The 576716-nt window shown below is 36.4% G+C and overlaps 2 protein-coding genes and 1 long non-coding RNA gene across 5 annotated transcripts; 2 read left to right on the forward strand and 1 right to left on the reverse strand.

Annotated features, from left to right (window-relative positions):
- Positions 1-20605: 20605 nt before the first annotated feature.
- On the reverse strand, positions 20606-478099 carry LOC125237073 (nephrin). Of its 3 annotated transcripts, XM_048144025.1 has the most exons (30): positions 477912-478099; positions 446864-447010; positions 404988-405137; positions 389284-389463; positions 208969-209124; positions 167900-167975; positions 156625-156740; positions 134655-134808; positions 87241-87377; positions 80039-80139; positions 79743-79809; positions 79012-79143; positions 51784-51920; positions 48742-48898; positions 47304-47441; positions 44534-44698; positions 41075-41233; positions 40289-40420; positions 40060-40140; positions 39674-39962; positions 39065-39300; positions 38512-38620; positions 37910-38079; positions 35988-36158; positions 32585-32781; positions 31975-32140; positions 29334-29455; positions 28440-28566; positions 27759-27865; positions 20606-22514 (listed from the first exon to the last, which is right to left on the reverse strand). In XM_048144025.1, exons 2-30 carry the CDS (start codon positions 446898-446900, stop codon positions 22260-22262), a joined length of 4224 nt encoding a protein of 1407 aa, XP_047999982.1. In that variant the 5' UTR covers positions 446901-447010; positions 477912-478099; the 3' UTR covers positions 20606-22259. The 3 variants fall into 3 exon arrangements, with proteins under 3 accessions (XP_047999982.1, XP_047999981.1, XP_047999983.1); XM_048144024.1 differs by lacking the exon at positions 79743-79809 and having other exon boundaries at positions 79972-80139; XM_048144026.1 differs by lacking the exons at positions 35988-36158; positions 79743-79809 and having other exon boundaries at positions 79972-80139.
- LOC125237074 lies at positions 254114-258625 on the forward strand. The gene is made up of 2 exons (XM_048144027.1): positions 254114-255389; positions 257195-258625. Exon 1 carries the CDS (start codon positions 254155-254157, stop codon positions 255379-255381), a length of 1227 nt encoding a protein of 408 aa, XP_047999984.1. The 5' UTR covers positions 254114-254154; the 3' UTR covers positions 255382-255389; positions 257195-258625.
- Positions 392245-395717, forward strand: LOC125237076. Its single transcript, XR_007178282.1, has 7 exons — positions 392245-392482; positions 392885-392999; positions 393200-393368; positions 393882-394025; positions 394610-394687; positions 394821-394947; positions 395336-395717. It is a non-coding gene; the product is annotated as an uncharacterized LOC125237076 (long non-coding RNA).
- Positions 478100-576716: the final 98617 nt, after the last annotated feature.

Raw genomic sequence — 576716 nt, forward strand, 5'->3', positions numbered from 1 at the left:
TCATTACAAGACTTTTCTAAGAAGCCCAAAAACAGCTATGATACGATGTTCCATCATGTAGTTCCAGTTCATATCTTCCGGCTCCATCATCAGACCTTGAAACCTAATCGTAGTCTTTCAAAGTTCATTACAAGACTTTTCTAAGAAGCCCAAAAACAGCTATGATACGATGTTCCATCATGTAGTTCCAGCTCATATCTTCCGGCTCCATCATCAGACCTTGAAACCTAATTGTAGTCAAAGTTCATTACAAGACTTTCCTAAGAAGCCCAAAAACAGCTATGATACGATGTTCCATCATGTAGTTCCAGTTCATGTCTTCCGGCTCCATCATCAGACCTTGAAACCTAATCGTAGTCAAAGTTCATTACAAGACTTTTCTAAGAAACCCAAAACAACTATGATACGATGTTCCATCATGTAGTTCCAGTTCATATCTTTCGGCTTCATCATCAGACCTTGAAACCTAATTGTAGTCAAAGTTCATTACAAGACTTTTCTAAGAAACCCAAAAACGGCTATGATACGATGTTCCATCATGTAGTTCCAGTTCATATCTTCCGACTCCATCATCAGATCAGCTCAACAGTACCATATTATTGTATTGTCATCGGAACTACATATAGCTGCCAATTTTCATTACGCTACGACTCCTGGAAGATGGTTAAATTAGCTTCCTTAGATTCCATTACATACATAGTTACATACACGACGACCTAATAAAAGCGTGTTAAAAAGGGCGCCGTACTGACATGGTAACCGTACTGACAGCGAGTTAACTTTAGTGATGCTTTGTGGGTCCCAATTTATGAAAATGCTCTTAAGTATATGTTATTTTTACAGAAACCAACAATTTTCCTAAAAAACACAGAACTACGTCCATAGCTTCCCTACATTTAGATCCCTCCGTATTTTCGTAAGAAATGTTTATAATCCGTTTACTGAAAGGAATCAGATCGGGGCCCCGATCGTGTTTGCCCTTCGATACAAGGTTCTGCACAGAAGTGAACAGCTTAGTCACTTTAATAAAAATATTTTTTTTATTAAATTTTTGGTCCTTTATAATATATTTGAAATTTTTATTTTAAATTAAAAATGGGCTTACTCTTGGCCACGGACTAGCCAAAAGAAAAGACGTTGCCCACGATTAAATGAATAAATAAATATTGGGGGACACCTTACACAGATCAACCTAACTCCAAACTAAGCAAAGCTTGTACTATGGGTGTTAGGCGACGATATACTTACTTATATAGATAAATACATACACATATACATAGAAAACATCCATGACAGGAACAAATATCTGTGCTCATCACACAAATAAATGCCCTTAACGGGATACGAACCCGGGACCTAGCTAGCAGGTACCTAGGTTTGAAGGTTGCCGGGCTATATGAGCTAGGAAATATATCAGCCGGCAAAGAATTCTACTCCTTGGCAGTGCGCATATGAAAAGAAGAAGCAAAACGCTTCGTGCGAATTCGCGGAATATTTACCAAGTAAAGATCTGTAATAAGTCAGGTTCTGTAATAGTTTCACTTTTATATTTAGATGATCATCAAATCAGTAAAAATAAAGAAAAGTTATCTATTAATATATTATTACCTATCGTTAGCAAACGGTTTTTTGTACCATGAAAAAGTGGGAAAACCACAAAAACCACAGATTCGCGCGTCATTTTTTGTAGATGGAGGTCAACTAAATCACGAGAAATACCGCGTTACGTGATATTTAATTACAACATTGCAAAAATTATGAGCACTCAAGAGGCAGGGACATATTTCCTATCACAAGTAACTAACAATATAAGTGTGACACGCTCGGGTCTATACAAATAAACTAAAAATAAAAAAATAAAATTTACGTATTAGATTTCCACGAGACAGAATAACACGTTATAAGTGGACAGGAGACAGGATAGGAGATAGGAGCTACGGACAAACACACATAGTTGTACAAATTTAAAAGATAATTATTGTTATGCCTTTTAGCTATAACTTACCTTACCTTAGCGATTACCTTATGGCTTTAAGCTTTGAGCCTTACATGCCAAGCCCGTTCCTTTTGGCGTGCGTGCGTGATTATCTTACTTTTTTGTGTAAATGTTCAATTTTTATTTATGTTTTTTATTCTTATTCTTAAATACTGTTCTATTTATTTTATTTTATTTGGATCTTCAACAATAAGTACACAGTTTCTTAGCGTTCTTAACGCGCACAGAAAAAAAGGCATATCAATTATAGAAGACCACAGCATGCGTTAAAGTATGGAAAAATAATACAGGTTAAACTTATTCTACACATAGTTTGCTTAATGTTCTATGGGGAAAACTTTAAAATTGTTCAAAAAGTGGACACTCTGCTATGCTCTGTGGTTTGAATATTTCGTTTATCGCGACATCGTAAGGAGCTGACCCGCTCATATTGTTCCATATAAAGGACTTGCGGGAATCTCAACTAGATGTACGGTCTGCAAAAACTTGATATAATTGACAACGTTTCAAAATTTTCAATATCCTTAAATCCCCTATGACCCTACTCATAGTGTTGTGTTCCTGCCGGTGAGTAAGGCTGCCAGAGCTCAACGAGAGTGCGGTGTGCTGAATTGATGACGGGAGGACTTACGGAACTGACTTATTCCGTCTATTGTCCTTTGAGTCGTCGGCAACCCGAACCCTCCTTGGAACTGGTGCACTCCTTTTTAGTGTGTATTTAAAAGGGAATGTACAAGTTTCTAATGGGGTGGCAACGCGCAAGTGACACTCTTTGAGTTGCAGGCGTCCATCAGGCGGGCCGTACGCTTGTTTGCCACCGACGTAGTATAAAAAAAAAATCGAAAACCATTTCGAGATATACGCCTGTAGATCACAATAATATAAGTTTTAATATTTTTTTTGACGAATTTTTAGTAAAAATTCTTAAATGTAGTTGAAAGGGAAAGTGACGTCACTTAGCTGATTCAGAGCTGCCACTATAAACCAAAAAAATCTTTCGGTTGGGATGCTACTTGATTTTAACAGCGACACACGTAGCAAAGATAATAGAATTTCATGGCTTAGTCTATCGCTCGTAGTTATTCAATATTTGTTGACAGTGACAGTTCATTTCATTTATTTGTTGTAGTCATGTACAATAAAATTAAGATGTTGACGTTGATGTTGATGTTGTTGGTGTGTTGACAGTTAGACATCTCGGACTGCTTAAACTGACTATTAAAACTTTTTTTAGAAACGATTTCGTCGTCATTGACAACTAATCCCAAGATTTGTCGTAAGCACTAATTTTACGAAAGCGACTGCTATCTGATCTTCCAACCCGAAGGGTAACAAGGCCTTATTGGAATAAGTCCGGTTTCCTCACAATGTTTTCCTTCACCGAAAAGCGACTGGCAAATATTAAATGTAAAAAAAAAACTTCATGTAAGTTCAGAAATACTCATTGGTACGAGCCCGGTTGGTACGGTGATAGAACCCGCAACCTCTGGATAGAAAGTCGCACGCTCTTATCGCTAGACCACAGCGCTTTTTGGTAAATTTAATCATGTACCTAAATAAATGTTTTTGAAGAGAAAATCTAGTAAACTAGGTTTATCTGCTGACCCTGTCCACATTTCAGCGGGGTTGAAATATCGGTCTCAATCCGCCATATTGGACGTACGGAGCGGAAACTATGCTTATGCTAAATTATTGTAGTCTGTGGAAGAATAAGTAGACTTTTACATAAATATACTGGGACCAGACCATGTCCATGGGTTTTTAGAACAAACGAGTCAATCAAGAACTGAATATCACCAAGCGGCTCTCAAATATTTGTCAGGAGAGAATACTCAGATTCTTCGGGCATAATTATCATCAAATACTATATAAACTCTACGAGTTAATACGTGCAGCTTGGTGTCAAAGCTGGAAACACGCGATACTAGCGCCTCTAGCGGCATGAGTTAATCAAAATAGTTTAGTTCATACAGTTTAAAATTTAAAAAAGTCACACACTCTTATTTCTAGGTTTTATTCCGTCTAAAAATGTTAAAGTAGATCAAGTAATCGCATTTTGTGTTGTTTTGCGTACTACGCCGATACTGACAAACTACTTTGAACAACTCGTACCGCTAGATGGCGCTGCTAAAATCGTTGCCGCTTCATTGTATGGCAAACGTCACAAACTGCACGTATTGTTTTTATAGTATTTGATATCATGCGTTCTAAACAGCACACTCTCCAAAGGAACATTATGCTCGGCAAAGTCGAAGGCCGACGCTCCAGGGGTGGAATACCGCTAAGGTGGGCTGACACCGTGAAGAAAGCTTGTGGTTCCATGCAGATGGCAGTCCATATGGCCCTAGACCGCGTCAAGTGGAGAGAAACCATTGTTGGTCACGATCCTCAGCCATGAGGACTGAAAAAGTTAGTGATTCTGAGTAGAAATAGAATAATTTTTTTCAAAAATTCAAATATCATAAAAGTGGCAAGAAAAAAGAAATTCTCAATTCATCAACCGGTCAACATAAATGCCTATTTCTACGCTAGTACTCTTTATTATACTTTATTTATAAATCCATCGTCAGACCTGTCGTCATGTATGGATCAGAATGTTGGGCTCTAAAGGTGATGGACGAAAAGAGATTGCATGTAGTGGAGATGAGAATGTTAAGATGGATGTGTGGAGTCACAAGAATTGATAAGATTAGGAATGAGTACCTATATAAGAGGAAGTCTGAAAGTTGCACCGATAGTAGAAAAAGTAAGAGCGAATCGACTAGCATGGTATGGGCATGTGATGCGAAGGGATGAAAGTCATGTGATGAGAAAGGTATTACGAATGAATGTTGAAGGAAGTAATGGGAGATGAAAACCGAGGAAAAGGTGGATGGACTGTGTGAAAGATGATATGAAACGAAAACAAGTGAATGGTGAGATGACGGGTGATAGAGAGGTATGGAAGAGAAGGACATGTTGCGCCGACCCCAAATGACTGGGATACCCTTATCCCAGTCAGGCGAATGATGACTCTTTATTATACTGTGGTGATGGTATGCTTTGCCGAGACTATTTTATTATAATTCAATTAAAGATAATTTAATTTTCCCCTCACTAGCTCGGAAACACGTGTTTTGTCTTTTAATACCAGCGGGCAAAAACGCATTTTATCCACTAGTGGGTAAAGTAATTTGACCTTGAATATAGTCAAATTAACTGCTTTAAAATTGATATAAAAAGTAGGTGAATCTAGTAATAAAGATGATTTACCACCTGTGGAACTACTGGAAGCAGTGATAAACGCATTTTTTGCGTTGTAGTTTCCTCGCTACAGTGAGGGGAAAAGTTTTGTGTTACACTCGGGTGCAAATGTATTTTACTTCTCGTGTGTTAAAAAACTCGCAAGTTCAGGATTCTATTCTCGAACCACTCGCTTCGCTCGTGGTCCGAATCCTTTCGCTTGCTCGTTTTTCAATTCCACACTCGGCGTTAAAATACAACTTTGCCCCCTTGTATTGTATTCGTTTTAAAGCTGATGAGAATGATTACAAATATAACCCAGTATTTATAATGTAAAATGAGCTCACGGTATCGTAAGTCAGTGTTTTCTCTGCGTTTGCAACAGCCATTATCATATCAATATGTATTCTGACTCCGATGATGGTCTAAATAAAAGGATTTAGCGGGAACTAAACTAAGTTTTTTTTTAATACTACGTCGGTGGCAAACAAGCATACGGCCCGCCTCATGGAAAGCGGTCACCGTAACCTAACGCTTGCAACTCAAACAGTGTCACATGCGCGTTGCCATCCTATTAGAAACTTGTACATTCCCTTTTGCTGTGTTAAATACACAGTAACAAGGAGTGCACAAGTTCCAAGGAGGGTTCGGGTTGCCGACGACTCAAAGGACAATAGACGGAATAAGTCAGTTCCGTAAGTCCTCAATTATCAAGTTATTTTGGCAGCAATTTTGATAAGCCAACCTAAAAACGTGATAGTTTCCGTCATAATTCCCTACAAGTTGTATGTGTATTTCATCATCAACCTCCTTGCGTTATCCCGGCTCATGGGAGCCTGGGGTCCGCTTTGACAAGTAATCCCAAGATTTAGCGTAGGCACTAGTTTTTATGAAAACGACTGCCATCTGACCTTCCAACCTTTTGGAATTAGTTTGGTTTTCTCACGATGTTTTCCTTCACCAAAAAGCGACTGGCAAATATCAAATATCAAAAACTCATTGGTGCGAGCCGGGGTTCGAACCCGCGACCTCCGGAACGAAAGTCGCACGTACTTACCGATAGGCTACCAGCGGGGATACCCCCATTTGCCAGAATTTCATTTGCCATAATTTTATTTGCCATCCTATTCAACAATCATAATATTGTTTCTCATAACATCTTATGCCATAATCATTGTTTACTATATTAATCTAGTGCCAGAAACTTTGTTTCCCATAAAGTCAGTTTCCATAATGTCATTTGTCAGAATCATCGAAATCCGTAATTACCACATTCCATACCATCATTTGTCATACAAATTAGCGTCCAGAAAAGTCAATTTCCATAATGTGCATTGGCAGAATCGAAAACTACTATAATAGGTACTAGAAGGACTATATAGAGAATGAAACTGCTATCAGAAAGTAGGTTAGGTTAGGTCTGGAAAATGAAACTGCTATCAGAAAGTAGGTTAGGTTAGGTTAGAACTGTGAACCTCTGGAAAAGGAAACTGCTTGCAAAAGTAGGTTAGGTTAGGTTAGAACTGTGACCCCCCGGAAAATGAAAATACTATCAGACAGTAGGTTAGGTTAGGTTAGAACTGTGACCCCCTGGAAAATGAAACTGCTATCAGAAAGTAGGTTAGGTTAGGTTAGAACTGTGACCCCCTGGAGAATGTAACTGCTGGAAAAGTAGGTTAGGTTAGGTTAGAACTGTGACCCCTGGAAAATGAAACTGCTATCAGAAAGTACCTAACCTACCCTAGGTTAGGTTAGGTACTTAATAATATGGGCAACAATTAATATGGCAATAATTGCTTATGGCGTTTGAATATTCTATGAAACCATATTATTGCACTTAATAATATGGCTAACAAATAGTATGGCATTGTATGATTATGGAAGGTAATATTCGGATAAACAACGAGTATGTCATATGATTTTTATGGTAAACAAATCATTCGGGCAAATGAAATTCAGGCAAGTTAGATTCGGGCAAATGAATATTATGTTAAATGACTGTCGGGCAAACAATAGACAACCCTACCAGCGCTTATGTTTATAATTATAAAGAAATATAAATATTGGTTGATCTGTGTACGGTGTCCCTTACACAGATCAACCCAGCCCTAAAGTAAGCAAAGCTTGTACTTCGAAAAACTGCGGGGCACTTCTGGATGAGATTAGTCCAGGACCGGGATAAGTGTCGTACACGAAGGGAGGCCTATGCTCAGCAGTGGGCGATTAATGGCTGAAATGATGATGTATTAGGGGTGCTAGGCGACGATACTTATATAGATAAATACATCATCTTGCTTTCATTCGTTCGTTTCAATTTGACGCATTCTATCATTCGTTCAAATAGAGTCATACCAGTTATAATTTGAAGCTTGCCAGTTTTCTTTACGTATTAAACCGTACGTAATAAACCTGTTATAGCTTATAAATAGGCTGTATGAGAGCATGTCTCTGAATAAATGATTTTTTTTCCGCTACCTTTCCTGCCTCAGTCCCCGCAAACGCAAACTAGTCTGGGTTTGACGTTTGGCCCTGTATTTAGCATATTAGGTTTAGATTTAGACCCCAGACTGAATATTAACTGCAGCCGACATCTCACTGTCAAAATGACTCACTCCCATACATATCCTTTGGCGTTTAGGACCTTTTTGAATAGATGAGCGAGGTTGAGGTAAATTTGTATGCATCTACGCGGGTTAGCATTTCCTGGTACGAATTTAGGATTTTCCGTATGAATCCATCTACATAGGTAATAGTACATTACATCAGAGGCCGGGAAAATGAGGATTTCCGGCCAAGTGGGTATATATCGGCCGAGCGAGCGTGCGAGCGAGGAGCGTGCGAGATAGGGATACGAGGCCGGGAATCCGTTTTCACGCCGAGGCATGTATAGTGCTTTTCTCAAACATACAATGAAATAAAAAAATGCTCTAAAAGACAATATTTTATTTATTAAGTAACCAAATACAAATACACTCAAACGTCAAGTGTGACAAGTATCCAGGTCACACAAAAATTAAAAAAAAAGTGACATGACAGTACTGACAGCTTACTTAAAAAAGTTACTTTGCAGGCCTAGGCCTAAAAAATAATATGAAATCCCTTTACAGTCCTCTCGAGTTGTTGCGCCCAAAAAGCGATACTTCCCAGCACATTTTAAGGAACGTAAAGACAATATTTCATTGCATGTTTGAGAAATAGTACATTACATCAGAGGCCGGGAAAATGAGGATTTCCGGCCAAGTGGGTATATACGGCCGAGCGAGCGTGCGAGCGAGGCCGGATAGGGATACGAGGCCGGGAATCCGTTTTCACGCCGAGGCATGTATAGTGCTTTTCTCAAACATACAATGAAATAAAAAAATGCTCTAAAAGACAATATTTTATTTATTAAGTAACCAAATACAAATACACTCAAACGTCAAGTGTGACAAGTATCCAGGTCACACAAAAATTAAAAAAAAAGTGACATGACAGTACTGACAGCTTACTTAAAAAAGTTACTTTGCAGGCCTAGGCCTAAAAAATAATATGAAATCCCTTTACAGTCCTCTCGAGTTGTTGCGCCCAAAAAGCGATACTTCCCAGCACATTTTAAGGAACGTAAAGACAATATTTCATTGCATGTTTGAGAAATAGTACATTACATCAGAGGCCGGGAAAATGAGGATTTCCGGCCAAGTGGGTATATACGGCCGAGCGAGCGTGCGAGCGAGGCCGGATAGGGATACGAGGCCGGGAATCCGTTTTCACGCCGAGGCATGTATAGTGCTTTTCTCAAACATACAATGAAATAAAAAAATGCTCTAAAAGACAATATTTTATTTATTAAGTAACCAAATACAAATACACTCAAACGTCAAGTGTGACAAGTATCCAGGTCACACAAAAATTAAAAAAAAAGTGACATGACAGTACTGACAGCTTACTTAAAAAAGTTACTTAAAAAAAATAATATGTTTTACTTTGCAGGCCTAGGCCTAAAAAAAAGTAATATGAAATCCCTTTACAGTCCTCTCGAGTTGTTGCGCCCAAAAAGCGATACTTCCCAGCACATTTTAAGGAACGTAAAGACAATATTTCATTGCATGTTTGAGAAAAGTACGCGCTTGAAGCTTTTACAGTGACATATACAATTTACATTAAAAATTCGTTTCTGGTTCGCTCACGGTCAACCTAACACGCTCCTCCTCGCTACGCTCGTCGTCGCACCTAACTGGACTGTCACATGTGATGTCTGTTCTGTTAACAATAATATAACTATAAATTATATTACTCGCAATCGTTATGATCAATAAGTATATAAACATAAACATTAGTATAAAACGTATTTATGATGAATGACATTATGAACATAAGTCATTCGAATTTACGATAGTTATTAACATAAAATTGTTATAAATAATGATCGTTATAATGTAAAATTGTATGAGAAACAATTTCGGACTACCAATAATCTATATAACAATTTTATATGAACTTTGGCGCACCCTTCGTGTATGATATCTATTTCCATTTATAACAAATATATGTTATTATTATCATAAATACTCTGAAGTCTAAACAAAACAAACACTTTTCAAAATTCGGTTTAAGTATATGACAATTAGGGTATGCAAAAACCGGTTAACTTAAAAAACCGGTTAATAACCGAGACTTTTCCTTCAAAACCGGTTAACCGGTTATTAACCGGTTTTGAGGATTTTTGGTAAATGGCCGTACTACGCTATAATTACCATTACCTTTAAGAATTCTGATGTTGATGATATCGTAGCAGGTATTACTTGCACAATGAAGATCATTTTTATCCAGTTTTTGGAAATTTGGTAAATGCGGAAATTGCTAATAAAAGGCTTGTGTGGTTTGAATGTGATTCGACAGTTGCGTTTTCTAGGCATGTCGCGAAGGACTACAGCTCCCAGAGCCCAAAGTAATACAAGCAATTGATGTAAGAAAACCAAGATCTCCATTTTACCTTTCTTTTAAAAAATATAGTTTGAAATATACGGTAGACTCCGGTTGCAACGACGCTCAAGGGACCGCTGATATTACGTCGTACTAACCAGATGTCGTACAAAACAAATTTCATTTCTTTTAATTAAAAGTAATATCTACATCTCTATTACTAAAACATTTCAATCAATAGGTTTATTTACAGGGTATTATTATCATCATAGTATTAATACCTTATTTTATTGTGACTTGTTTAGTTAGAAAAGTCCTTCTTAGTATGCGTGCTTGCTCATCATTTGTAAGTAAAGCTAGTTTATACGCAATCGAAAAATACAAATTGGGTTCTATTTAGCTTATAAGATTAGACCCGAGGCGAACAAATTGTTAAATTTTAAATGCAATACTCCAAAAAGTTACTTGGCCACAATGTAATCTTGCTACTTGTTGTAGGCAAGACTGGGGGCCGTGCTCGGGTGGAAGTAGCCTTGTTTCTTCAATTTACTAGTAAAACTAAAAACGTTGTCGCTCGTCGTTGCAACCGGACTTGACGGACGGATTCTGTGTAAAATGTGTCGTAAAAAGCGGCTGGTCGTTCAAATCGGAGTCGTAATAAACGGATGTACTTTCATACTATCACATACGAAAACCAAATAAATACCTGTGCTTATGTCGTTGTAAGAGGCTGGACGTTAGGTCTATGCGGAGTCGAAATATACTAACCGCACTGTAATGTATTGTATAAAATGTGTAATTGAGTAGACTCGGGACTCATTAGGATTCCGTAGTCAACTAGGAACCCTTATAGTTTCGCCATGTCTGTCTGTCCGTCCGTCCGTCCGTCCGCGGATAATCTCAGTGACCGTTGGCACTAGAAAGCTGAAATTTGGTACCAATATGTATATCAATCACGCCGATAAAGTGGTAAATAAAAAGTGGAAAAAAATGCTTTGTTAGGGTACCCCCTACATGTAAAGTGGGGACTGATTTTTTTTTCATTGCAACCCCAACGTGTGATATATTGTTGGATAGGTATTTAAAAATGAATAAGGGTTTACTGAAATAGTTTTTTGATAATATTAATATTTTCGAAAATAATCGTTCCTAAAGGAAAAAAAAGTGTGTGTCCCCCCTCTAACTTTTGAATCACATGTTTAAAAAATGTGAAAAAAATCACAAAAGTACAACTTTATAAAGACTTTTTGAACTTGATAGGTTCAGTAGTTTTTGAGAAAAATACGGAAAACTACGGAACCCTACACTGAGCGTGGCCCGACACGCTCTTGGCCGGTTTTTTTAAAATAAAATCATTACAGATAATAATGTTGTCAATGAAAAGTAATGAATAAATCCTTATTATTACAAAACATTAAATAATTACGTATTTTTGAACCTTTTAATGCCTAATTTTCCAAATTTTGAGAAATAAATACAGTTTCGGTTATTAACCGGTTAGAGACTATAAAAACCGGTTTTTAACCGAGGCCAAAAAGTCTCGGTTAACCGGTTTTTCGGTTAACCGGTTAACCGGTTTGCACACCCTAATGACAATACACAACTTTTGGAATTACAACAAAACCTTACCACTGCGAAGTCTGCACATGAAGTAGAAAATGTTGAAATTAATTTCTCTCCCGGTAACGCTTGGATCGCTTCATCGAACAATTATCGATTCCTATTCTAAGAGTACTCAATAATATATTATCTATAAGAAATATTGCTCTCTATAAATAGAGGAGGGTATTTACTTTTTAGGTATTCGAAAACGTGTATGAAATTCAGAGACAATTTTATCTAAATATCGAATTATCGGTTAAGTAAATAATACCTACTTACTAGATGTCTATACATATGAAAAACATCTAGACATCTAAAATAATTAATATTTTTCTTTCTTGTTTTGTCATATAGGTAGGTACAATTTAAATGAGAATACTTAAATAAGTAATGAATTAAGTCTAAAAATAAATAATTATTAATTTGAAACTAAATATTAAGACGATACGGTAGGGGTCAATTCTCCATACAAATGCTCTCGACTATTTCCTTCCTGGTTTTTGAAGATAGAGCAATGATTTTTTCAACACAGATTGTTATTATTTTTATCTATGTCGGACTGTTTTGATTTTTTTGATATTCTGCTTTTTAGAGACTCTAGAGCCAATCAAAAATTTCCAAAAACGGCCTTTTTCATTGTGGCGCAAAAAAAGGTGTGATACTCAAGATTGGTAACAATTAACCAAAAAAGCTAAGCGGTACGACATAGATTATTTCATTGTTATTCAGATTCTCAAATTTCGTTATGATTGATTAAGTTTTGAAGGAGGAAAGAGTCGAGAGCGGAACCTCGATTTTAAAGATTTTTTTGAAATATCTCTTGACTGAGTTGTTCTTAATGGACATTTTTTTTTCGATAAATCTAGTTAATAACACTTGTATATTTAACTAAAATTCCCAAGTTGAAAGGGGGGCTCCTTTCCATTTTAGCATTTTCGCTACAGTGGATACTGTAGCGAAAATGCTAAAATGGAACTTACTTATCCTTTCCGGTGCAAACGTACCCTTAAATACTTACGGTGTTAACCCGTTAGATGGTTATGGATAACTTATATTAATAATTTTCTATTTAAATAACACAGAAACAGAATACTTATTACGGGTGAACATCAAACGAGATATTCTTGGAATATGTAATTTCCAATTCTTGTTATTGCCTGATATTATCTGACTGATATAATGATATCAATAATATAAGTACCTAACTCGGAAACTCAGAAACTTTACTTCATAATGTACATAATGTACTATTTTGGTTATAAACAATAGTATATTACGATAGAACATGGATTTGATAACTAAGAAACAAAAGTGCCGTTTCTGTCTGTATTTTAAATATAGTCTGTACCTTTATAGTTACTTAGATAAATGTAAACAAAATCTACCCTCAAAAGGCTCCTTATGCCATCATCATCATCATCATTCCCTTGCCCTTTTCCCATTATTTGGGGTCGACGCAGCAGATCATCTTCCTCCATTCCTCTCTTAATGCCAGTTAGGGTAAATCATAGATTAAGGGCCGGTTGCACCACGCCGTCTGTCACCGTTAAAGCATTCGTTAAATTTTATTGTATGGGAAGTTCCATAGACCTCTGCTGCGTGACGATGATGCGTCTGTCAAATGTGGTTGATGCAACTGGCCCTAAATATAAGAAGATCATAGATATAGATAATATAGAAGATTGCCCCGTGTGGTGACGGGTTAAGAATTTCACCACCCCCTTTCTTCCCGTGGGTGCCGTAGAAGTCGACTGTGGGATATGGGTTAAATTGTGGCGTAGGCGAGAGGCTGGCAACCTGTCACTGCAATGTCACATTTTCGATTTCTTTCAACCCCTTTTTGCCAAGAGTGGCACTGAAACTTGAGTAGTTTCATGTGCTCTGCTTACCCCTTCATGGGATACAGGCGTGATAGTATGTATGTATGTATAAAGAGGGAATAAATAAAATATCAAATTCTTAACATATATATTTAATTCAATGCAGGTTACACAATCATGAGCGTTACGTAATAAAGTCACATTTGGAATTATCGAATAATTTACAACCTTATTTTTAACGAGTACAATTTACAATTAATGGAGATGAGTTTATTAATTCGTTAATTTTTCGTAAAAAAAACTGAGTGGATCTTTGTAAGAAATTATGCTGCAGAAATCATGAAATTATTCCATTTTTAAATTATAATATTTTTCGGTGTTAAAGCTACGTTTATTCGAACAAAAACATATCCAATATAAATCGCATCTAGAGTAGAGATGGGCCGAATATGGACTTTACCGAATACGAATATTCGGCCGAACATTCGGTTCAGATCTTACCGAACCGAACATTCGGCTGAATATTCGGTGCGCTATATTTTTAAAGCTGATGTAGAGTTGAAATCTTTTAAACGAATGGTAATGAAAATATAACGTTACTTAGTGTTACTACGGCGCCTATTGTTCTATGGATACTTACTTTTTTTTTCTTGACCTATATTTTTGTTATAAAATACGAAATGTTATTGATATTTCTAAACATATATTTAGCTCTATTTTTGTAGTTCCTTGGAATGCTGAAACAGGATCGCATTATCCGATGAATTACGAAATAACTTACGTTATTTAACAGATTGTTTATTCGGTAAATATTCGGCAATGTAACCGAACTATTCGGCCGAATACGAACATTAACAAAGTTGCCGAATATGCCGAATACCGAATATTCGGCCCATCTCTAATCTAGAGCAAATTTCACATAATATTAAAGTTCAAACCGGGCATGTTGTAACGTCATTATAGTAGTTTAAAATATTTAATGATAACTTTGTTTTTCTTTGCGATTGCCATATAGCATTTAAAAATTAGAAAATTGAATTTTAATTTCTTTTTTTCAAGTTTTCAAAAAAAATAACCTAATCTCAAGATTCAGTACAAAGATCCACTAATAGGAATCTTTTGAGGTGTTAAGTATATGAAAATTAAAACAATTATTTTCTCAACTTTAAAGATACCCAAAGAAAGAGTTAAGTCACTACTCAGAAACCTCAATTTAGAAACCCCGAAACGAACCAATATTTCAAATTATTTAATACTTCTTTTATGTATTTAGGAAACAATTATTCATCAAATAGTCTCATTAAATATATTTTTAAAACAAAGAACAAAAAATACTAGTATTTTTGTACGGAATAAAAAACGGTTTCCGACCCCTGGTTAAAATTGTTCCAGACAGAACAGTTGGAAACGAAAATGTTTTCGAGAACTTCCCAACTTCCCGAGGTATCTCCGAAAGTTACAACTTAATTAATTTAGCCCTTTAAAATATCTTTAAAGATTGATGAATTAAATTTAACGACTTTTAACATTTATTTCAACTCTGAAATTAAAACATGTATTTTCTGAAATTAATTGACAGTTTCTAAAGTTTCATTAACTGGTTGAATAAGTTCTACGTGCCTTCCTTCCCGAAATGAAAATCTCACACAGACTTTGCTAAAAAGATAAATTTGTAAAAGTAGGTGCATTTTGAACAGGCCCCTATTTAGTCAAACTTACAATTGTCATCTGACAGTGACAATGAGGGTTTATTTTTGCGTAACAAGTTCATAATGTTACTTATGGCATAGTATCTTTGAGTTGTTTGCATTATATACTTACTTCAGTAAGTTCTAAGAATTATTTCAAAATAGATCCTAGGGTGGTTTCTAGACATCTTGCTGAAGTTGTTAATACCATTACAGAAACACTATTACTGTGATGAAAATATATCCTTTATTATAAAGTTACCTTCTTCAATTGTGTCCTTCAATCTTTTATTATATTTTTCATGGCATAATGCTCAAATCGTCTTGGGTAATTCAGCATTGAAAGATGTCACAACTTTCAAATACCTGGGCAGCCAAATACGTAGTGATAATCGCCTTGCCTCAGAAATTCCGTAACGCATAGCCAAAGCTGCAGCCACATTTGGCAAATTAAACCAACGTGTTTGGAAGTCGCAATCTTAAACTCCAAACCAAGCTTTCTGTGTACAAGGCCATGGTGCTCCCAATACTTACCTACGCTTCAGAGTCTAGGTGCCTGTACAAGGGAGATATCAGAAAGCTTGACACTTTCCACATGCGTTGCTTACGCAACATACTCAGGATTAAGTGGCAAGATCGTGTGACGAACACAGAGGTTTTGCGACGAGCCAATATGTCCGGTATGGAGGCAGCTCTAATGAAGAGCCAGTTAAGATGGTGTGGCCACGTTTGTCGCATGGATGACTGTAGACTCCCTAAATCCGTTTTCTATTCGGAACTTAAGGATGGAAAACGCAGCCACGGGGGACAGTTTCTGCGATTTAAAGACGTACTGAAGCGCCACCTTAAAGCCTGCAATGTCTCACCTGAGCGTTGGGAGGAGCTGGCGGTCAGGCGACCAGAATGGCGCAAGAAGGTAAGAGAAGGTGTAGCTACTTTTGAAGAAGCTCGACTAGAACACCTAGACCAAAAGCGCCTTCAACGGAAGTCTCGACCCAAGCCGTCCTACGCATACACCTACAACGAACAGGGCCAGCTTTACTGCGCACAGTGCGACCGGATATTTAAGACCAAGTTCGGATTCGCGAGCCATATACGTGCTCATCAGAGGAAAATGTAAAGGTCGCCGTTGTCGGATACGACATGGAGGACTACATATTTTTCGTCAACAACAAACAATTCATACATGTAAAATTCTCTAAAACCAAAAAGAAAAATGTGATTTTCTATCTAAACATGTTTTAATTCAGAGTTTTTTGGATTAGCTAATTAATTAACTATTTTACGTAACTGTATTGACAATATGTTTTGAACATTTCGATTAGCACTTACACTAGGATGACAAGCTCTTGAGTTTTGAAAAAAAGAAATAAATCAGTCTTATGACGAAGTATAACACAAATTAATCAAAAATGTATTATAAAATAATACAAAAGAAAGTATTAGTAATTTTATTTGTCACTAACGCGTCTTTCAAGCGTCGGTGTCTAGTATAATCAATAATATAATTTTAAAAAATCATTAGGCATTTTTTTCTCCATCTACGAGTACTACTAGCGTCTACCGAGCGTCGTGTAGTCAACTCTATGGTCGTTGCTCGACCGACGCCATTTTCTAAGCGCTGACTAAACGCCGGCGCTCGAAAAGACGCTAGTGTGTTTTGGTTGCAAGTTTTAAGTCAGAGATAAAATATTGACTTCAGTATTTGTATGATGTTACTGCATTTCATGAAATGAGGTCCTAGTTTTACTACACTGGAAATTGTCAATGACAATTTTCCTTGGATTCCTTATAAAATAAGTACATTAAGTTTTTTTTTATTATACACGTTAAACTTCCGTGTGACATATTCAAATAATTAATTGAAATACGGTTGTACTCACGTTATTATATCGCTATTGCTGCGACATGTTTCGGGCCAATTCGGAGGCCCCTCTTCAGGCGTATAGGAGTTCACGCGACGGCTAGACTCCGCAAACCCGGGCCTCCGAATTGAAGAAGAGGGGCCTCCGAATTGGCCCGAAACATGTCGCAGCAATAGCGATATAATAACGTGAGTACCTACAACCGTATTTCAATTAATTTTTTTTATTATTATAAATGGGCTTACTCTTGGCCACAGACTAGCCAAAGGCAAAGACGTGGCCTACGATGGAGTGAGCTCGCCCAGAAGATGCCTGCTCACCCTTAATTTGATGTAGGTATTGTACTGTCATTATTAAGGTAACTTGGGTCAATGCTGCATAAGGTGGACGCACGCTCGACCACTCCGCTACATGCTCCGCCGAACGCTCCGCTCCGGTCGTCCAGTCAGGCCTTAGTTTTATTCTCAGTATTTATTTTCTATCTTAGGCTAGGCTGTTTATAATATGGATATCAGTAATTATCGCCCCATAAGCCTCCTTTCTCATACGTACAAACTCTTCGCAAAAGTCTTATGTAACCGTCTAACCCGTAACCTCGACGAATGCCAACCTCCCGAGCAGGCTGGTTTCCGGAGCAGATATTCTACGATCGACCACATCCACGCAGTAAAACAGTTAATGGAGAAGAGCCACGAGTACAATCGGACCCTGTGCATGGCTTTCGTTGATTACGAAAAAGCCTTCGACAGTGTCGAGCACTGGGCCGTGTTTGACTCTCTCCATCGCTGTTCAATCGATAACCGCTACGTGAATGTTCTCCGGGAATTATATAGCTCGGCAACAATGCAAGTTCGGCTTCACAGACTCAGTGACCCAATATCCATCAAAAGGGGTGCGACAAGGGGATACCATTTCACCCAAGCTTTTTACGGCGGTACTGGAAGACGTCATAAAAACGCTTGCATGGGACAAAACTGGTATCGATATCCATGGTGTCTTCTTGTCGCACCTGAGATTTGCCGATGACATTGTATTGTTTGCCGAGTCCCTGGAAGATCTCCAAGACATGATTGAAAACCTATATCATGCTTTTATGAAAATAGGTCTTAAGATGAACATGTCCAAGACCAAAGTTATGACGAACATCTCTGGTGAATCGATCCCAACTATTATGGTGGGGAACGAAGCGCTAGAGATGGTCAAACAATACGTGTACCTTGGACATGTTATATCTTTTGACAAAACACTTCAAGAAAAGGAGATCTCCAGGAGAATCCAGCTCGGTTGGGCGGCATTCAATAAACTTGCGGATATCCTCAAACCCACTGACATTCCACAGTGCTTGAAAACCCGTCTCTTTAATCAATGTGTCCTGCCCACCATGACCTACGGTGCCGAGACATGGACGCTCACTAAGAAGGCTGTGCATAGGATACAAGTAGCACAGAGAGCCATGGAGCGCGCCATGCTCGGTATTAAGATGCAAGATCGAGTAAGGAATACCGAGATCCGTCGTCGCACTAAGGTGCAAGACGTAGGTTTCGTTATTACTAAACTAAAATGGAGTTGGGCGGGACATGTTGCTAGGCAGAGTGATGGCAGGTGGACCAAAATGTTAACGGAATGGTGGCCGCTAACAAATAGAAGAAGTGCCTGGCATCCGTTGGCTCGTTGGGTCGACGACATCCGAAAAACTGCGGGTCACAACTGGATGAGATTAGCCCAGGACCGGGAGAAGTGGCGTACTAGAAGAGAGGCCTATGCTCAGCAGTGGGCGATAAAAGGCTGATATGATGATGATGAATAGATAAAGAAGAAAATGTAAGTTATGTAAGTTTTTATAAAAGTAAAATACAAAAACACATACAAAACAATATAAAAAAAACATAATTATAAACACATTATAAAAAACCTAACCTAGGGTGCCGCCAGCAGCGGGGCAGGGCCTAAGCTGCCGGTGGTTAGGGCTGCAGAGAGAGGAACCGTCGGACTATCCGCGCCGTGTCCAATTTATTATTATTGTTTATTGAATAAGCATCTTACATAATGAACATAAGAATAAATACAATGTCCCCCAAAACTGTTTACACAGTTTGACTGTGGGATCCACGAGTCTATACAATATATAATTAATTATAACGTTAATATAATATACGGATTTACATATTACTGCTAAGGTATGTAAAAAGTTGTTAACAAGTAGGGCATCTAAAGTTTATCTATGTAGTATTGGAACAAAGACCTTTTGAACCTATTTTTGTTTTTCTCCATTCTAATAGCTAGCACCGACCACAATCACTCTGTTTTACCTTAAGGTTGACTGGTAGAGAATTTTGGCATCAAGTCCGTCTTTTATAATATGAGATTTATTTTGTGCAATAAAATTTAAATAAATAATAGGTTTGTTAAAACCTAACTATAAAGAACTATAGAAAGTTCTCTTTCTCTAATATATTAATGTGGATTATATTTTATAAATGCAGTAACATCAATACGTGATCTCATTTGAATTCATGAAGTTTTGACGTGTGAATAAAACTCATAAAATATATAAGCCGTGGCTAAAACAAATTTGCTTTATTTCAGTCTTGCTTTGTTTTAAAATTCTCTGAAATTTCAGAACTTATTAATGTCAGCAAAATGTATTTGAAAGGATTTCTCATATGATGAACTCTTATATTCTACAAAGTATTTTAATCTAAAGTTTTGGCATTATTTAAGTGATATTTTAATTTCAAAATGGCATAAAAGTATAAGGCACGATTTTAATATTTACTAGTTTTACTTAATATAACATAGGGACGTCTGACACAGCTACAATTTTTTTTTCTATCTAGAAACTCTTATTAGTTAAGACTATTTTAATAACAACGAAAAGAAATTACTCTTATATTTGGCACTTATTCAGTCATAAAATAAAATTGAGACGACTTATTAAATACAAAAATGACATTATTTCATTTAAAGGTTAATGAAAATTTTGATATGTTTTTAAATTGGATTAAAACTTAAAAATAATCGGAAAATAAGGAAAAATAAATAAAACAAAAATATTTCAATTAGTTTTTTTTATTTAAATTCGAAATGTAACAACAATGTTTGTTCATGTATATGAAATCGTATTTTTCATCAATGGATGGATTTATAATTCAATTTAAAATCAACAGACTAAAACATTATAAAATCAGTCCATGGCATTATCATTTGATTAAAAAATTGTTACAAATTCGAAGAAAAAAAATTAAATAAAAATAATAAAGTAGCTTATTAACTTAAAAATAAAAATTAATAAAACTTTGGTATCTGTATTAAAACCGATTAAATTTTGGAGTAGAAAAGCTATAATGTAATAGTAGAGAAAATAAAAATAATTTATTTACATTTTATCTAAGCAGGATAAATTAAAATTAAACGATAAGACTTACATTTATTGTCAGTTTGCGATTGAGTATTAGTTTTATTTACATGTGGGGATGTAGAAAATAAAATCTAGTAAAAATGTACATTATAATTTAAATTATACAAAATGAAAATTTGGCAGTACAATTTTAGTAACTAAAACCTAAAGTAAAGATACGTTTAGTATCATCAGAGTCAAAATGTAGGTCATTATTCACACAATATTTTAATTATAATTGAGAATACAGTCCAAACACTAGCAAACCTTTAATTTATTTGGAAATTAACTAAAATTTGCTATCAAATAGAAACAGCAAACATTCAATTTCATTTTAATAACAATAAATGCAATATTCTGAATGAAACGCTTGAACAATCGAGATTGAAAATTGAGTCTGATTTTAATAATAAACGTCAATTAAGTAAATAAGAAACATTTGACGATCACTGATAAAAAATGGTATTTTAATTTGATTCTCAGTCTATAGATTCTCGAATGTCCAAGGGCTATCATTGAAAAATCTTAAAAACAAACGACGATTTAACCGCCGCTGGGCAAATTCAAAATTCTCCCATAAATTTTGTAAAAAGATCAAGATCAATTTTATCAACAATTAATAAGAAAATCTATTTAAAACTTAATCAAAAGAGATCCTTCGCGGGAATCGTTCGTATTACAAATTACGTTAATTTCAATCAGCAAACATTTCGAAGAGAAAACAAATATTAGTAAATTATTCTAAAATGATTTTGGACAATGAAGTATTTCCAATAATTCGCTTAAGAGTGGACGTTAATTAAATTTACAATAATATTGATAAGTCAGTCAATCATTAGGGTATCAATAATGACGTGTCATTACTGAAAAAATGTTTTGTACTTCAAGTAAATTAGTTTTACTATAGAATAAATTCTATAAAATCAATTATTGTTTCTATTTTTGACACCTATTATACTTTAATCACATTTGATATTTGAAATTCTATTCAAGGATTCTAGAAACGTATTGATTGAGTGTTTAACTTTGTGAAATGTTTGTATTACAAAATCATTATTTACTTGAAGTACTTATTGCAAAATCAGCCATCTTAATTAAGTAGTACCACAAAATGAAGTACTTAACAAATAATTATGGAATAAAGATACGCTTTCAAAATTGACCAAATGTAGAACATATTTAATGTCTACCGAAGATATAGACAAAGAAGAAAATATTCGTTGTTCAATCAATGATGGCGTAAAAAGGCAAGGTTGTAATAAATTATTTTATGGTACTTCACAATTCAATAAATATCATATACCTGCTCTTGTACCTTGTCAAACAGTTGACACAATCAATCAACAAACTTACATTTTCTTCTTTATCTATTCATGAAAAAAGATGGCATGACTTTGATTTATCCCAATCCTTAGTTTAAAAACACAATTACGTAATTCGTCCATTTAGGCAAACATGATTTTAACAGAATTGTATTTAAAATCACCAAAATGTCCAGCAATGTTCATTCTAAGTGCAATTCTGATAAAATAAAAAATAAAAACCGCAATAAGACTCATTCACACCATAACGTTCTCAAAAATTGTCCTTCGCCATTTTGGCACATTCAAGCACAAAACGTTCCTGTACCGTTTATGCCTGTAAGGCAATGCACGTTTTAAGTCCAGGTACAACCGTACCAAAAATCACACCGTCACTATCTACACTTATCACATTGAATAAATTTTTAAGTCTATCTACATAACCTAAATGTATTTACACTAACACTTATACCACGTGCGTTTCACTCCTTTTGTTATAAGATTCATCTATAGTAACGTTTTGTTTTTTGTTTTCTTTCCTAATGGTACCGTATTGTGGTACATCTGAAGTGAGGTTTTGGACTGTGAGGATCTGGCTGGAGTTGCTCTGTGGCGTGCTTGAGGAAATGGGACTGCCGTACTGGTTTCCGTATTTGTGCCTCGATGGGTCCTTTAGAATGGACTGGGGTTGCTTTGGCACTGGTGTTTGGGAGAGCTGGTGCTGTAACAAAAGGGTTTGGTTAGTCATGATAATAGATTACATGAATAGGTAACGCTGGAAGAGCAATTACTGCTGCAATGGCAATTAGAGTCCTCAAAAAACCTAACTAAAAAAATAAAATTTTGAAAAACCCGCATCATAGTGGACCGATTTTCATGAAATATGGCTAAGAACACTCCCGACTAACTCAGCTTTCAAACAAAATAAAACTAAATTCATATCGGTTCATCCGTTCGGGAGCTGCGATGCCACAGACAAACAGACAGACACGCCTAACTTATAACCTCCCGTCGTTTTTGCGTCGGGGGTTCAAAAACTATACACCAACAAAAACAGTACATCACATGTACTCGTAACCTTTGATTTGTTTTAAATCCTTTATCTATCGATTTATTTTTTGTATTATATAATGATTGCAGGATCCTATCCAGATTTAATAGGATCAAAAATCATGTCAAAACCGAAAATCCTATGCATGCGATAAACACCATCATCATACATATGACGTCCAATCACAGTGAGATAAAAACCTTTTTTTTTTATGAGGAACAGGTAAACCATTTGACCGCAATCTCACCTGATGGAAAGTGCCGAAGCATGTTTACCCAAAAAATGTCTATTCACTCTTGATTTAAAAAGATCCAAATTATAGTGGGTTGGAAATAGACATACAGGAAGTGAGTTCCACTCCTTAGCCGTTCGCATGATAAAGCTAGATGCTGTAAACCTGCTGTAAACCTTGATGTGATCATAAAATATATGAAACAATTCAAGTAACACACAAAAGCAAAACATGTTCAGCACCTAACACATTGTCAAAACGCAGTCCACTAAAGATGTTGCGCCGAAGTCGGATGTTTTGTTGGGAACAAAGCATATTGTATTGTTTTCCGACCGAACAAAACATTGAAACTTTGCTGAAAACTGAATTCACAGAGATTATCTACAATTTTTGCTGTCTTTTTCGACGATATTTGGGGAACACAATTCTAATAGTTACTTTGCGTTGTCTTTACAAATTGATATGTGTAAAATAAAGTGTTATACCAAAATAAATATTAAATAATAGATTAGATTAGATTTAGATTTCTTTATTTCATGATAAAAATTACACTATAAATTTGCTACATGTCAAAATTATGTTTATCTTCTCATCATGATCGTCAAAAATTACATAATAAATTCCAAATAAAAATAATTGTGTCTCCCAAATGAGGATCGTCATTTACAAAGAAAGAAAATACACATGCCAAGCTAAATAAAATTAATAAATTAAGTTACAATATCATGAAATTATCACGAAGCAAGAAAATATTATATAACAGAGAAATATAGGTATAATTATATCATCGGTCATTAAAAAATCAAATCCATGTACTCATTTACAGAGTACATGGGGTTATCTAACAAAAGGTTTCTCAATTTGCGCTTAAATGCTTCGTCACATGGCTCATTTCAATATGTTTGTTGATTATGCACTTATAATATGAGATGTGACTTCTACGAATTGTCCATAAAATTTAATATTTTCAACAAATATGTAGATGTAGTAGGTGTAGTGTTAAGGACGCCTGGCCGGAAACAGGCGGGCTGTCGATGACATGATGCATTCAGCCCAATTCCTTGACTTTCAACAAAACAAGTGGCATAAATAAAGTATGTATTATCTGAGTTCTACCAAGGAGGATTGAGTAATATAGAGAGTTACTGTCAAAGTAAAATGTGTAGTCACATTGCATAGACTGTCATCTCTCGACACAGGCTTAAAACTTTTAAACCTCAGTTTTGACAATTTGGCCCATATTCTTAGCTTGATATGTGATGAAATGTTAAATATTTTTACAAGCGCCATCTAGCCGAGCGTTCCCCAAGGTGTAACGCCATCTTGGCCACCGTACCTTTTTCATTATGGTTTTGAGGTACGTTTTTTTCTTAGACTTTATCTGTCTATACGGAGTATTTCTTTATCTGTACATATGTCTTTGGTTCTACGAACCGACGAAAATCATTTAAATGAATTTGTTACCTTGATTGTATTTAATATAGATGCCGACAAAGTGAAAAAAAATATGTAAACACGACTTTTTCCTGCTTATACGTTAAGGTTTTGGATACGTATTTTTGCCAACTCAGGTCACATTGCGTGAAACTAAGTGTCTAAGCCAAAATCTTGGGATTAATTGTCACAACGGACCCCAGGCTCCCATGAGCCATGGGTAATGCCCGGATAAAGCAAGGAGGATGAGATTGAAAAATTCTGAACACAGGTACCCGTGTACAGACCCGGTTGAGCATGGGTACTCAAATAACCTTTTTCCTTTTCCTACTCATTTTGTATTCTCAAACTGATAGTCTTTTCAAAAACAGTATTCAAAACTAAAACTGAACGCAAAGACCTATGTGTAATGAGGCTTAAATTGTCTCATTTTCTAGGCGACGTCAAAATGAGCTTCATTTCTCCGGTAAGCCAGCGAGAGTTGGAGAAAATTAAATGAACATGAAATTAAATGTGCTTAAAATTTTACTGTCCGGATAACCTTGCGGTTTGAATGTCGCCTCGGGAGTTGGCGTTGTGTTGGAATTAGTCTGTCACTAATTATTGTTTGGAATGTTTTTTTGTGAAAATAGTAAATGAAATTGTTAATGCCACGGATGAAAGTGCGATATTTAAAACATACAAAAGCTAAACTTATCTTACAATAAAACTAAACTATTAAATCTAAAATTAAACTAAAGTAAATCTAAAAACGGCCCCTGTGGCATAGTACCGAAGACGCTGGCAGCATTTCCTCGCTGGATTGTCAAGCTAATACGCTGAGCGAGGAAGCTGCCAGCTCTTCGGTCGCCGGTGGCGTCTCTTATTTAGTCTCTTCGATTAAGTCCTTGAAGAGACTCAGAGCGCCAGGGCCCCACGGACCAAGGGTCTCGACGCCGAATGGAATAAAAATATATTCGGCGCCGAGACCGCAAAAACGCCGAGCTAAACTTTGCCGAAGTCTGATAAATAAGACAAACCTTCGTATCACTTCGCAACGGTGACGCCACGAGAACGGTCGAAAAAAATCTTAGGCTTGAGTGCACGCTCATATTAAGCGTGCAGCGGAGAAAGGCGTGCGGCGTGCATATCAAACAATGTAATTTCATGTAAGTGTCCTGAGTCGATGCTGTATAGGGTTGACGCACGCTCGTTCTCCCCGCTGCACGCCCCGTCGAGTGTTCACTCAAGCCTTACGCCATAAATTAAATATAACAAGATCATACCATCCCATTCATTAAAATGCGACCGCCTACGAACGCGCTTACACTCCACCACACATAGATGGCGCCACAAAAAAATGTCTTGTAGCTTTCGATTATACTTGTAAATGGCATTAAGTGTCACTCTTGACATAGATTTACGGCTCGGAATTGACACTTAATGCCAATCTACAAATAATCGGAGGCAACAAGGCATTTTTTGTGGCGCCATCTATGTGTGGTGGAGTGTAAGCGCGTTCGTAGGCGTGTAGGTGTATATGACACAATTACCTACATTACAATGTAGGTAATTGTGTCATATACTTGAAAATTTCGACCCTTGCCGCCGTGACCAGTTGGCCGAGTGGTTCAGGCATCCGTGGCTAGGGCACTCAGGCACACTTGGATGCCTTGGTCATTTTTTCTTTGTATATGATATTTATTTCAGTTTATAGTTACATAATAGTAGTGTGTCTACTAAAAAAACACAAATTAAAATACGCCCGTGTGGTGACGGGTTAAGAATTTCACCACTCCCTTTCTTCCCGTGGGTGTCGTAGAAGGCGACTGTGGGATATGGGTTAAATTGTGGCGTAGGCGAGAAGCTGGCAACCTGTCACTGCAATGTCACAGTTTCGTTTTCTTTCAATCCCTTATTTGCCGGGAGTGGCACTGAAACTTGAGTGGTTTCGTGTGCTCTGCCTGCCCCTTCATGGGATACAGGCGTGATTGTATGTATGTATGTATGTATGTATTAAAATATTTCCTATGAAATAATTCAATTTGGTTTCAGAGTGCAAAACTACTACTACTAACATACTTACATTAATATATTATTTAGGTGAGATTTGTAATCCAAGCTACAATTACCGTACCTAAATACTCCATAGTAATATAGTTAGTCTACGGTGAATTCCGACTAGAGCTTAACCACAGAATATATAATAGTACAAGTACAGAAGGCTCACTCCTTTGATGTTCACAAAATGCCGCCATTCTAAATTCTTACCTACATTAACAAACGGACCGCACGCGAGCAGCCGACATTGAATTCTATTGCGCCGCGTGAAGGTCGTCACCCAGTGAACGGGCCGCGAACTCGCAGCCGCCGGCATGTACTTGTAGCGCGGCGATAGAATCGCGGAGTGAGCCGCCCCTGGCTCAACTCAGAAACCTAATATTCTATGCATTCCAACGTAATATGATACATATACAAGCTAAGACATATTTATGTACAGTAGGTAAGTTCGTAAATCAATTGAAAGGAAATGGTTAAATCCAGCATACCCTTCCAAAATATACTCCATTGAATTAATAATTTTGATTCCGTTTAATAAATACTAGGTATACAATTTTCGGAAGTTAGACTACTGGATCCAAAAGAAAACAGAATATTGGTACATGGCTAAAGCTGGCTAGGACCAGCTATCCTTCTCGTTCTTATGTAGTGGCGCGACAGCCAAACTGCCTTTCGCTCACGACGCAGGGTCAATGATTGTTACTTTGGCTAGGACGGCAGAGCTTCCCTACGCTGTGGTAACACATTCACTACCAGAGAAAAATGGCGCACTACTTTAGAAACCGGACGTTATCTATAACCGTACTCTATGACCTCTATGGCCTAGCGGTAAGAGCGGGCTTTCAATCCGGAGGTCGCGGGTTCGAACTCCGATGTCTGGCCAATGAGTTTTTCGGAACTTATGTGCGAAATGTCATTTAGAGTCAAAGTCAAATCTTGGTGTTAGTTGTCACAGTAGACCCTAGGCTCCCATGAGATAACTCCAGGAGAATGATAATCTATAACCCGCTTTTATGGCTACAACCCGCTTAGCGGCTTCATCGAGCAAAGTTGACGAGCACCGATAGCATGGTCACACGATAAACGATAAAACATCAGGCCGTTCCTATCGCTCTTACAAGTAGTGCGAAAGGGACGGCCTGATGTTATATCATTTATCGCGTAACCATGCTTGCCTGCCAGGAGTTAATAGTGACAAAATGTCTTACCTGATTGCATCCAGGATGTAGTACAGTGACATCTGGTGGGGGCACTGGAGCCATTTTTTCGTTTCGTCGCCTGAGAGTACCACCTGCGGATTGTCGGTCCAAGGGCACTGTTGAAAAAGAGTTTTATATCAAATTCTATTCAAAAAATTTAAGTTATACATAGATGTGAAGAGAGATAATTAGAACAAGTTTTGAAAAATAAAAATGGTCATGACACTTTTGTTAATCATACAATATACTTAATCGTATCAGACAGAACAAACAAAGAACAGGAACTATCCAATCCAAGAAAGTCAAATTGTGCTTGAATTGTCTTAATACATCTGAAAGTATCAGAAAGATGATTTTCAAAATTAATCTTCTTCCATAGCATATATAATAATTTCTATATTGCCTCATCAAACGCTTCTTCTTCTTCGAACTATCTGAACATTTAGAGGATAGTTTAATATTAAGGGTATGTTTAAGAACTTTATTTATAATCAGACATGATTGGCTGTACTTGCTGATAAGAGACAGAAGCGACGCCAAGGTGTTTCAGCACCAATTTCCGCAAACTTCTTTTCCGTAGACTATGTCGGTCTCGCATCGGTTTATTGAGTGACCAAAAAAGGTGCCTCTCGATTGTTACACCACAAACCGTCTGCAATAGACGTATAGGCCAATGAAATAAGTTCTTACCATCAATTCCATAGCTCATAGGCGGACTGGCGACGTGCGATGGTGACCCGCTCATTCCATTCAGCATATGCTTCTGCAAAGGCGCTGCTCCGTATTGCTGAGGGGGAGTTGGGGTTCGTCCGGTTTGCTGTAAAGAGGGCACTGTTAGTTATAGTCCATTTCAAATACGAAGGCCCGATGGCACTTGAGACGGTCAATTAGCGTTAACAATAGGATTAGTGATAACAAAAGATACCTGATTGCACCGACAAAAAGATTGCACCGACGCCTGCCAATTTGAAGTGGGCCTAATTAGATAACAAAAGGCAAACATTATGAGCCCTATTGTTAAGTTTCGAGTGGTATCGGGCCTTCGTATTTGAAATGGACTATACCATTTCAATTGCTTATAAATAGATAATATATATGCCTTTCACAAAAAAGCTTAAGTTATGTGACTTTTATTTTTTTGGAAAAAAAAATAATTTTACCTACGATAAAAGACTTTCATCAATTTTGAAATACTTGTTGATCCGTCTCTAATTTGGAGTCACGTCAATTTATTTAGTCTGACTGAGAGATATTGAAACAGAAAACGAATACTTAGAGATCGTTTGAAGACTTGGCGAAAAAAATCCTGATCCTGATTTTGCATCCTTTTTTTAGTTTGTCTCGAAATAGTTTTCGAGTTTACCTTGAAAGTCCCGGCATACTTTTACAAGTACAAGTTATATTCGGATTTTGAACTCTAATAGAAAAAAAAGAAAGTTCCAAATTCAAAGTCTCAAAAATGGGCCTGGATTTACGAGGCTATCTTTCAATAATCCGAAACGAAACGAAAAATACTAATAATTGTAATGACATTTTTAGCTTCTTCTGGATTTTTCTTTTTTACAGACTGAAATGATTTCTTACCTGTTGCTGCAAGTATTCGCCGATAAGTGGCGGGTAAGAGAGGTATCGGTCAGAAGCCATGTTGTAATAGGAGCCATCCAGTGGCGGCATGGGAGAAGGCGCAGGGACATAATTCTGTTTGCCTGTGAAAAAAAAAACGCACGGGTGTTATCATTCTTGAATCACTCTATTCATGGAAACACAGCATCAAAATCCATTCAAGATCTAAGCATACAAAGAGACGTCTTAATGTTGAGCAAAGGACAACAGTGAATTTTTTTGGACACGTATCGGGATAGCAGATGAAAAAATTAAGATTTATAATATGAAATGTTCGCATGTCAAGTAACATAAAGTACAAAAAAATGGATCTATCAAATTCAAAGCTGCTAGACTGTCAAAATTTAAGAAAGAAATATTTTTCTCTAGTATAATAAGTATATCAAATATAAATATAGATTTTTAAGCGTCATTCGTAAGAAAAACGATGACTTGTGATATTTCTATACATAAACTTTATGGATATCCACTCCAAATTTGGAACAATATGTGTATTAGTCAATTTAATAAATATAGTTTCGGGCAATAAGCAATAAAGTCGTGTATATGTCGGCGGACGATCGTAAAATCCGCCAGATCACGAGATTCCTAGGCATATCGTGAAACGGCGCCAAATCATGAAATACCTAAAAGTTGTCCAGGCATATCACGATATACCTGATAAACAACACGGCCGATCGATTAAAGCAACGCATTCGTCGATATTCCTAGCACTATAGCGGGCACTTCGTAGAATAGTTTCTTTCTTAGCCATTGGTGGCGCTGCCTATGCAGCGTACCTATGCGATGGCGCGGATGGCGGCCGTGTCTGTTTACCGTGTGAAAAATGTCGCGCCACTCTAAATGATTTTATCACCGAAAATAGTGTGGTTATTCAAAATAGAAGTGCAAAAGAAGCTTTTTTCTACTCATCGACTTTTTTGTCAATTACTATAATAATATCTGGGCGACCGAGCTTCGCTCGGTTCTATTTTAATATATCACGTCTTTAGATAAAAAAAAAACTCTTATAAATACAAAAACAAAAAAAAAGACAAAAAACAAAAACTTAATTTCTGACCGGGATTCGAAACCCTGACACCTACGATCTATCTGCGTACATTAGACCGACCTCGTGCGACTGAGCTAAGCGGAATCGATGCGCGCGCGGCGAAATTAAGGACCATATTTTACGTTTACAAATGCGAAAGAAAAACTCATGAAAACTCGAAAATTCGCGTTTTCCGGGATCTAAGGCTACGCTAGATCGATTTTTCACCCCCGAAAACCCCCACAAAACAAATTTCAGCGAAATCGTTAGAGCGGTTTCCGAGATCGTCGGTATATATAAATAAATAAATAAATAAATAAATAAATAAATATACAAGAATTGCTCGTTTAATAGTATAAGATTAATTATTATATTAATTATTAGCTTTAATTATTATAATTACTAACACATGTCTTGTTTTAAAAATTTTTGTATAATTTAAATGTATAATTTATATGGACCTGGTAAAATTATTGAAAATGTTAATTTAATATTTATTCCAATTAGGTAATAATACAAGTCTCTTTTCATTTCATTTGTTAACCACAAAGTTTTTAATTTAATATTGTACTTATTATGGTTTTTTGCATTTTTTACTTCAATTTTGGAACCCTAATGTATTGAACGATATGGCGGCGTATCATGATATGCCTAGGAATCACATGATCTGCCTAAATGCCACTGGCGGGTTTTACTTGGTGAAAACACGAAATGGCGGCGTTTCATGGTATGCCTAGGAATTTCATGATCTGCTTAAACGTCACTGGGCAAATCGTTAAACGGTGAGTTTTGAACGATAATATGGGCAATGTTACTACGCCAAATCATGATTTGGCGCCGTTTCACGATATGCCTAGGAATATCGTGATATGGCGGATTCTTCGTTCGGCCGCCGACATATACATTTTTTTCCCACTTTGTCCGAATCTATATTTAATAGCTATGGGAAATATAGGGATCTCGGGTACATAGAATGCTCTGTAAGCTCACTGAACCCTTTTAAGCTAGTAATCCCAAGCCGAAAGTACACTAATGGTCAAAGCTTCCTTAAATCTAATCCGTCGTATTCCCGCATTAGATTTTCTGCAAATATTCCTAAAAATCAAGGTTTTTGACCTGATTACTCCTACAGAAAGAATTGTATTTATAGGTACTATCAATATGTCTCATGTAGTGACTGGTTAATAATTTCATCACTCCCTGTTCTCCCATGGGTGTCGTAAAAGTGGACGAGATATGGGTTAAAATCAGTCACTGATTTATAAAAATTCAGTCTTCTTTCAAACCACTAATTGCTAAGAGTGGTACTGACAATTGAGCAGTTTCATGCGATGATGTGCGTACACCTTTTGCGTAGTAATAGTAAAATTTATCCTCATCGCATTCAATTGTCACTAGTATTCAATATATTTAAATGAATTCTTGAGACATGGCATTAGAAACGAAAACTTTCGTTTTATGTTAACCTCTTAAGTGCCAAGAGTGATACTGAAACCTGGTCAATTTTATGTGCTCTGCCTACCCCATTTGATAATACAGACGAGAGTTTATGTACGCATCAAAGTTTCTTACCTGCGCTACGGCCCAACGTGCTATGCCCGCTCATATCTTTATGTCTATGTGGATGGGGTAGCGTCCTAGCATGATCGCCTTCATATACGGCATAGTTCGGAGGGGGGTAGTCTAATGGTGGGGGGATGACTAGGCCTTGGTCGTCCATGAGATAGGCGTCGGTTTGCTGGAAAAAATAACTTTGGTTAGAGATTTAAATAATTTTACTGTTTAGGCAACTACTAGTTTGAACACTGGATGGATTGATACAACAGTTTCTGACTTTCGGTTTAAGAAGAATACAATTTTTTTGCGTAACGGACATCCCTCAAAAATTTTTGAGAAAATATTTTGTAAATTGAGAATTTTTGATTTCAAAATTAATTTAAACAAGTAATTTTGCAGCTCATAGTTTTGTAACAACTGTATTTATTAGCCAATTCTGTTAAATATGTTTAAGTTTTCTTTATTGAATAAAAAAATATGAATTAAGAAAATATTTCTCTTTCGTTAAAAAAAAAACAATAACCACAAGACCCAATGATACTGAAGTACTGTAAAGATACAAACACAAAGCCTTATTTTTCCCTTTGGTCTAAGAAAGTATTACATAATTGTCTTTTATCCTCACCTGCAACATATGTCTATTCGGCATACTCGGCACCTCAGGTATCGGTGGCGGCTGTCTATCATCCATCCCCTCATCTTGAGAGTACGTCTCGGATTTCTCCGACACAGAACTCAAAGTCTCTCCCGTCATCGTGTCGTTGTAGGAGGATGGGGCGTACATCTCTATCGTCGCTGATTTTGACGCTTGGCCCGCTTGTTCTGCGAAAATTTTTGGGGATGAAATTTTTGTGGATGAAAATGGGATAAAAAATGAGAGATGAAAGTTAAACGTGTTAGTGATAATGAAATTCAGTTGGTATTTTTAGAAATATTTCAATAAAAATATCTAAAAGTAAATTTTATCAATGTTCTAGCGTATAAAAAAAACTAAAAGTATGCTATTTTTGTTTTTCTTATGAAATTTAAATGTACTTAAAATGCAAAATATTTTTCCTCTCACTAGCTCGGAAACACGTGTTTTGTCCTTTAATATCAGCGGGTAAAAACGCATTTTATCCACTAGTGGGTAAAGTAATTTGACCATGAATAAAGTCAAATTAACTGCTTTAAAATTTATAAAAGTAGGTGAATCTAGTAATAAAGATGATTTACCACCTGTGGAACTACTAAAGCAGTGATAAACGCAGTTTTTACGTTGTAGTTTCCTCGTGAGGGGAAAAGTTACGTGTTACACTCGGGTGCAAATGTATTTTACTTCTCGTGTGTTAAAAAACTCGCAAGTTCAGGATTCTATTCTCGAACTACTCATTCAACTATAGAATCCTTTCACTTGCTCGTTTTTCAATTCCACACTCGGCGTTAAAATACAACTTTGCCCCCTTGTATAACAAATAACTATTTCCATCTTTCCAAATCTTTATTTTAATTATCATGCTAAACTAAAGTACGAGTAAATAGGTGATAGAAATAATTAATTCTCTAACGGTAATCGAATCAGTGAATAGAAAATAGAACTGCGTTTAAATTCAAATACCCGTAAGTATAATTCATCAATAATAATCAGTTCCATTTAACTTCTAAATTCGTGCAGTCAAAACCACTTGTGTGGCGAGTGGTAAATAAATTTCAATACCGAATTAAGGCATAATTTTGCGAAACTATAATCAAATGAGTGTGGTATTCAGATTTTAGAATTTTTAAATATTTAATAATGATACCACCTATGTAATGTCAAAATGTCAAACTCTTTTATTTATAATATTAATGTTGTTCTTACAGCCCCATTATCATTATACCTACTTGTTAAAGTTTTGATCTTCTTTTGACTGCTATTAGTTTAAAAAAAAACTTGTTTTATTAGTTTCTCTATCAAGGCCGTGTCATCATTACACATTACAATAGCTAAATACCAAGAATTACACAAAACTGTTTAAAGAAGTTTTTATTTTTTATTTTAAATGGGCTCACTTGCCCACAGACTAGACAAAGGCAAAGACGTGGCCTACGATGGAGTGAGCTCAACCAGAAGATGCCTGTTCACCTTTTGTGTAGCCAATGCTTATAATAAGTATATAAGTACTACTGTTTGACACAACCGCTGTCACTGGTATTTTTGAAAATGTTTTTTTTTATTGCAGGCGTAATCCCAAAGATTTTACTTGATGATCGATATACTCAGTTAAAATTGCAACAGCAACAAATGTCATTCAACGCTGTTATACTACAACACAGCGTTTGCGAGGCAGAAATAGTAGCAGTTGCAACCAGAAAGAATAATTTTAAACCGGTTCTCTAGAATGCAGAAAACACATGAAGCATGACTGAGTGCAATGCTAGAGTATAATCAATTAAATCCGATTATCTATGTTCACAGTCGACTAAACTAATCGACATGAGAATCATTAAGTTCTCAAGGGGTGAGCTTAGAACTCTAATGGGGGGAAATTGAATTGAAATTCGCAGGTATGTTGAAACTGCAAGGTTTTTTCTGTAATGTGAGAATTGATGCATTGAGTACTTTAACAACTGGTCAACTTCTATTGAATCTTTTATAAAAATAATTTAGTAAAAATAAACTTAAGCTACATAATATTAAAAGGGAGAAAGGGCAATAGAACGATGGTTGAATGACATTGGTTTTTCAATCTAATGAAACAAAATAAATATCTCGCTATTTCTGATATTCGGAAAATATCGTACCAAATATTTGCTAAGACGTAATGAATGTAATGATAGAGGGCTGCAAAAGCATTAAATTTTAATGAAGGTTCAGAGCGAAATCAATATTAATTTATCCTAAATCAATGTTAATTTAAACTAATGTATGCGTATTGTCTTGTCAACTGAGTGCCGGTCGCCTCTCCAGACACTCTGCCCTGAATGACATTATACGCCGGTCTCTTGCTACCGTCAACGCGCCGGCCATCCTTGAACCAAACGGCGTTTCGAGGGACGATGGCAAGAGACCGGACGGTATGACCCTAGTTCCTTGGAAGATGGGACGGGTGCTAGTCTGGGACGCCACATGCGTCGATACACTGGCACCTTCCCATCTTCCAAGAACCTCAAACAGGGCTGGGGCAGCTGCGGAGGCGGCTGAAATAAAAAAGATGACAAAATATCGGGGTCTCGGACACCAATACCATTTTAGGGCAGTTGGCGTCGAGACCCTAGGGCCATGGGGTCCAAGCGCCCGTGAGGTTTTTAAAGAGCTGAGCGCAAAGCTCAAAGAAACTACCGGTGACCAGAGAGCTGGCAGCTTTCTCTCGCAACGCATTAGCATTGCTATTCAGCGAGGGAATGCTGCCAGCATCTTTGGCACCATGCCGCGGGGGCCATATTTAGACGTATTTTAGTTTATTTTTAGTTTAGTTTAGTTTTTAATTTAATTTTAATTTGTTTTTTATTGTTATTTTTAGAGTTAGATATGTATTATTTATTTGTTACTTAAGTTTTATGTCTAATAAAAATATACTTAGTAAAAAAAAAAAAAAAAAAAAAAAAAAAAAAAAAAAAAAAAAAAAAATGTATGCAGTGTTCTTTAATATGAAATAAAATTGAATGAAAAATGAGATGGGATCATTATTATTTTAGGTTTTTAAATTGCGTGATGAGTATTTTAAGATTTAAAAAAAATCTGCAATCATACTATGTGACTTCATAATATTATGATGAAGAAATATATATATATTTTTAATTTACAAAAAAAACTTATTAGAAAAAGTATTCACCTTTAATAAAGAGACTATATATACATATTATGTTAAGAACTACCACAGTAATACAAACATTACGAGCATAAAAATCATAGATCACACTTAAACAACAAACCAAAGCTTTGTGCACCATTTCACAATCAATTTTATTCTATTAAAAAAGCAGAAAACTATAAAAATAATGAATAAACAGAAACGAAAACAAAACTGTAATTTGTCAAAGCTAAAAAAAAACAAAAGAAAACTCACCTTTCAACCGTCTAGACCGGCGTTTAAAAACAAAACAAACGACTAGCGCAGCATTAACTAAGACTAGAAGTGCCCCAGTAATGGACACGTATACAACTACGCTCTTGGACACGTCGGCCGTTTCAACATATTCCGTGGTCACTACGTTCAACTCGCCTACTTCTGAAGAAGCTTTAAAGAAAAATAAAAAAAAATTAGCAAAAAAAAAATGGAAGCTGTTTTAAAATTTCTTTATTGGCAGTGAGTGGAATAGGTTATCCAAAATCGAAATTTTGTCTAATAACCTAAACATCGACAAAAATAGAAAAAATGCTCCATATTTGAAGCGGGTAATGTTCACCAGTTTTTGACACAAACTACTATAATTCGACTGTTTCATACAGCAATTTTGTATCTAAAAGTGTTTTAATTTCATAAAAAAAATTTGATTAAATAATAAATATAATGAAAAAAAACTTACTGCCAATAAAGATATTTTAAAATTCTACAACACACAACACATATTAACAATGCTTCTCAAAACAATAACAGAAGATAAACAATTGAGTTGACATTAACAAAAAACATCACACCTCTGATCCTCTTATTTGTCCTCCTGTGCAGACAGAATCCTATCAGCAGTACATTCAACAATATCAGAGCTGTACCAACAATGGTACCAGTTATGATGAAAACCCCGGGTACATTGTAGTTGTACTCTTCTGAACTTGAATGTACCGATGATGGGACGAAGTCTGATGCGTGGAAAGGTTGAGACATATTATTAGAAAACATTTATACTCATACAATTTAAATTATATCAAGTATAAAAAATAGTTTGTTTTCCACTGGTTTATAACAGGCCTTTTCAATAATATTTAAGAGATCTTTTACTCAAACACATTAATTTTCGGAAATATAGGAACCATTGAAAAAGTGTTTAGGCAAAAATATATTGGATTTGATTAGTTCTCTTTGAACCTATTTAAAATATAAATAATTTTCAGATGCAGAATGCGGTGATCTTGGACACGTAGCGGATAGTCCGACGGTTCCTCTCACTGCAGCCCTAACCACCGGCAGCTTGGGCCTGCCCCGTTGGCTGGCGGCACCCTAGGTTAGGTTTTTTTTATTTTTTATATTGTTTTGTATTTAATTTTTATACTCATATTATAAACAACCTAACTTAATAAATACAATGAATAAAGTAATAAATAATGAAACTAACCAAAATTGATCAAACGCAGAATTTTTAAATTAGTTTGTGCTAGCAATTTATATTTTAATAAAAAATTGTACACACAAAGATACAGATAAAATTGCCTTGAGTGTAAGTTACATAGCAACTTCCTTATAATTGCTAGCTGTTCTTTACACTATGAAAATTAACTCGTCTCATCCTTAGCCTTCCTAAATTATGCCTTTTGCTTAATTATTTACTAAGATTTCTTAGAAAAGAACCATCAAACGGAATGGTAATTTCTTTGAAGTGTTTCCCATTTACTGTTAACCTTCAACTGAGTTGTAATTGTTTCTTTACAAGGCTAAGTACTTTTTAAATATTTACACGGAAAAAAAATCATTGCAAAAGTTTTCGCTTTTTAGAATCAAGGTCATTTAAATCTTAAACAATGTCAACAAAAAACACGTGACTCGTTCAACCGAGGATTTCTTTTCACAAATACAAAATGTTGGTAAGTAGGTTTAATCCATTCAAGTAGTTCTGTTTTGTTTTGCTTTTAAAAATAAAAAAGATTCTTGAGGTGCAAGATTTTTTCTTAAAACAGTATTTAATCTACCTTTATCTTGTAACTGTGTTAATTGATTTACTTTAATATTTGATATTGTGTTTGATTTAGGTATAACAGTGGCTATTAAACCAGTGAAACATAATTTAAGTTTGAAAATATCCTTGTCTAAACTATAAAATTTAAAATACTTACTAAGTGTTGTGGCTTTAGTATCATCCGGTCTATATTTGCTCTGTCCCATTTTGTTAAGTGCCATAACAGAGAACACGTAGTCTGTATTCTTCTCCAGCCCACCAATCGTATACGACGTTGCATTCCTTGGTGATACATCCTCGTATCTGTATGTTTCTTCATATGGTTTACTAAAATTGAAGTAAAAATTTTAATTCACAAATCAAAAAGGAATCTGTGGAAAGGAAGAAACCAATAGACTTTGTTTTAGGTTTCTGTTATTTATTGTGTGATTATCAGCGACCTTGAAACAGCGGATTAGAATGTATGTGCCCTGATCAGTAGTAGAAAGATACAAAAATAAATAATAAGCAGGAAAATCCACATCATTTGTACAAAGATCAGAGGGATAAAATGTACACAATACATCCCTTTTTTAAGTCGATTAAAGTTCATTGATATCTGCTCTTTATTAGACTGATACCGTGAAAAAATCTATCTCAATAATGAACATTTTTGAATACAGATATAGCTTTGGTTTCCAAAATATTTTACACCAAAGTCAAATTGTGCCATATTGAAGAAATTGTAAGGAGAACATATAAAATAATGTAAAAACTTACCGATATCTAAGTCTAAACCATGTAGTAAGGCCACCATCAAACCCTGGCACCCATTCCAAAGTTACTGAGTTATAAGTTACGTTCGTCACCGATATTGACATCACTTGATCTGTAAACAAAGACAAAATGTTAGTAAAATAAAATAGTAATTATATTAAAGTTACTGAAACTTAATATGGCTAAGATGTTGACCAATTTCATTGATAATATCTTTATAGTCAACGAAGAAAATATAACTACTTTTAAATGAAAGTAATCCAGCAACAGACTAGATAATTACAAGAGATAGTAATACAAATACAAGGCGTCTAATCATGTCTCCAAAATTGTAGTAGGTATTATATTTGCCGATTATTTTATTAAAAAGGATTTACTTAATTAAATGAGAGACCAATTTAGACATCAGATACTGGAATCAAAAGGTCGCTCAACTATCACTAAAACTAGAAGATAAGAGAATAAGAGATAGGGTACTAAATTTAATGTTCAATTTTAATGTTCAACAAATTTTATGTTATCTTTTATTATCTTATCTTAAAATATTTACACTAACCTGGTGCACTAGTGATATCCAACTTAACCTTCGCCGTATCAAAACCCAGTTCATTTCTAGCATCACATACATAAGATCCGTAATCTGATGAAGAAACGTCATTAATCAGGAGAATAGACATGTATGTCACTGGGTCAATTTTGTGGTATTCAGCATAGTATTTAGTGGAAGTGTTGACAGGTAACTTTGCTCCGTTTTTGGACCATGTGAAATTTGGTGCTGGTGCTGATTTGCATCTAAAAAATGATAAAGATACAGGTACTGTTCATAATGAAGAAAAATAACAATATTAATTCTCAAATTTAGAAGATTGATGTAATTTCATATCACAAATACAAAAGACGATTAATGAACTATTGAGTATAAGATAAACAAAAATAACAACGTTACAATCATTGAATCAAGGTTTATAGAAAGCAAATCACATTTAAAGGTAAATAATAATGCTGTAAATAGTAATTCATCTAGCATTTGATTACATATTTACTTATTTTTTTTTATTGGATGTAATTTTACGAAGATACGAATAAAGATACAAAACAAAATCACATCATTCGTAGGCAGTATTTATATATGTTCGGTAAAGAAATATTGTCTAAATATACGTACTTGCAAATAAGTCTTCCGACTTGTCCAACATTAGAGGCAGACTTGCTCAAATTAGGAGCAGAATCCATCATTGGCTGTGTCTTCACTACCAACATGACTTCTTGCTTGCTCTCTCTATCACCTATACCATTGTTTACAATACATTCGAAGTTCCCTACATCATCTTTGGTGGCTTGATTAATGATTAAATAGCTAGTGAGATTTTTAGAATCAAAGCTACTTGAGGTTCTTGATTTGAAATTGTAGTCTTTTCGCTCCCATCTGATATGTTCAGAAGTGAGTGGATTACCTGAGAAATAAAGTAAATAGTTAGAAAAAGAAAATTAACATTATACTCTAATTAATATTTCTATTAAAGAGATTGCAGAAAAATATAAATTACTTACCAGTAGCAGTACATGCCAATGTAGCATCTTCACCAGAATTTCTTATTTCATTTTGACTGACTGATACTACGCTCGCTGAATCTACAACAAAAATAAAACAAGATTGTAAAGTGGATAAACCCTAATCTCAACTCAAATCTTTCAACTTAGTTGTGAGGCTTCATAGTGAAGCCAAATCTGAGATTTTTTAACTTAAGATAAGATGAAGATAAGAGAGAGAGAGACTTACAATGAACAGAGACGCTGATGTTAGCGGTGGCGGCGCCCTGAGAGTTAACGGCTTCGCAGGTGTAGACTCCAGCGTCGGTGCGAGAGAGACGGGTGATATTCAGCATGGAGCCTTCGGATATTATACGGTCGTCTGTTAAAAAATATTGATATTATACAAACCAATTATAAAATAACAATGCAGTTTATCACTAAAATGCACAAATTTTAAAGAAACAAAATGAACTTTGAACTGAAATCTTCTCGAGGCTGAGGCGTAGGGTTAGAGCCGGCGTAGCTTTATTTGACGTTCATATGCGCATTGTAATATGCCTACTTGAAAAATAAATATTTCATTTTCATTTCAATTTCATTTTTCATTTACTAAAAATTTATGAAATCGGAGAATGGAACTGATATTTTGTGGTTTTTATACTCTTATTTGAAACACAACTTATCACAAAAATTGACATTGAAAACGAAATGGCAAATGAAAATTAGAAAACAAAATTTATAATCAGTAGTTAGGATGTTATCACATATTAGGACGAGATGAATATCAGAGATGTAAACAATATTGTAAATAATAAAGGAAGATCAACGTATTACATAAAATCAATGTTTTACTCTGTACTAACTGAATCATCGCCTTGGGTCATCAAATGCTGTGGTTTCATAGCTGAGCAAACAAGGTAACAAAAGGTACTTGTGGTAACTATGCAAGCAATAACGATTACTAATTACGTACTGATTACTAACTAGAGCCCGACAATAATTTAAAACATGAGCACCTAAAACCTGTACTTACTTCCACTGCTATACGACGACTGAGTAATCGGCTGTCCATCCTTAGTCCAAGTATACGTGATGCTGCCAGGGTTCCCATCAGCGCGCAACATGATGATGAGAGGCTCGTTCTCCACACCGACTGTGGTGGGCGGAGTGTTTTCGTCGAAGATTGGCGCGTCTGTTGAAAAAAAATGTGGCTTTTAGGCATATATAAAACGTCTTAAGTCTAGCTATTGGCGATAGCGAACGAGCAAAAGATAGTCGCTGCCGTATAAAATAAAGAGAGAGCGAGCGATTTTTTTTTATCTGTTTTTTTTGAGCCTTGGTCCATGGGACTACGCTGGCTCCGTTAGGCCACTTCATATTATTAACAATAAACAATAACAATAGCAAGCGATTTATAGTTTTTCTACTCCCGTACTGTTATTCGTGAGTTACAAGGTCGTGCATAGAACTTTAAAACCCTACATAAAAGATGTCAGGACAAGTCTATCTAGTCTATACCCTGAAAACATTTAGTAGCAGTAGCACGATATAGCTGTTACAGTTCAGTAAATACATTGCTACCAACTTAACAAACCAATTCGCAGAGTCGAGACTCCTTCGTTTTCTGCTGCGTTCATTGGCGACGCGTCGAATCGCATTCAAATGTATGAGAACTCGATTCAACTCGGCTCGATTCGTCTTAGTGGCCAGGCTTCAAAGAACCATACCATAGACAGTTTTATTTTCATGTTTGCACTCAAACTGCATATTCAAAATGGTAGGCGGTCCACTAGATAACTAAGATGACTGAAAGTAGGTATTTCAACAAATACCTACTTCAACATTTATAATTTAAAATCAACTTAAATTATAAATCAACATTTATAATTTTCTTTCAAAATAAGTGCTTGGTCGTAGAAAAAGTATTGTATGCAACGGTGTTTAACTGAGTCAAAAAATGCTCGTGGCGTCTTTATTAACAATTTTCGGCTTCGCCTCAAATTGTTACCCACGCCACTCACCTTTTTTGACCTCTTTTAACCACCAGTTGCATAAAATACTATTATAGTTTCGGCGACGAGGCAAGGAACTATAACTACACGGCAGCGACTATTTTTTTTCCCTTAAACGCTTTTGGTGAGACCACTGCCTTAAGCTTAAAATGTTATAGCGAACATCGTATCAGTATTTTTTCCATATTTGCCATTAATTGATTTTTCTGTCATGGGAAGCAATAGATAATTTATAATAATATAAAATTATTGATTTGGCTTGATCGTTTGTGGTATCTATAAAATGGACCAAGTTGTCATTCTATTATTTTAAGTGTTGTTGTAAAATATCCAATTATTAGTCTTGCTGATTCTTGAAGACATTGTATTTCGATTTATTAGACGTATTGCTGATTTTTGTAATGCAAGTTGATTTACGTCAATAAATCACCAATAATGACGTATTTCACGTTACAATTCCATTCAGTCTTTATTTTATTTTAGCAAAATAATAAAATTGTAGTTGTACTTTTGTAATCAAATATAAAAATAATATCGTTCAAAAAATACCAGCACAAACTCAGTTGTTTATAGTAGTCAATTTCCCTACAAATACAGATTTAAAAAATAACTTGAAACTGAACACGAAGCAAAAAATACGGGATTAATGTTGTAGGACGGCCGAGAGATTTGCTTGCATTAATAATTCTGAATATCGAAATTGTGTCAGTCGCCTGTTTTTATCGAAGTTCGTGATCCAGGTTACATTTTACACGAATTCGGGAGGTAAGATCGAGTTTGGTGATTTTTTTGCAACTGAAGCCTATTTAAACTGTTTTCAAGTTATTTTTGCATTTCATTTAGAGATGGGTAGGGGTGAGTAAATACTGAGTATTTACCCGTAATTTACTCAAAGCACCGAATAAATACTCGTATTTACTCATTTGGGTGAGTAGAAACTGTTACCTAAAAATAATTTAAAAAATGAGATTTATGTACTTATACGTATTTATTTTAAGTGTGTGGACATGTTTAAATACTATTTATATTATCAGAAGCTTATGGGACTCTTAGTTTGTTGAAAAAGAGGTTTTCTGGATATTTTTCCAATAACGAATTCGAAAGTTATAAAGGTATAAACTTTATTTCGGCCTTAATTATCGTTTTATTCCAAAACTATTCATATTATTAAAACACTTTTTTAGAAACATTCAATTAATTTTTAAAGACTTATCAGATGATGTATATAACATACTGGTAATTTTTGAACTTTATTTTTGAGAAAAATAGTTAAATGTATGGAGAGCACGTCTTTAAAATAAAATTCATATAAATTTGATTACTTAACTTAATATAAATTTGTATTTCCATTTCAGCACGCTAAATAGTTTATACCCACCAATTAGAGTAAAAACGAGTAAATACGGGTATTTTGAGTAAATACTGAGTATTTACTCGATATTTACTCATGAGTATTTACTCACTACCCATCTCTAATTTCAACGGAATGTACTGCCTAATACGTCTCCCTTTAAATCTCCCTTTCGTCTGCCTTTTAAATTTTATAGTTGGTATATTGTTTGTTTTTCAATAAAGATTATATAATTTTTGAGCTATACTCGTAAAATTACCGTGTAGTTTATGTCGGAAGGTCGGAAACTCAACAAAATCAAACAGTAAAAAAAAAACATTTTTAGTCTCAGTTCTAAAACAAAACACTGGCATGTATCAGTTAGAGTAAAATATTTTTTCACAATTCAAATCCTAAACTTACCTTATTATACGTAATATAAGTAGTTTTCAACAGTTTAGTCTAGTTTCTTAAGTTGAGCTATCAGATTCAGTTTTTCCAGGTACAATCAGTACTCAATATCAGGATCAAAAAACCGGCCAAGTGCGAGTCGGGCTCGCGCACAAAGGGTTCCGTAGCAGCAAACCAAAATTACAGTTAAATCAACCTATCTCAAAAACTATAAGAGATACTTTGATCAAACCAAAAATCGTTGAAAGAGTTAATTAGCATGCATCACCTCTATTTTTTTTAGAATTTTATACCCCGTAGTTATAAAAATAGAGGGGGGGGGACATACTTTTTACGACTTTGAGAGCTGATATCTCAAAAACCGTTCACTTTAAGAAAAATGTTTTTTAGAAAACTTTATATCATTTTAAAAGACCTTTCCATTGATACCCCACACGGGTATGTACATCGAAAAAAAAATTTTCATCCCTCAGTTACATGTATGGGGGGCCCCACCCCCAATTCTTTTTTTTACTATTTAGTGTCATAATTTTGTAGCGGTTCATACAACACATATTCCCATCAAATTTCATCACTGTAGTACTTATAGTTTCCGAGTAAATCGGCTGTGACAGACGGACAGACGGACAGACGGACAGACGGACAGACGGACATGACGAAACTATAAGGGTTCCGTTTTTGCCATTTTGGCTACGGAACCCTAAAAAGTAACTACAGAATAGTACAAATCAGTACTTACATAAAACCTTCAAGGACGTAGCATCGTGCACGCTCCTCTGCAGAGCTTCGTTCATCGCTTGGCACGTGTACACGGCCCCATTCATGTCCTTAGTGACGTTTAGTTTGAGCTCCATGGTGGATAGCGTCCCGCCGTAGAGACCTTGGTTCATCTTCATTGGGAGACCTGGGTAAGAAAAATTTATTTAATAATAAAATGTGAAGGTAAAAGGTTAATTGTGTCGCTTAACTTCAAACGGGTAAATCCATTCTGTTATAAGGTTGATTATCTTTCAGATCAATATTATATTTTTTATATAATCAACCTTAAAGCTTAAATCCATTCTATTTAACCAAGTTTGAAATTAAGCGACACAATTGTCGCTAATCATTTGGACTTTTCTTGTATGTTTGCTGATTTATCGTACTTGCTTGAGCGACAATGTACTAAAAATCTTAAGGAAGACTGAGAACTTGAGGTATATATCAATAACTCGAAAACTACTAAAACAAATCTAAATACATAGTCTATTTAAACAAAATTATAGAATTAATAGTCTTGAAAAGAACTAAACAAAAAAATTGTAAATATTATGTTTTTTTTTGGTGGATTTTCAGTACAGAGGAACTTATACTGAGCTCGGAAAATTATGGCAAATAAACAATTCTGAAAAAAAATAACTCAAATATAGAAAGCACCAAAAAAAATCCTTCCAACTCAGTTAACTACATATTTAGTAGGCTCTTTTTCATAAACCCTTTCAAATCATAAATTTACCTTTGAGATTTTTTTTTTTAATAATATAAATCTTTATTTGGTCATTTCAAATTTCAAAATAAATACAATTAAAAAAAACTAAATTAAAACTAAACCCAAAACCCATCCAATAAAAACAAAATAGATCGTGATCAGCAGCGCAGGCTTCGTCAAGTGGACATAAAACAAATCAGCTACAGGCTTTGTCGACTATATACAAACTTTGAGATTAATCTTTCAATTAATGGAGTATAATAAATTCCTAATTCTAATTCCAACGTATGGCTATAAAGTGTCAAAAGACTAAATTTCAAAACAGTCTAATAAACTCAACATACACAAAGGTTTTGCGACTTTCTTATCTCTCACACTGTGGGTAATAAAACCCAAAAAGTTAAACATTAATATTAACTTCACTGTAGTTCTTATTTCACAGCTTGGCTCGTAAAAATTTTACTCGTCTGTAAACGTTTTTGACTGAGTTGATATCATCTTTATGTGCCGTTAAAAAACTTCATTTCAGTCAGTTATTCTTTGTTGGTCTTTGAGAATGAGGTGAATTCTTTTTTAGTCATTTCATAAGGTTTCACTCTTATTTTAAGACTAGTCAGCATTTTTAGTTTTATAAAACATAATAATATGATAATTACATTTTCTTACTTAGTCTTTACGAGTGGTAATTATGAAGGTGGATGGCGACAACGGTAGTGGAAGGCCTAAGAAAATATGGATGGAATATGTTAACAATGATATGAGAGTGAAAGGTGTTAGTATGGAAATGACGGCTGATAGAGAGGAATGGAGAAGGAAAATCTGCTCCGCCGACCCCAAATAATGGGAGTAGGGCAATAGAATGATGACTTAGTCAGAGTCAAGCTATGTAGTACACATAATTGATTATAAAAGGATGTGATAAGTAGTAATGATATTCATTGTGTAAAAGTATATAAAAAAAAAGTATATTTCACAAGTTTTTTTGCACTCCATGAAAACCTATAAAAAGTTGAAAAAATAAATTCGTGCCATGGTCAATTTTCAGTTTTTTTTCTTAAACCATTTGACTTCAAATACGACGTGAAAAAAACACTCCATTCAAACATACCAAAGAAGGCGTTGATGAACTTTATCTAGCGTTAGGTAATTTATTTAGGTACTAAAATGTGCCGAATCAAAAGATACCACCGTAAAAACTTTTCTTTGAAATCTTCTCAAGAACTACTTCTTTTCCGTTACTTTTTGCGAGCTAGAGAGAAATTAACAGACTTGCTTTTATTGTGCAATCAACTTTGTGATACAAATTATGAAAATGCTCCTTAACTCTTCTTTGCATTTCGTTCTTTTTATGAAAGTTTATGGATCGTAAAAGTTCAGAGTGGTTTTATACTACCCAATATAAATATATAATGTGTTTATAATAATCTTTACTTCCTTATCACATGTAATTGGCAAGTGAAAATATAGAATATTTGTAAATCATCTATGATTTCTCTTTAACTTTAATCTTATTACAATCTTTTATTAATCTTTTAACTCACACTAAGAAATTATCTACCTCCACACTAAATTGACAATATAAAATTTGTTAGTGACCTATTTGTAATGTCGTTTAGACAATTTAAAATCTAATTTATCAATAGCACGACCTAATTTCCAATAAAAACATAGATTTATATTTTTGTTAAGAAGAGAAAGGAATAAAAAACTTAGTATTCATACTGTTTTCAATGCCTATCAACAAAACGATGGCATCGCAAAAAAAAAAGTTATTTTCATTGAAAATCAGTTTCATATTGAAACATTCAATAAGGATTGACCAAAGGCCCTTTCTGTAGCCCAAAAGTAGGCCTATTTATAATAATCATAAAAAATCAATGTTACTTTATTACAAGATTAGTTAAGGAAGTAGGTAACAAATCAAATTATACCTGGGTTCAATTCTCGGCTTCGCCACCAGTGGGCTTGATCAATTTTTCTTTAGTGTATGTATCTGTTTCAGTTTATAGTTTAGTTAAAAAGATAAAATAAGAAAATTTACCTTGAACGGGTATCCCATCGCGCCACCAAGACAGAGTCGCTGGCGGATTGCTAGCGGCTGACTTGCAAGATAGTGTGGCTTCGATTCCCGGCTTGAGCTCACTGGGTTCCGTTGTCACTTTCACTGTTTCTGGAGCGACTGTTGACATAAAATATTTTGAGTAAAAAGTCAAATATAAAAAAAAACAATAAATCTTTAGCAAAAAGCCTCAAGATATGAATTAGTTATTAAGTTTCATGGTTAGTATCAGTTTATATATGTTTGTTTTTTCATATAAATTAATGATTTATAAAAAAACACCGTAAAGATTTATATAATAACTAAAGGAAATATTGTAATGACATGAATTTTAATATTATATTTGATAAAGATAAAGATTGGTATACTAAAATCAGTAAAAGAACACAGATGCATAATAATAATAGGATATAAAGTGAATATTTATTTTAAATGATCTACTAAAAAATTTGAAAAATAGAGATAAGAATTTATTCGGGTATATAAAACACAACGATATACTTTACATTCGTTTTTAAAATCTTAGAAGTTCAACGGTTACTATCAGTTTTATTTACAATACAATACAATACAAATACTCTTTATTGCAAAGCCTCAATACACGAAACAACATAGCAAGTATAAACAACAACTTAAGAGGTAAAACAAGAGGCTATTTACTGAAAGGCAAGAGGTTATTTACTGAAAAATCTGTTTATTTCGAAACATTGTAGACCTTTTCATTATCCTGTTGATCTTCCAAGCAGAAGTAAACTAAAAAGGCCAATTTAATTAAAACAATATTTACAATAAAACTCAAACTAAAGAAAACATAAACGCAAACTCAAAAGCCAAATAAAGGACTTAAAATCATTATTTTAGTAAACAAATGAAAGTAAAGTCAAACAAATGTAATTAAGGTTTAAGTTTATGTTTCGTTGCTTTATTTAAATTTGTAAAACATATTTTGTCGTCAGAAAATTTCAATGTTTAGTTTTTATTTGCATTTCGTTAACAAAACCTACATTAATTTTTCTATTCATATGACTTGTCTCGTTTTGTATGTTTTCTTTCTTTATAATTAGTTTGATTATTTATTATTTTGGCGGCTGTCTTCATTAATATCTTGCCCACGACTCTTTATTAATCTATTAGAGTCATGTTTTAAATGTCAATCTAATAATCAAGATTCTACAGCATTAAGATCAAAAATTACGCTGTTTTAACCTTCATAATGCTGCTAATATGAATCAAATACTTACAGTGCACATCCAAGGTCACAGTCGCAAACAGTGGTATCTCCGTCGCACTGTTGGTTGCCACACAACGGTACTGGGCTTGGTTGTCAATTTATCAGTGACATTGACCAAAAATATGAAGGTTTTACTGCATTTTGGTTGAAAATACACCTTTATGGTACAAATACTAATAAAATACTTACAGTGCACATTCAAGGTGACAGTTTCAAACAGTGGTATCTCCGTTGCACTGTTGGTAGCCTCACACCGGTATTGAGCTTGGTTGTCAGTGACATTGGCTAAGATGGAGATCTCAGCGGTGACTGACTTGTCTGCAGTGCGGGTTATGGTGTGAGGGATCTGGTGGAGAAAAACAGAGTTAATACAGATAAAAACAATAAGAATGATGTTAAATAGACCTCAGTTTTTATTGACACTAGAAGTCATGGAAATGTCTTAGAATATTTTAATGATTATCATACGTAAGGTACAGCGGAGCATATCCCGACTGGGAGGCAATTGTATTTTTTCTAATATTACACAATTAAGTGGCATATAATTATGACCAGTGGACTACATCCATCTACAGTGGACTATTTTAATAATGGAAACTTTGTAAAACATGGAAAAATGGATCAGTTGCAATTGACCCCCAGTAGAAATTTTCCCGCTGTACCTTATGCCATTTTTTAGTTTTATCGAATAATGCAGTTTTCAAAACAATAGTGTTCAGATAAGGTTATGTTTACAAAGAATTTCTGTACCACTTTAGTAAATTGGATAATTTTATTAATGATCCCTGAAATGTTTTGTACAAGTTGGGATAACAGATTGTTAACTTGTAAGACGTGTAGAAAATAAAATGCTTCCAAAAATATTGATGTTACTACAACAATGACTGAGATTTTATTTGTTTAATTAGTTTTATTTCTAATCGATTGTATCAATAAACTATTTCAACTACTAGAACTTTACGAGTTATCCAATAATTGCTCGTGAATTTTAGTTATTAATAGAAATAGAAATGAAATGTTTTATTTGCAGAAAAAGGGTATAACAAGGATTAACAATTTTGCAATTAACAAGGGTATAACAATTTTGCAGAACAACATTTTATTGTAAACTAGCTTTTAGCCGCGGCTTCGCTCGCATTAAATTATGCAAACTTCCATCCCCCATCAAGGAAGTGGGGGGTTAGAAAGAGACAAAAAGTAGCCCACGTCACTCTCCATCCCTTCATCTATCGCCACTTAAAAATCACATCAATACATCGTTCCGTTTTGCCGTGAAAGACGGACAAACAAACAGACACACACACTTTCCCATTTATGATTTTACTGTGTTTTTAGAAATCCATGATTTCTAAAAACACAGTAATATCTAAATTAATTTTTATTAAGCAGAAACGTCTGCTAACGATTCTAAACAATTTTAAACCCTTTTTTTTTTTTTTTTAATAAAAGGATGCGGGTTCAAGTCCCGCCGGAAGCGTAAATTTTTCCATTTTTTCCTTTAATATAAAAATTGTTCACTAATATCTACTTGACTTTATTGAACCCTTTTCAATAGAATAACGTAAGCAATTTAGACTTTTAGTAACTTAATCCCTAGATCGCTATATTTCGCCTCTTAAACAAACGAAGTGGTTGCTCTTACGAAATCGTAAGTACAAACCCTTGTTTCTTTTTATAACAATATAATTAGATAATCAGTATTTTAAGTAATTACTTCTGCCTTGCATTCACTTTTTCTGAGAGTACTATGTCACTAAAGTATTTGAGTAGTAAATATGACCAAAACTCATAGTGCATCAAAAAAAATTGGAGAAACGTTTCTGTTGATAGTACTTAAGGTATTCTATGGTAAAACGTGCGGGTTCTACACTGAACAGCTGGTGCCTTACACACACACACAATGGCACTGACACTTAACACTGACAATATTGCTATAGTTTGTAGGTTAGGTATAGGTTTAGCTTAGGAAAGTCTACCGTCTCCAATTTTCCTTTAACTGCTCTAAGGTTAACTGGAAGAAATTCCTTGGTGGGATAAGTTCGCCTTTGTACAAATGTGTTCTTATTTTTGTACAATAAAGTGTATTACTACTACTACTACTACAATTTTGTGCCTTTTTCTGGGTTGATAAGACTAACAACTCAGCGTCAATATTTCCTAGTTGAACAGGCAATGAACGGCAAAGTGTCACTTTCGGGCGACAATTGTCACTATTGTGAAATAGGTCACTTGAGGAAGTTCATTATTAATATTTGAAATAATTTTCAGTCAATATACTGGTTCCTTACACTACGATATTACGCTTCGCCTAGCGTCCTTGAGAAGACATTAGCACTTATCTGGAGGCTGTGAAATAATAACATTTTATCTTTGTTTGTACTACCCACATCTCCACGAGTTGTCACATGTCCGGTTATTAGGAACAGTTTGTCCAAGTCGAGTGTTTATTTACACTAATGTCTAATATGCTTTAGTTTATTTAATGTAAAGTAAAACTATTTTATTATTATATTTTGTACGGATCCCTTTGACATAATGATTGCAAGTCACAAGTCACAATATAATGATTTCCAGATTATCATTAGTCATAATTTTGAAACTTCATCCATTAGGTAAGTTAGGTTAGGTTTTGTTTTATGACAATCCTGAAAAGTTGCGCGTTTCTAACAAAAAACAGATTAAAACTAACGGAAATGTGAACAAACGATACATTATGACTTAAGACTTTATGGGAACAAATAGACCCGTAGTTGTATGCCAATAGGCACGATGTAGTTATACTGCAATAAAAATAAATAAAAATAAATAAATAAATATTGGGGACACCTTACCTTAAACAGATCAACTTAGCCCCAAACTAAGCGAAGCTTGTACTATGGGTGCTCAGCGACGATATACATACTTAAATAGATAAATACATACTTATATACATAGAAAACATCCATGACTCAAGAACAAATATCTGTGCTCATCACACAAATAAATGCTCTTACCGGGATTCGAACCCAGGACCGCGGTTTAGCAGGCAGGGTCACTACCGACTGAGCCAGACCGGTCGTCAATGATTATTTAACATCTCGTAACTTACTTGTGTTGAAGCAATTAAGTCATTGAATCTTTTGAATTTTATTTTTGATTGTATACACAATTTAGCATAGACCGACTAATAGAAATTATGAACAGTCTTTTATTTTTCATTTCATCATTGAACCAAGTATCAAAACATCTTACCTTCTTATCATTTTTAAACCAAGTGAGCGTAGCCAGTGGGTTGCCACCAGTGGACATGCAAGCTAGCTTCTGCACCGTGCCAGCCTGAAGAGTTGTGCCTGGGATGTATCCAGTGATCATTGGTGCTGATGGGGCGTCTGTAACAAAAAGACAAATATTTTTTATCCCATAGTCCAGTATTTTATAAGACCCAACAATATACTACATGAAAGTCAATAAATTACTTGATTACTAGATTAGTTAATCCATCACTTTCATTCAATAATCAAATTCATTTTAGATTCCATTATCTCTCAAATAGTCCTTACACCCTGGCGGGTGCTGTCTCTTAGTACGTCCCATGACACGGTCAAGGGCAGCATCCGCTAGGTATACCTTTGGCTTTGGCTCCGCGCATGCCTCCCAAAGGTCCGGAATACCCATACCGATGCAAAAGAGAACTATCAAAGGGGTATATTTTAAGAGTAAAAACTAGCCGTCACAAGATAAACTAAGGGAACTTACATTTAACTGAGATAAAAAGAGTCTTCACGTACCGAACATTAAGTGGAAAGTCTCAACAGCAATGGATGATGGTAAATGTAGTCTAAGCACTGTTTTTTTACAATTTTCTACAGGAATTCAAAGAACTTAAGGTTCAATGTTTCTGCTGCTCTTTGTTCCGTAAAGGTAAGAAATATTTTACAATTCTTAACTCTAGAACGCTTTGATCTAAGGTTCAGTATAAACCTGCTTTCTCTGTTTTGTGAGGTACGTTTGAGTTTCAACAGATGCCATTTGGTTTTCGGTGCGCCGCATAGTTTCAGAATTGTTTAGTAGAAATGTATGTAACGCTTTGCAGTATTAGGTTTAGGTACAGAATTTGATGCCTCTTTTCATGTTATCACCATCATTCACCTTGCTTTATGGGAGCCTGGTGCCCGCTTTGAAAACGAATCCCAAGATTTGGCGTAGACAATAGTTTTACGAAAGCGACTGCCAACCCGAAAGGTGACTAGGTCTTATTGGGATTAGTCCGGTTTCCTCACTCTACTGTAAATAAAGTGAAAATACATTTGCCATAAAATATTGATTTTTTATGTTTAATAATTGCCGAAATAAACAGTTTTTTGCGTCTATTGTAAAGTTGGTAAAAAACACATTGCGATTTTTGCACGCGCAGCGACGATATGTTTTTCAATGAAGATTTAAGAGGCATTTGTAACAGATCAGATTGAAAAAGTATTCTAAACTTCCAAACTTCGGCTTTCACACCTTCCACATCCGAAATCCCTGCATACCTAATATAATTTTCCTGTAAGCATCCATCAAAATCAGGGTTGCTCCCGGGGGACGATAATCGATTGACTGATTATGACAGAATGACGAGCGAGCAGCTTTTTAAGGAGTTAAGGTTAATAGTTTTCGTGGTCGGATCTTTTAAAGTTAGGTTGACAGTTTTTTGTAGTTTTTCCATGTGTGAATAAAAAGGGTACTAGTCTGAGTTTTGGTCGTTTAAGAGTGTGTTACTAGATGAAAATGTATGTAATTTTTGGTTCTACAATTTCTGCTAACAATGGCCGCCATTTTGCGTGACGTTTGGGTACGCTATTATAGTAAAGTATTTTAAAACATAACCCCAAGGATTGATTTTAACATTAAATAATTTAATTTTATTAAACTCAATCTTCTAAAAATGTTTTAGAGTTATAGTCACATAGTCTCTCTCATAATATTGAAAATATCTACTTCATTTAAACTTAATCATGGTATCGTTCACTGACATTTCTGGTAAATTGATAAGTCATTAATTTGTTCAAATTTTATTACACAATATATCAAATAAAGAACAAATGTTATACTTAATGCCCAAAGACATTATCTACCAGTCAACCAACAGTAGTATGTAATAAATGATTGCCATTAACACAGCCTATAGAATATTCAAAGGTTGTCCGTCCGTACCTCAACCTTTCTGAGATTTGCCGATAAATAGTGTTTAGGCTATCTGTTAGCGCGAAATTCGAGGCACGTAGTTGCGTTAGTCAGCAGGGGGTCCAAGATGGAGGCTAAATCGGTTTTATAAAAATACTAGCTTTACACCACCGCTGCTTCGCTCGCGTAAGAAAGAGACAAAAAGTAGCATATAACTCCGTCCTTTCAAGTATCTCCACTTAAAAAATCACGACCACGTCGCTCCATTTTGCCGTGAAAGATGGACAAACAGACACACACACTTTCCCATTTATAATATTAAAAGTATGGATTTATATATGTATATTTTACGTTTATAAATATATAAAATTTGCTTTAATTTAATTTTCTAGCACTATTAGAATTTCCATTTGTATATCTGTTTGTAATAAATCTACAATTGAAGTTTCCTTTAAATAGTTGATAGCTTGAAACTTCCTTTCGTTTTAAGAAATAAACCTTATTTGATTTCTGAATTTCCTCACAGATCCTGTAATTTTTTTTGGCAAAATTTCATTATCTGTATTTTCTTTTTCTTTTTTTTTCGCCTCAGAAATACGTGGTTAAAATCTCTCGCAATGCTCATGAGCACCATGTATGTTATTCCGTTGCATTCCGATTCACTAGCAGACATAGTCAGTAAATTAATTTGGAAATGCCAAGGAGTGGAATTCCTTGCCGGCGGCTATACTTCCGAGCTCATATAACCCGGCAACCTTCAAATCAAGAGTGAATAGGCATCTTCTGGACGAGCTCACTCCATCTTAGGCCACGTCTTTGCCTTTAGCTAGTCTGTGGCCAAGAGTAAGCCCATTTATAATAATTAAAAAAAATCTAGTTTCCACTACGTATACCTACAAACAGTTATACAAGCGAACAAAATCTTTGTAATAGTGGAACATACATTTTGGGTGGTATTGGCAATGCCAGTATGGCAGTTTTAACGGTAGATTTGAAATGAGGAGGAATTTAAAATATTGAGAAAATAATAAGCTTTTCAATATTTTTCAGAAAACGCCTTTCCTTTAACTTGGCCCACAACCAGTATCCGTACTAAATCGATGCGTACCTTATTTACGTCGATAACGTCTCCGCTGACGCGACGCACATCGATACACTCGCCAATTTATATGAAACTGACATGTTCCAACAATTTATATGAAACATTGACATGTCCCTGCAATGGGGTGGAAGTTTGTATGTGCAGATTTTGATGTTGTGTTTTGATGGGAGTATTAGGAATGATTTAGTGTAGTGCACAGCGCACATAGGAATGGGAAAGATATTTTTTGCAGATTGGGAAAGATATTAAATTTCAATGTAGATAATAATGTTTAGAAGGTTCAAACTTGAAAATGAATTATTATGAATGATGAAAGATTTTTAATAAACAAATACCATATAAATAAAAATATTTATATGGTATTTGTTTTGAGTTTCAGCAAAAATGCAATAGTACCATCGCTTTAATTTAATGGAATCAGGAAATGCTTAAAAGCTAAAGAAAACTGTTCTAAAGCAATGAAACTGAATCGTGCTGAGGATCATGTGCACGTTCTTAATGAATTAATTGATTTTCTATGGCAAGCATAATACCATCAGTGATAAAACATGTTCACACTATACGTACAAAATATTGAACAATATGGGACGTGATTTGTCTATCTATAGGGTCCTTTTAACCCCCGACGCAAAAACGACGGGGTGTTATAAGTTTGACGTGTATGTCTGTGGTTTTGCGGGGGTTAAAAATTATCCTCTTGTGATGGAACACCACATAATTATAATCATCTCTGTAATACGAACAAATAAATACAATACGTATAAATATCACAAAGGATATCCGTTCAGATTCGGTGTCTCGCTCCAATATTTCATTAATGAAACGATGTATAATCAATTTGGGAGTTTAAAGGGGAAGGGGATAGCGTTTCTCCATACAAAGGTAGACCTCGTTTTCCTCCCAAGTTTGACGTTATATAAATCGCTTGCCATTATGCCGATTAGCTTAGAATAAATTTATCCAAAGGTTGTGGTAAAAACCTCTTCTAGCCCGTGCCATTTATCTCGATTGGTGGCATCATGGCCCTGCAATCTTAATAATATCTGCTGCCCAGCACGCTTTTGGGAAAACCATTTTTTTCTTTTGCTCTGCACTTTTGGCACTGTCCATGTAGTTGCTTTAAGGGTCCATCTTTTGTCTGTAAATCTTGCAATGTGTCCGGCCCATTTCCACTTGAGACGACGTGCAAGTTGGAGGGCATCTGTTAGTTTTATTTTTTAATTCTTCATTTTTTTGTCCTGTATAATAATATCCTCCTCAAATACAATAGGCTCCTTTCAATTGATCGCTGACATGTTTCTATTTTATGTTTTATATTGTTATTGTTATTATATCAAAATATTGGCCATGTTAATATGCAATGAAGAAAATGGGGACCACCTTTGTGAAGCAAGCTTATTTCACTTTCCAATTTCATCTTAAATTGTATTAAAAGCGTTATTAATATTTTCGCAGAAATAATGATCGATTTATTCGTTTCGTAGGTGTCGAGCCGTGTGTTAATTAAAATTTGTATTCGTTGAAACGTGAAGGCTGAATGCTTTTGTCTGCCCGACTAAATTAAAAATTCAGTGTTTTTGTATGAGGATTTAATAAAAACTTGCAGGTTTTATTATTTTTAACCGACTTCAAAAAAGGAGGAGGTTCTCAATTCGACTGAATGTTTTTTTTAACCGACTTCAAAAAAGGAGGAGGTTCTCAATTCGACTGAATGTTTTTTTTATTATTTTTTTGTATGTATGTTACTCGATATCTCCGAGAATCGTGGACCGATTTTCAAAATTTTTTTTTTGATCGAACCGGTATAACCCCGAGATGGTCCCATTGGCACCAAGTCAGGGTCTGATGATGGGATCCTGGAGAAATCGAGGGAACTCTTCAAATGTTATAGGCACATGTAATGTTTTTAGTCTATTTTTCAAAGGTACACCAGTATTTACGTATGATGGTAATAATTTTATGTGGCTGAGCTGATGATGGAAGGTCAACTCCTCAATGGTTAGGAGTTTAAGGATAATTCTTTCACTACTGTACATGTATTCGGACTGATACATATAATATCACTAGGAACCACTAAAAATCAACAAATAAATAAACTTTTTAACAAAAAATAAAACCGCCTTCAAAAATAAGCGCGTTACAAAACACGGAGAAACTAAAAAGCCAAAAATAATAAACCTTTCAATTCAGATTTCTTATCGTATTGCAATAAGCTAAACATCCAAATTATAAACAAATCAATTATTTTTGGAGTCGGTACCAGCCTGTGTATGGTTGGGTGGGGCAAACAGGCAATAGCAAGGCGACGAACAGGTCTGGTACCGACTACAAAAATAATTGATTTGTTTATAATTTGGATGTTTAGCTTATTGCAATACGATAAGAAATCTGAATTGAAAGGTTTATTATTTTTGGCTTTTTAGTTTCTCCGTGTTTTGTAACGCGCTTATTTTTGAAGGCGGTTTTATTTTTTGTTAAAAAGTTTATTAACTGTAGCAACTTAGTCTCTGCTGTGAGTTTTTAACCCCCGACGCAAAAACGAAGGGGTGTTATAAGTTTGATGTGTCTGTCTGTCTATCTGTCCGTCTGTCTGTCTGTCTATCTTTTTGTCTGTCTGTCTGTGTGTCTGTCTGTGGCATCGTAGCCCCCGAACGGATGAACCGATTTAGATTTAGTTCTTTTTGTATGAAAGCTGAGTTAGTCGGGAGTGCTCTTAGCCATGTTTCATGAAAATCGGTCTACTATGTCGCGGTCGGGGTTTTTCAAAATTTTAATTTTGTGGTTAGGTTATTGATTAAGATACATTAATTTATAGGTTACAGAAGTTCACGAAAAATGTACTAATTTTTTTTGGTTCTAGCAAGTAACCGTTTGATGGCGCTGCTGTTCTCTTTCAAGTCTCTTGTGAAGCTAATATCAATAGTTACCATGATGAACACCACTTTTTTGACTACCCACCGCATAATATACAAATACAAAGGATTTATTCATAAGTTAACTGCATAATACAAATAACCACAAAATTAAAATTTGAAAAAATCCCCGACCACGACATAGTAGACCGATTTTCATAAAACATGGCTAAGAACACTCCCGACTAACTCAGCTTTCAGACAAAAAAAAACTAAATCTAAATCGGTTCATCCGTTCGGGAGCTACGATGCCACAGACAGACACGTCAAACTTATAACACCACGTCGTTTTTGCGTCGGGGGTTAAAAACGTCCCACTTTGTCGGTTACCATTAGGCGAGATTTACTTCTATCTTTATATGAATAAACTGACAAAGCGGCTTTATAGCAATCGAAAAAGTTGGGACGTTTTCCTGTGCACACTCACATATAAGGAAATAACAAACAAATTAGTTACATTTCATGTTTAATTAAACCAGTGTTAATTACGAAATTGTCGGTAAACAAAGTTTTACCTTCAAAATCAAACTCCTTTCATTTACTACTACTATTGCTAAGCAACAACTATACGCTAATTAACGAGAAAACACATGACTTCATTCAAATTTCAATGTACAACGAAAATTGTCTCTAAATACGATATCAAACTCTTCGGAGAATAATTCAGAGAGTGACGTTTCTGAAAACAAAATTCATTCGGCCAAATACACAAACGCTTTGGAAAAAGACACTTAACGTCACATAAACAAGAAAGAGACAACGCTCTACGAAGACAAAAACCGATGTGAGCATTTTTTTTTCGCCACTTTTATGAAATGTGATATTTTTGAAAAAAAAAATGGTATTTCTACTCAGAATCACTAGCTTCTTCAATCCTAGTAGTTAAAAAAAATGTCCCATACGATGTTTTCTTATTTTGTTACCATTTTCCATACATGTTGTGTGTGGGGTAACAAAAGAGGAAAGTAACAAAAATGTATGGAAATTCTGGGACACTTCTTGTCTCCCAGTGAGATTGAAAGTACTCGTGATTCTGAGTACAATTGACCTAAAATTCTCTAAAAAAAAAATCAAAATAAAATAACCTAACCACAAAATTAAAATTTTGAAAAACCCCCCGACAGCAACATAGTGGACCGATTTTTATGAAACATGGCTAAGAACACTCCCGACTAACTCAGCTTTCAAACAAAAAAAAGTAAATCGAAATCGGTTCATCCATTCGGGAGCTACGATGCCACAGACAGACACACACACAGACAGACAAACAGACAGACATACAGACAGACACGTCAAACTTATAACACCCCTTCGTTTTTGCGTCGGGGGTTAAAAAATGGCAAAAAAAAGAAATGCTTACGCAATCAGTGGCGGGTACTGTACCATAATAATTACGTCTATCATTGCCAGCTATCTCTATCGCTCCTGCATATTGGCGCTATAGAGCATTTCTATAGGCGTCTAGTGTCAACGATTTGTCATTTTAACTAGTTTTGTCAGAGACATATCCTATCCATATCTTATATAGAGCATTATCAAATTTCGAATCAGGCTGCAATCTTGTTAGATCCTATCCATATCATATATAGTATCTCGAATCTGTTACCATACACGATGACGTATTTACGCATAGCGTACAATTTTGGGTATAATTAAAGTAATTGGACCCCACGAGCGATAATTTCGATATTACTGTATAGCTACTATTCGGTGTTAATTATACTTGTTTACTTAATTAATGGGTAATAGATAATAGTTATTTGTTATACAAGGGGGCAAAGTTGTATTTTAACGCCGAGTGTGGAATTGAAAAACGAGCAAGCGAAAGGATTCTATAGTTGAACCACGAGCGAAGCGAGTGGTTCGAGAATAGAATCCTGAACTTGCGAGTTTTTTAACACACGAGAAGTAAAATACATTTGCACCCGAGTGTAACACAAAACTTTTCCCCTCACTATAGCGAGGAAACTACAACACAAAAAATGCGTTTATCACTGCTTCCAGTAGTTCCACAGGTGGTAAATCATCTTTATTACTAGATTCACCTACTTTTATCAATTTAAAAGCAGTTAATTTGACTTTATTCAAGGTCAAATTACTTTACCCACTAGTGGATAAAATGCGTTTTTACCCGCTGATATTAAAGGACAAAACACGTGTTTCCGAACTAGTGAGGGGAAAACAAATAGAACCGGATATTGATAGCTTTATTTACTGAATAGAAGGTCCTACGCGTGCAAACGACAAACACACTTTCCTATTTATAATATTAAGTACAAGCTCTTGCCCGCGGCTTCCCTCGCTTTAGAAAGAGACAAAAAGCAGCCTATGCCACTCTCCATCCCTTCAACTATCTGCACTTAAAAATCACTTCAATTCGTCGCTCCGTTTTGCCGTGAAGGACGGACAAACAAACAGACACATACACTTTCCCATTTATAATATTAGTATGGATGCTCTCAACTAACTGAAAATTACGTTTATTTTGTAAACTACATCATTATAAAATGTTGAAAACAAAATAAATATTGAAAATTTCAAAAAATAAATGCAAACGAGACATGATATTGTTGAAATTTGACTATTATTCCGTTTTAATACAGCCAGGAATACGAGATTAGTATTAATTAATTAATTTGGTTTATTCAGCACATTTTGAGTGTGAAATTAACCTTTTACAAATAAATATTATGAATTTAAACTAGGATTACAAAGGATATTTGATGATAATATCATATTTAACGTTGATTTTATACTTTATCGTTAATAACAATCAAAAACATTACTGTGGAAAACATAATTATTTAATAAATATTTATTTATAAAACAATGATTAATACGAATTTATAACTATGACAGTGAGCTTACGAAGGAATAAATGTATCTGACATTCTTTAAAGGAAACAATATTACGTCTTAAGTCTTAAAATATACAAAAAATACCTTTTAATCAAAATTTCTGTCCCAGACCTTGTTAGAATTGAATAACCTTTCTATAATGAAAAAACACATATTTTTTTGATAACATACTAGGTACCACTAATTTTGAAAATTGAGTTACACCGGGTCTAAAACTGTAGTAAAATTAAATAAATTACAAATGTTTTCTAGATATCGCCAGTGAGCGCAAAACAGAAATTCCTTGCGAAATAATATGCGAAGCCATCTGTTCACGATCCACTGATTACAGCAAAAACGGATGCCATAATGTTTTGTTACTTGTAATGACAGCTGTCAATCGGTACCGCTGTTACGATCACGACTTGTCAGGTATTTCTCCGTGTATTTAAAATAAATCAAATAGTATAACTGCAATAACACGAAGTTTCAAAAACATCAATATTAAAAAAGTATAACTAAATCTTTTAGAATAAAGGTAAAAATTGCTTTAATTTGCCAATAACCACAACACATGACTGATTCAGCTTTCAAACATGAAAAAACTAAATTTAAATCGGCTCATCTCTTTGGGAGCTACGATGTCACAGAGAGACACACACAGACACAGACTATACGTCAAACTTAAAACACCCCGTCGTTTGGGTCGGGGGTTAAAAAGTGTAATAATTATCTTTTAGTAGGTACGAGTCATAAAGTTATGCTTCAATTTTGCCAAAAAAATTTACACAAAAAACACAATTAACTTCAAAGAGTGATGGAGATCACCTATATAGTTATACGAAGCTGCAATAACACGGCCTCAAAATTATAAAGAAACAGTATTACGGTAATGCCTTAAAAATTACGTTGTTTTCCGGACGTAACCACTCAGCCCCGTGTTTCAGGGGTCCGTGCGAAAGGTCCTCTGAACTGTGAACTGCGTGGCCTAGTTCCAATGTCTAGCGTCAAAGTTGAAAGGTCAGGTGGCAATCGCCGCTTCCGTAGTGGTGGTATAAGAAAGATAAAGAAAGAAGAACTATATACGATCGCTACATAAAAGAAAGTGTGCGAATTATTTATGTTATTAGAGGTTGATGATATTTCGGCACATTTGAAAATCATCGTAACTTTGAATTTGAGGAAGCCGAATGACAAGATGGATGAGTAAGAAATATTCAAGAATACAGCTTTGAATAATTATTTTAAACGAGCTACTTTCTTTCAAATGGTATTTTGAATTTTAAAAACATCTTTATACTTAACAGAGCATATGGGCTTTATGAGTTTCAGTTGGTGCTTTTCGGTCTGAAAACCGCTCCAACAATAACGAATCTTTTGATAAAGTTTGAACCCTCTCAGTCTAACGTGATAAAGCCCAGTGGGGCATAAGCTGGCTTTAAGTACGTCCTCGTGTTTTTTACCCCCTCTGTACCCCCACCCCCTTTCTCCCCACGACGTCATGTTCGCTTTAGTGTTGATTATTTTTCCTAGATTTTATCAAGTCATTTGGTGAGTAAAAATGTTGAGGCAAATTTTGTTTTTATGAGATTATGGCACCGTTTTGCGATACTGGGAGTTATGGCTTGTTTTGTCTATGAAAGCTGTGACGGAAATTTTAAGTGAAACTTTGGTTTGTGCCGGATTTATGTTTTTATCGGGTTCTGGCCGAGAGTTGTTTTAAAATTTCAGTCGCTTGAAACAAAGTTCATTTTCAACTTTTGTGATGAAGTATTAAATTTAGCAGGCATTTTTATAATAGGATAAAATAAAATAGAATACTCTTAATTCGCACATCTCTACAAAAGATACAGTGGAGCCAAAGAAATAATAGCAATGTCTTCCTGACAACCTTGTATTATTGGTATTTTTACAAGTATTGTTCAATTTATTCCTTTATTTATTTAATACTCATCATTATCTTTTTAAATAATTAAATTAACGGGTAATTTAAAGCGAAAATTACTTATTATTGATTATCTCATAACTCAAAGATACTTAAAATCTATTATTAGTGCCGTTATGTACCTGAAGTCTTCAGACAATAGTTACTTATTTGTTCTACAAGGGTGTAAAGTTGTATTTTAACGCCGATTGTGGAATAGAAATACGAGCAAGTGAAAGGACTCTATAGTTGAACCACGAGCGAAGCGAGTCTTTCAACACACGAGAAGTAAAATACATTTGAAACTTTTCCCCTCACTATAACGAGGAAAGTACAAAGCAAAAAACGCGTTTATCACTGCTTCCAGTAGTTCCACAGGTGGTAAACCATCTTCATCACTAAATTCACCCAATGTTATCAATAAAATTTGAAAGCAGAAAATTTTACTATATTCAAGGTCAAATTACTTTATTCACTAGTGGATAAAATGCGTTTTTATCCGCTGGTATAAAAGAATAAAACACGTGTTTCCGAGCTAGTGAGGGGCAAACATAATTATACTGATATTCTACTATTAAATAGAAACTTCACTCTTCCCTAGAAACGCTCATTAAATCGCTTCCCACAACAATCACATCGCACTACGATCTATGTTTAATGAGACATCCCTTTGAACGTTATATGTAACGTATGTAGTATATAACGGTGGTACATATGTTTGTGCGTTAACCGGCATATTGGGGAGCACAAACTTGTTATCTGCCATGCATTAATCATTTCTTCCGCTGTGTGGGGGCGTTGGTGTAGAGTTTAAAGCGGATTTGATATATTTTGATGCAGTGAACATTTTGATAGAATTTCGCCTGTGTATAGAAAACACAGCCATACGAGATCTAACAATCATCTACTTACTAGCTAGGTGCCGTGGAATTGGCTCGGAAAGCGTGACGACGACGATGATAAAGGGAAACTAAAACTATGACAGAACTGTTAAGGTTTTAAATATCTAAGTATAGTGATGACTGTCTTCACGTAATCGCATTCCGAGACATGTTTAGGTTAAGGTTTAATAGATAGTAGTTAACGCATATAATTTTGAACAATTCGAAAGAAATATATTTTTTTTTTTTACATTTTCATATTATTTAAAACTATAAACTGAAATAAATGTCATATACAAAGAAAAAATGACCAAGGCCTCCAAGTGTCCAAAGCTGGATTCGAACCAGCGTCCTCCGTTGACGGCGCTTCGAATCCAGCTTTGGACACTTGGAGGCCTTGGTAATTTTTTCTTTGTATATGATATTTATTTCAGTTTATAATTAAAATGCTTGTGTATCTACTAAAATACAAATTAAATTATTTTCTATGAGGATAATTTAATTTGTTCTAAGAATATTTAAAACTAAGCAGCAAATTCAAACAAAATACAAAACATATCATTTTAAAACGCTAATCTCTCCCGCGGCCTCCCATACCAAACTCCATTCCCCCAAGTAAGGTGACAAGGCGAAAAACCCTATTCAGATATGTGTATGAATGAGGCTCACGCTCGCATTACGGCTCAAACACGTCTTGTCTCTGATGAAAACTGAAGGGAACATCTCTTTTTCAGATCCCTTTTTAGGATTTGCGTAGCTGTAGGTTTTTAGGCGAAAAAATGAAAAAGAGGCTATTTGAGTTGTTTTTTTTTTTCATTCGGCCATCCTGATACTGTGTGTCCTCGTGGCTCATATTGAGAAACAATCGGGATAAATATCCCTTTTTCCAAATCCGTTTTGCGTAGGTTTAAACAACAGAAGGAAAATTTTCAGGTTAATAGAGGTTCGAGTCACCTTTATTAAGATTTTAAATAAACAACTAATTGGGATATTCTCACAGAAATTGTATCTTCGTTAGTGGCTGATATATTTTAGGAATCAGACGGAATAAACATCTCATTTTCATATCCCTTATTAGGATTTTTATAGGTATAGACCTGAATAATATACGGCTAATACACTGACAAATAGAGGTTCCAGTTACGTGTTTTTTGCTTTTGATATGATATTCGGTCATCCTGACAAAATGTGTCCAAACAAAGAAGATTGGCTGGACATCGCTATAGACCGAGACGCGTGGTAGAAAAAGAGCGAGGCCTTTGTCGAGCAGTGGGACACAACAGACTAACAAATTATAATAATAATCTACCTCATCAGGTTTTATTTTATTTTTATATACATATAGTAAAAACCCTAGCCTAAGAATGAAAATAAATACAGAGTATAATAATCTACCCCAAAACTTAACCCTATTAACTATATCATTTTCATTCAAAGTAGGACGATAAATTCATATCCAACCCACTCTTGATAATACGCCATAAAGTATGTATAAAATTACCTACGGTCGTTATTTCGTAACTTTACCTCTGCTGCGGTTCTTTGCCGATATTCCCCACTTCATTATACACTATGATATAGTTTGAGAGACCTATAACCCTGCACGTAGGAGCGTAGGGTTGTCAAAATTTTTTTCCCCTCACTAGCTCGGAAACACGTGTTTTGTCCTTTAATACCAGCGGGTAAAAATGCATTTTATCCACTAGTGGGTAAAGTAATTTGACCTTGAATAAAGTCAAATTAACTGCTTTAAAATTGATAAAAGTAGGTGAATCTAGTAATAAAGATGATTTACCACCTGCGGAACTACTGGAACCAGTGATAAACGCATTTTTTGGGTTATAGTTTCCTCGCTATAGTGAGGGGAAAAGTTTTGTGTTACACTCGGGTGCTGATGTATTTTACTTCTCGTGTGTTAAAAAACTCGCAAGTTCAGGATTCTACTCTCGAACCACTCGCTTCGCTCGTGGTTCAACTATAGAATCCTATCATTTGCTCGTTTTTCAATTCCACACTCGGCGTTAAAATACAACTTTGCCCCCTTGTATAACAAATAACTATCATAATTAAGTTTTGTCAAAATGGAAAAGTATATCATAATTGAAAATATCTGAATAATTATTATATGAATAATAGTAAAAACATCAACAAACAACAAAACACAACTTTTTGGCTGAAATTAAATCACTTTTGATATCATTCTATGCCTATCGTAAAAAAAATATTAAAAATATACTAGTCCTGTTAGTTTATGTAGTTATAAACGAACTAATGCATATTCTGTTTCCAGTGATATATGCGACCAAAAAGAAAAGTAACGCCATGAAAATCAGCCAATACATAATTATTATCTTGATTTTTCTTGTCTTACTCAATTTAATGTATTTTTTAAGTTATTGTTTTTTAAAGTACAAATTTTAAAGAAATAAAACTAAATATAGCTCCGACAATCTGGTTGAAAACACCAATCACTGTCACTCATCGTTCCACAATTCCGTGACTTCGCACATGTTAATTAAGCAAAAAATAAGATAATCAAATAACGCCGAGGCAAGTAGGCAACCCTGGCACGCAGGGCTGTCACCGCGTCACGTCGCGCTCATTACGTTAATGAGGGCCCGTGAATTAATTACAGCACTATTTTATGCCTCGAGTATTTGTGGCAGCCCTAAGCTTTGTGCTTTAAATATAAAACCGATTTAGGATACGTGTATGGGGTTAATGGTATTTTTATTAAGAGGGACAATTAGGGGGCGGGATGTAACGATATTTTGCTTTAGGAATAAATAATTATTGGCATTGGCAGTGAAAATATGCACTTCATAGAGAATTTTTAAGCTGAAATCATTAACCACGATACAAAATTCAAATTTTGAAAAAACCCAACGAAGTGGACCGACTTTCATTAAACATGGCTAACAACACAGAAGACTAGGAATTCAGAATTCAAATAAAAATAGCGAAATCTGAATCGGTTCATCCGTTCAAAAGCTACTATGCCACAGACAGACAGACACGTCAAACTTATAACACCACGTCGTTTTGCATCGGGGGTTAAAAATAATTCATTGGAATAGGTAAACATTATCACTCACAAATAAGTAAGGCCGAACTAAATTGAAAACGATTTCAATACGAGTAAGTACCACAGACTTCACAATTTTTATCTTATAATGTCAAACTTTCGTGTATACTTTTAACTCAAACTTGTTCAAACAAGACGCAAGATATCATTTGCAATCTCATTTTCATATCAGTTTGATTTCGATAGGTTTGATACACGTTCGTATCAATTAGTTTCTCTAGAATTATTGCTAAAATATGTACTTTTGTATACTATTAAAAATGCAGTCGAAATAATAATTGTCCTAAAAAATAACTTTTTACACGCCATCACCTCGCACTGTAGTTAACACCCGTTAAAAATATAGCCAAACTAGATAACAGACTTACAAACAACTTCAAGAAGTGACTTTTTACTTCATCTTCCTTTATAAAGACAATGTAAGTGACAAGATAAGTTTTTAGTTCTTTGTACCACTATTATTTGCGACTTGGTACTTAGCCAAATTCACAAACGCTACGATAATATCATTATAGTATTTCTGTAGCTTTTCCGTATTAGCGCGACTGAGCCAGACCGCGTTTCGGCGACTAGCGTCAACGTCATTTCGTAGGCCGGAATTTGGGTACACAAACAAACGCTCACGAAACGAAACGCTCGTAGATATCTATCTCTATCGCTCTTGCGTATTGGCGTGAAAGAGCCAGACTACCAATCGCGGCGTTTCGTTTTCGTTTCTCCATTCGGCTACGGCACCTGGTTTAGTCGAAGTGACTACCGTTTACGCTAGATGGCGATCGCGCAGTCTATCTATTGCGCCACGACAGAAGAACGATAAGGAAAGCTAGCTACGATACGTTTACGAAGCATAAGCGATTGTGACATTAGTTACAATGCTTACCCTTTGAGTTAGGCACTGGTCCCACCGCGAGCTAGTAAACTATGAGCTATAAAAACGAACAAAAGATAAGCACACCCGTGCAAGTAAAAGAAACACGGCGATATTGATAGATCACCGCTGGGCGAGTAACTATAAACATCGCCGTGTCTCTTTTATTTACACGGGAGTGATTATCTTTTGTTCGTTTTTATAGCTAAATAAACTATGAGCTATCTCATAGTTTAGCTCCCGATGGGAACAGTGCCTTAAAGAGTTATCTTTTCTATGAGTATTAGTACGTTGTTTTCTGGTTGAATTTTGCTTGATATTAAAGGGTTATACATCCTGTTTTTACTGAATTCAATTAACTTTAAGGGAAGGTTATTTAGATCAAATACAATTAATTTCTCTAAGAAACTAGCGTCTTAACTCTTACGGTTATCGAGTTACTAAAAAAATAAAGATAATTAATTACTGAACACCTGTGTGACAGCCTTTACCAATTCCTAATGTTATTTGTTTTGACATGTGCCGCCAATCACTTGACACTAACTTGAATGTATTATATTAAATTCTTTATAATAAATTCATTTATTATGTATGAAAATGATGAAATTTTTTTTTGCGAATTTAACTAAAAGTGATATACCGGGTGGTTCCTGATAATAGTGATAATGAATTTAGCTACGTGTCGAATTTAACGGAAAACAAATAAAAACACGGTGTATTAAAATGATTTGGCAGCAAGTTTGTGGCTCAAAAGATGAAGGTAGTTAACTGGACGTGAAGTAAAAGCGTGGAAGGAAATAAATAGTGACATTTATTTTATTTGAGACAAAAGTTGCTGTCGGATTGCAGAAGAGATATTGGTGTTAAGGCGGTGAAGCAAGAAATGTTTATTACGGACCCCGTCACAACTAAAAAAAAAAAAGTATACTGTTTGTTTATGTTACAAACAAAACTCTTAATCTATTATTATTTAGATTCTAATTGAATTAGGTCTAATTGAGATCATGCATTACATTACAGTTTCAAAGTTAGTATTATAATAATATACTTACATTTTAACTACATTTATGTCAAGTCAGAGATTAGGTAAATTGTTCAGCAACATACTTTTATATGACTTTACTATTTGCTTATCTGTTCTATTTTCTATGATTGAATCATATGGAAATCTATTCAAAGCGCGTGGCAAGGCACTTGTCCATACTCTTTTGCCAACTGCAAGCTCCTGTTTTAGTAATTTTAAATGAAGTAATATCAATAAATAATGAAGATTATGACTAGGTACATGTATTTATGAAGTTTGGAACAGTCACAAGAAAACAGATTTAATTGAAAGTACCTTACTTATTCAATTTTATTTTTATTTTATTAGAAAACCAACAGCTTTAACAAAAAAATATAAGCTTAAGACTAGGATACTAAAATGAAGCCAATAACAGGTCTCCCTAACATATAACAAATGAAAAATACCGATTGCTAGGATACTGGGTAATTAAAAACTACATATTATGCGCGAGCGTGTGTAGTTACAACATATTTTTTTTCATTTCATTTATTTTAGCATACATAAGCATTACAGCAACAACATAGATCAAAAATAAGTTCCAACCAGCTCGCATACAATTCTTGAAAAAGGTTTTTGCAACGATTATTATTTATAAAGAAAAACTTCTACAGTTTGTCCTAAAGCTTACAAAAAACTTACAAAATAAAAGACCAACTTAACGTAATTTCGAGTAAACATATAAAATAATCCCTCCATCAAGTTCAAACTAGACTGTTGAAATTGTAAACTATTTAAATTTAAACTAACGTAAATTACAGTTCGAGTTTGAATTGAGAACTATCCGTTAACGTAAACAGCGCCGGACTTCCGGTCGAATTATCATATTTCCGGAAACGGATGTGACTGCCCAACATGGCGGACAATTCGGGGACGTCACGTTTGGTGTGAAATTTTTGTTGAATTTACTTCAAATTATTTGAAACGTGATGGGTTTTTGAGTTATTTGTATACCTAGATATTTTTTTTGCACGAACAAAGTAACACTAGTGACTTCCCTCCGACATTTTGTTTATCGATAACTTCCATTATAATATGTCATTAATTATTATAATCAGGCCCCGTAACTTTCATGCCGATGACATCAATTTGACGTCACGCTGCATATAGGTGATTCAAATAATTTTATTGTAATAATTAATTATTACTCATCAATCAATTTAATCATGTACACATGACTTCAAAAGTGAGCTACTCATACGTGAAATAATTAATACCGACTTGACACGTGAAACGAAAAGGAAACAATTTTGTTTTGTTTTTATAATTTATTGAAATATGGTAACAAAACCATTTAATAAAAGGTATGTATAAAAATAAACAAATAATTTAATTTACTATTCACGTATCAAGTAGGTATTAATTATTTTACGTATGAATAGATTAGTATTGAAGTCATGATTAAAATGATTGATGAATAATGATTAATTATTAAATAAAACTCTTGAATCATCCTATATGCAGCGTGACGTCAAATTTATGTCATCGGCATGAAAGTTACGGGCCCTGATTATAATTATGTCATTAATTATTGCCGTGGAACTAAATCTTGAATAGTTTCATGTGCTCTGCCTACCCCGTTTAGGGAATATAGGCTTAAATTCATGTGTATATAACATTAATCTTTTATACAAATGTTACATGTTTGAAAATAAATGGATAATAATAATAAAACTAACCAACCAGAACCTATGAACCCATGTAATGTCATATTTTGTCTAGCTTTAGTGGCATTACCTAAGACCAATGTAAAACACTAGCTTAATATTTTAGTACTTTACTATTCAACGATATAGCCCTCAAAACTTCAAAATGAAGTCAAGCCCTGACCCGGCCGCATTTTATCAGGACCTATGGACCCATGTAATGTCTTACTAACTCGGGCCGGTGCGTGACTTGAAAACATAGCAGAACGAGGGTTACATGTTACTTGTGTGTAGCTAGCTTTATCTTTATTTAGTGTGTAGCTAGCTTTATATCTTTCTTTTTGGACAGCTTGTGTAGTTTCTTTATCCCTCGACGCAAAAACGATGGGGTGTTTAAAGTTTGACGTTGTCTGTGTGTTTGTCTGTGGCATTGTAGCTTTTCAACTGATGAATCGATTTAGGTTGTGTTTTTTTTGCAAGGTGTATTAGCCGGGAGTGTTATTCTTAGCCTTGTTTGTTTACTATGTCTGTTTTTATTTCTAACTATTTTTTTTTATTGTGCTTATAAAATGACTGAGGTCGCGGGTTTGATTTCCGGCTCGTACCAATGAGTTATTCGGAACTTATGTGCGAAATATCATTTTTCAGTACAGATGGTGTTTTTTTTACGCACTAGTGCGAGAAGTGGTTCATTATATGCCAGGTCGAAACTTCGGAGGCTCATCTGTACTGAAAAACGTCGTACGATACACGTGCGAAAAGGAAATTCGTAACTCGTGTCGATTTAAAACACTCCCTTCGGTCGTGTTTTAATTTATTACTCGTTTCGAACTTCCTTTTTTACGCACTTGTATCGTAATGTACTATTATAATAATTGTCAGTTGCTTTTCAGTGAAAAAAAAAAACCTAGTCAGGAAACCGGACTAATCCCAATAAGGCCTAGTTCCCTTCGGGTTGGAATGGCAGTAGCTTTCGTAAAACTAGTGCCTACTAATCTTGGGATTAGTTGTCAAAGCGGACCCCAGGCTACCATGAGCCGTGGAAAAAATGCCGAGATAACTCAAGGAGGTTGATAATTTAAAAGAAAAGGGTGACATAAGTCCCAAGGAATGCATATATGAGGGGAAAATTCGACCTATGTCGCTGTGGGCCGGGTGGCCGAGAGGTTTTAGACATTTGCCGCGAATGCAGTACGCTGGGTCGAGTCCAGCCTTGGGCACTGGAGGCCGTGATCACTATTTGTTCAGTTCAGTTCAGTTCAAATATATTTATTTCTCTAAGATTACAAATCACTTAAGCGAGAAACAAACAACATTTAAGTAATTACATAAATTACAAGTAAGCCATAAGCGAGCAAAACATTAATTATACCTACTAAAATTAAAATTTACAATTTCATCAATTTGTGTATTTAATAAAAATGGATGTCGGTATTTTTAAATTCAATTCTTAAAACTACTCGAGCATTTTGGTTAGCGACACAGCTGAGCTGATAATTTGTTTCGTATTTATCTCTTTCTCCTAATTGACGATAATACTAATAGATTTTATGTCTGGTTAAAATTGCACGTATAAAGTTTACAAACTGTATAAGTAACTTCAATTTACTACTGAACTTGACTCTATCGATTTAACATCTGCTATGAAATGGCTACTCAAACGTAGGTAATTGTCTCGTCTACATTAATAGGGGCTTAAGCTATTCAATTATAGAGCTGGAATTTGACTGAAATGGCCAATTACAATGATAATAATAATTATCTTACTGGGATAATAACTTATTGATGACCTGTCTAGCCTATTGACTATAAAGGTCATGGTTCGTGGGTTCAGATCCTGTTAAGTATACAGAGTGGGGCCTGTAACAAAGGCGAAGAATTGAACTGTAGGCTATTCTCCTTATACTGATCAACATTTGTTCAGTGACTTTTAAAAATTATGAAGTCTTTAAATTTTTAATTTTTCATACAAAATAAATATTAGCTTCAATGTACGCCATTATTGTTGTCATTGACGTTGTCTGTCACACTTTAGACTTAACACAATTCGCAATACATTACCTCTTAGAAAAAACTTTCAAGGGTGATAAAAATCAAAATACAAGTTATTTTTAAAAGTCGCCGAACAAATGTTGATCAGTATAAGGAGAACAGCCTAGAGTTCAATTCTTCGCCTTTGTTACAGGCCCCACTCTGTATATATTTGGTGTATTTAGCATTTATTTTGAGACGTATTCAATAAAAAGGGACGACTTAGTCGGTTGTTGATAAGATCTATTTCATATTTGACGACCGGTCTAGCTCAGTCGGTAGTGACCCTGTCTGCTAAGCCGCGGTCCCGGGTTCGAATCCCGGTATGGGCATTTATTTGTGTGATGAGCACAGATATTTGTTCCTGAGTCATGGATGTTTTCTATGTATACATATAAGTATGTATTTATCTATTTAAGTATGTATGTATATCGTCGCTTAGCACCCATAGTACAAGCTTTGCTTAGTTTGGGGCTAAGTTGATCTGTGTAAGGTGTCCCCAATATTTATTTATTTATTTATTTATTGAAACTACATATCAATTGAAATAGCGCTTTGTTGACAACCGATAATAAATAATATTGCCTTCAGTTACCGCGATAGTTACTCATGAAATAAAACTATGGAAACGGATTAATCGGATTTTTTTTAACATACTAATGGTATTTTTTTTTAATATTGTATAACTAGCTTTATTAATAGTGTGTGAACCTGCCTTAAAAATCTATATTATTTGTAGTCATGGTTCGTTAATATTTCTTGTATGTGGGTAGCTTTTGCACATTATAATTTTTCCTCAGTCACCCGTTGACCACGAACGCTGTAAAGAGTTCGAAACGTCGGGATGAATTTTAAATTCATTATACGTGATTTAATCCGTTTCCATAGTCTTATTTCACGATAATAAATATTTTTAAATTTAAATGATCGCTATCGTGTGTTAATCCAGATACCGTGAGTTCAGGTCTCATCTAAAGTAGTAATTTTCCACTATTAAATTTATTCTAAGCCTAGTCCTTACTAAGGTAACATAATTATATACAACTAGCTTCTGCCCGCGGCTTCGCTCGCGTTAAATCCGAAAATTACGGAATGCTAAGTACAAATCCCCGCCACCCCCCACCCCCATTTTTGGAAAGCAGAGGTTTAGAAAGAGACCAAAAATAGCTTATGTCTCCCTCCATCCCTTCAACTCCACTTAAAAAATCACGTCAATTCGTCCCTCTGTTTTGCCGTGAAAGACGGACAGACACACACAGTTTTCATATTATCCGATCCGATATCGGATGTGGGACCGATATCCCATACAGTACAGGCGCCATCTTGGATGTTTTCCATTGAAATCCTTCTGACATCCGATGAAATGAAATGAAATGAAATGAAATGCATTTATTTGCTTAACATTATGTACAGATAAGGTGGTAATATCATTTGTATTATGTATGTCCAGATAATGTCAGTACCTTATACTAGTAGGCATGCAAATCTTATTATTTAAATCTATTTACAATATATTACATATATACACCATTTATTAAATTATTGTTTCAAAATATCAGATTTATAATAAGATTAATTACGGATAAATGTCAAAGTGTTAACTAAAGTCTTCATTTAAATATTCCTTAACGCTATAAAAATTATGATTACTTAAAAATGCTATGACCGCTCGTCTAAATTTAACAAATGGCATGTCTCTTAAATATTGTGGCAGTTTATTATATATAATATATGTCATCCCGTCTACATTACTGCGGTAAAGTGCCAAATTGTTTCTCGTACCAAGAAGCTTGTTTAATCGATTAGCTCTGGCGTTTGGATTGACTTGTGCTACGAAAGTAAAGTATTGGTAATGTTTCTTTACAAAAATACATATTTCTGCTATATATATACATGCCAAGGGCAGAATTTTAAGTTTTATAAACATGGGTCTACATGATTCTCTTGTACCGATTCCACATAATGCTCTGATACACTTTTTTTGGGCTTTAAATGCTGTATTAATGTCAACAGAGTTACCCCAGATTATGACACCATATCGTAACACAGATGATACGTAGCTATGATAGGCATTTAAAGCTGTGTCTAAGGATGCGATTTCTTTGAGCCGTTTGAGTGCAAACATACAGTGTCAATATGTTTCTTCCATTTACAGTGGTCATCAAGAGTTAATCCCAGAAAGACAGTCGAATTTACCATTTCTACTTTGGTATCGTTGTACATTACATTTAATGATAATGCTTGGCTCTTACTAGTTCGAAATTGTACAGCTTTGGTTTTATCAATATTAATTTTAAGATCGTGTATATTCAGCCAATTTACTATGGTTCTAACAGTTTCATTTATTTCATTTTCAAAAGTATTAAGGTTCGTACATCTAAACAGTAAAGTCGTATCATCGGCAAACAATATACATTTGTGAGTTGTTTGATCGGGAAGGTCATTAATGTATAGAAGAAACAATATTGGTCCTAAAATGCTTCCTTGAGGAACTCCTCGTCTATTAATTTTATATTCTGACTTGACACAGACTTTTTCATCATTCATTATTTTAGATATTTCTGTGCAGTGTCTTCTTTCACTTAGGTAGCTAGTAAACCAGTCCTGAGCTTTCCCTCTAATGCCATAATTGTAAAGTTTATTGAGAAGCGTTTTATGATTTACAAAATCGAATGCCTTAGACATATCCAAAAATAATGCTATGACAGGCTCTTTACGGTCAAGACACTCGGTTACAAATTTAATTAAATCAAAGCTAGCAAGAGACGTCGATTTACCCGACTGAAATCCGAACTGATCCGAGCTTAAAATATTGTTTTTTTGAAGGAAAGCACACAATCTCTTAGCAATTACTTTTTCAAACACTTTTGAAATTATTGGGATAAGAGTGATAGGTCTGTAGTTATTAATCTCTAAAGCGTTACCTTTTTTATAAATTGGCTTTACTATCGAGTATTTGAGACGGTCTGGGAATATACCTGTGACGATAGAGAGATTTATTAGATACGTCAGAGGAAACACTAGCTTGTGGGCGCATAACTTTAATAGTTTGGTGCTAATAGAGTCATATCCAACCGAATTCGTATTATTTAATGAGAATATAGTGTTTAACACCTCATTTTCCGATACTGGAGTTAAAAACATAGAGTTTATCTGGTTGTATTTATAAGAACCGGGTAGAGTCGCTGTACTCGCGTTACTAGTACAAGGCAGATCTATGAAGAAATTTTTGAATGTTTCCGCTAGTTCTACGGGGTCATCTATGTATTTTCCATTATTATATATTTGGTCTATATGTTTTAAAGAACCTTTGGTGTTCAAATTTCGGTGGATTACTGACCATGTTGCTTTACATTTATTTTTGGCGGTTTTAATTGTGTTTTTGTTGACAATACGCTGAGCTTTATTAATGCAACGTCGTAGCGTTTTTGAATACTTCATATAGAGACTTTTATACAATGACTTATCACTTCCAGTCGATTTCCGGTAAGAGAGATAGAGACGACGCTTTTGCTTACAACATTTTCTTATTCCTTTTGTTATCCAAGGTGAGTTTTTAGTCTTTTTTAACTTTAACCTTAATTTTAGGGAAACATAATTCAAAAAAGAGAATGATTAAATCATGGAATTCGCTGAATGCTGTATTTGTATCATCATTATTAAATATATTATGAAAAGATACAGAATGTATAGCATTGATAAATTTTTGTGTATTCTCCGCACTAAAGTCCCGCCTATATTCGTACCAATTCCTAAGATACTTTAGTCTTCCTATATCAAATGAGATGAATTGTCCTGTATTATGATCCGACAAACCTAAATGGTCATTTCGACACAATACTTGCTCTATATTGCTAACAATGAGGTCTATACATGAAGATTGTCGCGTCGGAGTATCAGTATGTACTTTAAAATTATTTGCTTCCAAAATACTGATTAATTCTTGGCTTATCTTGTCGGTTTTGAGTATGTTGATATTCCAGTCTCCACATAAGATAATTCTATTTTGTTTTTTATTGACTTTAGAAAGCAAATAATTTAATTTTTCTAAGAATACTAGTACATTCGAAGAGGGAGTCCTGTATATACAAATAACAATCAGCCCCATCTGCTCTATCTGTACTCCACAACATTCAAACACATAGTTTTCTGAAATTTGGTCGCAAATATTTAATGTTTTGTAGTCTAATTCATTTTTCAGCAGAATGCATGAGCCGCCTCTTCTTTCATGTGGACGCGAGAAATAAGCTGCTAATTTGTATTTGTTAATGCAAACGTTATGTTCCATTCCCTTTTTCAAAAAAGTTTCTGTTAAGCATAGGATATTAATGGGATGCTTATTCACAAAATATTCTTCCAAGACAATATCTAGCTCATCCTGTTTTTTTAATACACTAGCTATATTCTGGTGCAATAATTGAATACTTGTATTACCATGATTGTAAGGTTTATTAAGTTTTAATTTAGTTTTAGGCACGAAAGGAATGAGACTTTGTTGTTACTTCAGAATTATTAGTTAGAAGCAAGTCCGTCTGTATACCTATATCGTTTGTTTTAGGAGGACAAAATACTTTTTGTTCCGGTTGATTGAAGTTATTGAACTGGTCTATAAACAAAATAGTTTTCATGACACCTTGGAATATCTGCTTTAGTCCGTTGTTGTTTACAAATCCTGACACTCTACTAAACATATCATACTCATAGGACAGTTCGAGATTTGAGTCAAGCAAAAATGAGTACTCGTACTTCAAGTTATCACAATAAAGTAAGTTATTAAAAGTTTCGATTCTCCAATTTAACATTATACCTGTATTTTCACACCGGTATGTAGGTAAACATATAATAAAGTTGGTATAGTCCAATGGTAATAAACTGTTTCTTATATTGTTCACAAGTTGTTGGTAGTCCTTAGTTTCCTTGAAATCTTCCTCTCCGATGAAGATGATGCAATAATCCTGTTTTGTAAGGTTCTGTGTCTTTTTATTAATGTCTGAAAACAACTCTGAAATTCCACAATTAGGCATTAAGTAATGACATATCTCTAAGTTATCTGAAAGTGTTGCCTGTGCCACTTTCAGTATCTTATTTCTTTTGTTAGCACTTATTAGGCAGAGTTTTGACTTCTTAATATGTTTCTTCGTTTCATTTGTTTCTAGTGATGGCGACCTAATTCCAGAAGAACTAGTATTGGGTGCTGTAGCCCGTTTCTTGGGATTTGCAGGCATAGAGTGTTCTTTTTGAGCTAGATCTGATGAAATTGGTGTGCTACTTATATGTTGTTTTGTAGGTAGAGGTAATATAGAGTTTCGACTTTTTATCTTATTAGCGGTTTTCTTTTTTTCTTACCTCTTATGGTAGAGATAGAATTGTTTGGTGTGTTTTCATTTAAGATTTTGCAATAAGTGTTAATTTTGATATGGCAATTATCTAATGTATTTTTTAGCTTAGTAATATCACTATTCAAGCGAGCAATTTCTTCATGAGCACTCAATAACTGTAACGTTAATTGCTGATTTGCAGACTGCAAGTTCGCTATTTCAGAGCTATTCAAGTCGGGTATATTGGGCAGACTTAATCGTTCATTTCTACTACTTGATTTTGATTCCGAGTCTGAGTAGTCCGTATCAGTAGATGTGTTAAAATTTTCATCTGAGAGATGGAAGCATTTTCTTGCATTTCGCTTGGTGACATAATCGATATTAGGACTCATTTTGCTGCCCTCTGAACTATCTTCGAATGCCATCGAAGTGTTAACGGGTTTAGGAGACGCCTGTGTCTCATCTTCATCTAAGTTCGTGGTACTGTTGGAAGGCATCACACTACTGCACTGGATATCGGCACGCAGGTCGTCGTCGCGCTGCTCCACTTCAAGTTCTACTTTGTATTGCTCTTCGTCAATTTCTTGCGAGTGGTTTTGAGCTGTAGTAGGTTGCATGTCCATGTCCGTGGGCTGATTTCCGTCGCGTGGTTTCCCCTCGCCGCTTATTCCGCTATAACGGTCTTGGGAGCACTGGCTTTCGTTGCCCTGCCGCTCCGCAGATTGTGAGACTTGACTCTCCTTACTCTCGTTAGCTGTATCTGTCATTTTGGGTGATAACTCGTTACGTTTAGACTTTGGTGAGAGTTGTGTAGAGTCATTATCTAACATGCTTGACGATTCAGGAATATGCGATTCAGATGTCGCATTCTCAGTTGGTGTGTTTAGGTTCGTTACACAGTTACTACATTTCCATGACTGCTTATTTTTGGTTGTCATAAGCATAAACCTTTTGGAGGTAACATTAGTGGTGCATTTCCTATGGAGAGTATTTTTACAAACAGAACATTGTAAGTATTCTCTTGTCGTTATAGTATTTAGACATTTTTGGCAAATAATTTTAGTTGATAGTTTTCTGGAAGTCAGAGTTTTTACTGCTTTTGTTGACATGGTCCGATATCAGATCGGATAATGTGAAAACGGACTTAGGGTCACTGGCACTACCGAAAATGGAGAGTTAACCCGAGAGTTAACTCACCATTTATATGGAATTTGACAGTTGACAGCCAACCATGAGTTAAGCGAGTGGAGCAAGTGGCCCTTACCCATTTGTAATTATTGAGTATGGATAAATATTGTATGTGGAAGCGCTGGTGGCCCAGCGGTAAGAGCGTGCGACTTTCAATCCGGAGGTCGTGGGTTCAAACCCCGGCTCGTACCAATGAGTTTTTCGGAACTTATGTGCGAAATGCCATTTGATATTTGCCAGGCGCTTTTCGGTGAAGGAAAACATCGTGAGGAAACCGAATAAGGCCTAGTTACCCTTCGGGTTGGAAGGTCAGATGGCAGTTGCTTTCGTAACACTAGAGCCTACGCCAAATTTTGGGATTAGTTGTCACAGCGAACCCCAGGCCCCCATGAGTCGTGACAAAATGCCGCGATAACGCAAGGACGATGATGGATTAATAAATAATGTAGTGTACTTACATAGGACGTTGATGGTGTGAGTAGCAACAACGTTCTCAGTCAGTTGCGCGTTGATTCCATGACAGACGACGACGATGGAGCGCCTGTCTTTCTCCACAGTCACAGTGATGTTGGATGTAGTGATCCAACCACCTAGAATATAGAAATAGAATTGAGTGATTACATTAAAAAAATAACCCACTATCCTACTCATACTGTTATGTTGCCAGAGCTCAACGAGGATACGGTGTGCTAGTGACGGAAGGATATACGGAACGGAACTAATTTGTTCCGTCTATTGTCCTTTGAGTCGTCGGAACCCGAACCCTCCTTGGAACTTGTACACTCTGTTTTGCTGAGGGCTATAAGGGGCAGTACTACAGGTTAGAGGTACTGGGTCCTATTCTGGCTTCGTTAGTGCTACCTCTGTCACTCTCATAGTCTTTTAGTCTATCTCTGTCAGTATCCAAGCTTTTGTAGCATGTAAAAACCTAAAGAGGTTTTTAGATTTTAAGAAACTTACCTTCAGGACATATGACAGTCATGTTGTTAGCTTCTTTCTGATGATTCCCTAGTACCAGCTACTTGATATCAGCGGCAGGGCTAGCAGGGGCAGTACTACTGGGTCCTAGCCTGGTTTCATTAGTGCTACCTCTGTCACTCTTATAGTCTTTTAGTCTATCTCTGTCAGTATCCTTACTTTGGTTGCATGTCGTAAAGACCTGAGGAGGTTTTGAGGTGTGGGAACTTACCTTCATGAGATATGACAGTTCTGTTGCTAGCTTCTTTATGATGCTTCCCTAGTACCAGCCATTTAATGTCAGCAGCAGGGTTAGAAGGGGCAGTACTACTGGGTCCTAGCCTGGCTTCATTAGTGCTACCTCTGTCACTCTTATAGTCTTTTAGTCTATCTCTGTCAGTATCCTTACTTTGGTTGCATGTCATAAAAACCTAAGGAGGTTTATAGATCTGGAAACGTACCTTCAGGAGATATGACAGTTCTGTTGCTAGCTTCTTTATGATGCTTCCCTAGTACCAGCCATTTAATGTCGGCAGCAGGGTTAGAAGGGGCAGTACTACAGGTTAGGGGGACTGGGTCCCCAACTCTGGCTTCTGTGGGGCCAGTGATGGTGACGTGAGCTGGAGCGACTGTGGAAGAAAGAAATAATGAATATCGGATTATTGTAAAATGAAGAATGGCATTGGTAAAGTGAGCTGCAAAAGTGCATGGTAACTTTATCAATTAATTCATTAGTAATTTTTCCACGCAATTTCGCAACTTACTGTACAATACAAATCTCAATGAAAAAAATTGAGTTTGATTGTTCCCAAAGCAGCTCAGATAATTTAGATGATACCAAATGTTTAGATTCAATTATTTTATTTGGTTTATTAATACTTTATAAAATTTGGACGTTTATAAAAGTTACTGGTAATAGAAAAGAATAATAATGATAAGAATGTTTCAAATAGTGTGTGAAGCAAAAACGGTTTGTTAGGATTGTAGTAAATGGAAATCCGTGATCTCTGCCTACCCCTCTGAGAAACAGTAAAAAATTCAACGTAACAAACGCATTTCTAAATCACAGAAAAGTGTTTTAATAGACATAGGTACATAATATTATATGAGATTGTTGTTCTTTTATAAAGAGATGAACTAATACCATTCTTAGAATTGTATTTCATACCAATATTGTAATTTCGTGGTATGAAGTCTCTACTTCTTATACGTCTACTTTTTATAAGATTACATCGCTTCTGATAACTTTGCCGACTCAATAATTCCAAAAAATAGTTCTTCCATAAGTTCTTATATTAAAAAATCTTATGCATTGGTAACCAAGTCACATCTGACCTTTAGGTCTTTAAGACTAGCTTCAACTTGTTCAGACTCCAATCATGTTTTAAGCCCCAGCATATTAACTATCGCGAAAAGATCGTTTTCATTCATTTTATAGTCGATATCTTCGATCTTATGAACTTAGAGTCGAGGTTGTCTCAAGGACTGCCTCATTAGGGCAAATTGTCTTTGGGCTGAGGTACTATAGGTTCTCGATCTTTCTCGTGTAAGTTACACTCGAAGTGAATTAACGTTTCTTGAAAGCCAGTTGTCTTTAATACTAATACTGTATCGTTATAAAAACTAACTTCGTTGTATAAAACTTAGCAACCTACTACAAAAATAAAATAATTTTATAACAAACATTTCCAGATAACAGATGAAGCCAAAATCAAAAATCAAAATCATCAACTATTCTGCAAATACGCCACTGGAGAACTTTACACGTCATATCCCCATAATATACAAAAGATTTAAATCACACACAAATACAATTGATAAGATAATACTAATTCCAAGTTCTAACTCAAGTATAACTCTATTATAATCGATAAGAGATGTATAAGGTCTGTTGCACCACCAAAAATGGAGGGTTAACCCGAGGTCAACCCACCATTTTATATGGAATTTCACAGTTTACAGCCCACTAACCTGGAGTTATGTGGGAGGTACATGTGGCTCTAAATGTCGAATTACAAATAAAAACTATCAACGCTTAAAAATATCAACGGTTTTTTAGATTTGACATGTTTATGAATAATGTCAGTGTCGTACGTTAAACTTAATAAAGAAGATAATTGTAATGATTCATCGGTAAGCTTCCAAAACAGGGATTTTTTGCAGGTATTATTATCTAATAACATAGTTGAACAGCTGTAAACGTAAAAAAAAAACTACAGAATAGGGATAACGACTACATAAAAAATGGCATTCTGTTGAGTCCGTCAGTTAGATCGTCCAAAAATACTGAACAAAAAGTTTTCGCTTTTTCTAATTAATAAAAAAATACAAAGATATAGAGCATCAAAGTTCCGGAGTGGGGGCTTGTGATGTCACTTCTGTGTAAAAATTGTACCTAGACGTGACGTCACACGAATCTTCAACGCACTGTACCATCGTCATTTTTCGTTTAAGAGAAAAATGAAAAAATACGTGTCTAAATTTTTTTGATAATCTAACTGACGAACTAATTAGTTTTTTTTAGTCGTCTCGCATATTATTATGTTTGTGTTGTATTTGTTACAAATACCAAATGAGTTACAATAGTAACGCACCCTGATTACCTACAGTGGTACCATCAAAACTCGATTAAGGTATAATTCAGCAGAATCAGACTAATGCAAATGTCAATAAGCATCAGGTATTCACGGAATCGAGTATTCTGTTTAAAATAGTTGCTATAGAGAAGTATTCGTAATGAGATGGTAATGATGGATAGAATAATGATAATTTAGTTAGGGAAGAAACTTTGTTGGCAAAGGATACTAATAGAGTTATAAACTTTAAGATATTAGGAAACAGTACTGTTATTAAAGTAAATACTAAATGGATGTGAACAAAACATGATCAGTTAAGTTAACAAGTAGAATCACTTGAAAATCAGGTAAAAAAAGAAGTTTAGATTTAATTTAACATGATGATAATAAACATGAATATTTGTAGTGAACGATATATTTTGATAAAATACACCTAAACAAGAGAACATTTTAGTTAAACATGAAATTATAAGACTTCTCTAATTAAACTTCAAAAACATATTTTTGCACAAAGTAAGGCATACACAAAAGTTTTTGCGAAAAATCGTAAAAAAATGCCTACATAATTTTCTCACCATTTTATTGTGTTCCTAAAAAGCTTTATTCTGAAATATTATACTGTATTTATACAAGAAACCACATCCAGACACCTGAATTGTTAAATAAATACCGGTTATTCTCCAGGGCAGCCCTCTGGGCCCAAATTTATTGCGATAACAACTTAAGTGTAAAAAAAAAACTTAAGTGTTAATAAAAAAGTTTGATAAACTCCTTAAAAAAAATAACGCCAATCGCCTCGGAGACCCGTTGATTTGACATTTATTTTCGTTCAACGCAAATCTCAAGTTTTAATTTCTTTTCACAAGTCCATCGACGCGTCGAACTTTGAGAATTTACTTAAAAAACGGGGCAAGCGCGAGTCGGGCTGAAAAATTGGCTGCTAGGGAGTTATATTTTTTTGATTTAATGTTAAAAGAAATAGTACATTACGATACGAGTGCGTAAAAAGGAAGTTCGAATCGAGTGGTGATAAATTAAAACACCACCGAAGGGAGTGTTTTAAATCGACACAAGTTACAAATTTCCTTCATTGCACTTGTATTGTACGACGTTTTTCACTACAGATGGCCCTCCAAAGTTTCGACCTGACAAGAAAATATTAATGAACTATTTCTGGTGCGTAAAAAAGCACTATTAATATGTATTGAAAAATACTGTTCTAATTTTCGATTATATCAACATCACTGTTGACTGCATTGCTACTGCAAATGTCAAAAATCCAGAATGAGACATCGATTTTCACATTTGTGATATAGTCGGTAGTAAGTAATATTTCCCTGTAACTTTAATGTTGTTGTTGTTGAATGTCCTAAGGCACCCCATAGGTGCATAGGGCCTCAACAAGATCCTTCCACGCCTTTCTATCTTGAGCCACCGCCTTGGCCTCGTTCCAGCTCAGTCCATATTCCCTCAGCTCGTTCTCAACGCTCCGCCTCCAGGTGTGTACGGGGCGTTTGCAGGCTCGCTTCCCTCCTTGAGACCGCCACTAAAACGCGATACTGGCGCTGTTGGTAGCTCCTCTCCGAAGGGTATGACCGATCCATCTCCATTTCCGCAGAGCCACTTCCTGGGCGATCGGAGGTTGTACACATACTCCACAGATCCTCATTTCTTACAAGATACAGATGATTGACCGGAGGGACTTACTGACAAAAATTGTAGTTAATAGGGCTGCAGTAAAATGCTGTTGTAGTTTGAATGCAGACGGCAGTTAAACTAAAATGTTACACACACTCACACACTAATGATATAGCTCTGAACTCTGAAGACTGGCCATGGTGAACAAAATATCTGAATGAGCCCAACAATTACCTAGCTTTTATTAATCAAACATGACTAAAATTAAAAAGCAAGAACCAAAAATCATCATGCAAACATTTTTCAATGTAACATCACACTGAATAATTTTACTAAGGATCCCTAAAAAACTTGTTACCAAAGATCGACATCGCTAACTGAATGGTTTTGTAGATTGACTTTAGAAAATATTGACAGTTCCCAACTTTGTAACTGACACCCCTAGTTTGCTGTCTGGGGAGTTTATCAGGGCAAGTATAAAAAAGCCATGTAATTAGTTTTATAATATATGTTTTGGATTTTAGCTGGTATTTTCTATATAAAAGACTGTTTTGGTATCTCCCGATATTATCTTCGACTAATTTTTAAATTAAGCATCAGTGTGAAATTTCTCTTTCATACTAGGTGTTTAGTATTGTTATACCTTATTCTATTGTTTTTGAAGGTAGAGCTGGGCAAATCTCGACTGGGGGACAAAAATGTAACTGATCCATTTTTTCCATGTTTTACAATGTTTGTATTGACGACCGGTCTGGCTCAGTCGGTAGTGACCCTGCCTGCTGAGCGGCGGTCCTGGGTTCGAATCCCGGTAAGGGCATTTATTTGTGTGATGAGCATAGATAATTATTTGTTCCTGAGTCATGGATGTTTTCTATGTATATAAGTATGTATTTATCTATTTAAATATGTATATCGTCGCTTAGCACCCATTGTACAAGCGTTGCTTAGTTTGGGGCTAAGTTGATCTGTGTAAGATGTCCCCAATATTTATTTATTTTATTTATTTATTATTAAATAGAGTGTCCACCGGTTATATATCTATGGTAACTAGGCGTGTTCAGTGGGTACATGTATAACTCAACATCATAGTGTAATAATGGAAAAAAATGGATTAGTTACAACTCTGTGGGCCTAGTGGAAAAGGGTATAACTCAAATTGACTCGGTGAAAAAGGTCACAAGTCCGAGATGGGACTTGTGCCCTTTTTCACCGAGTCAATTTGAGTTATACCCTTTTTCACTAGGCCCACAGAATTGTCCCCCAGTCGAGATTCACCCCGCTGTACCTTACTACATTTTAATGACACTTTTTTTATAAACTCTGTAACCTGATCTCGTGTTATATCTACGCACTCGTTTGCTGATAAAAAGTATTGTAATACCCGACATATTTTTTGAAAACTTTATGGTATTTTATCAATAATGAAAAATAAAGATTTGCATTTCCTTTTAAAAAATCTCAACAGAACAAAACATCACGGCAAATGTTACATACACTCCCCAAATCCGAACGAGCACAATTCTGACTAGACAAAGAAACCAATCATCGAAGGAAATATGTAAGACATAAAGGATTGCAGAAATCATTGTTCAGAAACATATGAAATACAAGAAGAATAAACGAATGGAAAACTTCGTGTGGTTTATTTTCAATGCACGTAAATAATCACAGGTTTATTGAATGATTCGGTATTAATTGTTGGATTATATTTCTTGGAACCTTCGTTGATATTATTTATTGCTTCAACTGTAAACAACAGTAAAAAAACACCTTATGTTATCAAAACATATTATTAAGTAGTGATGATCGCTCAAGTCTAGTTGATGTAGTGACGCTACTCGCGAAACCGTTAGTCCTGAGTTTGAATCCCAGCACCCTTTGTGTGTATATTTTTTTACAGATAGTTTTTATATGTGACTACTTAAATATAGGTTTGTATAATATCATCGCTTAGGTGCTTGGTTAGTACCGACATCCACAGTAAAAGCTTTGCCTAGTTTGGGGTTTGCTTGATCTGTTGTGTCAGATTAATACATTTAATTTAATTTTATTTATTCAAACATATTTTCTGTTGGAGACGGCCTTCCCGAACAATATAAAATTCTTTCAAATAGATTCTGTTTTAGTGAATTCAAAAAATATCTGTAAAAGATTTTCAAGACAAACGTCGCTTAAAAGGAATTTTAATTTGGCACCGTAAACATTAGTAACCTAATTTACTTTACGTTTTCCTCGACCAAAACCAGTACATCTACTGACCCAGTTAGCCAACCATTCAGGATGCGAAGTAAATCAAGGACTCCATTATCATTATCTCCATCTAATTTCAATTCAACTTTAATCTGGCCCTCACTTACACGCTTGTTTTACTTGATTAAATATATTTCAATGTGATAGCAACACATTTATATTCTTATTTCGGAATTGATCCTCAAGTTCAATTTTGAAGGCAACGATTCGCTTCGCTGCTCACTTTGAGACCAAGACAGCTCAAAATTGTGTCCCTGAGTATCCAGGGAAGTTAAAATCTTGAATGTACATAAAAAATAAGGAGTAGCAATTTAGAGAGATCGCTCTTTCGAAGATCAGATTTTTACGTTTTCTGAAAAGATTTATTTAGCTAAAACAAGTATTGAAGTATAAGTAAGATTGGCGTTCAACAAGCAATGTGCTGTCAAGAAATTTTATGAGTTGAATAACTTTTTAGTAGCAGTATCCAGATATTTCAGAATTTTTGCTTTAACAAGCAACCCAATATGAAGTGAGATGTTGCTATTTTACAACGATAGCTTTTTACTATCCAACAAAAACTTTTGAAAGGGTTTTGGGATTTTTCAGCGTTATACTCCCTAAATCTGACGATTCTTTGTCAAAATATCATCAACATAAGCACTACTCTTTCTGTTTAGCCTGTTAGTAGAGTTGTACTTTATTGTGCAAAAAAGTTTGAATAAATAAACATAAAAATCTACATATGGTCAAATCTCTGGACATAACTGGTTACTAAAGAGCTGGTGACTTAGCTTAGTGGAAAAAGCATTTGTTTAACGTGCTCAGTCAAAATATCTAGGTAGTCCTTTTTGTAAGGGGAGTCAAAGAAAACACAAAAAATGCCTCTTCGCGTAATATTAAATTGCAACCAAACAAAAATTATGAAGCAAGAAGATCTTATTTCTTATTATCTAAAATTTTGATACTAAGAAATTATCTAGATTCTTAATTATAGTTCTAAATAAACTATTCAATGAAATATGCATATTCTATCACTCTTTTATTATTTTAATGATTTAGGATCATCATAATATGTCATGAATTATTCTTTTTTTAAATTTTAATGTATTTATTTAAAATGGTTGTAGTTCTAAATATAGTTCTGTAGTATCAGCATTGCATAAGGAGGTAATGGCGAGAACATTATTAGTCCAACGTCACAAATCTTTGCAATAATGTCCACAAATTAACAATCTGGCTCGAAATAATTGGTAATTATGAGAAAGAGAAAATTAAGATACTTACATAGAACAGTCAGATCGATCTCAGCTTTCAAAGTGTTGCTGATCATAACGTTTTTCGCCTCGCAGGTATACCTAGCCTTGTTGTCGGATGCGTCTGCTTTGAACGAGTAGATATTTTCGGACATTCGGCCACTGGTTCTGTAACAAAGAGATAATCACTTTACTACAAGAAAATAAGGTTAGAATGTGAAAATCTATATCTATATCATTATACAGGTAGGGGTTTTTTTAAATATTATTAATGGGCTTACTCTTGACCACAGACTAGCCAAAGGCAAAGACATGGCCTACGATGGAGTGAGCTCGCCCAGAAGATGCCTGTCAGATGATGATGTGTTTCAGATTTGCTCAAATTTAACTATATTTACACCACATAGCTAAAAGGGTGGCTAAATATACATCCTATATGCAATGATATGCGTGGCCTAGCGGTAAGAGCGTGCGACTTTCCATCCGGAGGTCGCGGGTTCGAACCCCAGCTCGTACCATTCGTACCGAGTTTTTCGGAACTTAAGTATGTGCCAATTGTCATTTGATATTTGCCAGTCACTTTTAGGTGAAGGAAAACATCGTGAGGAAACCGGACTAATTCCAATAAGGTCTAGTTACACGTCACGTTTGGGTTGGAAGGTCAGATGGCAGTCGCTTTCGTAAAAACTACTGCCTACGCCAAATCTTGGGATTAGGTGTCATAGCGCTCCCCAGACTTCCATGAGCCGTGGCAAATGCCGGGATAACGCAAAGAGGACGATGATGCATTGATAAGTCGTTTGATTAATTATTACAAATCTCTCATTAACACTTTAGTGCTAGCACTTATAGTTTTCGCGTGATCCGTCACGAAAGTTGGTCCTTGCTGCAATTTTCTTTAAAGAATATTAAAGTGTTCTCCCAAAATGCTTACGAAATCGTCGAAATTTGTTTGATACGACTAAAATTTTGTAAACTCATGACTATATTAAATTAAGGGGATAAATCACTACCATGGATGGGACTTGAACTCACGGCTTCTGGATAGAAACTCGAGGGCTCTACAAACTGAGCCAGCAAAAGCTCATCTCTAGTTAGCGAATCTTTCAGCTTTCTACTATATGAATCAATGGTACCCCTAGCGTTATTTATCTATCATATGTCGTTTGATTAATTATCATTGAATGACCTTGAACAAAAACATCACCTATTTTAAAACAGTTACTGACTCCGTCCTTTTAATGTTCAAAATTAAAACTCGTATTTGCCTATTTAAAGATTCTAGTGAAATGTTGCGAGTTCTTTCATCTGAAAGGTCAGACGGCTCGGTATTTACCTTCAAATATTTATTTAGTGAAAAGAGGGCAGTGGGTGTTTCTTCGGGGTTTGTCAAAAAAAAGAAGGGTATTTGTTGAAATATTTTATTTTTTTGGAGACCAGTCTGGCCTAGCATAGAAATAGCCAAAATTTTTATCCAATTTTAGTATTAATGGTACTATGGGATCAATCCAGAAATCACAAAAAAAACTTTGGCGGTTTCATATATTTGTTCCTGAGTCATGGATGTTTTCTATGTATTTGGATGTTTTGTAAGTATTTGTATATTATATATATCGTTGACTGAGTACCCATAACACAAGCCTTCTTCAGCTTACCGTGGGACTCAGTCAATCTGTGTAAGAATTTCCTATAATATTTATTTATTTATTTAACCTTGAAATATTATTACATGAGATTTATTTACTTTACAATTTTACATCGCTTTAAACATCGTTTTTCAAAGAGCAAACCAGAAACACAAAACGCAATGCAAACCGTAAGACCCTTACCTCATTACGTACATTAGTAATACTCGTTACAAACGTACTCATCTGCTCCAAAATCCTCATTAAAGAAACCAAAGTGGTTACGCAAGGCGGATAATAGAAATGATATTGGAATCAATTCACACGGCTGCGTGGGAGAGGCGGGGAGCGGAACGGGCACCCTACCGTGAACAGATAGTTTTTGTCTTAAAAGGCGACCTGTGGGTAAAAGGCTATTTGATCTGGCTCAAGCGTTTGATATGTACAATCAACCAGTTTGAACCCTAGGCCACTCTGGAACTATGTCATAGTGACATTATAAATCAGATTGTAAGAAATATCTTATTGCTTGTCATTTTGACATGGTTATAGAGCGGCCTAGGGTTCCAATTGGTTGACTGTACGTACATTAGATCAATGATATTCATTGGATGAATGAACCTGTAATAAGTAGACTGTTTAATGGAAAATATATTACTATGAATCTAATGGTATTTTATATTATGGCGTCCTGGACTACAGGAAAAAAGACATTTTGATATATATCAAGCTGAAGTTATAAAAAAAATAATAAAGGTTTTTAGGCAGAACATGTATTCGATAATGATATGTAAAAAAAAAATGTTGTTGTCATGGAAGAATGAACTGATATAAGAATATTGATTTTGCCAAATATATATAAATGAAAATATAAGAAGAAACAAATGCGTTTACTAATTATATCGTCCCAAAGAAGGTTATAAATTATAAATATAAATATTATCCTTATAAAAAAGGATAGAATTAAATGTAGATCAAATAAAAAAAATTGATACCTCTGCTATAAATAAAATAAAGTTATTTTAATGTTTTTACATGGTATTTAATGACCACCATTTTCAAATACAAATTCCTGTTAATACATGGAAATTCGTAGATCCACGGATAAAATTAAAATATATTTTCTCTCAGCTTATTTAACCGTGCTTATCGCGTTCCCAAACAGTACCATTACGTATTCAAAACCGTCAAGATGAGAAGGCTGGTTCTGTTTCTAACAATTTTACATTGTTTGTCTTGTTTTGACATGCTCATTCACAATAGTACAATAGGAATAGCGATTCAACGATTTGACGATTGGTCTGGCTCAGTCGGTAGTGACTCTGCCTGCTAAGCCGCGGTCCTGGGTTCGAATCCCGCTAAGGGCGTTTATTTGCGTGATGAGCACAGATATTTGTTCCTGGACCATGGATTTTTTCTATGTATATACTCGTAAGTATGTATTTATCTATTTAAGTACGTATATCGTCGCTTAGCACCCATAGTACAAGCTTTGCTTAGTGTGGGGCTAAGTCGATCTGTGTAAGGTGCGCGTGTGTGAGTGTACTAAATGTACTAGAGAGCAGAATCATTTGGGAGTCGTTCGGTCTAGTACAGTGCAGGGAATCGTGTCTTTTGTACTTTTAGTACATGTATGTACTACACAAGCCTAAATTACATCAAAACCGGAATTTTAAAACAGAATCAGCCCCAAGAAAGAGCTTCTGCCCTTCGGAATATATTACAGAGAAACAATTAAAGTTGGAGTTCCCGCGTTTTCATTTAAAATTCTACCAACTAGTAATAATAAGGCCTTTGTAACTGTCTTCTCCAAAGAGAAATGCGTCTTGTACACATTTGCATAGAATCCATTGTCTTCGAGCGGACGTATAACATTCGTTATGTTGGCATCAAGAGAGCGAAGTAATTTTTGGCTTCCAATCTAAATTTCCCATTTGTTTTCTAAGTTTTATCCCCAATTTTGGTGCAGTGTTTTATTATTAGATTATTTTCTATCACCCCCTTACTCCCGTGGGTGTTGTGGAAATCGACTATGGGCAGGGGCGGCTCACTCCGCGATTCTATCGCCGCGCTTCAAGTACATGCCGGCGGCCCATTCATTGGTGGCGACCTTCGCGCGGCGCAATAGAATTAAATGTCGGCTGCTCGCGTGTTAGTGTAGGTAAGAATTTAGAGTGGCGGCATTTTATGAACATCAAAGGAGTGAGTCTTCTGTACTTGTACTATTATTATATTCTGTGCTATGGGATGAACGAAGGATTAAATTTTGATGTAAATATGCTGGCAACCTGGCCCCGTAGCCGAATGGCAGACGCGAAACGCCGCTGAAATGCAACCTACCTCTATCGCTCTTGCGTATTGGCGCGACAGAGTCAGACTGCATTTCTGGGGCATTTGCGTTTGGTGTTGAAATGCCATTCGGCTACGGGGCTTGTCACTGCAGTGTCACGATTTCGTTTTCTTTCAACCAACAAATTGCTAAAAGTTTCAGTTTTATGTGCTTCGTCCCTTTTAGGAATATTGGACTGAGTTTGTTAGGAATTTTGAGACTGTATGAATGTACTTATGTTATTTTCTAGGATCAGTTCATTTTCTTTTTATCTCACTAGAATATTTACTGTGTTAATATTTACTGTCTCTTTTATAATGGAAGAGACATTCTCCGAAGTACAAATTAATTTCAAACAGGAAAATTCTCAAAGCACTTCTGTGTACTTTTCACCAATCACCCAAATTAGTTCTCCGAATTTCTGGATACTAGCCACAGGCACAATAGCTTACGCTTCCTAAGCTCGCTCTTTCATAATTTTCTTAGGATATTTTTGTGTATTTGTTTTTATTATTAGTTTTTTTTTTTTTTCACCATTTTGTCCTGTGTATGCGTGCTGCAGCCTTACCACGATCTTTTTAAAAACGATTCAAACGCAGAGCAGTTCAGTTTAGGTGCCTAAACTGAGCGTCTCAATTTGCTACCATGACCTCCAATGTTCAGAGTCGAAACTGAACCGCGTACAAGTGAATGAAAGACCGATATTGTCTCTGGTTCGCAACTGAATCGTTTTGACAAGAAAAGGATGACTCTATAGGAATCGTATAAATCTATCTCGTTTTCCCCTTGTGACGTTTGATCGTTCGAAAACCAGGAACGATTACTAATTTTTAATTTTATTTTATTCTTAAAACTGGAAAAAGAAACATTTAAAATATTTAAACGTAAAATTCACAATAATTACAATGATTTTGTGTAAAATATCGTGTCTTTTTGAACAAAACTGTAAATAAATGATAAAAATATATATAATGACATTAATGACAGTTCGTTAAAGCTTATGTTTAGAACATCGCGCCCTTGACTAGTAGGTAATTAATAATAAAGTTTTTATTTATGTATTTGAAGTGCTGTGCTCGGCTATAGAACTCGCAGTGTTTGGATGATATTTTAACAAATACGTAAGTCATTAGTATTTGTAGGTAGCTCACTCGTGTCTAAATTTAATGTATATCGCTAAGTTATGCTAGACCTAGTTGATTCCTTAGCCATCCTAGTTCTAGGCATAAGTAGTTTGTCGCAAGTGTTAACATGACTCCTTGCATATCGACTAAAAAAGGATCAGACTTTTTCTCGCTCTTTTTGATTTGCGTTTTTGCGAAAGTTGCGAGATCATAGGGCACTCTAAAAATGTAAAAACGTGTTCGAATAGTTGATCCGTAAATATTACTAAACAAAATCATAAAACTTTATATTTTATTATCGAATCGGTAAGGATCGAAAAACCAAAATAATAAATTAATCATGTGATGAAACTAGCTTTAGTTATATTTTCCATCTCCTACTCCTTATAAAAAACACAAAACTATTTAGTATCGCTAGTGTTACAACAAAGCGATTCAGAAGGGATACCCCCATTTGCCAGAATTTCATTTGCCATAATTTTATTTGCCATCCTATTCAACAATCATAATATTGTTTCTCATAACATCTTATGCCATAATCATTGTTTACTATATTAATCTAGTGCCAGAAACTTTGTTTCCCATAAAGTCAGTTTCCATAATGTCATTTGTCAGAATCATCGAAATCCGTAATTACCACATTCCATACCATCATTTGTCATACAAATTAGCGTCCAGAAAAGTCAATTTCCATAATGTGCTTTGGCAGAATCGAAAACTACTATAATAGGTACTAGAAGGACTAGAGAATGAAACTGCTATCAGAAAGTAGGTTAGGTTAGGTTAGAACTGTGACCCCTGGAAAATGAAACTGCTATCAGAAAGTAGGTTAGGTTAGGTTAGAACTGTGAACCTCTGGAAAAGGAAACTGCTTGAAAAGTAGGTTAGGTTATGTTAGAACTGTGACCCCCGGAAAATGAAAATACTATCAGACAGTAGGTTAGGTTAGGTTAGAACTGCGACCCCTGGAAAATGAAACTGCTATCAGAAAGTAGGTTAGGTTAGGTTAGAACTGTGACCCCTGGAGAATGAAACTGCTGGAAAAGTAGGTTAGGTTAGGTTAGAACTGTGACCCCTGGAAAATGAAACTGCTATCAGAAAGTAGGTTAGGTTAGGTAATAATATGGGCAACAATTAATATGGCAATAATTGCTTATGGCGTTTGAATATTCTATGAAACCATATTATTGCACTTAATAATATGGCTAACAAATAGTATGGCATTGTATGATTATGGAAGGTAATATTCGGATAAACAACGAGTATGTCATATGATTTTTATGGTAAACAAATCATTCGGGCAAATGAAATTCAGGCAAGTTAGATTCGGGCAAATGAATATTATGTTAAATGACTGTCGGGCAAACAATAGACAACCGATTCAGAATAATGCGGTAAGTGAGTAACTTTTTATGAATCGCTAAATTTGACATTCCTGCGATTCAGTTTAGGCTCAAGTGGCATGTCATGGTACGAAATACACTTGAGATGAGTGAATGAAACGGCTGGGACGCTTATCGCTCGCTCGGTCGAAATTTGATCGCAATAACAATGTCGTGGTAGGAAATAGCGACGCAGTTCAGTTTAGGTCCTAAACTGAATCGCGTTAAGAGATCATGGTAAGGCCCCTGTACTGAATAAATGTCTTTTCTTTCTTTCTTTCTCTTCTGTAGTGGCAAGATAGCCAATGGGCTCAGAGCGTTATTAGTTTATGTTCACGTTCTTTCGCACGTGATTGCGCGTCGAAGTTTTTGAAAACGAAAAGAGGATGCGTGTAAACGCTAATCGTGCGCGATAGACCGCGTTATTACTATTTATTAACCCCCGACGCAAAAACGAAGGGGTGTTATAAGTTTGACGTGTCTGTCTGTCTGTCTGTTTGTCTGTCTGTGTGTGTGTCTGTCTGTGGCATCGTAGCTCCCGAACGGATGAACCGATTTTGATTTTTTTTTTCTCTGAAAGCTGAGTTAGTCGGGAGTGTTCTTAGCCATGTTTCATGAAAATCGGTCTACTATGTCACTGTCGGGGTTTTTTTCAAAATTTTAATTTTGTGGTTAGGTTATTGTTATTAATAGTATCGATTTGAAAAGAGAAAGTAATTCAAACAGTAATTCTTTAGTCCACGAGCGTATGTCCGCCATGTTGCGCGCGCGAATGAACGTACGTATAAAGACAACCTCAACCACGCGATTGCGCGCCCGCTCCAGCGCACGCAATCGCGCGGTTTTTCCCTTCCCCTCCCGTCGGCTTTACACGCGCATTCATCACACGCGATTGCTGTATTACGCGCGACAGAGCGTCTGTGTAAAGACGCCTATTGTCACTTCAGGTCGGCTGATCCTTAAAACTATTGTTTCCTCAAATTCTAAGAAAGAATCTTACTAAATAGCTACTTTACGAACCTCAAGAGCTCGAGCAAAAAACTACTTCGCCACAATTTCCTCTATTTTCTGAGAATAATTCAAAATCCTTCTTAAACTGATGGGAGTTACTGGTAGTTCAGAACTTTACTTTGAGAATAATTACCGTCTAAATTTAACCGGGACTTATCTGCCGGTTTAACTGCTAGTTGGAAATGTTTTCGACGGTTACGCGACTCTGGTTCAATGGGTTTAAGTAATTAGACTTATATTGACCGGGATATAGACCGTGATTACCTTTTTGATTTTTGTCGAGCTCAAAAAGGTAATTACGGTCTATATCCCGGTCAATATAAGTCTAATGAAAATAACCGTGAATCATTCAAAACTCTTATTGGGTTTAAGTAATGTCTGGGTTACAGTGATTTTCATTTGTATGTTAGGTTTAGTGTCACGAAGAACTTCTAAAAATGGACTAGTTTTATAAAGTAAAGCATTTTTACAGTATTTCGTATTTTATTTTTAACCCCCGACGCAAAAACGTTTGACGTGTCTGTCTGTCTGTCTGTGTGTGCGTCTGTCTGTGGCATCGTAGCTCCCGAACGGATGAACCGATTCAGATTTAGTTTTTTTTTTTCTTGAAAGCTGAGTTAGTCGGGAGTGTTCTTAGCCATGTTTCATGAAAATTGGTCCACTATGTCGCGGTCGGAGGTTTTCGCAAATTTTTAATTTTGTGGTTAGGTTAGGTTAGTTACATCCATATTCTATATCCACTTTTGTGTGGTTTTATTGTCAGTAAAAAAAATCGTTGTTCTACTCTAATTTAGGTTACGGTGACCGCTTTTCATCAGGTGGACCGTATACCTGTTTGCCACCGACATGATAAAAAATAGGGCAACCGGCATCGTAGATACACATATCAAATTTTATTGGTTAACTTTTTAAAAACAGTAAGGTAAAATTAGTAATGATGCCAATGTAATCTTACGTGATGAATAAATTGACAGAAGGGCATTGGTGTGATGAGCATTTTTAGTTTTACTTTACCCATAATAAGTATTATTGTTAGTTAGCAATGAACTCAAAAATTTTACGAATACGGGAATCTGTAACTATGACCATCTTTTCACGACAATCTTAATTAAATCTGTATTTTTTTAACCCCCGACGCAAAAACGACGGGTTATAAGTTTAGTTTGACGTGTCTGTCTGTCTGTTTGTTTGTCGGACTGTGTGTGTGTCTGTCTGTGGCATGGTAGCTCCCGAACGTACGAAACTTTTTGTTTAAAAGCTGAGTTAGTCGGGAGTGTCCTTAGCCATGTTTCATGAAAATTGGTCCACTATATCGCGGTCGGGGGTTTTTTCAAAATTTTAATTTTGTGGTTAGGTTATTATAATTTCATTGTCATATTATAGTAATAGTTCATTGTCTTCACAAACATTTACCATTAATTGCCCTAGTTCGCATGGTTGATTCCCCTTCATCAAATTTATAGTCCCAAACTATGTAATTATAACGGTCCTACCAACACCTTAATACAAAATGGCGTCTACTGCCTCAAAATCTTCGTCAGTTACGTCAAAATCTTGATGATAAGGACCGTTCGCTCCCAAAATAATTATCCCTGAAATTTCAAACTTCCCATTATTAATTCTATTAATGCAATACGATATCATTAAGAAACGGGAAGACTAAAACCAGTTATGATACAGAGCTAGGCCTCGTTTTCCTCTAAGGAAAATGATGTTATTATAAATATTTTAACAGTTTTTTGCTTATTTTAATCATATCCACAGTTCGATATAAAACTGTAGAAAATAAATGACTTTTGCATTTTACTTAAATAATACAAATTTGTCGCAAAATGCAATAATAATATGGCAACAATTTTTGATAATAGTTTATTTGTTTCAGTTTATTTATATTACAGATATGTTCCGTTTTTTCAGAAAAAAATATATCGGAATAATTGATTTCTCAAAAAGAATTTTGTAACGTAAGATTGATAACTTCCTGAAGCTCAGTCAAAATTTTTGGACAAGCTAAATAAACAAAGAGGAAAATCAGGCCTTCATTTGTGTTGGCAATCGGTATCTATCCTATCAAATAATCCAAATAGATTTCCATCGCCATTGAAGTAAGATGATCCCGTGGGAGGCTCTGACCACAAACGTCTTAGCGTGGGAATTGTGGTTAGATGTAGCTTAACCATGAGTTTTTAACGTTTTAGAATACGTTACTAGTTACTTGATAGCGTAAACTTCACAAAAAAGAATCCATACATTTTAATATTATAAATGGGAAAGTGTGTGTGCCCGTGTGTTTGTCCGTCTTTCAAGGGCAAAACGGAGCGACGAATTCACGTGATTTTATAAGTGGAGATAGTTGATGGAGAGTGACATAGGCTAATTTTTATTTCTGTCTGCTCCCATTTCCCTAAATTGGGGGGTGGAAGCTTGTAAAGAGCAGTCCGCAATTTTAGAATTTAAGGCGAGCAAAGCCACGGGTCAAAAGCTAGCAACGTATATAATTATTACCCTCTGTGGTAACGGGATAAGAATTTCACCACCAAATACTCCCAAAGGTAGATCCCATGACACTGATCAAGTGCGACTTTGAATAGGCGTAAGTTTTCGAGTGTGTAGTTGTTGCTTCTAGTAAAGTAACCATTTGGGTGTTCACATTCTCCATTTTTTTATTAGCCTATATGATGGCATTAGACGGGCATTAGACGGGCTCAATCTCTTTCTGTTTTAAAAAAAATGCTTAAAGAACATTATCTATCTCTCCCTTAGTGATCGTATTGCTATATTTACTCTGTGGTTGGTATGATTGCTGTATATTTTTGGTTTGATACTATATATCGATACCTTTGGGTTCAATTGGTGTAAAGGACAAAATGCAGGTTTTCAGGAGAAGCAAAAAACAACTTTTTTTTTAGAAAAATGTTTATATCTTTTTTGTTTTTTGACCTATATTTGTGACGTATATAGAAAAATATGTAGATTTTTAGTATCCTTCACCTAGTGTAGCAACCGTAGTGATAAACTAAACGGTTTAGAAGTTAGATGGTTGTAAAGGACACGTCAAAATGCTATGGACGTCCTTTACACCCACGATTTTTTTGAACAATTAGAGTTGATAGGGTCGTAAATGACGGTCTTAGATGATTTTTATACAAATTCGGGGCGTAAATGTAACCGGAATGGTACAAATGGCAACTGTTTTTAGCTTAGTTTACAATTGAGAAACTTGAAAAATGTATCAAAACGTAGTTAATATGGCATAGAATAGCCACATTAGTGTTACAGTGTATATTTATCTAAATATTTAACAGTGACAAAGAACAAGACTATTTTATATCCAGTTTTGCAATAAAGAAACAACATTTGCTTAAAAACTCTAATATTTTGGAAAGTTATTATTTTAGTACTCGCCGCTCGGCTGTCTCAATAAGTTACGCATTCAGTATTTAATTCTAGCAGGGAAACGATTTCGTAGTTTAAGTAAAACACTAATTGTAATCACGTAAACTTTAATCAGCAACTGTGAATAGTAGACTATATTAATACGACAGTAATTTTAAGTCTAAAGTAGAAAGAAGTTTTAAGAATAACTAAGAGTTAAGTACTTATTTATAAACGCAAGTTAGGACGCGTATACAAACTGTATATATAGTCAAGACTACCTACTATGTTGATTCATATTTTTGATAATTTTAAAATAGAAGATTGTTATTTAGTCTTAAACCTGTTAAATAAGAATAATTTTAATTATGAGTTCAATCCTAGAAATATTATAGTCAATGCTTTAAGTACCTGGGTACATAGCCAAGTCACCAAACGCTAACGCTCATTCGCTAGCGAAACGCACCTGTTATTGTCGCAGTCGCACTTAATGTTAGTATAGTCTACTGTTAAAGTTTACTGCCGGCGTAGCTGAATGGCAATCGTCGACAAAAATGCAGTCTGGTGCAATACGCAAGAGCGATAAAGATATATAGCTACGAAATAGATATTATCGTGAGCGTTTGTGCATTTGGGTACGTACCCTGATTACCATAATGTTTTTTTTAATTACCTACATCTCGCCGCAGTATAATAATACTACGAAAGCGTTTCCCTGCTAGAATTAAAGACTGAATGCGTAACCTACTGACTATTCAGACAGCGGCGAATACTAAAAAAATAACTTTGAATTTGTTGCCAAAGTATTAGATAGTTTTTAAGCAAATATTGTTTCTTTATGACAAAACTGGATATAAAATATTAGTCTTGTTCTTTTTTGTTGCTAAGATAGCTTAGATAAATAATACACTGCATTAAACTGATGTAGAGCTATTCTATGCCATATTAAGTACGTTTTGATACATTTTTCCAGTTTTTAATTGTAAACTTAGAACAACATTTGTACCATTTCGGTTACAATTACGCCCCGACTTTGTATAAAAATCATCTAAGACCGTCATTTACGACCGTATCAAATCATGGGTGTAAAGGACGTTATAACATTTTGACGTGTCCTTTACAACCATCTATCTTCTAAATCGTTTAGTTTATCACTACGGTTGCTACACTAGGTTAAAGATACTCGTAATCTGCATATTTTTCTTATACACGTCACAAATATAGGTCAAAAAAACAAAAAAGTGGGTTTATCTTTCTCTTGGAAACCTGCATTACATGTCCTTTACGACAATTGAACCCAAAGATATCGATTACAGTTGCGGATAAAATATTTTTAGTGCTGGTCGTAAAGGACGAAGAACAAAAAAACTTGTCCTTTACGCCAAACTTTATCACACTACTATAGAAAGTGATCCTTAAAAAGTAAGGGCTTAAAGGTCAACAATATATAACAAGGTGACTTGCGACTATATTTTTATTTGTAGATTTCCTTTACGACACAAATAATAATTTATAATTAATGACTTGATATTTACGCCCCTTCAGAAAAGCTATTTTTGCAAGTCCATAGTAGAAAATCTTGGTCGTAAAGGCAACTTTTTAAGAGATATCGAAATTTTAACTACACAGATCGATAGCGCTTGAAATTCTGAACAAAACTGTATATATAACTCATTTTCGCCAAAATGTCCTTTACGCCAATTGAACCCAGAGGTATCGATATCTGGCTTGTTGTATATTACTATTTAAGTATGTTTATGTAAGTCTATTTATATTCTCTTATATGTGTATGTTTATTCAATTTGTGTGTTGGACATTAGAATAATTATGATTTTTTTTATTTCGAAGCACCTACTCTTTTTGATTATGTTTGTTATTTCTGCTACCCAAAGGTTGTCTGGTAGAGATCGCTCTTTAGCGATAAGACCGCCTGTTATTTGCCTCTATTTATAATCATTTGTTTTGTCTCCACTGTATCTTTTGCTGAGGTGTGCCAATAAAGAGTATTCTATCTATCTATCTATCTATGATGTCCCACTGCTGGGCAAAGGCTTCCCCTTCCTTTCTCCAGTCCTCACGGTTTGATGCCCGCTCTTGCCAGTCTCTGCAAATACGTCGAAGTCGTCCCGCCATCTCTTCTTTGGTCGTCCTCTGCCTCGGCTAATTTGCGGTAACCACTCAGTCGTCACTTTGGCACATTTTCCATACAATGTAATATTTCGTGATATTAAAGCTATCGTTCAGCGTATTTTGAAACGTCGAAAACTCACTGTAGACGCACAGTTTTAATAATTCAAGGTGTCTCTTGTGAGGGATGTTCATTTGTTTTTGGGGGAACCATTCTTTTGAATTAATCATTCGATGGTTGAGTCGTTTCTGCGGAGTGAAATGAGTTTTGAAAATTTTCGAGTGAATTGCTGCGGCGAATGGCAATTTGAAATATATCAAGAACGTTCTGGGTACCTGCTTAGTTTGTCTATGTTAATTTAGAAGATATTATTATTCTATATGAGGAAATTCTTTTCAAAAGGAGTAGTGAACATTGGTAACCCGAATTAGTGTCACTGAAGGTAGAAACTTGCTTCCATATGGTTTTGACGTTTATAACAATACATGTTTAATATAAGTAGTTAATTAACACGCCAAAGAGTTTATGTTTCCCCTCCGTCCTATGTAGGACCAATTTATCTCCCTATATATTATATGATATTTTATTTTATTTTATTGGAAACTGTGAAAGTTACAATAAAAATGTACACTATATCCATTAAGTTCTCTATAATGTGTATTGCTTTTCAAAGTACATTATCAAGGCTCATAGTTTTCAAACATCAGACTATAATAACTCAAGTTAAGGACCCGTATATACTTATGCATAACAGGTAAAACTAAAGAATATATGCACTGCCTACACTGAGAGAAATTTGCATTGTGAATTTAACAAGTTCGACTTGTTGCGGTTTATCCGTTTGAATCAGCCAAACGTATGTTTAAAACAATATGTGTCAGGTTGTTTTTATAAAATCGACTTGTTGATTCAAATATATTGCCGATTCAAATGACAAGTAGCTTGTTGTTTGAACCAAAGAGCACGTAGGCGCTATTTTAACCAAAAAACTTGTTGAACGAACATGAAAACTGGTTGTATTTTCTCTCAGTGTACGTCAACCGCAGGGCATAGTGGACAAGATAGTTTCATTGCTCTTAACTCAAACCGATTTTGCTGCACAAGTACATAGTAGGTATGTAACATACACTTTGCAAATGTGTGCCGAATGCCGTAATTTAAGCCCATGTTTCAGTAATATCACGTTTACAAAGTCAAATAGACCGTTGGCAAAACAGGACCGAAACTAAAACCGAATGGTAAGCATGTTTGTAATGGTAATAAAGCAAACTGAAATGTACACGATTCTAATAGGGACAACAGGATGGCTAGCCGAATGGCACAATCGCTCACGAAACGCTCACGAAACGAAGCGCTAGTAGATATCTATCTCTATCGCGCTTGCGTATTGGCGCGACAGAGCCAGCGGCGTATCGCTTTCGTTTGGCGTCGGAGAAATGCCATTCGGCTACGGGGCCTGACAATTTACGATCATTAGGGGTATCATAGAATATATTCGTTTAGTAATAGATGGCGTATGTGCAGGGGCAATCCACAATCATGTCACTAAATGCTTGTATAGAAGCTAGTTCAATCAAATCCGTAAAGCTCGAGAAATTGACTGAGGCCCACGGTAAGCTCAAGAAAGCTTGTGTTGTGGGTAATACTCAGAAAACGATATATAATATATAATTACTTATATACATAGAAAACATCCATGACTCAGGAACAAATATCTGTGCTCATCACACAAATAAATGCCCTTACCGGGATTTGAACCCGGGACCGCGGCGCAGCAGGCAGGGTCACTACCGACTGAGCCAGACCAGTCGTCAAAAAAAAATACTGCCAATTTGTTAACCAAAGAGAAAATACTGCCAATTTGTTAACCAAATCGCTTTCTTAGCGTGTTCAGAAGTATTAGAAGAATTGCATGTCGTAAGCGACAGTCTCGTGGAAACCCATTTATGAAAACGAAGTTTTGCGCGTCGTACATTTTAATTTTTAATTTTGATGCTACAACTTTCGCCCTTTTTAGGGTTCCGTAGTCAACTAGGAACCCTTATAGTTTCGCCATGTCTGTCTGTCCGTCCGTCCGTCCGTCCGTCCGCCCGCGGATAATCTCAGTAACCGTAAGCACTAGAAAGCTGAAATTTGGTACCAATATGTATATCAATCACGCCGACAAAGTGCAAAAATAAAAAATGGAAAAAAATGTTTTATTAGGGTACCCCCCCTACATGTAAAGTGGGGGCTGATTTTTTTTTTCATTACAATCCCAACGTGTGATATATCGTTGGATAGGTATTTAAAAAATAATAAGGGTTTACTAAGATCGTTTTTTGATAATATTAATATTTCCGGAAATAATCGCTCCTAAAGGAAAAAAAGTGCGTCCCCCCCCCCCCCCTCTAACTTTTGAACCATATGTTCAAAAAAATATGAAAAAAATCACAAAAGTAGAACTTTATAAAGACTTTCTAGGAAAATTATTTTGAACTTGATAGGTTTAGTAGTTTTTGAGAAAAATACGGAAAACTACGGAACCCTACACTGAGCGTGGCCCGACACGCTCTTGGCCGGTTTTTTTTATTTTCATGTTATAACCTGATAATGGCAAAGACGCTTCCTCACGCGATACATAAAACTAATGAACAAAGAACAGAACTGCGTGAAAAAAGGCCAGGACAACGTAACATACTTATTTTTTACTGTTATGAAAAAATACAATACAACTGAGAAAGTGTACTTCGCTTCAAACTAGAAGTTTAGCTAAATTTAAAGGAGTTAGTGCGACGTATTTTTAACCCCCGACGCAAAAACGACGGGGTGTTATAAGTTTGACGTGTCTGTCTGTCTGTCGGTCTGTGTGTGTCTGTCTGTGGCCTCGTAGCTCCCGAACGGATGAACCGATTTAGATTTAGATTTTTTGTCTGAAAGCTGAGTTAGTCGGGAGTGTTCTTAGACTTCTTAGCCATGTTTCATGAAAATCGGTCTACTATGACGCAGTCGGGGTTTTTTCAAAATTTTAATTTTGTGGTTACAAAATAACCTTTGTACAATCATTGGAGACCTAGTGGGCTGGTTCAGGAGACAAATATAATGCATTTAGCATTATTGTCATGAATGTAAAAGAGTGTTTAAGAGCAAGTTTGGCCTGGCCAGCCACATAAGAGCTCATGAAAGGAAAATCCCGTGATTGCTGAGGTCGCCGTCATCGAAATCGATGTGGAGGAGTTGGAGGACTATATATATAATGCATTTAATATAATTTATATAAAAGTGTTAAGAGCACAGTCACATAGTGACATTTATGTGTGAGATGATTTTCATTATAACGATTAAAATAAGCATAAATCAATAATTTAAGAAGAAAGTAGTTGATGAGTTTATTTTGTCTCTGACTTACAAATAATTCATGAATATTTTCATATAATTGTCTTTTTCGAGTTCTTGTAAATTAATATAACGTATTAGTCTACTGGAGGTAGTCATTTCACAGCCAATACTCTGACTAACCACTAACGAGGACTCTACTGTCCCAGGTTGTGGTTACAACTATAGTTAACTGTTAACTGTTATTTTGGAAGTTAACTTTGACCAGCTACAATGAGAAATAACAATTAAAAGACTTGAAAAACGGACAGACAAGTCATAATGGTACAGTTAATTAAGCCACAGAACCTTTTAACGGTAAACGTCAATGTGACTTCTATAACAAATAGAACAGTGCAAATAAAACAAGGTTCTAGAGTTACCTAGAATCAAAGACATATTATAACTCCGTATAGGCAGATAAAGTCTGAGAAAAAAATCGTACCTCAGTACCATACAGAAAAAGGTACGGTGGCCTAGATGGCATTACACCTTTGGGGTACGCTCAGCTAGATGGCGCTATTATTAATATTTGATATTTTAACACATCAGCAGTTCTCGAAAAGTTTGTACAAAAATTAAGGGAAAAGTTAAATTTGTTTTTATTAATTCCTATTTTGTTACCAAGATTTTGTTGATGAATTGAGATTTTATTAAGTTTTATTTCGTCATTAAGGTTCTCTAGTATCTATATTTTCTTAATTATAACAATTATCCTGTATATATCTTACGAAAGTCGAATTATATTACTAAATGTTGGTAACAAAATAGGATCAATTAAAATTTGATGACGTGGCATTGTACAAAGTTGACGGGAATTGCTGACATATCAAGCTAAGAATATTGGCCAAATTGTTAAAACTAAGGTTCAAATGTTTTAAGCCTACGTCGAGGGATGGCAGTCTATGCACTGTGATTACACATTTTACTTTGACAGTATCTCTCTATAAGATACTCGATCCTCTTTGCCTAGAATTCAAAATCGGTGACGATACATACGCACAGGTCAGGTAAATCATTATCACAATGTAATATTGCAACCAGAGCTGCTTGGTCAACATATATTATGTGGTTACCTGAATTGTTCTACATTGTTGACTGAGAGCAAGCGGGCTGTGGAATATCAGGTTGCCTTAATATTCCCTGAATACAGACTAAACTAGAATTGATTTGATTATTTCATAGGCGTAGGCATGGGCGTCCTATTTGGGTTTAGATATCTGGTAATTAGGTTACTTTGTTGATTTAAAGTGTGTATTTATTTTACGTTATATACAAATTTATTTATTTTGTAATGAAAACTACATAAATAACTCACGTCAGTGCCAACAAAGGTAATTAAGGTAGATGCTGCTCAGTTTCAATGCTACTTTTATTAAGTAACGGGTTGAAATTGTGACATTGCAGTTATAGGTTGTTAGCCTATCGTTCATACTACATTACGGAAGGAATGGGGGAGAGGGGGGGTGAATTCTAAGCCCGTCATCATACGGGGCACAAAATTAAGTCGTTTAATCGAGTTTCGGTATAGATGTCACTGAAGATAAATATGTATCAAATGAAGTTAAAGATGTTACAAAATAATATCCCCAACTATAATATCCTAAACTTAATCAAAACTGAACGAAGTAAAAATTTAATAATAAGGTTAAACTTAATATCGATTTCAATAACAACAAAGATTTATCAAATAAAGTTAAATATCACCAAATATAAACCTGATGATGAAGACAAAGACTTATAAAATGAAGTTGAAGATATCACAAAATATTTCCCAACAACAAGGGTTAAGCAAGACCGAAGACACCACAAGTGCAGTTAATTGCAGCAGCACTCCGCCAATCGCTAGCATTCATACCGCTAATTTGTTTAACGGTGGCGCAAGTTGTAGGAAAAGAGAATTTAAAATTACTAATTCAATCATCATCCTCCTTGCGTTCTCCCGGCATTTGCTATTATCATCCATTACTTTCAATACACCTAGATTTAGAGGTCGCAACACTAAACTTTTCGCTCTTAGAGTATATAAAAACAATACTTCTTTCTATAATCCCATTACTAGAATGTGCCGCCAATATAACGAGTTAGCTTCTAATCATATTCATTTTGACATTTTTGACCCCAACATTACTAGATTTAAGAGGCGCTTGGCTGGCGTCCTCTTCACCTCCTCCTCATGCTCCTCATGCTCATCTTCATCTTCTTCTGTCACTGACTGCTAAATTTTCCTTCTACCGTTTAAATATGTTTAAGTTTGTCTCACTCGTATAGTTTAAATGCGTATACCCTTAGCTTAAGTTAATTACTCCCTTATTTGGTATTAGCTAAATTGTTACCTAATAGTTCTCTGATGTTTGCTATTGTAGTTTTACTTACTAGATAGTGCTAAAATATGTATTGTTTCCGCTGAATTGTAAAACATGCTGAGTACACTTGTTTTGGATCTCGTGCTAGTTTTAAGCCACTTAGTATAAGTTTTAATTGTTATCAAGATTTTGTACGAAATCTGTTTGGTGTACCTAATAAAGTAAAATAAAATAAAATAAAATAAAAAATTTGCCACGGCTCATGGGAGCCTGGGGTCCGCTTTTGACAACTAATCCCAAGATTTGACATAGGCACTAGTTTTTACGAAAGCGACTGCCATCTGACCTTCCAACCCGAAGGGTAACTAGGACTTATTGGAATTAGTCCGGTTTCCTCACGATGTTTTCCTTCACCGAAAAGCGATTGGCAAATATCAAATGACAATTCGCACATAAGTTCCGAAAAACTCATTGGTACGAGCAGGGGTTCGAACTCGCGACCTCCGGATTGAAAGTCGCACGCTCTTACCGCTGGGCCACCAGCCCCTTTTTTTAAGTTCGTACTCTTCCTTTACTGAAAACACTTTTTCTAGGTTATCCTCTATCTTTTTAACTTCTGATTACCAGAAACGTCTGCAATCGATGCCATAAAACTTAGAATAAATTTACAAGTGGAAATTGTCAGCTTTGGGTAAGACTTGAACTTACGGCATCTCAATCGATACTCTAGCACTCTGCCAACAACTATTTTCCGCTTTTAAATTTATTCTAAGCTTACCCGCTATCTTCCATAACTTGATTCGTTACGGTTTCCAATCAGAGATAAGTTTTTATAAAGACGGCAAACTTCCCACGGATTTCCGGGTCAAACGCTCTCAGTTCAGTTTGTTCGTAGTTTTTACTTAAGTTTAGAAGGAGATGGATGGTAGAAGTTGTCTCTAGTGAAACCATTAATACCATTATTCCATTGCGAAAGATTAATTTATGTGTAAGTTTAAGCAGTAGTAGTCCATACAACTTCTTGTACAGTCAACCAATTGGAACCCAAGGTCACTGTAGAACTATGTCATAGTGACGTTATAAATCAGGTTGTAAGAAATCTCCTACTGCTTGTCATTTTGACATAGTTGTAGAGTGGCTTAAGGTTCCAATTAGTTGACTGTACTTCATCTTTTCAAATTTAAAAGGGAGAAAAAGGTGTCAAATCTACAGTAGGTATGCTCATAGAATTTTTTGTGTTTGTCACCTTTTTCTTGTTTCATTATTTATTGCTTGCTTTTGTTTTGTTTATTGTTGATGTGGCTATTTGTAAAATTTTAACCAAAAAGATTTTTTTTAATCATACCTTCTCATTCATATTTAAGTGTATTTATCTTTTTATAATATTATCATTACGATTTCTAGCCTCTGTTTCTAATATCCAGGTATCTATTATTTATTCAACCATTTCCCCTTCATTCAAATTCCGAGCCAAATTTAAAAGTTTTTTTTTTCTATAATTTAAATCTAATCATTCCTAACCCCTGTTCCAACTATTATCCGCCCTTTGCCCTTTTGTCAAAAACCCCGGCGCTTTATATCCCCAAACAACACGGTTCCATAAAGAGCTAATCCAGAATCTTTGATACCAAACATCCGCAGCTCACCCCCGAATTAAACTTTTCCCTTGTTAAAATTCCCATTTCCTCCCCGAAAACATTCTGAGATCTAATCTTCATACCCTTTTTGTTGCGCTCGATAGATCAAGCGACCTATAATATAGGGCTAAGACGCTTTCGTAGACTGTACTGAAATAGGGTTTTCATACACATTTAATCCTTGTTTTTCTTCCTGTATATTAAATTTATTGCAAATATTTTTTACACAGTTTCTTTTTTTTAATTGAGTTAGTATAGTCCGAATTGGGGTCTCCGGATTGGAAAGAAATCTGGTATGTTCTTGAAGTGATTTTAGTTCATTTGAAGATTCATCGTGTTTGTAGGTAAAAGGAATGCTACTTTATTACATAAAAGTTAAAACTCTATGAAGAAAAAATTTACATCTTATTGCCGATTGGGCTACAAGAGGTCATGATTGATGGATATGCATCAAATATTTTATCCTTCAAATTAAGGATGGATAGGCACCTTCTGAGCGAACTCACCCCATCGTAGGCCACGTCTGCCTTTGGCCAGTCTGTGGCCAAGAGTAAGCCCTTTTAAAAAAAAATTCAAAATTAAGAGAGGAAAAAAGAGCTAAGCTTGTATGGAGCACCGACCACCCTCTCCGGGATATGTACACTCAAACGCAATAATATTGGACACGGATCCTTAACAAACTCCCCGGAAATTGTAAAGGGTTCGTTTCACTTGACCATGGGGGACAAGTGTTTGCTTATCCTTGTGAAAATAAATGAAAAATATATTGAAATGAGACTGACATTTGAATTTACAAAGAAGTTCCTGATTTCTTAAAGTTTTTTTTAAAGCACGTGTATAAATCACTATACATACGTTTTTATTGAATTCCGTTAACTTTAGGGAAGATTCTTTAGTTCAAATACAATCAATTTCTCTAAGAAACTAGCCTTTTAACTCTTGCGGTTGTCGAATTATTAAAAAAAAAAAATTAATTACTGAACACGTGTGTGGCATCCCTTATCACTTCCTAATGTTATTTGTTTAGACATGTGCCGTCAAACACTTGATATTGACTTTAATGTTATGATTAATATCCTCTCACACGAATTAATCCATTTATTATGTATGGAAACGAAAAAAAATATGTTTTTTTCAATTTAACAAAAAGCGATATACAGGTTGGTTCTTGATGATGAACCTAGCTGCGTGTCGATTTAACGGAAAACAAAAAAAAAAACACGGTGTATAATTTGGAAAATGAAATCTATGATGAAGAACTGTATTTAGTTTCTATTTAGTTATTGATTAAAAACCGATGCTATAATCTATAGTACCGGTAAACATGAATCATCGACTTTTGAACGTTTTTATCATCTCTCTCTGTTCAGCACGTTTCCATATAATAAAATAATCAAATTAGCGTTTGTAACTCATCCCCTTATTAAATAAAAAAATAATGATCAATGTCACCCCACGAATCAAAGTCACCCCAGTTTACGTTAGCAAATTACTTTGCGAATTGGACACAGAAGTTCTTGTGATTTTCTTAACAAAAAATGTATCGTAGAATTTGATCAACAAGGTTGTTTAGTTATTTTTGCAGTATCCTTGACCAGTGCAATATCAATATAAAAAGACGTCTTATTACGAAAACACATCAAAATGGCGGCCATCCCAGAAACTTGAACATCTCAGCCAAAGATAATATTTAAAACATTAGGACGGCACTTATGGAGGTCTGGCAAAGGACCGTCTTCTGACTTATAATGTCGTATACAGGGTGACCTCGAAATTGGTTCGTGGTAGTATATCAACGACATTTAATATGGATAACAACATGTCACTAGGAAAAGATCAAAAGTCAATTTATAATTAGACTTGGTTAATCCAACTGAAAATAAAAAATTCTTGATCAAAGTACCCAATAAGATAAGTTGGCCATTGAATACAATAGATGTTTTTTTCTCCTTTTTTAGGGTTCCGTAGTTTTTAAATTTGTATTCCACATTATTGTTGCCCTTTTACATTTCGCCTATAACAGAAAAGATGAGGAGAGGCAGGTTGGCGTGGTGCAATGAGAAGGGACGAATGACATATAGGCAAAAGAATGTTGGAGATCAATGTTGATGGATGGAGAGGGAGGGGTAAACACAAACTCCTGACAACACAAACTGGATGGATTGTGTGAAGAAGATATTAGGAAGAAAAATGTGAGTGTTGAGATGACGAAAAGCAGAGGAGAATGGAAGAGGAAGAGAGTTATACCGACCCCACATAACGTGGGGTAAGGGTAGGAGGAAAAAGAAGAAGACATTATGTTTTTAGGAATTCGACTACAGCGTTGATATTTTTTTTTATTGTTTTTATACAAGTTTAAATTTGAATAGAAAATAGAATTTTGAAAAATATCAGACGTACCTAGTGAGATATTTCAAAATTATATTCTCTTCAAGTTTGTAAAATTCAACAAGTCACCAGCGGGCCTTGTCGTTTTTTTCTTCCGAGAATGATATCTATTACAGTTTATACTTGTCCTCGAACTTTATCTATCGTTTGCTCCACCCTGTATTTCCAATCTAATTTGTCGCGCTGTGTAAATGTTTGTAAAAGTATTTATACGCTGTTATAATACAGATTCGAGAAATATTTCCACTAGGTCGAGGAATGTTATATGATTTATCGTAATTTTTGCTTGGGGCTAGATAAATACGCGATATTTACAATGCTCTTAGTAAAGTATGTGATGGTTCGTTATTTATAAATAATATATTACTTTATGTAGAGAAATTAAAGCAAAGAAATCATTAAAATTTATAAACACAGGTACAATACAGTTCACCACTGTAATATTGTTCAAACTATAAATAGTTAAGAAAATTCTTAAGAAAAAAATTGACCAATCACAATCCAAAAATGAATCCACAACAAACAATAACAATTCTACACTTATTGCAAAGTTTTGATTAAAATTTTGCAATTTGCTGGTTGCCCAGTATTAAATACATAACTTGAAACCCTCAGATAGCGTATGTGATCCAGAAAAAAGATCTAGTAAAAGTTTCATAGTTTTTGAGATGAAATTGATAAACAAAATATTCTTTCTTGTTTTAGGTCCTAGATCATACTTGGTTCTAATCAATATCTTATATAATAATATAATGGAATATCATTGAACAATTAAATACAGAAAAAAATATCCTACAACAGACGAAGAGGTAAAACAACAGGCGATCTTATCACTAAAATAACACTCCGTCGTTTTTTCGTCAGGGGTTAAAACAAAAATCTAGGTAATCATTATTGTAAAGACACCAACAATGAGATTCAAAAAGTTCTTAATCCACAACCTAATTCGAGTTAGACGAACCATTTTATAATTACTTGTGAGGGTATAAGTAGAAAACCAAATGTACCCCCGGGCAAGTTTGTGAGACTTCTATCTCGGGGAGAAATATGTCATGGCCCCTTTTAGATGTGGTGCAAGGGAAGAGATTAGAAATTACAGATAAATTTCTGCTTACTATATTCCTTGGGGATCTAGACAATGTACAATATCTTTTGACTGGGTTTACACTGGTCTACAGTGGTTTTGTTGCGATAGAGGAAATGATTTTGGGTCTATTTTATCTATACAATTGATGAAATTATCAATGATTTTGTGATTTTTGCTATGATTTTTTTAAAATTCCTATTTTCATTTTACATTGAAAATTATAATCGATCAAAATTAGATATGCAAAAATCATGAAACTCGTAACCAGGGTACTTATAAACACAAAAATTGACAATGATATACAGGAAACTCCCAGAATATATTAAATTTATAACCAATGCATAAAACATCAATGGTTTAAATGAGATAATACTTCAACAAAATAAGTCCTTGCTTGGATAAATTTTCTATTTAATCTTATATTGGATTCTCTACTTGATTTTACAAGTAAATCATACCAAAGTTTTCATTCACTCTTTTGATTTTCTGAGTAAATCAGCCAGTTTTCATTCATCATTCCCAAATCTTTAAATCCCATCTAATACGTCAGAATATATCAAACTTACACCCATTAACATCAACTCCCGCTCATAACTTACGCCGGCAAGTAAATTCCCTCTAAATTTCCCGGCCCGTTATTTATTACTTAATCTGGCCTGCAATGTTTCCTCCAGTTCTTTTACAGTCTAGTCTTTATGGTTTTGATGATGTATTCCCTTATGTTTTTTAGCACTGATTATCTGTAAGATTAATTCCTTGATTCATGTATATTTATTATTATTATTTTACCTTTATTTATATCTTTAACAATCATGCGCTCATACTTTGTCTTCATAAGTATTGCGGCAAAAGTTAAAAGTTATTATTAGACTTATTTTATCTGTGTCATAATTTGTTTTTATATGGCCAGTATCAGTAATAAAGATTTTACCAATCTTTATAGTTTTAACTTTACAAAAAAAAATCATTGTGTTCTGACATCATCTTTATTCATGATTCCATCTTTATTATTTGTATTATTTGGAGCCTGCCGTGCCCGACTGCTGTATTTTTTTTTCTTTTTCCCTCTCTACTGATCTTTATCCAGTACTATGTCTGGCCACTTCTCCAAAAACTTCAGTATTTGTAGTTCCGAATGACATTATTGCGAATCTCTAGTGATATACCTAAAGTCCAGCCAAAGTATAAAAATTTAAATGAAAACGTCTTATAAAAATGTCAGAAGCCAAAAATCCGGAATTTTAATCAAACTTCGTAACGCAAACTTCCAAATCACTCCGAAACCCTTGAACCAAGACGCCTTACAAACTACTTTCGAAGAAAAACAAAAGACCAATTTAAAGCAAACGACGATAGATGGCGTTGGGAAGGTCTATTTATTATTTCAACTAAAAAATATAGCACAAGGTTCAGTCCTTGGGCCATTTGTCATTGTATCATTAGACCCTTTCCGAAGAGACTTGTCAACGTCTGCTTGTGTATATTTTTACACGACTCTGTCAAAGGAGTGGAATGTTTTGGGATTCATCATTGTTAGTACCTATTTAAGTATCTTCATAACCCTCAGCAGTTATTCAGTGCCTTAACCTTATGAGACACAGGCTAATTTTGTCAGATTTAGATTTTGGAAGTCTCTTTAATATTTAAACTAAAAACTCAAATATATATTTGTAGGTACTTGTACAAATATGTACACTGAAACTTGCTAGATTAAACAATCTATGTGAAAATTTTCTCGTAATATCATCCGGAGTACCACTGTGTGACGTCATGATCAAAACAATTTGGCGGATTTGTATCAAGTAGGGTATCAAAATAAAGAGTTGAAAGGCAATTTTGGATTATCTAGAGCAAAGACTAACTTGTTGCTTATATTTAATATAATATATGTAACAGAAAAAACTAGTCCAGTCCAGAGTTTTTCTGTTACCTACATCACAAAAGAGGCCTTTACCAATTTTTAATAAAATTTATTAGACGTAGATATCTACTGAATCACAAAAGCCTAGATTATTCCAAGATATTAAAGCAAATGGAACAAATGGAAATGGAACATCACAGCCATTAGACCCAAACCCTATTCAACCAAAAAAAGAATTCAAGAATAATATCCATGACCTAAAACCTCATACAAATTCTTCACCAACAATCAGGCAAAAAACTTAAGCGTTCCTTAATTTGTTTACACAAATATATTTCTGGTGAAAAATGACACTTGGACTTCCATGATGGATTGGTCTGAAGTCAACAAGACTTGAATTATGTATCAGAAGGGACGGTATTTTTACACCCTTGAGGAAAACAGTTCTTTTATAACGATTTGGTAAAGGTTTTTTTCTTATTTTGATCTGATGTTAAGTCAAATGTATGGGGTGCAATGATATTTTGCCTGTGAGATGGACTGACAACTGCCTACGTGTTGCAATAAAATGATAGGGATATGGATAACCGGATCCCTATGATTGATAAGGGAAGTTGGGTAGGACATGTTGCTAGGCAGAATGATGGCAGGTGGACTAAAATGTTAACAGAATGGTGGCTGCTTATAGATGTAAGTAGCACGTAGCAGATTGATCTGGTTGGATGGATGATATCCTGAAAATTGCGAGTCACAACTGGATGAGACTAACTCGGGATCGGGACAAGTTTAGTGCCGTAGAAGAGAGGCCTATGCTCAGTAGTGGACGATAAAAGACTGATGGATTCAATCAAAAAAGAACAAGTAATATACATACATCATATTTTGGCCAAGTATTTCACGCACACCATGCCAAACAGGCTGGTAATAAAAAATTCACCAGTTTTGAGCTCCAAAGCGAGTGCTTCAATGTACAAACTGGAAGCTGAAAGCTGATTGGTCCCCCAAGCAGGGGCGGCTCACTCCGCGATTCTATCGCCGTGCTACAAGTACATGCTGGCGGCCGCGAGTTCGCGGCCCAATTGCGCTTTCTTTTGTTGTTTTACGTCGCGAGTTTTTTTAAGGTTCATATGCGATGTCCGCGTGTGGAATGGCTAACAATGCTAAGTTAAATAGAAATCGTGAATAAAATATGTACCATAGGACATTCTTACAGAGATCTACTATTGACTAAGTCTCACGGAAAAGTTCAATAAGGCTTGTGATGTTGGAATTTAAACCAAAGTACTATACATACCTAGAAAGTACCTAAGACTTAAATATAATAGTATAAAATTTTATCTGAGTAATTAATTCGTTTTAATCCATAGGCAACCCTATCATCCGACTCTGCGCACGTGCGGCTGGTTTCTTTGTAGAAATATTGTAGGCATTTAAAATGGCGGCAATTCGTGAACATCAAAGCAGTGGGCCTTCTGTATTTGTACTATTATATATTCTGTGCCCCAAGGTCGTATGAGACAAAACCGTATAGATTCATTCAATCAGAACCAGCATTCAGCCGGAATTGAATTGAGATCCCTCATTGTTTTGATTGTCGTGACCTTTTCGGCTTCGCCTTTTATAGGGATCGTATTCTGTACTATCGATTGAACGGTTTACTTTGAACGTACTATTATAGAGGTTTGTTTGTTTGTGTTGAACTGTTGATGTGTCCTCGTGAGGTGACGGGATAAGAGTTTAATTATCTGCTACGAGTTTTTAGCGTTTTACAATACTATTTTCAATAGTTCAATCATTAGCAAATTTATCCCCCGAAACGGTTTTTTTTATACTACGTCGGTGACAAACAAGCGTACGGCCCGCCTGATGGAAAGCGGTCTATAGACGCCTGCACACAAATAAAGAGATTCTGATTCTGATTCTGATTCTGCAACTCAAAGAGTGTTACATGCGCGTTGCCACCCCATTAGAAACGTGTACACTCCCTTTTGCTGTTAAATACACAGTAAAAAGGAGTGCACAAGTTCCAAGGAGGGTTCGGGTTGCCGACGACTCAAAGGACAATAGATGGAATAACTACTTTACCTACTTACTGGTTACTTGAAAGAAAAAATTACGACTCAAGTATCTTATTTTAAAACGCCAAAAAGTGCATGTTCTGGTTTTTAATACAACAGACTACTACTTGACTCGGCCATTTTCAGCATTTTGTGCAAATCATCAAAATTCAGTGTCCCACAAAATTTCAGTGTCCCACAAAATTTCAGTGTCCCACAAAATTTAGTGTCCCACAAAAATTCAGTGTCCCACAAAAATTCAGTGTCCCACAAAATTTAGTGTCCCACAAAAATTCAGTGTCCCACAAAATTTAGTGTCCCACAAAAATTCAGTGTCCCACAAAATTCCTGACCCTATCACTCGCACTTTCCCACCAATTCGGGTACTTTTTTCGTCGTAAGTCGTCGTACCATCTCCTTTTCGGTCTGCCTGAACCCCGACCTACACCATCTAAACCTGCCACTGCAATACTTAATTGCTAAGAGTAGCACTGAAACTCGAATAGTGTCGTATGCTCTGCCTGCCTCTTTTGGCAATATGAGTAAGTACATAGACGCTAGGATAATATAATAAGTCTCGAATTGTCTTCCATTTTCCTTCTCCGATAAACATTCAAGCATTTCCTTTCCTATACTCTAGTTACCACGGACAGAGACCAATACGCCATACAGACTACCTGTGATCTAAATACACATAAAGCGGGCCTAGACAGATGACGATCGTTAGACGCTAGACGGCATTCGAAACGCAGTCTGGCTCTGTCACGCCAATACGGAAGATCGATAGAGACAGCTAGTTATAAAAACAATATTAATGTAAGCGTTTGAGCATTTGGCTACGTGACCTTGACCTACCTAATTTGATTGTACATCAGGGGGCCGATTTTTAAATTTCAGCCATTCGATTTCGTGAAATTCGTTCAATAATATATCCACTACTAGCGATTTAAATTCTACTAACAGAATCGAAAGCGAGTGGTCATTACCACTAGTTTTAAAATGACTAGGCGTCCTTTTTCAAAAATAGCATTACATCGTTTTCCACAGACTTTCGAACGGAGGATTCATGCGTTCGAAATTTAACAATCGATCCCCTGATATTAAAACTGAAAATGTAAATATTTGAATTTTATTGGAGTTATAATTAATAATTATATCAGTTAGCTGTTATTCGCGCTGACGCGGGACGTCTCGCTGGTGCCAAAAGGTACTACATAAATACATACATAAACTCACGCCTGTATTCCCAAAAGAAGTAGGCAGAGCACAATACAATACAATACAAATATTCTTTATTGTTCACCAATATAACAAGATTACATCACATAACTTTAATTAACTATGGTATACAACAGGCGGTCTTATCGCTAAAGAGCGATCTCTTCCAGACAACCTTTAGGTAGTGGAGACAAGACACAAAAAACAACTGATTTGAGTAGGTGATGCAGTGAGTGATAGAAAACGTCAAATAATCTTAATACTAATAAACATACATAAAGAGCACATGAAGCTGTTCAAGTTCCAGTGCCATTTTTAGCAAAGAGCTTTTTAGTGAGGAGACTAGTAAGATGCGACTAGTAGCCTAGTGGTAGGTAGCCTAGGACTCATAATCTGGTAGCCTAGCGGTAAGTACGAGCGACTTTCGTTCCGGAGGTCGCGGGTTCGAACCCCGGCTCGCACCAATGAGTTTTTCGGAATTTATGTGCGAAATATCATTTGATATTTGCCAGTCACTTTTCGGTGAAGGAAAACATCGTGAGGAAACCGGACTAATTCCAATAAGGTCTAGTTTACCCTTCGGGTTGGAAGGTCAGATGGCTGTCGCTTTCGTAAAAACTAGTGCCTGCGCCAAATCTTGGGATTAGTTGTCAAGGCGGACCCCAGGCTCCCATGAGCCGTGGCAAATGTCGGAATAACGTAAGGAGGATGATGTGGCGGAGTCTTTGCATGCATCGTTACAGTCTTTATTATTAGCTCATCTTTGATCTCGCCTCAGCAAGGCTATGTGGAAATAGATTGACATAAGCTACAGTGTTAGCTTACAAAGAAATACCCCACGTGTTCTGTTACAAAGGAGAACAAAACACTATTGAAAGTTCTTACCAAACAAAGAAAGAGAGAAAAGAGATCGTATTCCATTGAAATAAGACATTCATTATAATGGGGATCGATACTGGATGGTTTTTGTTTTCGGATAAGAAAGGAATTTATTAATGAAAATGGTGACCTACTTTTTGATGAAGATTGTTTTGTAGTATCGGGCTAATCAGAACTCTAATGAGTACATACATTTATACATTCTCACTTATACATTTTCACTGTACCTATAATAATAATTCGTCTTTTTTGATTTGTTTTTTGTTTTCTGTGGCAAATATTTAAATTTCGAACTGCGGTTCACGCGGTCAAATAGGAGTTCAACACAAACACAGTTGGTGTTGTTGTCCTACCCTTCAAAATATTTTATAAATTATGTTAATATGTTTCTTCTCAAGTATTATTTTATTCGTTCCTTTTTTTTGTAATGGCTATTGTGTGTGTTTTTTTTTTTTATAATTGATTTTGTATGTTTATTTTATTTCTTCTTATGTTTTTTTCTTAATTGTTTTATGTGTCGTTGGCGTACGTGCCGCCACTAAACTTAGATGTAGTCAGGTCCTCACAGAAAACCAGCGCTGCGGGTTGCCGCGGCATCATGCTGAGTGAGGGTCCTATTTAGCGTCCATTGTATGTTTTCCCCTCACTAGCTCGGAAACACATGTTTTGTCCTTTAATACCAGCGGGTAAAAACGCATTTTATCCACTAGTGGGTAAAGTAATTTGACCTTGAATAAAGCCAAATTAACTGCTTTAAAATTGATAAAAGTAGGTGAATCTAGTAATAAAGATGATTTACCACCTGCGGAACTACTGCAAGCAGTGATAAACGCATTTTTTGCGTTGTACTTTCCTCGCTATAGTGAGGGGAAAAGTTTTGTGTTACACTTGGGTGCAAATGTATTTTACTTCTCGTGTGTTAAAAAACTCGCAAGTTCAGGATTCTATTCTCGAACCACTCGCTTCGCTCGTGGTTCAACTATAGAATCCTTTCACTTGCTCGTTTTTCAATTCCACACTCGGCGTTAAAATACAACTTTGCCCCCTTGTATAACAAATAAGTATTTGTTTGCATGCCTTCTTCTTTTTGTGTGTACTTTATGTTGTGACGTTAAATAAATGAATTCTATTCTATTCTATTCTACATTAGAGTTGATGAGTACATTAGAGTTCTGATTAGCCCGATACTACAAATCAATCTTCATCAAAAAGTAGGTCACCATTTTCATTAATAAATTCCTTTCTTACCCGAAACAAAAAACCATATTAAAACTTGATACGAAATGTACTTATCCAATATATCAGAATAGTACATTACGATACAAGTGCGTAAAAAACGACACGAGTTTTGTTACGCATTAGTGCGAGAAGTGGTCCATTATATGTCAGGTCGAAACTTCGGAGGGCCATCTGTACTGAAAAACGTCGTACGCGACACGTGCGAAAAGGAAATTCTTAACTCGTGTGGAACTTCCTTTTTTCGCACTTGTATTATAATGTACATACTATTTTATAAACAGGATGTATTGCGTTAATATTAATAACATTTAAAATAACGCCACTGACCAATCTCTATCATAATTTTTTTTTCAGTACAGATGGTATTTTTTTTACGCACTAGTGTGAGAAGTGGTTCATTATATGCCAGGTCGAAACTTCGGAGGGTCATCTGTACTGAAAAACGTCGTACGATACACGTGCGAAAAGGAAATTCGTAACTCGTGTCGATTTATCGCCACTCGTTTCGAACTTCCTTTTTTACGCACTTGTATCGTAATGTACTATTATAATCGCTGTCAGGACGAACTACCTATATCTCGCTCGCGCTATCATGGCGTCTCTTTTATTTACACGCGAGCGACTATCTTTTGTTCCTTTCTATCGTCGATAGCTCATCGCTTACTCGTTTTTAGGGTTCCGTATCTCAAAAAGGAAAAACGGAACCCTTACAGGATCACTTGTGCGTTAATGTGCGTGCAAAAATTACTTAAGTTCCTATTAAAAAGGAGGTGCTTAAGCCCTTCTTGTACTGTACGGAACCCTTACAACGCTAGTACAACTCGCACTTGGCCGGTTTTTGGTGGGACCAGAGCCTTTGGGTACTTAACTAAAAATACAAGGAAAACCTTTAAAAACCGCCTACGCCTTCTCGTAAAAACCCTTTACCAGTTTAACCGTCTCTGTTACTATGTCTACCGAACAAAAGTACTTCTATTTAAAACTAAAATAGACAAAATAAGCCTTTAGGTAAAGATAATTCCATTTTCAAACGAAGTAAGATAAAAACAGAATGTTTTTTTTAGTAAAAGTACATTATTAGAGGTCATACTGGGTAACATTTACTATAACTTGAAATCGGGAAAAAATCCTTCATGCAAAATGTAAAAATCTCAAAGTTTAAGAAGCTGACATGACATACACTTTTGATAAAAGTTTACTTTACCAATAAATTGAATACTTTTTACATTAGTCAATAATAGGTACGAGGCCCGTACGAGTATTTTACCTTTGAATCAAAAGCTTACCGTCTATGAACACATCTTCAGTCATCAAACATTTATGCGTAGGTACAAAGAGATTTGAAGATAATTAAGTATTTTTTCGAAGACGTACAAAAATAACATTTAGAAGCGTTGATGGCCGAAAGGTAAGAGCGTGCGATTTTGGATCCGGAGGTCGCGTGTTCGAACCCCGGCTCGTAGCAATGAGTTCTTCGGAACATACCTGCAAAATGTCATTTGACATTTACCAGTCGCTTTTCGGTGAAGGAAAACATCGTGTGGAAACCAGACTAATCCCAATAAGGCCTAGTTACCCTTCGGGTTGGAAGGTCAGATGGCAGTCGCTAGCGTGAAATGTCTGTCTATGGTAACTATTGGGATTAGTTGTCAAAACGGATCCCAGGCTCTCATGAGTCGTGGCGAATGCTGGAATAACGGAAGGAGGATGATGATAAAGAGGAGATTTGAAGATAACAAAGTATTTTTTCGAGTACAAAAATAACATTCAGCCTCAAAATTCACAACAATTCGAACTTCTACAAGACAGCAAATTAAGTCTTGCAAGACGCGAGAAATCCTTACAAAGGAATAAATGAGGAATTCTGATTTTAAATTTGGTTATCGTTTCGATATTATGACACGACCTTGAGGATTGCCAATAAGAGTCAGTGTTCAAAATGAAGATCACGCGAGTAAATCGCAGATAATCTCAATACTGAGAGATTTTTCAAGGTCATTTAAAATATAAGAATGTTTTTTTTTTAATTAAAGATTTTTTTCCTGTGGCGCTGCAAGACTGATGGACTGAGGGGCTTGGTCATCTTTTTGCAGGAAAATGCTATTCTGAATTTTTGATTATTATACTTTTCTGATGCGTAAAGGATGACTGACAATATAGTATTTAGTGACGTGGGTAACAATTTGAGGCGAAGCCGAAAATTGTTATTAAGTCGCCACGAGTATTTTTTGACTCAGTTAAACACCGTTGCATACAATACTTCTTCTACGACCATGCACTTAGTTTTTAATAGTTTTCTTTAATAACTTTCGTGAAATTCACATTATTTCCTGTATTTTGACGCAAAGGTTTTGCACTGTCAGCGCAGTTGCCCAAAGCCTTCCCGCGTTATAACAATGCGTTGCCATGGTTATAAAGCCAAACAATGCGTTTTCAGTTTTTCGATACTGCGCGCATGCGCGGTAAGCCGGCGGACGCTGGCTTTGGGAAATAGACTTTTATGTAGGGTTTTAAAGACTTATGCACGACCCTGTAAATGACGAATAACAGTTCGGGAATAGAAAAAAAATATAACGAAACGGACAACATTGTGTCTATTTTAATGAACAGTGTCACGTGAATCTTGTTGCATTATTAAAAATTTAACACCATTGCTCTATACCATTTTAACGTGATTAATAATAAAAGTCGTAGAAATTAATATGTGAGTCATGATTGAGTTCATAGAAATTCATTTGGCTCGTTATCATATCACCCATCAAAATATGAACAGATTATCAAATCATAATGCCTCTTGAAACTTCGAGAATTTCCGATTCTCCGTAAATCTAATTATCTGATGGTAATAATATGTCTTGAGTGCTTTTGTGCTTTGGAATAATATGAATTTTAATGATGATATCGATTTCGTTGTTTTGTATGTAGCATATTATTAAATATTGAACATAACAATGAAGAAGATATTGCAGAAAACAATGTACTTTATAATACAAAATTAAGTGATACTTTTAGTTAAATAAAATAATATAAGAATTTAAGGATACTTCCAATATCTCAATTAAAAGAAAATGAACACATCCATAGAGAAGACCAGTGGCACATTTTGCAAAACTGAAAAATACAAGTTACGTGCGGATGTCTCTTTCCAACTTGTCATATTAGACAGTGACTACCACTTGTAAATTGTAACTTGTAGCTTCGAGAAATGGGCTACAGACAGTCAAAATGCAAAAAACAAAAACTATTTTTTTAACCGACATCAAAAAAGGAGGAGGTTATGGTTCTCAAAATGTTAAAACCGTAACTCTTTTGTTTTCGTCATGACCGTCTGTCTGTTTATCATTCTGTCCGTATGATAGCCTGTTTTGTGGTATTTCATTGGTTTTACAGTAAGAGGTTTTACAGTAATATTATACATTATATTCATTCAACAACCTTTATAGGTACTATGATCCATTGAAATCGTACATTCAGCCTTGCATCAAATGAGGTAGTTCTAATGTGTGTTTCATACTGTTGTATATGCTATAGTGATGCGGCATCTACGTTTTCCACCTCGAAAGCCAATGGGGTCATTATTAACTACACGAAAAACCATAGAAAATTTCAGCATTTACGATTTTTTTCAACAAAGGACACATGGTACAGCAAAAGTAACTATGCACAATTTAAAGTAGACAAAATGTGTAATTAAATGAGACTAATTTGATCTTGGTACGTCAAATAGTTTCGAAGATTCAGCTTCTCAAAGGTTGCAATATGAAGTAGGGTTAGTTTGTAAAATAAACATAGTTAACGATAAATGAACTAGACTGTACCTTCGAATCTACAGCACTCCTTTAGGAGAAAGCTTACCGAGGTAGTATGTCTCCGTCAACTGATCAGGAAGGTCAAAATCGTCATCTGATGGTGGATCATCATCGAGTGGTTTATCAACATTGGCACACACCAGACCTGGTACATTACCACAGAATTGTCCACTGCAGTAGGTGATAACAGCTGAGCTGTTGACACCTACTTTCTCGCAACCAAGACTGCTGGTACAACCTTCTTTGTAAGTACGGAAAATTGTTCATTTTAAGCAGAACCTGAGGAGTTGGTGGTTCCAACGTCGGTTGAGAAATGAAGCCTTGTGGACTCCATAAAAAATCATATTCAGTATGGATTAAAAAAGATTACACACCTCCGAACAGCTACAAGTACTTTTCCCTTTTGTCGAAATTGTGCAAAACTTACAATGACTGTATCTCAGTAAATATATGGCTTACCAAGACAAAATTATATTCATAATAAAGATAATTTAGTAGACATCAAATTATTCTTAGCCACTTTTGCCGTTAAAAAGGTTCTTGGTGGTAAAATTTAACAAAAGTCAGAAAAGGTCCTAAAATTTTATTGATTTTCATGAATTTAATTATGACCCCATCGGCTTTCGAGGTGGAAAACTTGGATTTGACATTACTATTTCATCTCTAATAATATATAATACAAATTAGAACTACCTCATTTGATGCAAGGCGACACCCCTTAATTGATACGATTTCAATGGATCACTATAAAAAACTACTCGTATCCTCTTTGTCAACAAAGCTTATGCTTCCCGAACAATTTCTAAAAGATTTTAAAATCACCTTTAAAATATCGTCCAGCGAACATCGTAAAGCTGTCACCACTCTATTGTAGCGGCGCTGCTATCGATATCGATATATCGACCATTACGGCGCGCATCACTAGTGATGTATTAATGTGATATAATACTTTGTTTCTGGTGTAATGTATGTAGATGTTGTAGGATAGTAATGAGTGTATTTATCGATGGTATAGAAAGATAATAAACCATAAGGCAAATAATATATAAAAAATATTTTTTTTAAATACGCTCAACTAAATTATTTCATTCCGTTGAATCGTAAGGATCAAGGAAAACTGTCCGAAGTAACTAACTGTTCACGTTTTCAATAGAACATTCAAAATTTTAATAAAACTCAAGTTACAAATTTCATAAAAATGGTAGTATTAATATTACAGTTTTGCTTTGTCCGAAGGTTGACTGGTAGATAATTCCATATGGACATAAAGTCCTACTGTACCAACATTGTGTTTCGTTATTGAAAAAAAAAGGAGCACAACTTCATTTAGGATAAATAACTATTATCCAAATAGCACTCCAGTAATACACTATAAACTGAATTGCTGCAAATTTCATTCTATCCTTTAAAACAGGCTTTAAACAAAGACGCCGTAAAGCTGTCACCGTATTGGGACATTATGTGCCTCCCGGGACATCGACTATCGATAAACAGCCACGATATATCGACTATCGATATAGTGTAACGACACTAGTGATATACGTGTGTGAATAAATTTCGAACGGAATTTCCTTTAGGAAAAATAGTTTATTTATTATTTATGTTATCAGTGAGGTCAGGGAAATGGCGCGATTCTATAATATTGTTGCTTGACATTGCTTGTTATAATTTATAGCGGTTCAGATATCATAAAATATATGAGTTTATATAGTAAACTTCCATTTTATTTTTGGGTAACTTTCATACTAATTATTACCTAAGATGGTATCTTATACTTTTAAACGAGCAATTCTTGTATATTTATTTATTTGTTTATTTATTTATTTATTTAGTTATTTATATATACCGACGATCTCGGAAACCGCTCTAACGATTTCGCTGAAATTTGTTATGTGGGGGTTTTCGGGGGTGAAAAATCGATTTAGCGTAGCCTTAGATCCCGGAAAACGCGAATTTTCGAGTTTTCATGAGTTTTTCTTTCGCGTTAGTAAACGTAAAATATGGTCGTTAATTTCGCCGCGCGTGCATCGATTCCGCTTAGCTCAGTCGTACGAGGTCGGTCTAATGTACGCAGATAGATCGTAGGTGTCAGGGTTTCGAATCCCGGCCATAAATTAAGTTTTTGTTTTTTGTCTTTTTTTTGTTTTTGTATTTATAAGAGTTTTTTTTTATCTAAAGACGTGATATATTAAAATAGAACCGAGCGAAGCTCGGTCGCCCAGATATTTTCTAACTAAATAAGAAAACCCATTCAAGACTTTCAATGTCAATTCAATAATGAAAACTTCGATAGCATAAGTAGTTCTCGAGATATTTAGAAATGTGACAAACAGACAGACAGACGGACAGAGCGGGAGGGAACGGTTCCTTTTGTACCTCTTTGGTACGGAACCCTAAAAAGGCTAAAAAAAAGCAAACAAAATAAGATCATGTACTTATCAACCAAGACAAGAAATAATTCTATCGGACCTACTATAATTATATGTCAAATATTAGATCTACATACTATAATTCGAGATCGGATACCAATATAAAAAAGTGTATTTGCTTGAAGAAATTTTACTTTTGTTACTAGATTGGCATCATATATTACAGTGACAATATCCTACTTACATCTTAAACAATGTCCGAATACGTCAGCACACCTTTTTCGCGTCAAAACAATTTAAAGTCCAGAAAATTAACCTCAACAATTAAAGATTAACTTAAAAAGCTTTCAAGTGGCTTTCAAAGCCCGTAATACTCAAAACAGGGCGACGCACACGTTCAACAAAATATGCAAATCTTTGTAGATTTTAATTATAATTTGACATTTACGGCTCAGATACGACATTGGTCTAAGCGCGACAGCGGTGAGCGGCGGTCATACATTGGAGTGAGACACGGCGATGGGACTTTTCATTCGCACGTATGGCTGCCGCTCACCGCTGTCGCGCTTAGACCAATGTCGTGGCCGGGCCGTTAGCCTCAGAGCGGAGCGTTCGGCGGGGCGTGTGGGCGAGCGTGCGTCCCTATGCAGCGTCGACTCAGGACACTTGTACGAGCTTCAACTGTTTGATATGCACGCCGCACGCCGCCCCGCTGAACGCCCAATATAAGCGTGCACTCAGGACCATACACTTTCAGATACAAAGCGAAATTATTTATTTATTCATTATATATATATTTATTTATTTATATTTGACGACCGATCTGGCTCAGTCGGTAGTGACCCTGCCTGCTAAGCCGCGGTCCTGGGTTCGAATCCCGGTAAGGGCATTTATTTGTGTGATGAGCACAGATATTTGTTCCTGTATTTTTTATATGTATATTAGTATGTATTTATCTATTTAAGTATGTATATCGTCGCTTAGCACCCATAGTACAAGCTTTGCCTAGTTTGGGGCTAAGTTGATCTGTGTAAGGTGTCCCCAATAGTTATTTATTTAATCTTTATTGCACGAAAGAAAAATCTTGCAGTACAAAAAGGTGGACTTAATGCTTTAAAGCATTCTCTACCAGTCAACCTCGAGGCTGAGCAGAGACTGTGAGCGTTGTCACAATTACAACAGTAAAATCAAAACAAATGAAATAAAAGAAAGCATACTAAATAAACTAAACATAAGTACACATAATTATTAACTAGCTTTTAACTTTTTGTTTCTTTCTAGCTCGCGTTAGAAAAAGACAAAAAGTAGCCTGTGTCCCTTTCCATTGCTTCGACCATCTCCACTTAAAAATTACGATAATTCGTCGCTTCGTTTTGCCGTGAAAGACGGACAAACAGACACACACACTTTTCTATTTATATTAGTAAGTATGGGTACCACCATGTGGCCGGTTATGAATTTCACCACTCGTGTTTATTTATATATATTTTAGTTATATACTTATTTATAGTTAGGTATATACAGATTGACCGAATCCGCAACTCCACGCTGCGCTCAAAAACACGCATTACTTACAGATGTTGGGGTTAAGACCGCCAAACTGAAATGGGACTGGGCAGGCCATGTCTGCCGTATGCACCCACAGAGGTGGGCTAAAATAGCCACCGTATGGGTGCCGCAAGACGGGCGGGGATCTGGCAGGCCCAGGCGGAGATGGCGGGACGACCTGGACGTGTATCTCAGCGACTGGCCGGAGATCGCTCATAACCGGGACGAGTGGAAATCGAAGGGGGAGGCCTTTGCCCAGCAGTGGGACACAGTATAGGCTTTAAATAATAATAATAACTTATTTATGCATATCGTTATTTATCTTTATGTATGTATGTTTATGTATTTTCTATTTTTAGTCTGTATTGTGCGATAAGTTTATTTCATTTGCTGACACTTAATTTCCGCTACCTTAAAGTTGTCTGGAAGATATCGCTCTTTAGCGATAAGACCGCCTGTTGTTTACCTTTGTTCGTGTTGATTTTTTGTTTTGTATTCTTGTATTTTATCAAGGTGTGCAATAAATAAAAGAGTATTTGTATTGTATTGTATTGTTGTAGGAATCGTCAGTGGGATACAGGGTCAAATTATAGCGTGGCCTGTACACTTGCATTGTGAATTTAACAAGTTCGGCTTGTTGCGGTTTATCTGTTTGAATCAGCCAAACGTATGTTTAAAACAATATGTGTCAGGTTGTTTTTATAAAATCGGCTTGTTGATTCAAATATATTGCCGATTCAAATGACAAGTAGGTTGTTGTTTGAACCAAAGAGCACGTAGGTGCTATTTTAACCAAAAAACTTGTTGAACGAACATGAAAACTGGCTGTATTTTCTCTCAGTGTACTCTGTCCAGCAGCAATATCACAATTTCGTTTTTTTTTTATCCTGTTTTTTGCAACCTTACTCTTGAGGTGTTATTTACGCGCTGTCTACCTTTTTTGAGAATACAGGGTGCGTAACTGAATGTCACAAACGCTCACAAAACGAAACGCTCGTGGATATCTATCTCTATCGCTCTTGCGGATTGGCGCGACAGAGACAGACTACCTTTCGCGACGTTTCCTTTTCGTTTCGCGTCGCAGAAATGTCATTTGGCACAGAATATATAAAAGTACAAGTGCATTTGGCTACGGCACCAGGCATGGGCCAAAGCATTAGCCTAGCAATGCATTGGGGGAAAAAAGCATTAGTCTCGCAAAATAAAATAGATTTACCAAGAAACAAAGTAAGTTACCCACAATTTAACTGAATTAATTACGCAAATTGGCATTTCGTTCCAACTTTTAAACTCGAGTTGCCCTCTTGAGGGTTGTTTTCCGAAAATCCTGCATTTTTATGCATTGAGGGTAGAATGCAGAACATAAACGGTACGAAATGATGATTGAATCAGGTGGCGTAGCCGAATGAAAAAACGCTCACGAAACGCTCACGATAATATCTCTTTCGTAGCTATCTGTCTCTATCGCTCTTGCTTATTGGCGCGACAGAGCCAGACTACCTTTCGCGGCGTTTCGTTTTCGTTTCGCGTTGCAGAAATGCCATTCGGCTAGACGTAGAAAATTTTTATTCAACAGTTATATTTTGACGTAAATTCAAATTTATTCTGAGCCTAGTGGTATCGATTGTAGACGCTTGTCAAAAAATAATTAAAATTTTACACCCATAAAGGCCTGTAGCTCATAAAGGGGTAGGCAAAGCACATGTACTAGTTTCAGCGCCACTCTTGGCAAAAAGGGGTTGAAAGAAATCCAAATTGCTACATTGCAGTGACAGGTTGCCAGCCTCTCGCCTACGCCGCAATTTAATCCATATCCCACAGTCGACTTCTACGACAGTCGACACCCACGGGAAGAAAGGGGGTGGTGAAATTTTATTCTTAACCAGTGACCACACGGTCAATTTTAAAAATATTTATACTTTAATCAGTAGGTGAAAGTAATCCATAATTAATATTATAAATGGGAAAGTGTGTGTGTCTGCTTGTTTGTCCGTCTTTCACGGCAAAACGGAGCGACGAATTGACGTGATTTCTTAAGTGGAGATAGTTGAAGGGATGGAGAGTGACATCGGCTACTTTTTGTCTCTTTCTAACGCGAGCGAAGCCGCGGGCAAAAGCTACTCGCTAAATAAAGTAAATTAGTTTATACAAATAGACATTAATAGTACATTACATCAGAGGCCGGGAAAATGAGGAATTCCGGCCAAGTGGGTATATATGGGATAGGGATACGAGGCCGGGAATCCGTTTTCACGCCGAGGCATGCATAGTGCTTTTCTCAAACATACAATGAAATAAAAAAATGGTCTAAAGGACAATATTTTTTTCTCAAACATGCAATGAAATATTGTCTTTACGTTCCTTAAAATGGGCTGGGAAGTATCGCTTTTTGGGCGCAACAACTCGAGAGGACTGTAAAGGGATTTCATATTATTTTTTAGGCCTAGGCCTGCAAAGTAACTTTTTTTTATAAAATATTGTCCTTTAGAGCATTTTTTTTTATTTCATTGTATGTTTGAGAAAAGCACTATACATGCCTCGGCGTGAAAACGGATTCCCGGCCTCGTATCCCTATCCGGCCTCGCTCGCACGCTCGCTCGGCCGTATATACCCACTTGGCCGGAAATCCTCATTTTCCCGGCCTCTGATGTAATGTACTAATAAAAAAAAGTTACTTTGCAGGCCTAGGCCTAAAAAAATAATATGAAATCCCTTTACAGTCCTCTCGAGCTGTTGCGCCCAAAAAGCGATACTTCCCAGCCCATTTTAAGGAACGTAAAGACGATATTTCATTGCATGTTTGAGAAATATACTTTTGCGGACATAAACGATGCATTTTAACACAAATAATTTAAAATCGCGTACAAAATTGCCAATACTAACAAAGCCGAAGGAAATTAAAGTGCCTCCATATAAATTTATGTCAGTTGTATAAACACAAATCTCTAAGACTTACGGTTGGTGAAATACTTGGTATAAATACTTCGAATACTAGCTAGTATTATACTCGGGTAATTCACTTTTCGAGGGTTTACTGGTGAAACCCGTTAAGTTGAGCAAACCGGTTTTTGCAATTCGAACTATCTGTAATTTCCACAATGTTGTTATTTCAAGGACAAATTATCTCGATTTATCGGGTTTCACCAGTAAACCCTCGAAAAGTGAATTACCTAAGACTTTAATTCTAACTTTACTCTAAGTCAAATATTAGGTCTAACCTATCATAAAATGAATCTGATATGGCAGTTTCTAAATATTTATTTATTAATATTGAATAATATATTTTTCTAGAATGAAACCAGCTACTTAATAAGTCATCATCCTCCTTGCGTTATCCCGGAATTTTGCCACGGCTCATGGGAGCCTGGGGTCCTAATTAACAACAAATCCCAAGATTTGGCGTAGGCACTAGTTTTTACGAAAGCGACTGCCATCTGACCTTCCAACCCGAAGGGTAAACTAGACCTTATTGCAATTAGTCCGGTTTCCTCACGATGTTTTCCTTCACCGAAAAGCGACTGGCAAATATCAAACATTCCGCACATAAATTCCGAAAAACTCATTGGTGCGAGCCGGGGTTCATAATAAGTAATATAAGTATATTCGCGGCAGGTACTTTTACCAGCCGTAGGTACTAGAGGCCTTTTAATTTATTTTTATTATGTTTTAAGTATTAAAACTCTCTATTAATTTATAAATTATTAGCTTTTGCCCGCGGAAAGAGACAAAAAGTAGCCTATGTCACTCTCCATCCCTTCAACAATCTCCACCTAAAAAAATACATCAATTCGTCGCTTCGTAATTGCCGTGAAAGACAGACAAACAGACACACACACTTTCCCATTTATAATAATAGTATGGATTATTTCAACTACATAAAATTACACATCAAAATTGAATTCTTAAATATTTATACCTGTTCCAAAAATACCAAGTAAAAAATATCTGTTCCACCCTGTTTATTAAAAAAACGGCAGTACTTCTTACACCTCATTGGTCGAGAGATATAAAACTAAAAGAGACCTCTTTCAAGTTTCAGAAACAAAAAGTGGAGCAGAGTGCTTCGGATGAAATGGTTTTCAGGCAGTGTACGGATACATTTAGTATTGGAACTGTGTCTGAATTATATAAGTAGGTAGGTAGTTCCAGTGGAAGCTATTTAATAATGCAAACATTGTAAAACATAGAAAAAATGGATCAGTTACAATTTACAATTGCCCCCCAGTCGAGATTTGACCCCACTAAATTTTTTTACGAGATCAAAATAGTACATTACGATACAAGTGCGTAAAAAAGGAAGTTCGAAACGAGTGGCGATAAATTAAAACACGACCGAAGGGACTCTCCACTCGTTTCGAACTTCCTTTTTTACGCACTTGTATCGTAATGTACTATTTCAGTACAGATGGTGTTTTTTTACGCACTAGTGCGAGAAGTGGTTCATTATATGTTAGGTCGGCCAACTTCGGAGGGCCATCTGTACTGAAAAACGTCGTACGATACACGTGCGAAAAGGAAATACTTCCTTTTTTACGCACTTGTATCGTAATGTACTATTATGAAGATATTTACATAATTCATCATCACCACCACACATTTACATAATTATATAAGAAACTAAGACTAAACTTAAAAGCTAGCTAATGTCTGAAATAGGCCCTTGAGGCATTGTACCAAGGATACTGGCGATATTTCCTCGCTCTATCGCAATGCTGATACGTCGTGCGAGGAAGTCGCCAGCTCTTCGGTCACCAGTTACCTCAACCAGACGCTTAGTGATTTCTGTGAACAACTTGTTCGCGCTGGGACCCCATGGACCTAGAGTTTCTACGCTAAAGATTATTTAACATATTTACTAACATTCGGAGAAATAATAGGTTATTTTTAGATTTAGTCATGTCAAACATTTGTACTGATTCTCCTAAGCCGAAGAACAGTCGAAATATCAAAGAATTTATTTTCCGGGCCGTTGCTAAGGAATGGATCGAATGGAATGAATGTATAGAGCGAACGGATGAATGAATTGAATGGATTGTTATTATCCGAACGGATTTGATGGCAAACAGGGAAATGTTCCGATCGTTTGAAGAGCTATAAAACTTCCTGAAACTGAACTTTTTATATTGAACTTTTCCACATTTAAATGTTACTAAATGGTCTAAAAAATGTATAAAAACTGTACTAGATTTGAAAACTATTCAGTTATAACTTTATAAGGTAAAAGTACCAGTGTTCGACAGCCTGTGTATTAAATGACGACATTAAGTCGCATTAGTGACATCTATTGGGTCACTGTCAAGTATTGGTATTTATTTTTAGTTTTTACCTTATCTAAAATTAAATTTAGTTTTTTAGAAAAAAAACATACTCAAAAATATTTCATTTTTATTTTTATATTCTTCGTTGAGCAAGTAAGTATAATATCTTTCATTAAATTGTACGTAAGTATAAAATACGAATATATTTAATGGATCCAAAAAGCAATAAAATATAATTTTAACATCATTCAAAGTGTTATATAAAATTGTGTTTTGGTTTCAAAGAAACTTGACATTACTTCTGGCATTCCCACACTTTGCATTTGCAATAACATTTTCAATGCAGAGTTACCTTGGTCTGCCTATACTGGACTATCGATTTTTAGGGTTCCGTAGTCAACTAGGAACCCTTATTATAGCTTATTATAGTTTCGCCATGTCTGTCTGTCCGTCTGTCCGTCCGTCCGTCCGTCCGTCCGTCCGTCCGTCCGTCCGTCCGTCCGTCCGTCCGTCCGCGGATAATCTCGGTAACCGTTAGCACTAGAAAGCTGAAATTTGGTATCATAATGTATATCAATCACGCCAACAAAGTGCAAAAATAAAAAATGGAAAAAAATGTTTTATTAGGGTACCCCCCCTACATGTAAAGTGGGGGCTGATATTTTTTTTCATTCCAACCCCAACGTGTGATATATTGTTGGATAGGTATTTAAAAATGAATAAGGGTTTACTAAGATCGTTTTTTGATAATATTAGTATTTTCGAAAATAATCGCTCCTAAAGGAAAAAAAAGTGCGTCCCCCCCCCTCTAACTTTTGAACCATAAGTTTAAAAAATATGAAAAAAATCACAAAAGTAGAAAGGATAATTGTTTTGAACTTGATAGATTCAGTAGTTTTTGAGAAAAATACGGAAAACTACGGAACCCTACACTGAGCGTGGCCCGACACGCTCTGGGCCGGTTTTCACCTTAACTCGGGTTTCGATAGGAATATAAAGCGGGATTTTCAGGCGTATGTTTGTTTTCAAAATTGATTTTTTTACAAAAGACAGATTGACATACTGAACGGAGCTATCTTTGGATTATAAATAAAGCTAAAAGGTATCGAATTGCTTATTAAAAGGATTTTATGTTTTGGATGAATGTTAAGCTATTTCGGAGCCCATGAAGTGTCGCCATAATAAAGCATCAGAGAAATGAACCCCGTTGCAGCAATACCTATTACCTACTTTAGTATAAAAACATGATGATCCGACTCCAACAAATCAGATTATTTTATTTTGTTTTTTTTATTTTTTTATTTGTTGTTTTTCCAGTTTTTTTTTGGTGGTCAGGCCAGGGATTGAACCCCAGTCTTCAGCTTTTGCGGCTAACGTCTTAACCACTAGACCACCCAGCCCGTGTATGATATATATTTCAATTTATAAACATAATAATGTTTTGGTACAGCTCTTAGACTATAACCAGCTCTTGGCCTGTAATATGGGCATTGTAAAAAGCAGCCCCACCCCGTTCGGGGATCGTATTAAGCCGGCAACAGATAGGGCGTATGTCGCCATGATTTATATGAGATAGGGAGGGGAAACAGTCGATGAAAACTATCGATGTTTTCCGAAAAATGTCCCGATTAAGTATGAGGATAAAATTCATCATCATCATCATATCAGCCCTTTATCGCCCACTGCTGATCATATGCCTCTCTTCTAGTACGCCACTTGTCCCGGTCCTGAGCTAGTCTCATCCAGTTGTGACCCGCAATTTTCCGGATGTCGTCCACCCAACGAGCTAACGGATGCCAAGCGCTTCTTACATCGAGCGGCCGCCACAAAAAGGATAAAATTACCACTTATGAACTAGTGGGTGCCCAATTTTATATATTCACGTCACTGTTTGTGTATACAGGATGTATGTTAAAGATGTATTAGCTATGGCAGCTATCATATATCGAAGATGATACGCGTATTCCAAATTAGATGAACGTTTACGGAATTTGGCAAAATAATACAGGATGTGAGAGAAAGGTCATTTTGACAAACTCTGTTAATGCCAATCGCTCACATTTCTACCCAGGAACAAAAAAATACATTGTGGTGTCGCCACAAATCGAAAACATTTTTTCCTATACGAATTTGTAGGAAAACTTTTTATTTTTCACGTGCAATTTTAACCATAAGATTCACTGTTAATAATTCCATAAGCTTTAACTTACAGAAATGTATTTAAAAAAGCCACAAATAGAAACATAACATACACATACAGAGATGAGCTCAAGATTCAGTACCGTTCTTAACAATTAAGGTGGTGAAAGAAAAATATTATCATTTTTTGAAGTCACATACAAGTCGAACGCGATTAATTAACATTATAGAGGAGACTTCCGAAACCTGGCCGAAACGTTGGAAAAAAGGTAAAATAATGTTAATTAATCGCGTTCGACCTGTATGTGACTTTAAATATGTGTACAAAGCGCGAGAACTTAAAGTGTTATATTATAATTTTATCGATATCGATATTCCCGGCTCATCCCTAAGGAATTGTATTAAGACGTGCGTGGCGGATCTGATTTACGGCGCGACTGCAGCAACTGCGAGTAATTTTATTAAAAATGACAGCCATCTTCAAGATATGCCGGATATCCTACATTATATTACATCTGACTATATTTGTATACCGATTTTACAAGGGTTTGCATGATACGAACATTAAACCTGTTTTTATTGATTTCCGTTAACTTAAAGGGGAGGTCGTTTAGGTCAATCACAATTAATTTCTCTAAGAAACTAGCCATCTTCGCGATATGCCGGATATCCTTCATTATTTATATAGAGATTCTACAAGGGATCCATACTTTTAAATTATTAACTTCCCGTGGGTGTCGTAGCAGTCGACTGTGGGATGTGGGTTAAACTGTGGCGTAGGCGAGAGGCTGGCAAAATAATTATGGTACCATCACTGAATGTCACAATTTTCGTTTCCTTTCAACCCATTATTTGCCAAGACTGTTACTGAAACTTAAGCAGTTTTATGTGTTCAGTCTACCCCTTTATGAGATATAGGTACTTATAAATTCCAGTTTGATTTGTTCACTAAAATCCCTCATTTTCTATGTATGCTACAAACATATTTTTTTTTTCTGAAATCTCGTACAAAAATAGCTTCAGAACACATCACAGATACCAGGATATCATGACAACAGAGGAAGCCGTGTTGTTCCAATATCACGTCGCAAATATTACACCTCGCTTGTATGTTCTGAGAATCATATGTCGATTTATTTTTCAATTACTCGGAGTTTTCCAGGAACGAAGGCTTTGTATGTGTTTTTGAATAACATTGGGTATGGTTGAGTTGAGGTGAAATATTTTATAGTAAAAAGTGGTTTAGAATATCGTTTTTCATAGGGGCATATTCAGAATTTGGCCCGTGATTTTTTTGAAATTAAGAATAAACTAAGACGTACCTGTAAGCCATCCGTATTTGCTCCCCGTTCTTATACCAGATAAGCTGAGCTGGTGGGTTTCCCCCACGGCTTCTGCATACCAGTTCCAAGCTCTGGCCTCGTCGCACTGTCTCGCCTTCGGCGTAACCTTCGATGTACGGGGCTCCGGGGGGATCTGAGGGCAATGAAAATTTTTATTAGAATCTATAAATACATATGTACACACAATCACGCAGGTATTCCATAAAGGGGTAGATATAGCACATGAAACTACTCAAGTGTCAGTGCCACACTTGGCAAATAAGGGGTTGAAAGAAAACAACACTGTGACGGTGCAGTGACAGGTTGCCACTCTCGCCTACGCCACAATTTACGACACCCACGGGAAGATGTGTGTGTGTGTGTGTGTGTGTGTGTTTTTGTCTCTTTTTAGCCTCCCTACTTGACGTTCCTAAAATGGGGCTGGATATTTGTATGGGGCGGACAAAAACTAGTATATTATAAATTTAATAAACAAGAATTTCTCATTTAAAGACATTAGATCTGCAAAGTTCTTGTTTCGTTAAGAACTTAATCGACTTCTATATCGATTCCGAATAACCCCCAACCCCCAAAGGTTAATGAACCCCGCAATTTTCCTGAGCAGTCACTTGAAAAAGTATTATAACATTCTTTGAGGTAATCTTATGGGTGGCTTTGAAAAAATACCGCGGACTATTAAATAGGTAATTTTTAAATTAAAGCCACTTTTCCTTTTCCCCCTTTGATGTTCAAAAAATTCCGCTTTAAGCCTTCTTGTTCGGATAAGTTTTTGTTTGGTGGGGTTTATTTTATATAGAAGGGCGGAATTATAAACACAAGTTAAGATTCTTATCTTCAGATTTCCTTTGTTCATTGAAACTTAGATTCTGTGATCAAGTTCAGAAAAAATAGTAACATAATATAGTAAATAGAAATGGAATCTTTCCAAAACTTGTCACGTAAATTAATCACTTTTTTTTTTAGTTTGAATTTGGCATGCATTATTTGTCTTTGTTATGAAATATCTATTTTCTATTTATTCATTTTTATAAACACAATGATGAACTCCTACTAAAATAAAACAAGTCAAAATTCGGCCGAAAATTGGGGAATTTACCCCATAACTACAAAACAAATGACTAAAAAATTTCACTGACAAAATTTAATTTTTATTAAAGCTTCCAAATGCTATAGCAACTCATAACCACATTTCCTTTTCAAACAATGTAAAAAAAAAATGTCCCCATTCCAAAACCACCCCGTATAAAGTCGCACTAACTCCTGAGCTATTCAAATGAGGTAATCCAATTTGTACAAATTCGAGAACATTGGCTTAGGTTAAGTTCATAGTAATGATTAAAGTTAGCTTTAGTTTAGCTGTAGTTTTAGTTAGATTACGTTTAGTTTCCAATCTGAGGGAAACAACGTATCTTCAGAGCGGGGCGGCGTCACACCGAATATACAGGGTGGATAGTCAAAAGGCAAACAATTAAAAAAACAGAGAAAACGGAGCAAAGAAAAAAGTAAAAATGCTTAAGTTTTTTCACCGATTTACGGGGAACAATGGAAACTGTAAATTTTATGCTTTTTTTTTAGTGTGATTCTCAAATTATAGGTTTTTTGATCAACACTAAGTCACTTTCTGAATGATCGTGTGTTTTATAGTTTTTTAGTCTAGATAGATACATTCTTTTATGAGCCGAATAGAAAAAAAAAGAAGATTGATCTTAGTTTAGGCAAAATATGACGAAATGAAAACAAGAAAACTTCAATAATTAACGCACAATCAAACCCATAAAAACGAACTTTTTAAAATTAAGATCCTTCAGTTGTGACAACAAGATTCAAATTAGCAACATTTGCAACTAAAATTAAATAAAAAAAAATTGTTATTTTTAATCACTAATTAAAACATTAAAAAATAAAACTTCAGAGTATACTAGATCTGTAACAGACACCCTGTATATCTCAAATTTTACTGCAAATACATGACATGCAGAGCGCAAGCCAAGTACATTCGGTGTGACGCGAATTCGCTCCACGCAACAATGTGCGTTTAATTACTCGACTCTCGGCTAAATTACTTGCCTTGCCGCTACCACGAGTGCTAGGTTTAGAATAATAATAAACGCGAGGGGAAATTTATATAGCAATTGACAAAGCCCCAAACTATGCAAACTAAAGTTTCTGCCGGTGAGTAAGGCTGCCAGAGCTCAACGATGGTACGGTGTGCTGGTGACAGATGGGCCTACGGAACTAAGTTCCGTCTATTGTCCTTTGAGTCGTCGGCAACCCAAACCCTCCTTAGAACTCACACTCCTTGATTTGCAGACGTCTAGGTGACCGTGACCGCTTTCCATCAGGTGGACCGTATGCTTTTTTGCCACCGACGTCGTATTAAAAAAAACTATTATTTTGACCTACGCATTAACTATAGTCTAGAGAAGCTCACAATCACTGGACGCATGGCAAGGAAGCGAAGAAGTGGAAGCATAGGCACACGTTGGGCAGACAGAATAACGTCTGTGACAAAAACCACTTTGCAGGCTAGCATGCACCGGGCCCAGGATCGAGTGGCGTGGAGACAACTGGTGAAGAGTGTCCACATTCGTCACGTCCCTCAGCCATGAGGATACGACAAAGAAGATTACCTGTAACTTTTTGACGTTCTATAACACGTTTCTCATAGTAGAGGGTCTGAATTACTCGCTTCTCAGTGTTTAGTGTGAGTAGAAACCGGTTCGGTAAGCGATTTTGAGAATATCTTTCATGACTGTGAATGTTAATCGTATCGTAAAATGGTGAGCTTAGAGGAGCATTTCTTGTTTTTTGCCATTTTTTTTATTTTGATTTTTGTAGGGAATTTTAGGTCAATTGTACTCAGAATCAAGAGTACTTTCAATCTCACTGGGAGACCAAAAGTGTCCCAGATTTCCATACTTTTTTTGTTACTTTCCTCTTTTGTTACCCCACACAACATGTACAGAAAATGGTAACAAAATAAGAAAAAATCGTATGGGACAATTAACTACTAGGATTGAAAAAGCTAGTGATTATGAATAGAAATAGCATTTTTTTTTTTCAAAATATCACATGTCATAAAAGTGGCGAAAAAAAAGAGTTGCTCATAGATGAATTAAAAGTTAGTGGGACGAACCCACGACCGTTAGCTCAGTGTTCTGTCATCTTCCAAAATATACAGAGTGAAATAAACAAGACCGTTCAAACTTGACCTTAGTGACTTTTAAGGTCATAATGTGTACTTTTATTATGGGACCAATGCTGAAATCGCGAACTATGGAACAGATAATTTTTTTTTTGCGATTTCAAAATAGGCCCCATAGTAAAAGTTGTTCATTAGAGATGCACTGAATATTCGGTTACTATTCGGTATCTGGACTATTCGGCCCTTTTTTAATATTCGGCCGGATAGGTACCTGATAGTGACGTACTATCCGGCCGGATAGCGGATGTGCTATTCTTGATTGAATTAAAATAAAATAAAATAAATTTAAATGATTTTAATTGGGGTAAACAAATTAAATGTAAAAAAAACAGTTACGGTTATAATACTTAATCATAGCCTTTTATTATTAAAAAAATAAACATTTAAAACAAAACCGGACTTCACTACGAGACAAGTCAAAACATGCACGACACGCGCGCTCCCTGCTTAAATTGCAGGTATTGTAGGTAAAATTCTGCTGTCCGAATATTCGGCGGCCGGATACCGAACATTCGGCCGATGGTTGGGCCGGTATTCGGTATTCGGTATCCGGCCAAACAACTATTCGTTGCATTTCTATTGTTCATTATGGCCTCAAAAGTCACTATGCAAAGTTTGAACGGTACTTTTTATTTCAAACTGTATCTGGGCGTTAAAAAGTTGATGTCCAGTCTAGCCTAGCGCGTAGCGACCCTGCCTGCTAAGCCGCGGTCCTAGGTCGAATCTCTATAAGGGAAATTTATTTGTGAGCGTGACCGAAGAGCTGGCGACTTCCTCGCACAACGTATCAGCATTGCGATACAGCGAGGAAATGTCGCCAGTAGCCTTGGTACAATGCCTCGAGGGCCTATTTTAGACATTAGCTAGCTTTTAAGTTTAGTCTTAGTTTTTTATATAATTATGTAAATATGTATAAATAAATAATTTTATTTGTGAGATTATATATATATTAGATATATATTTCTTCTGAGTCATGGACGTTTTCTATGCATATCCGTGTATCGTTGTCTGAGTACCCACAACACAATCCGTGTTATGCTTATCGTAGGACTCGGTCAATTAAAAGAAGCCTTTGAATATAGTAAAAGCAATAAGCAGAGACTGAATTTATAACATGAATCGTTTTTTCATCTCCTATGTTTCAAAAAGGAAATTCAAACATTGGTATATCTAAAAATATTTCCAAGAAACTGCTAAACCTCATAATTGGCTTATCGTACCAAAACTCGTTTTTCAAACAACCTTGAAAAATACATCAAATTCGACTCAATTATTTTTACAAAGTACATTTCATTTTACAAATTTGCAAAAGTCCTTTACATAGTCCATTACACCTCGCGGCCATTTTTCCTACCTTTTATTTTTTTTACGGAGCCCAAACGAAAGCCTTTGTTTTCGTAAGCATGTTAATAAATAAACATTGAAAATGCGAAGGCTCTGCGTGAATTTTCAAAGCCGTGTAGGGAGGGGCGTGAGTCGATGAAACATCAAAGAAAATATCGATCGAATTGTCTCACCATGTTGTTGACAATAAAACTTTGCTGCAGATTGCTTGTCTAAAAAGTAATCACTGATTCTGAGTACTAATCTTGCGTATCGACCCTAGTTTGGTCACAAAAATGACATTTGCTTGGCGTAGTTGAGTAGATCATAATATAACCTAACCACAAAATTAAAATTTTCATGAAACATGGCTAAGAACACTCCCGACTAGCTCAGCTTTCAAACAAAAATCGAAATCTAAATCGGTCCATCCGTTCGGGACCTACTATGCCACAGACAGACACACAGACAGACACACAGACAGACAGACAGACACGTCAAACTTATAAAACCCCGTCGCATTTGCGTCGGGGGTTAAAAATTACGCGATTTATGCATTAACTTCAACGGACCAAATTATTGATAACCTAACCTAGAGGTAGTCATCGAATCAACGATAATGAATTTACGTGGTCTAAATAATGTGTATTTTTTACATGTGCATTGTATTTGTTTAGCAAAAATGTTTAAAAATATATATATTTACAGAAATCCCTCCGAATACAAAACAGTCATCGGAAGAAAACCCTTAAATTATTGCTCATCGCCATGCTTAATTAAATTCTTTTGGTTTAGGTATATAATCAGTACCCTTCTGCTATATTGTTACACAGTGCAAACAATGGGGAATTTCTTTAAAAGACCCTTATCCCAACCCATGTCGACAAGAACATGACATGTTAATTAATCTTAAAACATATCGACATTTTATCGCATCCCTATTCGTAAGCCGAGCATAGGGGCAAAGCAAACAACGTGTACCATGTAATTACGAGCCGATGGGATCCACTTTGCCCGCTCTCCCCTAATATGCTGATGGCGAGATTTGACATGTTCAGTAATTATGCGATATTAGATTAATATTGACATGTCAAAGATGTGAATTTAATATTGGCTTGGATTTACGTTTCATGAAATTTTGATGTGGAATGTTATTGGTTCGTAGAAATTTGATATTAAAATGGGTGTAATTAAAATTGGATTTATTCATTTTACGTAGAAGAAAAAATATTACAAAATTTTGTTACAAGTAATGATAAGAATTATAATAAGTAATCCTCGGAATGTTGTATATCAGCGTCTAACCCTGTTAGTGTTTAAAACACAGGTCTTGATTTTATGTTACTTGATAGCGTAAGAGCGTTTTCACATTATCCGATCCGATATCGGATAAAAAATTCCGATCCGAATAATCCGATCCAATCCGGTAGGGTAGAATGGATATCAAAGGAAAACTGTCATTTAGCCTTTAATATAGTATATCGGTCCTACGTCCGATATCAGATCGGATAATGTGAAAATGAAAACGCACAAGACATCACGGAACATGTATACTATGTAATTTGGTTTTCAGTAACTCAACGTTTAAGTAATTATTGTTATTCTCCATGAATGATATACTATAAAAAAAACGGAAGCCACAAAATTACAGTATTTTAAAAGGCGTTCTAGAAATTCCTGTATTTTTTATGCAAACAAATATTTCAACAAATAACATATCAAGATTAAACCATTAAAATAAACGAACCTAACCTAAAACCTTAAAGCAAGACTTTCAAAAACCTTCGCGAGAATCTAAATAGCAAAATCCAATTCTCATCAAAAGGTTTCATTAAACAGCTTAGAGACGAAGAAAAAGATCAAAATGAAGTAAAATACGAAGAAAAAGATAAAATGAACCGCGTTTGTGACATACATTTATTTTAAATCTCAATTTGAATGTAAAAGGCTTTACTGAGATACAAAAAGCTAAGGAGACAAAATAGCTAAGTACATGAAAAATACGTAAACTTTTGTATTTTAGGTACAGTCACCAGTTAGGCACAAAAAGAAGGCCGCAAAATATTTGATACGATCTTAATTCTAGAGCCATGTGTCATAATTATTATGCGGCGTACTTTTTGTACGATGTTATTGCCGGTGATTGTACTGAATATACAAATATAAAAGTTACAATTTTATAGATTTATATTTTTTATACGTATACATAAGTATTTTCCTGTAATATTTTACATAAAGTGGCTGAAAAACTGTCACTTTATATACATACCGTTGTTTGTTTTCAAATACATTAAAAAAAATCTTCACAAAATACTATTACTTTTTAAGAGGAAACAAATAATCCTAAAAGCAAAATACTACCAACAAAAAGATATTTAAAACAGAATACAATGAAATGTATTCCTATAAAAATGTTTATCATTAATTAAGTAAATAAATCTCAAATCACAATGATTTTCTTGTACATATCATTATAAAAGCTTCCTCTAAATGATTGAATCAAAAAAAAATTATTAAGCCATTACTTCAATGTCATGCTGTTAAAAAAATTAAGAATCATCCTAATAAATCTAACATGTACATACTTACAGTTATTTGCGAAAATAACCTTAAGTATTAAGTAAGTTCAACAAATTTAATGACAAATCAAAATGGTATACGACTTCCCGACAGTCATTTGTTTCGAACGTCGAACTGTGAAAATGGAAACCGTTGGAATTTGAAATTTGTTTATAGAAGAGTCTTTGCGGTGTATTCGAAATGAGGCTCGGGTGATTTTAGTCCGGAGTGGGTGTTTTCACAGCGCTAACCAGTGCACTTGGCGGTTCCTCTGCCGTGCAGAAAAATGTCCCTTTCCTGTAACTCGTATTTATTTTGGAATCTTTAAACTTGTGTTTAAATTTAATGTGAATTTTTACAATTTATCGTAAAGTATTTTTATTATATTGTTAGTATTTTAAATAAACGAATATTTCTTGGTTTCTATGTTATCTGTTCATCGTTTTTTTATTTTTAAGCTTGTAAATAATGTAAATTACGAAACAAAAAGATTTTACTGCTTGTATAATATGTACCTAATACATCATCGTCATCATCATTTCAAATAATCGATGGAATCAGGCGTTACTTTGCGGAAATCCATGTTAATCGTAAACTAGAACTTTCCTTTGCTAATCCGCGAATAGATAACGTGCAAGTCAATCAGTGCTAACCTGTTATAATTACTTGCGTATTTTTTACATGCAATTAATTTTCCCACCCTCCCACCGCAAAAATAAAAATAAATACGCAAATAAATATAACAACCCACCACCAAAAATACAAAACTCGACACGTGTTTCGCCTCTCTACGAGGCATCCTCAGGAGCTGATGTTGACGGTCCGAAGTCCCGCAACTGACTGATTGTCCCCAGAATGGTCGGCCATATTTATACTTTGTCCACCCCCTACCAAGCAAGTTAGATGGAAAAATTCGTAATAACGGCGATGACGCAACATTCAACTGCTCATTAAGGATTAACCCCCTATTGTTGTACCTAATTATCTCCAACTGTTCCAGAACCCCCAAACGCAGCCCTTTCTCACATACATGTAAAACATCAAAAGAATGATTCTCTGATACAGTATGGTCACTCTCTATCAAATGCTTTGCAAAATTGGATCTCTCTGGATGGTTGTGCCTGTATGATGCCATATGCTCCTTATATCTAGTAGTGAAATTGCGGCCCGTTTGGCCCACGTACACTTTGTTACAAACATCACAGCTCAACTTATAAACCCCAGATTTTTTCCCTTTCTCGATCCTATCTTTGCCGTTACAAAGCTTGGAGTGCAAAGTGTTATTTGTCCTAAAGGCCACAGGAATGCCGTTTGACTTCAAAATCTTATAAATGTCCTCTGACACTTTGCCAACATAAGTAATGCTCGCTTGACACCTCTTAACCGGTTCAGAAGGACGTGCCGCATACAACATATTGTTAACCATAACCATTCGCTTCTTTCTGATGATGCCATCAACGATTGATTTATCATAACCGTTCGAAACTGCCAAGTGGTAAATATTGTCCAATTCGGCTCGATAGTGTTCTTCAGAAAGAGGCACAGACAACATCCTATGCACATAACAGTGAAAAGCGGCCAACCTATGCTGCCAAGGGTGTGTAGAAGAAGCTGGTATAACTGTATCAGTATGTGTAGGCTTGCGGTAAATTTGAAATTGATGGCTATTATTAACTCTAGTAATGGTCAAATCTAGAAAATTCAATGACTTGTCTTGCTCTAGTTCCTTCTTAAACTTGATCTTTGGATGTTTACTATTAAGCCCAGTAACAAATTCATCCAGCAGGTCCATACTCCCCGTCCAACAAATAATCAAATCATCTACGTATCTGAAGTAATACAATATATTATCATTCCCTGCAATATGCTGGTTCTCAAAGTGGTCCATAAAGATATCCGCCATTAAAGGACTCAGTGGAGAACCCATGGCTAAACCATCACTTTGCAAATAATACTGTCCCCCGAATCTAAAATAATTATGTTTCATACATATAGCAGTTAGATCTATCAACTCATCTACCTCCCCTGGATGTAAACGTTGCTTTTCAAAAAGGTCCCTTAGAATATCCAAAGTCTCCCCATACATCATACAGCACACAGGCATGGCATCATACAGGCACAACCATCCAGAGAGATCCAATTTTGCAAAGCATTTGATAGAGAGTGACCATACTGTATCAGAGAATCATTCTTTTGATGTTTTACATGTATGTGAGAAAGGGCTGCGTTTGGGGGTTCTGGAACAGTTGGAGATAATTAGGTACAACAATAGGGGGTTAATCCTTAATGAGCAGTTGAATGTTGCGTCATCGCCGTTATTACGAATTTTTCCATCTAACTTGCTTGGTAGGGGGGGTGGACAAAGTATAAATATGGCCGACCATTCTGGGGACAATCAGTCAGTTGCGGGACTTCGGACCGTCAACATCAGCTCCTGAGGATGCCTCGTAGAGAGGCGAAACACGTGTCGAGTTTTGTATTTTTGGTGGTGGGTTGTTATATTTATTTGCGTATTTATTTTTATTTTTGCGGTGGGAGGGTGGGAAAATTAATTGCATGTAAAAAATACGCAAGTAATTATAACAGGTTAGCACTGATTGACTTGCACGTTATCTATTCGCGGATTAGCAAAGGAAAGTTCTAGTTTACGATTAACATGGATTTCCGCAAAGTAACGCCTGATTCCATCGATTATTTGAAAACGGCTAGCGTGGCCGAACAGGCACGACTTTATGTCAAACTAACCAAACAACATCGTGCAGCTGTCCAGAATGTGTGGTTTAATCAACAGTGCAAGCGTTTGAACGTTGTACCTAATTACATCCAGTTGCGTTGTAGTAGCAATTCGAGGGCTGCTAAGTTGGCTGTTAGTAGGGCTCAGAGAATTTGGTTGAACGAAGAATCTCGCCATTGGTTTTCGGTTAGAGATAATTTGAAACTGCATCTTAAAGTGTTGTATTCTGAACTCTCATTTAAGTTGCATAATCTCGAGTTTGATATCCTAGACCAAAAGGCGAGATACTTTGCTTCTGAACTTGCACATGAGATGTATACTACTCAGCTAAACAAATTGCGTAGGTTAACGGAGTCAAGTTCGAGTTCGTTTTTGAGGGGAGGGAAACGGAACCAACACCTCACCATGACTTCCATCCTCGTGTGAAAAATTTAACTGATGTGGAGTTTTCGGAGATTGAAGTAGAGCTTTTAGGAAAAGGGTTGAAATATAATTTCCAGCCAAAAATAACTCAGGGGACGTTAGAGAATTTGGCTGTGGATTCAGAGGTAGCGATAGTGCGGGGCCGTGGTGATTTAGATACCAAGACCATGGTGGCCAATGTTATTAAGAGTACTGTTCCGGCACAGGGTGGTGGATTTAGTTCTGATGGTTTGGCACTGAGAACTATTCAGCAGAAAGTGCGAGAAAATGATTTGGTAGTTTCGAAAGCAGACAAAGGAAATTGCATTGTTATTATGGAGAAAGGAAGTTATAATCAGAAAGTTCTTGATCTGATTCAAGGTGATGGCTTTTCGAGTTTGCAGAGAGACCCAACTCCAGGATTCCAGAAAGATCTGAGACAGGCAATTAAGAACTCTATGTTTGTTTTTGAAACTGAACATCAGAAGAGCATGGTTGTGCCAATCAATCCACGAGCTCCTATTCTTTATGGGCTACCTAAGATTCATAAGGAGAACATTCCAGTTCGTCCAGTGGTCTCATATTTGGGTGCACCAACTTATAATCTAGCTAAGAGGTTGAATCACATTATTAGAGAAAAGTCTCAGTTCCGGCCGAAGTTTTGTTTGAGGAATAGTTTGCAGTTAATAGAAAAGATCAAAGATATTATTATTCCAGATAATGCTGTCTTGCTTTCGTTGGATGTAGATAGTTTGTTTACGAATGTGCCGTATGGGGAGACTTTGGATATTCTAAGGGACCTTTTTGAAAAGCAACGTTTACATCCAGGGGAGGTAGATGAGTTGATAGATCTAACTGCTATATGTATGAAACATAATTATTTTAGATTCGGGGGACAGTATTATTTGCAAAGTGATGGTTTAGCCATGGGTTCTCCACTGAGTCCTTTAATGGCGGATATCTTTATGGACCACTTTGAGAACCAGCATATTGCAGGGAATGATAATATATTGTATTACTTCAGATACGTAGATGATTTGATTATTTGTTGGACGGGGAGTATGGACCTGCTGGATGAATTTGTTACTGGGCTTAATAGTAAACATCCAAAGATCAAGTTTAAGAAGGAACTAGAGCAAGACAAGTCATTGAATTTTCTAGATTTGACCATTACTAGAGTTAATAATAGCCATCAATTTCAAATTTACCGCAAGCCTACACATACTGATACAGTTATACCAGCTTCTTCTACACACCCTTGGCAGCATAGGTTGGCCGCTTTTCACTGTTATGTGCATAGGATGTTGTCTGTGCCTCTTTCTGAAGAACACTATCGAGCCGAATTGGACAATATTTACCACTTGGCAGTTTCGAACGGTTATGATAAATCAATCGTTGATGGCATCATCAGAAAGAAGCGAATGGTTATGGTTAACAATATGTTGTATGCGGCACGTCCTTCTGAACCGGTTAAGAGGTGTCAAGCGAGCATTACTTATGTTGGCAAAGTGTCAGAGGACATTTATAAGATTTTGAAGTCAAACGGCATTCCTGTGGCCTTTAGGACAAATAACACTTTGCACTCCAAGCTTTGTAACGGCAAAGATAGGATCGAGAAAGGGAAAAAATCTGGGGTTTATAAGTTGAGCTGTGATGTTTGTAACAAAGTGTACGTGGGCCAAACGGGCCGCAATTTCACTACTAGATATAAGGAGCATATGGCATCATACAGGCACAACCATCCAGAGAGATCCAATTTTGCAAAGCATTTGATAGAGAGTGACCATACTGTATCAGAGAATCATTCTTTTGATGTTTTACATGTATGTGAGAAAGGGCTGCGTTTGGGGGTTCTGGAACAGTTGGAGATAATTAGGTACAACAATAGGGGGTTAATCCTTAATGAGCAGTTGAATGTTGCGTCATCGCCGTTATTACGAATTTTTCCATCTAACTTGCTTGGTAGGGGGGGTGGACAAAGTATAAATATGGCCGACCATTCTGGGGACAATCAGTCAGTTGCGGGACTTCGGACCGTCAACATCAGCTCCTGAGGATGCCTCGTAGAGAGGCGAAACACGTGTCGAGTTTTGTATTTTTGGTGGTGGGTTGTTATATTTATTTGCGTATTTATTTTTATTTTTGCGGTGGGAGGGTGGGAAAATTAATTGCATGTAAAAAATACGCAAGTAATTATAACAGGTTAGCACTGATTGACTTGCACGTTATCTATTCGCGGATTAGCAAAGGAAAGTTCTAGTTTACGATTAACATGGATTTCCGCAAAGTAACGCCTGATTCCATCGATTATTTGAAAACGGCTAGCGTGGCCGAACAGGCACGACTTTATGTCAAACTAACCAAACAACATCGTGCAGCTGTCCAGAATGTGTGGTTTAATCAACAGTGCAAGCGTTTGAACGTTGTACCTAATTACATCCAGTTGCGTTGTAGTAGCAATTCGAGGGCTGCTAAGTTGGCTGTTAGTAGGGCTCAGAGAATTTGGTTGAACGAAGAATCTCGCCATTGGTTTTCGGTTAGAGATAATTTGAAACTGCATCTTAAAGTGTTGTATTCTGAACTCTCATTTAAGTTGCATAATCTCGAGTTTGATATCCTAGACCAAAAGGCGAGATACTTTGCTTCTGAACTTGCACATGAGATGTATACTACTCAGCTAAACAAATTGCGTAGGTTAACGGAGTCAAGTTCGAGTTCGTTTTTGAGGGGAGGGAAACGGAACCAACACCTCACCATGACTTCCATCCTCGTGTGAAAAATTTAACTGATGTGGAGTTTTCGGAGATTGAAGTAGAGCTTTTAGGAAAAGGGTTGAAATATAATTTCCAGCCAAAAATAACTCAGGGGACGTTAGAGAATTTGGCTGTGGATTCAGAGGTAGCGATAGTGCGGGGCCGTGGTGATTTAGATACCAAGACCATGGTGGCCAATGTTATTAAGAGTACTGTTCCGGCACAGGGTGGTGGATTTAGTTCTGATGGTTTGGCACTGAGAACTATTCAACAGAAAGTGCGAGAAAATGATTTGGTAGTTTCGAAAGCAGACAAAGGAAATTGCATTGTTATTATGGAGAAAGGAAGTTATAATCAGAAAGTTCTTGATCTGATTCAAGGTGATGGCTTTTCGAGTTTGCAGAGAGACCCAACTCCAGGATTCCAGAAAGATCTGAGACAGGCAATTAAGAACTCTATGTTTGTTTTTGAAACTGAACATCAGAAGAGCATGGTTGTGCCAATGAATCCACGAGCTCCTATTCTTTATGGGCTACCTAAGATTCATAAGGATAACATTCCAGTTCGTCCAGTGGTCTCATATTTGGGTGCACCAACTTATAATCTAGCTAAGAGGTTGAATCACATTATTAGAGAAAAGTCTCAGTTCCGGCCGAAGTTTTGTTTGAGGAATAGTTTGCAGTTAATAGAAAAGATCAAAGATATTATTATTCCAGATAATGCTGTCTTGCTTTCGTTGGATGTAGATAGTTTGTTTACGAATGTGCCGTATGGGGAGACTTTGGATATTCTAAGGGACCTTTTTGAAAAGCAACGTTTACATCCAGGGGAGGTAGATGAGTTGATAGATCTAACTGCTATATGTATGAAACATAATTATTTTAGATTCGGGGGACAGTATTATTTGCAAAGTGATGGTTTAGCCATGGGTTCTCCACTGAGTCCTTTAATGGCGGATATCTTTATGGACCACTTTGAGAACCAGCATATTGCAGGGAATGATAATATATTGTATTACTTCAGATACGTAGATGATTTGATTATTTGTTGGACGGGGAGTATGGACCTGCTGGATGAATTTGTTACTGGGCTTAATAGTAAACATCCAAAGATCAAGTTTAAGAAGGAACTAGAGCAAGACAAGTCATTGAATTTTCTAGATTTGACCATTACTAGAGTTAATAATAGCCATCAATTTCAAATTTACCGCAAGCCTACACATACTGATACAGTTATACCAGCTTCTTCTACACACCCTTGGCAGCATAGGTTGGCCGCTTTTCACTGTTATGTGCATAGGATGTTGTCTGTGCCTCTTTCTGAAGAACACTATCGAGCCGAATTGGACAATATTTACCACTTGGCAGTTTCGAACGGTTATGATAAATCAATCGTTGATGGCATCATCAGAAAGAAGCGAATGGTTATGGTTAACAATATGTTGTATGCGGCACGTCCTTCTGAACCGGTTAAGAGGTGTCAAGCGAGCATTACTTATGTTGGCAAAGTGTCAGAGGACATTTATAAGATTTTGAAGTCAAACGGCATTCCTGTGGCCTTTAGGACAAATAACACTTTGCACTCCAAGCTTTGTAACGGCAAAGATAGGATCGAGAAAGGGAAAAAATCTGGGGTTTATAAGTTGAGCTGTGATGTTTGTAACAAAGTGTACGTGGGCCAAACGGGCCGCAATTTCACTACTAGATATAAGGAGCATATGGCATCATACAGGCACAACCATCCAGAGAGATCCAATTTTGCAAAGCATTTGATAGAGAGTGACCATACTGTATCAGAGAATCATTCTTTTGATGTTTTACATGTATGTGAGAAAGGGCTGCGTTTGGGGGTTCTGGAACAGTTGGAGATAATTAGGTACAACAATAGGGGGTTAATCCTTAATGAGCAGTTGAATGTTGCGTCATCGCCGTTATTACGAATTTTTCCATCTAACTTGCTTGGTAGGGGGGGTGGACAAAGTATAAATATGGCCGACCATTCTGGGGACAATCAGTCAGTTGCGGGACTTCGGACCGTCAACATCAGCTCCTGAGGATGCCTCGTAGAGAGGCGAAACACGTGTCGAGTTTTGTATTTTTGGTGGTGGGTTGTTATATTTATTTGCGTATTTATTTTTATTTTTGCGGTGGGAGGGTGGGAAAATTAATTGCATGTAAAAAATACGCAAGTAATTATAACAGGTTAGCACTGATTGACTTGCACGTTATCTATTCGCGGATTAGCAAAGGAAAGTTCTAGTTTACGATCATCATTTCAGTCATTAATCGACCATTGCTGAGCATAGGCCTCCCTTCGTGTACGCCACTTATTCCGGTCCTGGGCTAATCTCATCGAGAAGTGCCCCGCAGTTTTTCGAATGTCGACCATCAAATACATAATTATCTATAACAATTTCACATAATTTCGTTAACATTCCATTGAATTGTTAATTGTTAATATTAAATAAAAACTTTTTATAAATCAGTTTCAAATAATAAATAATTAATAAATATTGGGGCACCTTACACAAATCAACTTAGCCCCAAACTAAGCAAAGCTTGTACTATGGGTGCTAAGCGACGATATACATATTTAAATAGATAAATACATACTTATATACACACATCCATGACTCAGGAACAAATATCTGTGCTCATCACACAAATAAATGCCCTTACCAGGATTCGAACCCAGGACCGCGGCTCAGCAGGCAGGGTCACTACCGACTGAGCTAGACCGGTCGTCAACTACTTGTCTTCAACTACTGTTTTTTTTTAGTTCTTTATGTTAAGTAATGATTGAACTAGAATAATATACAAAATTATTTTCAAAATCGAATGGGAATGCAAAATTAATAAAAGGTCATTGCCATCAAAGGTAAAAAGCCAAAAATCCCTAATGAAGTCACCGAATCTCAGGGAAATCAACTATTTATGTATTTATTCTAGCTCGCGGGACAGACAGAATACGTTATTGCTTACTCAGATCACCCACCATAGATGCCGTATGTATGTTTACTCAGAGGGCATATAACGCACTGAGAGTGCAGTATAACAATATTCTGAGGATGCTCTTGCGGCTGCCGAAGCATTGTAGTGCGTCCGGCATGTTTGCCGAAGTGCGAACTGACGACTTTTTCGCAATCAGACGCAAGCGTGTTGGATCGTTGCTCAGGCGAGTGCCTCCTCAGAGTACTGTCTGGGAACTATGACTGCCCCATAATTAATCTTGATATGATGGAAATAATGGTGATTTTTATGCGACTTTCGAAATTAGACGACTTTCGGAATTACCCTAATGCACCTTAATGACTACTTCTCACGAAACTAGTACGACATAAATTCATATTCAGTCTTGATATTTCTGAGTACTACTTATAAAAGTAAGTTTTTACAGTTCTATTTCATGACATCATAATTCGATTGAAGTATTTCCGTTTCATGTAATACTTAAAATGAAGACAATTTTCATGGTTCCGAATCTAAAATGGCAGATAATGGCACGCTCATAGTTTCGCCACGTCTGTTCGTAGATTTCAAAGATTTCAGAGATTTTTATTGAACATAAAAAGCATACATACAAACAAATCAACAACATCGCAAACAGCTGCATTAGTGTAAAACTGTGTCGCAGCTCTTACGCCCAACTCGGGACAAGAGGGTTATGTTCTGTATTGTAAGACAGCTCCTTTACTCAAAAACCGTAATGTAAGATTTATCTTTCACAGAAACCGCCTCGCCCCGCGTCGTGGAGGACTCAACGATTGCGTCGCAAAGTCTTTTATAGTCTTTTTGACGACCGGTCTGGCGCATTCGGTAGTGACCCTGCCTGCTGCGGTCCCGGGTTCGAATCCCTTAGGCATTTATTTATGTGATGAGCACAGATATATGTTCCTGAGTCATGGATGTTTTCTATGTATATAAGTATTTATATATTAAAATATATATCGTTGTCTGGGTACCCACAACACAAGGCTTCTTGAGCTTACCGTGGGCCTCAGTCAATCTGTGTAAGAATGTCCTATGATATTTATTTATTTATTTATAGGCGAGGCGATGGCGCATCGGAGAGCTGCCTCGTCGGGTCGTCTGGCGTCGCCCCGTCAACACTCCGTCCCCTCCCAATGTGAGTCATGCTTAACACTAAAATGGTCTATCTAGAGTGTGGGGTCAGCCAAGGGTCCGATGAATTATTAATATCCCATTTAAACCGACTGTTGACTCTATCGGGACTCTAATTGCGTGTGCAGTTGAATTGATGTGTTTTGCAATTCGGATTGCGGACCCGTGTTGAAAGAGGGTTATTACACCCGTCTGTTAGAAAAGGATACACTTTCCTTCCAAAAAGGTTTTTTTTCTGTACACATGGCGCTATTTTCTCGCACTAGTGTCAGAAGTGGTTCATTATGTGCCATTTATGTACTGAAAAACGTCGTGCGATACACGTGCGAAGAGGAGATTCGTAACTCGTGTGGATTTAAAAAGATCCCTTCGGTTTTGTTTTAATTTATCACCTCGTTCCGAGCTTCCTCATTTCCGCACTTGTATCGTAATGTACTATTATTTAATTAATCTTGCGCCCATCCGAACAAAAACGTGCGCAAGTCATTAATAGACTGACACACTTTCTGTAATATACATTTATTAGATACACATTTCCTTTCCATTCTATTTTCATTTATTTTATTATCATTGTCAGTAATTATCCTTATTACACTGTCGTAGTGGACACACTGGACAGTATAATAAAGAGAACTGTCGTACAGTATGGCCACTCCCGCTCCCCGCTGAAATTTGCCTATCTCCCCCTCTCGGTTAGCTCACAGTTACCGCCTGTCAAAAACGGGAACAGTCTCACTCATACAAGCATGGTACGCGTTCACCTACATGAGCTTAGACTGTGTACTAGGAACGCGCCTCTTTCAGGGACCGTCCCCACTCAAGAGACGCATGTCCTGAGGCGCGGAACAGACGTGAATGTAATTTAAAAAACGTCTCCTCAGTACATTTTGTATAGGAAGGACGCGCAAGAGACGTCTCTTGGCGCGCTCCAGGCGTCGCGGCGCGCTCCAAGCGTCTTACGTTTTTCCTATACAAAATGTACTGAGGAGACGTTTTTTAAATTACATTCAGGCGGCGTGGCGCGGACGTTCCTCCTCAGGACATGCGTCTCTTGTGTGGGGATGATCCCTCATATGTTTGATCGCCAGTGTCCGAGGTGTGACACTACACTACCATTCTAAAAACCTAATTGAGTACTACACATAAGGCGCACACCTACATTGTACTACACTAGTTCGATAAACTTTATCGCAACGGTGCGTCCCTATATCGTTTATCACGCGAACATTCTTGCCTGCCTGGTGCCGTACCCGAATGGCGTTTCTGCGACGCGAAACGAAAACGCCGCGAAAGGTAGTCTGGCTCTGTTGGGCCAATACGCACGAGCGATGGAGATAGATATCTACGAGCGTGTTTCGTGAGCGTTTGTGCCATTCGGTACGTACTGGTCCGACCCAAAGCGAGTAAGCGGTGAAGTAAATAAAAGAGACGCGACGATAGTGACAACATTATGAAGTGGTAATGGATGACACACACGTGTTCAGTAATTTTTTTTTAATAATTCGATAACCGTAAGAGTTAAGAGGCTAGTTTCTTAGAGAAATAGATTTTATTTCAAATAAAGAATCTTCCTTTAAAGTTAACGGAATTCAATAAAAAAACAGGGTCTATATCCCAATCCCTTTTACCCATCGCTTGCAGTGCGCAAAACCTACTCTTAATCCACTATAATAAGTGTCATCAATACTAGCTTTTGCCCGAGGCTTCGCTCGCGTTAGAAAGAGACAAAAGTAGCCTATGTCACTTTCCATTCAACTATATCCACGTAAAAAATCACGTCAATTCGTCGCTCCGTTTTGCCATGAAAGACGGACAAAGATACAGACACACACTTTCCCATTTATAATATTATTATGGATTTCCAGTATTACCACCCAAGTAGTAACATTTATAAGTTTACAGTCCAAGTGGTCCCAATTTGATGTTATAACCGAACTAGCGACGCGGGAGATATTACTGCCAATTATGGATGGCCGTTATGGGTTTGGTAGATAATTTGATGACTTGGTGTGTTTATTTGACGAAATGGTCGTATAAGTGACGGGGATCCAATTGAAATGGGGATGACCTAATTTGTATTGTACTCCGATCAGTAGATATGTAAGAACGAAAATATTAATAAGTAACAAAGTTATTGTATGTGTAAATAATTAATTACGAAATCATCGGTAGTTGATAACTAATTATTATCAAAACTGGGTTTACGAAAAACAAAGTCGCATCATAAGGGTTCATTTTGTAACTTTTTAGTACGGAACACAAAATGGGACTTATCACTTTCGCTACCAAGAACCCGACTGTCGGGTACACCGCTCGTAGAAGCGTAGCCGATTACATGGGTTTCCCCGTATGTAGCGAAAATGTCGTAGCGCCGCGTAGAGCCCGGTTTCGAAAGTGTTAAGAGACAAGAAATAATTTTTCCGAGTTTTTAATAATCCGCGGTTAATTTCAAGAGACTCAGATATACAGATAGATAGATAGAATACTCTTTATTGGCACACCTCAGCAAAAATACAGTGGAGACAAAACAAACGATTATTAATAGAGACAGACAACAGGCGGTTTTATCGCTAAAAAGCGATCTCTACCAGACAACCTTTGGGTTGCGGAATTGAAAAAACATAATCAAAAAGACTCAGTTGGTAGGTAACCCGTGGTAATATCGAGAGCTTGACAACAAGCAAGAAAGTAATCACGGTCTAAATACCGTTCACTATGTCTACTAAAGGGGTAGGCAGAGCATAAGGAACTGCTCAAGTTTCAGTCCCACACAGCAAACATATTCATGTCGTATCTTTAACTAATACTAGACATCTATTAATCTTCGACTCGGTCTATATTACTGACACAGTGGCACTAACAGCCCCCCCTAAGGGACTACAGACTGGCCTGAGTAAATAGTCCCTTACCCGTTATCACGTAGTAATATTATTAGTTTAATATCGTTACTAAAGTACTGCAGTTTAGTTTAGATTAGTTTACTGATCCCCTACCAAGGATTATTTATACAGAGTGGGGCCTGTAACAAAGGCGAAGAATTGAACTGTAGGCTATTCTCCTTATACTGATCAACATTTGTTCAGTGACTTTTAAAAATTATGAAGTCTTTAAATTTTTAATTTTTCATACAAAATACATTATTGTTGTCATTGACGTTGTCTGTCACACTTTAGACTTAACAGAATTCGCAATACATTACCTCTTAGAAAAAACTTTCAAGGGTGATAAAAATCAAAATACAAGTTATTTTTAAAAGTCGCCGAACAAATGTTGATCAGTATAAGGAGAATAGCCTAGAGTTCAATTCTTCGCCTTTGTTACAGGCCCCACTCTGTATAGGATTTACAATCTTACTAAGAACTAAGAATCATACCTCCATTTTTTGCACCATCTATAAAATACTGTCATAACTACACTAATGATAGTGATGATGCCTACATTTTTTTTTTCAAAATGTGTATTGACGTGATATCATGATATAATAACCTAATCGCAAAATTAAAATTTTGAAAAAACCCCCGACCGCGACATAGTAGACCGACTTTCATGAAACATGGCTAAGAACACTCCCGATTTACTCAGCTTTCAGACAAAAGAAAAACTAATTCCATATCGGTTCATCCGTTCGGGAGCTACGATGCCACAGACAGACACACACTCAGACAGACAAACAGATAGACAGACAGACACACACACAGACACCCCGTGGTTTTTGCGTCGGGGGTTAAAAATAAAGAAGCTTGTCGTTTGTTCTTATAATTTTGTGGTTAGGCTATATTCATATTCATATTCATATTCATTTAATCCATTGTTATCATGTTATTGTTATATCATTGTTATTTACACGGCAGCGTCTGTCTTTTGTTCGGTAGCTCATCCCACTCGTTTTTAGTGAGACCAGTCCCTAAGGCCGTTTTCATATTATCCTATCCGATATCGGATGAAAGGATTTCATTGAAAAAATCCAAGATGGCGCAAATGTGTGGGATATCGGTCCGACATTCGATATCGGATCGGATAATGTGAAAACGCACCAAGGGTTGGAATAAAGTAACCTTTTAGGCTCCTTGATAGGTCAATACTAGAGACACTTGAGCCCGATTTCTTTCAGCCTCTTTATCCGAGATTGCTTATTTGAGTAGGGAGTTAAGAGGTTCGTGTTGTTAACAAGTAGGTTAAAGTAGCGGGAGGTAAAGTTAATAATGGGGTCTTATATGAAAAAATTGGCCAAGAGCGTGTCGGGCCACGCTCAGTGTAGGGTTCCGTAGTTTTCCGAATTTTTCTCAAAAACTACTGAACCTATCAAGTTCAAAACAATTTTCCTAGAAAGTTTTTATAAAGATCTACTATTGTAATTTTTTCATATTTTTTAAACATGGGGTTCAAAAGTTAGAGGGGGGGGGGACGCACTTTTTTTCCTTTAGAAGCGATTATTTCCGAAAATATTAATATTATCAAAAAACGATCGTAGTAAACCCTTCTTCATTTTTAAATACCTATCCAACAATATATCACACGTTGGGGTTGGAATGAAAAAAAAATCCGCCCCCACTTTACATGTAGGGGGGGTACCCTAATAAAACATTTTTTTCCATTTTTTATTTTTGCACTTTGATTTTTGTAATGTTCCTTTGGAGAGTGTGCTGGTTAGAGCGCATGATATGCCCGAAGAACTTGAGTATTCTCTCCTGACAAAGAGTTGAGTTGACTACTACAACCATGTCAAAATGACAAGCAGTAAGAGATTTCTGACAACCTGATTTATAACGTCACTGTGACATAGTTCTACAGTGGTCTTGGAACCTTATAAACATTGACTGACTATACATTCGTAATCTAAGTGAGTACTTACATAGCACACTTAGTTGAACAGTGCTCCGTAAAGGTGAATCTCGTTGCAACGCCTCATGTCGAGCTTCGCATGTGAAATCAGCGTAGTCATCGTCTGCTGATGCTTTGAAATGGACCCTGTGAACAAAATAAAGATTTTTTTTAACAAATTGATATAAATACCATACACGAAAGAAAAAACGACAAAGCCCACCCATATTGAAAGTCGCACGAGGAGAAAATATTAATATATAATAAAACTATTTAACAGAGAAATAAAAAATCGGGATTCAATCTTGGAAAATCCTGCATCCTAGCTATCGGCAATGATACCTATATTTTTGTTAGCTGCGGTATGGACATATGTACCTCCGTATAGACGGATAGTCTAAGAAAAAATATACCTCAAAGCCATGAGAAAAAGGTACGGTGGCCTAGATGGCGTTACACCTTTGGGGCGCTAACAATATAGGCCAAATCGTCAAAACTGAGGTTCAAAAGTTTTAAGCTTGTGTCAAGAGATGCCAGTCTTTGCACTGTGATTACACGTTTTACTTTGACAGTAACTCTCTATAATACTCGATCCTCTTTGGCTGCGGTTAGGTACGGTGCGGTATCAATGCCTCTTTGAATGATTTTATTAACCTTTTATATGCTTTTACTGTTCTTTTTTCCTGAAAAACACAAATAGGTGTCATATAATTTTGTAACAACTCATCATCATCATCCTCCTTGCGTTATCCCGGCATCTGCCACGGCTCATGGGAGCCTGGGGTCTGCATTAACAACTAATCCCCAGATTTGGTGTAGGCACTAGTTTTTACGAAAGCGACTGCCATCTGACCTTCCAACCCGAAGGGTAACTAGGCCTTATTGGAATTAGTCCGGTTTCCTCACGATGTTTTCCTTCACCGAAAAGCGACTGGCAAATATCAAATGACATTTCGCACATAAATTAAGCCGGGGTTCGAACCCGCGGCCTCCGGAACGAAAGGATTTGAAAATAAAGTAATGGTTGGTAATGGTTAGTAATGGTTTAATAATAATTAAATTTTAAAATTACCAAGTTGTTACAAAATTTCGTAATTTTAAATAGCCGCCTAAAAAGGAATGTATGTATTTCATTATGAACATACATACATAGGCAGTAGGTATTTCACCCTGTATGATTTAACACAACATTTTAGACACCTAGGCATTCCTCAAGACCGTCACTCAATCCAATTTAATTAACATCCCAACAAAAAACTCGCCAACTTGTAAAAATGCAGACTCAACCAGCTAGGGTGACAAGGCGTTAATTGTGCCAATTTAGGACAGTCCCCGTCTGGCAGTTTTCAAATTAGTTTAATATTACAAAGTGACTGTAAAATGGTGTCCACGCTTCGGGGAATAGCTAATGCAATGGGCGGGAATTCCATTTTCTGTTCGGGGAAATTCTCGAGGTATTTAGACTGATAGACGGATGCTGGATGTTGGATGTAGTTTATGAGAGTATTGGATGTAGACGATGTAGTTGGATGTAATATTTTGATGGGATGCTTTTATTTTTAATTTTGTTTTATTATAACTTTCAAATACTACTCAATACAGTAACGCGTTGAATGATTCTGGCGCTGACAGATTGTCAAAAATTTTTTTAGGTACCTATATATAATCTTATCAATTTTCTTAGTTATTTTTTATGTAATTTATTAACGGACAACTTAAGTAAGCAGTTGTAAAATATTAATATTACGAATAATTACTCTTCAGCCTTCAGAACTTATATAAACTAAAACAACATACTACGTTTAAAGTAGGTATTTTTAAACAATTGAATCCAGAAGGCTTTAAATTTGTATATACCAGCTATATAATATTTCGTTCATAGCTAATATTTATTTTTAAGCAAAACAGAAGTCTGAAAACAAACAAATAGACGATACTACCACTTAAATGTAAAAAATTCACAAAACAAAAACTCCTTATAAATTAACTGTGAAATCACAACATCCTATAAAAACTTCAACATAATATTTCCAAAATAAAATAATCCGTCTTATTATCAAGAAGAGAATTCTGGCTAAGTGATAAGTTATCGATATCCAAGTTTCCGTACCAATTAAAACTTCGAGTTTCTGGAGCTCAGATATTTACAAGGTTACGCTAAAGTTTGGGAAGTGATCTGTAGCTTACAGATGACGAAAACACGAGATTTCCAGTTGTTGAGATAAAATTCTGGCGCAAGTAACAATAAGTTTTTCCGTAAACATATAATTACGCCTGTATCCCATAAAGAGGTAGGCAGAGCACCTGAACTACTAAGCTTCAGAGCTTGGCAAAAAGCGGTTGAAAGAAATCCAAGTTGAGACATTGCAGTGACAGGTTGTCACTTGTTAGCCTCTCACGCCACAATTTAACCCATATCCCACAGTCGACTACGACACCCACGGAAAGAAAGGGGGTGGTGAAATTCTTAACCCGTCACCACACGGGGCCAAAGTTTTCCCGTGCTTATGTACAAAATATCCTTTGATATTTACCACTAGCTTTTCTATGATGGTGATGATTGCACCGGCAATGCAGAAGGTCGCAGGTTCGAATCCTGCCGGAGGTGTGAATTTCGGCATTTTATTCCATTTTTCCTTGAATTTAAAAATCTATAGTATCTCCAAGTATCTCGCAGATGTTTCTCCATGATAAAAAACAAGACTATATTTTTGATTCACGATACATTGTGAGGAAACCTGCATAGATCTGCAAAGAAATAAGCGAGACGACTAGGAAAAACTAATTAGTCCGTCAGTTAGATTATCAAAGAATTTTAGACACGTATTTTTTCTTTTTCTAGTAAACGAAAAATGACGACAGTACAGTGCGTTGAAGTTTCGCGTGACGTCACGCCAAGGTACAATTTTTACTTAGAAGTGACGTCACAAGCCCCCACTCCGGAACATTGATGCTCTATATCTTCGTATTTTTTCATTAATTAGAAAAAGTGAAAAATATGTGTTCAGTAGTTTTGGACGATCTGACTCACGGACTAAACAGAATGTCATTTTTTATGTAGTCGTCATCCCTATTCTCGATCATCTAGTCCATATTCTAATTGCCGCGTCGCTTCCATTTTCAGTGGAATTTGAATTCTGATAAATTAGAATTAGAACTGTAATTCCACAAAAACAAATGAGTCGCGGTAATTAGAATTATCCCTTACGTCTTGAGAATGACCGAGATAAGTTACTATTTGCCTGTTTAGACTATGATTCAATTTGTAATACTTCTCATATAAATACTCATTTTGTCAGACTCTTTTGATTACAAACTCAAGAGCAGTTGATAAAACAGAGCATTGAGTGCTGCACTTAATGTCCTGTGTTCACTCATATCTGTCCCGTGGGGCGTATATCTCACATAAAACGTTTTAATGCTAGCTATTGTTGCCTTACAATTCTACATTACTGACACTTGAAGCAGTGTTTTAGATTACAGAGACATTAATATGATTAACGTGTGGTGACTGGTTCAAAATTTCACCTTTCCTCCCGTGGGTGTCGTAGAAGTCGACTGTGGGGTATGGGTTCATTTGGGGGCTAAAAGCGGATCAATATTGTTGCAAAATAAACCCATTACATGCTCACGGGGAGAAATCTATTCAGAGTATCCAAGCCTATTGGTTGAAAAAATAATACCAGAAAGAATCCTTCTATCTTTGTAAATTAAATAACCGACATGTCTCGCTGTCTTGTCACGGTGACAGGATGACATGACAGTGACAATTACAAAGCTGAATTAAACCGAAGTGGGTAAGACTAGGGAGGGGGGGACTTTACATTTTGGTTGAGTTCCTGTTATGTACGGTTTAGGGTAACATTAATGTTGAACCTTTTTTCAAACTCAATGTGTATTATGTAAAGCCTTACCAGAAATATAATACGTTCATAACTACGCGCCATTTTGCGGATTTTTATTAGAACTATTTTCTTCATACTTTATTGAACTTTCACCCCATACAATTAGAATAACAGCACCCTCTTCACAATAGTCATATGTTTCTGGCTTTATTTACCTATAAAGATTAACATAAATAGTACATTACATCAGAGGCCGGGAAAATGAGGATTTCCGGCCAAGTGTGTATATACCCGGATAGGGATACGAGGCCGTGAATCCGTTTTCACGCCGAGGCATGTAAAGTGCTTTTCTCAAACATACAATGAAATAAAAAAAAATGCTCTAAAGGACAATATTTTATAAAAAAAAGTTACTTTGCAGGCCTAAAAAATAATATGAAATCCCTTCACAGTCCTCTCGAGTTGTTGCGCCCAAAAAGCGATACTTCCCAGCCCATTTTAAGGAACGTAATAACAATATTTCATTGCATGTTTGAGAAAAAGATATTTGAAATACGTCATTCAGTTTTTAACTAATCACTTCAGATTTTTTTTACGAATAAGGGGGTAAGATTCTAAGTTTTTACCAACTAAGCACTTACTAAGTTTCCACATTTTTCTTCTTCAATTTGTAAAGAGAAAGCAGGAGCATTAAAAATTTAATGTAGGCACGAGGATTTGCCTTGCCTTATTCTTTTTTAAATTCACCTTAAAAACTATCCTCAAATTTCACAAAAGATATACACCCTATTTCATCGTCCTTGAGTATAATCAGGACAGGCCTTTGTCCGGAAATATTTAATTCAAAATGTATTAATTCTATTGTTTGAAAGCTTACGGAATTCCAGGAATCAGGGAACCTAGCCATCGTTACAATAGCTTCTGTGGCGAAACGCAGGCAATGTCACACCTCGGACACTGGCGATCAAATGTGTGAAAGAAGCGCGTTCCTACGCACACAGTCTAAGCTCGTGTAGGTGAACGCGTACCATGCTTGTGTTAGTGGAATCAAGTAGTCGCCTGGTCGCGTAGGATAGTACTCTTTATTAAAGAGTATAGTACTAGTAGGAGGTAATGATATTCCGCTTTGTGTGGTAGGGCACAGTACAGCGGATATCGTCTCGCTCGAATCTAGAGCAGAGCCCAACTGGGGAAGTACCTCCGCCTTACAGAAGACCGCAGCCAAATAGCACTAGACCCTACTCATAGTGTTGTGTTCCTGCCGGTGAGTAAGGCTGCCAGAGCTCAACGAGGGTGCGGTGTGCTGATGACGGGAGGACTTACGGAACTAACTTGTTCCGTCTATTGTCCTTTGAGTCGTCGGCAACCCGAACCCTCCTTGGAACTTGTACACTCCTTTTTGCTGTGTACTTAACACAACACACATTGTACTTAACACAGCAAAAGGGAGTGTACAAGTTTCTAATGGGGTGGCAACGCGCATGTGACACTGTTTGAGTTGCAGGCGTCCATAGGTTACGGTGACCGCTTTACATCAGGCGGACCGTATACTTGTTTGCCACCGACGTTGTATAAAAAAAAAATAGTTACAGTGGCAATATCGCGCCAATACAGAGTATGTAACCAAATGAACAAATCATATCGTTATAGATATCTCTGGCCATATCGTTATAGCCTGTGTGGTGACGGGTTAAGAATTTCACCACCCCCTTTCTTCCCGTGGGTGTCGTAGAAGGCGACTGTGGGATATGGGTTAAATTGTGGCGTAGGCGAGAGGCTGGCAACCTGTCACTGCAATGTCACAGTTTCGTTTTCTTTCAACCCCTTATTCGCCAAGAGTGGCACTGAAGCTTTAGTAGTTTCATGTGTTCTGCCTACCCCTTTATGGGATACAGACGTGATTGTATGTATGTATGTATAGATATCTCTACCGCGCTTTACAACCCCCGACGCAAAAATGACGGGGTGTTATAAGTTTGACTTGCCTTTCTGTCTGTGGCATCGTAGCTCCCAAAGTGATGAATCGATTTAGATATACTTTTTTTTTTAAAGCTGAATTAATCGGGAGTGTTCTTAGGCATGTTTTATGAAAATCGGTCCACTACGGGTTTTTTTTTTTATTTTAATTTTGTGGTTAGGTTATTTATGGTCAGTCCGTAGTATAGTTACGATAGGCTTAGGTAGCGTAAGCGATTGTCAAGTTGGCTAGGAACTCAGGTAATCCGGCGCCTCAGGGGCTTCAACCCCTGTCAGCACTATTTCCAATAGTTTACCTACAGTTAAATTAAAAGGTTTTTGTGAAGTAAATCTATTGGTATTTAATTAAATGCGTATTTGATGCTAGGATAAAATAAGGGTTGGGAATGAAATATTAGTTTTGTGTATAAAATGCTTAGTTAGCTTACTGGCTTTCTTCGATAAACAGCTTATATATATGTGAGTGTGCACGGGAAGACGTCCCACTTTGTCGATTGCTTTAAAGCCGCTTTCTATCTAAATCGGTTCATCCGTTCGGGAGCTACGATGCCACAGACAGACACACACACAGAAATAGACGCACAGCCGCAACAAACGGCCGCAAAAATATCTAACACTATCTTATTTCTAGAGCCATAAATTAGTGTCAGATATTTATGCGGCTTTTTTAACACCCGCCTCAAAAACGACGGGGTGTTATAAGTTTGACGTGTCTGTCTGTTTGTCTTTCTGTGTGTGTGTGTCTGTGTGTGTTATCGTAGCTCCTGAACGGATGAACCGATTTTGATTTAGTTTTTTTTTTGTTTGAAAACTGAAAGTGTTCTTAGCCATGTTTCATGAAAATTGGTCCGCTATGTCGCGGACGGGGGTGTTTTCAAAATGTTAATTTTTTGGTTAGGTTATTTGAGCCATCTTATTGCCAGTGACCGTACAATACACGTGCGATTCAACCACTATTTATATAACTACCAAAACAGGACAAATATCAAATAATATTTATGTCACACACGCCATCTATCTGCGTCGTGTCACCTCACGACACTTTCGAAGCAATTTATGTTCATATGTTTTGACCACAGATATATTTAAATAGTAGTTGTAGGTGCAGTTTTCTGAAAATGTATCTATTTTTAGGTGTCGCATTTATATTGTACTTTATTTAGATTAACAGCTTTTAGATTTAAAGATATTTTAGATTAATTTTAGATATCGTTGTTTTTAGGGTTCCGTAGCCAAAATGGCAAAAACGGAACCCTTATAGTTTCGTCATGTCCGTCTGTCCGTCTGTCCGTCTGTCCGTCTGTCCGTCTGTCACAGCCGATTTACTCGGAAACTATAAGTACTACAGTGATGAAATTTGATGGGAATATGTGTTGTATGAACCGCTACAAAATTATGACACTAAATAGTAAAAAAAAAGAATTGGGGGTGGGGCCCCCATACATGTAACTGAGGGATGAAAATTTTTTTTCGATGTACATACCCGTGTGGGGTATCAATGGAAAGGTCTTTTAAAATGATATAAAGTTTTCTAAAAAACATTTTTCTTAAAGTGAACGGTTTTTGAGATATCAGCTCTCAAAGTCGTAAAAAGTATGTCCCCCCCTCTATTTTTATAACTACGGGGTATAAAATTCTAAAAAAAATAGAGGTGATGCATGCTAATTAACTCTTTCAACGATTTTTGGTTTGATCAAAGTATCTCTTATAGTTTTTGAGATAGGTTGATTTAACTGTAATTTTGGCAGGTGTATAAATTGACATAATAAGTTTATTATATTTGCTGCTACGGAACCCTTTGTGCGCGAGCCCGACTCGCACTTGGCCGGTTTTTAATCATGATATTAGTATATCTAATCAGACGTTAGATCTAAATATATAAAAGAAGAAACTGACTGACTTACATATCAACGCACAACCGAAACCACTGATTCTAGAGATTCAAAATTTAACATGTAGGTTTCTTGTAAGGTGTAGAGGTGCACTAAGAAAGGATTTTTCAAAATGCACCTCCTAAAGGGGTGAAATAGGGGTCTATTTAGTTCACGGGCGAAGCCGCGGGAAAAAGCTAGTTTTTCATATAACTTTCGAATAACTGGACGGTTGATCACTTTGATCAGTAATGCCTATATCTTCTCCATCAAGTGAAGCTGGTCCGTATCAATCGGGAGGCAAAAGAGGGTTGAATCATTAACTCTTTAGTTGTGAGTTCTTTTAGGTTTCCTACATAACTCTCCTTTCATTCACACAGAATTTGTTAATACTATCTGCCGACCAATTTTATATGCGCAAAACTCAGATTACCGCTCTTGTAGTTTCACCCTTCCCTCGCCCAGTTTGCGTGGTCTCATCATCATCATCATTTCTGCCATTAATCGCCCACTGCTGAGCATAGGCCTCCCTTCGTGTACTTCGTGTGTTGCGTGGTCTACTAACCCATATGTCTATGTACTCGGTAGTATCACCGGGAGAAATGTATGGGCTTTTTGACAGTGGTTGTAATTTAAAGTTGGCCCGTTTATTAACTTAGTTGCACCGCTTGTTTTGGGACTTTGTCGTAGTGAGCGTTAAGGCTCATTTAGACGCAATCTCGCATGCCATTTAGTTACGCGGACTACTTACCAACAACTAAGTAATAGGGATGATGATAACGTATATAACCCAACCACAAAATTAAAATTTTGAAAAAACCCCCGACCGCGACATAGTAGACCGATTTTCATGAAACATGGCTAAGAACACTCCCGACTAACTCAGCTTTCAGACAAAAAAAACTAAATCAAAATCGGTTCATCCGTTCGAGAGCTACGATACCATAGACAGATACACACACAGACAGACAGACAAACAGACAGACAGACAGACAGACACGTCAAATTTATAACACCCCGTCATTTTTGCGTCGGGGGTTAAAAAATGGAATTCTGTTTAGTCCATCAATTTGATTGTCCAGAAATACTGAACACGTATTTGTCGCTTTATATAAGTAATGAAAAAATACTAAGATACCTACAGAGCATCAAAGTTCCGGAGTGGATGCATGGTGACGTCACTTTTAAGTAAAAAGTGTACCCAATGTACCCAATCCGTTTGGCATGTTCTACTGTTACTATTTTTGGTACAAATGAATAATGTTAGTTAGAACGTAATGTAAAAATGGGACGCAACCTGCGTTGACACGCTAGCCCCTTCACATCTCCACGGAACTTCTGCCACAGAATATATAATAGTACAAGTACAGAAGGCCCACTGCTTTGATGTTCACGAAATGCCGCCTTTTTAAATGCCTACAAAATTCTAACAAAGAAACGAGCCGCACGTGCGCAGCGTCGGATGATAGGGTTGCCTATGGATTAAAACGAATTAATTCTCAGATAAAATGTTATACTATTTATTCAAGTCTTGACTACTTTCTAGGTATATATACAGTATTTATATATTTTTGTTTAAGCCTTCAGCATCACAAGCCTTATTGAACATTTACATGGGACTTAATCAATAAGATCTGTGTAAGATTGTCCTATTTTATTCATGATGTCTATTTAACTAAGCATTATTAGCCATTCCACACGTGGACATCGCATATGAACCTTAAAAAAAAACTCGCGACGTAAAGTAACAATAGAAAGTGCGAACGTGCGTTCCGTGAGAACTCGCGCCACCCCTGATTAGGCCGCGAACTCGCGGCCGCCAGCATGTACTTGTAGCGCGGCGATAGAATCGCAGAGTGAGCCGCCCTTGCTTCTGCGAAGGCGGCAGTTGCTGCAGAGGCGGCCGAAAATGTAAAAATCGGCAAATACCGCGGCCTCGGCGCCGAATACAGTTTCGTTCCATTCGGCGTCGAGACCCTGGGTCCTTGGGGTTCGGGCGCCCTGAGTCTCTTTGGAGAACTTTCAAAGAGACTCAGGGATACAACTGGCGACCGTAGAGCTGGCAGTTACCTCGCTCAACGAATCAGTTTGGCAGTCCAGCGAGGTAACGCAGCCAGCATCTGCGGCACCTTGCCGCGGGGACCTTTTTTAGATTTAGTTTAGGTTTAGTTTTTTATTCTTTCTATGTATAGGAATTTTTGTATTTAGAATAATTATTAATTTATACCTTTAAATATTCATATATTCGTTAATAAAGTTTGGTTACTAATATACAGGTTCGTAAACAATAAAAAACGAAAATGTAAAAATTATTTCATAAAGTATATAAGGAAAAATTGGTGGACAAATTGGAATGCTGTCATTCCAATTTCTTACCTTCGTCTTTGTCTTTACAAATTTTCATATCTAGGTCAAAAGATAACCCGAATATACAGACAAATATACCTTCCCAAGCTTGTCTTACCAGTTGACCGCGAACCCCCGTCACCGTTGACAGAACATGTCATTACACGGGATTGGCCTTTTTCATGCAGAATAGATGAGGTGTCAAAATAACTGTCTGAGATTGGAGAAGTTTTCTATGGGGTGACAGATTGGGTGGAAGGTGATCATTTTAGAAAAATATTGTTGGAAAAAAGGCCTGGCGACATCTACCGACTTTTTCACGTAGTTAATTGAGATAACTAGGTTTGTCGAAATAAATAGATGACAGACACATTTCTTTATTAGGCGTTCCGAGTTCGATTCCTGCCCGAAGCATCGATGGAGAAAACTCCATTTTTGTAACTATACCTAACTATTTTGGCTCAACGATCCAAAGTGAATCCTGGCTTCCTAAATGAGAGATTGCCACCTGTCCTAATCCTGCGCAGCCTCTTGCCAGTCACTGATGTGAAGCTGAGGCAGATCCGCCACCAAACTGTCCTCCCAGCGATACCTGGGTCGACCCGCCGGACGGCCACCAGCCGGTCGACCCAAGAACGCTGTCTTGACTGCCCGATCGTTTCCCATTTTAAGCAAGTGACCGAACCAGCGAAGTATGTGGGCTTTCGTTTCGCCGATGATATTGGGTTCGGCCACTAACTCCTCGATCTCGGCATTTTTCCGGATCATCCAGGTGCCATCGTCTCTCTGAATAGGCCCCAGGATGTTGCGAAAAACTTTCCTCTCCGCTACCACGAACTGGCTTTCTTTTTCAGTGTTAGCAAAGACAATAAAGTCATATATAACTCCGTATAGACGGATAAGGTCTAAGAAAAAAACGTACCTCAAAGCCATAGACAAAAAGGTACGGTGGCCAAGATGGCGTTACACCTTTGGGGAACGCTCGGCTAGATGGCGCTAATATATATTTGACATTTTAACACATATCAAGCTAAGAATATGGACCAAATTGTCAAAACTGAGGTTCTAAAGTTTTAAGCTTGTGTCGAGAGATGGCAGCCTATGCACTGTGATTAGGTACACATTTTACTTTGACAGTAACGCTCTATAATACTTGATCCTCTTTGGTGTTAGTGACCAGGCCTCACAGCCGTACATCAGGATAGGCGTATATTTTTGTAAATATATTATGATTATAATTTTAACTGCTCATTTCAATATCACTTACCTTGATATAGTGGTGTATCTCGTATTTTTAGGATTTCCATTCTGACTCTCGACATCTCGTATCTCCTCCTTGGACACTGTAACAAAAAAACATTTGATTTAATTATGAATTTTCTTTAATCTGCGAATTCTTCTTTAGTTATTTCGATATAAAATAAATGTGGGTATTTAGGACCAAGTTCAGGTTTTTTATTTGAAAAACTAGACACTTAATACTTAATTATAAGTATATAACGTTATCTTACATTAAACAATTTCGGGGTTTATTATAAAATTAAGCCGTTTTGTGTCCCATTCCAATTTTTGCCCTCCCCTAAGTACCAAAAGCGCATAACCCCAAAATTAGCAAATTTGCCAGGTAAGTCACGATTCCGGTAAAACAAACGATATCCGTTTTAAGCTCGGGAGTAATTAAAATGTGCCGTAATCGATGCTGGGTTAATGTACTAGATCACAGCCACGAGATAGCACAATTTGCGTTATAAATTGGCATAATAAATAATACTAAATTCTGAGATAACTGGGAATGTGAAGGATACATCAAAACCGTTTTGGTGCAATCATGTCATTAGACAAATGAATTATTGCCCTATCTTGTAAATGCGCTTAAAACCATTACACTGTGTTCAATCTTTGAATCAGGATTTTCCAGATATTTTTGCTACATTAGACCTTCTACTCTACTCACTTACCTCCTTTAAATACAGATTTATTAATTTATCATGTTTTTAAAACTATTTTGTATTCATCAATAAAGAATTTATAAGTGCATTGCAGGAGAAACAAAAAGGTTGTAATGATGATCTGCCCTTTTTGAAGTCCGTTAGTAAATTTAGTTAGTATGCTTATACATAGGCAAATAACTAAATTAATTAAAGATAGTAACTTGTGTTAAATTAATAGTTTTAAAATATAACTACAACAAAATAGGCACAACATAAAGCGATATATTCTGTAATCACACAACCCCGCAAAGTGACGGAGCGACAAAAAAATTAATATTTAATTTCTAATGCTGCCTTTTCAGGAGGTAATCTACGGTTAATGGCCGGTACGAGGGCCCTCTTAATTTCCTCTAATTGCTTTTTAAATTTGGCCGGATATCCCGGTCAGGAGTTAAATTTTACATTTCATCCGATGAGTAGGCATTACCGTACGGAGTACGTTAATATTGTTGGTATACTTAGAGACAGGATGTTTACAGAAATATTAACTCTTGTATGCGAAAATGGTTAAAGAAATTACAAAAAAAATTAAACACAATAAAATCAACAAATAAAGGAAAAAATAACTTAAAACTAAACTTAAACCCTAGTTTTTTCTCCCCTGACCCTCTGTGTAGCTTTTAGGCCAGAGAAAAATCCATATGTCACCTTTACCTCCCCTTTTAAACTCGTCTAGAGTATCAAACCTAGGAAACCAGTCAAATTGCATACCCACTTTTTTCCTTTGTAACCACCACAGACTGGCGATTATTGATTTAAAAAAAAATGATTGACATTGTTTTTTAAAGTACTTTAATTGTGCTTTCAAATGATATCAATATTGATAGGTTACGATGAATAAGATTAGAGGTATATCTGCTTGAAACGAATTTTGCGCGAGGTGTAATTTGGTAGACGCCGAATGTATGGGAACGCGTGTCAAGCGGTACTCCCCGCCTACAGGTATGTGGTTGTAGTTTGCTCATTTATTATCCGATCGTAGAAATTCAAAAAGCAACAGATAGCTTAATAATGTAGTTAAATGATTTATATAACATATTTTTTAGCTAAGTGGCCGTTTTCATTGCCTTTTTGAGTCACAAAAATCAAAAAAGAGAGTAAAAAAAAGTATTTTTTGCATTATTATTAATTAAAAAATAACTAACAAAACTATACCTTTCACATATAATAAATCTTAATCAGCATGTTATACGCTTTCAATCGACACCTCATTTTTCAAAATTGGATAAGGGGTTCTAGACAAATGGGCAAAAAATTGAAACCCGGGACCGCGATCTTTGTGACGTCATAGTTAACCCCCCCACAGTCTGAGAATGCGACAAGTCATTATTTCGTACTTAGTAAAGTCTACTGATCACAACGATACCACTTGTCAGCAGTATACTCTCCAGTCACATCAACTTTTTCCGAGACCCTCTCGCCGCTCTACTATATAAGCTCCTGGATAGATACTTAAGCTGTTAAACTATATAAGCACTTTTAAAATGATTTATTAATTTAAATTTTAATTTAAGCCTAGTTAAATGGCATCGATTGCAGATATATTCGTTGTCAAAAATTTTTTTTTTCAACTAATGTCAAATTTGGCCTTTCACAAAATATTGTCATATTTCGTACTTGTCCCCTGAATGTAGAAAATCATTATAATGTTACTGTTTTTCAATCAACACTAACATGAGTTATTTTTTTTACTATTGTGTTTGAACTAGAGATAGGATTTTTGTGCGTCATCTCATACTAGAAGTCATTATAATGTCGCAAGTCACTAAGAATGTCGCAAATCCGTCCGATCTCTGGTTTGAACCTTTCTGTGCTAACTTTTTCAGTTTTCATCTTCATTCAAAATTGGAAGTTTTAAATTATCTTCTATACAAAACATCATAGTTGTCGTCCGAATGTAGAAAATTAACATAACACTAGTGTTTTACGAGCGACGCCGGGCATAAAGCCGACAGCACGCTGGGGGCGGTTCTACCTAATTCTAGCAATTTAGGTGTTACTGCGACATAGTGGGAACTGACACCTACAGTAGATACACATTTAAATAACCTAACCACAAAATTAAAATTTTGGAAAAACCCCCGACCGCGACATAGTGGACCGATTTTCATAAAACATGGTTAAGAACACTCCCGACTAAGCTTTCAAACAAAAAAAAAAACTAAATCGAATTCGGTTCATCGGTTCGGGAGCTACGATGCCACAGACAGACACACAGACAGACAGACAGACACACACACACACACACAGACAGACAGGTCAAACTTATAACGCCCCGCGTTGCGTCGGGGGTTAAAAACAATTTTTTTATGCAGACGGTTCACAAGTTCTCATCCTGTACAAATAGATTTTCTGACAAACCAACGTTGAAAATAAAGTCCCTGACAGAGAAAACGCACTTCCAGCACTTCTGTGCATTCCCTTTTGCTGTGTACTTAACACAGCAAAAGGGAATGTACTACAAGTTTCTAATGGGGTGGCAACGCGCATGTGACACTGTTTAAGTTGCAGGCGTCCATAGGTTACGGCGACCGCTTTACATCAGGCGGGCCGTATGCTTGTTTGCCACCGACGTAGTATAAAAAAAACTTCTGTTTTGGGTGTCCATGGGGGGCAGTGATCGCTTATCGCTTACCATCAGGCCACCTGACTGCTCGTTTGCCTCGCCATATCGCATTAAATAAAAATAATTATTGTAAAGAAGCGCCAAATTAATCTTTCTATCAGAATTATAAATACAAAACCTTTTTTTTAACCGATGTTAAAAAGTGAGTTTCCTTCTATTTGGCTTTTTGTGATTTTGACTGTGCGAATCAATTAAAACATTATTTCATTATTTATTTATTACTTTATTATAACTAGGGATGTACCGACTAGTCGGGAAAGCCGACTATCCGGCCACGTTTGTTGTAAACTCATCTACTCTAAATGTGAATATAAGAACTGAGACGCCGTAATGCAATAACTCTTATTTATTGATAAGAACCCTAGTTAAAACGTATACATGTTAATTCATTGAAATATATTGCAAAAATAAAAAATCTAGACTTCTGTCTTCATAATGTAAGCTTCAGTTGACAGCAATTCAAAAATGTGACAGCTATATCGATTCTCTATGGTCAATCTTCTTGCTGGCCACGACATTCTCCCGCCTGAAGAACAGCAGAATCCTTTCTTCCAACATCTGGTAGTGGGCACAGCTTCGAAATCGATCTAGTTAACACTCCAGTTGCTGTGCGGACGTCGTAGACTCGCGTAACATTATCTTTTCCAGGATGTTTCAGTAACACTCTACCTAGTAGCCATTTACTAGGAGGTAATCTATAGTCTTTGATTAACACTAAATCTCCGACGTTGAACTCTTGTTGTCTAATTTTCCACTTAGGTCTCTCTTGTAATCTTGTAAGAAATTCTGTTTGCCATTTTCGCCAAAATATCTGTAACATTCTTTGCATACTTTGCCATCTCGATAGGGAATTTGTTTTATGTTGAGTCAAATCTCTCTCTGGTATTGTGACTAATGGTTCTCCGACAAGAAAGTGTGCTGGTGTCAACGGCTCTAGGTCATCAGGATGATCGCTCAGCGGTGATAAGGGTCTCGAGTTAAGACAAGCTTCGATCTGGTTCAGAAGCGTTGATAATTCTTCGAAGGTAGGTGTAGTATCTCCGAGGGTTCTCTTTAGATGGAATTTCGAACTCTTCACCCCCGCTTCCCATAATCCTCCGTGATTTGGTGATCCAGGAGGGATGAACTTCCACTTGGTACCTTCAGTGTCTAGTAAGGCTGCTAGTTCAACTGGGATCGTTGATTTGCCAAGTCTCCAAGTCTCTAGTATTTCTTTGCTCGATGCAATGAAATTAGTACCGTGGTCGCTCCACATCTCTTTGACGAATCCTCTTCGTGATGTAAATCTTCGAAATGCAGCCATGAACGCTTCCATTGTCATGTTACTCACACATTCTATGTGTATAGCTTTAGTTACCATGCAGATGAAAATACATATGTATGCTTTGAACGTTTTCGTTCCTCGTCCAGGGCTCATGCGCACGTTGACTGGACCTGCGAAATCTACACCTGTAGTAAGAAATGCTCTTGATGGCTTAACTCTTATTTCAGGTAAATCGCCCATCAGTTGAGTTACAGTTTTCGCTTTTTGTTTAGCGCAAGGAAAGCAGTTTCTAACATACTTCTTGATAGTATTTCCTGCGTCAATCAGCCAGTATCTTCCTCTCAAGTATATTGTCATAAGTTGCGGGCCTCCATGCAATGTCTTCTTGTGTGCGTCATCGAGTAAAAGTGGTAGCAGTACATTGTTCTTAGACAGAATGACAGGATGTTTGCTCAGGAACTCTAAATCTGCATGTTTCAATCTTCCTCCAACTCTGAGTACTTCTTTTTCATCAAGAAAGGGTGTAAGTGACAGTATTCGACTTCTTTTCTTAAGTGGTTGACGATTTCTCAAAGCTTCGATTTCTTCTGGAAATTCAAGTTGCTGTGAAAGCTTGATACATGTAGTAAGTGCTTTTTCTCGTTCATCATGAGTTACATACTGAGGTAAGTTTTCTTTTACATCTTTGTTTTTGAACATCAGCCATCTTTGACAGTAAGCTATGACTGAAATGAGTCTTCTCAATGATGAATATCTCTTTGAAATTGTGAGTATGAATTCTTCTTTCTTCTCTAACACTGTAGTAGTAGCACATTTGATAGACTTTCTCGTTTCTTGATCTGTATCTTCTACTTCACAAGATTCTCTTTTCCATTCTCTTTGTTGTAAGAATGTTGGACCTTGAAACCATAAGGTATGTTCTTTCAATTTCTCAGGTGTGACTCCTCTCGACGCTGGATCTGCAGGATTTTCTTTAGTATTCACGTATGACCATGTAGTATTTATGTTATTGTTGATTTCAATGACTCGGTTCTTCACAAATGTTGTCCATTTCAGCGGGTCTCCGAGAATCCAAGCTAAAGTTACTTTTGAATCTGAATATGCGTATGTATTTTTGTTCTGGATCTTCATAGCTGTAGCAACATGTTTCAGCAGTTGACTCAGTAGTAGCGCTGCACTCAATTCTAGACGGGGCAAAGTAAGTTGTTTTTTCATCGGTGAGATTTTTGTCTTTGCCATGATAAGTGACACTTTGACTTCTCCATCTGGTTGTATTACTCTGCTGTAGACTACTGCTGCATAGGCTGACATTGATGCATCAGCGAAGCCATGTAGTTCTATTAACTCACTGTGGTTGGTTGTTCCAATCCATCTCTCAAGTTTAATTTGTGACAGGTGCTCTATACCATTGCAAAAGGTTTTCCACTCTGTCTTTAAGTCTTCTGGTAGTTCTGTATCCCATGATAATCCTCTTGACCAAATCTTCTGTAGAAATATCTTTCCCATGACTACAGATGGTGCTAGCCAACCCATTGGATCAAACAAGGAAGCTATGACAGTTAAGACGTTTCTCTTAGTTACTCGTTGTTCAGATAAAGTGTTAATTTTGTTAGTTACTAAGAGAGTATCTTCGTTTGAGTTCCATGTTATTCCTAAGGTTTTGATTGTCTCTTTTTTGTTGATGTCTATCTCACATTTCTTCGCTCTCTTCTCTGTTTCGACTGTATTGATGAATTTTTTGCTATTTGAAGACCATTTTTGTAGTTCAAAACCTCCTCTTCTTAGTACTTCTGTTAATTGACGTTTTGCTTCTATTGCGGTTTCTTCTGTATCTCCCCCTGACAGTACATCGTCCATGTAGAAAGAGTGGTTGATAATCTCTCGAGCTTGGGCATATTCTTCTGTGTTTGCCTCATCAATTGCTATTTGTCTCAAGGTTGTGATAGCTAAAAATGGCGCACATGCTGTTCCAAATGTGACTGTTAGCATTCTGTATTCTCTTATGTCTTCATCAGGGCTGAATCTCCAAAGTATTCTCTGAAAGTCTGTGTCTTCTCTTCTTACAAGGATCTGGCGATACATTTTGATGACATCAGCCACAAAACAGACTTTGTGTGTTCTCCATCTCATAAGAATGTCTCGAAGATCTCCCAGAAGTGACGGACCAACTAGCAGTTCTGAGTTGAGGCTCACTCCGTTGCTTCCTTTGCATGAAGCGTCATAGACTATGCGATACTTGGTAGTTTCTCTATCTTCACGGATCACAGGGTGATGTGACAAATATACTTGTTTGTCAGTTTCTTTAACAGACTCATCTCGTTCGATCAATTCCATATGTTGAAGTGTTATGTACTCTCTCATGACCTCGTTGTAGGCTTCTCTCAATTTTTTGTTTGCTTCTAATCTTCTCTCAGTGCTCATGAATCTTCTCAGTGCAATTTCTCTTGAATTCTCAGGTAAAATAGGTTTGTCGCTTTTAAAGGGAAGTGCCACAATGTATCTTCCATCAACATCTCTAGTTACAGTTTCTTGATATATTTTCTCAGCTCTAAGTTCTTGTGGGGTGAGAGTGTCGTTTTCCTCTGACTCTAATCTCTCTGTCTCCCAAAATTTTTCTACCATCTCTTCTAAAGTTATGTTCAGATGCATGGTTTTGAATTCTCTTGTGCGGTTGTTTGTCAAATGACCTCCTGACAGTATATATCCCAAGCGTGTTTGTTGTGCTATGGGAGTACCTGGTTCTCCTTTAATCACTCCATTCATTAAGATGTCTGAGTAGATATGAACTCCAAGTAGTAAATCAATGTTGCTTGGTGTATGATAAGTTGGATCTGCCAGTGACAGGTGTTGCAGATGACTCCATTTCTGTGGATTGATCGGGACTTCTGGCATTATGTCAGTGACATCTTCAACAATGTAGGCTGTGCAGTCAGCTTTGAAGTTGTTGTCGAATCTTGAGTAAATCTCTATGTTTGTAGCGGATTTGATTGTAGTTGACATGTTACCCACTCCGGTAATTAATCCATCAACTGTTTTTCTTCGAAGTTGTAGTTTTCTAACAGTTGCTTCACTTATGAACGACTCTTGAGAACAGGGATCAATGAGTGCTCGTAGTACTTGCATACCATGGCCGGTCTTGATATTTACTAGTGCGGTAGCCATTAGTGCAGTATGACTCTGAGTGATAAGATAATTTCTCAGTTTTGGTGTTTCTGAAGTTTTAGTGGTAGACTCTTCTCTCATGGTATAGTTTGAATTGGATGCGGGTGCTTTCGACGTGGATTGTTGATTGTTCTCTCTCTCTTCAGCGGTTTGATTCTCAAAATGAAGTAAAGAATGATGTCTTCTTTGGCAATGATGACAGGAGACTTTGGATTTACAGTTTTTCACATTATGTTTTGATGACAAGCAGTTGAAGCATAGTCTCTCCTTTTGGACGTGTTGAACTCTATTGTTGACATCTAAATTTGCAAATTCTTTGCATAGATAGTTCAAATGGTCTTGCTTGCAGTAGGAACATTGTACTGTAGTTGTAGCGGGGCTTGTTAGAAAGGATCTTTGTCTCACGATAGCTCTCTCTCTGTCCTTCGAATAAGTTGTCGACGGAATCATTTCTAACACTCTGAAACGTGTGTCCAAGAAGGTTGTTAACTTCTCAAGTTTCGGCAACTCTTGTACAGGTAGCGTGCTTATCTCCTCTTCCCATTGTTTGCGTGTCTCTTCGTCCAATTTGTTGAGAATAATGTGAATAACAATTGTATCCCACTCGTTTATCTTCACGTCGTTGTTTTTAAGACTGTTCAGACATTCTTGAGTAGTATCGAGAAGTTCTCTAATAGATTTGGAAGTGCCGTTGTATACTCTCTTCTGATTCATAAATCTATTCAAGATTGTATTCACTATCATGCGTTTGTTGTTGTACCTCTTGTCTAAAGTTTCCCATGCGACATCGTAGTTTTTCTCGGTTATTTGTAGATGCTTCAATAATTGTTCAGCTTCACCAGTGACACTTGATTTCAAATAATGAAGTTTTTGTACCTTGCTCAAAGATGGTTTGTTGTGAACGAGTGACGTATATAGGTCTCGAAAAGATGTCCATTCTTCATAATTTCCCGAGAATTGGGGCAGTATTACTTTGGGAAGTTTTACATCTTGCGTAGATTGCTTGTTTACATCTGACGTGTTATTCTGCGGATGCGGTTGCGGGTTCTCTCTCACAGCGGTAGATTTGTTGAACAGATCAATAGTATCTGACAATTCTCCTTTTATCATAAAATACTCTTCTTCTCCAACAGAATAAATGTCGTTGACGAAATAAACATGTTCTTTTCTTTGAGCGCTCGTTGCATATTTAACAATTTGGAAATGGTTTGTCTGGAATTTCTGCCAATACTCGTTAAGTGTGTCGATTCTTGCTTGTACGTAGCCTTTCGTAATGCGTGTTTTTCCTTGCTTTTTGAAGTTTATTCCTATCTTCCGTATTAAGTCGTAAGTAGTTTCTTGTTCCGATACGTATGTATCCATTTTGTAGGTTATGTAGTAAAATCTTGCGACGAAATATCTAGAATCTTCGGTCTTGTTCTTCGAAAACACGAAATGTTCGGAAATTCACACTTTTTCTTCCAATTATTACGAATCGCGATGTATTTTCACTACTTTATGTCCATTGTTTACACTGATGCGCGGATCGTTTTTTACGAAAATATGACGAAATTTCTTCAAATTATTGTCCTCGCGGTAGTTTACACAGTTTTTTATCGTATTTATGCACTAAAACCTCGAATTATTGTTCATTTACTTGTATTACACGTATTTTTCTCACTATAGTTCGTATTTTGTTTTCTCACTTTTGTTCATTTGACTTTTGTTTTCTTCTCGAATGTTCGATGCGTGACGTCTATAATCTCTCTAAACTGTTCTTATTTCACTGCGATTGTTTGTTTTTCACCACTAATTCACTATATTTATCCCGGTTCGTATGGACCACTTTGAAAACTCATCTACTCTAAATGTGAATATAAGAACTGAGACGCCGTAATGCAATAACTCTTATTTATTGATAAGAACCCTAGTTAAAACGTATACATGTTAATTCATTGAAATATATTGCAAAAATAAAAAATCTAGACTTCTGTCTTCATAATGTAAGCTTCAGTTGACAGCAATTCAAAAATGTGACAGCTATATCGATTCTCTATGGTCAATCTTCTTGCTGGCCACGACATTTGTAGTCGGCGACTAGTCGACAAAAACGGCCGATTAGTCGACACTTCATAAGTGATAGAAAAACAGTACAAAACTAAATCAACGGCAGATGTGGTTGTATTATGTACCAATTAGTTATGCGTTTCTTAGTCAAAACAATAAATATCAAGCATCACAAAAATAAATGTCCTACTTAGGACTATCAATTTTGTTAAAAATAGAAAATGTATATAAATATTCTCATAGACCTTCGAACCTGTAAAAAAATCATGAAAAGAGCGAATGATGAACCAGAAATGACATTCAAAAATGACTTTAGTCGAAAAAACTATTATGGCCGACTAGCCGACTAGTCGGCCGACTAATCTGCTACCCCAGTGCCGACTAGTCTGTAGTCGGCCTAGTCGGCCAAATCAATATTCGGTACATCTCTAATTATAACAGTTCATGTAGACCTACTGTAGTTATAAAGCACCATGTAATCCCACAGCGGTCGTAGCGAGAGACAAAGCGCTCAAAGCGCGGGACAAAATAATTACATCCACCTTACCCCTCTCATATCTGGATGTCTTACAGCTTTAGTTATGCTTTGAGATAACTGTCTTGGTTCTAAACCAGGTGCCGTAGCCGAATGGCATTTCTGTGACGCGAAACGAAAACGAAACGCCGCGAAAGGTAGTCTGGCTCTGTCGCTACAATACGCAAGAGCGATAGAAATAGATATCTACGAGCGTTTCGTTTCATGAGCGTTTGTAGCATTTTTTATTTGGCTCACAAAACAAGTTACAAACATTAATGACGACCGGTCTGGCTCAGTCGGTAGTGACCCTGCCTGCTGAGCCGCGATCCCAGGTTCGAATCCCGGTAAGGGCATTTATTTGTGTGATGAGCACAGATATTTGTTCCTGAGTCATGGATGTTTTCTATGTATATAAGTATGTATTTATCTATTTAAGTATGGATATCGTCGCTTAGCACCCATAGTACAAGCTTTGCTTAGTTTGGGGCTAAGTTGATCTGTGTAAGGTGTCCCCCAATATTTATTTATTATTTATATTAATAAAAAAATAAATTACAATTTTACTTAAAGGACTGAGCTGGCCTATATCATTCAGCTACGTAAGAATTTTGAATGATTCACGGTTATTTTCTGACGGACTGACGAAGGCGGGTGGATGTCAAAATTGCGTAGACAACAAGGAGGGTAGATCACGCGTTGTCTACGCAACTTTGGCATCCACAAGCCTTCGTAAGTTTTCCGTGATCATGATGCATGCAACTGCGTCGAAATATCAAAAAGGTAATCACGGTCTATGTCATATGTTCGGCTACGTACCCAGATTATGTAACTTATATTGTAAATTTTAAAGAAGAAAACAAGCTACTTGTATTAGAAAGGAAAGTAGGAAGATTCTGACTGTCGAAGCGGATCCTAACTGCACGATCTCCAATTAGACAACTGGAGGGACGTCGCTAAGGATTGAGATGATTGGCGTACGCTCGTTTAAATATTCACCCATATGCAATAGTCTTTCTTGATTGTCATTAGGTCATTACTAATACAATTATTCAAATTTAAACATAGATAATAACGTAAAATTCGGACCGACAATGACAATTCTAAACCCGTCACAATTCTAAATTAATATCTACAAGTTATAATTAGAAAACTTTTTTCTTCTAAAGTCCCAATCCTTATCTCAAAGTTCTTCTTAGTTATTCAGAACTTCACTACTTGATAACTTGCGTAATTCAGGAAAATATCTGGTCTCTGTAAGGGACACATCTGATGTTTCTTTAAAACTCGTCCTCTTTGCGTTATTCCGGCATTCACCACGGCTCATGAGAGTCTTGGGTCCGCTTTGACAACGAATCCCAAGATAGGGCATGTTTTACGAAAACGACTGCTATCTGACCTTCCAATCCGAATGGTAACTTTAGGCCTTACTCGGTTTCCTCACGATGTTTTCCTTCACCGAAATGCGACGGGCAAAACAAATATCAATGGACATTTCGCACATGAGTTCCGAAAAACTCATTGGTACATTGGAATGTTGTTATTATTAGGTACAATTCTAAAAATTAAATTCTTTTCAGTAGTTCAATAAGTCAATGCAATATTAATACCAACATTATAAAATAAAAGGGTAACATTTTCCGAAATCCCTTTGATTTCGTTTGAAGCCTGAACGTCGGAGTAAAATAAAACATTTTTTTTAAATATTAACAGTTTTGTGTAATAAACCTCTGAATTATAAACTGAATATTTAAATTAAACTGAAATAGATATTTATAACACGAAAGAAAAAGTGATCAACCGACTAGTCAAAAAACGACAAATAAAAAAACATTACGTAACATAATTTGATTTGTTCCCTAGTAGTATAGCTCTGAATTTTAAAGTAACGGGTCGGAAAGGGACAAACGGACATTAAATAAATAAATAAATATTGGGGGACACCTTACACAGATCAACTTAGCCCCAAACAAAGCAAAGCTTGTACTATGGGTGCTAAGCGACGATATACATACTTAAATAGATAAATAGGTACATACTTATATACGTAGAAAACATCCATGACAGGAACAAATATCTGTGCTCATCACACAAATAAATGCCCTTACCGGGATTCGAACCTGGGACCGCGGCTCAGCAGGCAGGGTCACTACCGACTGAGCCAGACCGGTCGTCAGACATTATCGGCTTGATACATTTAGTGAACGTTTATGGATAAGGGGGTTAATCTTTTTATTTATATAACGAACTCATTTGCGGTACTCAAAACTTAACAAAAACCATTCCAGTATTAAACGTAGTATTACATTAACCTTACTCAATATCCCGTAAATTTTCAAAACAGGTAACTAAGTTTTTTAATTACGTACCCACCTCGGAACTATCGGGGCAACTGTCAAACTGTAACCATTAATAATAATAAGTTCGGTTTGAACAAAGTGGAAAACGATGAAGTTAAACCACCGGTAGATGGCGTTGAACTAGAAGAATAGACTAAGCTAATTCTGAACTTGCTAAGCTAATCTGAATAATACATACCTAAGCTCACGTCGGTATTACCAAAAGAAGTAGGCAGATTACATGAAACCGATCAAGTTTCAGTGTCATTGTTGGCAGGGGTTGAAAGAAAATGACTTTGTGATATTGCTGAGACAGGTTGCTAAACTTACTAAGTCCATTTCCTACACCAATCGATATCCCACAGTCGACTTCTAAGACACCCGCGGGAGGACAAAGGAATTCTTAACCACATGGGGGCTACAAATAGTGGACCAAACATTAGCGCATCTGGTTCAGCTTGGACAAAAATTGTACTTTTGGATCTTCAAGATATAAATGTGAAATATTCAGTAAATTCTTGATAAAAAAATAGAATTGGGTGTTACGACCAATTTGAAAATATCCCTAATATTTTTTCGGAAAATGTTGCAAGTATGATCTGTGGCATTAAAAATAAAATATCGGTTCAAATTGATCACAACAATAGTTCAACAAGATACGTAAATATTTTACAAATTAAGCTTATGGCAGCTTACGAAGCAACTATCTACAAGGGATGATATCCGTGTCATCCATACTAATATTATAAATGGGAGAGTGTGTGTCTGTTTGTCTATCCGTCTTTTGCGACAAAACGAAGCGACTAATTGACGTGACTTTTTAAGTGGAGATAGAAAAGGATGGAGACATAGGCTACTTTTTGTCTCTTTCAAACCCCACTTCCCCGAGTCACGCAATTTTCAAATTTGACGAGTATAATAATTATATTAAGCTCAGTAGAGATAGGCAGTATAATGTAGTATTTTGGCGTCCAGCCAAGTAACGACCTATCACAATCGATCAACACTATTGTAAATTTAACAGACAAGCTGCTCCAAGTATTTAAGGGATGAAAACTTGCAAACTGGTACACATGATTGACAAATTCCAATAAGACTTTACAGTTCACAAATAGTTCCATGAACCCAACTATGCTATAATAAAAGGAATAGGAGTGTGGGCAGTTGAAACAAGCGTTCTAATGTTCAAAATATAGATAACTTTGAAACCAGCGGGCAATTTTACCATAGTGACATTGACACTTGACATTGATTACGTGCATATTTCTGGGTTGATGACATTTGACGACCGGTCTGGCTCAGTTGGTAGTGACCCTGCCTGCTAAGCCGCGGTCCTGGGTTCGAATCCCGGTAAGGACATTCATTTGTGTGATGAGCACAGATGTTTGTTCCTGATTCATGGATGTTTTCTATGTAAATATATAAGTATATGTTTATCTATTTAAGTATGTATATCGTCGCTTAGCACCCATAGTACAAGCTTTGCTTAGTTTCGGGCTAAGTTGATCTGTGTGTCCACAATATTAATTTTTTTATATACTAGCGACCCGCCCCGGCTTCGCACGGGTACTATACCTACATGTAAACCTTTCTCTACAATCACTCTATCTCATATTATTAAATTAAATTAAAACGGGACTTAATCGCGTAAAACTTACGTTTTATATTTAACCCGACGTTTCGGACATCCAGCCAGTCTACCCGTGACCACGGACGTAATGTAAAACTGAATAAACCTACGGCTTTTAAGAAATAATTTATTTAACTATTGGCCTATATATTTGTGATCGTCTAGATTAAAATGTAGAACCCTCTACGTTGTGATAAAATAGCGTTAGAATTACGAATAAATTTCGTTACCGTGCTTATAAAATTGTACGTATAAAATGAAACAACGAAAACACAATAAAATTCCCGCAGACATAAATTATGAAAATAAAAAAAACTAACTACATAAATGAACATGCAACTCACCCGAAAAAACAGCTTGGGGCTTAAAACTAAGAATAAAATTAATGAATCAACTTAATTACCTGATTTTACAAATACATTATAATATATAATTATATTACAATTAAACAACTAAGTACTTTTCTAACTTAAATAAATATCCATAGGCTCCGTCGCACAGCAAACAAACAACAACCTAAAATAAAACCCGACCACAAAGGGACCTTGTGATATAAGACCATAGGTCTAGAAAGGGAAACCTAAGTTATTACTTTGTTTTGGAATGAAAAGGGGCTCCCTGCTCGCCTACACCCCTGCCTCGCGTGACGTTGAGAATGGAACATGCCCGTCTACGCGTCCGACAAATCCTTCGTGACGCAATTCCTATCTAATCATAAAAAAAAACATCCAAACCTTCGCACCTAGATATTCATTCTTCAACATTCTTCACTTTCCTGACATTCTCAAAAATACAATTACGCACAATGCATTTATAAACTACGCCATGCTATCTACGCGCTGCGATATTTACGCTTTTCCCTAACTCGACATGCAGCCGCGTATTTGTGACAAAGTTAGTGAGTGTGTGAATTTGTCCAAAGGTGCTCTGAATATCATTTATATTCTACAACATTCACTGTACTGAGGATCCCTTAAATTGGACTGCATTGTCGCTCTACTTCCACTAATCGACGCAGATGCCGAAGGTCCGTATAATCGAGCGATTACATCCCAGAACCCACAGAGCGATATATTGCAGAAATACAAACAACTCAGGCCTTGGGTGTGTACCTAATGTGTAGTGTAGAGGCTTCGGACTTCTGAAGCACTGACACGTCAGATACTTCAGGCCAAAGCCAGATTCGGCGCCCAGTGCGGCAGGAGCTAGTCTCAGCCACCGACCTTCTTCCGAGTGTACCTAAGTGTGTGTATGCAAATGGACTAAACGTGTGGTGTGTCAGCTGTGTGTGTAAGTGTAGTGTGGTGTGTATCGAGTGTGTGTGTCCATGTATTATGTTTGTGAGACAAAATACATGGGTGTGTGTGTGTGTAGTTTTTTATTGTGGTTCACTATCTCGTCACAAATAATAGGATCAAAGAAGCAATTAAATGCGTGACACCACAATTTTGTCATTCTGTCGGAAAGAGCCAAAATATGATTGAGTGTATGATGTATGGTATTCGACTCCTCCTTCAAAACAACTTCACTGCAATGTCAACATTCAATTCATGCAAACAGATCAAAGTAAAAGTGATTTTAAGAGTGTTTTATCCACTTTCATAGCTAATTAAATAATTACGAACTAAATCATGACATACGAAAGTAGCCAGAAGGGCTCCCTATAGTCTTCTTCTCGTTCACTCGTACTAGTCGTACTCTCGCTCGCTGGCTCGACTCAGGAACATTGCAGAAGAGATTTATTTTGTCCTACGTACGAATCGTCCACTGACGATTTCCCTAACCCTTCGAGACACGCTGGACTAAGCTAAAAAATATAGAACACCCGACGTGATGACCTAAGGGGATAAAATGATTAACTTTACATTACTTAAAACCAAATTATAAATAAGTTTAAACACTTCCTGATTTCACTGATTCTACTTGAAAATATTACACATTATTAGAAAACAAACACTTTTAACACTTAAAATCTCTACACAGTTTATTGTCATTTTAAATCACTATTGCTAAAATTCACTTTTAAGGCTAATCTACCTATATAGATTTTACCTAAGAGATAAATGCACAATTAACTGATTTCTGGCTAAATGTCACGACGCGTATCCAGCCAGTTGTTTCGGGCTCCAAATCTTGACTAACTCCTGAAGGTCTGTATTTTAAAACCATAACATTCACACGAATAGACTTTCATAATTAAAAGATTTTTGTACATAAGTTTTGCATTAACATACGTCATTTCATAATTTCGATCATTATAATTTTTAACAAGATGACGTATGTGTCACCTTATTTAAATTAACCTACGCCCTTTTTACACGCATCTGAAATAGAACTCTTGTGTTTAGCTATCGAGTATTCGATAGTGTCAAGTACCATAAGAGCGACTCGCCGAAAAAAGGTAATAAAAAGCAAAAATTATGACCTTGTGTTTAGATTAGGTCGATTTCAAGAGCTTGCGACTTGTGAATATATTTTTAGGGATCCGCATTAAAATACTAGCCAGTTATAAGGAATTAATACCTAACCCTGTAACACTGATGTTACAGAGCGCCCTCAGATAGACGATACAATTTTAGAATCGAAGAGTTTAAAATTGTGAGGATATCTAAATAGGAAATAGGAACATATTTAGGCAATTATGAATTAAATTTTGATTTTAAGCAAGAGTCATGAGAACCCTTTAAACCGTACTTTTACGCCCTCAATATCCTTTCACCGATGATTAAACGAAATACATTAATAACAATAAACAAACGTTACTACTTACATGAATCTAACATACGTCCTCACGATTTGAAGAATCCTGATAATATTTTGATTTGAATAAAGAACATTCGATATGTGTAGCAATTTAAGTAAGCAATAACTCAGATCCGTTCTCAAGTAATTAAATTAACTGAATTAATTTAATTTTGAATGACTTGAATCCTGGTCACGCAGCACCACTGTAAAACTGAATAAACCTACGGCTTTTAAGAAATAATTTATTTAACTATTGGCCTATATATTTGTGATCGTCTAGATTAAAATGTAGAACCCTCTACGTTGTGATAAAATAGCGTTAGAATTACGAATAAATTTCGTTACCGTGCTTATAAAATTGTACGTATAAAATGAAACAACGAAAACACAATAAAATTCCCGCAGACATAAATTATGAAAATAAAAAAAACTAACTACATAAATGAACATGCAACTCACCCGAAAAAACAGCTTGGGGCTTAAAACTAAGAATAAAATTAATGAATCAACTTAATTACCTGATTTTACAAATACATTATAATATATAATTATATTACAATTAAACAACTAAGTACTTTTCTAACTTAAATAAATATCCATAGGCTCCGTCGCACAGCAAACAAACAACAACCTAAAATAAAACCCGACCACAAAGGGACCTTGTGATATAAGACCATAGGTCTAGAAAGGGAAACCTAAGTTATTACTTTGTTTTGGAATGAAAAGGGGCTCCCTGCTCGCCTACACCCCTGCCTCGCGTGACGTTGAGAATGGAACATGCCCGTCTACGCGTCCGACAAATCCTTCGTGACGCAATTCCTATCTAATCATAAAAAAAAACATCCAAACCTTCGCACCTAGATATTCATTCTTCAACATTCTTCACTTTCCTGACATTCTCAAAAATACAATTACGCACAATGCATTTATAAACTACGCCATGCTATCTACGCGCTGCGATATTTACGCTTTTCCCTAACTCGACATGCAGCCGCGTATTTGTGACAAAGTTAGTGAGTGTGTGAATTTGTCCAAAGGTGCTCTGAATATCATTTATATTCTACAACATTCACTGTACTGAGGATCCCTTAAATTGGACTGCATTGTCGCTCTACTTCCACTAATCGACGCAGATGCCGAAGGTCCGTATAATCGAGCGATTACATCCCAGAACCCACAGAGCGATATATTGCAGAAATACAAACAACTCAGGCCTTGGGTGTGTACCTAATGTGTAGTGTAGAGGCTTCGGACTTCTGAAGCACTGACACGTCAGATACTTCAGGCCAAAGCCAGATTCGGCGCCCAGTGCGGCAGGAGCTAGTCTCAGCCACCGACCTTCTTCCGAGTGTACCTAAGTGTGTGTATGCAAATGGACTAAACGTGTGGTGTGTCAGCTGTGTGTGTAAGTGTAGTGTGGTGTGTATCGAGTGTGTGTGTCCATGTATTATGTTTGTGAGACAAAATACATGGGTGTGTGTGTGTGTAGTTTTTTATTGTGGTTCACTATCTCGTCACAAATAATAGGATCAAAGAAGCAATTAAATGCGTGACACCACAATTTTGTCATTCTGTCGGAAAGAGCCAAAATATGATTGAGTGTATGATGTATGGTATTCGACTCCTCCTTCAAAACAACTTCACTGCAATGTCAACATTCAATTCATGCAAACAGATCAAAGTAAAAGTGATTTTAAGAGTGTTTTATCCACTTTCATAGCTAATTAAATAATTACGAACTAAATCATGACATACGAAAGTAGCCAGAAGGGCTCCCTATAGTCTTCTTCTCGTTCACTCGTACTAGTCGTACTCTCGCTCGCTGGCTCGACTCAGGAACATTGCAGAAGAGATTTATTTTGTCCTACGTACGAATCGTCCACTGACGATTTCCCTAACCCTTCGAGACACGCTGGACTAAGCTAAAAAATATAGAACACCCGACGTGATGACCTAAGGGGATAAAATGATTAACTTTACATTACTTAAAACCAAATTATAAATAAGTTTAAACACTTCCTGATTTCACTGATTCTACTTGAAAATATTACACATTATTAGAAAACAAACACTTTTAACACTTAAAATCTCTACACAGTTTATTGTCATTTTAAATCACTATTGCTAAAATTCACTTTTAAGGCTAATCTACCTATATAGATTTTACCTAAGAGATAAATGCACAATTAACTGATTTCTGGCTAAATGTCACGACGCGTATCCAGCCAGTTGTTTCGGGCTCCAAATCTTGACTAACTCCTGAAGGTCTGTATTTTAAAACCATAACATTCACACGAATAGACTTTCATAATTAAAAAGATTTTTGTACATAAGTTTTGCATTAACATACGTCATTTCATAATTTCGATCATTATAATTTTTAACAAGATGACGTATGTGTCACCTTATTTAAATTAACCTACGCCCTTTTTACACGCATCTGAAATAGAACTCTTGTGTTTAGCTATCGAGTATTCGATAGTGTCAAGTACCATAAGAGCGACTCGCCGAAAAAAGGTAATAAAAAGCAAAAATTATGACCTTGTGTTTAGATTAGGTCGATTTCAAGAGCTTGCGACTTGTGAATATATTTTTAGGGATCCGCATTAAAATACTAGCCAGTTATAAGGAATTAATACCTAACCCTGTAACACTGATGTTACAGTAATGTCATGTCCGAAACGTCGGGTTAAATATAAAACGTAAGTTTTACGCGATTAAGTCCCGTTTTAATTTAATTTAATAATATGAGTGAAGATCGTGTTAGTTTAAATCAATATAATCACTCTATCTATTAAAAAAAACCGCATCAAAATCCGTTGCGTAGTTTTAAAGATTTAAGCATACATAGGGACATAGGGACAGAGAAAGCGACTTTGTTTTATACTATGTAGTGATTATATATATATATCGTTGTCTGAGTACCCACAACACAAGCCTTCTTAAGCTTACCGTAGGCCTTAGTCAATCTGTGTAAGAATGTCATATAATACTCGTATTTATTTTATACTCGTATTTATTGTTACTCAACGTCAATGTTTCCTTGTTGAAAAGGCAATGAACGGCGTATTGTCACTGTCGGGCGACAATTTGTCACTGTTGTCAAATACTGATGACACTTTCTATGGTGTTTCTACGTTCATCATGTTTTTGAACTGATATTATTTACATACATACATACATTCACGCCTGTATCCCATAAAGGGGTAGGCAGAGCACATGAAACTACGAAAAGTCTCAGTGCCACTCTTGGCAATTAAAGGGTTGAAAGGAAACTAAAATTGTGACATTGCAGTGACAGGTTGCCAGCTCGCCTACGCCATAATTTAACCCAAATCCCACAGTTGACTTCTACGACACCCACGGGAAGAAAGGGGGTGGTGAAATTCTTAACCCGTCACCACACGGAGATATTATTTATGTTACTTTTTTCTATACATAGTATGACACCGCCCGCCTGATTCTATTGTATACTACGAGTATTATAATCAAATTTTGACAGATATCGTAGTTATGTAGTTATCGATATTGCAATTTTAGCACATACAAAAATTATATTATTAAGGGTGTAATCTTTCGTAGGTTTCGGGGCAACCTTCCGAATTCTTCCCCGGGACAGACGCAACGAAGCCTCGACGTTACGTCGTCACCTAAATCTAGTTAATATTTTGTTATGTTCTTTTAGTTACACAGTGCTTTGGTTCTTACTCTTATGCTGTGTAATATATTTGAATTAAATAAAAAATAACTGAGAATGACTCAAAAAGGAGACAATTGAAAGAACGCCTGTTAATTGATGTGAATATTTTGCACAAATTGAATCATTGCCTGTGATTTTTTATCAGGCGCTATGCAAATTTCTAATTACATGAAATCGCGGGCAAGTCTAGTAATTACACACATTTGACACATTGCAATATAAAATCATTAAAAGAAACATGCGTAGCGTCTTCTTCTTGTGTCTTAACCTCTTGTATGCTTATTAACATGAATGTATTATGATTGATAAATAAATTACATTGACAAACGCATACGAAAGGTTACCCCTTATTCATAAACGTTTTCTAAAATATTTAAAAATATTTTAAGCGGGTTACTCACGTATTAAGTCGATATAGCGTTCGACATGTGGGTAGCTCCGATCTCGCCACGGTGACGTCGCCCGCGCCGCCGACCCCCCCCCTGCGCCTGTCCTCAGCAGCCGCGCGCACCGAGCAAGCGCCCGCAGTATGCGTCGCGCTCTCGACATGTAAAGGCGGGGTGTCGCTACTCTTGAGAAAGGTTCTCGAAATTGAACCGAAACATGTCGAACGCTATATCGACTTAATACGTGAGTAACCCGCTTAAAATATTTTTAAATATGTATGAGTCTCACGGGAGTTTTATACGTTTTCTAAAACTCTAAAGTTATCAAGCCGACAAAGTTCGTTTGTCCCTTTCTATCACACCAAGACGTCGGAAAGGGACAAACGAACGAATCTGCTTGATAACTTTTTACCCCTTATTCATAAACGTTTTCTAAAACTCTAAAGTTATGAAGCCGACAAAGTTCGTTTGTCCCTTTCTATCACACCAATACGTGGGAAAGGGACAAACGAACTTTATCTGCTTGATAACTTTAGTGAACATTTGTGAATAAAGGAGTAACGCTGTAAAAGGTTCGAAATTTCCATTAGGTACTTTTATTTCAATATGCTGCGTACTTCCTACTCGAGAACTCGAATCTGCAACCCGTCAAAAAACAATACGCATTGCACCACACTTGTCGCCATATTGAAAATGGGGACCAATAACCTACAATGGCCGCGGACGGTATTCCAATTTCGTTTAGGACCGGTATGCGGGGACATTCGGGATTGTTCTTTGTACGTTATTGCGTTCGAATTACGAAATAGTATGGCGTGGTGGTTCCATAACTATAAGTTTTGTATTTTGAATCATTTTAATGACGAAGCCACAAAGTAGGTGATTGGCACAATATGGATCAGGGCAATATCAAAATTCAAAATCGATTACGAATCATAAACACATAAAAAAGCGCTGGTGGCCTAGCGGTAACAGCGTGCGACTTTCAATCCAAAGCTCGCAGGTTCGAACCCCGGTTAATACGAGCCAAAGTACATCAAAGGCACCAATGAGTTTTTCGGAACTTATGTGCGAAATGTCATTTGATATTTGCCAGTCGCTTTTCGGTGAAGGAAAACATCGTAAGGAAACCGGACTAATTCCAATAAGGTCTAGTTACCCTTCGAGTTGGAAGGTCAGTGGCAGTCGCTTTCGTAAAACTAGTGCCTACGCCAAATCTTGGGGTTAGTTGTCAAAGCGAACTCCAGGCTCCCATGAGCCGTGGCAAATGCCGGGATAACGCAAGGAGGATGATGGGGTTGATAGAAAGCAAAATTTTGATATTACACTTCATATTTGACTCTGACGCATTCTTCACTTCATATTTGCATTTGCATTTGACGTATCATATCATAAAATACGTTGCGTAGTTTTAAAAATCTAATAGCGTTGGAACCGGAAGCGGGAAATGACTTTGTTATATACTATGTAGTGACACATGGGACGTAACCCTAGCGTAAAACCATTCGAGGTTCATGAAGTAATAACGAATAAAATCTAGATAATAGAGTTTAATTTTTCTTCGTACACATACATACATACATACATACAATCACGCCTGTATCCCATGAAGGGGTAGGCAGAGTACATGAAACTACTAAAGTTTCAGTGCCACTCCTGGCAAATAAGGGGTTGAAAGAAAACGAAACTGTGACATTGCAGTGACAGGTTGCCAGCCTCTCGCCTACGCCACAATTTAACCCATATCCTACAGTCGCCTTCTACGACACCCACGGGAAGAAAGGGGGTGGTGAAATTCTTAACCCGTCACCACACGGGCAAATTTTCTTCGTACGGTATGATAAGTTTTATACATAGACTACCACAATTTTGATAACAAGGCAAGTTAAGCATACAAAAGTTACTACTTGTTAGTTAAAAGTACCATCAAAATAAGCGCAAGTTGTTCAAACTTTGAAATGAAGATAGTTATAAGTTAGAATCGTAATAAGGAGTTTATGAAATATATCATAAATGTAGAAAACTAACTTGTTACTAAGTCTCGCTGAAGTTAAAACGCGAAAAAACTCTCATTCAAGTATCATCAAATCGAGGCCCGTCTAGCAAACATAATATAAATCTCGGAATATTAAATTTATGATAAAAATATCGTCCGAGAGATAAAATTTTCACTCGAAAAAAATATATTTCATTTTAACATCCAGAGGTTCCGTTTGGAACTGAATTTAATGCATTTGGTTTAATTTAAAGGCTTTTGGTTTAATTTAAATTCAGTCGTAGTAAAGTCTTTATGATGAAAATTGTACTTATTTCGTTTTATTCTTTTTATGGCATTGTTTTTTTTTTGAGGTTGTGAATTGTTGTCATGGTATAAAATATATACGGAAATACGGAAATATGGAAATCTCGGCCGAAACCCTCCTATAATTACACCTACAATGGTTCTGGTCAACTTTACTGCCCCACGTGCGACAGAATTTTCAAGACCAAGTTCGGCTTTGCAAGCCATATCCGAGCACACGCTCGTAACGTAAGTAGCTAGGGTCGCCGTTGCCGATTACGGCATGGATAGCTATATATAAAATATATACCTGCTAATATATGTTTATAAATTAATAATTACAGTATTCAAACTTTCACAAATAAATTAGCTCTAAATACTATTTGAATTGGACAAGGATAAATCTGTGTCAAAAGTTTCGATTTTGTTGACAAACCTGTATTTCTAGATTCATTTTTGACGTATAACCTTAAAATATTTTTGTATGTCAATTATTAAAAGATAACATCAGATCTAATAACACTCCAGGAATCTTGAGACAAATAATAAATTATTATCGTTAAGATTTTGACGAGATACGAGATACTACTATAGTGACATCTATCAAAACTTAAATGTCATTTACACTAAACCAATTCTTCGTTTCAAAAGTTTCAAAATACATTTTGGCAAACAGTCAAACTCTATCATTGGGATTGAAAATTGGCCCTCATATTTCAAACTTTGAACTTTTTAACTATTTTCACTTCTCCTTCGCCTATTCCATTGAGATAGGGACGAATATTTCTTGACTCTTGTGCATTTCCGTTTGTCTTTTTGCAGACAAAGATTTTTCAGTTCGATTTGTATTAATAACTTACGCTCCGGTAGTTTGATTTTAACTGATAGTATTTGAGAATCTTTGTCATTTTTATTTCACATTTGCGAAGTATGACATTTGTTATAAAGTCGGTATTTTAAGGTATTCTTTGAGAGATACATTTTTGAACGAAGTATATTTCAACATGAGATGTTATTTGTATGTTTGTGTCTACAAAAGTATTATTGTTCATTATATTACCGTCACGTAGGTTATGCAGAAACCAACATAAATAAAGTAGTACATTTAAAAAATTACAATTATAATTTAATTCAATGGTCACAGTTTCGTTTTCTTTCAACCCCTTATTTACCAAGAGTGGCACAGAAACTAGAGTAGATTCATGTGCTCAGAGTCTGTGCCTACCCCTTTATGGGATACAGGCGTGATTGTATGTACGTATATAATTTATTTACTAACATACAGTCAGCAGCAGAAGTTCCGTAACGGGCAAGGTGTTCACAATGATCCTAACACGCTCTTATTGTCTTAAAAATAAGATCGTGTCAAGTTCATTTTGAACACCTTGCCCGCTACGGAACTTCTGCTGCTGACTGTACCCAGATTCTTAAGTGCGGGACTTAAACATTTTACACAAGCCGAAAATAATGTGTAAAATCCCAACAATTTTTTTTATCTATAAACGCTTTTGCAATTTACGTAGCAATAATAACAAGTTATATAAAAATATATATTAACAAGATATACCTATGTAAGTTGGCATAGTTACTGCAAAGCTCAGTAAAAACAACCGATGCGACGCACGCATTTTCAGATGATAAAATCTTGTACGTTAACTAGTAACTTCAGAAAATTACAAAAATAAACATACAAAAACATGAAAAGTTTAACCAAATATTCCTAGTACCTGAGAACTGCTAAATCCAAAAACAAAGGTCAGTCGGGACCCTAAACTGAAGAGCCCTTCAGCACGCAAGAGGCAGAAAACGACTCGTTACTACGGCTAACGATTTGAGGGTAGGTATAAATGAAGGTAGAAGTTTATTTATTGTAGTATGCCATGTAAGGTACCTATGTTTAAGCATTTTGTGACGTTTGTGAGTTAACGTGAGATATTTGTCAATTTCTGTTAATTAACTCTTCTTTAATTAAATAACGTCACTAAAATTATAACAAATAAACAATTTTTTAAACAAATTTAATTTACCGTCAATTAAACACATGTCTGCAAAGGTAAGTATATTCAATGTCAGTAGGTAGGTAGGATTTATATTTTTCTTTATGGTTCAGAATATATAAGAATCATGTACGTAGTTGCACAAAATATCAATGTTTAGTTTAAGTTATAGTTATAATAATATGTCTAAAGGAGGTCGCTTTTCAGTGCTAAGGCCGCTTGTTATGAGTCCTACATAACATTACATATATCAGGGCCATTTTTTTCAGAGTTGTCCACCCCACTTTTTTTTGGATTTGAAATTTATTTATGTGGTTTCCACTCAAAATCGCGGGCTCTTTCAATTCTAATAGGAGAAAAAAGTGTCCCAAGGTTTTTTCACATTCCGTTACCATTTTTTCATACATTTTGTATGGCGGTAACGGAATGGAAGGGTCGAAAAAATGTATGGAAATCTTGGGACAGTTTTTTTCTCCTATCAGGATCGAAAAACCTCGCGATTCTGAGTATGAATCGCATAAAAAATACCCATGTTACAAAAAAGTGGGATGGAAAACTTTGAAAAAAAAATGGCCCATCAACTGTTTAATTTTGAGGTCAAAAAATATTTTCTCCGTCATAATTATGAAAATGATACAAAAAAATTAAGGTTTTTGTTAATATTTACAGAACCCAAGCCCTTCAGTTTCGTCGAGAACTCTCCAAAGAGTAAAAGGTAGAAAATAATTCCTGCTTCGTAACAAATATTATTTCCCCGAAGTCGCGTGGTCCCTTTTTCGTGAAAATACATGAAATAATCAATTATGTTATTACTGAATAATGTTACTCGTAAATAACTGTATTTTTCTGTGAAAACAACATAAGTATTACCTCTCTTTATGTTGTCTGAAATAACAACAAAATAAGAACGTGATCATGATCTCTGTAAAATTTATTAAATAATTCATTTGCTTCTTTTCTTATGCGCACTGCAAATAAGTAGAATTCCTTGCCGGCGTTTATACTCGTATTTGCCAAGTCATGTTACCCAATAACCTTCAAATCAAGGGTGAACAGGCGTCTTCTATGCGAGCTCGCTCCATCGTAGGCCACGTTTAGTCTGTAGCCATGAGTAAGCCAATTAATAGTAAAAAATAAAACTTCTATGACCGATGATATTGTTCAAAAATGAATTAAGCTCAGAAAAAAAAATAAAGAGAAAATAACACTGTTTTGGATGAGACTAACCTCCAAAGGTCAAATGAGTTCAAGCCTCACTCAAGGCGGTAATTTCTCTACTTGTAAATTTATTCTGGACTTAATTAATTCTAAACTACAAGGAGCCATGAAATTCCGTTTCAGGCCTCATTTGTATCCATACTAATATGATAAATGGGAAAGTGTGTGTCTGTTTGTTTGTCCGTCTTTCACGGCAAAACGGAGCGACGAATTGACGTGATTTTTTAAGTGGATATAGTTGAAGGGATGGAAAGTGACATAGGCTACTTTTTGTCTCTTTCTAACGCGAGCGAAGCCGCGGGCAAAAGCTAGTTTTAAAATATTTTGTGGGCAACATTGGGCTGACTGCACTTGACCAACATTACTAAAAAATCAGGGAACATTTTTATTAATTTGTAGGACACTCGTCTCGACTTTAAAAATAATAAATTCGTACACAGAGGACGCGCATTCCATCAGGATGGCCTATTTTTTTTTAAATAGTAGATCAGATACATGGCCAATTCATAACTTTTTAATTAGCTAAACAAATAAATATTATAGGACATAGATTAAGGACTACGAGTTTGCGGCACTTGCTATGGAGACACTGGGTCCTTGGTCGGCCGACATGAAAGCCTTTGTTGGAGCTCTGTCGGCACGGCTTATCGACATTACCTGGAGACCCCAGAGCTGGCGCGTATTTCTCACAACGTATCGACCTGGCGATACAGCGAGGAAATGCCGCCAGCATAATGGGCACCATGCCGCAGGCGGATTTGATTGATGGTTTTTTCTTTTTATAATTGGGTTCTATTTTTATTATTTTCTAAGTATTTCATTAGTATTATTTACTATAAGCTTGTTTTTAAGTAGTTATTTAGTTATAATTTAGTTTTATTTATTTGTAAGATTTTAATTTAAGTGTTTTTATTATGTTTTAATGGTTAGTAATAAAGTTAGTTCATAGGACATTCTTACACACAAAGCAAAACAACATTTTCATAAAACCTACAAAAGAGACTTTTAGTAACCCCAAACCTTTAACGAATCCCAAAATACAGTACCTATAATTCGATGCGACCTAATTGGCAACTCGATTGCCCTATGCGTCGGTGTCGAGCCTACTAATTACGTAAGTTTTCGATTTCAATTAGCGTACAATTGGCGTGTTTGATGCTCGTTAGTGATGTGAGTCAAGTATCGATATATCGATAGTATATCGAAGTGGGTTGATATTGTTGAGAGGTGGAAAAATTGGAAGTGGTGGAAGAGATATAAGTATGTGAAATATTTTTGCTTGTAAATAACTGATCAAACAATTAGGTACTTATTGTTTTCGTTACTGTTCACAATATAGAATATAAATAGGAATGCTATTATTATAAAATAAAGCCTAATTGAGCAAGTTGCCTTTGCAAAATAAAATTCGACGTTTGTCATCTTTTGTAAACATTGCATTAATTAAGGTAAGGGTAATATACTAAATCCCATGGGATGGATAAGTTTATTTTAGCTTTTTTTTCTAAGTTTGTCTACGACAGTCTAAAAATCTTACATGGTTAACTAAAAAAGACCAGTCATACTTTTCATAGTGACTGTTGAGGTCATAATCAACAAAATTTATTGCGGGACCAATGCTGAAATCTCAAAAAAAAAAAATTAATGATTACAGAATTAAAAACACCTATTACACAATCTTATAATAGTGCTAAAAAAATAAGTATTTATCTAAAAACAAAAAACAACTAAACAAAGGAATATTTTCTTATTTCAACCAGCCTTCGTACCACCAATTATCTGTTTCGCCAAGACTAATCCAGAGGAAGAAAGTTCCAGCTTTTATTTCTAAGTTTCAATTCGATTGCTGCAATCACCTGAGCCACAGGTTGGTTTTAGTTGGGTTTTAATTTTAACGAACTGGCACACTGGGCTATTAGGAACTATTGGGTTAGTTTACTCTGTGTCTGCTAGAATGGTGTCAAATTTGCTTTGAGTGTGAATCGGTGGAAAGGCTGATTTAAAAAAAAAATGGAAGTCACTGTCTAATGACACCGGTCTAGGTTAACAATTATTGTTATAACATACAATATTACTGCAGTCTTAATGGTATAAAAGTCACGGAAATAACTAATTTAACTTTGTAATTTGAACATATTTTTATTACACAATAATACAAGAAGCATAGTGGTAACATAAGAAAGTAGGTGAAAAACTATTACGTCTTTGCAACTCTAGTATTTGTTAACGTACATTATGATTACTTTTTAAATTTTGCTAACAAAATCATATAGTTTTGACCAATAATCCAGTCGTATTTTGGATAGAGACTCTGAGAGTCAATCAGATATTACTTCAATTTTCTTAATATAACACAACACGTTCAGACGTAGTCAAAGATTCATAAATGTGCTGTTCCATATCTAAAAGATCCTTATGTAATCAGTACGTATGGGGACCCTTTTGTTATGGAAAAGCACAAATAGATTTTAAACCAATATGCGACGTAGCGAGTAAGCCAGTGGATATTCCAGTAGCTCGAATCATACAAAGCTACCTTAAGTTTACGTGGATTCAGTGTTGGAAACTTTTCATTGAATTGAGGTGAAAAAACTTATAGTTACCTCAATTCAGAGTCTAAACACGTCTGCTTTTAAGATCAGACTCTTAGTGGTACTAATACAGTTAGACGGTTTTTAAAAAGGTTTTAGAATTAAAATGTAGCTTGGTTAGTTAGTGTGAGTTCTCTGAAAAGTAATAATTGAAAAAAATATATAATTTTTCTCTTTAAAAGTTTCACGTTTGGTTCTTAAACGAAAACCTATTTTAGGCAGTAAGAGTATTAATTAAGCACAAATATCTGATGGGTATGCAAAAAATGTTTTTTTCCTTATTGTAGCGAAAGTTTAACACATTTGCGCGATTAAGTACTTTAAGATATGTATGTATATAATTATTGGAATATTGTATTTATTTAGACAGACAAAATAAATTTATTTTCTATATATAAAAAAAAAACAAATAAGTTTCTAAAATTAACATAGTTTAATAAATAATTAAAAATAAATTTAAACTTGTAATTATTTTCAAACTAATGTAAAATTATTGTACCACATACTTTTTTCATATTTCACAAAATTCACAACAAAGCATTCTCAGCTCAAAACACGTCATATCGATAGTTTTGAAATTCCATTACCCGCATTACAGATTTCGGGCCATAATATATTGCCTGTCGATATAACTTATTCGCATCACTAGGCATTGTGGAAACGCGTTCGCTGGATGTGGCAGCCATTTTGATTTTTTTTGGCGTGAGTGACAGTTTTAAAATGTTTGGATAGTGAAGCGTTTAGTTACGCAGCGCGAAATGTTTTTTTTTTTAATATTATTGATACACGGACTGAAACGTAGGGTAACTTTAATGCTGGAATATCGATCCAGAGGATGTGAGTTCAAGTTTTACCCAAGGCAGGAAGTTTCCACTTTTAAATTTATTCTATAGCCTAGTGGCTTCGATTATAAGTAGACGTTTCTGCTTATCAAAATTTAAAAAGTAACACACAAGAATACAAACACACATACGTAGATAGATACATACATACATATAATCACGCCTGTATCCCATAAAGGGATAAGCAGAGCACATGAACTTCTAAGTTTCAGTGCCCCTATTGGCAAAAAGGGGTTGAAAGAAATCCAAATTGTGACATTGCAGTGACAGGTTGCCAGCCTCTCACCTACGTCACAATTTAACCCATATCCCACAGTCGACTTCTGCGACACACACACGCACACGCACACGCACACGCACACGCACACGCACACGCACACGCACACGCACACGCACACGCACACGCACACGCACACGCACACGCACACGCACACGCACACGCACACGCACACGCACACGCACACGCACACGCACACGCACACGCACACGCACACGCACACGCACACGCACACGCACACGCACACGCACACGCACACGAACACGCACACGCACACGCACACGCACGCACACACACACACACACACACACACACACGCACGCACGCACACGCACGCGCACACACACACACACACACACACACACACACACACACACACACACACACACACACACACACACACACACACACACACACACACACACACACACACACATACACAGACACAGACACACACACAAGGATGATACTTTTAAATAGGTCTACTTAATATTTTCATTTTCAAGAGATGACACTAATTCACGAGATTACAAAGCATACATTCTGCTTAATATTAATTATTTTCCTATTAATTCCATTGTAATATAAATTGGCAGAATCCGTAACCTCACAAAACTTTTATTTGCCAATTCATAACAAAGTTATTTCAATATAATCCTAAAATAAACTTCTTCCATTGTGTAAGAAACTCAAGTTATTGGAAACGTATAACTTCAAATTATTATGTCAAGTGGCAATTATAAGCTTAATTTAATATAAATTTCTTCGAGTTCTTATACCTAAGGAAGTTTTATAAAATTTGGAAATAATCTGTTAAGTATTTCCATCAGGAAAACTCAAAAAGTCCTAATATTATGGTAAATTTTATTTAGGGATTCTTACAAAATTTATAAATAGTTAATTACTTATAATAAGTACCATACAATTTATAAAATTAAAAATAAAACATTATTACTACATACAATTTTCTGGACCAGTATAAGGTGCCCTCTTGGTGGTTAAACGGTTGTCCATTAATTACCGGGCACCCGGTATATATATATGAAAAAAAAGGTAGGATACCTAAATGAACCCGTTCTGGGCCATGCCGGGTCCAAAGGTCCCCATCACGCTAGCAGCGTTACCCCGCTGTATGCCACGGATTATGTGCCTGGGGTCCGCTTTGACAACTAATCTCAAAATTTAGCGTAGACACTAATTTTACCTTCTGATCTTCTAGCTCAGAGGGATAATTAGTTCCTATTGGGGTTAGTCCGGTTTCCTGATGATGTTTTCCTTAATCGAGCGACTGACAAATATCAAAATGATACTATGTACGTTCCGACAAATTCAGTGACACGAGCAGGAATTTGAACCTACTACCTTCCGATTGAAAGTGTCACGCTTTTACCACTTCGATATCTGGATTACCAGACCATCGGATTTCGAACTTCTTAGGACAGACCGACAGATTAACAGACAGACTGACGTACAAACAGTGATTCTAAGAGATCCGTTTTCTTTTTTTAAGGTAAGAAACCCTAAAATACGAAATAAAACAAGAACAAAATAGATAAAGCTGATTCCTAATTGGAATAAGGATTAAATACAGCCGACATTGAATGAAAATTACAAAAAAAAAATGCTTTGGACTTGTCTTTTTTTGGATACATAATTGTTTAGAAAAAAAATTGGAGATGAGTTCTTCATAAGGCGGTATTCATTGTTTTTTGTTACCCGATTTCAAAAACAAAATCGGTGATAAAAAGTTTCACACAAACTTCCTGAGATATTTTGGGAAATCTGGTAGATCTTAATTAGTATCATTATACTCTACCAGTTTACCAATTTTTATTAATATCGAAAACGGAATTAAAATTTGAAACCTTTTTGAGAATTGCTCGTTAGACTTTTCACTCTTTTCAGGTCCATTTTTAAGCAAGTACAATATATAACAACATATCACAATTTTGTTTTCTTTGAACCCCTTAGTTACTAGAAGTGACAATGAAACTTGGGCATTCCATGTGCTTCTCTTAACCCGTTTAGAAATGGCGTGAGTTTACGTATAATATGTACGTACTGACTAAGGGATTTAATAGAACATGTCACATCTAGTAATCTCTATATGTCGCAGTAACGCCGGTGACGCCAATGACATTGAGTGACACTGACGCAGCCATATTGGATAGCTATACGTTAAATTGACATTGATTTTATTACATCTTTAAAGTAAAAAGGAATGTTCCAACTAAAAAATTCATAAAAAGTATAGGACGTTACATGGGCATTTTCAGAAATTGGAACCCAAAATTAGTGACAGTTGTTAACAAAAATTTACTCGACGCCAGTTTTGTGACGACAATAAAATTAAGAATAAAATTTGTCTAAAAAACAACTTTTTTAAAATAATAAACGTACATTATTGCTTATAGTTTATGTAATTAATACAAAAGCAATATTTTTATTGAAATTTCATGCTTAATTGTCGTCACAAAACTGACATCGAGTTAATTTTTGTAAACAATTCTCACTAATCTTTAATCCAAATTTTTTTAAATATTTTTTTTTTAAATATGCCCGTCCGACGTATAAGGACTGGCCTGAGTAGATGCTCGAAGCGGAGCATTCGGCGGGGCGTACAGCGGGGCGAGCGTGCGTCCCTATGGAGCGTCAACTCAGGACACTTGTATGAGCTTCAATTGTTTGATATACGCCCAATATGAGCGTGCACGCAGGTCTTAAACTTAGAGATACCAAACAGTAAAACCGGCCAAGAGCGTATCGGGCCACGCTCAGTGTAGGGTTCCGTAGTTTTCCGTATTTTTCTCAAAAACTACTGAACCTATCAAGTTCAAAACAATTTTCCTAGAAAGTTTTTATAAAGTTCTACTTTTGTGATTTTTTTCATATTTTTTAAACATAATATGGTTCAAAAAGTTAGAGGGGGGGGGCGCACTTTTTTTCCTTTAGGAGCGATTATTTACGAAAATATTAATATTATCAAAAAACGGTCTTAGTAAACCCTTATTAATTTTTTAATACCTATCCAACAATATATCACACGTTGGGGTTGGAATGAAAAAAAAATATCAGTCCCCACTTACATGTAGGGGGGGGTACCCTAATAAAACATTTTTTTCCATTTTTTATTTTTGCACTTTGTTGGCATGATTGATATACATATTGGTACCAAATTTCAGCTTTCTACTGCTAACAGTTACTGAGATTATCCGCGGACGGACGGACGGACAGACAGACATGGCGAAACTATAAGGGTTCCTAGTTGACGAAAGCACGGATTGACAATAAAATAGAACATGTCACATCTAGTACCTCTACAGTGCGCGGTAACGCCGGTGACGCCAATAACATTGAGTGACTGACGCGTCCATATTGGATCGCGATACGGACCGACTTCGATTTTATTTTTTAATTTCGCGCGGTGTAGTTTCCTGGTAAGGGTTGAATCCTGTTTACATTATTTTGTTAAATAAAATACTAAGGAATTGAAAGTAACTCTTAGAGATGCGGAAATTACGTACAAAGCCTTGAAAAATCAATGTCTACAAAGAAAGAAAAAAAAAATAGAAATTAAAATATCTGTGTGATTTTTCATAACAGAAGAGTCTTTGTGCTTATGTGGAATAATTACTTTTAAATCAGAATTGGAATTAAAATGGGAAAAACCAATAAGGTGCCTTCAAGTAATGTAAGAAAATACCCTTATAATTAATATGTTGTAACTAAAAGTATACGAAGGTGGGTATGTAATTAAATAAATAAATAAATATTGATGACACCTTACACAGATCAACTTAGCCCCAAACTAAGCAAAGCTTGTACTATGGGTGCTAAGCGACGATATGACGATATACATACTTAAATAGATAAATACATACTTATACTTATACATAGAAAACATCCATGACTCAGGAACAAATATCTGCGCTCATCACACAAATAAATGCCCTTACCAGGATTCGAACCCAGGACCGGCGCTTAGCAGGCAGGGTCACTATACCAACTGAGCCAGACCGGTCGTCAATGAATCTAAAGTTTTCCCACAAAAATATTAGCTCAAATATTATTGCCATTTAATAAAACTGTTATTACACATTATTTTTGTACGATATTAAAACAAAATATTATCAAAATATTTTATAATTGAAAATCAAATCACTGTAGGTTTTCATGTTAACACCTTCGAAAAAAAATTATCGAGAAATAAAATGGAGGGTTTTTTTCAATAACCGGCTCTAGGATTAATTGCTAGTTTTATTTCCATTTCAATTTAGTAAGAAATATATCGAGTACTTCGTCAAACGATTTGTTAAGCCGCTTTTCAGATATTTCAATTTTTACAGTATAAAAAAGCAATTGGGCAGTATACAGAGTAAAAAAATAAACCATGAACCGAAAAATGATTTAATTTTTTTTATAAACAATTGACGATGACGGTTGAATGTCCCAGACGATTGAATGTCACTTATAACACAAGTTTTTTGTGGTAAATTGTTGATTCTTATGTGATTTTCGGATATTATAACAACTTTTGAAGATGATCAGAACAATAAAATAGTATTTCTAATCGAAATTGTCATTAACATCAATTGTGTAATTTCTCGTAGTTTAAACTGAAATGTATCACAGTTGTTATTTTTAAATATCATTAAAAATTGTCTTAATTATTCTAAAATCACAACGAAAACAGAAATGAATCACAAAAAACTTGTCTTGAGAGAGAAAGAAAACCAGGTTTCAGTTTTCATCCTGTATACTTGAAATATGAACTTTTTTGCAAAACATTTTAATGGCTACTTTAATCTTGTAGATAACCCTACCTCTCTATACACAGTATTATCACAGAATATATATTATATTTCGCAACTTCATTCTTTGCGATTTATTGTTTACATATTGTAGTTACGCCCCCACGCATCAGCCTTGCACGGTTTTTTAAAGGTTTATTTTTCTTTTATACTGGCAACACTAAAAAAAAAAAAACTTGCTCCCACTCCCTCGGTGTCATGGCAGGTCCACTAACCGCCATTTTCCAATCATTCAACGGTTCCGTGCTCAAGCCTTCGCACGTCACGCAACACTCGTCACTCACCGAAGAAGAGACGCCGAGACAACGACTACGACGACAAGCTGGAGCGAAAAACGTTAAAGTGATGCGTACATGCTAATTGCGGGCTGTTACCTTCACGTAAAAACGTTACAAAAGTGATGCGTACATGCTAATTGCGGGCTGTTACCTTCACGTAAAAACGTTACAAAAGTGATGCGTACATGCTAATTGCGGGCTGTTACCTTCACGTAAAAACGTTACAAAAGTGATGCGTACTGCTAATTACGGGCTGTTACCTTCACGTAAGAAACGATGCGAGCTACTATCCTGGGTAGTCTCTGTCGTAATTTAAGAAAGCTAACATTTGCGAAACCGGTGAAGACCAGTTCGATTTGGCGGCAATGGACCACGTGCTTGACGTCGAGCCTCATCGGGAAGATCGCAGCTGCCTGCTTCACCAGCGCCGGGGACACCGCACCAGGAGCTATCGACTCGATCCAGCCAAGAACGATCACGATCAGGCCAGTCGTCCGCAACAGATCATATGTAACCGCGGACCCTACTCAGGCCGCGCAGCGCAGCCCGCTGAGCTCACCCGGTCCACGGAACCCGTGGAGCCGTAACGTCCTAGCAGGGGGACATATTATTAGACGAGGATATCCTCGATTTATCTACTGGGCCAAGCCTAAAAATCGGACACGCCTTTAAAAGGACGTTCCTTGTTGAAGGATTATAAAACATTTCAGCAGAAGAATACCTAATAAACAAATCGCTTCAACTTTGTCAGCACTCTCAGAGGCTACGGATTCAGCAAAGGACATTCAAAAACCTATCAACGACACATTTCGCATTATATAAGCATGTGGTTATCATTTCGCAGAAAGAAAAAGGAGACAAATCGTTTGAGACTTTAACGTTTACTGATTTTAAGGATACTTTAAAATACAGAATCAGACAAATAATTATTGGCAGGAGGAAAATCAGGACAAATACTACGTTAAATGTTCACAAAACTCATTTAATCCAGTATCTCAAGAGAATCGCAACAGCAGGTCGGATACGGGGCAGCTTCGTGCAGCAGCGTGGCGCGGCGCGGCGGCGCCCTGCGGCAGGGGCGAGTACAGCGCCCGCCGCCAGGCGCGGGAGCGCTCGCGCACGCCTCCTCGGAGACACCAGCGGAGACGATACACCACGAGGAAGATACGCCGGTCGCTTGCAGCACTTCACTTCACTAAAAATCCTGGTCAGATATCACCAATGATCCTGTTATTGTACCCACACGGGGTTGTAATATGCTATTTTTTAACTCATTGGCCACGATCCTCCTTCATCAGTGTATTTGAGATACAGAACAAGAAAAGCTTTTATTACAATATACCTATGTAATTATTTAATAACAAGCGTATACACAAACAAATGCGCATTTTTTATTTCACTATGCCTATATAGCATATTTTTAATACTCAAATCCGATGATAGTAGGATATTTATCCTGGATTGAAAATCTTCACTTTATATGTGAAAACAACCTGTTTTAAAAAACGATGTTTATCGCACAATGTCCACAGTCTATATCTACGGTAATCAGAATGATGCAAAATTATTATCGGATTCCCATTTACAAAGTACCTACATAGAAAGTAAATTTGACTCATGATAGTGTGGTTCTCTTCAAGTGTGTCGACCCGACGACGACTTCAATTAAATTAGAATTATTAAATTAAAGTTAAAATTCGAACTACTAAAATTACGTATGCCACTTAATTGTTAATTGTTCTGGGTTGTTGTATTCCAATGATTCCGAAGTTCCAAACATAGCATACTAATCTCTCTTACTTACCTTTTAATACGAAAAGTGTGTCTTATTTTTATTTAAATAATACCCTCCGTTTAGAAAAAACATCGATAAAAGTTGACAACACGTCAACGAGAAATTTAAATGTATCTAAATTGGTAGTTTTAGTTAACTATTAAAGAGGGAACATTATTCACCAGCATAGATTGCAAATTTCTAGAATTTGTATTTGATTCTATATGCATTTTTTTTTTATAACTACCCTTACAAAGTATAAACAAAATTAGAGATAATATCAATCCTTTTTAAACGATGATAATGGCAAATAACGTAACCTTGAAAAATGTTAAATGGTTATCTTGCATTTTTTTTGTGGTTGCACGTACACTAAATTACTTCTTTTTTTTTAACACGCTTTTATTTTACTTGATCAATCGCAAATTACAATGCAGCTATGTATATTAATAATGTCTTAAGAGTATTATACCTCTTGACAATAGATCTATACTTTGTCTCGTTGTAGCGAAATTATCTGTTTCTTAATTTAAACCTTTTTTGAGTACTACAGGATAGAGGGCTTACAACACTGGTATGCCCAAGAGTATGAGAAGCAGTCAGAAATGCTATGCCATAGTAATGTATTGAAATTGAAAAGAGCATTTTTGGCTCAGAATATTAATCTGATAATTTTTTAAATAAATAAACTATAGTGGGTAGGTACACTCTCTACACCACTCCAGACATATATTTGCATGTAAAAGACCAAGTAGCATTTAAACTTGCACACTACCAGATAATTATCACAGTAGTACATGATTCATACAAAAGAAATATATATATAAATATAATCATCCCATAATAATAAAAATTTATCATTGAATGTAAATTTCCATACCGGAAAAATATCCTGACATTTAGAAAATAGATAAGATGCGCTTATTTTATTTCCTTCCACTCGGTTTACTTAATATTAAAAATGCAAGGTACTTAGTTGGTCTAAATTAACCAACACGACCTTGTTTCTCATTATTTCAACAATAAATAGTCATTAGAATCCAGAAACTTTGACATGAAGTCGACAAATATTTAATTTGTTGCAATCTGATTCAGAGCAATCCACGGTTTTCACAAGACTAGGTATCTAGATTCTACATATTTGCTTCTAGATTATCAGGAAAGCACTATTGGAGAGGTTATTAACCTCGGGGACTGAAGAAGTAAAACGCATTTAACCTTAATAATTAGCAATATGTATTTTTTTTTTCTACAAAAGCAAGGGATATGCTTACGAAAAGAAAAACAATAATACATACTTAGATCTGTAGATACTGGTCTTCGGTATGAGAAATTTGAATTAAGAACCAAGTATGGCATTATATAATAAATGTACACATTTGTGTATAAATACGCCATATAATGTTATCATGACTACAAGTAAGAGCCCTTCATGGCGGATAATATAAGCATTTTAAGAACATGTTTTAATTTGCGACTTAAGGTACATAAGTATAATTTGACCTGAGGCCTCAGCATTGTGTTTAACTATCTGGCTCATAATGAAATCTGAATCTAAAAACACTTCCCAAAAAGATACTTATCCTGTTAGCTTCGTGTACAGATTCTTACGTTGCATAAAACTAATATTGATTAGAATTGTGCTTTGGAAATATTTGCAAAAGCACAAATCGAAGACCTCTATCAAATATAGGTATATAACAACTTCTTTTTAAAACAGAAATCCTGAAATGTATTTAGCTTGACGTATACAAACCATGTACTTATGTAAATAAAACTTCCTCATTTAGAAAAAATACTAATTTATTAATCAGCTATTAAGTATAATCATAAAGTTATCAATTTATCATCCTCCTTGCGTTATTCCGGCATTTGCCACGGTTCATGGGAGCCTGGGATTCGATTTGACAACAAATCCCAAGATCATCACAAACTGTCATTTGTTTAATGTGTCATAAACTTCATAATTATAGTCATCCTTGCCATGTGCAAGACTGGTGCTAGCCCTCATTTTGTGGGCTTTTCCATATCGTCGTTGTATGGTATCAAATTATCTCCAACGTCCGCCGACTCCGCCGATGTCATTAATATTATATATAAAAATCAGCACCACTAAGTCCTGGTCACACACACAACACACGTTGCCAAAATAGTAACATACAAAAATATTCACTGCCACTAGCACTATACTTCCGGCCACTTCGAAATACAACAAATAGGCTGTTAGCCTAGATGATAAACGAAAAATAGCAAGTGGGAGTGTATCTTCTTCTGTTTTTGCTGCTTTACAATAAAGAATTGTAATTGCTTAAATCAGTTTGCCCGAATGAAGAATCAAGAGAGAACTCTTATAATATTGTAAATAACCTGTAAAAATAAAATAAAAAAGTACATTACTTCATTATAAAAACATGGTGAAAAATAACTGAAAATGTGAAAATAATATCTGGATTGTTACATAACCATCGCCTACCTTTTGAAAGGGGTAGGTCTATGGCTCCAATTTCAGTTATTTTATCTCCTTTGTGGGTTTGAGAATTATTTCACATTTTGTGCTCTGAACATCCTACAATATGTAAACAATAAATCGCAAAGAATGAAGTTGCGAAATATAATTGATGATCAAACGAACTTACCAAGTGAAGTTCGATCACAATTATGTGAGCAACTTCATTCGACGCGATTTATAACAACCCACCCTCAATATTAAAAAGATTGTTGACTGACGTCACCCTACCCTACTTTCTACTTCAAAATGGTGAAATAATTCCTCAATATTTATGCTGTAAACAAAATGATTGGAAAATGGCGGTTAGTGGACCTGCCATGACACCGAGGGAGTGGGAGCAAGTTTTTTTTTTTTTTTAGTGTTGCCAGTATAAAAGAAAAATAAACCTTTAAAAAACCGTGCAAGGCTGATGCGTGGGGGCGTAACTACAATATGTAAACAATAAATCGCGTCGAATGAAGTTGCTCACATAATTGTGATCGAACTTCACTTGGTAAGTTCGTTTGATCATCAAATAGTACAAGTACAGAAGGCTCACTCTTTTGATGTTCATAAAATGCCGCCGTAATTCTTACCTACATTAACAAACGGATTGCACGCGAGCAGCCGACATTGAATTATTTTGCACCGCGCCAAGGTCGTCACCACTGAATGTACATGTACGAGGACAAGTAGTGTGTTACCCGCTTATGGTGGCGTGTGAGAAGCGCTAGTCAAATGTGACAAAATTTCTTTTCAAAGCCATTTTCACGTTAAAATTTTGGTTTTAATTGTCCTGTATTTTCTTTTAGAACATTCTTTTATTAGTCATAAATAGCTAAGTATTCAATGTGTTCTAGCAAATCTTTTTGTTTGGTGTTGAGAGCAAATGTATTGTAATTGAAATTACCAGCTTGGGGTTGCGAGCGCCACGCGCGGGCGATTATTGACTTCTTTTTCTCGACGCCATTTTTACGTTATAGTGTAAGTTTGGATTGGTTTTTTTTCTGAATATTTATTATCAATTACAAGAAGCGCTGGTGGCCTAGCGGTAAGAGCATGCGACTTTCGATTCGGAGATCGCGGGTTCGAACCCGGCTCGTACCAATGAGTTTTTCTGAACTTATGTGCGAAATACCATTTGACGTTTGCCAGTCGCTTTCGTCTACCTATTCATACAAAAAAAAAGCATCGTGAGGAATCCGGACTAATTCCAATAGGATCTAGTTTACCCTTCGGTTTGATAGGTCAGACGGCAGTCGCTTTTGTAAAAACGTAGCCTACGCCAAATCTTGGGATTAGTTGTCAAAGCCAGGCAATGACGGGATAACGCAACGAGGAGGATTTTATTATCACTTATCCTATATAACACTTACCTTTATCTCCTTTGAGCTCGATATTCCCGCGGTACCACACAATCCTGGCCGCAGGTTTCGCGTTCTTCGCTTGACACTCCAGAACCACGTCTTCGCCTTCCTTCACTTCCAGCTTGGGGTTCGGGTGGTTCGTGATTTCCACGGAGGTGGGGGGTGCTGTGGACAAAAAGGAGGGGTTAGTATGTTATAAGTACTAAACTTCAAGCGAAAAATAATACAATTTGGGTATAACTTTTAATTCTAATTTTTGGTGTGTTTTATATTTGGGTGTCACAGTTTCGTTTTCTGTCAACCCCTTATTTGCCAAGAGTGACACTGAAACTTGTGTAGTTTCATGTGCTCTGCCTACCCCTTCATGGGCTACAGGCGTGATTGTATGTATGTATGTGTTATATTTGGGTTTCTGATAATATGAGTAATTATATTTTTTTATAGAGAATGTAGGTAACATTAACTTTAAATACAATGTCACAATATCTTCAATGTCGTGATTGGCACTGAAACTAGAACAGTTTCATAATTATGCTCTGCCTACCTAGTTTGGAAGTACAGTCTTGAGTTTATGTTTAAAATTATACTATTTAAGGTCATTGGTTGTAAACTAGCTTATGGCCCGTCTAATGACTAGTTCGCAAACAGCAATCCCCATAGCCTATGGACGCCTTAAACTACAGACAGGAGCTTTTATTTTAACAGGAAAATAATAGAAATCATGATAATTTTAACAATCCAAACACAGTTACGTAGATTGTGTTATTTTATTACTTCATTCTTATCATGGGCACTGATCAGAAGTCTATGATATTTATTTTGTCTGCAAAAATATCGAAAAATATAATAAACACACAACGTATCAGATTTTATTTCGAATGTTATTATCCCACCGCAGTTTTGCAACACTTTCCAAAATGTTTTATTATATAAAATTGATTAATGAATAAATTGCACAGTCAGATTAAAAAAATAACCATAACTCATTCAATCACCCAGGCTATATAAATTTTACCGCAAAACCGAGAAAAATGCTTAATTCAGATTAAAAAATTAGGCAAAATTCTGATGTTGATATGATACGTTCACATCCAGGTGCATGAGAAAGAAAAAGAATATCTTTAGAGATTTCAATTGAGTACTACTTAATGTATGAAAAATAATTATGATTAAATCATTATTTTACTAGGTACCAAATTAGTGTTTATATATTTTTCAGTACAGATGGTGTTTTTTTTACTAGTGCGAGAAGTGGTTCATTATATGGCAGGTCGAAACTTCGGAGGCTCATCTGTACTGAAAAACGTCGTACGATACACGTGCGAAAAGGAAATTCGTAACTCGTGTCGATTTCTCTCGACTCGAATCTATCGCCGCTCGTTTCGAACTTCCTTTTTTACGCACTTGTATCGTAATGTACTATTAGACACCTGCAATGCCATGACGTCATTGAACAGCTTTTACCATAAAACCAATCTCGAAATGTGAAAAATACTCAGCAATGTGTACAGGAAAGTAATATTTTTTACAAATCAGGATTGTTTTTATAGTAGAAAATGCTGAATATGACTTATATTTAACACCTTTATATATTGCATGGGGCAAAGTAAACTTGTAAAAATTGCACGATTTATCATAACAATATCAAAATTTCTAAATCCGAATCGCACCTCTAAAAAACAATTTCGACCGTTTTAATTAACTAAACGACGATAAATCATAATTTTAATAGATAAAGAGGCATAAATTTAATATTAGAGGAAAAATGTCGGATTACCCCAATTAATACTAATTGTACCCGTGAAAAATTACCTGCCTGCTCGAGGTACTAAAATATGGATGCGGACAAAGTGCCAAAATTATGTATACACGGCTCAGGGTGCTTCTTATTTTATCGAATTTATAACCTAACGGCAAAATTAAAATTTTGAAAAAACCCCCGACCGCGACATAGTGGACCGATTTTTATGAAACATGGCTAAGAACACTTCCACTAACTCAGCTTTCAAAACAAAAGAAACTAAATCGAAATCGGTCCATCCGTGCGGGACATGCGATGCCACAGACAGACACACACACAGATAGAGAGACAGACGGACACGTCAAACTTATAACACCCAAACAAAACCCCGTCGTTTTTGTTGCTTGTCACTAAAAAAGTTTGTAATTTTTTTTTTACAATTTTCCGTTACATTTTAGGACGCGCCACACATTGAATTATACGCCAGCGGCCTGCCTCGGCTACGCACGGGAATTTTATTGTCATAATAATGGTTATAGTAAGTTATCCGCAAAACATAGACATATGCCATAGCGGATTTTTTTTTAGACCTGTGAGAGATACACGATTTTGACATACATTGTTTTGTTATAGCTCAGACTGAATCGAGTCATCAAAATGTTGCAAATAGTCATAATTCAAACAAAATCTCAATATTCCATATCGAAACCTCAAGAATCACTCTATTCAGAGCTGAAAACCGCATGAATTTGAGATCAGTACTGTAGTTCCAAGCGCATATAACCCGGCAACTTTCAAATCAAGGGTGAAAGGCATCTTCTGGGCGAGCTCACTCCATCATAGGCCACGTAGGCCTTTGGCTAGTCTGTGGCCAATAGAAAGCCCATTTATAATAATAATAATAAAAGAGTTAGATCATTGTCCCTATAGTCGTTTCAGCGAAGAGTCTCGACCAACATCTTAAGAGACTCGCTAGGTGGTTGGATCAAGGGTCAGATGCAGAAGGCGGTGATCTTGGACACGGCGCGGATAGTCCGACGGTTCCTCTCTCTGCAGCCCTATCCGGGCCATTTTTTTCAAAGTTGTCCACCCCGTTTTTAGCTTGTCCCATACTTTTGATATAATATTTAGCGTAGTTAAAGAGTCTAAACTAATGAAGACTATTTTTTATTCGAACCCAAATTTAGTTGACAGTAATTTACAATATTCATTTAAATTTTTATTATAATTATGTATTTGTTAAAAATTATAATGTGATAAAAAATGGGCAATTTTTTGCTGTCCCACGTCAAATATCGTTTTTGTTATGGATTTTATTCTATAACTAATTGTACTAAATATTGATGACGGCATAATTTGAAAAGATTGAGTTATACGCTATTATGTTATAAAATATTTCATGTTAATAAATAAACGTACTATTTAAAATTAAGTATAATTTGCCGAGACGGAATCTGGTAATTGTGGAATTTTCCATTCCGAAACCGCAGAATGACTGTTAAAATTAAAAGAAAGTTCCTAACATTTGGTAGCATTTTATTCAGCTTGGCAAAATTAATTTAAAACTACTCAATACCGTCATCTTGCATTTGCCAGTTGCCGCCAAACACGCATCAAAGTAGCTCGTACTCAGGGGTAACATTTTCTCATTCCACCTCCCGAAACCAAATTTGCGGGTAAATACGTAATATGCAACCTTTTAACATCGATTCCTAAAACAAAGTACTAATATTGAAACCAAATAAGCCAATTAAAAACAAGATTTGTGATTATTTAATAAATAATTAAGTAAAATATCGCCGGAGGTAGCGTTCCGTTACTTCCGATCCGATACTAGATCGTTGGTTTCGTATAGGCGGAAAGAAAAACGTATCGGAATGGAAGTATAAAGCGGTATTCACGTGGTTTTAATGAAATGAAATGAAATGAAATGAAATGAAATGAAATGAAATGAAATGAAATGAAATGAAATATTTATTTTCCAAGTAGGCATATTACAATGCGCTTATGAACGTCAAATAAAACTACGCCGGCTCTAACCCTACGCCTCAGCCTCGAGAAGATTTCAGTCCCCCCTCAGTTGGAGGAGGGTATCCACTATGGGACCGGCAAGAAACTCGGCGGGCCACTTCTTTTCAAAACATTACATCTTATATTTAACATGCATTAAAAAAAACAAGATACAATTTAATAAGCAAAAGTATTCATAAAAAAAAATAATGTGATGTTTTAGTTTCATTTGATTGCGGGAAATAAAAGAAAAACGTATGGGATTAAAACTAACTCATCTAAAATATGGTAATCAATCACGGATTACACACTCCGGTTGTTTTAGTCATTACTCGCGATATGCTTTGGAGGTCTTAGGTACCCACGTTCAAGTGTAGACGAGACCTTAGCTTTCATCCGTTACCCATACAGTCAGATCCGTTACTGTCCCATGTTTCAAATAGTTTTATTTGCAAAAATTAAATACAATTTGTTATTAAACTACGTTTCCGTTATTTTATATTGAAATAGTAACGTTTAAACTATTGATTACAAGTGATGGCATCCTATAAACTTGTGAAACAGTATAGTAATCTTAAAAATTCTCCTCTATTTTGTACTGAAAGTAACGGAACGGATATATATATGGGTTTAAAAAAATAGTAGTCCGCATTTATGTGAAAATGAAAGTGTAATTTCTTCATTTGTTATTTTAGAATGAATAATAAAAACATTGTAAAATTCCCAAACCTTTTATATTTACATTATCTGCGATTAAATTTGGTTGCGGAACGGAACACTCGCTTCCCCTCAACTCAACAAAAACATATTTTTTTCATTAATTACTTAAAAGTCAAGTGAACCTTCTATATTTTATATAAATTTATTTATTAAAGAATCTATAAAAATAGCTTTTAATAAATTTCTATCGGTTTCATTTTCATATCAACTTTTTTCGGGGTGGACAACTTTGAATAAAATGGCCCATCCACCGGCAGCTTGGGCCCTGCCCCGCTGCTGGCGGCACCCTAGGTTATGTTTTTTATAATGTGTTTATATGTTTTATATTGTTTTGTAAGCGTTATTTTTATTTTACTTTTATACTCATATTGTACAAAACCTAACTTAAGAAGGAAAATAAAAGTCATAAAAGAGTTAGATCATTGTCCCTATAGTCGTTTCAGCGAACGGTCTCATAGCGAAGAGTCTCGACCAACATCTTAAGAGACTTTCGCTAGGTGGCTGGATCAAGGGCCAGATGCAGAAGGCGGTGATCTTGGACACGGCGCGGATAGTCCGACGGTTCCTCTCTCTGCAGCCCTAACCACCGGCAGCTTGGGCCCTGCCCCGCTGCTGGCGGCACCCTAGGTTAGGTTTTTTATAATGTGTTTATATATTTTGTATTGTTTTGTATGTGGTTTTGTATTTTACTTTTATAATCATATTATAAAAATACCTAGCCTAAGAAAGAAAATAAATACTGAGAATAATAAAAAGTTACACACACAGATAGACGCGGAGGGAAACTTTGTTTTATAAGGAGTAGGATACGATGAAGTTGTGGATACATACTTTTGGCACTTTGTCCGGATCTATATTAAGTACCTTGTACTATATTTGATTCAAGAACGGCGTTCAGTAAAAAGTTTTAAATTTATAAAAAGTAGTTCGTGGAAATTTATTATTAATTAGATTTTTCGGAAAACCAACTTCGAGGAAAACATTTTTATTAGTAACGCAGAACGGATTTTATCAGCATATTTTTATAAGTGCTTGTTTATTTTGTGGCTTTATTGATATGCAAAAAAGTTTTTTTTTATATACCACGTCGGTAGTAAACAAGTACGTGCTTGTTTCGTCTATTGTCCTTTGAGTCGTCGGCAACCCGAACCCTCCTTAGAACTAGTACACTCGTTTTTTCTGTGTACTTGACACAGCAAAAGGGAATGTACAAGTTTCTAATGGGGTGACAAGGCGCATGTGACACTGATTGAGTTGCAGGCGTCCATGGCTTTGCCCTACCTCCTACAAAAGTAAAGTACTTTAAGATAGTACTCTCCCTCTGTAAATCAATGGTTTCGAAGCCTTTGTGTCATCAAAATGTCGTTATCTTCAACTAAAAGCGCATCGTTTCAGTAAAGTGCTGGTTTCGGGACACCACTTCTAAAATGCACTAAATATTGTCAGCTCGAACGAAAAGTAGTTGAAATGCAAAATGTCTACCATATTCTGGTTATTTATTACAGGGAGTGTTTAGTATGGGAACGATAAAATGTTGGAGTACAATATAAATAATTTATTTTTACAGAAAAAAAAATAATTTGCTAAAATAAAGACCTGTTCACGCCAAGTTCTTTTTTACTTAACATAAAACAAAACCAAGTTTAGAAAATTAATATATTTAAGGTCTACATCTCACAAAACCACCAGTAAAAAATGTTTACAAGTTAGTACTTAGTAAAAATGATTACATTTTTACTAAGTACTAACTTGTAAACATTTTTTACTGGTGGTTTTGTGAGATGTAGACCTTAAATATATTAATTTTCTAAACTTGGTTTTGTTTTATGTTAAGTAAAAAAGAACTTGGCGTGAACAGGTCTTTATTTTAGCAAATTATTTTTTTTTCTGTAAAAATAAATTATTTATATTGTACTCCAACATTTTATCGTCATTTTCATTTCTTTTCATATTTTATTAATGGAACATTTTCTGTTTATTTGAATTATTTTATTTCTGTAGTTCTTAGTTTTTTTTACGTAAGTAGTGAGTTTCCAAATTTTTTGTTATTATTATAAACGGGCTTACTCTTGGCCACAGGCTACGATGAAGTGAGCTCGTCCAGATCGTGCCTGTTATATGAACTAAGAAGTATAGCCGCCGGCAAATAATTCCACTCCAATGGCAGCTTAGTAATATTAGTAAAATTTTTGTCAACAAGCTTTGATTGATGCTTGTGAGAGCACTATACAAGTATACCATTTTCAAAAAAGGTAAAAACGGGTAAACCACTGTCCAGTGCTTCTCTGGATTATATTGTTTTCGCCTACTGATAACTGTAATTTTTATCCAAAAGCTACAAAATAATATAAAATCTTATAAGCCGGTGTTCAGTCTGTGTATTAACTAACTAAATTAGGTACCAGCGGCAACACTGTTACCTGTACGTTTGTAATCCTCATTACAAGGACATAAAGTCTACCGATGGTACGCGAACTCGCATACGAGTTTCATTACATTGCGGTATTTGATGACTGTGCAAAATGGTATGTAACCTCAACAGCCCGCAATGTAACTAAAATCGCATGCAAGTTCGAACGCTGCCGCCGTCTAAATCAAGCCCTAACTGTTGCTGTTAGTACTACAACTAAACTCGTTAGTTTCTCCAAACGAGGCACAAGTAACAGGATATTGCTGGCAACAGTTCCGCGCCCCTGCCGCCACACAAAGGTGCCAGCTCGGCTTTGACGCGGCCAGGGCCCGTCAACCGCCGGTCCGGTTGTCAATTTAGATGTTTTTGCCTTTGTAGGCTTGATCGAACGCGTGGGAGGTTTGATTTCGTGAGGGATACGAAATGTATTATTAATATACCTATGTTATCGTCAATATGTTATACCTCTAGGTATGTATGTGTATTGCGAGATATATAATTATTTTTATGCTCTACTTTATAAGGCATTGGTCCCACCGCGAGCTAGTAAGCTATGAGCTATCGGCTATAAAAACGAACAAAAGATAAGCACACCCGTGCAAATAAAAGAGACACGGCGATTTGATAGCTCACCGCTGGGCGAGTAACTATAAACATCGCCGTGTCTCTTTTATTTGCACGGGAGTGCTTATCTTTTGTTCGTTTTTATAGCCGATGGCTCATAGCTTACTAGCTCGCGGTGGGGCCAGTGCCTATGACTTTAGGCATTGGTCCCACCGCGAGCTAGTAAGCTGTTACATTTGATTAATCTGCGAGCCATCGTGATTAACATGATGTTTATAAATAAATTTAATGGCGTATAAAGATTAGATTTGTGTGGTAATGGGTTAAGAATTTCACCACCCCCTTTTCATCTCAAGGGTGTCGTAGAAGTCGACTGGGATATGGGTTATATTGTGCGGCGAGAGGCTGGCAACCTGTCACTGCAATTTCACAATTTCGTTTCTGTCAACCCCTTATTTGCCAAGCGTGGCACTGAAACTTGAATAGTTGCATGTGCTCTGCCTACCTCTTTTATGGAAAACAGGCAGTATGTATACGCGCTCATGTATCGTCCGAGAAGTGTTTCATTATATATCAAGTCAAAACTTCAGATCTGTATTAAAAAACGTCGTACGGTACACTTGCGAAAAGGAAATTCGTAACTCGTGTCGATTTAAAACACTGTTTTGATTTCTCCTTTTTTCGCACTTGTATCGTAATGTACTTATTATACGTAACATCTGATACTATTACTACCTTTACTAGTGTGTTCTATTAAACCAATTCTCACACTATCAATATCATTGCAACCATCTTACAAGTATCAAGAAACGAATAAAACTAATATAAAATTGCGTAATATGACTTTAACTTAGAGTCTTTATTTCTTTAAGTTTGTATTGGATTTAATTCATTTTAAACATTTTATTTTGTGGTTAACTTGCGGTATGAGAAACTTGAAAAAGTAAAAGTGGCAATAAGAGAATCATTTATAGGTATATGATAAGTTTATTTTCATAAAGGCTTATGTGTAACTAAGTCCTTTTAAAATGAAATGAGGAGTTTCATTCACGATACAATCATCCTCCTTGCGTTATCCCGGCATTTGCCACGGCTTATGGGAGCCTGCGGTCCGCTTTGACAACTAATCCCAAGATTTGGCGTAGGTACTAGTTTTTACGAAAGCGACTGCCATCTGACCTTCCAACCCGAAGGGTAAACTAGACCTTATTGGAATTAGTACGGTTTCCTCACGATGTTTTCCTTCACCGAAAGGCGACTGGCAAATATCAAATGACATTCCGCACATAAGTTTCGAAAAACTCATTGATACGAGCCGGGGTTCGAACCGGTAAGTACGTGCGACCTCCGGAACGAAAGTCACACGTACTTACCGCTAGGCTACCCAGCGCTTATATACATATATATTCATTCACGATACCAACCCAATTTAAAAAAAAAGTTTGTCAAAAATGCCCTTTTTCTCGCACCCTGTATGTTTTTTCCAAAATCTTTAAATGCCATTTTTCATAAATTTGTAATAGAGGGATGGTCTCCTTAGACCATTTTCGCGTAGGACCACGGGATCTCATAGCTGCCCTTACTGACCCGCTATCAAACTACACCTGGGGGGTTACCATGACGTGCTAAAGCCGTTCAGTTTAGGTTGAGAGAGAGGGACGGAGCTATGTAACTATAGCTGTGTCCCTTTCTCTCAACCTAAACTGAACGTCTTTAGTACGTCATGGTAACCCCCCTGTACTTAGTAGATATCTAACCGACTGATTGGAATTTTCACTTACGTCATGAATTCGCTCTAGATACGATAAGCAGTCTAGTAATACCTATCCGCCTGTGGGCTATTTTACCACAGTGACATTATAAATAAATAAATAATAAATATTGGGGACACCTTACACAGATCAACTTAGCCCCAAACTAAGCAAAGCTTGTACTATGGGTGCTAAGCGACGATAGACATACTTAAATAGATAAATACATATATACATAGAAAACATCCATGACTCAGGAACAAGTATCTGCGCTCATCACACAAATGAATGCCCTTACCGGGATTCGAACCCAGGACCGCGGCTTAGCAGGCAGGGTCACTACCGACTGAGCCAGACCGGTCGTCAGATTTATTTATTTCAATACTTACTCATTTTCGTAACGTATTCTAAACCATTGGTAGAAGCTCTAACGATTCAAAGCAACTCGAATTATCAACTCAACAGCAATAACGGGTAACTTTGTATGGAAATGTTACGTAATGATCCGTTTTCATTGCGTTCAAGTGTAACGTTAAGCCGTTTGGGTAATGTTTGCTTTACGTGACTTTAAAGATGGTGGAGGTTTGTTGATTTTAAGCTTGACAGGTTTAACTTCATATGGTGGGTTTAATTGGAGTTATTAATATAATTATATTAAGATATTTCAGTTAATACGTAAATTTATACCTATACACCGTGTTTTTATTGAATTCCGTTAACTTTAAGGGAAGGTTCTTTAGATCAAATACAATTAATTTCTTTAAGAAACTAGCGCCTTAACTCTTAGTGCGTTTTCACATTATCCGATCCGATATCGGAGGTAGGACCGATATCCTATATATTACGGACGCCATCTTTGATTTTTTCCTTTGAAATCCTTCCGACTACCGATATCGGATCGGATAGTGTGAAAACGGACTTACGGTTACCGAGTTATTAAAAAAATAATAAAAAAAAACTGAATACGTGTGTGACAGCCTTTACCACTTCATAATGTTATTTGTTTTGACATGTGCCGTCAATCACTTGACACTAACTTGAATGTTATCCTCAAGGGTCTCTCACACTTACTAATTCATTTATTATGTATGAAAACTATAAAAAAATTTTTTGCTAATTTAACTAAAAGTGATATACAGGATGGTTCCTGATAACGAACCTAACAACGTGTCGAATTTAAAGGAAACCAAAAAAAACACGGTGTATTTATAAAGACATGCGGTGAAGGAAAACATCGTGAGGAAACCTGACTAATACCCAATAAGGCCTAGTTACCCTCCGGGTTGGAAGATCAGATAGCAGTCGCTTTAGTAAAACTAGTGCCTACGTCAAAATCTTGGGATTAGTTGTCAAAGCGGACCCCAGGCTCCCATGAGTCGTGGCAAATGCCGGGATAACGCAAGGAAGATAAATCGATATATCGAACTACTTATATAATTTTTCAGTTAAACCTGTGTTAGAATATTGTATGTACTTACGTACCTAAACATAAATAATCTACCTAGGAAGTCCTAAAACATCTTAACAAGTACCTAAAAAAACCTACCCAGGTACCTTTTTTTATGAATTAAGTATTTTTGTAAAATAAATAAAAAATAATTATGGCTATATTTAGTATAAGTATAAGATAGTAGGTATTTTATGTAAAATATTTTGGATGTCGTTTTGTGCAACTGAATACTGTACACCGTCCAACATAACAACACCTGTGTTTTCTAGAAATAAAGTATTCTTGCAAATAAACGATTTATCTTATCTTAAAAGATACCAAATAAAAACTTTTAAAATTTTACAAAAATATCTCCACATAAACATACCCCTAATCTAATTTAACAAAAAACTTCACTGGCATACAACCTCATTGTATAACTTCTAAATTAACAATGTCCAAACTCCCCAACTCGAAAGATTGCCAATTCTTGGCAAAGAATTCAATTTCCGCACAGTTTACCAATAAAAACCAATAACCATACATTAAATAAATTAGACCGTCCCCCATAATTTCCTAAAGTCCCGAAAAAACAACTTTTCAGCGACAAAAACTGCTTACTCGACAGTTTTGTCCGATAATGATTTATAGACCGAAATTGGTGTACAGTCAACAACACAGCTGAGAACAAAGTCCCAATAAAATTAAACTATGGAAACGGATTAAATCGCGTATAATGAATTTAAATTAATACATCCTGACATTTCGAACTCTTTACAGCGTTCGTGGTCAACGGGTGACTCATTCGTGACTCATCATCATCATTGGCCACGACATCTTAGCAGATGATTGTTGCAGTGATTTTATTGTGTGGTGCCGGTATATCGTCTTTGGTGGCTTAGTAGTCCGATGGCAGCCCGACACGTTTTGCCACATCTGTCACAGGTGAAACGCGAGTCAAGAGGAGGAGGAGCTCTGGAACGGAGCCTTTTCTGCTTAAGGTTGTCGAGCCAGGCTTTGTCGTGCTCCATCACCCCGTCGGATAAGTCACGGCGCCATTCAGGTCTCATGCTAGCGCGTGTCTCCCAACTGTCTAGGTTTATACTAAAAGATTGCATATCCAGTTTACAGGAATCTTTGAACCTTAACATTGGGCGGCCCACAGGTCTTTTAGCGTCAGCAATTTCCCCAAACAAGTCTTCGTGACTCACTCATAGTTTTATTTCATGAGTAACTACCGCGGTAACCGAAGACAATATTAAAGTCCCAATAGTTATTTGTTTTACAAGGAGGCAAAGTTGTTGTTTAACCGCACATGCCAATATTGATACCCGAGCAAGCGAAAGGTTCCAATATTGAACCGCGAGCGTAGCGAGTGCTTCAAAAAGTGGAATCTTTTTGAAGCACGTTGCGAGGGTATCAAGGCACAAGGTTAAAAAAACTTTGCCACCGAGTGAAACACAAAATTTTTCACCACACCGACACGAACAACTGTTTCCTCCTCCAAAACTTAATCTATCCGAAGGAAATTTGAGAATCTGAATAACAATGAAATATTCTGTGTCGGACCGTTTAGTTTTTTTGGCTAATTGTTACCAACTTTGAATATCACACCTTTTTTTTGCACCACAATGAAAATGCTGTTTTTAACCGACTTCAAAAAAGGAGGAGGTTCTCAATTCGACTGAATGTTTTTTTTTTTTTTTTTGTATGTATGTTCCTCGATATCTCCGAGAATTGTGGACCGATTTTCAAAATTTTTTTTTTGATCAAACGGGTATAACCCCGAGATGGTCCCATTGGCACCAAGTCAGGGTCTGATGATGGGATCCTGGAGAAATCGAGGGAACTCTTCAAATGTTATAGGCACATGTAATGTTTTTAGTGTATTTTTCAAAGGTAAACCAGTATTTACGCCTGATGGTAATAATTTTATGTGGCTGAGCTGATGATGGAAGGTCAACTCCTCAATGGTTAGGAGTTAAAGGATAATTCTTTCACTAGTGTACATGTATTCGGACTGATACATATAATATCAATAGGAACCACTAAAAATCAACAAATAAATAAACTTTTTTAACAAAAAATAAAACCGCCTTCAAAAATAAGCGCGTTACAAAACACGGAGAAACTAAAAAGCAAAAAATAATAAACCTTTGAATTCAGATTTCTTATCGTATTGCAATAATCTAAACATCCAAATTATAAAAAAATCAATTATTTTTGGAGTCGGTGCCAGCCTGCGTATGGTTGGGTGGGGCAAACAGGCAATAGCAAGGCGACGAACAGGTCTGGTACCGACTGCGAAAATAATTGATTTGTTTATAATTTGGATGTTTAGATTATTGCAATACGATAAGAAATCTGAATTCAAAGGTTTATTATTTTTTGCTTTTTAGTTTCTCCGTGTTTTGTAACGCGCTTATTTTTGAAGGCGGTTTTATTTTTTTTGTAAAATTTTGAATGGGCTTTAGCGTCTTTAAAAAACATAATATCAAAAAAAAACGGTCTGACATAGAGAAAAATAATAATAATCTGTGTTGAAAAAATCATTGCTCTAACTTCCAAAACTAGGAAAGAAATAGTCGAGAGCGTTTGTATGGAGCCTGTTCCTGTTCCGTCATATTTTGGGCACTTAGTCTGAATACACAGCTGTGTTGTCGACTGTACATCCGAGCCAGTGAGAATCGTTAACGCTGACGCGATCGAAACGCTCTGTCGCGCGTCGCGCCAATAAGAGCGATAGAGAGAGCTATCTACGATACGCTTGCGCGTGAATTGTGCCGCGGGCTAGGAAGTACCCAGTTTCCTTTCTGATGACAATAGGAGAGTATAGGCCGGCAATTTGTTAAGATTTTCGTATTTTGTTCTTTCGATGAATAAGGTGAAAAATGTATTGATAAGATTTGATTGATGGTTTTCGTATTTTCAGAGGTAAGTATTTCTTTAGAGTTCTTAGAAAAATAAAAAGATTTCTTTGAACTAAGTTTAGTATAAAATAAAAATGATAATGCGATATTTGTGTTCGGTATCGTGTCATGAAAATTAAAGTGACATCTGCCAGAGATTACGTTTGTGATTTACTTGAACTAAAAACATCCGATTTTTAAATTGAATACCTACATATGTATAATCACGCCTCACACGCCTGTATCCCATAAAGGGGTAGACAGAGCACATGAACTAGGTACTTACTAAGTTTCAGTGCCAATCTTGGCAAAAAGGGGTTGAAAGAAATCCAAATTGTGACATTGTAGTGACAGGTTGGGAGCAGGTTGCAGTTATCACTATCACTATCACTACATAGTATAAAACAAAGTCGCTTTTTCTGTCCCTATGTCCCTATGTATGCTTAAATCTTTAAAACTACGCAACGGATTTTGATGCGGTTTTTTTTAATAGATAGAGTGATTGTAGAGGAAGGTTTACATGTAGGTATAGTACCCGTGCGAAGCCGGGGCGGGTCGCTAGTATTGAATATACATATTAAATACACACATACTACACATACATACATACTACAGTAGTGAAATAGCCCAATGATTACAGATACGATCTTAGTATAGATATTTTGCAACAAATCCCTATAGTTATACAACTTAATATAATAACATACGCTAACCCTCCCAAAGCCCGGGCACATTGTTTACATTGTCTACGTATGCGGGTTTCTTGTCAGCAGTGTGAGGGTTGAATTTCATACGTTTGAATCTTCGGTAAGCTTGTTTAAGAATTAGTTTATAATGGTACTATTGTACGGATATAATAACTGTATAATAATTATATTATCTTCTGACTTTGATTAAGAGGAGAAATGTAGGCATATTACGAGTAATCAAGGGTGAATGTATTTTCCCCTCTTCGAAATTGGCCCCTCAGTCGAAATTGCCCCGCTGTAGGAACCATACATAATATTTTTTTCTTTTTATATCACCAAATCGTAGATTGCCAGACATTCCAGACAAGACTAGATTGGCTGCAAGTGCGTTGCTGGCCTTAAATATAAGAACCCTTTCGCTTTAGCTCAACATAAGATGCAAAACTACTAAAGTAACACAAAGTGATTCCTAATTCAGATCACTCCTCTCTTAAACAGAGGGTTCCGAAACTCTATAAAAACTTTACGGAACCCTAACGGACCCCTTTTAATTACAGTCTTATCTTCGCTGCCAGGCGAATAAGTCAATAAGTACCTTTTCTCATGGTCAGAATTGGTTCTTAGTCTTGACGATCATCCGCTAGATGGCGCGTTGAGGATGACACGAAAAGGTAGGGTAAAATAGGCGTAGCCGATCCAATTATCCACAAATCACTGTAAGCTTGAGTAAATTTTAAGGTGTAATCGCCAAAATTGACCAAGAAGTTTATAATCAGAGTTTGAATTAAATTATAGTAACTTTACATGCAACTAATAAAATACAATGCTAGCTTATATTCCTGACGTGTTTTCACACCAAACCACTGGCTAAAGCCCGTCTTTACGGAGTAATGTGAAGTAAATGAAGTGAATGATGCATTAATTGTAAAATGTTTTAAGTATTCAATAAGTAGCATTCTTAAACATGAACAAATTTTCTTCAGCAAAAATGTCGTTTCACCTTCTCAATTTCCGGTAATGTATAATATCTAAAGAACAAATTAAATTTTGACAACAACTCCGACAGTAGAACAATTTTCATCAAACATGGCTAAGAACACTCCCGACTAGTACAGCTTTAAAAAACGGAATCTAAATCAGCTCATACATTCAAAAGCTACGATGCCACATACTGACAGACAAAAAAAATGACACGGGGGCGTGTTATTAAGTTTGGCGTGTCATATTTAAAAAGAAAAAAAAATACGCAACTATGGAAACAAATCAAATATTTTTTTACAAATATCTTATTTCGATTTTTAAGAAAAAAAAAATTGAAAAGTGGTGGCTTAAGGATAAAGCGAGGTCTAAAATGAGTAATCTATGGCTCTTACGAACGGGGTTGCAAGATAGCTAGTTTTAACTGTTTGAGGCAATTAAAAACTTCAGAAGGGTAAGAAAATAGTGCATTTAGGTGTAAAATCCTTTTGTACTTGGCTTTTAAAGCTAATTCTCAAAATTATTATCGGAATCTCGTGAGCAAAAGAGGATTAATTTACTTAACTTAGAAATGGGCATTTCTTTTTTTTTGCCAATTTTTTATTTTGATTTTTTTAGGGAATTTTAGGTCAATTGTACTCGGAATCACGAGACAATCTCACTCACCTCACTCACTCACCCATCTCACTCATCTCACTGGGAGATAAAAAGTGTCCCAGAATTTCCATACATTTTTGTTACTTTCCTCTTTTGATACCCCACACAACAGTCATGTACGGAAAATGGTAACAAAATAAGAAAAAATCGTATGGGACAATTTTTTTATCTACTAGGATTGAAAAAGCTAATGATTCTGAGTAGAAATAGCATAATTTTTTTCAAACATATCACATTTCATAAAAGTGGTAAAGAAAAAGAAATGCTCAAATAATGTTTTATCTACATCATCATCCGCCTTGCGTTATCCCGGCATTTGCCGCCGCTCATGGGAGCCTGGGGTCCGCTGTGACAAAGCGGACCCCAGCCTCACATGAGCCGTGGCAAATACCGGGATAATGCAAGGATTATGGTCAAGTAAAACTCATAATGTCATAAAAGTTCATCCTCACTTTCTCGACACGTGGCAAACTAAGAACAAACGGGCCTCCCGCTCGTTTTTGCCCAGAACGTGCAAGTTGTGGAATGAGCTTCCTTCTGAGGTGTTTCCCTTGCGCTATGACATGGGGTTCTTCAAGAAGCAGGTATTTAGGGTTCTCAAAGGTCGGCAACGCATAAGTGGCTCCCCTGATGTTGCTTATGTCTATGGGCGGCGATGACTGCTTACCATCAGGCGGCTCGTCTGCTCGTTTGCTGCCTATTTCATAAAAAAAAATGACGTATAAGATAACATTTGCACCGGCGAGGCTGTAACCATCGTTGGTTACTTACCTTGGGCGTACTGTATTGTAAGTAGAACATTTTTAAACATAATATTTTTTAAAGTAAGAAAACAACATATTCCAATCTTTAAGGCCGTTGACCGTTTAAAGTTGTTGACGACCGGTCTGGCGCAGTCGGTAGTGACCCTGCCTGCTACGCCGCGGTCCCGGGTTCGAATCCCGGTAAGGGCATTTATTTGTGTGATGAGCACAGATATTTGTTCCTGAGTCATGGATGTTTTCTACGTATATAAGTATTTATATATTATATATATCGCTGGCTGAGTACCCACAACACAAGCCTTCTTGAGCTTACCGTGGGCCTCAGTCAATCTGTGTAAAAATGTCCTATAATATTTATTTATTTATTTTATTTATTTATTTATTTAAGGCCGGTAACAGACCTACAACCCGTCAGGAGTATCTATGGGTAGCGGCAATCGCTTACCATTAGGCAATATTTCTATAAGTTTGCCTCATTTGACAACCGGTCTGGCCCTGCCTGCTAAGCCGCGTTCCCGGGTTCGAATCCCGGTAAGGGAATCTACCTCTATTGTGTGATGAGCGCAGATATTTGTTCTTGAGTAAGGATGTTTTCTATGTATATAAGTATGTATTTATCCATAGTACAAGATTAGTTTGGGGTTGATCTATGTAAGGTGTCTCCCAATATTTATATATTTATTTATAAATATTATTTTTTACTTCCTTGCGTTGCTCTGCCATTTTAAGATTTATAAGATCTTACCTACATAAATATATCGATAAATAACCTAACCACAAAATCAAAATTAAAAAAAAAAAAGATTTTCATGAAACATAGCTTTCAGACAAAAAAAACTAAGTCTAAATCGGTTCATCCGTTCGGTAGCTATGATTCAACAGACAGACAGACAGACAGACAAACAGACAGACAGACAGACACGTCAAACTTATAACACCCCGTCGTTTTTGCGTCAGGGGTTAAAAAAATAGATACCAATTGCGCAATAGCCTAGATTTTCAATATTTGTGACAATGTTTTGCCTCCTTTTCTAATTTCCTACCCTTACCCTTCACCCACACAATTGTAGCATATAACTCAAACCCAAACTACTCCCTGGGAATCATAAACAAAGACTAATAACGTCATACATTTAAACCCACAATCGACTCATACAATGGGGGTCCTGGGTAAACAAACCGAGCGAATTGTAGAGAAGAACAGAGTGGACAGTGTGACATTAAACGCTGGTTTTTAAGCATCAAAATAGTGCATGAAGTCCGTCCGCGCGAAAGAAGTGAAACTTCGTTATGTGTTGTTTATCAGAATTCGAGTTGGAATCTGAGCGTTAAACATTTAACACTGTCAGTTGGAATTCATTAGAAGTTTCACTTCAGAAATGCAATAAGAATACCTATAATTTATCCAAGTTTAACAAATAGAAATATAATTATGTAGGTGGACACTTTTGTGCGAAAAGTGAATATTGATAAAATATTATTAAATTATTTCATTTCATTTCATTACATTTATTTCATTTTAAAGGTCATTTACATTAAAATCAAGATGTTATAATATTATAAATGTCAGTCCATGACGCCCTGCTAAGGCACACAACATACTTGTAAGTATGTTGTGTGCCTTAGCAGTAACTAGTTACATTACAAACAAAATATAATAACAAAATACATTTAAAATTGAATAATGAATTGAATTAAATAAATTAGAATATTATATCAAATTATCTATAGCTATTGTTTGAGAATAAATACCTACATTAAATATATCAATTTTCGCAGTTAAATCGTTTTACTTTACAAATTGTCATCATTAAAAAAATCACACACAGTTTCGTTTCACAGTAATTTATCCAAGTTTAACAAATAGAAATATAATTATGTAGGTGGACACTTTTGTGCGAAAAGTGAATATTGATAAAATATTATTAAATTATTTCATTTCATTTCATTACATTTATTTCATTTTAAAGGTCATTTACATTAAAATCAAGATGTTATAATATTATAAATGTCAGTCCATGACGCCCTGCTAAGGCACACAACATACTTGTAAGTATGTTGTGTGCCTTAGCAGTAACTAGTTACATTACAAACAAAATATAATAACAAAATACATTTAAAATTGAATAATGAATTGAATTAAATAAATTAGAATATTATATCAAATTATCTATAGCTATTGTTTGAGAATAAATACCTACATTAAATATATCAATTTTCGCAGTTAAATCGTTTTACTTTACAAATTGTCATCATTAAGAAAATCACACACAGTTTCGTTTCACAGTTTCGTTTTCTTTCAACCCCTTATTTGCCAAGAGTGGCACTGAAGCTTTAGTAGTTTAATGTGTTCTGCCTACCCCTTTATGGGATACAGGCGTGATTGTATGTATGTATGTATGTATGTATGTATTAAGAAAATCTTTTACAGAGTAGTGGTCGGGGTTCTTGTTTAATTTAATTTGGGATCTTATTCATAATAATGATACAATTGTAGTGTGGGCTATTTTTATACATTTGTAATTTACATTTCGGAACCTATAGTTTGTTTCTGTACTGCTCTCTAGTTCTCTGCTTATCTTGTTTTACTTCACTTTATTCTTGTACTCACATTAACTTCGCCTTTTTATGCAATTTTTCTCACTTAAATTTCTGCCACATGATATCATTGGATAATCTATTTTGAGTTAAAATGGGTCAGTTATACAATAGGTTAATTTTATATGAAAAGTCGTTTCTATAGAAAATGAATCGCTGTAAGCTCCGTCTTGAATCCGATCCGTTGTAAAGTGAGTGCTTTAAGAGCGGTTCTTAACAACTGTCATTTTTATGAGCGTTTTTTTGTCCACTGCTCTAAAGTTTGTCCTCTACGCGAATAAGTCAAACGGCTTTTGTGACAAACCCGACTGCCCACACTATAAGGGTCCTTTCAAACACGTTTCGGCATATATTGGCGAAAATGAAAGCTATTTAGTACACCTTTTGGGATATATAGACGTAAACGAAAATTATGTAAAATTTTACAGCTAAAATACTAAACTAATGAATATATTTCGTAAAATTGGGAAGAGTTTATGACAACGAAAGAGTGCGTGCAATATTTTTAGTCTTATTGTTATTTACTATAAACATTAAATAAATGTCATATACAAAGAAAAAGTGACCAAGGCCTCCAAGTGTTCCGAGCTGGGGGCCGATTTTTGAGTCTCACTGTCACTAAAATACCGGTTGAAAACGGTGAATTGCCTATTATTTTCAGTGACAATTTTCTGAATTCGAACGCCGTGAGACTCAAAAATCGGCCCCCTGGAATCGAACCAGCGTACTCCGTTAACCGGACGGATGCCTGTAAAACCACTCGGCCATCGGATCACGAAAGCAAGGGTCGAAATTTCCAAGTATATGACACAATTACCGAAGGCTTATGGCGCCCCCGGCCATCTCTGTGGTAGAACCGAAACTAGTTCGATCTCCTAACTGAAGCAAACCATGTGATTACGAGTTAGCGAAGAGAGATGGCGCTGCCGTACTAATTAGAACGAATTAAATTATTCTCATTTGAAAAATAAATTTGTATAATAGTAGTGTTACTACTTAAAAATACAAATTAATATATTTTCAAATGAGAATAATTTCATTTGTTCTAAGATAATTGTTATTTGTCAGTTTCTTTAAATATAACTTCATTTTAATATTCATTCCTTCCTCCTTCCTTCCTTATTGGGAGACACAATTCATTTTATTAGGTACTCATTTAAAATTTATGATGTCATTTTTGATGAGCATGATGAGAAGATAATCATAATTTTGGCATGTATCAAATATATATAAATTTATTAGAGGTAAGTTCTTAGATACTTACCATTCAGTACCCATACTTTTAGAAAGCCTAGAATAATCCATACGAAAAGCGCACTAAAATAAGAACACAAAGACAAAACTCCCTGAGGCAGTCATGTGGATAATTTACAACTCGCATTTCTATCAAAAAAGCCAAAAAACATCTCAACTCTACTGTCACTTACGACGTTTCTCGCTTAACATACCCACTACACGCAAAAACGTCATAGATTACATAGAAGACTATGTTACTTACGACTTTTTAATACGAGAATTTACCGATGCGGCTTTTGCGTAGAAAAAGCCAAAAAAGATCTCAACTCTACTGTCACTTACGACGTTTCTGCTTAACATACCCACCGTTCGCAAAAACGTCACAGATTGTATAGAAAACTTCGTTACTTACGCCTTTTTAACATTACACTTTATGGATACAGCGTTCGAATAGAAGGTATTAAATCATCTGTGAGAACATGTCAGTTACGACATTTTTGTCGCAAGAATGAAATTGCAGTCACTATGCGTTACGTATTTGGATGGCCGCCAACGAAATATGGGAAGGGGACATAATCTAGAGGGTTGTAAGTTCCATTGCCTGCCACAGACCAGTATTTACTTGACCTGTATTGTTATAACTAGTATAATAAAATGAGAGGTCAAGCTTAAATTGGACAGTAAGGCTTTGTATTCGATGAAAATATAGATTTTCAGGGTTTTTGCTATTATATTGATTTGTATAATGAATGGCTATAAAATCTTTGGGTTACAATTTATATCTGAAAAACGATTGAGTTTTTAAATTATTCGTACGTTCGTTAATTTTATTAATAGTATTATTTAAGTTAATCTAGCGACGAAATATCAAAGTGACTGAAAAAAGTTTATACATACATACGAGTACATACATACATAATATATAATCACGCCTGTATCCCATAAAGGGGTAGGCAGAGCACTTGAACTACTAAGTTTCTGTGCCACTCTTGGCAAAAATGGGTTGAAAGAAATCCAAATTGTGACATTGCAGTACTGTGACAGGTTGCCAGCCTCTCGCCTACGCCACAATTTAACCCATATCCCATATCCCACAGTCGACTTCAACGACACCCACGGGAAGAAAAAAGTTTATCTCTTTATTATTTCAGTTTCATAGGTATCTCTCATCATATTTAAAATCAAAGAAGCTTTTAAAATAATTTTAAATAACCTAACCACAAAATAAAAAAATTGAAAAAAACCCCGACCGCGACATAGTGGACTAATTTTCATGAAACATAGCTAAGAACACTCCCGACTAACTCAGCTTATAATAAAAAAAGCCCATTTATAATAATAATAAAAAAAAAGCTTTCAAACAAAAAAAACTAAATCTAAATCGGCTCATACGTTCGGGAGTTACAATACCACAGACAGACACACGCATAGACATACAGACAGACAGACAGACTGACAAACATGTCAAATTTATAACACCCCGTCGTTTTTGAGTCGGGGGTTAATAAAATAATCTAATACATTTTTTTATTACAACAACGATCCAACTACCTTTACAGTTACCTAATACGACAGTGTAGCAATCTTAACCATTTTGAAGCATTAGCACATAATTATATTTTTTAGTTGATGTTATTATTCATGTTATGTTACCACATTTTTAGGTAACGTATTTTGATTATTATGAGAGTTCATTTTAATTCCTTTAAAACTATTATCATTAAACAGCTATACGTATAACTGTCCAATACATGAAAACCGATAATGGTCATTTACGCCATTAAAAATGCACACCCATATAAAACCAATCATTATCCTCAAAAGCCGCATAAAACCAGTCATATAAATAAATCCCATAATTTACGCGAGCCGCGATTTTAAATCACGGTAATATAGCCATTAATAAAATTTACCGATTACGACGATTACTGACCGGAAGAGAGGTTATGTTACTTGACATTACCGAGTAAGGGAAATTATTCTTCCCCTCACTAGCTCGGAAACACGTGTTTTGTCCTTTAATACCAGCGGGTAAAAACGCATTTTATCTACTAGTGGATAAAGTGATTTGACCTTGAATATAGTCATTTTTTTCTGCTTTAAAATTGATAAAAGTGACACACCTAATCTGAATCTAGTGAGGACGATGATTTACCACTTGTGGAACTACTGGAAGCAGTGATAAACGCGTTTTTTGCGTTGTACTTTCCTCGCTATAGTGAGGGGAAAAGTTTTGTGTTACACTCGAGTGCAAATGTATTTTACTTCTCGTGTGTTAAAATACAACTTTTCAACCTTGTGTAACAAATAACTATTAAATGTTCCATTAGGTTCATACTTTGATTTTAGTAAAATTGTAAAAGTGACCAGTGGCCTGTTTCACAACAGCGACAATTTCATTGTCGACTGACAGTGGCACTTCACCGTTCATTGTTCAACAAGGAAATGTTGACGCTGAGTAACAATGTTCCTTATCAACCCAGAAATAGGCACATAATGGTGTCAAGTGTCAATGTCATTGTGTTAATAATCAACATAAAAACATGTAAGGTACAGGGGCAAATCTCGACTGGAGAGCAGTTGTAACTAAACTATTTTTTCCATTATTACACCAGCAGTTCTCGAAAAGTTTGTACAAAAGTTAAGGAAAAAGTTAAATTTGTTTAAATTATTCCTATTTTGTTAGCAAGATTTTTTTGATGAATTGTGATTTTAGTAAGTTTTATTTTGTCATTAAGATTCTCTAGTATCTGTATTTTCTTAATTATAACAATTAACCTGTATATATCACACGAAAGTCGACTTATATTACTAAATGTTGGTAACAAAATAGGATCAATTAAAATTTTCTGACGTGGCTATGTACAAAGTTGCCGGGAACTGCTCACACTATGATGTTGAGTTCTACATGTATCAACTTAACACGCCTACCATATATAACCGGTGGACACTCTATTTAATAATGCAAACATTGTAAAACATGGAAAAAATGGGCCGGTTGCATTGGCCCCCCAGTCGCGATTTGCGCCGCTGTACCTTATCAGCAAACATTTAATAAATGTTATTTTTTCGAAGGGCCTCTCAATGATATACACGAGAAGTAAGTGTGATGAGGGTTCCAAAAACATGTGCAAGCGATCATTAGTTGCGTTCGCTATTATAATATATTAAGTATTATAATTGCATCTGTAGATATTTACACTAAATGTCCTTTTAAAACACCTTTTTAGGGTTCCGTACCAAAAAGGTACAACAGGAACCCTTATGGTGCGACTCTGTCCGTCTGTCTGTCCGTCTGTCACATTCCTAAGGACTACTAATGCTATCAACTTGAAATTTGGAATAGTTGTGAACATTGTAAACCTCTACAAATAGAAAGTATATTTTTTTAAATATATTAATTTTAATTGTAGAAAATGGCCAAAATGAAAGGGGGGCAAACTGTAAATTTCAAGTTACTAGGTCAAGTGGGGTATCGTTGGAAAGAGCTCAAATTGTTTTATATAAATGGGCTTACTCTTGGCCACAGACTAGCCAAAGGCAAAGACGTGGCCTACGATGGAGTGAGCTCGCCCAGAAGATGCCTGTTCACTCTTGATTTGAAGGTTGCCGGGTTAACATTAACACCTTATGCGACACAAACAAAAACTAAAACATCCTCAAAATTGATCTTAAACATTTACGACCAACCAAATTGTCGTAACCGATATTTTTAAAATAACACTGAATTCCTTTTAATGCATTCTAAGTTACATATATACCTCTATAATATAGAGAACTAGTAAATATTTGTAATAAATGTTATAAAACTTTCACACTAAAATCTTACGCGACAAACAAAAACTAAAACATCCTCAACATTGATCTTAAACAGTTACGACCGACCAAATTGTCGTAACTGACATTTTTAAAATAACACTTAATCCCTTTTATATCCTTCCATTGTTTTGTGCCGTTAGCTGTGCCAACTTTCCAAGATATGCATCAGGCAATCCTTGGCATACGATACGTATTGTTTAATTTTAACCCCCCTTTTTGGGGGGTTGGGATGGGGTTTTCGGTTTTGTTTTAACTGTTAGCGTTTTGTGTTAAAAGGAATGTTGTGTTATAGGATGATGGGGGTAAGTGATAAAAATACTAGGGAGAAGACAAAGTGCAATTTTTGAATAGTTCTAAGATGTGAGAAAAATATATATAATATGTCACTGCGATTTGATACTTATCGGTCCGTCAAAGTTGACGTACATACATACATGTTGTCACGCCTGTTTCCCGTAGGGGTAGATCTGCAGTAGCGTTTGATGTAAATTACTATTCTACATCAATATGTTTTATTCAAATGTTAAAAATAATATAGAAATACACGAAATGAAGATTTTAGAGTCAAAACCTCCGTTTTTCAGACTACGAGTACGTGCGGAAACTGTACATCAGTTTTTGTAATATGTAAAGTTTGCAATAGGTGTTTATTTTTTTTAGTCTTAATAGGTAGACGTTTGACCACGATCACACCTCCTGATGGTAAATAATGACGCGGTCTACGGTGGAACACACAGAACTTAATTTACATAGATAGAAGAAACAAATTCATATATTTGTGTAGGTGCCGAGCGTGTCAAATTTTGTACTGAAGTTGATTCTTGCCTGTAATTTTAAATATGTCTCAGGCTCTTGATTGTTCACAATTTTTGTGTTGTTGCAATTGAATATCACGTAACGAGGCATTTTTTATGTTTTGGTTGACTTCAACTTACAAAAATTGACGCCCGAAAGCTGCAAGCTGCGAGTAAAGACGGACAACTCAGTGGATTTCACTGAGTTCATTTGACACGCTAAGTAGATACGTTTGCTTGATCTATGGTATATATGACATCTGTGGTGGAACACGTTTACCTATGAGATACCTATTTACTCTTGCTTTTAAGTTAGATTAGTTGAAATTATTGTGCAGTTTAATGTAGTAAGCTGTTAATTTTTGAATAGCTCCTTTGTATTTGCTTGACATTAGCACTTAAAAATGGCCATATGGTTGCATTGAATAAGTTGAAGAGCACTACAAGGGGTGAGCAAAATACAAAAAGAACCTGCCATATGCTGACACCTTGCAAAAAATTAGCCAGAATAATATAAATTATAAATGGGAAAGTGTGTGTGTACGTCCGTCTTTCACGGCAAAACGGAGCGACAAATTGACGTGATTTTTTAAGTGGAGATGGTTGAAGGGATGGAGAGTGACATAGGCTACACTTTGTCTCTTTGTAATCACTCCCTCCTTCTTTAAAATGGGGGAGTGAAGCAGCAGGCAAAAGCTAGTAAAATTTATAAATACATAAAGCCAAGTAGACACCTAATAACCTAACCACAAAATTAAAATTTTGAAAAAACCCCCGACTGCGACATAGTACACCGATTTTCATGAAACATGGCTAAGAACACTCCCGACTAACTCAGCTTTCAGACAAATAAAACTAAATCTAAGTCGGTTCATCCAATCGGGAGCTACGATGCCACAGACAGACACACACACAGACAGACAAACAGACAGATAGACACGTCAAACTTATAACACCCCGTCGTTTTTGCGTCGGGGGTTAACAAAACAGTAAAAATCCCACAAAAGCCTGAACACGTTAAGCACGTTTTAGCCTAATGAAAAGGTGGGTATGTTAAAAATGGCGGATTCTTTTTAACCGGTCAAGAGTAAATTGGGTTCTATTTTTAGATTTCCGGCCAGGACCGAAATATAGTAAAATGTACGGCGAATAACTTAGCTCTTACGAAAACCACTAAGCGAAATGAGACTAAGTAAACAGGTACTCTCAGAAAAAAGAGGGTGGGTTCAAATTTATTTTTCGATTTGCTTATCCATACTTTTTAATAAAAACCTAACCTAAAAACCTTGCCAATTCAAGAATTCAAACGTAAACTCTATGAAACATTATTTTCGCATTTTTAATTATTAGTCCATATATTATATTCTTTTTTTTTGTTTTGTAATTCCTATGACATGTTTATCCCTAATTTGTTAATAATTTTGATGTATAATTGTATAGCCTCATATTGTAACATTTTATAATAAGTCTCTTTATATGTAAGTTTTCTGTAATATGGTGAAACTCTATTACTATTAGTAGCGAGCCAAGCCAATATACAGTGCATGTACACCTGTATAGGTAGAATCTTGGAGATTCGAATATAAAATATTGTACCTAACACCTATTAATGTAAACCCAATATTCACATGCAAATAAATCATTCATTCATTCATTCATTCAATATTATAAATGGGAAAGTGTGTGTGTCTGTTTGTTTGTCCGTCTTTTACGGCAAAACGGAGCGACGAATTGACGTGATTTTTAAAGTAGAGATAGCTGTAGAGATGGAGAGTGAGATAGGCACTCTTGTCTCTTTCTAACCAGTCCCCACACTCTCCTGAAATGGGATGTGAAAGTTTTTATGGAGTACTCGGAAATTTTTGAATATAACGCGAGCAAAACCGCGGGTAAAAGCTAGTTTTTTAATGAAATTTTGAGAAAGCCAATTAGGTACAGGGAAGCATGAAATGAAATTTTCGATTGCATGAAATTTTCAAGGATGAAAATTGCCTAAAGAACCCTAAATTTCACACGAATGTAGGTACTTTAAAATCGTATTCATTTTGTTTCTAGAGGTTTCTCTCTCATTTTAAATCAAAGCGCTCTGACATTTTCAATGCGACCATTTTTCCTTTTTTTTCCTTTGACGCCGACCCGGAATTCGTGAAGTCGCTGAAGTGTGAAAAAACTACCGAAAGTATTGGGATATTTTACATTTAGAGCGTGGTCAATACTTTTAAGACTACTTTATACACGTGTGCATAATATAGTCGTTTATACGTTTCTTTGTATTGGCGTGTGATTTTGTTCGCAACATATAAGTAATAATGATTTATAAAAACTATACTTTGTCGTGTCTTTTCCTAGCATTTTAAATACTAACATTGGATTAGTTCAAAGGTTTAATTGAAAATTACCAGATAAACATATTGACATAATTATAAAATGAAACTTTTGCAATAATAATTATTATTTGCAAGAATTATATTTATCTTTTATACCCTCTCATACGTACATATCTATTTTATAATTTTATTGAGCCTATTAATTTCAAGCTTTGGTAAATAGGCACTTACACTTTAGTAAAACTACTTTAGATAAATTATAAACTGAAATAGATACCATACCCTAAAGAAAAATCGATCAAGCCCACTAGTGGTGAAGCCGAGAATCGAACCCAGGTCTCCAGTTAACGCGGCTGACGTGATAAACCGCTACACCACCTCGACCGCCCACCAGTGGGCTTGATCGATTTGAACTTATCATAGTACCAAAATAGTAAAATCTGGCAAAATCTTTACATTTTTAGGGTTCCGTAGTCAACTAGGAACCCTTATAGTTTCGCCATGTCTGTCTGTCCGTCCGTCCGTCCGTCCGTCCGTCCGTCCGTCCGTCCGTCCGTCCGTCCGTCCGTCCGTCCGTCCGTCCGTCCGTCCGCGGATAATCTCAGTAACCGTTAGCACTAGAAAGCTGAAATTTGGTACCAATATGTATATCAATCACGCCAACAAAGTGCAAAAATAAAAAACGAAAAAAAATGTTTTATTAGGGTACCCCCCCTACATGTAAAGTGGGGGCTGATATTTTTTTTTCATTCCAACCCAAACATGTGATATATTGTTGGATAGGTATTTAAAAATGAATAAGGGTTTACTAAGATTGTTTTTTGATAATATTAATATTTTCGGAAACAATTTCACTCCTAAAGGAAAAAAAAGTGCGTCCCCCCCCTCTAACTTTTGAACCATATGTTTAAAAAATATGAAAAAAATCACAGAAATAAAACTTTATAAAGACTTTCTAGGAAAATTGTTTTGAACTTGATAGGTTCAGTAGTTTTTGAGAAAAATACGGAAAACTACGGAACCCTACACTGAGCGTGGCCCGACACGCTCTTGGCCGGTTTTTATCAAATATATTTTATGTAACATAACCTTTACCTAGCTATGACAGGCTGAAAATATCAAAGGCACTTGTACTTTCTAAAAAATCTGGATAAAAATGTTTCAGCTTATTACTTAGAATATCTAGAAATATTGGATTTACGAACTACATCTATTACATTTTTATCACAAAAGCAAAATGTTTACATTTTTACCTTTTCACACAATTTATTTTATACCAGTCTGGCAATTTGATGCCCGGTCTGGCGCAGTTGGTAGTGACCCTGCCTGCTACACCGCAGTATCGGGTTCGAATCCCGGTAAGGGCATTTATTTGTGTGATGAGCACAGATATTTGTTCCTGAGTCATGGATGTTTTCTATGTACAAATATATAAGTATTTTTATATTACCATGTATTGCTGTCTGAGTACCCACAACACAAGCCTTCTTGAGCTTACCGTGGGCCTTAGTCAATCTGTGTAAGAATGTCTTATAATGTTTATTTTATTTATTTATTTATATTAATTTAATATCTACTTTTGTAGAAGAAATTTTGTAGACAGGGTATGATAGGGTGAACAGGCATCCACGTCTTTGCCTTTGGCTAGTCTGTGGCCAAGAGTAAGCCCATTTATAATAATAATAAAAAAAAAACATATTTTAATTTTATATTCATAAGTGTCACTGCCACTCATAGCGATTAAGGGGTTGAAAGAAAACGAAATTTTGACATTGCCGTGACTGCTAGTCCATCACCCCACAATCGAACCCTTAGCTCACAGTGGACTTGTCGACCCACGGGAGAAAAAGAGATGTTGAAATTCTTAACCCGTAACCACACGGGACTAGTATCAAATATAAATTTCAATATCAAAACTACTCCGTTTTTAGGGTTCCGTACCTCAAAAGGAAAAAACGGAACCCTTATAGGATCACTTTGTTGTCCGTCTGTCCGTCCGTCCGTCCGTCTGTCAAGACCCTTTTTCTCAGGAACGCGTGGAGGTATGAAGCTGAAATTTATATCAATTACTCAGGTCTACTGTCCCTTGAAGCTGTGAAAAAATCAAACTTCTAAGCCAACGCAATCAAAAGATACAGCCGTTTATGCCGCAAATTTTCGACACTTGCAAGGGAATCAAAACCTACAGGGTGCTTCCCGTGAACTCAGAATCTTGAAATTTGGTACGAAGCAACGTCTTATAGCATAGATAAAGAAAAATTACGAAAACCATAAATTTTTAGTTACATCACATAATATATTTTTTTTTAATAATTTTAACCTTACTACCCATTTCCTCATAAACGCGTAGAGGTATTAAATTGAAATTCATACGAAATTTGTACGGAACCCTCGGTGCGCGAGTCCGACTCGCACTTGGCCGGTTTTTTAAACCCAAAACAATACAGCACCATTCATTCCGAATCAAAAGTCATCGGCTGAAATGAAGCAATTAAAAAAAGAATAAAGGGCGCCACACACGGCACAATTAGTGGGGAAGTGCCAAATGTGAATGGAGGGGAGGGCATTGTTGGTGTCCGTCTGAATAGGCATTTAGGTCGGTATTTTGTGAGCGTTGGAGGATGTTTTTGACATAAGTTTTACTATTTATATTAAGTGTGTAAATTATTATGAAGCTGAGAAATTTTGAATTTGAGTATTCACCGGTTCAGTTTTTAATAATTTGTTTTTATTTTTATACGATAGGCGGCAAACTAGCGGACAAGTCGCTTGATGGTAAGCGATTGCTTTTTTCAGCATTTGTAATAAGTACCTGTCCTAATATAAAATGAATCATTCAACAGGCATCTTCTGGGCGAGCTCACTCCATCGTAGGCCACGTCTTTGCCTTTGGCTAGTCTGTGGTCAAGAATAAGCCCATTTATAGTAAAAAATAAAAAAATATCTGCTTAGTATCCACACACAAATTAAAGTATTATAACTATGCCACTTGTCAATGCGTTTTGTATCGACATTAAATCTTGTAAGTTTAGTATTCTTCGAACCAGACAGTTTCTTAATAATATTAGGATATTCATAATTAATATTAGGACATTCTTACACAAATTGACCGAGTCCCACAGTCTGAAGAAGGCTCGTGTTGTGGGTAGCAATGCACGGTCGAGAAGTTTCCAAAGTTGCAGAACATTCCTCATGAGAATTTTCGGTAACTTCTGAGAATGTTCTCGAGAACGAGAATTTATCAGAATACTTAGTAACTTCGTAGTTTATACCATAATTTCGTCGAACTCAGCAAGTCAAGACGTAGTCCCGTGGTAGTGCGCTGGCTTCGTATGCCGATGTTCTCAGGTTCGATCCTGACAACGATCTTTTTGTTTTTATTTTGTTTGTTTTTTTTTGTATATACATATATTGGCATGACCAAAAACAGGCATTAAGAAATAATAGTTCGGTACCTAATTTAAAAAAGTCAGGACTAAAACTGTGAAGTCTGAAAGTCGAAATGTTCCCTGAAGTATAGTGAGAATTTAAGCAACTTATAGTGAGAATTTAGGTAACGTATCACTTATCAACAAAATAGCTAACTGTAATAGACAATATTATACCTATAATAACATATAGTTTTATATTATGCCCATTTAAACATTATTTCAAGTATATTCTCTTGTTTAAATAATAAATTGCATGTTGCGGGAATGTTCTGCGAACATTCTCAAGAATGTTTCCGCTTTTTGGGAATGTTCTGCAATTTCTACATTACTAGTTGTGGGTACTAAGACAACGATATATTTAATACTCATATACTTATATAAACATTGAATCAATAGGTACAAGAATATATAATTATGAATTTACTTCGACATAGAAACACGCTCATGTCATATTTCCAAAAACATTTAATGTAATTCTCATCAAAATCTTCAAATATAATTTTACATTTATACCTCAAACTATATCAACTAGAATAACCTTCTTTACTACTAGTAAAATACAGTACATTTTCTCATAGAAATGCCAAAAGCAATTATAACATAACATGTATAAACTCAATGCATAAATATAGATGCGGACTAAGTGCCAAAAATATGTATCTTCAACCTTTAAGTGTGTGTGTCTGTTTGTTTGTCCGTCTTTCACGGCAAAACCACGCAAAACGGAGCGACGAATTGACGTGATTCTTTAGGTGGAAATAGTTAAAGGGATGGAGAGTGACATATTTATTTATTTATTTAATCTTTATTGCACAAAAGAAAAATCTTGCAGTACAAAAAGGCGGACTTAATTAGCTTTAAAGCATTCTCTACCAGTCAACATCGAGGCTAAGCAGAGAGACTGTGAGCGGTGCTACAATTACAACAATAAAATCAAAACAAATGAAATAAAAGAAATCATACTAAATAAACTAAACATAAGTACACATATAATTTACAAATATGTATGTATACATACATATTCATTTATTTATTTATGTATATGTGTATTTTATTCATATATATGTATTATACTAATATATATGTAGGTTTACTTATTGTATTTGTGTATGTTTATTTTATAATAGTAGGTATCGACTTGTATTTAATTGTTAAAATCTCATACTGGCTTTATAATCTTGTGCACCAAACTATCTCTGTTTTGCCCAATGGTTGACTGGTAGAGAATGCCTTAAGGCGTTAAGTCCGCCATTTGTACTTTTTATTGATAATTTGTGCAATAGAGTTTAAATAAATAAATAAATACATACATACATATAAGTATATATACCATATATACACCGTGTTTCCGGTAACACTCAAAACCTCAGACACCCCAACTGATTTTTATTTTTTTAAAGTCATCTAGAGTATTCATCTTTTAATCTGATGGTTACTTTTTTTTTAATTGAATTTTTAATTTTTTGTATAGCTCTACTTGACTTTTAGCTCTACACTCAATAAAATAATTGCTAACTTCCACCATAAACCACAAAACTATTTATTTGTGTACGTTACTGCAACGACATAAGGTTTACCAATAGACAGCTAAGATGTCACTGTAAAACACTTTAAAGCTTTGTCACAGTAAACTTCAAATTGGACAGGTAATCAAATTTAAACCCAATGTTTAAAATGACAAGGTTGTAATTAGGTACGAGTTCAATTTGTTATGACTTATGATAAACATTAAGATTAAACTGACAAACAACGTCAAACTCGTAGCGAAAAAATAATCGTCCAAGTAACCAGCCAGTATTAATACCCCTAAATACTGAAAAAGGTAAACAACCTCTAGCAATGCGATATACACAATGTTGTCTTACGAGTACAATAGAATAGGCACGTCAAAAATAACTAATAATACAAATTTAAATAAAAATATTACCCCCATCAAGATATAGCTGAATCGATTCTACTCTCGATTCTGAACAAACTGTTTTCAGGTTTTTAGTGTTAAGTGAAACACGGTGTAGAGGTATATAGATGAAACATGTGAAACTAAGAGTTTGACATAGGCTACTTTTTGTCTCTTCCTAACGCGAGCGAAGCCGCGGGAAAAAGCTAGTAAGGAATAAAGTGATGTATACATATTCTAGGCACTTTGCCCGTGTATTTAATACCGAACTGTAGAAACCATTTAATTTTCTCCGATTCAAAGCAAATTTGTATTTCATAAATGTATAATTTTCTAGTCCCTATTGAGTTTCAGTCTTTGTATTTAGGTCGTAATATTATTCAGTATAAACATTGGTGCCTACGTTTCTAATATTATTGTATAATTATGAGATTTAAATTTGGAAATCAATTTCGCTTTGAAATTTATTTCTGGGTATAGTTAATGCAAATTTTAATTTCAATTTTACCATACACACGTGTCTAGACTTACAATTTCTAAACATGATGAATGAGTCGAATGAGTCGACATCTACGACACCCACGGGAAGAAAGGGGATTGTTGAACCCCCTATACGGGAGAATAGATCTAATACCTCTGCCACACACTCGACGAGCGGCGTGGGAAGTAGCGAGGGAAGCAGGCAGAGGCATAGTGTGGCCGCGCTACTCGTCATGCCGCTCGTCATGCCCACCGCTCCCTATTTTGTCGGTTTTTTGGAGCGAGTCAAAGGGCCGGCAACAACCTAGTGCGATTATCGCGCGAGTAGGGCAGTGTGTGGCCGAAGAGGGCAAGATCGAGGCAGCGCGAGGAGCATAGTGTGGCAGAGGTATAATATTATAAACTCACACAATCCATACTTTTTGAATAGACGTACCTGCAACAGAAAAATTTATCATTTAGACAAAAAATATATTGTAAATTATGTTAGGTATATCTAATAGTTACAACCCGCTCTTGTAAGCCACGTTGGAAACTATTCCATCAGGTTAAAGCTGCCTTTCCACTATTACACCCATCTTAATGGCTAGCGACGCACCTCTAACAGTTCTGGTGTTTCGGGTGTGACGGCTCAGCCATGACATTGGTCTAAGCGCGACAGCGGTGAGCGGCGGCCATACATTGAAGTGAGACACAGCGATAGGAGTTTTCATTCGCACTTAGACCAATGTCGTGGCTGGGCCGTCAATGTGCGGTAGTGATCGCTTACCATCAGGCGACTGGTCTGCTTGTTTGCCTATTCTCTCATAAAACAAATACTTATTTACGGGAGTCAATTAATAAATAGGATTTGCTTTTTTATCTCACTTAATCACTCTTTTAGTGTTATAGATACAATTTGTGACTCATTCTCACAAAAAAACTATTTGTAATCTAACTGCGGTCAATATAATTAAAGAAGATGCCAAACGCAAGTACCTACCTAATACCTACAAAGAGAAGAATTTTTCACAGGAAAACAGGGCAAGCTTAGCCTAAAATATCAAAGCTAGGAAAAACAAACCAATGACGAGAACAAGGAATGTCACTTCTCACAGAAATACTCCGCTACGTACTTTGAATATACAACATTCTTGTGGGTTTGCGGGTGATAGACGGAGCGAGAAGCGATTTTTTATCGCTTAATAGTCAAAACAAAATAAATAATAGGTTATGAATTACATACTAATGTGACAGACTGACATATAGACTGTCAGACGGACAGGATGGACTGAGTCGCAACATAAGGGTTCCTTTTGTACAGTCAACCAATTATAATATATATAACGGGTTCCGTTATAAATCAGATTGTAAGGAATCTCTTACTGCTTGTCATTTTGACATGGTTGTAGAGTGGCCTAGGTTTCCAATAGGTTGACTGTACCTTTTTGGCACAGAACCCTAAAAAGTGGAAAGGTAGCGCCTTGGCTGACACGTGAACTCACGTGGATTGATACTCCAGCGCTCTGAGTCAAAACCTAGACAGCTAGTGAAAATGAATTTCGCTTTGAAACTTGTTTCTGGGTATAGTTAATGCAAAGTTAAATTTAAATTTTACCATACACACGTGTAGATGGGACTTAAAATTTCTAAGCATTATGAATGAGTCGAATGAGTCGATTTCTACGACACCCACGGGAAGGAAGGGGATTGTTGAACCCACTATACGGGAGATCTAATATTCAGACAGCGAACTTACCCACTATTTTGTAATCTAAGACGACTTTTAAATCTGACTGAAATTTTTAGACCCTTCACTGTACGTGAGAACAATTATTATATCTAACTTCAATTAAGTTCAATTCATTTTTTTTTTAAAACCCCGCGACATAGTGGACCGATTTTCATGAAACATGTCTAAGAACACTCCCGACTAACTAAGCTTTCAAAAAAAAAGAAAAACTAAACCTAAATCGGTTCATTTGAGCTACGACGCCACAAACAGACACACATACAGAAGAAATACAACGTCGGGGGTTAAGAATAATAACTTAGGCAGTTACTAAAATTATTTTACACTTTTTAGCAAAAAATAAACGTCTGATTGACCCATTAGACATAAACTAGGCCACGCCATTTTTCACTCAAGCAAAAACCCGCTGACTGCCAAATCCGCTCTTACCCCACCCGTTCCGAACATAATAATTCGTCATATTTATCTCAGCCATCCTCCCTATCCTTATCTCTTTTTATCAAAAACGTCGTAAGTGTATAGATATCTAAGGGCGCTTACGTCCTTTTGACAGATCATTGATGGCCTCTTTATATATTTTTATTTCCCCTATCATTGTATTCTGGATATTACCATGTGGCGAAATGGGCTTGAAATATGGGATTAGTGGCTGAATGACAAAGGTTTTAACTGTCTGGAATAGTCTATGGTGTTTTGAAGGAAAACAAAAATATGATATTGTTTACTAACAGAATAACAGTATGTTTTTCTTTGTATTTTTTTATGACGGATGTAATGGGTTTGTATATTATCTGCTGTAAACTATCAAAGAAATTGAATAAAAAATATTTTTTTTTAAGAAGAAAAGACTCAAAAAGACTCGAATAAACCTTCAGTTATAAATTCAGGTATTTTAGGTACCTACATTTTTTTATCCATAGCAGTTTTATGTGCTTTGCGTACCCGTTTTGGGAATACAGGCATGAGCATAAGCTTAATATGTACAAAAAAAAGAAATAACCTAACCACAAATTTAAAATTTTGAAAAAACCTCCGACCGCGACATAGTGCTAAGTAAGGCTAAGAACACTCCCGACTAACTCAGATTTCAAACAAAAAAAGCTAAATCTAAATCGGTTCATCCGTTCAGGAGCTACGATGCCACAGACAGACATACAGATAAACAGACAGACAGACACGTCAAATGTATAACACCCCGTCGTTTCTGCGTCGTTAAAAAACAATATTCGCAAATTTAAATGACGTATTTACCAATGCTTTTTTTACATTTTTTCGAACCACTGCCTCTCCCTAATTGAGGTCAATCTTTGCTTTTAACAAAATTACTTTTACGGGTTCTGTTGAAACAAAATTATCGAATTGGTTTTTACGACAGGTATTTTCATCAATTTAAAAGGTTATACATAATACACCCTGTTTTTATTGAATTCCGTTAACTTTAAGGGAAGGATCTTTAGATCAAATACAATTAATTTCTCTAAGAAACTAGCGTCTTAACTCTTACGGTTATGGAGTTATTAAAAAAATAAAGATAATTATTGAACATGTGTGTGACAGCCTTTACCAATTTCTAACGTTATTTGTTTTGACATATGCCGTCAATCACTTGACACTAACTTGAATGTTATTTTTAAGGGTCCCTCACACTAATAAATGCATTTATTATGTATGAAAATGATGAAAAAATTTTTTTGCGAATTTAACTAAAACTGATATACAGGATGGTTCCTGATAATGAACCTAGCTACGAGTCGAATTTAACGGAAAACAAAAAAAACACGGTGTATAAAAACTACTTAAATGTGAAAAAATAAGTGAAAGTAAAACCCAAAATAAATAGGTTTTGCATTTTAGTTCAAAATTATTTAGACTTCAGAAATATTACTATTATTTGAATTAATATTTTGTAGTCAATGAAAAATCAATCGGAGATTTGAATAATTATATTTTAAGTACATATGCACTAGTACAACGGTTCTCAAACTTATTTTCCCATGGAACCCTTTTAGAAAGCAACATATCTGACGGAACCCTTAAATAAAAAAAAATTGTTGCAATCTTTATTTTAATAAGTATTCCTATTAGTAAAATCTAATCATTAGATTCTAATGTGAGGTATTACCTGAAACTGTTTTTAAGGTTCCGTACCAAAAAGGTACAAAAGGAATTTGGTTTTATGGAAGAGAGTTGAAGTTGCATATTAGGTAGCCAAAATTCACATGGAGCCCCCAGAGAGGCTTTGCGGAGCCCTAGGGATCCGCGGAGCACACTTTGAGTATGGCTGCACTAGTATTATTTCCCCTCACTAGCTCGGAAACACGTGTTTTGTCCTTTAACACCAGCGGGTAAAAACGCATTTTATCCACTAGTGGGTAAAGTAATTTGACCTTGAATAAAGTCAAATTAACTGCTTTAAAATTGATAAAAGTAGGTGAATCTAGTAATAAAGATGATTTACCACCTGTGGAACTACTGGAAGCAGTGATAAACGCATTTTTTGCGTTGTAGTTTCCTCGCTATAGTGAGGAGAAAAGTTTTGTGTTACACTCGGGTGCAAATGTATTTTACTTCTCGTGTGTTAAAAAACTCGCAAGTTCAGGATTCTATTCTCGAACAACTCGCTTCGCTCGTGGTTCAACTATAGAATCCTTTCACTTGCTCGTTTTTCAATTCCACACTCGGCGTTAAAATACAACTTTGCCCCCTTGTATAAAAAATAACTATTATATTGCTAATATACAGGGTGAAATTCCAGCATTTTCAGCATTGATCCTATAATAAAAGTTGTTCATTATGACCCCAAAAGTCACTATGCGAAATTTGAACTACTTACTTTAATGTTCTTCGCATTACCCTCAACATAAACTCAAGCTTGTCAACATCTCACCGAAACGAAACAGAGCCACCAGCTTCTAAAATTTGCATTCCGCATTTACAAGTGATAATTTCGACTCCTTGCCAACTCACATACGCTTTTTTTTTTTTTTTTTTTTTTTGTAAAACTACAAAAATAATTGATTTGTTTATAATTTGGATGTTTAGATTATTGCAATCCGATAAGAAATCTGAATTCGAAGGTTTATTATTTTTGGCTTTTTAGTTTCTCCGTGTTTTGTAACACGCTTTTTTTGAAGACGGTTTTATTTTTTGTTAAAAAGTTAATTTATGACTCACCATATTGTACTAGGATTTCAAACTCACATACGTCATTTTGACTTGAATAATTTGTGCAATATTTTTACAATGCGACATGCCAAAAATATTACCACGTCTCGAAGACAATGACAGTATGGTTGGGTATACATGTATTTGGAATGTTGGTTTTTAACCCCCGACGCTAAGTTTGACGTGTCTGTCTGTCTGTCTGCGTATCTGTCTGTGTGTGTGTGTCTGTCTGTGGCGTCGTAGCTCCTGAACCGATTTAGATTTAGTTTTTTTTGTTTGATGGCTGAATTAGTCGGTGTTCTTTGCCATGTTTCGTGAAAATAGGTCCAATATTTCGGGGGTTTTTCAAAACTTAAATTTTGTGGTCAGGTTATTAAAGATGTTTTCGAAGTTGAGAACTTGACTGATACTCGTATTGCCAACTCACATACGTTTTAAGTCTCAACATTGTACTACCAACTCACATACGCTATTTCAACACAATATTGTACATGTGAATTCACCTCACATACGTCAGTTTGCCTCACAATATTGTTTTAGCAACACGCACATACGTCGTTTAGACTCGCAAAATTGTAACGTAAACATAAGACGTATTAATTTGCTCCCACAGAGGGTTCCTGTCAAGATGGAAGAATTTATGGCTTTGCCTGTATCATTGTTGTCCCTAAGGGTGTTACTAGATCTTTGAGATGAATAGTGTGGAAAATCTAAAGCAGCGTTATATCTTCGATGATATTATAGGTTCTGCGAAGCTAAGTCAGAGTAGTGACCTTTTTCGTCCATCATTTTCTAATAAGAAGTGATATCGCTTGGTTGATGAATATTTTGATGACAATCTCAAGATGAAAGTAGTACTTAATACAGTTTAGGATAAACTTTGCTTTTCTTTTACGATCGTAATGTGAATTCTTGTAAATTCTTCTGGTGCGGCTGCATCCTCGGCTGAAGACCTCAAACGTCGCAAGTATGCCAACCTCGTTTACATGTTTGCGGCGTTTGGGGTTGAAACCTTGGGGCCGTGGGGGCCTAGTGCGCGTCGCCTCTACGAGGAGCTGTCCAAGACGCATCAGTTGACCAGAGGGCTGGCCAGTATTTCGCTCAGCGGATAAGTATTCCAACGGGGCAATGCGACCAGCCTTCTGGGCACCTTACCCACTGGCGACGATTTGAGCCAAATTTTTTATTTGTAGATTGACATGTAATTTATACTGTAAATTGTATTATGAAATAAATGAATGTAATCTAATCTAAAAGGTGCAGTCTCTATATAAAATTATCCAAATTATAATGTTCTGTAAAAAGATTTGCAGTATTTGTACGGTCCCGGGTTCGAATCCCGGTAAGGGCATTTATTTGTGTGATGAGCACAGATATTTGTTCCTGAGTCATGGTTGTTTTCTATGTATATAAGTATTTATATATTATATATATCGTTGTCTGAGTACCCACAACATAAGCCTTCTTGAGCTTACCGTGGGCCTCAGTCAATTTGTGTAAGAATGTCTTATAATATATATATATATATATTTTTCGGTTACAATTTTTTCATTTTTTTTTCGTCTTGGTTGTGTCCATTACTGCATGATGACACAAAATTTCGCTGTTTCATACAGTTCACCGTCATGATGCCGCTCATTTATATGGAACAGCTAATTTTTTTAGCGATTTCAGCATTGATCCCATAATAAAAGTTGTTACTTATGAGCTCAAAAGTGACTATGCAAAATTTAAACGGTCCCTTTTAGTTCACCCTGTATAAGTATAATAAGGGTTCAAGGCAAGAACTTACCTTATTCAAAAGTTACATACATACATACAATAACGCCTGTATCCCATAAAGGGGTAGGCAGAACACATGAAACTACTAAAGCTTCAGTGCCACTCTTGGCAAATAAGGGGTTGAAAGAAAACGAAACTGTGACATTGCAGTGACAGGTTGCCAGCCTCTCGCCTACGCCGCCATTAAAAGTTAGATGTCTCAAATTCGCCAGTCATCATAACTCCATCCGAAACCAAACTGTTTCCTTTTTAACCCCCGAAAACGAAGGGGTGTTATAAGTTTGACGTCTGTCTGTCTATGTGTGTGTCTGTCTGTGGCATCGTAGCTCCCGAACGGGTGAACCGATTTAGATTTAGTGTTATTTTGTTTGAAAGCTGAGTTAGTCGGGAGTGTTCTTAATTGTATGAATTGTATTATATTACTATTGTATATTTCTTCACAACGGTTTATTAAGATTTTTATTGTCATATAAAACAATCAAATTAAAAATATACCTATACAAAAGACACTGAACATAACCTACTTACAAAATAAAACTTAAAATAATGAACTAAAACTACCTAAAAATAAAACTTAACGTAATAAACTAAAACTACCTAAAAATAAAACTTAAAATAATAAATCTTGCCCGCGTGGCAAGGTACCCATCACGCAAGCAGCATTCCCGCGCTGTATTGCGATTGCAATCCTTTGAGCGAGAAAACTGCCCGCGCGAGGGTCCCCCGTTGACTCTCTCAACCGCCTGCCCAGCTCTCTGCAGAGCCCGCGCGCACCGCCGCCCCACGGACCGAGTGTCTCGACACCAAAAGCTACAAATTCGTAGTTGGTGCCGAGACAGCTATATTTATTTCTTTTGAAACGCTCTCGTATTGTATTGTATTGTTTGTTATACTACAACTTGTACCTAATAATACTGTATTGACGTGTACCTGTATGTTACCAATAAAGATTATCTTATCTTATCTTATCTTAGCCATGTTTTATGAAAATCGGTCCACTATGTCGGGGTTTTTAATTTTGTGGTTAGGTTAGGTTATTTACTTATTTAACTGTTGTTTCACGAAATAAAGAAAATTAAATGAATAAATAGGTGATTTAAAGTAATTATCACTCATTCACACAAATTATCCGAACCTCTGATGGATTCCCTCTTAAACACACGTTACACCCAACACGTAGAATTGCAGGAATCAGTTCAAAAAGCCATTACGGTAGATTTATCCCCGTTCCGCAGGATATATTAGGGTTCCGTAGGTTCCGTGGGTTCCGAGTGGGGTTCCGTTACTTATAGCGCGGTTACGGAGGGGCTCAATAATCGTGTGCAAGTTTGTGGGATCTGTGGTTGGAGTTAAGCGGGGATAGGTCTTTTAAACAACCTCTATATTAATAGGTTGATCTGTAGAAATATTATTAGTAGAAATGATAGGCACATGAATTTACCCGACGCGAAGTAAGTAATAGTACATTACGGTACATGTTCAAAAAAAAGGAAGTTCGAAACACAGAACTTAATTTAGATAGAAGAAACAAATTCATATATTTGTATAGGGGCCGAGCGTGTCAAATTTTGTACTGAAGTTGATTCTTGCCTGTAATTTTAAATATGTCTCAGGCTCTTGATTGTTCATAATTTTTGTGTTGTTGCAATTGAATATCACGTAACGAGGCATTTTTAATGTTTTGGTTGACTTCAACTTACAAAAATTGACGCCCGAAAGCTGCAAGCTGCGAGTAAAGACGGACAACTCAGTGGATTTCACTGAGTTCATTTGACACGCTAAGTAGATACGTTTGCTTGATCTATGGTATATATGACATCTGTGGTTCGAAACGAGTGGCGATAAATTATTATTAAATTATAATCGACACGAGTTACGAATTTCCTTTTCGCACGTTTATTGTACGCCGTTTTTCAGTACCGATGGCCCTCCGAAGTTTCGAACAGACATAATATAATGAACCACTTCTCGCACTGTGCGTAAAAAACACCATCTGTACTGAAAATGACGAACGACGAATGACGAACAATGGTGTGGAAGCCCGCTAACACCCGTGGTCGCGGCAAGCCCCCCCTTAGATGGAGAGACGACATCAGATCTGCCAACTCTTATTAACTATTATCAACTCTTATTAACTGTTATTCTTTAACTAGCTGGCGAAAACTGAATGCGGATGGCAATGGACCAACAAGCGTGGAGGAATGGAGAGGAGGCCTATGTCCGTAGACGGGCGCTTTAGAGGCTGTTATAGATAGATAGATAGACTGAAAATGTTTCATTGTATAGAGAAACTGAACAGCGCTTACAAATGGTAACTTACCAGAAAAATAATACTGTATCTATCAAGAACTATTTAATAATAGACTGACAAAGCCCATACAAAGAAGCGTACCCCTGAAATGTGTAGGTTTTTTAGGCTTAAAACTAGATGGCGCTGTCAGCAGCCTGGAAATGGCCAAAATTATATTTTCCCCAAAAACTTTTGCGTGATTTAAACACGCTAAAATTTTGCTGTGCTAAATATCAAAACTACTATACAAAGGTAACAAAATTGTATTCGCCTTTTAAAACATTAAAATGTAGGTTATATATATTAGGTGGCTAATTTTAAAATTATGTAAGTGCCAAATTACCATACTTTATCCATTGCTCTTCGCAACAAAAGCGCATAAGTACGAAAATCCAATTTTGCGTGACCGCTTTCGATACAGAATCTAAAATGTTAAAAATTTCCCTGCTAAAGTTATTAGGCGGGTAGTAAAATGAGGAAAGTGGGGCAACTTCGCCCATTATGGGTCCATATCGCTCCGACTTTGAATTTTGTGATTAGATGTCTCAGATCTAAGAATTTCTGGGATACGGCAGTTTTACTTGGTGCTGGTTATAAATAGTAGAGCTATCTTGAACTTGAAATTTTAGGTTTTTGTAGTAAGGTGAAGGTAAGTTCTGTTTTGATTTGTTTTTGCTTTACTATTTTTTTTTTTTTAATGTATTTTCACATAAAAAGTAAATGTTATTCGTGAAACTGGCACTTACAATAAAAAATTACAATTTTTTTCTAAAAAAAAAATACTTCGAAAAATGTGTCACTAGTTACTTTTTGATATTTATCAACGGGGATAGTTAGATTATGTCCGATAACAGCATCATCGCCATCAAAACAGCGTTTTGTTCTACATAATAACTAATTCTTATTATTCTAATTCTTATAACTCTGAAAGTAGGCGAAATCCAGAAAAAGTTTATATGACATTTTACTCTTCTAATATGATAAAATTCAAAAAAAAAAAAAAATCGGATCCGCATGTTACACTGTGTATATGTTATAGTATTTTTCACAATGTCTATACTCATCATCATCCTCCTAACATTATCCCGGCATTTGCCACGGCTCATGGCAGTCATGGCTCTACATACATACATACAATCACGCCTGTATATCCCATAAAGGGGTAGGCAGAGCACATGAAACTCCTAAAGCTTCAGTGCCACTCTTGGCATATAAGGGGTCGAAAGAAAACGAAACTGTGACATTGCAGTGACAGGTTGCCAGCCTCTCGCCTACGCCACAATTCATGGCTCACAATTCAAGTCATGGCTCTGTACTCATAATTTCTTAAGTCTCGCCACCCAGCATGCGTTACAGCCCAAAAACTGACCGACTTTGACCACAAACAGAGCTGGAAATACGAGTGGAGTCAAATCACTGCGAGAACTATATTGCCAACTGAGCATTTCATTTTTTTTTGCCATTTTTTTGTTTTGATTTTTTTAGGGAATTTTAGGTCAATTATCACGAGTACTTTCAATTTCACTGGGAGACAAAAAGTGTCCCAGAATTTTCATGCATTTTGTTACTTTCCTCTTTTGTAACCCCGTACAACATGTACGGAAAATGGTAACAAAATAAGAAAAAATCGTATGGGACATTTTTTTAACTACTAGGATTGAAAAAGCTAGTGATTCTGAGTAGAAATAGCATTTTTTTTTTTCAAATATATCACATATCATAAAAGTGGCGAAAAAAAAAATGCTCAACTATAGACACCTTAGCGAAACCAGGTGGTTTTGAATTGCCACGTCAACTCTGGTGTCGAGTGAACAGATTTAGGACTGGTCACGGGCTCTGTAATTATTTCCGCCATAAATGAGGTTTTTTTTCAGTTTATTTCAGTTGACATTTATTTCAGTTTACAGCTTTATATTGTTTTAAAATGTTTATGTAAATGCGCCATACGATTAAATAAACTCATAATTTAAAATGCCTCCTCAAATTTTACCTACTCCATCGTCTGCCCTACGGACAAGATAAATCATCCTGTAGCTCGATCGGCATTAAAAACCTTGTTAGACGTTTTGCTCAAGGCACATGGCTGAAATAAGCCAATTTTATGTCTTCACTTCAGTTCAAATTAAAAAAATAGAAAGTTCGATGAAAATTGTTGATTCTAACTTATCACGATACCAGTGCGAAAAAGAGGAAATTCGAAAAGATGGCTATAAATTATAACATCACTGAATGGAAGAAATCCCTCTTGGTACTTTTGTCGTATAGCGTGATTTAGTATACACCGTATTTTTATTGAATTCCGTTATTTTCGGCATATAGTTAGGTCCATTATAGGAAACAGAAGGCCCTGCCTGAGTCTGTGTTTCAGCATGAGTACAATCCAGGTCTCTTTAAAGCCAGATTAAATAGGTATTGTAAGAGAGTCGAGTCATAATTGACGCGTGATGGAAATTCCTTTTTGAGCTTGTCATATATGTCATCAAGGGATGCAAAGTTGTTGAAATTTGCTTTGTAAAATTGCAAAGCTGGTCCGCTTAAATATGCCGCAATTGCATACTTATTTTGTTCCTCCTTATATTTTTTTACTTGAGAAACAATTTTGTACTGGATGATGAAATCTTCAACGTCCGTTGTTCCGTTGAATTTTTCCAATTCCATGTTAATGTCTATTTTGCACAGCTATGTTCTAACTACTGAATGGGTGACACTGAATATTAGATAATAAGAATTATGTTTCGCAGCTTCATTCTTTGCGATTTATTGTTTACATATTGTAGTAGTGCCCCCACGCATTAGCCTTGCACGGTAGTTTAAAGTTTTTTTTTTTTTTTTTTTTTTTTTTTTTTTTTAATACCGCCGGTAACTTGTTTGACCGTCGTGGATCCGGATCCAGTCGTTCCCCACTCCGACACCCCACTCCGCCATTGCAGTCAGGCGGGTTGCCAGTACCCGTGGCTTCATTCTGTGTTTCCGTGCTCAGGCCTTCGCACGTTTCTGTAGTCTGCTGTAAATAACTGAAGAAATGGAAAGAAGAAAACGAAGTTATGGATCTTCGGAGCATCGACCAGATAAAAAGCTGAGGCGTCGTATAATTTACTCCTCTTCTGAAGATGAAGACGAAATAAAGTCATTCCAAGAACCACGTGTTGATTCGTCGTCACGTGTTGCGACCACGCGCGACATTTCTTCGCCGCGAGTGCGGCAAAAAACTCCACCAGCCAACACACGTGGCAATGGTGCGTCGCGTGTGCGACTTAATTCAACAAATAATGTTGCGTCACCACCAAGCAGGAGTTCAAGACCTCGCAGAAGAGTCTTATCGCCAATCGTCATCGTACGTCAGGAACCGTCACCAACATCATCGATAGCATCGTCGCCAGAACGTCCAGCTCCGGCGCAAGCAGCGCTTGCTGAAACTGAGCTAAAGGATTCAGAAGAGCTCGATGAAGAAACTCTTCAGCTATTAGGAAATGCTCCTAAGGTAGACACTCCTCTTGGACCAGCGATTCATAAGGACATAGCCAGTCGATGGCAAGATATTCTGAGTAAAGGTCTACCAAAAGATCAAAAAGATAAGCTTTTAGAGGAGTATTTGGTTCCCAGCAACTGCGATCTCCTGCAGGCCCCGGCTCTGAACCCGGAAGCAAAAGTACCTTTAAATGAGGTAATGATACGTCGTGACGTGTCCCTAATGCATAAGCAAAGGCAAATTGGACTGGCATTGTCAGCTTTAGCTACTACGATGGAAATGGTCGTTTTAAACGAAACGTCTAAGACAAAGCTGCTTAAACCTTTAAGTGACGCATGCCGGATTTTGTGTGACAGTCATTACATGGAAACAAAAACACGAAGAAGTTTAATATTATCTTCGATAAACACCGACCTTAAAGAAACTTTAACGGAGGTTCCACGAGACAGCAATTTTCTATTTGGAGAAAACGTCAGTGAAAAAGTCAAGACTGCAAAGAATATTCAGAGGTCTGGTGAAGTTTTAAAACAGCCACGGAAATTCTCCAAAAATAATTTTTTGGCGAAACAAAATAAAAACCGACCAAATTTCAAGCCGGTTCACCGCAAGACGGACAACAAGTGGAACAGCGCAGACGGCGTCGACTCGAGACCAGCACGAGCGCCGCCAGCTCCTCGCCAGACGTACAGCGCGTCGCGGAACCGGAGCTACCGCGAGTATCGCGAGCGCGACCAGCGCGACCGCTCTCCGCCGCCGCGCAGACCTTACTACCGGAGATGAACACACAGGTACCATACGCTGGTAGACTAAAATATTTTTACTCTAACTGGAAAAACATAACAAATGATCCCACTATTTTGTCTTGGATTAATGGCTATAAAATACCATTCGTTGCAACTCCGTATCGTAGAGATAGTCCATGTGTTTATCCACAGTCAGAACAAGAACATATTGAATTTTCTAAATCAATTAAAACTTTGTTGAATATAGGTGCTATCTCAGAATGTGTTCATGAACTTGGCGAATTTGTATCCAGTATATTTTTAGTACCTAAACCGAATGGCGAGAAACGATTTATCCTAAATTTAAAATGTTTAAATAAATTTATAAATACAAAACATTTTAAAATGGAAGATTACCGAACGGCATCCAAAATTATAACTAATGATTGTTACATGGCATCTATAGACCTAAAAGATGCATATTTTTTAGTACCCATGCACAACTCTCACAAAAAGTACTTACGGTTTAAATACAATAACATATTGTACGAATTTAACTGTCTCGCGTTCGGTTTGTGTACAGCACCGTATGTTTTCACGAAATTACTCAAACCAGTAATGGAGTCATTAAGATCACAACATTTCATCTCAGTTGTGTACCTAGATGATATTTTTTGTGTGGGTAGGAGTTACTCTGAATGTAGTGACAATGTAAACACAACAAAAAGTCTTTTAGAAAACCTAGGTTTTATAATCAACACAAGTAAAAGCCGTTTGGCTCCAAAAACAAAATGTACGTTTTTAGGTTTTGATTTTGATTCCAAAAATATGAAAATGGTTCTTCCAGATCATAAAAAGATTAAAATTAAAGAAAAAATTTCAACTTTCCTTCATTTACGCAAATGCAAATTACGTGAATTCGCAAGGTTTTTGGGTCTTCTTGTATCAGCTTGTCCAGCTATACAATATTCTTGGTTATATACCAAAGAATTTGAACGTTTCAAATACCAATGTTTATTAGAAAACCCTAGTTACGAACAATTTATAAAACTACCCGATGTTTTGAGAAGCGATATGTTGTGGTGGCTAAAAAATATTGAACTAGGTTTTACTTCATTAGGTTCCATTCGTTATGACATAGAGATTTTCTCAGATGCCTCCCTAACAGGTTGGGGCGCATATTGTAATTCTGAAGAATGTTTTGGATACTGGAGAGAGGATGAAAGAAACCTGCACATAAATGAACTCGAGCTAAAAGCAGCTTTTTTAGCCCTCAAATGTTTCGTTTCTCATAAACATGATAAAAAGGTTTTGTTAAGATCGGATAATATGACTACTATTTCATGTATAAACAGAATGGGTAGCATACAGTACAGGCATCTGAATTCTATATCGAACGAAATTTGGAAATGGTGTGAACATCGTAAAATTACTTTATTTGCGTCTTACATAAATACAAAGTCCAACAATGAAGCTGACTCACTTTCACGGAAGAAATTCCGTGATACGGAATGGGAGTTAAATAACGTTGCATTTAATAAAATTACACGTTATTTTGGTATTCCTGATATTGACTTATTTGCCAGTCGTTGTAATGCCAAATGTTCCACATATGTTACATGGAAAAACGATCCCGATGCATATGCAGTGGATGCGTTTACAATATCATGGAAAGATACCTACTTCTATGCTTTTCCACCATTTTCATTACTTGTTAAAACTATGCAAAAAATCATAAGTGACAATGCTGAGGGCATTGTTGTTGCCCCATACTGGCCCACACAACCCTGGTTTCCAATATTCCAAAAGTTAATTATTTCAGATCCATTGATTTTTGAACCTGACATCAACTTGCTTGTTTCTCCTTTCAGAAACCATCACAATCTACACAAGACTCTAAAATTGGTAGCCGCGAGGCTTTCCGGAAAGTACTACTGAATAAGTCACTGTCACCACGATCTATTGAAATTATATTAGCATCATTAACTAACTCGACATATAAGCAATACGATGGCTGTATAAAAAATTGGATATGTTTTTGTAATAAACACAATTATAATTATACATCTGCGTCAGTATCAGTTGTAATAGATTTTCTCACCGAAATATTCGATAAAGGGGCAAAATATGGTACAATCAACTCCTACAAGTCTGCATTGTCACTTATATTGGATAATAAACTTGATAATAATCAAATCAAACGCTTTATGAAAGGAGTTTTCAAATTGAGACCCACAAACCCTAAGTATAACATAACATGGGACCCTAATATCGTTCTGTCGCATTTAGCAAGTAAAGGGCCTAATGCAGATCTCGATTTAAAAACTCTTTCCAAAAAGACTCTAACTCTGTTGGCTCTGGTTACTGCGCATCGTGTCCAAACGTTTTCCCTTATAAAACTGTGTAATATTAATATACAGTCTGGTAATCAAATTCTGATAAAGATACCAGATATTATTAAAACTTCTAATGTTAATAACTTACAACCAATTTTAAGATTGCCTTATTTTGATCCACGCCCAGATATTTGCCCTGCAAGATGTTTAGAGACCTATATAAATAAAACACAAACACTTCGTAATAATGACTATTTATTTATAAGCACAAAGCAGCCGCATTCCAAAGTAACGTCACAAACACTTAGTCGTTGGATCAAAGACACACTTAGTGAAAGCGGAATAGACACTTGTATTTTCAGTGCTCACAGCACAAGGCACGCAGCATCTTCCACCGCCAACAGACTTGGAGTCAACATTGACTTGATTCGTAAAACAGCTGGCTGGACTGATTCCTCCTCTGTGTTTGCAAGATTTTATAATAAAGAAATTGTCACCGATGCCAATCAATTCGCAGAATCGATTCTTTCTTCTGCGAGATAAATGTAACCTGAAATTAAAATAAATAGTAAATATTTGTACTTTTCTGATTATGCATTGTTTTGAATACATAAAGTTCAATTATAAACTTATGATTTGATATACTTGCCTTATTTTGAAACACCCTCTGCACATTTTATTTTTGCTCTGAACATCCTACAATATGTAAACAATAAATCGCAAAGAATGAAGCTGCGAAACATAATTAAAAATCAAACGAACTTACCAAGTGAAGTTCGATGATAATTATGTGAGCAGCTTCATTCGACGCGATTTACACACACCCTCCCGTTATACATGAAAAATCAAATGTATACATACCCACCCCAATTTATATTAAAATGTGCAGTGTTCCTACATGTAAAATTTAAACGAAATGAAGCCACGGGTACTGGCAACCCGCCTGACTGCAATGGCGGAGTGGGGTGTCGGAGTGGGGAACGACTGGATCCGGATCCACGACGGTCAAACAAGTTACCGGCGGTATTAAAAAAAAAAAAAAAAAAAAAAACTTTAAACTACCGTGCAAGGCTAATGCGTGGGGGCACTACTACAATATGTAAACAATAAATCGCGTCGAATGAAGCTGCTCACATAATTATCATCGAACTTCACTTGGTAAGTTCGTTTGATTTTTAAATATATCACCCGGAATAGCTCTTCGTATCGGCGACGATGGTCACTTTGTTTTCCTTCTTCTTAAAGCGCGTTTGGCTTATCGCTTGGCATGCGCTTCCTCGCGCTGTGAGGTCGGGGTTCGTTGTCTGAAAACTCTGAAACCGAAACTAGGGGAAACTTTCAGACGTTAGTGCCTCCACCATGTAAGAGAGTCGGCCTATCAGTGGAGAGCATCCAAACATTTAAACAACGCTTTGAATCAATATTTTTTTATATTTTAGGAGCTAAGTACAACCGTTCACTCTCAATCGCTGCTTCTATATGAATGCCCCATTGAAGTGTCTGTTTTCCTTGACGTTCTTATACTGTTCCAATTTTAAATCAGGGACTGCCAGTCAGCGACCATGACTGCTGTAAAAGGTTTCATTCTGAATGCGAAACCTCTTACAGTATTATGAGATACGCGGTACGATTATGAGATATGAGGTAAGCGTTCTCTACCGTAGACCGCATCATCACTTACCATCAGGTGTGATCGTGGTCAAACGTCTACCTATTCATACTAAAAAAAGAACAGAATAGCATAGTTAGTTTTCTTTAGTAACTTTTTCTGAAAAACACTAAAATACTATACACCTGAGATACTACATTAATTGCTGTTAAGGAACGGGCTTTGTGTATTCGATATGAGATTAACGTGTCAAAACCTTAGTGTGAGTTAATTGTAAAGCCCATTTCTCAACAGCAATTGATGTAACATTTATCGCAGGAGTATGGTTTTTTTTTAGAAAAAATACGAAATTAAGAAAACAATGCCATTCTGTTTCCTATAATGGACCGAACTATATGCCGGAGTTAACGGAATTCAATAAAAACACGGTATATACGGCCTTTTATAGTTTCTACATGACAAGACATGTTCTACCTACCTAATTTTCGAACTAATACGTGTTCTTTATCTATCTCTTCTATGTTTTATAAAGTCACGAGACAAATCTTTAATTATCTGTGGTAAGGTAAAATAAGATAAAACAAGATTTGGGGCAAGAGTAACACTTGTAGTCAGTTTTCAGACTGCTGGTGTTGCTTCAAGTAAAATAAACTATGATAATATTACCACCCCACCGTACAAGAATCTATAAATAAAAAAAAATAAAAAACACAAAACAAAGGAAAACTTGTCATCAGTACAAAAGCTTATCTCTTTAAGGATTATGTGATACATTTTTAGTAAAAGCAAACATGAATACACAAGATACATACATGATCCTTCTTTTAATATATCTTGAAAACATTTTCTTTGCCTTATTGAGGGTATGTCTCAAGGGACAGAAATCAATTTCCTTTAAGTATTTGCAAAGATCTTTTTGTTTAACTATATTATTTTACTGGGTTTGATATCCGACAAAAGGGTTATGTTTTTAGGTGGATACATATATTTATTTTTTATCTGTATCTTGTGATATTTTACTAGGCTTGTGTCCACAGATGTCATATATACCATAGATCAAGCAAACGTATCTACTTAGCGTGTCAAATGAACTCAGTGAAATCCACTGAGTTGTCCGTCTTTACTCGCAGCTTGCAGCTTTCGGGCGTCAATTTTTGTAAGTTGAAGTCAACCAAAACATAAAAAATGCCTCGTTACGTGATATTCAATTGCAACAACACAAAAATTATGAACAATCAAGAGCCTGAGACATATTTAAAATTACAGGCAAGAATCAACTTCAGTACAAAATTTGACACGCTCGGCCCCTATACAAATATATGAATTTGTTTCTTCTATCTAAATTAAGTTCTGTGCTTGTGTCGTTCACGAACTATGAACTGTTAGGAATAAAATCCCATCAATGACCGAAATGAACTGAATCTTTCCGTGGTCTGAGAATCGGTCTTTGCTCATTAAGTTTAGTATAGGATATGCGAGCGCGAGCGGTATGGATCGAGAACGAATGTGTGACTGCGCCGACCGAGAGCGAGAGCTACTTAGCAGAGCAACAAAAAAAGTCAAGTTTTCATATTAAACTTCGGTTACTTACAACCTTTCGGCCCGGAATGTTACTATCTGTGGACTATTCGTATCATTTTGACACTATTCGGTCCCATTCGTTCTGATCTTTCCGACCGCAGTGGTCGCTGGTCTGGCTGAACTAAATGAGCAAAAGACCTAAAAGAGCGAACTAGTTCGTGGGAGCGATTGAACGAGATCGGAGCGCTCCGATCAACGAACGAAACGGCACAAGCCTATATTTTACCTATAATAACTTTTGAATGTATTGTAACATAACGATAGCGAAAAAGTCTAATTTACAAACACCAAAATTTTAACACCACTTTCACCTCCTACGTTTTTTAAACTGTTATTTTTATTAAATAGGTATTCAGAATTTTCAACGTCTCATATTTAAAATTACAAATCAAAATTTTTATACGACATTTGGATTTTAAAAACAAAGATACCTAAATTTTTTATCTTTGTATGGAGATTCGACCGATCCGCGCGGCCCGGCTCATACAAAAGTGAAAATTTTTTTTGCGAAAAAAAAAAATTTTCTTCTACTTTTTCCTGATAAGAATACGATACTGAGTACGCCCTTAAACGGATCACCACCATTTTTGTTACACTCTGTATATTATTGACTATATAAACTGACCAACGTTTCAGGGACGGCGTTGTCCCTGTGGTCTCGGAGAAGACTGGCTTGAAAATCACCGAAACCACGGGACAACGCCGTCCCTGAAACGTTGGAGGTCAGTTTAATATGTAGTCATTCGCAATTAAGTCCCGATTTTTAAAATAATTATGTGTAATAATCGTGAAAGGTTAAATAATTTGAAATCAATAGACTTTTTAGATTTGTAAAAATATATAAATATTTTTTTTAAGTATCGAATTTTAAATAACATTAAAATAACTAACAATCTATTGAACTTCATTATTAATAATAATCAAATCTTTCACTCTCCCTACTTCCTCCCATACTTCACATCGATCAATATCCGCAATATTCATTACCATACTTCCAACTTCCCCCAACCAACTTTACCCAGCATCCCCATTCCTAACAAATCTCGGCATCTAAGCACCTGCTTATACCTTCCATTTCTCCTAACACACTCATAAACATATTTTTCCTCCCCGGACTTAATTCCCTACACCAACAATTTGAAAAAGTCTTAAGTAACATTTCCCTACACCAGTAATGTTAGAAAGTAATATAGAAAATGTGGCTTTATCGATCACTGAATCCGAATACAGAACTTACTATAAAAATTTCGATAGGAGGCAAACGAACAGGTCGCCTGATAAGCGATCACTGCTACACATGGACACCCGAAACACCAGAAGGTGCGTTGCTGGGTTTTAAGATGGGTGTACGCGTTCTTGGCCCCGACGGAAGATCAGCGTTGGCCCTCCCAGGCTAACACCATGCTGAGTCGGGACCATTTCGTGGCAATTATTATGTATGTACCTATATTTTTGTGTTGTGTAAATAATTTCTGTTTTCACTTGTCACGAATAAATGATTTCTATTCTATTCTATTCTATTCTATTCTATTCTATTCTTGAAGGTCGTATTGAAGGGGAAATGTGGCGCTATCAATAATATAAGAATTCCCTAAACCAATATTCTGAAAAACGTCTTCAGCAACGATTCAAATATAAGAACGAAGAGGAATACAGCACTAAGTTATGTGAAACCAATGGTTTGAAATATTGTAATAAACTAAATGTAAATACGCACGTAATTTTAAATTACCAATAAATTATTATGAATTATGAATTATTATTATGAATTAATTATGAATTATGTGGTGTTAATAAGCCCATCTATAATAATAAAAGATCTTAAGTACCCAAATTTTTATATTGTATATTGAATACGAAATCAGAAAAAGCGATACTGAAATAAAATCCTGAGCATTGCTTTAGTTTTATACAGATATTATACTCAATAGGTTAAAATAACTAAAATACCACTGCAACAGTACCAAATTGTCACATTTTGGAAGTCAAAATGAAGTGCTAGACAATTTGTATGAAAGTGTGGCGTTATCCAATACAGAAGCAGAATATACAGCCAATTCCAAGTACCTTCGTCGTCTTGCATCTCTGTCTACTAGTGTGTTTATACAAAAAGTCTGACAGGGAGGCAATATGTCGATTCGCGGTAGGCCCTCAGAATATACGAGCCAATATAACTTTGGGAGATAAATTTCACAACTTTTACGAATAGCGCTAGGGACTGCGGAGATTTGACACTAACTTCGGGCATTGGTGTGTGCAGGTAAATTAATGATGTAGGGAGAGAATTGAAGGGAACTGAATAGTGTTGATAATGTAGAAAAGATACTTTTGCTCTTGATTCTACCAAGCTTTTATTCAACTTACCTAGTTAGTATGTTAGTTTGGGTCAAAACGTAAAAGTTAAATTGAACCCACTTCCCGGTTTTCGAATGAGCTGAAATTTTGCGCACATATGTATAACACGTGACAATGCAATATTATGGTATCATGGAGGCTGACCTGATGATGGAGCAGAAAGGTCATAGGAACTCTGTTATGAAACGTCGTATCCCCATCGAGTAAGGGGTTTTTAGTAACGTCTCAGAGAGCAGTAGATGACTATTGAAAGAAAGGTACAGTCCGCGAAAAAGGCTTGTGCCAAAAATGTTTTTTTTTTTTGCAAAAAAACTTATTGAATTATAATAATAATTGTAAAGGAGACTACTCATATGGATTCTGGAGCACTATTAAAATGACTTTCTGGTGCATTTAGATTTGGATATAGATGCCTAAATAAAATACAAGAACCGAATAGGGAGATAATTACTAACTTACAATGAAATACTATTTGCACGCGATTTAGTCTGCGTGGAACACAGTGCTTCTCCTTAGTAATCTAATTTCGGAGTTAAATCCAGATACTTTGCCAAGATAAAAGCTAGCTTATGTCCTTCGACGAGACTATTGCTATTTCTGCTTTAAATTGTAATTAAATCAGTTCAGTTATTTAAGATTAAAGAGGTAACACATAGACAGGCATATTTTTATACTATTAGCCTAGATGCATCAATGGTTGTCAAACGATTTCCAGTGTACCCAAACTTGGACCAGCCAAATGCCAGCCATATCTCGCTTTCCATTTGGCTTTGAGCTCCCGATGAGATTTTAATTGATTTCCTCGTATAATTGCCACCATTACGCGGAATGAGAATCGATGAAACTTTGAGAGTCGCTGTTATGTAAGCGATCCGGTTATCTTCGAATGTATAGTTGCTTGTAATGTTTTCGGATAGCAAAAACTATATCAAGAAAAAAAAATACAAAAGTTGATTATTGAAAATCAGCGTCTTGGCTTGCCGTGGTAATATGCACAGTGGAATCTCATTTAGCATCTAGTTTGTGTTGTATATGTATATATCTATGTTATATTTGTCCTATTTGATTTTAAATAAAGTGTATCCTATTCTATGTGAATTTATAATAATTTCTGTAGAGTGAGATCCATTTGGAAAATTTACTAAATTATGTTATAGCTCTCAAAAATTGGTTAAGATGTTAGGTATAGTTCATAAATTATACTTAATATTCTTTATTACACAGCTCGTACAAAGATTTGTAACATAAATAAAAAAACATATCTACAGATAGCAGAATTTTTCACAAGATGTAGGAGGAAAATTAGTGGTCAAGTTGCCGGACATAACTTTAAAAAAGCTAAACTAAAGTACCAAAGAGAGTGACTAGAGACCCAATTAAAATTTTGAAAAACCCCCGACTGCGACGTACTGGACCGACCGATTTTCATGAAACATGGCTAAGAACACTCCCGACTAACTCAGCTTTCAGACAAAAAAAAAACTAAATCTAAATCGGTTCATCCGTTCGGGAGCTACGATGCCACAGACAGACACACAAACATGCAGACAAACAGACAGACAGACAGACCGATAGACAGACAGATAGACAGACAGACAGATAGACCGACAGACAGACAGACAGACACGTCAAACTTATACGTTTAACTTGACGACCGGTCTGGCTCAGTCGGTAGTGACCCTGCCTGCTAAGCCGCGGTCCTGGGTTCGAATCCCGGTAAGGGCATTTATTTGTGTGATGAGTACAGATATTTGTTCCTGAGTCATGGATGTTATCTATGTATATAAGTATGTATTTATCTATTTAAGTATGTATATGGTCGCTTAGCACTCATAGTACAAGCTTTGCTTAGTTTGGGGCTAAGTTGATCTGTGTAAGGTGTCCCCAATATTTATTTATTTATTTATTTTATTTATAATACCCCGTTGTTTTTGCGTCAGGGGTTTCTTCCAGGCAATCTTAAGCTATCGCAATGCGTACTTGAATTGAAGTTGAAACTGCCTCACGTAATGAAATCCCCATATCCAGGAGTTTGCTTATTAAAGGCATTTGAAGCAGTAAGCAAACTCCATGGCCTATTGGTCGTTAATGTTTGCTCAACCTCAATGCAATGCTCAACGTATTTCCGTTTGCCAAATACTGGGATTTAGAACCTGATGCGTATTATCGTATTTGGCTTTGAAGACCCCTGGGGTCCAAAATTTCACCCGTTTTCCTCCCGTGGGTATCGTAGAAGTCGACTAGATGGACTAGCAACCCGGCATTGCAACATCAAAATTTCGTTTTCTTTCAACTCCCTAATTGCTTAAAGTGGCACTGAAACTTGAGCAAATTCATGCGCTCTTCCTACCCCTTTTGGGAATACATGCGTGAGTTTATGAATGTATATTATACAAGTATATTCTTTTAGGATATCACACCTCGCAGATTTGCCATATATCTATGGGAGAGTAAAGTTTTATAGCGGAGTTGGTACTATAATAATATAAAAAGTTGTTCGGTATGACCTTTATAAGTAATCCTATAAATTATTATACATTACTAAATAAATACTTAACGCACGAAGTCACAGGAAAAGACTAGTCTTTGATAAAAATGAGATAACGGATAAAATATTTTCGCAACGTTTCAAAACGGCTGTGACGGAACCCAAATTGAATTTGGATCTCGGACAACTTCATATTTATCAAATTCTGAGCAAATAAGTCAAACGTCAATACTTCGTGACTTGCACACAAAATATTAAATTACAGAAGTTGATCTCCGATATTCGATATTTATCTCAAATCTTATAATTATTAAATGTTCATCAAAACATAAAGGCGCGGGTAGAGCACATGAAACTATTCAAGTTTCTGTGCCACTCTTTGCAAGTAAGGGGTTGAAAGAAAACCAAACTGTGACATTGCAGTGACAAATTGCCAGCCTCTCGCTTACGCCACAATTTAACCTATATCCCACTCAACTTCTACGACACCCACGGGAAGAAAAGGGGTGGTGAAATTCTTAACTCGTGGGCCTCGGGGCTTTTTTTATATTGGTAAGTTACACACCTGTTATACACCTGACTAGAACCCATTTTGATGGCAACCTCCTCCACAAGAGTTAAGACCACTAACTAATTGAGACTAACAGATTTTTAGAAAAATCACTGAGATTTGATCTCAAAAAGGGCCTATTTATGCAAATTTTCGATGATAGTTCCAAATGGTAGAGAATGCCTTAAGGCATTAAGTTCGCCATTTATACACTTTTTGAAAAATTGAAGAAGAATTAGTTAAATCCCTTGCTTCCAGATACTAAATTGTGACAAAACGTCAAGAAAAGGGGCCGATTTTTGAGTCTCCCGGCGTTCGGATTCAGAAAATTGTCACTGAAAATAATAGCAATTCACCGTTTTCAACCGGTATTTTAGTGACAGTGAGGCTCAAAAATCGGCCCCCTGCTTATAATTCTCTGTGGCATTTCCCGCTGTTTGCGATTCCCGTCCCGTCCCGCGAGTTATTTGGCCAGGTATTTTGCGTTAATAAAATGTGAACGTTTAGAATTTTAAGTCCGTATCTGTACTGTGCCAGCAAAACATGTTTTGAAGAGTTTCACGGTAGGCTTACAGAAAATGAGATATTAATGCGAATTTATAAGAACAGGAAAATCTCTGTTTTGTACATTTTATCAAAGACATATATAACTCCGTATAGACAGATAAAGTCTAAGAAAAAAACGTACCTCAGTACCATACAGAAAAAGGTAAATGGCATTATACCTTTGGGGTACGCTCAGCTAGATGGCGCTAATATTAATATTTGACATTTTAAAACATATCAAGCTAAGAATATGGGCCAAATTGTCTAAACTGAGGTTCAAAAGTTTTACGCCTGTGTCAAGAGATGGCAGTCTATGCACTGTGATTACACATTTTACTTCGACAGTAACTCTCTATGATACTCGTTCCTCTTTGATTTTATGTAGACATGAGCAGGGTATTTTTTAGATCAAGAGTGAATAGACATCTTTTAAGTAATAGTATGTTATTTAATTCATTTAGCCAGATTTCGAAACCGACGAGCGTGTATGAGAAACGTTATGAAAGTGTGTGAAGCGAAAGTGGTTTGTCAGGATCGTAGTAAATGGAAATCCGTGATCTCTGCCTACCCCTCTGGGAAACAGGCGTAATTGTATGTATGTATGTTAGCCAGATTTTGTGCTTTTTATTTGATTAAAAAAGAATTTATAGTCATTTTATCACGTTCTAAAGAACAAATATAACCCTTAACCACCTACCTCCCGTCTCACAGACACCTTCAAACTTAAAAATTTTAATATACCTAAAAGCGGGCGGCCGAGGAACGTCTCTGTCCTTGTACCTTCCCCCCACCTGCCTCAGTGCCGCGTCGCCGCTCGCCGAGGTCAGTCGTGCACGCGTTTAGATTTGGTGAGTACATCTTTGCCGCCAACCGTCCGTGAGACGGGTGGTAGGAGACTATGTAATTTTTCTTAGGGGTCCAGGAGACGGGTGGTAGGAGGTTACGTAATTATGGATTCTTATTTTCGTCACAACCGATTGATCTAGTAGTGCTGAAGAACGGTTGGAAACACGAAAAACCTGCTCTACTTGCGACCCGACGAAAAAACGCAGAACCCAATACATGTGCTTCGAATGCAAAAAACCAATTTTCCTTGAATGCTCCCACAAATTGTGCATTCACTGCCGCGAAAGACAGTAACAAGGTGGCCTGCAATTTTATTAAAATATTAGAATTTTCATTGTGATAACGTATTAATTAGTTTGGTTAATTAGTCAATAACAAAAAATAATTAGTTAGAGTTTAATAAAAAGTGATTTTTTAAGTTGATCTCATGTTCCAAAGAACTTAAAGTTTTAAGACTGAAATTAAGGGCTGTTGATCATGATATTAGAAGAAATATGTTATGTTAATTATTTTTAATAATATTATTACATAAATAAATAATTGGACTTGTATATATTGTTGTTTTTATTACAAATAACCTATATGATCCATAATATTTAATATATAAGGGCGATATTACGTACCCGTCCACGAGACGGGAGGTAGGAGGTTGTGTGAGTCAAATAGTAGGTAGGTAGTTAAGGGATAAATATGGCGCAGTCGCTAGGATATAAACTATAAGCACCGCATTATTGTTGATTTTATAGATATTTTGAGATACACATGATGATTTAAAGATATTTTTTGTATTAACCAATTCAAGTATGTATGTATAGTTAAAATTAAGTTGAAACCCCTTTCTTTTTTTTCATTCTTAGTCTTGATACACAAACGCAAATATTAATTAAATTTACGTCAATAATCACGTCTCTATAGTTAAAATTTATTAAAATAATAAATTTCAACATAATCTTTTTTTTCTATCTCAGTCATGATATACAAATACAAACATTAATTAAATTTATTTATTTGATGCCTCTTGTTAATAAGATTTCCTCCAACAGTACCAATTTGTATATTCCCTTTATCCTCTCCAACCACATCATTACTGAACCTTAAACTACATAACTTCCCCCTTTGGGGTGGTAAGAAGGGGGAAGGGGGGGGGGCTAATGATAAACTGCAGAGATAGGCAAGCAATATATCTCGACGGAGGAATGAAAACAACGGAAAACGAAACCCTTATTAATGGTACAATTGGGTAGGGCTATGCCAAACGTATTGTTTCATTGGATTTGAAATTGGTTCGTTTTGTATTAAGTGGCACAAAAATCAAAGAGAGACTTATTTTTTTTTTGATATTTTTTTATCAATAACCATTTAAAAAAACCAAATCGGTTCATCCGTTCGGGAGCTACGATGCCACAGACAGACACATACACAGACAGACAAACAGAAAGACAGACAAACACACACACACAGACAGACACGTCAAACTTATAACACCCCGTCGTTTTTGCGTCGGGGGTTAAAAATTAAAGAACTAAAATCGTTTATTGAGGCAAAAACATTACAAGGATTAAAACAGTGGTTCCCAAACTAGGCGGAGCCTGTATCTTAAGGCTGCTTTCAAAAAAAACGTCAAAATAATGTAAAATTGATAGTTTTAGTCGGTGAAATACTACACTTTCCGTTATCCAATAGATTTATTTAATTCAAGTTCCAGTTAGAGCATCTTATTATCTTGATTTTTATAAGACTGGATTTTTGAAAACTAACTCACTAAATTAATTATGAATTTTTCTCTAATGCACGTTTAGAAAAACGCACGTATAGAGCTGAATCAGTCGATCTTATTTGTAAAATTTGGACAATTTTGAATATTAAAACGGGTAAATTTATAATTCGTATATCCTGTACCACAATCATTTCAGACTAGATTTTTATTTTAAGTTTTTGAAAAAGAGTAAAATAGCCTAAGGCGAATTCAATTTTTTTCAGAAATTACCTAAAATTAAGTGACAATTTCTTTGAAAATCTACATCACATCGAAGTAAGTTTTGTACTAAATTAATCTGCAACGTTTACTTAAATTGCTGTTATGCCTTAGTGATTATACATTGCTATTATTGATTTTTGCCAATTTTTTTGAAAACGAGCCTTCACCGGTACAATTATTACCACTTTTGGACATTTTCTCATATTTTGTTAGACCAAGTAGAAAAGTCCTATAATGTGATATATATTTATAAACTACTCGCAAAGCCCTTTAATTTGATACCACACACGGTATGATCGAGCGCTCGGTTGCGATTTCACTATTTTTAACACGAAAGCCCTCTTAAGAGAAATACTATAATTATAATCGTATATTATTACTAAAAAATGAGGATCGTATTCGATGCAAGCCTTTCGTGATTATCGGGTACACTTTCTCTTTTATTTTTTTAGAATTCTATATTTAAAAAAAAAAGACGTTTTAATAAGTATTTTGAATATTTTTCCGTAACTTATTGCGAATTTTGTATCCTGATTAATGCAGGGCTGTCACAATAGAACTGAAGTCGCACTGTTTTTGAATTTAAAGGTAATAATCTTAGAACGAGTTGAAAAAATCAGCAGCTACAAAATATGTCGTGTAAATTAGGTAGTCACTTAAACGCACTTTTTGAATAAAAATCTTCGAATTTTCTTGTGCTTTATGGCTCATGTCTCAATAATTTGACAAATGACTGTCGATTCGACAAAATTAAAAAAAAATCCATAAAAAAAATTACCGATCGTAGAAAACCAATTAATAAAGGTGACAACCCTAAACCTGGCATAGGGCTGCCCAGATCAGATCCTTTGTTTCAAAGTTATGTTACAATGCGCGAAATATGGTTATTGTTAAGGAATACTATCTTTATTATTTACTTCCAGTTTTGTGGCCTTGTGCTGAAAAATTTTATCATAATTACGAGTATGTTCGAAGGAAAGAAAATGTGTTTGTGCATAATATTGTAGTATAGAGGTATACTAGCTTTTGTCCCCTCCCCGCAGCTTCGCTCGCGCTAATTTCGAAAATTGCGGAATACTCCATACAAACTTCCCCCCCCCCCCCATATACGGGAAAAGTAGCCTATATCCACAGATGTCATATATACCATAGATCAAGCAAACGTATCTACTTAGCGTGTCAAATGAACTCAGTGAAATCGCAGCTTGCAGCTTTCGGGCGTCAATTTTTGTAAGTTGAAGTCAACCAAAACATAAAAAATGCCTCGTTACGTGATATTCAATTGCAACAACACAAAAATTATGAACAATGAAGAGCCTGAGACATATTTAAAATTACAGGCAAGAATCAACTTCAGTACAAAATTTGACACGCTCGGCCCCTATACAAATATATGAATTTGTTTCTTCTATCTAAATTAAGTTCTGTGCCTATATCTCTCTCCATCCCTTCAACTATCTCCACTTAAAAAAATCACGTCAAATGGTTAAAGACTAACACCCTTATTCATAAACGTACACTAAAGTTATCCAGCCGATAAAGTTCGTTTGTCCCTTTCTATCACACCAATACGTCGGAAAGGGACAAACGAACTTTATCGGCTTGATAACTTTAGTGTACGTTTATGAATAACGGGGTTAATAATGTAAAAGTACGAAGAATATTTAGAATAGAATAGAATAGAATAGAATAAATTTTATTCGTAAACACACAAAAGAGAAAAATATTACAAATAGGAACACATAAAAACGAGAAGGTGCCACGAAATGGTTTAACCTCAGCATATTGCTGGCGACTTCCAGCGCTGATCTTCCGGTTAAACCATTTAGTGAAAGTATACATTTTTAGGGTTCCGTAGTCAACTAAGAACCCTTATAGTTTCGCCATGTCTGTCTGTCCGTCCGTCCGTCCGTCCGTCCGTCCGTCCGTCCGCGGATAATCTCAGTAACCGTAAGCACTAGAAAGCTGAAATTTGGTACCAATATGTATATCAATCACGCCAACAAAGTGCAAAAATAAAAATGGAAAAAAATGTTTTATTAGGGTACCCCCCCTACACGTAAAGTGGGGGCTGATATTTTTTTTTATTCCAACCCCAATGTGTGATATATTGTTGGATAGGTATTTAAAAATGAATAAGGGTTTACTAAGATCGTTTTTTGATAATATTAATATTTTCGGAAATAATCGCTCCCAAAGGAAAAAAAAGTGCGTCCCCCCCCCTCTAACTTTTGAACCATATGTTTAAAAAATATGAAAAAAATCACAAAAGTAGAACTTTATAAAGACTTTCTAGGAAAATTGTTTTGAACTTGATAGGTTCAGTAGTTTTTGAGAAAAATACGAAAAACTACGGAACCCTACACTGAGCGTGGCCCGACACGCTCTTGGCCGGTTTCTAGTTACTTTTATGCTATCTAGCCAAAGGAAAACGTCAAAAAATCGTAGCACAGTAACGCTAGTTTCCAATTATAGATAACAATTTGAATATCCACGATCATAAACAGGCATGCATCCAGATTTGCAATGCAACTTGATAATACACCCAAGACTAAGACATAATACTTGTGGGGGCTATTTGGCTCGGAATAGCTATTAATATGAGCTCTCAAGACGGTGAGACCGCACTGGCCCCGTAGCCGAATGGCATTTCTCCGACGCCAAACGAAAGCGATACGCCGCTGGCTCTGTCGCGCCAATACGCAAGCGCGATAGAGATAGATATCTACTAGCGCTTCGTTTCGTGAGCGTTTCGTGAGCGATTGTGCCATTCGGCTAGCCACCCTGTATGTTATGTATTTATATATACGTAATACCTCTATACATATTATGTTGTAAGATGGTTTTTGGGGGTGAAATCATAGGTGAACAGAGTAACGGCACGATTCGAAATATATTAGTCGAATATTACATACTGATTTGACGACCGGTTTGGCTCAATCGGTAGTGACCCTGCCTGCTAAGCCGAGGTTCGAATCTTGGTAAGGGCATTTATTAGTGTGACGAGCATAGATCCTAGCATAGTTCCTGAGTCATGGATGTTTTATGTATATAAGTATTTGTATATTAATATATTATATATTATTGTCTGAGTACCTGCAGCACAAGCCTTCTTGAGGTTGCCGTGGAACTCAGTCATTGTGTAAGAATGTCCTATAATATTTATTTATTTACATTTATTTCTAAATAGTTGATTTTAGTACTACCTAATCGTGAATCATTCTAGCAAGGTAAGCTGTAGCCGCCGTGCAGGATCAGGAGCCGACGACTTAAAAAAACTTCAATTTAAAGTAGACAATATTATTGTCTGAGTACCTGCAACACAAGCCTTCTTGAGGTTACCGTGGAACTCAGTCAATATGTGTAAGAATGTCCTATAATATTTATTTATTTACATTTATTTCTAAATAGTTGATTTTAGTACTACCTAATCGTGAATCATTCTAGCAAGGTAAGCTGTAGCCGCCGTGCAGGATCAGGAGCCGACGACTTAAAAAAACTTCAATTTAAAGTAGACAATATTATACAGAGTGGGGCCTGTAACCAAGGTGAAGAATTGAACTGTAGGCTATTCTCCTTATACTGATCAACATTTGTTCAGTGACTTTTAAAAATTATGAAGTCTTTAAATTTTTAATTTTTCATACAAAATAAATATTAGCTTCAATGTACGCCATTATTGTTGTCATTGACGTTGTCTGTCACACTTTAGACTTAACAAAATTCGCAATACATTACCTCTTAGAAAAAACTTTCAAGGGTAATAAAAATCAAAATACAAGTTATTTTTAAACCTTCGCCGAACAAATGTTGATCAGTATAAGGAGAATAGCCTACAGTTCAATTCTTCATCTTGGTTACAGGCCCCACTCTGTATTTCAAATAGGTGCTGGTTTACAAAGGTGACTTGACTAAAGGGTTAACTTATGGAAGTGGTGTTTGAGGTAGCGAAGATGATGAAAGAGTGATTTTGCAAGATTTGAGCTGTATTTCGCTGGCCAGTATTTCGCTCAGCGGATAAGTGTAGCTATCCAGCGGGGTAATGCGGCCAGCCTTCTGGGCACCTTACCCACTGGCGACGATTTGAGCCAAATTTTTTATTTGTAGATAAGTAGTATAAGTTTTTATTTATAAGATTTTTAGTATAAGTGTTTAGTTGTAAGTTTTTTAATATGTTGTAATTAATGAATTGGTTTGAATGAAAAAAAAAAGTATTTGAGCTGTTAAAAAGGTTAGCTAAGTTAGGTGCTCTCATTGGCCGCGATACATCATAGGTGGTACGCTCCTATTCGCTGTTTATGAATCTTTACGGAAATAGCCAAGCGATAAGTAAGCTCTATACAAATAAAAGGTTGCGTTCGCAACATAAGCTTCATATAATTAGGTACACGAGCGTTGTCTTATGAGACTAGATATGGCATTTGGCAAAAAAGCCGACGATTTGCTTGGCAGTAAGTGATTTACCCCGCCTACACGGACATAAGAAACAACGACAGTATTTATAATCACGTAGCTGATATTCAAGATGGAAGCGCTTTAATTTTTAATAAGGACGCTTCTAGTGGATTATTATCAAAGTTACACGTGTATAATACCGATTTTAGGAAGTTTCTGTGAGCTTTGAACTTTGATAATGATTTAAGGAATTCGTTATTTTAATTGGGTAGATATTTAAGTCAATTATTTTATGATTAACATAATTATGTAAAATGTAATACACATTTAAATAGAGTGGCAAAAATAATCTGTTGTTGTTTATACTTACTATGTTGTTTCGTGTATTGAAGTGTGCAATAAAGAGTATTTGTATTGTATTGTATAATCTCTTCCATAGCAAATGTCAAAGGACTTTCAATATCTAATAACATACTCGTAATATCGGTTGGTAAATGTCTTGATTTGTACTTGCGTTATCCCGGCATTTGCCATGGCTCATGGGAGTCTGGGGTCTTCCTTGACAACTGTCCCAAGATTTATCGTAGGCACGAGTTTTACAGACTGACTGCATCTAAACTTCCAAACCGAAGAATAACTACTGTAACTAGGTTTCATTGGGAATAGTCAGGTTTCCTCACGGTGTTCTCCTTCACTAAAAAGCGACTAGCAAAATAAATATCGAATGATATTTCGCACATGAGTTCCTAAAACCTCAGGGGTTCGCAACCGCAATCTTCGGAAAGAAAATCGCACGCTCTTACCGCTAGGTTACCAATGGTTTTTTTTCGGATCATCATCATGACTACCTTATTTTACAAGTGACATATTAATGACCACATTGTTTCTACGACTACAAAAACCGGGATAAACCGGCCAGTAGGTTGGGTTTACATTTTATATTCCAGATTTATGGTCGGCTATAAATTTTACGGCGTGGAAACTTCGCTGGATGGAGAAAACATGCGTGGGGAGGACAGACTTAGCAGTCTTTGGAGAAACGCCTTAAAACTCTTATTATTTGGAATTATCTTTCTCGAACATTTATTATTTATTTTATTTATTTATTTAATCAAAAAGTAACACAGCATTACAGTTTACACTAAGGCACTGTGAAACTACAAAATACATAACAAGACATAAACGATAAATATTACAAAAAAGAATACAAATTAAACATTAGATTTGGGCGACGACGTAACAGCGTGGCTCCGTTGCGTCGTCTGACTCGGTGTAGGATTCGGCAGGTTGCCCCGGAACCGCCGAAATACCACACCCTTCGGCCAGAAGTCTGCGCACGCGATGGTGTCCTGCAGCGTGCGTGGCACGCGCACAACAAATGAAGTGAAGTGCACGTAGTGGCGCGACTGCAGCTGTTGCACCCTCAGCGTGTAGCCAGTCTTCCGGCGAACATACTCCACCACCTCATCAGCCCCGGCGGAGTAATGCAAGCGCGACACGTAGAGCGCTTTACTCGGTGTAGCAACTCGCAGACCAGAAGTAATCGGCTCCGCGGTACCACACAGAGTCTTACGAGGCGCCCTACGCGCCTTGCTCTTCCTTTGCACCAGTGTGAACCCCTCCTTATCCACATCGGCACGGGAGGACTTCTCCTTGATTGGAGCCCGTTCTTCACACACCTTTGCAGGTGCGCTGACCCGGTTCGCTGCGGCGTTGCGTTGACCGGCTAGGGCGGCTACATCAGCATATGGCCGCTGACGTGAGCTCGACGTGAGGGGGGGAGGCGGCCGCACGCGCGGGGGGCGCGCGGGCGGCGGAGCGGCACGTGCGACATTTTTAATTGTGTCAACGCGCAAACTACCTGACTCGACACTAGTGTTGTCAGGTCGATGATCGGACGTCAGGTCTGAAACCGCTGACCGAGCAGGAGCATTACGTAAACAACTAATTTCGTCACGTAACTCGGCGATTGTTTGCAAGCTGGTTTCAAACCTTGTAATAACTACAGCTAAACTTGTTTTTAGGGCCACGATTTCCCTTAACAAGCTGCGAACGTTGACGTCATCCGGATCGCACGACGGAATGATGGAGATATCTGTCGCCACAAACTCCGGAATTCGGTCCTTGTACTCCTTGAAGATCTTCGTAATGTCTTCAAGGCTCTTCTTCCCGGTTTCATCTCCTCTCCGGTGAGGAACGTAGGTGCCAGCGATTCCTAGGGACTCGCACAACACTCTCTTCGCTTCGCAGATGTCTTCGACAGTGAACCTTGATGCACGCGAATTCATCTGGACAGCATTCTCCGCATCCATCGCCCCTTCCAGAATGAGCTTATCTCTTTCTTGAAGAAAGGCGAGGAACTCGTTCACGACAGGTTGCCTCCATTTAGAGTCTGCCATCGCGTCAAATACTGGCAGCGGCCGAGCCGCGCGATTTCGTAATTATATGAATTAAATCATCAATGCGACTGCACCGCTGCGCGCATTAGACACGAATATGACTAATGTAACTACCTATACTACCTATGTAACTATATAGCAAAGAGGATCGAGTATTATAGAGCGTTACTGTCAAAGTAAAATATATGTAATCACAGTGCATAGACTGCCACCTCTCGACACAGGCTTAAAACTTTTGAATCTCAGTTTTGACAATTTGGCACATATTGTTAGCTTGATATGTATTAAAATGTCAAATATTAATATTAGCACCATCTAGCCGAGCGTTCCCCAAAGGTATAACGCCATCTAGGCCACCGTACCCTAGAGGGCTTTGATGTACGTTTTTTTTAAACTTTATCCGTTATTTGAAAGACCCGGCAACCTTCAAATCTAGCTTGAACAGACATCTTCCGGGCGAGCTCACTCCATCGTAGGCCACGTCTTTGCCTCTGACTAGTCTGTGGCCAAGAGTAAGCCCATTAATAATTTAAAAAAAAGAAAAATAATGGTACAAAATAAGTACAAATAAGAAAATACTACTATTATTGTTTCGTTGATCAAAGTTTTTTCCTACCATGAGACCAGTATGAATGAGTTCACAATAAAAAAAAAATACTCGTTTACTATTGTTGTTATCACACATTTCAATGTGTCTTACGTAAATATGCGAAATGTAAGCATTCTACCGATTGCGCCAAGTAGTATGTATAATAGATAATGGTTTTTTAAGACGACGAATGTATTACAAAGATTTTTTATTCACCAGTAGTAGTTAGTTCATGTAGTATATTATGTACTAATATCACCACTGATATGTATGTAAGGTACTTTATAGTTATTTGTTATACAAGGGGGCAAAGTTGTATTTTAACGCCGAGTGTGGAATTGAAAAACGAGCAAGTGAAAGGATTCTATAGTTGAACCACGAGCGAAGCGAGGGGTTCGAGAATAGAATCCTGAACTTGCGAGTTTTTTAACACTAGAGAAGTAAAATACATTTGCACCCCAGTGTAACACAAAACTTTTCCCCTCACTATAGCGAGGAAACTACAACGCTAAAAATGCGTTTATCACTGCTTCCAGTAGTTCTACAGGTGGTAAATCATCTTTATTACTAGATTCACCTACTTTTATCAATTTTAAAGCAGTTAATTTGACTTTATTCAAGGTCAAATTACTTTACCCACTAGTGGATAAAATGCGTTTTTACCCGCTGCTATTAAAGGACAAAACACGTGTTTTCGAGCTAGTGAGGGGAAAACATAATTACAGACATCAAGTTTTTTTGCAGAAATGCTACATGTTAAGTAATTTTTACTTTTCATGTGCGCACACATAATTATGTAAACTCTGTTGCCACTTTTTTGACATAACGGATGTTTATTTTCCTTATTTCAAAGCATCCGGTTTATTTACCAAGCGAATAGTCTGTCCTCTCTGGTTACAGATACGTAGAGTCGACAAAAACACTTAATTAAAATTTGAGAAAGCAATAATAAACAGATATTTTGTATTTCGTACTGAATATTTTATTGATAAGCTCGGCTCCTTGGAAAGCAGGGGAATTGCAATTTCGGGGTTTTCATGAATATTTTATATTTACAGTAATTTTGGGATATTTATATTATAACCATCTTTATCGCCACTTTCAAGCTTTTATTTTTAAGTCTGTGTTCTGTCGGGTTACGAATTTCACCACCACCTTTAAAGCTCGGCCACCCATGCGCGTTTTAAGAGCGTAGGCGGAGCGTTAGCGGAGTGCAATGATAGCGGAGCGTTAGCGGAGTGCAATGATAGCGGTGCGCCGGACGAACGCTGGCGTTGCGCCCAGCGGACGCCGGCGGGAACTAACGAGCGCGGATTGCGAGCGGAATGCGCGCTGATTGCGCGCGCATTTCGCTCCGCTAACGCTACGCTATCAAAACGCTTTATGTGTGGCGGGGGCTTTATTCCCATGGGTGTCGTAAAAGTCGACTGTGACATATGGGTTAAATTGTGGCGTAGGCTGGCAACAAGTTTTCTTTCAACCCCTTGTTTGACAATAGTGTCACTGAAATCTGAATAGTTTCTTTTGCTCTGCCTACCCCTTCATGAGATACAGGCGTGATTTTATGTATTTTTAAGACATTAATTTAAAGGAATTTTCGCACATGCTAGCGAATCAGATTTAAGTCAATGGCAAACTCGTGTTTAAGCTAACAAGAAATTCTTGAACGAAATTACTTAATAAATCACTGGATATGAAGATTAAATATTAAATTAATGGTAAAATTATTAAATATGAAATAAAACTATGGAAAACGGATTAAATCGCGTATAATGAATTTAAAATACATCCCGACGTTTCGAACTCTGACTCACCCGTGAACTTTGAACTTTGAGTCACCCGTTGACCACGAACGCTGTAAAGAGTTCGAAACGTCGGGATGTATTATAAATTCATTATACGCGATTTAATCCGTTTTCGATAGTTTTATTTCATGAGTAACTATCGCTGTAACCGAAGACAATATTATTAAATATGGATAAATATTTTTTTTTTATAATACGATTCATATTGCTTAATCGAAGCTCTTTGGGTGTCGTAGAAGTCGACTTAGGGATTTGGAGCCTGGGTGCTTCTTTTTTTATGCGCACTGCCAAGGAGTGGAATTCCTTGCCGGCGGCTATATTTCCGAGCTCATATAACCCGGCAACCTTCAAATCAAAGGTGAACAGGCATCTTCTGAGCGAGCTCACTCCATCGCAGACCACGTCTTGGCCTTTGGCTAGTCTGTGGCCAAGAGTAAGCCTATTTATAAGAAAAAAATTGGTTTGCTTAGGCTAGAAACCTGTCTTTCACTACAATACCACTTTTTTTAATATCTTCATTGCTGGTAAGATAGGCACTGAAACGGGTATAGTTTCATATGCTCTGCCAATCCCGTTTGGAAACATAGGCATACATGTATGTGTATTATTGCTTAACCAATCCAAACTATCGCATAAGCACAAAATATAACCTATTAAATGTATATCAGTAAGGCTTAGTCTAATCCCCATTAAGGGGCTATTAGGACTGATAGTTATTAATATAGTCATGTAGGGGTTACTTTGATCATTACTATTGATAGGGCTGTGGTTTGCAATCTTGGGTTCTAGTCTATTGGTTCTAGTTTTAAGGACTGAAACATAGATAAATCGTTCTATATATTTGAAAGAGATGATATATCTTACAGCTGTACAATATTTATGTTTAGAAATACACAAGTACCTACATAGTTTAACTAAAAGACATGAAAATATTAAACTATTTTTTTCAGTACAGATGGTGTTTTTTTACGCACTAGTGCGAGATGTGGTTCATTATATGCCAGGTCGAAACTTCGGAGGCTCATCTGTACTGAAAAACGTCGTACGATACACGTGCGAAAAGTAAATTCGTAAATCGTGTCAATTTAAAACACTCCCTTCGGTCGTGTTTTCGAACTTCCTTCTTTACGCGCTTTTATGGGTTTCGAATTTCGGTCGGATATATTTTTTTTTTTTTGTATTTATAAGAGTTTTTTTTTATCTAAAGACGTTAATATATTATTAAATAAAATAGAACCGAAGCTCGGTCGCCCAGATATTGTTTAACCTTTAATTGAACAACGTTCATTAAATTAATTTTTATTAAGCAGAAACGTCTGCTAACGATTCTAAACATTTTTATATTAAAGGAAAAAATGGAAAAATTTACGCTTCCGGCGGGACTTGAACCCGCATCATTTTTGCAATCCGTGCAATGCTCTTACCAATTGAGCTACGGAAGCCACGCCGGACTTCGCAAATCTTTCCATGCCTTGCCTTTTTGTACACACGTCTTGGGGTGACGTCTAGCGCCATCTACCGACAGACTATTACATCTTTTAACGGCACTGGAGTCTCAAGTTAAAGTGTAAATTTTTCCATTTTTTCCTTTAATATAAAAACGTTCATTAAACTATACATTCAATTTAACCTCTCACTATACATATTTTTCACAAAAAATATTAAAACAAACTTCACTTCCTACACAGAAACACGGAAAAATCTTACGTAACGGCCCATTCTAAAAAGTTTGAAACTAAACAACTTGGTAAAATAAACCAATATTCATTATTCGACGCATCCTTCGGGATTAGGAGTTCGGCCGAAGTTTTTTTCCACAAAAACTGGAGAGATTGATAGCTTTCTACGCGCATGCAGAAAAGTTTGGGGAATACACACGGGTTTTAGGATTGTGCAACATTATTATAATTTTAGGAAATAATATTTTTTGCCGAGATCGAGGAGTTAGTGGCCGAACCCAATATCATCGGCGAAACGAAAGCCCACAGACTTCGCTGGTTCGGTCACTTACTTAGAATGGGAGACGATCGGGCTGTCAAGAGAGCGTTCTTGGGTCGACCGGCAGGTGGCCGTCCGGCGGGTCGACCCAGGTATCGCTGGGAGGACAGTCTGGTGGCGGATCTGCGTCGGCTTCAAGTCAGTGACTGGCAAGAGGCTGTGCAGGATCGGAACAGGTGGCGATCTCTCGTTTCGGAGGTCAAGATTCACTTTGGATCACTGAGCCAAAATAGTTAGTTAGTTAATATTTTTTGTATTTTAAATCATCTAAAACCTTGTCAAAATCCCGACCTGTCTGGACGAGCGCGTAGTAACCCCACCTGCTAAGCTGCGGTCCTTTCGAATCCCGGTAAGGGCATTTACTTGTGTGATTAGCACAGATATTTGTTCCTGAGTCATGGATGTATTATATGTATACAGGGTGATTCATGAGTCGTGAGCAGGAGTGAACAGGGTACTGGGGAGGGTCACACTGAGCAACTTTTATAATGGGGCAACACTAAATTGTGATATTTTTTTTTTCTTAACTATGACTTAGTTGATAGTTAATCATCAATTAAGTCATAATTAGAACGTAATTGATAATTAGCCATCAATTAAGTACTTATCAATTAAGTCATAGTTAAGAAAAATAATCACAATTCAGTGTTGCTCCATTATGAAAGTTGCTCAGCGTGACCCTCCCCAGTACCCTGTTCACTCCTGCTCACGACTCATGAATCACCCTGTAAAAGTATTTGTATACACAATACAAGCCTTGAGCTTATCGTGGGACTCAGTCAATCTGTAATAGAAGTCTATAATATTTTTTTATTTATCATATTTATAAAATCCACATAAGTTGTAACTTGATATCGTTGAAATTCGAAGGGTCACTTGAGATCATAATTAAGAAGTTTTTTTTTAATATAAAAATAATTAAAATATAAAAAATAAAAGAAACTTTTGGGTAACATGCAATTATTATTATAGAGAACTTATGATATAGACATTAGAGTTGTGCCTGCTCCTTCACTTAAAAAATCGCTCCCAACTAGTACGATCTCCGAAGTGCGCTAGTTCGTTCTTTTAGGACATTTAGTACAGTAGTACACCGAGAGAGCGAGAGACAGATTGTGAATATGGCGTACAGTAACGCTGGATCGTACTAGCCGAGAGCTGATCGGCCGTTTTCGCGCGCTCTCAGTCCGAGTCAGTCGGTTCTAGTTCGGTTGCGGTCGGATCACACGGATCGCTTTGCTGTCATTGTCACTCCTCAGCTCTTCGCTCCTTTCGCTCCCATTCCGTTGCGCGTGTGTGAGTGTACTAAATGTACTAGAGAGCAGAATCATTTGGGAGTAGTTCGGTCTAGTACAGTGCAGAGAATCGTGTCTTTTGTACTATTAGTACACGTACTATACAAGCCTAATGGACATAGATAAAATTATGACCGCCTATAGCGTCCATGTAAACACTGGCGGACTGTAGTTACCATACATAAGTACCAAACAAACTCGGAAACATTTTAACAGCGGTGAAACACAAAGTAAACCTTAACGGCCGGAAATCTTTCAGCGAATACTTTGTTTCCGCGAGAATTTGAGATCTATCAATCAAAGTATTAATAAAACTTCGTGTTTGTTCGCGAGAATCTGTTACTCTTAGAGTTTTTCGGCTTTGCGAGTTTAGAAGTTGAACGTGCATTGTTTGATCGTAATGATTAAGGGAAACGTTAAGAGGATACGGTAGAAAATGCTAAAATCGAAAGAAGCCCCCCTTTTAACTTAGGAATTTTAGTTAAATATACAAGTGTTATTAACTAGATTTATCGAAAAAAAATTGTCCATTAAGAACAACTGAGTCAAAAGATATTTAAAAAAAATCAATCAAATAAATTTAAAATCGACGTTCCGTTCTCGACTCTTTCCTCCTTCAAAACTTAATCAATCGGAACGAAATTTGAGAATCTGAATAACAATGAAATAATCTATGTCGGACCGTTTAGCTTTTTTGGTCAATTGTTACCAATCTTGAGTATCAAACCTTTTTTTGCGCCACAATGAAAAAGGCCGTTTTTGGAAATTTTTGAATGGCTCTAGAGTCTTTAAAAAACAGAATATCAAAAAAATCAAAACGGTCCGACACAGATAAAAATAATAACAATCTGTGTTGAAAAAATCATTGCTCTATCTTCAAAAACCAGGGAGGAAATAGTCGAGAGCGTTTGTATGTAGAATTGACCCCTACCGTATCGTCTTAAGGGAAACGTTAATCGGTATTCTGGAGATACCAATTTTCAAGTTGCGTTCTGACCACTTCTTCTTGCGAACTTTTGGATGCGCGGAGCTGAGCGTTTAGCGGGGCGAGTAGCGGAGCGGGCGAGCGTGCGTTCTGCTAGAAACGCGCTACTGAATCGATTGTTTTTAACCCCTGACGCAAAAACGAAGGGGTGTTATAACTTTGACGTGTCTGTCTGTCTGTTTGTCTGTCTGTCTGTGTGTGTGTGTGTGTGTCTGTCTGTGGCATCGTAGCTCCCGAACGGATGAACCGATTTTGATTTTGTTTTTTTTTTTGTCTGAAAGCTGAGTTAGTCGGGAGTGTTCTTAGCCATGTTCCATGAAAATCGGTCAGGGGTTTTTTCAAAATTTTAATTTTTAAATAATAAAATTATGTCGTGTAGCTAACCAAATGAAAACACACCTCTCCACCGTCCATTTAAAATGTCCACAAATTTAAAAGATTATCGATCTTAAATTACGACCTTAAATTAGACGACCGGTCTAACCCAGCGCGTAGTGGCCCTGCCTGCTACGCCGCGGCTCCGTTCGGGTTCGAATCCCGGTAAGGGCATTTAAATTTTGTGTGATGAGCACAGATATTTGTTCCTGAGTAATGGATGTTTTCTACTTATGGGGATACTTATTTGCATATTATATATATCGTTGTCTGAGTACCCACAACACAAGCCTTCTTGAGCTTACCGTGGGGCTCAATCAATCTGTGTAACAATGTCCTATATTTATTTATTACTTAAATATGTATTGGATAGTGTCAAATCAATAATGAAAGCACTATAAAAGTCTATATTTTAACTATAAGCCCTGTTTACACGAAACTCCGAGTCATAAATCAGAACGTTGACAACCCGACGTCATGATGACAAGATGACATGTCACGTCTCAGATAACGATATTTAATAGATGATAAAATATGGTTAATTAGGTTAGGTTTAATGTAGTGAGGTTCATACAGTCATTACCTGTTAATGGAAATTATATTATATTTTTATATTAGGGATGTACCGACTAGTCGCCGACTAGTCGGGAAAGCCGACTATCCGGCCACATTTGTAGTCGGCGATTAGTCGGCGACTAGTCGGCAAAAAGGGCCGATTAGTCGGCACTTTATAACTGATAGAAAAACAGTACAAACACAAATGAACAACTGATATTGTTGTATTATAAACCTACCGTTTGTCATCAATGGAAATTTTATATCTATATTCTCATTGAGATTTGAACCTGTAAAAAATAATGAAGAGCGTTAACAAAGGACCAATTTCATTCAAAAATTCTGGTGAATTAGTCGAAAATTATGTTCTGGTCGACTAGCCGACTAGTCGGCCGACTAATCGGCCACCCAAGCGCCGACTAGTCGGTAGTCGGCCTAGTCGGCCAAATCAATAGTCGGTACATCCCTATTTTATATATATTATTATATTATAGGACATTCTTACACAGATTGACTGAGTCCCACGGTAAGCTCAAGAAGGCTTGTGTTGTGGGTACTCAGACAACGATATAATATGTAAATACTTATATACATAGAAAACATCCATGACTCAGGAGCAAATATCTGTGCTCATCACACTAATAAATGCCCTTACCGGGATTCGAACCCGGGACCGCGGCGTAGCAGGCAGGGTCACTACCGACTGCGCCAGACCGGTCGTCATATTAATACTAGCTTTTACCCGCGGCTTCGCCCACGTTAAATTTGAAAATTGCGGAATGCTCTATACAAACTTCCACCCCCCATTTTAGAGAAGTAGGGGGTTAGAAAGAGACAAAAAGTAGCCTATGTCACTTTCCATCCCTTCAACTATCTCCACTTAAAAAATTACGACAATTTGTCGTTCCGTTTTGACGTGAAGGACGGACAAACAAACAGACACACACACTTTCCCATTTATAATATTAGTATGGATTTTTATATTAAAGGAAAAAATAACAATAACAAATAGCGTAAATTTTTCCATTTTTTCCTTTAATATAAAAATGTTTAGAATCGTTAGCAGACGTTTCTGCTTAATAAAAATTAATTTAGTATGGGTTAGCACATTGTTACTGGTGAATTCTCAATATAACTTGAGACTCCAGTGCCGTTACAAGATGTAATAGTCTGTCGGTAGATGGCGCTAGACGTCACCCCAAGACGTGTGTACAAAAGGATAGGCATGGAAAGATTTGCGAAGTCCGGCGTGGCTTCCGTAGCTCAATTGGTAAGAGCATTGCACGGATTGCAAAAATGGTGCGGGTTCAAGTCCCGCCGGAAGCGTAATTTTTTCCATTTTTTCCTTTAATATAAAAATGTTTAGAATCGTTAGCAGACGTTTCTGCTTAATAAAAATTAATTTAGTATGGGTTTGATGAACGGCCTGGCCTAGCCCGTAGTGACCCTGCCTCCGCGGCCCCGGGTTCGAATCCCGGTACGGATTTTTTTTTGTGTGATGACCTCAGATATTTGTTCTTGAGTCATGGATGTTTTCTATTTATATAAATATGTATTTATCTGTAAGTATGTATTATCGTCGCTAGCACCCATAATAGTACAAGCTTTGCTTAGTTTGGGGATAGTGTAGTATATCCCTAATTAACACTTTAACAGTAACTTAACGTTACTGTCTGCAACCTACATGTGACACACGTATGTGAATAAAATAGCATGTAAGCAATAATTTACTATATAAAGTATGTTTAGTTTTACTTGCTCTCACTTCTGTATTGATTATTGACAATACAACACACATCATCCATAATGACCAGTTTTACTTAACCTCCATTCAACCCTCCAACTTCATCATATCTCAATAGGTTGATCTGTGTAAGGTATCTTCCAATATTTATTTATTATTTATTTATTTACATATATATTATATATGTAAATAAATAAATAATCATGTATTCCTACATAGGTTAGGCAGAACACATGAAACTACTCAAGTTTCAGTGCCACTCATGAAAACTAAGGGGCTGGATTCTTCCAAGGGAAATGAGACATTGCAGTGACAGGTTGCCAGCCTCTCGCCTACGCCACAATTTAACCCATATACGTATTATAAAGAAAACAAAAAAAGTCATCTATAAAAAAACCGAGAGAGAGTATATTATATTGTAACAAAAAAGAAATCAAGTTGTTATATTCAATTGTAAATAAAAATAATTTACCATGGGACTCAGTCAATCTGTGAAAGAATGTCCTATAATATTCATTTATTTTATTTTATTTATTTACTTTATTAACTTGATAAAGCGGAAAATTCAATAAAAATAGTAGGTACTCTTAAAGCCTACATTTTTTATCAAAATGGAATTAAAAATCGTCAGGATATTAAATATTCCACGATTTCGCTTGCATATGACTATGTCTATTAAATTCCTTGCATTCGTACATTTTACTCGATAATCCCATCGAATCATCCTCATATCGAATTGCAGAAGCCAAACCAGTGCATTTCATTTCATTCGATTCGAAAATCGAATCGGATTGGATTGACCCGATTTTTAAGTAATTGAATTAGAAAAATAAGGTGAATCGTGTTTCTACAGTTTTGGACGATATTTGGGATAGTAGTGCATTATTACTTGCTAGTAGATATTAAGACGCTACGGGAGCGAAAATGCTAAAATGGAAAGGAGTCCCCTTTCAATTTGGGAATTTCAGTTTAATATACTAGTGTTATTAACTAGATTTATCGAAAAGAAAATCTCCATTAAGAACAACTCAGTTAAAAGATATTGCGAAAAAATCTTTAAAATCGAGGTTCCGCTTTCGATTGTTTCCTCCTTCAAAACTTAGTTAAACGGAACGAAATTTGAGAATCTGCATAACAATGAAATAATCCGTGTCGGACCGTTTAGATTTTTTGGCTAATTGTTACCGATCTTGAGTATCACACCTTTTTTTGAGCCATATTGAAAAAGGCCGTTTTTAGACATTGTTGATTGGCTCTAGCGTTTTTTAAAATAAAAATAGCAAAAAAATCAAAACGGTCTAACATAGATAAAAATAATAATAATCTGTGTTGAAAAAATCATTGCTCTATCTTCAAAAAACAGGGAGGAAATAGTCGAGAGCGTTTGTATGTAGAATTGACCTGTATCGTATCGTCTTAAGCTAATTTACAGGCTGTCCAGAACACAATATTCCTGTCTCTCACTGAAAATCAGCGCTTCGGCATGCCGTGGCAATATGCTGAGTGGGCTCCCAATTTAACATCTAGATTGTGTTGTATTTATCTTTGTTATATTTGTCCAAACTGATGTTAAATAAAAAATATTCTATTCTATTCTATATTCTATTCTATTCTAAATTCCATGTAACACGTAGAAACCTTCCATCATTAATGTTTACCTAATTCTCGCGTCCCAGAGGTTACAATTACGGCCGGAATAAAGGCCGCGTCCCGCCGGCCCAATAAATATACACATCGTCTGTAATTATGAAAATTCGGGGGAATTGGATAGACTGACGTATATTTGTACGTTGTGTCAATATGTACGGTTGGGTACTATGTACTTTTCTGCAGGAATTGTAAGCGTAAAAAAAAAAGTTTTTTGAGAATTCGGCCATCGTGTCTTATAAGCGAGTCCTCCAGGTAGTAGAGCGAATCCTAGAATTCTCATAAATAGGCGCAATCCAGTTCTGTTCTAAACATTATAAGTTATATTATATGAAATCGTTATGAATTTGATATATCAATTTTATTAGTGTCTCCTAAAACATTGTTTTTTTTTTCCTAAGATTAATGTCGACTTTTGCAAACCTTTTGGTTATTGTCTAGTTTTATCATGAATGTGATTGTATTTATACAATTGCAATACGTTATTTCAAAGCCAAGTGCCACTCTTGGCAAATAACAAAGAGTGGCACTGAAACCTGAATAGTTTCATGTGCTCTGCCTATCCCGCGAGATTCTATGTATGTATGATATACATGCATGCATGCATCACGCCTGTATCCCATAGAGGGGTAAGCAGAGCACATGAAACTACTAAAGCTTTGTGCCACTTTTGACAAAATAAGGGGTAATGATTACACCTAAATATTTTTCTGGCACGAACGTCAAGTTGTTAGTGCTTGACAAAATAAAAATATCGACAATCCTTTTATCGATAAATAACCTTACGTAAGGTTATTAATTACCCCTAATAATAATCTTTAAAATCACGAATAATCATGTGAGAAATTATGTAAACTATCAAAATATGGTTACTTTTATTATTATTCTCCATTTATTTTTAAACATATGACACACATAAATTCAAGCCTATATTACCTAAACGGGGTAGGCAGAGCACTTGAAACTACTCAAGGTTTAGTACCGTGGCAATTATTAATGACATAATTATAGTAATTAATGACATAATTATAATGTAAGTTGTCGATGAACTAAATGTCGGAAGGAAGTCACTAGTCTTCGTTCGTGCCAGAAAAATATCTAGGTATAGTAATGATTACATAATCTTTTATAATCTAGCAAACATTAAAAAAAATATTATCAGTATTCTCGGCTTAGAAAAAGCCTCCAAGCCGGGAAAGTTCAAAGAGGCATGATTAATAGGCTCTCAATGGAGCTTCTGTCCCTTATCTTTGTTGATAACGGTCCCTCATTTCGCTTAAAATTCCCAATTAAAGGAAAAACTGGAAGTTATTGGGACAAAAGTAATTTTAATGTTTTCGGGGTTCGGGTTGTAATCAAATTCATTTACTGCATTTTTGAATGAATCGTTATTATTGTTAATGAGCTTCCAGTTTATAATTTGGTGTGGTTTTTATTACTTATTGTTATTTTTTTAACCATTTAACAGTAGAGATTTTGAGATTAAGCATAAAAATAATGCATAAAAGAACAACATATTTAGTAAAATGCACTGTAATATTTTTAAATAAACAATGTTTTTTGGAGGTATAATCAATTATTTCACAAATAATTGATTATACCTCCTTGTTAATTGTCTGTTCTGTACAAGGTGAAATTGGTACGTAATTTACTTGCAACATAATGTTTTTTTTCGTTTATTTTGCAAGTAAATTACGTACCAATTTTGAAAGAAAAAGATTTTTAAATAATATATTTTGTTCTGGTCATGGAAGTTTTCTAGATATGTATACAAGTATTTGTAATTTATGTATAATTATCCTAATCTGAGTAGCCATAACACAAGCCATCTTGAGCTTACCCGGACTCAGTCAATCAGTGTAAGAATCTTTTATAATATTTATTAGTTTATTACATTTATTTGTTTATGTTTTTACTGATATTCTTGCAGAATCTTTACAAAATCCCCTGTATTAATATTATCAGAGAAATCTAATCAATAAACATCATATAACAAAATAATACGTCTTTTATACAGAAAATTTCGAAGACATCCTAACGAAGTTAATCTTTAATAAAAATGAGGAAAATACTCCAAAATATTCCCTTAAGAGCCAATACATTGATATTTCATGACATATATTTTTAATAACATCTCATTATTTACTTACTAAACACGAAATGGACGAAAAATCTAACGATAGGTACAAAAAAGTCGTATAAGGAAAAATAATACATTTCCTGCGAATCTTGAGAGCACTCCGGCTCCGATTGTTTTTGTTTTTGTATAATATAATAGATTGTATTATATGAAGACTAATTTGGGAGAGGAAATAGTACATTACATCAGAGGCCGGGAAAATGAGGATTTCCGGCCAAGTGGGTATATACGGCCGAGCGAGCGTGCGAGCGAGGCCGGATAAGGATACGAGGCCGGGAATCCGTTTTCACGCCGAGGCATGTATAGTGCTTTTCTCAAACATACAATGAAATAAAAAAAAAATGCTCTAAAGGACAATTTTTTATAAAAAAAAGTTACTTTGCAGGCCTAGGCCTGAAAAATAATATGAAATCCCTTTACAGTCCTCTCGAGTTGTTGCGCCCAAAAAGCGATACTTCCCAGCCCATTTTAAGGAACGTAAAGACAATATTATTTCATTGCATGTTTGAGAAAAAAGTATTTATTAGATGTCGACAATAGAATCACGGGTTTCTAATAGGATTTTGCTCAATCATCATCCTTCTTGCGTTTCCCAGCGTTTACCACGGCTCATGGGGGCCTGGGGTCCGCTTTAACAACCAATATTTGGCGTAGGCACTAGTTTTACGAAAGCGACTGCCATCTGACCTTCCAACCCGAAGGTTAACTAGGCCTTATTGGGAATTAGTTCGGTTTCCTAACGACGTTTTCCTTCACTGAAAAGCCACTGGCAAATATCAAATGACATTTCGCACCTAAGTTCCGAATAACTCATTGGTGCCGGGGTTCGAACCCGCGACCTCCGGATTGAAAGTCGCACGCTCTTACCACTAAGCCACCAGGTTGTTGCGTAATCAGTGAATAATAATGTAATCTTATACTTTTAAACGAGCAATTCTTGTATATTTATTTATTTATTTATTTATGTTTTTGTGTGTGTGTAATTAGGTTAGATCTAGTTTTTAAGTGCTTGCATGTATTTGCTGATTTTGAATTGTTTTGGCTTTTGGTTTTTTGGTAAATAAAATTTATTTATTTATTTATATATATATTTATTTACACTGACGATCTCGGAAACCGCTCTAACGATTTCGCAGAAATTTGTTATGTGGGGGTTTTTGGGGGTGAAAAATCGGTCTAACTTATCCTTAGGTCCCGGAAAACGCGAATTTTCGAGTTTTCATGCGTTTTTCTTCGCGCGCCATCTCGTGTGTAGTAGTTGTACTGTTAAGACAGAATTCTTTCGGTCGATGTAAGTACTATTTATTGCAAACACTAGATGGCGACACAGGTCAAGGCTAAAACGAATAGAAAATACACTATTTGAGTTTTTGTGGCGAAATGCGCGCCATCTCGTGTGGAGTAGTTGTTTTGTTAAGGCTGAGAATTCTTTCGCTCGATGTAGGTACTATTCATTTTTGAACTAGATGGCGACACATGTCAAGGATACGAAACAGAACCGAGCGAAGCTCGGTTGCCCAGATATTATTTAATAATGATTGAGCCAATATACTTACGTCCCACTGCTTGGCAGCGCTAGCCCCGCTAGGCCAGCCCAATGCGGATTGGGGACTTATATTGCAATCATAATAAACTAACATAAATTCACGCTTAAATTCCCAAAAGGGGTAGGCAGAGCACGTAAAACTGCTCAAGGTTCACTGCCACTCTTAGCAATTAATTGTTAGAAAGAAACTAAAATTGTGACATCAGAGGTGAACTCAAAAATAATGTCATACCTGGGTATATTTAAGTATTCTTTTTTTATACTACGTCGGTGGCAAACAAGCATACGGTCCACCTGATGGAAAGCGGTCACCGTAACCTATGGACGCCTGCAACTCAAGGAGTGTCACATGCGCGTTGCCAACCCGTTAGAAACCTGTACGTGTACACTCCCTTGTGCCGTGTTAAGTACACAACAAAAAGGAGTGTACAAGTTCTAAGGAGGGTTCGGGTGCCAACGACTCAAAAGACAATAGACGGAAAAAATCAGTTCCGTAGGTCCTTCAGCCTGGAGGAGCTCTGGCAGCCTTACTCACCGGCAGGAAGACAACACTATGAGTAGGGTCTAGTGCTATTTGGCTGCGGTCTTCTGTAAGACGGATGTGTACTTCCCCAGTTGGGCTCTGCTCTAGATTCGAGCGAGATGATATCCGCAGTGATGTGCCCTATCACACAAAGCGGAATATAATTTCATCAACTGGAAGTACTTAATAATTTAATTTTCTCTGAAGGACTCGGACTTTGAATAAAGTTAACATTTCGCTCAAATATAATCAAAGTTCCGTCCGTTTTTAAGTACGTTCCCGTAAAACGTACTATAATTGAAATATTTCCTCTCAAATATATACCTTACTCCATTGTTATAAAATATAAACTTGTCATAAATGGTTTGTCAGTGTATAATCTCATTTTATCTCTACCCTCATAATATTAAATTAAATTTCGTCCCGTACTAATTCATTTCACCTCATCAAACAGACAGATTGCCTCATACATATAAATATGAAAGCCAATTATGAGCTATGTTATTTGATTTCCTCGTTTAAAACAAGGAAATTAACGATTAAAGTAAATAATATAGAATTAGATTATTTATTCACAAAATCTTATCTTATTTGAGATCCGTAATTGCCGCTTGTTAAACACGAGTAGGTATTTTCTATGGATGTTTTAATTTGAGACTTGTTAAAATACAATAAATTAAGGAAATATTTCATGAACCTACTCACGTTAGTATACCGCTACTCTGCTGTGACATGTTTCGGACCAATTTTGGATGCCCCTCTTCAGGCTCTGCACGGAGTTTAGCCGCCGCGCGAACTCCTATTTGCTGAAGAGGGGCCTCCAAAATTGACCCGAATCATGCAGTAGTAGCGATATAATAATCTGAGTACTACCGTAGATTCATTAAATATTTGAATATCTCTCGCGAAAGTTTAGTCTTTAAGGAAACATTGTCTAAAATGTATTATTTGTCTAATTAATTTAAAAAAATCATATACAGGGGGATAGCGAGGAAAATTTAACCATGCCATTATGAGGCCAAAAAAAATGAACTAAAAATATGCTAATTTTCTTTTTTGCTAATATTTGCTTACTTTTTGGACACAATATGATAAGTAAATGTTATTCATAAAGTTGGCACTAAGCTTGTGCTTGCTTTTAAGTTTAGTTTTAGTTGCTTATATAATCATGTAAAAATGTTCATGTAAATAAAGAATTGTAATAAAAAAAAAGCTTGTTCTTGTTATTTTTACATCACGTAGGTTGTATAAATATATGTAGCCTGATGTTGATAATAAAGATCCCATCAAAAACAAAACTTGTAAAAACACCAAGTCTTCGCAACTCAGTTCTTCTGGCGTAAAAAGAGTTGAGATCCCTGTAATACCAAGTCGGTTAATTTATTCAGTCCCTACTTTATGGACTACTAGCTTTATGGAGAACTCCACTTCGGACTGTATTTTTACTATTTGGATTACGACGTAACTTTGTAACTACGTAACTTTATTTGATGTAAGGCAACACCACATAATTGATACAATTTCAATAGAATGGTATTGTCTTTCAAAGGTTTGTCAATGACTAAAATCCTCCTTTCATGGCACCTTAGCAGCAGCAAGCGCCTTATGAATGTTGTACACTGCGACATTTTGTTACATTGTTCCACAATCACTTCAATATCTGAATTAATTTCTGCCACCTCTCGTTATTTTGGACTATGTGCGCGCCCACGCAATCTAAGTAATACTATTAATTTGATTTTTTTTTCACATGTAGCTGTACGATTTTGGCGGCCCCCTTACCATTTGGCGCCTAGAGCGGTCGCTCTACTTGCTCTACGCTTAATCAGTTACACATTCTTTCACCTTAACCCATTGCAAATTTGTTGAAATAATGTACACATATTTATGATCTCGACTGTACCTACTATTAACGACTTAACGAAACATACAAGTTTTTTTTCACATTTGAACATAATATTTAGGTACGTATTATTTAATTGTACCTCTATTTTACAACACACTGATTTATTCACTGTAATTACTGCACATGTATAACCTTGCAATCCTTTATATTGATATGGGATTACAAAGTTAGTTATGCGGTTGGTGATATAGGAAAACTGATTGTTTGAAAATTTCGTTTACACAGATATGTATTCCCAAACAGGGTAGGCAGAGCACACGAAACTACACTTTTCAGTGCCACCGTTGGCAAATTATCAAAGGGTTGTCAGCCTATTCGCACACACCACAATGGAATCCATATCCCATAGTTGACTTCTACGACTTCCATGTGAGGAAATTATATGGGGTGGTGAGATTTTTAACCCATCACCACACCGGGCATCTGTATAAATTTATTATTTTACATAGACAGGTACACTGATTTAGGTATTCACTGCAAATCAACTGCAAATATAACTTGGTAATCCCATATATTGATATGAGATTACAAAGTTATTTATGCAGTTGATGTATCTAAAAACCTGGAATGAAATTGCAACATTTTTTAATTTTTGTGTGATTTATACACTAAAAACTAACTGTATTCTAAATTTGAAGCTTCCAAGTGTACTGGTTCAAATTTAATGAAATTTGGAATATACCGTGTTTATACAATGACTACTTGGGTGCTGAAAATTGAGGCTTCTAGTTTTATCCAGAACGGAGTAACAGGGGGTTGAAAAGGGTCTGAAATGCTTCGAGAAAAGGATGGTACGGCCGTGCCTCTTTTTGCTCGACTTGGCGGGGGCACTGCCGTGCCCCCAGATTCCACTACAGAGTCACATCTATTATATTCTATACGCACGCAAAACGCCATATGGGTACACTGAGAGAAAATACAACCAGTTTTCATGTTCGTTCAACAAGTTTTTTGGTTAAAATAGCGCCTACGTGCTCTTTGGTTCAAACAACAAGCTACTTGTCATCATTGAATCGGCAATATATTTGAATCAACAAGTCGATTTTATAAAAACAACCTGACACATATTGTTTTAAACATACGTTTGGCTGATTCAAACGGATAAACCGCAACAAGTCGAACTTGTCAAATTCACAATGCAAATTTCTCTCAGTGTAGTGAGGACCTAGTGCGGGTTGTTCGAAAAATTCGTACAGCTAGATGTTGATGCCAAATTAGGCAATCACATCACCGCCGCTTTACATCAGGCGGGCCGTATACTTGTTTTCCACCGACGTAGTATAAAAAAAAAATCCGCCCCGAGACCATGGGCACAATGCCGTTCTTGAAACGTCGGAGCTTAGTTTTAAAAACATAACTATCTACCACCTACGATTTTCTCTGCTTTGCCCAAATTTTGACTGGTAGAGAATATCTCATGCCATTAAGTTCGCCTTTAGCGTATTAAGTTTTTATTTTGAAAATGTTCAAATAAATAAATATTCTGCGATTTAATAAGTTCCGTTTGCAATGCATTATCATATTATCAAAGCGAGTTATTAAAATTGTTATCATTTTATGCATACTCCGGGTTCGAATCCCGGTAAGGGCATTTATTAGTGTGATGAGCACAGATATTTGTTCCTGAGTCATGGATGTTTTCTATGTATATAAGTATTTATATATTATATATATCGTTGTCTGAGTACCCACAGCACAAGCCTTCTTGAGCTTACCGTGGGCCTCAGTGAATCTGTGTAAGAATGTCCTATAATATTTATTTATTTTATTTATTTATTTATACTAAAGTTAAAACTTATGAAAATCTCGTTAATTAAACCTTTATCTATAAACACTGTATAAACCGAACCATATTTCCTACAAAGTTTAGTTACTTACAACACTCCCCAGACTCTGAAACATTAACATGCATAATATAATTATTTCACCTTGTACAGAACAGAGTATAACACTACAGGGTATAATTTTCTCGTAACTTCCAAAGTGGAGGTAAAATCATTGGCCAGCTTAAAACCACTTTACTATGTCCAAAAACGTACGAAAGGTCGTATAGAAAATAACACTAGCTTTTATTACTAAATTAAAACGGGACTTAATCGCGTAAAACTTACGTTTTATATTTAACCCGACGTTTCGGACATGACATTACGTCCGTTGTCACGGGTAGACTGGCTGGGAGTTGTATCAACATCTTCTAGCTGTACGAGTTTTTCGAACTACCCGCACTTGATTGTCATCAGTCACTTTTACGCTAGGGTTGCCACTCTGCCTACATACAACACTCATGACATCCGATGGTATGGGACGGGAAGTTTTCTCACGTTTACACTTGCTAATCACTGGATTCCACGAAGATGAAATCCCTTGCCCTTCATTTTGATTGAAATTACGATGTTTCCTGATTTCAATCGCTTCACGTACTTTCCTGCTATAGTAAAGACGTTCAGTTGAAAGGACTTTGGGATTATGCAGTTCAATCCAGTGGTTCGGTCCTGACTCTAGCAAATGCTCGGCAACCGCAGACTTATTTATTTGTCGTTTTTTGACCGCCGCGATATGTTCTTTGACCCTTTCCGCTATGGTGCGTTTGGTTTCTCCAATATAAGAACTACCACAGCTACAGTCAATCTTATAAACGCCTGGCGTCTGATATGGAATAACATCCTTTGCTGACCTTAGTTGCCCCGCCACCCTCGACAACGGCATGTACACAGTCTGTATCGAATACTTCTTTAGTATGGTACCAACCTTGTCTGTCACTCCCTTGACATAGGGCATAAATGCCGGTCATCTTGCAACATTCGGATGCTTCTTCGCAGGCTTTCGTCCCGTTTAAGTCCCGTTTTAATTTAATAATATGAGTGAAGATCGTGTTAGTTTAAATCAATATAACACTAGCTTTTGCCCGCGGCTTCGCTCGCGTTAAATTCGAAAATTGCGGAATGCTCTGTACAAACTTCCACCCCCCATTTTAGGGAAGTGGGTGACTATAAAGAGACGAAAAGTAGCCTATGTCACTCCCCGTATCTTCAACTATCTTCACTTAAAAAATCACGTCATTTCGACGCTTTGTTTTGCCGTGAAAGACGGACAAACAAACTGAAACACACACTTTCTCGTTTATAATAATTAGTATGGATCAGGGTATACCCTTTTGGTACGCTGGTGAAGACGGGTTTATAAACTAGGTTTAATTGGACTGAAGGTAAAATGGGGTAAGCGGGAAAATTGAGTTTTCGTGCCTGTCATTAAGGATAAGCTGGTTTAAGCGATATTTGATATTATTCGGAGACAGTTCGATCATGATGCGGTTCAGTAATGAGGTAACTTACGGTATGTGTTGTATGTTGATTAATGATGCTTACCTGGAAGAGAAACATAATAATAAGAACAGGTTTACACATTTGAAAGACTATTCTAACACGACTTCAGCTGAATCCACGCTAAAAAAGCACACATCCCAAAAACTCCAAATTACACATGAGTCCATTAAAAACTTCCAGCAGGTTAAACATACTAATTGCACAATTAACTGAACTCATCAAAAGAACGCAAAAAGCCTCTATTTAGCGAAAACTTTTGATTAGGTGCAATTAAGGAAAAACTCAGTTGTGGGGTTTTAGTGAGTCTGGTTGGGCGTACTACTCGTACTGTGAAAAAATTACTACCTTAAAACTCGGCCACACATGCGCGTTTTGAGAGCGTAGGCGGAGCGTTAGTGGAGCGCAATGATAGCGGTGCGCCGGACGGACGCTGGCGTTGCGCCCAGTGGACGCCAGCGGGAACTAACGAGCGCGGATTGCGAGCAGAACGCCAGCGTTCGTCCGGCGCACCGCTATCATTGTGCTCCGCTAACGCTACGCTATCAAAACGTTTTATGTGTGTCGGAGGCTTTATTCGTTTTATTGTCATAGATTATATTAGATTTGATGTCTTTCCCATCACGGAACAATGGTATTCCGGACCTTTGGGAGGCGTGCGCGGGGCCGAAGCCAACGCGTAGAGGCCCTTTCGACACTTTAATGAAATGTAAGGGGTACACCGAGCGGATGTTGCCCTTGCCCGTATCATGGGACACACGCAGAGGCAACACCCGCCAGGGTGTAAGGACTAAATATTTGAGAGTTAATGGAATCTAAAATGAACTGGTCTATTTTGATGAAAGTGATGGACTAAATACTGGGCTATGGATAAGAAACCGGACGCCTGCCTAATAAAACGGTATCCAATTTTATTTCCGGCAGACGGTGACTCGTCCCCACAAGATGGGCCCCCACAAAAAGCGACATCCAAGATGGCTCAAGGGCAACACCGGTGTGAGAACTCAAGGGTGTCACCGTTACATTTTCGAAATGACGGGCGTTTGTCCGATCCTTGATGATATGAATGATTTCTTACTATTTGCAAAATAACTTAGCTAGAATTTCAATGTAGGTATTCTTCTCAATTTGGTAAAAAGTAAATAAATACATAAAAAAGAGTAATTGAAAAAGCTAGTGATATTTATTTTTGAATGCTACTATAAAATAGTTTGCTTACATATTAAAAATCCAAGTGCGATTATAATAAAAGAAAAAACATGTACAAGTTTTATCATCGCACGTTTAAAACACAAAAGTAAATTTTACAAAATGTAGACATATCCCATTATCACACTCAATCCAAAGAACCCCATTGTTGTTTTAAAAGCGAAATATTAAAAACAGCGATCCCTTTAAATATCAACATAAATCCGAGTCGCAAACACGCATTAACTCCAAACAGGAGCTCCTACCACGATTTTGTCACGTTTTAGACAACGTAACTCAATAGGGTAAACATTAAAGGTTCGGCCAAACTAGGGCGTTTTGATAGCGTAGCGGAATGCGAGCGCATTCAGAGCGGACGGACGGACGGACAGACATGGCGAAACTATAAGGGTTCCTAGTTGACTACGGAACCCTAAAAAAACAGTTTTAAAGCTCGGCCACACATCCGCGTTTTAGAAGCGCAGCGTTAGCGTAGCGCAATGACGGCGGTGCGAGCAGAGCAATTTGATGGGGGGTAAATAAAATGGAATGGAAAGCTCCGTCTAGTTCAAAGTATAGAGACACCATTTAGCTTTTGTTTTATTATAAATTTTTTGCTAACGTGGGTGTATTTACTTTGAACTAGCCGGAGCTTTCCATTCCATTTTATTTACCCGATTTTATTTAACAGATTGTGAGCGTTTTCGGTCCAAAAGTAAAAAAAAATTGTCCTCCTTCCCCGTCTCTAACTTTTGAACCATAACTTTAAAAAATATGGGAAAAAAATATAAAAATAGTACTTTATAAAGACTTTCTAGGAAAATTATTTTCAACTTGACCAACTCAACCTAGGTAGTTGAACAGTTTTTGAAAAAATATTCGGGAAACTACAGAAAGTGGCCCTAACCGCTCTTGGCCGGTTTTTTTAAATAAAAAAAAAAAACTAAAAATGTTCGCAAATATTTGGTTGTATTGATCGTTTGGGGAGCGCTGCACTTCAATACATGCTATATAAAACAAAGTTGCTTGTCTGTTCGTTCCTACATATGGTTTAATCTTTAAATCTTTTTGTATGTGCTAACAAAAGTATGGACTTATATTTCAGAATCTGTAATAAATAAATTGAAAACTATTCAATGGATTTTAATGCGTTTTTCTTAAAAAGTTACATCCTTCCATTCGATCCTTCCGTCAATTCATTCATTTTTTAAATTATTAATTAATTTATTTGACCATTCGGCAATTTTTCTTCACTCATTCATTAGAATGATGTTTACGATATCGAGTAACTTATTTTAAAATACGAGTATCTAAAACTCGGGGTAGAAGCTAAGGTTACTCGTTTAATGAAGACATTAAATATAACAATGTTACTAAACTGAACTGCATTGTGGCTGAGATAATATATGGTAAACAGTCTTGGAGGATCTTCTATTTATATTTAAATAGGAAAAGGGCTTTTTTTTGTTTTTTGTTAGTTGAAGAACTACCTAATCAAAATTTTCGACATTATTGTCAAATCGTGGATTTAAGAGGAAAGATTTATATGTAACACTCGTGCAGAGCGAATTATTCATTCATTCATCATTCATTCATTTGTTCATCATTTATCTATCAATCAATTATTCAATCTATCAATACGTTCATTCCTTTACTTTTCATTAATTTGTTCATTCAATCATTTACTCATTTATCCATTCAATCAATCACTCAATCATTCGCTATCGAGTAACGTATACTAAAATTATATCAAACTCGCGGTGGAAGCTAAGGCTATTCGTTTAATGAAGATATTAAATGTAACAATGTTACTAGATTGAAATTCATTGTGACTGAGATAATATATGGTAAACAATCTTGGAGAATGTAAAATATTCTAATTGTATGTTAATACTAAAGGGAACCTTTATATCTGTATTTTTTTATTGTAAATTATTTTTTATTATAAGAATTAACTTAAATATCGGCCTTATTGTCAAATCATAGATTAAAGAGGAAAGGTTTATGTATAATACTCGTGCGGAGTGAGCCGCTATTCGTTATTTTTATTTAAATATTCATTTATTCATTATTCATTCATTTATTCATCCGTTCATTCAATCACTAATTAATCCATTCAATCAATCACTCATTAATTCGCTACCGAGTAACGTACCTACACTAAAATGTATCAAACTCGCGGTAGAAGCTAAGGCCATTCGTTTAATGAAGACATTAAATGTAACAATGTTACTTGATTGAAATGCATTGTGACTGAGATAATATATGGTAAACAGTCTTACAGAATGTGAAATCTTCTATTTGCATGTTAATAGGAAAAGCGACGTTTTCTTTTGTATTTTGGCTGTCACTATACTTTTCGGTATTGTCGAGAAAAAGGTATTTTATTTATTTATTTTATTTCATTTCAAATACGTTACAAAGTATGACAGTAAAAACCAAAGCACTGAATAACTAAAAATACATAAAAGTATAAAAAATAAACATATAAAAGTGAGAAAAAATAAAACAAAACAAGACTTTAACTAGATTTAGGTGACGACGTAAAGTCGAGGCTTCGTTGCGTCGTCTGTTCCGGCGTAGAATTCGGCAGGTTGCCCCGGAACCTTCAAAAGGGTAATTCCATGTAACAGAGTAATGTAAGTGACCAATTATTTGCATGTTTTTTTATTCATGGTGCTAATTTAAATATCAATATATCTAAGGATTAAAAGTAGGCTTATCTAGAGATAAATTAAGATTTAAATTTGCATCATAAATAAAAAAACATGCAATGAAGTGGTCGCTTACATTACAGTTACGTGGAATTGCCCAAAAGACACTACACCCTTTGGACAGAAGCTAAAAAACTAACAGCATTTTTGTAATCTAGAAAAGTCAATGATTGGGTTAGGTGTTAGTTTAATATGTATTTTTATTTTTAATAATAGGTTAAGTTAGGTTTAGATTATTTTTAATATGTCCTTTTTGTGTTTTTAGCAATGTTCTTAATTAAATATTTGAATTTCATTATGATTGGGTTCATTCATCACATTTGTTTGTCGGAAACGGACGCATCTTAAAAAAATATGTCTTCGAGAAATCGGGTGTCAAAGTTTTGACACATGTTTGCAATACGGCTACAATTCAAAAATAGATTTCTGGCTGTATTGCAGGAAAGTAGTTGACGATTTTTGTGAAGATGTGACCATATGCATTTTTCAAAAAGGCTTTAAATGTGATCGGATTAAGGTTGTAATTTGAATGATTCTGAACCCGAATCTGCTAAAATCTCAAAAATAAAAATAATGAGATGTGGCATTTAGCAGGCAGAATACGTGTTGGTAAGTCAACTCAGTACTGCTAGATTTATTTTTATCACTTTATGCCCTCTATAACATCATCAATAAACGCAGCTAAAAATTACTTACCCAAAATGGATTCTCATTTATGCACGCCAATTTAAGCTATAGCACTATTACTCACACGTCATAAGCATATCACCTGCCGCGGAAAAAGAGGGTTATGCTAAACCGTTCAGAATATGAGCCGTTAAAGTATTCACGCCTCCGGGGAGGCATTCGGAGTGGTTGCATTTTGATTTTGGATTGATATTTTCTTTTTTTTTTGACGACCTTTCTGGCCTAGCGGGTAGTGACGTCCTGGGTTTGAATCCCGGTAAGGGCATTTATTAGTATGATGAGCACAAATATTTGTATACCTTGTGCCTGTGTAAGAATGTTCCACAATATTTATTTATTTTATTTTTATTTTCCATGTAGGTGCATGAAGTGAGCTAGATAAAATAGCCTTACAAGTGGGCTTCTGGCAGAACAAACTATTATTTATTTTTTATAATTTTGAACTTATTTGCCTGGCAAAATCATATCTATTAATATGTATTTTTTTTATTATGAATTAACATAATTTTGTATTATGTCAACAGTCGGTTGTTATTATAATTTTTCTACCTAATTAAACATTTTTTGTAATGTCATGTTATAGTATCTTTGCATTTTTCATGTTCTTCTAAGTAAGTATACATTAAATTTAACTTTACCTAAATTCAATAGGTACTAAATTAGGTAATCTAGGACTTAAGATGCTAATTTTGTTATTGTACTCTTTGCCTAGATTGCCATCTTACAAAAAATACCTTTTGGAAGAATAAGATTTAATTTACTATATTGCCTACTAAAATATGTTTCAAACGAAACCTTGCTTTAATTTAGTCACAAAAATTGCCAACGTAAAAAAAAACTATGTCATAAAAAAATCACAAATATTTTTTTTTCTTTATTATCCACATAAATGTCAGATTACTATCATATTTCGTTTTCCGAACATACCCTTGAAATAAATCTTAGGGTATTTCGCGTAAAATATTATCATTCGGAATGTGGGAAGGGATTTCCACCTTTTATTTGTTCCAATCTGTTGTTTATGTTTTGTTTTGTTCCGGGAAATTGGGGGTGATAATTATGGGCGTGGCGGGGGTGGAAATGTTGCGTTCATTTTGAGGAAATTGAAAAAAAAATGTTATTATACAATTTTCATGTGGATAATGTTGTTGTTATTTTTAGGAAATTAAAAAAAAATATTATTCAATTTTCATATAAATATTTCTTTGTATGAAATGGAGGGTAAACAAGCCGATAATTTACTTATGATTGATTTTATAGTGCTACTACATTGTCTGTCATAAATGTTATTTAGCATGATGTGACAGGGACAGCGCGATATAGCGCGCCACTGTCCCTGTCACGCCGTGTTATAAATATATTTAAACTGAAATTAATGTCATAAACAAAAAAAATACCAAGGCTTCCAAGTGTCCAAAGCTGGATTCGAATCAGCGTCCTGCGTTATAGCCACCGAATGGCTGAGTGGTTCAAGTATCCGTGGTTTAGACACTTGGAGGCCTTGGCCATTTTTTCTTTGTGTATGTCATTTGTTTCACTTTATAGTTAAATAGTAGTGTGTACTCAAAAATACAAAATAAAATATTTTCTACGAAAATAATTTGATTTGTTCTAAGAGTACCTAAGCCATATTTATTTTGTAAAACACTTCACAAATTGATTGTATTGTTCTATTTGTTCTATTCCTACATTTTTGCGATACTTGTCGGACCCTTTTCATTTCCGGGGCTCCACACGGTTTTCATCGATTTTTGACAAGTTTTGAGTTACACCTCTTAAATTTACGCTACAGGTATAATTATAAGACCAACGGCCATCGGTTCTTCAAGCTTTTACCTCTATTAATATTTTCGGAAATAATCGCTCCTAAAGGAAAAAAAGTGCGTCCCCCCCCCCTCTAACTTTTGAACCATATGTTTAAAAATATGAAAAAAATCACAAAAGTAGAATTTTATAAAGACTTTCTAGGAAAATTGTTTTGAACTTGATAGGTTCAGTAGTTTTTGAGAAAAATACGGAAAACTACGGAACCCTACACTGAGCGTGGCCCGACACGCTCTTGGCCGGTTTTTTTTAAACATGGTCTAAAAAACACGTACATAAAATCGATATGTTTGGATTTACCTTTGACTTTTCTAAAAATTCAAGAGATATTTTAATTTTAAACTAATTAAAACAAAGCTCACAGGGGGCTTGGTAGGTTAGGTTTTTGTATCTGTGTGTGTATTGTTAGGTTAGATCTAGTTTTTAAGTTTATGCATGTTAATGTAAGATTATTGTATTTATTTATGAATCATGTCACTTGAACGAAATAAGTATATAACAAGTTGCCATATTGAAACAAACGTTATGGCCAAAAAGAGTTTTGGACAATAAAATTGTTCAACTTTGATGCCAAATATCACAGAAACAAAGCTGTGAAGTGATTATGAGATACTATTCTGTTTAAAGACGATGCTGTTAATATGAAAGCCATTAGAGACTATCATAATATCAATGCATTCAAATCGAAGGTCATTGGCGCAGGGAACGCCCTTAAATCCATACTTAATATTATAAATGGGAAAGTGTGTATGTCTGTTTGTTTTTCCATCTTTCACGGGAAAACGGAGCGACGATGTGACATGATTTTTTAAAGTGGAGATAGTTGAAGGGATGGAGAGTGACATAGGCTACTTTTTGTCTCTCAAAAGCAAAAGCTAGTTATATATAAATAAATATTAACCTACTTAAAAACACGAGGCAAACATCTTACTATCACTTCCATTTGGGTCCATATTGGCTCATATAAAATTATTTGTTATAAAATTATTGTTTATACCCACTTGTGCTCCGAATGATCATTTCTCATAATTTTACTTATCATAACTTTGTTTCATTATTATCAATAGTACTACTATCACTGTTCATAATAATCATTTAGTCGAAAATTTTTAATCATAAATTCTATACAAATATTTAATAACATTCATAATTTTGTGTTTAAGAAAATCATTCATCATAAAATTATTTAAAAAGTTTTGGGGAAGTTCTATGAAAAACTTGTGCCATTTATAGAAGCGCGCTTGAAGCTTTTACAGTGACATATATTTACAATTTACATTAAAAATTCGTTTCTGGTTCGCTCACGGTCAACCTAACACGCTCCTCCTCGCTACGCTCGTCGTCGCACCTAACTGGACTGTCATATGTGATGTCTGTTCTGTTAACAATAATATAACGATAAATTATATTACTCGCAATCGTTATGATCAATAAGTATATGAACATAAACATTAGTATAAAACGTATTTATGATGAATGACATTATGAACATAAGTCATTCGAAGTTACGATAGTTATTAACATAAAATTGTTATAAATAATGATCGTTATAATGTAAAATTGTATGAGAAACATTTTCGGACTACCAATAATCTATATAACAATTTTATATGAACTTTGGCGCACCCCTTCCATTTACTAAGCTACCAAACTAAAACATCTATATATATGTAAACCTTTGTTCCTCTTCCTTATTATCAAATTTAATCTTCGCACCCCTAAGGAATACACCATCCATACAAAATCCTTCCTTACAAACTTCAGGCGTAAAACTGAGAATAGAATGTTCGCGAAATCGTCTATAGTATAACGCCTAATGTCACACCGATAACGGCAGACAGAGACGAGAATATTGGAATGACACGCGAGTGACAGGGACAGATAAGGAGCGTTTCGAATTGTCGTCGCAATATTCGAGATTAAAAGTAACGGCTCGCTTGGCAAGGTAAGGAGGGTTCGCAAAATAGGTGTTAATATTTAAATAGATTTTTTTATAAAAAATTTGCAAGTATGCTTTAATAAGAAAACTGGAAAACTAAATAAATAAAATATGTTATAAGGACTTCTTACACAGATTGACTCAGTCCCACGGTAAGCTCAAGAAGGCTTGTGTTGTTAGTATTCAGACAACGATATAATATAATATATAAATACTTATGTACATAGAAAACATCCATGACTCAGGAACAAATACCAGTGCTCATGAACCCGGGACCGCGGCTTAGCAGGCAGGGTCGCTACCTGCTAGGCCAGACCGGTAGTCAAAATAAATAAATACCTATACAAAAATTGCTCGTTTAAAGGTATAAGATAAACTACTACGATAAGATACTATAAGATAAGATACTAATATTATAAATGCGAAAGTAACTCTGTCTGTCTGTCTGTCTGTCTGTCTGTCTGTCTGTCTGTCTGTCTGTCTGTCTGTTACGCTTTCCCGCTTAAACCACGCAACCGATTTTGATGAAATTTGGAACAGACAATCTTTAGACCCTGAGACAGAACATAGGCTACTTTTTATTTCGAAAAAAAGGGATGAAGGGGTTGAAAAAGAGGTTGAAAGTTTGTATGGGATTTCTTAATTTTAAATGATAAAACCATGAAACTTTATATTTTAGCACTTGATAAGAAATCATTAAACATATATTTAAAGTCACATACAGGTCGAACGCGATTAATTAACATTATTTTTACCTTTAAAATAAACATGGTGGGAAATAAAAATTAACTAAAAGCGGGTAGATTATATTTATTTGTCTACCCCGAACATTTACATAAATTAATATCGGGTAGTTTTGTGTTGTTTACATCTCCGGTGACATTTTGCTGGGACGTCAGTCTTCCGCGACCACGGCCAGTGCAACCTGGCCGAAACGTTGGGAAAAAAGGTAAAAATAATGTTAATTAATCGCGTTCGACCTGTATGTGACTTTAAATATGTGTACAAAGCGCGAGAACTTAAAGTGTTATATCATTAAACATCTTGATAAGGGATAGGGATAGGGATAGGGATAGCGATAGCGATAGGGAAAGCGATAGGGATAGCGATAGGGATAGCGATAGCGATAGCGATAGCGATAGCGATAGCGATAGCGATAGCGATAGCGATAGCGATAGCGATAGCGATAGCGTTAGCGATAGCGATATGGATACGGATACGGATACGGATACGGATACGGATACGGATACGGATAATATGGGTATCGTTAGAGGGATACGGATAATCGGTCGGCGGTCTCTATACAATCAATGTGCTCTAAGACGATCGTTGTTTGCTTGCTTGAAGATTACGTTTGCGATAAGTATAAGCAAAATGTAAAAAATTGTAAGGGATAATAGAAAAAAGTACTTTTTACCCACCGATCATAGTGTCGAAATACGGGATATGTGGGATGTTTATAAAGGTTTCCCTAGCGTATATAGAATTACCTACGCTGTGGTCGATGTGTAATATTTCTACAATCATTGCAAGCAAAAGTATTATGTGCAATCGAAATAATCGCAGATAAATATACCTACAGAGAAACCTACGGTCCCTACGGATCCAAATGAAAATCTTAATGAATACTTTTATTACGCGGGCGAAGCCGCGGGTAAAAGCTAGTATAATATATAAATACTTATGTACATAGAAAACATCCATGACTCAGGAACAAATACCAGTGCTCATGAACCCGGGACCGCGGCTTAGCAGGCAGGGTCGCTACCTGCTAGGCCAGACCGGTAGTCAAAATAAATAAATACCTATACAAAAATTGCTCGTTTAAAGGTATAAGATAAACAAAGATAAATTTATCATACAATGAAAATGAATTAAAACCGAAATAAATTACACATATGAAAGAAAAAGTGACCAAGTCCTCTGGTGCCTGAGGCTGGAATATACATAGTAGTGTGACTACTTTAAGACAGCACAAGTTGAAATATTTTCAATAGATTATAATTTAACTTGTGTTCATTAGAATACAATGAAAATGATTGAATATATACCTATTTCACCAGTTCTCCAGAACTCGGGATCAAACTTCACTTCAAGAAGTTCGTTTGATCATAAAATATATTCCGTATTCCCAATTTTTCTGCCGACCCTCCAAGCAATACGGCTTCTTTCACTCTCCACTATTTTTTACAAGAATTTTTGCACTACCCAGATATTTTCTGCACTCAGATACACACCCCTACTTGTAATACTGAAGTCTGGTTTTAAAAAAGTAGGCACGTATGGAATTGGATCCAGGGTTGCCAAAAAATTAAATAGGATTTTTGATGTAAGTACCGTATTTGTTTATAATTTTGTGTTGTTCTACTTTCAACTGGGCTTAGTCTGCACGCTAAACCGCGGTCGTGGGTTCGAATGCGTGGGCATTTATTTGTGTGATGAGCACAGATCTTTGTTCCTGAGTCATGATTTTTTTCTATTGCCCTTATTCATAAACGTACTCTAAAGTTATCAAGCCAATAAAGTTCGTTTGTCCTTTTCTATTACACCAATACGTCGGAAAGTGACAAACGAACTTTATCGGCGTAATAACTTTAGAGTACGTGAATACGTGGGTATGTATTTAACTATATAAGTAAGTATATCGTCGCCTAGCACCCATAGTATAAGCTTTGCTTAGTGTAACGTGACGTTTATTATTTGCACTGGCAACACTTTGCTAGCTAATGTCATAGTGAACGAATGGCTACGTCACAACCAGTCAGTCACGGTTGACAGTTGACACTTCGGAACGAGACGTCTTCTAGTAAGGTTGGTGACATTTTGAATTTTATGTAATCTTGAATATTTTGTTAAATAAACATTTAATTTGATATTTGTCGTTTGAAATATTATCTTTACCTTGATATGTCGTAACATTAGTTTAGGGCTAGGCTAGATTGATCTGTGTAAGGTGTCCCGCAATATTTATTTATTTACAAAATGAGGGCAGCACCGTCAGCAGATTGACTTATTTTTAATTATCAATCTTTGTAGTGAACGAAGTTTTTGTGTGATGTGACAGCAATGTCAAAAACAGTAAAAAATCTAACCTAAAAATCGAGGTTATTTCAACCTTGCCATGTATTCATTGTTTCTGAATTCAAAAGCTCAAACTATTTTTCCAGTGTTTTCTTTTTTTGCATTTGATGCGGTATGGCTTGTTCACAAATGCTTTCAATATTTTCCAAACAATTCTTTTTTTTTTTTAATTATAAATGGGCTTAGTCTTGTATTCGATGTGTTCGAGATTCTTTTTTTGAATAGGCTTTTGGAAACGGTTTTGGAAAACAATAGGTATGACAAAAACAGGACTGCGTCTAGCCAGGCTATTCTTCTATTTATTTTGAGTTGTTTATTTGGAATATGTATGTAGGTGTACTAAGTGATATCAGAATGACGTTTAAATGATTTTTTGTCGCTCCGTTTTGCCGTGAAAGACGGACAAACAGACACACACACTTCCGAATTTATACTTTTACTAGCTTTTGCCCGCGGCTTCGCTCGTGTTAGAAAGAGACAAAAAGTAGTCTATGTCACTCTCCATCCCTTCAACTATCTCCAATTAAAAAATCACGTCATTTCGTCGGGCCGTTTTGCCATGAAAGACGGACAAACAAACACACACACACACTTTCCTATTTATAATATTAGTGTGGTACTTACCTATATACCTATACTATAGATTATTCTATTACCATTTTCGGACTAGACTATTATGTAAAAAAAAAACAGAAACAAAAGGTTCGTTCACCCGTGAACCGTCAAATTTCACAAATCGATATTTCAATTACGCAAAGCGCGAAATCATAAAGTGACCAAGTCATCGATTCGATGCGCTCGCGTTTCTTTTTTCGGCCTCATGACGAATTGGCAATGTAATCTGTTTTATTATGTTAACAGTAATGTTTTTATTACTTGACACGCGCAGATTTTTCGAATGTTATGTGTTGTGTGTGTGTGTGTTATGTGTGTGTGTGTTAATAATAGGCTAATAGTTTCCTATAAGTAGGTACTTAAAATAAAATAGTCCATGCAGTGTACGAAATAAAGCACGACCTAATTAGAAGAAAAATATGGAAAGTGGTTGTATGTTTAAACATAATTTCTATTTAATGAGTCAAAAAGAAATATATAAAGTAAATGAATTGACCGTGACGTCACTCCTCAGTATTTCATAGTAATTCCATATTAGCCAATCGTTATGACAGTTCGTAAAAACCGGCCAAGAGCGTGTCGGGCCACGCTCAGTGTAGGGTTCCGTAGTTTTTCGTATCTTTCTCAAAAACTACTGAACTTATCTAGTTCAAAACAATTTTCCTAGAAAGTCTTTATAAAGTTCTACTTTTGTTATTTTTTAAATATTTTTGAAACATATGGTTCAAAAGTTAGAGGGGGGGGACGCACTTTTTTTTCCTTTAGGAGCGATTATTTCCGAAAATATTGATATTATCAAAAAACGATCTTAGAAAACCCTTATTCATTTTTAAATACCTATCCAACAACATATCACACGTTGGGGTTGGAATGAAAAAAAATATCAGCCCCCACTTTACATGTAGGGGGGGTACCCTAATAAAACATTTTTTTCCATTTTTTATTTTTGCACTTTGTTGGCGTGATTGATATACATATTGGTACCAAATTTCAGCTTTCTAGTGCTTACGGTAGGCTTGTGCCGTTTCGTTCGTTGATCGGAGCGCTCCGATCTCGTTCAATCGCTCCCACGAACTAGTTCGCTCTTTTAGGTCTTTTGCTCATTTAGTTCAACCAGACCAGCGACCACTGCGGTCGGAAAGATCAGAACGAATGGGACCGAATAGTGTCAAAATGATACGAATAGTCCACAGATAGTTACATTCCGGGCCGAAAGGTTGTAAGTAACCGAAGTTTAATATGAAAACTTGACTTTTTTTGTTGCTCTGCTAAAGTAGCTCTCGCTCTCGGTCGGCGCAGTCACACATTCGTTCTCGATCCAAACCGCTCGCGCTCGCCGATCCTATAATGAACTAAATGAGCAAAGACCGATTCTCAGACCACGGAAAGATTCAGTTCATTTCGGTCATTGATGGGATTTTATTCCTAACAGTTCATAGTTCGTGAACGACACAAGCCTAGCTTACGGTTACTGAGATTATCCGCGGACGGACGGACGGACGGACGGACAGACATACATGGCGAAACTATAAGGGTTCCTAGTTGACTACGGAACCCTAAAAAGAAGCTGATTTGACTAGTAGGAAACTAGCGTATTGTCTAAGGTACAGCGGTGCAAATCCCGACTGGGGGTGGGCGGGTAATTGTAACTGATCCATTTTTTCCATTATTACACTATTAGGTCGAGTTTCACAATGTATTCACTGAAAACGCGTACCTTATATAACCAGCGGACACTCTAATTAATAATGCAAACATTGTAAAACATGTGAAAAAAATTGATCCGTTGCATTTATTTAATTTTATGGCTTACATAAATTCATAGGTAGGTATCTACTATATACAATAAGTATGTCACGGATTGGCATTTAAAGTAAGTATATTAATAGTCAATAATATGCATATAAAAAGTCGTTTATCCTTTCGAATGTGTTTAAAAAAAATCATAATTAGCCACCCTAACAAATAAATTGTATGATTAATTTGAAACCATATGTTATGGACAAATCATACCAAAGTTTAAAATGCCTTAAATTATAATTTTTTAAGTTATTTTTTATACAATTAGAAGTGATTTTTTTTATTGTCGTTACATAATAAAGTTTTTCAACAATTGTCGTATAAAATATTACATAATTAATGTATCAAAATGTTTATAGCAGTAGTTAAGCGCTATATTATAAAATTAAAATTTTGAAAAAATCCCCGACTTAAGGAACCGATTTTCAAGAAACATGGCTAGGAATACTCCCGACTAACTCAGCTTTCAAACAAAAAAATCTAAATCTAAATCGGTTCATCCGTTTGGTACTTTTAAAGTATTTGCTTAGCGATCCACGCTAACTATACACTCATTTTAATAACAAGTTGACACTTTTCATTTAATCATGAACTTAAACTCAACGCCCATGAAATTACTAACACCATTAAATTATACCACTCCGATAAAATCATATACCACGACGATAGATAAAACACTGCGAACGAAAAACAGCTTAACAACAATGTAAGTAAGATTTTATTTTGAATGTAAGGATAGTGGTAGATACGACTTTTTGAAAGGTGCGCACGCGACGCAGTTAAACACGCAACGGAGCGAAGTAACAATTGTTTTACGTGTTGACGTGATATATGTATGATTTTGATGAAGTGATTTGTGTATTTGTGATGTTGATAGTTATGGTTAGAGATTTTGGGCTCAGTACGGAAAAGGGTAATTTTTTAAGTATTTTTTAGGGTTCCGTACCTCAAAAGGAAAAAACGGAACCCTTATAGGATCACTTTGTTGTCCGTCTGTCCGTCCGTCCGTCTGTCAAGACCCTTTTTCTCAGGAACGCGTGGAGGTATGAAGCTGAAATTTATATCAATTACTCAGGTCTACTGTCCCTTGAAGCTGTGAAAAAATCAAACTTCTAAGCCAACGCAATCAAAAGACACAGCCGTTTATGCCGCAAATTTTCGACACTTGCAAGGGAATCAAAACCTACAGGGTGCTTCCCGTGAACTCAGAATCTTGAAATATGGTACGAAGCAACGTCTTATAGCATAGATAAAGGAAAAATTACGAAAACCATAAATTTTTAGTTACATCACATAATATATTTTTTTTTTAATAATTTTAACCTTACTACCCATTTCCTCATAAACGCGTAGAGGTATTAAATTTAAATTCATACCAAATACTCAGGTCTATAATACCTTTAAGCTGTAACAAAATCAAACTTCTATGTCAACGCAATCAAAAGAAACAGCAATTTAAGCTGCATATTACGGAACCCTCGGTGCGCGAGTCCGACTCGCACTTGGCCGGTTTTTTTTTTATGTTTTACTACTATACTCTGTACATTTAGCTATTTATAACCTAAACACAAAATTATAATTTTGAAAAAACCCCCGACCGCGACATAGTAGACCGATTTTCATGAAATATGACTAAGAAAACTCCCGACTAACTCAACTTTCAGACAAAAAAAACTATACCTAAATCGATTCATCCGTTCGGGAGCTATGATGCCACAGACAGACACACACACAGACAGACAGACACGTCAAACTTATAACACCCCGTCGTTTTGCGTCGGGGTTTAAAAAGAATGTAATCATATAATTTGTTCATTTTCGGGTAGTTACGACATTATGTTGTTGATTAACCAACCAAATACAAAAACCAAGCGGATCTGTCACTGAGCGACCTGTCTTTAACCTTCTTGTTTGGTCGTGTAATATTTTCATTTACCCTTTTGAGGGTAGATTTTGTTTACATTTATTTAAATACCTAATGATTCAGACTATAGCGATCTAGCAGTTAATCACGGTATTTTTGGCATAAATTGTAAAAATAAATATTTTATGCTTTATGCATTCTGTTAGGAAGCGCTGGTGGCCTAGCGGTAAGAGCGTGCGACTTTCGATCCGGAGGTCGCGGGTTCGAATCCGGCTCGTACCAATGAGTTTTTCTGAACTGTGCGAAATGTCATGTGATATTTGCCAGTCGCTTTTCGGTGAGGAAACCGGACAATTCCAATAAGGCCAAGTTACCCTTCGGATTGGAAGGTCAGATGGTAATCGCTTTCGTGAAAACTGGTGCCTACGAAAATCTTGGGATTAGTTGTCAAAGCGGACCCCAGGCTCCCATGAGCCGTGGCAAATGCCGGGATGACGCAAGGAGGATGATGGTGATGCGTTTTGTTTTTCGAGAACACTGTTGTCTTATTAAAATATATAAATAAATAAAATAAATAAATATTATAGGACATTCTTACACAGATTGACTGAGGCCCACGGTAAGCTCAAGAAGGCTTGTGTTGTGGGTACTCAGACAACGATATATATAATATATACATACTTATATACATAGAACACATCCATGACTCAGGAACAAAATATATATATATGGTATAAAATATAATATATTCTTAACTAGTCTTTAAACTTATTATTCGTTATGCTACTACGAGAGAGCAGAGCTACGAGAACGCCACAACTGCTACGCCGTAGAAATCTAATTACGTAGCATTGGTTCAGTTAATAAATAAATATTATAGGTAGTACATTCTTACACAGATTAACTGAGTCCTACCTAATTCAACGAATAATTCAGGATATTGTTTTACACTGAGAGAAAATACAACCAGTTTTCATGTTTCGTTCAACAAGTTTTTTGATTAAAATAGCGCCTACGTGCTCTTTGGTTCAAACAACAAGCTACTTGTCATTTGAATCGGCAATATATTTGAATCAACAAGTCGATTTTATAAAAACAACCTGACACATATTGTTTTAAACATACGTTTGGCTGATTCAAATGGATAAACCGCAACAAGTCGAACTTGTTAAATCCACAATGCAAATTTCTCTCAGTTTACAAACTTGGCAATTTCAAAAATATACAAGCAAGGTAATGGCTGAACTTTCAGCTTAAGAAACATCGGTTTACATGATTCGAGTGGTGCGATACCACAGATTGCACGAATATTTTTTTTTATTTCCGCTACCCAAAGGTTGTCTGGAAGAGATAGCTCTTTAGCGATAAGACCGCCTATTGTCTGCCTCTATTTATAATCATTTGTTTTGTCTCCACTGTATCTTTTTTCTGTATCTTTTGGTGAGGTGTGCCAATAAAGAGTATTATATCTATCTATCTATCTTTACCCCAGTTCCCAAACTGTAACTTAAGAGGGCTTTCATGTGAAAAATAGTGAAATCGCAACCGAGCGCTTTATCATACCGTGTGTGGTATCAAATTAAAGAGCTTTCCGAATAGTTTACAAATATATTATAACATATTATAGGACTTGTTAACAAATTGACGCGGTTTTCGAAAATATGATGCAATGCCAATTCGTAACTGTCTGGATCGAGCATAAATATGTATACTCGCCGGTAACAAACGATACTAATTGAGAAACCTGGCCAACAAGGATATCATGCACTGGACTAACCTTCAGTTGCAATATGGCTCCTCAGCGTGGCTGGTTCTTTCACGTTCACCCCTTCTCCTTCACACACCGGCCGGTGGTACGATAAACAGTCTCAGGCCTTGTCACGCACAATAATCACAATATAAACACACAAATATGGAGATTGAACGATTAAAACATAATATATTTCGATTTTATTCAATGGCGGTCGATGTGATCGCTCGCGGCGTCGCGGGGGTTCTCCCCATCGCCGACAGAGGCGCTGCAGACGGTGTCCACGCGCATGCGCCCAAATACAGTTTAGGCGATCCTCATTGGCTAGCATTTCAAAATTCGCATCCCTGCGAAGTACGGTTTGGCAGTGCATCGATAAATGGTTGGAAGCGCGCGGAATATGAATTATTATTGTAAAACTAAACGTTAAGAACGGAACATTCCGCCCACCAAAATACCAATGGGATTTTCCCGAATAAAAGAGGGACGTTACATTACTATTAGACTACGATTTACTAAGCTAATCTTAAAACTAGGAGCGTTGTTGGGAGTGATTATTCGGATGGAAGAGGACATAGTTTGACCAGGGGCCTTTTAACTAGGTTATCCTTCGCGGTTTTAACGGTAGCCACCCGAACTACTCCGTCAGGTCCGTTATGGAGAGACACAACTCGTCCCAACGGCCAATGAAGAGGAGGTCGGTTGTCGTCTTTAATAAGTACGAGTGAGTTTACGGTTAACGGTGTCGAGTCTTTGGTCAATTTTGCCCGCTGAGTTAAAGCATGTAGGTACTCATTTTTCCATCGTTTCCAGAATTGCTGCAGGACCAAGTAGTGAGTCGTATTTAAACCCGGATGGAAGCATTTCCGATGCACCGATTCGATTACGCGTGTCGTAAGTACACATTTTCTAGGCAATAGAGCGGGATGCTTGTGCTCAAATTCTAATCCGGAGCGCGCAAGTCGTCCGCCCACCCTGAGTATACCTTGGTCGTCGAGAAACGGATTCAGTTTGCGAAGACTACGAGGTAACTGTTTCCGCAATTTAAGTTTCGATATCTCATCGGAAAAATGACGATTTTGGAAATGCTTAATGATTTCGAGTAGCGCCCGATGGCGCTCGGTGTCTGTTATGAACAGGCTTTCAGATCGAGAAGCGTTGCCACGCGCGTTGGTGCAAAACCTACGAACGTAAGCCAGAATGCGACAGACTTTGTCCAAGGACGAGTACCTCTCTAACAGCTGATCGATGATTGACGGTTGCTTGATAGGTTCGGTTTGGCTTGTTACCAGAGTTACCCGACGCTGCTCGGAAAGTACAACGTTGTCGTTGTTACGATCCTTCGATAGATCTGGTGGCCATTCAGACGGTGGTTGAGAAAGCCACTCTGGACCCGCCCACCATAGCGTATTGGTCAAAAGTTCATGTGGCAGCTGCCCACGTGAACAGATATCTGCGGGATTCGTTCCAGAGGGAACGTGTCTCCAGCAGGCGGTAGGAACGATGTCCTGCACGTGGCTAACACGATTGGCGACGAATGTCACCCAACGCGAGGACGGAGCACGCAACCAAGCCAAGGTAACGGTTGAATCACACCAAAGGTAAGTTTCGTCAATAGGCAACCGTAGCGTGTCCTTGACGAACTTGATGAGGTCAGCAAGCAGCACTGCTGCGCACAGTTTGCACCGAGGCAAAGATTGTTTACGGAGTGGACAAACCTTCGCCTTTGCGCACACGAGATAGACGTGAACGGAACCGTCCGAATCGGTGACACGGAGATATATGACGGCGCCATACGCTACCTCCGAACTGTCGCAAAACCCGTGCAGCTGATACGTTTGAGCACCTTTTATGGTGAGCTTGCGAGGAATTTTCAGGTCCCTAATTTGAGGGAGCTGCTGGGAGAAGTTGTTCCACTGGGAGACAATTTCCGGAGGTGGAGTTTCATCCCATGATGTGCCAAGAATCCAAAGTTTTTGGATTAAGGCTTTGGCTTGGATTGTCAGAGGAGACAAGAAACCCAAAGGGTCAAAGATTCTGGCGACCTCGCTTAGAATCGTTCGTTTGGTACACGGTTGATTGGAAGGTTGAACGTTAAAAACGAACGAATCTGAAGCGGGTTCCCATTTAAGGCCAAGAACCTTAACGGTAGTGTCTTCGGCTTCGGTAAATACGACGGCCTCCGAAAGACACATTTCTGAGGGCAAGTCCCTTAGAAGTTCGGGTTGGTTGCTTACCCATTTTCGAAGCTCAAAACAGCCGAGCTTGAAAAGGTCGATAACTTGTGACTTGATGTCACGAGCATCATCCAGCGAAGAACTTCCGGTAACAACGTCGTCGACATAAATATCGGAAGCTAGAACGGTTTTGGCCTTTGGGTACTTGTGCCCTTCATCGTTGGCCAATTGCTGGATCGTTCGGCAAGCAAGAAACGGAGCCGAGGAGACCCCGTACGTTACGGTGTTTAAAATATATTCCTGAAGAGGCTCATCTGGGTGAGCTCGCCAGAGAATACGCTGGTAATCCCGGTGTTGCGGAGCAACGTTAATTTGACGGTACATTTGGCGCACGTCAGCCATAAAGACCACTTCGTGCTCCCGGTAATGAAGAAGAATCTCCGCAATGTTGGATTGTAACTTTGGACCTGTTAATTGCGTGTCGTTCAGGGATTTGGAATGCGCATCTTTAGCTGACGCGTCAAAAACGACGCGCAGCTTCGTTGTGGCGCTCTCAGGGCGCAAAATGCAATGATGCGGCACGTAATACTTCCCTTGACCCATGTGCTTAGCAGGCACCAAAGTCATGTGACCACTTTCGATGTAGTCGGTCATGAAATCAACATATTGTTGTTTCAAGTCTGGATCACGAGACAGGCGCTTTTCGATAGCATGGAAGCGTCGTAACGCTATCTCCCGAGAGCCTTCAAACAAAGGCTCAGCGTTATCTTTGAAAGGAAGAGAGACGACGTACCTACCAGTCTCGTCACGGTAATGCTCATTTGTGAAGCTGTCTTCACAGAGCCGTTCATCTGGGGTTAATCGGGAAGAATGTGGAACGGTATCGATTTCCCAGAAGCGTTGAACGATATTGTTCAGGTTTTCATCCATATTGGGTGGTGGCACACTCAATAAGGATGACGAAGCTAGTCGGGTTCTTCCGACAATCAGCCATCCGAAGACTGAGTTGAGAGCACGCGGTTTATTGACGCAGCGTTTCACACGTTGGTCGAGAAGTGCCTCAGCAAAGACGTCGGCAGCGAGCAAGACATCAATTGGACCAGGAATGTCAAAACCAGGATCTGCTAACGGTAATGTTTTGACGTTGCCCAATCCACTCGTATTGAGTCTTCCGATTGGCTGATCTGCACAAATGTGCGGTGCGACAAACATATCCAGACGGAAATGTACGGTGTCCTTGGAGCCTATATCACAGGTGACCTGGCCAGTCACCGATGCGGGTGCTCCACCAAGGACGCTTGGCCCCTCACTAGTCTCGGTAGGCTCCAGCTGTAGCCGTTGAGCTGCGTGCGTAGTAAGGAAATTGTTTTGACTTCCGGTATCGAATAACGCCCGGAAGGTATGAAACTTGCCCGAAGCATCACGAATTTGGACAAGCGCGGTTGTCAGTAGCACGGTCGTGTTTAAAAGTGAGTTCGACGAAGTCCGCGGTTCCTTAGCCAGTAACACGACTGGGCTAGGTTTTCCACCCGAAGGTTCAAGATGGCTGGCAACTTCCTCTCGGTGTAACAGAGTGTGGTGCTTCCGCTTGCATTTCTGACAAGAGAAAATCGATGTGCACTGTCTGACTGAATGAGATGCGTTAAGACAGTTGTAGCACCACTTTCTCTCTGTAGTGACAGCCATGCGTTCATCTACCGATTTAGCTAAAAAAGCCTTACAGGCTGATATGTGATGATCCTCATCACAGAAGGAACATTTTCGGACAACTTTCGGAGTTCCCGAAACTTTCGGTTTCACCTCTTGTTTCTCACCCTTCGCATGGGGGGTTGCATTAACGGTAGGTGAGAGCAGGGTATGCGTGACGTTATGTCGCTTCGGTTTCTGAACGGTTCCCGTTGCCTCTTTAGAAGAACTCGCGGTTTTAGAAGTAACGGCGGTAAAATGCGTATCGCGCAACATAGCTTCGCATTTCGAGTGTAAAAATGCCCTTATTTGTTTATATTGAGGCATTTCCACGTCGGCGTGTTTTTCCTCAAACTCGCGTCGCAACTTAGTATCTAACTTCGCAAGAATGTTATAACATAGGACAAAGTCCCAATGTTCCGTCGGTAATTTCAACTGTTTTAAAATAGTTAGATTTTCATCGATAGTATCTAGCGCGTGTCGAAAATCTTGAGCGTTACCTATTTTAAAACTGACATCTAAAATGTCCCGCCAACACGTAAAAGCTAAGTCGCGTTTATCCTCATAACGAGCTTTAAGCGCATTGTATGCACTCAAATAATGTTCATTTGAAACCGGAAACGTCTTAATTAACGATAAAGCGTCACCGCGTAAAACGGACACTAAATAATGAAATTTCTCAATTTCACTCAAAAGAGTAGATTCGTGAATAAGCGCATTATAAGTGGCGATGAACTCGGGCCACTCCTTAATAGTACCCGAAAAGGTCGGTAGCGAAATCTTTGGTAGTCGCATGTTACTACTGTGCGAACCCGTTGTTGTGTCCTGTCTCGGAATATCCGGTTGTTGAGACGAGCACGGTAAAAATTTACGCTGCATGGCAACCACCTTAAAATACGCTTCATCAAAACGTTCTTGAATCTCATTCTCACCTTCGTCGGCATCATCCCCCAATAGATCCGAAATGATAAGGTGAGACTCTTGAAAACTGTCAGAAATATTTTTTATTTCCTGACAATACGAAAGAAATAACTCGACTTGTGAATCGTCGGTATTGGCTAAAATACCTATCTCTAAAGCCTTCGCTATACGGTTATACGCCATAGTTCGTTTTCGCCGCAAACTTGGTAAGTTTTTAACAGTGTAAGTCTCATCGGTACATTTTTTACCTACGTTCGATTTTGATTTACGCCTTGTTAGGTAAGACATTGTTAAAGTTATAAAACAATGTTTACTAATACGTAAGTAATGCCTACTTGAACAACAAGCTTGTATTTAAAAACACTATACGTTAAAAGTGATAGCACAAATAAAACCAACTTCGATGTTTTTATAGCGCGGCAACTATTAAAATGGGCACCCCAAGTTCGCGGAATTAATGTGGTGAAATATATCAACTTAGTCAATTTATACAAAATAGAACTCAAGTAGCACTCGATACGGTCAGCGATATTCGGAATACTCAATAGAAAATAAAACGAAGGAAGGTCCAGTATAAAATTAAACTTTAATACCACGGTAATTAATTCGAACGATTTGAATTTTCTAAAATTAAAGAATTGAAAGGTTCTATTTATTCCGATTCGAAATAGGTATACGATGGCGTAAGGTTTGCAAATTATAAAATAATGACAATTTTTTAATACGATAAGTCGAGCGGTCAAAATAAATGAACGAGTTACAAATGTTATGCCTACGTGAACACCTGCGTATAGGAAAACGCGAATATAACCCGTGCCGCCGTACACTATTCAGCGGGCGAGGGATCAGCTTACGTGGTTACCTCGAACAGCTGTGCGAAGTACCCGTTGCAACTTGTAGGTTTTTAAGAAATATGGTTCGATTTCTTAGAAATTCAGTTATTTATAATAAAAACGGTAACTAATTTTGTCAAATGGATTGAGACGAATAGGTATTATTTCGATAAAGTTTGAATGAATGAATTTGCGATTATAATAATATCTATCGGTACGGTATGCGGTAGGCAGCGAGACAAAATTGGCACAAAGACTTTGATTTTAACTTCGTAATTACGCGATAAATTGACGTTGCAATTCGTTTACACGGTAGAAAAAGATATTAAACGAGTATTAACGACAATGGAAGAAATATTACGAAGTAAAATTGGTAGTTGGTTGGACGATTGTGAATGAGGATCAAAGGGCGTTCCCTGGTTGTTTCGGCACCAAAAGGATGTTACAAATTGACGCGGTTTTCGAAAATATGATGCAATGCCAATTCGTAACTGTCTGGATCGAGCATAAATATGTATACTCGCCGGTAACAAACGATACTAATTGAGAAACCTGGCCAACAAGGATATCATGCACTGGACTAACCTTCAGTTGCAATATGGCTCCTCAGCGTGGCTGGTTCTTTCACGTTCACCCCTTCTCCTTCACACACCGGCCGGTGGTACGATAAACAGTCTCAGGCCTTGTCACGCACAATAATCACAATATAAACACACAAATATGGAGATTGAACGATTAAAACATAATATATTTCGATTTTATTCAATGGCGGTCGATGTGATCGCTCGCGGCGTCGCGGGGGTTCTCCCCATCGCCGACAGAGGCGCTGCAGACGGTGTCCACGCGCATGCGCCCAAATACAGTTTAGGCGATCCTCATTGGCTAGCATTTCAAAATTCGCATCCCTGCGAAGTACGGTTTGGCAGTGCATCGATAAATGGTTGGAAGCGCGCGGAATATGAATTATTATTGTAAAACTAAACGTTAAGAACGGAACAGGACTGTTTCTACTTGGTCTAACAAAATATGAGAAAATGTCCAGAAGTGGCAATAATTGTGACGGGGAAGGCTCGTTTTCAAAAAATTGCCAAAAATATATAATAGAAATTTATAATCACTAAGGCATTTTCAAAGAAATTGTCACTTGATTTTAGGTAATTTCTGAAAAAAATTGAATTCGTCTTAGCCTTGTTTACTCTTTATTAAAACCTTATAATAAAAATGTAGTCTGAGAAGTTTGTAGTACAGGATATACGTATTATAAATTTACCAGTTTCAGTATTCCAAATTGTCCAAATTTTACAAATAAGATCGACTAATCCAGCGCTATACGCGGGTTTTCCTAAACGTGCATCAGAGAAAAATTCATAATTAATTTACTGAGTCTTTATCCAGTCTGATAAACATCAAGATGATAAGGTGCTCTAATTGAAACTTGAATTAAATATATCTATGGGATAACGGAAAGTGAAGTATTTCACCGACTAAAACTATCAATTTTACATTATTTTGACGTTTTTCTCGAAAGCAGCCTTAAGCTATCTCTATAGAACCTTTTCTAATTAAGCTAATTGATTTAGTAGCTCATACTGTTTCATTAGGTAATGGGCTGGTGGGGGGTTAATAGACTAGTCTTAGATAGTCTAGAATTAGGTTATAAATTCATTTTTAGAAATAAACACTAGTTATTTATGCTTACTTTAACAGTTTGTGGTTTATGTGTATTCTATGTAGGTACTAGCTACTGACCGCGGCTTCGCTCGCGAAAAATGCTAGTTATTTTTATACAAATCAAAATATTAGTGTCCTTAATGCTTAACTGAGAAGTGTACCTTTTGTTAAGGAACGTCGCAAATGGTCCCTGTTCCATAGTAATTATGCTCAACTCGCGTTTGTCGCACAGACACCGGCTATTAGTCAGTAGCAATCTAGGTAATGTTCTAGACACCTTTTGTTCCTAGGTTTTATCTAGCTTGGGACCCAGTTACTTAGTAAATTTAATAGTGACAACTTTGCAAATGCTGAATTGTAAGTTAAGTTAAGTTTTTAAAATTAAATGGCCTCTGTCCATTGGTGGGACTATTTTGCCAGTGTCAAGGTGATATAAGCTAATTGTTTTTGATTTTGGTACGGTAAGTATACTGTAGTTGGCACTTGTAAAGTGATAGCTATGAAATGAAATGAAATGAAATGAAATGAAATATTTATTTTCCAAGTAGGCATATTACAATGCGCTTATGAACGTCAAATAAAACTACGCCGGCTCTAACCCTACGCCTCAGCCTCGAGAAGATTTCAGTCCCCCCTCAGTTGGAGGGGGGTATCCACTATGAGACCGGCAAGAAACTCGGCGGGCCACTTCTTTTCAAAACATTACATCTTATATTTAACATGCATTAAAAAAAAAAACAAGATACAATTTAATAAGCAAAAGTATTCATAAAAAAAAATATTAACACAAGAAATTATACAAAGTACAAAGCTATTATGATTATTAATAAGAGATGTTAGAGATGTATAGAGTCTCTAAGTGTCAAAGTACATCTAAAAAAATTATACATGAAGAAAAAAACCGAATAACTAAAATAACTTTAGAGTTGTAAAAGACTCTTGTCTTGCTAGATTTTACAAGGGCACGTGGACTATCTGTCATTGACGACAAAAAAGTGGCTAAACGAGTTTCGAGATTAATTCTTCAACAGCTTCTCACTATAACATTAGTTAACTGCATAATAAGCTATCGATATTACACTTTAAACCACATTAATGAGCAAAAGAAGGAGAAATTATTCACGACACGATACCGCTAAGATGGCGTTCGAACCGGAAGTCCTGCTGAATTGTAAGAAATTAGAAAAAAATACCAATGACAGCTAAGTGACACTGACAGTTGACATACTTACACTATTAAATTTCACAAACGTCATTTCGGTTACTTAAAAAAAGATAATAAATAAATTATACGAAATAAAAATAAAAAAGCCACCTTTTCGTGATCATTATAACGTATTCTATCAGAAAACTATATTATTTGCCTATCTTCAATGAAACTTTACCTACCCAATTGCCAGCAATTCACATACCATTGCCGCGTTTGCCACATAGTGAGGCAATGGTATGTGAATTGCTGGCAACTGTGTTGCCCGTATAACAGCACCGCCATGCCTTGCTGGCGTATTTCGATATTTATGAGCACCTTGCCTGCTTCGATATATTTGGCAATTGTACAGTAAAGTTACAACTTGTATAGAGCGAAGTGGAATGTGTGTGTATGGGAATAAAGTTTAGGTTTGCGAAGGAGATAGAATTGTTGTGTGTGAGTAGAATGTTGATATAGGTACGGGATATATGAAAATAGTGGAGAAGGCAGAATATCTAAGTCAATTTCAGAATACTTTTAGGGATAATGTTGTATAGTTATTAAACATCTAGTTGGGAAATAATTAGTTGGTTTATTGGACACGATATATCATTGCAGAAAATTCACACATTTCATTTGTACATTTTTTTTGTCATGCAATATATATTAAATTAACAAGTATCAGAATAACCTCAAAAATGAAATTTCGGTTGAAAAACCGGCCAAGAGCGTGTCGGGCCACGCTCAGTGTAGGGTTCCGTAGTTTTCCGTATTTTTCTCAAAAAGTTCTGAACCTATCAAGTTCAAAACAATTTTCCTAGAAAGTCTTTATAAAGTTCTACTTTTGTGATTTTTTTCATATTTTTTAAACATATGGTTCAAAAGTTAGAGGGGGGGGGGACGCACTTTATTTTCTTTTAGGAGCGATTATTTCCGAGAATATTAATATTATCAGAAAACGATCTTAGTAAACCCTTATTCATTTTTAAATACCTATCCAAGAAATATCAGCCCCCACTTTACATGTAGGGTGGGGTACCCTAATAAAACATTTTTTTCCATTTTTTATTTTTGCACTTTGTTGGCGTGATTGATATACATATTGGTACCAAATTTCAGCTTTCTAGTGCTAATGGTTACTGAGATTATCCGCGGACGGACGGACGGACGGACGGACGGACGGACGGACAGACAGACATGGCGAAACTATAAGGGTTCCTAGTTGACTACGGAACCCTAAAAAAAGGCAAGTAACAAAATAGTTTGCCTTAATTTATTGTTGTTGCTAATGTTATTGTTGTCATGCGGCCGATTTCAGCCACAGCGACTGTGTTTCGGAGCAAACAATAATTGTTTTATTATAATTATTAAAATTATTTTAAGAACTCCAAGAGTATAGCTGTTATACTCTCTGTTGTGCCTTTAAAAGCTCGGCCACACATGCGCGTTTTCAGAGAGTAGGCGGAGCGTAAGCGGAGCGTCAGCGGAGCGCATTGATAGCGGTGCGCCGGACGAACGCTGGCGTTGCGCCCAGCGGACGCCGGCGGGAACTAACGAGCGCGGATTGCGAGCGGAATGCGAGCGCAATGCCAGCATTCCGCCGGCGCACCGCTATCATTGCGCTCCGCCAACGCTACGCTATCAAAACGCTTTATGTGTGGCGGAGGCTTAAAGGTGGTTCGTGTGTTTCGTTTCATTCATACCACCTCTTGTGAATCCATACTACTAACTATACTACTAGTACTGCTTAATATTATAGATGGGAAAGTGTGTGTCTGTTCGTTTGTCCGTCTCTCACGGCAAAACGGAGTGACGAATTGACGTGATTTCATAAGTGGGAATAGCTGAAGGGACGGAGAGTGGCATAGGCTAATTTTTGTCTCTTTCTAACGCGAGCCAAGCCGCAGGCAAAAGCTAATCGTATAGTTACAAACATTGTCATCTCCACAATGTTACCGTCTCCATGACAACGATAAGTGTCGCGTGTCGACAAAGCCAGTTTCATATTCTACTCTTTATGGCGTCTGGCGTAGCAACCGTATACCGTCTGATCTTATCTTTTGTATAAACTTAATAATAGCACAGATATTTGTTCCTAAGTCATGGACATTTTCTATCCCCCTTATTCATAAACGTACTCTAAAGTTATCAAGCCGATAAAGTCCGTTTGTCCTTTTCCATCACACTAATACGTCGGAAAGGGACAAATGAACTTTATCGGCTTGATAACTTTAGAGTACGTTTATGAATAAAGGGGTATGTATATAAGTATTTCTTTTAACCCCTTTTTGCCAAGAGTGGCACTGAAACTTAGTACTTCATGTGCTCTGCCTACCCCTTTACGGGATACAGGCGTGATTATATGTATGTATGTATATAAGTATTTGTATCATCAATACATAGTGTAAAACAAAGTCGCTTTCTCTGTCCCTATGTATGCTTAAATCATTAAAACTACGCTTAAATTGCTTTTTACGCTTGGGTTAAATTGTGATGTAGGCGAGAGGCTGGCAACCTGTCACTGCAATGCCACAGTTTCGTTTTCTTTTAACCCCTTATTTGCCAAGAGTGGCCCTGAAGCTTTAGTAGTTTCATGTACTCTGCCTACCCCTTTATGGGATACAGGCGTGATTGTATGTATGTATGTATGTAAAACTACGCAACGGATTTTGATGCGGTTTTTTTAATAGATAGATTGTAGAGGAAGTTTACATGTAGGTATAGTACCCGTGCGAAGCCGGGGCGGGTCGCTAGTATTATATATATCGTTTTCTGAGTACCCACAACACAAGCCTTCTTTGGCTTACCGTGGGGCTCAGTCAATCTGTGTAAGAATGTCGTATAATATTTAATATCTGGGCAACCGAGCTTCGCTCGGTTCTGTTTCGTATCCTTGACATGTGTCGCCATCTAGTTCAAAAATGAATAGTACCTACATCGAGCGAAAGAATTCTCAGCCTTAACAACACAACTACTCCACACGAGATGGCGCGCATTTCGCCACAAAAACTCAAATAGTGTATTTTCTATTCGTTTTAGCCTTGACCTGTGTCGCCATCTAGTGTTTGCAATAAATAGTACTTACATCGACCGAAAGAATTCTGTCTTAACAGTACAACTACTGCACACGAGATGGCGCGCGAAGAAAAACGCATGAAAACTCGAAAAAACGGTCGCGTTTTCCGGGACCTAAGGATAAGTTAGACCGATTTTTCACCCCCAAAAACCCCCACATAACAAATTTCTGCGAAATCGTTAGAGCGGTTTCCGAGATCGTCAGTGTAAATAAATATATATATAAATAAATATACAAGAATTGCTCGTTTAAAAGTATAAGATTTATTTCTTTATTTATTTGTAGTATACCAGTATATGGGACTACATTGTAGACTCCTCACCAAATTCTGTAGTGTAGATTTGCTTTCATGAGAATCTAAGCTTACACTAAGGTTACACAGTGATACGATATTTTTTTTATAGCACGGCGGTGGTAACAAGGTATATGGTCCGCCTGATGAAAAGCGGTCACCGTAACCTATGGACGCCTGCAAGTCAAGGGGCCTGATATTCTGTCATCTGTCAGCGTCAAAACTTCACTTTATTGGATACCTTTTCGCTTGATTTGGGGGTTGTTATTGGTAGCAGAAATCTCTTTTTAAGTCTTTAAAATGTAGACTTACTCTTGAAAACCAGAAATGCAATTATCTGGACTTTTTTTCTAAATATGTGTTAAGATTATCTAAATTAACGCGCCTAAAAAAATTAGGTTTTTCGATGAGTCATGTATTTTTTATTTAGAAGGTCAAAACCAGCTTGACACTTGTCAAAATTTTTGTAATAACTTAATTCCCCAAAATTTTGTCCAAACTAGAAATCACCTCGCCCACCGTGCGTATGTAACATTACAACAGTTATTTGCTTAGGAGTGTTTGCGCCAAAATAAAAACGCCCCTGTTTGCGGAACGTGACGGAGCAGTCAAGGTTTTCATCACTCAGCACCCTGTATGTACAGGTTAGTTCTGTATTATACAGGGTGACAAAGTTGTAGCTTGTTATAAACTGATGGATGGTTTTTCTGATGCAGTTGTATACCATCTATCTGTTTCTTTATTTATTTATAAGATTTATTATGTGAGCAGTGCAATAATCTCAAAAAAAAAACCGGCCAAGAGCGTGTCGGGCCACGCTCAGTGTAGGGTTCCGTAGTTTTCCGTATTTTTCTCAAAAACTACTGAGCCTATCAAGTTCAAAACAATTTTCCTAGAAAGTCTTTATAAAGTTCTACTTTTGTGATTTTTTTCATATTTTTTTAAACATATGGTTCAAAAGTTAGAGGGGGGGGACGCACTTTTTTTTCCTTTAGGAGCGATTATTTCCGAAAATATTAATATTATCAAAAAACGATCTTTGTAAACACTTATTCATTTTTAAATACCTATCCAACAATATATCACATGTTGGGGTTGGAATAAAAAAAAATATCAGCCCCCACTTTACATGTAGGGGGGGTACCCTAATAAAACATTTTTTTTTTTTTCATTTTTAATTTTTGCACTTTGTTGGCGTGATTAATATACATATTGGTACCAACTTTCAGTTTTTTAGTGCTAACGGTTACTGAGATTATCCGCGGACGGACGGACGGACGGACGGACGGACGGACGGACGGACGGACGGACGGACGGACGGACGGACGGACGGACGGACGGACGGACGGACGGACGGACGGACGGACGGACGGACAGACAGACATGGCGAAACTATAAGGGTTCCTAGTTGACTACGGAACCCTAAAAAATGGCTGGTTCATACAATTCGACTGTCATGATGCTGCTCATTTCCATAGAACAGCCAAATTTATTTTTCGCGATTTCATCATTGATTTTGCCCGTGTGGTGCCGGGTTTAGAATTTCACCACCCCCTTTCTTCCCGTGTATGTCGTAGAAGTCGACTGTGGGATATGGGTTAAAATTGTGGCGTAGGCGAGAGGCTGGCAACCTGTCACTGCAATATAACAATTTTAGTTTTCTTTCAACCTCTTTTTGCCAAAAGTGGCACTGAAACTTGAGTAGTTCATGTGCTCTGCCTACCCCTTTATGGGATACAGGCGTGATTGTATGTATTGTATGTCTCATAACAAAAGTTGTTTATTATGACCTCAAAAGTCACTAAAAGTTTGAACGGTCTTTTTTATTTTACCGTGTATACAGGATGACATAACATTGTGTCAAGTTGTGTTTTAGTTTTCACGCTTTTTAGGTAACCGTTTTTATGTGAATCTATTTGAGTTTAGGTACCGACATAAATAAAATAAATGAAGAATTTTTTGATATGTAGCTATTATTAAAAAGTGTATAAATAATTATTAAAATGCGAAGAAACCTTTCAATATGAAGACTTAACAGTAAGTCCAACCTACGCAAAATTTCCAGAATGTTATTAACTACTCTTACCTAAAAATATTTTCCTGTATAAAAATATTTCACAAAGACACCGAATACAATACAGCAAACACGTGGCAAACACCCATCTAGTTTTTTTCTAAAAGAACCCTATCTTAACCTATGTTTTGTCCGATATCTCCGCAACAGCCCACTGTGCAATTTATACGGAACACCTATGCCCCGTAACCCCAGCGATAACGCATTTATCCCGACCTACGTCTGACAAATGTTTCACATTACCCTGCACTGTGGTGTGTATGGGGTTGGCTCTGGACAAAATTAATATATAAAAAAATATAAGCAATGGACAGAATCTTAGCGTCATTTCTAACATTATAAGTTTTATTATTTCGAATACGTCCAATATTTTTTTTTTATTTAATTGAGCCACAGACTAGCCGAAGGCAAAAACGTGGCCTACGATAGAGTGAGCTCGCCCAGAAGATGCCTTTTTGACTCTTGATTTGAAGGTTGCCGGGACAATGACGCTTGAGTGTCCGATCTCTGATTATAAGACACGACGTTTTTAGGGTTCCGTACCTCAAAAGGAAAAAACGGAACCCTTATAGGATCACTTTGTTGTCCGTCTGTCCGTCCGTCCGTCCGTCTGTCAAGACCCTTTTTCTCAGGAACGCGTGGAGGTATGAAGCTGAAATTTATATCAATTACTCAGGTCTACTGTCCCTTGAAGCTGTGAAAAAAATCAAACTTCTAAGCCAACGCAATCAAAAGATACAGCCGTTTATGCCGCAAATTTTCGACACTTGCAAGGGAATCAAAACCTACAGGGTGCTTCCCGTGAACTCAGAATCTTGAAATTTGGTACGAAGCAACGTCTTATATAGCATAGATAAAGGAAAAATTACGAAAACCATAAATTTTTAGTTACATCACATAATATATATTTTTTTAATAATTTTAACCTTACTACCCATTTTTTTGCAATAAAAATACCATAGTTATGACTCGATTGTCGTAATGAACGAACTTTGTAAACCTTGCAGGTTTGTACGGAACCCTCGGTGCGCGAGTCCGACTCGCACTTGGCCGGTTTTTTTTTTCGAATTCTGTTAACTTTATGGGATGGTTCAGATAAAATACAATTATTTTTTCCAAGTAATGTCTTAACTCTTACGGTTATCGAGTTATTAAAGAAATATTGAATTAATTAACACGAGTGTGATCTTTACCACTTCGTAATTTTATCTGGTTAAGAGCGTTATAACATTTCGGCGTCGGGCGAAATTAGGTATTTTACCCGCCGCGCGAGCCCAATATGCCGACCCTTTCTAGCACGTCTTATCACTCGCTCGCACTACAATAATGGACAAAACAATCTTGATCCTTTCTATGGAATTTTGATAACAACCACAATCTACTATCTCGATATAAACTTTTGGTTTCTAATAAACATTATTTTGTACGAAAATACGAGAATATAGCGCGAAATAATATCAATTATGTTAAAATTTATTTAAAAAATTAAAGTAATAATTATAAAAGTAGATCTCACCCCAAATATTTGCTTTTGTTATATGATAAGTATTAGAGTAAAGTATATATTAATATGATGATAAAATAAGACAAATACAATTCTAATTACTTCAAGATGGTGCTCAGGGTCTGATGATGGAGCCAGATGGTGGTCACCAATACCAATGAACAATATGACTATACAACTTCGTGGTTTACATGTCATTCTAGCATTTTCACTTTCACATTTCAAGTGCATATACCACGAGTATAGGTTTTCGGGTGTGCTGATTTAAAAATTAATGACCGATTTGGAATCTGACATTGCTGACTGTCACTTTGACACAAAAGTCATCATGGGTGTCGTAAAATAGGTTTTAGGGGTGCTGATTCCAAAATTAATGACCAATGTGGAATCTGACATTGCTGACTGTCACTTTGACACAAAAGTCGTCATGGGTGTCATCAAATAGGTTTGCGGGGTGCTGATTCCAAAATTAATGAACAATGTGGAATCTGACATTGCTGACTGTCACTTTGACACAAAAGTCGTCATGGGTGTCGTAGAATTGGTTTTAGGGGTGCTGATTCCAAAATTAATGACCAATGTGGAATCTGACATTGCTGACTGTCACTTTGACACAAAAGTCGTCATGGGTGTCGTCAAATAGGTTTGCGGGGGTGCTGATTCCAAAATTAATGAACAATGTGGAATCTGACATTGCTGACTGTCACTTTGACACAAAAGTCGTCATGGGTGTCGTCAAATAGGTTTGCGGGGGTGCTGATTCCAAAATTAATGAACAATGTGGAATCTGACATTGCTGACTGTCACTTTGACACAAAAGTCGTCATGGGTGTCGTAAAATTGGTTTTAGGGGGTGCTGATTCCAAAATTAATGACCAATGTGGAATCTGACATTGCTGACTGTCACTTTGACACAAAAGTCATCATGGGTGTCGTCAAATAGGTTTGCGGGGGTGCTGATTCCAAAATTAATGAACAATGTGGAATCTGACATTGCTGACTGTCACTTTGACACAAAAGTCATCATGGGTGTCGTAAAATTGGTTTTAGGGGGTGCTCATTCCAAAAATAATGACCAATGTGGAATCTAACATTGCTGACTGCCACTTTGACACAAAAGTCATCATGGGTGTCGTAAAATAGGTTTTAGGGGGTGCTGATTCCAAAAATAATGACCAATGTGGAATCTAACATTGCTGACTGTCACTTTGACACAAAAGTCATCATGGGTGTCGTCAAAATAGGTTTCCGGAGGTGCTGATTTGAAAATTAATGACCGATTTGGAATCTTGACATTGCTGACTGTCACTTTGACACAAAAGTCGTCATGGGTGTCGTCAAAAAGGTTTCCGGGGGTGCTGATTCCAAAATTAACGACTATTTTGGAATCTCACAGTGCTAATTGTCATTTTGACACAAAAGGAATCATGGGTGTAGTCAAATAGTTTTTAGGGGGTACTGATTCCAAAATTAATGAAATGATTTAAAAAGTAATGACCGATTTGGAACCTGACATTGCACAGTACCCCTGGAAACCTATTTGACGACACCCATAACGACTTTTATGTCAAAGTGACAGTCAGCAATGTCAGATTCCAAATTGATCATTAATATTGAGATCAGTACCCATGAAAACCTATTTGAAGACACCCATGATCACTTTTGTGTCAAAGTGACAGTCAACAGTGTCAGATTCCAAATTGGTCATTAGTTTTCAAACACCTCCGGATACCTATTTGACGACACCCATGACGACTTTTGTGTCAAAGTGACAGTCAGCAATGTCAGATTCCAAATTGGTCACTAATTTTGGAATCAGCACCCCTAAAACCTATTTTACGACACCCATGACGACTTTTGTGTCAAAGTGACAGTCAGAAATGTCAGATTGAACATTGGTCATTAATTTTGGAATCAGCACCCCCTAAAACCTATTTTACGACACCCATGACGACTTTTGTGTCAAAGTGACAGTCAGCAATGTCAGATTCCAAATTGGTCATTAATTTTGGAATCAGCACCCCTAAAACCTATTTTACGACACCCATGACGACTTTTGTGTCAGAGTGACAGTCAGCAATGTCAGATTGAACATTGGTCATTAATTTTGGAATCAGCACCTCCTAAAACCTATTTTACGACACCCATGACGACTTTTGTGTCAAAGTGACAGTCAGCAATGTCAGATTCCACATTGGTCATTAATTTTGGAATCAGCACCCCCTAAAACCTATTTTACGACACCCATGACGACTTTTGTGTCAAAGTGACAGTCAGCAATGTCAGATTCCAAATTGGTCATCATTTTGTAATCAGCACTCCCTAAAACCTATTTTACGACACCCATGACGACTTTTGTGTCAAAGTGACAGTCAGCAATGTCAGATTCCACATTGGTCACTAATTTTGGAATCAGCACCCCCTAAAACCTATTTTACGACACCCATGACGACTTTTGTGTCAAAGTGACAGTCAGAAATGTCAGATTGAACATTGGTCATTAATTTTGGAATCAGCACCCCCTAAAACCTATTTTACGACACCCATGACGACTTTTGTGTCAGAGTGACAGTCAGCAATGTCAGATTGAACATTGGTCATTAATTTTGGAATCAGCACCCCTAAAACCTATTTTACGACACCCATGACGACTTTTGTGTCAAAGTGACAGTCAGCAATGTCAGATTCCAAATTGGTCATTAATTTTGGAATCAGCACCCCCTAAAACCTATTTTACGACACCCATGACGACTTTTGTGTCAGAGTGACAGTCAACAATGTCAGATTGAACATTGGTCATTAATTTTGGAATCAGCACCTCCTAAAACCTATTTTACGACACCCATGACGACTTTTGTGTCAAAGTGACAGTCAGCAATGTCAGATTCCACATTGGTCATTAATTTTGGAACCAGCACCCCCTAAAACCTATTTTACGACACCCATGACGACTTTTGTGTCAAAGTGACAGTCAGCAATGTCAGATTCCAAATTGGTCATTCATTTTGTAATCAGCACCCCTAAAACCTATTTTACGACACCCATGACGACTTTTGTGTCAGAGTGACAGTCAGCAATGTCAGATTGAACATTGGTCATTAATTTTGGAATCAGCACCCCCTAAAACCTATTTTACGACACCCATGACGACTTTTGTGTCAAAGTGACAGTCAGCAATGTCAGATTCCACATTGGTCATTAATTTTGGAATCAGCACCCCCTAAAACCTATTTTACGACACCCATGATGACTTTTGTGTCAAAGTGACAGTCATCTGAGGTACTACATATTCGTAATCTGAAAGTAATCAAGTCAATAATTTCAGTTATTTTGAATCGACTATGATTCCGAATTATTGGTAATAGTAATGATTGTATACATGATTAGTGATTCCTTTACATGTAATGGTAATTTACCGTTTCACTTGATTACATTACAAGTAATCTGACACCCAGTAGTGTCAGATTACAAAGTAAAATCAAGTAATCGTGTAATCCGGAATCGATTACGATTTCCCCATCTCTGGGTTTAGTTATATGGTTCATTGGTACTGGTGACCACCATCTGGCTCCATCATCAGACCCTGAGTACCACCTCTTGTCAAAGGTCTTGTTGAGACGAACCCAACGAGCCTAAACACGAAGTCGTTTACTTACATGGTTCACTGGTACTGGTGACCACCTTCTGGCTCCATCATCAGATCCCGAGTACCATCTTGATGTGTCTTATCATCTTGACCGTATTGTAATTTTCACATTTTTATCATCACAACGTTGTAATACTTTAACATTCAAACATAACAAAGTATTACAAAAGCAAATATTTACGGGTCTAGGATCAAATTCGTTGGTCGCTGTTTACACACACACAATGCGAGGATAGCCCGTGTAGAAACAAGGCGTCCGACCCACACAACAATAAATATTCTCGACGTTTGCGATGAAAACTCGGAGACCAAAGCGACATACGTCTTACCTGCTCGAGCTCCGGCGCGGCACTGAAATCGCAGGCGTCCGTCGCCGGTAAAATAGCGACAGGAAGGCTAGTTTTCAAAAAATTGGCAAAAAATCATGATAAAATATTATAACGACAAATGGATAACAGCAGTTTAAGCACATTGTGCAGATTATTTATATACTAAAATAACTTCGATAACATGTAGATTTTCGGAGAAATGATCACTTGTTTCGATGTATTTTCAAGACAAAATTGAGTTCGTTTTACTTTCAATTTCTCAATTTCAAAGGATTAAATGATAAATATTGTTTAATGGGCCTTAAGTACAAGATATTTGGAACTTAAATTTACCTCATTTATGAGAGTGATCTTATCAAATTGTACATAATAAGAGCTCCGAATTCTGTGCTTCACGCGGTTTTTCCTAAACGAGCATCAGAAAAACAATCATTACTAATTGAAAAAGCTTTTTTTTTCATATGTTTTTTATTTAACCGACAGTTAATAAGATGTTCTAACTGAAACAAGTACTTTCACTGTCTTTTAGTATGAGTAAAGTGTACAATTTTGTCGATAAATATTGTGCATTTTACAATATATCGCCTTTTTTTGTCATAGCGCTCTTAATAATGTTACTTGACACTAACTTTTATGTCAGTATAAAGGACCTATCACTAAACTTATCAATTCATTTATTATGTAGATAAGAAAACCAAAAAAAAGTTTTTTTTTTAACAAAACACGGTATACCGGGTGGTTCCTGTTTGTGAACCTGTGTGTCGGAAAAAAAAAATAGGATGTTACAATATATGTTCCAAAATAAGGTCGTTAGTAAGCATGAGATTTGATATTATAAAATGGAATGGCTGCCATAAAAAGTCTAGCGAAAAGCGAAGCGAAAAGTAAATGGACTAGGTTCCATGTTATTACTGAAAAAATACTTAGTTTCTGTTTTAATACAATTTTGCAATCATAATTACTTTTTATTAGCGTCATTAGTGTAATGTTCTGCAGACTTGCGTCTAATTACGAGTAATATTTATTTACTAAGGAAATACACTGTAAAGTAAAAATGCAAGAAGCGTATTTTTAGTTTTATTTTTTTATAGTCAAATTCACCAGCCTCACCAGCCAGAGAGACTCACCAGCATGCGACTGCGGGGCACCGGTGCAGACTATACACCACATCATGCACGAGTGTCCAAAAAGAAAATTTGTTGGGGAGGCCCTAGACCTTCACTCACCTGATGCTAACGCTGCCCAATGGGTGAAACACTTAGATATAGTATTGTAATCAATGATAGTATCATAAGCGACTCAGTGCATGCCATACGAATAAATAAATAGTCAAATTGAAATTAAAGACGCTTGGCGTCCATTGGTTGGATGAAACTCGTAGAATTTAACAGACTAGACCAAAACTGAAATAAGAGGTGTATAAAATGAGAGACATAGGCTTAGCAAAGAGGAAGTGGAGGATAAAATATTGATAATCTATCTACAGTTAAAATAGACTGTGTGCTAACATATGTATATTATTATATACAGCGTTGTCTGAGTACCCAAGAAGCTTTACCGTGGGACCCAGTCAATCAGTGTATAAGCATGTCCTAATATTTATTTATTTACTGTGCACATATACTCATTATATTCAGACAAATTAGCATAGACACGAGTTTTAACAACAAGATCAGTAATATTTAAGGATTTAAAAAATATTATTTTATACAAATCACTGCATGACAAGTAATGATATTAAGTATTTATTTTATGTTTAATATGGTAATATTTTCAATGCATTCAGTTCAGCCCGTCTTACCGATAATATTATCATCATCATCATCATCCTTGACCTTATCCCATTTACTTGGGGTCGGCCTTCGCTGTCCTTCTTCTCCATTCAGCACGATTTTGAGCTAGGTTTTCGTCTAGCTGTAGTTCTAGCAGGCTTTTGTTCACCGTTGTCGACCAAGTGTCCGGTGGTCTCCCGCGTTTCCGCGTCGTCGTTGGTATCGCCAATGCTATTTTGACCATGTGGTCTGAAGGTCGCCTAAGCACATGTCCGTACCAACGCAGGCGTTTCTCTACCAGCTTGTCTGAGATCGGTGCGACTTTGAAACTGCCCCTGATGTACTGGTTTCTGATTTTATCTAATAGTGCCACACCAGCTGACCAGCGTAACATGCGCATCTCTGTGGTGTGTAGCTTGTTTATATGGCATTTCTTCGCAGCCCAGCACTTACCGATAATATTATAATGACTTATATTGACTGTCGATTTAGACCGTGATTACCTTTTGATTTTAATTGAGCTCCCGATAATTAGACACAGTTGCATGCATCATGATCACGGGAAACTGAAGACGGCGGGTGGATGTCAAAGTTGCGTAGACAACGCGCGATCTACCCTCATTCGCGCGCGTCGGCTGCGTTCACTCTCAGCGTTACCACTGGTCGCGTTCACACTCGTTGGAAAATCAAAAACATAATAACGGTCTATAGACTGGTCAACATAAGTCTAATGAAACTAACCGTGAATCATTTAGAAATGAAGTATATAAAAATAGTATAGTGCACCAACTCCCGAAAACCATCATATATGAGTCGGCATGAGTAGATATGAGGTCAAATTTTACATACAAACAGCCGGTCAAATCAAATCTACCGAATGAAGAGTCCAATCACCAAATTCTAAATCACGCATATCTGATCTTGGAGCGAGTGGCACTCCTTTTAAAATTGGATATCATATTTCCAGTGTTAGTCTAAGTGCTGAAATTCCGATTCTGAACTTACAGTTTTATATGACTGTTATGTTATTTTGATACGACAATGGATAGTTACATTAGACATATTATATTTATATAAGATATTTTTTATCAAATAAGACCTCTAAGCCCAAAAAAAAACCGGTTCTTTAGATATTTAAATAAAATAAAATATATGTACACAAAATCTAGCCTCAAAAAGTTGCTCCTTAAACCTTTGACGTTTCTTTGGTACTTTGAGTATGTTTATATTATATTATTTAGTATGTCATAATGATTATTAGAATGAATAGTTGTCAGTGAGAAAAATCGTATGTAAGTTAAATCCATTCTAATATTATAAATGGGAAAGTGTGTATGTCTGTTTGTTTGTCCGACTTTCACGGCAAAACGGAGCGACGAATTGACGTGATTTTTTAAGTGGAGATAGTTGAAGGGATGGAAAGTGACATAGGCTACTTTTTGTCTCTTTCTAACACCCCTTTCTCTAAACGGGGGGGTGGAAGTTTGTATGAAACATTCCGCAATTTTCGAATTTAACGCGAGCGAAGCCGCGGGCAAAAGCTAGTATGAATCATAAAAGTAAATGCGAGTCTCAATTCTTTATGACATAATTTTTGTTTTTAAGCTGTGACAACAAACGGCCATAAAGAATGCACATCGGGTCTTTTGAAAGAGACAAAACGTCACATAAGCAAGAAAGAGACAACACTCTACGAAGGCACTTCTATATGGCCGTTTACTGTACAGTTTTTTTTTTTTTTAATAGCCTATAATGTGTCCCACTGCTGGGAAAAGGCCTCCCCTCTTTCCCGCCACTCGTCACGGCTCTGTGCATGCTCTCGCATACTGTACAGTACTATATAAAAAATAAATATTTCTTTTTTTTTTTTCATTTTCAGAATCGGCTCCAAAGAGCTCTTGTGGACGAGCTCCGCAGTTTCCACAGATTGTATTTTGACCATTTGGGTCGGAGCCAGGCTTTAAGTAATAAAGACACTGGAACTGGTTGGAACTATTTTTAATTACACCGGAGGGACAAAAGATGGCGCTAGGAACAATGTGAGGGAGAAGTTATAAATATCAATAAGAAAGGCCTAAGTTGGCAGTGCGGCAAAACTATATGAGATGAAAAGTTTATGTTGAAACTTGATATATTAATCTCAGTTATTATGAAATTACGACATAAATAGACATTGCTAACTATCTAAATTTAGACACAATTCGCACGTTATTGTTGGTTGTGCCATATGTGGAATAATTTTTTATAAGCCTATAAACTGTGTTACAGATAAAACAATAATTTATTTTGACCTTGTTATGTTATAAGATGTGTCAATATTGAAAAACTCATGATTTTTTAAACTAATGACAAATAAAAAACCTGATATTAAACGGCATAAATTAATTTGATCGAATAAAATCAATAATAATAATTACAATATGCTAATAAAAAAGTATGTAATCGACTAATAGTATATGAAATAAAGGCATTTGATTTATTCATAAATAACTAGATTCACAACTACTGAACCGTATTTTACAAAAGGGTTGGCAATTATACCAAACTGCCAAATGAGACAAATACTTGTCCTAACATGAATTAGGTCTATTGACAGACCTTAATCAATAAAGTTAGAAGGGCAAAGTCTAGACCGAATTGTTAATAATTATCTATCCTTAGGTCAATAGTCTACAAATATTTCGCAGCTTTGATTAAAGCAAAAACATCAAATATTACTCACTGATTGAAATTGATTTGAGGTATATTTGACATTTCATAGATAAATCAATTAAGTATCAAATAAAATTTGAACGTAAATTGAACTAAACTAAGTTATAAAGTAATGTTTTTAAAAGTTAAAAGCCAATTTAGTACAGTCACGTAGCCTTTGAAAACTCTACGTTCAATACCACATGAGTTTAGCGAATCAATTTTAAAAGCTAAAATACCTGACTCAAAAATAAATCTGAGGGAAAATATTTTAACGCGTAGAATTTCTAAAAGAAACACGGCACAGGTGGCTCTGACGTGAATTCAGAGCGTCTTGCGATACCTAAAACCGTTTAAACCGTTTTTTTAATATCGGCCAAATTTCTTTTTTATACGCCGTGTAATTTCATATATGAGTTCCGGAGACAATAAAGAAGTAAAATATTACACATGTAACCGTTTTCTTTTTATTTCGACGTAAAATATAAGCCCATCTGTGTGACGACTGAGAATTTCTCCGAGATAATTTCGTGTGACGTTTTTGTCTGGTCCATGGCGGCGCGGGCCCACTGTGTGATGGATGGGGACGTTATTCAAACTGTTTAGGGGTAAAAATAAATTTACATAGTACCTGTACTGTCTGTTTATATTTTTTTCGCAGTCATCACTCAGGCATTTATCTTTTTGTCGGAGAAATTGGGCCGTGGAAATGTTTTTGACGATTAAATCGATTCGCTCGACAGTCTTTATTAGGATTAAGAGTTGTTATGAATTATCAATTATTGTAATGGGTTTTGTTGCTTTTTGACAGACTTATAGAGAGTTATAATATGATGGCTCTTATGTTTAGGTACATTAAGCTGCCAAATTGCATGAAGAAATGAATGAATTCGTTTATAAATTCGCGAAGCGCTAAGCTTCTTCTTTTCTAATGCGCACTGACAAGGAGTGGAATTCCTTGCCTTTGCTATATTTCCGAGCTCATACAATCCGGCAACCTTCATATCAAGAGTGAACAGGCATGTTCTGGGCGAGCTCACTCCATTGTAGGCTACGTCTTTGCCTTCGGATAGTCTGTGGCCAAGAGTAAGCTCATTTATAATTTAAAAAAAATGCATGTAGCTCATCATACCAAGGAGTATTGTATTGCAATGTTTATTTTATTCCCAGATACCACGACAATAGATGTTGTTTATGGTCCCCGCGGCACGAATATTGGAACAACGAGCTAGTTTCGACTATGATGCACAATGCATTATAAAATATGGGTGACGTCGTCTGTTATAGCGAATGAGGTTTGGTAAAATATTGTTTTATTTTTTAGAAAAAGAGACAAAATACTCAGACCAAGAGACCCAATTGTTCACCGATAGAGAATACTTTATGTCACTAAGTCTACCGTTTGTACTTATTTTTCTTATATGCAGTAAAGTATAAATAAATAAATAAAAAATTTTGGTATTGTTTTTTGGATGTAAATGATTACATTGTATCAAAAACTAGAAATATTAATTAAAAAGCTAGGTACTTTGCCATAAACGTGACGTGATATTATAAATATAGTATAAAGTATTTTATAACTCTGAAAGGAAAGTGTAGAATCAAAAAAAGGAGTAAAGAAGTTTTTAATTTCGTTTTAAATATTTATTGAATTATCATCATATTAGGGTCAAAAAGATTTAGTAAAAACGTCACTTCTGTGGACAATATTATAAAAGTTAACGACTCCGGTACATTCGTGTCCCGTTTTTCGTATTTGGGTGTCAAGAACTAAAAAAAATGTTTCCCGTCATTAGAATGTCGTCTAGATTTTCTTAACTTTTTTAATGTCCACAGGAGAGATATAACCAATTAATGTATGGGATTAAAATCTGTTTGACCCATTACGTCAATTTTCAAATATTCCTTACACAATCTACACGTATATTTTTTTAAACATATTTTCCCGTTTTGTTTCCAGGACAGGACTGATGAAAAATATAATTTTCTTTTTTCCTCGTACTTAAGTATAACACCATGACTTTCCTTATTAAAGTAAAAATGGATTCTCAAGATCCATCATCATAATTAAAATTCTACTCCGACTTAAAAAAAAAACACTTAAAGCTATTTTTATTTGACAGTCACCCGGAAACGACAATTGTTTTTTTTTATTATTACTTGCTTACTTTATATACGTATTTAAATTAAAATAGACTATTTATTGCTTCTTCTGGCAGCTAAAATTTCACATCACAATTAGTTAATAAATTAACCGACCAAAATAAAAAAAAAAGCAAATCATAAGTTTCTTCAACAAAATGAATATTCTTCAAACAAGACACAAAATGGGATCTCAATATATCAATATTTACAAAATCTATTATTGCAGAACATATTCTGCTTTTTTTCGCACTACATAGGTCCCAAAGTAGTATATTTTCAGGTCAAATTGCAAAGCGCCATAATGTACTGTAAAACGTACAACGTTATCGCAGAAGTGCAGAAATGAATGGCGATAGAAGAAAACAAATCGATCTATCAAAGTGAGTGTTTTTAATCGACACAAGTTTGTACCATTACTACCATCGCATTTCACCATACGCATAAACAGCACGTCCACCTCAAATAAAACCCACTGGTTCTTACCTCCCGAATTTCTGGACAAAAACATTTTTTCTCCGCTAACATTTCCACCTCGCCCGACCAGCTAAACACGTTCGGAAGTCGTAAATAAACTTTAATCGAATTTCCTCCACTTTATTGGTTGCCCATGTAAATGGAAGGTGATGTGGGGTACCTTTACGTCAATACGGATGGTAATATAAACATTTAGACGTCTTATAAGTTCGGAGTTTTCGATTAAAAAGTTTTATGTAATATCAGCGACTTAGTATATTATTACTGATACGCTTCTTCATTTTAGGAGTTGGTAAATCTAAAGTATGTGTAGGTAAATAAAGTTTGGTTTTATTATTTAATTTGATTACCTACTGACTATATATACTACATAAATAAAGCTTACCTAAAACATAGACAGAATTATAAGTTCTGGATGGATGAATGGGTTTTGAAACTATGTCAATAAGAAAACCATTTAAATATGTACACATTATGAATACATTTTTTATAATTCGCAAAATAATTAATTGAAATACGGTTGTACTCACGTTATTATATCGCTATTGCTGCGACATGTTTCGGGCCAATTCGGAGGCCGTATTTCAATTAATTATTTGAATATGTCTCACGGAAGTTTAACGTGTATAATTCGCAAATTATTACAAAAGTCAATAAGATTTTAATCATGATTTCAAATTTGTCATAATTATGATTCGTAGGTACTGTTTCGCGTTGAAAAAGACAATTATGACAATAAAGTACAAGACAAAGAGAAAAAAAGACAGACTTGTTTAAAAATTAATAAAATTTGCTTTCAGAATTATAATTTCGACATCCTGCTCTCAAAATTTATTATCATTTCACCAATTCCTTGACGGAACTCAAAACGCCTTGAAAGGGACATTTTAATTCAATTCCAGTAAAAAAAGACAACCAGGAAATGGCTACGTCATCCAACGATGAAATATTTCGCAGCGAACATTTAGATTATCTTAAAAAAAGAATAATACGCTTGTAGCACGAAAGCGGTTCCGACGTTTTGGAAGCAATGGACCACTGTGCGGTTTTTTGTCAGAAAAGCGTTGTAAAGGTGGTGTAGTTAAGCTCTTTCTGCACAGTAGTGTTCTCAGAACGCTTTGAGGCTAATTTGCCAGTTTCTAGAAACAGTGCATTTTTCTGCGAATTGAAAATAGGGTACTTGTTCTTTGAACTGCATATTTCTTTGTTATTTGTGTTGCTGTGCCAGAGGAAATCCTGTAATATTTTGCTGAATGTTTTACAAAGGCAAAGTAAATATTTAAAATGAGTGGAATATTTGGCAAATTTTAGAAATGGTTATTTGAAAATAATTTTACATAGATGTAAAGTTAGATCTAACTTGGATCTAACTCAATAAAAACAGTGCACACTGCTTTGCCGGAGCAGTCGCTATGACCAACATAGCCATGGAGCGGAGGCCTGCTGGATGCGTGCGAATTCTTCTATGCCTTCCCTCAATTCCTAATCTTAAGGTGGCGTATAAAGAGTTGTAACTCCATACATCAGTAAATGCGAGTTATTTGTAGTGAGATCTAGCGTAAATCACGCGTCAAATAGCGTAAATTATCGGGACCGCTATTCGACACTAGGTGTCAACAGTGTCTGTCTCGTCTGCCAAAAATATAATATTTAAACAGTTTACAACTTACATCACAAGCAGAAGGAATTGAAAACAGAATACTGATTGTCATATTGTAATATTAGCCAAAAATTGTTGAGCATTAGACTTTTCGTTCGTTGCGACATCTATTGAAAAGTAGCAATACTGATAATTAACGCTATTTGACGCGTGATTGACGCATGATCGACGCTAGATGTCACTACAAATAACTCGCATTTGTATGAAGTTACAACTCTCCTTACTTATTTATCTATTAGAATATTACTACATACGATGCTTTTGACATGAAGATGAATGATAGAGCACTGGTGGCTTAGCGGTAAAAGCGTGCGACTTTCGACCAGGAGGACCCAGTTTCGAACCCCGGCTCGTAAAAATGAGTTTTTCGGAGCTTATGTGCGAAATGTCATTTGATATTTGCCAGTCGCTTTTCGGTGAAGAAAAAAAACTTGAGCAAACCGGACAAATTCCAATAAGGCCTAGTTACCCTTCAGGTTGAAAGGTCAGAATGGCAGTCGCTTTCGTAAAACTAGTACCTATTCCGAATCTTGGGATTAGTTATCAAAACGGATCCCAGGCTCACATGAACCGTAGCAAAATGCCAGGATAACGCAAGGAGCATTATGACTTTTGACATGAAAATCATCATTGATGAAAGCATATACCAAGTTTTTCAACAAACAAACATTTTGCGGGATCTGTAATTTGAAAAGCCATCATTACCCATCAATGATTACCAATAAACTGATTACCCCCAACCACTCTGATTGTAATGACTCGAAATCCTTTAAAAAGGAAATCCAAAGGTACCAAGATAAACTTAATGTTCCCGAGTGCTCGGATCTCTTGGGGAAGGGAATGAATTGAACAATCATGGAGGGACTTCGGTCCCGTTTTATGTTATTTCTGTTGTAAAAATTGAATAGGGTCAGGATAAGCGATGAAATGACGTACGAGTTCTGTTCAGGATTTTGAGGATAATGGTCGTTATGAAATGTTATATATAGTGTGACGAGGAAATGTAAGAAAACACTATTTTTAACCTCCGACGCAAAAACGAAGGGGTGTTATAAGTTTGACATGTGTTTCTGTCTGTCTGTGTAAGTGTCTGTCTGTGGCATTGTAGCTCCCGAACGGATGAACGAATTTAGATTTAGTTCTTTTTGTTTGAAAGCTGAGTTAGTCGGGAGTGTTCTTAGCCATGTTTCATGAAAATCGGTCTACTATGTCGGTGTTTTTTTTTTTAAATTTTGATTTTGTGGTGATGTTAGTTACTATCATGTTATTTACGCTGTTTTTTGTCAAACGATATTTTATAACATTTTTTATTAAAAAATAAAATTAACACAAAACAAATATATTTTATATCAGCACCACAAGGTATGGTGTGTTATTTTATCAAAGTTAAAATATTCTATGTGATTCCCAGAAATTGTGCTCTGCCACTAAAAAACATTGTATTTTTTTTTTACATTTTCCGTTACATTTTAGCGCTCACTATCGCACATTGAAAATTAAGATTCCTCATACTGTTTTTTATTTATTTATTTAATGATATTTTGACTTTATTTTTGTCACCTGATTCTGAAATTATAATTACTAAGTATTAGCACGTAGAAGAAAACATCCTTGACTTAGGTACAAATAGTAATGAGTGCTCATCACACAAATAGTTGCCCTACCGGGATTCGAACCCAAGACGCGCTATGCCAGACAGGTCTTCAGTGGAAGTTCATAATTCTAATCATACAAAGTAACTGTCTCTGTTCAAATGTTCAATCCGTAATTTTCTGTCAAGCATTTTCTAGTTCACTCTCAGTAAACTGAATCAGAGCAAGACAAGTTCGCACAATTTAATGAAAATGACTTGAAACGGACTGAAAATTAAAAAAATCTCCTCAACTCCAGGAAAATGCCGCAAAATTACATTTTACGACATAAAATACAGCAATATCTATTAAATTCCTTCATTAAAAGATATTATTTTAAAAAGCATAAAAAGTGTTTGCCAGCTAATTAGGAAAAGACTGCAATAGTTTTAAGACGTTTCAGTGAAAAGTCTTGCGGGAAATATAAGAAGTATTTTTAGTGGAAAAATATGTTGCAGTAAATTAATAAAGATTCTCTTTTTAATGTAAAACGGTTTTTGAGATATGGTCTTTTCTTGAATATCGAAATATATTTCCACAGTACCTACTCTGATCGTAGACTCAGCGCCGCACTAATGTATCTATTCTTCAGAAGCTCAAAATCAAACATAGATTGTTGGATGTCGTTCACTCTCGCACCCTTAGCTACTTCGGTCACGTTACACGTAGGGAAGACTCCGCCATAGAGAGACTTGTTGTTCAGGGAAGAGTGGGCGGTACAAGACCCAGACTGCCCAATTGAGGGCTCTCACCGGGTCACCCTTAAATCTCTGCGCGCGGAATGCTGCAAATAGAGCAATATGGCGGGAAACCATTATTTATTTATCGTATGGCATATATAGTTTCTCTACTTTTAAAAGTTTAAAAAGTCAGACTGCAAATATCCGATTGCAGTCGTCGACAGGGTCTTAAGATCTGCCAATTCTCCGCTAAATTTGGTGATGGGACACTCCAAGACAATGTGCTGTACTGTCTGATCCGGGTCGCCACATTGGCATTCCGATGACTCACGCCACCTCCATTTACACCACAGGGATGCGCAGTTACCGACGCCTGTCCTGATTCGATTCAACCGACACCAAAGTCGTCGAGGTTCCTCAAATCCCACTGGCCGGATTCCAGCTTGTAGCTCAAAAAGATCCGTAGTCACAAACCTCTAGTCCCATTCTGCTGTCCACGACTGTAATGTGTTAGTTTGTGGGTTGAGCAAATGGTATTTTAATGCTGGGGGTTTGCGAGATTTCAGCCTGAGGGTCTTGAGCGAGTTGAGGTCCTCGTGAATAGGCAACCATTAAAAAGGCAGCACTACGACCCCAATGACCACGACAACTCTGACAAGAGTATACGACTGAGAAGAAGAAGACTCTGGTCTACTTTCCGTAATCTGTCTCAAGACCGAGCAAAGTGGTGTGCTCTTGTGTTGGAGGCAAAAACTCATTAATAATCTCTCTCTTCCAAGCTATGAATCCCGCATGGTGGCGGGGTCAGCTTTCTTTGTCAATCCCTTCCACTTTGCCCTATCTTTGACGTCATCTTCGGACACTTTGGACTCAGCTATGTCTTTTAGTCCCTGGCCTCCATCTTCGAAATCTACTTTCCGTATTTTTTTAGGGTTCCGTAGTCAACTAGGAACCCTTATAGTTTCGCCATGTCTGTCTGTCCGTCCGTCCGTCCGTCCGTCCGCGGATAATCTCAGTAACCGTTAGCACTAGAAAGCTGAAATTTGGTACCAATATGTATATCAATCACGCCAACAAAGTGCAAAAATAAAAAATGGAAAAAAATGTTTTATTAGGGTACCCCCCCTACATGTAAAGTGGGGGCTGATATTTTTTTTCATTCCAACCCCAACGTGTGATATATTGTTGGATAGGTATTCAAAAATGAATAAGGGTTTACTAAGATCGTTTTTTGATAATATTAACATTTTCGGAAATAATCGCCCCTAAAGGAAAAAAAAGTGCGTCCCCCCCCCTCTAACTTTTGAACCATATGTTTAAAAAATATGAAAAAAATCACAAAAGTAGAACTTTGTAAATACTTTCTAGGAAAATTGTTTTGAACTTGATAGGTTCAGTAGTTTTTGAGAAAAATACGGAAAACTACGGAACCCTACACTGAGCGTGGCCCGACACGCTCTTGGCCGGTTTTTTTTGGATTTTTAACCCCTGACGCAAAAACGACGGGATGTTATAAGGTTTGTCTGTCTGTCTGTGGTATCGTAGGTCCCGAACGGATGAACCGATTGTATTTAGTATTTTTTGTTTGAAAGTTGAATTAGTCGGGAGTGTTCCTTAGCTATGTTTGATGGGAATCTACAAAATAAGCCTATTTTTTGCTTACCGTGGCACTCAGTCAATCTTTGTTAAAAAAAAGTCGTGTCCTATAAAATTCGTAACAAACTTAACGTCGTTTAAAAGTCGGTTTAAAGATAGTGACGCAAATTCCTACAAATGATTCAGACTTACATTTTACTTTAAGATTTTAATATAACTAATAGGATTCTGTTTGCTCCCAGCGGATTTGTTTGATTTTCTACTTGACGGCAGTTTTTCTTGAGTAAAATGCATTTGTTGGAATTAAATTGATATTTCAGACAGGTTTTTTTTTTACTTTTGCTAAAGTAAGGTTTTATTAAATACTTACATATTTCAAATTGTAAGCATATGAATATTTCAGCTGAATCACTATAGTGGAAACGTCAGCTTGATTCGAAAATAAAATATAAGCTCTTTATGTATTTAAAAAAAAAACTTAACTAATAAAATGTCGATTTTCAGTAAGAGTTTTGAATGATTCACGGTTATTTTCACGGTTTTTTATATCCCGGTCAATATAAGGCTTTTTACGTATTAAAGAAACCTTAACCAATAAAATGTCGATTTTCAGGTAGTTAAGTTTATTGGTTAACCAACCAAACCAAGCGGGTCTCTCACGGAGCGACCTGTTCTCATTTGGTCGTGTTACAACTGGTTTATGGAGCTTTTGAGGGTAGATTTTGTTCACATTTATTAAAATACCTAATGATAGGACTATTATATAGGAAGTTAGTAATATTAATTAAAGTTCTTTTTTAACCCCCGACGCAAAAACGACGGGGTGTTATAAGTTTGACGTGTCTGTCTGTCTGTGTGTGTGTCTGTCTGTGGCATCGTAGCTCCCGAACGGCTGAACCGATTTAGATTTAGTTTTGTTTTGTCTGAAATCTGAGTTAGTCGGGAGTGTTAGCCATGTTTCATGAAAATCGGTCTACTATGTTGCGGTCGGGGGTTTTTTCAAAATTTTAATTTCATGAAACATCATTATTTTTTGGAAATTATTGATAATGCATAAGTAATAAGTTACCTTAAAGGACTTAAGCGCCAGTAGCGTATACGGCGCTCAAGACCAGTTGAAGCTTGACTGTAATAATGACATGAAAACATGTGTCTTTTACTTTTTAGATTTAGATTTCTTTATTGGTAAATTTATAACCAAATTTACAACCATTTTTTTGCGGTTTCCTAGCATATCACGAAGGTCTTCAGCTCCCAGAGCCACTACTTTTAATTGTTTACAATTACCATAAAAATGTGAGCATAAAACCAACATCGGCATAAATAACACACCCATATTTTTACAAGCAAACATTGTTAGCTTTCGTTGAATTTTGTTCCACCACGTTTTACTATCCGATAAAATTCAATGGCCGCTGTGAAATATTTTAAATTTCCCAGATACGACCCTATTACTTCTTCTGTGAAATATTTTAAACGCAGTTATATCCTTTTGCATCTTAACTGTTGGTTTATGCGCGATTCACTGATATGGCAGTCAAAAGGCATACTTTGGCCAGAATTTTTGATAGAATACACTTTTGTTTATGTTCAGTTCAGTGAAGCTGTTGAATTTTGATGAATTTTTATTGCCTTACAAGCTTGGAGTTTGTAAGAGTACCTATTTTTGATAATACCACATATTCTTAAGGTATATACATACATACAATCACGCCTGTATCACATAAAGGGGTAGGCAGAGCACACGAAACCAATCAAGTTTCAGTTCCACTCTTAGCAAATAAGGGGTTGGCAAGAAAAAGAATTTGAGACATTGCAGTGACAGGTTACCAGCTTCTCGCCTACGCCACAATTTAACCCATATCCCACAGTCGACCTTTACGACACCCTCGGGAAGGAAGAGGGTGGTGAAATTCTTAACCCGTCTTAGTTAATACTTGAGGCACAAACAAGTGATTTTTTTTAAAAACAAACACTATCTCTCACCCAAAACGCATAGACCTTCTCCGTGCCGCCGTGGGTAATAAAATATAACGGGGCGTCCGACATGCATCTCAAACTGTTGAAGCTCAATACAAGTGTCCTGATTCGACGCTATCAGCTAATATTAACTATAAAACTCCCGTGAGACTCATACATATTTAACTCACATTCACTCATTTATACATATCGACTTAAGACGTGAGTAACCCGCTTAAAATATTTTTAAATATCAGCTAATATGTTTTTTTTTATTATTATATATGGGCTTACTCTTGGCCACAGACTAGCCAAAGGCAAAGACGTGGCCTACGATGGAGTGAGCTCACCCCGAAGATACCTGTTCACTCTTGATTTGAAGGTTGCCAGTTTATATTAGTAAAACAAACTCATATGGCTGTATTCCACACTTTGTTTTCTTATACCTTTAGGTATAATATAGGAAGCCAGCGACACATCTAAGCAACCTTACGTAACGCTATCATGACCCCCAGAGACACCGCAAATGCAGCATCCAAAGACATTAGTCTCTGTCAAACGACAGTTATTTTGTGCTAGGTTTTTCATTGGGGACACTGTTATGTGGTTGGTGATTATGTTGTGTTAGTACAGTTTTGATGGTTTACAATACTAACTGAAATCTCGAGGCTGAGGCGTAGGGTTAGAGCCGGCGTAGCTTTATTTGACGTTCATTTGCGCATTGTAATGCCTACTTGAAAAATATATTTTTTTTTTTTTTTCAACTATTCTGCGATTTCACATTGTCCGTTCCGATATTGGATGTCGGACCGATATCAAATACATTACAGGCGCCATCTTGGATTTTTTCTATTGAAAGCCTTCCGACATCCGATATCGGATCGGATAATGTGAAAACGGACTTAGTGTAAGGCCTGAGTGGACGCTCAGAGAGGAGCGTTCAGAGCAGCGTGCGTAGGGGTGCATAGGGATGCAGCGTCGACTCAGGACACTTGTACGAGCTTCAGTTGTTTGATATGCATGCCGCACGCCCCGCGCCGCTGCACGCCTAACGGCCCAGGCACGACATTGGTCTAAGCGCGTCAGCGGTGAGCGGCAGCGGCAGCCATACGTGCGAATGAAAAGTCCCATCGCTGTGTCTCGCTCCCATGTATGGCCGCCGCTCATCGCTGTCGCGCTTAGACCAATGTCGTGGCTGAGCCGTAATATGAGCGTGAACACCGGCCTTACAAATCCTACCGCATCTTTTTTGCACGAATCCGGAAGAATATTAATGTTCAAAAACACACAAACACATATATCAACTGTATCCTGTAAATGTTTAACAAAGTTGAACGACATTTTACATTTGAGTTTTGATTTATTTGAATACATCAGAAGTTTCGAGAATTCGGACCATTTCATGTTTCGGATTTGAGTTGTGGATGCGTGGAAGTTTTGTGAGGGTATGTGTATTTTATATAGTAATGAGGATAGTTCCAGGAAAAAGGGTGCCGATGGCTTGAAAATAACCGATTTTTCTTTTTGTTTTTCCCGTTTTTTTTATAGAATAATTTTATTAGATATATATTTCTAGTCAATCCGACATAACGGAGGTTTTGAAAAATAAACAAAAATAAATTTGGTTAAAAGTCGGCATATTTTTAAAAGTTCACCAAAAATCTAAGTTATCAATAGTATAGTGCCTGTGTGGTGACGGGTTAAGAATTTCACCACCCCCTTTCTTCCCGTGGGTGTCATAGAAGGCGACTATGGGATATGGGTTAAATTGTGGCGTAGGCGAGAGGCTGGCAACCTGTCACTGCAATGTCACAGTTTCGTTTTCTTTCAACCCCTTATTTGCCAAGAGTGGCACTGAAGCTTTAGTAGTTTCATGTGTTCTGCCTACCCCTTTATGGGATAGAGGCGTGATTGTATGTATGTATGTATGTATGTATCAATAGTATCATTCTGTATTGTGCGAACTTAATCATTCTTCCTGTAGCATAAGCTTTAGTAAAAATAATCCGAAAGGCATTCTGTAACATTCGAAAAAGAAACAAAGATTTTCGGTTAAAAATCGGCATGTGATATCCGAACGTGTGTCTAAAATGGCGGACGGAGCGGAGACAAATCGAGATTGTGAATAAACAGAGGGTGATGGAGCTTATAGACTAAGAGCTCAACCCGGAAAATTGTATGTATTTGGGGCTCTTTGATCTGTCTCGCAAACCTTTAAGAGTTTACATACCTACAGTAAAAATAGTGTCATTAAGTTACCTTTACACTAGTACATTATTCCTCTTAAGGAAACACAATACATGCCTTGCAAAGGATGTTATCTAGATTTAGATATCTAAATATTGGAAGTCTAAACCTGGTATTTGAGATTCATAAAAGCTGCTACTAAGTGAACCTACAGCCTGAACTGCTTATATTGTTGCCCTTGAGTTATCTTTTAGATTTCAATACAATACGTTAGAGGGTCGATTTTATGAGGACGAGTCACCGTCTTACGAAAAAAATACCGTTATTGATACCGTTTTATTAGGTATGCGTCTGGTTTTTTATCTCATAGCCCAGAATCGACTATATGACCTTATATACTGTTATTTCGTCGATTCTTCTATAAGTTTTTTTTTTAATAGCACAACAATCAGAGTTGCAAGATCTTCAGCTTACAGAGGCGATGACATATAATGATAGAAAAACGGTTGAATTCTTATCTAAAAACGTCAAACGTTTTCGTTACTAGCTCTTTATCTATGATGGATCTCCGTTGTTTCGTTTTGAAGTTTCCTTTGTTGTTTTGGGACTAAAAAGGTTAATGATGTTTTGGAGCACTAGTTTCCAGTTTGACGTTTTTGCTAAGAGGATACATTTATTGTATTAGATTAGTTTTTTGGGTTAGTTTAATTATATTTATGACTAAAAGAAAACTATTGTTACTAAGCATCGTTATAACAAATCAATATAAATAATTTCAGGTCGAGTCAGAAGATTCAGCAGTTGGCAGAGGACCGAATAAGTTGAAGATTGCTCCACCGACAAGAGTACTCTTATATTTAAAGTAGAAGAACAATTAACTATAAAACTCCCGTAAGACTCGTACATATTTTAAAATATTTTAAGGCGGGGTCGCTACTCTTGAGAAAGGTCCTCGAAATTGGACCGAAACATGTCGAACGCTATATCGACTTCATACGTGAGTAACCCGCTTAAAATATTTTTAAATAAGAAGAACAATTTACAGAAAATGTTACACACTTTATTTTAGTTTCCTTCAATAGCACTCATATGACATCATTTTTAGAGTTTTTTGGTAACTACTTACACACACGTGATTGCTTGAGGTTGACTTACCTGAAACGAATAAAACATACAGTTAGTAAATTTAAACCAAAATTGAAACAATCAAAGAACAAAACAATCAAGAATTCTGGATAAGTACAGTCAGCAACAAAGCTATGCATACAGCCAAAGTGCCAAAAATGTATACAGAACTTTATTGCCTGTACATTAAGGTGTGTATATATATTTTTGGCACTTTGTCTGTATTCACAGCTTAGTTGCTGACTGTACAGGCCATAATGTCACGATCGGATGACATATAGATCTAGGGCGCCAGCCGCGTATGTCAATCAATCTTTGACTGTAAATCTTGTTGACATTGACAATGACATCTATCTCAATTTATCCATACTAATATTATAAATGGGAAAGTGTGTGTGTCTGTTTGTTTGTCCATCTTTCACGGCAAAACGGAGCGACGAATTGTCGTGATTTTTTAAGTGGAGATACTTGAAGGGATGGAGAGTGACATAGGCTACTTTTTGTCTCTTTCTAACGCGAGCGAAGCCGCGGGCAAAAGCTAGTATAAATATTACTAACACAAAGTTCTCAGCCTCAGGTTGACTGATAAAAAATTATTTATCAGTCAACAATAAGTCCTTTCGTATAGTAACATTTCTCTTCTCTACAATAAAGGTGTCTCAACAAGTTTCTACCCAAAAGAAAAACAACGACCAACATTACTCCCGTCTCTCACAGATGTCGCTAGTAAAGAATGTATAAACTAAGCAGTTCTTGAATCTTTGGGGAAATCTGCCGGGCATGTTAATAGTACGTACGGGGATGGTATAACTAGAATAGGTTTAGACTGCGGTAGTAAAACTTGATGGACAGAATTGCAAAAGATTTTCGTTTTGTGACTGTCATTACAAGATTTATACAGGTAGTTAAATAATAAAATTATATGATACTACTAGTAGAAACGACTTATAATTATGTTAAAAAGTATTTCCTTTTTGGTGGCGCAATCCAGGTTCGAGACTCGCCCCCAAAAAAAAATATTTTCACATAATATCATATTTTACTTATTTCTATGCAAAAGTCACTTCATAACTTTTTCATTAATGAAATATTTTTTTTTTTATACTACGTCGGTGGCAAACAAGTATACGGTCCGCCTGATGTAAAGCGGTCACCGTAACCTATGGACGCCTGCAACTCAAACAGTGTCACATGCGCGTTGCCACCCCATTAGAAACCTGGTGGATTAATTTGGTGGGTAGGCAGATTCTTACGAATATTAAGTGTTACTTGCTGTCAATAACGCGCTTACTCAGAAGTTGCAGGCCTTTATAAGCTTTGGAAGCTATTTACGATAAGGTGAACCGTATGTTTTTGCTGCGGTCATAATAATTATAAATGGTACCTAGAGGTGTCCTTGGTACCACAAAACTATCAATATGTCATTTTCATGTAAATAAATGAAAACTTCAAATAAATAGGACAGTAACAAATATTGAACCGGTATCCATTAAATTCTCAACACGGTGACAGCTCAGATTCCGAATACCCAGAATAGCGCATTTTCTGATAATAGTCTAATTGACGTATCGGCTCTACGGGGATGGGTATTTTCACTATTTTTTAGGGAAAATCAGGAATAACGTATTACTTAATATTTGTTTATAATCTTATTTCAATCTTGTTACTCGTAAAACTAAGCATGTACGATGCGATTTTGAGATTTTATAACACGTTGCACAATAACGTAAGATCTATTTACAGGTCTCAAAATATGTTCAATAATGTTTTTAACCAGAAAGAAAACGGAAGAATTTTCTGTAACGGCGATTCGCACTTTTATTCCTGAATACTGAATATAATAAAAAAAACCGGCCAAGTGCGAGTCGGGCTCGCGCACAAAGGGTTCCGTAGCAGCAAATATAATAAACTTATTATGTCAATTTATACACCTGCCAAAATTACAGTTAAATCAACCTATCTCAAAAACTATAAGAGATACTTTGATCAAACCAAAAATCGTTGAAAGAGTTAATTAGCATGCATCACCTCTATTTTTTTTAGAATTTTATACCCCGTAGTTATAAAAATAGAGGGGGGGGGACATACTTTTTACGACTTTGAGAGCTGATATCTCAAAAACCGTTCACTTTAAGAAAAATGTTTTTTAGAAAACTTTATATCATTTTAAAAGACCTTTCCATTGATACCCCACACGGGTATGTACATCGAAAAAAAAAATTTTCATCCCTCAGTTAAATGTATGGGGGCCCCACCCCCAATTCTTTTTTTACTATTTAGTGTCATAATTTTGTAGCGGTTCATACAACACATATTCCCATCAAATTTCATCACTGTAGTACTTATAGTTTCCGAGTAAATCGGCTGTGACAGACGGACAGACGGACAGACGGACAGACGGACATGACGAAACTATAAGGGTTCCGTTTTTGCCATTTTGGCTACGGAACCCTAAAAATGCGTACTATTTAAAAACACAGTTTTTGAAACTACACCGTTAAATTTAATAAAAGCACGGCTAAAATCACAAACTATCAATAGTCGCTCCGAAACACACAAAATGCAAAAAAGTAACCGTTCTGTGCCGAGTTTGGTTGAGTGGGTCGAGCACAAAGAGTAAATGAATTATTTGCAGTTTTTGAGTTTCATGGTATTTCTGTCATGTTGGTAACCTGATAGTTAAGGTAATAAACTCAAAAACGTGTTGTTAGATAGAGATAAAAGACATTTATTCATTTTATTTGGCGATTTGCCTGCTAAGCCGCGGTCCTGTTCGAATCCCGGTAAGGGCATTTATGTATATGATAACCACAGATATTTATTCCTGAGTCATGGATGTTTTCCATGTATATTTTATATATCGTTGAGTACCCATAACACAAGCCTTCTCGAGCTTACCGTGGGACTCAGAAAATCTGTTTAAGGATGTCCTATAATACTTATTTATTTATTTTTACATAGTAAGTAAATAAATAGTCATTTAATAGACAACCATCTCAAACAGACTATCATCTTTTTAAGGTTCCGTATTTAACGTTAACGTCTGCTAAAAGAACATTCAAAACATACGCTGTTTTCCTTAAGACAATAAAACGAAAAACATATGTCTTTTCTCTAGTATTTTTTATTTGCGCATGTTATGTCAGAACAACGTTAAGAAAGTTAGAAGTTGTAAACTGTTCAGTAAAAACGAAGTCAGTTTAACACACACTGTATTCTTAGAAGCCGATTCTGTTAAAAAAGTTGATAATATGAGAATGATACAACCTCGTCATCATGATGAAAAAAAACCGGCCAAGAGCGTGTCGGGCCACGCTCAGTGTAGGGTTCCGTAGTTTTCATTATTTTTCCCAAAAACTACTGAACCTATCAAGTTCAAAACAATTTTCCTAGAAAGTCTTTATAAAGTTCTACTTTTGTGATTTTTTTCATATTTTTTAAACATATGGTTCAAAAGTTAGAGGGGGGGGACGCACTTTTTTTTCCTTTAGGAGCGATTATTTCCGAAAATATTAATATTATCAAAAAACGATCTTAGTAAACCCTTATTCATTTTTAAATACCTATCCAACAATATATCACATGTTGGGGTTGGAATGAAAAAAAATATCAGCCCCACTTTACATGTAGGGGGGGGTACCCTAATAAAACATTTTTTTCCATTTTTTATTTTTGCACTTTGTTGGCGTGATTGATATACATATTGGTACCAAATTTCAGCTTTATAGTGCTAACGGTTACTGAGATTATCCGCGGACGGACGGACGGACGGACGGACGGACGGACGGACAGACAGACGGACGGACAGACAGACATGGCGAAACTATAAGGGTTCCTAGTTGACTACGGAACCCTAAAAAGTATATTTTATCACAAAGTGAATAGATACGTTAAATTAAAAAATTGATTTTAAGTGAGGTAAAATTGGTTTATTTGACAAACCAAGTCAAATCAGCTCATAAAAAACGTAAGTGACTTTTTTTCAAACTACTTTCTTTTTAAATCTTCAAGAATACAAATGCGTTTTAATTGTTTTTTTTTTTACGAAACTGGTTCGGAAAATACTTGAAAATAGGAAAAAATCCACTATCTTCCATATAATCTTCCTTTAGCGGTGATACAGAAACGTTTGTCATTAGTTACAGAAAACAAAAAATATATAAAAAACCGGCCAAGAGCGTGTCGGGCCACGCTCAGTGTAGGGTTCCGTAGTTTTCCGTATTTTTCTCAATAACTACTAAACCTATGAAGTTCAAAACAATTTTCCTAGAAAGTCTTTATAAAGTTCTACTTTTGTGATTTTTTTTCATATTTTTTAAACATATGGTTCAAAAGTTAGAGGGGGGACGCACTTTTTTTCCTTTAGGAGCGATTATTTCCGAAAATATTAATATTATCAAAAAACGATCTTAGTAAACCCTTATTCATTTTTAAATACCTATCCAATGATATATCACACGTTGGGATTGGAATGAAAAAAAAAATCAGCCCCCACTTTACATGTAGGGGGGGTACCCTAATAAAACATTTTTTCCCATTTTTTATTTTTGCACTTTGTTGGCGTGATTGATATACATATTGGTACCAAATTTCAGCTTTCTAGTGCTAACGGTTACTGAGATTATCCGCGGACGGACGGACGGACGGACGGACGGACAGACAGACATGGCGAAACTATAAGGGTTCCTAGTTGACTACGGAACCCTAAAAATGATATCATACATGACAAAACAAGACGACAAGGCACACTGGTGGCCGAGCAGGGAATCAAACCCAGGTCTTCACCTTATACGGCCTACGATTTTAGCACTGGACCACCCGCCCTAAAATAAAATTACTTGCAGTAAAAATGAAAATGTAAGAATGCCAATTTATAATATTATGTAATATCACGTATAAAAATGTGAACCAGAGTCGGCTCCGTTTGTACATCGTTGTAAAGGAAGACATTAAGACAGCGGGGAATTTCCCTGCAGAGCGAACCGTCAGCGCCATCTAGCGGAACTGGGTGTCAAGTGCATGTGTTATGATTGTCGGAATAATGGGTTCTTACGTTTACCATATCTATACTATTACGTACGATAATATTATAAAATGTGAACATGTGTCTGTCTGTCTTTTTTTTTAATACTACGTCGGTGGCAAACAAGCATACGGTCCGCCTGATGGAAAGCCGTCACCGAAACCTATGAACGCCTGCAACTTAAGTCTATTTTTTATACGAATAAACCGCTGAAACATTTGGTATAAAGATAGCAAAAATATATAATATACTTATAACTCCATATAGACAGATAAAGACTAAGTTTTAAGAAAAGAAAGGACTTTGGAACGATCAAGATAAATTTACGGTGGTCTTGATGGCGATAATTTTCGGCTAAATGGCGCTAAAAATCAATATTTGACAATTTGAACACATATCAAGTTAAAAATATGGGCCAAACTGTCAAAACTGAGGTACAAAAATTTTAATCCTGTGTCGATAGATGGCAGTCTATGCACTATGACTACACATTTTAGTTTGACAGTAATTCTCTGCATAATATCCTCTTTGGGGTATACCTCTATGATACACCGCGGTTTTCCAAGTACTTTATAGGTCAACGGAACCCATCACAATTAAAAGTCTCCCACACTGAATGAAGCATTGTACTAGCACTCTCTTATAATCGCTTAGCGAGCATATGCTTCAAGCAAAACAGTAAAAACGAGATAAAATTTGGAACTGCTATTAACGTTAGTTTTTATTGTAACCGTTATTTAAATCGTTATTATAGCGCGTAACGTTGTTAATTATAACGGTGTTTATGGTATAATTTAACATAAAAACTGGAACGTTATTTGAAATGAAAATATTATTATCTTTGAGTTTGTTCTCTTTCTAATTCAAACGTAGGGAGAAATTGTCTTTGTCACAAGTCTCCTAGGTCTCCCCTACTTTGAATTTTTTTTTTGGTCATATTAAAATAACTGATTATTTAATCTTGTTATTGACAAAAAACCTGCCTTTTCTAGATTCTGATTGATAACGCAGCCTTTTATCCGCTAAAAGAGAACCTTGAAATCTAAATTGAGATAAGCTTAGTTAAGACAGGATTTTCTGGGATTCACAAAGGGATTTTCTGAAAATGGAAACATTTTTGAAGTTGAAATATTTGATATACGCGTTTATTTTTTGCAGTCCAAGCATATAGGACCTACTTGGCGACCGTTCTGGCGTAGTTGGTAGTGACCCTGGCTGCTAAGCCGCGATCCCGGGTTCGAATCCCGGTAAGGGCATTTATTTATTTATTTAATCTTTATTGTACACAAAGAAAAAAATACATAGTACAAAAGGCGGACTTAATGCCAGACAGCATTCTGTACCAGTCAACCTTTAGGCAAAGCAGAGATATTGTGATATTTATTTGTGTGATGAAAACAGATATTTGTTCCTGAGTCATGGATGTTTTCTATGTATATAAGTATATATTTATCTATATAAGTATGTACATCGTCGCCTAGCACCCATAGTACAAGCTTTGCTTAGTTTGGGGCTAGGTTGATCTGTGAAAGGTGTCCCGCAATATTTATTTATTATACATACATACATACATACATACAATCACGCCTGTATCCCATAAAGGGGTAGGCAGAGCACATGAAACTACTAAAGCTTACTTATTTATTATTTATTTACTTAACCTGATTTAACATGCTCATTTTATTTTTGACTTGCATTGATCCTCGCTTACGATCAAACCGATAAGTTGCCTCACAAAACGGGTACGGGTACGGGTTGCGGGTATATACGGGTACTTTAGTATCTTTGTTTTAATTATTATTATAAATGGGCTTACTCTTGGCCACAGACTAGCCAAAGGCAAAGACGTTGCTTATTATAATAAAGTGAGCTCGCCCAGAAGATGCCCTTGATTTAAAAGGTTGCCTACCTTGTATCTTTCGAAGTAAATTAGCAACCTAGCTGGCAAAAATGGTCGCGTGATAAAGCATAATAATCATAATCATAATCATAATATTTTATTTATAAAACCAATTTACACGTCAACAATAAATAATTCGTAGTAATTAACTACAATATAATATATGAATAATTATTACAAACAATTGCTTTAAGTCGTTCATTCCAAATTACAATGTTAGAGGTATTTTTACATGTGTTATGCCTATCACGTCAGGCTGTCTTTTTCACGCTATTCATAAGTGCGATAGGGACGCAACGACACGATAAGGTATCCCAATAGCTCAAATAAGACTGGCTTTTATACATTACAATTAAGCTAAAAGACAATACAACTTTTAGTTCCCATAGCCCGTTAGACATTGTTTCCTATAACTGTGCCTTTTTCACACCAGTATCATAATTTGTCATATGTCAAACACCTTAGTATGATGACGTAAGAAATAGTTTTTAACGTACTTAATATAGTTTGATACACGTTGAAGCGCTGGTAGCCTAGCGATAAGTGCGTGCGACTTTCGTTCGTCGTGGGTTCGAACCTCGGCTCGCACCACTGAGTTTTTCGGAACTTATGTGCGAAATGTCATTTGATATTTGCCAGTCGCTTTTCGGTGAAGGAAAACAACGTGAGGAAACCGGACTAATTCCAATAAGGTCTAGTTACCCTTCGGGTTGGAAGGTCGGATGGCAGTCGCTTTCGTAAAACTAGTGCCTACGCTAAATCTTGGGATTAGTTGTCAAAGCGGACCCCAGACTCCCATGAGCAGTGGCAAATGCCAAGATAACGCAAGGAGGATGATGATGATGATGATGATGAAAATAGTTTGATACACGTAGGTAATGCAACTGTGATGTGAGCTTGATAAGTTTAAGCATTATTGGTTATTATAAGCTGAAATAGATACCATACACTAAAGAAAAAGCGATCAAGCCCACTGGTTGCGAAGCCGGGAATCGAACCCGGGTCTCCAGCTAACGCGGCTGACGTGTTCGACCGCTACACCACCCCGACCGCCGAGGTACCCGTTGAAATTTCTCTAGTGTATGTTATCTCTGAGGGCTAGGCGCCTTTGACCAACAGCTCTAAGGGCGAGCAATTTGTGCTTGCACCTCCTATATAATAAAATAATTAAATTAAATTAAATTAACATTTAATAAAATAATTTGATTTGTTCCCTACATCGATTATTGGTTATTGTTTACACTTAGTCATCGGGAATATTGAGAAAAAGTTCCATCCTTGTAAGTTTGTCCGTATTTCACGGCAAAACGGAGCGACGTATTGACGTGATTTTTTAAGTGGAGATAGTTGAAGGGATGGAGAGTGACATAGGCTACTTTTTGTCTCTTTCTAACCCCACATTTCCATACAATGGGGGGTGGAAGTTTGTATGGAGAATTCCGCAATTTCCGAATTTAACGTGAGCCACGTGGTGGGTAAAAGCTAGTGTAAACATATACCCCCCTTATTCATAAAATGTACTATAAAGTTATCAAGCCGATAAAGTTCGTTTGTCCCTTTCCGACGTATTGGTGTGGCAGAAAAGGACAAACGAACTTTATCGGCTTGATAACTTTAGAGTACGTTTATGAATAAGGGGGCTAGAGTTTTGAATGATTCACGGTTATTTTCATTAGACTTATATTAGTTATTATATTAGTTTTTCCGTGATCATGATGCATGCAACTGCGTCGAAATATCGGGAGCTCGACAAAAATCAAAAAGGTAATCACGGTCTATATCCCGGTCAATATAAGTTTAAGGGGGCTAGAGTTTAACCGGTTTAAATCATCAATTCAATCAATCAATCAATCAATCAATCAATCAATATTCAATACACTTCTATTCGACGACCGGTCTGGCTCAGCCGGTATCTGAGCATTTCTTTTTTTTTTTGCCACTTTTATGAAGTGTGATATTTAAAAAAAAATGCTATTTCTACTCATAATTACTATCTTTTTCAATCCTAGTAGTTAAAAAAAATGTCCCATACGATTATTTCTTATTTTGTTACCATTTTCCTTACATGTTGTATGGGGTAAAAAAAGAGGAAAGTAACAAAAATTTATGGAAATTCTGGGACACTTTTTGTCTCCCAGTGAGATTGAAAGTACTCGTGATTCTGAGTACAATTGACCTAAAATTCCCTAAAACAATCAAAATGCTCACCTAGTAACCCTGCCTGCGAATCCCGGTAAGCGCATTTATTTGTGTGATGAGCACTGATATTTGTTAACGAGTCATGGATGTTTTCTATGTATATAAGTACTAGCTCTTGCCCGCGGCTTCGCTCGAGTTAAATTCGGAATGCTCCATACAAACTTCCACCCTCCATTTTAGGGAAGTGGGGGGTCAGGAAGAGATAAAAAGTAGCCTATGTCACTCTCCATCCCTTCTACTATCTCCACTCAAAAAATCACGTCAATTCGTCGCTCCGTTTTGCCGTGAAAGACGGACAAACAAACAGACTCACACACTTTCCCATTTATAATATTAGTATGCAAGTCACATACACCTATGTATTTTTTATCTATTTAAGTATGTATATCGTCGCTTAGCACCCATAGTACAAGCTTTGCTTAGTTTGGGGCTAAGTTGATCTGTTGAAGGTGTCCACGATATTTTTTTTATCTTTTTACCGCTTAGATGGTTTTTCAATGAGAAACTTCCTATCTCGCAGCTAAACTGGTGAATATACTGTCGCCCGCATTTCCGGATCGATATGACCTTCAAGGAAAGAGCTCCTCTTTAACGCACGAATTTCTCCATGACCTTGTATCATAAGATCATAACTAAGTCTTAAGAAACAAGTCATTTTATATGTAAGTGTTTATAGTGTGTCTTAGACCCATCTGTGTGGTTTCCGAATTGCAAGGTGTAAAAATATCTTTGACAAACTTTTTCAAATAAAATATTTTACTTATGTATTTCGTTTACTATATTATTACTAATTTGTAAACAATACTGTGGAATTGAATATCAAGCTGACAACAGACAGAGTATCCTCCCTCCATCTTGCAGAAAACCACTCATAGTGTTATGTCTGCCGGTGAATAAGGTTGCCAGAGCTCAAACGAGAGCGGATGTAATATACGCGTTGCCGGTGAGGAACAGTAACCGCCTGCCAGGCAAGTTGTATGCTCGTTTGCCAACAAAATCACAAAAACGATTACATTTTAAAAGTATTTTAAAATAACTCGCGCGCGTGTGCACCTACCTATTCCTGTGCCTAGCATGAGAACGTTATAAACTCAATTCATAATTTGTAATTAATAATTCATTTATTGCTTTTATGGATTTTACAAGCTTTTATAATACATATTTAGGTTCCAGCATAAACACCGTTAGGGCACAGCAATGTAAGCACTTACAGACTAGGACTTAAAAACTAGCACACAGTAAAATATTAAAACGTATTATTAAGATACTCCTTTATATTATAAAATGAGTTTTCAATCAGAAACTTCTTGAGTTTCGAATAGAATATTGACTCTTTCGCTATCTGTTTGAGTTCTAAAGGAATGTTGTTGTACACTGTTACTGCCATATGATACGGGCCAGAATTCACTATTTTTAAGTTTGTAAAAGTACTAGCAAGTGCAAACGTGAGAAAACTTCCCGTCCCATACCATCGGATGTCGTGAGTGTTGTATGTAGGCAGAGTGGCAACCCTAGCGTAAAAGTGACTGATGACAATCAAGTGCGGGTAGTTCGAAAAACTCGTACAGCTAGAAGATGTTGATACAACTCCCAGCCAGTCTACCCGTGACCACGGACGTAATGTCATGTCCGAAACGTCGGGTTAAATATAAAACGTAAGTTTTACGCGATTAAGTCCCGTTTTAATTTAATAATATAAGTACTAGCTAGTTTATTTGTTTTCCTTAGGTTTTGATTTCTAAGAAAGTTGTCTCGTGTACGCTCAAATAATTGATTTTGTTTTTTAACAAACTTACACAATTCGAAAATATACAATGAGGTTAGTGTTAAAATGTTAATTTTTTTTAAATAAGGTAGGCAACTGTCTTATTCATTCAATTATTTATCTTACTATATGTTAAAAAGGATGTTTTTGAACACGAGTACTCAACATACTCATATCGTGTTAACCTTTCTGCCCTGATAGTGACAGGTCGTTAGCTGAGGTCACAAAAGAACGGTCTTTAGGAATAAACGTAGTTTGGAAAGATTGTATGATTTCTGCTATTCATTATTGTGTAAAAATAGAAGATTTCGCAAGATATTTCTGTAAGATAAAGACTATATTATTACTGGTTTTATTTTCGATAAGTAGCCGAAATGACAAGGTATTTAATAAAAATAAGGGGCTACCTACAATAGTAATTATGTTTCCTACTTAACAAGTCCAGTAAGTACCTAGACTTGGCTCACGAGATAACCGCCATGTGGGATGTTGATTCAACGATCATTGTTCCGATAGTCGTTTCAGCGAACGGTCTCATAGCGAAGAGTCTCGGCCAACATCTTAGGAGACTCTCGCTAGGTGGATGGATCAAGGGCGGTCTTGGACACGGCGCGGATAGTCCGACGGTTCCTCTCTCTGCAGCCCTAACCACCGGCAGATTGGGCCCTGCCCCGCTACTGGCGGCACCCTGGGTTAGGTTTATTATAATATGTTTATATGTTTTTATATTGTTTTGTAAATGTTTTTATATTTTATTTTTATATGCATATTGTAAAGTACCTAGCCTAAGAATGAAAATAAATACTGAGATAAATAAATGTTTCCTACTTATATGAAGAATCCTTTACAAAAAACGTTAGGTAGCCTAATGAGTATGCCTAAGAGAGTGCCACTTTCAATTTAGACGTTGCAGGTTCCAACCCCGGCACTTTCCAATGAGTATTTTATCACAATCGTTAACGCTAGATGCCGATCAAAACGCAGTCTGGCTCTGTCGCACCAATACGGAAGAGCGATGGAGATATAGCTATAACGATATTATCGTAGGTTTTAGTGCATTTGGCTACGACTCTAAACAGAACAAGTCTATAAAAACCCCCGACCGCGACATAGTGACCGGACCGATTTTTATGAAACATGGCTAGGAACACTCCTGACTAACTCAGCTTTCAAACAAAAAAAATCTAAATCGAAGTCGGTTCATCCGTTCGGGAGCTACGATGCCACAGATAGACACACACACACAGACAGACAAACAGACAGACAGACAGACACGTCAAACTTATTATAAGTGTTCAACGTTCAATGTTCATGTTCAAAGTGCACAACGTCGGGGGTAAAAAACTGCTTAAAACATCCTAATTTCAACATCGACACACGGGTTACTGTTCAAAATGAAGTTTTCAGAAAAACCTCTACGAGACTAAAAGATGAAGAATTTGAGTTTAAAGAATCCGGCTATTTTGCTGAAGTTTCAAGATAAAGACAGGTTTAGTGATGTGTCTATTGTTCTAACTAAACGAACTATTCTGGCTCTGTAAACCAAAATGTCTTTGATACGGCAGCGTGCCACCTACTCTAATTTAGGAAAATTCCTGCCAGTTAATTTCTAAAAAAATATCTGTTATATAAAATTATTTTTCTACTTGTCGACAGTAATCTGTCCATTAGGACACCACAGACTAAACTATAAGTGCTAACTTTTCAGTGTTGGATACTCTATGGCAGTTCCGACTCAATTATAATAAGCTCATTATAGTTGACTTTAGTTAACGTAATAATTTCAAAAATATTTATAATTTATTTCTGTTATCGACAACGTTCCCATCACTAAACTCCGCCAGTCTCAAAGTTTATTCAGTAGGATAGTTTAGAAATAGCCCGTGTTCTTGGGTGTCTTTGAAAGGCTTTGTCAACAGTTTTGAAACAAAACTTTAAACCTTATTTCGACTAAATCGGTTCTTTACTTCATCGTTAGTTAGTACGTAATTCATTTTGCTACCTACATTAACAAGATTGGTAGGTTGGTAGTAAACATCGTTCGAAGCCTGTTTTTAACCCCCGACGCAAAAACGACGGGGTGTTATAAGTTTGACGTGTCTGTCTGTCTGTCTGTTTGTCTGTCTGTCTGTTTGTCTGTCTGTGTGTGTGTCTGTCTGTGGCATCGTAGCTCCCGAACGGATGATTTTTTTTTATTTGAAAGCTGAGTTAGTCGGGAGTGTTCTTAGCCACGTTTCATGAAAATCGGTCCACTAGGTCGCGGTCGGGGGTTTTTCAAAATTTTAATTTTGTGGTTAGGTTATATATTTAAAAGGAGAATGGACATTTTGTCCCATTGATGTATACAGATGGGACATGGCCCGTTTGAAAGGGCTTATTAATAGCATTATTTTGTTGTATGACACCAACTTTGGATCACTTGCAAGGACTGTGTTATTTAAAAAAAAAGTATGGCGAATATATATATATATTTTTTATTATAAATGGACTTACTCTTGGCCACAGACTAGCCAAAGGAAAAGACGTGGCCTACGATGGAGTGAGCTCGCCCAGAAGGTGCCTGTTTACTAATACACAAAATACTAACATAATTAATTATTATTACCTTAATAAACACTTAAAAGGATTACACATGTTTATTCTGTTTATTACTTCATTTTAATGTATAATTTATATTGTATTCTCATAAGAAAATAATTGAAATATTTATTTTTAAATTAATGAATTCCAACTCAGGCTCCAAGGTAGATGCTTAAGATAAAAAGGCGTGGAAGGATCTTGTGGAGGCCCTATGCACATATAGGCTGCCCTAGGACAATCAACAACAACAAATTAATGAATTAGTTTAGGTTATTTCTAAGATATACTATGATAACAGATGCATAATCATTATTCGCCTGCCCTTGTCCCAGTCATTTGGGATCAGCGCTGTATGTTCTCTATTCTATAGCCCGACACATCATTCACTTGCTTTTTAACTCCCGACGCAAAAACAACTGTCTGCCTGTCTGACTGTCTGTCTGCCTGTGTGCTAACATTGCTAAGAACACTCCCGACTAACTCGACATTCAAACATAAAAAAATAAATCTAAATCGGTTCATCCGTTCGGGAGCTGTTTGAATGTGGAGTTAGTCGGGAGTGTTCTTAGCAATGTTTCATGAAAATCGGTCCACTATGTCGCGGTCGGGGGTTTTTCAAAATTTTAATGTTTCATATCTTTCATACAGTCCACCTACCTTTGATAAAACTGATTGTGACTAACAGAAAACAGTACCTTAAAGTTCGGTAATTAATACCCTTTTATCGATAACAGTCACATCACTAGCTAAAATCGCCGTCAATAGAAATTGTCAACAATGTAAACAAACCATTCTATAAAAAATCAATATTCTAGCACAACTTTATTATTTTAAAGGTTGTGGGTCATAATGCGAGATGAATTTATTAAATAACACATGGATTTAGCCAGTATCTGATGAGTTAGAATGGAAATTAAAGACATTTTGACTACAAGGTTTGTTTACATTGTTCACAAATTCTATTGACGGCAACTTTACGTTCCAGTCTCACTAAAATAGTTTAGAAATACTGTTGTTTAACCTGTGTGTTTAACATTGGCTTTACTTCGATAGTTTTTTTAGGACTTGTCATTGAACTGGCTCCTTGGAGGCTTTCATTTGACCGTATTTGTTGAGCTGCAATCCTCTTTAGCGGAAGTCAATTAGGGTAGACTGTGGTAAATCGGGTCACAGGGCGAAGGCGGTTAGACTGAATTGTTGGGATTTAAAATATTTCTTGTAACTGAGGTCATGCACAATTGCACAGGTTAGAAGGGCTAGAGACGAGACGAACCAACTAATATTTTAATGATCCCATTCCCCAAATTCTCTTAAGTATTCACTATTAATCTTGAGTATCACAAATTTTTTTGCGCCACAATGAAAAACGCCGTTTTTGGAAATGTTTGATTGGCTCTAGAATCTTTAAAAAGCAGAATATCAAAAAAATCAAAACGGTCCGACACGGATAAAAATAATAACAATCTGTGTTGAAAAAAATCATTGCTCTATCTTCAAAAACCAGGGAGGAAATAGTCGAGAGCGTTTGTATGGAGAATTGACCCCTACCGTATCGTCTTAAAGATCATCGCTCGGTGACGAACTATACTACTCACTCGCGCTATCATTACATACATACATACATACAACATACATACAATCACGCCTGTATCCCATAAAGGCGTAGGCAGAACACATGAAACTACTAAAGCTTCAGTGCCACTCTTGGCAAATAAGGGGTTGAAAGAAAATGAAACTGCGACATTGCAGTGACAGGTTGCCAGCCTCTCGCCTACGCCACAATTTAACCCACATCCCATAGTCGCCTTCTACGACACCCATTCATTACGTTACGTATGTTTTTAACCCCCGACGCAAAAACGACGGGGTGTTATAAGTTTGACGTGTCTATCTGTCTGTCTGTCTGTTTGTCTGTCTGTCTGTGTGTATGTCTGTCTGTGGCATAGTAGCTCCCGAATGGACTAACCGATGGATTTAGTTTTTTTTGTCTGAAAGCTGAGTTAGTCGGGAGTGTTCTTAGCCATGTTTCATGAAAATCGGTCTACAATGTCGCGGTCGGGGTTTTTTTCAAAATTTTAATTTTGTGGTTAGGTTATATTTACACGGCAGCAAATATTATCTTTTGTTCGTTTCTAACGTCGATAGCTCATAGCTTTTTTTTTTTCAATTTTTTATTTTGATATTTTTAGAGAATTTCAGGTCAAATGTATTCAGACTCACGACCACTTTTTATCTCAATGGGAGTGGGACAACTTCCAGAATTTCCATACATTTTCATTACTTTCCTCTTTTGTTACCCCATAAAAGTGGTAACAAAATAAGAAAAAAATCGTATGGGTTAAATTGTTCTGTTCCAGAATTTCCATATATTTTTATTGCTTTCCTCTTTTGTTACCTCATACAAAGTGTATGGAAAATGGCAACAATATAAGGAAAAATCGTACGGGACAAATTTTTAACTGTTCCAGAATCTCCATATATTTTTATTACTTTCTTCTTTTGTTACCCCATACAAAGTGTATGGAAAATGGTAACAAAATAAGATTTTTTTCATACAATACAAATGTTTTAATTTTAAGTATGATCGCAAAATCTAGTGATTCTTAGTAGGAATGACATAAAAAATATCAATTTCAAAGAAGTTGCAAAAAATAGTTATTTGTTATACAAGGGGGCAAAGTTGTATTTTAACGCCGAGTGTGGAATTGAAAAACGAGTAAGTGAAAGGATTCTATAGTTGAACCACGAGCGAAGCGAGTGGTTCGAGAATAGAATCCTGAACTTGCGAGTTTTTTAACACACGAGAAGTAAAATACATTTGCACCCGAGTGTAACACAAAACTTTTCCCCTCACTATAGCGAGGAAACTACAACGCAAAAAATGCGTTTATCACTGCTTCCAGTAGTTCCACAGGTGGTAAATCATCTTTATTACCCGATTCACCTACTTTTATCAATTTTAAAGCAGTTAATTTGATTTTATTCAAGGTCAAATTACTTTACCCACTAGTGGATAAAATGCGTTTTTACCCGCTGGTATTAAAGGACAAAACGCGTGTTTCCGAGCTAGTGAGGGGAAAAGAAAATTAATGTTCTTTTGGTGTGCCCAGTGCCTAAAGCTGCATGGGTATCGTTATATCAATATTTGAGAAGGGTTAAGCCGTAAGCATAACTTTTCTCATACAATCTTGCAAATTTTATACGGAGATTGCGAGGACGATATAACTCAGGGAGAGTTTTGGGGATATATTTTATAAGTAGAACACACAAAAGGTTTAATAGATTTGGCAGTTTTTAAAGATTCAGTTAGTTTTACTAGACTTTTGTAAAATGCGAAAATTATGCGGATTAGGTAAAATAATACCATAGGGTACCTTTTATATTTCTTAGTTTGTCTTTAATGAAACAATAGTCCATACTATAATAATACACACTTACCCATTCATAATATTATTATGAATGGGTAAGTGTGTGTGTCTGTTTGTTTGACCGTCTTTCACGACAAAAGGGAGCGACGTATTGACGTGATTTTTTGTGGAGATAGTTGAAGGGATTATGAGTGACATAGGCTACTTTTTGTCTCTTTCTAACTTTCTAAAAGCTAGTATTAATAAATGAAATACTCGAAAAATCAGAAGCAAAGAAATGAAATTAAAAAGTGGCAACATAGTATTGTGACATGCGAAATCTATTAAAAACAATATCTGTGTTCAAGCGCTGTAAAGCTGAAGTGCCTTTGTTTACAAGCACTGAAATTTGAACTGAACAAGATCTAGATTTGAGACGAAATTTTAAAGAATGTTTTTGTTCACCAACATCCTCCTTGCGTTATCCCGGCATTTGCCACGGCTCATGGGAGACTGGGGTCCGCTTTGACTACTAATCCCAAGATTTGGCGAAGGCGCTAGTTTTTACGAAAGCGACTGCCATCTGACCTTCCAACCCGAAGGATAACTAGGCCTAACTGGAATTAGTCCGATTTCCTCACGATGTTTTCCTTCACCGAAAAGCGTCTGGCAAATATCAAATGACTTTCGCAAATAAGTTCAGAAAAACTCATTGGTACGGTACGAGCATGGTTCAAACCCGCGACCTCCGGATCGAAAGTCGCACGCTCTTACCGCTAGGCCACCAGCGCTTCCTTCAAATGTTTTTGCTCACCCTCGGTCAAATATTTATGAAGTCTGAAACTTGAGATCTTGAGAATCTTGATTTCATTGAGCTTCTTTGTGGTTTTTTTGCTGTTGGTTTATGTTACAAATGTTTTATTGTAGGTAGACAGACGTAACAAACTACTCTGACGAAAATTTGACGACCGGTCTGGCTCAGTCGGTAGTGATCCTGCCTGGTGAGCCGCGGTCCTGGGTTCGAATCCCGGTAAGGGCATTTATTTGTGTGATGAGCACAGATATTTGTTCCTGAGTCATGGATGATTTCTATGTATATAAGTATGTATTTATCTATTTAAGTATGTATATCGTCGCTTAGCACCCATAGTACAAGCTTTGCTTAGTTTGGGGCTAAGTTGATCTGTGTAAGGTGTCCCCAGTATTTATTTATTTAAATTTACCGTTCAACCCTTTTTGACACAAACAGATTAGTACCTATCGTTATGATCCTAAAAGTGAGTAATAATCTTCCTCACATCTTATAAAAAATATTCGAATAAGGCAGAACGTCATACTTCATTGGTTTTATTACCCACATAAATATTTTTAGTTCTAAATTAGATATTTTACTTATTTTTATCGTGTTATTGATTCATTTTGCAAATTTTCTTTTTTCTCCGCTTTTTAGGGTTCCGTAGTCAACTAGGAACCCTTATAGTTTCGCCATGTCGGTCTGTCTGTCTGTCTGTCTGTCCGTCCGTCCGTCCGTCCGTCCGTCCGTCCGTCCGTCCGCCCGTCCGTCCGTCCGTCCGTCCGTCCGCGGATAATCTCAGTGACCGTTAGCACTAGAAAGCTGAAATTTGGTACCAATATGTATATCAATCACGCCGACAAAGTGATAAAATAAAAAGTGGAAAAAAAATGTTTTGTTAGGGTACCCCCCCTACATGTAAAATGGGGACTGATTTTTTTTTTCATTCCAACCCCAACGTGTGATATATTGTTGGATAGTTATTTAAAAATAAATAAGGGTTTACTAAAACCATTTTTTGATAATATTAATATTTTCGAAAATAATTGCTCCTAAAGGAAAACAAAGTGTGTCCCCCCCCCCTCTAACTTTTGAACCATATGTTTAAAAAATATGAAAAAAATCACAAAAGTAGAACTTTATAAATACTTTCTAGGAAATTTTTTTTTGAACTTGATACGTTCAGTAGTTTTTGATAAAAATACGGAAAACTACGGAACCCTACACTGAGCGTGGCCCAACACGCTCTTGGCCGGTTTTTTTACATTATTTCAATAAATCAAGCTTATTACGTATTTACAACAAACTGCCTAACTTTTGGCATCAAAAGTAACTGAAGCAAAGTAAAATATGTATGAAACGTCGTATCGTATTGTTCCGTCGTACGAAATGGGCAGAAACTGCAAAAATATTCAACAAATTTACAACTGGGGTGAGTCGGGTCGCTTGGTGTGATAGGAAAATGTATGCTGTAAATTTTTAACCCCCGACGCAAACACGAGGGTGTTATAACTTTGGCGTGGCTGCGTGTGTGTATGTCTGTGGCATCGTAGCTCCCGAACGAATGAACCGATTTCGATTTCCTTTTTTTTTTTTGAAAGCTGAATTATTCTTCTGCTGAAGTGTTCTTAGCCATGGTTGATGAAAATCAGTCCACTATGTCGGGGTTTTCTTTCATTTTTTTTTTTCGTTCAGTGAGTTTTAATTTATTAAAATTAGTATTGTACAGCAATTTCGACTGGGGGGCAAATGAAACTGATCCATTCTTTTCATGTTTTACAATGTTTTCATTATTAATTCGAGTGTTCACCGGTTATACAGAGTGGGGCCTGTAACAAAGGCGAAGAATTGAACTGTAGGCTATTCTCCTGATACTGATCAACATTTGTTCAGTGACTTTTAAAAATTATGAAGTCTTTAAATTTTTAATTTTTCATACAAAATAAATATTAGCTTCAATGTACGCCATTATTGTTGTCATTGACGTTGTCTGTCACACTTTAGACTTAACAGAATTCGCAATACATTACCTCTTAGAAAAAACTTTCAAGGGTGATAAAAATCAAAATACAAGTTATTTTTAAAAGTCGCCGAACAAATGTTGATCAGTATAAGGAGAATAGCCTAGAGTTAAATTCTTCGCCTTTGTTACAGGCCCCACTCTGTATATGGCATACGTGTTCAGTGGATACATGTGCAACTCAACTTAATGTGTAATAATGGAAAATGGATCAGTTACAATTGCCCCCCAGTTTTCCTCCCGCTGTTTCTTATACTTTTTAGTCTTTAAACATATAAAAACCTACCTAAAATCTTACAAAAAGCATTTCTTCTGACCATTTCATGCTAAACAAACGCCGTAATATAAACCAACTGCCCAAAACACGGGCCTATCTTCCCATTTGGAAAGAGTTAGTTTCGGCATAAAAATAAAGGCTTTTCAGACAATCCTTTCTGCTCAGGTGCGCCGTTAAAGTAAACAATGGGCATTAAAAGTAATGTCAGTTACGGATAATATATATTTGGGTTAAAGAATAAGGTTTTAGGACTTTTTGTGTGGGTGAAACGTAATATTCACTACAAAACATCTATATAACAATAATAATAAATAAATATTATAGGACATTCTCACACAAACTGAGACCCATGGTAAGCTCAAGAAGGCTTGTGTTGTGGGTACTCAGACAACGATATACATAATATACAAATACTTATATTCATAGAAAACATCCATGACTCAGGAACAAATATCTGTGCTCATCACACAAATAAATGCCCTTACCGGGATTCGAACCCATATATATGTCACCGTAAAATTGTAAAAACCGTTAGTTTATAATTTCACTAGCGAGATTATGAACTAACGAAATATTGTGAACCGTAACGTACAGTTCACAATTTAACGAATTGTTTTTCGTTAGATTATAATCTAACGGAGAGAAACGGTCAAATTGTAAACTGTCATATGCGTCAGGAGCTAGCGCTCTGAATGGTCAGTTTTTTATTAGATCGTTCTGTGTCCATAGAGTACCTAACATAAATAGACACTACAATCACAGATGTCAATTAATGTGTTAAAATAGTACATTATGATGCAAGTGCGTAAAAAAGGAAGTTAGAAACGAGTGGCGATAAATTAATGTTTTAAATCGACACGCCACGATACGAGTTACGAATTTCGTTTTCGCACGTGTATCGTACGACGTTTATAAGTATAGATCGCTCTCCGAAGTTTCGTCCTGACATATAATGAACCACTTCTCGCACTAGTGCGTAAAAAAAGCACCATCTGTACTGATAAGTAGGTATATTTGAGTACACATGGTGCAGTTTTATGGCACTAGTGCGAAATGTGGTTAATTATGTGCCTATATCGAAACTTTAAAGGGCCATATGTATGGACTGAAAAACGTCGAACGATACAAGTTCGAAAAAGAGGAAGTTTGAAACAAGTGTCGATAAATCAAAACACGACTGAAAGAAGAGTAATGTACTAATAATTGACATCTGTGATTGTAGTGTCTATTTATGTTAGGTACTCTATGGGCCCAGAACGATCTAACAAAAAACTGACCATTCAGAGCACTTGCTTCTGGCGCATATGACGAAAACGAATTACAATTTATCGGTTTCTCTCCGTTAGATTATAATCTAACGAAAAATAATCCGTTAAATTGTGAACGTTACGGTTCACCATAACTGGTCAGTTCATAATCTCACTAGTAAGATTATAAACTAACGGTTTTTTTTTTCGGAAACTGAATATTAAATCACAAGAAATATGCCAATTAAGCCGCCACATAACAAGCAAAGTAACTGATAATTTTGTTTATTTGGCGAGTTCGACCATTTCCTTAAACTATATATCGAATTTTGATGATAAAAGTTTAATGAGGTTTTTGATTGACATCTGTGATTGCAGTGTCTATTTGTGTCAGTCACTCTATGGCCACAGAACGATCTACTATAAAACCGACCAATCAGAGCGCTAGTTTCGTTCCGACGCCATGACAGTTTACAATTTGACGGTTTCGCTTCGTTAGATTATAATCTAACGTAAAAATAATCCGTCAAATTGTGAACTGTACGTTACGGTTCACAATATTTCGTTAGTTCATAATCTCGCTAGTGAAATTATAAACTAACGGTTTTTACAATTTTACGGTGACATATACATAAAAGAAGAAACTGACTGACTAACTGACTGACATATCAACGCACAGCCGAAACTGCTGGTCCTAGAAATCCCAAATTTGGCACTTAGGTTCCTTACAAGGTTTAGAAGAGCACTAAGGAAGGATTTTTCAAAATTCACCTCAGGTTTGAAATGGGGGGCCAAAGTTTGTACGGAAAAACAAGATTACGTACGCGGGCGAAACCGAGGGAATATAGTACATAAATAAATATTATAGGACATTCTTACACAGCTACATACTTCTTCTATATTTGATCGACATTTTTTTAGTACAGACGGGGCGACTCACTCCGCGATTCTATCGCCGCGCTACAAGTACATGCTGGCGGCCGCAAGCTCGCGGCCTAATCAGGGCTGGTCCGCGTTCTCACGGAACGCACGTTCGCACTTTCTATTGTTATTTTACGTCGCGAGTTTTTTTTAAAGGTTCATATGCGATGTCCGCGCGTGGAATGGCTAACAATGCTAAGTTAAATAGACATAATGAATAAAATATGTACCATAGGACATTCTTACACTGATCTACTATTGATTAAGTCCCAGGGAAAAGTTCAATAAGGCTTGTGATGTTGGAACTTAAACCAAAATACTGTATATATACCTGGAAAGTACCCAAGACTTAAATATAATAGTAAAAAAATTTTATCTAATTAATTCGTTTCAATCCATAGGCAACCCCATCCGACGCTGCGCACGTGCGGCTGGTTTCTTTGTAAAAATTTTGTAGGCATTTAAAAAGGCGGCATTTCGTGAACATTAAAGCAGTGGGCCTTCTGTACTTGTACTATTATATATTCTGTGGTACAGATGTTGCTTTTTTTGCGCACTAGTACGACAAGTGGTTAATTCCTGTTCAGGTCGAAACTTCGGAGGGCGATATTACACGTACGTATTGAAAAACGTCGTCCGATACGCGTGCGAAAAGGAAATTCGAAACTCGTGTCGATTGAATACACTCCCTTCGGTCGTGTTTTTCTTTATATTAAAACAAAAACATACTATAAGAAAATAAAGTAAATACACCGCACGAACACACAAAAAACTATTCCCATACACTGATTTACAACCCAAAGTTCAACTCTCCTAATAATTTTATATTTGCTAATAATCCAATAAAATGTTGCCGACCCCACTCAATAATATTTACTATCAGGGATCGTAAACTGTTGGTCGCGTGTCTTTCGACCTCTCCTTTTATTGGCCGCTTGACCCGCTATCAATAACTTTTTAGAAATATTTCTGATACTTTTTTTGGGGTTTCTCTTCAATCATTTTTTATATAACCTATCTTATCTATAAGTACTAAATATAATATAATATATGAAGAAACAAAAAAGTAAGATATATTCCGTATTACGTTTTTTTTTTTATTTGTGTGTCTACTCTTATAGCATTTCCTCTTTTCCGCACTTATATCGTAATGTATTATTTTGATTTTCTATTTGACGACCGGCTGACCTAGCGACCTTGCCTGCTAAGCCGCGGTCCCGGGTTCAAATCCTGGTAAGGGCATTTATTTGTGTGATGAGCACAGATATTTGTTCCTGAGTCATGGATTTTTTCTGTATATAGGAATTTGTATATTATATATATCGTTGTCTGAGTACCCACAACAGAGGCCATTTTGAGCTTACCGTCGGCCTCAGTCAATCTGTGTAAGAATGTCCTTTAATATTTATTTATTAATATTTTTATTTATTTTTATTATAATTGACATTTTGTATAAAAGATGGTGTACCTACTCACCTGTATCATTAGAATTTTCAATACCATTTAATTGATAAAAGCGTTGGTGAAGATATTAATCTTGCCTAATTGAGACGTATACAGAGTGGGGCCTGTAACAAAGGCGAAGAATTGAACTGTAGGTTATTCTCCTTATACTGATCAAAATTTGTTCAGTGACTTTTAAAAATTATGAAGTCTTTAAAATTTTATTTTTCATACAAAATAAATATTAGCTTCAATGTACGCCATTATTGTTGTCATTGACGTTGTCTGTCACACTTTAGACTTAACAGAATTCGCAATACATTACCTCTTAGAAAAAACATTCAAGGGTGATAAAAATTAAAATACAAGTTATTTTTAAAAGTCGCCGAACAAATGTTGATCAGTATAAGGAGAATAGCCTAGAGTTCAATTTTTCGCCTTTGTTACAGGCCCCACTCTGTATTTTTGGAATGTTAAGAAGGGATTAGTATATTTATAGTAAATGAAATATAATTTTATTTCTGGAAATAGATATTATTATAACTTGTAAAGCCTTTAGCTACTAATTTTGATATAATTACTTTTATTTTTAATACGATAGTGAAGGAAAAAGTTGTATAGACTGTTTAAAAATGATATTCTGAAACGGACGTTGAACGCTGGTGGCCTAGCGGTAAAAGCGGACGACTTTCAATCTGGAGGTCGCGGGTTCGAACCCCGGCTCGTACCGATGAGTTTTTCGGAACTTATAGTGTGAAATTTCATTTGATATTTGCCAGTCGCTTTTCGGTGAAGAAAAACATCGTGATGAAACCCGACTAATTCCAATAAGGCCTAGTTACCCTTTTTGTTGGAAGATCAGATGGCAGTCGCTTTCGTAAAACTAGCACCTACGCCAAATCTTGGGATTAGTTGTCACAGCGGACCCCAGGCTCCCATGAACCGTGGCAAATGCCGGGATAACGCAAGAACGATAATGATGATTCTGAAACTGATGTGGATAACATGTGTTAAATGGATGTATGTTAATATAACGGACTTAGTAATAATACTTGCATCAATATCTTTAGATTCAGGAGTTAAAATAAAAACAACAAAGATTATTTATGCACATCTGCCCAAAAATAAACAAAAAAATATCTCATTCTGGGTATCACAGATAACACTATCGTAAACTCATAATTTAACATTTTATCTAAAACAGATGTCGTTTGCTCATTTTTTTGACGCCATCACTAAAAGAACGATTCCAAGAAGGATTATTTTATTATCATTATGTAGTAAAAAAACCGGCCAAGAGCGTGTCGGGCCACGCTCAGTGTAGGGTTCCGTAGTTTTCCGTATTTTTCTCAAAAACTACTGAACCTATCAAATTCAAAATAATTTTCCTAGAAAGTCTTTATAAAGTTCTACTTTTGTGATTTTTTTCATATTTTTTTAGACATATGGTTCAAAAGTTAGAGGGGGGGGACGCACTTTTTTTTCCTTTAGGAGCGATTATTTCCGAAAATATAAACATTATCAAAAAACGATCTTAATAAACCCTTATTCATTTTTAAATACCTATCCAACAATATATCACACGTTCGGGTTGGAATGAAAAAAAAATATCAGCCCCCACTTTACATGTAGGGGGGGTACCCTAATAAAACATTTTTTTCCATTTTTTATTTTTGCACTTTGTCGGCCTGATTGATATACATATTGGTACCCAATTTCAGCTTTCTAGTGCTAACGGTCATTGAGATTATCCGCGGACGGACGGACGGACGGACGGACAGACAGACATGGCGAAACTATAAGGGTTCCTAGTTGACTACGGAACCCTAAAAAAGGTTGGTTACCGCATTTGAAATGTGTATATTTTTAATGCTTCAAAATTATTTTCTCTATTTTGGACAATAAATGACGCAGAATAAATAGACATTTACTATAAAATTATTCTTTGAATTTGTGTAGAATTCAAAAAAATCTCAATTCGTTTAATGGCTTCATACAAGGTGTTAAAATGAACAGAAATTCATTTTAAATCTTATTAATCACAATATTCCAAATATATTTGTGAATTTTACTGCTAAGCAATAAATATATACAAATAATTGAAATAATGTTATTATTTTCCTGTTCTATAAACTGAAATCACAAAACTCAATCTATCTCAGTATTCACGCCCATACTTCACTTACAAGCTTAACACAAACTACCTACATATTGTCCAGAATCTCGAAGATCTCACTTCTTAAAACTTTGGTCTATTTTCGAAGCTTTGAAAATATCGACAAGTTTATTCAAAATTTACGAGCTTATATTTCAAAAACGTTTTAGAAGGCATGATTCTATAATAAAAAATAAAAAAAATTATAGGACAGTTTTACACAGATTGACTGAGGCTCACGGTAAGCTCAAGAAGGCTTGTGTTATAGGTATATATCAATACTTTATATACATAGAAAACATCCATGACTCAGGAACAAATATCTGCTCATCACCCAAATAAATGCCCTAATGCCTATAATGTTTTAGAATACAATCCGTCCCTACACATCACGAATCGAATAGAATTCGTACTTTTGGTTCCAGTCGAAGACATATGTAACTCCGTATAGACGGATAAGGTTTAAGAAAAAAACGTACCTCAAAGGCATAAAGAAAAAGGTACGGTGGCCAAGATGGCGTTACACCTTTGGAGAACGCTCCGGTAGATGGCGTGGCGCTAATATTAATATTTGACATTTGAACACATATCAAGCTAAGAATTCGGGCCAAATTGTCAAAACGGAGGTTCAAAAGCATTAAGCTTGTGTCATTACACATTTTACTTTGACAGTAACTCTCTATATTACTCGATCCTCTTTGGTTCTAGTTAATAACCGTTCAGGGCCTCTGTTCAGTTATTAGGTATTTCTTTCACATGAACAATGGTTTTCCAGACCTTTGGGAGGCATCCGCGGAGCCAACGGGCCAACACGTAGAGGCCCTTTTGACACTTTAATGAAATGCAAGCGGTACACACTTATTATTTCCTTTATTTATCTTTTTTCTTATGCTAGGTTTTTTACAATATGAGTATAAAAGTAAAATAAAAAAACACTTACAAAACAATATAAAAACATATAAACATATTATAAAAAACCTAACCTAGGGTGCCGCCAGCAGCGGGGTAGGGCCCAAGCTGCCGGTGGTTAGGGCTGCAGAGAGAGGAACCGTCGGACTATCCGCGCTGTGTCCAAGATCACCGCCTTCTGCATCTGGCCCTTGATCCAGCCACCTAGCGAGAGTCTCAAGATGTTGGTCGAGACTCTTCGCTATGAGACCGTTCGCTGAAACGACTATCGGAACAATGATCGTTGATTCAACATCCCACATGGCGGTTATCTCGTGAGCCAAGTCTAGGTACTTACTGGACTTGTCCTTCTCGGCTTTCACGAGATTCTCATCTATTAATTTACTAACATAACAATTTCTTACAAGATAGGTTACACACTTGGTCCATACAATGAATCGTTAGAATCCGCGACGTTCGCGCTATCACGTAGCTTATTTTAAAATGTCAGTAACTACTAGTGAAGACTGTGCTTAAGAATCAACTGATTGTTATCGATATCGGCAGTACTGAAGCAACTGCAAAATATCGATAAAAAAATGTCACTTACCAAAAAAATCAATAGTACCTATTAATTTAATTTTCACAGAGCTGGCCAAACGCCTAATAGACGCGTCGGGTGACCAGAATTGCCTGTTCTGCGCGGCAATGCCGCCAGCCTTCTGGGCACTCTACCGGCCGGCTCTGACTTAGGTTCTATTTTTTATTTATAGGGTTTTATTTTATAGGTAGATTTAGTTTAGTTATAGTTTAATTTATTAGTTCATAGTATAGTTTTATTTGTATTAGTTTAATATGTACTTTTAACGTGAAATAAATTAATATTAAAGAGCATTATGTAATAAAAATAAGATTTAATGCGTTAGTACTCTCGTTTATCTCTTTGAAAACATATTATTTCAAGTATTATTGCAGTTCAAGGCGAAAGTTTTAGGTATCGATAAATGTTATATAAAATTTGATATTTATTAGTCGCGGCAATCTAAAAACTTTACGCGACATTTTCAAAGTGATCAATACCGAAAACAATAAGGCCAAAACATTAACAATACAAACTTCACAAGTCGCTTCTGAAGACTTTGCGGCCTCTTAGCTTGCGACACCGTGTTTCGGATATCTTCGACCTTTGTAATAAGCTTCTTTAAAACTTCGGAGAGTTAAAATAAAAATATTTTAAGGTGGTTACGTGGTTAGATCATAAATTTAAATAAAAAGTTTTTTTATTCTACTTAAACTACTGTTTTTGCTTTGGTGACGTTATGTTTGGTTGTTTTCTGAATAACCTAACCACAACATTAAAATTTTGAAAAAAAACCCCTTCATAGTGGACCGATTTTCATGAAACATGGCTAAGAAGATGGCGGAGGTGTGATTTTTTCCATTTTTCCTTTAATTTAAAAATATGTGTCGCTCGCAGACGTTTCTGCATGATAAAAAACAAACATGGCTATTGTCCCAGATTTGTAAGAACCTCTTTTTGACACATGACAGCGTCCACAAAACGTAAACTCGCGCAACCTAATGAAATTTTAAATAAAATCCTGTAATAATATTTTAAAAAAATCAAGTTCTTAAAAACAATATTTCGCTTACTTTAAACATAATCTAGCACATGTTTAATTTTTGCGGATCTTCGTTAGTGAGTATTTTACGATATTAATTTATCACCCAGTATTTACTTATTATGTCATTTATCATTCATTTTTATTTTTAAACTAGTGCTGTGGCAGAGTCTGTCATTTCGATTCAAATGACATTTCACTAAGTTGATAGAAATCGTATATTTGTTTAAGCACCTCCTTGTACATAGGGCCTAATCGATTTAACCAATTCGAAATTAATCGTTAGATTTAGCAAACGATACGTCTTAGCCACATCGCAACATACTTCAAAACAAATGTGTCAAAAATGTGAACTTACAAATCCGGGACAATAAGAATAGATGTTGACGACACTCCCGACTAATCATACGGCATTAGTTAAGGTTATTTTTTTTAAATTTAGAACACAAACAGTCACATAAACAAATGGTGTACTACAATGTAGAAAATTTAATTTTCATGGGAAAAGTGAAAAGTACAATTATTAACCTCCAGGTTTTTTTTTTTATACTACGCCAGTGGCAAACAAGCATACGGTCCGTCTGATAGAAAGCGGTCACAGTAACCTATGGACGCCTGTAACTCAAAGAGTCACATGCGCGTTACCACCCCATTAGAAACTTGTACACTCCCCTTTGCTGTGCTAAGTATACGTACACAGCAAAAAGTGTAGTGTGTGTATTAAGTTCTAAGGAGGGTTCGGGTTGCCGATGACTCAAAGGACGATAGACGGAAAAAGTTAGTTCCGTAAGTCCTCCCGTCGTCATCACCCCGCACCCTCGTTGAGCTCTGGCAGCCTTACTCACCGGCAGGAACACAACACTACACACAACCACACACTTTTTTGTGATTGTTTTCTTTTTTTGTAGTACATTTTTGTATTGCCAATATAATGATAATGTAATGTGTTTATGTGACTGTTTGGTTTCTGAAAAAGTAAAAAAAGTGATATTTCTAATAACAAACTCTCACTTTCTTGGTTTTATTTAAGTGACACGAACTACACTAACATTTTATCTCAAAAACTTCTACTTTACAATAATCCTATCATAACTCCGAACGCTTATAAAAATCCCTCATAAAACTAAAGGGCTCGACTTAACCCGTTATAATCAAAGGGATAGTTTTTATAAAGGGTTTAACCCTTCGAGTTTATGGGCCGGTTCAAAGGTTGCAGATGATAGGGTAGTGATGGGCCGTATCGATTTTTTGCGACGTGTTTTCATTTTGCGGGGTTAGAGGTTATCGTTGAGTTTGTATAATATGCGGGAGGATTTTACAAGCTGAAATTTTTTGAGGATACAGAAAATGTGATAAAGAAGTTCTTTTTTATTAAATTCGAATCCAAATGGGAATATAAATTTGTAGACAAAAACTCGGGTTAAAGTTACACAATGATATTAATATATAATTTAAAAAAAAGATAATAATATAAGAAAATAAAGAACATTTATAGTGAAAATTTAATGAAAAATAAATATTTTGACAACCGGTCTGGCTTAGCGCCCGCTAAGCCGCGGTCCCGGATTCGAATCCCGGTTTCCCGGTAAGGATATTTATTTCTGTGATGAAAACAGATATTTGTCAACAATACTCAGTCAGTCTGTGTAAGAATGTTTTATAATTATTTATTTATTTATTACTTATTAATATTTTATATAAAACGGCATAGTCGTCTTATATTTAGTAAATATAGTTTTTTACATTCGAGCAACCTGCCTATTCCTTTTCCTTTATTTCAATAACTATTCCTTTTTCGTCTAGTTTTTAAGAAAAACTTCCAAGCCTAGACATAAAATTTAAACTTCAAGTAGCCACAAAAAGGATTCTAAGCATTGCAATTATATAAAATCAAGTATAAGAGTTAAAACAAATTGGAAAAAATGCGGGTCACAACTAGAAGATACCTATGCTCAACAGTGGCCGATAAAGGTCTGATATGATGATGATATGAGCTACAGTTTAAAAGGCTAATATTAAAATAATAAAATAATCGCTTCTTAAAAAAATATTAGATATTTAGGTACATGGTAACGGCTATTACGAAGTCAGGTTAATGACCGAGACAAATAAAACTATTACCCTCGCATCAAAAAACACAGTCCCCAAACTTTTAATCCATTACCCCAATAACCCTCAAACTTCCACATAAAATAAATTCATAGACCCATTACCTTAAACTGAACCGCAATAAAAAATCTCATTCTCCTTATCGATAAATTTTATCGACTTTTCCCCTCACTCGCAATAATAGCTAGACTATTTTATAGTCGATAGCCTTTTATTCAAATATAGGACGTATCCAATAAGCAATCGTGCCCTCTATATATCTGGGACCTTTTCTGACCTCTGAATAACCTTACTTACATTACCAAAGAAAAATGTGCTCTTATATCTTCACAAAAAGACCACCTACCAGAAAACTAGAAGCAAGTCGCTTACGATATACATTTCGTTAGCGACAATTTCAAGCGTTTCAGCATTACATCCTTATTCAGAATAACCCACGGTTGAACTTGTTACAACCGGTTTAAGTCGCTTAAGGTGCTCGGGAATTTCTTAAGGAAATGTAGGAGTATTTTTAACTGTATGACTTTTTGTAATATATGGATGTCATGGTTTATACAGGTTACCTTTTTTCGTGTAACAATATACAGTGAGATTTGCGTTATGAGAAATTGTATAATAAGTTGTTGTTTTGAAATAAAATAAAGTATGAGTTTTTTTTAAATTATGAATTGGCTTACTCTTGGCCACAGACTAGCCATGCGATGTGAGCTCGCCCAAAACATGTCTGAGGCTTTTTTGATTCTGAAAAGAGTCAGTTTCAGTAATAGGTTATAGAGGCGAGTGGCCTAAAGTGGCTCATCTGACAGAACAGCCTACAACACAGATAATTATAAGAACTTGACTGAACTCAAACACACATACACATACTTGAGGATAAAAGCTCGGCCACACGTGCGCGTTTTGAGAACGTAGGCGGAGCGTTAGCGGAGCGCAATGATATTTAGCGGTGCGCCGGACGGACGCTGGCGTTGCGTTTGCTATCAAAACGCTTTATGTGTGGCGGAGGCTTAAATGCTCCCATCAGCCTATTGCGCCATACACGTGCATCATTTCCATGTCTGTGTGCATGCCAACGAACAGCGAGTCGTGTCATCACGCACGCACACAACTGTATGCTCAATGAGCAAAACGTTCGCCGGCGGCTTGTTCGCTCTTTATTATCGTGATTTAAAATTAGTGGTTTTTCACAACGTCAGAAAATTTATCGAAGTACAATACGGGTAAGCTAATATTATGTCAAACTTCTCTTGACAGTCCTGCGGTAGACTATGTCGGTCTCGCATCGGTCTAATAAGTCATCAGAAAAGGTGCTCCTCGAATATTACACCATAAATCGTCTGCAACAGACGTTAAGGCCTATGATGATGATGATGATGATGATGATTATGATGATGATGATGATGATGAATATTATGTGACATTTAATAAAAAAGAAATAAAGAAATGGGTAGCATTAAATACTTGTTTGCCACCGACGTAGTATAAAAAAAAAAGTTTTAACATACGTATGATGTGCAAACAGTTTTTGATATAAAACTCATTTTCTGTGTTTGTGCTCACAAATAAATAATTCATATTTTATTAAAGTAAATTCCTATCAAACAAAAGCAGTAGATATTATTTAACTTTCCTAAACAATATAATATCTAGTCACGAGTTCCTGTTTAACTTATGATAGGAATTATCAGAGCATAAACTGAAACAAATATAACTTTCGGTATTTAAAAGTTTGAAACACGTTGCTCGGAGTTTATCTTTATTAACTTTTAGTATTTAGTTTTAAGTGCTTTTTAGCTGTTTGTCTATGCAGGAAATCATAAGAAATTTTTATATGTTTCTAATACGATTTTTTGCCGTTTTAGAATAAAGTACAGCGGGGTATAGAATAAATTAAAGTGCCCTTACCGGGATTTGAACCCGGGACCGCGGCGTAGCAGGCAGAGTCACTACGCGCTAGGCCAGACCGGTCGACAAATGAATACGTTCCAGGATTCGAACCTAGAACCGTGGCTTAGCAGGCAGCAGGGTCACTAAGCGCCCTTGCCCTGTAGGCCTAGCACATGATGGCCGCGGGGTATGTCGCCGCGAGATAGACTACCCGTCCTTATGTCATTAATACAGTTAGAAGAAGACGTGGCATCTATCTCGCGGCGACATACTCCCGCGGCCATCATGTGCTAGGCCTACTGGTCAGGGGTGCCGGAGAGCGCAGTGGTGAAGTGAAACGTTCCGAACCCAGTGCGCTCTCACAACGGAAAAGAGGGTGAAACGCCGGAGTGGGTTTAGTGGGTAGGGCCGTTTCTCCCCTTCTCACCAGGAGAAGGGAAAGCAACGGCGAGTCCCACACAGCGTGCGCAACAGCATTCCCACACCGTCAAAAAAAAAAAAGGGTCACTAAGCACTTATTTGTGTCACCATCCTCCTTGCGTTATCCCAGCGTTTTGCCACGGTTCAGGCGGTTAGGCTTTTATATGTGTGATGAGCAAAAATACTTGTTCCTGAGTCATGGACGTTCTCCATGTATAAGTATTTGTATATTCCATCATCATAAGGCCTCTTACATCTTGACAGATGATTTAAGCAGCGTCTGAATGCGAGAGACAACGCCTCGCGTGACTATATATAGACCTATCCGGGAGTGACATGCCCGTCCGCATTTCGTACACGTAAATTGAGGCCCCACCGCCGAGGAGAGAGTATCGCGACTGTGTCTTTTTGAACGCTTTACGGCTAAGTCTTGAAACCAGGTGTTGTCGTGGGTTTCTCTACCTTTTGCGACGATACTTCTCCACTCATTGCGGTCCGATACAAGTTCGTCCCACGTGTTACAGTCGTGTTACAGTGTATAATCCGTACTAATATTATAAATGGGAAAGTGTGTGTCTGTTTCTTTGTCCGTCTTTCACGACAAAACGGAGGGACGAATTGACGAGATTTTTTAAGTGGAGATAGTTGAAGGGATGGAGAGTGACATAGGCTACTTTTTGTCTGTTTCTAACGCGAGCGAAGCCGCGGGCAAAATCTAGTATATATTTATGTTTGTATGAGTAATCATAACACAAGCCTTCTTGATCTTGCCGTCAATATGTTCAAGAATGTCCTGTACACTGAGAGAAATTTGCATTGTGAATTTAACAAGTTCGACTTGTTGCGGTTTATCCGTTTGAATCAGCCAATCGTATGTTTAAAACAATATGTGTCAGGTTGTTTTTATAAAATCGACTTGTTGATTCAAATATATTGCCGATTCAAATGACAAGTAGCTTGTTGTTTGAAAGAACACGTAAGCGCTATTTTAACCAAAAAACTTGTTGAACGAACATGAAAACTGGTTGTATTTTCTCTCAGTGTAATATTTATTTATTTTATTGTTTAGGTATTCAGAGCAATAAAGCGTTTCACTATAAATCCTCGAACGCCAAACCCCGTGTAAAGCGAACTAATTTGCTTACAGGAACCAGGGCAATCGCCGTCTGACCTGAATTACTAAAACATTGCCGGGCACTAACGCAATCTGCCTAAGGGCTAGCACTAACTTTGTTTAACACTTTCGAAACCGGGCTCTACGCGGCGCTACGACATTTTCGCTACATACGGGGAAACCCATGTAATCGGCTACGCTTCTACGAGCGGTGTACCCGACAGTCGGGTTCTTGGTAGCGAAAGTGTTAAGTGATGGCATTTTTAACCCCCGACGCAAAAACGATGGAGCGTAAGTTTGATGTGCCTGTCTGTGGCATTGTAGTTTTCGAACGGATGATCTGATTTAGATTTCGTTGTTTTTTAGGGTTCCGTACCTCAAAAGGAAAAAACGGAACCCTTATAGGATCACTTTGTTGTCCGTCTGTCCGTCCGTCCGTCTGTCAAGACCCTTTTTCTCAGGAACGCGTGGAGGTATGAAGCTGAAATTTATATCAATTACTCAGGTCTACTGTCCCTTGAAGCTGTGAAAAAATCAAACTTCTAAGCCAACGCAATCAAAAGATACAGCCGTTTATGCCGCAAATTTTCGACACTTGCAAGGGAATCAAAACCTACAGGGTGCTTCCCGTGAACTCAGAATCTTGAAATTTGGTACGAAGCAACGTCTTATAGCATAGATAAAGGAAAAATTACGAAAACCATAAATTTTTAATTTTGTACGGAACCCTCGGTGCGCGAGTCCGACTCGCACTTGGCCGGTTTTTTTACACAAACAAGCCAAAGGCGAAGACGTGGCCTACGATGGAGTGAGCTCACCCAGAAGATGCCTGTTCATCCTTGATTTTAAGGTTACCGGGTTATATGAGCACGGAAATATCTTTTTTTTTTGTTTGATTAATTAGAAGTGTTCTAAGCCATGATTGATGAAAATTTGGGTAAATTTTGCACCGATGCAGTGATGGCTTAACTAAATAAATAAATATTATAGGACATTCTTACACAGGTTGGCTGAGTCCGACGGTAAGCTCAAGAAGGCTTGTGTTGCAAGAACTCAGACAACGATATTTATAATACACAAATAGATATTTACATAGAAAACATCCATGACTCAGGAACAAATAACTGTGCTCATCACACAAATAAATGCCCTTACCGGGATTCGAACCCGGGACCGCGGCGTAGTAAACGTGTATGAACGACTGAGGTAACATAACAATAGTGTTATCTAACACTGAAACTCAATAGGAGTATATAAATTATATTCCTAGACGAAAACCCTCAAGGTTTACCCAAATTTATATCGCTCAGTATCACGAAGCCATTATAGCTACCCACATAACTCAAGGCATGTTTGTTCTGTACTGTCCTTTAATTATACTGTGCCAACATGGTCTAGGGAGAACAGCCCACTTACCTGATTTAAAACTATGCGTTTAATCCTTGCTCTTGCATTGATTTAAACTTTCACGATTTTTACACATATTTAAAATTGCAAACGGGACTTAATCGCGTATTACTATGTTTCGTATCATGTGGGTCTGCTCCGAGACCACGGGGACAATGCCGTCCTTGAAACGTCGGAGGTTAGTGTTTAAAATAATTATAGTAATACGCGATTAAGTCCCATTTGCAATTTTAAATATGTAATAAGAGCATGTTTAATCGATGACGGTGCTGAGTTCGCTAAGACGTAAGGATTCTTTTCACTTTTGGGGATGGATTTTCAGAAGGACTTTGTTATTAGAACTACTCACATAAGTCTAGGCATGTTCTTTTTTGGGTCATCCTATTTGTATTATTCTAACATAGTGTTGTACAAACAGATCATTCATTTCATTAAAACACCGAATATTATTTCTCTAATAACAAGAAAAAGTCATATCCATATGAGTGACTATTGCGCAAACAGGGTAATGTGTATAAAATGGCGAAATACCTTCTTGACTAGTCACCCCTAGAGAGACGTTAGGTATAACTTTACTAGACATCTACTCCAAATAATACAATACTCTTACTTATACACTGACTTCGCAGTTGGTTACTCACTAATCCAAAAAAGGCATATGTCTCTCTTAAACTGATGTCATGTCTCACTCAGCTCAGAGCACATTGTCATAAATCACAATTCAAAGTAAACAAAGCGTATCTTTCTTAATAATCCTACCGAGATACGACCTTTTTATAACACATTCCAAAAGGTTTCAGTACTTGCAGTAAACGCAGCAGTTACCATAAAGCGAATAGTCTGTTCTCCTCGCGTACCTATCTTCCGTATATTTTACGACGTACGCAAAAATATTATTATATTTCCTCAAATATACAGGAAGCTCGTATATTTTCTAATAAAATATATTTTGGGGCAGTTGCGGTAAAATTGTCTGTGAATTTTGGTCTTATTGTGCACTTTTAGGCCTAAAACTACAAAGGGTGTATTTTTAACCCCCGATCCAAAAACGTGTCTGTCTATCTGTCTGTATGTCTGTCTATTTGTGCGTCTGTCTGTGGCATCGTAGCTCCCAAATATATGAACCGATTTAGATTTAGTTTACTTTTGTTTGAAAGCTGAGTTAGTCGGAAGTGTTCTTAGCCATGTTTCATGAAAATCAGTCCACTATGTCGCGGTGGGGGTTTTTCAAAATTTAATTTTGTGGTTAGGTTATATTAGTTTTAAATGTTATTATTATAAAACGTATTTATGTAGGCTATAAAACTGATACTAAAATATAAGTGTTATTTAGCTATTTTAAATAAAGTTATTAGTTTAGTTATTAGTGTTTAACACCCATACTCGTAAAATTATAATTATTACAAATAGACACTATTAAGATTTGCATAAATTATTTTTGTCATAATAAGACGGAAGATATTTCTTTTTACTTCATAAATGTTCTGTTTTTAACCCCCGACGCAAAAACAACGGGGTGTTATAAGTTTGACGTGTCTGTCTGTCTGTGTGTGTGTCTGTATGTGGTATCGTAGCTCCCGAACGGATGAACCGATTTCGATTTAGTTTTTTTTGTCTGAAAACTAAGTTAGTCGGGAGTGTTCTTAGCCATGTTTTATGAAAATCGGTCCACTATGTCGCGGTCGGGGGTTTTTTTCAAAATTTTAATTTTGTGGTTAGGTTATTAATTTGAAATGCAAAATCTCAGCAATAGGTAATTATTTACTACCTAAAAATCCTTTAACCGGCGTAAGTACATCCTGAATCTCTCTCTCAGTCGCTGTCGTGATTCGCATAGGATCGACTTCTTGGCTACACATTAAGATGAGACAGACTCTTAACTCTAACATAAATTTTAAAAGTGGAAAATGTCTACCTTGAGAGAAGTTTAATACTCTTACGGTAGATGTCACTACGGGTCCCATTGACAAGTGGTGGAAAATTTCGCTGATTTGGTTGAAGTCTTGGTAGCTCAGTTGGCAGAGCGCTGGGCAGACGTTTTCCACTTTTAAAATTATTCTACGCCTAATGGCATCGATTGCAGGCGTTTCTGCGAATCAGAAGTAAAAAAAATCAATCTTAAATCAATTTTTTTTAAATTATTAATGGACTTACTCTTGGCCACAAACTAAGGGTCCCCCCACATCTAGCGTCTCGCGAGCGTCGCGTCGGGCCAACTGTATGGGAAAAGACGTCGCGTCGACGCGACGTCGACGCAGCGTCAGGCTTTGCCCATACAGTTGTCCCGACGCGACGCTCGCGAGACGCTAGATGTGGGGGGACCCTAAGCCAAAAGCAAAAACGTAGCCTATGATGGAGTGAGCTCGCCCAGAAGATGTCTGTTCACTCTTGATTTGAAGGTTGCCGGGTTATATTTCCCAAATCCCAAATCAATAAAAATATATGCGCTCGGAAATATAGCCACCGGCAAGGAATTCCACTCCTTGGCAGTGCGCAAAAGAAAATATATTTTTCTATCTATCTTAAGTAAGTTTGATAGGACAAGGACTTACCTATAACAGTGAGCGACGCGTTGGCCCTTATGACCTTATGCATCTGCGCTGGCCCTACTTGGCACTGGTATTCCGCCTCGTCTTCTAACGAAGAGTTCACTATCCGAAGGTTGTAAACGCCGTGCCGACGGTCCCCGATCATTGTGTAGCGAGGGTAGCCGGGGATCACTGAAGAGAAACCTGGGGAAGAAAAAGGTCATGTTAGTAAAAATTGTTCAAAATTTAATAGTAAATCAAAGAAAAGTCTTGTACGCTCTATAATCTGGCTTTACTGTTCTCTAGGCTCCTTCACCTTTAGAAGGAAATTGACACAACTCGATAGCGATTTGTTCGAACATTACACTCTAAAAAATGAAGGCCAACTAAGAGCAGTTTTCTCTTAGTTGACGTTAAGTTAATCACTACAATTACGATCTTATACAATTCAAATAAAGCTGATTACTAAAACAATAAAGGAATGTATGATTGAACTAATAACTTAGGTGTTTTGTTATTCCTAACCAATGAACACCTTGAATCAATTATTAACTTGTTAGGCAAAACTATGTAACATAGGTTGATTCAATCCTGAACTAGTTCATTAAAACAGATAAGTATGTTAATAGTTCTGAACATTTTTATAGTAAATTTGATTATTTTATCTTTGTTGATTCAAATAAGATTAGGTATTTGAAACAACTAAACATAGGTAGATTCAATCCTGATCGAATTCATTAAAACAGATAAGTATGTTAATGGTTTTAAACATTTTCATAGTTGATTTGATTATTTTGTCTGTTGGTTCAAATAAGATTAGGTATTTGAAACAACTAAACGTGTAGGTACATTCAATCCTGAACTAATTCATTAAAACAAATAAGTATGTTAATGGTTTTAAGCATTTTCATGCTTAATTTGATTATTTTGTCTTTGTTGATTCAAATAAGACTTGGTATTTGACATAAACTAAATCTAGATTGCTTCAATCCTCAACTAATTCTTTAAGACAGATAAGTATGTCAATAGTTCTAGACATATAAAATTTTGAAACAACGAAGATACATTTCTCAATCCCATTATGATCAAATTGTTGTATCAATTACGAAATGAATTGAGTTCTACTAAGAATGAATTGTTAAATCTATTATCATAATAAACAAATTAAATAATTGGTAATCTGATCAATCAAGTGAATAGTAGGGGTAAGCGTTTGTACATCCGCCTTCCGCCCGCGCCCCTCCCGCAGCGCGTGCGAGTGTTGCCAACTCGGAATAAAATATACCAGATCTGGGATATTTTCACGGCTCTTTCATCGAAAATTTTTATTTAGCATTGGGCACATATTTTTACATATTTGGTCTAAGGCATCAACTTGAAAGCAACCATATTTGTCATCGCCATATGGTATTCAATTTTATTATGAATTTTCGTGTGTGGCGGACGTCGATGTAATATAACAATTTTCAAAATAAATGGAAGGGTGAGTTATTTACGGATTGCCATGCTGATCCTATTAAGCTAACCATGCTTTTCATATTTGATAGCCCACTATGAAAGTGTTGTCAGAATCGTTAAAGTTATTTAATAATCGCAATAACGCTTGCACACTGTTATCAAAAACGCTGCAGCGTTAGCATAGCCGGACTCGATATGGGTTCAGTTTTGTATTCTTCATGAGTATCCAAGTCAGGAACGGATCCACCCCTTCCCAGAAAAAATGCTATAATTGGCTCAGCTCAGACGCAGTGCCGGATAAAGCAGCGCAGAGCCTGTAGCAAGTTCTATCTAGAAGCCCTAAAGGGTGAAGCCACACTAGAGCAATTTCGGTTACGCTATATATATACGCGTGATCACGTGACTCGGCGTGGCGCGTGAGGCTTCATCTTAAAGTGCAAGGATTTTAAGCATATAATTATATAGGTACATGTTAAGGCAGAAAATTCAAGCATTCCAAGGCTTAGATTGCTTTAGTATATTTATTTAATTTGTCCTAATTTGCGAGGAAATGAGGAGAAATAATCAATAAATTATGACTTATAATATACATACATACATACATACAATCACGCCTGTATCCCATGAAGGGGTAGCACATGAATCTACTCGTTTCAGTGCCACTCTTGGCAAATAAGGGATTGAAAGAAAACGAAACTGTGACATTGCAGTGACAGGTTGCCAGCCTCTCGCCTACGCCACAATTTAACCCATAGGTATCCCACAGTCGCCTTCTACGACACCCACGGGAAGAAAGGGGTTGTGAAATTCTTAACCCGTCACCACACGGGCAACATATAATATATTACTTACAATATATTGACACTGGGGCTAATATATATTTTTATTGACTTATAATATAGGTTTCAGTACAGATGTTGCGTTTTTTACGCACTAGTGTGAAAAGTGATTCATTTCTTGTCAGGTCGAAACTTCGGAGGACCATCTGTACTGAAAAACGTCGTACCATACACGTGCGAAAAGGAAATTCGTAACTCGTGTTGATTTAGAACACTCCCTTCTGTTGTGTTTTAATTTATTGCCACTCGTTTCGAACTTCCACCTTTTCGCACTTGTATCGTAATGTACTATTACATAATTATGGTATGTATTGTAAAACGTTGTACGATACATGTACGAATAGAATAAGTATTATAGGTAATTCACTACTCCTGTCGATTTAAAAAACTCTCTTCGTTCGTGTTTTAATCACAACTCGTTTCAAATTTCCCATTTTTCGCACTTGTATCGTAATTTACTATTGATTACTTTACTATTGATTACTATCTATTAGTTAAAATAAAAATTCCATCAAATATATTGCTAAAAAACAACAGACTCGTAACCAAATAACAAAGGTGAATTTTACTGCACATTAGGTATCATTTGACGGCATTTCAATTTTAGATAGGTACTGAATTATTTTTAATCATTTATGAATTATTTTTAATCATTTATTTTAAGTACCTTTATGCCTTTAATTCGAGGTAGACTCATTTAAAAAAAAATGTTAACGTATTTTAGACATCTTCTATACATTAGCCTAGCGTTTTTCAAAATCGGAGTTGGCAACACTGACGCCGAAGTGATTTGTCAACGCGTCTTGTGTTAATTTTTTTGCGGTTATCTATCACATCACAGATCTAACAACTTACAAGTTCAATGGAGTAAGTGATCGAATCTTTAAAAACATGGGAGTTGGAGAACTTAATACGAAAATTCACCAGTAAGTACAATGTATTTTTTTTTATTATTTAGTCAAGTTGCTAATGACACGAGGCCAATAGCTTGCTGGGCTGCGGCCCCGGCCGATAATGGATGCAATCTCGTAATAATACACATTTAAATTTCTTGTCTATAAAATACACATTTAAGTTGGCTCAATTTTCGTTGAACGTCCGGCATGTGCTTTCGCGGCGCGAGCCGATTTAGACTTGGTATGGTAACTATAGTTCCGTCAAAATGAGAGAGACCGGAATTATTTTTGCCAGGGAGAGAATTGCGAGGGGATCTTTAGCCCGAGTCAAAATCGGGCGCAATCGCCCGTTTGAGTGAGTTTTGATAGTGATTCTGTTGTGTATTTTCTTATAGTTGGATAGTTTCTAACAAAGCGTTGCATATTTTCCAGCCCCGGAATCGGACGCTAATAAAACCATGTTCCGATGGTAATAGGCGACGCCCAGCGTGCCCGGGTGTTGAAATAAGTGCAAAACTGCTCTCCGCTCGCCTTTTGTCCACCAACGGTAAATTGTACATTCTTTAAAAACCTTGTCAAATTGTCACTTAGGTTATGTGTAATTCCAAATTAGCAGTAGGTCGTTTCACAGAACGCGTTGACGTTCGGAATTCGAATTCCGGGGCAATTCCCCTGTCCTACGGGCGATCCAAGTCTCACGGACGCCGTCTTTGGAATTTTACTTAAAGACTGGTATACACATTTCAGGGTTCACGCCGCGTCGCCTAATCCTCGCGCCGGTCGCCAGCATTCCCCGCTGTGTTCCGGTAACCTACAGGCGGCAAGCTGACGCTGCCGTCATCCACACGACACCATCTCTGAGGCGGCTGACGTGGCAGTCGTGGTGGTCTGAGGCGGCTGACGTAGCACGTTTGAGGTTAGACCTTTCCAATCACTCTTATCTACATCATCGAACCGGCATAATTATGGTTCTGGCACCCTCCGTGTTACTATACCTTTTATTTTAATATCCGCCGTACACCGTTTCTACCCGTAGTTTTAACTCAAGAGTTCGCTGATCCACGTTTGTTCCCTTAAATAATTTAAAACCTTAAGTAGTCTCATGTTCAAGTGTAGCTAGCCCTCGGCTCTGTAAACTTAGTAAATTAGAGAGTAATTTCATAATATAAGGCAAGGCTCAGTGGAGTCCTTTGTAATAGATTAATTAACAGAGAAATAATTACCTTTTGCCCTTAAGAGTTGTTTCAATTTTAAATCTTGTCTGCTAGCATAATGGCCCCCCAATTATAGATATTGTAGCAATATTGAAAAATATTAACTTTGAGTTAAAAAAAGATGTAATACGGTTCCTCTAGGGCCAAATATTTTTCCACGCTGTTCATAATTTTGTAGTATGGTATGTGATATTAATTGTATCATTCATTTCCAGACCCTGATGGATTTTTCTGAGTTTAACATAAGCACAGACCTAATAGTTATAGAAACTTCAGAAAAGGAAAACTTGTCCTCGGAAAAGGAAAATGTGCCATCTGCAATTGCTGAGAAGAAAGCAGAGCCCAGTTATAATTCCAGGGTAAGCAGTTGCAGACTTCTTTACCTAGAAGGAGGAGGTTCTGTATTTTATTGTAAAAAACATTATAAGAATTTCAATTCAATAAATGAATACTGCATAGGCAGACCAACATACCAGAGAGAGATTTTATTCCAACCATTTTTGAAGTAACATACTCATCTTATCACAATAATATTTTTAATATAACTGCATTGTTAGGCAAGATACCGGGCTGGCCTAGCGAGTAGTGACTAAGTGACCGTCCCTACTAAGCCGCAGTTCTGGGTTCGAATCCCGGTAAGGACATTTATTTGTGTGATGAGCACAGGTATGTTCCTGAGAACCCTGAGTCATGGATGTTTTTTGTTTATATAATTATTTGTTTATTAATTATATCGTTGTCTGAGTACCCACATCACAAGCCTTCTTGAGCTTACTGTGGGACCCAGTCAATCTGTGTAAGAATGTCCTATTACATTAATTAATTTATTTATTATTATGATACATTATACTGTGAGTGTATAGGTTATGACTGTAATTAATTGTATTATAATTATATTAATTAAAGAGGCAAATGAAAAGTAAAGTTTCTAAATATTTTTCAGATTGTGGAAAAGTCATTGGACTCTGCATCACTATTTTGAAAATATTCTGCTCTCAAAAAACCACAAGGATATTCTTTGGTAAATATAATAACATTAACTAGCTAAGTCACTTTTTACTATGTAACTTTAAAATAATTATTATATGTATAACTGAATACTGCATTCGTTTCTTTTTACTTTTTGTTTTTAATTGTTTGTTTTATCATTCCAGCGGCTTAACGACTTCAAAAGCACATGAAATTTACTAGGACAATTTGTTTATAAATTTTCCATCAATGAAAATAAATCTTCAGGAACAGCTGAAATACAAAAAGTCGAACTTACTGCACTTACCAATTGTAAGTATATGATAAAATTGATAAAGCAGATGTTGTCTATGTTAAAATAGTTAGTTTCACCACACCGACTGGCAAAGGCTCTCTTTAGTCTTCAAAAACAGATAGCAAAACTGCATTTTGTCCACAAGAGTGCAAAGAAATTTCATACAAATTTTAACTGGATGTCTCAAGCTTGATAGATTTGATTTAGTTAGATGTTTTACAGTTAATATTTTGTTTGTGTCGGTGTAGTGTAAAATTTTGTATTTCACTCGGTGGCAAAGTTTGTTTAACCTTCGTGCCCTTCGTGGCTCGTTTCAGTTGCCCCACTGTTCACTTACCCGCATTGATCTTTCCTTATATTATATCGTTTGTAATAATATTTTACTAACTAGTCCCATTTTTATAGCGCCCTATGAGGAAACAACGAATATAGCCGGATTTCTCACCATTCCATTTTTGCTGAACACTGCGGCAGTCCGCCAAAAGAAGAAGCGAGGTTCCGGTGCAAGTCAAAATTGGAAGCCCAGTAAAATGGAAGTAAGGGAAGGTTTCATAAAGCATATCCGCTCTAGTGTAGAAATTAGCCAGACCATCGAACTTCGCATAGCCACACTTCAAAAAATAGGATTGTCATGCCAGCCATACATAATTGTTGTGGGTGAGTCTCTTGAAAAAATCGAATCATTTCTAGTTGTTGTCAGCAGATCGATAATCTATGAAAGACAGTCCATTATGAACGCAGTAGATACGTGCTACAAAATATATAATACAATGAAAATATAATACATTGTACTTACTGGTGAACTCTGGTATTAAGACGATACAGGAGTGATCTATTCTCCATACAAACGCTCTCGACTATTTCCTCCTGGTTTTTCAAGATACAGCAATGATTTTTTTCAAGACAGATTATAATAATTTTTATCTGTGTCGGACCGTTTTGATTTTTTGAGATTCTTATTTTTAAAGACGCTAGAGCCCATCGAAAATTTTCAAAAACGGTGTTATTGATTATGGCGTAAAAAAGGTGTGGTATTCAAAATTGGTAACAATTAGCCACAAAAACTGAACGGTCCGACACTGATTATTTCATTGTTATTCAGATTCTCAAATTTAGTTACGATTGACTTAATTTTGAAGGGGGAAACAGTCGAGAGCGGAACCTCGATTTTAAAGATATTTTTCGCAATATTTTTTAACTGAGTTCTTAATGGACATTTTTTTTCGATAAATCTAGTTAATAACACTTGTATATTAAATTTGAATTCCCAAATTGAAAGGGGGCTCCTTTCCATTTTAGCATTTTCGCTCCTGTAGCGTCTTAAGTTCTCCAACTCCCATGTTTTTAAAATTTCGATTTCTTCCTCCATTGAACTTGTAAGTTGTTAGGTTAGCTGTGATGTGATAACCGCCGCAAGAAAAAACTATTTATTCTAAGTAGGTAGTAGTAGTAGGTGCCAAGTATATTATGAATAAATGTCATTTTTTTATAACTTTTGTTTTATTTATGGCGTTATTCATAAACGCATCACCAGCCTGAATTAGATATGAATCGTTTTATGTTATCTGTCAAGTTAACGTATGTATTTGTAAATAGGTATAAAACATAATTTGTCTAATTCAGTCCCGTGGTGTTTTATGACAATTATCAATAAGGGGTTGTTGTCTTAGTAAATGAGACAAAGTAAGTCATAGTACAATTGAACATGAATGATAGTACTGAACAAGCTTCTCAGTTGAAATGTATAACAAAACAAAGATTCAAATTGAACAATATCATAGTTCACTCTCACAAAGTGTGTATATCGATGTAATCATGTCCTTAATTGAACTTATTTGGTTTTAATGGTTACTACAGTAATGCCTCATGTTAATATTGACCTACATCTTGGTTGAATCGATTAAACAATTCATGTTCAAATAGAAAAATATCTTAGTTCAGTCTCACAAGGTGCGTAAGTAGATGTAATCATGTTCTTAGTTGAACTTATTCGGATTAAATAGTTAATACAGTAATGCTTCATGTTAATATTGACAGATGTCTTAGTTGAATTGATTAAACAATTAATATTCAAATTGACCAATATCTTAGTTCAGACTCACAAGGTTCGTAAGTAGATGTAATCATGTTCTTAGTTGAATTTATTTAGGTCAAATAATTAATACAATCATTCTCCATGTTAATATTGAGCAACGTCATAGTTGAACTAACTGGTTTGCGTTAGTTGATACAGTTACGTATCATGATAATAATTATCAAGTGCTTAGTTGAACTTACTAAGGTAATTTAGTTCGCCTAATTATTTTTCATGTAATTATTGAACAAGATCTTAATTGTCTCAGTTACGTTGCAAAAGTAAGAGCAATCAAAATTACCTTATTCCATTTGTCTAAGATCTTATCAGGCTCGTATGGAATCAAGATGCTTGACTACGACGATCAAAATATTGATAGGAGCAAACAAATTTTTTTTAGAGTGTAGGTCACTTTTGCTATAAATGTGCGGCAGTGCCAAGGGCGACACGAGCCCCTCTTTTAACCCCCGACGCAAAAACGACGGGGTGTTATAAGTTTGACGTGTCTGTCTGTCTGTCTGTGTGTGTGTCTGTCTGTGGCATTGTAGCTCCCGAACGGATGAACCGATCTAGATTTAGTTTTTTTGTCTGAAAGCTGAGTTAGTCGGGAGTGTTCTTAGCTATGTTTCATGACAATCGGTCTATGTCGCGGTCGGGGGTTTTTCAAAATTTTAATTTTGTGGTTAGGTTATAAAAAAGAGTGCGTGTGGTGCAATTAGAAGCAATTAGATGTGCTTATGTTGAGCTTCGCCCGAACTTGTATAAATAGTGTAAAAACCGAACTTGTGTAGTGTAGTTGTATAGTGTCTGTTGTGTAGTGTAAAGGGCGCCACAGACGCGCGCTCTGAAACGCCCGACTTTGCAAGATAAAAAGCATGTCAGGCGTCATGTATGAGCGCGCTAGCGCGTTCTTAGTACCTTACATTGTGAATAAGCCTATATTTATATTTAAAAAAAATAGTGACCGCGCGAAGCGATCCGCGCGACTAATTTGCATGAAGTTGATGTTGTCGTCCGCGCGGACCCTTCCGCGCTACTCAAAAAGCTCGGCCACACATGCGCGTTTTGATAGCGTAGGCGGAGCGGTAGCGGAGCGTCAGCGGAGCGGTAGCGGAGCGTCAGCGGAGCGGTAGCGGAGCGTCAGCGGAGCGGTAGCGGAGCGTCAGCGGAGCGGTAGCGGAGCGTCAGTGGAGCGCAACGATAGCGGTGCGCCGGACGAACGCTGGCGTTGCGCCCAGCGGACGCCGGCGGGAACTAACGAGCGCGGATTGCGAGCGGAATGCGCGCGGATTGCGAGCGCAACGCCAGCGTTCGTCCGGCGCACCGCTATCATTGCGCTCCGCTAACGCTACTCTATCAAAACGTAATATAATATTTCAGTCATTTATGTTTCTATAAACCCTAAACAGAACAACATTAAAACGGTACCCAATTTGTCAAAAGTACACAATCTGCGATCTCTTTTGTGTTCTAAAAACCTTCGAAAGCTACACGATCTAGTCTAGACATCTAACAAGCCAATCAAACTGAAGTAAGACAGACATCACACATCTGACAACGCAATTGGCGCGACAACTCACGGATCAGTGACGGTATCGACAGCAGATAGTTGATATTAGGACGCAAGTTACAAGCGTTTAAAACATCGTATCTTAAAAAAAAAAGTAATACTTGTTTTGTAGACGCGAAATGCCAATAAGGGGTAAATGTAGGAATACAAATGTTAACATACATACATATATACAGTCACGCCTGTATCCCATAAAGGGGTAGGCAGAGTACATGAAATTACTAAAGCTTCAGTGCCACTCTTGGCAAATAAGGGGTTGAAAGAAAACGAAACTGTGGCATTGCAGTGACAGGTTGCCAGCCTCTCGCCTACGCCACAATTTAACCCAAATGTTAAATTTGTAAAAAAACACGGACATAAACTCGCCAGATTCGACTCGACATTAGGTTTAAAAACCGGCCAAGAGCGTGTCGGGCCACGCTCAGTGTAGGGTTCCGTAGTTTTCCGTATTTTTCTCAAAAACCACTGAACCTATCAAGTTCAAAACAATTTTCCTAGAAAGTCTTTATAAAGTTCTACTTTTGTATTTTTTTTTTAATTTTTATACATATGGTTCAAAAGTTAGAGGGGGGGGACACACTTTTTTTTCCTTTAGGAGCGATTATTCAGCGAGTTTTCATACATAATAAATAAATTAATTAGTGTGAGAGACCCTTAAGAATACTATTCAAGTTAGTGTCAAGTGATTTACTGCACACATGTTCAGTAATTATTTTTATTTCTTTAATAACTCGATAACCGTAAGAGTTAAGACGCTAGTTTCTTAGAGACATTTATATTTATACGGTATTTGATCTAAAGAACCATCCATTTTAATTGCCATACGATGAATAAATAAATAATCTATAAGTCGCTGGGTATAATGAAAATCCATTCCGTATTGAACGCGAACAGTAAGATAGCGAATATCTGACATTTGTAATTGGCGCGACAACTCACGGATCAGTGACGATATCGACAGCTAGAGATGACGTTTCGTTGGCTGCTTCGTTACGGTCTAAGTTATAAGAGATGGCGTTTTACGGCAATAACTTTTATAACATTTATTTATTTTACAAGGGGGCAAAGTAGTTGTTTAACCGCACGTGCCAATATTGATACCCGAGCAAGCGAAAGATTCCAATATTGAACCGCGAGCGTAGCGAGTACAAACAAACTTACAACAACAACGTAGAACAAACTTTTCCATCGAGTGAAACATAAAATTTTTGACAGCACCAAGACGAACAAAATACTGACTATAAAACATCCAAATAAATCACCAATTTATTCAATATTTATGATTCAAAATCATCATTAATAGGTAAAATCTAGCAGCCAGATTAAGACATCGAGTTAAAATTTGTATGAAATTACTGTGCCCCCTATGGATTAAAATACAATTTTGCTATCTGTTTTCGAATAGCAAAGAAAGCCTTTACCAGTTGGTGTGGTGAAAATAATATAACGGTGTGGTGTGACTCTTAGACAAGCTAAAAATGGAGCTACTGGAGCATACAAGACGTAGTGCAAATTTTTTTGCCTTAGTACGAACGTGTCTATTTCAGTCAGTCCCAGGACAAGATGTACTGACATTGATTCAATTAGCATGACAAATACGAATGTTTCCGGAAAAATACGAAGGATATCCTTTTCGTACTACATCTGTAAGCGTACATATAAGAACCCAAACCTTTCGCAATAATCTGACCAGGCCTTTAATATCAAATCCAGGTATCCTGAGATACAGGATCTCCCTAGTTCAGGCACGGACATGTTGAAGCCTATTTTGTGTTAATATAGTTTGTGGCCTGTTTATAACTGCTATTTTTGGTACATGAATATTTTTTTTTTTTTTTATCAAATCAGTACAGGTCATTTTGAGCACTTCGACAGCTCAAATAGCAACTGAATTTAAATAACGTTATTGTACTCACCAGTAAATCCTTTTTATTAGTGGTTTAAAAATAATATCAAATGTACGGACGTCATCACATGTGGCGAGATGATATCAAGCAGATGTGAGAATTACGAACAGACTATCCAATTAATAACCATTTAATGAGTATTTAGTGTGAGCTAAAATAGAATATTATCAAATCCATGTTAATGTTTTATGCTTTTAAACTATAATTGAACGAGTAGTTGATTTAGGAAAAAAACTAAATTAATCAATGTATTAAGTTATGAAACATTAAATTTTAAATGATTTAAAATCGAAAACTGTTTATTAAGTAAATAAAAAAAAGAAAACACAGAAAGGTGAGAGACAACGTAACGGAGAGGAAGGTCAGACAGACTGAAGACACAAAAAATTACATATCTGTTCTTATATGTTATTATGTAAAAAAAAAAACAGACCGATGACGTTCCCCTGAAAAGCTAACATCTCTGAAAAATCTAGGTACCATCAACAGTGACTAGTGACAGAACTGAAAGATATATGCAAAGGGCTTGTTACAAGCAGAATTGTAAAGAACGCGTAAAGTACACCATTTCGTCGTGTTTTCAAAACAAGCCGAATCGTGAAGCAAGCAGAGAGAATACGTTTGGAGCCATGCTACGTTAACGTCGATGCGACGCTTCGAATCACAGCCCGGTTGAATTCACTGTGGTGTAAGTTATAAGAAACTGGCGGGTCCAAAAGTTTGTATTTAAGATAGACAAAATGACGAAGTATAAGGCTTTAGTGGCTTTGAGCTATGGATCTTGCAAAAGGGCACTTTCGCGAAAAAAGAATCAAAACTTTTTTTTTTTTCAAAATAGGCAAATTACAGCAGTTCCCGTCAACTTTGTACAAAACTTAAGGGAAAAGTTAAATTTGTTTTTATTAATTCCTATTTTGTTACCAAGATTTTGTTGATGAATTGAGATTTTATTAAGTTTTATTTCGTCATTAAGGTTCTCTAGTATCTATATTTTCTTAATTATAACAATTATCCTGTATATATCTTACGAAAGTCGAATTATATTACTAAATGTTGGTAACAAAATAGGATCAATTAAAATTTGCTGACATGGCATTGTACAAAGTTGACGGGAATTGCTGATTAATGTTTTTCCTACTCAGAATTACGAGCCTACTAGGTAAAAAAAGCGTTCTTAATTTAACTTTTCCACTTCGTTACCATTTTTCAAACACTTTGTGCAGCGGTTACAAAGTGGAAAGTTTGCAAAATAATAGAAAATTTTGTGACCATTTTTTTGTCTTTTGTTTCTGTCTTCGAAAAAATGTTTTTGGTGATTGTTCTCACGAAAATGCCCAAAACCTATGTTATCATTGGAATAGCATGAATACATGAAGTTTAAAATACCTACGTCTAATCTTTTCTCTAAATACGATGTGGCTCGGATATGTCAATGTTAAAAGAGGCGTTTTACTACATACATACATACAACACATACAATCACGCCTGTCTCCATAAAGGGGTAAGCAGAGCACATGAAACTACTAAAGCTTCAGTGCCACTCTTGGCAAATAAGGGGTTGAAAGAAAACGAAACTGTGACATTGCAGTGACAGGTTGCCAGCCTCTCGCCTACGCCACAATTTAACCCATATCCCATAGTCGCCTTCTACGACACCCACGGGAAAGAGGGGGTGGTGAAATTCTTAACCCGTCACCTCACAGGCCAGGCGTTTTAGTAAAAAAAAAATACCCAAAGCTTTGGCTAACCAACGCCAGTTTAAATGGGGTTCGTTGTGGTTTGTGTACCTATAGAACAATTTAAAAATCATCATGCTTACCTTCCTATTGTTAAACAAGAAATCAAATAAACTATCGAAGTATCTACCGTGAAAATGAGTAATTGATTTCATTAATTATTAACAACAAATTAATTAACAATTTTACCTGTTTAATTAACCTAAGAGATAAATACAAAACTTCGCTTCATTGGATTGCAAGTAAAACAATTATCATAAAACCTTTAATGGATATTCCAAAATAATTAAGTATTTCGAAATTACTCATGAATTCTTTATTAAACTTAATAATGTGAGGTTTCATATCCAATTATGGTAATTTAAACGAGTACACAATTCGCGGCGATTGTCATTTCGAATATAATTTATTATCATTTTAATTTGCGAAGCACTATCAACACATTAATTAAACTATTGAATTTTCTTTGTTTGCATTGTCAATGTCCTATTGTTAAATGGTATTTAAATTATCTGCTTGATTGAATAAATATCAATTGTCTTGTATTAGAGCGAGTTAATCTCTGAAAGAAGGTATATGCAATATTTATGTCATGTAGAAAAAATGAAGTGACTCTTGACGAGATGAATTTTATCAAATAAAAACTTAGACCCCGTGTAGTGACGGGTTAAGAATTTCACCACTCCCTTTCTTCCCGTGGGCGTTGTAGAAATCGACTGTGGTATATGGGTTAAATTGTGGCGTAGGCGAGAGGCTGGCAACCTGTCACTGCAATGTCACAATTTCGATTTCTTTCAATCTCTTTTTGCCAAGAGTGGCACTAAAACTTAGTAGTTCATGTATGCCTACCCCTTTATGGTATACAGGCGTGATTATATGCATGCATGTATTTCTGTAAAAACTCGGATTTTTTGTAAATCGTTGGAATGACCGGTTTTAAATTATGGGATTGGGATGACTATCAATTCAACTGCATGCCATTTGGATTGGCTATACAACGTGCAACGTTTCGAAAAGTTTTTACCAAAAATTCCTGCTGCATAGATTTCACTTGTCTTTGATCTAGTCTAAAACGTTGACTGTTTACGATTCAACTGACCAGTAAACTAACTATTCAATGCGGTAAAGGTGAACGAACATGACCAATCACATTGTTTGCATTCCGCATTTAGTATTTGTTCGTATAAATTGTATACAAAACACAACATTTCTTATATGTCACTTCTCATCTCTGCTCCAGGGGAAACTTGGCTTGAACGATGTTCATCGGAACCAAAATTTTATGTTATTTGACAATTTACAACCAAGGCATCAATGAATAATGATTCTTGCACGTATTCTTTCATCTATGTTGTACAAAGTGGGCTTCTACGATGTTTTAACTCCGAACGACGCAAAAACGACGGGACAGAACCTTTCTGCTGTCAATATAGAATAACAATAAGTACCTACATAAAAAACTTCAAAGAAAACACCAGTCATAATAAATGAAAGTGTGATTAATATGAAAATATATATGATCATAAGAATAAAAAATGATGACATAGTTATCTTTGCCGAGTCAGCCAGGAAACTAGAAGGAATGATGCAAACTCTAGCAAATGAAAGCATGCCAGTCGGACTGTACATGAACATAGAAAAAACTAAAGTGATGACAAATTCCCAAGCTTGGCCAATAAAAGTTGATGGAAACAAAGTGGAGTATGTACATGATTACATTTACCTAGGTAAACAAGTATCCTTCAATAAAAATCACAATGAAGAAGAAGTTGACAGGCGAATAAACAGCACATGGAAAAAGTACTGGTCTCAAAAAGAAGTACTGAAAGGGGACTATCATCCAAAGCTCAAAAAGATAATTATGGACACGTGCATATTGCCCTGCTTGACATATGGTTGTCAAACTTGGACGTATACAAATGCAATCAAAAATAAAATTTCCACATGTCAACACGCTATGGAGAGGAGTCTCCATAGCGTGTTGACATGTGGAAATTTTAATAATAATAATAAAATTTATGCTGAAGTTAAGACGCATACATAAAGTCAGAAATGATGAAATCAGGAAAAAAACCAAACTTGTGGATGCCCTAAAACAAACATTGTGTCTAAAATGGAAATGGGCAGGACATGTGTCAAGATGTACGGACAAAAGGTGGACAAAAATTGTGACTGAATGGACAGGACCACCAGGAAAACGACTCAAGAAGAGACCACATAAACGCTGGTCAGATGATATAGTCAAAACATCAGGAAAAAATTGGATGAAAATAGCTCTGGATAGAGAACAATGGAAGGGACTCGAGGAGGCTTTTACCCAATAAGGGATCAGTGAAACAAAGAAATTGCAAAAAGCACATAAAAACTATTTTTTTCTAGAGATCACTGAACAAACAAAGCTGTAATAAAAAAATAAAATAAAAAGAATAAAAAATGTACACGAATATGATAAAACAACACGAAAATGACAATGTCCATAAAAAAAACGACAATCACATAACAAATAACATGAAAATCGAAAACAAATAAGGAACAGAAAAATTTAAACCACGCAGAAACGAAATGAACGACCATAACAGTACCATTGACATAAATTTGCGTTGAGTTCCAGGGATCCTTTAGAAAGGCGAAAGATCGGCCTGAGTGGAGGGCATTGGGACATTTAGGACGTACAGCGACTTATGGTGATCACGACGCTCAGTCATGAGGTTTCGACGAAGAAGAAGCATAAGAGAAATGAGCATAAAAGTGAAAATGAATAAGAACTTACCAAGTGCGAACCCATCCTTCGCCCACTGCACCTGTCCAGCCAGATTAGCGACAGCACATTCTAGAACTGCCTCCGAACCCTCATGGACCCTCAGGCTTCGGGGGACTATCCTGAAGTACTGTTGTTGGAAACCGGCTACGCACGCCAACGCTGGAAAGAAAAAAATAGGGTTTAGATTTAGAAAATCAAAGAAATCAGGAACTAGTTGACATGCAGATGTAGTTTAGGGAAAAGGTTCCATCTCCAAGAAATGGCCATTGAAATGAATGACTTTTCCTTTTGACAGAAAATGTTAATTCTATTGTGAATGTTTTGTGCAGAAAATTTAAATTCTATTGTCAATTTTTTGTGGGTTGGATCCTTTTCCTTATACTAGGTCCTGATACTTATACACGTTAGCAAAATATCTATCAAAACCGGCCAAGAGCGTGTCGGGCCACGCTCAGTGTAGGGTTCCGTAGTTTTTCGTATTTTTCTCAAAAACTACTGAACCTATCAAGTTCAAAACAATTTTCCTAGAAAGTCTTTATAAAGTTCTACTTTTGTGATTTTTTTCATATTTTTTAAACATATGGTTCAAAAGTTAGAGGGGGGGGGACACACTTTTTTTTCCTTTAGGAGCGATTATTTCCGAAGATATTAATATTATCAAAAAACGATCTTAGTAAACCCTTATTCATTTTTAAATACCTATCCAACAATATATCACACGTTGGGGTTAGAATGAAAAAAAATATCAGCCCCCACTTTACATGTAGGGGGGGTACCCTAATAAAACATTTTTTCCCATTTTTTATTTTTGCACTTTGTTGGCGTGATTGATATACATATTGGTACCAAATTTCAGATTTCTAGTGCTTACGGTTACTGAGATTATCCGCGGACGGACGGACGGACGGACAGACAGACATGGCGAAACTATAAGGGTTCCTAGTTGGCTACGGAACCCTAAAAAGTAGACGTTATGTAGCACGGATGTTGAATTATTAAGTTCATCATTTATTTGATTTAAGATTGAGATGGGTATGTTAAGGTGGTTTGGGCATGTAGAGAGGATGGATGAGAGGAGATTAACGAAGAAAGTATATGAAAAAGGAGTGGAAGGGTCAGTTGGTAGTGGAAGACCTAGGCGAACTTTTCTTGATCAAATCGGGGAAATATTGCCAGGTCAGAAGTACTCGAAACCGACGAGCGTGTATGAGAAATGTTATGAAAGTGTATGAAGCGAAAGTGGTTTGTCAGGATCGTAGTAAATGGAAATCCGTGATCTCTGCCTACCCCTCTGGGAAACAGGCGTGATTGTATGTAATGTATGTATCATTTATTTGTATTAGAAATGTATGTTCTTTCTTTTCTTTTCTTTATTGTATTGCAGTCATGTTCATCAATACATCAGGTGTTACACATTGGAGAGGTAGGTACATGACACCCTGTAAGGGTAATTCAATATTTCTTAAGTCTAAGTGCTTGTATTTTTTACTTAATAACTATAGCTAATTATAGCAATAATAAGTAATAAGTTACTTGGACATCTCGAATACATTCCAATATATAATTCCTTAAAAAAAACTATCATTATGCATACTAAAAGCATTGAGAATCTTTAAGTTTAATAGCGCCGACATGTTAACTATCAAAACAAAATGACTATAAAACGAAATACTCATATGCTGAAGAATTCATTTAATCCTTTTTTACAAGAAAAATCTGAATGGAACTAATTAAAACGAATTGAAAAACGATAAGTATCTTAATTGCATTGCACTTAATTTAAGTGCATTCGGTCGTATCAAGGAGACGATTTTGAAAAACGAGGATTTTTTTATATGAGTCATTTTACTTTTCTATACATCTTGTTATTTTATTGTTTTCATTAATAGTTATTTGTTATACAAGGGGGCAAAGTTGTATTTTAACGCCGAGTGTGGAATTGAAAAACGAGCAAGCGAAAGGATTCTATAGTTGAACCACGAGCGAAGCGAGTGGTTCGAGAATAGAATCCTGAACTTGCGAGTTTTTTAACACACGAGAAGTAAAATACATTTGCACCCGAGTGTAACACAAAACTTTTCCCCTCACTATAGCGAGGAAACTACAACACAAAAAATGCGTTTATCACTGCTTCCAGTACTTCCACAGGTGGTAAATCATCTTTATTACTAGATTTACCTACTTTTATCAATTTTAAAGCAGTTCATTTGATTTTATTCAAGGTCAAATTACTTTACCCACTAGTGGATAAAATGCGTTTTTACCCGCTGGTATTAAACGACAAAACACGTGTTTCCGAGCTAGTGAGGGGAAAAAGCAATTGTTATTCAAATAATGTTCATCAGCAGTTGATAAAAGTTTTGAATGATTCACGGTTATTTCCATTAGACTTATATTGACCGCGATATAGACCGTGATTACCTTTTTGATTCTTGTCGATCTCCAGATATAAAAAAATAGTCACGGTCTATATCCAGGTTAATATAAGTCTAGCGGTTGATACCCTACAAACTTCTCTTGTCAGTTCTACCGTAGACTATGTCGGTCTCGCATCGGTCTACTCAGTCACAATAAAAGTTGTGTTGCAACCGGTGAGTAAGGCTGCCAAAGCTTAACGAGGGTGCGGTGTGCATGCGACGAAAGGACCTACGGAACTAATTTGTTCCGTCTATTGTCCTTTGAGTCGTTGGCAACCCGAACCTTTCTTAGAACTTGTACACTCCTTTTTGCTGTGTACTTAACACAGCAAAAGGGAGTGTACAAGTTTCTTATTGGTTGGCATCGCGCATGTGACACTCCTTGTCCATAGGTTACGGTGACCGCTTTCCATCAGGCGGACCGTATGCTCGTTTGCCACATACGTCTAAATATATAAAAGAAGAAGCTGACTGACTGACTGACTGACTGACTTACTGACTGACTGACTGACATATCAACGCACAGCCGAAACCGCTGGTCCTAGAGATTTCAAATTTGGCACGTAGGTTCCTTATATAGTGTAGAGGAGCACTAAGAAAGGATTTTCCAAAATTCATCTCCTAAGGGGGTCAAATGGGGGTTCAAAGTTTGTATGGGGAAACAAGATTAGTTTGACTATTTTATTCGAAACTTCACAGGAAGATTCCTTAAGACATATGACTGAATACGTGTTTCAGGTTTTTTGAAAATTTAACCCCTAAAAGGGTGAAAAGGGGGTGATAAAGTCAAAAAATCAATATGGGTATCGTTTTTATGGTTTATCGGGTCGCTGATCACGATAAATACAACGTTTTTAAAATCTAACGAGGCGGAAGTGAAATACCTTTTCCCCTGTTGTGGTGCAATGGGGTTTAAATATCAAAAAAATATATAAAAGAAGATATTGACTGACTGACTGACATATCAACACACAGCCGAAACCGCTGGTCCTAGAGATTTCAAATTTGGCACGTAGGTTCCTTATATAGTGTAGAGGAGCACTAAGAAAGGATTTTCCAAAATTCACCTCCTAAGGAGGTCAAATGGGGGTTCAAAGTTTGTATGGGGAAACAAGATTAGTTTGACTATTTTATTCGAAACTTCACAGGAAGATTCCTTAAGACATATGACTGAATACGTGTTTCAGGTTTTTTGAAAATTTAACCACTAAAAGGGTGAAAAGGGGGTGATAAAGTCAAAAAATCAATATGGGTATCGTTTTTATGGTTTATCGGGTCGCTGATCACGATAAATACAACGTTTTTTAAAATCTAACGAGGCGGAAGTGAAATACCTTCTCCCCTGTTGCGGTGCAATGGGGTTTAAATATATAAAAGAAGATATTGACTGACTGATTGACATATCAACACACAGCCGAAACCGCTGGTCCTAGAGATTTCTAATTTGGCACATAGGTTCCTTATATGGCGTAGAGGAGCACTAAGAAAGGATTTTTCAAAATTCTCCTCTTAAAAGGGTGAAATGGGGGTTCAAAGTTTGTATGGGGAAACAAGATTAGTTTGACTATTTTATTCGAAACTTCACAGGAGGATTCCTGAAGACATATGACTAAATACATGTTTCAGGTTTTTTGAAAATTTGACCCCTAAAGGGGTGCAAAGGGGGTAAAGTCAAAAACACAATATGGGTATCGTTTTTATGGTTTATCGGGTCGCTGATCACGATAAATACAACGTTTTTTAAAATCTAACGAGGCGGAAGTGAAATACCTTCTCCCCTGTTGTGGTGCAATGGGGTTTAAATATATAAAAGAAGATATTGACTGACTGATTGACATATCAACACACAGCCGAAACCGCTGGTCCTAGAGATTTCAAATTTGGCACATAGGTTCCTTATATGGCGTAGAGGAGCACTAAGAAAGGATTTTTCAAAATTCTCCTCTTAAAAGGGTGAAATGGGGGTTCAAAGTTTGTATGGGGAAACAAGATTAGTTTGACTATTTTATTCGAAACTTCACAGGAGGATTCCTGAAGACATATGACTAAATACATGTTTCAGATTTTTTGAAAATTTGACCCCTAAAGGGGTGCAAAGGGGTAAAGTCAAAAACACAATATGGGTATCGTTTTTATGGTTTATCGGGTCGCTGATCACGATAAATACAACGATTTTTAAATCTAATGAGGTGGAAAAGAAATTTTCTCCCCTGTTATTGTGCAATGGGGTTAAAATATCCAAAATAGCCATAAGTATAGCTTTAGTTTTTATCTTTACTTCTGGTTCAAGAGATTTCAAATTGACACGGAAGTTCCTTAGAGGAGCACTAAGAAAGGATTTTTCAAAGTTCACCTCCTAGCATGATAATTTGACAGGGGCATGGACAGGGACAGGGACAGGGACAGGGACAGGGACAGGGACAGGGACAGGGACAGGGACAGGGACAGGGACAGGGACAGGGGGACAGGGACAGGGACAGGACAGGGACAGGGACAGGGACAGGGATAGGGATAGGGATAGGGATAGGGATAGGGATAGGGATAGGGATACTGATAGGGATAGGGATTGGGATAGGGATAGGGATTGGGATTGGGATTGGGATAGGGATAGGGATAGGGATAGGGATAGGGATATGGATATGGATATGGATATGGATAGGGATAGGCATAGGCATAGGCATTGGGATTGGGATTGGGATTGGGATAGGGATATGGATAGGGATAGGGATAGGGATAGGGATAGGGATAGGGATAGGGATTGGGATTGGGATAGGGATAGGGATAGGGATAGGGATATGGATAGGGATAGGGATAGGGTTAGGGATAGGCATTGGGATTGGGATTGGGATAGGGATAGGGATAGGGATAGGGATAGGGATAGGGATAGGGATAGGGATAGGGATATGGATAGGGATAGGGATAGGGATAGGGATAGGATAGGGATAGGGATAGGGATAGGGATAGGGATAGGGATAGGGATAGGGATAGGATAGGGATAGGGATAGGGATAGGGATAGGGATTGGGATTGGGATAAGGATAGGGATAGGGGTAGGGGTAGGGGTAGGGGTAGGGGTAGGGGTAGGGGGGGTAGGGGTAGGGGTGGGGATAGGGATCGGGATCGGGATCGGGATAGGGATAGAAATAGGGATAAAAATAGGGGACGGGGACGGGGATAGGGATAGGGGAGGGACGGGGACAGGGACGGAACGGGGACGGGGACAAAGATAGAGATAGGGACGGGGATAAGAATAGGGATTGGGGTCGGAATAATCGGTCGGCAATCGATATTTAGGCAGTGTAAAATGCAGGTGGCCCAGTGGGAAGGTATTAGTAAGTAGGCATCGGCGAGTATCCTGCATCCGTAAACTATTACATTCAATGTGCTGTAAGAAGATCATTGTTTGCTTGCCTTTTATATGTTTACGTTTGCAATAAGTATAAGCAAAATGGAAAAAATTGTAAGCGATAATGCAAGGAAGTACTTTTTACCCTACCGACCATATCGTCGAGATACTGGCTATGTGGGTTGTATGAAGTTTCCCCAGTATAAATATTTATATAGGTAAAATACATACATATTCGCACCTACGCTGTGGTCGCTGTGTAACAATTCTACAATCATTGCAAGAATTTCTTTTAAAACAATATTAATATGTGTAAGGTACAGTCAGCCAAAACCGGACCGTACAGCAAATAGATCAGTTACAATGGCCCTCCAGTCGAGAATTGCCCCGCTTTACCTTAATCGAAATAATCGCGGACAGATGTACCTACAAAGAAACCTACGGATCCAAATGAAAATCTTATTTTTTGTAAACGTTTCAATAAGAATACTTTTATTACGCGGGCGAAGCCGCGGGTAAAAGCTAGTAGTATATAAAAAAGTTATCTTATCTGTTACGGTATTATCAAGATAAGACCAAAGGCGTACAATTCCTGGCTTTACAGAAATTATTTTCCTGTTTCTCTCAAACTCTGAGACAGGGGGCATATTATTCCCTTAAGACAGAACCTTTGTAGCTTCAAATAATAGCTTGTTTATTACATGTACATTTCAGCTTGTAATGCATATGTAAAAAAGTCGGATTAGAAGGTTGTCTTCTCTTTCAATTTTGTCATAGATATTTACATTCATTACATACTCGTACTTATGTCTTAGTTTCGTTTCCTTCCTATATACATACATACATACATACTATCACGCCTGTATCCCATGAAGGGGTAAGCAGAGCACATGAAACTTCTCAAGTTTCAGTGCCACTCTTGGCAAATAAGGGGCTGAAAGAAAACGAAACTGTGACATTGCAGTGACAGATTGCCAGCCTCTCGCCTACGCCACAATTTGCCCCATATCTCACAGTCGCCTTCTACGACACCCACGGGAAGAAAGGGGTGGTGAAATTCTTAATCCGTCACCACACGGGTCCTTCCTATATCGTTGTTGAAAAGAGCGAGTACTAGTTTTTAGGGTTCCGTAGTCAACTAGGAACCCTTATAGTTTCGCCATGTCTGTCTGTCCGTCCGTCCGTCCGTCCGCGGATAATCTCAGTAACCGTAAGTACTAGAAAGCTGAAATTTGGTACCAATATGTATATCAATCACGCCAACAAAGTGCAAAAATAAAAAATGGAAAAAAATGTTTTATTTGGGTACCCCCCCTACATGTAAAGTGGGGGCTGATATTTTTTTTCATTCCAACCCCAACGTGTGATATATTGTTAGATAGGTATTTAAAAATGAATAAGAGTTTACTAAGATCGTTTTTTGATAATATTAATATTTTCGGAAATAATCACTCCTAAAGGAAAAAAAAGTGCGTCCCCCCTCTAACTTTTGAACCACATGTTTAAAAAATATGAAAAAATTCACAAAAGTAGAACTTTATAAAGACTTTCTAGGAAAATTGTTTTGAACTTGATAGGTTCAGTAGTTTTTGAGAAAAATACGGAAAACTACGGAACCCTACACTGAGCGTGGCCCGACACGCTCTTGGCCGGTTTTTACATTTATTTCTGATGTTTGATCTTATTTTTTCGCAAGTACCTGTCTAACTATAACAGGTTTCAACTATGACTACATCATGACTATGAGACAAGATACACGTACAGTCAAAGAATTTAATTTCCTACCCATTTTGTACCATGTCACAGTAACATTGTTACTGTAACATGGTACAAAATGGGTAACATCGTTACTGTGACATGGTACAAAATGGGTAGGAAATTAAATTCTTTGACTGTACGTTGAATTCGGGAGGTACTTAATCCTTTTAACCCCCGGCGCAAAAACGAAGGGGTGTTATAAGTTTGACGTGTCTGTCTGTGTGTTTGTCTGTCTGTCTGTCTATGTGTGTGTCTGTCTGTGGCATCGTAGGTCCCGAACGGATGAACCGATTTAGATTTAGTTTTTTTTGTCTGAAAGCTGAGTTAGTCGGGAGTGTTCTTAGCCATGTTTCATGAAAATCGGTTTACTATGCCGCGGTCGGGGTTTTTTCAAAATTTTATTTTTTAAATTAGTTCAAAGTGTTGACCAAATACATTAAGATTATTATTTAAAGTAATTATTCGATTCCCTGCTTTCGCCGCTGGACCAATACACTTGGTAAATGTTTGTCCAGTTGATATCTATTACAGTTTACAAGGATACTTATTAGTTGTCAAATTCCTTGCTATTCCAAAATATCCTTCTAAAATGCATGCAAATCAATTCTCCTAAAAACCAGTGTCTCATTTAGTGAGTGTCGCCTTGTAAGAGTTCATTCACCCGCCGCCCACTCAGGCGCCCTCATATTAGCCGTAACCGAGTTGACTGGAGGAGGCTCTTAGGCTGTCTGGCGGGTTCGTAAGTCCCCCTTTTTGAAACCAGTGTTAAATGACCTAGAGATCCAGTGACAAAGCGAAAGGATAGGAGTATGTGAAAGCGTCTTATATAGTTGTATATTTTTAAATTAAAGGAAAAATGGGTATCGCTCGAACGCGGAAATGAAAGATTAAAAATTAAAATTCTGAAAAAACCCCCGACCGCGACATAGTGGACCGATTTTCATGAAACATGGCTAAGAACACTCCCGACTAACTCAGCTTTCAGACAAAAAAAACTAAATCAAAATCGGTTCATCCATTCGGGAGCTACGATGCCACAGACAGACACACACACAGACAGACAGACAAACAGACAGACAGACAGACAGACAGACAGACAGACAGACAGACGGACAGACAGACAGACCTGGTACATAACTTGACAAAATGCTGAGGAGAGACCTTTTCAGTGACGTTAATATAATGCCTATTAATGTGTATCATAGACGTAAGGAATATTGTTAAGGCTGCTTTCAAAAAAACGTCAAAATAATGTAAAATTGATAGTTTTAGTCGGTGAAATACTACACTTTCCGTTATCCAATAGATTTATTTAATTCAAGTTCCAGTTAGAGCATCTTATTATCTTGATTTTTATAAGACTGGATTTTTGAAAACTAACTCACTAAATTAATTATGAATTTTTCTCTAATGCACGTTTAGAAAAACGCACGTATAGAGCTGAATCAGTCGATCTTATTTGTAAAATTTGGACAATTTTGAATATTAAAACGGGTAAATTTATAATTCGTATATCCTGTACCACAATCATTTCAGACTAGATTTTTATTTTAAGTTTTTGAAAAAGAGTAAACTAGCCTAAGGCGAATTCAATTTTTTTCAGAAATTACCCAAAATTAAGTGACAATTTCTTTGAAAATCTACATCACATCGAAGTAAGTTTTGTACTAAATTAATCTGCAACGTTTACTTAAATTTCTGTTATGCCTTAGTGATTATACATTGCTATTATTGATTTTTGCCAATTTTTTGAAAACGAGCCTTCACCGGTACAATTATTACCACTTTTGGACATTTTCTCATATTTTGTTAGACCAAGTAAAAAAGTCCTATAATGTGATATATATTTATAAACTACTCGTAAAGCCCTTTAATTTGATACCACACACGGTATGATCGAGCGCTCGGTTGCGATTTCACTATTTTTAACACGAAAGCCCTCTTAATATGTTAAAATATTTTTTTCTTTCTTTCTTTCAAAATGATAATAATTAGAGAACAGGCGGTCTTACCGCCCAAAAGTGATCTCTCATAGAAAATATGTCCAAAATCAGTAAACCTGCCCTATCAATGCTTATAAGACGGTACACCAAAAGTATATTGGTACTATGACACAATTAAAGTACATAGTTGGTAGACGAAATATCAATCTTGATTTGACACCGATATTTTGGCAATCGTATCATTTTGCATCCGATATTATAAGCATAGTTTGAGTTCAGTAAGACATATTTTTATACATTAAGGCTGTTGAATACTTTAAAAAAATTGCCAGTTAATGCACTCTGTTTCTATAGAATTCCGTTAATTTTAAGTGAAGATTCATTACATGAAATGCAATTATTTCTCTTAGAAACTAGCGTCTTAACTGTTGCAGTTATCGAGTTATTAAAAAAATTAAGATAATTGCTGAACGCGTGTGTCACAGCCTTTACCAATTCCTAATTTTATTTGTTTTGACATGTGCCGTCAATCACTTGACACTAACTTGAATGTTATTCTAAGGGTCTCTCACACTAATAAATTAATTTATTACGTATGAAAATAATGATTTTTTTTTGCGAATTTAACTAAAAGTGATATACAGGTTGGTTCCCGATAATGAACCTAACGACGTCGAATTTAACGAAAAAAAACCACGGTGTATATTTTTAAATTCAAACGTATATCGGTTCTTTCTACTTTGTCTCCACTCATTTATACCGACGACAAACCTTTACGAACACCTCGTCGTGTAAGTGCGAAAGTGTACAAGAAAGGCACTTGTTTTGTCAGCTCTGTATTTTACATTTTTTGCATGTTTTGCTTGAAGTATTCTCCGTTCTTTTTACATGAATTGTTTTGTTTGTCACAAGGAATGCTGTGGCTGGATTTCCTCGGCAATCTAGACATGAAAAATCTACACTAATATTCTAGGTATCAAAATATACCGAAGTAACATATTTTGCAAGTACCTAAACTGACAAAACATGCATTTTACCTAAACAATTTCGTTAAAAAAATATGATAAATTATGACAACGGAAATAAATACTAACCAATTTCATTTTCTTTTAGTTTCATAATAAGTATAGGTTTAATTTGGATTCAAAATGTTTTCAACGGACTTTTTTAACGAAAATTACTTTACAGAAAAATATAGCCAACTACTTTAAAAAACTTCCTTATACTTATAAAGTCCAAACTACAACTTATTGACATCCCTTCCAATTAAAGATCTCAACAGAAACAAAAAAGCACGTCAAAAATACCATCCTTTTTAACCTACCATTCATACCCCTTGTACAAAGCGCATAAGATTGAAACTTGGTCAAATAGTACCTGATCGCATTTCCTTTACAAAAACCGGTTTAAAAAACCTATAACCGGTAGATGGTAACTAGTAACCGGTAATTAGGTACACACTTGCAGCTGACTTGGAACAGTCGGAGAGATTAGTGGTATACATTTCTTTTTTAATATTTGTTTTGGTTTTTTTATGATAAACGGTGGTATAAGGCCTGCACGATGGTAAACCATGTTCTTGTAAGACTGCAATATGCTGCAATGGATGGCGAGACAAAATTGTAGTACCTATAACAAGTATGAGTCCTGTGACATTTAAAAAAAATCCGAATTACGCAGAAATATTTTCAAAATATACATTTCTTTGCATAATTTTAACATTTCTAATAAAACATATCAACATTTTGTTTGGTGCATGAATGAATATAACACATAGTAAGAATACGAACTAAATACGTAATAAGTGAAACCATTTAGTATGTATTTTGAATTAAGCTGCGAGAAAACACTAAAGGCTAATGGAAAATAGACATAAGTCTGTCTTCTATTTAAGAGTTTTTAGATAAAATAGAAAAATAGTAATTAAAAACTGTCAAGTTACTCTAAACAGTTTTGCTAGTACATTTAAAAAAGGTTTATTTTTCTAGAAAAATAAAAGTTCTAAATAAAAAAAGTTACTTTATAGGATAAAGTTTTCTTGGAGAACTTTAAGATGCCATTTGGATTAAACTCTGCTCTTTTAGTATTATAACCTATTACTTTAGAATGCTATTAAGCTTAATTTTCTAAGAGATAAAAATTCTAACTGAAAAGTTAAATACGAGTTTTGCGTTATACCGTTTGGATTAGGCAATGCTCCTCTCACTCATCAAAATGGCATTTTCAGGATTGGATAATTTCATAGCTTTTATAATTCCGAATAATAGAAGAGAAAATTTGCTAAGATATTAATTACATTCCGTTCATATCTGCATATTTGCTAATTAACTTTTTAGTAATTTTTTAAAATCAAAAATCGCCACTGTCTTTTTATAAAAGGAAGGGAATTTTTGGAGAAGTAAGTATATAAAGATGAAGATTGCCAATTTTTTTTCTTTTAGGTTTGAACAGAGAGACTATGAAATAGCAACATTTTCGACAGAACACTAGTGCCTAGTCTACAAATATCTCTCTATGCCATAGTATCTTAAAAATACTAGGCTTTTCGAAATATACAACCAAGGTTAGTAAGTCGTTCAAACCGGTTTTCTATATAAGATCTTCAATGGACTATTTGTGTTACAGTTTAGGAAAAGGCAACCACATCTTTAAAATATGAAAACTAACTTTATCTCAATATGTTAAGGTTTATTCTCGTATAAGTTCATTTTCTGCAACTGTTGAGATTTTCTCTGTTCTGCAGTTGTTTACATTTTATCTGTTGGTAGAAAAAGATAAAAAGATTCTACAAAGGAAACTCGTCCTATTTCGAGGTTGTTAAGAGTTATATTTGAAATGTTAACAGTATTGGTTGCGGATTTTTCATTTTGTATATTGGTAGCACGTTATTATAAGATGTGTTTGCTACGAGACTATGGCTTTGTCAAATGATGTAAGCCTTTTGTTTTTGCGTTTTGTTTGGTTAAGGTTTTGTTCAGATTCTGACTACAATGGTCATTTGTTTTACAAGGGGGCAAAGTTGTTGTTACCCGCACGTGCCAATATTGATACCCGAGCAAGTGAAAGATTCCAATATTTAATGGAATCTTGAACGTTGCGAGGGTTTCAAGGTATGAAGGTTAAACAAACTTTGCCACCGAGTGAAACACAAACATTTCCACCACACCAACACGAACAAAATACTGAATATTGAAACATCAATCTAAGTAAAATCCATCAATTTATTCACTATTTATGATTCAAAATCATCATTTATAGGTAAAATTTACCAGTCAGCTTAAGACATCAAGTTAAAATTTGTATGAAATTACTTTACACTCTTGTGGATAAAATTGAATTTTGCTATCTGTTTTAGATTGAAATAAATGTGATTATCTTGGGTGTAAATAAATAAATAACTTAAACGTACGAATATTCAATACATAATCAGTTTAAGTTAGCCTTTTATTTTACTTTTTTTTTTGCAGAAATTGTTAAAACAACTATAAAACAAATGTTTCATTACTATATAATTAACTTGTAATGAAACATTTGTTTCATTACAAGTTAATTATATTGTGTATTATGTCACAATTTCGTTTTCTTTCAACCCCTTATTTGCCAAGAGTGGCACTGAAGCTTTAGTAGTTTCATGTGTTCTGCCTACCCCTTTATGGGATACAGGCGTGATTGTATGTATGTATGTATAATTAACTTTCTTTATTGAGATTTCAGTCAAAAATAAAACTATTTAATTATATCTCCGATCCGATATCGGATTTCAAAGGCAAAAATCAAAGATGGCGGCTCAAATGTATGAGTCATCGGTCCTACATTTGATAGCGGATCGGATAATGTGAAAACGCACTTAGGGTAAAACTTTTAGTCTTCTCAGAATAATTTATTAATAAAATGTATACTTATCTACTACTCCTACAGGAAATTATTATGGATCCACAATTCTCGAGAATCGGGTTGTATCATTAATCAAAATAACTTTTTTACTTGGGGTAAAAACTTTTTGTATAATGATACACCTGTTTTATATACACACAACTGTATAATTTATATACAAACTAGCTTTTGCCCACGGCTTCGGTCGCATTAGAAAGAGACAAAAAGTAGCCTATGTCACTCGCCATCCCTTCAACTATCTTCAGTTAAAAAATCACGTCAATTCGTCGCTCCGTTTTGCCGTGAAAGACGGACAAACAAACAGCCACACTTTCCCATTTATAATATTAGTATGGATATACGGCTTAAAACGTGTGTTATTTCAAAAAAGATTCAGATTCGTAATGTTAAAGATGATTAAATACAAAAGTGATAACTTCATAACATAAGCCTCTATAGGAACTAATAACATGGTGTGACAGGGAAGATTCTGGCCCACTGCTGGGCAAAGGCCTCCAGTTCCTTTCTCCAGTCCTCACGGTCTGATGCCCGCTCTTGGCAGTCGCTGCAAAATACGTCGAGGTCAGACGACCAAAGAAGAGATGGCGGGACGACCACGACTTTTTTTTTTATTTATTTAGAACACAAACAGTCACATAAACAAATGAGTCGGTGTACTACAATGTAGGTACTAAGTAATTTGGATAAAAAAAGACCTGCACGGGAAGCATGGTCGCGCGATAGACGATAAAATATCAGGCCGTCCCTATCGCACTTACAAATAGTGCGATAGGTTCTTTACTTAGGTGCTGGAGGTTCATTACTGAATATAAAGATTGTTAACATACTAACAAAAATAGGTATTTTGCTGTAGGATAATTAAATTAAATTCATCGAAGTATATTTCGAGCCCAACTGTACCTATTAAATTTGACAATAATTATTACAAGACCAGAAATTACACCACACAACTTCACAAAATTCCACCATATTATTACCACGATAAAGTTAAATTTCAACTGTCAGGAACGACTTACATCTCACGCATACATCTTTAACTATAAACATTCTACCTTTTTCCTCACAAAATAAAGTTCATTTCAAACTGTCATCGAATGAAAGTGTCGATACAAAAACAAGATCCAGGATTATTATTGCTATTCCCTTTCTTTAACAAACGCGACCTATCGCCTCATGATTAAAAACCAGCTAAGTGATACCAACTAAGTGACTTCTTTGCCCGTTTAACCAGTACTAGCGGCCGGCCCCCCGGGCTTCGCACGGAGATTATCATAAAAATAATTATAGCAAGTTATACGTAAAAGATAGTCATATGCCATCGCAGACTTTTTTGTAGACCTATGAGAGAGACACCATTTCGCTATACATTCTTTTGATGTAGCTCAAACGGTTTGGGCAGCGTTTTCGATTAAAGCTCTCAGCCAGCGGGATAATAGTCCGACTCGATTAGCAAAATATCGTCATATTTCAACTTTCAACCAATTCAAACAAAATTTCAACAAGCTATATACCTAAACCTTTCTCATGAATCACTATATTCATAGGTGAAAACCGCACCGCATGAAAATTCGTTCAGTCGTTTTGAGTTTATTCTGAACACACATACGCGGCGGAGGACTTTGCTTTATAAGGTGTAGGGCACAGAGTTCAATGTATTCAGCCGGCGAAGTATGCTTTCAATTTTATCGCTTATCCACGTGGATATGACATCTGTCACTCTCACACTGACATACTTGCCAAAGCGTGACGGATGCTTTATCCACATAGGTGTTAAAATTGGAAGCATGATACGCGGGCTGGTTGTAGAAGCGAATAGTCGGTAAGCGGTTACAATGGGAAGGATTATTACTTTTAAAATTGGAACGTTAGAGGGAATTTTATCAGTGGCCAGTACTTTTTGTGGTTTCGATGTTGGTATTACGGTTTTTTCTGTAGGTTTTTATTTCGTTTGGAATGTAAAAATGTTGGTGTGTTATTTAAGCATGAGGAAATATTTAAATGTAGTTTTTAATTAAAATTGAAGCTGTACTCGTACAAGTTATTTTTATACGACTGTGTGACTTTAAATCCGGAGGTCGCGGGTTCGAACCCCCGGCTCGTACCAATGAGTCTTTCGGAATTTATGTGCGAAATGTCATTCGATATTTGCCGATCGATTTACGATGAAGGAAAGCATAGTTGAGAGACCGGAGTAAACGCAATGAAGTATAGTTTACCCTTCGGGTTGGAAGGTCAGATGGCAGATGTTTTCACAAAAACTAGTGCCTACGCCAAATCTTGGGATTACCACGAGAGTACCACGACCTCTTTCATAAGATTTGTATGAAAATACAAATTTGCCGCAGATTAGGCAAATATACTTCAGACGTATTATTTAAGAATAAACCAATAATCTGAAGTAGACAGCTAAGTAACTAATATAACGTCCCCTTACTGCAAATACCGACTATGTGCAAAAAAGTGATTTTGAGATAATGCGATTTTAATGTTTGAAGGTACGATTTCATATGAAAACATGAAAAAAATTACTATTTGTATACAGCATTCTACAGCCCGTATTGTGTTGTTTAATACTTAATCGTAAACAATATCCAGGCTTGATTTGATTGCCGATAAAACTACGATTTAAAAAAAATAGTAGCAAACTTAGTTGGTTTTTCCTGTAGAAATAAAAATTTGTATATTTCTCTTATTAATACATATAAAGCAGTGTTTCCCTTTGATAAAGCTTTGCTTTTAATACACTTTACTTATGATTTGCAAAAAAAGAAAAAATATACAAAAGTTTTGAACTTATTTCAAAATATATTAAATATTCTCAATGACATAGGCGGTTTTAGTTGCAGGAAATATAGCTGCTCTAATTTTATGTTACAAAACTTCACTTATCATTGTTAATTTAACTGGTACATTTGTAATTAAAAGTTTTTTAACATTACTAACCATTAATAATACTTTATTTATGGTTTTGAAGAGTTATTCTCAAAAAAAAAATTTGAAAAAATCCTCTTCAACCGGTTTTAGGAGATTTTTCACAAAATACTTTAACCGATTTCAGTAAAATTTAACAAGAAGTAACGCAATAGCATTCCCTTGAAATCACAAAAAGAATTTTACAAATCGGTTAATGCGTTTTTGGGTAATAGCATAATATGCATAGGTACTTACTACATACTAGTTCACTGTCTCAGCAATCCGAAGTCCGCCATAATTTATGTTCGAAATTTCACTATCTACACTGTTACATTTAGTATAGGTAAATAGTTTTTGTACGCTCAATAACCTGAAGTAATAGTTTATTTAAAGTTTTGTAGTATTTACGCCAAAGTCACTAAAATGTAGGCGTAGGTGAGGTAATAAGTAAGAAAAAGTAATGTGTATCGGTAATTACATAGGTTTCTGGGGCGATTTAAAGCAATCATGTTTGCAATATTCTTACGCCCCCAGTTACACGCAGTGTTTTTCATCACACTTGCAATAAAAAGATAAAAAAGTATTTATGATAGTCCAAAATACAAATTTAAACACTCTTTTGGGAAAAAGTTTTTTCTTTTACTCCTGATACGCCTTCGTGCGATTGCACACTTACTGCGCAAGAGTGATAAAAAGTTATTAAACAACATCTTCATCGCTGGTGGAATTGGATACAAACACGTCCGTAACACGGCTGACAATGCTAGACTAACTAGGTATTAAGTGATTGTAAGCACTCATGGTACTATTTAGTTACGATACCTTTGTCAAAAAGTCTGCGTAAGTCCATTTTCTTGAACGCAGAGATAGCTAGTTGTTTATCGAGCTTTAGACCGAGATAGAAATATGATATGATACATTAAGAGGTTTGAGGTGGTTCTACTGAACTGGAGTTTAATTTGTGGCGTTGATTTTCTTGCCTTGTGCTACGTCCAGATCTCGACATGAACTTAAGCCTAGTGCCCACTAAGCTCGCCGAGTCGAATCTCATTAATTCGCCTTCTGCATTTCTTATGAAACTACGTCCATTAGCGACGCGTCGAATCGGATTCATCGTTCATTGTAAATGTATGCAGGGCTCGATTCGACGTGCCTCGACTCCACCTAAGTGTCCTCAAGACTTTATTCAGCCTTTGTGGCAGAGATTTAATACCTAAAGGGTACCATGAGTGGTTTCAACCACTTAATACTGCAGTTGGTGAAGTGGTACACAGTTGTGACATCTGAAGTCTACTCGTACCGTAGGTATGCTAGTAAGTAAAGTAAAGTTTATTCATTGTTAACTGTGTACATAAGATGGTATGATATACAGGAAATACAGTATCAACAGTGCCCATTTCGAGCGTACAATATTCTTAAAAACTACTGACTATATTAGCTTACTGGCTAACTTATAATTATTACCCGGTATATTTCAGAAAAAACTCATTTAGGTTGTAGAACATCGTATGAAAAACGAAGCTTTATTTAAGACAAACAATGGGTTATAATTATGTATAAAGAAGAGAAATATGCAAACATTTATTTCTACAGGAAAAACCAACTAAGTAGGTATTCGACTGTTTCATTAAATTGTATTTGATCGTCAACTAAATACATTCTGAATATATATACGACAAAGTAGTAAACAAAAAAATATAGGGTTTAAAATGCCATACACATAACGTAAATTCCTTAATGTTTTCATATAAAACGTGCCTTCAAACTTTCAAACCGCATTATCTCAAAATCGCCTATTTACACATAGTCGGTATTTGCAGTAATAGACCGTTATCCTTTCCTTCGTCACACCACATGCAAAACCAATTATAGTCCCTATACAACTTTTTGGTAGAATGAAATTGCTGATGTTTGTAAACAAACATCTTCTGGAAAAACATCTTAAAGACATTTGGTGTATTTAGCCTGGCTTAAAATAAAGAATTTTGTTGATAGTTTTATTTGCAAAAATCAAATATGTACACATTAAACTTTTTTGTAGAACATAAGATGGCTACTTTAACAAAATGTTTAAATGCAAAAAAACACTATACACCATTAAAAGGTTCTACTTGGCGGATAAAGCATAAAAGTTTATATTAAATATTCATATTACATTCTGGCAGTTTATAATGCAACAAATTGACCATTAAGTAACTTTATGCGGAAGCTATCTTTTGAATGCAGCGTCGTATCAATACATGGGTTTTAACATATTGTAGCCCTTGAAAACCTTATTCTATAGGTGCTAAAAACTCGATTTCGTCAAAAAGTCACTTAGTCGGTATTTGCATTAATGGGACGATAATTAATATTATGCATTATTACACATTTATATACCTACCCTTCATCCACTTACTCACACACACACATAAACACACATGACACATGAATACCACTCACACATTCAACACACTCTCACCTTTTTGCGCGTGCTAGTTGTCAGTTTGTGGTTTTAGCTTCTCTTGCTGTTTATGGTTAAATATATTGTTATATTTACTTTTCCTTCCACCTAGTATTAAGTATTCACTATATTCTTGTGGACATCTTTCATTGGCTTACTGTATTGTATTCTAATATGTTAAGCATTTGTTTGTTTGTATCGCTGTTGATGCCCCAAATATATATAAAATAAAAATAAAATAAAATAAAATAGACGTTAAAACCTACAAATAACCTAACCACAAAATTAAAATTTTGAAAAAACCCCCGACCGCGACCTAGTGGACCGATTTTCATGAAACATGGCTAAGGACACTCCCGACTAACACAGCTTTCAAATAAAAAAAAATCGAAATCGGTTCATCCGTTCGGGAGTTACGATGCCACAGACAGACACACAGACAGACAACCAGACAGACAGACAGACACGTCAAACTTATAACACACCGTCGTTTTTGCGTCGGGGATTAAAAACACAAAGTGAAATACAAAAAAAAAAAAATTGTATCTACCCACTTTAGACTGATATTTTTATAAATTCCAGAAAACGTACATAAAAGGAATAAATCTCACAAAGCAAGGGAATTATATCCTGAGCCTCCAAAGCCTCGTATGATGGCCTGTCTCTTTGTCACTTCATCTCAGACGTTGACAATATATTTTATACACTGTGTTTTTATTGAATTCCGTTAATTTTAACCCCGGACGCAAAAACTACGGGGTGTTACAATTTTGACGTGTCTGTCTGTGTATGTCTGTCTGTCTGTCTGTTTTTCTGTCTGTCTGTGGCATCGTAGCTCTCGAACGGATGAACCGATTTTGATTTAGTTTTTTTTTGTCTGAAAGCTGAGTTAGTCGGGAGTGTTGTTAGCCAATTTAGCCATGTTTCATGAAAATCGGTCCACTGTGTAGCGGTCGGAGGTTTTTTTTTTATTTTAATTTTGTGGTTTTTAGAGAACGTTCTTTAGGTCAAACACAATTAATTTCTCTATGAAACTATAGCGTCTTGACTGTAAAGTTAATCGAATTATTAAAAAGAAATAAACTTAATTATTAAACTCGTGTGTGACATCCTTTACCACTTCCTAATGTTTTTTGTTCTGACATATTCCGTCAGACACTTGACACTAACTGCAAGTTAATATTAAGGTCCTCTCGCACTAATTGCTTCATGTATTATGTAATAAAAACGAAAAAATGATTTTTTTTTCGAATTTAACAAGATAAGCATTTCTTTATTTTTTTGCCACTTTTATGAAGTCTGATATTTTTGAAAAAAAAATGCAATTTCTACTCAGAATTACTAGCCTTTTCAATCCTAGTAGTTAAAAAAATTGTCCCATACGATTTTTTCTTATTTTGTTACCATTTTCCGTACATGTTGTATGGGGTTACATAGGAGGAAAGTAATAAAAATGTATGGAAATTCTGGGACACTTTTTGTCTCCCAGTGAGATTGAAAGTACTCGTGATTCTGAGTACAATTGACCTAAAATTCCCTAAAACAATAAAAAAAAAATATTGGCAAAAAAAAAAGAAATGCTCAGATATCAATATTTCATATTGAAAAATAAATTTGTAGGCATCATCAGTGTAGTTATGATAGTATTTAATAGGTGGCGCTAAAAAAATGAGGTACGATTCTTAGTATGGAGAGTTGGAGACTGTAAATCCATACTAATATTATAAATGGGAAAGTGTGTGTGTCTCTTTGTTTGTCCGTCTTTCACGGCAAAACGGAGCGACGAATTGACGTGATTTTTTAAGTGGAGATAGTTGAAGGGATGGAGAGTGACATAGGCAACTTTTTGTCTCTTTCTAACTCGAGCGAAGCCGCGGGCCAAAGCTGGTTCTATATAAATAATCCTTGGTGTCAAGTAATAAATCGTTGCTATCATAAATTGTCGAAGGCCCCCAGTTTACGACCCCTGCCGGTGTGATTCCGGACACACTGATTTAAAACGCATTGGCGGTTTCGTTTATTGTCCTTATTGATTGGAGTAACAAAATGGAGTATGGTTTGTAGATTCCGTTTTATGAGCGTGAAAATTAATTTGTTAAAAAAATAATTTGTCAGACAAATGGATAGTCAAGTACTTAAAAAAGCTAATCCCAAAATTTGGCGTAGGCATTTTTTACGAAAGCGACTGCCATCTGACCTTCCAACCCAAAGGGTAACTAGGCCTCATTTGAATTAGTCCGGTAGATATGAAAAAAAAATTTTCAAAAACCTAATTGCCATTACTCTTTATAGATCATTAGGGTTATTTAAAAAAATATATATATTTTTAAATATGTATGAGTCTCACGGGAGTTTTATAGTTAAAATCATTAGGGTTGCTGAAATTAGATAACAAAACATTTTTTTGAAAATAACCATGTTGTTGTTGTTGTTTATTGTCCTTTGAGTCGTCGGCAACCCGAACCCTCCTTGGAACTTGTACACTCCTTTTTGCTGTGTACTTAACACAGCAAAAGGGAATGTACAAGTTTCTAATGGGGTGGCAACGTGCATGTGACACTGTTTGAGTTGCAGGCGTCCATAGGTTACGGTGACCGCTTTACATCAGACGGGCCGTAGTATACTTGTTTGCCACCGACGTAGTATATAAAAAAAAAAAAAAAAAAAAAAACAACGCAAAAATAAATAACCTACTTAAGTATGCAGCTGTCAAGACAAACACTTTTCTGTTTTTTTTAAATTACTTTTCTTTATGTGGTGAGACATGCCAATAAAAATCTTTTAAACTTTGATTTCAACATTTACTCGCAGTTTAAATAATTCTTCAAATCTCTCCCTTATAGCTGTGAATTAAAGTTGAAATTCAAAGCGCTTCGCTACACAACCTAAGTGTTTTGAAGAGACACTTGGTTAGTGTTCATCTTTACAAGTAGTTGTCAATTAGACACATTTGCTTCAATTTAATGTTACATTTGTCTCGTTCAGAATAAAAGGAAACAGATCTCAGAATTAAGCTACCTATCGTGTGTGTTACAAAAACAGACCTGCACTTTTTTTTTGTTCAAATCGTTTTTAACACCTTTAGTCTTATTAAGCAACATCCGCCACTTATTATGTAGGTAGCTAAAAAACGATAACTAAAGCCTCCGCCACACATAAAGCGTTTTGATAGAGTAGCGTCAGCGGAGCGTTAGCGGAGCGCAATGATAGCGCTGCGGTGCGCCGGACGAACACTGGCGTTCCGCTCGCAATTCGCGCGCATTCCGCTCGCAATCCGCGCTCGTCTGCTGAGCGCAACGCCAGCGTTCGTCCGGCGCACCGCTATCAATGCGCTCCGCTGACGCTACGCTAATGCTCCGCCTACGCTCTCAAAACGCGAAAGTGTGGCCGAGCTTTAAATGGCGTATACTTAGAAAAATTATTACTTCTAAGACTTCTAGGCCAGAGCCAATTTTCTAGATTAATTAATGAGTACTTTAAGTGAAAGTAAAAAGACATTACAAATTATTCTTATGTTACATCGGTCTATGTAAACTGTTTGCATTATGTCAATTACTTTTTTGACACTTTTGTTCATTGAGAACAGTTAAATATTGATATGATAAAATGTTGCCAAGCTGTATAATATTTTGAAATAAGATACTTATATGAATTTTATAAAAAATATACTTTCAAGAGAAATCTGTAAAGTTTCCAAGTCTATTATAAAAATTCAAAAAGTTTTGCACGCTGATTTGCTTGCTATTATGGGCATGTTTTTCACAAAAATATTTACCTTAAGACTATTAAGGAAACTTTTAAATTTGTTCTTAAAATGCGGCTTATATCCGGCTCACTGCATCTCACGAAAACCAAATTCTGCCAATACGATAACTCGACTTAAGAATAAAATATTCATGTAGAAAATGTCGTAAGTGACATTTATTTTTTTGCCAGTTACAGCATTTTGTCTTTACAGATAAAATTTTCGCCATGTTAACAAAATGCTGTAACTGACATTTTTTTTCTAATGACTTACAGCATTTTTCTACCAAATAAAAAACACTCCTAACTCCATTTTCCCCCTTAACTTTCCCTTGACTTAACGTCGGGAAAAAAGGAAAGTTTTGGAAGTTGGAATATCCTGGCGGAGTTTTTGAGTATTTAGTCCATCGACAAGTTTGGTAAGTCAATTACGATGACATCGTACCAATATTGATTGTTTGGATTGGATGTGAAGCGAGAATCGGGAATATTTTTGTATAAAGGCCGCATCAATCGCATACGAGTTTTATTTACATTGCGGTATTTGATGGCTGTGCAAAATTGTATGTAACCCAAACAGCCGGCAATGTAACTAAAATCGCATGCGAGTTCGCACGCCGTCTAAATCAGGCCTAAAGCGTAAAAAAAGCGTTTTGATAGCGTAGCGTTAGCGGAGCGGAATGCGCGCTGAATGTGCACGTGTATTTGAAATATCAGAACTCCTGATTCAGGAGCTTAAAAAAAAAGGTAATCACGGTCTATAACACGATGAATGTAATTCAAGTGATTTACATGCGAACTGTAATATTACATTGAACAATGAGTATTGTTTTGTATTGTATTTATTGTGACAATGAAAATATTTATAACTTTATTTGTTTTAGCTCGATATTTATAATAGCCTCGATGTGATAGATATTTCTGACATAACGGTATAATGATACATGATTGTTGATTAATAACACTGATTCATAAAGGTATTTTTCAATATAGGCAAGTACATTATAAGCAATGCTTTGTTATATGTTTCGTCGGCGCTACATACCTGCTGACATTTTTCAGTGAATGTATTTTTTGATCCCATATTTTGTCACTTATATTATACTAAACTTGGTGTAAATGCTACAAAATATTTAATTATCATTTCTTTGCTAGCCGAAATAATAATGCTTTAAAGCTTTTGTTACTATAAGTAAATTCAGACAAACTATTCACTAAAACTGGAAAGCGAAATGGTAATAAATTAATAAACATTAGGTTTAACCGTTCTAAAACAGATAAGATTTAAAAACATTGACGGCTGACAAAATATCAAACACCAAAGCAAATCTAAGATGTCCACAAAAAAAAAATTGACTTTTTTCATATTTAACTTTCTAAAATTAACCAAAACCACCAAACTCAATTGACTGATTTCAAAACCCCCTTCTAGCGGATCCCTAAACGCTCAAGAAGGAATTGACGTTAATGAGAAATTTTATTGGCGCTTCTGCAACTGACAGACAGGAGTCATTTAATACCAGGGTGCATAGCCAACATGCCAATCTTTTACGTTTCGCAGCTAGGCAGAATTTTTTTGTTGTCCGTTTTACTTTTTTCCCAAACTGTGGGAATGTTTGTACGGTTTCTACTCAGAATCGTGAGCTTTTTCAATTCCGCAGGAGAAAAAAAAATGTCTTACATGTTTTTCCACTGAGTTACAATTTGTCATATATCAAGTATGCCCAGTGGAAAGTGAAAACTTGTATAAAAATTTTGGGACACTGTGTCTCCTATCAGAATCTTAAGAGTTTTAAATGATTCACAGATATTTTGATTAAACTTATATTGACCGGGATAAAGACTTGTGGACTTTTGTCGAGCTCTCGATATTATTCCGACGCAGTTACATGCACCATGATCACGGAAATCAGGAAAGGATCAAACAGGTAATCACGGTCTATATCCCCGACATCCCGGTCAATATAATATTAAGTCTAAGGATCTAAAGAGCTCATGATTCTGAGAAAAAAGTTCAAAATCTGTGAAAAGAACAAATTAAAATCAGTATTTTGGACAGTTTTATCTATCTCTCTCTATCGCTCTTGTGTAGAGGAGCAAGGACAGACTGCATTTGGATCGCCGTGTAGCGTCAACGATTATTAGTTCGGCTAGCACGGCGGGTATTTTAGCGAAAATTAATTTTGCGCGAATTGGCCTATTGTGTGCGGCGTGGCTGGTTTTTCGGTAATCGTGAATATAGTCGGTGGAATTTATTGATTATGTTCTGAAATAGTGTAAAAATAGCATTAAATTATTTAAAAAACTCTATTTTTTTTTAATTTTTGAGTAATTTTTTTTATAAATGGGGCAAAACATTGTGTAACGAAACTAATCATGTTACAAAAGCTAGACAGTGATTTTACGTTATTCATAAAAACGTTGATATTTATGTATTTTAAACTTAATATTTGAATAAATGCTATTAAAAAGCGATAATGTTTATTAAACTTGTTTGCTTTTTTCGCTGATTAATTTACATTTTAGCCAAAAAGTTAAAATACATAGTTTAAATGTAAGCATCATTATAATTAACCGAAGGTAAATTAAAACAAGAATAGCTACAATGCGGACTGCAAACCATTACTTTTAAGCTAAGAAAGCTGCCCAAAAAAGAAAAACTGTCTTATAAACAAATGCCCATTTCTAATTATACTACAATTAACTTTTGCCTTTTTTAAGACGTAATAAAAAAGCTTATAAACGCAGTAGGTATTTTAAAGTTAATAAGATCTTGAAAACAAATTGCGATACTAAGCAAAAAATGTCGTAAGTGAATTTATCAGTTACGACAAAAATTGTTTAGTTCGTATTGTGGTATGGTTGAAAATGCTGTAAGTGACATTTGGTCTAAGGTTCGTTTTTGTCGGGAAACAAAATGGCCGCGACGCTAACGTCCGGGAAAACGGAACAATTAATGTGGAAAAATAACGTGACGCCATCAATTAGAGACAGACACTGGGGTTACTACGGAAACTCGAATTGCCGAAAACACTCACAAAGGCAGAAGAATTATTTTTATTTTATCCCCCAACTGCTGGGATTGGAATTGGCTTTATTAGTAGGAGATACTAAATTATTTTCACACAAATAAACGTGTTTTAGTTTTTATATAATCATTACCTACTGTTATAAAAGCACAGTATACTTTTTCTCATATACTTTAAGCTAAAGTGTAAAGAAGTCGGCAATTAAAAATTAATCACATCCTCCCGAACATTATCGTTTAATGCAGGAAATAAGATTTTAATTTACACAAACAAACGATCTTCACTAACACTAGTTAATCATAATTATATAAACATAAAGATTTATAATCTTTTAGAAAAATACCAACACAGTATGAGCATAATACATATTCGCAGAACGTTTTAAGTGTTTTAACATCCCTGAGACTTCTTTATCATTATAATTATTATGTCTACATATAATTGCATATGTGTAAAATATAAAATGAAATGAAATATCTTTATGTTAAATTTTAAGTCATCGTACTACTTAATCATCATTATAATTGCAAACAAACTATAGTTACAGTTTGGCAAAATTATTGTAATGATAAAATATACTGTGTCGCCTTTTTGAAGTACAAGAAGTAACTTTCAGGCTAATAATGATATTTTTGGAGTTACATACCAAAAAGGTATGAAAATAAGTCTTACATGATTACAGAGAGTTTCTTACGCAACTTCATAGTAACGCATAGATCAGTCATCGTATTTTCGCCAGAGAGACCAACATTAATACAGGAATTAGGGTAACGGCATGATAAATAGTACCCCAGCTGCCTAGCCAACGTCACAACAGCTTACATTTTTGTAGCTAGCTTTTTCTATCACACTTCTGTAGCGCGCGAGGACACACTGCGTTTAGGATGGCCGAGTAGCGGCAACGATTGTCACTTGAGTCACTTCGACTAGGCCAGGAATCTGTGGCTGTATGATCGAGTGGTGCGTTTGACATCGCATTTAATACATTGTAGCGAAATGCTGTAACCGACATGCTCAATATGGCGGATATGTCGTTTTAGTGGGGAGGTTGGTAGGATTGGGATTATTGCCTTTTTGTTACAAATGAGGTTAAGGTATCTGTGCTGGCCTTAATATCTGGGTAAAAATATAGGTCGCATATACAGATTTGTCATATTATTAAGTCAGTATTATTGATACAGTGCCAGGACATATATTTCTAACATTGAAAGTTTGTAAACTAATAGGCTACTTGCCTCCTAGCCAAATCAGTTTTTTTTTAGGAACTGTCAAAACGAATTTGAACGACTTGCTAATATGGAATTTATATGAAATCGAATTGAGTGACGTCACGGTCAACTGAATTACTACAGATATATTTCTATCTGACATTTAAATAGAAATTGGATTTAAAAATAACTTCTGCACATGGTTTTCTTATAGTTATCTGATGCTTTATTTCGTGCACGGTATAAAATAATTTATTTTAACTATAGTCAAGTTCCCTATTATATAGCTTCCATTTTTATTTGTTTATCTTTTTCCTATGCATTAAAAATTTAATGGGGGGTAAAGAATTATAAACAGTGTTAGGTTTCATTTACGAGTTCCAATTTTAGATTTGTTTTCTTTCTAACCGACTTCAAAAAAAGGAGGAGGTTCCCAATTCGTCGGGAAATAAAAGCCGTAAATTCGAGCCTCAGCAAAGGATTTTTTCCTTTTTAATTTATTCTAAGTTTATTAACAATGTCATTAAGTACAATTAAAAGTCAAAAGGCTTTAACCCTCGTTTTAAATTAGATGGCTTTTACGCTAAATTGCCTGTCACTTATTAAGAATTTTCTAATAAATTCTTAGCTCAAGAGAAAAGCTTAGTAAATATAAATAGTGTCATTACAGAAGTAATTCTGTAAGTTTAAATATTTAAGAAGAAAAAGTAAGGAGGTAAAAAATAAATCTAACACGAGACTAAGAACATTTATCGGACGTACGCTACCTTATTTATTATTTATTTTATTTATTTCGCTTGGCCGCCATAGAAAAATATACCTAACAGTATGTTTTTTTTTATAATTATAAATGGGCTTTGGCCACAGGCAAAGACGTGGCCTACGATGGAGTGAGCTCGCCCAGAATGCCTGTTCAGTGTTCACCCTTGATTTGAAGGTTGCCTGGTTATGTGAGCTCGGAAAAAATATGGCAGTAACACAGCAAAATTTTCAAGTTATTGATATTTTGTACAACTGTTAAAATATAAATATTTTATGTTGGAAATATAAAATTACTGGTACTTCCAATGGCTTGGATATCAATCATGATATTGAAGCAAAGAGCGTTTGCTGAAGCCACGGAAATGTTTCATCGATTCTCGTGAGGTCGTGACACTAATTACAAATGTAGAATCCAGATTTCTAGATCTTGGAATGTTTTTTTATTATTATTATAAATAGGCTTACTCTTGGCCACAGACTTGGCCACCACAGGCCAAGGGCAAAGACGTGGCCTACGATGGAGTGAGCTCGCCTAGAAGATGCCTGTTCACCCTTGATTTGAAGGTGAAGAATTTATCTGTAAATGTATTTTTGGAGTAAGTTGAGGTAAAAAAGATATTTTTATTTCTTAGTATTTTGTGGTAGTACTAAAACGTATACTGTGTGAAAAATGATTTCAGATGACGGACGGAAGAAAAATTATTGCTGCGCAGACACCTAATGAATTAGTTAAGGCCAAGAAAAGAATTATACCTAATTCTTATACAAACTATAGTCTAACTAATCGTTTCATGCATATAGACATACAGCAACAATAACATACAATCACGCCTGTATCCCATAAAGGGGTAAGCAGAGCACATGAAACTACTAAAGCTTCAGGGCCACTCTTGGCAAATAAGGGGTTAAAAGAAAATGAAACTGTGGCATTGCAGTGACAGGTTGCCAGCCTCTCGCCCACACCACAATTTAACCCATATCCTATAGTCGCCTTCTACGACACCCACGGGAAGAAAGGGGGTGGTGAAATTCTTAACCCGTCACCTCACAGGCACATAGAACATATAGATAGATAGAATGCATATAGAACTTTTCAAATTTTCATTTTATCATACAGAAGATACAGGGATTTATGGGCTGGCACTTCACAAATTAAGAAGGTTTAGGCAAAGGATACTAATTTACAGAAGTTAATTAAAATAGGATAGCCCTTTTAACAGAAAGGATTAAAGCTCGGCCACACATGCGCGTTTTGAGAGCGTAGGAGGAGCGTTAGCGGAGCGCAATGATAGCGGTGCGCCGGACGAACGCTGGCGTTGCGCCCAGCGGACGCCGGCGGGAACTAACGAGCGTTCCTCCGGCGCACCGCTATCATTCCGCTCCGCTGACGCTACGCTATCAAAACGCTTTATGTGTGGCGGAGGCTTTCCATCAGGTATATACGGCATTAATGTAATATCTGTATTAATATTGGGATCATCAGACGGTATTCATCATTTATTTTGCAATAATATATTATGAAAAAAAAAAACTTGATAATAATGTCATACTTATTGAAGCATTTTTGCGCAACAGTGCAAACCAAATATTTCTTAATATTGCCTTTTCATTTACAATAAGTTTTTTTTTTATTTTTTTTTTATTATAAATGGGCTTACTCTTGACCACAGACTAGCCAAAGGCAAAGACGTGGCCTACGATGGAGTGAGCTCGCTCAGAAGATGCCTGTTCACTCTTGATTTGAAGGTTGCCGGGTTATATGAGCTCGGAAATATAGCCGCCGGCAAGTAAATAAAAATTAAAAATTCTAAAACGTAAACCTAATCAAATAATCCTAACATCCCTCAACGCCCAAAATAAGCCTTTACGAAAACGAATTAATTCCCGTCTAAGCCCGATTTCAGTAATTTGTGGTGGAATTGGCCCAGATTTTTGAAATTGATTTTAACTTCAAAGGTTTGAGGGCCACTGGACGTGATCGAAATAAACCTTGTTATTATATTTTAATGGCTTTTGCTTGCTATTATGGTCTGATATTGGCAAATAATTGGTTAAAATGTCGCGAAATTTTTAAGCGAGTAATAATAATAAGTAATTCAGTTTACGTTCAACATTTTAACGGCTTTTAAATTGAAATATGACAAAAAATAAATTAATCATTTTAATGCATTTTTTCTCATCTCATTTTAGTAGGGGTCAATTCTCCATACAAACGCTCTCGACTATTTCCTCCCTGGTTTTTGAAGATAGACCAATGATTTTTTCAACACAGATTGTTATTATTTTTATCTGTGTCGGACCGTTTTGATTTTTTAGATATTCTGCTTTTTAAAGATTCTAGAGCCAATCAAAAATTTCCAAAAACGGCCTTTTTCATTGTGGCGCAAAAAAAGGTGTGATACTCAAGATTGGTAACAATTAACCAAAAAAGCTAAACGGTCCGACATAGATTATTTAACTGTTATTCAGATTCTCAAATTTCGTTCCGATTGATTAAGTTTTGAAGGAGGAAAGAGTCGAGAGCGGAACCTCGATTTTAATGATTTTTTTGAAATATCTTTTGACTGACTTGTTCTTAATGGACAATTTTTTTTCGATAAATCTAGTTAATAACAGTTGTATATTGGGATTTCATTTATTTATAAACAACATAAAAATAATACAATAAACACTTAAATTAAAACTTACAATAAAACTTATAAATAAAATATTTGGCCCAGGTCTTGCTCGTTGGGTAAGGTGCCCAGAAGGCTGGCCGCATTGCCCCGCTGGATAGCAATGCTGATCCGCTGAGCAAGGTATTGACCAGCCCTCTGGTCACCAGAAGCGTCTATAAGGCGCTTAGATAGCTCCTTGTAGAGGCAACGCGCACTTGGCCCCCACGGCCCCATGGTTTCGACCCCAAACGCCGCAAATATGTAACTACTGCCGAGGGTGACATACTTGCGACGCTTGAGGTCTTCAGCCAATGATGCAGCCGCCCCAGCACCAACTTTGGTGCCTGGAACATGGGACGGCGCCAGGGTATCTACACAAGTAGCATCCCAGACAAGCGGCCGACCCATACTCCAAGGCACCAGCGTCATTCCGTCAGGCCTCTTGCCGTCAACCCTGGCCAGTCCATTGGGTTCGAGGACGGCCGGCACTTTTGCACTAACAAGGGCCCTCCGGATGACATCGTTGAGGCTGGCGTGGCGAGGAATTCTCCCAGCACTTCGGCTACATGAAAGGCCGTGGTGGCCAAGATTATCCACCATAACTCCGCACTGACACCGATGGGGCACATTTGTTGATGCCCCTATTCTGAGGCAGGTAGCCAACCGGAATGTGGTATTGTCCAGCAAGTTTATTTAACTAAAATTCCCAAGTTGAAAGGGGGGCTCCTTTCCATTTTAGCATTTTCGCTACCGTATCCTCTTAATGTCTTTTTATCGCTTGCCATAACGATGCCTTAAAGATTATTCAGGCATGAGGCCACGAACAAATATCGTACTTATAGTATTCGAGAAAGTGGATCCTTAGACAAGACTTTGACACATTCTTGAAATAAAATATGAATGTACATAAATAAAATTATACGTCATGGTATAAAAAAGTACCTTTCCGTAAGTATATCATAATATATCGAAGTCAATTGCTACAAATCGTTGCGGGTCTCTACAGTCATTCGGACTAATATTTTTATTATATCTTTTACTTTTTTCCTTTTATATAATCTAGAAAATAATGTTTACCTTATATGTGCTTATATGAAAGTGAAACTTCTAAATGCAACTTCCAATTAGAAGCGTTAAACGTTTAACGCTCACTGACAGCGTTAAACATTTAACGCTAAGTGTTTCCAACTCGAGTTTTGAACTACCCCTTCTTATATTCATTTCCTCATTATGAAGTTTCACTTCTTCGGAGGGACACGCACTATTTTTTTCTTTAATTCAATTCAATTCAAAACCTTTAATGTCACAACCTTTAATGTTAACAACACATGTCAAAAATACAAAAATAATAATACAATAAATAAGGAATTAAAATAATCTTAAATAACTTCGTCAACAAAAAAGATAAATTTGAATTAGGTTGTCTGGTAGAGATCGCATTAGCGATAAGACCGCCTGTTGTCTGCCTCTATTTATAATCATTTGTTTTGTCTCCACTGTATCTTTTGCTGAGGTGTGCCAATAAAGAGTATTCTATCTACCTATCTATCTAAATACTAACCATAAACATAAAAAATATTTATTGCACAATATGTGCAAATTCAACAAAATTTAGCAAAACATATGCACTTTCCCCTCCTTTCTCCCTAGGGCCCAAAGTGCCGCAGCTGCCAACTTACAAGTCATTCAAATAAAACAATATAAAGTTTATAACACTTGAGAGTTTGTTTAATTAAACTCTTGACTAATAAATAAGGGTTGTAAGTTACGTTTGGGAATAAAGGTGTTTATTTATGTTGGTTCGTTTACGGTTACTGGTGCTTAAACTAAAATGGAAGACTTAATGCAATAATTAAATAAATAAATATATTAGGGACACCTCACAGAGATCAACTTAGCCCCAAACGAAGCAAAGCTTGTAACTATGGGTGCTAAGCGACGATATTCATACTTAAATAGATAAATACATACTTATATACATAGAAAACATCCATGACTCAGGAAGAAATATCTGTGCTCATAACACAAATAAATGCCCTTACTGGGATTCGAACCCAGGACCGAACAATTGATCGATATACGTCCCACTGCTGGGCACAGGTCTCCTCTCATGGACGGGAAGGCTCGGCCTACCTATAGTCCCCACTCTAGGCCAATGCGATATTGAGGACTTCACATACACCTTTGAAAGCCTTCGATGTTTTCTTCCTCGAGAAGCTAGTGGTTAATATTAAATATGCGTGCCGCGGCCGCTGCAGGACACCATCGCAAGCGCAGACTTCTGGCCGAAGGGTGTAGTCTTTTGAAAGTTTCGGGGCAATCTGCCGAATTCTACGCCGGGACGCCCGGGACAGACGACGCAACGAAGCCTCGACGTTACGTCGTCACCTAAATCTAGTTAATATTTTGTAATGTTTTTTTAGTTACACAGTGCTTTGGTTCTTACTGTTATGCCGTGTAACATATTTGAATTAAATAAATAAATAAATGATTATATCGTACATAAGTTCTGGAAAATCTTTTCGTACTACATCTGTATCTAGTCGACCGTACATTGTTCTTGATTCTTGATAGTTGCCATGTTTTTTTCTTAGACATTATCTGTCTTCATATTTAAAGTCACATACAGGTCGAACGCGATTAATTAACATTATTTTTACCTTAAGTGTTATATTATCTGTCTTCTTCGTTTTATTTAGCATTAAAAAGAACGTAAAAGCACGAAGCACGAGGTCTTTTATATGAGACATTTCTTGCCACAACTGTGTTTGGTGGCGTGCGACAGTGACAACACCCGCAAGTGACACGATCAAGTGGTTTGCAAAAAAAGACTGTCGCGTAGTCCTCCGAATGTTTTGCCTTCTTGAGCGTAGGTACATAAAAATATAGGCGCTGTCCTAGCGTTTATGAGATCCTGGTACAACCCGGCTGTTACGTGTACGTGTGACGACGACGCATCATCTTCTGCGGCGTGACGTCATCGTGGTACTCTAACCTCCTCAACGCTTCTATAGTCCGGGTATATCAACTGCGTGCAGTAAAATGGCCTTGAATCTGGACGACAGTATGATCTGTAGCGGCTGCCAGCTAGACCTGTCAGTGGGTACAGAATATCTGCAATGTATGGTAGAGACGTGCGGGAAACTGTACCACTACGCATGCAATAATAAAACCCTCACCGAAACTGAAAAGACTGTATGGGTCTGTCCCGAATGTGCCTGTGCTGCCAAGAAAGTAGGCCCAAATTGTGACACACCAGTAGGTACTCCCATAAATATAAAAAATATGAAGAATGTGGCTGTCAGGAAGCCTCTCACTGACACCCCTGCTCCGCCATCATGTCCTGAACGTTTATCGGAGGCTGATACCCATTTGTCCATGCCTACACAATTAGAAATCCTGCTACTTCGGGAGCAAATAACCTGGCTGACCGAGCAATTGGCCAGCGCCGTTGCTACAATCGGCAAGTATCAGTCGACTCTTTCTACATGCATGAGTAGGATTGAAGAAATCAGTTTAAGGCTTGAAACGACAGACCGGCCCAGCGAGTCTCGTAGTCCTGGACAAGCACGGAGGTCAAAGCGTAACCGCAGCAAGAAAAACGCCAAGGCCTTGGACCCAGTTGTAACCAAAAATGCTTTTCCGAGTACTTCAGCTAATGCGATACAAGCCCCATCAGCCAATGCCCCGTCCGCAGTCATTTGTTCCCCAAATGATAACGCCAATCTAATAAAGAGTTTCCACGAGGACGTCACTGAGGCTGACAGCTTGCCTGCCAATGACGAGGAAGACTTTACTGGTGAGACATGGCATGTGCAGCAGCCAAAACATAAGAAAAAAAGAGTAACAAAAGAACGTTGCAGTGCAGGCCCAAACGATACCGACCGGGGGCAAGCCTTGAAGCCCAAACGAAATTCCTCAGTGCGCGGTACCGCAGGACCTGACGTAACATCGTTGAAGGCAGTGGAGCAAAAGAAACATCTGCATTTGTGGAATATGTTATCTGGAGCTGACGATATCCGTGCCTACCTGGAATCTTTGTGTCCGGAGGGAACCTGTACTGTCGAAGAGCTGAAGCCCAAAGGTGAATATAAATCCTTTAAAATCGGTGTCCCTGTCCAATATTTCGATAAATGTCTATCTGCCGACGTGTGGCCTTGTAACGCCAGAGTGAAGGAGTGGTTTTTTCGAAGATACTCTGAGCGCGCGAAACGGTAACCATGTCGTCAATGCAAAGCACCCCAAACCTCAACATTCATTGCACATAATTTATCAAAATGTTAGAGGCCTGAACACGAAGCTTAATCATTTTCGACAGAACTTCGTAACAACAAATAGTGATGTGATCGCGGTTACGGAATCCTTTCTGACGAAGTCGGTTGATGACTCTGAAATTATCTCCGGAGGCTGGTGCTTACTGAGACGCGATAGAGCAACTGGGGCTCGCGGAGGAGGCGTGCTTCTTGCCTGCCGGCCAGGCATCAAAGTAACACGACGCAAAGAGTTAGAAACACTGGACGGCGAGGACATTTGGGCTTCTTTGCGAATCGGTGGAACTAGCTTTCATATATGTGTTGTTTACATTCATCCTAGAGCGACTGATAATGTATACATGCAGTTTTTTCAAAAAGTAGAATCTGTAATCGAGTCACTAGATGATAAAGTTGTTATTTTGGGTGATCTCAATCTTAACCCTCTGTATACATCTCAGAATATCTTACAATATTATAGTTATTTTTTAAGTTCTTGTGGACTGGATGAGAAGAATGAAATTGAAAATATGCATGGGAGTAAGCTTGATGTAGTGCTTGTAACAGAGCGCGTTCGGATTTCCAGTATTATGGAAGCTGAAGGAGGCGGACTTGTACCGCATCGTGATGCATATCACCCACCACTAGATATAGCCCTTCACCTTGTCTTCACTCAAGGGGATCCTATAGCTGGTTACATAGATCCAAGCAATATTGATAACGAGCTAGATTGGAATTTTGCTAAAGGCGATTACGCTTTATTGTATCGCTTAGTATCCAAAACATCCTGGCAAGAGGTATTAAATGCTCAAAATGTTGACCAGGCCGTCGATGCATTTTATAGCGCTGTGTATGGCATTTTTGACAAAGCAGTACCCAGGAAAACACGGTCAAAAAAACGTACTAGGCGATATCCGGTCTGGTTTAGCAGCGAAATAATAACAAGCATCAATCGCAAGGCTAAGCTACATCGTGAATGGAAACGAACAGGTTGTGAGTCCACTTATAGCGAATTCTCGAAGCTACGAGCGGATATTAAACTTCAACTGTCGGTTGCCTACGATGCTTATGTTGATGGCCTCCAGGCCAAAATTTGTCATGACCCTCGTGCTTTTTGGAAACACGTAGGGTCTTTAAAGTCAAAGGGTGGCTTTGAAGCATGTGTTAATTATAACGGAGAAGAAAGTGTTGGTAGAGAAGCAGCTGAAGCTTTTGCAGATTACTTCGCGAGTGTGTTTCTACCTAATGCCCCCTTGCTTGATCATAATGCAGCCAATAACAAGGATGAATCAAAGTCAGCAAACTTTGTGCACATTAATTTCATTACCCCTCAGGATGTGGAAACTGCCATTAGGCGTTTGAAGCCACGGAGTTCTGTTGGCCCAGACAATATTCCTGCATATGTGGTTAAGGGATGCATAGATTTTCTTATCCTGCCTATTTATCACATTGTGAATTTGTCACTATCTACGGGAATATATCCTAGGAAGTGGAAACTTACGCGCGTCACTCCTATTCCTAAAACCAAAGATACCTCCCGGGTGGAAAACTACCGACCCATAGCCATTATGTCTTGTTGTGCAAAGTTGTTTGAATCTATCCTGCAGAAGTTGATTTTGCCCCAAATTAGACCTGTTTTGTGCGACTCACAGCATGGATTTAGAACAAAGCGGTCCGTCGAGACCAATCTTCTAACTCTTACAAGCTTTATTTCTGAGTACCTGGATAAAGGAAAACAGGTTGACGTTCTTTACTTTGATTTTAAAAAGGCGTTTGACCTGGTCGATAATGATATCTTGCTCAGTAAATTGGCTCACATTGGTTTCTCTCCTCGGCTTCTTAAGTTATTTGCTAGCTATATGCAAAATAGGCAGCAATTTGTAAAGCATGGGTGTTTTGTATCTTCCGTCTATCCAACACGATCAGGCGTTAGTCAGGGCTCTATTCTTGGCCCGTTTTTATTTGGAGTCATGATTAATGATCTAGAGTTAGTGTTAAAGCATGCAAGATGCCTTCTTTATGCCGATGATCTAAAGCTGGTCTGCAGTATAGAAAGAGTGGCAGATTGCGAGGCAATGCAGGCAGACATAGAGGCCGTGATCAACTGGAGCACCATAAACAAACTCTTTTTTAATGTCTCCAAATGCTGCGTTCTGTCTTTTACGCGGTCACAGAAACCGTTACATGCCAAGTATATGCTGGGATCTGAAGTAATAACCCGCGTAGCTACAGTAAAGGACCTCGGTGTCATCTTTGATAGTAAATTGACGTTTCGCGATCATATCGAGGCGCTAGCTGCAGATTGTTTTAAAAGGCTGGGATTCATCGTCAGAAATGCTCGTGAGTTTACCAACCCAAAGGCAATTAAATTACTCTATACGGCTCTTGTTCGGAGTAAGCTGGAAACTGCTAGTTTAGTATGGAATCCAGCTGAGAGTACGTATGCGTTGCTTCTAGAAAAAGTACAAAAGGCATTCTTAAGATTTCTTTACAAGAATATGTACAAGTACTATCCATTCCTATATCCTACTAAATTCTTGTTAGGATGCCTCGATTTCAATTCTTTACAAGTAAGGCGTAATCATAAGCTTCTGGTTATGGCTTGTAGTACTTTGCGGGGAGACTCTGACTGCCCTGATCTAGTGGCACAGATAGTGAGGCTCTCTATTCCTTTCCTGTCCAAGCAGGAGCTACGGCCTAGGACTCCCAACCTTCTTGCCATTCCCACAACGCGTACTGTGGCGCGCCAAAAGTTTCCCCTTGTTCGAGCTCTGAAATTTTTGAACGCGCTTCTGTTATGGGCACCTGAAAGTGATTTGTTTGCGAGTCGATGGGTAAGTGTGTGCAGCGTCTGTCTGAAGTATTGCGAGATGATGGATGGCAGTGCTGTTTTATAAAACTGTATTTGTAAAGTGTTGTCTTGTGTACCTACCTACTCTAGTATCTAAGTCTGAATTGTACAGTTATTTGGTATATTCTGTTATACTGTATTAATTTTTGTTTGAATAAATAAATAAATAAATAAATAAATAAATAAAATAAAACAAAATAACTAATGTGCCTGTTATGTGCTCGTTGTGATTTAAATTGCTAACATTTAATAATAGGTCCTAAGAAGAAAGGTTTACGACCACTTCTTCTATGTTTACCCGTTTGACAGATAATTCTAATCTTAAAAAAATCAGAGTATTATATAGTGTCTTTACGGAATACTAAATTATACTGGAGATAGAACGCCGCGATGAAACGTTTCGTGAGGAAACTCGAGTATAAACTTGATTCCGAGTTAAATTTGGGGCCATGTGTCACTTGAAATTACTTCACGCTCTTACTTTAATCGTTCTTTGTTTGAATTTAGACGTTAAACTTGAATTATGTTGATGTGTGTCAGGGGGAAGTATCTGAGTTTTAAATGTACTACTATTTTTAACCCCCTTGTTACAAGCTTGACGTATCTGTCTGTTTGTCTGTCTGTCTATCGGGAGCTACGATGCCACAGACAGACGTGTGTGTGTCTGTCTGTGGCATCGTAGCTCCGGAACGATAGACAGACAGGCAAACAGACAGATATAGTAGACATAGTAGGCCGATTTTCATGAAACATGGCTAAGAAATCACCCGACTATCTCAGCTTTCAGACCAAAAAACAACTAAATACAGAGTGGGGCCTGTAACAAAGGCGAAGAATTGAACTCTAGGCTATTCTCCTTATACTGATCAACATTTGTCCGGCGACTTTAAAAATAACTTGTATTTTGATTTTTATCACCCTTGAAAGTTTTTTCTAAGAGGTAATGTATTGCGAATTCTGTTAAGTCTAAAATGTGACAGACAACGTCAATGACAACAATAATGGCGTACATTGAAGCTAATATTAATTTTGTAAGAAAAATTAAAAATTTCAAAACTTCTTAATTTTTAAAAGTCACTGAACAAATGTTGATCAGTATAAGGAGAATAGCCTACAGTTCAATTCTTCGCCTTTGTTACAGGCCCCACTCTGTATAAATCTGTTCATCCGTTCTGGAGCTACGATGCCATAGACAGATAGAAACGCACACAGACAGAAATACAGACAAACAGACAGACAAACAGACAGACAGACAAACAGACAGACACGTCAAACTTATAACACCCCGTCGTTTTTGCGTCGGGGGTAAAAACTGCTGACATAGTAAAAAGAGACAATATATTCCGCACGCGTATCTTTATTTCTTTCATAGACCTTGGATTAGAGGGCTATAATAAATGACGAGCCGTAACATTTGTCCTGACCCTACGGATGACAGAGCTGGGATTTTAGCCCTGAGTGTGAAAGGGCGTATATTTGTCGAAATTATTTATGTTTTATACACTTATAGAGGATTTACAGGTATCTTTTTTTTTTTTTTTTAATTTATTTAGAACACAAACAGTCACATAAACAAATGAGTTGGTGTACTACAATGTAGGTACTAAGTAATTTGGATAAAAAAAGACCTGGAGGTTCATTACTGAATATAAAGATTGTTAACATACTAACAAAATTAGGTATGTAAGCTAATAGGTAAGCAAAAGAAATCATGAACAGTAGCTAATACTTAAGAAGTTTTACAGTCATTAGACTAAATACATTTTCTTTACTACGATCGGATACAATTATAATTAATTTAGTTAGAGGAGGTAAATATTAGTTACTCATATTAAACCGAACAAAAATGTACAATTAGGTTTTTTATTTGTAATACTAGTGTTAAGTCTAAATCTAAAACACTTTTCGCTTGAGTAAAACTTTCAAACTACACAAAGAAGTGTTAAAAGGATCAATGTCAAATAGATACTTATTATAATAACTAGGGACTCGTCTGAAAAAAGTGTGCTTTGAGTAATTTATCCGCTTTTGTCCGCGGTTTCGTTAGAAGAAGAAAAAGTAGCCTATGTCACTCTCCATCTTTTCAACTATCTCCACTTAAGACGATACGGACGGGGTTAATTCTCCATACAAACGCTCTCGACTATTTCCTCCCTGGTCTTTGAAGATAGAGCAATGATTTTGTTCAAAACAGATTGTTATTATTTTTATCTGTGTCGGACCGTTTTGATTTTTTTGAATTTCTGCTTTTTAAAGACTCTAGAGCTAAACAAAAAATTCCAAAAACGGCCTGTTTCATTGTGGCGCAAAAAAAGGTGTGATACTCAAGATTGGTAACAATTAACCAAAAAAGCTAAACGGTCCGACATAGATTATTAAATTGTTATTTAGATTCTCAAATTTCGTTTCGATTGATTAAGTTTTGAAGGAGGAAAGAGTCGAGAGCGAAACCTCGATTTTAAAGATTTTTTTGAAATATCTTTTGACTGAGTTATTCTTAATGGACAATTTTTTTCGATAAATCTAGTTAATAACACTTTTATATTTAACTAAAATTCCCAAGTTGATAGGGGGGCTCCTTTCCATTTTAGCATTTTCGCTACCGTATCCTCTTAATGTTTTATTTATACACTTATAGAGGATTTACATGTATTTTTTACTAGCTTTTGTCCGCGGCTTCGCTCGCGTTAGAAAGAGACAAAAAGTAGCCTATGTCACTCTCCTCTTTTCAACTATCTCCACTTAAAAAATCCCGTCAATTCGTTGCTCCATTTTGCCGTGAAAGTCGGACAAACAAACAGACTATACACTTTCCCCATTTATAATATTAGTAGGGATAAATAGAGATGTAATTTTGACGACCTGTCTGACGTAGTCGGTTGTGGCCGTGTCTGCTAGGCTGCTGGGTTCGAATCCTGGTAAGACCATTTATATTTGTGTGATGAGCCTAGATATTAGTTCATGAGTTATGGATGTTTCCTTATGTATAAGTATTTATCTAAATAAGTTAGTATCTATATATAAGTCGCTTAGGACCCATAATTACATAGTTTGGGGCTGGGTTAATCAGTGTAAGGTGTTCCCACATATTTATTTATTTATAATTTATTGTATGTGCTTTAAAAATGGATGTAAGTACCACCAAAAACATATATAACTCCATCTAGACAGATAAAGTCTAAGAAAAAAAACGTACCTCAATACCATACAGAAAACGGTACGGTGGCCTAGATGGCGTTACACCTTTGGGGGACGCTCAGCTAGATGGCGCTAATATTAATATTATACATTTTAACACATGTCAAGCTAAGAATATGGGCCAAATTGTCGAAACTAAGGTACAAAAGTTTTAAGCCTGTGTCAAGAGATGGCAGTGTATGCACTGTGATTACACATTTCACTTCGACAGTAACTCTCTATAATTCTCGATCCTCTTTGGTACCACTTAATGACTGAAGTAATAAATTTTATCCATACAACTTTTTATAACCTTGGGAAGGTACTAATATCTTATACGTACGAATACTTGAGCAATCAATATGACTTGATAGTAATCATCAATTAAACTAAACTTAATAACCACAAAATTAAAATTTTGGGAAAACCCCCGACCGCGACATAGTAGACCGATTTTCATGAAACAATAGGAACACTCCCGACTAACTCAGCTTTCAGACAAAAAAAACTAAATCAAAATCGGTTCATCCGTTCGAGAGCTACGATGCCACAGACAGACAGACATACCTACACACAGGCAGACACGTCAAACTTATAACACACCGTCGTTTTTGCGTCGTAGTTATAATTGTCCCCCAGTCTAGATTTACCCCGCTGTACCTTACAGCAAGATTGCGATGTAATTACTAATGTAAACGCCATTTGTATACATTTTTAATGCGATCTAACTTTTCTAGCGAAAAGACTTTTTCAGAATGGCGCCCTTGAGATTAAAATTGCTTTTTTATTGTCCCTCACAAGATTTTTTCTAACATTACACAGTTTAACATGTTTTTGTATTTAGAGAATTCTTTTTTGGCAATTTATTTTGTTTGAATAAAATATATTAATACGAAATATGGTTTGATAATAACGCTTACCAAATCGCTTTTCGGTGAAGGAAAACATTGTGAGGAAACCTGAGTATTATTTGCGATGAATTTATCAAATAACACGCAGATTTCCTTTAGATTTATAAAAAAAACTACTAAAAAACTAAAAGGGACAAAAAGTAGCCTATGTCACTTTCTATCTCTTCAACTAACTCCACTTAAAAAATCACGACAATTCGTCACTCCGTTTTGCCGTGAACGGCGGACAAACAAGCAGACACACACACTTTCCCATTTATAATATAGTATAGATTGGGAAGACTATCCGATCTGTTGGATGTCGGAAGCATTTCAAAAGAAAAAATCCAAGATGGCGCCTGTAATGTAAGGGATATCGGTCCGACCATCGATATTGGATCGGATAATGTGGAAACACTCTTATGGAATATTGTCTTTGAGAATCGCGATAGTTACTCATGAAATAAAACTATGGAAACGGATGACCACGAACGCTGTAAAGTGTTCAAAACGTCGGGATGAATTTTAAATTCATTATACGCGATTTAATCCGTTGCGATAATTTTATTTCGCTCTTATGCAGTCAAAAAATAAAAAGACTTACCACACAATACAGCTACCAGATTCCTCGTAGTACACATTTTGTCTACCAACTACACTGCACATACTTAGTCACTGTCACTGTGTTACTAGCACTGTCTAGCACATTGTCACTACTACACTATGTCACTTGAGGGTTATGTCTGCATATCTGTAAAGAAGAAAAAATAGATTAGCATATACAGTTTTTCTGTGTCAGCAAAAAAAGTATATACACAAAAAAAATTGTATGTATTATAATATATAATTATATCAATATTTTTAGAATTTCTCAAAATATAATTGTAATGGGATTTTTATTTTAAGGTACTTAAATGTCGAAATATTTTAAATTACATTATTTGACACTTAGTTCTCAAAAAACGAAATTTATTATATAGAAATTGTAAACCGATGTTGTAGGAGGCAGGGCATAGCGAATGATATTCCGCTTTATGTGGTAGGGCACAGCGCAGCGGATATCATCTCGCTCGAATCTAGAGCAGAGCCCAACTACGGAAGTACCTCCGCCTTACAGAAGACCGCAGCCAAATAGCACTATAGACCCTACTCATAGTGTTGTGTTCCTGCCGGTGAGTAAAGCTGCCAGAGCTCAACGAGGGTGCAGTGTACTGGTGACGGAAGGATCTACGGAACTAATTTGTTCCGTGTGTTGTCCTTTGAGTCGTCGGCAACCCGAACCCTCGTTGTTACTTGTACACTGTTTTTTGCTGTGTACTTAACACAGCAAAGGGGAGTATACAAGCTTCTAATATATCTCATTTTTAGTTTCTCATTAACGAGTGATACAAATTGAAGAGACAAAAAAAAGACTTCACATTTATCCCTTACGTCATTTTACAAACGGTCAACCAATTTCAATCCTAAGTTAATATTTCTATTAATTTCATTTGTTTAACTTTAATGAATACTCTGTAATGTTGACATGTAAAAGTGCCCCCGTGGCCTATTTGCTGAATAAATGATTTTGTATTTTGTATTTAAGCCACTATAGAACCCTGTCTTAATAACATCGTGTTGTCTAAATAAGGTTCTACAATGGCGTATGATTCAAATTAGTCAAAGAGGATCGAGTATTATAGAGAGTGACTGTCAAAATAAATGTGTAATCACAGTGCATACTGCCATCTCTCGACACAAGCTTAAAACTTTTGAACCTAATTTTTACAATTTTGTCCATAATGTTTTTTTTTTTTTTAATACAACGTCGGTGGCAAACAAGTATACGGTCCGCCTGATGTAAAGCGGTCACCGTAACCTATGGACGCCTGCAACTCAAACAGTGTCACATGCGCGTTGCCACCCCATTAGAAACTTGTACACTCCCTTTTGCTGTGTTAAGTACAATGTTAGCTTGACATGTGTTAAAATGTCAAATATTAATATTAGCGCCACCTAGCCGAGCGTTCTCCAAAGGTGTACCGCCATCTAGGCCACCCTGCCTTTTTCTCTATTAGGGCTTTGAGGTACGTTTTTTAGGGTTCCGTACCTCAAAAGGAAAAAACGGAACCCTTATAGGATCACTTTGTTGTCCGTCTGTCCGTCCGTCCGTCTGTCAAGACCCTTTTTCTCAGGAACGCGTGGAGGTATGAAGCTGAAATTTATATCAATTACTCAGGTCTACTGTCCCTTGAAGCTGTGAAAAAATCAAACTTCTAAGCCAACGCAATCAAAAGACACAGCCGTTTATGCCGCAAATTTTCGACACTTGCAAGGGAATCAAAACCTACAGGGTGCTTCCCGTGAACTCAGAATCTTGAAATTTGGTACGAAGCAACGTCTTATAGCATAGATAAAGGAAAAATTACGAAAACCATAAATTTTTAGTTACATCACGTCATAATATATTTTTTTTTAATAATTTTAACCTTACTACCCATTTCCTCATAAACGCGTAGAGGTATTAAATTGAAATTCATACCAAATACTCAGGTCTATAATACCTTTAAGCTGTAACAAAATCAAACTTCTATGTCAACGCAATCAAAAGAAACAGCAATTTAAGCTGCATATTACGGAACCCTCGGTGCGCGAGTCCGACTCGCACTTGGCCGGTTTTTTTTTTCTTAGACTTCATCCGTCTATACAAATTAGTTGACTGTGCATGTTCCAAAGCTATCACAAGATTTACCGTTACGGTAAAATCTCCAAAACCTTGTCGCATCACCCACACAGTATTTTTTCTACAACCACATGTCTATGGCAAAACCACTTAACTTGAGAACTTGTGGTTTTAGTGCCGTGTGATTTGGATGACGTAAGTTCGCGTTTTGGCAATTTGATAGAAAGTTATGGTAGAAATTACTGGGTATTATAGTGTCATAGACATTACTTTATTGTTATACCAACAAATTACACGTAATGCAAATGTCATTTAATGCTGTGTGTTTTTTTTTTACCAAAAAAAATTGAGCCTTTGATATGTAGGTACTATCAGCTGCAAAAGTTTATGGAGAAATTATGAATGAATTCATTGATTAATTCGCCATGCACTTTTGAAGCTGATAGAACGTCCCACTGCTGGGCACAGGCCTCTTATGTTTAAGAGGACTCGTTATAAGTCCCCAGTCCCCACGCTAGCCCAATGCGGATTGGGGACTTCACATACACCTTTGAAAAAAGTGTACCTTTGAGTTAAAAAGTTTTTTTTAAATAAGTGTTACCTATTTTAGTATTATTATAGAACATAAATTTTATTTTATACGGCATGGCATTATCTACTAATGAATATTTAGTTCAAATAGCAAGCAAGAATGGAACGATGTCATATATGATTTTTTTATTCACTATTATAGCATTTATTCGATACCATATGGCTTCAAAAGTACTGCAATTATATTAATTACTCATAAAACTTAACGGAATATACTTTATACTTTCTTCCAAATCATTAAAATCGCGTCAAAAGCGGATTATACGAGAATTAATTCAGAAATTACGACACTATTATTTTTAAATCAAATAACGCTCATAAATTATACCCATAAACGTCTCAATCTGAGTTATGGCAGTTTACCCCCGAGCACAAATCAAAAGGAACGATTTTGTTAATATTTGGAGTTAATAAAAAAAAACTTTTATTTCTCCCTTTACGCGAGCAATAAATGTGGGATTTATTTTGATGCACTTTTTATTTGGACTTTGATTGAAACTTTTCTAGCTTTTGCCCACGGCTTCGCTCGCGTTAGAAAGAGACAAAAAGTAGCCTATGTCACTCTCTATTCCTTCAACTATCGCCACTTAAAAAATCACGTCATCCGTCGCTCCGTTTTGCCGTGAAAGACGGACAAACAAACAGACACACACTTTCCCATTTATAATATTAGTATGGATGGATAAACATGATTATGAAACGCTGGTGGCCTAGCGGTAAGAGCGTGCGACTTTCATTCCGGAGGTCACGGGTTCGAACCCCGGCCCATGCCAATGAGTTTTCGGAATTTGCCAGTCACTTTTAGGTGAAGGAAAGAAACCGGACTAATTCCAATAAGACCTTAGTTACCCTTCGGGTTGGAAGGTCAGATGGCAGTCGCCTTCGTCAAAACTAGTGCCTACGCCAAATCTTGGGATTAGTTGTCAAAGTGGACCCCAGGCTCCCATGAGCCGTGGCAAATGTTGGGATAACGCAAGGAGGATGATGAGTATGGATGGATAAACATGATTATAAGGCACTCTATCAAATTTTAATTTATAAGTCCTCCGTAATCCTGTGTAAATAAGTCCGTTACACCCGTTTTGCAGAAGGCTTGATGAACTGGAGCCTAAACACACAATCCCTAATAATATAAATATTTAAAAAATTGGTTTGATATTGGAATTTTGGTGAAGAATTTTCATTTTCTTACTACTAGTATATTAGGTACTCCGTTTTTTAGGCTTAGAGTAATAACGGTTGATTTTACCTAAGTTTCATCAAATATTTCAGTCATCTCTTTCTGTTATTTTTGACTACTCTGTAACATATTATATAAAAATCAATCAAATCGGAGGGGGACCCTTCCTTGTAAGTACCTATGTGGGTGGGTACATTATGGTTACCGATACCAAAGTACCCACATCGAATGCCTTCTTAAGCTAATCCTAAAACTAAATCAATATAGAACGTTTAAGTCAAGGAATCAAAAAGTCAAAAATATTTAATTGTTAATAACAAAGTACTAATATGTATTAAAACTTGGCCACACATGCGCGTTTTGAGAGCGTAGGCGGAGCGTTAGCGGAGCGTCAGCGAAGCGTCAGAGGAGCACAATGATAGCGGTGCGCCGGAAGGACGGTGCTGGCGGGAACTAACGAGCGCGGATTGCGAGCGGAACACCAGCGTTCGTCCGGCGCACCGCTATAATTGTGCTCCGCTAATGCTATGCTATCAAAACGCTATATGTGTGGCGGAGGATTTATTCAGTACTAGATTTTGCCCGCGGCTTCGCTCGCGTTAGAAAGAGACAAAAAGTAGCCTATGTCACTCTCCATCCCTTCAACTATCTCCACTTAAAAAAATCACGTCAATTCGTCGCTCCGTTTTGCCGTGAAAGACGGACAAACAAACAGACACACACACTTTCATAGGTACTTTGCATAAAATATGGAAAAACACGTTAGATTAGTCTTATTCTTATTTAATTGCAATATTTCATCATAAATAATATAAATAAAAAACCGTTATTTTCATTTACGATAACGGTTTACGGTACCCTCATCAAAAAAAACCGTTTACAATTTTTCTTTTGTTGCCCATAAAAACGTAACGACATATTAATTTCGTAGATAAAAAGTATTATATTCCCGGTTATAGTTGTAAAACACGACATGTAGGGTCCCCTTGGAGTCGTAAAGTTTCGTTCGGCTAAATAAATAGACACAGGAAACAATATAGACTTCAGTCTTGAAGAGTAAAGCAAGATCTAAATAATAATAAATATTACAGGATATTCTAACACAGATTGACTGAGTCCTATGGTAAGCTGAAGGCTTGTGCTTTGAGTACTCAAACAATAATATACATAACATAGAAACCTATACATAGAAAACATCTATACATAGAAAACATCCAACGACTCAGGAACAATGGAAAGAAATGAATCAACGTTGTATCGTATCAGGAAGTCAAAGTGAAGGCAGAAGATCGACACACACTGAAGTTGCTCCACCGACAATAGTCCAACTCATAAATGAATGCTTCAGTTATACTGTACACTCTCATGATATAAAAGAGACAGATATAACTATTTTAGTTGATCTCCCATTAGTAACGTGTGGTAGGTACCAATTTTTTTCCTTCAAAATTGCAACAATTTTATAAAAATACGGATGTTGGTTAACCAGCTGGCTATCAGTTATGTATTGTCGTAATAGAAAAGTGGTGCCATGATGCCATCACATACCATACCCGTCCTCTAGGGGTTTTATACAATCTATGGCTAAATAAATAAACTGGATTTTGTTATCATTTTTTCTGGGAACTGCCTGATCGGATTTAGATTAAAATTGTCAGAGTGGAAAATCAGAGGACATGTTTTCCCGGTACTCATTTGTTTTAGTTATGTTTTGGTCCTTTACGTCATATTTGTGCGATGAGATATTTTATTCCTGGGTCATGGATGTTTTCTATTTATTTAAATATTTGTATATTATATATATCGTTGTCATAGGACCCACAAAACAGATCTTCATGAGCTTACCGTGGGACTCCGTCAATTTGAGTTACAATAAAACTCAATAATAATTTAACGACCGGTCTGGCTCAGTCGGTAGTGACCCTGCTTGCTAAGCCGCGGTCCTGGGTTCGATTCCCGGTAAGGGCATTTATTTGTACTGTGATGAGCACAGATATTTGTTCCTGAGTCATGGATGTATTCTATGTATTTAATTTATCTATCTAAGTATGTACCTCTATATTATCGTCGTTTAGCACCCATAGTACAAGCTTTGTTTAGTTTGGGGCTAAGTTGATCTGTGTAAGGTGTCCCCAATATGTATTTTTTTTTTAATATCCTATAACATTTATTTATTTTGCGTCCATTACCCGTAACCTTAAATTTTATTCATTTTTCTGTGTTTAAAGCCTACTGAAATATAATAATATAGCCAATTTAGATAAATTATATAAAATTATGTTGCTCTTGTTTTATGTCATTTAAGTACGACAAATATGTAGTTTTATGACAAAATAGTCCCTTTTTTGTCCCTTACAACAAAAATGCTTTTTTGCTACTCTTTTTTAAAAATATCGATAAGACAAAGACCAAACTGGGTTATCTGTCTTATCTGTTCCATGATTCATAAAAAAGTCCATATTTATATCTTTAATTCATGAGTATTGCTTGGCTTTTGTCCAATATATTAAGCATTCGATACAGGTCAGTATTATACTTAATACATTTATGATTTATATCTGAGTTGTTTACCTTTTTCAAAGGACCTTTTACCCTTGTTACTTTGTTTTTGGTAAATATTAGATTAGATTAGAGATGGGCCGAATATGGACTTTGCCGAATACGAATATTCGGCTGAACATTCGGTTCAGCTCTTACCGAACCGAACATTCGGCCGAATATTAGGTAACGCCATATTTTTAAGGCGGATGTTAAGATTAAAACTATTAAATGATTGATAATGGTTAATACATATATTGTGTTACTACAACTATGTTCTTATGATTTAGTGGATAACTAAAACTTAGTTAAAACAACTATGTACTCTTTTCAACTCTTAAACTACGGTTTCTTAACTTTTTTACAAAACAATTGTATTTATTATTTGACGCATTGGTAATTATAATTATCTCTTTTAGTAGTACCTTAGAAAGCTACTAAAATAGGAGCTTCGTATGCAATAGAATACGTAAAATATTCATTAGTTATTTACTTTGTTTATTCGGTAAATATTCGGCAATGCAACTGAATTATTCGGCCGAATACGAACATTGAAAAACTTGCGGAATATGCCGAATACCGAATATTTACCGAATATTTGGCCCATCTCTAGATTAGATATTATTATTGTAGGTATTTCTTAGGTGTTTTGTTAATACTTACCTATTATTCAAGTAAACAGGTTTAGTGTTTCAATAACATAATATTATCCATCAGAAATGATATACGCCATACGCTTAAATAACAATATCAGAATTTTTGGTTTCAGAAGGACTCAAAGGGATAAACTATTGCTTCGAATTTAATAAAAAAAAACATCAAATACGTATCATTTATTTTATTTTGTTGTTTTCTTGTTTTGTTGTCTTTGATTATATGTTTTTAAATGATCGATTTTTTTAAGTCAATTTAAAAAGTAAAATTTATTTCTATTATAGTAATATTAGTAATCAGTAGCAAACGCTTTTTTGCTTTAAACGACATTGAGTGAGATGTTACTTTTTAACATTAAAACTCTGTAAGTTGACAATATCCTCTAAGTAACAGATAGAGAAACTATTGAAAAAAACTTAAAATCTAGCAGAACCTAATACTTTTCTAAGTTACTTTTTAATTTTGTGCATGTACTTCCTCGAAACCGCGTATAAAAGTAAACCAGGTAAACCTACACAGAACCTAATTAATGTGGCCCGGTCTCATTATGTGTTTTTCGAAAAGCTCACAGACTGGTTGGTTGCAACACTCTTTAACCCACGCTCTAGTCTCGGGTGTGCCGCAACTTGAAGGCGACAGCGTGCTATGGGCATTTTCAGAATTTGGGACCCCCCAATTAGCGTAAGTTGTTAACAAAAACTCACTGTCAGTTTTGTGACGATAATTAAACATGAAATTTCGTATTAATTACATAAACTTTAAGCGATAATCTACATTCAGAACGTGAAAAAAGCAAATTTTAGACAGATTTTATGATTAATTGTCGTCACAAAACTGACAGCGAGTTAATTTTTGTTAGTAGCGACGAGTTTGTATATAAGCGACTTGGTTTTGTCATGAACTGTAATGCTTATGTACTTTTTACACAAATAAACAACTTACGCTAATTGGAGGGACCCAAATTCTCAAAATGCCCCTATCATTCCCACCGGCTTAGCCGAAGTGACAATCGTTAACGATACGAAGCGATTGAAACGCAGTATGGCTGGGCCACTGCCAAAAGAGCGATACAAAGAGCTAGCTACTACGATACGCTAAGGGTTAGCGATTGTGCGCTGGCCAAGTACACTCATCGGCAATAAGTGATGATTTCTGTACCTTGTCACTTTTAATCATTTGACAACTTCGTATGATATTTCAAACTAGATGTTAATGTGACAAGGTACAGAAATCATCACTTATTTATGCCGGTGACTGTACCATACGCTAATTCCCAATATGTGACACCCCTTCTGTCATGTTTATTGACAATGACTTAAGAAAAGCGACATCTACCAGTACATTGACAACACTGGTACTTTTATAACACTGGTCATTGTGAATATAATCTCACTGAGCAGAATAGGTGGTATCCCAGATATAAAGCAGATTTTATGGAACTATTTGTAGTAACTAACATATGTTACCTACATACATTAACGTCCAAAGGGAAAGGCAAAGCACATGAAACTGCTCATGTTTCTGTCTCAGTCGTTTTGGGTTTGAAAGAGTGTTAAAAAAACTAAATTTTGATAATGCAGTAATAGTTTGCTAGCCCATCACCCACACCGTAATTGAACCCATACCCCACATTCGACTTGTACGAAACCCACTGGAGGAAAAAGGGAGATGCTATTCTTTATTTGTTATCACACGGAGAAAACATGTAGGGCTTATTCCTAAAGCAGACGTTATTATTATAATGCTTGTGACTTGGCCCACCGACTAAAACCCTATGTAGGCGGCAAAATGTTTGTGAGAGGCAATTATTTTGTCTGCCCGTCCGTGCGTTTGTCGAGCCTTTGTTTCGCGTCGAATCAAACCTTTTTGTCGTATACAAACAACGTAAAAAAACCGGCCAAGAGCGTGTCGGGCCACGCTCAGTGTAGGGTTCCGTAGTTTTTCGTATTTTTCTCAAAAACTACTGAACCTATCAAGTTCAAAACAATTTTCCTAGAAAGTCTTTACAAAGTTCTACTTTGGTGATTTTTTTCATATTTTTTAAACATATGGTTCAAAAGTTAGAGGGGGGGGACGCACTTTTTTTTCCTTTAAGAGCGATTATTTCCGAAAGTATTAACATTATCAAAAAATGATTTTAGTAAACCCTTATTCATTTTTAAATACCTATCCAACAATATATCACACGTTGGGGTTGGAATGAAAAAAATATCAGCCCCCACTTTGCATGTAGGGGGGGTACCCTAATAAAAAAAAATTTCCCATTTTTTATTTTTGCACTTTGTTGGCGTGATTGATATACATATTGGTACCAAATTTCAGCTTTCTAGTGCTAACGGTTACTGAGATTATCCGCGGACCGGACGGACGGACGGACGGACAGACAGACATGGCGAAACTATAAGGGTTCCTAGTTGACTACGGAACCCTAAAAATGAAGTTAGTACCGGACCACGCATAACCAATGTTCCGTACTTTCGTACTTTTATGCGCTGCCAAGCGGTTTGCGGCACTTGCCTCTTTTTGACAAGAAAATGTCACAACAGATCCTAAAAACTTAAAAATTAAACTTAAGTGTATGACAAAAATACCTACGCTAGAATTCAATATTTTCTAACTATTATCATTCAATCCTAATTGAGAGATGTAAAATATTTTTTATCAACGACTTTGATCGAGAGCTAGCGAAAGTAATATTCATATTTTTTAGGCAAAGTTTTGTTGATTTTTCGACTGTTACAGTTTTGTATTCACGTTAAAAATTTCAAACAAGCTAATTTTTGGGAACGAGCATGTTTATTTACTTTATTTGTTTTCAGCAAAATTAGTTAATATTTGTTTTGCTTGTAACATGCAAAATATATTTGTCATCAGAAAAACTTTGCTATTTACTCTTATTTAATGGATGAAAAAATAAACATCACTTTATTTATATGATCTTTTCTAGTACCTAAAAACATATATGTAAATATACAAATAAAAATTTGATTACATACACAGTGTTTAGTTATTACAGCCAAAACGTTAAATATTTGATACCGTTACCGTAATACCGTTAATTTGGTATTTAACCGTTATTAATTGCCGTGAAAAACGTATACCAAAAGTGTTACATAATGATTATTTTTATATCATAATAAAACATTATAAGGCTTATAAAAGTAACTTTTGTGTGTTATTTAATATATGAGATACTTAAAGAGAAATGAATGAACTTTCGTGAAATGAATCAAATTCGTTGTACGTAAAATTTTGAGCGTTGTGTAGGTTTTAATCGTATTTTAGGAGATACGATAACTTTTTAAACATGTTCTTAAACATATCTTTTGTAATGACTGCGTCTTAAGGTGACTATTAAGTAGGCATTTAGTATTTTTATTTTACTATTACTCCTTTACCGTGATTTTTTATGATGACATACAGACTTGCGGAACAAAATGCTGAGAATATATTTCTCGAACGAACTTTTGCTGAAGTTTTTGTCGTCCCTAGGCTACGCAAACTCTTTATATCATACGAGCCATACTTTTAACATGTATATAAGTTGTAAAAAAAACACAAAATAATCGAAAAAAACGCTTATGCTCAGGTATATAATACACTACAGTTTTTTTAATAATATCTCACAAATTATTTAAAACAACCAATAGCACTCTCATTTTTTCTACTTAAATAAAGAATTCCACAATTAAAAATAAATAAAGCCCAAAAGGCTTAAACCTTCATGAATATTGGCTTTAAACGTTCGGACTTTATTGTTCGCGCCCCATTTGGAAATTATGTAAATGCATTTTATTATGCATACGAGAATTTTCGGTATACACCTCCGATGTATTTAATTAACAAGCTATTATGTAATTATGTACCTATTATGTATTTCAACAAGAGATTACATACTCGTTATGTGATGTTTTATAATTTTTTTTTTGACGACCGGTCTGGCGCAGTCGGTAGTGACCCTGCCTGCTATGCCGCGGTCCCGGGTTCGAATCCCGGTAAGGGCATTTATTAGTGTGATGAGCACAGATATTTGTTCCTGAATCATGGATGTTTTCTATATATATAAGTATTTATATATTGTATATATCGTGGTCTGAGTACTCACAACACATGCCTTCTTGAGCTTACCGTGGGCCTCGGTCAATCTGTGTAAGAATGTCCTATAATATTTATTTATATATTTATTTATTATTTATTTATTTATATAAGTGTGAAAATGGCGGGTAAAACAAAAAAAAATAAAAAACATGCTTCACTAGAATGGTTTTAAATAACAGTTTATTCTGAATAATACGTTTTTAACACATTCGAGGATATTAGACGTCTATAGAGGTCATTATTTTTATTTTGCATGACGTAGACAAAAAAACAATAATTTTATGATATAATTTTAGCTATAGCTCTCAAAAAAACTAAAAAGCACCAAAGGCGAACTTAATACTGTAACTTTATGCTTTTACCTCCAACCACTGGCTTAATCAGAAATATCTAAGTGTAGCACGAAGAAAAAAGTAAAACTTTGCAATCTGTGGTTCATTATCTTTTTTTTAAGTTGGCAATGCCATATGCTACAGTTTATTATGTTTTATTTCTTTAAGACGATAAAGGAAGGGTTAATTCTCCATACAAACGCTCTCGACTGTTTCCTCCCTGGTTTTTGAAGATACGATTTTTTCAACACAGATTATTATTATTTTTATCTGTGTCGGACCGTTTTGATTTTTTTGATATATTTATTTTTAAAGACGCTTCGCGCTAGAGCCAATCAAAAATTTTCAAAAACAGCCTTTTTCATTATGGCGTAAAAAAAGATGTGATACTCAAGATTGGTAACAATTAGCCAAAAAAACTAAACGGTCCGACACAGATTAATTCATTGTTATTCAGATTCTCAAATTTCGTTCAGATTGATTAAGTTTTGAAGGAGGAAACAGTCGAGAGCGGAACCTCGATTTTAAAGATTTTTTCGCAATATTTTTTAACTGAGTTATTCTTAATGGATTTTTTTTTTCGATAAATCTAGTTAATAACACTAGTATATAAAACTAGAATTCCCAGATTGAAAGGGGGGCTCCTTTCCATTTCAGCATTTTCGCTCCGGTAGCGTCTTAAATTTCTTGAGAAATACAAACTTTTTACCGTTTTGTACCGGTACAAAAGTATCGTCGTAAAATATGTTTATTTACCCAAGCGGGAGAGAAAAAAAAGTGTTGTCCGCCATTCGTCCACCACATGTGACTGTTCTCACGCATGCGTGTTGCAGATCGTGTCAAGTGGCTTTACATTATGTAGTTTGAATATTGTACTGAGATATAAGGCTAATAACTGTCTTAGGAAGAATATGTATTTATTTGTTATTTATAGTTATAAACTGAAATAGATACCATACACTAAAGAAAAAGCGATCAAGCCCACTGGTGGCGAAGCCGGGAATGGAACCCGGGTCTCCAGCTAACGCGCGGCTGACGTGCTAAAACCGTTACGCGGTCGGGGTGGTGTAACGGTTTTAGCACGTCAGCCGCGCGTTAGCTGGAGACCCGGGTTCGATTCCCGGCTTCGCCACCAGTGGGCTTGATCGCTTTTTCTTTAGTGTATGGTATCTATTTCAGTTTATAATTTATATATAGTAGTGTTACTACTTAAAAAAAAAAAAAAAAAAACATATCAAAAAAATATTTACTTATTAAAATAATTTGATTTGTTCCCTACATTGTTATTTATAGGTTTGTGTACCAATTAACACAAAACGTAAAAAATAGAAAAAGAAACTACATTATTCACGTAGAAAAATAGTACACTACGATACAAGTGCGAAATAAGGGAAGTTCGAAACGAGTTGCGATAAATGTACCTTTTCGTGTGACATCTGGCTTTAAATATTTTAATATATATCTTACATAATTTTAACGTTAATAACAGTAAAATAATTATACAACGTTCTTCAGAAATACATTTATTTTAAAAGTAGGTAAACTGACCTAATTCTCCTACTTAAAAGGAGAAGATTAAAATATCTTTCGGTTAAAAATAATATATTCACTTTGATTTAAGCTTAAAATACATGTTCATATATCAAATATTATTCCTTTAACGAAATACATCAGAAATTCAAATGTAATATTTGGCGGAATCAAAAGAACTCTTTAATGACGAAATGTTGATTTTGCTGAAGATATTTGTTTATAGCGATTTATTTGAAGTTATTTCGTTTGAGACAAGATGTATGTAAGGAAATGAATATATTAATCATTTTTTCTACTCCCGAACTGTTATTAGTCATTTACAGGGCTTTCCGCGCATGCGCGCAGTATCGAAAAAACTGAAAACGCATTGTTTGGCTCTGTAACCATGGCAACGCATTGTTATAACGGTATTGCGCGCGTACGCGGGAAGGCTTTGGGCAGTTGAGCTGACATAGGCAACAGTGTGAATTTCACGAAAGTTATTCAAGAAAACTATTAAAAACTAAGTGCATGGTCGTAGAAAAAGTATTGTATGCAACGGTGTTTAACTGAGTCAAAAAATACTCGTGGCGTCTTAATAACAATTTTCGGCTTCGCCTCAAATTGTTACCCACGCCACTCGTCTTTTTTTGACCTCCTTTAAACGCCTGTTGCATAAAATACTATTGCTGTCCTTGTAAAGAAAATGTCACTCTGACATCTATACTCCTTTTTGTAAAAAATACTAATTTAAAGTTGTAAATATTTAATTACAAAAGTCCCATAAAAATCACCATTATTTCCATCATATCAAGATTCCCCTTTCGGAATTACCCGAGCATTTCTGTCATTCTGAATTACCCTAATGCGCCATAGTTGTGCGTCTACTGTAAAAACGGGTAGGCAGAACAAATTAATCTGCTTAAGTTATAGGGACAGGTCGTCAGCCCACCGCCCACATTTGAACCCATATACAACAGTCGACTTCTACGACATCCACTGAAGGAAAGGGTTGGTGAAATTTTGCATCCATCTGTTGCAGGCAATGGATTACACAGAATTATCCCAACCCAATGGTTGACTGGTAGAGAATGCCTTTTGGCATTAAGTCCGCCATTTGTACATGTTTCTTTGGTTGTGCAATAAAGTTTATAAATAAATAAATTATTTTTATTTATTTTTATTTATTGTTCAGAATACATACAGTCATATATCAAATAACATAGGTAGCAAACATGTATAAGGGATAAAAGACCTGGAGGTTTATAAATGTTTTAAAAAACCGGCCAAGAGCGTGTCGGGCCACGCTCAGTGTAGGGTTCCGTAGTTTTTCGTATTTTTCTCAAAAACTACTGAACCTATCAAGTTCAAAACAATTTTCCTAGAAAGTCTTTATAAAGTTCTACTTTTGTGATTTTTTTCATATTTTTTAAACATATGGTTCAAAAGTTAGAGGGGGGGGGACGCACTTTTTTTTCCTTTAGGAGCGCTTATTTCCGAAAATATTAATATTATCAAAAAACAATATTAGTAAACCCTTATTCATTTTTAAATACCTATCCAACAATATATCTCACGTTGGGGTTGGAATGAAAAAAAATATCAGCTCCCACTTTACATGTAGGGGGGTACCCTAATAAAACATTTTTTTCCATTTTTTATTTTTGCACTTTGTTGGCGTGATTGATATACATATTGGTACCAAATTTCAGCTTTCTAGTGCTTACGGTTACTGAGATTATCCGCGGACGGACGGACGGACGGACGGACGGACAGACAGACATGGCGAAACTATAAGGGTTCCTAGTTGACTACGGAACCCTAAAAAGTAGGGTATACATCAAAAACATGCAAATGCGTCTTTGCGAGGAGAAAAACATATGATAAATTTACTTTAACAACAAAAGTTTAGATCTAATAAGTCCTTTTAAAGCTGGAAGTGAATGCATAAATGGATCGATGTCATAGAAATACTCATTGTAATTTTTAGATACACGTTTGAAAAAAGTATGCCTAGAATAATTATCATAGATGTTAAAGTTTCGTGAGATATATTCAAATATGTGTGCTTTTGCTGTGTTTCAAACTCCGTGCACGGAGTGCAGCCGCCGCGAGCACTCATGCCTGATAACGGGTCTCCAAATGACTCGAAACATGTCGTTGGCGATGTAATTGTGGAACATCTCACATATTTAAATATTACACAAATCCATACTAATATTATAAATGGGAAAGTGTGTGTGTCTGTTTGTCCGTCTTGCACGGCAAAACAGAGCGACGACGTGATTTTTTAAGTGAAGATAGTTGAAGGGATGGGAGAGTGAGATAGGCTACTTTTTGTCTCGTTTTAACCCGCCACTTCCCCAAAATGGTGGGGTCGAAGTTTGTATGTTTCCACAATTTTCGAATTTAACGTGAGCGAAGCCGCGGGCAAAAACTAGTATGGTGCATTAGGGTAATTCCGAAAGTCGCATAAAAATCATCATTATTCCATAATATCAAGATTCCCCTTTCGGAATTACCAGAGCATTTCTGTTATTCGGAATGACCCTTAATTTAAGTATTTTATAAAATTAACTAATAAAACTAACACTTTAAGTTCTCGCGCTTTGTACACATATTTAAAGTCACACACAGGTCGAACGCGATTAATTAACATTATTTTTACCTTTTTTCCCAACGTTTCGGCCAGGTTGCACTGGCCGTGGTCGCGGAAGACTGACGTCCGAGCAAAAGGTAAAAATAATGTTAATTAATCGCGTTCGACCTGTGTGTGACTTTAAATATGTAATAAAACTAAATTCATACAATATCATTAAACTAAAGTAGAAGCTCAATTACAACCAAACCACACTAACCGAGCTCTCCCACTGAGCCATATGGGCAACATCTGTTCTACATAACCTTTATCAGAAGGGAATAAAGCTCTCAATCGAACAGATATTATCCCTTGGCTTTTAAGTCATTATACAAGACTTTATACGAGTACAGTTGGCAGATATATCTAATCAGGTAAGGTGCTCGCAAATATGTAAACACGCCTAGTCAAAGCGTTAATCGAGCGTGTTCAGGTGTTTGCGAGCTCTATGCCCGTCCCGATATATCTGGAGGGTTACCATGAAGTACTAAAGCTGTTTCATTCAGTTTAGGTTGAGAGAGAGGGATGGAGCTCGATAACTGGTATAGCTGTGTCTCTTTCTCTCAGTACTTCATGGTAACCCCTCTGGCTACTGCCAGCAGCTGAAGTGACAGTAGTTGACGCTTGACGATCTGGCAATCGAAACGCAGGGCTCTGCCGCCACTACAGAAGAACGATGAGAGCTAGCTGAGCATTTCTTTTTTTTTTATTATTATTTTTTTAGGGAATTTTAGGTCAATTGTACTCAGAATCACGAGTACTTTCAATCTCACTGGGAGACAAAAAGTGCCCCAGAATTTCCATACATTTTTGTTATTTTCCTCTTTTGTTACCCCACACAACATGCACGGAAAATGGTAACAAAATAAGAAAAAATCGTATGGGACATTTTTTTTACTACTAGGATTGAAAAAGCTAGTGATTCTGAGTAGAAATAGCATATTTTTTTTCAAAAATATCACATTTCATAAAAGTGGCAAAAAAAAGAAATGCTCAGCTACGCTTACGAAGTGTTTGTGACTTTGGCTAAGTAACCTATCCTCTAACCACAGAATATATAATAGTACAAGTACAGAAGGCCCACTGCTTTGATGTTCACGAAATGCCGCCTTTTAAATGCCTACAAAATCCTAACAAAGAAACGAGCCGCACGTGCGCAGCGTCGGACGATAGGGTTGCCTATGGATTAAAACGAATTAATACTCAGATAAAATGTTATACTATTATATTCGAGTTTTGGGTACTTTCTGGGTATATATACAGTATTTATATATTTTTATGTAAGTCCCAACATCACAAGCCTTATTGAACTTTTCCGTGGGACTTAATTGTAAATCTGTGTAAGATTGTCTTATTTTATTCATGATGTCTATTTAACTAAGCATTACTAGCCATTCTCACGTGGATATCGCATATAAAACTTTAAAAAAAACTCGCGACGTAAAGTAATAATAGAAAGTGCGAACGTGCGTTCTATGAGAACGCGCGCCACCCCTGATTAGGCCGCGAACTCGCGGCCGCCAGCATGTACTTGTAGCGCGGCGATAGAATCGCGGAGTGAGCCGCCCCTGCTCTAACCCAGATTCATAAACGGTCACTAAAGTTATAAAGCTGACAAAGTTTGTTTGTCCCTTTCTATGACATCAATAACCAATAACGTCGGAAAGGGACAAACTTTATCGACTTGATAGCTTTAGTCAACGTTTATGAATATGGGGGGTTTTATATACACCTTATTATAAAAAAATTGTTTACAATCGAACAGATATTTTGTCTTGATTTTTAAGTAATATACAAATTATAATGTATGTCTGCAATGTCACAGTTTCGTTTTCTTTCAACCCCTTATTTGCCAAGAGTGGCACTGAAGCTTTAGTAGTTTCATGTGTTCTGCCTACCCCTTTATGGGATACAGGCGTGATTGTATGTTGTATTGTATAATGTATGTCATGTCAAAGGGATAAAGTGATAAATAATTAAGCCAAGTTTTTTGCGTCGCGGGAGTGTTTTTACAAAGTTTTTTGTCATTGGCGCTTAGTTCTTGTTAATTGGGTTAAAATTATTATTAACTTCGAATCTGTTGGATGATTATGTGCATAACGCTTTAAGTTCTCGCGCTTTGTACACATACGAGTATTTAAAGTCACATACAGGTCGAACGCGATTAATTCACATTATTTTACCTTTTTAACCCCCGACGCAAAAACGACGGGGTTTTGTAAGTTTGACGTGTCTGTCTGTCTGTATGTCTGTCTGTTTGTCTGTCTGTCTGTGTGTGTGTCTGTATGTGGCATCGTAGCTCCCGAACGGATCAACCGAATTAGATTTAGTTTTTTTTTTGCCTGAAAGCCGAGCTAGTCAGGAGTGTTCTTAGCCATGTTTCATGAAAATCGGTCTACTATGTCGCGGTCGGGGGATTTTTCAAAATTTTAATTTTGTGGTCATTTCCCAAAGTTTCGGCCAGTGCACTGGCCGTGGTCGCGGAAGACCAATTTCTGTATTACAGTTGGTATCGAGTCCCTTACTTTTAGTTTGTTTCGACATTTTATCGCTGCACTATTGTTATTTTTAATGAATATAAATCAAAGTTCATAGGTTCATAGTAAGTACCTAACCAGGGATCTTAACCGGTATTTTTTAAAACCCCCGAAACAGGCCACTATTTTGGATAATTCATTTTTTTATATCGGATGGAACTACCTATATATTTAGGTAAAAACAAGAACTTACCAGGGTGTCCCATTAAGAAAAAAAAAATAAACCAAAGAACAAAAAGAACGAAAAAATAACGGTATTTTAGTATGGAGTAAAAACCGGTTTCCAAACTCTGCTGTGAACTAAGTCTTAAAAGCAAATTCCTTGACCGCAAGCAAAGTTTTTAACAGTGTTACGTCTACAAAATATTCGTAATAGCAACTCTTTACAAGTTTACATAATATTTTAAGAGGACCAACGCGGTCCTCCGAAATGAGACAAGCACGTGCGTCTCCCGGGGTGTTCACAGTTGCCATTTATAGATTTGACAAAACGGCGGGATTCGTTAGGCTACAGACAAAAAATAGGTCTAATGATATTGTTAAACATAAAAAATGGAACACTTAATTTAGGGAAAAAAATCACAAATGCGATGAACAAAACGTATATATAACACAGGTTCTAATAATATTCGAAGTTAAGGCGCTTTAGGACACATTTTTTAGAAAAAAATATAGTTTTTTTAGTAAAAATGTTTTCATGTCAGATTTTATTACTCGGTTTTAGTATGTAAAACTGCTATCTGTAGATCCCTTTGTTTTCAGTTAAAATTTTTGGTACATTCGGTTACGGTACAAATTTTGGTACTTATCTACATCGTAACTAGAAACAAAACATCACTAAAATTAATAAAAATAAATAATTAAATATTATAGGACATTCATACAAAGATTTACTGAGGCCCACGGTGACGGAGCCAGCGGTGGTAGCGGAGGAAAGGTACGGTGACGGAGGCAGAGTCACTAGAGTGAAATAGTAGTATTTTTTAACCCCGACGCAAAAACGACGGGGTGTTATAAGTTTGACGTGTCTGTCTGTCCGTCTGTCTGTCTGTCTGTCTGTCTGTCTGTTTGTCTGTCTGTGTGTGTGTCTGTCTGTGGCATCGTAGCTCCCGAACGGATGAACCGATTTCGATTTAGTTTTTTTCATTTGAAAGCTGTGTTAGTCGGGAGTGTTCTTAGCCATGTTTCATGACAATCGGTCCACTAGGTCGCGGTCGGGGGTTTTTTCAAAATTTTAATTTTGTGGTTATTATGTTTTTTTTTTTCACGACTTAAAATTTATTTAGTTACATTTATTATGAACTCCTCCATTCCCATTTTAATAACTTATAACATATAAATCAGGCTTTGAGTATTATTATGTACTTTCAGCCCAAATTTTAGTCAATTTAAACTAAATCGTAACTATTCTACTTAGTATTATTTTAATCTGTTTTATTACCTGCATCCTACTCACTCATAATTTTTTTTATCTTGCATGTCTCTATTTAATTGAAACGTTAAAATTCTGAAAAAAAAAATATTTCTTCAACCATAACCATACATAAAGTATCTCTTTTCACACAGAATTATCTTTTTATCTATATTTTTTCAAGAAATGTATTTACATACATTATCTCCCATTCCCACTATAACCTGTACATATAAAGGCTGTACCCCTTTCCCAGACGCACCGGATGGACAACCGGTTGGCTCGATATAGATGGCCAATGACCAGCTACTTAGTTTACTCATGGACACTTGTACAGCCTCTACCTTGAGTGCTTGTTGTCTTACACACTCGATAACGATAGAAATAAGTGTCAATATAAAAAAAAATAACTAATATTTGGAACACAGTACTTACTCTACAGCGTAAAATGAAAGCTTTGAATTCTCGCGTTTCGTACACATGTATAAAGTCACTGTTAAGACGATACGGTAGGGGTCAATTTTCCATACAAACGCTCTCGACTATTTTCTCCCTGGTTTTTGAAGATAGAGCAATGATTTTTTCAACACAGATTGTTATTATTTTTATCTGTGTCGGACCGTTTTGATTTTTTGATATTCTGCTTTTTAAAGACTCTAGAGTCAATTAAAAAATTCCAAAAACAGCCTATTTCATTGTGGCGCAAAAAAAGGTGTGATACTCAAGATTGGTAACAATCAACCAAAAAAGCTAAACAGTCCGACATAGATTATTTCATTGTTATTCAGATTCTCAAATTTCGTTCCAATTGATTAAGTTTTGAAGGAGGAAAGAGTCGAGAGCGGAACCTCGATTTTAAAGATTTTTTTTGAAATATCTTTTGACTGAGTTGTTCTTAATGGACAATTTTTTTTCAATAAATCTAGTTAATAACACTTGTATATTTAACTAAAATTCCCAAGTTGAAAGGAGCCCCTTTCCATTTTAGCATTTTCGCTACCGTATCCTCTTAAGTCGAACGGGATAAAATAACATTATTTTACCGGCCGGTGCAACCTGACCGAAACCAGGGGCGGCTCACTCCGCGATTCTATAGCCGCGCTACAAGTACATGCCAGCGGCCGCCGCATTGATTGTTGTTACCTTTGCACGGCGCAATAGAGTTCAATGTCGATGTCGGCTGTAAGTTTCCGTTTGTAAGTTTGAGGTAAGCATTTAGAATGGCGACATTTTGTGAACATCAAAGGCTTTCTGAACGAATAAAATATCTGATAATGGCACCACACTCGAGTCTATGACACGACACTGGTTAATATTTAATAATAATTATATAGGTAACTATCAGGTTTAGGACATGAGACAAATTTTCTGGACGGAGGGAGGTGGAGGTAATAAAAGTTTTAATTCTGTGTCGATATAATTATTTTTCTACTCCCGAACTGTTATTCGTCATTTACAGGGTCGTGCACAGATCTTTAAAACCCTACATAAAGGTCTATTCCCCAAAGCCAGCGTCCGCCGGCTTTCCGCGCATGCGCGCAGTATCGAAAAAACTGAAAACGCATTGTTTGGCTCTGTAACCATGGCAACGCCTTATAACGACACTGCGGGCGTGCGCGGGAAGGCTTTGGGCAGCCGAGCTGACAGTGCAAACCTTTGAGTCAAAATACAGGAAACAGTGTGAATTTCACGAAAGTTATTCAAGAAAACTATTAAAAACTAAGTGCATGGTCGTAGAAAAAGTATTGTATGCAACGGTGTTTAACTGAGTCAAAAAATACTCGTGACGTCTCAATAACAATTTTCGGCTTCGCCTCAAATTGTTACCCACGCCACTCGTCTTTTTTGACCTCCTTTAAACGCCTGTTGCATAAAATACTATTTCTTATGGTTGTTTTTTGTCCTGTACCATTTCCATTTTTATTTATTCCAACATGTAGCCCGTACTATGTTTTTTTGCTTCACTTTAACTTATCTCAAGATTATGTAAATGAACAGTGTAAGTGCTACTAAGTTACTTGAAACCTGTTTATAAAGTTTATATTTTATGTCGGCAACATAATAAAAACAAAATCTGAAGAGGTTCGTTACTTTTGAAACCCTATTACATATTTATTATTTGAATGAAATGGCTTCGAAGTAACTTAATAATTCTGGGTACCAAAAAGTACTCAAAATTTTCGAATATTTAAGTACCAAAGAGCTAAAATTTTTTTTGGTACATATGAAAACATTTTTTGGTACATATTATTTTTATAAGTTGCTATTTTTGGCATAATTATGTCAATTGCCCGTGTGGTGACGGGTTACGAATTTCATCACCCCCTTTCTTCCCGTGGGTGTCGTAGAAGTCGACTGTGGGATATGGCTTAAATTGTCGTGTAGGCGAGAGGCTGGCAACCTGTCACTGCAATGTCACAATTTCGTTTTCTTTCAACCCCTTTTTGCCAAGAGTGGCACTGGAACTTGAGTAGTTCATGTGCTCTGCCTACCCATTTATGAGATAAAGGCGTGATTGTATTACGCGAATTAATGAGACAATTTCATTTGAAAATATTTTTTATAGTAGCAGATATTATCAATCGTTTTTTCATCTGCTACTATATGTACCAACTTCTACTGTATTTTTATAGCATTTACTGGTATTTAAACCTCTTTAACAGCGGATAAAAATGACAACTGACATCAATAAGCTTTTAACTTAGTAAGTTTAATATGTCTCTTTTTTATCATTTTAGACATCTTTGCAAGTGACATGATAGCACTTAGCTTCAATGTTACTCGTACTTTGTTACATATCTACATCATATCTTATTTTAAGAGGTAAATATCAACCAGTAATTGACTGTCAATTTACTTTTAAAACATTCGATATTAGAAAAGAAAGAAATGAAATAGCATATTATTACTAATACAATGAAATAGTAGGTATTACTATACAAGTGCGTAAAAAAGGAAATTTGAAACGAGTGGCAATAAATTAAACACGAAATCCCACGATTTGGCGTAGGCACTAGTTTGAAGAGGAACAGACAGACTGGTAATATTGACATATATATGGTAGTATTGGTTGACATTGTGATTATTTATAATTTATTATTATTTTTTCAATAAGTATCAAATTGTATTTGTAATTGACATTTCTATATAAAAATCATACTCGACGAGCATAATATAAATTCGTATAGATTAAGGTAGAATAATTTATAATGTAATTTTATATTATGAAATAAATAAATCTAAATCTATTAGTAATATAAATTAGGTTTGTCTAAAAATCAATGTTTATGGGCACAACATGATATACAATACCATAAGGTCAAATTACATGATAATTATAAATTTTGCGGTTCTGTGATAAATGCTGAATTTTGTTCGCTAAAATTGCAGAGAACATTGGTTATCCACAATAACTATTTTCACAATAATTACTGTATTACTAATATAATATTTTACATCAATTTAAAAAGAAATAGCGAAGCGTCTAGTTTACATAATTAAATGAAAAACCGGCCAAGAGCGTGTCGGGCCACGCTCAGTGTAGGGTTCCGTAGTTTCCCCAATTTTTAAAACTATCAAGTTCAAAACAATTTAACTCTAATAAAACATTTTTTTCCGCTTTTTATTTTTGCACTTTGCGGCGTGATTGATATACATATTGACACCTAATTTCAGCTTTCTAGTGCTAACGGTCACTGCGATTATCCGCGGACGGACGGACGGACAGACAGACATGGCGAAACTAAAAGGGTTCCTAGTTGCCTACGGAACCCTAAAAAAAGACCTGGCGATTTCCTCGCGACGCGACAAATATCAGCATTACAGGGAAGAGTCCGTCTTTAAGGAATTCTGCCAGCTTCCTTGGCACAATTCCTTAAAGACCAACATACATACATACATTTGTATGTCATACATACAATCACGCCTGTATCCCATAAAGGGGTAGGCAGAGCACATGAAACTACTAAAGCTTCAGGGCCACTCTTGGCAAATAAGGGGTTAAAAGAAAAACGAAACTGTGGCATTGCAGTGACAGGTTGCCAGCCTCTCGCCTACACCACAATTTAAGACCAACATATTTTAGATTTCTAAGTTCATTATTTAACTGTTTGCTTATTTTTACTTGACATTGTCATATTTTTCTATAAAATTATATTATTAACTAGATTATTGTTGTATCGGTATTAAAAATAGATACGAATATTAAAATAGGTAGATCATCATCCTCCTTGCGTTATACCGGCATTTTGCTTCGGCTCATGGGAGCCCGGGGTCCGCTTTGACAACTAATCCCAAGATTTGGCGTAGGCACTAGTTTTACGAAAGCGACTGCCATCTGACCTTCCAACCCGAAGGGTAAACTAGACCTTATTGGAATTAGTCCGGTTTCCTCACGATGTTTTCCTTCACCGAAAAGCGACTGGCAAATATCAAATGACATTTCGCACAAAAATTGCGAAAAACTCATTGGTGCGAATATTAAAGTAGGTATCGAAGTATTATTTTTCATCATCTATATATAGTACCATAGTACTATTACTAACTGGTACTAATTTATTTTTGGTGGTAAACAGTTTCTTGCTCACCAAGTTCAGGTGAACTTTTGCTTTTGCTTTTGCTTGGTGCTTTTTTTTAAGCGTTTTCTGAATAAATTTCTTCTATTCTATTCTATTCTATTCAAGCATGGCGATTATTCCTCCAGGAAGACTTTGTAGTTGAGCATTTCTTTTTTTTGCCACTTTTTTTTAAACTAATGTGATATTTTTGAAAAAAAAAAAATATTTCTACTCAGAATCACAAGCTTTTTCAATCCTAGTAGTTAAAAAAATTGTCCTATACGATTTTTTTCTTCATTTTGTTACCATTTTCCTTACATGTTGTATGGGGTAACAAAAGAGGGAAGTAACAAAAATGTATGGAGAATCTGGGACACTTTTTGTCTCCCAGTGAGATTGAAAGTACTCGTGATTCTGAGTACAATTGACCTAAAATTCCAAAAAAAAATCAAAATAAAAAAAAATGGCAAAAAAATAAATGCTGTTAGGTACTGCGATATTTCTATCAAAGTTGGTATTGGTATAACTTCAGGGTGTGCAAACAATGTTTTAGACATCATAATGTCTAATATACATAATGCCATATAATATATGTCATATATATATAATGTATACTTAATGTACCTTGGTACCAAATAGGTATTCATTCATTATAACTATCTTGTTTCTTCGAGTTACTTAATACCACTTAGGATATCCAATGTACTACGTATCTCGATCACATGTGCATGTGTATTGTGTATCATAATATAAAAACTATCCATCCAGTCTCTATTTGTGAGTTCCTACAATTGGCTCTGTATTGCTATTCTAAATGTATATTGTATCATTCATAGCTGTTGGAATTCCTTGTATAAATAAATAAAAATAAAATAAAATATAGTCTGTGATCATCATAGGTCCTAAAATCTAGTTTGTATCCCATTTCATAATCATAAATAATAGTTATTTGTTATACAAGGGGGCAAAGTTGTATTTTAACGCCGAGTGTGGAATTGAAAAACGAGCAAATGAAAGGATTCTATAGTTGAACCACGAGCGAAGCGAGTGGTTCGAAAATAGAATCCTGAACTTGCGAGTTTTTTAACACACGAGAAGTAAAATACATTTGCACCCGAGTGTAACACAAAACTTTTCCCCTCACTACAGCGAGGAAACTGCAACGCAAAAAATGCGTTTATCACTGCTTCCAGTAGTTCCACAGGTGGTAAATCATCTTTATTACTAGATTCACCTACTTTTATCAATTTTAAAGCAGTTAATTTGACTTTATTCAAGGTTAAATTACTTTACCCACTAGTGAATAAAATGTGTTTTTACCCGCTGGTATTAAAGGACAAAACACGTGTTTCCGAGCTAGTGAGGGGAAAAAATAATTATTATTGCGCTATCACTTCGCTACAACATAACTACTAACTACTAACTATTGTGGCTCAGTGATCCAAAGTGAATCTTGGCCTCCGAAACGAGAGATCGCCACCTGTCCCGATCCTGCGCAGCCTCTTGCCAGTCTCTGACTTGAAGCCGACGCAGATCCTACACCACACTGTCCTCCCAGCGGTACCTGGGTCGACCCGCCGGGCGGCCACCAGCCGGTCGACCCAAGAACGCTCTCTTGACAGCCCGATCGTCTCCCATTCTGAGTAAGTGACCGAACCAGCGAAGTCTGTGGGCTTTCGTTTCGCCGATGATATTGGGGTCAGAGAGACGATGGCACCTGGAGGGTCCGGAAAAATGCTGAGATCGAGGAGTTAGTGGTCGCTACAACATACCCTATAAATTATATTTTTAGTACCTATTTGCTTAAGTATAGTTTAAAAACAATTTAATACTCTTTAGGTACCTATTTTTTATGGTAGACTTAAGTAGTCGGTTATTATGTTGTTTTTTAATAGTCTATATATCATAGTCGTAAATATTCATGGTAATATTGGTAAGTATGTGAAAATAAGTGAGTTTTGTATTACATAAATATTGTGCGGGCGCTTTTCATTAAGGTTCTCTTGTTTAGTGAAAATTTATTATTTTCGTAATAACTTCTAATAATTTTCAATCTACCGGCGCGCAGTCTTGACTTGAGTATATACCTATATATCATTATTTTAGTACGTTCGCTATCACAATATTTAAAAAAAATACTATGTATATCGATCGCTTACTTTTAATTTTTGACAACTTTTAATTATGACGTAAATAACCACAAAATTCAAATTTTCAAAAAAAAACCCCGACCGCAACATAGTAGACCGATTTTCATGAAACATGGCTAAGAACACTCCCGACTCGAAAAAAAAATCTAAATCGGTTCATCCGTTCGGGAGCTACGATGCCACACACACAGACAGACAAACAGACATACAGACACGTCAAACTTACAACACCCCGTCGTTTTTGCGTCTGGCGTTAAAAAATAGCATTGTAACTCAAACCTGCAGGCCAGGTATTTATCATTTTCTCGATGATTTTCTTTGATACTAAGTTATCTCACCCATCGAATCACAATATTATCATGATGATAACTAGAGATGGGCCGAATACGGACTTTGCCGAATACGAATATTCGGCCGAACATTCGGTTCAGCTGTTACCGAACCGAACATTCGGCCGAATATTCGGTTCCGCCATATTTTAAATCCTGGCTTGGAGTTAAAATATTTTCAATGATTGGTAATGGGTACTAAGGCTTTTATTGTTACTATTATAATTTAGTGCAGAAGAAAATTTTGGTTTTTGTTAATTAAACTACGTTATTTTCACTTTTTTACATAATTATTGTATGTCTTATATTTTAACGTATTTTATTTCCCTTTGGTGGTTCCTTAAAATGCTGAAAAACGAAACAACTTACGCTATTTATTTACTTTGTTTGTTCGGTAAATATTCGGCAATGTAACCGAACTATTCGGCCGAATACGAACATTGAAAAACTTGCCGAATATGCCGAATACCGAATATTTACCGAATATTCGGCCCATCTCTAATGATAACTCAAATCGTCATCATCAAATTTCAAATCATTTCGCTCATTATTCATGACATTACATAAAGCAGATGCTTTCACTAATGACATGAAACAGATGAACCGCCCACAATTTCGTATCGAAAATGTAATATAATATATTAAATAAATTTAATTGGTAGTCCACTGATTTAAACTTTCACGATTATTACACATCATTATTTTTAAAATCGGGACTTAATCGCGTATAACTACATATTAAACTGACCTCCAACGTTTCAAGGACGGCGTTGTCCCCGTGGTCTCGGAGAAGACTGGCTTGAAATGACATCAACACCTTCTGACAGCCGCGCGAGTTTTTCGAACTACCCGCACTTGGTTTTGATTATCAACTTGAACTGTTTGCGCACTAGGGATGTTACTCTGTCGACATACAACACTGACGATATTTGATTTAACGACTGTCGATATTATTTTCGGCTTACACTTATTAATGACAGGATTCCATGTGGATGAGACGCGATTAAGTCCCGATTTTAAAAATAATGATGTTTAATTGGTAGTGTCCAGAATTTGATATTAACTTATCACCATTTAAATAGTATATAACCTAACCACAACATTAAAATTTTGAAAAAAACCCCGACTGCGATATAGTAGACCGATTTTTATGAAACATGGCTAAGAACACTCCCGACTTACTAAGCTTTCAGATAAAAAAAAACTAAATCGTATTCGATTCATCCGTTCGGGAGCTACGATGCCACAGACAGACACGCACACAGACAGACAGACAGACAGACAGACACACACACACCCCGTCGTTTTTGCGTCGGGGGTTAAAAACAAAGTCGCTTCCCTCTGTCTGTCTTGTATGTATATCCTTGTGTAGGTTAGATCTTTGAAACTACGCAACGCTTTGAAACCCACTAAAATGTTAATAAATAATACATACATACATACATACAATCACGCCTGTATCCCATGAAGGGGTAGGCAGAGCACATGAAACTACTCATTTCAGTGCCACTCTTGGCAAATAAGGGGTTGACAGAAAACGAAACTGTGACATTGCAGTGACAGGTTGCCAGCCTCTCGCCTACGCCACAATTTAACCCATAGCACAGTGTGGGATCAGACCTCATTTTTGACCATGGTCTTTTTATTGTAAAAACCGGTAGCCTAGACCAAAACAATGCTACGACTAAAATTCCCGAATGTCAAATATGACTAGTTAACGAGAAATTATTTTTTGAAATTTAGGGTAAATGTACCCGAAAATTGACTAAAACTCAAAATATCCTGAGACCCGTATCGATTATCAAAAAACACTTTTAAGAGAACTTATAGAACTACCAATATACTATCGTATGGAATAATCAGCACGGTAATAGCATCATTCATATCGGTATTAGAACCAAATTAGTAATTTTACATTTTGATTTTTTTTTCTCGAAAGTTCCTGTATATTAGCATTTCTTTTATTTTTTTACTGAAAGGTGATTAGCTTCCCTATATGCTATAATTTTTGCACTAAGCAATTCCATAGGATTTAGAAATTATGGTGTGCTTAATTACTCTATGGGGATTTTATATGGGACGTTTAAACACACCATAATGTCTAGATCCTATGGAATTGCTTAATGCAAAAATTATACGAGTAGCATATAGGGAAGCTAATCACCTTTCAGTAAAAAAATAAAAGAAATGCTAATATACAGGAACTTTCGAGAAAAAAAATCAAAATAGAAAATAACTAATTTGGTTCTAATACCGATATGAATGGTGTTAGGACCGTGCTGATTATTCCATACGATAGTATATTGGTAGTTCTATAAGTTCTCTTAAACGTGTTTTTTGATAATCGATACCGTTCTCAGGATATTTTGAGTTTTAGTCAATTTTCGGGTACATTTTGACATTCGGGAGTTTTAGTCGTAGCATTGTTTTGGTCTAGGCTATCGGTTTTTACAATAAAAAGACCATGGTCAAAAATGAGGTCTGATCCCACACTGTGCATAGGTATCCCACAGTCATATTTATCCCAATAATAAATAATAATTAGTTATCCGAAAAATTTTTTAAATATCGGTCGAAGAACGAATTTCAACAAAAATGACTTTTTTCAGTCATGTCCTGCGGGTAGTTGAAATATAATACCTCACTGATTCATATAGTTTTAATGATACGCATAGTTTTGTTATTTGTCATAACGATCTAGATTTAGCTTCTAGATAAAGTTATCCTAAATAGGATAGTACCTAAGAGTTTTGAATGATTCACGGTTATTTTCGTTATACTTATATTGACCGGGATATAGACCGTGATTACCTTTTTGATTTTTGTCGAGCTTTTTGTTTTCCGTAATCATGATGCATGCAACTGCGTCGAAATATCGGGTGCTCGACAAAAATCAAAAAGGTAATCACGGTTTATCATCATCTTCCTCCTTGCGTTATCCCGGCATATTGCTATGACAACTAATCCCAATATTTGGCGTGGGCACTAATTTTTACAAAAACGACTGCCATCCGGCCTTCCAACCCGAAGGGTAACTAGGCTTCTTGGGATTAGCCCGGTTTCCTCACGATGTTTTCCTTCACCGAAAAGCGACTTTATCAAATGACATTCCGCACATAAGTTCCGAAAAACTCATTGGTACGAGCTGGGGTTCGAACCCGCGACCTCCGGTTTAGAAGTCGCACGCTCTTACCGCTAGGCTACCAGCGCTTTTTTCACGGTCAATTTAGCTACTTACTACTTATGCTATGAAAAAATCAACAGTGATCGACTCTGGCCAACGTGGGACTCGAACCCACATCCTTGGATTGCCGGTCCAATGCGTTACCAATTGTGCCAGCCGACCATGGATGTCCATGACTGCGAATTTAATTGCAACGCATGCAATACATACGCATGCAATGCAGGTAACGCATTGGACCGGCAATCCAAGGATGTGGGTTCGATTCGAGTCCCACGTTGGCCAGAGTCGATCACTGTTGATTTTTTCATTGCGATTGATGTCTGCATTTATAATTTGCGATTTGTAAAGTGGTACGTTCCACAATAAAAAAGGAAAAATCCATATGTTTATATTTAAAAACATATGGATTATTAACATTTTACTACTTATGCATAGTTACTAATATTATCATTTTCAACATTCTTGATATGAGCTATTTCCATTCAGAATATCAAACTATTGTCTCAAGAAATGACATAATACATCATCATTATTGAAATCGTTCCATGTCTTGGCCAGATGTAAACAAAGCATAGGTTTAAAAATCTATGAATATTACTTAACCCGTTCAATTTTCATGACTGCAATCCCATTACAACAACAACAAAACTGCACGCCGACTGCATTCCCAATGAAATTTGCTTAGACTGAATTTAATGTATGAAGATTTCAATAACAACTATATTTGGTTACTGTATGATAAACTTGTTAATCAAAACTTTTAATCAATTGAGTTTTATTAAATAGTGACTGCTTATTACCATCAGGCGGGTCGTATGCTCGTTTGCCACCACGTGTAAAACTTTTTTTATTTAATTAACACTTTCTTAAAATTATCTTATCAGATTCTTATTTTAATACGTGTCTTAATTAATAGAATCATTTTTTATCACCACACACGTTTGTTTTATTTTATAACCAACTACTTGTACCGGCTACCCCCCACTGAGAAAAAAAAACCGCCAAACTTGCCCTAATTATACATTTTGTAAACAAATTGTACTACTTATTTTATAAGTTTATGTATTATTTTTAAGTTCTATCTTATTTGATTATGTATTGTACTATAGTATAAACATACCTCACACTTAATCTTTGATAAGACCCTCTGCACACAGTCATAACATACCCAAATTAATTAAAAATTCAAAATGAAAATGTCACGTCAAGTTTATAAATTATTGTATCATATTTTATTATGTGTTTCTTTTAGGTACTATATTATAAACAATTAAACATACCTCACACTATCCTATTGATAAGACCCGCTACACACACAGTCATAACATGAACCAAAAACTCAAATTAAAAATCTCACAGTATACACATATCAAATCCACAACTGGTATCACAAGTCTACACGCACTGTAATCCAAAAGCCAGATCGAGCCACAGGTGGTCTACAGAACGACGGTACGTCCGACGCGCGCGGGCGCTAAAAGCGGTCTGGAGGTCTGTGGGGGGACTAGGGGGGGAGAGGCTGCGCAGAGATCCCCGGGTTGCGTGAGCCGGCAGGGTCGGTCTGGGAGCGAAGCTGGTCGAACGCGTCGTTCCAAATTCAAAATATTCAAATGGTTAGTTTTTATTAGAAATTAAAATGCTGGCCGATTTTAAATGTGGCCAGTTCGATTACAAAAAAGGTTAGGTTTAGAATTTTGAGATGGTTTTGAAAAGGTTGCTTTCGAAATGAAAATGCTGGCTGGAAATTTTAAAGGATACCATTTCGATGTAAAAAAAAGTTTGGTTTAGAATTATTACAGTTCGAAATTCAAATGGTTCGAGTTGTCAACAGAAATGAAAATACTGGTTAGAAATTTTAAATGTGGCCAGTTCTATTCGAAAATTAAAAATATTTGTTTTGAAATGTTGACATTGGCCGTATGTTGGTTTTTTAGGATGGTATTCAGAAAATTAATTATTTCAAGTAAACAAATAACATGAGGCGTTATAGCAAAAGTCTTCTTCAAAACATACATAATTATACGTAGATTAGATAGGTGAATAGTGCTAGTTATCGACCAACATTTAATTATTATCCATTTGAAGGAATAGGTGGTACTAATAATACTTTGCTGTTTTCTGAAAATGTTTTTTTTTAATGTAAATGTTGTACAAAAGTCAGTGTTGCACAGCAAGTTAAGTCTGTATTAGGTACATTTTTTCGAAAAATTGTATAACTATTACAGTTTTGCGTATTTGTAAACAATTATTATCGTTTTATTTAATATATATTTCCACAAAATATCGAAAGATTCTATTAATTATCAAAATTGAACACTCAATTAGTAATTTAAAATATACGTTATTTGAAATTGGCTATGATTTATTATTAAATTAATACAGTGTAATGAATTACAGTATTAGTCCCGTTTTAATAATATAATATATAATTATACTAAGTTTAATCAAAGCATTATTAAATACACCATTTAATAGTACAAGCGATTAAAATATAGTCGCTATCAAATGTAACGGAGCTCCCCGAGTGTTCAAAATAATGTAAACACACTCTCGTTCAAGTACTTCAGACATTTTTGAACACCTTGGTAAGGACAGCGCTGAAACGTCAGCAAATTTCATGTGCTCTGCCTATCCCTTTTGGGTACATCGGCGTGAATTTATGTAGTACAAAGCGCGCTCAAACACTTCGGATATGTTTGAACACTTTGATAAAAGTGCTATGCCTACCCCTTTTGGAAATACCGGCGTAACTTACGCAATAAATAATAAAAAAAACGACGGGGTCTTATAAGTTTGATGTGTCTGTCTGTGTGTATGTCTGTCTGTCTGTTTGTCTGTCTGTCTGTCTGTGTGTGTGTCTGTCTGTGGCATCGTAGCTCTCGAACGGATGAACCGTTTTTGTCTGGAAGCTGAGTTAGTCGGGAGTGTTTTAGCCATGTTTCATGAAAATCGGTCCACCATGTCGCGGTCGGGGGATTTTTCAAAATTTTAATTTTGTTGTTAGGTTAGTTCAGTTTTTACTTCATAATTTTAAAATTGCAAATTCTATTTTTAAATGAACTAGTAATTTCCTGATATCTAGTATCTTTTTATTCGCAAGTATTTCAGTTTCAGTAAGGCTTCAGTTGCATAAAGGGGTGCCTTGAGGCGATTTACAGTTACACTATTCATGAATATATTTTAAAGTAGGTGAGTCGAACCTTAAGAAAACCAGTGGCACAACTATTAATGACGAAATATGTTATTCTAAAGCAAAAAAATCTTCATAACACACATACATAACGCCTGTATTCCCAAAAAAGGTAGGCAGAGCTCATGACATTACTCAAGACTTTCCGCGCGCATTCTGCTCTGGTGCGGTAGCCGAATGGCATTTGTGCGACGCGAAACGAAAACGAAACGCCGCGAAAGGTAGTCTGTCTCTGTCGCGCCAATACGCAAGAGCGATAGAAATATCTACGAGCATTCCGTTTCCCGAGCGTTTCGTTGCTCTCTCAAAAGGCACATGTGTGGCCGAGCTTTTAAGGTGTTGAAAACAAAATTGTTATATTGCAGTGATAGGTTACCAGCCTCTCGCCTACGCCGCAATTTAACCCATATCCCACAGTCGACTTCTACGACACCCACGGTAAGAAAGGTGGTATGAAATTCTTAATTAGTCACCACACTAAAACAACAAAGATAAACATAAAAGTAAATTTTCCAATATTTTTTTTAAACTAAGTGCGTTTATTACATTATCCGATCCGATATCGGATGTAGGACCGATATCCAACCATAGCCAACATCTTTGATTTTTGCCTTTGAAACCCTTTCATCATTCGATATAGGATCGGATAATGTAAAAACACACTAACGCCGTGGCTTGCGTGGGCGACGGTCGCGCGATGGTCGCGCGACGGCGATGCGACGCATACGAAATCAAACCTTATCGATATGGAATTATGAGACGCGACGGCGACGGTCGCGCGACCGTCGCCCACGCAAAACACGGCGTAAGTCTCAGAAAATGGTGGAGTAGCTCAAACTGTGACTCCTTTGCATTTGGAATTTTCCGTTATTTTATGAAGATAACAAGACCGTTTGATGCCAAGATAGGGTTATCTTACTGTAACCGATATTGTATTGATGATAGCTTAGTTCTATTACTGTTATGAGACTATCGGCTATCGGCCTGATTCTAACTTTCATATACGTCAAAAATAGGCTACTTGCGTTCTAGTCAAATCAGCATTAGGGATAAATAATAAAATAATAAATATTGTCCTATTCTTACACGGATTGACTGAGTCCCACGGTGAGCTCAAGAAGGCTTGTGTTGCAGGTACTCATACAACGATATATATTATATAATATACAAATACTTATATACTTAGGAAACATCCATGAATCAGGAACAAATATCTGTGCTCATACAAATAAACGCCCTTACCGGGATTCGAACCCGGGACCGCGGCGTAGCAGGCAGGGTGACTACGCTCTAGGCCAGACCGGTCGTCAAAGAATAATAATAATTTGTCGGCACTTTATGAGTGATAGGAATACAGTACAAAAATTAATTAACAGCTGGTTTGGTTGTAATGAAATGAAATGAAATGAAATATTTAACTTCATAAAAAGCACGGTGTATTAGTTTCGCTGTAGTCGTTATCAGAATGTTTTTAATACTTAGATGACAATATTTGTTTACTTATAAGCAAATGACTCAGAGCATTATTACCTCTTATATTATTTATTATTAGTGTTGCGTTTGTAGTAAAGCTCGTCCACACATGCGCGTTTTGAGAGCGTAGGCGGAGCGTTAGCGGAGCGCAATGATAGTGGTGCGCCGAACGGACGCTGGCGTTGCGCCCAGCGGACGACGGCTGGAACTAATGAGCGCGGATTGCAATCGGAATGCGCGCGCATTTCGCTCCGCTGACGCTACGCTATCAAAACGCTTTATGTGTGGCGGAGGCTTTAGTAATCGCGGTCGTGAAAATGAATACCCTCGCCATAACATATTTGTAAACGCTCCTAGGTCACATAAATAGATAGATTTGTTTTAGTTTGAGAAGTTTTTTTTTAAATTACACTCAGGCGGCGCGGCGCTGACGTCCGTTCCGCGTCTTGCGACGTGCGTCGCCTGAGTGTGGTTTGCCGCTAAGAGTTAAGCTACTTTAAAGCCTGAACCAGACATAAAGCGTTTTTAGAGCGTAGCTGCGTTAGCGGAGCGCAATGATAGCGGTGCGCCGGCGGAACGCTGGCGTTCCGCTTGCAATCCGCGCGCATTCCGCTCGCAATCTGCGCTCGTTAGTTCCCGCTGGCGTCCGCTGGGCGCAACGCCAGCGTTCGTCCGGCGCACCGCTATCGTTGCGCTACGCTGACGTTCCACTACCGCTCCGCCTTCGCTATCAAAACTCGCATGTGTGGCCAAGCTTTTAGGGCCTATCTCGCAAGGTTAGTGGGCTGTCAACTGTCAAATTCCATAATTCCATAACGGACACTTGCACCAACGAAAATGTAGGGTTAACCCGAATGTTAACCCACCATTTAATATGGAATTTGACAGTTTTAACACTAACCCTGAGTTGAGGTTGGTGCAAGTGGGCCTAATATTATAAAATGGTGGGTTAACATCGGGTTAACCCTCCATTTTCGGTGGTGCAAGTGACCCTTACAACTTAAAACAAATGTGACGTTATCTGGGTAAAGGAACCTTATTACCAATGGCGCTTACGTCCCACGGCGTCGTATTTGTCCACGAACATCGGTCATTACCAGAGATCGGACGAATTTGCGACATTCTTAGTGACTTACGTCATTTTAATGACTTTTAGTATGAGATGACGCACAAAAATCCGATCTCTGGTCATAACGCCGTAAGCGCCATCCATAAGGTCCCTATACCCAGATAATGTCACAAATAAACTTCACGGATATCTGCTTTCAATGTGTTGCAATTTCGATCAATGCTACAGAGCTTAGGCATCAGATAGCCCTTTGACCCAGATTGTGTCTACACACTGGATTCTGGCATTGAGTGAGCTTACAGAACCTATTAGGCTTGTGTCGTTCACGAACTATGAACTGTTAGGAATAAAATCCAATCAATGACCGAAATGAACTGAATCTTTCCGTGCTCTGTGAATCGGTCTTTGCTCATTTAGTTCAGTATAGGATCGGCGAGCGCGAGCGGTTTGGATCAAGAAAGAGTGTGTGACTGCGCCGACCGGGAGCGAGGTATTTAGCAATGCGACACAAAAACGTCAAGTTTTCATATTAAGAGCGCTATGACAAAAAAAGGCGATATATTGTAAAATGCACAATATTTATCGACAAAATTGTACACTTTACTCATACTAAAAGACAGTGAAAGTACTTGTTTCAGTTAGAACATCTTATTAGCTGTCGGTTAAATAAAAAACATATGAAAAAAAAAGCTTTTTCAATTAGTAATGATTGTTTTTCTGATGCTCGTTTAGGAAAAACCGCGTGAAGCACAGAATTCGGAGCTCTTATTATGTACAATTTGATAAGATCACTCTCATAAATGAGGTAAATTTAAGTTCCAAATATCTTGTACTTAAGGCCCATTAAACAATATTTATCATTTAATCCTTTGAAATTGAGAAATTGAAAGTAAAACGAACTCAATTTTGTCTTGAAAATACATCGAAACAAGTGATCATTTCTCCGAAAATCTACATGTTATCGAAGTTATTTTAGTATATAAATAATCTGCACAATGTGCTTAAACTGCTGTTATCCATTTGTCGTTATAATATTTTATCATGATTTTTTGCCAATTTTTTGAAAACTAGCCTTCCTGTCGCTATTTTACCGGCGACGGACGCCTGCGATTTCAGTGCCGCGCCGGAGCTCGAGCAGGTAAGACGTATGTCACTTTGGTCTCCGAGTTTTCATCGCAAACGTCGAGAATATTTATTGTTGTGTGGGTCGGACGCCTTGTTTCTACACGGGCTATCCTCGCATTGTGTGTGTGTAAACAGCGACCAACGAATTTGATCCTAGATCCGTAAATATTTGCTTTTGTAATACTTTGTTATGTTTGAATGTTAAAGTATTACAACGTTGTGATGATAAAAATGTGAAAATTACAATACGGTCAAGATGATAAGACACATCAAGATGGTACTCGGGATCTGATGATGGAGCCAGAAGGTGGTCACCAGTACCAGTGAACCATGTAAGTAAACGACTTCGTGTTTAGGCTCGTTGGGTTCGTCTCAACAAGACCTTTGACAAGAGGTGGTACTCAGGGTCTGATGATGGAGCCAGATGGTGGTCACCAGTACCAATGAACCATATAACTAAACCCAGAGATGGGGAAATCGTAATCGATTCCGGATTACACGATTACTTGATTTTACTTTGTAATCTGACACTACTGGGTGTCAGATTACTTGTAATGTAATCAAGTGAAACGGTAAATTACCATTACATGTAAAGGAATCACTAATCATCTATACAATCATTACTATTACCAATAACTCGGAATCATAGTCGATTCAAAATAACTGAAATTATTGACTTGATTACTTTCAGATTACGAATATGTAGTACCTCAGATTGCCGACTGTCACTTTGACACAAAAGTCATCATGGGTGTCGTAAATTAGGTTTTAGGGGTGCTGATTCCAAAATTAATGACCAATGTGGAATCTGACATTGCTGACTGTCACTTTGACACAAAAGTCGTCATGGGTGTCGTAAAATAGGTTTTAGGGGGTGCTGATTCCAAAATTAATGACCAATGTTCAATCTGACATTGCTGACTGTCACTCTGACACAAAAGTCGTCATGGGTGTCGTAAAATAGGTTTTAGGGGTGCTGATTACAAAATGAATGACCAATTTGGAATCTGACAGTGCTGACTGTCACTTTGACACAAAAGTCGTCATGGGTGTCGTAAAATAGGTTTTAGGGGGTGCTGATTCCAAAATTAATGACCAATGTGGAATCTGACATTGCTGACTGTCACTTTGACACAAAAGTCGTCATGGGTGTCGTAAAATAGGTTTTAGGAGGTGCTGATTCCAAAATTAATGACCAATGTGGAATCTGACATTGCTGACTGTCACTCTGACACAAAAGTCGTCATGGGTGTCGTAAAATAGGTTTTAGGGGGTGCTGATTCCAAAATTAATGACCAATTTGGAATCTGACATTGCTGACTGTCACTTTGACACAAAAGTCGTCATGGGTGTCGTAAAATAGGTTTTAGGGGTGCTGATTCCAAAATTAATGACCAATGTGGAATCTGACATTGCTGACTGTCACTTTGACACAAAAGTCGTCATGGGTGTCGTAAAATAGGTTTTAGGGGGTGCTGATTCCAAAATTAATGACCAATGTTCAATCTGACATTGCTGACTGTCACTCTGACACAAAAGTCGTCATGGGTGTCGTAAAATAGGTTTTAGGGGGTGCTGATTCCAAGGGTGAATCACTTTTTTCTTGGTTGTTATTGCCATGGTTACGGTCCCCTGGGTCACCCTGGTTTTATGCAAAATTATGCTACTTTAATTATGCAAACATGCATGTAGTCCATGTTTGTAGATGGCCCATTAAGAAAGGGATGTATTAACAACAGAAAAATGCTTGTTTGCATAGTTTAAATAGCATAATTTTGCATAAAACCAGGGTGACCCAGGGGACCGTAACCATGGCAATAACAAGCAAGAAAAAGGTGATTCACCCCCAAAATTAATGACCAATGTTCAATCTGACATTTCTGACTGTCACTTTGACACAAAAGTCGTCATGGGTGTCGTAAAATAGGTTTTAGGGGGTGCTGATTCCAAAATTAGTGACCAATTTGGAATCTGACATTGCGGACTGTCACTTTGACACAAAAGTCGTCATGGGTGTCGTCAAATAGGTATCCGGAGGTGTTTGAAAACTAATGACCAATTTGGAATCTGACACTGTTGACTGTCACTTTGACACAAAAGTGATCATGGGTGTCTTCAAATAGGTTTTCATGGGTACTGATCTCAATATTAATGATCAATTTGGAATCTGACATTGCTGACTGTCACTTTGACATAAAAGTCGTTATGGGTGTCGTCAAATAGGTTTCCAGGGGTACTGTGCAATGTCAGGTTCCAAATCGGTCATAACTTTTTAAATCATTTCATTAATTTTGGAATCAGTACCCCCTAAAAACTATTTGACTACACCCATGATTCCTTTTGTGTCAAAATGACAATTAGCACTGTGAGATTCCAAAATAGTCGTTAATTTTGGAATCAGCACCCCCGGAAACCTTTTTGACGACACCCATGACGACTTTTGTGTCAAAGTGACAGTCAGCAATGTCAAGATTCCAAATCGGTCATTAGTTTTCAAATCAGCACCTCCGGAAACCTATTTGACGACACCCATGATGACTTTTGTGTCAAAGTGACAGTCAGCAATGTTAGATTCCACATTAGTTATTATTTTTGGAATCAGCACCCCCTAAAACCTATTTTACGACACCCATGATGACTTTTGTGTCAAAGTGGCAGTCAGCAATGTTAGATTCCACATTGGTCATTATTTTTGGAATCAGCACCCCCTAAAACCAATTTTACGACACCCATGACGACTTTTGTGTCAAAGTGACAGTCAGCAATGTCAGATTCCACATTGGTCATTAATTTTGGAATCAGCACCCCCTAAAACCAATTTTACGACACCCATGACGACTTTTGTGTCAAAGTGACAGTCAGCAATGTCAGATTCCACATTGTTCATTAATTTTGGAATCAGCACCCCCGCAAACCTATTTGACGACACCCATGACGACTTTTGTGTCAAAGTGACAGTCAGCAATGTCAGATTCCAAATCGGTCATTAATTTTTAAATCAGCACACCCGAAAACCTATACTCGTGGTATATGCACTTGAAATGTGAAAGTGAAAATGCTAGAATGACATGTAAACCACGAAGTTGTATAGTCATATTGTTCATTGGTATTGGTGACCACCATCTGGCTCCATCATCAGACCCTGAGCACCACCTTGAAGTAATTAGAATTGTATTTGTCTTATTTTATCATCATATTAATATATACTTTACTCTAATACTTATCATATAACAAAAGCAAATATTTGGGATGGGATCTACTTTTATAATTATTACATTAATTTTTTAAATAAATTTTAACATAATTGATATTATTTCGCGCTATATTCTCGTATTTTCGTACAAAATAATGTTTATTAGAAACCAAAAGTTTATATCGAGATAGTAGATTGTGGTTTTATCAAAATTCCATAGAAAGGATCAAGATTGTTCTGTCCATTATTGTAGTGCGAGCGAGTGATAAGACGTGCTAGAAAGGGTCGGCATATTGGGCTCGCGCGGCGGGTAAAATACCTAATTTCGCCCGACGCCGAAATGTTATAACGCTCTTAAGCTTCGGTTACTTACAACCTTTCGGCCCGGAATTGTTATTATCTGTGGAATATTCGTATCATTTTGACACTAGTCGGTCCCATTCGTTCTGATCTTTCCGACCGTAGTGGTCGCTGGTCTGACTGAACTAAATGAGCAAAGACCTAAAAGAGCGAACTAGTTCGTGGGAGCGATTGAACGAGATCGGAGCGCTCCGATCAACGAACGAAACGGCACAAGCCTAGAACCTATACCATGTGTTCTCAGGGGCGGCTCACTCCACGATTCTAACGCCGCGCTATGCTATGCTAATGACGCGCGTTCTCACAGAAGCACAGAACGCACGTTCGCGCTTTCTATTGTTACTTTACGTCGCGAGATTTTTTTAAGGTTCATATGCGATGTCCGAGTATATAATGGCTAATAATGCTTAGTTAAATAATGCTTAGTTAAATAGACATCATGAATCTTACACAGGTCTACTATTGATTAAGTCCTACGGAAAAGTTCAATAAGGCTTGTGATTTTGGGACTTAAACAAAAAATTACCTAGAAAATACCCAAGACTTGAATATAATAGTATAACATTGTATCTGAGTATTAATTCGTTTTAATCCAAAGGCAAACCTATCGTTCGACGCTGCGCGCGTGCGGCTCGTTTCTTTGTTAGAATTTTGTAGGCATTTAAAAAGCGGCATTGCGTGAACAACAACTGTACTTGTATGTGTCATTACAACGAGGTTTCTCATCGACTTTGGTACATACATCCTTTAGTTTAGTTGATGGATGTATCTTAGTACGTGTAAAGAACTAATAGGTCTATTGTATAAGAAATTCTATCTTTTAGCATATTTACATACATGTTTTATAAGACTGTTTGTTTCTCAATAAATAAAAAAAAAAACATAAATCCAATCGTGCCGCGGCCGCTGCAGGACACCATCGCGAGCGCAGACTTCTGGCCGAAAGGTGTGGTTTTTCGGCGGTTCCGGGGCAACCTGCCAAATCCCACACCGGGGCAAACGACGCAACGGAGCCAACCTGTGACGTCATCGCCCAAATCAATTGTTTAATTTTATTTTTATTGTTCTCTCTTTTTTCTCTTTTGTTTTTTATCTAAGTTTCGTGACGCATTGGTTATACTGGTTATGTTTTACAAATAAAATAAAAATAAAAAAACATTCTTCGGAATCACTTATACAGTATGTAAACTAACGAAAACCATTTACTGTAACCCGTAAATGTCCAGGTGATACTGAGAAACTTTTACTATGGGATCAACCCCGAAATCACGAAAATATCTTCTGACAGTTTCATAGGTAGTTTTATTTTATAGTAAGTACTAGCTTTTACCCGCGGCTTCGCCCGCGTAATAAAAGTATTCATTAAGATTTTCATTTGGATCCGTAGGGACCGTAGGTTTCTCTGTAGGTATATTTATCTGCGATTATTTCGATTGCACATAATACTTTTGCTTGCAATGATTGTAGAAATATTACACATCGACCACAGCGTAGGTAATTCTATATACGCTGGGGAAACCTTTATAAACATCCCACATAGCCCGTATTTCGACACTATGATCGGTGGGTAAAAAGTACTTTTTTCTATTATCCCTTACAATTTTTTACATTTTGCTTATACTTATCGCAAACGTAATCTTCAAGCAAGCAAACAACGATCGTCTTAGAGCACATTGATTGTAAGAGACCGCCGACCGATTATCCGTATCCCGCTAACGATACCCATATTATCCGTATCCGTATCCGTATCCGTATCCGTATCGCTATCGCTATCGCTATCGCTATCGCTATCGCTATCGCTATCCCTATCGCTATCCCTATCGCTATCCCTATCGCTATCACTATCGCTTTCCCTATCGCTATCGCTATCCCTATCCCTATCCCTATCCCTATCCCTTATCAAGATGTTTAATGATATAACACTTTAAGTTCTCGCACTTTGTACACATATTTAAAGTCACATACAGGTCGAACGCGATTAATTAACATTATTTTTACCTTTTTCCCAACGTTTCGGCCAGGTTGCACTGGCCGTGGTCGCGGAAGACTGACGTCCCAGCAAAATGTCACCGGAGATGTAAACAACACAAAACTACCCGATATTAATTTATATAAATGTTCGGGGTAGACAAATAAATATAATCTACCCGCTTTTAGTTAATGTTTATTTCCCACCATGTTTATTTTAAAGGTAAAAATAATGTTAATTAATCGCGTTCGACCTGTATGTGACTTTAAATATATGTTTAATGATTTCTTATCAAGTGCTAAAATATAAAGTTTCATGGTTTTATCATTTAAAATTAAGAAATCCCATACAAACTTTCAACCTCTTTTTCAACCCCTTCATCCCTTTTTTTCGAAATAAAAAGTAGCCTATGTTCTGTCTCAGGGTCTAAAGATTGTCTGTTCCAAATTTCATCAAAATCGGTTGCGTGGTTTAAGCGGGAAAGCGTAACAGACAGACAGACAGACAGACAGACAGAAAGACAGACAGACAGACAGACAGAGTTACTTTCGCATTTATAATATTAGTATGGATAGTATGGATTTCCTATGGGAGAGTAAATTTTTATTTCGCGTTTTGGGTGTTGGTCCCATAGTAAAAGTTTCTCAGTATCACCTGGACATTTACGGGTTACAGTAAATGGTTTTCGTTAGTTTACATACTGTATACTTAAGAGCTCGTGTAAACTAAGCATGAAGCGCTTTTATCTTTCAATAAAAATAATAAATTTTGAAAGAGAAATAACAATGTTACAGGTAACGAATGCCTGAAGTCCTTTAACCTCTGACATTTAAGTTCCTGGAGAGAGGTTCTTGACATATTATTAATAGCTAATAAGTCGTATCATTTACGAAGGCGCCTGCTTTGCCTGGTACTGTAATAGTAATACAGGTTAGATTTGAAGACTTTGCGCGCCATCCTGAATGGTACTATATGTATATACATACCTAGTCGTTATATTCGGTCTTTTTGGAATCTCTGTTAGAAAATTTCGTAAAAGATACTGATTTGGAATGAAATGTTGCTGTACTTTCAAATCGATAGGACCTTTGAGAAAGTACTACTCGCTAGCGAGAATGGAGTTGGTAACTGTGAAAAGAAAAGTAGTTGAGTTTGAATCTGCAATGTTTGTATAGATGGCGCCATTTCTGCATCTTATTTATTATTAAAATGCCTACTACCGATTTTTTTTTTATTTTGCTCCTTTTTAGTGAACTTCAAATGATGTATAAATTCGATGCACGATGTTGTTGACAAGTTATAAGTCTTAATTCTTTTATTTATCTATTTATGTAGCGTTTTATTTTAGGATTACGACATTTGCATTTTAAATCTAGCCATATTTTATGATAATAGTGGACTGAATCTAAATGTTTATTGTCATTTTAGCATATGCCGCCAGACATAAAAAAAAGAAACAAGTTATTAAAATAGGACAAACAAATACTGGCAAAAATAAATAAAACCAACATTTTATGTGCATTTGAATACCTTTTTAGTTGCAAGAAGAACATTGAAGCCATAATTTTTTATCTACCAACAAACGTAGCTCTTGAACATAATATATGCTACAGTTTTATTTTACTAACAACTTTTATGTGCTAAAATTTCTGCTTATAAAAACTTCAATATCCATTCGCACATGTACACATATTGTGTACAAAACACGTGTGAACCAACTAAAACGCCATAAAATCGTTCACCCCTTTTAAAAACTCGAAAACAATTCAAAAAACCAGATACCGATGTTTATACTACCAAACTACTGATAAATTACAACGTTATGACGAAAAAAAATAAAGTAGCATCTTGCTCCGATTTTTTGTTCACACGCATCCAAACAGGTTTCACTTTTTTCGATACCCGTTTTTTACGTGGCCCATCACTAAATTGGAGCTTCGATTTTTGAATTTTAAAGTCGAGGTTGGACTGTCATTTTGAATTTAGAATGCTTTTTTTTTAATTGAGGCACAAGTGTGTGCCAGTACTCTTTTATTGGTTCGAATCCTTGTCGCTTTTATTTTTTTTTCTGTTTAAGGCATTTCTTTGGCGGGAAACTGAAAAAGCAAAGGAATGTTCCGTGCCAGTGGATTTAATAAACTGAGTAATTTCGGCGTTTTTATGCTTTTGTGGTCGGTTTATATTAACCGTTTTATTTGCTTAGTCAGATATTGATACGTTTATACACATTTGTTGAAAGGTTTTAAGGTACTTATCTCTAAAGATCCCTACGATTAAAAATATAGAAGACAATAGATTTTCTATACAAATGTGAATTTCTATTTCGCAATTGTAATTTGATGTGTTTTAATCATAATTTTATAAAAATATGGGACGTTTTAATACATTTTGCTTTATTAAATGAGAGATTTAAGAAAAATATGTGAGAGCAATTTTTGCTCCTAATTTTAATCAAACAAATAACTTAAAGGCTTGTTATGATTGTGTAAAAACAAAAAATATATCAAAATCGTTTCTATAAAGAATCCATTGTCCCCTATGCTCTTAATATGTTTTTATTAAAAATGCAAAAGCAAAAACATTATAAATATATACATATATTGTCGCCTAGTACTGATAGGACAAGCTTTGCTTATATAGTTTGGAGCTAGGTTGATTTGTGTAACGTGTCCCAATAATATTTATTTATTATTTAGTTTTGTTAGACTGTGTTCCGGTTGCCTCTTTAAGCTTTTTTATCTATCTTCAATCGCTCATACGCTCAATACAATATCTGTAGAAGAAAGTTTAGCCTGGCCAGCCATATAAGACCTCATGTGAGAAATAAGTTTTTTTTTTTTCAGAATATTCATTTTTGGCACAAGTTTTTATCGCCGACTGTACCTTTATTTCAACAGTCATACTGCTCTCCGAGACGTTTCTAAAAACCCCTTACTCGATGGGGATACGACGTTTCATAATTAATCCTATGACCACCTTTCAGCTCCATAATCAGGTCAGTTCCATGAGACCATAATATTGCATTGTCACGTGATTTACATATATTATGTGTGCAAATTTCAGCTCAATCGGGAAGTGGGTCAAATTTAGCTTTTACGTTTCGACCCAATTCCATCATCCTCCTTGCGTTTTCCGGCATTTGCCACAGCTCATGGGAGCCTGGGGTCCGCTTTGACAATTAATCCCAAGATTTGGCGTAGGCACTAGTTTAACAAAAGCGACTGCCATCTGACCTTCCAACCCGGAGGGTAACTAGACCTTATTAGGATTATTCCGGTTTCCTCATGATGTTTTCCTTCACCGAAAAGCGACTGGCAAATATCAAATGACATTTCGCACATAAGTTCCGAAAAACTCATTGGTGCGAGCCGAGGTTCGAACCCGCGACTTCCGGATCGAAAGTCGCACGCTCTTACCGCTAGGCCACCAGCGCTGTAGAAATCTAAGTAACAAACTATATACCTACTAAGTAGTAGTACTTACCAATAAAGTGATTGTAGTGAATAGTGAGTGGTGACATACAAATTTACAAACATTAGAATGGCGACATTTGTCGAAGGTCTTGAATCGTTTGTCCAGAAGCGTGGGATTCGCGATTGTATCATTTGTATATTGTATGACTATTGATCTTGATTTAATCACTTTGGTGCTAAATACAGAAGGGGAAGCGCTGGTAGCCTAGCGGTAAGTGCGTGCGACTTTCGTTCCGGAGCTCGCGGGTTCGAACCCCGGCTCGCACCAATGAGTTTTTCGGAACTTTATGTGCGAAATGTCATTTGATATTTGCCAGTCGCTTTTCGGTGAAGGAAAACATCGTGAGGAAACCGGATTAATTCTAATAATGTCTAGTTACCCTTCGGGTTGGAAGGTCAGATGGCAGTCGCTTTCGTATAACTGGTGCCTACGCCAATCTTGGGATTAGTTGTCAAGGCGGACCCCAGGCTCCCATGAGCCGTAGAAAATGCCGGGATAACGCAAGGAGGATGATGGTGCTAAATACAGAAGAAAGGGAAACAAAGATATGTCTCTAAGCAATAAGACCGTCTTTTGTATAAATAGTTATTTAATTTACATTGGTGTGGTGAAACATTTTATGTTTCACTCAGGGGCCAAATTTGTTTAACCTTCGTGCCTTGAAACCCTCGCAACTCTCAAGATTCCACTTGCTACGTTCGCGGTTCACTATTGGAATCTTTCGCTTGCTCATGGCGTAGGCGTGTTAACCCTTAAATTGCCACTCTATGACCGCGCAGGATTTTTATAATGAAAATTGGTGTTTTGGGTTCAGTTAGGGTAGATTAAGGGGAAAATGTGTGAAAAAAAAACATAAAAAAATTGGAAATGGTTTTTTTGAAGCGTCACTTATAAATGACATTGCCAACTACTGCTTCACATAAAGACGTCACTTTGGACGGACATTGCCAACTACGCATACACATTGCTACATAGAAAAATAAAACGTAAACTTAATAAGTTACACTCAACATTGTCCGAAACTACACGTGCTACCTCTTTATGTCCGGCGCAATATCCTTAACGTAATCTACGTCATGAAAAATGCTCAAAACTATGTTGACTGTCCGGATCTGCTGTCAAGCTTGAAGTTCCCACTTCGTAGTCCCCTCACGCCTTGTGTCTCGCACTAAACGAATATTCCATATCCTCGCCACTAATACTAACTTCAGAAAAAACTCCTTTATTATAAGAGCCACTAAATATTTCAATCAAATTTGATTTGATCATGACCCCATCGATCTGATCTCTGACAGTTTTACATCAGTACGCAAACTACTGACCCAAGACTTCACCCACTGTTAACTCTCAAATAACACTATAAACAAGTTACTGCTTTTTTCTTTCTTTTATTGTTTGCTCTCAATCATTGTTTGAACTCATATATAGATATGTATTACATAATCTTTAAATAAATTACACAATTTTCTGTAATTTTGCACGCATGTACTTTGCCCAGTTTCTATCTGTGGAAATTTAACTTGTTATTGGCTCGTTGATTCTATGTTATACGCCTAATAGTAACTTAATCTGTGAGTTTTCCTAATAAATAAAATAAAAATATAGTCCAGGCAAAAATAAACAGGTACCTACACTTTTAGGAGAAGAAGATTTACTGCTGCAGTCGTCTCTAAAAAACTCTCTAGCTAAGATTCTCATTTTTTCTTCGTTGTCTGATTCTAAATCGGAGTCTTTAGAAGCTGGAGGTGGTAGAAGAGCTATTATCCTCTTTGACCTCAAACGTTGCCCAGCCATATTGTTGTAAAAATGCAACTAATGTTAACAATACACAAAAAAATATTCGTTTAGAAAACTTGGCAATGTCCGTTACAAGTGACAAATGGAAAAAACACAATATTTAGTACTAACTGGCAGTGTCACTTTAAAGTGACATATATTATAACTTCAAAAATAATAATGAAATGTTTGTCATTTATTCACAATAATGACACTAAATAGTAACTTAATTCATATTTCAATAAAATTCAGTGAAAAATACGCACAAATTACTAAAATACTTACATAACAACGACATTTGTCACAAGCGCAAAAAGACCTCACGGTTGTAATTTTTAAACTAAGTATTTTTTTCAAATTTTGATAAGATAAAGCGATGCGAAAGTGCGTAAAAATAAAAGGGATAGACGCTAGACCGTATGGATCACGCCACCTTCGCCAGAGTGCCTAGGAATCTGAGTTAGCCTAGACTTTATAGGACGTCATTTAAAACGGACAAAAACAATTTAAGGGTTAAGTGGATACCAGGGATGTAACGGAGCTCTGCTTCCGCTTCCGTTTCTGCGGAACTTCCGTTTTGTTTTACACATCCGCTTCTGTTCCGGTTCTGTTATTTTTCAAACGGAAGTTATAGCGGATGTCGGAACCTAGCGCGACGGTGGGACATGAGCGGCGTACATCAAAGACCAACAGGTCTATACCTGTCATTCGCTCATCTCTCCGCTTGCCACGTGCTGCGATACTAAACATCAATCGCTTCATTCCATTGCGCGCCAATATTTGTCCTGTCCACCTAGTTAGTAGCGAGTGAACAACTATTCAGTGGTGCAGGGCTTATCTACGATCCCCTTAGAAGCAAACTGCCGGGAGATAAAGCTGCTAAGCTTTTGTTTATTAAATACAGTTTACTTCTTTTATAATCGCTCCATTTAATTTAAAATTTTAATTGTGTACTAACAATTACGTACACATATAATTTTTACTGGTTAGTTTTGGATTGTATTATATATACTACCTACGAGTAAGTTTTCTTTTCGTTTCTAAAAAGGATTCTTATGTGATTTTTAGTGATTACCTAAACAACTAAACATCTTAAAGTTCAAGGTGATTTAAATTTTTGGATTGTAATGAATGATATAGTTAAGATAAAATATCAGGTAACTTTTCTTTTCGTTTTTAAAACCTAAGTGGGCCTAAAGGCTGATTACAAACTGCTAATTACAGACTGAACAGTAAACACCTAAAAGTTCTAGGTAATTTAAGTAGTTTTGGTTTATGTTATACCTATGTGGTATTTTTTCATTTCGTTTTTAACATCTATAACTTCCGCTTCTGGTTCCGGTTCCGCTTCTGCTTCCGTTAAACTAAATTCAAAACTTCCGCTTCCGCTTCCGGTTCCGTTAAAACCACATCCGTTACATCCCTGGTGGATACATGTAGAACACAACATAGTCAACATCATACTGTAATAATGGAAAAAAATGGATCAGTTACCCCCAGGGGAGATTTTCCCCGCTGTACTTAATAAAAATCGATTCTGAGTCAGACATTTTAAGCATTTAAATACAAAAATGCAAGCCATAACATATAAATATAAATATTGGGGACACCTTACACAGATCAAATTAGCCTCAAACTAAGCAAAGCTTGTATATAAATACTTATATACATAGAAAACATCTATGACTCAGGAACAAATATCTGTGATCATCACACAAATATATGCTCTTACCACAGAATATATAATAGTACAAGTACAGAAGGCTCACTCCTTTGATGTTCACAAAATGCCGCCATTCGAAATTCTAACCTACATTAACAAACGGATCGCACGCGAGCAGCCAACATTGAATTTTATTGTGCCGCGTGAAGGTCGTCGCTAATGAATGGGCCGCGAAATCGCGGCCGCTGACATGTACTTGTAGCGCGGCGATAGAATCGAGGAGTGAGCCGCCCCTGCTCTTACCGGGATTCAAACCCAGGACCGCGGCTTAGCAGGCAGGGCCACTACCGACTGAGCTAGACCGGTCGTCAAATAAGAAATAAGAAAGAAATACAGTTAATTAATACTATTTTTAGTCCCATTCGCTCGTGCCTACACATTAGTACAAGTAGACATAACCTTGACCACAGTATAAGGAATATTCAGTAGTTAATCTCCGGCAGGTAGATGCGGGCGGTCTCTATTGCGCAAGGTCACGCAGGGTGACGCAGGGTTGAACAAAATTACTATAAAGTTAATCAATCAACTTCGTACAAAGTAAGTTGTTGTTATTAATATTAGGTACTATTAGGTAACTGTAAGTATTAGTATAACAATACCACACCAGTCAATATTGAATACACAAAAAAATATTATTCATATATTAGTTTAATAAGCGCAATACTAGATTGTGTAACGATCCCGAGCAAAATGAGATATTCACGGGGAAGGCTTTTCACATCACGTATGTGGTAATTTATATGTTATACTTAGATATTATTTAAAACAAAAACGCACTTTCTACTACGTACCATTCAAGTAGGTAGTAGGTACGTGTTTTTTTCTTATATACTGACGAAATAGTATTTACATAAAATGTCTGAATAGATGGTTCCACAATATTTAAGTAGGTACCAAAATTTCGAGATAATTAAGATAGATCGCATCATCTACCTAAATAAAAAACAAGTATTTGGTTGCAAAGTAATTAATGTCGTTACAGGTAAATCCTTATTGATTTTAATGCATCACTATATCTCACTTTTACCTAACGCTTCAAAAATATAAGTATAAAAACCACTTACTTTTCTGGAAGTCTAGGAATTGTGAAGAATGTTATATCCGGATTTTTAGAACTGTTGGAACTGTTCTCCATACATCCATAAACACTACAGTAACGAAATGACCTCGGCACTGACGTCATTTTCACACACACAACAAAACAGCGCGCAAACGCGGCCCCGACTGTCCAGCCCAATAATTACCAGTTTCGCATGTTTTCGCTGCATGCGAGGGGAGGGAGGGGGACACACCGCGCGGCGTGAAGTTTGTAAGAAGAGTTATTACTGGTTTATACTGTGCCTTGACCGTGGGTAAAGGTGTCAACGCAGCTGCGCGGGCGCACCTGTCGCGCAGCCTACTGACATCTGTACGAAACTTGTGTTGGCGGCTGTGCATTCATGATTCAACTTTTAGTTTAAAATATCTTTATTTTAGCGTCAAACGTTTTCTCTTGATACGATATACGTGCCGAAATAGTACATAACGATAGTGTGGAAAATAGATAAATAAATATTATAGGACAATCTTACACAGATTGACTGAGTCCCACAGTAAGCTCAAAAAGGCTTGTGTTACTCAGACAACGATATATATATAATATATAATTATATATATTACAGTGTAAAAGATTTCCTCTTTGAAGATATACAGGTAGAATAGTAGTTAATTTAAGATTTTTGCATGCGAGTACAATCTGTATAGTACAAATAGCAGAATAAGCAACCAAATGTTATACTAAGACACTAGTACCTACTAATTCTTCGCAAATAAACTTACTTACTTACTTTGTATAATAGTACATTACATCAGAGGCCGGGAAAATGAGGATTTCCGGCCAAGTGGGTATATACGGCCGAGCGAGCGTGCGAGCGAGGCCGGATAGGGATACGAGGCCGGGAATCCGTTTTCACGCCGAGGCATGTACAGTGCTTTTCTCAAACATAAAATGAAATAAAAAAAACCGGCCAAGTGCGAGTCGGGCTCGCGCACAAAGGGTTCCGTAGCAGCAAATATAATAAACTTATTATGTCAATTTATACACCTGCCAAAATTACAGTTAAATCAACCTATCTCAAAAACTATAAGAGATACTTTGATCAAACCAAAAATCGTTGAAAGAGTTAATTAGCATGCATCACCTCTATTTTTTTTAGAATTTTATACCCCGTAGTTATAAAAATAGAGGGGGGGGACATACTTTTTACGACTTTGAGAGCTGATATCTCAAAAACCGTTCACTTTAAGAAAAATGTTTTTTAGAAAACTTTATATCATTTTAAAAGACCTTTCCATTGATACCCCACACGGGTATGTACATCGAAAAAAAATTTTCATCCCTCAGTTACATGTATGGGGGGCCCCACCCCCAATTCTTTTTTTTACTATTTAGTGTCATAATTTTGTAGCGGTTCATACAACACATATTCCCATCAAATTTCATCACTGTAGTACTTATAGTTTCCGAGTAAATCGGCTGTGACAGACGGACAGACGGACAGACGGACAGACGGACAGACGGACATGACGAAACTATAAGGGTTCCGTTTTTGCCATTTTGGCTACGGAACCCTAAAAATGCTCTAAAGGACAATATTTTATAAAAAAAGTTACTTTGCAGGCCTAGGCCTAAAAAATAATATGAAATCCCTTTACAGTCCTCTCGAGTTGTTGCGCCCAAAAAGTGATACTTCCCAGCCCATTTTAAGGAACGTAAAGACAATATTTCATTGCATGTTTGAGAAAAAACACTTTATACAAATAAAACATCCATGACTCAGGAACAAATTTCTATGCTCAACACACAAATAAATGCCCTTACCGGGATTCGAATATAAGTCTCCAAACATATATGTTTCCAAGCATAAATAAATTTAGAATAATAAACTGAACCGACGAACTTTATGTCACTAACCTTCTAAATATTAATAACTAATTTACATACTATTTGATTCATTAATGAATATCCATGAATGATTTTCTTTATCGAAAAGATACGAGCCATTTTGCACAAAAACATAATTTACATAATTTGCGATATTCTCAGATAAACTAAAAATAAAGCTTTAGTAGTTTCATGTGTTCTGCCTACTCCTTTATGGGATACAGGCGTGATTGTATGTATGTATGTATGTCTCAGATAAAATATACAACATTCTCGCTTAACATAAGGACGAAATTTGCTAGTATCGTTATACGAATTACCTGTTAGAGCATCCTTGTGTGTAAGTGACAATGTGGTACCTTTTTTTTAAGAACGACACATATATAAAATGTGAAATTATCACATAATTGATATAATTGTCTGTCTGTACGCCCACATATAGTCACGAATGAAAAATCTTTCTAAAAATACGGTGACAAAAGACCTTATTCCTTTGAAAGAAGTTCTATGTATTGGTAACCTGTGTGTATTTGAGATATAAAACTTGTTATTATAATTTTTGAGTTGACACATAGTTTTTAAAGATAAATAATTATCTTTTCTATTAGGTTATTCAACGTTTAGGACTGGTCAGTAAAAAAATAGGTTCGACAAATTCGGGATATTAAAAATTCAAAATAGACTTTTTTTAGATCGTCGTTAGCAAATACTAAGTGTATTATTTGTAAATATATGATTGTTGTCAGGAGGGCACTGTTATTCTGATGTATGTATGGTGACAGTTTAGTTTAGTATGAAGAAAATGGTTTGGAAAATTTCGGATGGCTTTTTTTTATGACGCGTACCTACTCATATATTTCTGCACGGGTAGCATGGTCGCGCGATAGACGATAAAACATCAGGCCGTCGGTGTCCATAGACGGAGAGCTGGCAGGATTTTGGAGTAGGTCCTTGAGGCAACCTGGAAAGGTGCTAAGATGCTTCTCTGATCATAGCCAACATCAGGTCTGCAAGTCTGGCAGCTGGGGAGCGGGGCTTTATCGAGCTATGAATTTTTAAAGATTTAATTTTTTGAGGCCCAAAAAAGGTGTTTGAGGCAACCTGGAATTATTAAAAAGTGAAAATAGAGTTCCTCAGAAGTCGCATAGTATTTATGCCAGATCATTTGGCCGGGTCCTTCACCGTGCCAGAACAGTGCAAAGTGGTAAAAAAAAAATTCCAAAAAAGGTTCTTGAGGCAGTCTGTCATTTTTACCAGTGAAAGATGGGGGTCTAATTAGCCATGGAAAAATAATGCCATGACATGAGGTGGGGTCCGTACCCTGCCATTCGATCTTGAAAGTCAATTTTTTAGTTTTTCGTAAATAACTCGTAAACGGTGGCCCACAGCAAAAAAATATGTTAAACAGAAAATATCTACATAAAATTTCCTACAAGAAAGGTTATATACGTTTTTTCGATAGGATCAATATATCAATGGATAATTTAGTAAGAACGTTTTTTTTAATCGATTACATGCTCCGTTTTTCGTCAATACCTCGTAAACGGTGGCCCACAGCAAAAAAATATGTTAAACAGAAAATATCTACATAAAATTTCCTATAAGAAAGGTTATATAAGTTTTTTCGCTAGGATCAATTTTTTAGTTGGAAAGTATTTTTAAATAGATATTTGGGCCGTTTTTTGTTGATAACTCAAAAACGGTGGCTCACGGCCAAAAATAATGTTAGACAGAATTAATCTACATAATATTTCCTACAAGAAAGGTTCTATAAGATTTTTCGCTAGGATCAATATTTTACTTGGAAAGTATTTTTAAAAAGATTTCATGGGCAGTTTTCTGTTAATATCTCGAAATCCGTGGCTCACAGCCAAAAGTAATGTTAGACAGAATTAATCTACATAATATTGTCTACAAGAAAGGTTCTATAACATTTTTCGCTAGAATCAATATTTTAGTTGCAAAGTATTTTTAAATAGATTTCATGGGCCGTTTTTTGTTAATAACTTGAAATCGGTAGCTCACAGCCAAAACTAATGTTACACAGAATTAATCTACATAATATTTCCTACAAGAAAGGTTTTATAACATTTATCGCTAGAATCAATATTTTAGTTGGAAAGTATTTTTAAATAGATTCCATGGGCCGTTTTTTGTAAATACCTCGTTAACGGTGGCCCACAGCTAAAAAAAATGTTTACGAGAAAAAATCTACATAAGATTTCCTACAAGAAAGGCTCTATACGTTTTTTCGCTAGAATCAATATTTTAGTTGGAAAGTATTTCTAAATAGATTACATGTGCCGCTTTTTGTTGATGACTCAAAAACGGTGGCTCACAGCCACAGAACTAAATCAAGATTTAGTTCCGTGCTCACAGCCAAAAATAATGTATTACAGAATTAATCTACAAAATATTTCCTACAAGAAAGGTTCTATAAGATTTTTGCTAGGAGCAATATTTTAGTTGGAAAGTATTTTGTAAATAGATTTCATGGGCCGTTTTGTAAATACCTCGTAAACGGTGGCCCACAGCTAACTAAAATGTCCACGAGAAAAAATCTACACAAAATTTTCTATAAGAAAGGTTATTGCAGTTATAGGTTACTACAGTTACTTTTCTCTTACAATTTATATGAAATTTTTTTTTTCACATGGTGTTTTTCTGGTGCCAATCGATTCCATTCCTATTCAGTACTAAAGAGCCACAAATTGAAGAAATTGTTGTCCACATTTACCGCATAACAAAATGTATGGAAAATGTATCCATTGATTTGTGGGTTTTTAGTGCAAAGCAAGTATTGATACTGGATAAGAATGGAATCGATTGGCATCAAAAAAGCCGTTTGTAAAAAATAGTTTAATTTTTGTACATATCTAGTACATATCATACACTATGGGGGAAATGTGGAAAAAGTTTTCTACAATGGGGGATGTCTGAAAATTTTAAAATCGCCTGATATTTTTTCTGGTGATAGGAATAAGCATTTCTATTTACAGAAAAAAGTTAAAGATTTTTTGGTAGCACCATACATTTTATAAAAATAAAAACGTGTTGCTCGACTGCGCGTACGACCCACTTCGGCAGTTATGAGATTTGTCTTAGTCTTTAAAAAAATTCCATTTTGAATCTGTGCTGGCCATAGACACTGACAGTTGATTGTCAGCTTGACATTTTTCTCGGAGAATTCATAACCATATCTGGTGAACTATTTATTACTGTTTTCGACTCATTTTCTCTCCCTGGCCTCTGATTTTGCCTCCTTCTACGACTACCTTCGCTCTCGAACCCCGGACGTTGATTTTACTGGCTTAAAACGACGACCTTTGATATTAACCTCTGGACCTGATTCTGCTTGCATTAACGAAGACGTTTGCTTTTAAACACTGGACCTGATCCTGCTGAACTGTTTACGATCCGTTTTGCCTCCCTGACTTCTGATTTTGCTTGATATAAGGACGATCATCGCTTTTAAGTTCCGGACACTATTTGTTATAATGAATACAAGTACATAAACACGATATAAGGATCCCAAAACATGCTTTATACCAACTTGTTCTAAAACCAACCAGAAAAACCCAGATTTAAAATTGTTCATATTAAGAAAGGAGCTGAAGGAAAGTTGGTGTCAATAGGTTGGCAGGAACTGCCCAACCAGAGTGCGATTTTGCTGTGAAGACCACCTGAGTGTAAGATACCGTGTTTTGTTTACCAACCTTAAAATGCAGTTACACGCTGGCCATAATATCATAAAAAAGAAAGCCATAAATATCTGACACGGTGGCATTTTATAAAATGTGTATTTTTTGGATAGACCAATATAGACGGAGAGCTGGCAGGATTTTGGAGTAGGTCCTTGAGGCAACCAAAGGTGCTCAGATGCTTCTCTGATCATAGCCAACATCAGGTCTGCAAGTCTGGCAGCTGGGGAGCGGGGCTTTATCGAGCTATGAATTTTTAAAGATTTAATTTTTTGAGGCCCAAAAAAGGTGTTTGAGGCAACCTAGAATTATTAAAAAGTGAAAATAGAGTTCCTCAGAAGTCGCATAGTATTTATGCCAGATCATTTGGCCGGGTCCTTCACCGTGCCAGAACGGTACAAAGTGGTAAAAAAAAAATTCCAAAAAAGGTTCTTGAGGCAGTCTGTCATTTTTATCAGTGAAAGATGAGGGTCTAAATAGCCATGGAAAAATAATGCCATGACATGAGGTGGGGTCCGTACCCTGCCATTCGATCTTGAAAGTCAATTTTTTAGTTTTTCGTAAATAACTCGTAAACGGTGGCCCACAGCAAAAAAATATGTTAAACAGAAAATATCTACATAAAATTTCCTACAAGAAAGGTTATGTACGTTTTTTCGATCATCATCATCATCATCATCATTATCAGCCTATCCTCGTCCACTGCTGGACATAGGCCTCTTCTAATGCACGCCACTGCTCCCGATCTTCAGCTAATCTCATCCAGCCAGCACCAGCCAACTTGCGGATGTCGTCACTCCATCTTGTCACAGGGCGTCCTGCACCACGTTTTTTCGATAGGATCAATATATAAATGGATAATTTAGTAAGAAAGTTTTTTTTAATCGATTACATGCTCCGTTTTTCGTCAATACCTCGTAAACAGTGGCCCACAGCAAAAAATTATGTTAAACAGAAAATATCTACATAAAATTTGCACTTTATGCCCGCAGTGAAATTACTTGGATTTGGCCCGGGTGAGAGCCTAAAGGTGAGCTCCGTTCCTGCGGCCCTCCGCGGGGTCGGCCTTCGGCCTCCCACCCTGAAGCTCGTCCTTCGGGCTCGCGAAAATACTTGAAAATTTTATTTTGCAATAACGGCGACCATCTTGGATTTTCGAAAAAAATTTTTTGACATTTATATTCTAGGGGCCCATATCTCTCCGCATGCAAAATTTCAGCACGCTCGGACCAACTTGAAAAAAAAAAGTCGGCCATTTTGAATTTTTTTGATGCAACTTTTTTCTACTCGGGCTCCTGTATGACATTTGATCGAGCACCCCCCGACTATCTCTTACGGTTTAAAAGTTGCCATACAAAAAAAGTGGAAAATTTTTTCACATTTGTAGCATTTTTCAATAATTTTTTATATCATTCTAATCTAGACCCTAGAGAGATTCTATGACCAAAATTTGAGCACTCTAGGATAAACTTGAAAAATCGACAAAAAAAAAATGTCTGTCGACAGAAAGGTATGTCCTATATATATAATTTTTTCTTATATGTCAACAAGAAGTTCTAGTTTAGGATAATATTATTTAAGAGTTACAATAAATGCAGGAATCGCAGGAAAAATACATAATGTAAACCTCTTTTTATCGAAAAAATGGGGAAGATACGGAAGGTTATTTATCCACCATTTCAAATAAATCTTAAAATGTCAAACTATGATTACCTCGTACAGCACGGGGAGCCTGACATTTTATCGTCTATCGCGCGACCATGCTTCCCGTGCTGGATATAACAAATAGGATTGTGATCATTTATTACCCCAAATAACATATTTAACAGCACAATCACGATTCTAAACGAGTGATCCCACTACGAAATTTGAAAACGTCTACCGAAAAAACTGATTTGTTTTAAGTATAAAAAGACATATTTTAAAATATTATATTATGATTAACTAGCTTAAGATATGTTCTTTTAGGAACATTATCAGTTTTTTTATAATCACTTAAGTATAGTTTTTTTATAGTTTTGAATGAAAAATGTTACATTTTGCAAAAAACGCTCTTCTTTAGGAATAAGGCCTCTTAACCTTGGTTGATTCCGTTTCGCGCTACTTAGATAGAGGGATGCAGGTGGACGTGACTTTGATTTCAAAAAAGCCTTTGATCGCGTAGATAACGACGTACTCTTAAGCAAATTATGCAGCATTGGTTTCTCGCCTAAACTTCTTTGCCTTTTTGCTAGTTATCTACGTGATAGACGGCAATATGTGCAGCACGGATGCTTTGTGTCGAGTGCCTACCCCACCCGTTCCGGGGTCAGTCAGGGCTCTATTCTGGGTCCTCTGCTCTTTGGTGTTATGGTCAATGATCTGGCCTTGGTGCCTAAGCATGCGCAATGCCTACTCTATGCTGACGACCTGAAACTAATTTACAGGGTCCAGGAAGATTCTGACTTACAATCTTTACAAAGTGATATTGATCGGGTTTATGAATTGAGTCTTGTAAACAAACTTCTGAAACTTCAGTTCAATGTTGACAACTGTGCGGTTATTACTTTTTGTAAAGCGCGTAGTGCCCTGTGTAGGCAGTATCTCCTGGGGTGGAAACCCATCGCCCGTGTCACATCGATACGGGACTTGGGGGTTGTTTTAGATTCCCACCTTAACTTTTATGAGCACATGACAATGCTTGCTGCAGACTGTTACCGCAGGCTTGGGTTTGTTGTCCGCAACGCCAAAGAATTTGACAATCCCAGGAACATAAAGCTTCTTTATAATGCCCTCGTGAGAAGTAAGCTTGAGACAGCCTCAGCCGTTTGGAATCCCCATGAAGCGCCCTACATCCTGCTGCTCGAAAAGGTCCAAAAAACATTTTTGCGTTTCTTTTATAAAAAAAATTACGGGTATTACCGATTCTTGTACCCAACAAAATTCCTTTTGGAGACGTTGGGTTTCTTCTCCTTAGAAGTTAGGCGTAATGTCGTGCTGATGTCTGTTGCATGTGGTATTTTGAAGGGGGAGTCAGATTGCCCGGTTTTAGTATCCCAGCTGGTCCGTCTATTTGTTCTCTCTGTGACGAAATATGCTTTTCGTGAATGTAGGCACCGCCCTACTGGCGGTGCCGGCCGCTCGAACCGTGTTTTGCCGCAAGTCACCGCTAGTTCGTGCACTGCAAATAGTGAATGAGTTTTTAGACGTGGCACCTAATGTTGATATTCTTGCGAGCAGATGGGCGTTTATACGTGACGAATTCATGAGGTTTTGTGTGGGATTGGATGCTAGGCCTTCATCTGTTATTTATTAGTTATGTTATGGTATGTAATGTTTTGATTTTGCTGTTTATTTAATATTTAATTTTGTGTTACTTGTTGTAATGTTTATTTAAAATTCACGGTGCTTTAGTTTTGTATACTGTCATACTGTGTAATTTTCTTTGTGTAAATAAATAAATAAATCTATTTAAATATTATTGATCCTAGCGAAAAAACGTACAAAACTTTTATTGTAGCAAATTTTATGTTTGTTATTCCCGTTGAAGATTGATTTAGCTGTGGACCACCGTTTTCGAGTTATTTGCAAAAAACGGCTCGTGTAATCTAGTTGAAATACTGTCCTACTAAAATATTGATCCTAACGAAAAATCTTACATAACGTTTCTTGTAGCAAATATTATATAGATTATTTCTGTGTAATATTATTTCTGGTAATGGGGCACCGTTTTTGATGTTATTAACAAAAAGCGGCCCATGTAATCTATTTCAAAATATTTTCCAACTAAAATATTGATCCTAGCGAAAAAACGTATAGAACCTTTCTTATAGGAAATTTTATGTAGATTTTATTCTCGTGAACATTTTATTTAGCTGTGGGCCACCGTTTACGAGGTATTTACAAAAAACGGCCCATGAAATCTATTTAAAAATATTTTCCAACTAAAATATTGATCCTAGCGAAAAATCTTATAGAACCTTTTTTTAGGAAATATTATGACGATTAATTTTGTATACCATTATTTTTTGCTGTGAGCCACCGTTTTTGAGTTATCAACAAAAAGCGGCCCATTTAAAAATAATTTCCAACTAAAATATTGATTCTAGCGAAAAATGTTATAGAACCCTTCTTGTAGGAAATATTATGTAGATTAATTTTGTGTACATTAGTTTTGGCTGTGAGCCACCGATTTCGAGTTATTAACAAAAAACGGCCCATGTAATCTATTTAAAAATACTTTCCAACTAAAATATTGATTCTAGCGAAAAATGTTATAGAACCTTTCTTGTGGGAAATATTATGTAGATTAATTCTGTATAACATTATTTTTGGCTGTGAGCCACCGATTTCGAGTTATTAACAAAAAACTGCCCATGAAATGTATTTAAAAATACTTTCCAACTAAAATATTGATTCTAGCGAAAAAACGTATAGAACCTTTCTTGTAGGAAATATTATGTAGATTAATTCTGTCTAACATTATTTTTGGCTGTGAGCCACCGTTTTTGAGTTATCAACAAAAAACGGCCCAAATATCTATTTAAAAATACTTTCCAACAAAAAAATTGATCCTAGCGAAAAAAGTTATATAACCTTTCTTATAGGAAATTTTATGTAGATATTTCTGTTTAACATCATTTTTTGCTGTGGGCCACCGTTTACGAGGTATTGACGAAAAACGGAGCATGTAATCGATTAAAAAAAACTTTCTTACTAAATTATCCATTTATATATTGATCCTATCGAAAAAACGTACATAACCTTTCTTGTAGGAAATTTTATGTAGATATTTTCTGTTTAACATATTTTTTTGCTGTGGGTCACCGTTTACGAGTTATTTACGAAAAACTAAAAAATTGACTTTCAAGATCGAATGGCAGGGTACGGACCCCACCTCATGTCATGGCATTATTTTTCCATGGCTATTTAGACCCTCATCTTTCACTGGTAAAAATGACAGACTGCCTCAAGAACCTTTTTTGGAATTTTTTTTTTACCTCTTTGTACCGTTCTGGCACGGTGAAGGACCCGGCCAAATGATCTGGCATAAATACTATGCGACTTCTGAGGAACTCTATTTTCACTTTTTAATAATTCCAGGTTGCCTCAAACACCTTTTTTGGGCCTCAAAAAATTAAATCTTTAAAAATTCATATCTCGATAAAGCCCCGCTCCCCAGCTGCCAGACTTGCAGACCTGATGTTGGCTATGATCAGAGAAGCATCTGAGCACCTTTCCAGGTTGCCTCAAGGACCTACTCCAAAATCCTGCCAGCTCTTGGACCACCACTATAATAAGTGCGATAAGGACGGCCAGATGTTTTATCATTTATCGGGCGACCATGGTCAGGCTTTAGTAGATAGGTAGGTAGATATGTCAGCATTTTTTATGATTTATATTATTGAACAATCTCACACAGTGCAGGACCAGGAATGTCTTTCTAAAACGTGAAAAAAGTAAAAAATATTTTATTAAAGGAAGTCTTCTTCAAATGCAACCATACAAATGATGATCCTTCTTTAGTAACATCCTACGGGTACCTCAGTAACGACCAGATTTTTGAGTAAAAACCGGCCAAGAGCGTGTCGGGCCACGCTCAGTGTAGGGTTCCGTAGTTTTCCGTATTTTTCTCAAAAACTACTGACCCTATCAAGTTCAAAACAATTTTCCTAGAAAGTATTTATAAAGTTCTACTTTTGAGATTTTTTTCATATTTTTTAAACATATGGTTCAAAAGTTAGAGGGGGGGGGGGCGCACTTTTTTTCCTTTAGGAGCGATTATTTCCGAGAATATTAATATTATCAAAAAACGATCTTAGTAAACCCTTATTCATTTTTTATTACCTATCCAACAGTATATCACACGTTGGGGTTGGAATAAAAAAAAATATCAGCCCCTACTTTACATGTACGGGGGGTACCCTAATAAAACGTTTTTTTTTATTTTTTATATTTGCACTTTGTTGGCGTGATTAATATACATATTGGTACCAAATTTCAGCTTTCTAGTGCTAACGGTTACTGAGATTATCCGCGGACGGACGGACGGACGGACGGACGGACGGACGGACGGACGGACGAACGGACGGACGGACGGACGGACGGACGGACGGACGGACGGACGGACGGACGGACGGACAGACAGACATGGCGAAACTATAAGGCGCGGGTTCCTAGTTGACTACGGAACCCTAAAAACAGTCAATGTACAACCGTATCAAAGTAAAGTTATTAACAAACTTTGGAATAATGCCTTATACATTTACTTATACATACAATATAAATATTACGCATGTTACTAACACACATAACTATGTGTTCATTCTGCCAAGGAATACAAAAATTAGGTAAGTAAGCAAAAGCATAGAATCTTCATTGAGAAATGTACAAAAATTAAAACCAAAATAAAAAAAGTATTACTTAATTCAGCTTTGGGGGCAATTAAGTCCGTTTTTGAGCACTATACTTCCATTTTATCTGCATATATGCCACCTACGGCCTACGTTATATCCATACATTGTTTAAAAAATACCCTTTATAGGATGATGAAGTATAATATAAAAATCTCATACATCAAGTGAATACTCTATGCCCGCTCATTTCTCAATGAACCAAGTCTACAAAACAAACATCATTTAGACATTACACCTACAACGTTCATTCATAAAACGAGTCACAAAACTAGGTCTCAACTTTTTTCGAATCCGGTAGCAAACGAGTATCATCCATCTCTTTCTAGCATGCAGTTTGTTGTATACCTGTCTCTGTCGCGTCGCCTGCGCCGATGCGAAGACAAATTAAGTGACGCCATTTTGTTTTTTATTTGGCAAGGTTTTAGGGATGCCGTGCGGTCGGTATCGATAAAGTTTGCATTTGGATCTTTGCGCATGTAATATTTATATTTTACGTAATTTTAAACTTTGTTGTGTAGTTGCTAAATTGAAATAATAAATAGTATTAATGATAAGGTTATTGACTCAAACCATTGTCTAAGAATTCCCATTGTCAAAGATAAACGGTTGATTTATTTTTCTTAATAATTATGAAGAGAATAAAATTTCTGTTACTCATTTATTCGTATTATATTTTAGATTTAAGAAAAAAGTTAAGTTTACGTTAGTCAGAAATAGGTTCTCTTTTGTAGGTTAGGGTAATTTTACTAAAATCATTTCAAAACTAATTTACTACTGCTTAGAATAAATTTAATATGGCCATTTTTTAATTATTGCAAAATATTGTATTTAAATTAAATCTCTTTTTAACCCCCGGCGCAAAAACGACGGGGTGTTATAAATTTGACGTGTCTGTCTGTGTGTATGTCTGTCTGTCTGCCTGCATGTCTGTCTGTCTGTCTGTGTGTTTGTCTGTCTGGCTGTGTGTTTCTGTCTGTGGCATCGTAGCTCTCGAACGGATGCACCGATTTTGATTTAGTTTTTGTTTGAAAGCTGAATTAGTCGGGAGTGTTCTTAGCCATGTTTTATGAAAATCGGTCCACTATGTCGCGGTCGGGGTTTTTTTCAAAATTTTATTTTTTTAATAATCTGCTAGTTTCTATATTATAAGCAGAGATCGGAATTTTGTGCGTCATCTCATACTAAAAGTCATTAAAATGACGTAAGTCACTAAGAATGTCGCAAATCCGTCCGATCTCTTATTATAAGCCTGAACAGAAATATATAACTATCGTCAGGAGTCGCTGTTATTCTGTATGGGTTGACTGTTCAGTATAGTATGAAGAATATAGTCCTTATCAAATTCCGCAGTATGGCGCGTACCTAGTCATACACCGTATTTTTTATTTTCCATTAAATTCGACACGTCGTTAGGTTCATTATCAGGAACCACCCTGTATATCAATTTATTTATTCACTTTTAGTTAAATTCGCAAGAATTTTTTTTTATCATTTTCATACATAATAAATGAATTTATTAGTGTAAGAGATTAAGAATAACATTCAAGCTAGTGTCAAGTGATTAACGACACATGTCAAAACAAATAACATTAGGAATTGGTAAAGGCTGTCACAGACGTGTTCAGTAATTATCTTTATTTTTTTAATAACTCGATAACCGCAAGAGTTAAGACAATAGTTTCTTCGAGAAATTAACTGTATTTGATGTAAAAAATCTGCCCTTAAAGTTAACGGAATTCAATAAAAACAGGATGTATATTTCTGCTCAGGCTTCACCTTTAAAGAAACGATCACTCGTTGTCGTTATCTGTCGAGTGTATCGACATGTTATCGATAGTTGAAGCCCCTAATTTGGCTCGACAAAAAGCCTTAATAACGTCACATCCGATTCCCTTGAGAAAGGATGTCTTGTAATTAGTGTATAGTTGTTTAAAGTTAGGTTATGTGCTGTTGACATGCGAATAGTTAATCTTTGTAAAGTTTCGTGATTTTGGTATTACTTAATTATTGAGGAATAAGATATTAAAACGCAGACTTGTCGACATGTGCATCCTGCCTATCCTAACCTATGGCGCCCAAACTTGTTCATTGATAGAAGCCCAAAAGTCCCTACTCAAGATTTGTCAGCGAGCAATGGAGCGTAGCGACCGAATGGGCGCCACAAATTACCAGAGACCGAGGTAGACCAAAGATGAGATGGCGGAAAGACCTGGACTCATTTTGTGGCGGCTGGCGAGAGCATGCACAGAGCCGTGACGAGTGGCGGAAAACAGGGGAGGCCTTTGCCCAGCAGTGGGACACATTATAGGCTATAAAAAAAAAAGATATTAGGACTAATTCCAATAAGGCCTAGTTACCCTTCGGGTTGAAAGGTCTGCAGTCGCTTTCGTAAAACTAGTGCCTACGCCAAATCTTGGAATTAGTTGTCAAAGCGGACCCGAGGCTCCCATGAGCCGTGGCAAATGCCGGGATAACGCAAGGAGGATGATGATGAAGATATTAGGTCTCAGTTGAAGTTTTAAATATTATTTTGAAAGTAACAATTTGTAAAAATACTTGCATTTATACATCCTGGTGCTACAAAAATACCTAGTTATGTGGGCCATTTTTTTCAAAGTTGTCCACCCCGTTTTTGGCTTGTCCCATACTTTTGATATAATATTTAGCGTATTTAAAGAGTCTATACTAATGAAGACTATTTTTTATTCGAACCCAAATTTAGTTGACAGTAATTTACAATATTCATTTAAATTTTTATTATAATTATGTATTTGTTAAAAATTATAATGTGATAAAAAATGGGCAATTTTTTGCTGTCCCACGTCAAATATAGTTTTTGTTATGGATTTTATTCTATAACTAATTGTACTAAATATTGATGACGGCATAATTTGAAAAGATTGAGTTATACGCTATTATGTTATAAAATATTTCATGTTAATAAATAAACGTACTATTTAAAATTAAGTATAATTTTCCGAGACGGAATCAGGGGGCCTATTGCATAACAATTTACAACTTGTATTACAAGTGGAACTCTCTTTCTTATAAAATGAATTGGAGGGGGACTACCGCTTGTAATATGAGTTGTAAATTGTTATGCAATACTGCCGTCCTATCACTAGAACCCCTCTAAGCTGCATATTACCAGTTTTCATTTGGATAAATATTCTTAAATAGGAAAGAATTCCCCATCGACTGGTCTTGGAATCATATTTTTATCAGTTTTAGTTACCGAGATACAGAGTCGACATACCTCGCTAAGTGCACTATTGTATAACCCTTTTCAATAGTATAAAACCGCAAACCCACATTTGTCTTCTTTAACTTATATTAAAGCGCTTAGCAGTTGTTTATCTTCATAGTTTTATCACACGATACATAACTATAACAACGTTACTTGACATAAGCTTCATAAATTCCCATTAAAGCCGTTTAATTGCGTTATTACATTTTATAACATTCACTTTTTTAAATAAAATACTACGCTTAAACACGGCTAAAGTCCTTTAACCGTGTATTTAAGACTAAAGACTTTCATTGTAATTTCGGTTACAAATACATCACTAAAACCTAGTTACTGCGCTTTACGGTGAATTTATTACTAAAAAATATTCATAATGCCACACTGAAACAGGACAAACCAGCAAAGCTACGCTAAAACCCCGCTAGTTGTAAAAGTATACCTTCCAAAGTTATTCCGCCAGTCCGACAGTCGGCCGAGCGGCTCGCGCGCAGAAGGTTGTGCGAAGGCTGTAGTGACCGGTGAATGAACATTTTCTCCTTAAAATGTTAAGAAACCGAAGACCAGGTAAGTGTTAAATATCTTTTTTTTAAGGTTTTTTTCAAGCACAACTTGCGTTTTGCTAACGTATTATCACACGTTTGCCGCGACAAGTAAATACCTAACTCATAAGTTATTCGATCAAGAGCCCAGTTAAAACTATTGTGTAGGGGGAAGCGGGGCAGATACGTACACCTTTTTTCAAAATTGATTTTAGAGCCCAAAATGATCTTCAAATACATTTTTTTTGTACCTAGTTGACAGCATATTTATTAAGGTATACAAAATTTACGTTTTCTTGTTAAATTTATACCCAGAGTCAGAGATATATTGATTTAAACAAAAAATGGTATTTGTGTAATTCTGCCCCACCTGCAGGGCACTTTGATATCTAGTATGGGACACTTTGATACATCAATTTAGGGCACTTTGATACATATCAAACTGCCCCTAACAGCATGCGTTTCAGAACAACACACTTAGCTGACCAATGATAAGCCTTTTAAACATTACAAAAAGTTTATTAATGGTTAATTAAGTGTGGTGCTCTTGATACCTACGTACCTACCAGTAAGGTTATTAGGAAAGGTACACTAAAGGGGCACTTTGATACGTTCAAAACTGCCCCAACCAAAGTACCCCATTCGACAAATTCAAATAAAATATTTATTAAAAATATACTATGAAGTTTTAGTTCTAAATAATAAGCCAACTTGATAACTGAATAGATATACTTACTGCTTTTGATAATGCTCATCCATTAAACTATTTAAATTTGCGGCACCACTCGATCAGAAACACGTAAAATTTTTACTTAGGCACCGCGAAAACACGTTTCGACGCGCTGAGCGGCAACGGCTGACTGGCGAGCGGCGCGGCCGCCGGTACGTCACTCATACATACAAAGGCACATTTGAGTGTTGCCGCAGGTGTATTTAAGCTTGTAGGTAAGGAGTTAGTGTGGGTGTTCAAAACTGCCCCTTGTGCCTAACTACCCCGCTTCCCTACAAATAAAGCGTAAACAAAAAAGTCAAGAAATTACATTGTACCATTCTATTGCTATGTAGGCATTGCCATAGCCACATACATTTTGTAAGCATTTATTTACCTTACAATGTTTTAGTACCTATGTAGGTATGGATTACTTGCGCAACATTATATTACCGTCAAGCTGATTTAATAATGCAGTCAAAAATCAAATTAATTAATGTTATTTCTTTTAGGCTTGTTACGAACTTCAGGATACAAACGATAACAGAGATCTGCGAATAAAATGAATACCGAAAAACCGACCACAAGTCATCACACCAGCAGTAAGTTTAATAAATGTAGAACAGAAGGGGATTGCTCAACTCGATCTTTACCAAGGAACATTCTATCGTTGTGTATTGTTTCAAGAATTTTTGAGATTGATACCTCAGAATTCTTTGCCTAACTTAGCCACGTCGAACGTTTCTGCTTTAATTTTCAATGCTGACGAAAATACATCAATTTTAAAACTCCCTTTTACTGGTCCAAGCTAAAACCGTTGCTGACGATCATCGAATTTGGGTTTATCCTTCGTTGTAACAAAATCGAACAACGTTTACTTCTTTAATCATTCGTAAAATGCTTCTCATCTTGATATAAGGAAAGAAGGTTTTTGACTATTCCGTCGCAGACGCATTGAAACTACAAGTGATGACTCGAAAGAAGAAGAACTCTATACCTAGCATGTAAAAATTGTAAAATGACAACATATGTATCATCCAAAATGAAGCTTTATCTTGATTTATCCGCTCCAATTCATACAAACAACAGAGAAACAGACTTAAATTTAACCTAGTTAATACAATTTTAAGCAATGATGCACCTGATTTTACCAGAAATTGTTAACAAAGATCTCTATATTGAATCTAGTTTAAAGAAAAAAAAAAAGATGTATGATATATAAGTATTCCGCTGTACCAATTCATTCAGACCCTTCAAATCCAGAAGTTTTACATACAGAAAAGGAGGACTGACCTACACATAAGTACATATAACCATTTATCGATGTAGAACCACCGTCGATATAGAGCACTACACTGGTAATATTAATATTATAGTAATAATACGAATAACTTTGGATATCCAAGAGCGACACCTTTCGCCGTGTCGGTATAGCAAATTGATTTGTTGCAATGTAAAAAGCGAATTTTATTGTTTCATATTAATGTTATGTTAGTTTTCACTAATGTTAGAATATTATATTAAGTTTAAATATGTTAATTTGTAACATAACTTATAACGAGGTTTTTTATGCATGCAAATAAATAGTTACAAGATCATACAGTTGTCTTTTATTCATTTAACAAATTGAATTGCTCTTGAAACTTAGTGCAGGTACTGCAGGTAAACGGGACATTGCTAAAATGATAAACTCCTTTTAAAAAGAATGACAATGCTAAAACCTAGTAATCGTCGCTGGTTTGTCATATAGCGGGCTTTTAGATTAGGAATGCATACAAATTATTTCGATGTTAGTAGTCATTGCATAGCTTACAGCATTTTTTTTAGAGCATATACGATAGTTTAAAATTGTTTAGTGTCTTTGCGGTTATTAAGCTATGTTTTTAGATTATTATGCAATGCTCAGTTACGATTACTATAAACACGTAAATTTACTTTGCCGTTATTAAGCCATGTTTTATGTATTATTCAATCCTAAAAAACGGCTAAAGTATACTTAACCGTGTTTTAACAGTAAAATCATACATATTTTAGGAATTATTTGCATAACTTAAACACAAAATGGCGAATTTCTAATAAATTAAACAATATTTAATTAAATTGATTTTAAATAATGTTAGCGTGAATTTAGTTTTAATTTAAGAATAAAAGAAATCTGGACTAAATCGACACATTTCCTAGAGATATGGGTTTTTATGTTTTTTGCCCATATCTCAAAACTATCATTTGTGGGTTAGATGGGTTTTAGTGATAGGACGGCAGAATAGGCCCCTGGTAATGTAACTACTAGCTTTTGCCCACGGCTTCGCTCGCGTTAGAAAGAGACAAAAAGTAGCCTATGTCACTCTCCATCCCTTCAACTATCTCCACTTAAAAAATCACGTTAATTCGTCGCTCCGTTTTGCCGTGAAAGACGGACAAACAAACAGACACACACACTTTCCCATTTATAATATTACTTAGTATTGGTATTAGTACTTAGTATGGATTAAAGTTAGGAAAACTCTTATGAGAGATAACTTAGTATAAGATTGTGTATTATTAAAAGTGTTATTTATTAAATTTTATTGCACGACATAAAATTGTACAAATGTCAATCTTAATGACTTAAGGCATTCTCTACCAGTCAATCATTGGATCAAACAGAAACTGTAGTAAGTTTTTTAGAATTTAAATTTCTTTTTGATATGATATATTTTATCTACAGGTACCTACCTATTTACATGCTTATTACATGTTTCAAATATCATAGTTTTTAGCTTCATGTTATAAGTTTGACGTGTCTGTCTGTCTGTGGCATCGTAGCTCCCGGACGGATAAACAGATTTAGATATAGTTTTTTTTTATTGAAAGCTGAGTTAGTCAGGAGTGTTCTTAGCCATGTTTCATGAAAATCGGTTCACTAAATCGCGGTCGGCGGTTTTTTCCAAATTTTAATTTTGTGGTTATTAGCTTCACATTTACTTTTTACATTATCTAACCCTTCATTAAAACTAGATTATATTCCAACATGTAATTTTCCTGTCATATTTATAGCTCGCCATTAAAAAGTGCAACTAAGTAGAACATTCGATAACAATTCCTATTAAAAGAAATTGAACGCGATAATAACTCCATTAAAACCATTGGCACTTATTAATCCATGGAATCATATAATTTTCGTTGTTATTTTCATCCTTATTGCTTTATTTTACGTTACTTTTTTAGTTACTTCAACCATCAAGTTTATTTGTGCATTTGAACTTTAATAGTTTTATGATAATTCTTCAATATGATTTATCGTTCCTATTTTCATACTTACTTAGTTAGTCAGTACTACGTATAGTGGCATGTTCCACCACAGTTGCAATTCTCGCCCGACAGTGACACTTTGCTATTCATTTCCTGTTCAAAAAAGAAGTAAAGGCGGTCAAGCAAATATTGTTAGAGGTTTAATTTATGTCCATAGTATAAACCTTCTTATTGTAATCCTGGCCGCCTAGCGAGTACAGGTGACATGTCAATATTGATTGACATCGTTGTTGATTTTCTATATTCCTGTATCTTGTGCTAAATATATTCTGCTATACATTTTATTATAAAGTGTGTTTAAATGTAACAAATACATTAAATATTATTTAATAATTTCTTCTTAATATATAAATCTTAATTTATACGGAATACATTTTATTTGAAATAGAAATGTCAGTAGCGTGGAAGCGCTGGTAGCCTAGCGGTAAGTACGTGCGACGTTCGTTCCGCAGGTCGCGGGTGCGCCCGGCTCGCACCAATGAGTTTTTCGAAATTTACATGCGAAATGTCATTTGATACGAGTATTTGCCAGTCGCTTTTCGGTGAAGAAAAACATCGTGAGGAAACCGGACTAATTCCAATAAGGTCTAGTTTACCCTTCGGGTTGGAAGGTCAGATGGCAGTCGCTTTCGTAAAAACTAGCACCTACGCCAAATCTTGGGATTAGTTGTCAAAGCGGACCCCAGGCTCCCATGAACCGTGACAAATGCCAGGATAACGCAAGGAGGATGATGAGAAATGTCAGTAGCGTGCTGAGATGTGATTATTTGGTAACAACCAGACAATTTGAATTGGCTATATTAATTGGCAATGTGAATTGGCTTTCTGAGTGTTTACCAAAAAATCATATTATACAATACAATACAATACTCTTTATTGCACACCTCACATAGTTTACAAGTAATACACAAGAAACAAAACAAATTAAACAGAGGTAACAACAGGCGGTCTTATCGCTTAAGAGCGATCTCTTCCAGACAACCTTTGGGTACTGGAGTTAATATAATCAGAATATATTTCTTTAGGAATTTAATTTTGTGTATTTTTATTAGAAAATGATATTTCTGCTTCATGTTCAATGAGCACCGTTTTTTTCTACCTTTCTATCAGAATTCCAAATAAAATTCAGTTTATAGTGTTTTTTTTTATTGCAAAAAAGTCATTATTACCTATTTCAGAATTACAACAATTTATCAATTGAAAAGTAAAAACAATGATAATGTCTTCAGTATTCTCGTTCTCATATAACTCTACTTAGAGTTCAATATCTTTTTTTGCAAATACTACATTTACATAAGGCTATGCATCGGAACTCTTTAACTTTTTGCCTAAAGGTCATGTGCGCACGTTATATTAGCATAATGTAATTTTATGCATATTCTTGACTTTGCATAGGCTTTCACTTTTTACGAAGTTTCAAATTAGTTTTGGCCATCGACCGATACTTTTTAACAAGTAGTGTTTTATTTTAGTCAAATCTTATGTTAAATTCCATCCATTTTTTTGAAGTTGAAATCTTCTTCTAGTTTTTATTTTGAGGCATTGTATCATACATTGAAAGCAGGCAGATAGCCATTTTAGAAACTCCATGATAAAATTCACAATCTTCTCTTTTGGGATTTGTTTTATTTGATAATTTATTTTTACTAAAGGCAAAAAAAATGTGTTTTGGTATGTAAGAATTGTGTCCATGGGTATTGTTTTGTTAAATATTCTTATCAGTGATAAAATCTTTACTAAAAATTGAATTCACTGCTTCTTCAAATAAATTTAGTTTTTGACACTATTTTCAATTCATAATGATTCTTGATCTAATGTTTAAAGTAAAGTTTAAAGTAAATTCTAGCTCAAATCGGGTTAAGTAACATACAAAGTAGAATGTAATTTAAAAAAGCAACAGGTAATACCCATAAAGCTTACATCACACGAGAAACGTGTGATAGTTCCAACAAAAGCTTAAGATATGCAAAAACACATGCAAATGTATGGAGGGCGCTGTAAATGAGCTCTAATAGGTTGAATAGATTAGTTCTGGGAAACGGAGTTGATGTTAGGAGTAAAAAGTAACACTTTTTTTGATAAGACTTAAACGTCTTCGACTTTTCATTGTTTTTAGGAAATAAATAGTACAGGCCCGAGATGAGATCCTTGGGTGACACCATGTGGGATTTTAATGTGATTTGATAATATGTGTCGCTTAGTTTCAAACATGGGTAAATCCATTCTGCTTTAAGGTTGAGTATAATAAAAAATAGAATTTAACCTGAAAGATAATCAACCTTATAGCAGAATGGATTTACCCATGTTTGAAGTTAAGCGACACAAATGTAAGAAAGTACTGTAAATGAGCTCTAACAGGCTGAATAGATTATTAGTTTTGGGAACTGATGTTGGTGTTATGGGTAAATTACACTTTTTGTGATAAATATTCGACTGCACATCGTTTTTATTAAATAAAAAGAAGAAACAGTGAAGGTCCTAGATGGGATCCTTGGGTGACACCAGATGGGATTTTAAGGTGATTTGATCAAATGTACGGAAACATCTCGAAATGAGGTCCAATACTATAACTAAAATTATTTTAGAGGTAATGTTTGAAGTTACCTATTTCATTTGTGTTATTTACAGAGCCTTAGCGAAAGTACCTATCTGTTGAACTTGTACAGTGTGTCAACTTTTCATGTACTGGTCGCAATTTACGATCTCGAAATGAAATGAAATGAAATAGTTTATTAATAACAAAGTTACGTGTCAGGTTGTTATTATGTATAAGATTTTTATACATTTATTTATTTAAACAAAAAAATATTATTTTAAAAGATCACGATTCGTACAGAGTAATTACAAATTACAATTTCATTATATTATTATGTCAGGATAGGTAGGTTCAAAAACTTTTCAAGAGTATAAAAAAAGTGGGTCAATAGCCACAATTTTAATTTGTTTTTGAACGCCACGGTGGTAGCTGCAGTTCTAATAGTGTCGGTCAACCGATTATATACACAAGGATTGATTATTTCTGGACTGATTCTCTTCTTCTCTGATCTCTTCTGAATTCTGTGAGTAAATTCCTCTGAGGAATTAGATGACAATAGATTACAATATATTTTTGCCGAATAGGATTAGGAGTTTAGATGCTTTTTAAAGAGCAATGCTAAAAGTACTATTCATTCCGCTCAAAGCTATCCTCTTATGGTCTATAGCGCACACAGCCATTTTTGACATTACCATTTGACCAACTGAATATTTTTTTATACAAAATGTATAAATTTCACACGTACCGTTCCGTTCTATCATGACTCATCCTTATAACGGCCAAAGATATATTTTATTTTAACGTTAATCCTTAATATCCTTACCCTTCACAAGTCTTAGACGCACGCTTCCGTTTTTTGCCACCCTTGCACCTGTTGTTTTTAAATGCACCGACCGGTTTTGTATGCTAGTGTTTTATAAAGTTGCATCGTTGCACGAAGGCGTTATTTATCTGTTTAAAGTCGGTTTGAGTAGGTTAGTGTATCGTAATGTAATCTATAAAATAATAGTACATTACGATACAAGTGCGATAAATAAGAAATTTGAAACAAGTGGCGTTAAATTAAAACAAGAACGAAGAGAATTATTTTAAATCGACACGAGTTGTGAATTACTCATTCGCACATGTATCGTACGACGTGCTACCGTACTTTTTTTTAAAATAATAAATGGGCCTACTCTTGGCCACAGACTAACCAAAGGCAAAGACGTGGCCTACGATGGAGTGAGCTCGCCCAGAAGATGCCTGTTCACTCTTGATTTGATGGTCATTTAAATTTTTAACATAAGTTAGCGTAGTGAACTCATTGCCTAACAAGTGCTGTAATAGCTCCTTATACACCGTGTTTCACTTAACACTAAAAACCTGAAAACAGTTTGTTCAGAATCGAGAGTAGAATCGATTGAGCTATATCTTGATGGGGGTAATATTTTTATTTAAATTAGTATTATTAGTTATTTTTTACGTGCCCATTCTATTGTACTCGTAATACAACATTGTGTATATCGCATTGCTAGAGGTTGTTTACCTTTTTTCAGTATTTAGGGGTATTAATACTGGCCGGTTACTTGGACGATTATTTTTTCCGCTACTAGTTTGACGTTGTTTGTCAGTTTAATCTTAATGTTTATCATAAGTCATAACAAATTGAACTCGTACCTAATTACAACCTTGTCATTTTGAATATTGAGTTTATTTGCTTACTGCGATTACCTGTCCAATTTGAAGTTTACTGTGACAAAGCTTTAAAGTGTCTTACAGTGACATCTTAGCTGTCTATTGGTAAACCTTATGTCGTTGCAGTAACGTACACAAATAAATAGTCTTATGGTTTATGATGGTAGTTAGCAATTATTTTATATTGAGTGTAGAGCTAAAAGTCAAGTAGAGCTGTACAGAAAATTAAAAATTCAATTTAAAAAAAAGTAATGATCAGATTAAAAGATGAATACTCTAGATGAATTTAAAAAAATAAAAATCAGTTGGGGTGTCTGAGGTTTTGAGTGATACCGGAAACACCGTGTATAAGTAAGTACCAACTGTCATAATATTCATATTCATATTATTTATTTGTATTAATCATATATATTTATATGTAGGTATAGTTGGTCAAAAAAGGCATACGAGTATAGGCAGGCAATAGTCAAACAAATATTCGTCAGCCGGCGTATCATGCTTTCAATTTTATCACTTATCCATGTGGATAAGACATCTGTCACTCTCACACTGACATACTTGCCAGAGCGTGACGGATACTTTATCCACGTGGATAAGTGATAAAATTGGAAGCATAATTCGCCGGCAGGACTCTTAGGATAACAGAAATGTTACAGGTAGAAGTAATAAATCGAATCGATTTTCAAATAAGATTGAACGTCTAGAACTAAGAATAAAAAAATCTCCAACATTGAACAAAAAAAAAAAAAACTTTTCTACATCTGATCAAACTTTTCAAAAACAAGGGGAAGCCATACAAATCACCTTTTACTCACCAAACCTACACACTAATTCAAAGACAAAACGGACCCCACTTTCTTGCGGGGACCGAACCTTGAACAAAAGACCATAAAAAAAGGATCCCACGACTAACTCACTGACCCGTAGCCAAACCACCTTATTCAAAACGCCGTATGTCGATTTACAACGCTTAGGAACTACTTACACTCTATACAGTGTTTAAGACTTTTGACTTAAGTTTGAAAGTCGCTTGGAGTATACGCAAATTTGTGGATTAAAATTGTGCTTCCGCCTGATATATGTAACCGGGCAATGTGTTCATAAATATAGGAACTCTTTAGTAACAGCACCGTGTTCCTATATTTCTGAGCACTTCGCCCATTTACATATATAAGATAGCGATGGTAGGTGATAAATGTACAGCCGCCTTATATACGTGACCGGGCAATGTGTTCATAAATATAGGAACTCTGTAGTAACAGTACCGTGTTTCTATATTTGTGAGCACTTCATCCGCTTACATATATGTGATAGAGACTGTAGGTGAATTAAAGACAGACGTTTTGGTGTATATATATGAGTCAGTATACGGTGGTTGCGCAGGTGAAGACACTGATATTTTTGGTCGCGTGTAAGGGGGATTGGGTAAATGGACTTGCGATTTGACTTAAAAATAATATTTACCCAAAGGTGGTCTGGAAGAGATCGCTCTTTAGTGACAAGACCGTTTGTTTTCTGCCTCTTTTTTCTATTTCCAATCAATTGTTTTGTATAGGCTGTGACTACTCTCCTATTGCTGATATTTTTGGTCGCGTGTAGTAAGGGGATTGTACGAAATGGACGGTCGATTTGACTTAAAAAATATAATACTATTCAAAAAGGTGGTCTGGAAGAGATCGCTATTTAGGGATATAACCGCCTGTCGTCTACCTCTAATTGCAAGAAATTGTTTTATCTAAGCTGTGTTTTCACTAAGGCATGCTAGCAAAGAGTATTCTATTAATATAGTATTATATTATGAAATATATCTGTTATTTTTAACAAGAATTAATAAAAACAAAATGCAGTATTATGTACAACTTAAAACTAATTAACTTAGAATATATTTCTATCTATCTATCTATCTAATTATCTATCTATCATACCTACATAATATTATGTACCATGTGGTAATGGGTTAAGAATTTCCCCACCCTTTTTACTCCGGCTGGTGACATAGAAGTAGACTGTGGAAAATGAGTTCCATCGTAGGGCTAGCAACTTGTTATTACAATTTCGTTTTCCTTCAAACTTTTATTAACCCCCGACGCAAAAACAACGGGGTGTTTTGACGTGTCTGTCTGTGTGCCTGTTTGTGTGTGTAGCACCGTAGCTCCCAAATGGATGAACCGATTTATATACAGTTTTTTGTTTGAAAGCTGAATTAGACGGGAGTGTTCTTAGCCATGTTTCATGAAAATCGGTCCACTATGTCGGGGATTTTTTTCAAAATGTTCATTTTGTGGTTAGGTAATATGAAAGTCGCAGCAGTGTCATGTGCTCTGTCCACACCTTTTGTAACACAGGCGTGAGATTCTGTATTTATGTTTGTACCTATGTCTCAGAGTAGGTCAGCCTACTCATTGGCCAGCCAGCCTACCCTAGCTGAGAGGTAGGAAGCCTGTTGCGGATATCATCAGTGGTTTGGTTGTGACGAAGCATGGTGCTGATTTGCATTTGTGGCCACCTGACGAAATCTGCGTTGCGGATGACTTTTCAAATGTGATTAGTGCTATTGTTGTTAATTTTTGTTGTCGACCGGTCTGGCTCAGTCGGTAGTGACCCTGCCTGCTAAGCCGCGGTCCTGGATTCGAATCCCGGTAAGGGCATTTATTTGTGTGATGAGCACAGATATTTGTTCCTGAGTCATGGATGTTTTCTATGTATATAAGTATGTATTTATCTATTTAAGTATGTATATCGTCGCTTAGCACTCATAGTACAAGCTTTGCTTAGTTTGGGGCTAAGTTGATCTGTGTAAGGTGTCCCCAATATTTATTTATTTATTTAAAATTGCACTGAGAGAAAAAACAACCAGTTTTAATGTTCTTTCAACTAGTTTTTTTGGTTAAAATATCGCCTTCGTGCTCTTTGGTTCAAACAACAAGTTAGATTTTGTTAAGTGTAACTAGTACATTCTGCAAGTTAATCGTCATTTAAATCAACAATATATATAAATCAATATTGTTTTAAATATACGTTTGGCTGATTCAATCAAATATCTTTTAACAAGATTGACCTTGTTGTTCGAGCAAATTCGACTTGTATCATCAATATTGTGATTTATTCCGTTTACTAAAATACTTTTGTTTCAAACGGATTGACCCGCAACAAGTTGAACTTGTTACATTCACAATGCAAATTTTTCTCTGGTGTAATGTGTAAAACTTTGTGTTTTTAATTAATAAAGTTTGTTTGAGTATTGAGGTCTCGAATTACATTATCACGTATACGAGTAATATCCGACACACAAGTAACATATACTTTGAAGACGCCTCGCCGCGAATGACATCATTTATGTTCCGGTACGGTGCATTTACACATCATTGGCGAAGTTCAGTGACTTGAGAGATCTACTTGAATTTAATATGTGTCTGGGGTGACGATTTATACAATACAACAGTGTGTAATATTTACGGACGACAAATAAAACCAGACCGATAATTTATTAGTGGTATTATTATTTGAAGGGTGTAATTTTAAATGCTCCTTGTAATTTAAACTTTGCATTAGGTTGCGGCTGAATTATTTTGTATTGATAAAGTATTAATTTTAATTCTAACTTATCTATCGTCGGTAATAGATTCGCCCGAATTAGTCTGTTTATTTCAGTATTTTAGTAACCTGTAGCTTCCTGTGAAGAGCTAAGAATTTCACTACCCCTACCACCATTCCTACCCCTACCACTATTCCTTCTATGGGTGTTGTAGAAGTCGACTGTCGGATACGGGTTCAATGGTGGTGTGGACGATGGACGATCGTTGAACAATCTGTCACTGCAATATCACGATTTTCTTTTTCTTTCAACCCTAAATATATTATTAAATAAAACATACCTTTACTAGCGACCCGATTTGAACAACTTATAAGATAACACACCGAAACGATAGCGATCTGTCAGTAGCTGTGATGTTTTTGGTTGAAGAAATACCACTTTAAAAACTGACAGTACATAATCGTATCGTATCTTAGCACTATTCGAATTGACTAGTTAATATCAAGCACTTAACTCTATTATTAATTCATTGAATATGTAATTCCTAGCAATTTCACTGCTATGCTAATACTGAAGTTAATTAAAGTCCGATATAGTATGAGATACGGAATAAGGAAATTCAACGCTCATACATTAAGTTGTGATAAGAAATAAAAGGTAGCCGAGACCCTTTTGTCCTGCTGCTGCAACGCACACAGTTGTAGTCTGTACTTTTTTTTCTATTTTTTTTTTTCAACTGTCTTTTATTCATTTTATTGCTGTCTCTGGTTATTATGTTGCGATTAATTTGTGCGTTTCCTTTAAACTATATATTGTGTGTGTTTGCAGTTTGCCAAATAAATGACTTATCTATCATAGATGTTCTTGCACTGACGTATTAAAAATACGTTGCCTAGAAAAATTACGTACGAAGGTATTATACTTAACTTTATTGTTTTGTTTCTTTAACATAAGCTAATTATGTATTTATTTTAACTTTATTGCACAGTGAAAATAAACAGTTACAAAAGGAGAACTTAATGCTTAGGGTATATATTATTATCTGCAAAATAAATCATTCTTTATTATCATACAGTGATCTTTATAAAAAGTTTACTGAGTACGTAGTGGCCAAGATTAGACGATTTTTATAAAATCAAAGTAACCGTGGACAGGATCGGCCTTTTAAAAAACAATCTATTGGAAACGTAACTACATACATTATACATAAATAAGCATTCATAAAGTATGCAATAAATAACAAACCAAAAAATATCAAAAAATATATACTTTTCAATCTATATCTGTCAAAGTGATATCTTTAATTTTTTCACAACTAAAAAACGTACAAGAGTATACAATCCTTATTCCGGATCTCAGACCAATAGAACAAGAAAAATATATGTAATTATATTCCATAATTATGCATGAGACTGCTAATAGCTGTCACTGGCAGTTTTTCTTTCATTGGTCCTTGGTTTTTTCCAAGTTGGTAAAAAAAAATACTTCTTTACAGTAGTATGAAATTAAAATTGTTCGACTTAACTATAATAACTATACACAGTCAACCAAATCTTGGCATTAAAAAGAGTCGCAAAATTTAAATTTTCATAATATAATAAAATATGGGAATTATACCTTTGACCCTACATTTTGTAACAAAATATTTATGTGTCGAAGAAAAAATATTATAAATAAAAATATTAATATTATAGGACATTCTTACACAGATTGATTATCACCATCAAGTTATTATATTTTTTTGTAATAGTAGTTCTGTTTATTATAAAACGTACGGATACGAAATAAATCCTGACTAAATATAAAATAAGATCAGAACAAATGTATCCGCATGCTTATGTAATAACGCTATTATATTTCATTTCATTTCATTTATTTATTCTGCGATCAACAGATCATAATTACACTATTATTATTAAAATTAAAATTATAATACACTAAATTAATTAAATTAAAATACATTACAGCGAAATTATAATTATCATACTTAAAAATTAACTTAATTAAATTGGTTGATTTTGTAAGCTCCAAAATGCGTTATATAGAATGTAGTAGGTATACAACTATACACCGTGTTTTTTAGGGTTCCGTAGTCAACTAGGGACCCTTATAGTTTCGCCATGTCTGTCTGTCCGTCCGTCCGTCCGTCCGTCCGTCCGTCCGTCCGTCCGTCCGCGGATAATCTCAGTAACCGTTAGCACTAGAAAGCTGAAATTTGGTACCAATATGTATATCAATCACGCCAACAAAGTGCAAAAATAAAAAATGGAAAAAAATGTTTTATTAGTGTACCCCCCCTACATGTAAAGTGGGGGCTGATTTTTTTTTCATTCCAACCCCAACGTGTTATATATTGTTGGATAGGTATTTAAAAATGAATAAGGGTTTACTAAGATCGTTTTTTGATAATATTAATATTTTCGGAAATAATCGCTCCTAAAGGAAAAAAAAGTGCGTCCCCCCCCCTCTAACTTTTGAACCATATGTTTAAATAAATTAATAGTTTAAAAAACACTATAAAACACGCTTTTATAAATGCACGTAAAAGCCAAAAATAAATTATGGATCGTTCAAGTTGTCTCTATTTGTGAGCTGAAGTTTAAAAACTATGTGCTTTTAATTATAATATTTGATTGTAAAAGCGTGGGGCGCTGGAACAGGAAAGACTTTTTGTATAACTTGCTGATAAATCAAATTATGCTATGTTACGGGAAGGAGGTTACACAGATTGACGCGCTAACTGGAGCATGACTAGTAGGTTCTACATTAAACAGTCAAATCAATTAAAAGTCAGTGTTCAAAGTAGGTACCAGTTTGTCGAACTCAGACAAAATATGCGCTAGTAGCGAGGAGAGTCGACAGTCACCGACACTTAGAACGCCGCTTTTTTCCGGTAATCAAAGTACAAAAGGGGAAAGTGTCTACAGTGACAGGATGCAGAGTTCTTGTTCGTGGACGAGATATCTTTGGTTCTCTTTGGTAACCCTTAGGCGGCATATGTAAACGTTATGTTCTTATGCAACTTCATTCGCCAGGAAGTTCGGATTAGTATTTGTTTACAAGAAAGTCTTTTCTGTTCCAGCGCCCCACGCTTTTACAATCAAATATTATAATTAAAAGCACATAGTTTTTAAACTTCAGCTCACAAATAGAGACAACTTGAACGATCCATAATTTATTTTTGGCTTTTACGTGCATTTATAAAAGCGTGTTTTATAGTGTTTTTTAAACTATTAATTTATTTTATACTTTTTAGTCATTAATAATGAAATACTTTTAACATTTATACATAAATTTATTTCAAGTAGGCGGATTTTACATGCCATTTGTGGCTTAACGTGTACTTATTGCTAATTGCTACTTAATAATAACTAGCGGCTACCTTCTTATTACGGTATTATCATAAAAATGTTTACACCTAGTAAGTTATCCGTAAAAGATAGACAATATAGACATGTGCACTCGCGGACTTTTTATTTGCTCTTAAAGGTCACAAGAAAACGCTAACCCAACTTATTCTAAATACTACGTTGATCTTTCTTTCATGCGGGGGGCTTCGCCCCCGAGCCCCCCTTTTCTTTACTCTTAAGGATCACAAGAAAACCATAACCCAACTTATTTTAAATACAACGTTGATCTTTCTTTTATGCGGGGGGCTTCGCCCCCCGAGCCCCCCTTTGTTTGCTCTGAAAGGTCACAAGAAAACGCTAACCCAACTTATTTTAAATACTACGTTAATCTTTATTTTATGCGGGGGGCTTCGCCGCCCGAGCCCCCCTTTTCGTTACTCTTAAGGGTCACAAGAAAACCCTAAACCAACTTATTTTAAATACAACGTTGATCTTTATTTTATGCGGGGGGCTTCGCCCCCCGAGCCCCCCTTTGTTTGCTCTTAAAGGTCACAAGAAAACGCTAACCCAACTTATTTTAAATACTACGTTAATCTTTCTTTTATGGGGGGGCTTCGCCCCCCGAGCCCCCCTTTTCGTTACTCTTAAGGGGGGTAACAAGAAAACCCTAATCCAACTTATTTTAAATACAATGTTTATCTTTCTATTATGCGGGGCTTCGCCCCCCGAGCCCCCCTTTATTTGCTCTTAAAGGTCACAAGAAAACGCTAGCCCAAATTATTTTAAATACTACGTTAATCTTTCTTTTATGCGGGGGGCTTCGACCCCCGAGCCCCTCTTTTCGTTACTCTTAAGGGTAACAAGAAAACCCTAACCCAACTTATTTAAAATACAACGTTTATCTTTCTTTTATGCGGGGGGCTTCGCCCCCCGAGCCCCCCTTTGTTTGCTCTTAAAGGTCACAAGAAAACGCTAACCCAGCTTATCTTAAATACTACGTTGATCTTTCTTTCATGCGGGGGGCTTCGCCCCCCGAGCCCCTCTTTGTTTGCTCTTAAAGGTCACAAGAAAACGCTAACCCAACTTATTCTAAATACTACGTTGATCTTTCTTTCATGCGGGGGCTTCGCCCCCGAGCCCCCTTTTCGTTACTCTTAAGGGTAACAAGAAAACCCTAACCCAACTTATTTGAAATACAACGTTTATCTTTCTTTTATGCGGGGGCTTCGCCCCCGAGCCCCCTTTGTTTGCTCTTAAAGGTCACAAGAAAACGCTAACCCAACTTATTCTAAATACTACGTTGATCTTTCTTTCATGCGGGGGCTTCGCCCCCGAGCCCCCTTTTCGTTACTCTTAAGGGTCACAAGAAAACCCTAACCCAACTTATTTTAAATACTACGTTGATCTTTCTTTTATGCGGGGGCTTCGCTCCCCGAGCCCCCTTTTCGTTACTCTTAAGGGTCACAAGAAAACCCTAAACCAACTTATTTTAAATACAACGTTGATCTTTCTTTCATGCGGGGGGCTTCGCCCCCAGAGCCCCCCTTTGTTTGCTCTTAAAGGTCACAAGAAAACGCTAACCCAACTTATTTTAAATACAACGTTGATCTTTCTTTTATGCGGGGGGCTTCGCCCCTCGAGCCCCCCTTTTCGTTACTCTTAAGGGTAACAAGAAAACCCTAACCCAACTTATTTTAAATACAATGTTTATCTTTCTATTATGCGGGGGGCTTCGCCCCCCGAGCCCCCCTTTATTTGCTCTTAAAGGTCACAAGAAAACGCTAACCCAACTTATTTTAAATACTACGTTTATCTTTCTTTTATGCGGAGGGCTTCGCCCCCCGAGCCCCCCTTTGTTTGCTCTTAAAGGTCACAAGAAAACGCTAACCCAACTTATCTTAAATACTACGTTGATCTTTCTTTCATGCGGGGGGCTTCGCCCCCGAGCCCCCCTTTGTTTGCTCTTAAAGTTCACAAGAAAACGCTAACCCAACTTATTCTAAATACTACGTTGATCTTTCTTTCATGCGGGGGCTTCGCCCCCCGAGCCCCCCTTTTCTTTACTCTTAAGGATCACAAGAAAACCTTAACCCAACTTATTTTAAATACAACGTTGATCTTCTTTTTATGCGGGGGCTTCGCCCCCCGAGCCCCCCTTTATTTGGTCTGAAAGGTCACAAGAAAACGCTAACCCAACTTATTTTAAATACTACGTTGATCTTTCTTTCATGCTTCCCCCTCGAGCCCCCCCCTTTTTTTTTCTATTCTTATCTTCCGGCACCATCATCAGGCCTTGAAACCTAATCGTAGTCATAGTTCATTACAAGACTTTTCTAAGAAGCCCAAAAACAGCTATGATACGATGTTCCATCATGTAGTTCCAGTTCATATCTTCCGGCTCCATCATCAGACCTTGAAACCTAATCGTAGTCAAAGTTCATTACAAGACTTTTCTAAGAAGCCCAAAAACAGCTATGATACGATGTTCCATCATGTAGTTCCAGTTCATATCTTCCGGCTCCATCATCAGACCTTGAAACCTAATCGTAGTCAAAGTTCATTACAAGACTTTTCTAAGAAGCCCAAAAACAGCTATGATACGATGATCCATCATGTAGTTCCAGCTCATATCTTCCGGCTCCATCATCAGACGTTGAAAGCTAATTGTAGTCAAAGTTCATTACAAGACTTTCCTAAGAAGCCCAAAAACAGCTATGATACGATGTTCCATCATGTAGTTCCAGTTCATATCTTCCGGCTCCATCATCAGTCCTTGAAACCTAATCTTAGTCAAAGTTCATTATAAGACTTTTCTAAGAAACCCAAAAACAGCTATGATACGATGTTCTATCATGTAGTTCCAGTTCATATCTTTCGGCTTCATCATCAGACCTTGAAACCTAATTGTAGTCAAAGTTCATTACAAGACTTTTCTAAGAAACCCAAAAACGGCTATGATACGATGTTCCATCATGTAGTTCCAGTTCATATCTTCCGACTCCATCATCAGATCAGCTCAACAGTACCATATTATTGTATTGTCATCGGAACTACATATAGCTGCCAATTTTCATTACGCTACGACTCCTGGAAGATGGTTAAATTAGCTTCCTTAGATTCCATTACATACATAGTTACATACACGACGACCTAATAAAAGCGTGTTAAAAATATGAAAAAAATCACAAAAGTAGAACTTTATAAAGACTTTCTAGGAAAATTGTTTTGAACTTGATAGGTTCAGTAGTTTTTGAGAAAAATACGGAAAACTACGGAACCCTACACTGAGCGTGGCCCGACACGCTCTTGGCCGGTTTTTTGTTTTCCGTTAAATCAGGAACCACCCTGTATATAATTTTTAGTTAAATTCACAAATAAAATTTTTTCATTATTTTCATACATAATAAATGAATTTATAAGTGTGAGAGTCCCTTAAGAAAAACATTGAAGTTAGTGTCAAGTGATTGACGGCACATGTCAAAACAAATAACATTAGGAATTGGTAAAGGCTGTCACACACGTGTTCGTAACGTAATTATCTTGTGTGTGACAGCCTTAGTTAAGTAGCCTTAGAGTTATTAAAAAAATAGTGTTCGTAACGTAATTATCTTTATTTTATTAATAACTAGATAACCGTAAGAGTTAAGACGCTAGTTTGTTAGAAAAATTAATTGTATTTGATCTAAAGATCCTTCCCTTAAAGTTAACGGAATTCAATAAGAACAGAGTGTAGAGCCTTACTATGTATACAGTATAACCGACCGGTCTGGCGCAGTCGGTAGTGACCCTGCTGTGGCGCCGCGGTCCCGGGTTCGAATCCCGGTAAGGGCATTATTTGTTTGACACAGATGTTCCTGAGTCATGGATGTTTTCTATGTATATACGTATTTATATATTATATATATCGTTGTCTGAGTACCCACAACACAAGCCTCCTTGAGCTTACCGTGGGCCTCAGTCAATCTGTGTAAGAATGTCCTATATTTAATTTATTTATTTATAACTTTCTAATCAAGGGTGAACAGGCATCTTCTGGGCGAGCTCACTCCATCGTAGGCCACCTCTTTGCCTTTGGCTAGTCTGCGGCCAAGAGCAAGCCCATTTATAATACAAAAAAAAAATAATACCTACATACTTATGTTTTATTCTACATACTTATTAAAACCTATGAACTATCTAATTTTACTAACTCCCTTATACGCCTACGTTTGTCCTAGGTCTTTCAAAGAAAAGTACTACTCGCACAAAAGGCTAACATAGAACCCTGTTACAGTAATCACGTAAAGCGAATCGTAAGAATTCCCTCAGTGTAAGTTAGTTTGACATGGTTCTATGATAGTCTTGGGTTGTATTTTCTTTTCAATGAATAATGATATATTTAGCATAATTGTTCGCGGTTACACAATGAGTTGTCACTGGGAATCGAACTGTTGACCTTTGTTATTGCAGCAGCTTGACGAGATTTAGGTAAATAAATTAAATGAAATGAAGTTTAATATTTATGAGTATATAGATTATACACGATGTAACATGCGAAAATGAAAATTAAAAAAAAAATGTTTTTTCAATTTAGTTTTTACATATAATATACCTACTCGTTCAAATGAACACCAAGGCAATGGCAGAAGGAAATGCAAACTATACCATTATACACATTCCATGGATGACCATTCGTATAAATTGTCTTAGCGGTCGCCATACATTCTCCTTGAAAGCATAGTTATTTTTTGCAACCAGTATAATGAGACTTTTGTATTTTCTGGTAAGTACCCAAGGGTAGACACTTAGACAGTATGCGCGTAATAAATAAATAAACAATATAACAATAACCTAACCACAAAATTAAAATTTTGAAAAACCCCCGACCGCGACATAGTAGACCGATTTTCATGAAACATGGATAAGAACACTCCCGATTAACTCAGCTTTCAGATAAAAAAAACTAAATCTAAATCGGTTCATCCGTTCGGGAGTTACGATGCCACAGACAGACACACACACAGACAGACATACAGACAGACAGACACTTCAAACTTATAACACCCCGTCGTTTTTGCGTCGGGGGTTAATAAAATACAGTTTTTACTTACTATTTTTTTAACCCCGACGCAAAAACGACGGATGTTTGTCTGTCTGTCTGTCTGCCTGTCTGTGTGTCTGTCTGTGGTATCGTAGCTCCCGAACGGATGAACCGATTTAGATTTAGTTTTTTTTTTGTCTGAAAGCTGAGTTAGTCGGGAGTGTTCTTAGCCATGTTTTATAAAAATCGGTCTACTATGTCGCTGTCGGGGGTTTTTTCAAAATTTTAATTTTGTGGTTAGGTTATTGTTAAATTGTTTATTTATTTATTACGCGCATACTGTCTAAGTGTCTACCCTTGGGTACTTACCAGAAAATACAAAAGTCTCATTATACTGGTTGCAAAAAATAACTATGCTTTCAAGGAGAATGTATGGCGACCGCTAAGACAATTTATACGAATGGTCATCCATGGAATGTGTATAATGGTATAGTTTGCATTTCCTTCTGCCATTGCCTTGGTGTTCATTTGAACGAGTAGGTATATTATATGTACGGTAATATAAAAAAACTAAATCTAAATCGTTTCATCCGTTCGGGAGCTACGTTGCCACACACACACACAGACAGACAGAAAAACAGACAGACAGACAGACAGACAGACAGATAGGCAGACAGACACACACACAGACAGACACGTCAAACTTATAACACCCCGTCTTTTTTGCGTCGGGGTTTAAACAGAAGAAACTGACTGACTGACTGACATATCAACGCACAGCCGAAACCGCAGAGATTCCAAATTTGACACGTAGATTCCTTATAAGGTATTATATAGAGGAGCAATAAGAAAAGATTTTTCAAAATTCACCCCCTAAGGGGGTGAAATGGGGGTCCAAATTTCAACGTTTGAATAATATTACTTTTCTCAAACATGCAATGAAATATTGTCTTTACGTTCCTTAAAATGGGCTGGGAAGTGTCGCTTTTTGGGCGCAACAACTCGAGAGGACTGTAAAGGGATTTCATATTATTTTTTAGGCCTAGGCCTGCAAAGTAACTTTTTTAAGTAAGCTGTCAGTACTGTCATGTCACTTTTTTTTTAATTTTTGTGTGACCTGAATACTTGTCACACTTGACGTTTGAGTGTATTTGTATTTTGTCAATTAATAAATAAAATATTGTCCTTTAGAGCATTTTTTTTTATTTCATTGTATGTTTGAGAAAAGCACTATACATGCCTCGGCGTGAAAACGGATTCCCGGCCTCGTATCCCTATCCAGCCTCGCTCGCACGCTCGCTCGGCCGTATATACCCACTTGGCCGAAAATCCTCATTTTCCCGGCCTCTGATGTAATGTACTATTTAGTACGCGGGCGAAGCCGCGGGAAATAGCTAGTAGGTATATGTATAATATGAGTCAAACTTTAATAAAAAAAATCTGCGATTTTAAACTAAATCGGCATAAATATTACATGTACTCGTACAACTCGGTAATAATAACTGTCAAAATGATTACTGGATACAGAATATATCAGTTTCAAAATGTGTGACTGCTTATATACAGAGTGGGGCCTGTAACAAAGGCGAAGAATTGAACTGTAGGCTATTCTCGTTATATTGATCAACATTTGTTCAGTGACTTTTAAAAATTATGAAGTCTTTAAATTTTTAATATTTCATACAAAATAAATATTAGCTTCAATGTACGCCATTATTGTTGTCATTGACGTTGTCTGTCACACTTTAGACTTAACAAAATTCGCAATACATTACCTCTTAGAAAAAACTGTCAATGGTGATAAAAATCAAAATACAAGTTATTTTTAAAAGTCACTGAACAAATGTTATAAGAATAGCCTAGAGTTCAATTCTTCGCCTTTGTTACAGGCCCCACTCTGTATATGAAAAAAAAACAAACAAATAATAATAAATACATTTTTTACACAAATATCCGATTCAAAAATGGTTCCTAAGTTCGAATCACGCCAGCAAGAAAGCAAATAGGTATATTATAATTATTATATAGTTTATAATTTTATTATAAACTATGAAAAAAATGTCAAATCAAGTTATTTTTTATAGTCTTCCCAAAACGACCTAATTAAATTATCCATATAGATATAGTAGTTATTAAGTTCGGTTTCTATCGTGGGACCGTCCCACAGAGAGCAGCCACTGTGACGGGGGCTCAGATAACGCGGTGATGACTCTATACATGGTGCTTCTAAACGCGGTACTTAAAAAAAAAGTCAAGAAAAATTAAAAAAATAATCAATCACTTGAATTCGACACATAACTATATGTATTATAAATTACAAATAGGCAATAAAAAAATATGATTTATAAATCAATAACAAATTATGGAAACAAATAAAAAATATTTTTTGGATGAATGTACGATCGGTGGCTTCCAAATGTAATTAAAAAAATACTAAAATTATTTTCTTCGTCATATAGAACTTTTAGATTATTTTAATGCATACTTACTTCTTTATGTAGTTCTAGCTTTTGCACGAGGCTTCGCTCGCGTCAGAAAGAGACAAAAAGTAGCCTATGTCACTTTCCATCCCTTCAACTATCTCCACTTAAAAAATCACGTCAATTCGTCGCTCCGTTTTGCCGTGGAGGACGAACAAACAAACAGACACACACACTTTCCCATTTATAATATTAGTATGGATATGGATTTTTCACTATCGCTAAAGCACAGACTAAAGTTATAAAAAACGATTTTTCATGACACTGAAAATAAACCTCGCACAAATTTTAAATTAAACTTAAATTTCTTCGTTTTATTCACCATAAATTTTCTGTTTAAAAATACACGACTCCGATATAAAGCAGTCATAAATGATGAATGCTGCAGATTTCTGCCTTTATTTACGGCCTTCCGTTTCCGATTTGTTTTAATAATCGAATTATCTGATGATTATTAATAGCACTGATTAATTAAATTAAATTCGAGTATATTATTTTATGTGATTCTTGTAAATCGATTGTTTTTTTTTTTTTCTTTGGGTATGACATATACATAATTATAAATCTTTCTCTTAAGAGGATACGGTAGCGAAAATGCTAAAATGGAAAGGTGAAAGTGTTATTAACTAGATTTATCGAAAAAAAATTCTCCATTAAGAACAACTCAGTCAAAAAATATTTCAAAAAATCTTTAAAATCGAGGTTCTGCTCTCGACTCTTTCCTCCTTCAAAACTTAGTCAATCGGAACGAAATTTGAGAATCTGAATAACAAGGAAATAATCTATGTCGGACCGTTTAGCTTTTTTGGTTATTTGTTACCAATCTTGAGTATCACACCTTTTTTTGCGCCACAATGAAAAAGGCCGTTTTTGGAATTTTTTGATTGGCTCTAGAGTCTTTAAAAAGCAGAATATCAAAAAAATCAAAACGGTCCGACACAGATAAAAATAATAAGAATCTGTGTTGAAAAAATCATTGCTCTATCTTTAAAAATCAGGGAGGAAATAGTCGAGAGCGTTTGTATGGAGAATTGACCCCTACCGTATCGTCTTAAATTACTATATTTATTAATAAAAACTGAATCAAAATCCGTTACGTAGTTTTGCAGATCTAGGCATACAAAGGGATAGACAGAAGAAAGTTTGTTTTATACTATGTTGTGATACATTCATAATTGGAAATAAAAAAATAAATTGTACATAAATAAATGATTAAATTTAAAACGACTGAGTTTGTCATCAAAAATCATATGAAGTTATAATTTCAAACAACTTAGACGGACACTTTACGTACATGACTTTACATACATGAAAAAAATGTTTTTTATTTTATTTTTACCAACGTGAAAAAAGGAGCAGCCTCTACCACTACACTTTTAAAGACACACACGCCAAGACCCCAACTACCTCTGGATTTGAACCTATGAATAATCCCATTCACGACTCGTGGGAGACTCGTAATTACTCAACTATAAGGAGTTTAACAACATACAAGTTCAAAAGGTTTACCACCTCTGACCTTTCTATCAAGCCAGAATAAACTCTAACTCTTTTAGGACTAGGTTGAAATTTGTTTAAAAAGTTTTAGTCAGAGTAGGGCAACCTTTTTTTAAGATTAGATTTTTAAGATGGACGCCATTAAAATTTTGATGTCTTCAAATTAAGGCAATTATGAAGTTTGAGGCTCGAGATTTTGGCTAGACGGTTTGAAGACTTTGAAGATGAGTACGCTTTATATTATGTCGTGTTTAGTGACTAAAAACCGGCCAAGAGCGTGTCGGGCCACGCTCAGTGTAGGGTTCCGTAGTTTTTCGTATTTTTCTCAAAAACTACTGAACCTATCAAGTTCAAAACAATTTTCCTAGAAAGTCTTTATAAAGTTCTACTTTTGTGATTTTTTTCATATTTTTTAATCATATGGTTCAAAAGTTACCCTGGACCCTGGAGCCTGGCGCTAGGCCGGGAAAACGCTAGGTTGAAGAAGATGGTTCAAAAGTTAGAGGGGGGGGACGCATTTTTTTCCTTTAGAAGCGATTATTTCCGAAAATATTAATATTATCAAAAAACGATCTTAGTAAACCCTTATTCATTTTTAAATACCTATCCAACAATATATCACACGTTGGGATTGGAATGTAAAAAAATATCAGCCCCCACTTTACATGTAGGGGGGGTACCCTAATAAAACATTTTTTTCCATTTTTTATTTTTGCACTTTGTTGGCGTGATTGATATACATATTGGTACAAAATTTCAGCTTTCTAGTGCTTACGGTTACTGAGATTATCCGCGGACGGACGGACGGACGGACGGACGGACGGACAGACAGACATGGCGAAACTATAAGGGTTCCTAGTTGACTACGGAACCCTAAAAAGATAACATTATGGTTGGTATAAAAATGTTTGATGAAGGAATATTTTTAAAATAATTATTTTTAAGTTTGACTCTGCAGGAGCGAAAATGCTAAAATGGAAAGGATCCCTTTTTTTTTCAATTTGGTAATTTCTGTTAAATATTAACTAATTATCGAAAAAAAAAATTGTCCATTCAGAACAACTCAGTTAAAAGATATTGCGAATAATCTTTAAAATCGAGGTTCCGCTCTCGACTGTTTCCTCCTTCAAAAATTGATCAATCGTAACGAAATTTGAGAATCTGAACAACAATGAAATAATCTGTGTCGGATGTTTTAGTTTTTTTTTTACTAGTTTTTTTTGTTACCAATTTTGAATACTATAACTTTTTCTGTACCATAATCAATAAGGCCGTTTTTGGAAATTTTTAATGGGCTCTTGCGTCTTTTAAAAGAAGAATATCAAAAAAATCAAAACGGTCCGACACAGATAAAAAAAAAATCTGTGTTGAAAAAACCATTGCTCTATCTTCAAAAATCAGGGAGGAAATAGTCGAGAGCGTTTGTATGGAGAATGGACCCGTCCTGTATCGTAAATATTTGACACGCTAATACCAAATAGGTGATACGCTTCTGGCATACTTTTTGACAATATCTTACGATTGAAGGTCACATGTTTTATGTCGTCAAATGGGTCAGTGTCGAGCACTGGTGCTCTTCCTTTTATTTAACATTTAAAAAGAGCGAACGCCAATCATAAAGGCCGGCAACGCACTTCCAACCCTTCAAATGTTTCGGATGTCCATGAGCGGCAGTGATCGCTTACCATCAGGCCACCTCCTATCGCATAAAAAAATACTCAATTTTTGTATACTTGCTTATTTTTTTTAATGTTCACTATGTTTACAGGTGAAAGACACCTAAAAGCCAACGTATTTTAGTCCTAGAATATTTCATCCACACATAAAAATTACCTTTCCCCATTAAATTGAATATTATCTTCGCCATAAGGCGATCATTAAAGTTTTTTAACTGCAAGGAATCGTCAAAAACCACACCTTGTATTTAAAACTTCATCTACCAACCACTTCTTGAATGACACGATATCCATTGCGTCCTTTATATGGCCTTACTAGAAGCCAAACTTGTAAGTTCTATAGTGAACAAGCAATGTATGTCGAACATTGCGATAGACTGGAGAGTTGTGGTTGAAAGAAATAAGACGTTTTGGTCGAAGAATACACTCCCAATGGGACAGGTGGCGATTACAGTCGAGGACAATTTAAAAGCATGTGGGTGCATTTACCGTTAAAATAAATAATTATGGTGTACCAACATAAAAAAATATAATTATATCGTTATTATGGCGTTATTATGTTGGTTTATATGTACTTCAGTATTTTTATATGTTTATTTGTTTATTATAAATACCGGTCGGTCGGTCACAAATAAATTATCTGAATTATCTCCTTTAATGAAAGAAACGTAACGTGTATAATACTTAGATAGATAGATGATTTATTTCACTAAAAAAATTACAGTATAAGTTTGCGTTTCTGTACAAAAATGTAAGAATTCCCATCATGATTGTCATAAAAACTTAGGCATAACAGAAATATTAAATTTCAATTTAAAAATAATATCTCCCAATAAGAATCTTATGATAAGTTTTATTAAATACTTAATTATCTAAATTGACCTAGGTAAATCATTGAGTATTTTGTTTGGTTGTCATGAAAGTCAGCACAGTATGTGAGTTTAGAGGTCATGCATTTTGTAATTTAAATTAACGTAACGATCTCACCTGTATAAAAATTTAAAAATGTAGGTACAGCCAGCATTGCCGCGGGAGTATGTCGCCGCGAGATAGACTACCCGTCCTTATGTCATTTATACAGTTAGAAGAAGACGTGTGATCTATCTCGCGGCGACATACTCTCGCGGCCATCATGTGCTAGGCCTACTGTTCGGAAAGAGAAGAGTCGTAAATGTATGGGGTCCAATACATTAAACGACTCTTCGCTTCTCAGACTTTATCAGGATTCTAAAAGTTGTGTGATCAAATGATATTTATTTAAATCTAATCGTTTTTAAAGCAAAACATTTACAAGAAAAGCTATTAAACTTAGCCCTTTAAAGCAAGCAACTTCAATTAAAGAAGTTTAGTTAATGCTTATGTGTCGACATCTACAATAAGTCTTTGCTTGCTTGAAAGGTTTACAATAACTCTTGACATCGTGAGTTAAATTCTCACTGAATATACTTAATTTTTTAGCTTATTTATTTATGTACAGTGTCTGTTATTTAAGTATCAATAGGCGTTTTATCATTTTATTGTCCCTAGCTTTGTGTACTACTCGTACGATACGAGTCTCAAGTTAATTTTTTTTTTTAAACCACCGACCGTGACATAGTGGACCGATTTTCATGAAACATGGCTAAGAACACTCCCGACTAACTCAGCTTTCAGACAAAAAAAAACTAAATCGAAATCGGTTCATCCGTTCGGGAGCTACGATGCCACACACAGACAGATAGACACGTCAAACTTATAACACCCCATCGTTTTTGCGTCGGGGGTTAATAAGTGTATCGCTATGTTTGTCCCGAAGTGTACAGCCGTTGGCATTGTCGGCACCTGCGGCCAAGCTGCCGTTGGGACTACGAGTATTGAAGTTATTGTACATACTTTCTTTATAAATAAAGTATGTGTACAAGTATTTTGTGTTAACGAATTAAGGACGATGAATAACTTTGGAGCAGGCTACCTGGTACCAAAGGACTTCAGAGAGCTACCCATGAGCCTCATCATCCGATACGTGGAGATGGTCGAGAAGCTCCTGAATAGCTGAAAGATCTAAGGATCGTAGGGGGTAACACAAAAGATCCCGATGGGTCGAAGTGTATCCGGAAGCCCCCCCCCCCAGATTTAAGATAAGATAAGGACGATGATGATAATACTTCAAGTTATTTTCATTCCCTATAACTTATTTTGAATCATAGTTTTTAACACCCACGCAAAAACGACGGGTCAGGATGTTATAAGTTTGACGTGTCTGTCTGTCTGACTGACTGTCTGTCTGTCTGTGTGTGTCTGTCTGTGGCATCGTAGCTCCCGAGCGGATGAACCGATTTAGATTTCGTTTTGTTGTCTGAATGCTGAGTTATTCGGGAGTGTTTTTAGCCATGTTTCATGAAAATCGGTCTACAATGTCGCGGCCGGGGGTTTTTTAAAAAATTTAATTTTGTGGTTAGGTTATTTATAGTTTTTTCCGAGCTCAGATAACCGGGTAGTATTCAAATCAAGGGTCAGTCACCAGGCATCTTCTGGGCGAGCTCACTCCATCGTACGCCACGGTCGCCACGTCGTTGCCTTTGGCTAGTCTGTGGCCAAGAGTAAGCCCATTTATAATAACAAAAAAAATCATAGCTAAATACTTATTTTAGCAGTGTGACGAGATTAGAAGACTGAGGACAGTTTTTATCATGTTATTTTTTACTTTTTTTGTAGGGAACCCTAAAAACAGTAATCAAAACAATTTTATAAATAATGTACCTAATCAGTATTAAACTTCTTTTATTGGGCCGAAAATATACTTTGACACCTGCCCCTGACCACTTTACCCAGCATATTCAAAAACAATAACAAAACTGGCAACAAAACGTTAATTTGGGATGAAATTAATTAGTCGCCAGTGAAATATGTTCAGCATTTTGTACATCAAGTGTAAGGGCGGGGGCAGGATGGATGGTTGCATTTGTTTCGTTTAAAAAAGTACATGATAAAATGTAAGTTAAAAATAAATATTAAAGGGAAAATTTAACAGAAATCTACTTTCAGGCAACGATTTAAAAAACTCATCAAGAAAACGCACCTACTTATTCTTTATTCTTTATTTCATTGTAGTCATGTGCATGATACAGTAGGTGTTACAAGTATATATAGGTAGGTACATGACGCCCTGTAAGGGCACACAATATTCTTAAAGCTATACTTATGACTTATACAATGTATTATCTAATTAATAATTCTATTGCAATTTTATTAAATAATTGAAATGAGTAACAGTTAGTTTTATTTATTTCTTATTTAGTTTGAGTCAATAGTTCAGAAAAAGAAAAAATAATAAGGAGATTCATAATTAAATTTTGTAATTAAATTTTGTAATTAAACTTAGCAGTCAAACAATTAGACTTATATTTACAGGGATATCGACCGTGTTTACTTTTTCGTTTTTTCTCGAGCTCCCGATATTTCGATGCAGTTACATGCATCATATTTATGATCACGGAAGAGTTGTCCAGTTTGATCAATCCACTGGTCAGTTTTCCGTGATCATACATGTAGGAATGTAACTGCGCCGAAATATTGGGAGCTCGACAAAAATCGAATACAAATTATTAATTTCAGTAAATAAGGGAAATGAAAAAGGTAATCACGGTCTACATAATATATCCAGGTCAATGTGTCTAATTGTTTAATGTTACCTATAGTTATATCTTATTTCTGAAATAACAGAAGTAAATTGAATTTAAGCCACATACAAGATATACCTACATTTATAAATACATATATTATAGAGGTATTTCTCACCTTCACCTTAACCATCCCAAGATTACAAAACGCATAAATCTCATAATTTAATCAACAAACATATAAATCCCACATTCAAAATGGCGGACATTACGCTTACGTGTGTACGCGCCTTTATCGTATGATTTACGGCGCTCATTTTGCGCGTGTGTAACTGCCCTTATTTTTATCAAGTCAGATAATTATTTGTGGGATTAAATAATTATTTTTGAATAATTAATGAGTAAGAAAGTGGTGATCTATCGGAAAATATGAAATTATAATTTGACGACCGGTCTGGCTCAGTCGGTAGTGTCCCTGTCTGCTAAGCCCCGATCCTGGGTTTTAAATCCCGATAAGGGGCATTTATTTGTGTGACGAGCACAGATATTTGTTCCTGAGTCATGGATGTTTTCTATGCATCATATGCATATGCATATGATGTTTCCTCCTTATCTCTCAGAACGTTTTACATTTTTGGCAGATGGCAGTGGGCACCGGCTTCGTTCCAGTGCGAATCTCACTCTAGGTATCCCACCCCACAAACATCGGTCATATAATAATTCGTTTACGGTGTACTCGGTCAAACTGTGGAATACTTTACCACCTCCTCTTCGACAGTGTCAATCGGTCGCATCGCTGAAGGCGAATCTAAAGAAACTGTGGCTATCGGACGAAAACTGAGACAGGGATTGTATGCGGTTTTGTAAGTAGTATATATATATTTTATATATATTAAATGGGATACCCCCATTTGCCAGAATTTCATTTGCCATAATTTTATTTGCCATCCTATTCAACAATCATAATATTGTTTCTCATAACATCTTATGCCATAATCATTGTTTACTATATTAATCTAGTGCCAGAAACTTTGTTTCCCATAAAGTCAGTTTCCATAATGTCATTTGTCAGAATCATCGAAATCCGTAATTACCACATTCCATACCATCATTTGTCATACAAATTAGGATCCAGAAAAGTCAATTTCCATAATGTGCTTTGGCAGAATCGAAAACTACTCTAATAGGTACTAGAAGGACTAGAGAATGAAACTGCTATCAGAAAGTAGGTTAGGTTAGGTTAGAACTGTGACCCCCTGGAAAATTAAAATTCTATCAGAAGGTAGGTTAGGTTAGGTTAGAACTGTGAACCTCTGGAAAAGGAAATTGCTTGAAAAGTAGGTTAGGTTAGGTTAGAACTGTGACCCCCCGGAAAATGAAAATACTATCAGACAGTAGGTTAGGTTAGAACTGCGACCCCCTGGAAAATGAAACTGCTATCAGAAAGTAGGTTAGGTTAGGTTAGAACTGTGACCCCCTGGAGAATGAAACTGCTGGAAAAGTAGGTTAGGTTAGGTTAGAACTGTGACCCCTGGAAAATGAAACTGCTATCAGAAAGTAGGTTAGGTTAGGTAATAATATGGGCAACAATTAATATGGCAATAATTGCTTATGGCGTTTGAATATTCTATGAAACCATATTATTGCACTTAATAATATGGCTAACAAATAGTATGGCATTGTATGATTATGGAAGGTAATATTCGGATAAACAACGAGTATGTCATATGATTTTTATGGTAAACAAATCATTCGGGCAAATGAAATTCAGGCAAGTTAGATTCGGGCAAATGAATATTATGTTAAATGACTGTCGGGCAAACAATAGACAACCATATTAAATATTTATTGATTATTTATATATTTATTAATATATACTGCGTGTTAGACTAAGGAATGAAAAATGTATTGTTATTATTTTGTAGTTTTTGTATTAAGTGGATGTCTACCGTCTCAAACTCTCCCTCAAATGCTCAAAGGTTAACTGGAAGAGATCCCTTAAAGGGATAAGTTCGCCTTTGTACTGAAACTTTTTATTTTAAATATTATGTGCTGTATTATTTTTCTGTACAATAAAGTGTTTACTTACTTACTTATAAGTATGTATTTACATTTAAGTATGTACGAGTATATAGTCGCTTAGCACCCATAGTACAAGCTTTGTCTAGTTTGGGGCTAAGTTTATCTGTGTAAGGTGTCCCCAATATTTATTTATTTTATTTATTATAATTTCTTTGAAAGATTATAATACTTCTATAAGGTGAGTGTTTTGCTGCTGTATAATCGTACGATTCGTACGTCGCATAAATATTACTTTTTAGATGTTCTATTGGTTATAACATAGGTCTAAACTAAATACCAACATAGTTCCTTTTAAATAGGTTTTTTTTTACATTTAGGTCAATATGTAGGTAGGTTCGATTCCAGAAGAACCCAGTAACTAATTAAATAAATAAATATTGGGGACACCTTACACAGATCAACTTTGCAAAGCTTGTACTATGGGTGCTAAGCGACGATGTACATACTTAAATATATAAATACATACTTATTTATATACATATAAAATATCCATGAATCAGGAACAAATATCTGTGCTCAAATTCTTAGAAAATGTTTTAATGTAGAATTTACTTACATTTAAAAATAAAGTCTTCTTTCATTATTTAAAGAACGATATTTTTAAGATACGTTCCTTTCATGTCCCATAAACACCCTATGACACCCTGTATAAAAAAAATCCTTCATAAAATAGGTAGGTCATCAAAGCATTTTCCACCTCAACACCATTTGGTACCGCGAATCACTATCATCATCACTACATAGTATAAAACAAAGTCACTTTTTCTGTCCCTATGTCCCTATGTCCCTTTGTATGCTTAAATCTTTGAAACTACGCAACGGATTTTGATGCGGTTTTTTTTAATAGATAGAGTGATTCAAGAGAAAGGTTTATATGTATAATAACATCCATTAAATAGTGGAGAAGTACTGTTATTTTTGAGGTTTCTAATGTGATGTCGTAAATAATTACATGCGGGTAGATTATATTTATTTGTCTACCCCGAACATTTATATAAATTAATATCGGGTAGTTTTGTGTTGTTTACATCTCCGATGACATTTCGCTGGGACGTCAGTCTTCGCGACCACGGCCAGTGCAACCTGGCCGAAACGTTGGGAAAAAAGGTAAAAATAATGTTAATTAATCGCATTCGACCTGTATGTGACTTTAAATATGTGTACAAAGCGCGAGAACTTAGTGTTATCTTGATAAGGGATAGGGATAGCGATAGGGATAGCGATAGGGATAGCGATATCACTACATAGTATAAAACAAAGTCGCTTTCTATGTCCCTATGTCCCTTTGTATGCTTAAATCTTTGAAACTACGCAACGGATTTTGATGCGGTTTTTTTTTAATAGATAGGGTGATTCAAGAGGAAGGTTTATATGTATAATAACATCCATTAAATAGTGGAGAAGTACTGTTATTTTTGAGGTTTCTAATGTGATGTCGTAAATAATTACATGCGGGTAGATTATATTTATTTGTCTACCCCGAACATTTATATAAATTAATATCGGGTAGTTTTGTGTTGTTTACATCTCCGGTGACATTTTGCTGGGACGTCAGTCTTCCGCGACCACGGCCAGTGCAACCTGGCCGAAACGTTGGGAAAAAAGGTAAAAATAATGTTAATTAATCGCTTTCGACCTGTATGTGACTTTAAATATGTGTACAAAGCGCGAGAACTTAGTATTATCTTGATAAGGGATAGGGATAGCGATAGGGATACCGATAGGGATAGCGATAGCCATAGCGTTAGCGATAGCGATAGCGATAGGGATAGAGATAGGGATACGGATACGGAAACGGATACGGATACGGATACGGATAATATGGGTATAGTTAGAGGGATACGGATAATCGGTCGGCGGTCTCTTACAATCAAAGTGCTCTAAGACGATCGTTGTTTGCTTGCTTGAAGATTACGTTTGCGATAAGTATAAGCAAAATGTAAAAAATTGTAAGGGATAATAGAAAAAAGTACTTTTTACCCACCGATCATATAGTGTCGAAATACGGGCTATGTGGGATGTTTATAAAGGTTTCCCCAGCGTATATAGAATTACCTACGCTGTGGTCGATGTGTAATATTTCTACAATCATTGCAAGCAAAAGTATTATGTGCAATCGAAATAATCGCAGATAAATATACCAGAGAAACCTAAGGATCCAAATGAAAATCTTAATGAATACTTTTATTACGCGGGCGAAGCCGCGGGTAAAAGCTAGTAATCCCTAAATGGCAAATTAACCATCGTAATGTTCGTTATTGAGGGTAGTCATAAATTTATTAACTTATTACTACCCTCATAACTATATTAATGAGTAATTTGGCGAATCTTTTTTTGTACTAACGGAGAAAACGTGACGGTTTGTCTTAGGTGAAGTAAATAAGAAATTTATTTAGTTTCAGTGTTTTGTTCATATAACTACCTAATTTTATACCTATTTTTCTGACTATTCTTCCTCCGTTCGGGAGCTATGATGTCACAGACAGACAGGCAGACAGACACGTCAAACTGATAACACCCCGTCGCTTTTGCGTCGGGGGATAAAATTATATAAAAATATGAAAGTAGTTTTTATCATTCAACTAAAACCTGATAGAAATATTATCAATCAATCAATCAATCAATTATTATAGAGGTAGTATGAAGAAATAATTGTAATGAAATTCCGCAACAGGGTTCAAATGTATAATGTATGTAATACTATAATATTATGAATGGAAAAGTGTGTGTGTCTGTTTGTTTGTCCGTCTTTCACGGCAAAACGGAGCGGTGACGAAATTTTTTAAGTGTACATAGTTGAAGGGATGGGGGGTGACATAGGCTACCTACTTTTTGTCTCTTTCTAACTCGAGCGAAGCCGCGAGCAAAAGCTAGTAATGTTACAGACCATACAAAAATATACTAAATATCTGGCCGTTGGATAAACGGTATTTTTTTTTAATATTGGCGACACCTTACACAGATCAACTTAGAATGTTATATCACGTTTCGCGTTGTCTTTAAAAATGTGTACAAAACGCGAAAACATAAAATGTTATACATCTGTGGTGTTATATATAATTAAAATACATAGAAAATTAAATTTCCTCAAAGTAAACTAGTTATTCGCTACATCAACACACGTACCGTTCCTTAATGAAAACCAAGCAAATTTAAAAATACCTTTAAAATAAAACGTAGAATTTTAGAATCAACACAAAATTAATCAAAACGGCTCAGCATTCAATGATAGACATGTTAGCAGTTAATTGAAATATTAATTAAAATCATGCAAGCAATTATTTGGGCTCCAAAACTATTGAACAACTGTTCGGTAGGGAATCGTTTAGTAAATAAGTAGTGGAGATAGTCACAGGAGGACAGTTTTACGAAAATATAACCCGGATGATCCGGATATAGGCCATAGACGACCGGTCTGGCTCAGTCGGTAGTGACCCTGCCTGCTAAGCCGTGGTCCTGGGTTGGAATCCCGGTGAGGGCATTTATTTTAGCACAGATATTTGTTCCTGAGTCATGAATGTTTTCTATGTATATAAGTATGTATTTATCTATTTAAGTATGTATGTATCGTCGCTTAGAACCCATAGTACAAGCTTTGCTTAGTTTGGGGGTAAGTTGATCTGTGTAAGGTGTCCCCAATATTTATTTATTTTATTTATAATGGCCACTATTTCTAGAAAAGTGTGACATCTAGGAATATTCCATCGAATACATTCCGGGGAGTGCGCTCAAAAACTCCACGACCTAATCCCTCTTTTCTCTTTCTATCTTTGGACGTCCAGGCGGGGGGAACGAATGCACTCATACGTGATTCTACTAAAGTAAAGCAAAGCAAAGCAAAGCAAAGCAAAGCAAAGCAAAGCAAAGCAAAGCAAAGCAAAGCAAAGTAAAGTAAAGTAAATTAATGAATTAAATAAAAACACTAAGTTTTACACGCAGGCAATATCCGGTGGACTGCAAACTAGGCTAGGCCTGTATCTTGCAGCCCACCATAATTAATAGTGTTCCATTTGTCCGCACAAAATAACTTGCCACATCTATGATTCAGTGCATAGGCTATTACCGAATCCGTGAACTCCACCTTAGACTGTCCTCACTTTCCATCAGGTGCTACTAGGGTCGATCGTCGATCAGTATATTTACAAAAAAAAAACAAGCGCCATACCGTAACTTTTCGTTAGCAATCTCTGTAATCTTCACACTCACGCGGCATTGTGCAGACGTAAACGGTTTGTGTCCTATCAGGGGCTTATAACTAGTCATCTTTTCCCAATCTAATAGAAGCGGATTCAGCTCTAACCGACTAAACATCGTACGTGAGCTTTCTTTTTTTTTTTTGCCAATATTTTTTTTTTATTGTTTTAGGGAATTTTAGGTCAATTGTACTCAGAATCACGAGTACTTTCAATCTCACTCGAAGACAAAAAGTGTCCCAGAATTTCCATACATTTTTGTTACTTTCTTCTTTTGTTACCCCATACAACATGTACGGAAAATGGTAACAAAATAAGAAAAAATCGTATGGGACAATTTTTTTAACTACTAGGATTGAAAAGGCTAGTAATTCTGAGTAGAAATAGCATTTTTTTTTCACAAATATCACACTTCATAAAAGTGGCAAAAAAAAGAAGTGCTCACGTACGATGCTTACGCGTCATTGCCGCTGAACGCGGCCGTACGCATGTTCATACTATCGAGTGATTTTTGGTCAGCGAAAAGCCATTCGGCGTCGGCGTCAATAATCGCCTACTGTAGGGGTTACCCTCATCTGGCAGAATAATTTTGGCCAGACACACACTTAGCATAACATGTTTCGCAGAAAAACATTCGGTCGAATGTTCATTTTGCAGAAAACTTAGTTGGCATTATTTACTACCACGCATACGACATATTTGGCAGAATATAGTTTGACAGAACATTACTTTGGTCGATTTTGATTTAGCATAATTTTATGTACCATAGTAAGCGTATACTATGCAAGAGCTGAATTATGACACGCTATCGAAAAGGAAATACTGTCTCAGAACTCCAGTTAGGTACGACGACGAGCGAAGCGAGGAGGAGTGTTAGGTATCTTGTATCCCCAACACATATTCTGACTCGCTATCAAAAAAGCAAATTGCAACTTTATGCCGCCTAAATATTATGCACAAATAGTATCTGCGAAAGTACTATTAGACTAGAAGACTATTAGGTATGCTCATCAACATTATGCCAACGTACGATTCGGTATTATAAAAATCTGCCAAATGATTTATGCCAAAGTATATTCTGCTTAAGGTATTTCTGCCAAACGTCACTTCTGTCACTTACGCAAATCAAATATATGCGAAAAAAGTTTCTGCAAAATAATAGTGAACCCCTACTGTAGTTTTCTCAGTGCATAATAAACATACCCATGGGACTGGCAGCAAGCCGGATAACAGCATTACACGGATAATAATGTAATTTACGTTTGTAGGGTTCAAATGTATAATGTATGTATGTTACAGAGTGTAAATAGTCTGCCTGTGTGGTGACGGGTTAAGAATTTCACCACCCCCTTTCTTCCCGTGGGTGTCGTAGAAGGCGACTATGGGATATGGGTTAAATTGTGGCGTAGGCGAGAGGCTGGCAACCTGTCACTGCAATGTCACAGTTTCGTTTTCTTTCAACCCCTTATTTGCCAAGAGTGGCACTGAAGCTTTACTAGTTTCATGTGTTCTGCCTACCCCTTTATGGGATACAGGCGTGATTGTATGTATGTTGTATGTATGTATGTAAATAGTATTTCAAAAATATCCATACTATAATATTATGAATGGAAAAGTGTGTGTGTCTGTTTGTTTGTCCGTCTTTCACGGCAAAACGGAGCGGTGATGAAATTTTTTAAGTGTACATAGTTGAAGGGATGGGGGGTGACATAGGCTACCTACTTTTTGTCTCTTTCTAACTCGAGCGAAGCCGCGAGCAAAAGCTAGTAATGTACTAATGTATGTTACAGACCATACAAAAATATACTAAATATCTGGCCGTTGGATAAACGGTATTTTTTTTAAATATTGGCGACACCTTACACAGATCAACTTAGAATGTTATATTATCACGTTTCGCGTTGTCTTTAAAAAATGTGTACAAAACGCGAAAACATAAAATGTTATACATCTATGGTGTTATATATAATTAAAATACATAGAAAATTAAATTTCCTTAAAGTAAACTAGTTATTCGCTACATCAACACACGTTCCTTAATGAAAACCAAGCAAATTTAAAAATACCTTTAAAATAAAACGTAGAAATTTCAGAATCAACACAAAATTAATCAAAACGGCTCAGCATTCAATGATAGACATGTTAGCAGTTAATTGAAATATTAATTAAAATCATGCAAGCAATTATTTGGGCTCCAAAACTATTGAACAACTGTTCGGTAGGGAATCGTTTAGTAAATAAGTAGTGGAGATAGTCACAGGAGGACAGTTTTACGAAAATATAACCCGGATGATCCGGATATAGGCCATAGACGACCGGTCTGGCTCAGTCGGTAGTGACCCTGCCTGCTAAGCCGTGGTCCTGGGTTGGAATCCCGGTAAGGGCATTTATTTTAGCACAGATATTTGTTCCTGAGTCATGAATGTTTTCTATGTATATAAGTATGTATTTATCTATTTAAGTATGTATGTATCGTCGCTTAGAACCCATAGTACAAGCTTTGCTTAGTTTGGGGGTAAGTTGATCTGTGTAAGGTGTCCCCAATATTTATTTATTTTATTTATAATGGCCACTATTTCTAGAAAAGTGTGACATCTAGGAATATTCCATCGAATACATTCCGGGGAGTGCGCTCAAAAACTCCCACGACCTAATCCCTCTTTTCTCTTTCTATCTTTGGACGTCCAGGAGGGGGGAACGAATGCACTCATACGTGATTCTACTAAAGTAAAGCAAAGCAAAGCAAAGCAAAGCAAAGCAAAGCAAAGCAAAGCAAAGCAAAGTAAAGTAAATTAATGAATTAAATAAAAACACTAAGTTTTACACGCAGGCAATATCCGGTGGACTGCAAACTAGAAACAAAACTGCCTGTATCTTGCAGCCCACCATAATAGTGTTCCATTTGTCCGCACAAAATAACTTGCCACATCTATGATTCAGTGCATAGGCTATTACCGAATCCGTGAACTCCACCTTAGACTGTCCTCACTTTCCATCAGGTGCTACTAGGGTCGATCGTCGATCAGTATATTTACAAAAAAAAAACAAGCGCCATACCGTAACTTTTCGTTAGCAATCTCTGTAATCTTCACACTCACGCGGCATTGTGCAGACGTAAACGGTTTGTGTCCTATCAGGGGCTTATAACTAGTCATCTTTTCCCAATCTAATAGAAGCGGATTCAGCTCTAACCGACTAAACATCGTACGTGAGCATTTCTTTTTTTTTGGCCAATATTTTTTTTATTGTTTTAGGGAATTTTAGGTCAATTGTACTCAGAATCACGAGTACTTTCAATCTCACTCGGAGACAAAAAGTGTCCCAGAATTTCCATACATTTTTGTTACTTTCCTCTTTTGTTACCCCATACAACATGTACGGAAAATGGTAACAAAATAAGAAAAAATCGTATGGGACAATTTTTTTAACTACTAGGATTGAAAAGGCTAGTAATTCTGAGTAGAAATAGCATATTTTTTTTCACAAATATCACACTTTATAAAAGTGGCAAAAAAAAAGAAGTGCTCACGTACGATGCTTACGCGTCATTGCCGCTGAACGCGGCCGTACGCATGTTCATACTATCGAGTGATTTTTGGTCAGCGAAAAGCCATTCGGCGTCGGCGTCAATAATCGCCTACTGTAGGGGTTACCCTCATCTGGCAGAATAATTTTGGCCAGACACACACTTAGCATAACATGTTTCGCAGAAAAACATTCGGTCGAATGTTCATTTTGCAGAAAACTTAGTTGGCATTATTTACTACCATGCATACGACATATTTGGCAGAATATAGTTTGACAGAACATTACTTTGGTCGATTTTGATTTAGCATAATTTTATGTACCATAGTAAGCGTATACTATACAAGAGCTGAATTATGACACGCTATCGAAAAGGAAATACTGTCTCAGAGCTCCAGTTAGGTACGACGACGAGCGAAGCGAGGAGGAGTGTTAGGTATCTTGTATCCCCAACACATATTCTGACTCGCTATCAAAAAAGCAAATTGCAACTTTATGCCGCCTAAATATTATGCACAAATATTGGGTTGGTAAGAAAGTAATGAGCGATCGATTGAATTCCACATAAAATTTTTGAGAGAGTTCTAGAATCTTCTATGGTCGAAAGTATATAAAGGGCGAGTCGCACAGTTTCTCGTCAGTCATTCACTAGCTGTCGCCGAGCTAATATAAGGAAGAAAATGGACGAAATAAAAGTGCATGTAAGGCATTGCTTAATATATGAATTTCAGTCTGGCCATTCAGCCGCCGAAGCAGTGCGTAATATATGTCAGCGTGTTGCTCCTGAAGTTGTGTCTGAGGCCACGGCGAAACGATGGTTCCAGCGGTTTCGTAGTGGCGACTTTTCATTATCAGATCAACCTAAGTCTGGTCGACCGGTGAAGATTGATGTAGCCAAATTAAAAACCTTAATTGAAGGAGATCCGAGGCTAACGAGTCGTACTCTTGCTACCGAGTTAGGCTGCTCCCATGTTACCATAGAAACACATTTACACGAGTTGGGAAAAAACTACAAATACAGTGTTTGGATACCGCACGAACTTGATAGAGATCAACTAAACCGCCGTGCCGATATCTGCATACAACTTCTGTCTTTTCGCCGCACATTCAACTGGTTGGACCATCTTATCACTGGAGATGAAAAATGGGTCTTATATATAAATCACACACGCAAACGTCAGTGGCTAGCTCCAAACGAAAAAGGAATAGAGGCACCAAAAACAGAGCCTCACCCGGAAAAAGTTATGCTGTCCGTTTGGTGGGATATTCATGGTATTATTCACTGGGAACTCCTACCAAGTGGAATGACTGTTACCGCATCAGTATACTGTAATCAGCTTGAAAATTTAAACCAAAAAAATCTGTCAGAGTCGTCCACAGCATGCTAAAGTTTTTTGACGTGAAACGTTAGGTGAACGTCTTTAAAAACCCGTAGTAGAGTGACCGGACCGAAAACCAGGTGTAACGAAAAGTGTTATGGCGCGGCGGCTTATATCTCTGTAACTATAATACCTATATAAACAATTTTAATATCAATGTATAGAAGAAAGTAGCCATTACTCGGACATATATAGTTTGTTGATACAGATGGCGCCACTTTTGCGGTAAAAGCGTTCCATACGGGCCAAAAATTACGTTTTTTGCAGTGTTTGTTTAACAATTGCTCACAAAAATTGTACTGTGCCGTATCGTAAAATGATATTGATAGATAGATCTTTTGTTGTTTTATCGAAATATTATAAAATACTAACATATTTATTTATGACCAGCTGGAAAAATTCAATAATGTGTCATTTTTTACAGAAATTTGGTGATTGTTCATATTTGAGGCCATCGTATGCAAAAATTAAAGCATAGAACTGTCAAAAATTACGTAAAATACTAATATTAACTAATAAGGATTAAAATAAATATACATTATCTATAGTTAAAGTTATTAATCTTATCAAATAATGCATTAGAAACTATGGCGGCGGCAACGGCTGGCAATGTACTGAAATTTGTTAGCAATCGTGACTCTTTCGATTCGTTTGAGGCAATCGTATGCGAAAATTAAAGCATAAAACCATCCAAAATTACTAAAAATACTAAGACTAACCAGTAAGGATTACAATAAATATACATTTTCTATATAAAAATATATCCATTTCCTCAAAATATGCATTAGAATGTACCTATGGCGCCGGCGGCCGCATATAACATACCGAAGCAATCTTGTCTCTTTCCATTCGTTAAGGCCATCGTATACAAAAATTAAAGCATAAAACCGTAAAATATTACTTAAAATACTAATACTAACTAATAAGGATTACAATAAATATACATTTTCTATAGTAAAACCTATTCATCTCCTCAAATATCTCAAATATGCATTACAATGTATGGCACCGGCGGCAGCCGCATAATGCGTACATATAACATACCGAAGCAATATTGTCTCTTTCGATTCGTTTAAGATCATCGTATGCAAAATTTAAAACATTACACTGACACAAAATATTTTTAGTACAAAGATCAAGCAAAATTGATTCATTGTAGTTCAAATTCAGTAAAGTATAACAAATTAATATCCTCAAATAATGCATCAGAATCTGTACCGGAGCGGCGGCAGTAATTGGTACCGACAGCGGCTTCTTGAGAATTTGGTCTTTTTCAAAATGTTCATTCATTCATTCAAAATTTCAGTAATTACTAATTACTATGGATGTCGAAAACTTAAAATATATGTATTGGAAGACACCTCACGCAGAACGAACCTATTAGCATCGAAGTCTTCAAACTAAGAATAGGTTGTACTATGAGTGCCAGCGACGTTATACGTACCTACTTTAAATGTTGGTATACTTAGCTATAACATACCTACTTACACTTAGACGACCGGTCTGGCGTAGTTGGTTGTACATTGTACCCTGCCTGTTAAGCCGCGGCCCTGGGTTCGAGCTTACTGAACTACTTCTGGGGTAAGGGAATTTAATTGTTTGACGAACACAGATATTTGTTCCTGAGTCATGGATGTTATCTACGTATAATAAGTATGTATTTTCTATCTATATAAGACCTAATGACCTTTGGTGTGATCAGTTTGCCTCTAGCAGTAGTAGTTGCCCTGAAAAGAGTTTCAGATGCGGCCTCGCGTGCTTAGGACCTGTCAGGGACGCTCCGGGCCTCCGGCCCAACGCTGAACTCGGCATTTGGCCTTCGCAATATACTTAATAACTATGGGGATTGTAGGGAAGTTGATGTTTAACTACGAACCAAGAGAAGACCTAAGTATGTACCTAAGCTGAGAAGCCCTAAGCACGCGAGGCCGCAGGCCGAGCTGAGGTAGACAGTGCTCCCATGCGGAACACTTTTTTAAACGTAAAAATTCTTCGCTTTACAGACACTTTTATTATTGTTCTGCCTGGGAGCACTGTCTTTCCGGAGCTCGGCCTGCGGCCTCGCACTCTTGTGAGCCTCTCAGGGACGCTCCGGACTTTCAGCCCTACGCGGAGCTCGGCCTTCGGCCTTCGCTAAGTTTCGAAGCTTAGCGTTGGGCCTCCGGCCCGCCGCTTTGCTTTTTAGACACTTTTATTATTGTTCTTCGTGGGAGCACCATCTGTCCGGAGGTCGGCCTGCGGCCTCGCGTGCTTGGGAGCCTCTCGGCGACGCTCCGGGCCTTCGGCCCTACGCGGAGCTCGGTCTTTGGCCTTCGCTGGGTTTCAAACGTCGGCGTTGGGCCTCCGGCCCACCGCTTCGCTTTTTAGACACTTTTATTATTGTTCTGCATGGGAGCACTGTCTGTCCGGAGCTCGGCCTGCGGCCTCGCGTGCTTGGGAGCCTCTCGGAGACGCTCCGGGCCTTCAGCCCTACGCGGAGCTCGGCCTTCGGCCTTCGCTGGGTTTTGAAGCTCAGCGTTGGGCCTCCGGCCCGCCGCTTCGCTTTTTAGACACTTTTATTATTGTTCTTCGTGGGAGCACCATCTGCCCGGAGCTCGGCCTGCGGCCTCGCGTGCTTGGGAGCCTCTCGGAGACGCTCCGGGCCTTCGGCCCTACGCGGAGCTCGGCCTTCGGCCTTCGCTGGGTTCCAAAGCTCAGCGTTGGGCCTCCAGCCCGCCGCTTCGCTTTTTAGACACTTTTATTATTGTTCTGCATGGGAGCACTGTCTGTCCGGAGCTCGGCCTGCGGCCTCGCGTGCTTGGGAGCCTCTCAGAGACGCTCCGGGCCTTCGGCCCTACGCGGAGCTCGGCCTTCGGCCTTCGCTGGTTTTGAAGCTCAGCGTTGGGCCTCCGGCCCGCCGCTTCGCTTTTTAGACACTTTTATTATTGATCTTCGTGGGAGCACCATCTGCCCGGAGCTCGGCCTGCGGCCTCGAGTGCTTGGGAGCCTCTCGGAGACGCTCCGGGCCTTCGGCCCTACGCGGAGCTCGGCCTTCGGCCTTCGCTGGGTTTTGAAGCTCAGCGTTGGGCCTCCAGCCCGCCGCTTCGCTTTTTAGACACTTTTATTATTGTTCTTCGTGGGAGCACCATCTGCCCGGAGCTCGGCCTGCGGCCTCGCGTGCTTGGGAGCCTCTCGGAGACGCTCCGGGCCTTCGGCCCTACGCGGAGCTCGGCCTTCGGCCTTCGCTGGGTTTTGAAGCTCAGCGTTGGGCCTCCGGCCCGCCGCTTCGCTTTTTAGACACTTTTATTATTGTTCTTCGTGGGAGCACCATCTGTCCGGAGCTCGGCCCGCGGCCTCGCATGCTTGGGAGCCTCTCAGAGACGCTCCGCCTTACGCGGAGCTCGGTCTCCGGCCTTCGCTGGGTTCCAAAGCTCACCGTTGGGCCTCCGGCCCGCCGCTTCGCTTTTTAGACACTTTATCATTGTTCTGCATGGGAGCACTGTCTGTCCGGAGCTCGGCCTCCGGCCTCGCGTGCTTGGGAACCTCTCGGAGACGCTTCGGGCCTTCGGCCCTACGCGGAGCTCGGCCTTCGCTGGGTTTCGAAGCTCAGCGTTGGGCCTCCTGCCCGCCGCTTCGCTTCTTAGAAACTTTTATTATTGTTCTGCGTGGGAGCACTGTCTGTCTGGAGCTCGGCCTGCGGCCTCGCGTGCTTGGGAGCCTCTCAGAGACGCTCCGGGCCTTCGGCCCTACGCGGAGCTCAGCCTTCGGCCTTCGCTATTTTAGTTACTAACTATGGCCTCCTCAATAGCGGTGGTCCACACAACGTTTCACGTTATCCATCGCTGCTGTGTCCCTGACGCAGCCTACCTTAATTTTTTCATACACGACAATACTCGCCCACACATTGCAAAAGTGACTCGGCTAAAGCTATTGGAGCTAGGTTGGAAAGTGATACCTCATCCACCGTACTCTCCAGACTTGGCACCTACGGATTACGCATTGTTCAGATCGCTAAGCAATGCCTTGAATGAAAAAAAGTTCGATGATCAAGCCCATCTACGACAGTACATAGCTGAGTTTTTTGAATCTAAGCCTAAGAACTTCTTCGCCGATGCTATTCATTCTTTACTAGAACGATGGAGACAAGTAGTAGATAACTAAGGCCGTTCTATTTTTGATAAATGATTAAAATAATAAATTAAATAAAAATTACAATATTGGTTATGATTCGCTCATTACTTTCTTACCAACCCAATAGTATCTGCGAAAGTACTATTAGACTAGAAGACTATTAGGTATGCTCATCAACATTATGCCAACGTACGATTCGGTATTATAAAAATCTGCCAAATGATTTATGCCAAAGTATATTCTGCTTAAGGTATTTCTGCCAAACGTGACTTCTGCCAAGAACTATTATGAAAATCAAATATATGCGAAAAAAGTTTCTGCAAGATAATAGTGAGCCCCTACTGTAGTTTTCTCAGTGCATAATAAACATGCCCATGGGACTGGCAGCAAGCCGGATAACAGCATTACACGGATAATAATGTAATTTACAGCGGATAACCGGACGGTGTTCGCGTCATTATCGACTGTTCAATTGGCACCGCTGCACGCTGGTTTAAGCTATAACCGGGTGTAGTATAAATTGGTGTCGCTGGTTTAAGCTATAACCGGGTGTGATATGAATTGGCGTCGTTGGTTTAAGCTATAACCGGGCATAATGTCAATAATGGCATCGATGGACAGAATGGAATTTTGAAAATGACATAATAAATGTAAAAACTTATTGAAATAAATATTTGTGATTTTTTCCATTTTTACTTTAATTTAAAAATATGTTTTATCGCTCGCAGACGTTTCTGCATGATAAAATAGTTATTTGTTATACAAGGGTGCAAAGTTGTATTTTAACGCCGAGTGTGGAATTGAAAAACGAGCAAGTGAAAGGATTCTATAGTTGAACCACGAGCGAAGCGAGTGGTTCGAGAATAGAATCCTGAACTTGCGAGTTTTTTAACACACGAGAAGTACAATACATTTGCACCCGAGTGTAACACAAAACTTTTCCCCTCACTATAGCGAGGAAAGTACAACGCAAAAAACGCGTTTATCACTGCTTCCAGTAGTTCCACATGTGGTAAATCATCGTCATCACTAGATTCACTCACTTTTATCAATTTTAAAGCAGAAAAAATGACTTAATTCAAGGTCAAATTACTTTATCCACTAGTGGATAAAATGCGTTTTTACCCGCTGGTATTAAAGGACAAAACACGTGTTTCCGAGCTAGTGAGGGGAAAAAGAAATTTATTGAAATAAAATCAAACGGAGATATTTCTTTCAACCCGAAGGGTAACTAGGCCTTATTGGAATTAGTCCGTTGCCTCACGATGTTTTCCTTCACCGAAAGGCGACTGGCAAATATCAAATGACATTTCGCACATAAGTTCCGAAAACATTGGTGCGAGCCGGGGTTCGAACCTATGGATTGAAAGTCGCACGCTCTTACCACTAGGCCACCAGCGCTTACATACCCACCAGCGCTTATTACATAGCAAACATGTAGCTTAATAATGTTATTACTATAAAAGTGCGAGAAGTAAGGACCTCTCAAATACTTAAGTTGAAGGTAATGTTTCAAAGTAACACTTCATCATCCATTGTACCGAACATCCATAATACCTAAGTTACTTGATTTAAAGCCTACAGCTTCTAGAATACCTAATTGCCCCAATTTCCCATAACGCTCTGATGATCTATTACAATCAGTGGCTTATCGGGACAATCGCGCTCAGACGTGTTTATTATACATAATGTGTTTACTTTACATGAGGATTATGTGAACTGTAACAATATTATTAGGCTTTGAAGTAGCATCAGGTGCCGTAGCCGAATGGCATTTCTGCGACGCGAAACGAAAACGAAACGCCGCGAAAGGTAGTCTGGCTCGGTCGCGCCAATACGCAAGAGCGATAGAGATAGATATCTACGAGCGTTTCGTTTCTTGAGCGTTTGTGCCATTCGGCTACGGGGCTTAGAATAACGCGATTTCTGTAAAAAAACGTGCGCTCTGAGACCACATTGATCTAGATTTGTTACGTAGATTACATATACATGTTAATTATGTGTCCTCTTTTACGCACTTGTGTTTTAAGACGATACAGGATTCGATTCTCTATACAAACGCTCTCGATAGTTTCCTCCATAGTTTTTGAAGTTAAAGCAATGTTTTTTCTATATAATATTATGTTAATATTTATCTTTGTTGGGAAGTTTATATAATTATCTTTTTCCGTTTTTTATTTAAATTGAAATGCGCTAGAACCCTTCAAAATGGCAAAAAAAATTGAATTATGAATTATGAAAAAAAAACTTTGTCTATGCTGTGTGTAGCCTGTGTGGTGACGGGTAAAGAATTTCACCACCCCCTTTCTCCCCGTGGGTGTCGTAGAAGGCGACTATGGGATATGGGTTAAATTGTGGCGTAGGCGAGAGGCTGGTAACCTGTCACTGCAATGTCACAGTTTCGTTTTCTTTCAACCCCTTATTTGCCAGAGTGGCACTGAAGCTTTAGTAGTTTCATGTGTTCTGTCTACCCCTTTATGGGATACAGGCGTGATTGTATGTATGTATGTGTACTTTGTCTATGCCGCAAAGGAATGAGCGGTGTCCGACCCTTTTAAACGGTACGATACTGTTGACTTACCCAGGTAACCAAACATTGTAAATAATTAGTTTAGTAGTAGTTATAGTTTTTAAAAAAGCATGTAATATCTTTCTTTTTTGTGTGTAATATGTTGTTTTCTATAATTTTGTTCATGTTACCTGTCGTGATTGTTTTTCACCAAATGGTTTAACCGGAAGATCAGCGCTGGAAGTCGCCAGCAATATGCTGAGGTTAAACCATTTCGTGGCACCTTCTCGTTTTTATGTGTTCCTATTTGTAATATTTTTCTCTTTTGTGTGTTTACGAATAAAATTTATTCTATTCTATTCTATTCTAAATGAGTGACATTGTAACTACATGAAATTAGCCAAAAACAAATTGTCTGATAGACAGGCTACTTTCTACAGACTGGCAATCGAAACGTTTAAGAAGCGTAATCGATTATGACTTAGCCTATTGCCTCTTAAACCGCAATCTATATTAATTAGAGCATATTTGCCGGAAAATTCGGATCCGGGCCTATTTAGAGAGTTCATTCACCTGTATAATCGAGAGGGAGGGTTTAAATATATCAAGGGTTCAGAAATCAGAAGTTATAACGATCCTTTGATAGCGGTACCTGTAAAGATATTTGGTTTATATATATTAGTCTGATTATTTTTTAGCAAAATAAGATAAAACTATAGCCTGTATAAATCACATAACTACATTATCTCCTTAGAATAGCAGTTATAGAATTGTTATAGAATTGCAAATATTGTATAAAAAGATGTGTTCGCCCGATTTGTGGAATCTCATACCACAGTATAATAAAGAGTACTATCGTACAGTATGGCCACTACCGCTCCCCGCTGAAAGTGCCGCCCACCCCCTCTCGGTTACCTCACAGTCGACCTGTCATATCTCACTCACACAGGCATGGTACACGTTCACCTACGCGAGCTTAGACTGTGTGCTTAGGAACGCGCCTCTTTCATATATTTGATCGCCAGTGACCGCGATGCGCTCATACTTAGCAATAATTTTGTACTATTTGTAAAAGTCGTGAATGTTTCCAGATCGTGTGTTTTGCGACACATAGCAGGCTTTTCTTATAAAAATCTAGCCTACCCTCTTAAAACTTCTTTAAGTGGAGACACGTGGAGACCACTACAAATCCACCCAGGTTTGTAGTCAAGTATAACATCTACAAATGAGATAGATAGTGTAGTTTCCCTTTTTATTGAGACTATGTTTGAAAGTACTAACTCTGACCGAATTTATTTGTGTGATGAACACAGATATTTGTTCCTATATAGGTAGGTAGTGACCCTGCCTACTGAGCCGCGGTCCTGGGTTCGAATCCCGGTAAGTCCATTTATTTGTGTAATGAGCATATATTTGTTCCTGAGTCATGGACGCTTTCTATGTATATAAGTATTTGTCTAATATAATATATCGTTGTGAGTACACACAACATAAGCCTTCTTGAGCTTACCGTGGGACTCGGTCAATCTGTGTAAGAAGTCCTGTAATGGCTGTAATATTTATTTAAATAAATTATCGAAAGTATGACGACTGAATGTAACTTAAAATTAAATCAGCTTTTATTCGTCCATAATCATTATGATGCTAAGGTGCACAGTTTCCAAGATTTAAGCGAAAAACCTAAATATGAGACCTTCAAATCCCCCCTCTCTCCCGCCGGCTCAAAGGGTAGTTGAGACCCTGGGAACTAAATATCCTTGAATGGAATACTGTAAACTGGTTCTGAATTTATGTAATAATAACCTAAACTCCTGGTAGATAAACCGGAGAAATTGTCGCACTGCATTACTGGTTTAACTGCATTCCGTCTTCATCAGAACGCATTTGCAACGAGGACTGCATAGGTATTAACTTATATTATAATTTTAAGTTCAACTTCAGCCAGCGTGGCCGAATGCCAATCGTCGACGCCAGACGCCGACAGAAATCCAGTCTAACTCTTTCGCGCCAATACCAGCAGGGTTAGCACATGATTGCCGCGGGAGTATGTCGCCGCGAGATAGACTACCCGTCCTTATGTCATTAATACAGTTAGAACAAGACGTGTGATCTATCTCGCGGCGACATACTCCCGCGGCCATCATGTGCTAGGCCTACAGGGGCGGCTCACTCCGCGATTCTATCGCCGCGCTACAAGTACATCCTGGCGGCCGGGAGTTCGCGGCCTACTCAGGGGGGCGCGCGTTCTCACGGAATGCACGTTCGCACTTTCTATTGTTACTTTACGTCGCGAGGTTTTTTTAAGCGATGTCCGCGTGTGTAATGGCTAATAATACTTAGTTAAATAGACATATTGAATAAAATAAATACCATAGGACATTCTTACACAGATCTACTACTGATAAAATCCCACGGAAAAGTTCAATAAGGCTTGTGATATTGGAACTTGAACAAAAATAAATAAATACAGTAGTAGTTATATATACAAAAATATATAAATACAGTATAGTTTTTATTTTTTATATAAATTATAGTTTAAGTTTTTTTGTCCACTATCTGTACTAATGTATAATCATAATCATAATCAATTTATTAATAATAAACGTTTTTTAGGGTTCCGTAGTCAACTAGGAACCCTTATAGTTTCGCCATGTCTGTCTGTCCGTCCGTCCGTCCGTCCGTCCGTCCGTCCGTCCGTCCGTCCGTCCGTCCGTCCGTCCGTCCGTCCGTCCGCGGATAATCTCAGTAACGGTTAGCACTAGAAAGCTGAAATTTGGTACTAATATGTACATCAATCACGCCAACAAAGTGCAAAAATAAAAAATGGAAAAAAATGTTTTATTAGGGTACCCCCCCTACATGTAAAGTGGGGGCTGATATTTTTTTTTCATTCCAACCCCAACGTGTGATATATTATTGGATAGGTATTTAAAAATGAATAAGGGTTTACTAAGATCATATTTTGATATTATTAATATTTTCGGAAATAATCGCTCCTAAAGGAAAAAAAAGTGCGTCCCCCCCCCTCTAACTTTTGAACCATATGTTTAAAAAATATGAAAAAAATTACAAAAGTAGAACTTTATAAATACTTTCTAGGAAAATTGTTTTGAACTTGATAGGTCCAGTAGTTTTTGAGAAAAATACGGAAAACTACGGAACCCTACACTGAGCGTGGCCCGACACGCTCTTGGCCGGTTTTTTATAAATACAGTATATATACCTAGAAAGTACCCAAGACTTGAATATAATAGTATAACATTTTACGTGGGTATTAATTTGAATCCATAAGTAACCCTATCACCGGACGCCGCGCACGTGCGGCTCGTTTCTTTGTTAGAATTTTTTAGGCACTTATAAAGGCGGCATTTCGTGAACATCAAAGCAGTGGGTGGGCCTTCTGTACTTGTACTATTATATATTCTGTGGTCAGACGCCGACAGAAATCCAGTATAACTCTTTAACCCAATACGCAACGATAGAGATAGATAACTACGAAACAAATCGTCACTACTTTTATAAAATCTCGTATCTCACGCTGCTCCTCAAAGTTAAAACGCAGTAAGTCTACATATATTCATTCCATACATACTTACTACAATTTTCTTTTCATTGACAGACGAAGATACAAGTTTTTTTTAAAGTAGTGACGAAATATTATCGTGAGCGTTTGTGTTGTGTTATTCTGTAGCCTCTACGATAACTGTATAATTAATCATCATCATCATCATCCTCCTTGCGTTATCCCGGCATTTGCCACGGCTCATGGAGCCTGGGGTCCGCTTTGACAACTAATCCCAGGATTTGGCGTAGGCATTAGATCTTCCGACAGTGACTGCCATTATTGGAATTAGTCCAGTTTCCTCACGATGTTTTCCTTCACCGAAAAGCGACTGGCAAATATCAAAGGACGTTTCGTACATAAATTCCGGAAATGTCATTGGTGCGAGCCGGGGTTGGAACCCGCGACCTTCGGAACGAAAGTCGGACGTACCGCTACCAGCACATGATGATGAAATCTCTTCTACCAGCGACGGAAGGAATAAAATTCCTTAGTCACATAAAGAAGAAACAAAGTTCATCCTCACTTTCTCGACACGTGGCAAACCAAGAACAAACGGGCCTCCCGCTCGTTTTTGCCCAGAACGTGCAAGTTGTGGAATGAGCTACCTTCTGAGGTGTTTCCCTTGCGCTATGACATGGGGTTCTTCAAGAAGCAGGTATTTAGGGTTCTCAAAGGTCGGCAACGCATAAGTGGCTCCCCTGATGTTGCTTATGTCCATGGGCGGCGATGACTGCTTACCATCAGGCGGCTCGTCTGCTCGTTTGATGCCTATTTCATAAAAAAAAAACATAACTTAATAGATGATGGTACTCTATCAATGAACTTGTCTCATTTACCTTAAAACCACTTACCAGCTGTTATAATAATTACAAATTAATATGTTTATTTAATATGACAGTATTAGTTGTAAATGTAATTATCGATCCCGTATCGTTATCAATCAGTTCCGAAGAAACATACACACATACATACACATAGATAGACAGACGAGTTGCACCTGCGGCTGACGACCTGTTACCGTTTTTATACGTAACCGGTTCAAGTGGGATGGTGGTATGCGAGATGGAGCTTTTTAAAAAAACAATTTTAATTGGAAAAAATATTTATTGAGTACTTGAATACCACACCATTCATACTTATACTTACTAATACGTATATTATAAACTAGCTTTTACACGCGGCTTCGCCCGCGTAATAAAAGTATTCATTAAGATTTTCATTTGGATCCTTAGGTTTCTCTGTAGGTATATTTATCTGCGATTATTTCGATTGCACATAATACTTTTGCTTGCAATGATTGTAGAAATATTACACATCGACCACAGCGTAGGTAATTCTATATACGCTGGGGAAACCTTTATAAACATCCCACATAGCCCGTATTTCGACACTATGATCGGTGGGTAAAAAGTACTTTTTTCTATTATCCCTTAAAATTTTTTACATTTTGCTTATACTTATCGCAAACGTAATCTTCAAGCAAGCAAACAACGATCATCTTAGAGCACATTGATTGTAAGAGACCGCCGACCGATTATCCGTATCCCTCTAACGATACCCATATTATCCGTATCCGTATCGCTATCGCTATCGCTATCGCTATCGCTATCGCTATCGCTATCGCTATCGCTATACCTATCGCTATCCCTATCCCTATCCCTATCCTTATCCCTATCCCTATCCCAATCCCTATCCCTATCCCTATCCCTATCCGTTATCAAGATGTTCAATGATTTCTTATCAAGTGCTAAAATATAAAGTTTCATGGTTTTATCTTTTAAAATTAAGAAATCCCATAGAAACTTTCAAACTTTTTTTCAACCCCTTCATCCCTTTTTTTCGAAATAAAAAGTAGCCTATGTTCTGTCTCAGGGTCTAAAGATTGTCTGTTCCAAATTTCATCAAAATCGGTTGCGTGGTTTAAGCGGGAAAGCGTAACAGACAGACAGACAGACAGACAGACAGAGTTACTTTCGCATTTATAATATTAGTATGGATGGGAAGGTGTGTGTGTCTGTTTGTTTGTCCGTCTTTCACGGCAAATCGGAGCGATGAATTGACGTGATTTTTTAAGTGGAGGTAGTTGAAAGGATGGAGAGTGACATAGGCTACTTTTTGTCTCTTTCTAACGCGAGCATAGCCGCGGGCAAAAGCTAGTTACTAATATCACATTAAAATTTTAATGGATATTCAGAATGACCAGAGAAAAAATATTTTTTTACGATTTCGGGGTTGAACCGTATTTCATAGTATTTGCTCAAAATTACCTATATTCTTGTATTCACTCCTGAAATTATAGCAGGTGACTAAATATGATCATCTAAAAAACATTAAGTATTATAATTAAATTATTTATTTAACAACGTTACATATATATGTATACACAATATAGAACTGAATAATCAAAAACTTAAATATTACTATAGAAAATTAAATTTAAGTAATTGAACTAACTAACTTAAAAATAAACTTATAATAAATAAAAATAACACTAAAAGCTAAAAGTTTATTAGTGTGATGAGCACAGATATTTTCTCCTGAGTCATGGAAATTTCCTTTGTATAAGCATAAGTATTAGTATATGATATACTTATATCGTTGTCTGAGTACCCACAACACAAGCCTTCACCGTGGAAGTCAAGCTGTGTGAGAATGTCCTATAATATTTATTTATTTATTTAAATGTCTTAAAAAGGCGAGATTTTAAAGTGTATCCTTTGAATGATCTATCCATGACGCCAACACGGAGCGAAACATATCGAGCGATCTTCGACAATTTTAAGTTAGTTACCCGATTTTACATATTTAATATGTCAGTGTCTCACGGTAGTTTCTTTTTTGTATGTCTTTTCCATCACGGAACAATGGTGTTCCCGACCTTTGGGAGGCGTGCGCGGGGCCGAATCCAACGCGTAGAGGCCCTTTTGACACTTTAATGAAATGTAAGGGGTACACCGAGCAGATGCTGCCCTTGTCCGTATCATGGGACACACGCAGAGGCAGCACCCGCCAGGGTGTAAGTACTATTTGAGAGTTAATGGAATCTAAAATGAACTGGGCTATTTTGATGAAAGTGATGGACTAAATACTGGGCTATGGATAAAAACCGGACGCCTGCCTAATAAAATGGTATCCAATTTTATTTCCGGCAGACGGTGACTCGTCCCCACAAGATGGGCCCCCACAAAAAGCGACATTCAAGATGGCTCAAGGGCAACAACGGTGTGAGAACTCAAGGGTGTTGACTGTTGAGAGGTGTACACCGCTTTCTGCCCAGTGGCTGTGAAGCCACTGTACCAACTCGCGTCTTATGCAAATTTTCACTTCCACCCCTGGAGCATATAGCCCTAACGACTCCACTCTGGACGGCCAGCCAAGGCAAGCCAGAGGTAGAGAGTACTGTCCCACCCACCCGCCTTACGGGTAACAGAACTCCCCAGGAGCACTCGGGTACGTGGGGTCGCTGTTCCCCAACAGCTCGCCACAAGCTGCCCTGCGTTGACTGATTGCACTGGTTAAACCAATGGGCGATGGGGTCGTCACATCCCTACGCCATACGGTAGTTTTATTGTTAAAACACCAATACGCAAGTTTGTCCCCTCTTTATAATATTTAATGATTATAGTTTTAATTTATAAATAGTGGAATAGAAAGTGATATCTGATGATTGTTTTCTCTCACGATGCCTGCGCGTATCAAATATTTCTTTTTTGACACAGTGGTTGACTGGTAGAGAATGCCTTGTGGCATTAAGTACACCATTTATACTTATTTTTTTACATACATACATACATACATACAATCACGCCTGTTTCCCAGAGGGGTAGGCAGAGATCACGGATTTCCATTTACTACGATCCTGACAAACCACTTTCGCTTCACACACTTTCATAACATTTCTCATACACGCTCGTCGGTTTCGAGTACTTCTGACCTGGCCTCTTTGCAATATTTCCCCGATACCCCCGATACCCGATACCCGATATTTACCCGATACCGACTTATTTTTTTATGTGCAATAAATTATAAATAAATAAATAAACAAAAACAAAAAACAAATATTCTTGGCTCCCTCCTGCAAGAACCATCCACACCATCCACCGGACGCGGCCGAGCCAGTTTTTTTCGTTTTGTGACACTCGTGTATCTTGTATCTAGTTTATAGTTCATTATCTGTGGACGCTGGTTACTACCGAAATAGTAGTTCCCACGATCAATGTAGTCCTTGATATATTTTATATGTAAATTAATATTATATTTATTGATTTGACGTAAAACTTAGAATTACTAAGCCTAAGCTATATCTACACCAAATATCATAATATGACAGTGATACAAAAAATCATCCTGAGTCTATTTTTAGGACACCAAAAATAAGTTTTAGAAACGATATCGAATGAGTATCGCATTTATAGTTAATTTATGATATTATTAAGGTTTTAATCGGGCCTAAAGTCTCTTTAAAGAAGAATTTTAACACATTCTAAAAAATGCAGTAAGTATGCTATTATTTTTGAAAATTGTGAGAGTGTCCATGTTTTGTGAGAAGATGGACGATAGGCTTCCCAGCACTTGCATGTAAATTGTCTGAGGTTTTAAACTGAAATAGATATCATACACGAAAGAAAAAACGGCAAGGCCCCCCCGGGAATCGAACCCGGGTCTTCAGCTTACGCGGCTAACGTCTTTACCACAAGTCCACACGCCCGCCGTGGTACCCGACGAAATATCTTTAGTGTATGTTATCTCTGATAAGGCTAGGCGCCTTTTGACCAACTCTAAGGGCAAACAATTAGTGCTTGAAATAACCTAACCACAAAATTAAAATTTTGAAAAAACCCCCGACTGCGACATAGTACACCGATTTTCATGAAACATGGCTAAGAACACTCCCGACTAGCTCAGCTTTCAGACAAAAAAACTAAATCTAAATCGGTTCATCCGTTCGGGAGCTACGATGCCACAGACAGACACACACACAGACAGACAAACAGACAGACAGACAGACAGACAGACAGACAGACAGACACGTCAAACTTATAACACCCCTTCCTTTTTGCGTCGGGGGTTAAAAAAGAGCCAATCAAAAAAATATTCAATAAAATAATTTGATTTGTTCCCTAGTTGTCTGAGGTTTTGTTTATTTATTACTTTTGTGATTTTTATTTTACATTACTAGTATAATACATATTCTGTAATTATAGTAACTGTTTTGGTAGATACTCGTTGCCATAGTAACGTCGTTAGTTTTGCGACACTCGCGTATCTTGCATCTAGTTTATAGTTCATTATCTGTGGACGCTGGTTACTACCGAAATAATAGTTCCCACGATCAATGTAGTCCTTGATGTTTATTGATACTTCCTATAGGCAGGTAAATCCATAGTCCATACTAGAATATTATAAATGGGAAAGTGTGTGTGTCTGTTTGTTTGTTCGTCTTTCACAGCAAAACGGAGCGACGAATTGACGTGATTTTTTAAGTGGAGATAGTTGAAGGGATGGAGAGTGACATAGGCTAGTTTTTCGTATCTTTGTAACGCGAGCAAAGCCGCGGGCAGAAGCTAGTACTATATACATTTGTGGACGGTCTCCAAATAATAATTGCGGTGCATAGCTGGAAGGAATAAAGGAGGTTTTACGGCAAGAGGAAAAGCGCCTAGTATTTATTATGTCCATAAATACAGGGAGTCTTGGGATATTCGCTAAATAAGAGTGCGACTCCGTCTTGCGACTTCTTTGTCGCTCCAAAACTGGGATTACAGACGTAGCTAACACTGCCGCCAAGCTCAAATGGGATTGGGCAGGTCACGTTTGCCGTATACCGGATGACCTTTGGGCAAAAACAGCCACCCGTTGGTTGCCACAAATTACAAGGCCAAGAGGTAGACCTAGGGTTGCAAAAAAACGGTTTTTTCTGGCTTGAAAAAAAAACATGAAAAAAAACCGTGAAAAAAAACAATTTTTTTTCTGGAGTATGTTTTTTTTCTAAAGTACGAAATCTCAAAATTTGCAAAGTAGTTAATACTTTTATACGGTTTTTTAGACTTAATGTTAACTATTAAACGAATTTAATCAAATAACTTTTATTTCTGGTCTTATAAAAGTAACATTTACGAAATCTGTAGTTGGTAGTTATCACTATTTACTATTGGCAACACCACCGCCTCTCCACGCTACACGCAGCATCGGGGATTCCCCAATAAACGTTTGTATACTGAATGTTAATTGAATTAAAATGTACGTGATTGTTATTGAAACACGTTACAACTCACGAAAAACCGTTATTGTCGTATTATTATTTCATCTGAAAAAAAAACATATTTAGAAAAAAAACCATGGTGCTCGGTTTTTTTTCATGTTTTTTTCACAATTCTGAAAAAAACATTTGGTTTTTTTCTATTTACAACCCTAGGTAGACCACGTCAGAGATGGCGGGACGAACTCGATGCCTTTGAGATACACTGGTGGGAGACATCCGAGGATAGGGATACGTGGAAGAGATAAGAGGGAGGCCTTTGCCCAGCAGTGGGACAATGTTGGCTAATAATAATAATAAATGGCCTTCGGCCCCGCGCACGCCTCCCAAAGGTCCAGAACACCATTGTTCCGTGATGGGAAAGACATACAAATAATAATAATAAGAGCGCGACTTAAATAAGAGTGGGCCAAAATGGTTACCGAGTGGGACCCACGGACTACCATAGATGGTGTAGGTCGGGGTTCAGGCAGACCAAAAAGGAGATGGTGCGACGACCTGGAAAATTTTTATCCCCTGGTGGGGAAATGCGAGTGATAGGGTCGAGTGGAGGAAGAGAGGGTAGGCCTTTGCCTAGCAGTGGGTCACTAACGCAGGCTAAAAAAAAAGAATGCGACTAACATTTTCAGATACACTATTGGTGTCAGATACAGAATGTGATGTTTTGTCTTCGAATGAATTCGTACTGATCTGTGTATCGAAATATTCTCGCTTGGTTCGCTGTTCAAAGTCCCATACAAGATTAAGGTCTTTGCCCACTAGACCGTACACCAATACCATGACCGTGCTAGGAGCGAATCCGTCAAAAAAATATTATTTCTATGAAAACGTATGAGACCTTGAAGCTTACCAAAATGTTTTTTTTTTTTATTAATTGAAATACGGTTGTACTCACGTTATTATGTCGCTATTGCTGCGACATGTTGACATGTTGACCAAAATGTTTATTCCATGGAACGTATTCATTCTGATATTATAAATGCGAAAGTTTGTCTATCTGAAATAGTCAAGAAACTTCATAGTTCTTTTCATTCACAAATATTTTATTCTTTTAACGCTAAAGGAAAATTAGTTTCTTTGTCGTTTTTCGATGAACGATTGTAATCATAACTAATAGTTGTATATAGACTCGTATATTTGCATATGACGACATTCATGAATACATCAGATCTAAGGAGTTGTACGTGCACTGCCGGTCTTTAAAATGGATTAATTGGCTTGCCAACAGAGAGCAGTTCCCATACAAGTTGAATGTGGATGCGCTACGTACGGATGTGTTTGATATCCACCAATCATGTTCATTGTTCCACAAAGCATAGCGCTAGTGGGAACAGGTTCGAGCAACCTGATTGGTGGATATCGGACTCATCCATCAACGGGGCGTAGCACGTATCTGGTGAAAAGGTACGGTCGACTACAAAGAAATGTATACACTTTTTCACCTTATTGCATTGTAAGAAGGTGAAAAAACCGGCCAAGAGCGTGTCGGGCCACGCTCAGTGTAGGGTTCCGTAGTTTTCCGTATTTTTCTCAAAAAGTACTGAACCTATCAAGTTCAAAACAATTTTCCTAGAAAGTCTTTATAAAGTTCTACTTTTGTGATTTTTTTCATATTTTTTAAACATATGGTTCAAAAGTTAGAGGGGGGGGACGCATTTTTTTTTCCTTTAGGAGCGATTATTTCCGAAAATATTAATATTATCAAAAAACGATCTTAGTAAACCCTTATTCATTTTTAAATACCTATCCAACAATATATCACATGTTGGGGTTGGAATGAAAAAAAATATCAGCCCCCACTTTACATGTAGGGGGGGTACCCTAATAAAACATTTTTTTTTCCATTTTTTATTTTTGCACTTTGTTGGCGTGATCGATATACATATTGGTACCAAATTTCAGCTTTCTAGTGCTAACGGTTACTGAGATTTTCCGCGGACGGACGGACGGACGGACGGACGGACGGACGAAGGGACGGACGGACGGACGGACGGACGGACGGACGGACGGACGGACGGACGGACGGACGGACGGACAGACAGACATGGCGAAACTATAAGGGTTCCTAGTTGACTACGGAACCCTAAAAATGGATACATCTCTTTGTAGTCGACTGTACCCTTACAGTACTTCTGTATCGGCCCTCGGAGAGTTGTATATGTAAAACAACAGTCACAATTGTCACTACAAACAGAACCGCATGAACACAATGAAAAAGAATCTTGAAATACGCACCTGTTATAGTCGAACGCAGCATCCCTACAATATTAAGTAAAGTAAAACGTAAAAAGAGTGCGTGTAATTACTTCATTAATTAGGCACGTGCCTCTCTGAAAACGTGAGGCCTTGCGGCTTGACTTGAGGCTTTACGGCGTTTGATCGACTTAAAAAAAAAGCACAAAAAATACAAATATACGGAAAATTTCCGATTGATTGAAGCCACCAGGCAAAATATCCCCCATGTGCCTTAATAATATAAGGATCCAAAGGGGGTAGGCAGAACACATGAAACTGCTCATGTTTCATTTCCACTCTGAGCAATTTAGTGACCAAACGAAATTGTGACATTAATTTTACAGATTGCAATGGAACCCATATACCGCTGTCGACTTCTACGATTCTACGATGCTTAACCCCTCACCTCACAGGTAACATCATTTGACATACTTAGTACAATCAGATTTTAAAACTATGGGTACGTACACATCTTACTCAAAAAATTAAAATTTTGAAAAACCTCCGACCGCGACATAGTAGACCGATTTTCATGAATCATGGCTAAGAACACTCGACCCCGACTAACTCAGGTTTCAAACAAAAAAAACTAAAACGAAATCGTTTCATCCGTTCGGAAGCTACGATGCCACAGACAGACACACACACAGACAGACACGTCAAACTTATAACACCCCGTCGTTTTTGCGTCGGGGGTTAAAAACATTGAACCTTGTGTAATAAGAGCATGGTGTATTTTTAACCCCCGACGCAAAAACGACGGGGTGTTATAAGTTTGACGTGTCTGTCTGTGTGTGTGTCTGTCTGTCTGTCTGTCTATTTGACTGTCTGTCTGTGTGCGTGTCTGTCTGTGGCATTGTAGCTCCCGAACGGATGAACCGATTTAGATTTAGTTTTTTTTTGTCTGAAAGCTGTTAATCGGGAGTGTTCTTAGCCATGTTTCATGAAAATCGGTCTACTATGTCGCGGTCGGGTGTTTTTCAAAATTTTAATTTTGTGGTTGGGTTATATGAAATGATTTTTGCACTGGTACAGTTTTGAAGTGAAACTTAAGTTTTTGAAATTAAATGGCCTCAGTCCATTGGGACTATTTTGCCAGTGTCAAGGTGATTTATAAGCTAATTGTTATTGATTTTTTTACGGTAAGTTGACACTTGTAAATTGATAGATAGATTTTACAAGAGCACGAGGACTACCGGTCGTTGACGACAAAAAAGAGGCTAAAGGTTGACTGGTAGAGAATGCCATGTAGCATTAAGTTCGCCTTTTGGAACTGTATATTTTTACTGTGCAATAAAGTTTAAATAAAATAAATAAATAAATAAATAAACGCGTTTCGAGATTAATTCTTCATCAGCTTCTCACTACAACATTAGTTTACTGTTTAATAAGCTATCGATATTACACTTTAAACAACATTAATGAGCAAAAAAAAAATTCACGACACGACACCGCTAAGATGGCGTTCGAACCGGAAGTCAAGTGAAACCAAGGGCGGCTCACTCCGCGATTCTAACGCCGCGCTACAAGTACATGCCAGCGGCCGCGAGTTCGGGGCCCGTTGAGTGGTGACGACCTTCGCGCGGCGCAATACAATTCAATGTCGGCTGCTCGCGTGCGGCCTGTTTGTTAATGTAGATAAGAATTTAGAATGGCGGCATTTTGTAAACATCAAAGGAGTGAGCCTTCTGTACTTGTACTATTATATATTCTGTGGTGAAACTTCTATTGCGACTTCCAATTGACATTGTTACGTTGCGTGAAATGCCGCTCACTCAGCGCGTAACACTCTGTCAGTATCATTGCGCTCAACGCGACTCACTCATTCCATTCACTCACTTATTCACTCATTCAGTGACAGAGCAGAATCACCAGAATAGTTTGAATGGTGGAATGGTTGGTTGGAATGTGTGGCGCTCAACGCGACTCACTCATTCCATTCATTCACTTATTCACTCATTCAGTGACAGAGCAGAATGACCAGAATAGTTTTGAATGGTGGAATGGTTGGTTGGAATGTGTGGCGCTCAGCGCGACTCACTCATTCCATTCATTCACATATTCACTCATTCAGTGACAGAGCAGAATGACCAGAATAGTTTGAATGGTGGAATGGTTGGTTGGAATGTGTGGCGCTCAACGCGACTCACTCATTCCATTCATTCACTTATTCACTCATTCAGTGACAGAGCAGAATGACCAGAATAGTTTGAATGGTGGAATGGTTGGTTGGAATGTGTGGCGCTCAACGCGACTCACTCATTCCATTCATTCACTTATTCACTCATTCAGTGACAGAGCAGAATGACCAGAATAGTTTTGATGGTGGAATGGTTGGTTGGAATGTGTGGCGCTCAACGCCACTCACTCATTCCATTCATTCACTTATTCACTCATTCAGTGAGAGAGCAGAATGACCAGAATAGTTTTGATGGTGGAATGGTTGGTTGGAATGTGTGGCGCTCAACGCCACTCACTCATTCCATTCATTCACTTATTCACTCATTCAGTGAGAGAGCAGAATGACCAGAATAGTTTTAAATGGTGGAATGTTTGGTTGGAATGTGTGTTTTATACTTAGATCGAGTGAAAAATGAGTTTATGTTTGTTTTTTCAATACTTTGAGCGAATAGCAATGTAAAATATTTAAAACAGTAAAAAGAAGGACGTAACTAAACGCAAAAACGTAATGGTCACTTGACAAAATATTTTTGAGGTTATGTTATGTTTTTTTACATATAACCTAACCACAAAATTAAAATTTTGAAAAAACCCCAGACCGCTACATAGTAGACCGATTTTCATGAAACATGGCTAAGAACACTCCCGAGCTCCCTTACTCAGCATTCAAACAAAAAAAACTCAAAATCGGTTCATCCGTTCGGGAGCTACGATGCCACAGACAGACAGACAAACAGAGAGACAGGCAGATAGACAGGCAAACAGACAGACAGACACACAGACAGATGCGTCAAACTTATAACAGCCCGTCGTTTTTGCGTCGGGGGTTAAAAATGCTACAAGCCACAGATTACACAAACGAGCTAGTCCACTCCCCAATAAAAGCTACTTACGTATTAAACGTGAAAGGACCGTGTCCGTAATTCACGTATCCAAACCCTTTGTTAAGGGTCCTTAACCCCCGGACGTAGATAACTTCTATTAGACGTTTTATTGTAAAGTTCAGTGCTTGCCTAAGATTTTGACAAAAAATGACATTCCCTATAATTATAGTTTAAATCCAGTAAGACGTAAAAATACCATACGATAAATAAATAAGTCCATATATATTATGTAAATATCAGCCCTAATGAAGCTTTCTCATCTTATTTCTTTTTTTCCATTTACTGCTTTAAACGATGATTTCAGATAAGTAGACTTTTTTTGATGAAAATGTTTCTAAAAATTGAATAAATCGACATTTTCAAATACCGTCAGCCATTTTTATTAGGGATGTACCGACTAGTCGCCGACTAGTCGGGAAAGCCGACTATCCGGCCACATTTGTAGTCGGCGATTAGTCGGCGACTAGTCGGCAAAAAAGGCCGATTAGTCGGCTCATTATAAGTGATAGAAAAACAGTACAAACATAAATTAACAGCTGATATTGTTGTATTATGAACCTATTTGTTATGTTGTTAGTCAAAAGAACAACTGCGGTAATCACAGAAAGAAATGTCCTACCAAGGACTATCTGTTTCATAGGCAGGATTCCTACCCACTAAGCCAAACCGTTTGTTAAAAATGGAAATTGTATATCAATATTCTCATTGACCTTTGAACCTTTTAAAAATAATGAATAGCGCCAACAAAGGACCAATGTAATTCAAAAATTTTGATAAATAACTCGAAAATTATGTTCTGGCCGACTAGCCGACTAGTCGGCCGACTAATCGGCTACCTCGGTAGTCGGCCTAGTCGGCCAAATCAATAGTCGGTACATCCCTAATTTTTATGTTACCAAGTAAGTAAAGAACATTCAAATGTACAACCGTAGCTTTTACTAGTCATTGTATTGGCGTGTAAATTTGAGTAGACAGGTAGATTACACAAAAAAAAACATAAGTAACGGAATATAAGTGTTCATAATAAAAAATAATTAAAGAATCAGTATATTTGGTCAGCTTTATAGCTAATCGTAGATTAAAGAGGTGATTGCTTTTAAGACATTTGAAATCATTCCGGGATGCGGTAGTTATCGGAATTATCGTTTCTTATGCTCCATCACATCTCGGACACTGGCGATCAAATATATGAAAGAGGCGCGTTCCTAGCATACATTCTAAGCTCGTGTAAGTGAACGCGTACCATGCTTGTATGAGTGAGATATGACAGGTTGACGGTTCGCGTTTTTGACAGGCGGTAACTGTAAAGTAACCGAGAGGGGGTGGGCGGCGCTATCAATGGGTTGCGGGAGTGGCCATACTGTACGATAGTACTATTTATAATATTGTGGCTCCATCTAGCGTGTGGCGATCTGTGTGGGTTTTCGAATAGACAGCGTTTATTAGGTGATGCCGCTGTTATGTCCTTTTTGCAACTTCAGATTTTCCTCCCAATCTGATACAAGTACAGATATAAGTGTTGTTGGCAGTCAAGGATCACTTGTGATGTATCTTTGGATTATACATACTTGAGGAATTTCGTGATTTGGTGTTATCTTTGAGATAGCTAAACTTTTTATCATATAATGGTAGGTTC

The sequence above is a fragment of the Leguminivora glycinivorella genome, chromosome 20 (assembly GCF_023078275.1).
Source record: "Leguminivora glycinivorella isolate SPB_JAAS2020 chromosome 20, LegGlyc_1.1, whole genome shotgun sequence".
Taxonomy (NCBI): domain Eukaryota; kingdom Metazoa; phylum Arthropoda; class Insecta; order Lepidoptera; family Tortricidae; genus Leguminivora; species Leguminivora glycinivorella.

Coding starts and splice junctions, on each gene's coding strand:
- LOC125237074 (XM_048144027.1), top strand. CDS start 254,155: ATGGAAAGAAGAAAACGAAGTTATGGATCTTCGGAGCATCGACCAGAT.
- LOC125237073 (XM_048144025.1), bottom strand. CDS start 446,900: ATGTGTACTACGAGGAATCTGGTAGCTGTATTGTGTG. Junction 79,144..79,742: donor AACTGTCATATCTCATGAAG/GTAAGTTCCCAC, acceptor TCTATATTCTAG/GTGGTTGGATCACTACATCC. Junction 32,782..35,987: donor CCGGTCTAGACGGTTGAAAG/GTGAGTTTTCTT, acceptor AAATTTTCGCAG/AACAAGCGGGCCAAGCGTCA.